This window comes from Castor canadensis, chromosome 2 (assembly GCF_047511655.1).
Source record: "Castor canadensis chromosome 2, mCasCan1.hap1v2, whole genome shotgun sequence".
In the NCBI taxonomy this organism is placed as follows: Eukaryota; Metazoa; Chordata; class Mammalia; order Rodentia; family Castoridae; genus Castor; species Castor canadensis.
In genome coordinates this window covers 187,927,422-188,504,137 of record NC_133387.1, presented here as the reverse complement: position 1 = coordinate 188,504,137, position 576,716 = coordinate 187,927,422, and the positions used below count along the sequence as shown (strand labels likewise).

General features: G+C 42.1%; 2 protein-coding genes across 22 annotated transcripts; both read left to right on the top strand.

Annotated features, from left to right (window-relative positions):
• Positions 1-188,123: 188,123 nt before the first annotated feature.
• On the top strand, positions 188,124-483,911 carry Ncam1 (neural cell adhesion molecule 1). Of its 18 annotated transcripts, none has more exons than XM_074066714.1 (21): positions 188,124-188,449; positions 418,395-418,469; positions 420,256-420,474; positions 421,481-421,624; positions 421,987-422,124; positions 423,289-423,406; positions 423,854-424,023; positions 430,935-431,077; positions 437,057-437,086; positions 441,140-441,290; positions 441,664-441,848; positions 442,154-442,250; positions 442,585-442,755; positions 444,387-444,518; positions 445,622-445,636; positions 462,764-462,888; positions 466,393-466,570; positions 476,218-476,425; positions 477,443-477,559; positions 478,575-479,402; positions 480,773-483,911. In XM_074066714.1, exons 1-21 carry the CDS (start codon positions 188,398-188,400, stop codon positions 480,891-480,893), a joined length of 3,417 nt encoding a protein of 1,138 aa, XP_073922815.1. In that variant the 5' UTR covers positions 188,124-188,397; the 3' UTR covers positions 480,894-483,911. The 18 variants fall into 18 exon arrangements, with proteins under 18 accessions (XP_073922815.1, XP_073922819.1, XP_073922814.1 ...); XM_074066713.1 differs by having other exon boundaries at positions 188,125-188,449; positions 466,390-466,570; XM_074066718.1 differs by lacking the exon at positions 437,057-437,086.
• A 21,466-nt stretch (positions 483,912-505,377) lies between these two features.
• On the top strand, positions 505,378-555,333 carry Ttc12 (tetratricopeptide repeat domain 12). 4 transcript variants are annotated; one of them, XM_020161571.2, is made up of 22 exons: positions 505,378-505,445; positions 507,035-507,107; positions 512,381-512,544; positions 513,109-513,130; positions 513,736-513,813; positions 514,493-514,614; positions 523,147-523,206; positions 529,560-529,631; positions 533,821-533,881; positions 534,667-534,855; positions 536,093-536,162; positions 536,864-536,952; positions 539,720-539,888; positions 545,081-545,173; positions 546,497-546,557; positions 547,257-547,394; positions 547,864-547,956; positions 548,404-548,472; positions 551,170-551,271; positions 552,522-552,621; positions 553,475-553,700; positions 555,158-555,332. In XM_020161571.2, exons 2-22 carry the CDS (start codon positions 507,050-507,052, stop codon positions 555,231-555,233), a joined length of 2,112 nt encoding a protein of 703 aa, XP_020017160.2. In that variant the 5' UTR covers positions 505,378-505,445; positions 507,035-507,049; the 3' UTR covers positions 555,234-555,332. The 4 variants fall into 4 exon arrangements, with proteins under 4 accessions (XP_020017160.2, XP_073922811.1, XP_073922812.1 ...); XM_074066710.1 differs by lacking the exon at positions 505,378-505,445 and having other exon boundaries at positions 512,338-512,544; positions 555,158-555,333; XM_074066711.1 differs by lacking the exons at positions 505,378-505,445; positions 547,864-547,956; positions 548,404-548,472 and having other exon boundaries at positions 512,338-512,544; positions 555,158-555,333.
• The last annotated feature ends 21,383 nt before the right edge of the window (positions 555,334-576,716 follow it).

Here is a 576,716-nt window from a genome sequence, read left to right as displayed (position 1 = left end):
GTGCAGGACCCTATCTGAAAAATAAACTAAAGCACAAAGGACTAGAGACATGGCTCAAGTGGTAAGGCACTTGCCTTGCAAGCACAAGACTGACTTCAGTCCCCAGCACTGCAAAGCAGACCAACACAAGCAAAAGTCCACCATGTACAAATTACAAAGAAATGCCATCCCAGTGCAATAAGCCACGTTCATACTCTACTAGCAAGGTGGAGTCCAAACAGAAGCTTACTCCTGTAATGGTGAGAGCCACCCCTTACAAACGTACTTCACATATTTATGACAAATTTAATCTACCTTTGGCTTTATGTGAAAAGTGCTGATGCTTTTGAAATGACCACCATGAAGTAGGATTAAGTTGAGGGACAACTGGCAGCCGCACAACACCAGCAAGGTCAGGGGTCAGCATGAGCCTATGCCTCTAAGGCCAGGTGCTCCCAGCTGGCAAAGAGACTCACCAGAAACAGGCTGCTGGCCCCTGAGCCAACATCTGTGTCAAACTCTAAGGTCAAACAGGGTGATTGTAGACTGAAATATGAAGGATTTAAATCCATTCATACCATCGTTTCTGGTTTATTATCCAGACTTGTATTTTCCACAGAAGAGTTGGTGGCATTGGTTTATGAGAACTAATTAATGCATGACAGATTCCTGGAATCCTGTTCTTATTTTCATTCTCAGGCCTTCTCTTCCCAACCTCTCTCTCTCTCTCTCTCTCTCTCTCTCTCTCTCTCTCTCTCTCTCACACACACACACACACACACAGCCCACAAATATTCTATCTCTTGTCTTAACAATTTGAACATTATAGAAGAGGAAAAGGGTATGTTTGAAGCAGACATACAGAATAAATGAGAGGTGGGGGTCCACAGGCTCCTTGAGCCATTTTTAACATGTCACAACTGAAAGAAACCTTGGGAACTATCTAGAAGATGGGTAGTCATCTTTTACAGCTGAGGAAACTCAGACCCAAGGATGACAGTAACACAGTCTATGACCTTGTCAAAACCAAAACAAAGTCAATTTCACCTACAGCCCACTGATACCTCTCCAGCTCTAGCCTAAAGCTGCACTCAGTATGACATTCTTTGTACCTGTGCCCTGCACCTACCTGAGGAAGGCCACCATATCTCTCATTCTAAGCTAAGGTTTCCCTCACAGGACACAGATCAGGGGCTTAGTTTTCCAAGGGGCCCCTTTGGGATCATCAGGTCCTTCACATTACTGAAAAGAGCTAAAATCTCCAGTGTTGGATGACCTGAGACTAGCTGGAGAGCCAGGTGAAGGCCGGGTCTCCTTCTCAAGCCCTGCGCTGTTTCAGTCTGGGCTCCCTGCTCTGCAGCCCCCTGGGCGTTTAGCTCCAGCCCAGGCTCTGGCTCAGCCTCATGACAATGGCCCAGAGCCTTACATCCAGGCAATAGAAGTTGTTGAGAGGGAGGAGAGGAGACAAGTACGTGACCAGGCAGTCCCTGAAGGCCCATGCATGGAGCCCCAGGCCCAAATCTCCCTCCCTCTGCTTGACACAAACCCAGGCCAGCAAAGGAAAGCCATAATGAGGTCACTACATTCCTGATAGACACAGAGTGTCTTTGTCCAAGGCTGCCAGGCCTCTGACTCTGGCTGACTCAGACTGGCAGGCTCAAGCTGAACATTCTCTCCTTGCTGAAAAATGAGTATTCTCAGAATCAGGACACAGCCATGGAAGAGTCTTGTGTGCACACCCCCCCCACACATACACACCTGCCCCACAACTAGGAGCAAACACTGAAAAATAAGCATACCTGACGCACAGTCCAACTTGAAACCAAGAGGAAAAGATCGCCAAAGTGCTTAAATCCCCCAGGAGGAGGATCCCGGGGATGGATCGTCTCTAATTTTCTCAGTTTTTCTCTGTGAGAGGAATAACAGTACCTATCTGAAATGATTGTCATGAGACTAGAGTAAAATACAAAACCCTTACCTAGTATCTGTATTAATAAAATACATGCATGCTGTTAGTATTAGTTGGGACACCTTTCCAGTACACAGTCATTTTCTCCTTTCTCTGACATTGCCCTTCCTATCCAGAAAGGTGGGTGCCCCACTCCAGACTCCATTGGACAATTTTATGGGAAAGGGGGTGCCATGGGAGGCATTTGACTAGCAAAGGCTAGTCAGAGTCTCCTTTCCACAAATTTAAAAAAGGGAAGGAGAGAAATTAAGCTTTCCAGGTGGCTGAGACTGTAGCTTAAAAACTCAGAGTTGTACTGGGAACAACAGGACACTTAGGGAACCAAGTAGAGAGACACAGAGAAGGAAGACAGAGCACAGTGCCCTGCCTCTTCCAGGCACCAAACCATATTCTTTTCTTTTGCTATGATAAGACAACTCTTAAGCCTTACAACACATCTCCCCAAGTTTCTTAGCCCAGCTTGAGTTGGTTTTGTTTATTCGTTTGTTTCTTGCAATTAATTTGTCCCCCTGGGAAATGATGATGATGTCATCGCAAAGATGCACATAAAGATATATCATATCTTTGACCTCTGATTCCCCTGAATGTGGGTACTTATGAATGTGGCTTTGTGTCCCTTTTATAAAGATAATAATGTAGATGATCCAAGGCAATTGACAAACCTTTGCCTAAGTCACTGTCATTAAATATGAAGAAGAAGGTAGATCAGGAGCAAGGACAAAAATACCTGTCTGATTTTCCTCCACCTGAAGACTTCTTTGGAATGTCTCTGGCTTACTAAAAACTGCATGATCCTTTGAGCCTTTATAGCTCTGTCATTTACCTTGGGCAAATAGCTTTTCTGAGCTTTAGAAGTGTTTAAATAAAACTACCATTGTGAACAGTTGTATGTAAGGCATCAGACACAAAGTTGAGTGCTCAGTGGGTGGTAGCTATTATTATTAAGTTTTCCTCTTTGTGACTGACATCCATAAAACTTCCCATATACATTGCCGGGGTTCTTCTAACACTTCCATTCCCAAATATGAGAGAAAGGGCCCTGGAGAAACAGAAGGATGAGAGTTTTCCTCCTCCATTGCTGGTATCACACAAGCCTAGGATGAGAGTGCCAGTAAAGACCTTGCAGCCTTCAGAAGCCCCAACGTGGCCTCATCTGAACTCCAATACCCAGTACTTTCCTTCCTCTATCTTTGGACAACCAAGTTACTTAGTCAATACTTTACTATGTACTCTGGAAAGATATAAAAACACCTTAGAATGAATATTTTTATAAAGTAACACAGTCACCAGTTAATGTGGCACAAATGAAGTATTTGTATGCAATGGAGGTATGGAGGAGAGAGCTAAGCAGATTAACTCAAGTCTGAACCATGGTTGGAAGGGATAAAGGATCTCATAATGATAACATTGGGAGGGAAGAAACAAAAGATAGAACGTACAAAGTTCTTCATGTCTCAAGCAGTTATTCATGAGAGACCCACACAAGTAGTGAGAAGCTTGAGTCAAGGGATGGCTATATCGGACTGGTGACACATTTTCTGGAGTTATCTAAGGGTAGTTGGGGTCCCGTGAATGAGTGAATGCCTCAATATGGAAGCTTTCAACTTGGACTGCACATTGGAAACACCCATGGAGCTTTAAAACAACACTGATGGATTCTTGGTTTTGTCCATAGAGACTGTGATCTCATTGGACTGGGATGCCGCCCAGAAATCACAGCTCCCATGATTCTAATGTGCAGCTAAGGCTGAGAACCATTGTTCTACATAAAGAAGACAATGGGATAGGAGCAAGAGCCCTTTTTCTCTGTTGATGTGAGTGAGCTGGGGGTAGGGAGGAGGAAAGTTGGATGTTTGGGCCAAAGAGGAAGGAAATGGCCTCATAGGTGACCCATCCTTATCCTTTCCTGGAATCTGATTTCACCCCTAAGCTCAAGCTTCCTTCCAATGCCTTTTCTGCTTTCCCATTGCTCAGACCCCCCCAAGGCTGACACCCATGCAGTCAGTTCCTGAAGGAAAACTTTCAGTGTCTATGGCCTGATAGACTATTCATTGTGAAGAAGGGGAGGTCAAGCCCTGCTGAATGGGCAGTACTAGCCTCTGCTGGCTATCAGGACAAAGGGGCTATTGGTGACTGCGGATTTCCAGTGTTCTGATTATAATTTGAGTTCACTGATGCCATTCTCACTGACCAACGGCAGGGATGGGGAAAAGTTTGCAGGAAAGCACTTCATCTCATTGCTTCAAACCCAAGGGAGCTCTGGAAACCTCGCCCCCTGACTCTAACTCATTGTAGACTTTAATGACCAGATCCAGTGAGTTGCAATCCTAGTCTCCATCTCAATTTAAGCTCATCTATAATCAGCACCTGGTATAGGGAAGTATAGACAGACCCCTCTGCACTAATAGAAAATACACTTTGAAGTGGCTAATAGGTTTATTCCTCTCAGTGACCACACATATGCAGACACACACAAAACCCTGCAGTCATTTTGTGCAACACCATTCCACCACATCCCCTTGTTCAGAGATGAATGGATGAATGTTGAGTCCCTGACTCAAACTGGGCCAATGAGAGGCATCCCTCAGTAATTAGTAAAGGGAGCTCCACTCTTTCAATGTAGATGGACTCAGAGCTACAGGGGAGTAAGATTTCCACTGGAGGACTAAGAAGCAGAGGAAGTGTGGTGACCCTCTTGGAGTAATCAGGAACAACAGTTCTCTCATCTGGCATCAGCACCCACCTGGGAGCCAGACATATCCTTGCCTGTGGATTCCACAAGACATTTGTGTAACCTTCAGAATAACAATAAATTATCCTTTAAAATGTGAACTATCTTGAGTTTATTTTTGTTATTTGGAACTAGCAATAACAAAAACTTATATTTTATAGTGTTTATTTGTATGCCAGGCACTACAACAATTCTCTCTCTCTCAATCTCTCTGTCTATATCTATCTATCTATCTATCTATCTATCTATCTATCTATCTATCTATCTATATATACATATAAATTCATTTAATTTCCACAGCATCCTGATAAGTTAGGTACTGTTATGATCTTCATCCTATGATCATCCTGTGGATAAGGAAACAGGCACGCAGAGACTTAGTGAGTTGTCTATGATTACATGCATCAAATGATGTAAAATCATATAAACTTTGTCAATCCATATTCAGATTCTCCTTACAACTTTCTTATACAAACTCCATCAATAGATACAACACTCAGACTGAACATGTTGGTACACATGTATAATTCCAGCTACTGGGGAGTCTGAGTCAGGAAAACTGTAAAATTCAAAGCTAGCCTGGGCTACATAGCAAGTTCAAACCAGCTTCAGCAATGTAGTAAGGCTCTGTTTCAAAGAAGAACGTTTTTAAAAGCAGTGGGGACATAATTCAGTAGTAGAGCATTTGTCTAGCAGATATAGGCCCTGGATTCAATTCCCAGTACTGAAAGAGAAAAAGAGAAGAAGAGAGAGGAGGGAGAGAGAGAGAGAGAAAGTCACTCAATTCACAGTTCATAGCAACATGAAACAGGGACAGAGTATGCAAAGAGGCACAGTGGGCGTGGGAGCCATAGTGGGCCAGGAGGGATTGGGGCAGGCAGACCAGGATGGGAACTCCTTCTGCATGGAGAGGACAAATGGATAATGATGTGCCAGTGGAAGTGACCTAGCACTGGACAGAGCAGTGAAGAGCACAGCCTGGTTGGCACAGGGTCTGTGAGGGAGTCCTGAGATCCACAACTAGGTCAGGCATGGCTGGGCCTTGGAGTTTTGAGCTGAAGAAGCCCTAAGCATGGCTTTCAGGAGCATCTTCCCCTGTTGGGAGAGTAGATGAGGCAGGGAGCCCAGTGGCAGGCTGTGGTAGCCTCCTAGGAAAGGGCCCATGAGTAGGACAGCAGGAAATGAAGGTGACTTTGATTCCTGTTTTGGTTCTACTTCCAGGCCTGCTCTGGTTCACTTCAGAGGTTCAAGGACCATATTTTCATTTCTTCTCTCTTTCTACTTACAAGACCTGCAGTTTGAGGTAGAGAAAAATCTAGTCTGTCTGTCAGTGATCAGGTGGTCATACAGCTGGAGCCCAGAGTGAGCACAGGACTGATCTGGGTTCCCTAAAGAGTTACAAAGGCAAAAGAGGAGCAGACCTCTGCCCCAGGCCAGCAAACCTGCCTGCAGATTCTGAAATACAGCCAGGGTTGCATGGCTGCATCCTCAGTCTGGTTTCAGAAAAGTAAATACTCATTGCTGAGAAACACAGACAGGAACAAAAGCCCCGTAATGCTTCAAAACCTTTTCTGTGGTGTTTGCACAATGTGGAACCTTCACATGTTCAGGAGGCACGCGGTGGGGGAAGGGGAAAAGATCCATGACTGAGCTTCAAGCATTAAAGTAAAAAATGGATTTCAATAAAACATGATATAAAAACAAGAAATAACTGTAAATGGAATTGAAAGCAAATGACATAAAACTACAGCACAAGACTACTCATTGCGATTCTGGAAACTTCACTTCTCGCAGCTGCACAGCCATCAGTATTCAGGGCTCTTTTTCTTTTCACTCCTGTGAATGTGTCACTTGCGGTGATGTATGGTAGCTCTCTGGTTTCACATAGCTTTTGCTGTCCCTCTAAACCTTGGGTGACTAAGGCTGGGCAAGTGTCCACCTTTCTCCAGGAAGAGGGGCATGATCTGGTGATGATCAAAGGGGAGGTCAGGGACAGTGTTGGAGGGGACCTTCCTGTTCTCTGGTCCTCAACCTTCTAACCCATCAATAAGGAGCTCAGCCCTCCTGGGTCTTCTCTCCAAGGGGTTTTTGTACCCATCAGCAGCACAGAATCCATGTCCCAGCTCAGAGATGGCTCCTGAGAGAGAGAGAGAGAGAGAGAGAGAGAGAGAGAGCGAGAGCAGGTGAGAAGGCTCCCAGGAGACACTAGATCCATGTCCTCATGTTGTGAGTGAGTCACAGTATGAGGACAGGCAGGGGTATGTCCCTAAGTAGCAGAAAACTCACAGTACAGACCTCTCTGACCAGAATGAGTTTTTCAGTGAGAATATAAAACCTAGAACCCCTGGCAAGTGACCTCCATAAATTTTCCTAATACAAACCTCAAGTCCCAGTTGGACATCTCTATCTTCTGGAACATTCTGTCCTTCCCTGTCTGGGAAATCAGCCAGGCCATACCAGGTCTGCCAGCTGCCTCCTTTCTGACTATCAGAGTTGAAGGAGGTTGGAGTCAATGACCCGTAAATTCTCCTTCCACTCCCAGAGTCTATGACTCTTTTCCTTCCACATTGCTGATATGAAATGCTGCTTCCTGAATTGATTACAGTAAGAAGATTCCTATTTGTTGGAGGTTGGACATGTGTTATATTATTTTTACTTCTCATCTTAAACTTAAGAAGGAGGAATTCTCACCCCATTTTACATCTGGGGAAATTAAGGCTCAGATTGGCTAGGGGAAGCTTTAGGATGAGGAGATGCTATCAGCATGAACTAAGTTCACGATCCTGACTTTAAGACTCATCTCTTCTTCTAGCAGCAAATTCTTGAGCAAGCCACTTACCCCCTGTGAGGAATAATGAGATGTACCACAGGTAGCACCGTACATAATAAGCACTTAATAAATGGTGGCTGCTGCTGGTTGTTATTTTTGTAGTAAGTAACTCACTAAGGATCATACAACTACCAACAGGCTGCAGTGGGACGTAACCTCGATATTTCTATCTCTACAGTCAGTGTGCTTTCCACTAAGTTGTACTCCTCTCACATGAGTGCATCAGGAATGATAAAAATAACCATTGATTGAACATCAACAATATGGTAGGCCATTAGGCTGTGCTCTTTACTCAAATGATTCTATTCCCACCTTTTCAATAAACATGAGGCAGATACTATTATCCTCCCTATTTACAGGTGTGAAGATGAGGTAAAGCCTCTGTTACCCAGCTCCAGCTACTCAACGTGGAGTCAAAATTTTTGGTGTCTCAGTTCTCTAACTCCAAAGTCAAGCTGTGCTGTGAACCCTTGCACATACTGCCCCTCAGTCAGAATACTTTTACCTCTGTATTTAACATGCCCCTAAGTTCTGGATATACTCAGAAGTAAAGTCAACAAGTTCTTCATAAGATATGGGATGCTTCTGAGTGGAGTGGAAGCCAATCTGAGGCTTTGCAGGAATATGGCCCATTGCAGATGCCATCTTGCTCCTCAACCTTTCCCAGCTCATTGAGCCCCTCCAAATGGAGATGATGGCGATGGCTTTATCCTTCGTAGCCTGGGCTCGGGGAGATTTTTTTTTTCTACCCAGATTAGTGGGTGACTAACTGCCAGGTCTCCAACCCTGATTGGTGCCTACCTGTGAAGGATCATGGTCGTGTGCCCAGCCTGGATCACAAAGGCAAGTGCTAGGCAGTACAAGGAGACAAGAGTAACTGGGGACCTGTCCTGTCAGAGTCCTAGTAGTCCCCAAACGAATGGTGTTGGGAGTTGCTGCACACAGTTTAATATTACAACACAAACACAAGTGCTCAGTTACTCTGGATAGGAGACCAGCTTCTCCCTAAGAGGAGGAAGAAAGTCACTGGCTATAAGCAGTGTTTTGCTAAGAACTGAACCTTGCCCTCGTGCCAATTCACTGAAGACAGTGACCACCAGGTGGCCAGCCCCAAGGCAAGTTTGTCCTCAAGGCAAGCTGCATCAGGGAGGTCATGAAGATCCTCTGAGATGTCTGAGGTAAGGCTCCTGCCAGGGCCTCCATGGCGCTGGGTTTAGCATGGCCGTCCAGGCTTGGAAATGAAAAAGTTGGCTCCATGTCAAAAGAAGCACTTTTGAAGTCCCTGCTTTCATCTTCTGATGTTCCCCCAACCAGAAGTGACAGGAAGGGATAAAATGCAATTTATTCACCAGCCCAGGAGGCTTGTTTCCAAACACAATAGCTGTGCCAGGCAGCAGGCCTTCCTCAGGAGGGACGAAAGGGAAAAAAGAAAAAGGAAAAACAAGAAAAAGAGGCCTCCAAGGACATGCAGGCCATTAGAGCAGGGCTTTGTCAGGTGACCTGCTGGGCAGGTCCTGAGAGCCAGACCACAAAGCGTGTCAGTAGTTCTAGTTGGTGTCTGAGACACCTCTGCCCAGGGCCTGTGTGGTAAAGAAAATGGCAGTTTTCTGGGGTTGGCTCTTGTGTGATGTTAGAAATAAGGTGACAGATTACACCTAAGGCCACGGGTGCTGGGGCTCCAAGGATTCAGGCCTCAGCAACTCCTTCAGCCCCAAGGCCTTCCTTGTGCTCCAACCTAGGTAGCAGGAGGGTCTGGCGTACAGGCCCATGGGCATTTTTGGGCAGTTCCCTCAAGGCAAGGGGAATCTTCTGGAGCCATTGTCAGGGAAACAGAGGGCATCCACTTCCCCTCTCTGAACCCCTCTGCTTCTCTGTGAAAAGGAGAAAATACCTACCACTAAGCATGATTTAGGATTAAAGAAATGACGTGTGGACAATACCAGCATGGTGCCCGACATTCCAAAGGCATTCAAGACATTTTCTAATTGTTCCCTCTCCCTAGAATGTACTACCTCAGCTTGTTCTCTGGGCAAATTTTGAATCCATCCAACTGGTCTCCATTATGACATCTAGATGAAGCCTTCCCTGTTCCTCATGCACCCTTAGACATCCTGTCATCCATGTTACCACCACACCTACTGGAGCATCCTTCAGCTGGACAAGAGTACAGCAAGTGAAATCATGTTTGGACCAAACCTCATGTATTAAAATCAGCATTGAACCTGAACCAAACATCAACATCCACCATCTGGAATTCAGGAATAAATCTGAAGTGTTTCCACCAATAATCATTATTAGTATTGCATCACTAACAGGTTTAATTGTTAAGTTTCAGAAGTGTGGCATTGTCACTCAGTAGCAATGAGCTATCTAACTTCTGATGAATACTCATTTTCAAATGGAGTGCATAGGAGAACAGAGTATTTATATTTAGGGGATATCTTGTTTGTTCCCAATATGTTTTCCTTTCATATCATATTTTTATTACATCTGGACAGAAGATGGCTAATCATGAATATTGTTATGAAGTTCTTATTGTTTTCTTCATATGGAAACCTGAAATTGACTTTTTTTTTTGCAGTACTAGAGATTGAACTCAGGGCCTCACGCTTGCTAGGTAAGTGCCCTACCACTGGAGCTACCCCACTCAGTCCTTTTACTTGTAGTTTGTTCTTCAGATAGGGTCTCTTGCTTTTTGCTCTGCCTGTGCATAGCTGGAATTACAGGCATGAACCACCCTGCAAGCTCCGTGAGATTGACATACTTCTTTTAATTTAGACTCCAAAATGTGAAAAATTTGCAAATAGGAGGTCTCATGGTCTAAGTGGAATTTTAAAATGTAACACTAAAAACAAAATTTAAAGATCATTTTGATTAAGGTGATGAGTGATAAACCACAAACAATTCTATAAAAGGTACGAATTATGATATAATCTAATTTCTATATTCAGGTTGTATTGTTATTTAAATTTTTATAAGCAGTTTTTGACTGAAAAAGGATAGAAACTTCTTCCTACAGTTATCTAGCTAACACATTTCCTGTTTTACTGTTCACTTAAATCTTTGAAGTTTCTGAATCATGTTTCTGTACATAACAGCTTTCATGATGGCCATGAACTGCTGCACCATTTAATCTTGCAATAATAAATACATACTTATTCCTCAGTGGATTGATAGAACTTCAACATATAAAGACAACTGGAGTTTTCATTTCAATTTTCCTATATTTAATTGCCTCCATACCCATATTTCAAACAGAATGTTTAAGTGGAAACAAATCTTAAAGGAAAACCTGTTTGCATTACTTATGCTGGTATACTGGCTTTATATGTTAGTAACGTACGTGATCACAATAGCTCTACAAAAGCCTCATAAATGAGGCTGAAGTGGGCCCTGAGTGCTCAGCCTGATGAGGGCCAATGCTTAAATTGAACCTGCAGGACAGATTTGGACCAGAGCTGGAAGTTGGTGTGCAATGCTGCCTGAAGATGTGTGCCAGGTACTCCCAGATCGCCGCGGTGCAGATGACTTCCAGGGACTCAGCACTGACCACTATTTTCTCAGCCCCTGAAGTCATAACCTGGGCTGAAGGCATGGTTCAGGTGGTAGAGCGCTTGCCTAGCACACAGGAGACCCTGGTTCAATCCTCATTACTGCGAATCAGCATACAGTACAGATAACTTGCACGCCAATGTTCATAGCAGCACTATTCATGATAGCCAAACTATAGAATCAGCCCAGGAGCCTATCAACCAATGAATGGATAAGGAAAATGTGGATAAGATATGCAATGGACAATTATTCAGCCACAAAGAAGAATGAAATTATGTCATCTGCAAAAAAATGGATGAAACTGGAGATCATAATGTTAAGAAAAATAAGGTGGACTGAGAAAGACAAATATCACATGTTGTCTCTCATATGTGGAATCTAGAACTAAAAAAATGAGTGACAAGAATGCAAAATGGGGACTGTTTGGGGATTGGAATCAGTAGGAGAGGAAAGGTGAAGGAGGGGTGAATATGATTGGAATACTTTATAAGCATGCATGAAAATAAAATAAGGAAACCATTAAAATTGTTTTCAAAAGGGAGGAGGGGCATAAGAAAGAGCGATAGAAGGACTGAATTTGAGCAAAGTACGTTATAGTCTATGCTTGTATGGAAATATCACAATGAAACCCCTTTGATTAATTTTAAAAACAAAGAAAATAAATAAGCCAATAAATAAACAAAGTATTTATTTATAAATAAATATAAATAATTTTATTTATAAATAAAGCTACCTTGGGCTAGAGTTTCTTCCAGCTTCTTTCATAGAATATTTCATCACATTCCTCCAGGCTGCAGAGACATTTCTGATGCCCTTCCTAGTGTCCAAAGTCTTCATATATTCCCCCATTCCCCCAGCCCCAGCCTGCTTGTCTTTATTTGTTTCCTGGAAGGAACCTTGAGCCAGCAGACTTCCCATTGCCACAGCCCACCATGTGCTCTTATTCTATGCAGCATGAGATACGGATCAGAAGATTCTATGCAGCATGAGAACCATCACCAAATACCTTTGGTCATCCCATGGTGTCATGGCTGTTTTTAGCAACACAAATAAAGGACTAGAAGAATGTCAGAACAGAGGAAGTAGCACACATCATAGATGATTGGCAGAGGCCCTTGCCACCTAATGGCAAAGGCACACAGAAAGGTCTTTTGAGAAGTTTTCCTTGACTGAGGGGTCATAGGAACTTAGAGTTGGTATCAAACAGACGATGCATGTGCAGTAATGATCTTTTTGCTCATGCTTTGCCTCCATCAGACTGGAAACTCCTTAAGATAAAAGGTCAAATCTTTCTGTCTTTCTATGCCCAGTTCTTAAAGTAGAACCTGCTGTATCCCCGGAGCTTCATAAACACAAGATGAATGAAGGAGTGAGAAATTGTCAAAGAGAACTACAGTTCCCCACCTGCAGATCTCTGGGGATGGAAAAGCTGGTCCAGAACTGCTCTGTAGGCACTGGTGACTATTCTGTCCTGGAGCAGCCTACTCAGTGGAGCAACAGTTCTAAAAAACTCAGCCATTTTCTTTCAATGCTGATTCCCCTCTTCTGCTCAGAGAGGAGGAAGGGACTCAGCACCTGTTCCTGGAATGTTCCCAGTTCTATTTGCAATCTCTCAGGCCCAGTCTAGGACTTCACTTGGCACGAGCCACTGCAGTGCCTGCCCTGCGGGAACTCACACTGTGCACTAGGCTGGGTGGAGCTTGAGTCCCTAGTGCGATGCAGGTGTCAGGCACTATGCTAAGTACTGTAGGGTCAGAGAGGCCCCCCTCTCCGTGAGCTCACAATGAGTGGGCACAGATGCTGTGATAAGTCTCTCATTCTCTCTCCTCACTCTCCCACCCCCTGAGCTTGTTCTCCATCTCTCACAGTTGGCCGCTCTCCTGGACTATTCTATATTTAACTCTCCAAGGCTCATTAACTACAAAATCCCTAACTTTACCACCAGACTAATTCAGAGAAGTTATTTTTCAGCTACAGTAATTCTTCTTTTTGAGTATTAATTTCCTTTAACACTTGCCCTATTAATCACTTTAACAATGAAATTGAGACAATTATTTTAATGAGGTAATGGGTGATAAAGAGCATCAATACACATTTATTACACAGTAGGCCAGAACGTCTTGATAAAAGTCAGCCTTGTCAATAATATATGAGGCAGAATGTGCTCCAGAAGGGTCAGGCTGAGGACTGTTCTGTTTCACTGATTTAACTATGCCTGCTCTGTCAGTGCTGCTGCATTTATGCTTCCAGGCTCCATAAAGTGGAGTGCCAGTCACTGCGAGTGACAGATTGCTATTTTCCTCTGGAATCCAGGGGAAGCACTGGCAGCTGTTGCCCAGGGATGCTTGTTTCTCCCTTTCCTTCCTCTTGGAAAGTATACTTCCTTCTTCTCTGTATTCTTTCTCTTCTTTGTTCTCTTTTACTTCCTCAGTTTTCACCTTCTTTACTTGCTTCATCTTCCATCCTTCTCCACTTGTTCTTGTTTATTTTCTTTCCCGCTAACAATAGTGTTCTTGCACTAGTGGCCGCCCATACACTCCAGGCACAGAGAGCACATACTAGGTTACATAGACCAGGAACCCATGAATCCCAGTGTCCACTCAACTCTTGCTTCAGTCTTCAGTCATCAAACCTGGGAGTTTCTCTCACTTCCTTGCCTCATCCAACCTTCCAATATCTACCTCTCCCATCAGCTGGAAATCATGCAGAGATTCCCTTTTGGATCAGGTTAGAGCCAGCACCCATGGAACTCTGATATCACACACTGGCTTGGCTTTTCACCTCCTCTGACTTCTTCCAGAGACTTCTTCAATAAGCCACTTGCAAAACAAGTTTTTTAAAATCTGCTTTTGGGGAACCCAACCAAAGAAAGTGCCCACACCTGTGAAAACCCAAGTGTGGAATCTCAGGCCACAATTTCCCTTCTCTGTGCCTCAGTTTCCTGCACTCTAAAAAGAAAGGAATTGAATTACTGATTCCAGAGATCCAAAATTCCATTGCTGTATGAAACTACAGTGCTATGGGAGCCGCCTCACTCCAGACATGACAAGTGAGAAAGAACAAAGTAAGTCCAGCCAGGATTCCAAATTCTCAAGCCTCCCCATCCCTGAGTATTGATGGAGGGCCTCAGACCAATGTCTGCATGTGTTCAGGGCATGTGGAGGGGTTTTGAGCAAATCAATGTTATAAGAAAAGATGAAAGAGACTCAGGAGAGCTGATGGAAAAAGAATAAGAATTTAATGGGCAGGCACGCATGGGAGATGTGAGCTGGTATACCATGAGGCCAGTCTGCCTTACTGGCACGAGCTGTCGTGAGGAGCACAGGGATGCACCTGCATCCTTCACCATCACCATCACCCAATGCCATTTGCAAAGCAAATGTGTACAGAGCACTACACACAAATCTCTTACCCCCAAAAGATCCCCCAAGGTTCTTCTTTATATTCATGAGAAAACTGAAAGTCAGAAAGGCCAAGAGAATACCCAAGTACACACAGCCAGGAAGTGGATGGGTTAAGCCTGATACCTGAGTCTCATGACTAACGTCACAAAGAAAAAGGGAGGAGACTGAAAACCTAAATACAGTGTCCTCTCCTTGCAGTCATCCAAGGTTTACTTCCCAAGTTTTCAGTTACTCAAGGACAACCACAGTCTGCAAATACTAAATGGAAATTTCCAGAAATACATAATTCATATATCTTAAGTAACTTTTATCACAGCATAGTTACAAGTGTTCTTTTTATTATTAGTTGTTGCTGATCTACTGTTCCTACTTTATAAATTAAACTTTATCATGCATATGTACATGCAGGAAAAAACATGTGTATACAGGGCTCAGGATTATCTAAGTTTTCTAGCATCCATTGCAGATATTAAAACATGCCCCCTCGGATAAAGGGGGATTACTATATAGTGAAATTTAATATTTATTGAGCATCTAGAATATTCAGGACTGTAACCTATGTTACCTCATTTAGGCCCCACGAGACAGGTGCCATTGTTAAACCTACTATACTAGGAAGGAAAGTGGAGGTTAGAAAGGCTAAACTATTTGACTGAAGTCACATGGGTGACCAATGCAGGAGGTACAATTTGAACCCATCTATTGGTTAGCACTTGTGATCTAAACAAGTATAGCTCACTGCTAACCAAGATCAGAGGCTCAGTTCTAAGGAAGTGATGAGAGTGCTTGGGGCCAGCTAGGTCATTTGTCAACTTGTTTTTTTTTTCTTTTTGCTGTCTTTCTGGTGGGCCTTCATGCTATGTGTTCACCCATAGGTACATCAACATATACCCACCCAAGAATTCCTTGATCCCAATATTTCATTTTTTTCTCTGAAACTCTGACCAACTGGCATGAGTTGTCTATATGGTTTATTCAAAAACTCTGGCAGCTTCTCTCTCCATAAAGTGGAAAACCAGCCACACTGCCCATATTTTTCCCTGCCACTGCCCTCATTTTTATTATTGAACTTTTATTTTGAGATGTTTATATGTTTACCTGCAATTTTTCAGAAGTATGGAGAAATCTTGTATCCTCTTTATTGAGTTTTGTCTAATGGCTACATTTCATGAAATTATAGTACAATATCAGAAGTAGGATAATGACATTGACATGGTCAAAATTCAAATCAACTCTATGAACACAAGGATTCTTTACCTTACCTTTTTATTGCCATACCTACTTTCCTTCCCTTCCCTATCTCCCCATCATTCTTAACCCCTTGCAACCATTAATTTATTCTCCATTTCTTTAATTTTGTCATTTTAAGAATATTATATAGATGGGACCATAGAGTATGTAATCTTTTGACATTGGCTTTGATCTTTTTGAGACAGAGTCTTGCTATGTATGTAGCCCAGGCTGGCCTCAAACTTATGATCTTCCTACCTCAGTCTCCCAAGTGCTGGGATTACAGATATACACCATGCTTGGCTTGAGATTGGATTTTTTTCACTCAACATGACTCTCTGGAGAGTGATTCAAGCTGTTGTGTATATCAATATTTTATTCCTTTTTACTGGTGAGTAGTATACCATGGTATAGACAGATGTACTGTAAGTTGTTCATTCATTCACCTTTTGAAGGATGCTGGGGGCTATTACAAAGTAAGCTGCTATGAACGTTTGTGATTCTCCCATGATTTCTCCCAAGAGTACATTGCTGCATCCTATAGCAGTTGTGTGCTTAGATTTTTTTCTTACGAAACCATCAAACAGATTCTCTCAGGACTGTACCCGTTTCCCTTTCCCACAGCAAGGTAGCAGTAGTGCAGGTTCTCTGCATCCTCCTCAGCATTTAGTGTTGTCATTGTTCCTATTGTAGTTATTCTGATTGGGATGCAGTAATATCTCATTGTGGTTTTCATTTGCATTTCCCTAATGGCTAATCATTTTGAACATCTTTTCCTGTGCTTGTTTGCCATCTGTATATCTAAAGTGATATTTTTTTTCACGTCTTTGCCCATTTCACAGTTGGACTGTTCTTTTTTCTCCTGTTGCATTTGAGAGCTCTTTATATAGTCTAACTACTAGTCCTTTGTTCCGTATATGGTTTGAAAATACTTTCTCCCAGACTCTAGCTCATTTTTTCATTTTCTAAAGGCTTTTTACAAAGCAAAAATGTCTAATTTTGCTGAAGTCTACATTTATCAATTTTTAATTTTATGAATTGTGCTTTTGGTGTGAAGTCAGGGACTCTGGGTCCAACTATGAAGATTGGGATTTTTTTGCACAAAAGTTTTATAGATTTACATTTTATGTTGAATCCCATGATCCATTGGCTTATTTTTATATTGATTTTCATAACTTGTAAGGCTTAATTCAAGGGCTTCTTTTTTGGTTGGTTGGTTGGTTGGTTTTTTGTTTAGTTTTGGTTTTTTATCTGTGGGTATTCAATTTCTTCAGCACCGTGTATTGAAAGACTATCCTTCCGTTGAGTTGCTTCTTCTATATGTTGCTTAAAAATCAGTTGAAGATACTAGATATACATCTATTCTGATGGCTGTTCTAATATTATTCTTTTCCATTCTTCTATGTGTCTACCAATAGTAATGGTCTTGTTTACCTTAGCTATATATTAAGTCTTGAAATCAAGCAGACTGATTCCTCCTACTTTATTCTTCTTTTTCAAAATTGTTTTATTTATTCTAGTTCCTAAATTTTAGTATAATCTTATCTATATCTGTGAAAAAGTCTTGCTAGGATTTTGAACAGAATTACAACAAACCTATATAAAAATATCAAAATATATTACATCTGTGTAGGTAGAGGATAAAATGATATGTATTGAAAGCTGTTGAATAATGGGGGGCAGAGGAGGGAAGGGATAAGGGAAAGTAATGGAAGGGATTGAACTGAACAAAATAAAGTACACTCACAGTGGAGATATTTCAAGAATCCTCTTTGAATATTGACTTTGTAATTAATAATGAAAGACAGGACTGTAAAATAGGTACAGTGTGGGGGGTACTTGTGGAAGGGGGATGGTAAATGGAGGAGATGAAGGTGAGAGAATATGGCTGATGTACTTCACATACATACATGAAATAGAAGGATGAAACCTCTTGCAATTGCTTTAAGTGGAGCAAGGAGAGGTTAGGGGGTAGGAAAATGGTGGGGGTCATCTAACCAATGTAATCTGTACAATGTAAGGTTATTCAGAATTCACATAATGAATCCCCACTGCACAATGAATATATCCTAATAAAAATGGGGGGAAAAACCCTGGGTATAAATTTTGACTGAATTGAAATATTTTGTATGGTGAGTCTTCCAATCTCTGCACATGATACAATTCTGCATTTATTTAGAGCTTCTTTTATTTATTTACTTCATCAGTGTTGTGGTTTTCAGCATACAAGTTATGTGCCTCTTCTGTTAAGTGGACAGTTATACATTTCTTTTTTTTTGAGTAATGGTAAAGAGTATTATATTTTAACTTTCAGAGTTCACATGTTCAGCATTAGTATAGGGAAAAGCAATTGATTTAGGTATATTTGTATCCTGTGACCTTGCTGAATTAATTAATTCTAGGAGGATGTTATAGGTTCCCTGAGATTTTCTAGGTAGACAATCATGCTAAGTGATCTAAGACTGATTTCTTCCTTCCTTCCTTCCTCCCTTCCTCCTTTCCTCCTTTCCTCCCTTTCTCCTTTCTTCCCTTCCTCCCTTCCCTCTCATCTGATCTGCATGTCTTGTATTTTTATTACAACCTGGAAAGACTGACTATTATGAGAATTTGGATCTTATTTGGACGTTAAGTGTCAGCTGACCTCTGACATCATTCTGGCAGAAGGTTGGTGCTGCTTCATTACTGCCAGGTGATGGTAGAAATTCAGGTTACCCACTCATGTGTCTTGACACCTAGAGGGTCAGGGGCTCCTCACCACTGCTGGGCAGCAGTGGGAGTTCTGGCTCTGAACCCAGTCTCATTGGTATCATTTTGCCTGACACTGCTGCTGACACCATAGAGGGCAGTAGAATATTCATTCTCCACTTGGCTTCCTATGACACCACCCTCAAGGGAAAGAAGGGGACAGAAGCACGTCTTCTCATTTGATCTCCACTGGCATTGCACAGATGGAATGGAGCAGGGAGAAAGACAGGGTCTGCTTCACCCCGCCATGGCTCAGCAAGTCAGCTGTAGCACCTCATGATGGCCTGGAGAGGGCAGAAGTCCAGGTTCCCTGTTATGCCTTTGCTGCTATAGCTATGGATGAGGCCACAGATTCTCCTGTAGTGTTTGGCTACAGTAGAGTGGTTATTGTCTAAATCTTTTCTGTCTTGCATGGTCTTTTTCCCTGGCCCATTGGCCCATTGAGCAAGCCTTCATAGTGTTTTGTTTTGTTTTCCAGCAATGACTGGGACTTCTTGGGTACCAACTTCTTCAGCCTTAAGCCTGGGATATGTGAGGCAACATTCACTTCCATATTGTTCCTTGGGAGCCTAAATTTTGCGTCTATTGTCATAACAAGAGGTTCAGGATGCAGTAATTGATCTTTTACTTTACAGGAAATATCCCAGCACTGGACCCCAAAAACTGTTGTGGATTTGGCAGCTCCTGGGGTCTTCCTAGGGTTCATCTCTCTTGTCCTGTGCCTGTGTGTTATACCAACGCCTCTAAGGCTTCCTAAGGAAGGCTTAACCTTCAACAGAGCAGCTCTCTGAAACTGAAGCAGATGCTGAAGGAGTTGACAGCTGTAGGCTGGGATATTTTACCCCACAGCTGGGCTGCTGGTTCTTTCTTGAAAGGGGAACTGTGTGACCTAGTGCCCTTTCAGTCACACACATATATCTTCTTTATCCTGAGGACAACAATCCCTCACAACAGGATGGTCTTAGTAACAGGTGAGGAAAAGAAGGTTTTAGAAGTTAAGTACATTTATCTGAGGTTCCACAGCTAGGAAGCAGTAGAGTTAGATCTGAGTACAGAGCAGCATACATAAACAATCTAGGCCATTTTGGCTTCTGTGAGCATTGACTAAGTGGTAGTGCACTTCGTTTGTTAAATAATTAGACCACACAATACTAAAAGGTAACTGGCTATTCAAGCAGGAATAGCTGATTTGTTCTTAGACAAGACATTGCAGAATAAAGTAGCTCTTAGGTAATAGGGGAATAGCTCTATGGGAGGCTTGCTGATATCAGCTGCAGAAAGGACAGTCCATCCCCAAAGCAAAGGCATGGTGCCTCTGAGACCTCAACTCAGGTCTGCATGTTCATCACCCATGAAGGTCTGGCTTCCTCAGTAGAATGAGCTAACAAGCTCCTAGCCTATGCAGATATTGACCCATACCTTCAACCCCAGGACATACAGAGTACTAGGCCTCACATATGACACTGCCAGGACCATTCTGAGAGTGGATCTTCTGTGCATGAGGGAGGTTGCCAGCTGAGCCACATGCATGCTGTATTTAAGAGCAAGCACCGGGCAGAGAGCCAGCACCTAGCAAACCTCCAGACAGGGTGCACTGTCTCCAGCGGTGGGAGCTCTGCCATCTCTCCACTCCTCCCACACAGTCCTTCTTCCTCCTACTTCCCTGGCCCTGTGCCCACTCTTGCCCACTCCTCCTGTGTCTCACACAGCAGGATTCAGAGGCACAGGCATTTTTCTTCCATGAAGAAAACAGCCCCCTCAGTCTGACGCCTCCCTGGGTCGATAAGACAAGGGACGCTCAGCCAGCCCTGGAGTCGGCTTAGTAGATGGGCTGCATCTCTCTGCAAAGCAGTCATGATGTCACCAGGCTCAGCCCTCCTTCCCATTAAGAGAGGCGATAGGCAGGCTGTCTCCCTGCTGGGATCGCCCTGCTGTCTGGACCCTGACCCAGGCATCCATGCTGCTTCCATTGGTGACAGAGCATCAAAAGCTGCTTGGATTTACTGAGGCTCACTGTTCACCAGGTAGTACAAACCCTGTAAGCCACACCTCACTTAATCGTGGTGACAATTCTGTATAGTTGGAGCTACCAAATCTCCATTTTATAGAAACAGCCAAATCAGTAGCACCAGATAGAATTGTATGCCAGGCACTGCTCTGAGGCCTCCATATCCATGGATTCCACATCTGTGGATTTGGTCATCTGGAGAACCAAAATATTAGGGAAAAATTTGCATCTGTTCTGAACATGTACAGACTTTTTCTTGTCCATATTCCCTAAACAATATGGTGTAACGACTGTTTACATGGTGTGTACATTACACTAGGTATTATAAGCAATCTAGAGATGACTTAATGTATACAGGATGAAATATGTGGGTTATTTTCAAAAACAATGCCATTTTATATAAAAAACTTGAGCATCAATGGATTTTGGTATCCATGGGAGTCCTAAACCAATTCCCCTTGAATACCAAGGGACAACAGTATTTAATCCATATGTACATATATACATGTTATTTAATGTATATACATATTATTTAATATAATAATGTGTAACATATTAATATTAATTTACAATTTTATAATGTTAATATCTGCTGATCTATATTAATATTTTAGTACTATTAATTCTCATGACATTCCTGTGCAATAGGTACCATTATGCTTTCCATTTTGTGGATGAGGAAACTGCTACCCAGAGATAAATGATATGCCCAACGTCACATAGCAAGTGCATATCAGCACACTGGGCTCTAGAGTCCACCCTCTTAACCACTGTGCACCACTGCCTCTCACTGCTCTAGCAGCCAAGATTCCCCAAAACTTTCTAACATCCGACCGCTATCTTTTTCTTTTTTTGCCAGTACTGGGGTTTGAACTCAGGGCCTTGTGCTTGTGAGGCAGGTGCTCTGCCCTTGAGCCATAGCCCTAGCCCTTTTTGCTTTAGTTATTTTTCAAATAGGGTCTTGTGTTTATGCCTGGCTGGCCTGGACCAGCCTATTTAAGCTTCCCACATAACTAGGGTGACAGGCACATACCACCACACCCAGCTTTTACTGGTTGAAATGAGGTCTTGTGAACTGTTTTCCCCAGGCTGGCCTTGAACCATGATCCTCCTGATTTCCACCTCCCAGGTAACTAGGATTACTGGTGTGAGGCACTGAGCCTAGTTTGGGTCCTACCTCTTGAAGAATCAGTATTAGAACCCTGGTTAGCCAGTGCTCTTCTAGTGCTCTTCTATTCAGTCTCTCACTTGAATAAGAAATATGATCTCACTGCCAGCAATGGATAGCCAAGCAGACCCTCCTCCCTCAAGCCTTGTGCTGAGAACAGATGCAAGCAACCATGCAAGTCAATCCAAGTTCACAAGCCCAGGGTAGAAAGCGAATCCAGCTATAGGCAGAAAGAATTGGAATTAACATCTGAAACCCCTGCCACAGTCCAGAGACCAACACTCTGGATTACTGAGGGAAATAAGATTTAATTCTCTTCCAAGGCCTGACAGGCTTTGCAAGGGTGCTTCTGCCGTCTTCCTCACCCTCCTCCTCCTATCGACACTGTTATCTGCTCTCCCAGGAGACAGCACGGCTTTGAAGGCATGTCTGGATCCGTTCACGGGCACCAAGATAAAGACAGTCAGTCTCCCTGCCCAGAGAGACTGGATGACACTGTCAGAAACTCTCAAACACAACTCCAATTACCAAAATAAATGATCAGGGATCTTCCTCTCTCCTGCTCTGAGCGCTCCATTAAGCAAATGAAATAGAAGTATCCAAGACACTCCCTTTTCCCTCTCCCTCCAGTGATTAATTGCATAATAAAAATGATAGTAAGTAAGCATAAATTTCAAAGAAGCCTATCTAAGTGACAAACCATCATAAGGACATCAGTAAACAAGAGTGGTATACTTTTAGGTGACCTTAGTGTCCCATCTGACATACCCCCATCTTCCTGTCTCAGCCTTCTGGACCTTCTCAGCCACTTTGTCTCCTTCTTATTCTGAAGTACATCACTGAAAGAACTCCATGACAGAGTTTTTTTTTTTTAGGAGCCATGTCATGGTCCTCCATCCTCCACAGTATGTCACTATATCGATCTCAGGGATAGCTTCCTCTCCACCAAGACGGCTGTCCCCCAGCCTCTCTAGTCACCAAGTGTGAGTCCCTGGAAAGAGAAGGAGCCGCACTGTTTCTCAGCAGCCCTAGCACTTGAACACATGCCTCACCCCCCTCCACATGGTGTCCCCTATGCCTTGGGCTGGGGGCCAACAGTCAATGAACATCTGCCTTGTGGCAGCTTTAGGCATAGTAGCTTTCTATCCAGTCTCTCATTCAACCAATGCAGAAGCCCTCAGTGACACAAATTTCTATCCACATTTTCTAGATGACAAAGCATGGCTTCAGAAGCTTCTTTCCATCTCTGTGTCAACTGCAGCCTCAGTTTCCTCACAACTGAGGCCAGTGACTCCTGTTCTTGACTGAGCTCATGGCTTGCTTTACACAGAGCTGCTGTACTTGGCGTGCAGTTTGCACAAAGGAGCCTAAGTGAACTCCAAGGTGGCCCCAAACTCTGAGTTGGCCCCAAGGGGGGGTGTCTCATTCTTTCTGAAGCACACCACGGCTCAGTATAGACCAGGCAGTCTAGATTTTAAGAAACCAAGAGCATTTACATGCCTTGAAAAGCCTGAAGGCAAACATTTTATTGTAATCAAAGCTGCCAACCAGAGACTAAGCCATTTCGTAGGCCCCTGTTCTCGTCCAGGTACTCCTATCTAAACAGACCTGGCGCAGAAAAAGAAGGAGACATCCAAGGCTGCTTGTTTCTGTGAGTTTTCGCACTGAAGGCAGGTCACAAGAAAGGGATAGCTGGCTAACACATTATTGGGAGGCTCTATTTCAAGAATTTTTTTTTAGAAGAGTGTTAACACTGGGAATTTCCTCTGCCAGGAAGAGGGTGAGAGAACTGTCCAGCTATGTCATCCTTCTAGTCAGCCTCAGGGAGCAGAGCTGAGACCGAGGGCTGGAAGTGACAGGTAGACAGATTTCAGTTCAGCACTGGGGAGCTTTCTGAGATGAGATGGATGTGCTGGGGAGGAAGTGATGTCCCACATCTTTCTCCACTTTCATCTTCATCCCCATCGCCCCTCCCTCTCTGTGGTGCAGCCTCATTGGCCTTTTGAGTTCTCTATCTTTCCTTCCCACCTTCTTCTGGCTAACTTCTTCTGGCTGCTTATCCTTCATCTTCTTTAACCCTTTAAATTAAGGCAGGCATCCCCACCCCATGAAACCTGCACTTTTCCATTGTATGACCAGGGTCAAAAATGTGTTAATTACTGACAGCACTCTGTACTTAGGTGGAAAGTTCTTTGCTTAAGAAAATACCCTGGTAATCAGTTTCACATAGAAGATGAGGTCTTCAGGGGTTAGCAGTAGCCTATGCAATTGACAAATAAATAGCAAAACTCTTCTCATAAAAAATGAGAAAAATTCATATTTCTCTAAAACAAGAAGAGAGTCTTAGGAGGAGTAGGCCAGGTTCTGTGAGGCCGTGACCCATATTAAGTAAGATTTCCAGTAGGGTGAAGGATGTTTTAAGAAAAGGGGTACTTAGCATATAATTTAAGTTGTTTGGATTGCTATGATATGAACCCTTATTGTGATATCTCCTTCTCACAAAAACATCCAGTTAGGTCTAACAAACCTCAAATTGCCTTTCATAAGCAGGGTAGAAATTGAGGATGGGGCCGAATGTCACACCTGGGTGTGACAGTGTGGAACAGCAAGGGTACACACAGAAGAGTTCGGTGCTCCATGAACTGAGGAAACAGGACTCTGTCTCCCAAGACCATGAGAACCTGAAACAACCTGTCGCTCCACTGCCCCCTAGAATCCTGGGGACAGCAGAAAGTGGTTTGAGGATTTAGCTGAATTTGTTTAGATTGTGGGCACTCCCAGCTATTATTTAGTGGTAATTAAATATTCGTGCTATCACACACTTAGTATTTTTCTTTCCCTCATAGACTCACAGGGATGAAACCCATGTAGGTCCTGTTCTCACAGGCATGTCTTTATCACCTGATCATACAGTGAGCAGTTGGTGATCCGTAACTATTCAGTGGATGGAGGAGGGGAGAATGAATTAAAGAACATCATATCATTGAGGGGTTTAAGTATAGTCTAGGTGAGGCATTCAGGACAATGTAGACGTAGTTAAGAACCATTTGGGAGGGAAAGAGAGGTACGATTAAAGATTTCTTCTGCCTCCAAAGCTTCCTGATATATGGGGTAGCATAGGGTTCAAGTACACTTTCAACAATAGAATTCTTGGACGTTTAAAGTGTGCTTCTAAAATTCAGAATCCTTTAAGAACTAGTTGAAACTGGTGATTTTTTTTTAAAGTTCTAATTTTGTGCCAGACATGACAGCCAGCAATTTGCATGGACGACCTCACTTACAGCAAATGTCCCAAGGGTAGATAATATTGCTCTTCCTTAACAAACAAGGAAAGCAGGCTTGGTCCAGTTAAGTAACTCACCCAAAATCGTCAGATGCCAAGACTTGAACACAGATTTGTCTGGCTTTCTATGCTTTTTACCCTTTAAGGACTTCCAGGCCTTTTATCAATATCCTTCTCCCCATCTCATGTTCAACCAGACAGCACATGTCACCCCTTACTGGTGAGCAGGAGGAGGACCAATAGCCCCTGGCTCAGACAGAGTGTGGGCTTCATGCTTTCACAGGTGGACCTGGACCCTTTGGGGATCGTTGGAATTGGGAGAGATGCCCTGGAACAGAGAGCGTCTGCTGAAGTCTTGTGTTCCAGCAGGCAGGCTGCAGCCCCATTCTGCCTAGACTTCCTCAAACTGGCAGAAGGCCAGGAAGTTGGGTCAATTCCCCTAGCTCAGTCATTTCTGGAAACTTTCTAGGTTTTGACAGGTAAACTAACCATGCCTCTCTTCCAATCTTTCTGCACAACTGTGCTTCCATGAAACCCATTCACTTCTCTTCTTGCTTTGATCGGAGCCCTCTGGGATGTAGGAGAGGAAGGGGAGGAGAAGGGCTTGGATTCCAAGACTGAGACTCTTTGGAAGGTGGCCAGCTCTGCCTGCTGAGTGGGGGGAAGGCAACACACACACACTCAACCCTGGAACCCTGGGATCAGGTGGGAGCCAGGCAGCTGGAGCCTAGCACTCCCTGTAGCTCAGGGTCCAAATCTGCCTTGCTCTGGGCTTTCTGCTCATGATGATAGATGTGGATTTTACCTGGCAACTGCAGGGCCAGGTCCATGAGTACCAGACTGGAGTAGTGTATGCAACTGATCTGCTTAGCCTATCAATGCCTCAGGTGGGCTCTTGCTGGAAGCTGGATGACAGGTATCTGGAAGGTTTGCCTAGGACCTGGGCTCACAGGCCTTCTATGGCCCACCAAGGGACAGTAATGATTTAGAGATGGCTCCCTTAGGAGGTGGATAGGCATCTCCAGCTATTAAACTACACAAAGGAGAAGGAGGTTGGAGGGAAAAGAAGGAGAAAAGTTGTCTGTGTCTTGGGTCAGTAAGGAGGAACTTCAGTCTAGAGAGATCAGTCATTTTCCCTCTGTCCCTGTTGGAGTGGAGTGTGGGTTTATACTCCCCCTGAGGCCACAGGGAGGAATCAGGTTACCCTTCTAGCATGGGTGGGGAATGGAGGTTAGTGAAAACAAACTAAGAGGCCATACAACACAGCTTCAGCCTCACAGGCCCTGAGCAGCTATTGGTTTCACACCAGTTATGAGCACTCAGGATAGTGGCAGATGTAGGACATGGTCCACTTGAAGCCAGAGGCAGGCTCCCATTGGGTTGGTTTCATCACTGTCCAAATGTCCTACCACCCTTGACACCGGTTGTCTCTGGCTTGGGCACAAATGTCTGACCTGATGAGCCATGGCTTCCCCTCCACACTTAAGCAGGATCACAATCACTTTCTGGACTCACCACCACCACATGCATGTCCCTAGTGCAGATAGGGGAGCTGTTCCCACTCGCTAACCCTCTAGTGAAAAAGCAAAGGCACCCCCATCCTCAGGACTCCAGGTCACATCTTGGGGTTAATGACCACAGAGCCTAAGCCTTGGTCACATCGGCACAAATTTATTGTAATTTGAAAAAGGTGTTATTTGAAGAAAACCCCTTCCTTATCCAGCAAAAGACATTTAAAAAAACAAACCACATATCCCAGAGAGCTGCTGAGCTATCTCATAATTGCTCCAAAGGAACATATTCAAGCTCGGGGACCATCAACACCTCCCATAATCTTTGCTTTCAGCCCACACTTGTGGATATAACCCTGAAAGTTCTCAGTCCATTCTGGGAGTTCTGCGCCACACTGTACTTGTATTTGTTCATTTCTTGCACCAAATTAATGGCACTTTCCTGAAGCTGAGACATGACTCAACCCCAGGAAGGCAGCCAGAGGTTTTCAGGGCCACAAGCTATTTCACTTGTGTTCTTCTCCAGCTGTGGCCTGGGGTCAGAGACAAAGGCACTAAAACTCTCTGTTTTTGAAAAGAAGGGAGGTTGGGGGAGTACCAAGGTAACTACCATCCCTCCTACATAGCTGGCAGTGGCTAAGAGAGCCAGGGGGAGGGAACACCTAGTAGTGTCCCTAATTCCACCCACACTGCTGCATAACCCCCAAAGGACTGTTTGCTTTGGGCACATAGTTTCTAGGGAGACACAGGCTGGCACAGGGGAGAGAATGCTGGGGATGCTGACTTCAAAGTCAAAGAAACCAGCTCTGTCACAAGCTGGGTAGCCCAGGCAAATGTCCTGCCATCTCTGAGCCTCAGCTCCCTAGCTATCCTGTTGGGGGCATCATCTTCACAATGAAGATTAAATTAGAGCCTTACTGATGGCTCCATGGCATAGCTTTAAAGGGTTTCGGGTAAGTTTAGAGGCAGCTTGGCAGGAGCCCTCACTTCATAGCTATATGTAAGCAACGCCTGGCTAAATTTGTATAAGACAATGTGTCTGTGTTTAAATGAGAAAGAAAGTCTGAGAAGAATGCAGAGAGAGGACCAAGCATGGTGGTTCATGCCTGTAATCTCAGCTACTCAGGAGGTAGAGGGAGGAGAATCATGGTCCAAAGCCAGCCCTGGGCAAAAGCATGAGACCTTATCTGAAAATGAACTAAAAGAAAAAGGACTTGGGGTTATAGATCAAGTGGTAGAGAGTTTGCCTAATAAGACAAGACCCATCCCCAGGACCACCCCCTTGCCCCCTAAAAAAAGGTAGTGGAGAGAGAGGAGGAAGAATTGGGAAGAAAGAGCAGGGTTGGTTAGATGAGGAAGCATTTGTGCTGTTGGACTACTGCAGTTCATCTGTTGGGTACCAGAGTGTTGGAGGTTTTCCTTCTGCTGCCCTTTTGGTGGCAGGTGGAGAAGAAAGAGGGCTAAAAGAGGATGGGGAAAGGTAAAGTCCAAGCAAGGCCTGAGAGAAGGAAAGTCATGTAGATAGTTCTAGAAGATTGGTCTTTTCAACTTGGGCAAGAGTATGTGGTCTCTGACTGAATATAGAATGGAGGGGCAAAAGGGAAGGCTGCCTCTGCTGCCTCAAACACCAATGGAAGCAATGAAAGCCATAATTGCCATTGGGACACATGTGGCTTCCTAGGACTCAGGGCTGAGCTAGGAGGCCATGAACTTAAGGCCTGGTGAGGTCAGAAGAGAGACTGAATTACTCTGAAGTACATGATGTTCTTGGGGATGGTTTACAAAGAGGGCACAAGTGTAGTACATTAGAGCCCACCCCAGCATGCCTCGCTGGACACTGTGCCTCTCGTCTTCTGTATGGCCAATTCATCATGTTCTCTCAAGTGCTCTCGTCCCAGCTCCAGGAAATAAGAACACACTAAGTGAGGAAAGACCTGGGTCCACAAGGATCTGGGCTTTTCCTTGGTCCTCTGAGCCCTACGGTAACCCCCACTGCTCAGGCAGAGTCTTTCCTCCTTGCCTTGGGTTACAGCTACATAAAAAGTGCCAGGTATTTCACGTTGGAAGTTTTGGGGCCATTTATGAGTTCTCCTCTGAAAGCCTGCCCCCTGGCCTGCCAAGTAGATTGAGTTTAAAAATAACTCCTTGCAGCTCTGGTTGACAGTAATTTGTGGAATTAAGATGGTGTCAGAGACAATTTTATGAAAGTGAGTATTGTCCCTGGTGATTGTACTTCCTGAAAGATGAGCAAAGATAACTTACCACAGGGCATTCCATTAGCCTGCATCACCCTCCCCCAATCCAAAGAAAAGAGGTCCCTGTTTTTCTCCACGATGAGCCTCATTTTTAGAACTGACAAAACCATTCTCAGTGGGTCAAAGATCAAAATGTGTGTTCAACTGGGCTGAAGAACAACATAGACACAGACTGCAGCTCTTCTGAAACTAAGCTCCCCTGTTTCTAGGAAGCATAACCTAATCCATTAGCCATGAGGTCTTTCCAAGAGAGCTGCTATCAAGAATTCCCCCTCAGTGGGTCTCTGTATTGTCTGAATCAATGAAACCCTAACTAGCTTAACAAAGAAAAAGGTACCATCCTGCTTAATTAGAAAATCCAAAGTTAGGACTGGCTTCAGGCAGAGTTTGATTCAGGGGCACAAGTGATGTTATAAGTATCCAGTCTTCTCCTCAGCTTGGATTTATGCTCTCAAATGTGATTTCACTCTCAGCAGGTTTTCTCCCCACTACAGTGTGGTTGCCACAATTTCAGACTTTTTTGTACTATCATAACTCCACGTCCACAGGTAAAGAAATTTATTCTGTACATAATACTTGACTTTTTTAGATAATACTGGTTTAAGTTTTGGACCCATCTCTGAACCAGTGTAGACATGTGCTATGATCTGAATACTTGTGATCTACCCATTCAAAAAAATTCACATATTGAAACTGAACTCCCTAGGTGATGGTATTAAGAAGCAGAAAAACCTTTGGTAGATGATTGGGTCATGAGGGCCCCACTGTAATGAGATTAGTTCTCTCTATGAGAGAAGTGGACCCACCCTTTTGCTCCTTCTACCATGTGGGGATTCAGAGTAGGCATCATCTTTTAGAATCAAGCCCTTCTCAGACACCAAATCAGCTGTTACCTTGATCTTGGACATAGCCTCCAGAACTGTTAGGAATAAATTTCTCTTGTTTGTAAATTACCCCAGACTAAGGTATTCTATTATAGCAGTCAGAATGAGCTACGACAACTGGTAAACATAATGTCACCAGAGCAGAGGGGTAGTCCCAAGTGTGGAATCACAAGGGACTGTGTAACTGTTAGGGTTGGAGTCTTGGTGAGGGACTGCATTCAGGGGCATGTGATAAGAGCCTCACCACAGGAATTTATTTTTCTCATACAATTAGATTTCCAGGGGCTGTTTGAAGCAGCCCCTAAATCCTCCAAACACCTGCTCCACCAACCTCTCATCCTTGTAGCTACAATAATAGCTGCTCAACTTTCCAGACATGGCAGCCACTTTCCAAGGAAGAAATGTTGGGGCCAGCTGAGTCTTTATTTTAATTGGGAAAAACAACTTTCCCTGAAATTTCTCTTTAAATCTTTTCCACCAAAACTGGATCATATGAGCATTGCAAGCTTCAGAACACTGACATCTCAATGAAGCTGGAATTCTGATAATGAAGGGGTCTTGGTAGACAGCTAGCAATGTCAGCTGTAATTACCTGACGCATAGGCACAAACAAGAAAACTACATGTGTCATGTGTCATCCCTTGTGGCCACCTCACCTTTCCCAAGCAAGAATATGCTTCTCAGCTCCTGTCTCAACAAGGAGAGTCAGTCCTTAACTGGTGGCTCTGTACTCGTCTCAAGATACGTCCCAAGTCACCTTGCTTAGCATTGACAAAGGTGCCACTGCGTTCTTTTATTTTGCTTTTGGTGGTACTGGGGTTTGAACTTAGGGCTTTACACTTGTCAGGCAGGCACTCTACCACTTGAGTCACTCCACCAGCCCTGTCACTGCCTTCTTGGGAGCTATTTGGTCTTTAATTCAGAGTTGATGACAATTTTTAAATGTTTTTACATTTTTAAAGTTAATAGGACATATTTTTAAATTTTTTCTGGAATTATAATTTTAAAGATTGGAGCTGCAAAAAATCTGTGTGTACATCTTATGTATGTGGAGACACGTTGGATATCTGTGCAAAGCCTTTGCATCTTAACTTGTATGCACACACTCTCAGTCCAGAGGAGCCCTCAGGAAAGTCTGCTAGGTCAGTGTCATGCAGCAGGGATTACCTGAGAGAAGGACCTCGCTGGGTGCCGGACAACAATCTTGGAGCATTTCACCTTGAACTTCCAAAGCAAGTGGAGCCTACCCCAGGGCAGCAGGAAGGAATAGCCAGTTACCTCACTCTGTGTGGTACTAGGGAATAGCAGCAAAGCAGGGCAAGAGGGATGTTTCAAGTTGTTTGAAAGGCCACAGACTATTACAAGATTTTATTTTCTACTTCATAGGATCAGAAGGTCACAGAATGATGGTTTGGAAAGGAGCTTGATGATCATCTGACTAAATCCCTTCATTTTTCACTGGTTCCCTGGGCAAATCTCCCCACATAATCTCATCACGTAAGAAACCTCATCATCTAGAGAAATGCAATGAGGCCCCCAACTCCCTGTGTATTCAGAGGTTTAAATCATAAACCCAGCCACGATGTGGATAGAGAGGCTCATTTGGAAACAGGGGAAGGAAAGGAACCTGAAACATATCGCTCCATTGCTGTAATCGCTTTACTAATTGGATTTTTTTCCAGCTTTTTACTTAGTCATTATTTCAGATTTAGAGAAAGGATGTATAGTACAAAGAATTCCCGTGTGGGCTTCACCCAAATCCCACACTTGGGGTGTTACTGCATTTGCTTTCAACAGATAGATCAATAGATGAGAAAGAGAGAGGTGATAGATGGAAGACAGCAATAGGGAGAGACAGATAGGTAGACAGAGAGAAGTGTAGACAAGAGAGATTTTTTTTCTGAACGATTTGAGTGTAAAAGCATGTGCCACTTTATCTCTCAACACTTCAGTGTGTGTTTCCTAAAAATAAGGAATTCGTTTACATAATCATAGCACAATAATAAAAATTAAGAAATTAACACTGTAATAATACTATTAACTAATTTACAGATTTTATTCAAATTCTGACATTATTCTCACAGTACTGTATATGGGAAGAGAAAACCCTGGATCCCATGAAGTCTCTGTCTCCTTGAATCTGGAACAGTTCCTTTGTCCTCCCTTATGTTTCTTGACCTTGACAGTTTGATAAATACAGGCCAGTTATTTTGGGTCATTTCTGATTGAATTTTAAGATCATCAGTATTCAATTCATAGTCTGAAAAAGATTGCTGTGATTTTCACTTTGTGATAAATGCTAATAACTCCAAGCCCCACAGGATTCCCAACCTAGTGTAAGGAACAGATAGGACAGGTGTTACACCTGGGCTCCAGTTTTGACAAAGTCCCATCTACCAGTGGTCGAGTAGAGTCTTGACCCTTTCCTGAGTACAGCAGCCATAGTGCTCACTTGCAACAACCAACTATGGGCCTTTTAGTCACCATGGTTGGCTGTCACAAATGAAGGATTATTTTGTTTGTTATTCACTAAAGCCTAATTAAAACCAAGGTTAACAGGGCATCTGCCAGCATCCGACATCTCTCCTCTTGCCTTCCCTCATACCACCATCAGTCGACAAGATTCATTGGCTTTTAGTGCATTAGGCACATTTGCTATAATTGCAGAGAGGGGAAGGAGCAAGGGGTCTGTGGCACCACCCGGGTGCTACACTATTCCTTTCCTGTAAGTCACACAGGCTCCAAGAAAAGGGCTTAAATTGTCTTTATTGATTCATCAGCTTCTGATAGTCATTTTTCACTGAGCAAAGGACAGGACCCTCAAAGAGAGTTCTTTTTCCTCCTACAATCCTTGTCCTGGTTCTTGTCTCAGTTGAAAGGGCAACCATGGGGTCAATGATATGTTAAGAGAGAATTAAAATGCAAACATCAATTTTCCCAAAGATGCAGCTGAGAGGGGCCCAGTGGAGCCTGTTTCACCTCTGATTGCTCCAAATTAGACTTCCTGACCCCCAAGTTATGCATAGAGAAGTTACCCTCAGAATTCTAATTTCCGTCTACATGGGATTCCATAAGTGCAGCTTGCTGTGCTTTCAAACACAGTCCTCTGGAATAGCTCCTTTGCCTATGCACCTTGGAAGAAGAACAAAGTATAGCATGGCCATGTGTGGAATCCCACGGGAGAGGGCAACCAGCCAATCACTCCCTAGTACCAGTCCTTAACTGATGTCCTACATTCAATAAACATTGTAAAAATTCCTTTAAAACTGACCTGTGACAAGTACCACACTAGGACGTTTGCAAGGTAGAGACTTCAAGCTTGAAACCCTCATAGATCCAGAAATAAACAACGACCAACCCACAACACAACATGGTAAGTGCTGTGCTAAAACTTGCACAGTGCATACAAAGGACTCTGAGGCACTGGAGGGGAGAAGGAGGAGGTCTTGTCATGGCCGGGGCCTGAAAATCTAAGTTCACACTGAGGGTGGCTCTTGTAGCCACACTGTTTAGTTCTTGGCTACATGAGGACAGGAATCTTATCCTATGTGTGGGGAATTCTTCATCGCACCCCACTAGATGTAATCCCACCGGAAGTTCTCAAGGAATTCTTGGTAGGTGACTAAATCCAACAGGTCCTATAGCTGTGAGGAATATGGGTGGGCACCGACTTCAGGCACTGTAAGGATTTGGGAAGAGTCTGGAGGAGGTAGCAGGTGAATCCTCTGGGCAGAGTCAATGTCATAGTCTGGGATATGCCTTTAATACAATGTTATGTCAAATGCCTTACAATAAAAATACTTTTGTGGCCTTAAAGGTAACGAAGATTCAATCAAGATTCTTGCAATGTTGTCTGCAAAAAACTTCCAACACAATGAAATTGTTTAGATAATTTTTCAGAATTTGTTTATAGGTAAAACTGACACAAACCTCACTGATTAAACTTAAACGGAGTTCAAGGTTCTGTGACTGAGGCCGTCTACTCAGTAAAGAGGGGCGGGTGTTATTATGGGAGAAATAATGAAAGGAGGACAGAGAGGAAGAGGAAGGATGGTTTTCTGCAAGGAGTCTGTGTTCCTTTTCACTTTCTTCAGGAATGGTCTTTCTTCTGTTAGGGCAGCTTGGCTCAGCCTTCTGGGCTTATTTTTCTGTTATTGGTGGGGGATTGTTACTTGTTGTGGGTTTTTTGGTAGACGAGGGTTTGAACTCAGAGCTTTGCATTTGCTAGGAAAGCAATCTACCACCTGACCCCACTTCTAGCCCTTTTTTCTTTGGTTATTTTTGAGAGAGAGTCTTGCTTTTTGTCCAGGCTGACCTGCAACTGTAATCCTCCTGATCTCCAAGTAGCTGAGAGTATAGACATGGGCCACTGGCACCTGGCTCTACTATTGGTTTTATTTTTCACTTCAATGGCTCACGATGGTGGCTACCAGTCAGACAAAAAACTTAGGAAGGTACGAGATTTCTGGCTGTTGTAGTTCACAATGGATCCTATTAGCAACTGCAACTGTGAGGACTGCCTCTGTGTGCATCTGGTTATAGAAGTTGTGTCTGGGTCTCAGGAGACTGGGAAGGCCTGAAGGTATGTGGACTCTGAGCACTGTGACCCTCATTCAGAGCCCATGGCTGAGTCTTCGAAGAGGAAATGAGTTGAACTGGGGCCCGGCAGTGTGGAACAGCCGGCACACTGGTGAGTGCAGACGCGTAGAGACAGCTGGATGCACGTTCACAGCCAGAGAGAATTCTTTGGGATTTCCAACTGCTTCTTCTTCAGCAATGAGTAGGGAGAACCCTATGCGAAGGTGGTAGAAGTAGCTCTCACTCTCCCTCAAACCTCACTGGTTTGCATCTGTGGAGGACTGGGGGGAGAAGAGTCGCATTGGAAAACAAAGCTTATTTTGGTGATAATGACAAGGGCTTCAGCACTGGGGACAGAAGGCAGCCTCCCGGGGGTATAGCTCAGTGGTAGAGCATTTATTTGACTGCAGAAGGCAGCTTTCTAAGATGAAAACTCTTCCTCTAGCTTTTTTCAAGACTGCTCTTTAATATCTTAATTATAATGATGTAATAAAAGTAAACAAGAACTTTTTTTTTTTTTTTTTTAAGGAGAACAAGTCTCCTGAGAAGTTTTCAGGAGGCAAAGGCAGGAGAGGACAGTGGGCCACCTCACTTGGTGGGGTGAGCACTAGTCCCAGTCTCAGCCCTGCCACCTAGTGGCAGTAGGAACTTGGCACAGGGTCAAGCTTGCAGGCAGTTTCCTCATCTCTTAACTTAGGGCTAGTTCTGCCTGTTGTGCCAACTTCAAAAGGTTGTTATGGAGACAAAACCAGAAGATAGCTCTGAAACTGCTTCGTAAACTGTGAAGTGCCATCCACATGTAAGGCAGTGGTATTAAGGGATTGACTAAAACCTCCCATGGCAAAGAAAGCTGTCAGTGGGAACTAGAAATACTCCCTCTCATGGTGACACCACAGGGGTGAGAGGGAAAGAACAGCTGCTTAGCATTCCAAGCTTGTGCCCTGTCATCAGAATAAACCACATAAATAGAACTCTCTTGCAGTCGTGCACCACCTGTTCCCACAGATGCTCTCAGCCAGCCTTCTTCCCACCCACCTGCTCACATAGGGCCGACAGGACAGGAGAAATGACCCTGTTTTACAGAGGGGTAAACTGAGGCCCAAGAGGGAGAAACACTTTCTTATGGTCACATTGTGATCCTGAACTAGAAAAGTCCTGTGCTGGTCTAGACCAGCACCAAACTCTTCCTCCCTCAGGATCCCTTGGACACCAACTGCTCAGATCTGATGACAGTCAGCCCCAGTCCCCAAAGGGATCATTGGACTGAGTCTGAAACAAGGCACTTTCCCAGCTCATGTGCAGCAAGGCACTGCTCTGAAAGGACAGACAGATGTCCATCAGGTCATGGTCTCCTGGCTCCAAGGACCCGGCAGCCTCTTGTCTTATGGAGAAGGACTGGTTGCTAAGAACTGCTTCACCCCTCAGCAGGGCTGAGAGCCCTTTAGTCAGAATAAATTTGGCCCGTCTCTACCCACTGATTGTTTGGAACCAGTGAACATTGAATTTAAAGCAGGGTTCCAAATCTGCTTCACTCTTGAAGGGTCTCAGAAAACCTCACTGCCTGGAGCTGGCATAAATCAGTGTTCTGAGTGGATTAGGTAATCCCATATCCTTCTCTCGTCCCCAGCAAACCTCTTGGAAAAGGGCCTGCCTGGGTTAAGAGTGTTAATAAATCACAGCTGAGCATAGCGGGTCAAGGGGCCCTTTGCACACTTCAGCCTTCCCTTGACGTGTGAATGCGACTGTGCACAGACTGTCAGAGCCAGGACTCTGTGGCCAACCTGAGCCTCTCATCTTGCCCTTGACTGCTGCCCTCTCTGGTACCCATTTTCTATGGCAGCAGATGATATGCATCATTCATTCATTCAGACACAGCTCCTGCCCAGAAAGTGGTCATCCCAGACCACCCAGCAATGACCACCAGAAGTCCGACCAACTAGGAAGAGTTGCTGGAGCTCTGCTACACTCTATAGCTACTATTGGTCATGTCTGCTTTCATGTTCCAAGGACAGAGCTGAGCAGCTAGGACAGAGTCCATATGGCCTGCGGAGCCTAAAATATTCGCTGTCTGGCCCAATAAAGAAAAAGCCTGTCACTCCTGCACTATAGAATTGGCTTACTAAATTCTAACAATTGCACTGTAAACTGAATATTATTACCCTGTTCAGAGAGGTAGAATCTGAAAGTTAGTGTTTCGTTAGTTTATCCCAAAACACACAACTGGTATGTGGCAGGGCTGGTCCTTCGGTCCAGGTTTGTCTACTTCAGAGCCCAGTATACAATGTGCCCATCTGTGGTACATTCCATCAACAGAGAGTTGGCCAGTGGTATAGTGAAAGCTTCATCTTCTTCAAATGGGTGAGCCGGATTGAATAAGGACTAGGTTAGCCCTACATCATCCCGGGCCTAGGAGCTGCTGCAAGACCTACCAGGCAGGAACTCATAAACCCCAAACCCAGAAGAGCCTTGCAGCCCAGAGCAGCCTCAGGCCAGGCCAGCCAGGGTTACCATGGCGATGGAGTCATTTCCATTACAAACCCTGCAACAGGTTTCCAGAAGGTGATTAATGGTTGACCTCTAGGGGCTACGAACTCTGTGGGGGCGGGGAGTGGGGGCATTCTTTATAGACTGGTGCAAAGTTGGGCCCATCTCCTTCTCTAGGGTTTGGGAGGTTGAGGTCTAGTTGGCAAAGCAGAGGTAAATCTCTCCATCTCTTATCCCCCAAAACCGAAAGCACCCACCCACACACACTAGGAAGCACCCACATAGTGGAAAGCACACTCCAGCCTTGAGTAGAGCAGCCAAACTATGGCTCTCAAGGTCAAAGGAAAACAAGAAAAGCCAAGGCAACAAATGCAAGGCTGTAAATTGGTTTATTCTTGGTGGATAAATGGCACCCCCTCACCAAAGGGAAAAGGGACAAGAAAGAGTTCAGCTAGGCAAGAATTATGTAGTAAAAGGTAGGAAATCTTACCTTCCTGGAGTCTAGAGAAAAGCCTTGTGTACAGACTCAAAAAGAGGGGGTGGAGGACTGGCTGCCGGCCAGAGCAGTAACCCATGTTGGGAATTTCAAGAGCGGTGACTTGAGAAGGCTCAGATGTCCCGTATCCCTTTGCCCGCTGCCAACGAGTAGGGGCTGACCGTCTGCCAAGAGGGGCGACTGGAGTGCTGTACCCCATCCTTGGGATGTCTGTTGTAGAACTGTTTTTTAGCTCATTCACTGACAGTTTTTCTCTCTGCTGACATTTGGGTGGTTCTGACTGCCTACTCATTGTTTTTGTTTGGCCATTGTCACTATTGATGAGTCACTCCCCCTGGAGTCCAGCTTGGGGGTGGGGGCGGCCAGGCACTCCCTGTGTTGCTACAAGGATGTAGGGGCTGACTTGGTTCCAGGTCATCCTCTTGGCTGAGATAGTCTAACTTGGGGGTTCAGATGGCAAGGTTGTGTGAGAAAGGAGAGAAGGCAGCTGGCTGCTCTGGACTCAGCACACTGTTTGGAAGCGCAGCCCAGAAAAGGGCTCCTTGTCCTCACTCTGTCCTCTTCCTTTGGAAATTCAGAATCAGGGAATTAGGAGTCCTCTTCTCTATGGAGCCACCAAAACCATCCCTGAGCCTTGCCTGTTGTACTTCATCTGGGCCAAGACCCAAGATACTCTAAGAGAAGGTGCCATGGATAAGATCCTCAGTTCAAAGACTCGTTTATATGAGACTCATAGCAACGCTTTCTGCAACCCAAATGATTTTCACTTTTGAGCTCCCATTCAGTAGCAGGAAATTAATCTCGTTGAAGTCCTGGCCTCTCATTTTTTACTTTATGGGAGTTTGTGTCCAAAGGGAAACAACCTCATGCTGTTGCACTGAGTAGCTGTGGCGATTCCATCCTGGGATTGAGGCAGGCTAAAATCAGGGAAAGTTCTGGACTCTTAGAACATATATGACTTGATATTGTATTTCAGGTTGAACATTCCTCTTTCTCTGAGCCTTGTTTTCAATTGCAAATGTGTGTAGGTTATTTACACCCTGGCTCTGGGACAACTGAAACCACCCTCACCTGGCCCAAGGACCACCCATGCCCCTCCCCATGCATCCATTATTGGTCAGGTATCCTCAGGTTCTTCCCTTCCCATAGGTTAGCATAAGTTTTAAAAGCACCTGGAAAAGAGAAAGATGCTTTCTGCTTCCAGCTTCCACCTGGTCCTACCTTGAAATTCCCTTCCCTAACTTTTAATAAACTCCATTTACACCCATGTGCCCTGCCATGGATTCTTCCACGTGGGATACAAAGAATTTGGAAATCTTCTGATCACAGACTGCACCACTGCCGTTAACAGGGTGATATCTCTAGCCTCACTGACACCCACCTTATATCCTTGTCCTGTCTGGGCTATGGTCCTCAGGCCATTTGGTCACCTCTGTGTCCTTCCCTCCCCAGTCACAGAATCTTTCTGCATTTGTGGGGTTTTTTCTGAGCCACATCCATCTCAGCTACACACCATGCATTCTGTTTCCTGGGACTTTGTGAAGCTGCCTCCTGTAAGCCTGGATATTCCTTTCTTGGGACGCTCACCAGAAACTATCTTTCCAGCTTCCCTGATTTTCCTCCCTTCTTTAGTGCGCTAGGGGCATCTCAGTTCTGTGGGGTGGGGAAAGTACTGGCTCTGATGACTTGCACCCTCTCCTTGCTTTGAAGATTGACTGAAGGAAACAAAATACAAGAATTGGCTTCAGGATTTATCATTACTCCCTTAATTCTGTTCTCCTTTCTCTGACAAGGGGAAACCTGTGACTTCTGCACTCCTTGAAAGTCTAAAGTCATCCCAGGACTTCCAAGTTCTCAGGTGGTTCTGTTCTCTTGGTCACAGCTGGCTCAAAGCATGTTCCTCTGAATTAATTCCATCTGTAACTGTCTTGCTGCCTGCTATAGTCTAGATCCAAATGTCCCCCAAAGGCCCATGTGTTAAAGGCTTTGTCCCCAGCGTGTCACTATTGGAAGGTGGTGGAATCTTTAAAGGGTGGCGCCTAATGGAAAGTCTTAGGCCCACCCTAAGTGAGTAGCTTACTATACCACATGCTCCTACCTGATGTGCTGCCTCACCAAAAGCCCCAAAGCAAACCATGGACTGCCAAAACTGTGAGCCAATATAAACCTTTTCTGTTTTTAAGATTATTTATCTCAGATAGTTGTTACAGTAACAGAAATCTGACTAATATATTGCTCAGACCCACTGTACCTTTCTTGTAACACATAGCATCTACTCCTTCACAGAATCTACAAACAGGCACTCTACTCACACTCTTCTGTATGTGTGTCAGACTTTATTGAAAGTCCAGTAGGGATAGAGAAGAGTGTTACTCAGTAGCAATCCCCTTCCAAAAATATTCAAAATTTGTATTAACTTCCTATTAAAGGTCTCCCCTGGCCTGCTGAACCAGCCTTTGGTCCCTTTTCTATCTCCACATCTTGACACTGTTTGCAGCAGAGCAAGACAGACCTTCAATGCATAGGGTCTAATTTTTTTTTTTAGAAGGAAATTATAGTAGTAGAAAATAATGGCTTCTCTTCTTTGCAAAATAAATAAGCACAAAATTCCAATTTGTATGGCTATTAGGAACAGAAAGAGAGGAAAATGTCTGCTGTAGCTATCATGAGAGATTGATAAAGACAAACTTGCCTAAGGCTTCAATTGCTGTGTTATGTATGTGTGGGTTCCTCTGTTTGAAGTACCCACAGCCTAGTTTTAATCTCAGTCTGACTTTCTCTACTATTTAGTGCACCTGGTCTTCCTCCCTATCAGTCAGTATGTCTTCAGGGAATACAAATTAGTATTAATATTAGCATAAACAGCAAATGGTTAGGAAGGAAACAATGTATGGCAAAACTAAATGGAATGATTTCCAAATAATCCACGGGAAGTCTCTTCTGTCTGTAATAGGGAAGAAACTATCTTTATCCAAGAATGTCCCTCTCTGAAAATAAACATCATTTATACTGGGACTTGGGGAAGCAGCCTTGTACAGGACCCGGATGGCCAAGTTGGGTCTCTGTTCTCATCTCTGTCCCTCTAGTTTTCCTTGTTCCCTGTGTGTTCTCACACATCCCCAGGACACCCTACCTAGTACTGCCTGGGCTCCTCTCCAGCAGCCTTTCCCCTGCCCTGTGTCAGCCCCTACCTGTTCTGAATTCCCCTCTCTCTCCCCAGGGCCCTGTTCTCAGCTGGGAAGCTGATAAACTGCACTCAAGTGATAATGGATGGTAATAAGTTAATGTGTTACCCCTCCTGGTAACATTTGCATTTTGACAGGGTCTTTCTCAAGAAAAATTGTTCTTAACAGAAAAATGACTGGAATTGGGAACATTCCAGCACCTGCGTCTAGCTGGCCTAAGGAAATATATTTGTGACAAGAGGCATTTTGATTCCTCAAATTACACAGCTCTCTCTTCCCACCCAGACACCATTAAGAAGAGGTTTCTTAGAAGCCTGCTGGGCCAAGGCTCCAAGACTCAGGTCTGGGATAGGAAAGTGACCCCCTACCTCAGAAAATAGGAAAATATACCTCTGGAGACACAGTCCCTGCAATAGAAAGGGGGTGGGGCAGAGGAAACCCCAGTAGGAAAGAACTGACATTGTGGACGATGAAGGTGTTAGCAGGCGTTGTGGCAGAGACTGCTTCTGTGGAATGTCACATTAGACAGGCTGTTTCCATGGGGCTGACTGCCAGCCACAGTGAGGGTTGGTGGAGCAGTCGGTGAGGTGCAGAGACGTGCTCCAGTGCAGTCTCGTGACCCCACTGACTGCCAGGCCCTCCTCTGAGCTGCACCAGCCTCCTGGTGGTCACAGGTGTTGTCCTCCAGAGCTGACAGGTGTGCCTAGCCTGCATCACAGGGTCACCAGCACCAGCTGTCCTCAGCCCCCTCAAACAGGCTGTACTACCTTTTGCTTCAGGGCTGAGCTGTCTAGAAACACAGCCCTTCATGCCCTCTAACCTCCTCTTGCTCCTTGCAGGACCAACCACCTTCCTCTCAGCAATATTTCCTGTTTCAGAAGATCTTATCTGTCCTGCTTCTCTTTGGGGCTCTAACTCTCACTCTCAGGAGGAACTCCTGGTCCTGAGGCTCAGATACAGCCCTGCCTAACCCCAGGTCTCCAACCCCCCAGCCCTTTTCTCGGGGATTCCAAGTGAGCAGGCACTCATAGCAGAATGGATCCTACAGCCAATTGCTTGGCTGTTGTGCAGAGAGCAAAGAGCTTGTCATATCTGAAAATAAATAGCACCGCCATAAAATAACTCTGAGAGCTGCCAGCTGGGACTACAGGAAGCTGGCCTATCACAGAAGAGGCAGGACCTGAGAAATGTTGATCAGAACATAACAAAATTTCAGTTAGACAGGAAGAGTGAGTTCATGGGACCTCCTGTACAATGCAGTGACTCTAGATATCAAGGGTATATTGTACACTTGAGCATTGCTAAGAGAGTAGAATATTCCAAGTGTTTTTTACCATACTATGGTTTTGACATTTTGTTTGAGTGTGTCCTTCAAAGATTCTCTCTGTTGGGACCTTAGTCCTCAGGGTGGTGGTGTTGGGAGGTGCTATGGACTTTTAAAAGGTGTGACCTAGTAGAAAATCCTTAGGTAACTGAGAGCACTGCCCTCTGAAGGGATTAAGGTCGCTCATGGGACGCGGGGTTAGTCCTCTCGAAAGTGAGTTGTTTGTAAGAGTGAGATTGACCCTTGATTTGCTCTCTGGCTTCCTTTCTAGTGATAGGAGAGATCTAGATAGAAGAGCTCTAGTGATAGGCTCTCTCCCTCTAGAACACATTCCCTTCAAGATGCCATCTGCCCATTGGGCCTTCACCAGAGGCAGAACGAATTGAATCTCTGATATTGGACCTCCAGCTTCCAGACCTGTGAGCTAAATGAACCTATTTTCTTTATAAATTAGTCTACTTTGAGTCTTTTGTTATAATAATGAAAAATGGTCTAATCCATGCTACAAAAGATGGTAAGTATGAAGTAATGCTTCTGTTAATTGGCACGAGTAGCCATTCTGCAACATAACCATATAGCAGAACATCATATTTTATACCATAAATATAGTTATGCTTTGAATATGAAGGACTCCCCCCTCAAAGACTCATGGGTTGAAGTCTTGGGTCCCAGCTGATGGTGTTACTAAGAAACTGGGACATTGGGAGGTAGGGCCTTGTTGGAGGAGGTGGGTCACAGGGGGTGTGCCTTTAAAGGACGCATCTTACCCTCAGATTCTCTTCTCTCTCTTTTTGTCTCTCTGTCTCTCCTTCATTCCCTCTCCTTCCCTCTCAGCATGAGGTGAGCTGACTCCACCATGTGCTCCCCATCACAGGCCAAGTAAGCATGGACTGAAGCCTCTGAAACCATGAACCAAAACAAATCTTCTCTGCCTTAAATTGTTTATCTCAGGAATTTTGTCACAGTGACAACAACTTAACACAGATAAAATTTGGTCAATTAAAAGATTAAAAAAATACATTTTTAAAAGTTAGTCTTGCAGGTGAAATTGACACAGATGACAGTTATGGGTAAGCGGGTTTCCGTTCAATCAAGGGAACATTCAAACAGGCAGCACTCTCTAAAAATAATGGGCTATCTTGGGAGCTAATGAGGTCACAGTCCCTAGAGGTATTGAAGCAGGGGCTCAAAACCATACTATAAGAAAGAGAGCTGCCAGCAATCAAGCACAAGAAATGGCTGGCTAAGTTGGCTTCTAATGGTTGTTGAAAGACTTTGTGTTTGTAAAAGCCCCCTATTGGATGTGCAAGTATCGATTGAGCCTCGCTACCCCACTTAAAATCACCACATCAGGTGGGGAGGGACGGAAAGGTGAATTAACATTTATTGAAAATCCATTATATACTGGACACATTATCTTTAATCTTCACAAGTGTATAAGGAAGGGTTTGTTTTTCCTGTTTTACAGTGAGAAAAACCAATTTCAGAGATGCTAAGAACCTTGACCAAAGTCACGTTATGTGCAAGTATAGCACAGCTGGCATGGGGGTCCAGGTCTGTTGGGGGTTACACTGCGCTATGTCCCCACACTTCAGAAGAAGCCAATGTAATGCTCTCCCTGCACCATCCTGGAGCCCATCTTCCACTTTGCCTCTGTGGAGAGTGGGCTTGAGCAATGACCTGACTGACCAGCCAGAATTTGCACTCCAGTAGACTCATGGGGCAGAAGGACTCATGTGTGGCTGTGACAGATACTCACCAGCCAAGGTGGCTCCTGGCATGCAATCAAGGGCGTATATTTATCTGGCAAGTGGGATCTGTGATGGGGGATCTGAACTGCAAGAGGTGTGATGTCAGGCGGCAGGGAGAGAAGCAGCCCTACAGGAACGGAGATCCAGCCATATGGCAGCTTCCCTAGCAGAGAATCACCAGGTTGGGCAGCAATATGGGTCTATAGTCAGTTCTGGAATTGTAACCAGCACCGTCATGGCGGAGAATGTGGGGGAACAAGGAGCCAGCAGGTATATATAGTCAAGATTGCTTACTGCCTTAGGTTCCTGATGGACAGGACTTTGTGCAGATGACAGTGCTCCTGCTTAGCAATGCAAACACTGTTTTTAGTGTGACCTTGCCCTCCACCCACTTTAGCTTCATGGGGAAACTGAAGCAAACTAGAACCAACAAAGGCTCAAGAGATAGCTCTGAGATGGAATATTTAGGTACAAATCTGGCAGAAGTTGACACTTAGGGATCTCTTTGGACCTTGTTTCATTGAAAGGAAACTCAAGGTGGCAAAAGGAGAGGCTGACCATTCCCAGAAGGTCCAGAGAAACCAGCAGACTTGGCAAAGGAGGAGCAGGGTGGAGATAAGGGAAGTTTGCAGTCCTCTCCTGTACTTACCCTTACCCAGGGCATGACACTTTCCTTCTCTGGCCCCACCTCCTTTTCTTTCACTTCTGGCCCCCCAAGACCTTGACTTTGACTGGTGAAACTACTCAGAGACTGACAGTCCTCTCCCACTTAGTCCTTTCTCTGTATGGTCATCTCAATAGGCCTGTATGACTTTCCCACAGGTCTACCTGGCCCAGCCTTTCTGGGATCTATCTTTTTGGAAGGTGAGGCAAGCACATATCTCAAAGAAGTGAGCTCTGAGCCTGAACCTTGCATGAAGGGTTCATTTTGGCAGCTGCTCAGAAATCAAATGCCTTTTCAATATGCTGTTTAGGAGATGGTTAAAATTTAGCCACTCTCAAGTCAGTACGATGAAACTTTAAAGAGGCTCAGAGCAATGCCCTGGCATGGAAGGGGTTAGGCAGCAGGGAAAGGTGCTAACAGCAAGTGGCATTTCATCTGCATAACACCTGTTCCTTCTTCTTTCACAGGTCCTGACATGGGCCTGGGACCTGATGCACTGACCGAGGCTAGGGACAATTTCCAAGTGAAATTCTATCCCATGGATAGGAAATGTGTTCACTCATTTGCTCAACTTGTCAGGCTGAGTTTCTATGTGCATTTCTACCCAGCAGGGACAAAGTGGGAGGACTGAGCAGGCAGGTTAGAAGTAGGGGCATGAATTCATAATCAGGATTTACTAGATCCTCTTAGAGGGAGGCAGCATTTGTGGGGCAATGAGATTATTTACAGATCTATGAGCAATTAGCAATAGCTGGTGAAAAACAGAGACTCGAGAAGCCAGAGAAGGAGCAGGGGTGGGAGACGACCCCCCAGAGAACTTGCTATATTCTTAGAGCCTATGGAAAAATGATTACCAGACCTCAGAATATATCCTTCAGGAACTATTAGCATCACTTATTAGTTCTGAATCCTAAATTTTGAACTGGGGAGACAACGGTTTGTAGATCAAAAAGAAAGGACTTATTTTTAGTTGCAGCTAAGGATTTCTCCTTTCTCTGCCCAGGTAAAGATCAGGTGACATTGCAAAAACTTCAAGTCCCTCAAAAGAGGATCAAGAAGCAGGCTTTGCAGTCCTTAACCCTGACAGTGGTCCTAACCTATCAGATTGTGGAAGTAGAAATCAGAGGGTGACTCAGAGAGCCAGTGGGGAGCATTGTCCCAGTCCCAGAGTGGATCCATCAGCCAAGAGAGGGGCCTCAAGGATCTGATCACTTCTCTACCTTTTAACTCCTTGCTTTCCTTGTCCAGACATCTCCTCTAGTCCTTTTCTCACATCTGTTTGCAGGACAGGCCTTCCAAAGACTCCAAATGGGGGAGAGTGAGATGAGGCATGGCAGGGTGGGGTGGGATGGGGAGAGTGCACTTCGCTGTTCATAGCTAGGCGCTGATGTCTGAAAGCCCCAAACCGAAGGCATCATAATTCATGCATTCATATGCTGGAGAGTATTTCCCCTTTTGTCACAGTTCTGGCCAGTTGACTTCCCCTGGCCACACTTGCTGCTTTTACAACATCATTAATAACAAATCAACTCTGGTAAAGTCTGCCTTGGGAGAGGGAGACCTTGGCAGGGAGAGGGTTCTGACCTTGTGTCCCCAGAGAAGAGGAACTCTGAGCAGTCCCAGTTCCAGAATGCATGCATGTGGGCTGGGAACCTCCTCTCCCTGAGCCTTGGGAGAGGTACTGGGGAACTGAGGGATGAGAAGTGACTCTATGCCTCCTCAACCTCTTGCCAGAATTCTCAGACACAGCTACTGGGAAGAGGGTGAGGGAGGTAGGGAAAGAGAGAAAGAGAGAGAGAGAGAGAGAGAGAGAGAGAGAGAGGGAGGGAGAAGTATGAGGGGGTCTCAGAATAAGAACACAGATAGGTAAACCCTTTGTAATGACCTTCACCCACCCCATCCCACTTCTAGCCCCATCCCTCCCTATCTCTGGAGGCTTCTCTCTCTGAGCTGCAAGTCCTCACAGATGAGACCAATCAGGGGTTCTGTAATAAATGGAAGAATTTGGAACTCTCGGTACAACTTGGAGCCTGTACTGAAGATTTCCTGCATCTCATCTGGAAAACTAGGGGTCCACCCATGTCAGGCCCACTCCACAGCCATGAATTGGACCCATTGTATCTTTTGGTGCTGGCTCCCTTCTCTGAGCTCCTTCTGTGGCATCACCTCCTGACCCTGCAGGAACCTGAGGCCTTTGTTGCTTTTCCCAACCTGGGAGCACCTGGCTCACCAGGTATCCCCTTAGTGTGTACTCACCAAAGACTTGTTGAATGAGCAAATGAAAGGCAAAATGGTCTGACAAATAATTCACAGTGTGAAAAGTGTCTCCATTGCTTTGGGATTCTGGATTTGTTAGAGTCCCAAAGGAGTGAGGCTCTAATGGTAGAATTCGAGGCAACTTGGAAGACTGGCTAAGTAAGGTGGGTGGCCCCTGCAATCAGGTGGCTGCAGCCTTCCTCACACTACATAAGGCTGATTTTGATGAAAGCTCCCCTCTCTCATTCTGCTGGAGAGAAGTCCCTGCAGGGTTATTCACAGAGACCAGCAGAAAACCCTGCCCTGAGAAGAGCCCTTACTGGAGGAGAAGAAGTCAGCCTCTTTCCCTGCTCCTGAGTGGGGTTGTGTAGCCCCAAAGGATATGTGCCAGGAAGTTCACACTACTCACTCATTGAGCATCCTCTACCCTACCCTGGCAAATGAGTTGCTCTTATGAGAATCCCTGTTTCTGCAAGGCTGTGATCCAAATGAGTGAACATTCTTGCTTTTATGGTGAGCACTTAACTAACGTTGGCCGGGGTCAAGGCCTCCCAGAGGGCTCTGCTCTACTGACCCCATGGCAAAGGCCTTTCTGTTCCTTCCAAGCCCGGTAGTTTATGTCCCTGGAAATCTACTGGCTGGCTTGATATTGATTTGGCTTTGAAAAAAAAAAAAAAGTCAGTAAGAAGTACACACACCACAGGCCTGAAATAGAATCTGGTCTCTGCAGTTGTAGCAAATGCTCCCCCCAGCCGGATCCATTTTAAACATGTCTCCTCTGGGTGGGGCTCAGAGCCCAGAGCTGCCTGGTGTAGCCAGACTTGGCCTTACAAGACCGCAGCTACAGTGGGCAGCTTGTCACAGCATTTTATGGTCAAGATAAATATTTGTGTTATATTCGCACGCACAGCTTGGAGCCTGAGCCCGTTTTATGTCCAGGCCTGGGGAGATTGGAGGGCTATGCTGTGCCAGCTGTAGGGAAGTGTACTTTCCTGGTGGCATTACAAGGAAACAGTTTGTGCTTGGGAGGAGAGAGAGAGTAGCTGAGCCTGAATGGGGTGTGGGGACTAAAGATATTGATGCGTCCAATTCAGCTTTCCCTCCCATCCAGGTTCTCCCTACATGCCTAAGGAGAGAGCACAGGTGTCCCCGAGCCTTCTCACCCCAAATGGATGCCCGAGCTGCAGAGGGTTTAGAAGGATTTAATCCAGATGAGCTAACTGAGGCTGCAAAACTTGGGCATCATGCCTAACTCCACCCAGCCATTAGTGCCTGCTCCCATGGGTCCCTTTCTATCTTCAATCACCTAAGAGAGTCCTTTGGAATCTCTTCTAAACTTCAGAAGATTTTCTAATTTTATTTTTTTCTGACATCTCTAGAAGGCTTCACACCCCTAGACCTAGAGGGATGTCCAGTTTGGGGCTGAAGAGCAAAGCTGGCTCAACTTTCATTTGCATCCTAATACTCTTTGTTCTACATTTCTCACCTACACTTTCATATTTCCCCCTCATTCTCCTGGAAAGAAAATGACTTTTACTAAACACCTAACATTTACCAAGTTGTTTTCAATTTACAGAAACTCTATGAGGCAAGGATTATTATTCCCATTGCAAGTGTAACCATTGTATTGAGTAAACAGGGCCCATGAGATGGATTCAGAAAGAAAAAGTCAGAAGAAAAATTTGTTTATGTTTGCCACTGTCCCTCAAACATATTCAGGACACATTGCTTCCCTGGACACTGGGTAAAATCTCTAATTTTTCTGTTCGCTGTAGAGAGTATGTCACTTGAAATCACCAATATGGTTTCTCAAGTCAGTAATTATCAGTGCCCAGGTCTATATAATAATCAACACATTGATCTTTACACAAGGGTATATTAATTCGGACATTATGGGCTCATGTTATACAGAGAACCCTAAGAGCACAGTGGTTAATGAGTAACATTTACTTCTCACTCATTCAGGGGCCATGGTAGTTTGGATGACTTTTCCAGATACCTGTGCTCCATGTGGTGACTCAGTGATTCAAGGCCTTTGATCTCATACTTACATTACCAAGGCAGAACTTCATAGCCTGCGGAACTAGGAAAAAGAGCCTAGATGACCTCACAGGGGCCTTCTGTGCCTCCATCTCACATGGCACACAGGACTTCCAATCAGATTTCCTTTTCCAGAACTAGCCACATTGTCTCCCCTAATGTCAGTATGCCTCTGAAGAAAGAGAATCTAGGAGAAATTGGCAAACACATGACATCTTCTCTGCCACCAAGGCAACCCTCTCCCTCTGCCCAGCTACATTTGCTGCAGACAGAGCTACAGGATGCTATAACTTCCTCCTTGTTTCCTCAGTTCAACTATTTCTCATATCTATAGAGTTGGAGCCATAGGAGGGAGGTGAGTCAATAAGAAAAGGAGAATTTTCTCCAGATAGATCCAATAGTAAAATGGTTCTAAGAGTGCTGGACCTGGAGATAGCTGACGTTGTCTGACCTCACATGGGTGATTTCATGGCTTTTCAGAGGACCTTTGGGAAAAACAGACAGCATTTCCCATGATTTGGGCTCTGCATCACATACCTGTTGACCATTCTTTCCTCAAGCCCTGGCTTTCTGATGATCCAATCCTCATAGGTTCTTCTATTAGACTCTTACTGCAAAACCTCTGGGCAAGACTTACAGTGGGCTCAGTCCTGTTCTTCTCACACAGGTGCCTAAATGGTTCACCAAAAACACTCCTGACTCATTCACTCTGACAAGCCCCAGGTGTGTTAGTTAGCTTTCCATTGCTGTCACAAAATACCAGAGATAATCAATATATAAGGGTTTCCTTATAATAATGACTTTAGGTCATTATTTCAGAGGTGTAAGTCCATGCTTGTTTGGCCTTGTTGCTTTGGGAGAGAGAGAGAGAGAAGGAGAAGCTGAGGTACCTTAACACCTTCAAGATCATACCGCTAATGACCTGATATCCTACCAGTAGGCCCTACCTCCTAAAAGTTCCACCATCTCCCAATAGTGAAAATCATTTGAACCTTTAGGGGACATTTAAGATTCAACCCGTAATGCCAGGACCACAGGCAAGTATCAGTGCAGCAATAACCCACCTTAGTTTCACAGCTACAGCATTTGACTTGCCTTTGAGTTCTCATGAGCAGGAGTCAGAGGCCAGTTTCTGGGCTCTCCTTACTGCAGAGGGCAACATCAGACTTTCCAAGAGTCACTCGCTATTGATTTGAGGTGAAGGAAAACTACTGCTGCCCCTCCCTGTTACGGGGAAGGGGAGCTCTGAACATGTTCATTGCAGAGCCTTGGTTTTAAATCCTCTCTTAGTTTGCAACAAACTGATGACCTATGATTCCCTCATTGTGGTTGAGGGATTTTGAGAGCTGTGAGAATGGATTTTCAGATAATATTTTTGTAAATTCTGCATGTGGTTTAGTGTACTTCAATCAGTTTAACACTCTATAAGCACAAGTGACAGCCACCCAAGCCAACTCAGGTTAGTTTCAGCAAAATGGAGGATTATAAGGACATTGGAAGGTCTCATGTAACTCAGGAGCATGAACTCAAATTGAATTTAGGAATTATCGTTATAACAGCGTCCTGTTCCTTCAGGACTCTCCCCACATCTCATATTCTTGCTTTTTCCCCAGCCTCTGCTTTATCCTTTCCTCTGTGCCAGTAAGTTGACTTATTTCCTTCACTTCTCGCATTCAGTCATTGGAAATACAGCAGCTCCCCAAATACACATCTCATAATCCACCTAAAAAAAGAAAGACTTCCCACTTTGTAAGATCCATGACCCAAAATTCCCATGGACTCAGATAGGTCCCAGGGTCCTACCAAGACCAATCAGTGGATGGCAGCTCCTGAATCCTTGGATGGCATGGGAGGAGGGAAATTTCAGAAGACAGCAGGTGCTGCCCTTGGCACTCTCCCAGCTCCTCAGGCATTTGAACGTGTGCTAATATGCCTGGTGGTTCAAACTCTAACTTTAGTATCATTGGAAGGTGGAGATAGAGTCTGGTTTGTGCAAAATACTGTAGAAACCAGAGCAGTTAGAGAAACCCTCTTTTCTTGCTTTTCCTATCCATAAGTCCTTCCTTCCTTCCTTCCTTCCTTCCTTCCTTCCTTCCTTCCTTCCTTTTCTTCCTTCTTTCCTTTATTCCTTGCTGGGGAATGAACCCAGGACTTTGTGCATGCCAGGCAATTATGCCATTTCTGAACTACATGCCAACCCTAAACCCTTCTTTTCTTCCAGTTATAAAGCATTTATCTCAAATTTTCTTGAATTGTGAGATGCTTGTCCAAGAATTTTACCTTTCAAATAAGATTTCAAGTATGTTAAGTGTTGGAACTATGTTGTTGTCACCTTTAAATATATTAAATTATCCAAGCATTGCTATACATATAACATTAATTATTTTTATTGAATATGGAAACAAATGGATTAATTATTCCAGGGGATATTTTTCTTCTTTGTGAACCTATTGAGAACTTATTTGAGAATGACAAGGGAAAAAATACTCATGGATCTTGGGTAGAATTTTTTGCTTCCCTACCAGATAATCTGAGCTTCACTCACAAATAAGACAAAAGTTTAAAATAATAATCAGCATAATATTTTGCACTTGGAAAATATTTGCTCAATAAATGTTTGTTCAGAGACGCTCAGGATTCGGTGCCATATCATTTCAGCTTCACTTCGGTACCCAAGACCATTGGCCTTCCACTAGGTGGAAGCCTTCCACCTGCCCAGCTAACCTCTAACCACCCCCACCCTGACCCCAGTCACTCAGGTTCTGGAATTTTCCTGGACAGAGGCATCACCAGAGCTATTTTCTCTAAGGACTCTACTCCTTTCTTTTGTTTCAAAGAAGTTAGAATACCGAAAGGAATTCTTCAAAGCAAGGGAAGTGCAGTGCTGAAACAAGGGATGGAAAGTAACTCTGGAATCCCTCACCTTGACCTTAGGTTAGCTTGTTTACAGTCTGGAGTTGAGTGCTGATGCTTCCCTAAAAAGATGGAACCAAGAGAAGTCTGAGGAGAAGGTCAGAGGGAAGAGTCTGACAAAGCAGAGCCTTGTTTTGAATCAGGCATTAGAAGGGAGCTGGGAAAGCATATCATTATTTAAAACTTCCATTAAGGCTCTATTGGGGAGAGAAAGGTGGTTCTTGCTAATTTCAGGAAGTGACTGAGTAGTTATAAGCACCCAAAATTAATTGATAGTTTTAAGGAAGAAATAGAGCATAGGTAACACTAAGTCATAAACCCATCGTTGGGGAAGAGGAAGACTATTAATTCTCATGATTCCTCCTACCACAGACAGAAAAGTACTAGTTCAAGCTGTGTATGATGCAATCTAATGCTGTGTCATAATTTTTCCTCATCGATCTGTTCCCAGTCTACCTCCGGTGATTTATAGGAATAACGGGAGGGAGTACCCACAGCAGGATGGCCAGGGCTGGAGAGGTTTATGTGCAATACTGGTTTCCAGAGTTAATAGATTTTCAATTATGGCCTATGGGATAGTATTTTGCTCATGGAGATAGCAAGCCTGAAGCTGAGCCACTACCAGACCCTGCCCACCACCTAAAACTAGGCACATGAGAAGGATGGGAATAATTCTTAGCTGGAGGTGCCCAAGTTCCATCCTCCATGAGTAGAAACCCAATGGCCCAATGTGGGAAATACTCACTCCCACATCCTTGCAGCTGAAAAGCTAGAAGAAGCACGGTTCACTTAGAGCCACATTTATACCTATTCTACCTAGTATGATATGGTAGCTTAGAAAAGATTTGATTGGAAGAGCAGAGTCTAGAAACAGAGGCAGGAGGTCTTTACAGGAGCCAAGAGTCTAACTAGGAAGGAACTAGTCAAAGAAGGCCCATGGTCAGAAAACAGGATTAGAATGAGGTATCAGAGCTTGGCAAAAACTCCCTAGGGGAGGAATCACAATTCCTTTTCATTCATCACCATATCCTAAGTATTTGGCACAGTATTTGATACAAATGGACAGCCAATGTTAATTGACTAGACCAAGTGTGTGGAGTCCCTTCCTGGTATAGCAAGCTATTAACTAATATAGACCAAGGAACTGTGAGTAGAGTGACATAGTGCACTGAAGAATTGGTACACATCTCTCCAGTCAGTTCTTCCTCTGCAATGGTGTCTGTGGAAGTCTCATGTTTCAGATGAAACACTATAAGATATGGGGACTTTTATCTACTTGGATTCTTCAATGACCAAGTGAAGCATCTTCCTTCCTCCTGACTGACTTTGGATAGATAGATAACATGAAGGAAAAATGAACCTATGTTATGTTAAGCCATTGCAATTTCTTCAGCCAATTCTGAATAGATATAATTACCTATATTTACCAATTGTCTCAGTCAGCTCAGACTGCTATAACAAAATACTATACAATGGGTTTCATAAGCAATAACATTCATTCTTATAGAACTGGAGGCTAGAGAGTTAACAGCAGATTTGATGCCTGGTAAGGGTATGCTTGGTGGATGTGGAAGCCTGTCTTTTTGCTGTGTGCTTACATGAACTTTCCTCAGTCTCAGTGGAGGAGAGAAGGAGGAGGAGGAGGAGGAGGAGGAGAAGAAGAAGAAGAAGAAGAAGAAGAAGAAGAAGAAGAAGAAGAAGGAGGAGGAGGAGGAGGAGGAGGAGGAGGAGGAGGAGGAGGAGGGGAGGAGGAGGAGGAGGAGGAGGAGGAGGAGCTGGGGAGGGGGAGAGGGAAGGGGAGGGGGATAAGGAGGAGAGGAAGAGGAAGGAAGGAAGAAAGAGGAGGAAGTGGAAGAGGAGGAAGCAGGAGAGGAGGATAGGCGATATTAAATATTGCTCTGACCTCTCTCCCTCTTTTCAGGTTTCACCTCCTGGGAGTTAGAAGTTAGGGCTTCGTCATATGAATGGTTGGTTCACAGTCATTTCACCAGTCCAGTCCAGTGACTTCCTTCCAACCTTCCTTTTGCACCTTTTTGCACAAATATCTCTTTCTTTGAAAGTTTTGCCAAATGGCAATACCACCCTTGAACTCTTTTTTACTCATCTTTATCACCATTACCTTTCATCTTCCTTTTCATTCCCCTCAGTCATTACAAATTCTATTAGCTGGCTTCCAAATTTCTTTTGCTCTCCAGCTCCTACCATCAAGTTTCACCTGTATGCAAGCTATGCATCCAAACCCTTGAAACCATCAATTCCAACAATATTCAATCTCATTAACATCAACCACCATCCTGTGGGCACACCCTGGACCATATCTTCCCTCCATGCAGTTGTGAGACCTCAGAGCTCCACTACAATACTTCAAGAGCCACCTTTGTATCCACTTCCCCTACTGGACCCTTGTATTGCTCTCTGTATACTCTGTACTTGCCACAGTGCATGACCCAAGGAGTTATGCAGAAAATGTCTGTGAAAAATGAATAACCAAAGTGGTTATCCCTATATACCTGATGGATTCTTTCTCCTTGCCTCCTAAAGTTACTGTTTAGTAAATGAAATTAAGGATCCCTCTCCAAAGGATCTAGACAGCATCCAAAAGGCCAGAATGCTAATGCTGGTTCCATTACCAGTCACTTGTGTGGCCTTGGACGGGTCCCCTGGCTTCTTCCTGAATTTCACCTTTCTTATGTCTTTTTTTTCTAAATTATTAATAAGGATCAAATGCAATCTGATACATAATTTAATCCATACCAATAAAAAGCAAAGAGAAAGTTTTTGCAAAGTACACAATTATAAATATGAAAGTAATTTGAAAATGTAAAGAACTCTATAGAAGCATAGGAGTCATGGATCTGCCATTGTTTGGCGTATACTAACTTGTCAGATTCACAGACTTCTTTACAGAGGAAAAGCTGTGTAAATGTTGGAAGTACCAGATCCTCTCAAAGCCAAAACCAAATCCTTAAATTCCCAGACCAACACAGCACAGCCTGATTCTTTCAGCCTCACTCATTCCTTCATTTACCAAAGAGTCATTGATTTGCTATTGTTTGAAGCTACTCAGGGAGATAACTCACCTTACCCTCTTGGACTTCAGTGTCTCGATCAAAGAGATGAAGAAACAATTAATTACACAACAGAAGTACATGCTAGAGGCTGGACATGGAGGAACCCCATTTCTCTCTGGGGAGAAAGAATCACAGGAAGTTTCACATGGCAGGGGTGGGGGTGCTCTCATCAGATATACAGATCACCTCTCCTAAGGATCCAGCAGTTAGGCTAGGATTAGGAGGAAGTAAAAGCATGGGAAAAGTTTGAGCACAACTAGAAACTGAGCTCCCTTTTGTCATTCCTACTCTAGCTCTGTGCCTTGACAACACCAGGACACAGACCCAAAGGTGCCAGGTATGTGAGTAATTACTCCTGCAACAACCCTGTGAAGTCCAGAGCCACAGCTCACTTATGTGTGAATTACAGTCAGGCCTTCTTAGACAAAATCCCACACTCTTCTCACCATGCCACACTGCCTGCCACCCTGGAAAAGATGTAGTTGAGTATCAGAATCTAAGGATGAGACGTCTCCATGCATCTGTGATTGGCTTCAGAGCTTCAAGGCAGGGCTAGTATCAGGTTCTGCCTCCAATCAGGATCCCTGCCATACTGAGAACTCCCTGCAGCACAGGCCAAAGAGATCTATACCTCATTATGCCAGATTCTCAGACCGATACAATGGAAATTAAATGCTGTCTGTACAGAAGCTGAGCACAGGCACTGCACTCCCAGCCAGCTAGGCAGATCTTAGAATGTCAAGGGGAGCAGAAATTGCTTCTCAGGGATGAGAGTTTCTCAGAGACAAAGCAAGTGCACCCCATGGCTCAGCTGCATGACATACAGACAGGTTGTCTTCCTAATCTCAAGGGGCTGGGATCTTCCTCTCTGGATCTGTGGGGGCCTCAGAGCCATGGGAGCATAGTTCAGGCTGGTATATGTAGAAGGCACATTGACCTCACTTCATCCTGTAAGACAGATTTTTAAGGAGGATGTGAAGCCAGCCATTTTATTGCCCTAGGGTTCCAGAGCAGAATTTGAACAAACAGCTGGGGTATTTTTAAATAATCTCCTATAGACAGAAAAGATCGAGGTCTCAAAGCTAAACTCTCTTTTTCTTCCCCTAGTCTCTTAGGTAAGTTTCTCTCTCTCTCTCTCTCTCTCTCTGTCTCTGTCTCTCTCTCCTTTCCCTCACTTCCATCCCTCCTTAACTGTGTGTGGGAACTGAGGGAATTGTGCAGGAGGGCCACAGAGGAGAGCATATCATGATGTAATTTTTGATAGCAAAGTCAGCATTTTCAATTATTTTTCACTCATTTTCCCCCTACCCTTGTCTGCTCGTAACTATGGAAACCCATAATAAATGTCCATTTAGATATACAAAGGCAACAATTTTATAAATGAAAGATAATATATTTTCATTAGCCCCATGATCTGTTTTATCTTCTACTAGCCCTCAGCCACTGGCTTACTGGTGTACATGGATGACATCTGTGGCTTTGCAGAAAAGAGAACACACCATCAAAATCCATCATGAACCCACCATCTTGAAGCCCTATCAGTGTCTGTGACCCTGTCTACATGGGATGGAAGAGGGATGTTCTTGCCTGGAAGTGGGGCACCAGATACAATGCCTCTGGAACACTCAAGGAGACAATTGTCCAGAAATCAGAGAAGCTCAAGACACATGAGCACACAGATTCTGTTCTCATACCCAGTGAGAGGATTACCCAGTCAAGGAGCAATTGTGCTACAAAAGTGACCTCCAAAGAGCTTAGAATCAGAGGGTCCATGCATCTGAGCATTAAAGGACTGTACTTCCCCAAAAAACATACCCCAATGGTAAGGGGGAGAACCTAGAGTCCCTAAAGCTACAGAATGAACTTGGTGCATTGTCCTCTATCAGCTTTACTGGATGACAACTGTTTCAAAAAGTTATTTTTATATTTAAACAAATACACATTATGGGGAAGAATGCAAAGATATTGAGAGATCTTACACTACTCTATGAGGTCAAAGGAAATTTGTGCTTATAGTTGGCAACTTCCTAATGAACTTCAGGACACTGTAGATAAACTTTTTTATTCACCACTGGGAATATTTCACTAAAAAGTCTGAGAGGTTTTTCCCAGAAGTTCCACTCTTGGGTCTAAGACTGGGAGTAAATAATTCACCTTTTCCAAAGATCCAATGGGATCATTCTTTAGCATCTTGAAACCCAATGTATAGAGGCGGTACTAAGTGACTCAGGTGCAAAGCCTGCCCCTCTAGGATGCAGAAAACTAGTCCAACACCACTGGAAACCTGAAGCGCCTCTTTCCTTACCTGAAATGCTCAACAATACTCTCAGACTCACCTCACTAGGCTTCCAGTCCAAGGACTGAGTTCTGAGACGATGCAATTGGCCCTAAAATGAATGTCACTCGCCAAATAGTGAAAACCCAATCACTTTCATTTGAAGGGGTCCAGCATGCAGCCAAGAACTGAATCAATCAATATTCATTTTCTCTCTACTGAAAAGAGATGACAAAGGACGCTGTCCAACAGGGCAGCTTTTCAACTTGAGAAGCACTAATTGATGGAGTGCTTGGCAGGTAGACTTGAATTCCCATACCTGACTCCCTCCCCCATGTCCTCTCTGTCCTTATTCCCCACACCTTTGACAGGAAACCCTGAGCCCTTACTGTATACTGGGGCCCTACTTGAGGGTGAGTTGAAAGTTCTGACTACTGAGGCAAAAAGGTCTCTTGCCCAGCCAGAAGAACCAAACTACCTTCAATAAAAAAAAGAGAAGGGAAATTGATAGGTCAAAGTCTAACATGGCAGGAGCCATACTTAAGGATGCAAATGCTAGGCTTCAAAGCAAAGTCCCTTACACTTCTTTTGCATGAGGTAGGGAGCTCTCCTTTTTGTCCTTGATGAAGCCTCTAAAGGTGTTCAGAACACACCACATCAAACTATGCCACTTTAGCACCTTGGTTATTTTGAGCTGGAAGCACTTGAGAAATAGCAAGTGCAGGAAGGGCTCTCTGACCTCCCCCTTCCTACTTTGGTCACAAGATGTCCCAGGGGAGAGGTACCAGGCAGAGAACATAGAAGTCTTACCATGAGAGACTGGGAGTTAATACCAAAATGGAATCTATACAAAGAAATCTAATGTAACCTTTCTCTTTCTTCCATAGGTTTTTCTCCCATACACACATATTTCCTAGCAACTGTCCCACAATTTAACACCCTTAGGAGTTTGAACCCCTTTTCTTTTGTGTGTCACTTCTCTACAAATTTATCATTCTTTGTTAAATAAGTTCTCCATCCTAGCCTCTTCATTTCAACTCCATTTTTCCTATGGAGGTTCCATGTCCAGGTAAAAATATTAAGCAAAAGTGTGTTTTCCTCCTATTAATGTGTCTTGTGTCAGCTTAATTTACAGACCTGGGTAGAGCCTATAATGGTAGAGGAAAAGTTTTTCCTCTACACACACATCTATACTTGGCCACCCTGGCTTTCTATAATCTTTTCTGCACCTGGAAGGCTGAAGCAAGTCTACACACACACGGTGGTTGGGGGAGTTTACATGGAAGTGATCCAGTCTCTCTTTCCCTCTCTCGCTGTGATTTGGGTTCCAGAATTCCGTTTCAGGATTTGGCCTGTTACAAAGACCACTGGATTCACAATCGAAGACTCAGGAAGGAGAATTGTCTTGGCAAGGCAAAATGTACTTCTGCAGAAGGGTGCCCAGGCACATGGGCACAGCAAGCACCAGGAGTAGATCATAAGGCTGCATTTTTATTCCTGATGCAGTAGGGCAGGGCCTTTACTTGGATTGGGGGAGTTCAGATACACAATTTGCTCCTGATTGGCTAATGCTACACTTGGAATTTGGGGGTGGGTAGTAGTAATTTCATAAGAAGACGCAGCTCAGTGAACAAGAAGCCGGCACTTCAAATGGCTAAGATGGTGACACACTTTGATAGAAAAGACCGTTTTCCTCACAGGCCTAGGCCACAGTCTCCAGTCTGGCTTTTACAAGAACTTGGCACCACCATGCTGTTTATCAGAGTGGGACTTCTTTTCCTATTTGGGTATTTTTCTTTGTGTACATACCCCATCTGTCAGCTCCCTAAAGGGGAAGCGTGAGAGACACCCTGAACCCTAACAGTGATCTTCCCTAATATGAGAACCTGGACAGAAATGCAAAGATTACACAATGCTTCCTGGTCCACACTCTTAGCATATATGTCACAGCAATTATGGCAAGAAGCATTTGGCCTTTATTCACACTCATCGAAGGTTCAGAGACTCCAAGTCACCTGATGAGAATCAAAACATCTAGTTAGTGGCACACATGGCACGGGATCTAGGTCTTGGAGCAGGATACAGTGGAAAGAATTCAGTTTTGGAATCAAGCTTCCCAGCTGATTGGGTCCCACCTCCCAGCCACTGGTCTTCTGATTCATTTGTGGGTTGTGATGAGGTTTAGGGGTGGGACACCCTGACTTTGCACCTTAGCTTCTGCACAGCTTTTCACCCCTCTCTGCTGCTGTGGCCTATGGTGTCCTGTCCCACGCTCCCTTCCCCAGAATGCTAGTTTCATTTCTGCCCAGGAGCCTTTCTCTCTGGATCAGAGAATGAATTCAGGATCAGCCCAAGGGAGAGGAGCTTTAACAAGAATATCCATCTGGCTCCCACAAAGAGATAAGGGCAGAGTGGGGGAGGGGGTCAAGATCATCCCATCAGCCCTCTGCAGCAGGGACCCCTCCCCATCCCTGGGGTCTCCATTGTTAGGCAAACAAAGTCCTTGGTACAAGGGTGGATTGGATGCAAATTGAATTAAGTCTCCATCTGTTAGTTTATTCATTGCAGCGATGAAGGTTTCTCTTTTTCTTTCCTTTTTTTTTTTTGACTCCCCATGTTTCATACTTGCTAATGAGTGGATCAGATAGCATTAAGACTGTGGGCAGGAGGCAGCTGTACTTAGACAGGAGCCCTACACGCTCTCTGCCACCTCCAAGAGACACAATCCTCCTTCCATCCCCCCTTCAGATTCCTACTGCTTCAGCCCTCCTAGAAAAAGTACCCAAGCTGTTGATTCAAAATAGATACCATTTGCATGAAATTAGCATGTTGCTCATTTAATTTTCGATTCCACCCCCAGTCCCACCATCCTTGGTCCCAGGCCAGGATAAGGACAGGTCTGGCTGGGTGCAGAGCTTGGACACTTCTGCTTTAGGTGCTTCTTAGGAGAATATTTTTAGAGCACAAGTTTTCAGCAGTTGCTTCTGAGCTCCACTCTCTGCTGTGCACAGGTCAGCCCTAGGATAGCAGAAGGAGGCTGGTCCTCTGCCTCCACCCACGTTTGGCACAGAGCCAGAAATGCCTGTCATTAGTCTCTCAGGGCAGCTTGGTTGAGAGGATAAAAGCAGCAGAGGTGGACCCTGCATCATCTGTGAAAATAATCACAATAAGAACAATGAAAATAATAAAGGAAAAGCATTTACCTTTCCCCAGATTCCAGACACTGCTCATATTTATTTGTAACTGTTATCACAACTCTTAAAAATAACTAGTATTGTATCAGTCAGGACTCTTTCAGGGGCATACAGCCAAAAACATAACTCTAACCGGCTAACAAAAGCAGGGACAAGGTGTTGATTTATCAGAGAGGATCAAATCTAGGGATCTTTAGGTGTCAGTTTCTTCAGGATTGAACAGATCAAATGATATCATCAGGACTCTTTTTTCTCTCTCAGTTGTGAGACTCATTTTCAGACATCCTTCCTTAAGGCCTAGAGATAATTTCATAGGCCTAGATTGGGTCACATAATCAACCATGAACCAATCTCTGTGCTTGGAGACACAATGGCCCAATAGGGTAAGCCTGAGTCATGTGTCTGCTTTGGGAGAGGAAGAATATGGCATTAATACCTCTTCCCTTGCAAAGCACCAAGCCTATGTGTCAAAGGAGATTCTTGGGGAAAAACTGGATTCCTGTTACAGAGGAAAGCAGAATAGACTCTGGATAGCAAAATCAAAAAATGTTCACTCTAGATATTTGAGACTGGTGGCACACTGGATCTTAGTCCCTTTGTAGATGAGGAAAAACATACTCAGAAGGGTAAATCACTTGCCTGGGGTCAGATTGCTAGTAATCTGCATATTGGCATTCAAATCCAAGATTTGTCATCTCCAAAGCCACCTGCTGTACCACTTTCTTCCTGATACATTGACTATCAAGAGGGAAGAGAGACAGAAAAGAAAGGAAGGGCCTTAGAAACAGAGAAAATGTGCATAAAAGAAAAGAAGTTTTGCTGGCTTGAAACAGATTGAGCTTCCAGAATGACCTGATGTAGAACCAATAGGTCATCATGAAGAAACTCACTACCTCAGTGGAAATAAATAATTTTATGTTTTATAACATGAAGGGATCCTGGGAGATTTGAGATCATATGAGATGACATAAACCATCTGGCACAGCTCTTTTTTATCCTCTCCCTTACTTGCCTCCTCACCATTCATGTAACCTGGATGGAAGGATCACCCACTTCTGCTTCGAAAAGATGTGTGTGTGTGTGCGTGCGTGCCTTGTAACTCTGTGTGTCAACTGATAGAAAAAAAAAGCAGAGAACTGACTGTTACAATCTCCTGTGCTTCTGTTAGTGAAGCACCCTAAAGTTTTAGTCCATTTTCAGTGGCTAAAACAAAATGCCACAGACTGGGAAGTTTATAAAGAAAAGATATGCTTTTGGCTCACAGTTCCAGGATGGCTAAGCACAGCATTGGCATTATAATATGGTGGAGGCAGTCACCTGGCAAGATGAAAGTCCATCACTGTGCTCTGCCATATTCCCTCCTCATCCCTTAGGGTTCTTCAACAGCATACAACACAATATACACTGAGTAATTTAAGTTAAAGGATGTGGAATGGTAAGAGGATAGAAAGAAAAATCTGAACAACTAGGCTTCAGGAAGAATAGAAAACAGCACTTCAGGGACTAGGGACTTGAAAGTAATTGGGGCACCTGACTGAGCAGGTGAAGCAGGGTGAACTGAACTTGCCCTCTGCAGTCACGCCTTGCCTCTGTGTAGGAATTTTGTCTGCCTGGAGGAAGGATGACCTTTTCTTTGCCTTCAAGATGCTGCAACTGCCTTATCTGTGTTTCTCCTCTAAGTATCACCAAGGGCTAGCAGTGGTCCAGGAAATAATAAATAATCTTCTCAGGTTGCTTCCATCAAAAATATATCAGTTCCAACAACTTTTGATCATTGTCTGTATAGTTCTACTCATAGTTCATATTCTAAGGTGTGACTGGGTAGTTTGAACCCCTGATAGTCCCATGAAGACTTCCTGGAATTGGAGGTCAGATGGATGGAATGGGAAAATCTCCAAAGGAAAATCATTGCTCTATACCAAAAAAATAGGAGATGTTCCTGGGCAGACAAAAATGGCTGGTGTCTGTCACACCTCATAAGCCAGACAAGAAGCAAATGTTGTTGCTGCCATGTTGCCAAACACTAGAAGGAATCATCCACATTGAATTCCAGGTGCATGAGGCCCCCTAGAGTTGTGGAATGAAAGTTGTGTCTTTTCCTTACGTATTTCCTGCCTTGCCAGTCTTTCCAGCTGTAACACTTACTAGGCTATAGCTGATACAGTCTCAGCTTTTTTGTTGAAGAATCAGGTAGATGTAGGACGATCCCAGCTGATAACTCATCCGATTTTGCTTGTTCCTTTTTATCAACCAGAGACAAGAGGTCTAGGTTTCAGAAGTCTGTCCCATTTGGATGATGCTTTGCACTTCCCTCTTTCAACTTCTCCAATGGGTATTGTATCCCATACCTCCTCTGAAAGTTACTCCTGTCCCATTGGTGGATGCTCTCTTCCCTTTTGTGTGTCTTGAAAACTCAGGGCCTTAAGTTTAGTTGGATCCTAATAAAGGTTTTCCCCTAGCTCTAAGAGACATAGAAATGATGGCTGCTCTAATTTCATTCTGCCAGCCTGGACTAGTTTCTTAGAAGCAAAAACACTATCATGAGTTCTATTTTTCTCCCAATCTGACCTTACCTGAGGAGAGCAGAGCCTTCACTTTAATGTGTCTTTGACCTTGCTCCTGGCAGAAAAATTACCCTTGAATTATTGTGCTAAGCAGCTTTTGACCCCATCCTGAGCGTGGCTTACATTTTAAGGGCCATCACATCAGCTGTGAGTGGCTGCCTCTGAGCCATCCAGGCAGGCAAATACGGGCTCCTATTAGATTCTCTCCCCTCCTCAAATCTCTTTCCTGATAGAAGTGGGCAGGAGTTGTTCTCAGTTCATCACCACATATTTTCCACTTAATTCTGCTTCACCCTGCTCTTGGTTCTCCCCTCTTTTAATCTTGCTGTTCATTTTTCCATTTCTGCCCTGAGCCTGGCCTTTAGACTTCATTCTTGGCCATGCTTTTGTACTTGTTATCTCTCAATAACTCTTTCACCGCTCTTCTCTTCCGACCTGGCCTGCTGCTGCTAGACCTAGACATAATTCTGAAGAATTTGTCATATTAGGGCACTGTCTGGAAGGCTGGGAGAAATGACAACAGAAAATGAAACAAAGGACAGGAATGTTTGGATGAAATGTAATTTTATCAAAATGTAAGTGTCTAACTCAGAGATCCATCATGGGGGGTCCTAATCACCCTTGACCAAATTGATGGTATTAGGTAAAATGAAGAGTAAATGGATAGTGCTAGAAGCAGGGAAAAAAATTCACGCTAATTCCCGTGTAGCTGTGCCTAGCTCTCTTCAATTAGCAGGATTTTTTATGCATCATCAAATGACGCAGGACTCAACTTCCACCACATCATCGGCCCAACAAGAAGAGACTGGAGAGAGTGAGAAGGAGCTGCAGTGCTTAGGAAGGGTGTAGATGGAGGTCAGGAATCAGTCCAGCCTGCCAGCCTTACTGCTGGATCCAGCAATTCTTTGCCATTTCCAAGCCTGGCCACATGGAAGGAGCTCTAATGGTATAACAGCTCTTTCTAGTGTAACCCCAAGAATAATTTGGAAAAATTGGCTGCTGTAGTTTTTATTCTCTCTAATAAATAAATAAATAAATAAATAAATAAATATATATATATCTTATAAAAACTTAGTTCCTAATGTAACAGTATTGGGAAGTGGGGGATTTGAAAGGTAACTAAATCAACGGGACTCCACCTTTATCAATGGGATTAGGTTCCTTCATTAAAGGGCTTAACAGAGAGTTCACGCTTCCTTCCTTTTTTTCTCCTTCCATCCCTTTCACCATGTGAAGACACAGCATTCCTCCCCTTTAGGATGCAGCAACAGGATACCATTTTGGAAGTGAATACTGGGACTGCACCTGCCTGTATCTTGATGTTGAACTTCTCAATCTCCTTGACTATGAGAAGGTAAATTTCTCTCCTTTATAAGTTACCTAGTCTCAGGTATTTTGCTATAGCAACACAAGTGAACTAAACACGGGCTCAGGGAGGATCAGTGTGATGAACTCAGGTATAGCACCTATGGACTTGATTGCAAACTGGAGAAAAACTGAACAAGATACGAGAAGATAAAGTGAGAGTGTAACACTGTACACCAGTTCTTCTCCTGCTAACGTCCATCTTGGATGATTCCAAGCACCCTAAGAGGTTCAGTGGTTATCACATTCAGATATCCCAAATGGCTCTCCTAAGCGCTATACCATGTACCAAACTGCCCACTACATATCTCCACTTGGGCATTTCATAGTCATTTCACACTCAGTATTTCCCAAATCAAGATCACCCCAAAACATCTATATTCCAGAGAATAATATGTCATTACCCATACAGAACTCCAAGACAGAAACTTGAGTACTTTCCCTCCTCCTTCCCTCTTCTTCGACTCCCTGGTGTTTAGTCAATCACTTAGGCTTGCCAATTCTACCTCCTAAATATTTATCAGAGGTGTAGCCCACCTCCATCCCTATACCCTAACTCATATTCAGGCTACCCATGTTCTTGACTAAGATACTTACTATACAGCCTTCAGTTATAGTTGACCTAAGAGCTACCACTCTTGTCCTGGTCAGTCTCATCTTCCATGACATTCTTGTGCTTTAAAAATGCTACAGTGGCTCATGCCTATAATACCAGCTATTCCAGAGGGAGGATAGGCGTTTAAGGCCAGCCAAAGCAAAATATTCTCCAGGCCCCACCTCAACCAATAAAAACTGGACATGGTGGCATGAACCTGTCTTCCAAGTTACTTGGGAAGCATAAATAGGAAGATCACAGTACAGGCTGGCCCAGGCAAAAATGCGAGAAAGGGCACCTGCATGACAAGCACAAAGCCTGGGTATAAATCCAAAAGTGCCCCCCCCAAGAAAGATAGAAAAGAGAGAGAGAGAGAAACAAATGCTACAATGGCTCCTGTTTGAGACCAAGCTCAATTTCCTACCATACTGAATTTGACCCTCCTTTGCATACTGCTCCAGTTTTGTACATCAGTATTGCCTGTTCAAATTCCATGCTCTACAAACACTAACATACCTGTCGTTCACCCTTCGCACACCTTGCTGTAGCTCACTTCCATGCCATTAGCTCCAAAGGACCCTCAACCAGCAATGTTCATACCCTGCTCTTTTCAATCTAACACCAGACTCTTAGAAGCTCAGCTCCTGCAGGGCCTCTCCCAGAAAATGTCTATCTACTACAGTTCACTTCTTCACAGTTTTAAAATGTTTTTAAAAGAATTCAAAAAGATTAAGAGATTAAAAGATTATTTCATTTCTTTCCACCACCATATATGCATTCATTTAGGTACATCTAACTCATGCTGTCATAACACACAGTGTCTAGCTCTACAATTGAGTGTACTACCTTTCACTCTAGTCATCTGCTTCTATCATCTTATTATTTAATGGCAGTCTCCACAGAAGCAAAGACAGTATATTCCATCTTCCAAATCCAGCTCAGAGTAGGCATTAAATAAACTGTAAATGAAAACTTATATTAATAAATAATGGCCAAATGCTTTGGTTTATTTTACTGTACTTTACAGGAGGCAACACCATCCATTCTGATCCTTTCCGTGCTACTTTCCAAGATGGCTCAGAATTGTGGTCCACACCATGGGCTCTGGATTTAGGCACAGCTGAGGCATCCTGGCTCTTCCCTTATTGACTGTGGGAACTTGGGCAAGTTACTTAACCACTCTGAGCCTGACTCTTTCCCTCAGCAAAATGAACATAATAGAATCCACCTCAGGGTTACTGTGAGGTGTAGGTACAAGGTCGTGTATGAATCTGTTCTTGGTACATGGTAAGTGTTCAAGATAAATGCAGGTTGTGATTACTTCTCCACTCTACTCCTTTCTTCTCTTCTAGACTTTTAAGTACAAATGGGGAGGGGATCTGATTAAGTTTGGAAATAGGAAACAAGTGAAATATATTTTTAGTATATCTTTAACCTGAAGATTTTGCTTATGTTCCAAGGAAATGTTGAGAGAAGAGGTTTTGTTGCAATTCTAGCTGTCATTTACTTTCTCCTTTTCTTTTTTTTCCCCCAAGACAAAAGTGTCACAAAGACTCACAGCAGCAGCTAGTGCACTGGGCCATTGCCAGTGAGTCTGGACCAGAGAAATGGTGCTGGTGTTCACTGCAGAGGGATGGCACAGAGACAGAGCTCATTAATGCCAATGGCCTTTGTGCAGCTAATTAGCAGCATATCACACTCAATATTTACCCTTGTGTATGTAAAAGTTCTACTTTCTCAAGCAAGCTGTTTCTCTACCTGCCTTGTGGCGAGGAAAAGCTCAAATGTCAGACAACAGCTTCCTGTCTGCCTAGATGGGTTGGCTAGAGAAAAGCTGAGGGGGCTGCCTTGGAGTGGGGGGTAGGAGGGAGCTTGTGGTTCTCATTCCAATCTTGCATGGGGCATTGAGCAGCTGGAGTCCTCATCCAAATAAGATGCCATTTTTATGATTCAACCAAACAGCTGTTAGCCCCAAGTGTCTGCCTCACAATCACCATATGTTCAGCCACCTCTTCTTCCCTTCAGAGGGGGTCAGTCATTCTCTGAGGTCAGTGAAATCTCCCTGCTTACCATAGGGCTAGGGATAGGGACCTTCCTAACCTTTAGGGGATTTGTGTAGGCAGAGAGCCCCTGGGGACCTGCCAACTGTCCATTCAATAATGTGAATCATGCCTTGTACTAAGGGTTGGGGACAAAAGATGAATAAGACAGGGGTCTCTGTTCTTGGGAACTCCCAATCTACAGACAGACAGACAGACCTGCAGCAATCATGATACAATGCGAAAATGAAGACACATAGAGCTGAGTATGAAGGATCAGGGGCATTAAGAAGGGCTTCACAGAGAAGGAATCACTAAACTGTCAAAGTACTGCAAATCCTGAACAGACCCATCTCCATTAGCGAGGTCTGGCACTCTTAGCCCCCATCCTCCTCTTCTTCTGAAACAACAGAGTCCTGAGGAAGTGTCACAGCTCTGGTCCCACATGAAACTAAGCAGGCAGGGATGCTGCCTGTTTTGAAGACCAGCAGGCTAATAATCACTCCATTAGCAATTATTGGTCATGCCACTCTTAGAGGCCTCCTCTAAGCTCTGGCAGCATTCTTCTCACTCTCTGAGGTCCGTTCTAGCTCCAGACCCATCTCCTTGCTCCGCCAGCAAAGGCTGATCACACAGATGAGCACAGGCCACGATTCCCATCATGCCCCAAGAGATGCTGGCTCCAAACCAATCCCTCAGCTTTATGAATGGGTTACTGGCTGACATCCAGCCCTTAAATGCATTGGAGTTCCTGTTCTGCCACCAGCCATGTTCAAGCCCAAACTGTCTTGGGGCCATGTGGAGCACCAGAACAGAACACAGTGGCTACCCCCAGAGAGGTCTGGAGGGCTGGGTGGTCTCTGCTTTAAGTCAGGAGTTGAGACAACATGATGGTCTCTCACTGCAGAGGTGACCACAGAACCAGTTACCTCTCATCCAACCCCAGGAGATGTCCACCGCCCCGCACACGCACACGCACACGTACATGCACACACACACCCCTCCGGGGAGCTACAAAGCATCACTGAAGACTATATGTGTGGAGTTGTCCAACAAGGCTGTGTGGATGGGCTTTCTGTCAGCCATTCTTTTTTGGGCTAACAGATGGCAGAGCAAGCTGTGTTGTTAAAGAAGGACCCAAGGTTAGTTGTCACATGATATGCCACTGTGTTATTGGGTTGATACAACGGTATTGCTGGTTCAATGCTGGGGAGTTCTTAATAGGCCTGAAATGGCCCAAGGACTTGAGTTAGACAACAAAAGAGTGCCAGGCCGGCCTGGCCCAGCCCAGCCTGTATGTGGAGCTGGCTTCCAAGCAGGCAAAGAGACTGAATAGTTAGCCACAGCTGGTGCCTACTTCTAGGTTTGTTTCCCTGGAGCTGTTTCCATATTATCCCTACAGCTTTCCCAATCTCTGTGCCCCTCATTCTCTCCAGAAGTGAGCTCAAGGGCATTGCTTCAGCACAAAACTAGAAAAAGAGCTGAGAAGGAAACAACCCTGCTATCAGCACAAGTATTGCCTTGATAAACCACTCTGGGAATGTACCCAGACTTAAGGCAGTCAACTAAAAACACTGCATCCATTTCCCTTTGTGAAGCTGTCTCCTTCTCTATCCTGTATCGGAAGAATAGCTCTGGTGAATAGACATCATGATGATGCAGAAACAATTCTCACTCAAATAACATTTATCTTCCACTAGTTTCCCTCATTTTGCTGCCCTAGGAGCCCAACCTCCCCCAACTTGTTTTCTTTGTTTAGTCACTCGCCACATTTATTGCTCTTTGTTAAGATGGTATATAAATGCCAAATTCTAAACACTCCTTTGAGTAGTTCACCACTGAGTTCTTCTGTGTGAATGCACATTGTACACATAAATAAACTGGTTTATTCCCTCCCATTAACCTATCTTTTGTAAGTTTACTTTACAGGCCCCAGGGAGTGTACAAAAAAAAGGAGAAGAATGGTCTTTTTCCTCCCCTACATTAAATACCCAACTCTAGCAGCTGCTGACCTAGGTCTGAATCCAAGTTCAGTCACTTAGTTGTGTGACCTTGCCAGGTTATTTTTCCTCTCTGGGCCTCATTTTCATCATGGGTTAAATGGATTAATCTACCTCACGTGCTCTATGAACCTAAGCTATTACTATTGGGGCATTTAATATAAATACACATTCCAGGTCCTTCCCCCCTAGAGAATATGATTGAGTACTTCCGTGTTTGGATCCAATAGTCTGCATTTTGGCAAATGCCTCTAGTGATTTTCAGGGGTGCATGGTGGGGGAGGAGCTCTATGGACTACAGTTGGAGAAGCCTTGCTTTCAAGGTTGGGGAAGTGTGTATTGACCTCATTAGTATGTAAAAGAGTTTCAATGACCTTAACAGCTTTCTTGTCTGAGTCCCTAAATCCATATTTCTCAAAGTCCTCCCCAACTCCCAGGCTGGTTAAAAGACTGGTTTTCAAGTCTTACCCCTAATTTCAACTTCTGAGCAAGAGTTTGGGAAATAGCCTTTTAAACACTGCCCCCCCACAAGGTGATTCAAGGGTGGCTCAAGTTTGAAATTCACTGACAAAGAGCAGGTTTCCCTGCCAAGCCCAGCATGTTGGAATGCTGACCACTGCTGATCCCTGTGGGTGGAGGCTGCTGACCAGGGAGCTTGGGGTCACTCTTTGCTCCCCTACTCCTCACCCACTCAGGGCCACCATCCATAGATCTTGTTCCCAGCCTGGGTGGCATTTCCATGCCGGCCCCTCATTTCCTGCCAAGAACAGAGCTGGGCCTCTCTGACCCTGGCTCTCTGCCTGGCCAGGCTGTAGGTGGATCCTTGAAGACCACTGGGCCACTTCTCCGTCAAGACTGTGAGGCTGTGCTATGGAGGGGGAGGAGGAAACTGAGGGCATCATTTAAGAGGCCACTGGGACCAAATTTGGGGAGCAGCCAGGAAGACAGTCCCCAACCCAGACAGCCCCTCCCACGCTGTGCAGATCTCTGTTACTCATGCAAAGATAATTCAGTTAGGGAGAATGCAGACTGGAGGGATAACCTGATTTAGAAGCTGAAGCCATTTGATCTGGGGAGGGAGGTGGGTGCAAGAAACAGCTCTTATTAACCCAGGAGACTGGAGCAGTAAACAGAGGTGGGGGCTTGGGAAGAGAAGCACTGGATAGCTGCCCAGACAGAATTATTGTTGGGGTTTAGGAATTGGGAGGTAGGACCCCCCGACCCTCAGTTCATCCAAGAGCTCGCTCAACCCTTAAAGCCTCTGTGAATTCACTTTTTTTTTATTGTTTTATTATTCATACAAGGCTTGGGTTATTTCTCCCCCCTGCCCCCACCCCCTCCCTTACCATCCACTCCGCCCTCTCCCTTCCCCCCCATCCCCTCAATACCTTAACTATTTGTTAAAGTAGCCATCATTTGACCTATAAAGCCAGCCAGGGAGGAGATAAGCAGAGAAAGTATAAAGTGTCAGGGAGGAAGAAAGCTTTTCTGAGGTTTAATTTGAGTCATCGATCACCATCTCCCTGAGGAACAAGTTATTTCAGTGTGAGCTGTCGTCTATGAAAGCAGCTGGCTCGGCTGCTGGAATCTTCCTGAGAAAGAGGGCTTCAGGTACTCTCAGAGTCAAGATCTTCAGGCCAGGGGACTCTTTCTCCCCTCCTTTTCCCATACCTGAGAGCAAGCACACCTTGGGCAGAGTCCAGAGGGCTTCCCTCTTCTCCCCATCTAGCAAGAGAGCTGAGTATCTTTGTTATACCCTGTGTAGCCTATAAGTTCCCTCCACAGTCTCATTTCCATCTATCTGCTTCTTTGGAGAAAGATACTCTGGTTTAAGGCACACTGTCTTGCTCTGGAAAGGCAAGGAAGTGACTAGGGAGCTTGGAAAGCACCTCCCTCTATTTATCTCTGTCTATTTTTTCTCCTGGCATAGAGAGAGTTTTTCTCTTAAAACAGTTTATCTTTTATATAACTTGCCTATCTGATGTCAGATGAATGCAAGAGTCAGTGAAGAAGCTGAGACCAGTCCTGGGACAGTTTAGAGAACATTAGTAGACTGGGATGACTGAGCAGTCAGGACACCCCTCTCCCTGACCACATGCACAGGTGCCAGCTTGAAAGCCCAGACACCTGACCCTAAGAGAAACACAGGTTCCCTGATTCCTTGCAAGGTGTGGGCAGTAAGGTGCACCCTGCCCTGGGAAGCAGCTGCCTCTGAGCAGGACTGGAAATTCCTGTATTAAGTAGGCAGAGGAAAGACCAGCAATGAAGGAGTTAATGGCAAGCAGGCATTCCCCAATCCCCTTCCCATCTCCCACTAGCCTCAGATGAATAACCAGTCAGTGAAATGACCCCAGTGGAAGGAGTCCAGCATCATCCACCTGAACCCAGGGAGAACTGGTACTCCTCACAGCACAAATCAGATCTCCCAGAGTTGAGGGCTTGGGGAGCCCAGAGAGAAGACAACCTTCTGGCTTCTTCAGAGGCTGGGCAGGGACCTGAACCAGAGTAGAACCTCAGCCCTCAGGCCTAAATCCAAGGTTTGTGTTGGATCAGAAAGCATTTGCTCCCACCTGACTCCTCTGGAGTGGAATCGCTGCACATTTCCACTGAGACTAGTTAAGTATCAAGAAGCAGCCTTCCCTATTGACTTGGCTTTCCCTAGCATAGGAAGGCAATGAGGCACCCTCCTCCTCACGGTGAACACTCGCCTTGATTTATCTGGGCAAGAGGCTGTGACAATGTGGCGGGTAAGGAAATTGAGTTTGAGGCAGCATTAGAAAAAGCTGAATCTCTGTCTGACAGGCTCAGAGACCCCCTTTTCTCTATTTAGCTGGCTTTGGCCACTTAAGTAGCTCCACCTTCTCTTTGACCCCAGCACTTACTGAGAGAGAGAACTGCCCAGGTCTCCCTCCAGCACTCTGCAGCCAGCCCTGCTGGCGGCTTTGTCCTCTTGAAAGGTCTGCAGATTTATAGTTCTCAGCTGCAGACATTCACCCCTATCATTCCTGCTCTCACTGCCCATGAACACCCTCTCTGAGTCCTGCTCTCTCATCCTTACCCTGGGATGTCTGGTGGAATGGGACAGAAAGGGAAGGGTGTCCTGTGCATCCTGAGAAGGCTGGCCTGCAGGGGTCATTCCTCCCTTAGGCTGGGCATCCTCCTCCAGGAGACTGTATTTCTGTGATCTGCAAGTAGCTCAGAGAGGATCGCCCATGGGAAAAAAAAAATGCAGGAGTATCCATTTCATTGTGAGCTGAAGTTAAGCAGGGGCTCCGTCTTTCTAGAATGTTCTGTTCTGAAATGATCCTCATACTACCATGCAGTGGCAGTACTTAGAAACCCTCAAAGTTAAGGGTTTTCCCTGGGTTTCCAGCTCAGGGAAAATCGTAAGCAAAGGCTGATAAAGTTGTAGAATGTTGAGGAGTTGTTTGTGTGGGGATGGCCAGAGATGGAACTATGGTGTCATGGAGAAAGCTTAGGACTCTTCATGGACCCTGGTCTTATGGACCATTACTGAGACATGGACCCTGGGCCAGAAGTTCACTTCTTCCTGATGGGGAAGGCTGGGTTACATTACTGGCTCCTGAGGTCTTTGAGCTTCCTTGGAAGCTAAAGACATTGTCGAGATAATTATTAAAGAATAAAGAGCTTGGAGAGCAATCTGAGAACAGGCTAAGAAGCGAGGGAGCTAAGATGCAGTGCGGGAGCTGAGAGCTAGCTCCCAAACTCTGGGAAGCAGCAAAGTGTCCACAGGGCTAAGAGGCCAGAAGGCTCAGCCAGCAATACTTGCCCAGAGGCTGGGACCTGGAGAAGAACTCAGTGAGTGATCCATGTGGTTCAGGACAGGGACCATGATCCTGCCTGGCAGGTCCTCAGGCTCCTCCCGGGAAGTCTGAGTCCTGGGATGGCTCAGCGTCAGGTGGAGTCTGACCACCAGATCAGGGAGCTGGTCACAATCTGTATGTAATGTAGTTCTGAGGTCCACTTAGTAGCAGAGCAGTGGGGCATCAGAGAAAGAGCATGTGTGGTCCCTGGGTGCCTGGACAGCTGGGCAGTCCTGAGCAGACAGTTGCCCTCCAAGGGCCCCAGCTGGCCCATCTGTGAAATATGTCTAATAGGACTCCATAGAATTTTTCTAAAGATCAGAAGCAACCAAGGCAGAGACCCTCAAATAATCTTTAATACCAGATGGTGTTAAAGATAAAATAACATCACTAAGATAATGAGAACAATGTCCACTTCTCAGAGAAGCCATTCTTCTTTTTGTTGGCTCCCTGCCCCATCCGGGTCTCCCATCCTATTCACCCCTACCTCTACCAGGCAGGACTCAGGAAACCTGAGCTGCAGGCAAACCTGGCAGTGGATCCAGCTGTGAGAATCTGGGGAAGACAGAGAGAGGCAGAAATGTGGTGTCTTAGAATTGCTCACACAAACATTTGCTTAGACTGTGAGGGCACAAAGATTAATGTGAAATTCCATTCCGAGCAGTTAGTAGCTATACATCAGCAGTGCCTTAAAGACTGGAACTCTTCTAGGTTTGGGGAAAGTAAGTAATGTGCAGATTCAGGAATCACAGTTAGAGAAAGAGAGATGAGACAAAAATCTTTCTCTCCTCATCACACAGCCAAGACCAATTTACAGCTCATCTTTCTGGCTGGAGCATTTGGGAGAAACATAGCTCAGCAGGCATGAAGAAGGGACCTTGCTGAAAGGGGCTTTGCTGGAATGAGAAGGAAAGAAGAAATTGACCTGAGCACCTATGGTTACAATATCCGCTGTGAGAGCAGTCAGTAGACCCTGGCAGAGGGAGGCCTTTGGCTGGGCAGCCAGGAAAGCTAAAAGGACTTCAATTGAAAGAAAAATGTTCCTATCCACCTAACTATTCTTCAGGATCAGGCAGAGAAATTGACAATGTTGATTCATTTAGCTCAGCAGTATTCAGGTCAAAATCAATCTTGTCAAAAATCCATCACCCACACTCAATAAGTAAGAAAAGGGATACAGACTTCAGGGGAATCAATCACATCCAACAGGGAGCAGCTGAAAACAAATCTATCATGGCCTCTGATGGAAGGTTCCATTTTTCAACGTGCTCCTTCCTGAATGTGCTCTGGGGATTCCACCCAAGGTCACAAACATCAGCCCCAAACAGCAGCTAGAACTAAGATGACCTAAGAGCAGGTGGTCGGTCGGTCACTCTATTGTGCGTCTCTAAGGCCAAAGTCTATGAAACCTTTGAGAAAATTTCTATGTGCATACTTTTCATGGTTAGTGCTCAGCTGGCTGGTATGTCCTTACCCAAGTCACTTTATTCATTCCTGGACTTCAAGAATCATCACTGTCATGTAACTCTCCTGCTGTCTTCAAGTTGCTATGGCTGCTTCACATCCATAGGAAAAAGAATAATAACAGTTTAGCAAGGTCAGGCATAGAGACACATCTGTAATTCCAGCTACTTGGAGGGCAGAGATCAGAAGGATAATGGTTTAAGGCCAGCCTAGGCCAAAAAAAAGAAAAGTTAGCAAGACCCCCATCTCAATGTAAAAGCTGGGCATAGTGGCATGCACCTGCCATCCCAGCTACTCAGGAGACTTATGTAGGAGGATTGTGGTCCAGGCCCATCTAAGGAGAAAAAACATGAGACTCTACTTGAAAAATAACTGAAGCAAAAAGGGCTTGGGGGCATGGCTCAAGTGGAAGAGTGTATGCCTAGAAAGCATGAGGCTAAGTTCAAATCTCAGTACTCCCAAAACATATATATAATTAAATAAAAAATAACAGCTTAGCAGTTTCTCTCCACCATACCAAGCCAGGGCTCTTTGACTTTCCTGTGACCTCTTGAGAGCTCCTTAGCCTTGCAACACACAGATGCTGAGGCTACCCATCCTCTTTGTACCCAGGCTAGAAGCTGGAATCCCTCACAGTTGGCATATGGTAAGTCTGACTCCCCTGGACTCATAGGAGGCATGGAATGGGCCAGAAAAAACACTCCACACACCAGATGATGGAGAGGCTTGAGTGGCACCTCCATCATTCGCCCTATATCTGCCTCACTTTCCTCATATGTAAGTGGAAATCATAACAGAGCACACCTCTTAGGATGGTTGAAGATTCACTGAGATTCTGCATGTGAAGGACTGGCATCCAGACCACGCCCAGCAAGTGAAGCTCCCCTTGGACAAAGGTCTCTTCTGGAACTGAGTCTTGGCTTCTATCACCAATAACTTCTAAAAAGTGTTCACATCATTCATGCATTCATTCATTCACTCAGCAAGTATTCATTGGCCAAGGAATGTTCTAGACCTTTTCTAAATGCTGGAAAGAGAATGGAGGTGGCAGGAAGGGAGGTAACCTATAATCAAACAAAATAGCTGCAAATAATAACAATGGCCCCCAAATAACCTTTAACACAGAGGAATGAAGTAGAGAGTGACCTAGATGTCACAGGGGGACTATTTAAATTTGATCCAACAGAGGCTTATCTGAATGGGACTCACTGAAGTTGAATCCCAGATGGTTCAAAGAAGTCAGCCATATAGCAGTCTGGAAGGAAGATATTCCAGGCAGTGGGAATGGGGAAGGCTGAAGGAGAGCTAAAGGTGTTGAAGGGACAGATCTACAGTGAAACAGGTGAAGCCAGGCCACAGTGCTGGGTGTTTATTCAAGATGAGAAGCCATTGGAGACCATGTTTTCTGACAACACACCTTAGAAAGCTCACTGGAGAATGGAATAGAGCCAGGGAGAGTAGAAAGAAGTAAGCAAGTTTGGAGGCTTCTACAGGGTCCCAGGAGGATAGTGGGAGTTTTGTCCAGGGCTGGAGAGTAGATTCCTGGGTCTAGGAAATTTTTTTGGAAGTAGAGACGACAGTTCTTGATGACAATTAGACAATTATCTAGCTCTTCTCTTGAAACAGTGGATGGATTCTATATTTACGGTTGCTTGGAGGAAGGCTGAGAGGAACAGGTTGGGGTAAGGAAATACAGTTACGTGCTTTGCTAAGTTAAAATACGTATTAGACCTCCAAACAGAGAGGCCAAGTCTAAGTGGTTAAACTTGGAGTATCGGCTAAGGAATGTTTATTTAGAGTCATGGACCTGGATGCGATCAGCTAGAGACAGGGGAAAAGGAGGGACCAAGCCCCAGCAACTCATCCTCAGGAATCCAGATGCAAAGCCCTCAGCCGTGGGGAATAGCTGTCAGGATAGTCTCAGGCGCCTTCTGGACACACGTGGGGGTGCAAGGTAAACTGTACTGGTCCTTAAGGAAGGCAGGATTCTGTTGTCTGTAAACTGCTGCCTGCTTGGTATCTCTGGGAGGCAGGTGGCATCAAATCTCTAATGTCACTAATTTTGAATACTGTGGAATGAGGGATAGGGGGAATACGGAAGCAGTGTGCATCTGCAATCCCTGCTCTGAACACCGCATGAATATAACCCAGATTTTCCCAGGCTTCCGTGGCCTCCATTGCAAAGGACGAGGAATCAACATGGATGCCCCAAGGTTGTTGAACTGCAAGGTCTCAGCCTTCTCACCTCTGGCAACATCTTCCCTGGTTATTTTGGGAAGTTCCCAGAGGCTTGAACTGCGCTCAGTGTCTCTTCACATTCTGCCTGACACAGTCCCCAGAGCTGCACAAAGAGGCAACTCCTCCCCTCCCAGTACCTTCCATGCCTCAGACACCATGCTCCCAAAGCTACCACACTAAAAAGAGCCACCTCATACCCCCACCCCATGCGGGGGTCCACCAGAAATCAAAGGGTCCTCTATTTTCTTTTCTCCATGTGCAGCTGTCACCAGGGGAGGGGCAGCAGCTCCTAATACCCGGCTGTACCCTGAGTCCCTTCCAGCGTCTGTCAGACCACCAAATAGTTGGAGAAGCCACATCTTATTTACTGTCATGTCCCTAGCACCTGGAACAGAGCTGGCCCGTGCTGAGCATACAATTAATTAATAGTTGACAGTGAATGGTTGGAAGAACAGCTAGCGGTGTACACAAGGGGAGGGGACTGCTAGAGGAGGGTTACACAGGGTGCGGAAGTTCTTGCTTTTAAAAAAAGAGCACCATAGGGAACAGAGAGGCGCTGCAGCAGACAACTCACTGCAGGGAAGAGAGGGTCCCAGGCTGTGCCCTGCCTCTTGCCCCCTGCATACACCTGTCTCAAGAACAATGAGGTCACCAGGCGAGGGAGCTGGAGGAAGTAGGCAATGATCTTAATTTCACAGCTGGATGGGTTGGGGCCATGCCAAGGGAATTGGTTTCTGGGATAGCAAGGCGGCTTTCACTTCTCTCTCTCCCTATCTGGTTCCTCCAGTCAGGTCAAGATGTGTCCAGTCTGGGAATCCAAGCTCCAACATACTCATTGCACCACAGCCTCTACCTCCTCAGGGACACTCTGGGGCCAGGCCCACACCTGCGCTCCAGAGCACACAACTCACCAATATGGTGACTTTTAAAGACACATGTAATATCAATAATTACAGCTACTGTTTGGTGCTTCCTGAGTGTAAACATAGGCTTTATTTTTTTTTGAGACAGGGTATCACTATGAAGGCTAGGCTGGTCTCGAACTAGAGATCCTCCTGAGCCATGCTCCAGAGTGCTGGGATTCTAGGCGTGTACCACCACACCCAGCCACAGACTTTTTGTTTTAGTCTTAATACCAACCTTACAAGTACCTACAAGGTAGGTACTATTATTCCCACTCTACAGATGAGGAGCCCAGGGTTCTGGAAGGTTAATTTGCTCATAGTTTTAAACTAGTAAGCTATAGAGCCAGGAACTCAACAACTATGTCTGACTCCAAGTTTCACACTTCAAATTACTTTGTTATATTGATTTCCAGGATAAACAAGTCTTCATGTGTAGCATGAAGTATCTGGGGAGGGAAGGGAGATCTGACCCACAATCCACTAGGCAGAGGACAAATAGATAGTATGATCTGCAGGAATTAATGTGCCCCAGGTCCTCCACTGAGACACCCAGTCTCCAAAGCAGGATCAGATCGTGCCTTCATGCCTTTAGGAGTGAGGCTAATTCTTTTTTTCCAAGGCAAAAGTTCCTATCTAGCTTGGCATAAGAAAATAAATGGAGTGTTTTCTCCCAGAGCTGAACTGATATCAAGTAGAGTCTCTCTTACCTTCCTCCAAAGATAGGCAAAACTATTACGATGCAGAAAAGAATGGAAAATTCAAATGCATCTCAAGGCAGCTTATCATGTTCTCCTGGATCTGCCAACACCTTCAAAGGAGCCAAGCCGTCTTTATGGGACCAAGCTAGCTCACCTTATCCAGGGAAGCAATGGACCCCAGGACCCTCCTCTCAACCCTGCTTCCTCCTTCAATCCCTTGATCAGGTTTCATCTGGACCCCCTGGACTGATTCCCACTGACCTCCATGCAGCCCACTCTGTTCATAAAACGGCAGCCATGGTGCCCACCTGTGATTCTGTCTAGAATTCTCCCTAAAGTCCCAGGGTTGACTCTTGACGATAGCCACTCTCTTTTCTCTGGGGGCACCCCTTCCTTATCTCCAGGATATCTCCAAAGTTATAATGGTCTCTCTAATTTAAACTCTGTGTATTCAATCTCCATCTCCCCACACAAGTAGGATGGGCACCTGCCTTCTAGAATCTGGAATCTAGAACCCTAAGAACACATGAGCCTTGGGTACACTACCAGCCAACATGCTCTGGCCTACAAGTTTCAGAAAAAGTGTGACTAACTGTGGTTTAAACTGGAGCTTTTGAAGCTTCAATATGCATAGGAATCACATGGAATGGAGTTTCCAATTCAATAGATTGGGAGTGAGACCTGAGAATGCATTTTAGCAAGCTCTCAGGCCCACACTTTGAGGAACAAGGATTTAAATCAAGGGTATATATTGCTTATTTATAAGAAGCTCAGAGCCAGCTAGGTGGCTCCAGATTGGTTCAGTACTCACTGATGTCTTCACCAATTTTTGTCTATTCTTTCCTCTGCTACACTCGTCATTACAACACAGCCACCAGAGCTCCAGGCATCGTATCTCACAATTCACTGTCCAACCAAGAAAGAAGAGCACAAGGGGAAGAAAGAGAGTTTTTGCCCTTGATTTTCCTATTTTTAGGCAATAAAATTATCTCAGAAATCCTGAGACTTTGGCTTACATCTATCTCATTGGCCAGAACTGTGTCTCATTGTCCATCTCTGGGCCAATCACAACCAACAGGGATCACATTACCCATGACTGGATTTAACCAATTATTTTTTATTATAGCTGGAGCCATTTCCATCTGAATAAAAAAAAATCAGAACTCTATTAGCAAGAATGAGGGAATGGCTAAAAGGTAGGGAGCCAAGAGCAGCTGCTCTGAGGTGTACAAACCACCCTGTAGCCCATTACCAGGCTTGTAGTGTACTGCACTTGGCCCTTCTTCATGGAAAAGCCTTCAAGGGAAGAGGAGAGAACTGAGAGAGGCTAACAGAAAGCAGAGAAGTGAAAACAAAAGGTCTTGGGGGGCAGAGAGGATCTTGGAAGAAGCCAGTGCCAAGAATCCTGGATATGTTCCTCAGAAAATGGAGATACTCATACATTTGATGTCCTCAATGCAAAGGAACTAATGCAGAAACTTTAAAGCAACAGAGGCCAATAGGAGAAGAGGACCAGGAACTAGAGAAAAGGTTAGTTCAGGAAGAATTAATTTAGAAGGTAACACACATGCACAGGAAAGCAATGCAAGTCAACTCCCTGTATAGCTATCCTTATCTCAACCAGCAAAAACCTTGGTCCTTCCTATTATTGCTTATACTCTCTTTTCAACAAAATTAGAGGTAAGGGCAAAATAGTTTCTGTCTGGTAGTGAGGGGGTAAGGGCGGGGAGAGAGGGGGTCGGGGGAAGTGGGGAGAAATGATCCAAACATTGTATGCACATATGAATAAAAGAAATAAATAAAAAAAGAAAATGGAGATACTCATGCCTGGGGGTCTTATTCAGAGGAGTCAGCTTATCCAGAGGGCCAGCTGGGACAAGGCACAGAGAAGCAATTGATAAATAGCAAAGCATCTCAGGGTTGCATGCAGTCATGGTGGCAGCCGTTAGTTTCACTCCAAGACCTGCAGTAAGCAGAAGTAGAGAGAATGTCCTCCCTGGCCTGTCCCCCCAACCAGATGACCTCTGTGACTCTGGTGAGAATTGTCGCTGCTCCCCAGTCTCTTGACTTTGTTAATTGTGTCTGCCTGGGAATCAGCTGATGCTGCTGGCAGGGCTCAGTGGGCTGGCATGAGGCTTCTGCCCGAGGAGAAAGAGGCGTTTGTGTTCAGGAAGGCCTCCCACTCTCCAGTGGTGAGAAGTCAGAGAGCCAGAGGCCAGAGGGCACACGGGGGACACTGTGTCCTCTGCTGAAAGCCCAATGCTACTATAACCCAATGTTTTCACACATGCTGCTCCTTTTCTCAGAGACTCTCTTCTCTCCATGCTGTTCATATCTGGTGTTTGACTCCTCAGTTTAAGTATCACCTCTGCAGGGAAGTAAGTCCTCCTTGGTCCCCAAATCGAACGTCTCCCCACCACCACACACACACATGCACCTGTTATTCTCTCTGACAACCACTAATCTTTCTGCTTGGCTCATTCACTACAATTTGCAATTACTTGCAGGTTTATTGTCAATTAATCTGAACTTCCGTGAGGGCAGGGGTCATTTCCATCATGGTACCATCTGCCCAGCCCAGGCAGTGGCACATACTGTTCACCTAATACACAGTTTTGAATGCAGGAACACATGAATGAATGGATGTGAGTGAAGTTCTTTCCAGAATGGAAGAGGCAGTAAACATTTAAATGAAGCAAAAGGAATTTAGTGTAACATTGAGGGGTGAACTTTCCAACTGTGGAGCAGACAGAACCTCTAAAAGGGGTCAGCAGAATGGTCTCACCAACACCTGTCATACTGGATGAGGCAAGGAGGAGGCTTGGCTGGATGGAGGGAATCCTGGATAAAGCATTTTTTTTGGGTGAGTCTGCAAGAGCATTTCTAGAAGAGATTGGCACTTGAATGATGAAGAGGACCCACCCTCAACTAACCCACTGAGGCCCAAATATAGGAAAAATGCAAGGAAAGGAACTGTCTAGCTGCCTTCTGGAGCTGGGACACCCATCTTCTGCTTTTGGATAGCAAAACTCTAGGTTTTCTGGCCTTTGCACTCTGGACTGGAACCAGCAGCATTCTGGCTTCTCAGACTTAGGCCTCAAACTGAGAGTCACATCACTCACTCCCTTGGTTCTAGGGCCTTCAGTGTGGACTGAGCCTTTTGCTACCAGTTTCCTTCTCATCCAACTTGCAGAAAACCTGTAGTGGGACTTCTCAGCCACCATAATCATGTGAGCCAATCCCTTATAGCTTCTTTCCTCTCCTCTCCTCTGTTCATCTATCTACCCATCCATCCATCTAGCCTTCCAACCACCTACCCACACATCCATCCATCTTATTGGTTCTGGCTCCATGGAGAAGACTGACCAATACAGACCAATGCCCCTGATGCTTAGAGAGCTTCTGGAAGATGCCATTTGCCTCAGGAAGACGCATGACTGCACTGTCCTCTAACTAGCACTCACATCTTGCACATCAGTAATAAATTGCCTCTTGGTTGGCTCCTCTGATCTCTGCTGTTCCAGCTTCTGATTTCTGAAGCTCCATCAGTTTTGGAGATTTGGGGGTGGAGTTGGGAGACGGGGCTGGGATCCTGGGCTCTGGGTTCCAGTCCAATGGGCCATGTGATGAGTGGGAAATTGACTGGAATGCTGAAATCATGACCCAGAACAGCAAACTCAGTCCCTGGAAAGACCCAAACTTGATGGTGGGGAGGGGCTGAGAGAAACACAATCACTCACACCTGGCTGGAAGCTCACTTAAGCTGTCTTTGAGGCAGCTTGAAAAGATTTCTGGTGCATCCTGGTGGTCCAGAGTGACAGAGATAACCACCCATGCCAAGCGAGTGCACTGGAGATTAATCAGTGAAACACAGATGGCTGGCTTCAGTCAGGCCCCTCCTGACCAGTGTGCAGGGAAATTCAGTAAGTGATTTCCCATGATGCCACCATAGCACTGTGATATGGGCCCACACAACAAATACTGCTATGGTTTAGATCTTAAATGTTCCCAAAGTTCTGTGTTAAGGGCTTGGTTCCCAGGTTGGTGTTACTGGGAAGTGGAAACTTGAAGAGATAGGGGCTAGTGGGAAGACTTGGGGCTATTGACAATGAACCCTTGAGGGACTTGTGGGACCTCGGCTCCCTCCTGACCTACTTCTTTGCTTTCTGGCCTCGAGATGGATGGTTTTGTTCTACTCACATGCTCTCTGCCATTGCTATGTGGCCTTAGAAGTCTAAAAGCAATGGGTCTATGTGATCATGGACCTGAAACTCTAAACCTGTAAGTCAAAGTAAAGCTTTTCTCTTTATAAGCTAATTGTCTTAGGCATTTTATTATAGTGACCAAGACAGCATGGAAAAATACAAATGCTGAAGGAAGCTGAGAGAAAGCACACAGAGTGTGTGTGTGCATGTGTGTGTGTGTGTGTGTGTATGTGTGTGTGTGTGTGTGTGTGTGTGTATGTGTTGGGGTACAGGTGTGCAGCCCACACAGAGTCAAGTTATAGGAGTAAACAGGAATGAAGTCTGTGTCAGGCAGATATGTGACTGTAGGCTGCTTTTGGAGAGCCTCATATTCACTCTCCCACCCACTCATTCATCCATTCCATCAATATATGTGAGTACCCACTTTTCTCCATGCACTGTGCTAGCCACTGAATTTGAAGAATAAACAAAACAATTAGAGTACTTACTGCAATAGAGCTTGTAGTCAACAAGAAGACTTAAAAATTAACCCAATATTCAGTAACTCAATCTGTGGTGAGTGCAATGATGAGATGATAGGGTTTAACAGATGTCAGGCTTTCTTGAAGGCAAGAAAATTGATCTGATATGGGAAGGAAGAGGAATATTCTTGCAGAAGGAACAGTATGTGCCAAGATCCTGAGGTGGGAAGGGACAAGAAGGATGTAAAGAATGGAATGAAGGCCAGTGTGTCTAAGCAGAGAAGAGTTTGAGGCTCTGGGTCTGTCTGTGACCTGCGAGCGTCAGTGCCCTTCCATCTACTCCACCCCAGATAAGGGCCACGGGAGCCTAGACAAAGACAGATTGGGGACCTAGATCCCCCTGGGTCCACTGGTGCACTGAGGGTCTTAGACAGATATCCTCAGGGAGCTGTAGAGGATCTCCCAGAAAGAGGCAGTGGTGGTCTTGTTTCACCCATGCTTTGCTGGGGATCACAGAAAGACGGAGAGAGCCACACCACTGGTTGGGGCAAATGGAGAGTATCAAGGTAGCCTGTTAGTTTCTGCCTCCACTCTTCCTTGCTCTGGAGCTGCCCAAGGAAGTTACTAGATATCTTCTCTAAGATGTCTTGGGGACCTGTTGAGCCAGTATTCCAAGTGTTTGTTCAAGACCAGACTTTACAGGGCTTTATACACCATTCTATGGGTTTTCTTATTCTCTTTTCTTTTCATCTCTTCTTCTATATTCACTTTTTTTTATGGAACTGTGGTTTGAACTCAGGGCTTTGCATTTGTAAAGCAGGTGCTCTCTCATTTGAGCCACAACTCCAGTTCATTTTGCTCTAGCTATTTTTGGAGATGGGGGTTTGCTGAACTATTTTCTTAGGCTGGCCTTGAACTGAGGTCCTCCCAATCTCTCCTTCTTAAGTAGCTAGGACTGCAGGTATATACTCACTATTTTTAATACATCTTTTTAACTGAAGTATAGCTTAGAAGAAAGGACATAAATCCTAAGTGTTTATCTTTAATGTTAGTATACCTTAACATATAAACGCCAAGAGTCTCCCAAGTGCTCCTACAGACATTATTTGTAAGAGCCTTCAAACTGAAAAAAAAAATCCATCAACAATAGAATTGATAAATAAAAAGTTGTATAGTCACAGAATAGAATACTACATAGCAAGGAAAAGTTGATGAATCACAGTTCCATGCAACAGAATGCAAAAACTTTGAAAACATTGTGCTAAGTCAAATAAACCAGACACAGAGGATTCCACATAAATGAAATATATAGAATACACGAATTCATAGAGACAGAAAGTAGTTCCCATTATTTTATTTTGTGATTATACATCTTCTTCCTTCCTTCTCATTCTTCTTTCTTTTTTTCTTCACTGTTCTTCCCTTTTCTTCCCTCCTTCCCTCTCACTGTTTGCCTCCCTTCTTTCTCTTTTTCTTCCTTTTTTTCCTTTCTTCTACTCATTCTTTCACCCTTTCTTTTTGTTAACATTCTTTATAGTCACAAAAGTTTTTTTCTTATATGAATGTATGTATCTAAAGAAGTACTTGATATCACTAATATGCTATTATTAATCTTTTCCCTATGGTTACCATCTTTTGTGTGTCTCAAGAAATCCTTTCTTGTGTCAAAGGTCATGAAGATGGCCTTCTCTGTCATCCTCTACAAGATTTGTTGTTTTACATTTCATATGAGGTCTATTATTCCTCTTGGATTTGTTTTGCATTCAGACAAGATGGAAGCCAAGCTTAGCTTTTTTCAGATACCTATCCAACTGACCCAACACTTTTCATTGAAAGAGCATCTTCTACCCTCTGAACAACAGTGTGCCAGGGGACAATACATGTGACAGTCTATTCCTGGATTCTATATTCGATTCCACTGATTTATTTGGTTTTCTTGGCACCAATAATATATTCCCTTATGTTACTTTTACAACAGGTCACTATATGTAACCTTTTTCTTCTTCTTCAATTGTGATCTTTAAGATGGTACTAGCTATTCATGAATCTTTGCCTTTCCACATAAATTTAAGAATCAACCTATCCATTTTTGCACGCAAAATTTTACTGCCATTCCAATTAAAATCCTGCTAAGCAAATAGGGCAATTTAGGAAAAACTGACAAATTTATAATATTAAATCTTCCCACATGAAAGCATGATACATTCTTCCATTTGCTTAGTTTTCTTTTTTCTTTCAGTATATTTTATAATTTTCTTTAGATTTATTTCATTCAACCTATTTCTAGTTATTTGGTAGTTTTAATGTTATTGTAACGGCCTCTTTCTTAAATTTCATTTTCCAGTTGTTTTCTTCCAGTTTAAAGAAAATGCTAAGATCTTGCTGAAATTATTTATCATATTGTCTCATTAGAGCCATCTCTATTTTCATGAGCAATATTAGCATGTGATTTTCCTTTTTTGTAATATCCTCATCAGGTTTAGTGTCAAAAATATGCTGGCCTCATAAAATGAGTGGGAAAATATCTACTTTCCATTTTATGGACATTTATTTAATATTGCATTTCTAAGATGCCCCACTACTGATGAACGGATCAAGAAAATGTGGTATCTATACACAACGGAATTTTATGCAGCCATGAAGAAGAACAAAATGTTATCATTCGCTGGTAAATGGATGGAATTGGAGAACATCATTCTGAGTGAGGTTAGCCTGGCCCAAAAGACCAAAAATCGTATGTTTTCCCTCATATACGGACATTAGATCAAGGGCAAACACAACAAGGGGATTGAACTTTGATCACAAGGTAAAAGCAAGTGCACACAAGGGAGAGGTGAGGATAGGTAAGACACCTAAAAAATTAGCTAGCATTTGTTGCCCACAATGCAGAGAAACTAAAGCAGATTCCTTAAAAGCAACTGAGGCCAATAGGAGAAGGGGACCAGGAACTAGAGAAAAGGTGAGATCAAAAAGAATTAACCTAGAAGGTAACACACACGCACAGGAAATCAATGTGAGTCAACTCCCTGTATAGCTATCCTTATCTCAACCAGGAACACTTGCTCCTTCCTATTATTGCTTATACTCTCTCTTTGACAAAATTAGAGATAAGGGCAAAATAGTTTCTGTTGGGTATCGAGGGGGTGGGGGGGAAATGGAGGGGGCGGAGTGGGTGGTAAGGGAGGGGGGGGGCAGGAGGGAGAAATGACCCAAGCCTTGTATGCACATACGAATAATAAAAAAATAAAACTTAAAAAAATAATATTGGCATTTCTTTCCTAAAATTTTGTGAGAATTTACTAGTGAAGCATTTGGACCCAGATATGTCTTTGCATATTTAAAATAAAGATTAGTTTCTTTAATGGTATGGTACTGTTTTCAGAAATGTTTCCTATTTCTTGCTATGTCATTTTTGGTGAAATATGTTTTTCCCCCTAGGAATTTAGCCATTTCACTAAAATTTTCAAATTTATTTACTTAAAGTCAGGTTATTCATATCATTGTGTTATTTTTGTAGTATCTATAGGATTTGTGGTAATGACTCATTTTTTATTCCTGATACAGGTTATTTGTTTTCTCTCCTACTTTTTTGATAAGTCTAGCTATATAAAATTTACTAGACTTTGCAAAGAACCAAAGTTTGGCCTTGTTCATTTTCTTTTTGCACATTTTTTCTAGTTATTGATTTCTGCTTTTCGTTATTTTCTTCCTTTAACTTTCTTTGGGATTAATTATTTCTCCTTTTTGAGATTTTTGAGAGTTATTCATTGATAATTGACTTTCATCCTTTCTTTTCTAATACATGCATTACATGCTTATTTCTTCAGAATTTTAAGCCTTCATGTACTATCTGCCATTGGATGCTCTCATAACTTCCAAGCAGTCATTCTGTAAATTTATCCAACTTTTGTACTCTTACTGAAAGTGTGATAATCTGTTAAAATCAAAAGCATCAGTATGGATTTTTAAAAATCACAATCATAAAGGGAAAGAGCTAAAATGTTTTACACAGTTGATGCCACAATGCAAATTTTAATTTAGTGGGATTTATTATGCAAAGTCTAACTACTGAAGACTTTTTAATGGTAGGATCAAATCTATATATTTAGGATGTTATTAATATATTGAACATTTATTGAGTAACTACTCTGTTAGGACTCAGGGTAGCAGAGGGGTTGGGCACAGATTGTAAAATCAAACTGCCTAGGTTTGAATAGCAGCTCTGATACTTACCAGCTATGCAGCCTTGGGGAATTAGTGTTTCTAGCCTTCATCATTTGTAAACTAAGCATAGTAATAATGGCTAACTTATAAGTCTCTTGGGTGAGAGTCAATGAGATCATGTCTACCACATCTGAGACATGACTAGAACACAGTAATAATAGCTAACACTTACTGATTTCTGAATTATTGTTAATTCCATTTTAGATAAATAAAATGGGATTCAGAGAGGTAAAATACCTTGCCCAGGGCCACCTGACTTATAAATGACAGTGCTAGGATTTGAATTTAGATCTGGGCGCCTGCAAACCCAATGGCCTAAAGTGAATGAATGTAAAACAAGTTGGTAGAAGGAGAAGCAAAGCAAGGGAGCTCATGTAATACTCCAGGAATAAAGCCACTGGGCCTCAAATTTGAGGGGTGACAGCACAAAAGGAAAGGAAGGAAGAAATCTGAGAGGCATGACAAAAGGATGCACAGGACTTAATGACTAATTGGATATGGGATGGGAGTGGGGGCAGGAAAGTAAGGAGCCAGAGCTGAGTCATCCTGCTAAGGCTGAGTGACTGGAGCTTCTTCGATGAGACAATAGACAGAAATAGGAGAACCAAGAGGAGGAGTGAGTGTTCAGGGGATAGGTCACACTCAGTTTCACAACTATAGGGAGGGAACCATTAGTTACAAATGGAGACCTGGAGCTTGGAAAGAGGACAGGGCTATAGAGATCATCACTGGAGAAGAGGCAGTTAAAGCTTTAACAGTATATGTGATCCCTAAGTGAGAGAATAAAGAGACAGGAACAAAGCCCCAAGGATTGAACCTTGGGACAGAGCCAATGTTTATTTATGGATGTTCTAGAAAGGAATAAATAGACATGTAGATAAGGGAACTGGTGGATATAATCTACTCAGACTTTCAATAAGCCTTTGGCAAGATTCCATTTCAAAGACTGTAAGAAATCAGGACATGATGGGTACGTGAGGAAAGTGGTTTTGTTTGGAGCAAGCAATGGGTTCAGAAGCAGAGAATAAAGGATAATACTAAGTGGATGGATGGTCACTTTTCCAGGGACATAAGCATAAAAGATTAGTGCTAGGTTCTTACCTTGTTAAGAGCATTTCCAATAAAATCTCCATGTTTGCAGTTGACATTGAGTTATTTCCAGAAGTAAAGTTCCAAGTTTAAGAGATTGGAGTCTGTGTAGATGGGCAAAGCCCAACCACCCTGCTGGACATTCAGTCCCTTCTGTTCCTTTCCTCCATAACTGAGGCCTGAGCTGCAAGTTCAGTCCTATTTCTAGGGCCAAATCCATTTGTAATCTGAGGGGTTCTAAGGACCTCTAGCTTAGCCTCCAGCCTCAGCATCAAGTAGGCCCTCTTTCTGGGAGCCAGTGGATATCCCAGGCCCCAGCTCCCGTATCTGGATCACCACAATCAAGCAATTGCTTATTAACCATTTGCTGCTGGGAGTTGGGTGCCTTAGCACAGTTTCCATCCCCAAGGAGTTCAGGTCAAGAGTTCTTGCCTTTATTAGATTTCACAACACCATTACTCACAGGGCTGGGTACCTGCCTTGGTCTTTTCAGTTTCTATAGAGATAATCAGTGCTAACCAAATATGCATCTGATCCCTAACCTCTCTTGATGAGGAGTTGGAACTGTGTGTTAGCATTAACCATAAGCAGAAGGAAAGGTTTTCACTTCTGAGTCTAAATGGTTAGCAGTGTATTCCATCTCTCTACTCCTTTGCAACCTTCAAAAAGAGTCATCCAACCCTCACTGGGCTTTGTGGTACAGAAATAAGGCATTGTTGTGTTTAAGCTACTGATGGTGGCAGGAGTGAGATAGGGTTTGTCTGTCTCACAACTAAGCCCAGTTTGTCTCTACCAACTGATACACCATTCCTCCCCAGCAGCTGGAGTCCTGTTCCTAAAGTCCAGCTGGTAGATTGGACCGCTCACTGCTACCTGCAGTTGCCTTCAATATCATCTGCTCCCAGGGCCCTTTCCTTGCTCTCTTCTACTCAGGAGCCACTCTGTAAGTCCTCTGGATTTTTGGTTAATGCTGTCTTCCCAGGACTGGGTACTAGGACTATGCAGCATTTTCCAATAGAGCTTTCTACAATGATGGAAATAACTATGTAATCGTCTAACCACTAGCCACATGTGGTTATCAAAGACTTGAAAAGTGACGAATAAAAATGGGAAAATAAGTGTTTAATTTAAATTAATTTAACTTTGAGTAGTCACACGTGGTTGCCACATACCCACATGTGAATCGTACAGTGAAAGCATCCTCAGAGCACTGCCCACCCCAGGCTGTGCTGTGCTTTCTCTTTATGTGTTCTGACACCCTGTCGTTAATGCTCCCAAGACTTATCAACTTGTGATAGAATGTTTAAAAAAAAAAAAAAACAGTGGCGGATCTGTTTTAAGATAAGCAATGCTTAGGAATAAAATTCTGAACATTAAAATAAACTGAAGGAATCCACTTGGATTTGTCAGATTGTTCTGAACTTAGCATCTGCTTGTTACAGCCCAAAAGATCAGCAAAATATAGGGCCAAGTTTCCTCAGGCTGGAGGAAATGAAGAAGATATGACCACAATCCATAGAATCAAAAAAAAAAAAAACAAACAAATGAGGTTTCTACAATGTTCCTTTACCAAATCCTGAGAAAGAAGACAGGAGAACATAAAACCAGACTGTGTGGTTTTCAAGGTGGAAAGCCACCTTAAAGATAAGAAATCACTTAATTGTTGGGAACAGAGACCCATTCTAGGTAGTTTAAGGAATGGGACTTAATATGAGGCCTAAACAATCCATTTCATTCATTTACAAAGATAGGAAACAAAGCTTTGTAGGACTCAAGGCCCCAAACTGAAGTCTTGGGTGCTGAAATTTCCTCATCCATTCCTCAAGGCAGAGTGATGTCTCCCTGGTCTTTGTTCTTCTTTGTTCTGCTTTCTTCTTTCAGACCTACTCTGTACATATGTTCTGTGGCCTCCCATAACCTAGACTTTGGCTTCCTGGCTTTGGCTTTCAGCATAATCACATACTCTTTTCTTGATGCTTCCCTAATCATCTGCATCGGTGTCTTAGTATTCAAATACCAAATTCCTGGAAGACAGTCTAACCACCTCTGTTCCCATCAGCTATGGTCAGGGTGAGGAGAGTCATATGGCACAGAGGGCCATGGAGCTGTGGCTGGGTTGGTTCTTCAAGAAGGATGATGGGTGAGGAGGAAGTGATAATTACATCCACCACCCACTTACTTTACATAGGAAGAAACAACAGTCAAGACAGTATTGGTGGTTTGCCTAAGGTCTTAATTCCTTTGATGTTTTCTATATCATGGTTTTTTTTTGACATTTGAGTAATAACAACAAAAACTTTCACCTATTGAATATTGACCATGTGCCAGCACTGTGTTGAGTAGTGTTTACAATTATCACATATAATAATCATGTATTTTAGGAATTTGATATTCTTATTCCCTCCCATCTAATTATAAAAAAAACTGAGGTTCAGTGAAGTAACTAAACCAGAGTCAAATACCTAGTGTGTGGAAGAGCCAAGTTTGAACTACACCATTTCCAAATTGAATTTTTTGTTTTGTTTTGCTACTAATGGAGACTCAACTCAGGGCCTCACACTTGCCAGGCAGGTACTCTGCTACTTGAGCCATGCCCCCAGACCTTTCTGCTTCATTTATGTTTCAGAGAGATTCTCCTGTTTTTTTGCCTGGGACTGTCCTGGACTGCAGTCCTCCTACCTGTGCCTTCCCCATTGCTGGGATCATAGACACGCACCACCACACCCAGCTTGTTTGTTGAAATGGGATCTTGCTTAATCTTTTTCCTGGATTGGTCTCAACTGCTATCTTCCCAAATCTGCCTTTGGAGTAATTGGGATTATAAATCTACACCACCACACCTGACCAAATTAAACATTTTTAATCTCCATGCTCAGTTCTTCCTTATTTCACATAGTAGATGATAATCCATGAAGCTGTCATAGTAAAGGATGGTAGAGGGTAGAGACAAAAATGAAAATGCATCAGGATAGCTTTTGAGTTACAGAATTGCTAATTGACTAGGATTACCAAGAGGATGCACACATCTGTAAACACATGAGATAAAAGACCCTGTCCATCAATTTCATCATTGACATTTCCAATGTCCAGCAAAGCACATAACAAATTTTTATTGAGGGAGTGAAAAAAAAAAAAAGAGAAAGTTACCAGTGAGGACAGCTATACCTTCTCACAATCCGTCTCTTGGATGTTCTCAGTAGATAGATCTCTCAATTAGGAAAACCAACGTGGGAAAACCATTTGGAAGACACTCCAGGAATAGTGTAAAGAAAAATAAGTGACAACCATCAAAGCCCCACGGACATGCAGTAATGGAGATGCATGCCAGGTATTAAGGAAACTCTGAGGACATTCAGTACAGTCGTGCTCATCCCCCAGTGGCCTTCTAGGCAGGAGGGACAGTGTGAGTCGAGGCACACAAGGGAAGGCAGAGGGCATGTGAGGTGCAAAGTGGAAGAGGTCACTGTGTGGCCCCACTCAGTGCAATGTCACCGAGAAGGAAATAGCCAGGAGACCAGGGTAGAAGGTGAGTGTCACGGAGTGGGAAAGGAAGGATCACGAAGGGCCTTTTTTATGCCATGTTAAGCAGCTTGGACTCTAGCCAAGTGATTAAAGCAGGAGAATAACAGGGTCAGATTCGTGTTTTAAAAATAGATTTTCCTGCTCTAAGGAGGATTGATTTAAGGAGGAAAGGCCTAGGGGCAGGGAGACCTATTGGGAATCCAAGCAAGAAATTATGAGGGTCTGAACTGGGACAGAAGATCTGGGAGGAATGAGGAAAATTTTGATAGAATATTTAGTAAGTTAAATTAGCAAGACTAGCAGTTGATAGTGAATAGAGACAAAGGAAAGTAGGTGACAAGTAGAATTCCTCCGTGAGGGAGCCAGTCAGTAGGAGAAGGAATGAGGAGTGGCATGTTTTGGGGGGGAAATGCAAAGTGCTTACTTGATGTGTCAAGTTGCCTATAGGACTGGCAAGAGAAGACATCCTGAAGGAAGTTCAGGAGAGAGGCTCAGCTTGAGGATGGATTTGAGAATTTGGGAATTACCTGCCAGAACCTGAACAGGTAAGTTTACCACTGGCAAACACATAAAGAGAGGGTAAAGGACTGGACTTCAAAGGACCACCAGCCTTTGAAGGAGGTTGAGAGAAAGACACATAAAAGACAAACACAGAGCAACCAGAAAATCAGAGGCTCACAAGCCAAGAGGCATGAAGAGAGGTTTGCAAAAGCAGATGAGAGCAACTGGTCAAGTGCAATAGGACTATCCAGTGAGGCTAAAGTCTATTTGACAATTCACAAATCACTGTGACTCTAGAGACTGGTATCCATGAATTAGTGAAGCAAGGACAGATTTCAGTGGATTAAGTAGATGATGGAGGTCTTTAGAGTCCAAAGAAGAGAGGACCAGGATCAACCATATTGACATTAATGGCTGTGATGTCTAACAGCAAGCCAAGTGGAAAAAGGTGCATTAGAAGTGGTAAGTATAGAGCACTGCTGGCTTTGCAAAGAGAACATTTTCAAGAGTATTAGAAACAGAAGTCAGGTCATAAGGCAAAATGTGCTGCTGGTAAGAATGAAGATGCTCATGAGCTGACTGGATATTTAAGAAAGAAAAGCATGAGTCAAATAGAAGGAAAGCCAAAAAAGGGAGTAGGGCCAGGCAAAGGTTTTTTGTTTTATTTTTTGAGATTCTATTTTGCTTTGCTTTTCAGAAGGCATAACTTGAACATCTTGGAAGACATATAGAAATCAAAAAGCAAGAGAGGAAATATTGTAGGAAGGATGACAAATGATGGAGTAAAAGCCCAGAGAAGACAGGAGAAGGGATCATGTGCCCAGCTAAGGAGGCTGAGTCTGACAAATTGGAAGAGGAGCTCTACTTAGACGAGGTGAGAGCATGAAACTAGAGATAGACAAGTACAGAAGTGGAGGACTAGAGTCTAGATAGGTTGGCCTTTAGCTTCCTTGCTAAAGGAATTGGGTCCCCTCTACTCCAAGGCAGGCTTGGAGAGGTCAGACTGGCTGTAATGCCATGCAAGAGTCATTGAAAGATGAGTGAAACATATGCCAAGACAGATGAAATCAGACTGATGTTAGTAACAGCATTAAAAGCTGTAGAAAAGTCAACTGAAATATGGAAATAAGACTTAATGATTAAAAGAGATAGATCAAAGTCCCTACACAAGATTGGTGCTACACAGAAGAGAGAGTACAAAAGGCCCACTTACAAATAACATGAAGAATTTCACACTTTCTACAGATATCTGACCCTATGTCCCCTAAATAAAGTTCTACTGACTATAGTGACTTTAATCCATTTTTGGGGAAGGATTGTGGGGATAAAAGGAGTCAAGTCTTTTGCCCATCAAACATAGGTCCTACTCTTTCTGCCTTAATTCTAGCCCAAAACCTGAAAAGGGCTAGTCAGCAACCTCACTGTCTCAAACCCTCCCATTCAATTCATTAAAACATTTGGAGTCATCTTGGAGGTACAAGCACTGGGCTTATGGCACTTAGGGGTGCTGGAAAGAAGAAAATAAATGAATTTCCCTCCTTAGCTTTATGGTCTGGCACAAAGACTTTTAATCTAATGCTCAACCTATAGCACAGCCAGCCTGCAAACACCAAACCTCCTCAGAACAGAACTGGGAATCTAGGAGGGGATTTTCTTCCTCATTGGACCAGCCCATATAATAATGACCCTTCATTTTACTGACTGCTTAAAATATCAGAAGACATATTCTTTGAAGTGGATGAATCAGCTAATAATAAGGAAATACCCATGGCAGGCACAAAGGCTGCTAGAAATAAATCAATGAGTACAACCCACAGGCTGGTTATGCTGAACACTCAGCCTCACTGCCAGCCCTTTCTGGAAGCTTCTATGTGCCTCATATACAGGCAGAGGCTTCCAAATGTTCTTACCACACAAACCATCTATGTCATTGGTTTTTCTTGTTGCCCCAAAGTTTCCACAATTATCTCACACAAGAATGAATCAGATATAAAAGCAAATGCAAAAATATATGCAGATTTGTCAAGACTGATATTTAATAACCACATCAGCTTATATCCAAAATGCTTACTGAGCAGTGAGTCTTTCCATGCTAATTCTGGAGGGTTGACTACATCTCAGCCCCAGCTCTGTCTTCTTTGCCATCTTTGCATAATAGTTACAGTTTATTCATTCTTCCCTTTCTGTCTAGATCCTGCCCTTCTTTCAGGGCCCACCTTCTCCATGAAGACAAAAGTATACAAGTTTCTCTCACTTCAACTCTATGTACTGACTTGCTATAACATGCCCACAATATCTAGTTAATATCTAATTTGTTTGAAGATTTCTTGATTTCATTTAGGTGAATTTTCAATTTTTAAGCCAATTCAGCTTCTGAAAGATAAAACTGATTTTTCCTTCTCACCCCCCACTAAGGATTATGAGTTAATGCTTCCTTGTGTCACTCATTCATTCAGTGATTTCTGAGCACTGACTATTCTGGATACTGTGACTGTCTCCCCCTCCTCCTCCTCTTCTCCTCCTCCTCCTGCTCCTCCTCCATCTTCTGCAGCAGGGATTGAACCCATGACTTTGTGAGGTCAAGTGAGCTACATCCCCAATCCCTCATATATATCTTTTAAAAAAATTATTGACATAGCCCAAGGGAAAATTTGCATTAGTCAGCTTTGTATCACTGTAATGAAATGCCTGAGATGACTGACTTATAAAGAGAAAAGGTTTATTTTGGCTCATAGTTTTGGGAGTTCTAGTCCATGTGAAACATCTCATCATGGCAGAGCAAAACTGCTTACTTCACAGTCAGGGAACAAAAGAGGAAGAAGAGAAAGCCAAGGTCCCACAATCTCCTTCAAGGACACACTGCCCAGTGACCTAAGGACCCTGAAGTAGGTCCTACTCCTAATAGTGCACCCTAGGGACAAAGCCTTTAGCAGATCTTTGGGAATCTTCAGGACCCAAACTGTAGCATAATTCTATAACATTTTAGCATACCGTCATTTTGATGATATCACTGAGGATATGTAGGTAATTTTTCATTTGTGTCATTACAGTAGCACTCAATGACTTTCAAAGTTCAGAATTTTGGATTTTAGATGTTCAGATGAGAGATGACCAACCTGGATATGGCCTGCAAAGTGTGACATATTTGCTGCCTAGCATTTTACAGAAGAAGGTTACAGAACTCTAATCTAGAGGTTTCACTTTCCCCTTTTCCAACACAAACCAGGGTGTTGTTTTAAAACAGTTAATAACTACTTACATTTATTGCTATATTTATTTCTGTGATTTCCATTATTTCTACTATTCCAGATCTTCTCTCTGGATTTTCATTTTTTTTCTTTAATAATTTCTGAATATAGTTGATACATTCTCTTAGCTTTTGCTTAAAGAATGATAGTTTAGCTGGATATAACATTTTAAAGTCAATGGTTCATTTTCCTTAGCAATTTGAAGATATCATTGCATTGTTTGCCTTCCTCTCTTATTGCTTATGGGATCACCACTGTCAGTTTAATTGCTCTTCCAGGTACAACAGGAACTTGTTTGCTGGTAGCTTTAATATTTCTCTTAATTTTTCATATAGTAGTTTAACCACAAGTCCAACTATGTACTACTTATCTTCATTCTGTTCAGCACCAAGATGCATTTGAATTGGAAGATTCATGTTTTTTTCAACTATGGAGAAAAATATCTCAGCCATTTTGCTATCAAATATTGCTTCTTAGCCATTACCCCCATTCTTCATTTTTTTAAGATTCTTAACAATTTTTTTTTCATGGCCTTCTGCTCCTTTTTAACTTCTCCCCTTTATGTCATGAGTCTTGCTCATTTTTTATTGGTGTTACTTTGCTGATCTCTGTGAGGATTCTAAACATGCTTCTTTTTAAAATTTGCAGGGATCCATGTAATTAGTTTCATTTAGAGATTAATGCTCTTGTTGCTTATTTTCTTGACTATTTTTTAATTATTATATTTCTTGACATGTTTTAAAATTTTTATTTACAGGGATCATTTTTAGTGGGGGATTTCTGTTTGTTTTGTATTTTTCCATCTCCTTTCCTACCTAGAAATCTAGTGTTTGCCTCCACTTGATCTCCAGTGACCTAAGTACAGAACCACAGCCAAATAGTAGTATTTCAGGGTCTGTGGTGATACCAAGGATATTGCATATCCGGATATGAAGTCAGGGTGTGGCTTGATAAAATACCTGCCTACAAGGCTATGTCCATTGACTTCCAGCCCTTGAGTCCACAGCTTCCTATTAAATGGTATTTTTCTTTTCCTCAGGACTTGGGGTTGAACTCAGGGTCTGACACTTGTTAGGCAGGTACTCTACACCTGCACCATACTCTGAGACCTTTTATGTTTGCCATTTTTGAGACAGGGTCTTGCTTTATGCCCAGGCAGATCTAGATAACAATTTTTCTATTTAGGCTTCCCAACATAACTGTGGATGATAGGACAGCCATTGGTTGAGATGGGGTCTTGTGAGCTCTTTGAGCTGGCTTTGAACCATGATCTTCCCAATCTCTGCTTCTCAAGTAGCTAGGATTACAGGATAGGGTCGCTGTACTCCACTGAACAACTAGCCATTGACTGTGTGTTCACCCTCCTTGGACAAAGATGGACATTCATGCAACTTGACTCCACACTTCAACTAGTGTGTCTGGTCTGGGGTCCCATCTTATCAATGTCTTTCCAGGAACCAGCATCATCCTTGTGTTTTCTTGTAGTTCGGGCCCACAGAACTAGAGACAGCTGACTTCTTGTTTATTTCTTGTTTTCATATTTTATTTGTAATTGTTGTGTTTGAGGCAAAAGAAATGTATAGAAACTTGAATTAATAAAGACAATCCACAGTCACCTCTTTGTTCTGTATCCACAGCATTACCATACTCATTATATATTCTCTGATTGGATAAAAAAATTAACCATGTTCAAGTATCGTGCATGCTTCACTGTGGTCTGTGACCTAGGCCGAGTAGCTTGACCCTTCTGAACCTCAGCTAATTCATTTATTAAAGGGGAACCATGATAACTAGCTGAAAGTTTTAATGTGAGCATTGAATCCAATAATACATGTGAAATAACACAGCATCATACCTGGCTCATAATTGGTCCTTAAGAGTTATTAATCTCCTTTTTAAAATCTAGAATGTGTGTTAAGTTTAATGTTAACATTGCCAAGATTTAGACAACCAGGTTTCTGGTTCACTTATCAATTTGTTGCTTATCCAAACTCTTTTCCCAATTCACTGGAACATAATGATATTCTAAAATAAAAATATTAAGAGACTTCTCTCCAGCTGTAAAAAATCAGGACCCATTCTCTTTACTCCAGTGGCTGGAAGATTGGGGGTCTATATTAGTTACTTTTCTTATTGCTGTGACAAAATACCTGACAGAAACAATCTAAGGGTGGAAGGATTTATTTTAACTCATAGTTTCCAAGGTGTTGGTCCATGGCTGCTTGGCCCCATGCACTTGGGAAGAACATCATGGTAACTGGAGCATGATGGTGAAAAGAGGATTTTCATCTTGTTGTGGGCAAGAAGTAGAGTGTGAAGAGGGAATCAGGGGCTGTGTATAGTCTTCAAAGTCATGCTCCCAGTGACCTACTTCCTCCAGCAAGGCCCAGCCTCCTAAAGTCTCCAGCACCTCCCAAAATAGCACCACCAGCTGGAGACCAAACATTTAACACATGAGCCCATGGGGGGGTGTTTCCCACTTCAATCATAATAGGGTTGTTGGTGATGCTACAATATACAGCCTCACAAGTGACAAATCAAATCATGCTCTGCATAAATCCCTCAGGATAGGCAAGAGATAGCAATTACAATAATAATAATAAAACTAATATTTGCCAAGACGGTTCTGAATACTTGCCATGTATTTTTTCATTTACTTTTCACAATGGCCTGAAGGTCATTATGAAATTATTGTTATTCACATTTTACAGATGAGAAAATTAGTTCAATGAAAGTTAAGTCACTGGTCCAAAGTTACCCAGCTAAGGAGTTGCAGAGCCAAGATTTGAACCAGGCAATTTACCTACAAAACTGAGGTCTGGCATGCCCTTGGTCAGTCATCTGGGTCTAAGCCTCTTCATTTGGCAACTCTGCATATTCATGATATCAGACCCCATTTTCATTCAGCTTCAGCAATTAGATTCTACCCAGGCTCTGTTCCCATCGAAAAATCACAGCACTTCTCTAGGACACAGGGAAGAGCGATCCCCTCAGGCACAATCAGTGCATCCTCAGGACATTCCCGGTGGAAATGTGTGGCTGTCTTGATGAATATCTCTCAAAGGCACTGGCTGCCTGTCCATGAGTATTTTAGGTCCCTTTGTTCCTTTCTCTCTGTTGTGGATCTGTCTCTACCTAGCCTTCTTTTTGACCGATTCTGTCTCTTTCTGTCACTCTCCTTTTTACCCTTTAGCAAAATTGCTTTCACAATATAGTGACAACTTCCCACCTGCATTGGAACCACCTATTTTGAAAGTGATGTGCATTTACAGATAAAGAATCCTTTACCTTCACCAATTCTTGATTTCCTCCCCTTCAGGCAGTTTTGTTCCCCAGGAATATTTTTGGTCCACATCGCTGACAAGAGTGGTCTGGTTATTCCCACCCCTCAGGCAGCTCTCTGACTTACTGGGGTGGCAGAACAGACAGAACTCTACCAGGAAGAGGGTCACTAGCACGACTGGGTCCACACCAGACTTTCAGATCTCCAGCTGGGACGATTCCATTGATTCAAAAATTGCTGTGATTTTTGGATTATAAACAGCTTGAAGAATAGGTTCAGGAAGAAACAGCAAAAGCCTTTGTTTCCAATGTTTAAAGAAGTTTCAGGCTTCCATACTCGGGAAAAGACAGAAAAATGAAGGAAGAAGATCACTCCACCTGGGCACAAATGAAGGCAGCTGATACCCACTACTAGCTGTAACATCATCCTCTCCTTTTCCAAGGTCTAATTCATTAAAACTAATGAGGCCCCCATGCTGCCTAAGCTGAATGTTGATCACATTCCCAGCATGCACCACACCAGGTCTGGATCTCTACATGCCTGAGAGTGGTGAGTGGAAGAGGCTAGGGAGCCTAACCTAATCATGGACTTGATGTGAGCTGCCCCTTGGTTTGCATACAATTACATGCCGTCCAGTTCACATTGAAGTGCACAGATGGACTTCCCTGGTTTTATCCTGCAATGGATCTTCTTGCCAGGCTCTGTTGTCATGTCACCTGTAAACATCTCCGCAAGTCACCTGCACTTCCTGTGTGATCATTAAATACAAGGGAAGAACATTGATAGGGAGGAATGGAGTAGGGAGGTGGTAATTCCTATTTTTTCATCCTTAGAAGAGTGTACATTCTAATTGTGGCTTTGTTTGGAAAGAAGGAAGAGGACAGGTGCAAGGTAAGGAACAGGTAGGAAGGGAGAAATCAGTCCATAATTATTTATTGAGTATGTACAATGGACCAGGAATCATTGTGGCACTCAGAAACGTTGCCAACATGACAACACTGTGCCCATTCTCTTATATGGATTCTCTTGGCCAAGACAGGCAACTAAGAAGCAAATTACTATTAGATGAAGTGAATTAGAGAAACATATTCAGGATGGTTTTGGGTGGGCAATGCAGAGAGTAACATCAGTTTGTGTGTCAGGAGAGGCTTCTGGGAGATGTATTAGAGCCAGGACCTGCCCAATAAGAAGGATGGGTTTGGAAGAAGAGAATACACAGAGAAGAGGATGCTCCCCTCTGTTTCAGACTGAGAACAGAAGGGAGGCCACCATGACTGGATATAAGGAGCAAGGCTCCTTAGAACCTCTCAGAACTGGTAGGTTCAATGGCCCATGGTAAGGAATTATTTTATTTTCCATGTGTTATGCCTGCAAGGATAAAATTTTATAGGGTTTCTGGGATATACATTGCAACCTTTTAGGTTATTCCTCCAGGTCTAATCTAACACATCCTATTATGGTATCCAGCACAGCTTCAGTCCAGACACAGACCCTAAACACTCCAGGAGAGTAAATCCCCTTGAGTCCTGGAGTGTCTAATGGCAACATCCACTCCCACTGGCTTCTAGTATGGAGAGAGGCAGCTCAGCCACCACTCCCCAGAAGAATTGCTCTATTCTCAGCCCAGCATCTCCAGCTCATCTGCCCAGAATTTTGATACAGATCTTGCAGACAGAGGACCAGGACATTGTCAATCCAAGATCAAAAGAAGATCTAAGATTCTCTTAAGTGACGTCTCCACAAACTTATCTCCTGTTGGTCCAGCAGACATCAAACAAAAAAAAGCATGGGGTCACATCTCTTTACTTTGGCCATAGCCTTCCACCCTTTCTAATAATCTTGTTTCATCCATGTCCATTCCATCTCCTTCAATAATCCCAGAGGGGTATTTTTCATCTTTTAAATTAATGTGTTATTAAATGTACCAGTTATGAGTTTTACTGTGACATCTCCATACACGTCTACCATCTCTTATCTTCCTATCTCTCTCTCTTTCCCAGCCTCCATTCTAATGGTCCCCCTTTCTACTTTCAGGTCATCTTTGCTTTGGTTTCTGTATATGAGAAAACACATGTGATACTTATCTTTCTGTCTCTGGTTTATGTAGTTTAGCATGATGCTTTCCAGTTCCACCATTTTCCTGCAAATGACAGAATCATTCAAGCTGAATAATACCCATTGTGTATATATGCCATATTTTCTTTGTTCATTCATCTGTTGACAGGCCACCTAAGCTGATTTCATATCTGGTCTATTGTGGATAGTGCATAGCATAGTAATAAACGTGGTTGTATGGGTACCTGCATTGCATGCTAACTTCATTTCCTTTGGATATATACTCAAGAGTGGTATACTTGGATCTTTTGGTAGTTCTGTTTTTAGTTTTTATTTATTTATTTGAGGAAACTCCTTACTTTTTTCTATAATGGCTGTACTAATTTATATTCTCACCACAGTGTATCCCAGAGGGGTCTCCATCCTCTTTTTTCCATTCTAGTTATAACTACCCAGGTTCAGGTTCTAATTGACTTTATCCTGACTATCTTTATACATGTATAATTGTCTCCCTACATCAAGCCATAAGCCTCTCACCTGCTTCTGCTCCTTAATGCTGCCTCAGTGGTTTTTAAACAGGGTTGCCCATCAACTTAGAAAACTCTGGAAGATTCCACAATGCCTGTGCTAAAGGATAAATTGAGATTCCTTGGTTTGTTTTTCAAATTCATCCACCTCTCACTTCTAGTTTCACCTATCCCCATCCTCTTGCTAGAACCACCTGTCAAATTCTCACTCACTCTTGGAGGTCTAGCACCATGCTTTGTCCTCTGCCTTCTAAGGGTTCTGGGAGTAGAATGGGGCTCTGATACACACTTCCCTGGCACATAGTGTGGAGACTGGGAGCCTGGCTGTGTTGTTAGATTCAGCTTACCCAGGTACTTTCTGTGTGACCTTAGCCTTCATGACTCAGTGTTTCCTTTTTTTTTTTTTTTTTTTACTGGGGTTTGAATTCAGGGCCTCACTCTCACTCTACACTTCCAGCCCTAGTAGTGTTTCCTTCTCTGTAAAATGGCACAGATGACAATATTCTTCTCATAGGATGATAGTAAGGACTGAATAAAATAACTCATGTAAAAAAAAAAAACACCTCGCACATAGCAGGTGTTTAATAAAAAATTGTTCAACAAATATTTTCCCAGTATGTTATCACATAGAGATAAATAAGATAGGTTGCACACCTGAAGGAATTTAGGTAAACATATGCAAAAATAAATCAACCGGCAAGTATAAATACTGATAAGAAAGGCTAGAGTCAGGACATATGCTAGATAGTGCCTTTAGATTATGGTGTTTGGGAGAGGAATACTTTCTACTCTGGAATTACACTGTAGGTACTTTTTGTTGCTTCTATCATTATTATTTTAGTTGTAAAAATTTGTGGAGTACAGTGTGATGATTTGATACATGTACAGATGTGTAATGATCAAATCTGAGTAATATTCCATCTTTTTTAAAGTTTAAAAAATTTTAGCAGGTAATAAGTGTATGCATTTATTTGGCACAGTATAACATTTTTCTAATGTCTACTACACATATACAGATCAAGTCAGGCTAATTAATTTTTCCATCTCCTTGTCATTACTTTGGGTTGGCAGCCTTTAAATTCTTTTCTTTTAGTTATTCATAACATGTGTGATAGCTTGTTGTGGACTATTGTCCCTTCATTCTGTTATAGAATACTAGCATTATTATTTTCAACTAACTGTGTTTTCTAGTCTTTATCTAACCTCCACTATCCCTCACCCTCTCACTGACACACTAGCAATCACTACCATACATTCCGATTGACTTTTTGTTAAACATCCACGTGTGAGAGAGAACACACAGAATTTGTCTTTCTGTGTCTGGCTTACTTCACTTAATGTTCCATTTATTTTGTTACAAATGATAAGATATCACTAGTTTTTATGACTGGGTCTCTGAAAACATCCTGGAGCCATCATATCAGCCCTGGGCTCAGTCCTTATTTCAGGAAAAATAAAACCCCCAAATTGCAAGCAATTCTGAATACCAAACTTTCCCGATTCACTACGATCTCCCCTCTAGAGTGGGTCATATTACGATTTAATTAGAAACAAATGATTTGTAGATTTCCCTTACCTAACATAATGTTTTTCCCATAGTAAGTTTAAGAAATGCTTATTGAATTATGCTCAATTTTATAAATAAAAGTTTCTAAAAGTCTAGAATTTTCTCTTCCAATATCTTGTCCTCACAGAATTATTTGCATGATGTCCTAACACCAAGTCTTTAGGAATTACCATGTGCTTTCAGTTACCTGTAGTTACTCTTCCTTCCATGAACATCTGAAGCCCAAGTCTATTGTTTGCTCTCCTGTAACATGACCAGAATGTTCTGACCTTTGTATTCCATGCAAACCCCCTACCAGCTTCTCTCCTCCATCTGTAGTGTCCTCATCACCTCCATTCCATGCCTTGCTCCATGTTAATGTTTTGAGCTCCCTACCTACCGAACTCATACAGAGGGTCACCTGGAGACCTCGGTTCTACCTTTTGCTTATTGTGTGACTTTGAGAAATTTGACTTTGTCTCTCCGTGTCCCTGTGTTCCCATCTCTTAGCAATTCATCCCTACCCACACCATGATAGTTTGATATGTGCTTAAATAAACTCATCTCATTGTTGAAAGCTCCGGATACAAAATAAATACTCAATAGTAGTTTTTAAAAATATCTTCAATAGCAATGCTAAACAGAATCAATTCTGTTGTTTAGTTCTAAACCTTGATTTTTGTCTCCCCAGCAGCCTCTGCATCTGGCTTACCATGTTGTATTTGCCTCCTCTTGCCTCCATTCTCATCTTATCCATCTAAGAGTTCTTATACTAGAAATACTACATTTGACCGGAAGTAACAAAAATCCCAACTACTGAAGCACTGAAAAATAATTCACTTAATCAGAAGCCTAGTAATGGGCAGTCTGGGGCTACGCAGCCATTCAGCAGTGCCGCCGGAGACTCAAGGTGTCTCCATCTCTGTGCTCTCTTAATGTGTACGTGGCCACTGATGGCTGCTGTACGTCTGGGCCACGTGTCCAGACTACAGGCAGGAAGAAGGGGGAGGGACACCTGGGCAAAGGACTTTCTGCTAATGGTGACTTTCCTTTTTATTCCAGAAGCTGAGCTCTTATTAGTCTCATTAGTCAGACTCTCCTTGACCAACATGTGCTGTAAGACAATGAGAGCAGACAAACATTCTCAGTCAGACACATTGTCTCCCTGAATAAAAAAAATGGTGTTATGTCTATTGCAAGGAGGTAAAATTTAGGGAGGCAATTAGTGGAGTCTACTACAGTCCTTTACTCAAACACAAGTTACTCTTCTCCTTTGTCGTTTTCTCTTTTCTTCCCTTTCTCCTCTCCCTTCCTTCCTTCCTCCCTCCCTCTCTCCCTCTCTCCCTCTCTCCCTCCCTTCCTTCCTTCCCCTTTCTTTTTTGTGGTATTGGGAGTTGAGCTCAGGCTTCTTGTTTGCTAGGCAGGTGCTCTACCACTTGGGCCATGCCCCAGTCTTTTAACTTTTAGTTTGTTTTTCAGATAGAGTCTCGAGTTAACTTTGCCAGGGACCACCTTACTCATGATCCTCCCATTGCAATTTACAACACAACTCTACTGAGACTGAACCAGTCACCTGATTATATAGAAGCAAATGAGTTGGGCAGTTTTAAATATATAGATGTATATTAAATACATAAACATACATATAAAGATATAAATGAAACATACATAAAGATATATAAAGTATAAACATTATATATGCATATATATATATATACACTTAATTTTTAGAACAGTTTGAGATTCACAGAAAAAAACGCGTGAAGAGTTTCCTCTAACTCACCCTCAGTTTCCCCTGTTATTAGCATTTTACTTGCTAATGGTATGGTACCTTTGTTATAAAGAATGAGCCAACAGTGACACGCTGCTATTAAGTCTCTAGTGAGATTTCTTTGCTTTTGGCCTAATTGCCCTTTCTGTCTGGAGATCAATCCCATCTAAGTCTCTACCTTGCATTTACCTGCCTCATCTCTCTTGGCTGTGAGTTACTCAGACCTCCCTTGTCCCAGTACTGTGACCGTTTTGAGGAGTACTGGGTAGACAGTTTGTAGGATGCCCCTCACTGGGGTTTGGCTAATGTCGTCCTCATGATTACACTGGGGTCAAGTATCTGTGGGAAGAAGACAACAAAGGTACAACACAGCAAGAGCACATAGCATGACTTACACTGCTGTTGTTGACCTTGGTCACCTGTCACTGTTGATCAGATTCTCCTCTCTACAGTTATTCTTTCTTTTCTTTTTATTTAGTTTTTTCCTTTTTTGGTGGTTTTGGGGATTGAATTTAAGGCCTCACATTTGCTAGGCAGGTGCTCTACCACTTGAGCCAGGCTCCCAGCACTTTGGCTTTTAGTTTGGTTTTCAGATAAGATCTAGCTTTGTCTTCACCTGTTCTTGGACCCATGTTCTTCCTACCGCTGCCTCCCAAGTAGCTGACAACCACTGGCAGACATCACCATGACTGGCTTATTTTTTGTTGTTGTTGTTGTTTTTGAGAATTTTGCCCAGGCTAGCCTCAAACCTCAACCCTTCAGATCTCTGCCTCCAGCATGGCTGGGACCACAGATATATACCACCATAAATGGCTTGTTTGTTCAGATGGGATCTCAGTATTTTTCACCCACTCTGGTCTCCAACTACAATCCTCTGGGATTTCTGACTCCTGAGCCACTGGAATTACAGGCATGTGCTCAAAGTTATTCTTTCTCCGCTCTTTCTATCTTGTTCTCTTTGGAAGGAAGTCACCGTGTGAAGCCCACAGTTAAGGAGAGGGGATATAGGTTCCAACTTCTTGAAGGTGGAGTATTCACATAAGTGATTTGTGGGCTGGGGGCATATCTCAAACTGTAGAGTGCTTGTTAAGCAAGCATGAGGTCCTGAGTTCAATCCCTAGTGCCTCTCAAAAAATAAATAGAACAAAGTAAAATAAATTATTTGAAATTCTTGTGTACAGAGACTTGCCACTTCTCCATCATTTATGTGCTTATGTACTTATTTATATAATCATTTATTTATACCTTTGGTATTGATCCAATATTCCTTTATCTTCTTACTCAAATTCTTTCAGTGTTGGCTGTGAGAAGCTCTTTCAGTAGGTTTTTATGTCCTTTTGACATATGCCCATCACTTTGTGTGTGTGTGTGTTTGTGTGTGTGAAAGACAGAGAGAGAGACAGAGAGAGAGAGAGAGGGAGGGAGGGAGGGAGGGAGAGAATCTTTTACTTTCCAACACCATAGGATGCTTTCAGCTCTCATTTTTTTGAATAATCATCTTATTTTCTTATTAGGATATATTTGTTACCCAGGGGATTTATTGTGACAATTCCAAATAGGCTTATATTGTACCTTGGTTAGATCACCAATCACCATCAACTCTCCTTCTATTCCTTCCCTGCTCCTCAGCACTCCTTGCATACTCCCTACCTCAGTCCTAGAATCAGCCATTTCTTAAGGAACCCTGGTTCCTTTTATTAGAGAACAACGTCGAAAGCCAAGATCTGGGCACTGGATGTGTTCATTGTGGGAAGTCATCTTTAATTACAGAAGTAAGACATCCTTCCCCATCTCTCAATGAATAATTACTTTGCTCCTCTTCCCGACTCCCATTTCGTTCTCACTGCCTCTGCCTACACAGAACTGAGATCAATGGGAATGCTAGACTCAGATGTTAGGCTGGAGTGCATGTGAGAAGATAAAAGATGTGTCTCCATATAGATCCAGAAATAATTTGGTTAGAAGAATGCTTGATTCATAGATCTCTGGATGTCAGAGTAGAAGGCAGCCCAAACTTCCATGTTTCTGAGTTCCTAAGGAGTAAAGTGACTGACCCAGCTGGGGTCATGGAGACAGATAGTGGGACAATGATTAGACTACAAGCTCTCTGGAATTCTTATTGTTCTCCTTCCTAAAATGCTGTCCTGTGAATTTCAGTGCTTTCTTCACCCTTACTCCCTACTCCTCCAGGTCATTGTAGGACTGGTTGCTGTGTCAGTGTGATTCTTACTGGGCAAAAACATCAGTTTGCTGAGGACAGAGCTGGATACTGACATACTGTAATAAATTTTCAGGGCTGTGTGATAGAAAACAGCAGAGATATTAAACACCAAATCATGTAGAGAACACCACCATCCTCACAGGAGCAAAGAGACGGCATCCGTCATGCTGGTAATGAGTTGCTGACACAGGTGCCTTACCCCAGGGGTCTCCATGGTGGCAGCTACCTCTGCCACTGTACTGGAGGATGAACACCACCCATTGGGATGTGAGGCTGTTTGGGTGGTGCTGTTTTTCTGATGTAACCCCTGTTGGTTTCCATACCTCCCTTTTCTCTGCCTCCTTCCCTCCCTCTTGGGAGCAATTTTTATGTCTCTGGCTCCTTTTAGATGGGGATAGAGTGTTAATTAGCTGTCTGATTCATCCCAGGCCACCTGTCCCAAGGCATTTGGGAGCAAGACCAGACTGGGTATGTCCCCAGCTCTCTAAGGCAGGGGAGTCTCCCAGGGGTCTGGACAGTCCCTGGCTGACGTGGGCCTCAGATCACACAGCAGGATGAGTGGGATGGAAGGGTTTGTCCCTCATGCACCATTTCCTTGACACCAGCCACATGGGCAATTGCAGGAAAGCCACTCCTGCAGCCTTTGGGGGCTTTCAATTCATTTCTCCCCCCAAGTGAATTCTGCTACTAGAGTTCCCCCTTACCAGCAGGTGTGTGTCCCGAGGGACAACTTGCTTCCTTTTGCCACTGCATCTATAGACAGATCTCCCACACCTTCCAGTCCCATGGAAGAAGTCTCAGGAAAACATCTTGAAAGTTTTGTGTGATGATGGAGACTCCCTCCTCTCCCTTCTCTCAGCAGCTTCTCAGTCAGGCTCCAATGCCTGCCTCCTGCATACACCTGGTCCCACTGAGGCCTCAACAATCTCCCAGTGCCAGATGCTGTGTCTCCTTCTAGCCTTCCCTTCCCTCGCTCTGCAGCATTCAACATCACTGGGTTCTCCTTTCTTGAATCGTTCTCTCCCCACTGGCCTTCAGGACAGCTTGCTTCCCTTCTACCTTGCTTGTTATTACTTCTCAGCCTCTTTTACTGATGCTCACTGCAGGACCTCTTCTTCAATTCCAATCTCTCATAAAATGAGATTTACCCAGTCTCAGGCTCAGTACTGTCTACTCCTTAACCTTCTCCCTGTGTCCAAATTCAAATGCCCAGCCACTTAGTATTCCTGCTCAGAGAGCAAGTCACAGGCTTGGCATCCCCTAATACTAGTACTAATCATTGTTAAACAAATTTAAACATTATATCTAGGCCCTATATAGCATTCTGCTTTTTTTGTGGCGGTATAGGGGTTTGAACTCAGGGTCTCACACTTGCTAGGCAGGTGTTCTACCACTTGAGCCACACTCCCAGCTCACCTTCTGCTCTTTACAGTGTTTGCTTACTTCTTGACTGATAATATAGTGATGGTGGTAATAATAACAACCACAGGGGCCAGGTAGTGGTGGTGCAGATCTGCAATCCCAGCCACTGGAAGACATAGGTAGGAGGTTCCTGGTCTGAGGCTTTTTGGGCAAATGCATGAGATCCTATCTGAAAGATAACTAAAGTAACCGGGCATTGATGGTTTCTGTCTGTAATCCTAGCTACTTGGGGGACTGCGATCAGGAGGACTGCCTTTCCCGGACAGCCAGAGGCCAAAAAGTTTGTGAGACCCCATGTTAACAGAAAAATGCTGGGCATGGTGGCACATGCCTGTCATTTCAGAGATGGTAGTAAACGTAAAATAGGAAGATGGTGGCTCAGGCTGGCCTAGGCAAAAAGCAAGACCATATCTCAAAAATAACCAGAGCAAAAAGGGCTGGAGGCATAGCTCAAGTGGTAGAGTTCCTGCCTAGAAAGAGTGAAGTCCTGAGTTCAAACCTCAGTACTGCCTCCCTCCAAAAACAACTCCCTAAAATTTAAAGAAAAAAGGCTGGGGACATGGCTCAAACAGTAGAGTACTTGCCTAGAAAAATGTGAGGGAAAATGTGAGGTACGTTCAAACTCCAGTACCGCTAAAATATTAATAATAACAGCAGCAGTAACAACCAACCATAATTAACATCTTACTATTTCCCAGGCACCCTGCCCCACACCTTCCAGGCATGGCTGCACTCATGCAGCTCCATGAGGAAGATACTTCTATTACCTGAGTTTTAGAACTCAGAACTTGCAGGCTGAGAGAGATGGAAGCACTTGTTTAGCTCCCACCACTGGAAGTAGCAGAGGCAGAATTAGAACCCCGTTTTGTTTGACTTCAGAGCCCAAACTCTCAAACACTCCCCTTATTGACCAGAGTCACAACTAGTTATGTGCCAGCACCTGCTATAGGGGTCACTGGTGCTGCCTCCCCCAAGGTTTGCCATGAACTCTGGCCTCTGGGTCTTCGTGCGGGAGTCCTGTCCACACTGTGTGAAATTACCAATGCTGGAAATTCCAATAATGTTTGCTCCCTGGAGGAACCAAGTGCAAATTCGTGCCTAGGAGAAGGAGTAGAGGCAAATAGGAGAAGCCTAGGTCCCCGGCTTTGAACCTTGTCCACCAATGGATCGCAGTGGAAAAGATGTCAAAACTCTTTTCAGTTAAATGAAATGCCCACCAAGGGCAGAGAGCAGAGGGCTTGTCTGAAATGAAAGTCCCATTACAGAACTCTCTGGAGAAAGCCCATCTATCCCGTCCCTTTCTTGGACATGATTAAATTTTATGTTTAGGCCAAATCTGAGGGCTCCCAATCCCTCGGTATTATCTTGGAGCATCCCTGAGGAAATGGAAGGGCCTGGTTGTCATGGTTTTCAATATAGGTTCCATGGGGCCATGGGATTCAATTCTAATAGGTTCTTGAGACCTGGAAAAGCCTAGGCCTTTGACAAGGACATACTTGTGAAGCTCCGTATACCTGGTATCACACGTATGTGGAGCTTTACAGAAATTCCTCAAATTAAAAGGAAAGATTCTGGATAATGAGTATAAAAGACAATCGGTTTTTATACCAGACAGGGCTGACTTGGCCCCTTGATTCCAAAACTAGCTAATTAACATCTCTGATCCTTCCTTTTCTCCTCAGTTAAAAAGGGACGACTGTCTCTACTTTCTCGGTCATAGTGAGAAGTAAACGAACAGTGTGTGAACAGGCCCAGCGAGCGCTTGTCATAGAACAATTGCTCAGTAAAGTCTACTTTTCTTCCTTGTTTTTTCCCCCATGTCATCCTGCCACTCAGGCCCAGCAAAAATAACTGAGGGTTCTTAACATATGGTGAGTGACCATGGTGTCTGTATCAGTCAAGTATCATAGGACATTCAATCTAGTAAGTCAAAAAACCTGTGGTCACCTAAAACAGCCATCTATTCAGTCCAGCACCTGACCCTTCATGGTGCTATGGAGGGCCTCCATGATGCATCTTGAACATACCAGCTCAGAAAGTGGGTATCCGAGCTCCCCAACACCCACAGCAACACATATGTAAACATGCCAGCATAAGAAAGGCAGCACAGCTATTAGAGACAAGACACTCATCAGCTGGAGAAGTGGAGCTGTTCTTACCTGGAGAAGGAATCAGAGCTACCCAAGGCAGGTGGAGAATAGATTGCAGGCCTGTGAAACAATGATCAGTCATCTCTGCTTATGAACGAAGGAGAGTGTGTAATGTGTTTTTGAACAATGTCTCCTAAAAATGATTAATTTTTCTAACAAATGATTTTTGGCTCCTGAAAGGATAAGCTTCAGTTATCCAGCTAGCTTTTGTAAATTTTAACAATGCATAAATTAATGAGGTGTTACTGAACTTAACTCAGTTCCTAGATGTGTGGGGTCTGCTTTTGGCAGCAGAGTGAATTAAGATAAGATTTCTATTGATAATTCTCAGCCAAGAAGAAGATGCTGGGTTCCTTGGAGAAAGCTCCCCAAACAAAGTACAGGAGTAGAGACCACCCTCTGGAACCTAGTAAAGAGAGGGAAGGGAGCCATCCAAGCAAGAATGGCAGATGGCTTGGTCCAAAGAATAATGCAATTCATTGGATTTTATGTGTCTTCAGTGAACAGAGATGGGAAGAAAGGATCAAGTGTCAAATTACTCATTTAATTGTTTTTTAAAACTCTCTTCATAGGTCCTGCATGGTTGCAACATAAACTCATTTGTCCACAGGTGTGATACAAAATTTCCTTTGGGATTACAGGATAACGGTTAGCTCATAAACCTGCTGAGAGTATTAGGGTCAAGTGTGTAACTGAATTCCCATGGAGCTGGAGGCTGGAGGAGAGGAGCCTGCACACATCAACACTGTATGCAGAAGAGCCTCATGGTGGGGAAACCTCAGGGTTTTCTCCTGGTCTTGGAAAGAGATGACTTCCAGGGCTCCATACAAACTGCCACCCCACATTAGTCAAGCATTTGTTCCTTGCTTGGGATAGTTTAGGACAGTGGTTCCTCTTTCTTTAGGGTCCCAGCACAGTGAGAATTTAATCAGGGTAGGGGAAGAGGAGGCTGGGACCAGGAACCAAAATGTGTAAATGTACAAACTTTGCATTCAATTTCAACAGAGTCTCAATCTTGTTGAGACTCTTGTCAAAAACCCCTGTGCCCAGACTGTTCCAAGTCCCCCTGGCTCCCACTCTTACCAGGTTTCTTATTCCCTTCCTTGTCCTTGTTAAAAGACAGAGGTCTGCCCCTGCCTCTGATCTGGGGTCATTAGTACCCATGCTCTTTTGGGAATTCTTTTCTTTTTTCTTTTTCTTTTTTTTGTGGTACTGAGGCTTCACCTTGAGCCACTCACCATCCCTTTTTTGTAATGAGTTTTTTCAAGATAGGATCTCACAAACTATTTGCTTGGGCTAGCTTTGAACTGTGATCCTTCTGATCTCTGCCTCCTGATTACAGACGTGAGACATCGGCACCCAGCTACATATTTTGGGACTCTTAATTGCTCACTAAGGAACTCCCACAGTTACTCTCCAGGGTATACCAATCTGCTCCCCTGCCCTTCTTGACTGGGCATCTGCAGATACTTGGTTCCCTTCTGACAAGGGACAAGTCATGCCAGAACACTGACCTAAGCCCTACATTCAGCCTCCCTAGATGACCTTAGCTCACAGAGCAGCTCTCCCATTTCCTCCTACACAAGCCAGATGCTCTTCTTTGCAGTCTCAGTTCTCCTTGGCACCTGAAGCCATGTCCAACTACAAGGGGCCCTGGAGAGTGACCTGGCTATAGCCACGAATGACTTACCAAGCTCTATAAAACGTAGTAAGGCTGGTCTTCTGGTCTTCAACTGCCTTCTTTTCCCCATACCAGCAATTCTTAGGCTCATTTGCACAGAATGTCTTAAGTAATTTGTTAACCAAAGTTAAGTACCAACATTTGCAAATTGCTTGCTTTATCATAAATTTACTCTGGAATTAGGATAGCAAAAGTGTTTCAAGCAGGCCCTTTGTTGTCCAATAGTCAGGAAGCTGTTTCTACTGCTTGTTGGTTTTGTGACTTTGGACAAGTTACTTCACCTCTTTAAAAAGCTGATTTAAAGGCTAGTTGTACATTGATCTGTCTATGTGTTAGAGGTATCTTACTTGGTGGAGTAAGTTCTACTACCCTTGCTACCACGAACCTGAAGTTTTCTTTCAGACTTGTGAGAGCTCAGACTTCTGGGATCTATCAGCCATCTGCCATCTTGGTCCTATTTCTTTTTGGATTCTATTTTGATGGGTTGGGGTTTGAACTCAGGGCTTCGTACTTGCAAAGCACGTGTTCTACCACTTGAACCGCACCTCTAATCCACTTCACATCTTTAAGACTCAGTCTAAGCAGATGCTGTAGCTCATACCTATAATCCTAGCTAGTAGGGGGGTGCAGGCAGGAGGATTGTGATCTGGGGCTGGCCCTGGGCAAAAACATGAAACTAGCTGAAAAACAAAATAAAAACAAAAGGACTGGGAACGTGGCTCAAGTGGCGGAGCACTTTTTTTCAACTCCCAGTATTACAAAATAGCACCACCAACAACAATAAAAAACAACTCAATCTACCTGTTTATAAGATGGGATAGTTATAGCATCTACCTCCGAGGGGATGTTGTAAGGATTAAGTAGCTAAGATGCCGAGTGCTCAGCACATCTGGCATAGAAGCTAACAAAAAATGTTGGCTAGAATTAGTGCTTGTACTCAGATTTGTATTTGTATACAGAGACAAATTCAAGAATCAGCTTATAATAACTACACCTTTCTCCCTGTTACTCTGACAAGCTTTCCTGGAGCAAGGAGAGAAAAAGGTGCAATTGCAGCTGCATAAGGAATTATATGTAATTAACAGCTCATCTTGTATTTTTTTTGTCATATCTCCAAGAAGTGAGTTATCATCACTGATACACCAATAATACCTGTGGTGGTTACAACTTAGTGCAGTCCCTTATTTTCTCACAAAATAAATATAACTCGTGTGTGTGTGTGTTCACCCCCTCATTTGGGTACACTCCGAGAGCTGTCTTGGGAGTGAATCTCATCTCTTGAGGATGTCTGGGCAGACAGAAGCTGACAACAGCAACATCCGTGTGGTCCCTGGGGGTCCTGATGTAAGATGAGCCATGAAGACCTAAAGACATGGGGCTGGAGACAATGGATGTGAAACAAGCATCCCTAGGCCCTGCTGGTCCTGGACTGCAGCAGGGGACTGCTCAGCTGTCGCCTCCTCCCTGATGAATATGGAGGAGCCTGTGCTCGGCTCTGACTGCAGTCAGGCTTTGTTTCTCTCCACCGCTCCCCTGTTCCTGATCAGATGTCACTCTTTTTATTATTATTATTCTCTCTGTGTTGACAAGTGATTTAAACACTTCATGGAGGAAAGAAAAAAGGATGGGGGTTGGTGGGCAATCTTTTCTTTGAATCCAGGGTTACATGTTTCAGATTAGCAAATAAATGACTATGGGCATATAATTAAAACTAATAGGTTAATTAGAGAACATTTAGATCTTTCTGGAAAAAAATAATGAAAGCCATTGACTTTCTTCTTTTGAGGCAAACCGGGAGTATAATAAATAACCCTGCATAAAGAAACAGCACACTTATAGTTTACCCTGTCCTTTCCTCCAGAATTACTGTGAGTGGCTGGGTAACAGGGCCAGATGTTCCCCCACAGACCAGCAGAGGAGGAGTCTGTAAGTGGAGCCAGGTCTCTCCCCAGGGAGGCTGAACCACTGCTGCTCAGGGAGTCAGGGCTGTTCCCATCCCTCCCTGCATCCCTGTGCTCAGGCTCTCCCCTCCCCTCTCCTCCCCTTCCCTTCCTTCCTCTCCTTTGCCCTCCCTTCCGTTCCCCTCCTTTAATCTGATATTTGTATGGTACCCTGGGAAACTAAAATAAGTAGTTACTAGTAAAATCTTAGGTCCTGTCTGGGAGTGAAATCTCAAATCAAATACTTGGAAGAAAACAAGCAGGTCTCAGGGTGACCACTCAAAGCTATTATACCATGAAAGGTACAAGAAACATATCCCTAGCCAGTCCCACCCGGGACGTAGCTCACTGTCCATTTTGATAGTCAGTAGAGACTCCTTTTCTTCTGTGACAGACAAATCTAATTCTGAATGAGAGAGACTATCTCAAGTGGTTGGAGGATTATTACTAACAGTTGTGATAGCCACCATCTTTGAAGTGCTTACCATGTGGCTTGAGTCAAACACTTCATAAAAATTTTTTCTCATGTGTGGCTGCCCTTAGCTAAGGTCTGAGGTTCCTAGTGACTCACAAAAGAAGATGGTTTCACAGGAACTGCACCAACCCAGCATGTCCAGATTGGGGGCAGTAAGTGAGGGGTGACAAATTTTCAAAGTCTTATGGAGGGCCCTGAAATTCAAACTCAAGCTGTCACTATTTCCCATCATATATATGCATGTACTCATCCTAGTTCTTATTTTCTTCACAGTAGTTTCTTGTTTATATATATGCATATATATATATGCATATATATATATATATGCATATATATATTATCATTTTTATTACTGGCAAGAGTTTATAGTATGCAGCTATCAGTTTATTCATTTGATGGGCATTTGAGTTGTTTTCAGCTTGGATTATTATGAATAATAATGAAGGGGATTTCTAGGTCATAGGGACTTCTAATATACTTTTAACTTTATAAAAAACACCCAAACTTTTCCAAAGTGACTACACCATTTTATGTTTCCACTGGCAGTACAGCTCTGCATTCTCACCAAGACCTGGCATGTTCAATCCCTTTAATTTTGCCATTTCCAGATGGGAATTTAATGGTATCTCATTATAGCTTTAATTTGCCTTTCCTTAAGGGTTAAGGATAGTGAGTGTCTTTTCACTTCTTATCTGTCATCTGGACATCCTCTAAGGTGAAATTTGCATTCAGATCTTCTGAGTATATTTTAATCAAGTCACTTATCTTCTTATGTTTTATATATCTAAGTACAAGTCCTATATGTGATATGTGTTTTTTTTATTTTGTTTATATGTGCTTGTTTATATATTTTTTTAAGTTGGTATTATTTTCACAAGATTGAAATGAACACGGAGATCCAGAAAGGACTGAAGAAGTAGCAGGAATCCAAGGCACAGTCACACTAGCTCAGTTATTAAAGTCTTATTTAAGATAAATGATCTAAGGACCATTCCCCAGGGACCCCTACTCAGCCAGAGGGGGGAAAAGGAGAAGAGAACCCAGGACTCCCTGTGAATAGATGACAGACAAGTGGCCTCAACTTCCCAGGTTTCAACAAGAAAGAGTGAGGAACAGCAGAAACAGAAGGTTTGTAGACAAAAATCACATCGTGGCTGGACATCACCCTCTCCTAGTCCAACTGAGGTTGTCACCCCACCAGGGCCTATCCAGTGCAAGAGTGAGTCACGGGACAGACATGCCTGCTCAGTGAGTAGAACTAATACTTCTGAGTCAGAGAAGGCAGACTGGGTGATGATTTTTCCAGCCTGCAGAGTTCAGCTTTGTGGAATGGCCTCTCTCCTACAAACATACTCCCCAGATTCACAGTTGGTAAAGCCTCTTCCTCACTCAGTGGGGCTACAAGCCCCCAGTTAGGTTGGCATCCCGTGATTATCCAAGTCACTGAACTTAGCCAAGTCATTTTGAAGACAAATGAGCAATGCTTATTAGTGTAAGGTTAAAACTGCATCCAGAATTATTATAATATGCAAACCATTAGCAGCTTCAATATGCAAATAACAATAATAATAATTATTATTATCTCCATAGACTCAAAAGCATTATTACAGCTGCTAGAATAGTAGGAAACATTTCTAGGCTGCTAAGGGTAGGAGACCCAATCATTCTAACCGCTAATCCTTCCTGACTTGACAACCCAGCCTGTAACCTACATTTTTAACTTGCAGAAAAAGGAAAATACAGGTCTAACCCCAGGAGACAGAGAGAAAGAGAGAGAGAGAGAGTGGGAGAGAGAGAGAGAGAGAGAGAGAGAGAGAGAGAGAGAGAGAGAAGCAAAGATAGAGCCTTAGAGCCTAGAATTTCGGTGGTTTGATTTCTTGTCTCCAGTTAAAGGTGTTAAGCCCAGAGAGCAGGAATATCAATAGTTGTTTTGTTTGCCCAACAGAGAAAGATTGTGTTAGACCCCTAACCCCTGCTGACCCTAAGCTAATCCCCTTCCTGCAGGTCTGAAGAAGGCCATTTGCTCTGGGCTGTGAGCGGTATCAGCACCTTCAGGCTGCAGCAAACAGACTAGCCCTTGCAAGCTTAGCCACAGCCTGCCCAGCTCATCCAGCCAGAAAGCTACCGGGAAACGCCTAAAGAGAAGGGATTCATTAGCCTCCCTTACTGTCTGGTGAGCCAATCACAGCGCATCATTCAGAGAGACAGCCAATGACGTCGCTTGACAGGACAAGGGCCAATCATCTCACTTGCCCATCTAGGCCATTGCATCTCAAACCTCCTCCTCTCTCGGAGTGCTGTTTACCAGCCCTGCCAGTCTCCAGGGAAAGCACCAGAGGAGGGGAGCTGAGAGCCCCAAGCCAGATCAGACTACCAAGCCGGCTCTAGCAGTTAGGCTGGGGCAGAGACACTGATGGACAACAACCAGAGGAACGCTCCCTCTAGTTCATCAACTCCATAAATATTTGCTTACTGGGCACGACCTCTGTGCCAGGCACTGGGAATAAGGACACAATCCTTACTCCCCAAAGAGCTCAGAACTCAGTGGGGGAGACGGGACTAAAAACACAGTACTTCCCCAGGGTGTGACGGAGGCTATGTGAGAACAAGACACACTGTGAACAGGTAACACAGGTGCTACCTGTGGGGACAGGGTATCAGCAAACTCTCCAAGAGGAGGCACAGTAGTGCCGAGGGGTGTATCATAGCCCAAAAGGACCTGCATGGTAGCTTGAGACTGTCCTCCTTTGCTAGGACTGCCATAACAAAAAGCTACAGACTGAGAGTTCTAAACTACAGAAATGTGTTGCTTCAAACTTCTGGAGGCCAAAAGTCTGAGATCAAGATGTAAGCAGGGTTGCTTTCTTCAGTGGTCACTCCCTTGGCTTGTAGATAGCCTCCTCTCAAATGTGTTCTCACACTGTCTTTCCTTTGTAAACATACCTTTATCCAAATTTCCTTTTCTTAAAAGGATACCAGCCCCACTGGATTAGGGCCCACTCTAATGACCTCATTTTACCTCTTTAAAGACCCTAACTTCAAATACTGTCACATGCTGAAGACTAGGAATAAAACCTTCAGCCCATAAATTTTAGGAGACACAATTCAGCCAATAATACCATTATTTTCCACAACTACTGTAAAACTCCTATTCAACCACTTTATTCCCCCAAGAACACAGTGACCAAAGTTTGTCTTCTAAATCTTCTGTATTTAATGCCTGTTGACTTGGACTTGGACTGGCTCCTGTTAGAGCAGAGGGACAATGAAACCCTGCTTTTGAAACAAGAACCTCATCACTCATCTTTTCCTCAAAGAGCTGCCTGTCAGTTAGTCTCGGAACAACCTCTTTCCACTGCTCAACAGCCCTGCTCACTGGCCCTATGCTCAAGGTATTTGATAAGTCATCTTATCTGTGATAAAGGCTGGTGTTTCCTTTAAACCTGGCAGGAAGAGAGCAAGTGAAGCAGCCATCCATCAACCATGGCCCACACTTGCCAGCCTGAATCCCCTGGGGAGGGGGCCAGGTGTCCTGAGTCTGCTCCCACGTGCTGTCAAGGAGTGTTCTGTGATCTTTGTGATCATAAGGGAACATAAAAATACTCTGGGCAGCCTTCTTGAAGGTGGGGGAGGCACCTGTTCTGGTCCTCAAGGAACTCACAAATTTGTGGGGAAGACCACACATAATCCAACATGGGGCTGTGAGTAAGTTAAAGCCATGAGGCCCAGGGAGCAGAGAAGCAAGACAGCTGACCCTGAGTGGGGGGTTCAGAGAGGCCTCTGGTAGGAAGTGGATGTCTGGATAGAGCCTGCAGGAACTGATGAGGTCAGGCAGCTAGCAGAACAAGTGGGAAGAGAAGGTTGGTCCCACAAGGGAGTTGTATGGGTGAGAGGATGGAGGTGTGATGCATCTGATGTGTGGGCAGGACTGCAAGCAAGTCAGTGCTACTGAGGCAGGAGAATAAGGAAGTACAGGTTGGTCAGGAAGGAGTGGACACTAACCTGATAAAATGTCATAAAAATCCTGCCTGGGACATGCCCCAAGTTCTGCCTAGGGTATGCCTCCTTCAGGAGGCATTTGGTTGGGAACATCCTTGGGACTCCCTTTTTGTGGTCAGCTCAGAGACCACTGCATCATGATAAGGAACGATATTTGCACAGATGGCAAAGTCCTGGAACTAACACATGGGCTGAGGACTGGGGAACCTGTGTTCAGATGACCTTTTTAGACACTCCCCTACTCAAAGCTTCATACATATGGACTGTATCTCATGCATATAGTTATAACAAAATGCATCATGGGTAGGGCCATGTACAGTCAAAAATAAGTTACCTAATATCATCCTGTCAATCGAAGTTGTCAATCATAAGAGCAAAGCCTCTCAACTCCTCTCAGGCTCCTTTCAGTTAGACCTTAATTACAACACAAATAGGAGGCAGGGGCCTTGAGCTCCTTCACTCGGGTCCACCCCTGTTTTGTGGACGTGTATTCCACTTTCAGTAAATCTATTCCTTGTTTGCTCTTTCTAATTCTTTGTTCAATTCACCAAGAAGCTGGAACACTCACATCTAGGAGGTGCCCAGGCCATCTGAATGGTATCAGTACTGAAGCCTAAAATGTGAGAGAGGGGGTGGCAGAATTTGGGACAGGAGAGAAGGCCCAGGGCCAGCTCATGGACAACTCTAAGTGGCTTAGACACTCTCTATGAGTTTTCAGACTGTTTTTAGGACACTGGGCTCTTCAGTGATGCTTGGGATGCTTGGGATAGGAGCAAGAATGATTAGACAGGATACTCATCGGAGCTCTTCTAAGGCTTGAAAAATCAGCAGTTAGCCTAATGACGGGTCTTTGGGAAGTCTGAAGTAAGATGAACTTGAGAGGTGCAGGACTGGAGATAGTGACTCTAGTTAGGACATTATTATGGCAACACTCCAAGAAGAAAAACAGAAAGGAGTTGAGAGATGAGAGGATTGAAAAGTGAAACTGATGGGACTTGCTGATTGACTATCCAGTGAGGGAGGTACCTCGAATGAATGCTGGATTGATGGCTTAGATGACTGAGTGCATGCTAATGCCTTCAAATGGGAACTGGGATAGAGGGAAGAAGCCTGTCGGGGCAGTCAGATGGGGACTAGAATGTTAGCCATGCAGAGTCTAACGTGCTAGTGGAAGAGCCAGGTGAAGGTGTCCAGAGACCATTTGACAGAGTTTGACGGAGTCTGATAGAGCCCAATTCCTCAATACAGTGCCTTGCATATAGTACATAGATGCCAGTAAGTGTGATGTTTTATTTTTAAATGTACAGATAAAGCCTTCAAGGTTCTCTACACTGTCTTCTGGAGCATTTTTTTTCAATCTGATATCCTTGTACTTCTCAAAAGGTGTGAAATCAAAGTGTGCACTATCCACAAATACTCTGCTCACAGGATCCATCACATTGCTATCGCTAACCATACATCTCTTCGATGCTTCTGGAATAGATAGGTGATGGAGAGACATAATTGATACCTCCCTCATAGGATGCACATAAAATGTAATGACAGTACTGACAACATGACAAACGGATCTTCCATTTATGCTAATGCCCTTCCCCCATTCTTCCCGTCTGATACGACTCACTCTTCCAGATTCAGCACCGGTGCCACTTCCTCCATGAATCCTCCTTCTCTGCCCTGCTCCCACAGGGGAGGCAAAACACAGGTTAGTTTTTGGAGAACCTTTCTGTGAGTTCCGTAGGGGAAAATTCAGTCCTGTCACACTGGGCATGGTGGCCCTGGTCCCTTGATAAGGGGAATGCTGAGCCCCATCACTATGCTAAATATCTCAGAGGACCAGACTCCCCAGTTCAGGGTCAAAGGCATCTTGTTCACTGAGAAGCCCTGGATCCAAACAGACTGTGTGTTTCTAACCTGTCTGATATTCCTTTGCCACATCTCCATATTACTGGAGATGCCTTATTTTTAGTTCACCCCTTCTCCCAAATGGATTCCAATTCTCCAGCCTTGAGCAAATGCTTAGCAACAAAGCCAAGAGCCCAAGGCCACTTTCCAGTTCTCCAAGCAGCACTGCTTTCTACAGAGTGCTGCCTCTTCGTGAGTAGCAGTATCTCCTATTCATAGAACTAATGAGGAACATTTCCCTTAGTTCTACAATAAGAGCAGGTGGTTCTTCCCCACTCCCACTCTCCCTTCTTAATTCCTTCTTTTTCAGGGTGCCCAGAAGCCCCAGATAATTCCAGTGTGGATATCTGCCTTCTCCAGGGCCATCAGGTTGTTCAGCTCATTTTTTTCCCCAAGTACTGTTTTGCATCAAATCAATAGAGATTCTTTTCACCACCTCCCCAATGTAGAAAGATTTATATAGTCCACATGGTATACTTGCAAAATACGCATGAGGCCTGATAAATTATACACTATTTATTACATACTAAAATGATACCCTTTGCTTAATTAAAGTAGCCATATGCTGCAATGCAACTCATTCTCATTCATTAAAATCCCAAAATATATTAAAAACAAAAAGAAAGGACAGTCAGCAGCAGTTAGGAAGAATACAAACAGATCACAGTTTTGAGGACATAACTACCATAGAAATAGGTTTGATGTATCACCCTGGGGCACACCAAATAAATCCATCCATCCATCCATTCAACAAATGACTGTTGAACATCTAAGATGTTTCAGATGACTTACAGGTGGTGCCAGACACAATACCTAGTTTCTGTCCTCAGTGAACACACAGGTTAGGTAAGTAAACAAACAAGAGTGTAATCTATGTTATGGGTTGAACATGAAATGTTCCCCACAGGTTATGTGTTGAATGCTTGGACCACAGCTGGTGGCATTATTTTGGGAGGTATTGGAAACTTTAGGAGGTCAGGCCTAGCTGGAGGAATTAGGTCACTGGGGTCATGCCTATGAAGGTTATACCTGGTCCCAGGTCTATTCCTCTTTCTGTGCTTCCTGTCCACCACAATGGAAACAACCTTCTCCTCCATACACTCCCGCCGCCATGATGGTCTGGCTCACCACAGGCCCAGAAACAGCACAACAGGCCGTGATAGACTAAAACCTCTGTAACCATTAGCTGAAATAAGTTCTTTCTCCCTTAAGTTGTGTCTCTCAGGTGTTCTTCACAGAAACAAAAATACTAGCAAATGCTTGTGGTAACAGTGGTGAGCATGTTAGGGACTCATGTACCCTGGACTTGTTGGGTCAGGAGGACTTCTCAGAAGAGGTACTATCTGGGTTGCAGATTATTATTTTTTCATTATCTGGTTTATTTTCTTCTTAGTGATTAGTAGACCATAAATCTTGTATGATCTTTTTTACTCATTGGTATACATGAATATTTTCTGCTTTCCCATTACCCCTCCAACTTGATGGTAGGCACCTGACCATCTTGTTCAATGGTCTTACTTCAGTGTATATAATAGTAATTAGCACAAAAGAGGGGCTCAAAAATCTTTATTGAATGAATAAATGAATACTGACAAAAGAATATTATGTGCAAAGGTCCAGAACTGATCGAGAACATGGCATGTTCTAGGAAGATTAAAGGTCACCATGCCACATCCCAACACCTCATCATGTCCCCACTTCCCCTCCCTCTCTTCACCTCTCTACACTTTGTCTACTCCCTCCTCCCACATGTTCATCCTCCCACCCTTTCCCACGGTAATGGCTGTTTTCCCACCAGCTCAAGTAAATTAGCACATTTTCTTCCTGGAAGGACAGCAGCTGTGTTTCTCCACGACCTCAGGGTTAATGGCCAGTGACTCCTGGGCCATCTGAAGGGAACTGTGAGAAAACACACTCAGCCAGAACCACCTGACAGCCTCCCTTTCACCTAGAGCCATCACAGAGTCCAATAGCCACACTTACTCTTGGGAAGCCCTGTTAAAGGTGGGAACTTCCCTGAGGCTATAGAATGAAAAACCTGGATTCAAATCCAACATACTGCTGGCAGCTCACGCCCATGATCTTAGCAACTTAGGAGGCTGAGACCCAGGCAAATAGTTCAGGAGACCCCCCCCCCCCCGCCACACACACCAATCTCCAAAATAACCAGAGCAAAATGGACTGGAGGTGTGGTTTAAGTGGTAGAGCACCTGCTTTGTAAGCACAAAGCCCTGAATTCAAACCTCAGTCCTACCCTCCCCACCAAAAGTCCAACCTACCTTGCCCTAGAAAATGTACTTAAACTCTGTAAGCCCTTTCTACATCTTTAAAATAGAGATAAAAATACCCACTTTATAAAACTTTCAGGAATTAAATTAGTTAAAATATATGCAAACTTCCCATATACAGCAAACACTCCAACAGAAATGTTATTGGACAATACCAAAGAATCCTCTAGTTCTAAGTCTCTGCCCCTTGCCACAAATGCTCACACATAAGCAGTTTCATCTCCTTTACTTTGTTGAGCTCTCATAGCTATTCTGTGAGATACATACTCTTATCATTATCTGCACAGAACTGGTGAGGTGCCTGAGTCTTAGCTGAAAAATTCTTCCAGAGCCATTGTTGGCCAAGCTGGAATAAAAACCAAGTTCATCTGAGTTGAGAATGCTTGCTATCACTCACTGCATTGTATTAATTAACCTAAAACTTCCTCTCTCAGCTTCTGCAAGCTCCCCTTGGAGACATGGGGCAAAGTGCCTGGTCGGGGGAGCTTGCTCCAGGAGATGAAGCGTATTGCCAAGGAGAAGAGGATTGGCACATACGACCATGCAGCCAGGCCCACTGTGTGCTCCAGTGCCCCCTCCTGCTCCGGCCATGTGGATCTCTAACACTTTCCACAGGTGGAAGGGAGATGTTGAAGCTTTGACTACCTTGGACTGGATGGCCAGCTGAATCAAGGTCTTTCTGTCAAGTTGAATTATTTCCATTTCCTCATCATGACAGAGTGGAGAAGGAGGAGAGCATGTCTTGTCTGATTATCCTAAATGTAACTTGTGTGGGTACATGAAAGCCATGAGATGGACTGTGGCTGCTGTATTTCTCAATAATGGCTATGAAAACATTATTCATCCTTCATGTTCTTCTAGAACCTTGCCACCCCATCCACCAAAAAGTGGCATTTTCCTCTCCAGCCCTTGATCCTACATGATCTATTGATTTCAACTAGGAAGAATAGTTCCAGAGCCTATGTCTTTAACCACCATTTATAAGCCTCTTTGACAAAGCAGAGAGCCCTCCTATTGGAGGTGTAGGATGAAGCTAGTTTCAGGAGGTTTTGATGTTATCCTTTTAGTCATTCACTTACCAATTAGTGATTTTTTTTTAGAAAGTCTGTCTCAAACTCACAGTCCTCCTGCCTCAGCCTCTCCAGTGCTTGGATTATAAGTGTACACCACCATGCCTGACTTATTTTTTGATTTTTGCCAGATCCAAGTACTCCTGTAAAAATAACAGTTGGGTCTCCACATCCATGAGTTCCATGTCTGTGGATTTAGCAAACCACAGATCAAGAGTATTCTTTTCTTAAAATTGTGTGTATACTCAGCACATATAGACTTTTTGTCATGTCATTATTTCCTATTTACATGTCATTTATATTGTATTAAGTATTATAAGTAATCCAGAGATGATTTAAGTATAAGGCAGGATATACACAAGTTATCTGCAAATACCGTCAAGTATAAGGAAATTGAGCACCCTTGGATTTTGGTATCCACTGGGCCATCCTGGAACCTAATTCCCATGCACACTGAGGGATGACTAGATTCACATTGTGGTTTTCTTTAAGTCAGATTTAAAGGTACCCACTTTAAAAAACTTAGATGAATTCTAAGCAATAATAATAAAACCCACAAGTTTTATTTCTTATTTGCATTTATCTAGTGACACAATTTTAAAAAAATTTTGCTTATGAGACCCCTAATATAATCTTCTGTATTTCCCTGTTTCAAATCAGTGTACCAGGCCATGGAAATCCACTTTACATTGCAAACAAAGACAAGATTTGAGGGAGCTATAAGGAAAAATGACCTGTTCTGCTAGCAAATATCAGCAAACACATCCCAAACACCTGCAAGTGAAGGGCATCATAGGAGGTACAAGTAAACTAGCCACAGTTCACATATCTAGGGTATACCTGTGTGCAGGCACATGATAGCTTGATAACATGGGAGGCATGAGGAAATAGGGTACCCCTTCTTGGAGTAGAAATTTAACTCATTGATAAGTAATTTAAAATATTAGTTATGTTATGGGCATTTTAGTTAGCAAAAAATCATAGGAGTGCTTAATTAAAAATGGACATAGCCTAGGAAAACTCCATCCTGGGTGTGGGCAGTTTGGGCTCATGCCCAGAGCACAGGCACTCATGGTCCTCTTCCTTTATTCCATGACTGTCAATTCTGGCTTCACTCAGGGATCATTCGAAGAACTTTAAATATCACCTTGAGTCTTCATTCACTTTCTGTTGCTATATGAAATACCTAAGATAGGAAAATTTTAAAAGGGAAGAAGTTTATTTTGACTCATAGTTCTGGAGGTGGGTAAGTCCAAAAGCATGGAACTGGCATTTGCTCAGCTTTGGAGAGGGCTTCATGCTACTCAGACTCACAGCAGAAAGCAGAGGCAAGTGGGCACATGGGAAGAGACAAAAACATGAAGGGCTGCCTTCCTTTATAACAACCCACTCTTGCAAGAATGAATTTACTCTCTTCAAGGAAGACATAAATCCCTCTTAACAACCTAACCACCTTTTAATTGTTCTACCAACCCAATACACTGGGAATCAAATTTCATGGGTTTTAGTGGGGACAAACCACAGTACCAGGACAATCTCTACCCTAGACCATTCACCTGTCTCTATCCTCAGAGGATGGAGTCTAGGAGTCAACAGTTTTGAAGGCTCTCAGGTGACTGTAGTAAGAACTATACCTTTAAAGGTACATTGGCAGGAAAGTACAAGAAACCCAGAGAAAGGGAACCCAGATGGAAATGGGAAGCCCAGTGAAGAGGCTGTTCCATGCTTTGAGACTGAGTCCACATATTTTCATTACTATATGTTAGAATCTCTGCAAATGCATGCCTAGCACACATGCAGCAGACACACACAAATGCTGGCAAGGGCATATTTACTGGTAAGTTCATACATGCAAGTCACAGCTTCATTTGTTAAGCAAACAGCTTGCTTACAAAATCAACTCATGTAACAGATCTATAGGGCAAAGACATTGAGATCAAGAATTGGGAATCCAATTAGATTTAGGCTTGTATGAAGTTCTGTCAACTCCAACTCAGCAAATCTGGGGTTCTTATTCTATTCATCCATAATCAGGAAATCACAGAGAGTGGACTATATACATTTAATGGGTGTGCACGCACAAACACACATATATTAGTCAAGTTAGCCTGAACAGTTCTCCAACTCAGGTACCTCAACTGACCTGTGAGATCTGTGAGCTTTGTTATCACTTCCTAGAGTCCTACTTCCCCCGATCCTGAAGGCCAGGGCCTCTTTTTCCTCCCCACTGGGAACAGGCCCTCTGTCCTAGTTTGGAGGGGCACTTGGCAGGAGACAAAAGGAAATTGCAACCCCACTCCCAGTACAGCACTTTCCTTGCATCACAGTTAGTTCTTGCTCCCTGAGCCCCCAAACAAGAGGCCACTCAGAAATCAGAGTCATGAAACAAGGCAGCATTATCTACTGGGCCTGGACTTCCTGAGAATTGGGTGAGAGAAGGAGAGATGAGAAGGTTCCCTGGGCAGCAGAGGTCTGGAGAAAAGCTGGCACCTGGGGAAGAAAAATTTCCCAAACAGCTGGCCAAGCTGGAGTCTTCCACATTGACACAGAAATTTGCCTTCCTGCCTTCTGCTTTCTGTGAGAGCTCCTCCACGGAGTCCGTGCTTTAAGGAGCCTTTTACTTCCAAATGGCACTCATTCTAGCTGGCCCTCTGCTTCATAGCACCTTGAGCAGATTAGAAGATAATCCTGAAAAGACAGAGAAGGGACATTGGGGTAGAGCCATGTGGCCCACCTCAAAGAGCCACTGTCCAGAAGGGAAGATCCAGCTCCAAGGACAAAGAGTTGACATATAATACAGCCAAGTTCTTTGTACACTGTGATGAAGGCCCCTCACTCTTAGATCCAACCTCTTAATCTCAGAATTGGTGGCATTAGTTATTGAGGGGTTTTTGAGATGATCAATAATCATGAGAAGGCCTTGCTCTGTCCCCTGCCCACATTTTCTAATGAACATCAACCAAGGTCACTGGCTCTGCTCTATAGCTTGAGGCTAGGTTGAATGGCCCTATTGGCCCACAGATGTCCTCCATGCAACACACTCACTGTTCTCATGGTAGTGGGCAGTTTCTTGAGGGCTCAATACCCCTTCTTTTTTTTTCCAAAATGGTGCCCCGCTGATCCCTAAACATCATCTTGTACCTGTTGTGGTGTTTCTAAATCCAAATTACAAAACAACCAATTGGAACTGGCTTCAAAAAAATAAAACCTACTGACCTGAAGGCCAGGGGAAGGGCGATCTCCAGGGTAGTATCTGCCCAGAGGCTCCAGCTCTGTTTTTCTGCCATATCTTTAGATGTGGTGGCTGGCTGCAGAATGACTTCAGCAGATTTGTACCTCACAAATATACACTTGATACCCAGAAAATAGAGCGTGTCTTCAGGTGGCAATTCAGTAACAGTAATCTCCAGCAAACCTCTTTTGGGAACTGTGTGGCTAGTGACAGATTAAAGAGCTGACATCTGACCTAAAAGAGCTAATCAGAGAAACTCATCCCACTGGCAACAATGATTGGTCTCTGCATGAGCATATAACCCAAGCCAGGTAGATGATAATTCTTTCTTAGGAATTTCCTAACTGAAGCTGGATTAATGTGAATCTTAAACTGGGCCAGGGAGCCACCATCACCTCCTCATGGAGAAGTCATTTGAGAGAAAGACTGTAGTAAGCAGAGAAACTGAGTCAAGAGATGGAGAGACAGCATTCTGATGGGATGTGAGTTCTGTGTTCCAGTGCTGTTGAAAGTCAGTTTCATGTCCACTCTTGCAGTATTTCCTTTCAGACAATAGTTCTCTGATGAAGAGGTCCCCTACTTCTTGCTTGCCCATTGCTAAGTTCATCAACAGCAAAGGGAAGAGAAGGTGAGGACTGACATAGGCTAGCAGATCTGCCCCTTGACCAGGAAAGGAAATCACTTTAAGTCAGGTAGAGGAGGAATAAGTTTCAGAACAAATTTGCAATTCTATTAACAAAGGAAGAATCAGTAAGTGATTGGATGTTGGGTGAGCAAGACATCATCCATTCTAGCACCCAGATAACCCTTGGGATCAGTACATTATCTGAAAGCAGAAATCTCTCTCTGAGAAATGGAAGACTTGAGCCAACTCATTTTGTGTGTCATTTGGGCATATCATCCACTAATTTCCAAAGACAGACAAGTTGGTGGTGTCTTTGCAAAGTACAAGGTCAGAGGGGAGGTCATTTGCTACATAGAAGCCCTTTAGGGTTCAATGTTGACATTCAGGCAAATAAGAAAAGAACAGCACAGCCCTGCATCACAGGACGCTCAGGTGGCAGCCACACTGCCTGGATGACCTCATCTCACCTGTTAGAATGAGGCAGAATTTACCCTACAACTTGAGGCCTCCTATCATACAAAAAGGAGATGGATGTATTTATGGCATCTCTTATTTTCTCTTGTTTTTTTATTTATTTACCCAACATTTTTAGAAGCATTTACTATGTACCCCTAAGAATATTTTACCTTCACTTTTGCACCTCTTGGCACCATCCTTTTTCCCTTGTTTATTTTCTCCTTTCTCCCTACCTCACTGGTTAGTCTGCAGTTCTTTTCTGCACTATCTTTTCTTTTCTCAGTTCCTTTTTCTCCCTTTGATAAATTTCCTCATGTCCTCAATGTTGTGACTTCCTGATTTACTTTACAATACCTCTTACCCAAGAGCCCCAGAATTCACTCTTGGGCATAGAAGGAAACAAACACAATAGAAAAGAGAAAGAAACAGGGTATTATTCTTAGAAGCAAGATTGCTGTAAGATGGGAAATTCTGTAATCAGGACCCTGGACAGAAGGCTGTCTCTAAAGTGACAAGATGAGCTGTTGAAGCCTCAAACTCACCAGCTGGGAAAGGGTCTTCCAGAGAAGGTCTATTCTGAGAATTAGCCATTGCCATGTGAGGATGCAAAGTGTGGGGACAGATCTTATCTGCACTGAACTGTGAACCAAAACAGCAGATTGAACCACACTCACTTGATAAAGCTTGAACCAAGCTGGACCTATGTCAGCGTGCCTTGTTTTATTTCTTTTAAAGGACTAAAATAATGACATTGTTTGTTCTTTGCAAGAAAAATCTTTGGGTACCAGTTTAAACTAGGAAGGACTCAATATGTCTTATACAACTCTAGCAAACTTCTCTTTCAATTTCAATGGTCATTTCCTAATTGCCAGATCCAAGGGCTTTTTTTGAGTCCTCATCCTGCTTGCCTCTTTGAAGCATCTTTCTTTCCTTCTTTGCTTTGCCTCTCCTTCCTCCCCCCCTCCCTCCTTCCTTCCTTCTCTTTTGTCTTTCTCTTTTTCTTTCTTCCTTTCTTTTATTCATTTCTTTCTTTCTCTTTCTTTCCCTTCCTCCTTTCTTTTCCCTTCCCTTCCTCCCTCCCTTTCTCTTTTCCTTTCTTTCTTTTTCTTTTTGAGAAGTATTTCTTTCTGCATTCTCCACTCCTTGAAATTTCCTCTACCACTGCATTCATCAGAAATGGTAATCTTTCTGGCTCTCCTGTCTCTTTTTTTTTTCTTGGTCTCCTTGTTGGCTTCTCTTTAACAATCTTGGTATCTGAAATACAGCTGTCTTTATGCCTTATCTTTTATTTATTTTTTCATGCATGTGTTCTCAGGTGCTCTCAACAACATAATTGGGTTTTATTACCACCTATGGGGAAGATTCCCCAAATTATACCACTAAATCCAGCCACTTCTACTAATTCAAGACCCATATTTTTGGCTGCCTATAAAAAACATCTTCACTGGTATTTCAAACCCAAGTTATTCAAAACATAACTCTTTGCCTTCCTTCTCTACACTGTCTCCTGCTTCAACTTTCTGTAATCCAGTGCAAGGTTTCTTTTCCAGCTGCCATTTGAAATCTTAAAACTTGGAATCTTTCCATTCAACTCCGCCTTCATCCGGTATACATGATCAGGCACTGAACCCTAGCATCTCTAAACACTAAACATGTATCGTATTTATGCCGTGTTCTCCAACTCTGTATCTCTTCTTTTATCCAATCTAAGGCATCTTTCTCCTCCATTAGTTACAGCAATAGCCTTCTAACTGATTTTCCTTCTTCAAGTCTTATCTCTTCCCAGACCATCCTTAAACAGGGCAGGATTATCTTTCCAAAACACAGATCTGATTGTGTCAGTATTAAGAGCTGCCAATGGCTTTCCTCCTACTCAGAATAAAGTTCAACCCTCTTATGTCCTATTTCCTGCCTTATTGCACTCTACATATTTATGTTTCAGCAGTTTCTTGGAGCAGTACCTTCTACTGCCTATCTGTTCCTCTACCCATGCTCTTCTCTCTTCCTGGCATTTCTCTACCCATCAAACATCATACTCATGAACTATCTATATGAAAAATGCAATATTATTGAATAAATGCACAAATGCTTTAAAAATTCATATTCCTCTTTTAAGATTTGGCTCTATCATCATTATCCCTGGAAAGATCTCCTGTCTTAACTTGGCAGGATCAGTGTGTCTCTTTTTCTTTGCTTCCATAGTAACGTCTATATTCCTTCTTTGTAGATTCCTATACTCATACACATTTTAATTTATTTAATATCTTTTCTCACTATATACTGTGAACTCCTTGAGGACAGGGAAAGTGACTTTGTTTCTGTGCAATTCCAAAGGCAAACAAAGAAAAGATCCTAAATAAATGAGATGAACCAGTGCATCAATATATTCTACACATGGAACCTTCCCCAAACTATTTTGTTCAACCCAAGTGCATGGTTTTAGAGTCAAAATACAGGTGAGCTGGCAGGAGGGCAGGATCTGAATCGGTGGTGAGGGCTGCTGAGACAGCAAGGAACAAAAGGGCTTCTACTTTCTTGTTCTTAATAAATGTGTGGGCAGCAATCAGGGCTTAACAGCAGTAGTTACAACAAGTATGGCACTTACAAATTCTTATTTAACTCACATGAAAGGGATTTGAATTCCTACAGGGCAATCTGGTGATGGGAAATCCAACTTTTACTCAGAAAGGTTTGAAGAAGAAGAAAGAGGGAGAAGAGATAGAAGATAAGGAGGAGGATAAGAAAGAAGAGGACTGGCTTTCCTGTTTGCTTGTTAACCTCACTTGGTTGATGTTACCAAGAAGATACACACCAATCCATCACTCAACAATGCCAAATAGATATGTGGGTCCTGGAACCAGTGACATCCAGAGAGTCAGAGGCAGGGTGAGGGATGGGAGGAGATTTGTACTGAGATACCTTGGGAAGTCTAATGGTTTCACTCAAGAAAATGGCAGCCACAAAAACGTCAAAGTCTGAAGGTGGCAAATGGGATATTCTTTTGTGATTTCTAGAATTATCTTGGAGTCATGCTGTGGAGATATTTTCATCTAGCACTGAGAGTCCTTTGAAGTGATCATTTAAAGCCCTATGCAGCAGTTCTTTGCTTCCTCTCATTTATTACATATGCTTCCCTTGGACCACTGTCGGTGGAATGAGTAAGACAGTAGTTTCCATTGGGACAATTATTAGCTCGCTTTCCTCCATAAAGCTTGGCCATAATGTTCTTCCTCTTTCCTTCGAGTGTACCCATACAAAGAACAGATGGACCATATGAGGACAGGGAGCTCATGAGATTGCTTGGAGCTGAAAAACTGGGGCTTTGAGGAGGGAAGGCCAGGGGAGAGTTAACCAACAACATGGCAGAAGCCACTGCTTCAATGTGGTGTCGAGGCTCCTACCCACTGGCCAGTTTTGTTAACACAAGACCTCCTGTCAATTCAGATCCCTACAAAGTAGAAAACTCAAATAACCATGTTAACAAAGTTTGTTACAAAAACATAAACCCAGAAGATAGAAAGCTAATATTAAGGAACATTCAGAAAAGCTCATTTCAGAATACAGACAGGAATAATCTGTACCTCCTTGTAGAATCTAAGAACACCTAAATATTGAAAATTGAAGATAGAATAAGCACTATGTAGAGCTTTTCTTTTCATATTGTGTTGTATTTTATTTGTTTGGAAACTTGTTTATGTAGCTAAATGGTACCTGTAAGCTAGTTAGAATAATTAGAATATCTCAGAGAGAGAAAACTGCTTTATCCATTGTGCTCCCTGCCCTACAGCTATGGCTCCATCCCCTTCCACTCCCAGACCTCCTTTGCATCTTTCTGAGAACTGGTCTTTCCATGCACAGAGTTACAGAAACTATCCCTTTCAGGGCAATAGTATGCCCCTAACCCCTGCCCCTAGGCCAGTTGATTGGATGGTGTCAGACACCTAGGCCCAAAGTGTTCCTGTTCACCTTTTCTGGGATTTCTTTATTTTCTCCATTATCTGGATGGAATGGCTCATGCCTGCAATCTTAGCTACTTGGGTGGTGGAGATTGGAAGGATTTCAGTTCCAGACTAGACTGAGCAAAGAGTTCATGAGACTCCATCACAACCAATGGCTGGGCTGTGTGGAAAACACAAATAGGATTATGATCCAGGCCAGCCCAGGCAAAAAGTGAGACCCTATCTCACAAATAACCAAAGTAGAAAGGGCTGGTGGAGTGACTCAAGTGGTCCAGAATCCGCCTAACAAGCATCAGACCCTGAGTTCAACTCCTACTACCACCAAATCAAACCCAACAACCCTCCCCCATCTATTATTGAAGTATAATTGATGTACAAAAAAGCAGCTCATATTTAATGTATACAGTTTGGTGAGTTTGAACATATACTTACACTCATGATATTATTACCACAACTGTGATAATAAACATATCTGTGACCTCCAGAAGCTTCTTTGCACCCCTTTGCTGTATTTATTTTGGTTTGGCTTTAAGGTGTGTGCGTGTGTGTGCGCACGTGCGTTGTGATAACACAATAACATGAGATCTACCCTCTTAAAAATTAATTTAATTGAACAAATGCAACATTGTTAACTATTGGCAGTTTCTGTATGGCAGATCTCTAGCTCTTACTCATCTTACATAGTATACATCAAATAGCAACCCCCCTTTTCCTCTCCTCCCATTCCTTGAAAACCACCATTCTACTCTTTGTGTGTGTGTGGTGCTGGAAATCAAACCCAGAGCCTTGCATATGCTAAGCAAGCACTCTACCACTGAGCTAAATCCACAGCCCACTCTTTCTTGAGTTTGAAAGTTTCAGATACTTTATATAAATGGAATCATGCAGAATTTGTCTTTCTGTGTCTGTCTGACTTCACCAAGTCCAATGTCTTCCAGGTTCATCCATGTAATGCAAGGAACTCCTATAACTTGATAGCAAGAAATAAATAATTCAATTTTGAAAATGGTCAAAGGATTTGAATAGACAGTTCTCCAAAGGAAGCATACAAATGGCCAATGGGTATATGACGAGTTGGTCAACAGCACTAATCATCATGGAAATGCAAATTAAAACCACAGTGAGATATCATCTCACACCTGTTAGGATGACCTTTAAAATGCCCACACTCCCCCCTCACCAAGATAACAAGTGTTTGTGAGATGTGGGAAAAATTGTAACCCTTATACACTGGTAGTGGGAATGTAAAATGTTGCAGCCACACCATGAAAAACTGTATAGAAGATTCTCAGAAAATTAAAAATAGGACCATCATATGACCCAGCAATCCTACTTATACGTATTTATCCAAAAGATTTGAAATCAGTATCTCAAAGAGCTATCTGCACTCCCATGTTCTTTTGCAGCATTATTCACAATAGCTTTCTTTGGGTTTCTACAACTGGAGCTGAGAAAGAGAAAGTAGTCTTTCTTTCAGTGTAAAGTCAAGAAAACGTGAGCCCCCAACACCACTCCCAGGGGACTGGAGTTTGAAAAGATGGAAGAGTCTATTGCAAGATACTGAAAGCTTAATCTTTTTCTAAAAAAAAAAAAAAAAAAAAAAAAAACTGGCCTTATCTCTTAAGAGGAAAAAGAGACTCATGAAACACTCCAATGAGTTGTGATCCCAAGGGCATCCCAGCACCCAGCACTGTATTAAATGTTTATTAAAGGGACATCAGTGCATATGGCACTCCCCTGGATGTGGCAGCTTACCAATCCCTCTGTTCCCATGAATCTCTCTGTTGACAGGGCAGATCTGTCAATATCAGTGATCAATATGATAATTATGGTCAGTAAAGCTAGCCAGGATTGTTTAACAGGCAGTCGCCCTTGTAACCCTCAGTTTGGATGACTTCTTCCCCAGGCAAATGGGAACAGAACCACCTACAAAGGAGACCAAGGAAACTCTTAGGTGTTTGACATCTGTGTCCCTTTTACAAGAGCAGGTCTGCACATCCATAATGAAGTCCAGGGGACACCAAAGACACGAACTGTGACAAAGTATTCTAAGGAAACACTGGATTTTTCAGCACATTGAAAGTTGGATTTTGTGGTGGATTAATTGCAAAATGGTTCCAATTTTTCCTTCCTGAGTTTATGCTCTTGGCAATGTGACTTTGTAGATCTTCCCATGAAGAAGTGGACTCAATCTCCCCACCCTTAAACCTGGGATGGATGACTTGCTTTGGTCCAGAGATTATGATGTGGAAATGAGACATCAATTCTGAACCTTGGCCTCAGGAGGCCTTTTATGTTTCTGCTTTCACTCTTGGAACATTGATACTGTGTGATAACAAAGTCAGACTACTCTGCTGGAAGATAAGAGACTATTCAGAGGAAAGCTTCTTGTCTGAGACACAGATTCCAGATCAACCAAGAGTCAACCATCCTCCTAAAATGTGACACAGACTAGCTAAGAGCTTCAGAGCTAAGGTCCTCAGAGCTGCTTACCTGACCAATAGATCACTCCTAGCTCATAAGTTAGCCCAGTTGAGAACAAAAGATTCACACAGCTCATGTGTACATTCAGGAACTCTAATACTTACTGGTTTATGCAACTGAGTTTTGAGGTGCTTTGTTATCTAGCAGTAGCTAACTGAGACATTGTTTTTTAAATGTCAAGGATCTAGATAAGGAGCTCTATGAAGGGAATTGGTGAGCCTTTCTTAAGTGACAATCTAACACACCATAGAGGGGAAGCAGTGTCAGCTTCTTCACTGCATTGATCCAGGTAGATGCCACAACTGTCCTTATGGAAAAGAAGTAAGGCCATGTCTGCTAGGTAGGCCACTTCCTATTTTGCCTCCATTGTGCCCCCTATCATGTCCTTCCCTTTCATAAGTCTTCTGTCACCTCCTACCTTCAGTCTGGCTTTCCATCAAGACCCTTAGGCATAGGACTTAATTCATACTGTCTTCTCTTTGCATTTTCTGTAATGTGATTCCTTTTGAAATTAACTAACATAAAATAATAAAAGATTTGATACAAGAGTAAACTCCAGTCATTGGACAAATATGGTGGCCATGAACATCTCTACATAGGACTAACACAGGCATTCTGTCAATTCACACTGGGTGATTGTGATCTAGAACCTAGCAACTGAGCAGGACTACTGACCTATCCATTATAAGCTCAGTGCTATGCTGGGTACTGTGCAGTGAAAACAAGAAGTAATGCACACAGGTAATGTCAGTGTGAAAACAAGAACCAGGAGGAGATCTCTCTCATATTCACTATTAGTTGGGATCAAGCTATTGTGTGAACCAATTTCTAACCACCAAATAGTCTACTGACTTCCAAATCCTTCTCTATCACATTATGGGGCGTTTAGATACCTTCTTACAACATTTTCTGATTTTATAAGCCCACATATCCATGAAATAGAGACAATGTTTCTAGTTCCCTTGAGTATATGAGAAGGCAAAATTAAAATTCACTGATTAAGAGGTGGATTTTGTGTTATGGAAAAAACACAAGGTCTGTCCTTGCATAGTCATGGTGCAGTGTCCCCAAAGGGGTTTTCTGTGTGTGTTTATTCACTTTTATTTTCTTATCTGTAGTTCAGTTTCATGAGTTTTATTTACTTTTTAGCATGGTCCAAAATCTCTCAGAGATATACCTTAATGAAAAGTAGCGAACCATTTAGAAGGTTTATAAGATGCTCAGTTCATGAGAATTGGAAGTCATTATCTTTTGTGAAGGCAGCAGCAAATGGTTGTCTGAATGGAGTTAAGTTTGGTGATACATGTTATAATGGAACAAATTACTAATGAAGTGCTAAATTACTGGAAACATCCTTGTTATTTATTAAACACTTTAGTTAATTAGGATGGGAAAAAGAAAGAGTTAAAGCACATTGTAATACCTCCTTTGAGGCCAGGTCAGAAATGAACAGATGTGAAAACCTGCAGCCCAGCCCAGCCCAAGGTCACCCTCTTAGACATGGTCTTCCAACTACTCAGGAGAGACGTTCCAGGGAGAAGCTTTGGACATTCCATGTTCTAAAGAGACCTTGAGTGCGTGAACAGATGTCTGTATGTGTCTAAAATGGGTGGCATTAGCCAGTCATCCAGTTGGTACCAGTTTGTTTTTAATAAGCATAGGAAAAATACAGCTGGAAATAAAGGAAAATGGAGCTGGAGGGAGAATACAATATGATGATACAGAATATAGGAAGATGTTTCATATCATCTGTTTTTGAAAATACCCTCTCCTATTTTCTCCACTTTGCAACCTTGTTCTGGCAACTGCCTTCCAGTCTTGTTAGCTGAGACTAGATGCTTTCCTAACTGGTTTTACTTCTATTTTATGAGTTCACGAACACATCTCATGCTTCCCCCCTTGGAGGGAAGGGTTAAACTTCAGGCCCCAGCCTTCCTGTGGTATATGGGACTCAAGTCCAGAGATAGATCCATCATCTAGCCCAGAAATTGGCTTGCTGTGTGTTTGGAGAAACCCCGCCATTTCGCCTCTCAGAACCTCACTTTTCTCATTCATTTTCTAGTTGTATGTATAGAGAGGCTGAAATGCAAAAGGTAAAAGGCAAGCTCCTTGTCCTTAAAGCACTTCTAGCTGGGGGGAAAAATCTTGTGAGTACATAATTATAAAATGGCAAAAAATTGTTTTAAAAAAGCATAGTCAAAATGTAAAAATACTGAGAACAGAGCAGTCACTGGACCTGACAGGGAGGGGGTGAGGGAAGGGGAGGCACAGGGTAAGTATACAGAGGAGGAGATGTCTGAGCAAGCAGGATGCATTGGTGCCCAATAGGAAGTCAAGATACAGGAAAGAGTATAGGCAAAGGTGAGGGGGTGAAGACTGCATGAAAGACACCAGAACTCAGCATTATTTGGAACGACTGTAAAGTGTCCAAGTGGCCAGCAGTGAGGTGAAGAAGTAGACAGGAACTAAGTAATGATGGGCCTTATCTGTTGGGGTAAGGAGGTTACATTTATCCCATAAACAATAAAGAACCATTTGTGGCTCTTCGACAGGAGAGTTGTCAGACCCAACCAGTGCATACAGGATAACTGTGACCTGAGAATGGAGCATGGGGTGGAAGCCAGAGGTCAATGAAAAGGATTGTAATAGGGCAGGAAAGAGACAGAAGGGAGAAGGAGGTAGTAGTGCGGGAGAGCAAATCCCAGGATTCAAAGAATGAAGAATTGGAAGAACTTGACTAATTTGATGTGGCTTATATGGTAGAAGCAGATGTCTAGATAAATTGAGAGAGACACAAGGACTCTTTGGGGAAGACTGAACAGGGGAAAGATGACAATAGATTTCTGTTTTGGACCAGTTATATGCAAAGTGCCAAAGTGAAGATGTCCACTGGCAATAAGACACCACACTGGGAAGCTGTTAGAAGTATTCCCATGAGGCCATATGAAGAGTTAGTGGTTGAGAGTGTAGGAACTAATGAGATTGGCCTTAGTATGCGCAGGTGAAAAGAGAACAAGGTAAAGGATAGTACCATGTGGAAGAAGCCATATTTGAAGACCTAGTGAAAGAAGAACCAGGAAGAGACTGAGTGGGCTTACGTAGGAAGTGGGAGAACCAGAAAAAAGAGGGTCACAAAAGCCTGGAGGGGATTTCCCCAAGGGAGCAGTGAGCAGCATGCAATGGAAAAAAAATTCACGTACTAATTGGAAAAACTTTCATTGATTTTGGCAACTGGAGGGTTATTGATGACTTCACAATGAGTAGTTTCTAGAAATGATACATAAAAAATAGATTCCAAAAAGACAAGGTGGGATTAGAGTCAGCAGTTATAGTCTACTTTTCAGTGCATTTGTGATGGAAGGAATGGGAAGGCCCAACACAAAGTAATGGGGGGTTTTATTCTTTTTTTTTTAATTTAAAGAAGAAAAGAATTTAAGCATAAACACCGAGGATATTAGACAAGGATATCACCAAGATTCCTTCCAATTCTCTTGTCCCTTGATTCTAGACTACATTTAAGAACAGAGGAAAACAGTCTTCTGGTACTGGACTATTTCCAGTACAATAAGAAATAGAAACTGAAAAATTACAAGTTAAGAGACACGGTGACTGGCCTTTTTGCCCACCTGTCTGACTCTTCATCCCACACCAGGACATCACAATGAGCTCTGAGCACACTGAGCACTTGAGAGACCTTGGTAGGGGCCAAAGGCACTGAGGCTGCCTCAAATTGACACTGTAGATTTCCCTCCCATCAGCCTCTGTTTCCAGCATTTCCAGACTCAAGCTTCTCCAACCTCAGAATCAGCCAGGGTCTTGCCTGTGGGCATTCCAAGGTCCTGAAAGCAACCAGAGCCAAAGGAAAAAGCAAGAATGAGAAAAGTATGGGTGCAAGAAGGAAAAAGAGAAGGCTCCTTTCTCTCTGTGGAGTTCGCAGCAGATCTTACATTAGTTTGCTCTGTAGCTTTTTCCCTCCTGTTTGGTTTAATATTCTCAAGGGAATACCAAGTTGAACATGACAACAGAAGACTTAAGCACTCAATCTATTTTAATCCTTTAGCAACATGTTTCTGAAATAATTTTTAGAAGGCGTTTAGATTTTCAGGAGGAAGAACCTTATCTGCAGTGAATTACTATTTATTGAGGCTTTAATACATGTTTGTTTTTTGCTTTTCATTTTTGCTGGCAGGCTGCTTTTTTGTAGCTCATTAAAGTGAAGATTATCTTTGGGGAAAGAAAAGCATAAAGTCTGGTTTTCAGCTTGGGTAAAAGAAGTGTTAGGAACGCAAGTAAAAACTTCCACATGATCAGTTTTAATCTCACCTGCTGAGGTGGTTTTTGCTAGTTAATGGCATATTTGGGAAATGGATATGACAACAAAGGTCATCCATAAATACAGCTCAGAGTGAAGGAAATGAAAATCACAAATTAGATTCACTTGCTGGGCTAGAGGGGACGTTTCCAATCTTCATCTGATTGGTGACATACAGAATCAAGCAATGGTTTTGAAATCTGCCTTCTGGGGAGGAGAGGTGGGGGAGGCTCAGTCCCTTTTGTGTTTGCTTGTTTTCTCTGTCCAGTCATGTGAGGAAAGTTGGCTGGGATGGTTTCTTCTTTATTATTGTTGTCTATGACACAATCGCTACATTATACTGGAGTCTTTTGAAAAGCTGGTGTACAGCTCAATTGCCTATTTCCATTGTGCCAGGAATGGAATACCGGGTAGCCTTAGGGAAGCTGAGGATTCTCTCCAGCAATACCAGAGAGGGATTGCAATCTTCAGAATTTTCAGGGAATATGCCAAAACCTGCCCAGGCAACATAGAATTCCCAAGGGCTTTGGAGCTGTTTTTATGAAAAGAATTAACCTCGGCTCTTGAAAAATCAGCTTTTGAAATCACATAAATGGTGATTCTAGCCTGGGAAACAGTGCCTGGCAAGTTTGTCTTCCTACATGTAGTCTTTGGCCCTGTAATGAAGAGGAAGGTAAAGATGCAAAGATGAAAATGGAGATCCTATCAATCCAAATCTTGACATCATGGACAGAACACAAGCATCCAAGCCAAAAAAATCCCTAGATTTACATCTTGCCCATGATAGTGGCTGGGACCTTCCAGCCTGGATTACTTATCTGTAAGATGGCAGATAGTCAGGCACAGCCCTGAGGGCAGTGACAAGGGTAATATAAGACAAATCAAATTTTCATGAACAAATATTTGTCAAGTGTCTGCCATGGGTCAGGCACTGTCCTAGTCACATAGGACACTGCAGTGAGCTATACTGACGTAGACAGCTGATGCATGCAAAGTGACTCAGTGCCTGCTCACTGGCATGGCCAACTGGCAGGTCTCCACGAGAGATTAATTCTTTGTTTCCAAGCAGTCATATCTAAACCCATTATCTATCTTTGGAACCATTAGTCAGTCATCAATCCTTAGCAAAAGCAGCACAACTTCAGAGTAAGCCAAGATGCAGTGCCTTGTAGGAGTCTCCAACTTTTCTCCTCCCCTGGAACTGGTGGTAGCTGGAAGCTACAGCTAGCAGCTGTATCAAGTATTGCATTGTTAGAGGACACAGTTGTACTGCATCAATGTTACCCCTAAGCACGATGAATGAAGATGTTTGGGACTCCACCATTAAAGGGAAATAAGGGCTGTTGGGTTATAAGGGAGGCCATCACTCAAGAGGGAAAATGGTGGCCTCAATCTTTGTTCATAGGCCTAAGAAAATCAGACTACAGGTCATCCTCCTCATTACTGAGTCAGTCACACATGTGGATTGTCCCCTCACACAACACACACAACACACATTGTTTTTATGCCTCAAGCATACTTGACCCAGGGCTACACTGGCCAATTAAGCACAGTTCCCACCTTTGACCAGCTTATGGTCTAGAACAGGGGTCAGCACACCTTTTCTGTACAGGGCTAGGTAGCAATTCTTTTGGCTGTATGAGCCACAGTGTCTGCAGCTACTCAGCTCTGGTCTTGCAGTGGTGGTGGTGGGCAGGGAACAGCCATAGGTAATATGTAAATGATTGCTCATAGCTATCTTCTAGTCAAAGTTTCTTCACTGAAACACGTGGCAGACCAGATTTGGTCTATGGGCCATAGTTTGCCTCCCCTTGACCTAGAGAGAAAGACAGCTATATCACTAGATAGTGCTGAGAAAATGTTTAAAATACTATGATAGGGCTGGCAATGTAGTGCTATCATTTGAATGTTTGTGTTTCTCCAAAATTCATACGTTGGGAGATGATTAGGTCAAGAGTGCAGAGCTCTCGTGAGTGTAATTACTGCCCCTATAAGAGAGGCTTGAGGTAGCCTGTCTCTCTCTTATCTGTCTTCTGCCATGCAAGGCAAAAGGACCCAGCAAGAAGATGCCATCTAGGAAGTATAGCATGTACTTTCTCCAAACACTAAATCTTCTGGTAACTTGATCTTGTGCTTCCCAGCCTCCAGGACTGTGAGCAATAAATTTCTGTTGTTTATAAAATGCCCAGTCTAAGATACTTTGTTATTGCAGCTCAAATGGACTAAGACAGGTATGTAGCATAGCCTGGGGATTTTAGGTATGGCTTGCTACTCAAGATCTTGTACCAGCAACTGATGGTGAGCATTTCTAATTTCTTTGTCCTTTGTCCTTTTTGAAAGAGCAGACCACTACTTTCCAGTTTGGAAAGCTATTGCAAAAGTCCAGGGAAAGAAGATGGAGATACAAACTAGAGTAATAATTTTAGGAAGGAAGTGAATAAGAAAATAGTAGAACCATTTAGCAAATAAAGTGCATGGTTGTAGCATTAGAGGACAGAGAAGGAAGGAAATGGAGAAGGTCACAGACAACCCTAGTGTTTCTGACTAGGGTGGGTGGACATTATTCACCAAGATATGGACTTCAGGAGGAGCATAATTCTGAGATAAAATATGGTTTCATTTCCTTGCAAGAAACTGAAGTGGAAGAATCCAACAGGCCCGTAAGACAAATCTGAGCCCTGGAGATCTGTCTGCTCTGAACTATTGATAGAGGTTCCTAACTGGTTTCCTTGTCTGCCCTCTTGCTCCTGCTTCCCCACCCTTATTCACCCTCACTCACCTGCCACACCTTCCATCTAAAACACCAATCTGACTATGTCCTTCCCTAGCTAAATAATCTTCAATGGCTCTTATCCTCAATAGAATAAAGTTTGATTCCTTAGCTTGGCAGAGGAGGTTCTCTCTGCCAGCCTCTCCAGTCCCATTCATCACCACCACCTGCCTCCCATGAGTTCTCCTCCAGGAGAGGTCAGGACCCAGCCCACTTGAAGATCCAATGCAAATAAGGACTGCTAAGTCAGAGATTGGACCTTTCCACCATGGGCAGAAGAATTACAGATTAGGAAGGAGTGGAGGAGATGGATAAATGGAGGTTGGACTTGGTGAGTGTATGCATGTATGGAACTATCACACTGAGTCCCATTAAAATGTACAATTAATACAAGTTAGGAAAAAAAATTAAATGGGTCAGATACGGTGGCTGAGGCCTATAATACCAGCTATTCAGGAAGCAGAGATCAAGAGATTCACAGTTCTAGACCATCCCAAGCAAAAAAGTTATTGAGATCCCATCTCAACAAATAAGCTGAGTTTGTGCCTGTCATCTCAGCTACATGGGAGTTATAAACAGAAGGGTTTCAGTCCAGGTCTGGGTGGGCAAAAATATGAGACACTTTGGAAAGACATCTAAAGCAAATAGGGCTGCCAGCATGGCTCAAATGGTAAAGAGTCTGTCTAGCAAGTGCAAGGCCTTGAGTTCAAATCCCAATACCACATGGAAGGGAGAAAGGAAGGAAGAAAAGAGGAAGGAGGAAGAAGAAGATTGATTTTTATCCTTAGGGGAAGGAGTGGGATCTTCATTTCAGTCCAGCTTGACAGGTCTCCAAACTGGTTATCAAAGTCAGGCACCCTCCCCACATGCCCTGAGTCTTCTACTTTTCCAGAATTTTGGGGGGAAAGGAGAGCAGCTTCTGGAGGGAGGCCTCCTCTCACAGCCGTCTCCCATTAGCCATGCCTGGTGAACTCCAAGCACAGGGGAAATAAAAGTTAGCTCCTCCTCCCACAAACTCTAGGGACCCCATTAAACACAAACGGCCTGGCTCCTATAAAAGGAAGGGGATCGATTTTCCTCAGCTGGGGGAGGGCAGGGAAGGGGGCAGGGGCTGGCGGCTGGGCTGAAGTTTAGAACCATCAGACATCTCTTCACAGGAGGATTTGCTCTCTGGGAGGCTCCTGGCCTTCATAGGCAGCGTCTAAACTGTCAGATCAGTGGAGAGGGGAAGAGTATCCTCCTCCAACATCACAGGTCAAGAAACAGAAAGAAAAGATTGTGGAGAAGCACTTTCAGAAAGGGTGATCGCTGACAGGAGGCTCCTTGTACTTGTGCAGACACAAAGTTGAAGCAAATAAAACCTCCCAGCTGCCTGGGGAACGTCTCAGCCTTTATTCTGCTCATGGGAAGCTCTCCCTGCTCACCTGGTGGACTGAGCTACCAGGGTGATTTCAGACCCTCTTTCATGGTTGGTATACAGCATATCTTTCTCTTGTGGAGTAATGATTCCAAGCAACCTCTGTCTTCCCATTTGTTCAGCACTAAGTGACTTCTAGTAATGAGAGCAGGGCCCTCTGTTGAAAGCTGCCAACTCTGCTAGCCCTGCTTCCTCAAGGAGTTCCTGCCCAGAGTGTCTTTGAACCAGCCCTGCAAGGCAACGCATGCACTCAAGTCCAGCCCAAAGAGAAACCGACTGAAATAAAAACATCTCTTTCAGAAACTAAAGCAGATACCTTAAAAGCAACTGAGGCCAATAGGAAAAGGGGACCAGAACTAGAGAAAAGGTTAGATCAAAAAGAATTAACCTAGAAGGTAACACCCACGCACAGGAAATCAATGTGAGTCAATGCCCTGTATAGCTATCCTTATCTCAACCAGCAAAAACCCTTGTTCCTTCCTATTATTGCTTATACTCTCTCTTCAACAAAATTAGAAATAAGGGCAAAATAGTTTCTGCTGGGTATTGAGGGGGTGGGAGGGAGAGGGAGGGGGCGGAGTGGGTGGTAAGGGAGGGGGTGGGGGCAGGGGGGAGAAATGACCCAAGCTTTGTATGCACATACGAATAATAAAATAATAAAAAAAGAAAAAAAAATCTCTTTCACTGCATGTTGTTTTGTCCCTTTTGGGACAGCTATGACTTGCTGCACTCCTAAACCCTGTTTTTTTAAGCAGTGTGGGACATTTGGTGAGGGCTTGGGTCTTTGCAGAAGTAAAGATTTCAAAATTCACATAGTCATTTTTTTCTTCTTTTATTTATTGTTTTGCTGGGTGGGGGTACATTGTGGCATTTACAAAAGTTCTTACAATATATCAAATATAAAATATTGGATTCACCCCTTCACTCTTCTTTATCCCCCCTCCCCCCATTCCTGGAATAGTTTCAAAAGGTATTATTTTTACATTTGCATACATGTGTACACAGTATTTGCACCATATTCACCCTCCCACACCCTTTCCTGCTACCCCCGCCCCGCTGGTTCCCCGCCCCCACCCTTGCAGGGCCTGATCTGCCCTCCTATTCTCTGATTTTGTAAAGGAAAAAAGAAAAAAAAATAACATTTTTTGCTTGATTGAGATAAAGGTAGCTATACAGGGAGTTTCCTTGTGATATTTCCATTTTGCAAAGCAGGCCACACTCCAGCCCATTTTTCTCTGGTTATTTTGGAGATGTGGGGTCTCACAAACTTTCCCAGGCAGGCCCTGAACCTCGATCCTTCCGATCTCAGCCTCCCAAGTAGCTAGGGTTACAGCTGTGAGCCACTAGTACCAGCTCATTTTTTTTCTTCTTAAGGGAGCTAATAAACATTGTTATATGTCTATAAATTGCCAGAACAAATAAGAAGTTTGATTATAGCCTCTGATGCTCTGGGAGTGCCTAACAACTTCAAGGCTAGTGAGAGGAAGCTGAAGTTGGACACACGGGCATCTGCCTTCGCGATGTTCTGCTCCACGATGATACCACTTCTCTGTCATTTCCTCAGCTGGCTTTCCTTGCACTCTTGGGTGGAGAAAATTCCAGGCAGTAAGTAAAGAGCTTCACTGTGGTGCACTGCTAGCGCCATTGCCTGGATCATTAATTATCGCTGATAGAGAAAACATGGGCTTGGACAATTGGTAAAAAGAAATTATTTACCAGCTGTTGTGGGCACTCACGTGTAATTACTTAACAATGGAAGTAATCATAAAGGGAAGATAATGATACCAGACAAGCATGGTGGACCCTAACAGAAAGGAGACTTCATTCCTAATAACAACTAACACTCCCTCCTTCCCTTCATTTCCCTTCCTTTTTCTTCCTTCCCTCCCTCCCTCCCTCCCTCCCTTCCTTCCTTCCTTCCTCCCTCCCTCCCTCCCTGTCTCCCTTCCTCCTTTTTTCCTCCTTCTTCTTTCTTAAAAACATAGCCAAAGTGCATTAATCATCCATTTGTTTCCCCAATCCCCCACTGAGTAAGCCTTTCTATAATTCCGCACACTTCTTTTAGGCTGCCTGGACCATGTGTCATGTTCTGCTCTAGTTGGGCCTGTGTCATGTTATTTCATAATGATTTGTTGCTACATCTCCTCTGCATCCCATGTACACATCTGCTTACTGCTTGGGGACTTGGTCTTTCCAGGGCCCACTGCCCAACATGTAATAGACACTCAATAGTTTTTTTTTTTTTTTTAATGAATGCAGGCATGGATTTCACTCTCCAAGTCAAACTGTTTAAAACCCAAATAATGCACCAGCATGAAATTTTTGAGATTGTCATCAGTGTGGTGGATGGAAAGTTTCATAAATATTTCCAGAGGGAATGTTCCTTGAGGCTCATGAACCACAGTCCCTGGGTGCTCTGATGGGCATTTAGAGCCCTTCCCTTAAAGCAAAGTTCGAGATTTAAGATCCCAGGAACCAGACTAGTTCTGAGGCTAATGTAAGAGAGGAGCCATACAATCTCATGTTTTATGTATGTATGGAAAAGAGCCCATTCCCAAAACATAACCACTAATTAATCCATTCATTTAGTGCTGATTTCTTAGGTGCCTGTTCTATGCCAGTTTCCATGAAAGGTGCTAAATGAAGAACACATACTTTGGAAGCCTGTTTTCAACCACCCAGACTACTAAGGGAAACATTTTAAAAAACATATGCAAATGATGAAAGAGTAGCCTAACTTCAACACCTAATATATGCACGGGTGCTAGGAGAGCACAGAGCATAAGAGCAATCCTTGGTACACTTGCTTAGCAGTATACTAAGTAAGGACAGCCGCCAAATGGATTGAGGGGTGGTCACATTGGACCACTAGAGGCTGAGGCTGTCATCTGTGAGTTATGATTATGTAGATATCTGTCAAAGTTGTTAGGAATCACCATGCCTGAGACCAGACCGTGGAGAGACACAATTTCAGGGCAAGTCCCCTGGAACCCAAGGAAAAGACAGCATAGCTAAGTTTGGTATAGTGCCTGGGAAATACCCTGTTCACTCAGAAAGTACAATAACGCCTGGCATGGCCACTAAGGATACCTTAGGAAGGCTTCCAGAAAGTTATGGTTTGCAGAACATCTTGAGATTCCTGAGCCATTTTGGCCTTCTTTCCCGCCTCTCCTGTACCTTCCCCTCCTTAGAAAGGAGCTGGTAATGAGTATCAGAGTCCAAGAACATAACTTCACCTGAGCACTTGATCTCTCCAGGTTTCCTAACCTCCAAGTCAAGAAAAGCATCACAAGTTACAACTCCTGCCTTGTGGCACTGCCAAGCCTTTCTCTAAAAGGTTGTTTTATAGTCCCTCTTGAGTTTAGCGTGCCATGTTTTCCTTTGCATATTAAAGAATGAAAATCGAGGTGATGGACACAATTCCCTTAGTACCAGAGTCAGCTGCCAAGTTTCTCTGGCTGACTTTATCTTCTCCTACAGACACTTCGTTGCCAGTATGGTCTCCATGGGGAGACTATAAGAGCATGTGCTTCTCTCATTCTCTCTTCTTTGAGTGAATTACCTGGGAAGTGACCAGAAAGAAAGAAAGAAAGTGAAATTCACACACAAGTGGGTCCAAAGTACTGTTGATTTGATAAGATTTTAATGCTGTGCTAAACTGAGAGAACAAATTGTGTTTTATATTTAACTGCCGCAGGAGACTTTATGCTTAATGGGTTTTTTAATATACTTTGACCTAGTACTGTCAAGAGAAAAACTACATTTTGCTCCTGCCTTACGTACAGGACATGATTTCTGTAGATAAATAATTTGCCGTGCAGTCTCTATTACAAAGACAGTGTTTCATACATCTGTTTTATGTTTCATTAATGGTACAACAAATGAAACCATCAACCATTCTGTTTCTCCATATTAATTCAATGTATAAGAAAAATGTATGATGACTCTAGACAGTAAGCCGATTACTGTGTCAGGGCAATCTACTAGTTTACTTATAGATCCGAGAAGGCTGCCAAAGCACAAATCACCGCACTGGCAAATGGAGATCCAATTTACTGTTTAAATCAAGACTGAGCACCATGGTCCAATCCACAGTGGAGCAGTTTAGAACCCATTAAATACTAATTTAACTTCATCTCCAGCACCAAACTGATGGTGAAGAAGTCAGTTGGAATGAGAGGGACCAGTGGGAGAAAGGTGCTATAAAGAAGCCTCTGATGGGGACTTCCCAACCTTCTTGAGTTGGGTCAAAAAAACCATGTTGTTGTCTGTAGTGATAAATATGAGATAAGTGTTTTATTACCATTTCCTGTATTATACCAGTATCATGAAAGTCTTAGATGGATGGGGAGTTCAGTAAAGGAAGACGAGGGCTGGATTAAGCAGTTGTGAATTTAGTATGCATTTGACCCAGTATCCTTTGTAGGCTACAGTGATGACTCTGAAGTGTTCGATAGCTCATTTTCTTTGAAACCAGCTTCAGAGAAGAAAAAGAAGAAGGAGGAGGAGGAGGAGAATAAAGATAATGATGCGTATATTAGAAAGGTCACATCCCTTCATGTGACTTTCCTTGTAAGCAAAGTGGCCATTTGTGGAAGAGTTAGTTTAAACTATGGAATGGAAGTGATTTGGCTTATATATAAGGAGAAGCTGTGCAGAGAACATCTCAAGCCTACCCACTACACTGGTCCTTCTTTCTCCAGTCCCTTGGATAAAGTCTTTCAGGATGTCTGTGCTGATCTCTAACATCCTGAATGTCTTTATCTATGATATTTGCCTCCCACTGTCATCCTGCATGCTCTTTTATCTTAGAATATTTTATACACTCCTTTTGTGATTGGGCATAGAAAAAACACAGAGTTGGAGTTTTTATCTTCTTTCCATTTGCAATGTGTGAACTATATGGTCATGATTATAACATGATAGTGAGGGACGTTGAGGGAAATGTTTATGAGTTTGAATGCTAATACGGAGGACAAAATTTCAGAAGAACCTAATCTAGATGGGGTTTTAAGAGTTAGCCTACCAGAGCTACGTATCATAATACAGAGCACATACCTGTGTATTCTAATTAATCTAACCTGTGTATTCTGTAGTCTAGGTAGGGGATAATGAGGGCCCAAACAAGGGCTGTAGGGTTGAGATTGAGAACAGAGAATCATGAATCACTTAGGGGGGCTGGGGTTTCCAATAGGCTTGGGGCAGAGAAAGTACTTGAAGCAGGTGGAGAACATAGGCTCAAGACTCTCCCTTTATTAACAGATCACTGAGAGAACAGAGTTGAGATTCTAGAGACAACATTAGCCAAAGCCTAGGCTAGACCAGCAGCAAAGAGGAGCCAGAACCCAGACAGGAGGCCCCTCCTCAGGCAGTGCTGTCTTTTACCACTGCTGCCATGAGTTGGTCTGAACCCAAAGGAGCTGATAGCCTGGGAGGAGAGGAAATCAACAGGTCTGGCTGTGAATCCTTAAGGAAGGGAGGCCAGAGGCCAGAGATACAGAGTAGAGTTGCAAAGCCAGGACTATGGCTGTGGATTATCTGTTGCTTCTACCCATCTCTCTAGGACAGAACCCTATGAAATAGACCCAGTATACTGCCCAGCTTGATGCCCCCTTTCCCTGCAGCACACAAGTTAGGGCTCACACACTATAACCTCCTACCAAGTATGTCCTAGGCAAAGAGGATCACATGTGGTACCAACAAGAAGCCCAGACCTGATCTTTCCAGAGACTAAAGGGATTGGATCACTGCTACCCCCCAGGTCTTCAGGAGCATTCTGATTTTTCATTCAATAAACATTCATTGTAGTCTGTGATGTGCTAGCACTGCCTTCAGGCATTATGGGTTGGAGAGGGGTGCCAAAGAGAAGACTTGGGTGAGGGTCCTATGCTTAAGGATATTATAGTGCATTGGGGGAGACAAGGTGGCACAGAAATAACCACAGAACATGGTTCAGGTCCACTGGAGAAATTGAGAGACATACTACAGATGTTTCTAGGAGGGCAGTGGGTTCCTGCTGTGGACATCCAAGGCCCAGTAAAAAAGCATGGTCATTGATGAAGAACAGAAACTGCCCATCATGATGGAAGAAACGTGTAGAAATGTCTCAGGAACAAGAAGGCTTAGGGAACACTGATCAGATTGGCTTATTTACTATGAAGGGCATAAAAAGGAGATGAAGGAAGCAAGGCCCAAAGGACTTGAAATATCAGACTGCGGGTTTGAACTTGATTCTGTCAGTGGCAGCAAGCCAGTGGGTCATTTTGAGCTAGGACAGATATTTTCTGGAGGAATCCCAAGGAAGCTGATTTTTTTTTGCTCATGACCAGTCCTAAACCATGAGAAATGACCTGCCCCTTAATTTTCTCCCACTGCTGTAAATGCCAATACTCCTTTAAAGCTTGCAAAAACCTAATTCTGCTCTGCATGTACTGGGTTATTGACCGATTTAAGTTTCTCCTTTTTTATTTTCTTTCACAGAAATGCCTTTTGTGCCTAGCTGAGAAGTCTGAAAGGATACAAGTCTCTGCCGGTGCCAGGGCTACGCCATATTTGGGGATGCAGACCATGTGAGAAAATTACAGCTTGATAATGTAGATGAAGGACTGTTGTGTAACAAGCACAATGAAATATTCATTCCATTTGTAAGGTTCATAGAAATACAGTAAAAGTCCCCCAGGGACAACCTGCAAGGTTGGAGAAATGTTAATGGTGTCTTCTGATCTCAGGATGCACTCATACGTCATAAAATAGAACACCCTGAAGGTGGCAGTGATCCTTTGAGAAGGGGCAAAGGGAAAGGGACATGAGACAGGGATTGCTGATATCTGACAAGAAAGCTCCAGCTGTCACAGGGAGGAGAGACCAGGCCATGGATCTCAAAACAGACACGAGGAGGATGACAGTGATTCTTGAGATCAGGTAAGAAAAAAAAGTTTATTTTTTTCCTTAGGTTTTTTCTTAGATTTTTCTTTCCTTTTTTTGGATGAGAATTACCTTTGTCTAGCATTGAGACTCCCTTATCTCTGTTGAGGTTATCTAAGTCTCCATTTTTCTTTCAAAATTCCTCCTACTTATGCTATCTTCCTCTTTAGTTATTCTCCATGCTTATAAACTGGGTTACCAGGCCTTACTTGTCTATAGGTACAAAAGATATCCTATTAGTCTTAATAGTATAAGATCCCTGTTCACATGGGGCCTTAAATCCTTCTGAGAGGTCCTCCAAACATGTCCAAGAATCGCCAGAGTCACATGCTCACCAGGCTCTCTGTCAGCCTCCTACCACTTGATGCTCAGTCCAGTGGTCGCTGCTTAGGAAGTAGCTTGAGAAAGTCATGAACTTGTGAGGGCTGATTAGACTTCTGAAAAAATGAAGATATTTAGACCAAGCATGCTGCTTTAAAATGATCTTCAAGTCTCCAGGCCTCAAGGCATCTCACAGGTGCTGGCAGCATGTCAAAGTGGCAAATGTGGCCTCCTGTGGCTCCATGCCTCCCCTCTCTCACTGGGTCTGAAGCAGTAATCACGCTAAAATCACATGATTTTCCTTTGGCCTCTTTCTTATCTTTTGCTGTTAAGGAATAGGGTGGGACAAAGAGGTCATTCTATTCCCAACCTCTGCATCATCTGCATGTCTACCTCTTCCTGTTTTGTACCCTAGCTTTGAAAACATTAAACACCAAACACATGAAAAGTCAAAAAACTTACACATACATTCATGCCAACCTCCTCCATGTCTTAGTCCATTTTTATGTTGCTCTAGCAAAATACCTGATACTGTATAATTTATAATGAGCAGAAATTTATTAGCTCATAGTTTTAGAGGCTGGGAAGTTCAGCCAGCATCTGATGAGGGCCTTCTTGATGAATCATTCCATAGCAGAAAGCAAAAGAGAGAGAAAGAGAAAGAGAGAAAAGAAGAAGAAAAAGGAGGAGGAGAAAGGGGAGGAGAGGAGAATAGAGAAGAGGAGAGGAAGAGATTGAGTGGGGGAGAGGGACAAGAGAGAAACCATAACTTCCCATTAGGCCCCACCACCCAAGACAATGAAGCTCAAGTTTCCAGCACATGAACTTTGGGGACACTTTTAACCCACAGCACTCTGTCTTCTATCAAAATACAAATGTCCTTGTTCATATCAGCTCATGAAATAATTGGGAATAAGACTGCCAACTCTAAACTCCACGAAGGGCTCATCCAGGCCCCCCTACTTCACACTAAACAGATCCTCTCCCCCACCTTGCCATCATGAGGGTTTTATGTGGTCATTCATAGCCTAAAATCAGTTTTTACAATTGGCACTCCTTTGGTGTCAACTGTTGAAATCTGTTTGCCAAAACACTGTCTCACATGAGGCTCCAATTTGTTGCTGAATTGCTGCTCTTTGTCGTGAAAGGACAGTTTACCATTTTGGGCCAAGAACTGAGTTTATAAGTGTTTTTATAGCAATTTGTAGAATAGCATTTTAAGATGACTTCAGCAGATAGCTGTCAGGACAATATTTGCCTCATATAGAAGGATGAATTGGAACAAGGATGAGCTTTGGTGTCAGACAGACATGGGTTTGAATTCTAGTTTTGTCATTTATTATCTGTGAGAATTTAACTCCTCTGTGTCTCAGTTGTATAAAGCAACCAATAAAATACGGTTATGAAGATTAAATTCGACAACATGTGTAAGTCTCAGAGTTAAAGGGAGTCAATAAATGGAGAGTACCATTATTTGCATTATTATTCAAATTGCATTGCCTAAGGCTACAGAAGAAAAAACATTTCTGAGCACTCATGATGAACCAGGAATGGTTTATGCGTGGGATCCACATTACCTTGTTCTGTTTCCACACTCACCGCAGACATGATTAATCAATACACGTACTCTCTGTCTGAGGATAACTTGACCTCAGAGTCCTCCACACAGTATTACAGGCATCCACGGGGGCTACCTATCTTATAATCAAAAAAGTGCTGGAGGCCTAATTACATTTAAATGTCAGGCAAACGATGAATAATTTTTAGTGTAAGTGTGTTCCATGTAATGGTTGAGATATATCTACCCTAAAATATGGTACTAAAAAGTATTATACTAAAAGTTATTCATTGTTCATCTGAAATTGAACTAGGAATTCTGTATTCTGTGTGGCAACCCTTGTGGTCTGGCTAGCCATTCCTACCTCTATATAAATTATCATATTGGTCTAGTTATTGAAACTCAGTTCTAACCAATATGAGAGATAAAGATAGTCTGTTTAGTGTCTATACCCAGGAATTGCCTCAGGCACCAAGGGATTCAAGCGTTCACACAAGTCTTTATCCCTCTTCCCAGTCCTTGGGACTGGTTCCTTGTCTGCTGAGTTCTACACCCCAGTTCTTCCCATGAGACAGAAAGGAAGGCTTCTCCAATGGCAGAATTTCTTTTTCCCAACTGCTATACATCAATCCATGGCCATTCTGTTTGGCCTAGCTTAAGTCTTGTGCCTGCATCTAACTCTATAACTGTTGCCATTGGGATGGGCCTAGACCGATCCATCTGCAGGGGCTTATGCCTATGGATGATGCTGAATCACAATGCCTTGATAAGTAGTTTTACCAAGATCATTCAGCCCTGGAGAGGTACCATGCCTCAGGAAAGCAGGCTACTATAGAGGAAGGAAAAAAAAAGGGGTGGGGGGGTATTTCCATTTTCTACTGCCTAATTCATACAATTAGAGGAAGAATTCAACATACAGAACGCCAAAATCTGCTTCTAAAAGGCAAATATGTAATGTACTATGGTAAACTCATGGTACTAGAGCCCTTGTGAAATCAAAAAAACCAGTGACTTGTCACAACCAAATATCTTCTTGCAAGAAAGATGTAGGGAGAGAGAGAGAGCTCTGTGAATGATTGACAGAAATGGTAAGAATTGCGAGTAAATGCTCCTTGGGGACACATTTTTGACAGTATTGGTTTTCAAACAATTTTGAAGCAGGAAAAATTCCATGTTTTCTTCATGCTTTTGAAGTAGCTGTCTGTCAGAACCCAAAGGGATGACTGCAAAAGGTCCTAAAAGAGTCCCTCACCAACATTTATAGCTGGGGAATGCAGAGAATAGAAGCAAGGACCGTAGTGTTAGGGTTCGGATCCCAGTTCCACCACTCGCTTAATCATGAACTTGCATACATTACCTCATAAAATATGCCTGGCACCAGGTATACTGATATGTGTTGCCTTTAGGACAAGGATCCATCCTGAGGATAGATAGGGGTGTCTGGAGAGACCAGGTCTCCATAGATGGGGATTATGTGCAGGGCAGGAAATAAAACCAGAACAGTCCACCCATTTCAGAAAGTAAGCTCACTCCTGTCCCCATTCTCATTGCTGTGTGGAATCCCAGAATCCTGAGGAACACTTTCTATGCCCAACATCTGTGACAAAAGATAAGTGGTCTAAGAGGAGCACATCCAGAATGCTATGGGAGAAGAGATGGGGTGTGTGCGTGTGTGCGTGTGTGTGTGTGTGTGTGTGTGTGTGTGTGTGTGCGCGAGTGGATGTGTATTGGGGCATAAAGATGTGCTCACCTAAAACAGCATGATCCAAGTGTGGCTTTGCAGGATGAGGACGAGTGAACTAAAAAGAGAGGAAACACAGAAACACAGAAACACAGATACGCCAACATATCCTGGCCTTCATTTATTTCTCACAGGTTCAAAGGCTACATACTTAAATGTTCTCTTGTTCAGTTTTGAAAGGGAAAATATGCAATTAATTTGTGTTTTGAGGTTCTAAAAATTAGGAATGAAACAGGCACCATCACTTCTTCTAATGACATAAATCTCCTGTAATGTCATTGTGAATCCCAGAGGAACTACTCAGGAGCTCTTAAAAGTGAATGTGTTTGGGCAATGTGGAAAGTGTGGGTGGAGGAGATTAAAGGTATCAGTGGAGAGTAGCAGGGAAAAAAAAAAAACCTAAAAAATAAAAGGGACCTGGGCTATAAATCTCATATGCTATGTAAGGAATGTGAACTTCATATGGTGAATCAAAAGGTACAAAGATTTCCAGAAGAGGCTGGATAAGAAGTGATACTGTGTCAAGTTACCTTTGTACTATTAATAACTATAGTTGTGGGAGGAAGCTTCTAAAATGGTCCCCGATGAACACCACTTCCTGGTGTTTGCACCTTTGTATGACCCTTTTCCCCTTAAATATAATTTACTCTAAGGAACAGATTACAGAAAAGTGATGGAATGTCTCATCTCCCCTGAGATTAGTTACAAGAAGACCTTGTCCTCTATCTTGCTGTCTGTCTCTTGCCTGCTTGCTTTCTCATTCTAATGGAGGCCAGCTGCCATGTTGGAACTTCACCACAGAGAGACCCCATGTCCAGAAACTTGGAAAGACCTCCAACCAACAGCCAGGAAGAAAAGACGCCCATAGGCCAGCAGCTGGCATGGAACTGAGTCTTACCAACAGTCACACAAATGAGCTTCAAAGCAGACCCATCCTCAGTGAAACCTTCAAGTGAGTCCATAGCCCAGTCAACACCTTGACTATAATCTCATCAAAGACTTTGAGGCACAGACATAAAATTAACTGTACCCAGATTCCTAACCCACAGACACCATGAGATAATAAATGTTTGTTGTTTTAAGCCACTAAGATATGAGATAATTTGTCTCACAATATAGCTAATATTTATTTGGCTTGTATTCCCTGCAAATTACTTTGGCTTTTAAATCTTTTTTTATTATCATATTGTTGTTGTACTGGGTGTACATTGTGACATTTTCAAAAGTTCTTACAATACATCATGGTTGAATTTACACACTCCATCATTCTTCATCTCCCATTCCCTCATTCCTGGAATAGTTTCAACAGGTCTCATTTTTCCATTTTCATACATGATTACAGAATATTTCTACTACATTCACCCTCCTACACCTTTCCTTATAGCCTCCTTTTTCTTACTGGTACCAACCCCCAGACAGGACCTGTTTTACCTTCCTGTTCTCTGTTTTGTAAAGAGGCATTTTTGTTTAAGATAGCTCTATAGGGAGTTTCATTGTGACATTTCCATATATATGTATTATAATCTGAATTGGTTCATTCCCTTTGTTTTTCACCTTTCTCCCTTTGTCCCCTTCTTGTGGTAATTTCCAACAGATTTAAAAATTCTATATTCATTCTTGTATAGAAAGTACCTCAACCACATTCACCTTCTTAATTTCCTTCTTTTACCCTACCTCTCCCGTTAGTGACCTCCCTTTATCATGACTTGTTTTTCAGAATATTGCTTGTATTTGTATGGTGTCTATCTCCCACATATTAGAGAAAACATGTGGCTTTTGTCTTTCTAAGCCCGCCAGTCACTTTTTAAAGCACTATACATGCATTAATTATCTTTCTGAGGAGAAAGAGCCGTATGAGATAGAATTGTGGTCTCATTCAGAAATGAGCATGGCCAGATTAAGGAACTCTTCCAAGCTTCTTAGGTGGTTAAGACAAGATTCTAAATTTAATCTTTCCTACCCCATATCACTAGCTCTAAAATACTGAAGTGTGTGTTGTTTCGAAAGTAGCAGAAACCAGGGACAGGGAGTCACAAAGGAGGTGGAGTGGTGAGGGAGGCATCAGCTTCTCGAAAACCCCTTCTTAAGTCTTGCAGAAAATTGGAAGGAGAGTAACTAAGAGCTGATAATTTTATTTCACCTTTAAAGGCTATTAAACACAATATACTGTAAAGGAATTACTGACCTTATTAAAACATTTACTCACATATTACTACTTGATAAAAGTATGAGTTAATAAATCCTTGTACACCTACAAAGGATACAACAAACCATTTATCCGAAGGAAAATCATCTGTTCATGTTGATTCTCTGGTTCATTTCACTGGAGTCTTTAAAAGCCAATCAGAGACTTTAGACAGGAAGAGTGCTCCATGAAGCTCAAAGTTCCCTGGAATCCAGAAGAACACTACCAGATGCCACTCAGGCCAACCCCAAGTACCTAACCATTTTTCTGGCACACCCTTTATCTATTCATCTGGCAGGGTGCTGGGAATGCCCTCCCAGCCAAAAATATCTTTATAATTGTCTGGGAAAAGTAGTAAGCTTGATGGAAGTACAGAAATAGGAGAGGCCAAAAGCAAAGGAAAATTGTTTGCCTTCCAGTCTTGCTGTTGAAATGCAAAGCCTTCTTTCAGAGATGACCTACAGGCTCAGCATGGAAGGGAGAAGTTCAAGTACCTGGTGACAGGTGCAGGTGTACAGGACTGCAGAAGGAAGGCTGGGCATGTCAAAGATGGCTTCTCTGCTCTTTCTTCTCAATGAGAAGTTGTGTTATCCACTATCAGCTCTACCACTTGAATCCACTCATAATCTCTCTTCCATTACCCGTCCATATTTCTTCATCCTTCAACTTAGAAGCCCCCTCCTTTCTCGTTAACTATTGTTAGCAAAATGGCTATAAGATAATTTACCAGAGACATCCTAGAATCAGACACACATTTTAAATGGAAGATATAAGGAAATTTTGACAGACTAAGATAATGAGAGAGAAGGAGGCGTTGATTAAAACAAAACTAGTTAGTATGGTACAAAATGTATGGAAATGTCAATTTTTTTAGTTAAAATTATATCCAACACTTAAGAACACATTTGTCATCCCACAGAATTCATCTAAATGTGTAAACATAATGTAATACTTTAGGAACACAGAATATAACATAAATTGTTTGAATAAGAAAATGGCCAGAAATTTAACAATTGTTCAAATAATTAGTTATGGTTATCTTTTTTCTTAGTTGAATTCTTTATTCTGTGTTCCTAATATTAAAACTAGACCCAGATTGGGCAGAGGTATAGCACCCCTTCATGCTCCTTCCTTTCCATCTCCCCTCATTTAAAGCCAACACCTTCATAGCACTAAAACGTCATGCAGAAATCACCTTACTGCAGAGCTAGAAGAGGCTGCACATCTGCTACATGTCTGGTGACATAATAAGACCATTAAATACATCTTTCCATTTAGCCCTCACAATAACTCTAAGAAGGTTTTTGTATTTCACAAAGAAAACTGAGTCTCAATGAAATAAAATAATTTACCCAGCTAGGAAGTAATGGAGCAGAACATGAATTCAGGCAGCCTGCCTCAAGCATCTACTCTCTTAACCCTGCAATCTACTTTCATTTCATTTCCAGGGTGGACCCCTGTATTCTCTTACAGGGTAGAGTCACACGCATCAGACTACAGTCTCAGGGAGAGATCATTCACCATTATTTCCCCAAAGCCTAGCTATTCACCTGGCACTAGATAAACTACAATAAATTTTAGTTGTATTAAATATCAAACAATCAAATTTATCTTAATTGTTCACAAATTCTCTGTCAGATTTCTGTTTTATAAATCATAATCTATAATGTGTTGATCTTCCCATGAACAGAACAAAACTAAATGGCTACGTAAAGGCATATTACTGATTGTTGTAGCCTGAGTTCTACTTCCCTCCCCCAGAAAGCACGTAGTGTATTTTGATAAGTGCCCCCATGGAACTAGGGAGAGATAAACACATAAGCTGATGCATGGTGAATTCTGTAGTTGGTCACTTTGTGGGCAATGAAGTCTTGATCCCAACAGGACTCTGGGACACTGGGTGCCATGTGCCTCAGAATCACCCATGGGAAAGACAGAAGAATAGAACCTTTACCCGTGGGTGGTTTCAGTCCCCCTGTGTATTACTGCACCTCCACATCGGGTCTACACAGTGTGAGAGTTAGGTGGGTTCTGAAAAAGAGAAGGCCTGGGTAGAAAGTGAGAGGAATGGATGTAACTAAGGTGAGATGCTAACAGGTCGTACCTGTAGTAATTAGGTTGCTACAGCATTGGCTAGAGAAGGAGGTGGATGAGAGAATATAAGGAAGTGAGCAGAACCACAATGACACCATGCAGGCTGGGTGTGCAGACACCAGGAGAGAGACACTGGCTGAAATGGACAAGGGCACTTAAAGTCTTTAGTCTAGTTCTAGTCCACAGACCATTTGACAAAAATACATTTTCGCACTCCCAAATCAACAAACGATAATTCCATTCAGATTAAAGCTCTTCTTTTAAAATGCAAATAACAGAGAGGCCCAAGGTCAATTCCACTGGTCTTTCAAACCTGCTGTGAAAGCATTAATGTGATTTCCTTTTTAAAAACCAGGGAGTCATGCTAGGAAGCAGGAGTTTGGAAGGAAGATGGGAGAAGGATAAAGAAAGGCAATGAGGACTGTCCTATCCAGGAACCAGAAGCAGGGTCCTTTGTCACACCATGTTAAGCATGTGTAACCAGAAGCCACATCACTGAACCAATAGCTCTATATTAGTATCAAGCCTGCTCTTCTTGACCCTTTATAAGAAGTATAAAAATATACTCATAAAAGAAGTAGCAGATGACACATTCCTTATAACACTGGAAACGTCTGAGAATTCTCAACCGTGTTTATAATGAGGACTTTTTGTTTCCTTGGAAAGCACTGGACGATGCAGGTAATTTAGAGTTTATGAAAAACATTACCTCATGTTCTAGCCACTTCGTTGTTCAAAGAGAGCATGCAGTGCAGGGTGGGGGTTGGGGATGCAACAGGATCCTTGGATGATGCTTATCAGAAAGGCTTCTGCTGGAAGAGAATCCAGCACTGGATTTCGCTGAACGAACTAGTGAGGGAAGTAAGGGGCTTCCCCTGTGAATAGTAATAATGAGAGCAAACACTAATAGAACATGTACTGGTGCCAGGAGCTATTCTAAGTACTTTATGTGTAAGGAATTTTGAACTAGGTATTATCATTATGCATATTCTACAGATAAGGAAACTTGACACGCAGAGATATCAAGGAGCTTGCCCAAACTCACACAATGAGTAAATGGCAGATCTGTGATTAAAAGTCAGTCCATGAGCTCCAGAGTCCAGCTCTTAAGCACTGTGAGCATGGACAGAATTAAGGAGGACTGTGTGAATTGTCCATGGCTGAGAAAAATCAGACTAGAAGGCAAACACTTGGGAGCACATAAGCTGCAGAGCCCTTAGGAGAAGGGCTGGGGGGAAGTCCACAGCATGCTGGGCTTTTGTGTTTTTCCAACAGAAGCTAGACAGAGAAAACTGCAGGATTGAATTCATTACAGAAAAGTCACTACTGTGGGATTATAAAAGGTGCCATCTTTTATCTGCCTAGTGCAAAAGTGTGGGTGTGTCTGTGGGAGGGTATGTTCGTAGGTGACTGTGTTTGTCAGTGTGTGTTTGTGCATGGGTATATTTTGTGTGGATGTGTTTGTGTGTGAGTATGTTCAGACACTTCACTCCAAGTGTGCAGCCCCAGCTGCAGGCTACCAACATTGTCACATGGGCTTCTGCAAGTACCTTCTCAATGACATCTCTAGTTTTACTGTGCTCCCTCCAGCCCTCCTGCCACCCTTTGCTAAAAACATGTTAGTGGCTTCCCATTGCACTTTGAATATGTCTAAACTCCTACTCAGGCATTGCGTCGGCAAGCTCCTACCTGTGTCTCTACTTTCATCCTGTGTCCCTTTACACTGTTGCTGCTGAAGGGACAATCACACTGGCCATCGTTCACTCTTAGCCTACCGTGAGGACTTTCCCAGTTTGTATCCTTCCTGTCGTTCTTAATGTGCCTAGTTCCATCTCATCCTTAGCTCCATTTTGTTTTCATCTCAGATGCAGAGCTAAGGCATTTGTCCCATTGAGTTTATAGCATGTTGTCATGACTGGACTCCTCAAGACTCGGTTCATCCCATTAAACACTATTTCTCCTTCTTTCCCCACTCCTCTCCTCTCCTTATAGAGCATACATTAGTTACTTTTCTCATCCCTGTGACAAAACACCTGATATCAACAACTTCGGGGAGGAAAGATTCATTTTAGCTCATGGTTTTAGGGGGTTCAATCCACTGATTAAGACAGAGCCCTCAGGATCCAATCACTTCCCAAAAGCCTATCAGTTGCCAACCACCCCAGCACATGAGGCAATGGAGGACATTTCCTGGCTCTCGTTTATGTTTGTTGAGGATGTCATGATGTGTGTATGAAAAGAGTTGTTCACTGAGTCTAAACATAACAATTTTACTCAGCATAACAATTTTCAGAGTTATCCACATTCCTGGGCATCCTACCCATTGCTTATTCATGTTCCACAGTAATCCACAGCAATCATTCAGCCTAGTGATGTCCTCTCTAACTCCTTCCTATCACAAATATTGACATTAGGAACATTCTAGAATGCATTTCCTTGCCTAAGCAAGAATATCACTGGCAAAAATGCCTAGGATTGAGACTCTGCATTTCAGACATTTACATATTCATTTTGGGTAAATATTACTGGCTTGCTTTCCAGAATGCAGAACTATCTCACGCTATTTCATAGGCTTTAAGGACCTCTCTCTAGAGTCTCCAGACTCAGACATTCTACCTCCCCTTAATCTGTATTTCAGCTTCTTGTTTCCTTCATAAAATTCTGTTTTATACGTCTGCTTCCTTATATTTTGATGTTCTCTCTCTCTAAAATGTCAGCTCCTGAAGTCAAGGGCACTCTTATTCTCCACCACATCTCAGAATCTAGAACAGCACCTGCACCTAACATGTGCCCAGAACCACTTTTGGAATGAATGAAGAAATGAAAATGTACAGTTTGGTGGATAAATAGTGGATAAAATGTACTTTAAGAGTCATATTATCACCAGCAGTGATGGTGCATGCCAGTAATCCCAGCTACTCGGGAGGCACAGATAAGAGGATCACGGTTTGAGGTCAGCCCAGGCAAAGCCAGTACGACTCTATCTCAAAAAACAATGCAGGTGGCATACACCTGTAGTCCCAGTTACTTGGTAGGAGGATTGCAGCTGGAGGTGAGCCCTGGAAAAATTGTGAGACCCAATTTCAGAAACAAACTAAAACACAAAAACACCATGAGGGGTTGGCTCAAGTGGAAGAGTGCTTAATAGAAGGCCTTGAGTTCAATCCCCAGTACCACAAAAAAAAAAAAAAAAAAACAAAGACAAAAACAAACAAACAAACCAAAAAACCCGGAGAGGAAAAAAGAATCCTCTTGTCATGAGTGTCACCCCAGATTGTGCTAAGAGCTGCTTAAACACATGAAATATTTCTCAAGTCAAGTGGAATAACATCTGAAAAAGACAGAACCTCCAACAAAATCTATATAGCAGATTTGAGGGTAAAGGTAAAAATAATGGGGGGAGGCATATTCCAGGGGTGTCTGTAGGACTGAGAAAGCTCTCTTTGGCCAGGTTATTGCTCACGCTTTTTTCCATGAAGCTGTCCTTTCCTGTTTCCAGTAACAACCATAATACCCTTTGCTAGGTAATAACGCCATTTCCCTTTCCTGTTTCTTAGCTTCTGACATTTTCCCGATCACTTTCAATCTTCCAGCTCACCTAAGGGTGCACACTCCTCCCTTAAACCACCGCCTACCTGCTGTAGGACCAGTTTCTCTTAAGCGGGTAACTTGGATCTGCTAGGCATTTAGCAGCAGTAATTGTGCAGAAGAAGGGAATCTAATTGGTATATTCATGTCATTATTTTTAAAGGTCACCTTCCTTGTCCAAATCATTGGAGCTTCCAGGGCTATTTCAGAAGCACCATTTTAATGGCATGCCACAACCTGGGACCTGGGTCACATCTCTGGAAAGAAGTCAGCACTGCCCCCTCCCTGGATTCCAATCCTTTGTTTTATTAGTGAGTTCAAAGCCTTCCCTCTCTGCAACAAAGTGCCATCTGGGAACCACTGCTACAGCTGCCCTGCGTAAAGTCCCCACGTGGGCCCAGAGCACTATGTCCTTACCCTCCAGTTGATTTCTTTAACAGAAGAGCAACTAAGCTGACAAGAAACAAGTAGGCTTTTTCTGATTTCTGGGACAGCTGCTTCACTTTGGCTGAATTATATTTAAATAACTTCGGTTTAAGGAGGATCAAATAAGGAATGTTTTCTGAATAGGTTCAAACTCAACTTTCTTGAATTAATGTCCTCAAATTGTTTGTCTGAAGAGTCCCTGGGTAACTTTCATCCTCTAAGATCTGGCCTAGATTTGGGTGTACTTTCAAAATAATTTTGCAAGTCCACAGACTGTCACTAGATCTGGGAGGAAAGTCAGCACCCACTGTTTTTCGACTCTCTCTGTTACCCCCATATATCATGTCATTAATGAATTTCAAACAGCAGTTGCAAAAGGAAAAGTAAGTGTAGCCCGACCCAAGGTTTTCAGTTTCTGCGCATTTTGGGTTTCATTCCTCAGGGGTAAGCTAAACTTCTTTTCCAAACCCTAAGGTCTGTTTAAGTTGCTATCCATGAAATAGCGCTCCCTGACTATTGTCTCCTTTCTGATATTTTCATAAGTGTTTAAAGAGGTGCCTGCATCAGGGACTTTGATTCCTAAAAAACCTAACACTTGGCACAAGTAAATACTTAATAAACTCCCCCTGACCATAGTCAGATATCACTCTCTTCAAGACTATGTCCCTGTTTGTCCCAGTTTTGGAATGTCAGTGAATAAAATAAAGATAAAGGTACAGATAAAAGAGCTCAAGTGACTTATGGGCTTAATATGTGCTGGGTTCTGTACTAGGCTCATATCTCATTTAATGAACGGTCATTGTAGGGTGATTCACCAGAAGCTTGGAGACCTTACACAACAAGCCAAGTTCCCATAGCTGGAAAGTTGTGGAGTCTGGATATTAAATGAAGTCTGATTCCAAAGCCAGTCTCCTGATTCCAAACACAGCTCTCTTCCCTAAAGTACCTCAGCATCCTTTAAGTGGAGATGGGTTTTTTTCCCTGTCTGCCATTGTCCTTAAACTTTTAAGAGAGCCATCTTTTTGTTGCTCTTGTTGAAATGGAGACATGGGAATGCTATGTACAGCATATGAAAAAGCAAAAATAAGCCAAATGAATATTGTTCTTTGCTTTAAGTGTATTTTTAAAACATCTTTAAGGCTCTAGAGAACACAGCAGTGGCTGTAATAAAATGTGCAAAGAGCCAAGAATATTGAATCATGCAGAAGTAATAATTTTTATAAGATATGGCATCCAGAGATAAATTTAGTAAATACAATAAGCTCTCATTTATAAAAGCAGATTTAAGGAAATGATTGCTTACCAATTGGTAAACAAAGGGAAAATTAAAAATGTCTATTTCCATTGCTGCTATGTTCTAAATATATGTCCATTTTGTCTTTAAGTTTACTGTACAACAAAGGAAGAACCAGAGCCAGAAAACTGGGGAATTTAAGGTCACACAAACCTCACTCCTCGTAGTTGGGTCCTTTTATTTTATTCACTCAAAATATTTCTTGGCTCTCTACTATGTGCCTGACACCATACCCTGAATATAAGTTAGGGAACCAGATAGAAGTGATCCCTACTTTAATGAGCCTAATTAGAACTTGGTCATTTCATTGCCATAAAAATCAGGGATACAGATAGGACACTTTACTTCTCTATTATTTAATTTATTTCTCAGTCTCTTGTGTCCTTTTGGTGGCAGCAAACAATCTTTCCAATTTCAGATAAAACTGATCCTTCTGGATTAGCAGTCTCTTTGGGGTGAGAACCAGTTTAGGTTTTTTCCCCTCTTTTTTCATCTTTCTGTGGGGGTCATTTAAGTTCTAGGGGGCTCTGGAGAAAAGGAGAACTCGTTCATGGTTGTCTGTTCTCCACTCTGGCCTTCACTGCTTGAACCTCACTGCATTTTGACCTCATCCTCAGGTTCTAGGCCTCACTGTACAGGTCCCTGCTTTCACAAAGGCCTAGAGGCCTTTGGACTCTAGGCACGACCACTGTAAGTCATCTTTGTCCCAAATCCAGACTTCTGTGAGTCAGCCCACATTTTCTGGGCATTTCTTTCCCCAAGGTGCATCTGAGAACTCTCGTCTGCTTTCTCCATCCATCCTGAGAGCATCAGTTCTTCCCGAGGACTTCCCCAAGCCTCACCACCTGTGTCCCTGACCCTGTTCCCTATCCTCTGTGGGCCTTTTCTACAAGGTTTTCTGCTTCACTGAGCTTTTTCTGAGAAACCGGGTCTCTTCCTCAGTGCTCTGGATTTCCCAAACACTGACCAAGGTGTTCATCACACACCTTAGATCGAGGACAGGGCTCCCTTTTCCTTCCTAGATTTTTTACTCCCAAGTCCCAAATGTCTTCTCTTAAACCCAGAAAAGACTTTTAATGTCCTCTTGAGTAGTAAGAAAAATCAGCTCTTGCATCATTATAAATTCTTTGAAAAACTATTGTTTGTGGAATACAGTATAACTTCCAGTTTTCTTTGGGGTTTAACCTTTTGATTCCCCAAAACCTTTTTGTAAATTGAAAAACTGAGTTTTATTGATACTAAGTAACACTTTTCAAAAGACACTGCTGAGCTGGGCATGGTGGTACACACCTATAATCCCAGTTCTTGGGAGGCTGAGGCAGGAGGATCTCAAGTTGGAGGCCAGCATATGCAAAAGATACTGTTGAGAAAACGAAGACACAAACCACAAAACTGAGGGAAGATATCGACAATACACATATCTGTCTGAGGACTTGTTCCAGAATATCTTAAAAACTCCTATAGCTCAGTATCTATCAGCAGAAGATGAACAAAGTGAGGAATATCCATCAGCAACTTAAAAAAAATCATGCATGGAACAAAATTGTCCAAGTTCAAAGACATTATGTTTAATGTAGTTAGCCAGACCCAAAAGTATAATTGCAGGATATAAAGACCTAGAACAGAAAAGCCAAACTATTGCGACAGAGGTTACACAAATGTATACATTTTCAAAGCTTGAAATTTGTGTATCTTATCATGTTTAAATCCTGTGTCCACTAACGAGGAAAAAATACTTTCATTTTCTCCCTCAAAATCTCAACTCTTGCAAACCTAAGCTTAGGCTTTCTAAGCTATGAATCCTTAGTCTGACTTTTTTTAATTCCAGAAGCTCAGTTGCTGTTTGTGTTCCTAGAAGTGATTGGTATGAAGAGCTATTGCTAGACAGAGAGCAGGCTGTGGTCTGTGCAAGCATGGAGGTAGTGGGACAAGAATGTGTCATTGACATGACAATGCAACAGGATAGGATCTGCCCACAGCCAGCAGGAGAGACAGATGGTACACAAGCAAACCATGAAGTAATGTGTAATTGTAACTTATGCTGCATGCTATGACTAAAATGAAATAATTAAGAATTTTGGAGAGAAGACTACTTAAACACTATAGTCATAGGAGGCTTCTCTGATTGTATCAAATTTGAAGCTGAAAAATGAAAAAGGAGAAGAAACAGAACACAAATCACCCCTAAGTGGATGGCAAGTTAGTGTGTTCAAAGAACCTAGAGGAGAGCAGGGCACGGTGACATATGTCTGTAATCCCTGCTATGCAGGAAGTGGAGATGGGAGGACTGTGGCTTGAGACCAGTCCCAGTGAAAATTTAGAGAGATCCCATCTTAAAAAATAAGACAGGGTATGGTGGCACACACTACCTATGGGAGGCATAGATCACAGTCTAAGGCCCGCACTTGCAAAAAGTGTGAGTCCCTAACTGAAAAATTAAGTACAAAAGGTCTGGGAGTGTGGCCTGCCTAGAAAACGTGAGGCCCTGAGTTCAAACCCCAGTACAACCAGAAGATAAAAAAGAACGGAGACGAATGGGCATGACCAGCATATGTAGACCAAGAGGTGAAGAACCAGATCCATTAGGAAACAAATGCCACCCAGAGCAGCATTTACTGTGGTCATGGCATGTAATGTAACTTAGTAAAATTTGAAGCAGGGGAGTAACATGTTCCAACTTATTTTAAAAACAGCTTTACTAAATTATGACAACTGTATTTTAAATTACACATATTTAAACTATAAAACTTGATATGTTTTAACATATTGAGACTAATGCTATGAAACCATCAACAGTATCAAGATAGTGAATATATCCAACATTTCCCAAATTCTCTTCTTTCTCCTTTGTAATTCTTTCTCTTAAACCCCCCATCCCTACCCACATCCCACACAACCACTGATCTATTTCTGTCCCTATGGATCAATTGCATTTATTTTCTGGAATTTGATATAAATGTAATCATATATAATGTTCTCATTTCATATGGCTTCTTTTATCTTGCCTAGTTATTTTGACATTAATTAATGTGGCTGAATGTTTCTATGTTATTCCTCTGCATTTCTGCAGAGTATTCCATTGTATGAATATGCTATAATTTCTTTATCCATTCACCTATGGGTGGACATTGGAATTTTCTCTACCTTCTTGGTGCAATAATAGCGATTGTTTCCAGCATTTGGGGTGGTTACAAACAAAACTAAAATATGAAAATTTGATACTTGGTATAGACATAAACTTTCACTTTTCTTAGGTAAATAGGAGTGGAGTGGTTAGATCAAATGGCAAATGTGTTCTTAGCATTTTAAAAATTGGGAAAACTTCTTCCCCAAATGGTTATTTCACTTTATGTCTCCTTCACCAATGGATAATACCAACTGCTCCACATCCTCACCAAAAACTTGATTGGTTCATTGTTGGTAATTTTATATATTTTAGTAGGTATGCAGAGGCATCTTATGGTGTTTTAATTTGCACTTTTCCAATGAAGATCAATCCTAATGAGGTCTGTCATCACATATGCTTGTCATCTGTATTATCTTCTTTGCCAAAGTATCTGTTCAAATCTTTCTTACTGAGTTTTTGTTTTGCTTTGTGCAGTTCTGAGGTTTGAACTCAGGGTCTTGACCTTGTAGTCAGGTGCTCTACCCTTTGAGCCATCTCCCCAGCCCTCTTTTGCTTTAGTCATGTTTTGGATAGGGTCCCATGTTTTTTTGTCCAGGACCAGCCTTGGATCCTCTTACCTATGCCTCCAAGTAGCTGGAATTACAAGAGTGTATTAGTCTTGAGTTAGAGTTGTCTTTTTATCATTGAATTTTGAGAGTTCTTTATATATTATGGATGAAAGTTTATCAGATATGTGAAACTGTCTTCATTTTTTTTTTCATTCACTTAACACTATTTTGGAAGAACAAATGTTTCTAATTTGAAGTCCAACTTACCAATTTGTTCTTTTGCAACTCTTGCTTTTGGTATCCAAGAGTTCTTTGCCCATCACTAGGTCAGACTGATTTTATCTTCTGTTTTCTTCTAGAAATCTTATAGCTTTAGTTTTTACCTTTAGACATATGATCTATTTTGAATCAATTTTAATAAAGCATCAGACAGATATAAGATGTATGTTAGCCAGCTTTCTGTTGCTGTGACAGAATCCCTAAGATAATCAACTTCAAAGGAAGAAAGATTTACTTTGACTAATGGTTGCAGAGGTTTCAGCTCATGGTCAGAAGCGTGTGGGAGAAAAGCTGCTCACCTTATGATGACTGGGAAGCAAGGGAAGAGAGAAAGTTGCTTGGAGACCCTTCAAGAACAATGACCTAACTTACTCTAAAAGGTCCATCTCCTAAAAGTTCCACCACCTCACAGGAGTACCAAAGGCTGGTGACCAAGCTTCCATGGCCTTTGGAGGTCATTTAAGATCCAAATCATAACAAGATGTGATTTTTCTTTGACGGGGGGCTTATGAGTATTCCATTTTTTCCAGCATCATTTTAAGAAAGATTTCCCTTTCTTTACAGAATTGCTTTTACTTTTTGTCATAAATCAGTAGCTCACATAAATGTAGGTCTATTTCTCATCTCTCTGTTCTGTTCCTTTGATCTACTTGTCTAACTTTATATCAATGCTACATTGTCTTAGTTACTATGGGTTTAAAATAAGATTTGAAAATTTATTATAGTATGGCAGTATAATTCTTCCATTCTTTTACTTTTAACCTATTTGTATTTTTATATTTTGAGTGTGTTTCTTACAGGCAGGTTATAGTTCCTGATTTCGTTATGCAATCGGATAGGTAATTTTTTTCTTTCAATACTTTAAAGAGTTGCTTCACTATATTTTGACTTGCCTTGCTCTGACTCAAAGTCTTCTCTCATTCTTATCTTGACCACCTCTATATAATGTGTATATTAATATACTATTTTTTATCTCTAATATAAACCCATTTGATTATTCTATGCTTTGTTGATGGTGTCATCACAGTTTTGTTCCTGGAACTTATTGTATCTTTTTTTTTTTTTGGTGGGACTGGAGTTTGAACTCAGGACTTCCTGCTTGTAAAGCAGATGCTCAATGTGGGTTTATACTTTTCATTAAATTTGAAAAAATATTTGACCATTATTTTTTCAAATATTTTTCTGCCCCTCATACTGTGGTGACTTCTATTAGGTGCATATTAGCCTTTAAAAATTTTTTTTTGTAGTACTGGGGCTTGAACTCAGGACCTCAGTCTTGCTAAGCAGGTGCTCTACCACTTGAGCCACTCCATCAGCCCTATATTAGGTCTTTTGAAGTTGTCCCACTGATTACTATTATTAATTATCTTTAGACTTTCTTCTTTCTTTGTTGACTTTTGGGTACTTTTATTGCTTCTATTGCTGTGTTTTTGAGTCTCCCAATCTTCTGTTATATTTCATCTTCTGGAAACCCAACTCACATCTATGTATTTTTTCATCTCAGACATTTTCATTTTCACCTCAGAAAATTAAATGTGAAACTTTTTATAGTCCCCATATCCTTATTTAAGTCTTTGATCTTTCCTGTAACTTCTTAAATATACAGAATAAAATCTAATAACTTTTTAATGTTCTTGTCTATGATTCTATTATTTGTGTTATTTCTGGGTCAACTTAATTAATTGACTTTTCTGCTTGTTATAAGTTTTTATTGTTCTGCTCTTCTTTCCTTACTGATTATTAACTTTTGGCTGGACAATGGATGTTGTGACTTTGTTGAGTGCTGCATATTTTCATATTTCCACATTCTTAAGCTTTGTTCTGAGACATAGTAAAATTACTTAGAAATAGCATAATCTTTTTGTCTTTTGCTCAGAAGTTTTGTTAGGTGAAGCCAAGTAGTATTTTGTTGAAGACTAATTTTAATTCACTTCTGAGGCAAAATGCTACTAAACATTTTGTATTATAATTAAGTATACTCAACTTAATTATGAAGTTTTCCAGTCTATCTAATATGAAAGGATCTATCCCTGGCCCTATGTGATCTCCAGTGATTATTCTCTAATAATTCATCTATGATGCTTTCCCCAGCTTTGTGCAATTTCTTCACAGGCATGGGTTGATCAGTACTTGTTTGATGACTTTCTGGGACCCTCTGCCAATCATCAGAGTTCTCTCTGGTAGACTATAAAAATTTTTTCTTCTCTCATAATTTGTCCTAAGGATTGCAGTTACCTTGGCCTCCCTGGACTCCCAGTTTTGTCTCCTCAACTCAGGACCCTTGTACCACGATGGAAAAGGTAGCAAGGTGATAACTGGAACATTGTAGAACTCTGCTGTTTCCTATTCTTAGGGGATCACTGTCCTTATTATCTCTTCATGAATGTCTTATAAACTGTTATTTCACGTATTTTGTTCAGTTTTTAATCATTTCAGATAGGACAGTAAATCCAGTCACTGTTACATCTCCACCGAAACCATTCAAATTTATGTTTTAAAGGATTTCTTTGTTCTGTGGAGAATAAAGTGGAAAGCAAGAGAATTTCTTTGAATTAAAAAAAATCAGTAAAATATGGCCAGGGTAGTTAAAGTGCACTTCATATTGCTATTATAAAAATTAAATTAGATAACGTATGTGATGTATAAAGAAGATGCATTCCACTCTTTCCCCCATGGGATGAAAAATAATATAAAGAATATGAATTTTATATCTTTTATATCTCCAGGTACACTTACTAGATGTCTGTTGTTGAAAATTCAATCCTTTTATAAGATGGCAAACTAAACTAGCCAATAATGACATCAAGAAGTCAAGTTAAATAGAGCTTTTCAAAAATTATTAGATATAATAATAGCAGTAGATATACATCCACTGTCATGCTAAATTCTTACAGGAGGGTCCTACAATTCTTACAGGATGGGAGTCCATAGAGAGGGGACTTTAGGGACAAAATTGAGAGGGGTGTTTTGCAAACAGTTCGTTTTTACCTTTGAAAGATATCTGTAGGACAGTAAGGCTACCTTAAACCACCTATGATAAAAATGTGCACAGAAATAATGCACACAGAAGTCTCTAGAACAAAACTTCCCTAAGAGGAACAATTTCATAGACACAGTGGTTAATTGTCCAAACAGAGGAAAAAAGATAGAAATTGCCTGAATTTTAAGATCAGAGACTTCAATTTTACAGTTCTTGAGTACATAAGCATACAGGAACACCCCTCCTTTCTATATATGAAAATTGACTTTCATTCCCCTATTCTTCCTAAGTAAACTCCCAGAACATGTCCACTTTCATGTCCAACGGCACTGAAGGAAATTCTTGTCTGAGCTAAGGAGCTTTGTTTCCAACACTAGCAGCCTTAAGCCAACTCTAAGATAAGCAGTTATTATTTTAATTTTATCAACTAATTTCCCTTTGCTGCGTATGTTGGAAAGTTGTTTCTGCCTCAGATTCTATTTACTGGAAGCAGTGTATGTGATGAGAGTCCATGCTGAGCCCATGTAAGTTACTGAGGGCTTTCACGCACATGACAGTTCATTTTGGGTACATTTTCATTTTTTAAACAAAGATGGCTGATTAGCAAATCCCACAATGAGGTAAGTCTTCAGCTCAGCCCTCCAAATGTTTACTCACTACTTTTTGGCTGTTGGAATATTTGCCAGAATAAGCAAAACCTTAATCAAATCAACAGAGGTTTTCAATGGCAGTGGTCAGCTTCCCTAACTCCTAAATTCACGCTGAAAAACTCCATCAGCTCTGCTGCCTGGATGCAAGGAACAAGGAAAGGGAATAAAACCCTCTTTTCAGTGAAAGAGGAAGTTACAAATAATAGGCAGGTCTCCCAGATTTTGCATTCCATAGCTAAGCTAACAAAAATGAGCATATTGTTGTCTCTCTAACCAAAGAAATTAAAAAATTCTCTGAAAATAGTCAATCATATCTGCTGAACAGGTCCCATTCCCCGCATATTTTCTATTTCGATCCTTACTTTGTTCATGAAGCAGCAGTGATGATTTAGAGTGACGTGTTGTTGCTATGGAATCTTATTTCTCTCTGCTTTTGGTCTATGGAGGACGTGTGAGCTCTTCGATGCCTTTGCATGAATTATTGCTCAAATGTTCAGAGGCACTGATGGGCTGGGCAGCTGTTCAAACACAAACTCAAACCAGGGATGGTTACAGAGTCAAAGGTTGGGGTTAGAGCTGTGCAGCACATAAAATAAAAAGCAGAAAATGTTTAAGTCATGGCCTGTAACTTTATCTGGAAGGATTTTGATGATTCGAGCATTACCACTGTGGTTTGGGATAGTCTCAGCCCTAGCATTCACAGTTCTTATATATTCCATATATGTGTGGCATTCTGAGATGCTTCTCTTGAAAGATTTTCACAAGAAGGAGGGGTTGGCATTGATGCGGTTTTATCCTCTACTGGCCTGGCAGCCTGCATCCCTACTCCAAAGGGAAAGACTCAGTTCAGATACCCAGATATTAAACATTGCCTTCCCGTTGCCTCATGGGGGATGGTATAGATATTTTACTAGAAATAAATCTTCACTAGGAAAGGGACTCTGTTGGCTTTATTAACCACCGTCCAGCCAGCATTTCGACCTGGGACTTAACGCACAATAATGATCAATAATATGTGTTTAAATGGCTGAATAGAATCATAACAGCTTATTATTGGAAGAGAGCTGGCCCCTGAGGACTCTACTTCCCAGTCATGTCAAGTGTCTCTTTTCCAGAATGAGGAGGGCTGGTCTTACCTCTTCTGCAACCCCTGCCTCCCTACAATCTCCTGCTACCTAGAAAGCAGTCCATTCTATCTGTGGAGGCCTTCCTTTGTTCAAAATCTTTATCCTAGTTACCTGGGAGGCAAAGATCAAGAGGATCATAGTTTGAAACCAGCCCGGGCAAAAGTTCATAAGATCCCATCTCAAGAAATAAAATCTGGGTGTGGTGGCATGCACCTGCCATCCCAGCTATGCAGGAGGCTTAAATAGGATGATGAAGTTCCAGGCCAGCCTGGACAAAAATGTGACACCCTATTTCAAATATATTCAAAGCAAAAAGGGCTGGGAGTGTTGCTCAATTGATAGAGCACCTACATAGCAAGTGCAAGGCCGTGAGTTCAAAACCCCAGCACTCCCCCCGTCAAAAGTTTCATCTTACATAGAATCACAGTATGCCCTGTATCTTCTTTTCTTAATTCTTGCTCATCGTTCTAGAATGAGATTTTTTTTTTCCTGACAATGCTTTAGATAGCAAGAGGTGGTTCTCACAGCTCCCTGTGGAGCCCGAACAGCATGAACCAGGTTGTGGATGGCTAAATAGTGTAACCCATAAAGCCAGGAAGGGGATCTCTTCCTTTCTAGAACAGCTGATTATTAGAATACTGTTCAGACTACCAGTTTTAAAGATTGCATGATACTAATAGAGTAATTAGGCTTCATTACAGCATAGGAGGTTACTGGACCTTAGGGGGGAAAAAAATCTCCATTTCAATTTGGCCTGAGACAGGCTTCGAAGAACTGAGATTCTCAAGGAATTATGTGTTAATTTCTGAACAGGTAAAGGCCTTGGAATTGAAGTGTTAATTAATTAGTCATAGACTCTATTTTTTAATTGAGTCCTTACTCTGTGCCATCACTTAATTTTCCTATAATGTATTAAGACTTTATTGTTAAGCCCTAAGCTTTATAATATTATTTATTTATTATTACCTGCAAATGTTACCACACTGAATCCTCATAGCAAGCCTGTGGGGCTGGGCACAGTGGCTCAGACTTGTAGTTCTATCTCCTTGGAAGGCAGAGATCAGGAGGATCAAGGCCTGAGGTCAGTCAGGGCAAAAACACAAGACCCTATCTGAAAAACAGCTAAAGCAGAAAGGGCTGGAGGCATGGCTCAAGTGGTAGGATGCTTTTCTAGCAAGTGCAAGGCCCAGAGTTCAAACCCCAGTACTGCCAAATAAGAACAGCAAACAAAAAGCTGGGAAGGAAGTTTGATTATTATAACTCATATAAGAGGAAACTCAGGTTCAGGGAGGATGAATAACCAAATCCAAGGTCACCAGCAGAAATGTTACAGGGTCAGGTTTCCAACTCAGATCTGTCTGGCATCAAAGTGCCCTTAATCTCTAAGCCTTATATTTCCAACGAGAAATAAAATCCTACAGGGGGAAAACATGACAATTTTTCAATTCAATTCATTTTTGCATACCTCACCGTGCCTTCCTAATTGTCAGTACTCAATAAATATTCATTAAATAAATGAGCACTTTGTGGGTGTTGGCTGTGGATCTATGCAAGATAGGACTTTCTGTCTCAAGTTTCATGCCTGGGAAGTGAGGGAATTGGGCCCAAATTTCTAGGTTTCCTCGCACACTTTGGAAGCTATACTGTTAGTCCAGAATGAGGATGAATTAGAGTTTAATGGGAACAGACAGCAGGGAAGAGGTTTCATGAGCAGCAATCTGAATGAATACAACATTCCTTTGAACAGAATGTTCCCTCTGCCCAAAATACCCTTTCCCCACTTGCTTACTTGGCAAATGTCCAATGAGTAGCTCAGCTGGCCTCCCCTCTGGGAAGCTGTCCTTGACCTCTTCCTCAATACACCCCTGACACACAATTATTTCCTCCTTGGGCTCCAGAGTACATTGTGCGCCATTGTGATTATTTGGTTATGGGCCTCTCTGTCCTCACACCCAAGACTGTAAGCTCCATTAGGACAAAAACTGCATGGTGTTCCTCTCCAGCCCCCGTCTCAGAGCCTGGCCTGAAAGCAAATCTTTAATAAATGTTTTTTCAGTGGTTGGATGAATGAGCAGGGCGTGTATAGAGGAGCAGGAGTGGAATGGTTGGACCTTAAAAGAGAATCTATGCCAGAAAACCGTGAGAAATAAGAGTTAGCAAGATAGGATGAGCCTTGAAGTCCAGAGAGAGATTTAGGCTTGGAGCCCCAGACCATGCTGAGTCCCTAGACAATTGTGAGGTGTGGAAATGACAACAGGAAGGCAATCCCATTGCAAAGATAAAAATGAATAAAGGTAATGGACTTGCTGTCTTCCTTTACATGTTGTTAATCAATCTAGTCACATTCAAACACACACACACACACACCTTTCTACTCTTCTTTATGTTAGGAAGAAAATTCCACATTTTGAAACTGCTTATGAGTTTAAATCCCCAAGATTTAAACAAAACACTTTAGAAACACGGAATGGTCTGACTTCATTTTCCTTGTTTTAAGTAAATAACTTTTTAATAAACTACTAAAGAGCAAACAGGCATCTTAACAGAGATAAAGCAAATTTGAAAAAGTCTAGGAAGCTGTCCCTGGCATGTGTGGGAACTAGCACAGTGCCCGCACAAATCAAGTACTTGTTAGATGGCCGTTGACATTGCACCCCCTTGCTTCACTCTGGTTATCCACATGAACGAGGGCAGCCATTCCCATACCTAAAAAAAGGGATTATTTTAGAAGATTAACAAATCAATTAAAGATTGAAAGATTTTAGTATTTGTGTTTGAAATATAGAACATGCATGCTTACTTATGTCAATATGTGTTCCACTTTAATTATCTGAAATGTAAAATAATATTAAAATATGTGCATTGTAAGGGCCCATGTTAAATGGTTATAGGAATTGGAAGTTCAGAAGTGAATTTTAAAGCCAGGCGTGGTGCATGCTTAGAACCCTAGCTACTCAGGAGATAAAGGTAAGAGGATCACGGTATGAGGCTGGTCCCAGCAAAGCTTGAAACCTTATCTAAAATAAAAGATTAACAGCACAAGAACTGGGGGAGGGGGCATGGCTCAAGTGGTAGAGCACTCGCCTATCAAGTACAAGGCCCTGATTTCAATTCCCAGTACTGCAAAAAAAAAAAAAAAAAAACTCTATTACCAGCCAGAGACACCCCCACACCCAGGGATACAATTCAATAGTGACATTCCTTTAAAAACCAAACAGGCCTCTTCACCTGATGTCTCGTGAAGAAGCTGCCACTGGAACACAGTCCGAGCTATTCAAGTTCATTGACAGAGGTGTTGGAGCCAAGTTTACACAGGTGGTAGGCCCTATTACCACGTGGTTGCATTGCTTTGAAATGTTGAGATTTAAACTCATAAGCAATTTCAGAATACACAACTTTTTTCGTAATGTGAACAAGGGTAGAAAGGTGTGCATTTGTGTGTGCATGTGTGTACATGTGTGTGTACATCTGTGTGTGTGTGTGTGTGTATGCGTGAAGTGATGTTTGGTATTTGATTTTGAGTCATTAAGCTCTTCCATGACTAAGAACGATGCTATTAGACAAACAATATGTGACTCCATAGTGCATAATAATCTCATCTGGACCACCTGCGACTCAACGTTTATGCCTGGGAAAGGGTGTGGCTTTATCAGGAATCCCAGATTCTTATGAAGATTTCCATAATTCTGCAATGCCAAAGAGTGTGTGGGGTTATGTAGTTCTCCCAAACGTTGCTTTCTTCTGCATATTTATCACTTCTTAATTTATAGCTAATTGCTAGGTATGGAAAGCTACCTCAGTCTCTAGTGTTATCATCTTTACTAAAAGTTTATGGGGAAGAGTGGAGGAAAGGTGGGAAGCTCTTTCCTTATGCTCAGAAACCTTGTCATAATACAAATTTTTGCCAGAAATTGGCAATTTTATAATAGGTCTTTGAGCCAAGTCATAGTTATTAAAATTTTAAAAGAACTCATGATAGTAAGGTCTTCCTCCCTATGTATATTCTTGTAGGTGCTTATAAATTTGTTGGGTAAGTCTGAGTTGTGTCAAAAGTATCTCATTCATCGCTGATGTTTCTGTATATTTCAGACAACTTATCTCCATTCCTGATCTTGCTCTTCTATTGGTAATGGCAACTAACACTCTGGATTTATATTTCTCTGCCCTCACCCCTTTAAAAGTAGTTCATCTCCCTCCTAGTGGTGAGTATCAAGTAGTGGGAAAGAATGCAGACTTTGGGGCTTATGGTGGTTATTAGGCTGTTCATGAAATATTTCTGGTTCCCTTTCTGGCACAATCTTTTTTCACCTCTCTACTCCTTTGAAGGTAGGATGCCTATATGGCTTGTTTTGGTCAAGGAAATGAAAGTGTAAGCGGTGAGTGGAAACTTGAAGGGCCTCAGGTGACTCACTCCTCACTGTGTCCTGTTCATTTTCAGGAGGCATGGAGTTGTTAGGACAACTTAGGATAAAGCCTTCGACTCACATAAAATAATGTATTTGTAAGTCACTAAGACTTGGGAGTTAGCCGTTATTCCCGCAGAAGCCTAGCTGATGCAGGGCTAGACAGTATTGGGCTCAGTTCCTTGAAAAATTATGGCATTTCTTTGAATCAGGTGAGGATTAAATAAAAGTATAAGAGTAAAATATTTTGCTAAGAAAATGTGTATATAAATATTTATTTCCTCTGTTCTTCTTCCAAACTTTCCATCATAAGGAGAAAGAAGGTATCTTATGTATCACTTCATTGATCTTTGAGTAAGTCCTGGCATATGGAAGGTGTTTGAATATAAAACTACAGAGAAATGTTTAGATGATGGATGTCCTTAGGGATCCTTTCACGATTATTTTTAATATGAATATTCTTTTTTTGACAAATTTTCTTTAATCAGATTTTCCAAGGCACAGGTAGAAGAAAAGATAGGTTGGATAAGAGAAAGATAACACAATCTGTATTGGGGTTTTAACTCCTGCTTAGCCAGTGGGCCTGAGTGACCCCAGACCAGACGGGCAATTGGTAGAACCCAAGATGAGGTGGTGTGACCTCACTGACCTCCTCTTCAGCCAGACCACTCTTAAAATATTAAATTCTTCTCTGTGTATCATACTTGATAAAGATGTTAGCCAACTGGAGTACACACATGGTGGCTGAGGGCCAGGACCAGTATGGAAGGTTGAGAGGTCGGAACACTATTATTTGTTGCTCCAAAGTTCCTACGCGGAAGATTTATTAAAATATAAATTGTTTGCCTTCTCAGCACTTTAGTATACTAAGTAAGTGAAAATGCTGTCATTGGATAAGACAGAATATATGCTGTGACCTTTTAACCAGAGAAATAACTTCCCCATTCACTTGTTTAGAAATCTCAGGGAGGAAAGCAATCTGAAATTATCCAGCAAAAAAAGAGATGGAGTGGCATTAAAATGGGGTTTTGTCACTCCATCAGCAGCTGTGTAAGGAAAGGTGGTAAAGTACCATGCATTAGATAGGAGGAAAAGTGCACAAGAGAAAAAGAGAGGAGGGAGTGATAGGCAAGGGGGCACGGGCCCGGACAGACCTCTTTCGTGGAGATCTTGGGGCTGCTATTCCAGAAGTTGGAGGAGGAACCTAATACCAGAGAAGGCTACTGTAAAGGAGGCCATAGTGCTGGGGTACCTGAGGTTCACAGATAATAAATAGGATGGAATCAATGAGAAAACAGAAGTTCTTAATGATGCAAAACCAAAAAAGATTGAATTGACACTGGCCTGAGATATTGAGACCAGAGAGTAAAACATTTTTGATGAAATTTCACCTTACTTGCTAGACCTATCATTGTCATTACTCTATACTTTGTTCCCTGAGCAACATGGTACAAAGGTGATTTTTACCACATCCAAGGCAAGTGATCGGGAAGAAGTTGTTGATGACATTTTTTCATTCATTCCACAATAAGGCCCCTTTCATGTGCCAAGCAACATGCTAGGTGGTGGTGACACAGAAATTAAAGTGAAAGTCTTTGTCCTAAAGAATGTCACTGACTAGTGTAGGAGATAAAGTCAGAAACAGACAATTAGACTACAGTGTGTGATGCAAGTAAAATGATGGAAGTGAAATTTTAGAAGCTTTTGGGAAAAGCAACCAACTCAGAGCAAGGAGGTGAGAAGCAAGAGATGGGAAAGGTCAAAAAAGACATGATCTAGTTTATAATCAAATTTTAGAGGATGAATGGGCATCAGCCAGGCCACCAGAAAGAATCTTCCCATACTGGTGCCATGTGCAGTTATTCAGGTCCACAATGGGGCACGGAGAGAGGCCAGAGGGGCAACTGGAGAAGAGCAGAGACCCAATCATGGTGGACTTCCATGAGCTTGGATTTCATGGAGGAAATAGGGAACCATTAAAGAATTTTGTGTAGGTAAGTGACAGTTTCAGCTTTTCATGACTCTTCTCATTAGGAAGATGGCTCTGGGGGAGGGGAAGGTGGGTTTGAAAGAGAGTAGAGGTGGGAGGATGAGTCAGGAGCTCATGGGAGATGATGAGGGCCTGAACAGCTCTCACGGAGCTGGGAAGAAATCCTGGGCTCAAGTCCCAGAACAAAGTAACCTCAAGCCCTTTGTTGGTTTGTTTACAGATCCCATGTTTCCAACTAACATTTAGAGTGACATTTATGGTAGGGCATTGTGGGCAGTGAGGGGCAGCAGGGGCCAGTGGTCTGGTGTCTGTCACATCCCCTCTGAGACTCATTGAGTGGAATCTATTTTCTTGATTTCTCCTTTGCTGATGCAAGGATAGGTGATGGTTGGGCTAAGTGACTCCATGCTGGAGTACTCCTGGCTCGCTCCACAGCTCCTGCTGATGAAACAGGGAATTTCTCTTTTGGAGTATGGCTGGAATGAGCACCATGTCTCTTGGGAGCTCCCGGGAGCTCTCAAGCTCTGTGGAAAGGTAAAGGAGCAAGGATAAAAATGGCTGCCTGTATTCAGAAGGTATAGACGGGGTTCTTTTAGATTCTTACTGATTTTAAATTCAGAGCTCTTTGGGATCTATAATAATGCACAGCAAGCAACACCATCCTCATGGGCACTGTGCTTCTTTCATATGGTGCTTGAATATTCTTTTGATTCTTGCTTAAGTTAATCAATTGATTGTATTATTATTTGTTTTTGTAGAGCTGGGGCTTGAACTCAGGTTCTTGTGCTTTCTAGGCAGGCACTCTACCACTTAAGCCACAACTCCAGCCCTGGAATATCTTTAAAAGAGACATAGAACAATGTCTGTGTCAGATGGTGTAGTTCTTTTTGCAAAGAAATGGTGGCTTTGATGTTGATGGGTGAGTGGAATTCATGACTTTGTTGTCCATAATGAATGTCTGCCATCTTGCTTCCTCCTTATCTCTTATCTCACTTTCTAAGGTGTAGGTGCTTAGGAAATAGGGTGGCACAGGCCCCCGGATGGGTCTTTGGCCTCAAAGATTTAGATGAGCCCTTTACAGAGACCTATAAGGTACTAATCAACCAATTCTAGAACATTAGCTGCCTATGACTACTGTACATTGCTATTCAGAAATAGCGATGGAATATTAGAATAACACCAACACCAGCCAGCTGTGATGGTGCAAGCCTGTAATTACAGCACTTAGGAGGAGGCGGATAGATTATGAGGGCAGTGGGCTGCAAAGTGAGACCCTATCTCAAACAAATAAACAAACAAACAAGACCAACTTCTCCTTGTGATCATCCAGTAATGACCTCCTGTCACCTGATCTCCTCCCAAATGTCTTTCTAACATCACAGAAGATCAAAGAAGAAATAAATAGAGAGCCTAGTATCATTGTTACAGCTAACATCTATCAGACACCCACTTTGAGCCCAGACAGTGTTTGCTCTTGTCAAGTTTCCTAATGACCCTCGTGGACCCAAATCTGGTGGCCAGTCTCCTCTGGCTTCCTTTTACATGGCTTCTGAAGAGCATTCATCAGTGACAAGCTTCCTTCGAAAACTCTCCTGTCTTGGTTCTGAGACACTGCTCTCTCCTGGTTGGTTTCCTGCCTCTCTGGCACCTCAGCTCAGTCTTTTTGCTTGTTCTCTTTCTCTATCTGAACACACAATGTTGGTTGGTGTTTCTCAGGGCATGTGGGGGGGCGGGAGGCAGACCCCCTTCTCTTTCTCTCCACATTTCTGGTCAGGTGACTTCATCTTTTCTCCAGGTTTAGATTCCATTTATGCCAATGACTGAAATGTCTATCTCATGCCAAGACCTCTCCTTTGAATTCCAGGCTCTCTTATCTGACCACCAACCTGATATCTCCCCTGGGATGTCTCCCAGGAAGACCTCACTCATTCAACACTGAACTCTGGCTTGATCCCCCTTCAACAAATACTCCCGGTGTCTTCTGCATCTTTCCCTTTTCTTTTCTTTCTTCCTCCCTCACATCCATAAACAAGTTAAGTCGACTCTTTCTCTGTTTCTATCCCCCTGCCACCACTTCTTTATTGTCCATCATCTCTTCCCTAGATTTCTGCAGTGGCTTCTGACTGGCATCCCCACACCCTCTCCTGCCTCCCGACAAGCTGTTCTTCACTGAGCAGCTGGAGTGGATATTAAACCCCCAAGACAACTCATATCCTATTGCTACTAAAAATACTCCAGAGGCTTTCCTTGAACTTTGAACAAAATACAAACTCTTTACTTTAGCCTTCGAGGTGGCTCTTGGGTACTGCTCCAGCCTTTCCCACTCTTTCTTTCCATTCTGGACACTGTGGTATTCTTGTAGTTTCTGGACCCACCCAGGATTTTCTGAGGGCAGGATTTTCACACACTCCCTGAATGTACCTTCACTTGCTCTTTTCAGGGCTGGGTACTTCACACTCTCTAGTTTCTAATTTATATGTCACCTCCTCCAGGAAGTCTCTTATGACCTAAAGTAGCCTTCTACTGTCACTCCTTAATAGGAATCTTGTCTACTTCTTGCATGGCTATAATTATAATTTATAACTTTTTTGTGTATCTGTTTAGCTAACTATCTTCTTAATAATCCTGTAAACATGTGTTTTGTGTTCTCTTTTTTTTAATTCCCAACTACTAATGCAGTGCCTTGCATGTGATAGGTGTTTAATACACAACTGTTGAATGAAAGAAAAGAATGGCAGCTTGTGCTAAGCCCTCTATGTATATTATTTTAGTCAATGTTCACAAGGAATCTGAGAGATAGATGTTGCCCCAATCCCACCTTATGGGCAAGAAAAATAGGTATAGAGCTGTGAGTTTATTTACTGAAATGCACAGAGCCTACAGGTGGAGAAGCTGCAATTTGACCTTGAGTTGTCAAACTCCAGGAGCTGAGAGCTCACCCACTTCACTCCACTGTTGCAGTGTGTGGGGGAGGCTGTGAGAGAGGGAGAGGAAGTTATCTTGTCTTTAGGAACTTGAGTTCAACCATACTTCGTATTTATAAGACCTTCACATGTCTTGTATCCAGGCTCCTTTTTCCAGCCTTTTAATTCACCTGTTCTAGAACTGTGTTTTGTTTGTTTGAAGGACAAAACAGGAAGTTAGGCAGCAGGGGTTTGAATTCAGCTCAAAATCAAGGAACCATTGTAACTTCTCAAAGCTGAGCAAACATTTCTTGGTCAAATTCTTATTATTTAACCCTATTTAATTCCTCCATACTTATATTAAAAAGAACAGAACGCCTAAATTGGCAGCTTGCCATAATCCCTGTGACTCAGTGTCCCATACCTTTGGAGTAAGATATTTTAAACAGCATACTCATCTTTAAGATGCCAGCCTAGGGACTGGGAACGTGGCTTAAGTGGTAGAAAGGCTGCCTAGCAAGCACAAGGCCCTAAATTCAATCCCTAAAAAAAAAATCTCCCCCGCAAAAGATACCAGTCAGGCTCCCATATAAGTCCAAATAACAACTATGGACAGTCACAAAACAGTACCCTAAACACTTACTAAAGTCCTAACAATATTTCTCACAAAAATAGAAAAATCCATCCTAACATTCATATGGAATCTCAAGCAAAAACAATCTTGAAAAAGAAAAATGAAGTTGGGAATCTCACATGCGATAATTTTAAAACTTACAGCAAAACATAATAATCAAAATGGTATGGTACTAGCATAAAGACAGACATACAGATCAATGCCATAGCACAGGGAGCCCAGTAAAAACCCATATTTTATGTAGTCAAACTAACTTTGACAAGGGTGCCAAGACTATTCAATGGGAAACAATCTTTTTAACAAATGGTCTTATGAAAACTGGATGCACACAGACAAAAGAGAGAGAGAGAGGAGAGAGAGAGAGAGAGAGAGAGAGAGATGGATTCTTAGTCTCCACTAGCTTTAGGATATGTATTTGGCAATAATTTCGATGATATGGTCCTGAAAGAAAAATAAATACATTTTTTAGGTATGGTGCCCAAAGCACAGAAACAAAAGAAAAATCAGAAAAGTTGAATTTCATAAAAATTAAAAACTTTTTTTGTCCAAGAGAACATTGCCAACAGAATGAAGAGGCAACTCATGGAATGAGAAAAAATATTTCTAAATCATATGTCTGATAAGATTTGATATCTAGCTAGACAAAGAATGCTTTCAACTTAACAACAGAGAAAGAACCTAAGTGAAAAAATAGGCAAAAGATTTGAACAGACATTTCTGCAAAGATATAAAATTAATGACTGGCAGAGTGGCTCAAGGGGCAGAGCATGAGGCCCTGAGTTCAAAACCTTGCATATTTCACACACACACACACACACACACACACACACACACACACACACATATCCAATAAGCACCTGAAAAGACACTCAGTTTCACTAGGCATTAGGGAAATGCAAGTGAACACCAAAATGAAAAACCACTTCATATTTATAAAGATGATTAAAGGAGAAGGAGTGGGAGGGAGAAGAAGAAGAAGAACAAGAGAAAAAGTAACTAGTGTTGGTGAGAATGTAGGGAAGTTGGAACTCTGGTGGAGATATAATAACAAAGCCTATAGTCTATATGGAAAATGGTATAGAAATTCCTCAAAAATTAAATGTAGAATCACCATATGATCCAATTCCACTTACCAAAAGAACCAAAGACAGAATGTGTTAATTAGCTTTTCATCACTATGATAAACACCTGAGGAAACAATGTAAGAGAGGAGGTTTATACTGACTCATGGTTTCAGAGATTTCTGTCCATGATCACTTGGTTCCATTGCTCCTGTGCCCATGGTGGTGAGGCACGGTGTCATTGCAGTGAACGTGTGGAGGACAAAAGTGACTCAACTCACGGCAGACAGGAAGCAGAGAAAGCAAGGGAGGGAGTAGGAACAAGGCATCTCTTGCAAGGCATGCCCCCAGGGACCTACTTCCTCCACCCAGACTCCTCTTCCTAGCTTCCATCACCTCCCAACAATGCCATTAAATCATGAATCCATCAACAGATTAATCCACTGATGAAGTTGCAGCCCTTAGGATCTGGTCAATTCTCAAAAGGCCCATCATCTAGTAAACAAACCTTTAAGCCTTTGGAGGACATTTCAGATTCAAAGTGGTCAGATATTTATATACTTGTATTCATTTCAGTACTATTCACAATAGCCAAAAAGTTGAAACACCCCAAGTCTCTAATCACAAATGAATGGATAAAGAAAACATGGTTTATACAGACAATGGAATATTATTCAGCCTTAGAAAAACAAGAAATTCTGACACATTCTACAACATGGATGAACCCTGAAAACATTATGCTAAGTGAAATAAGCTAGTCACAAAAGTACAAAAACTTAACGATTCTTCTTTTATCAGGTACCTAAAGAGTCACGTTCACAGGAACAAGAAGTGGGCTTAGGGGTCGGGGAATTGAGAGTTACTGTTTCATTTGCACAGTTTCTTACAGGGAAAATGAAAAAAGTTCTGAATATGGTAGTGATAGTTGTACAATGATGTAAATCGCTTAGTGACAAGAACTGTATGTTTTAAGATGTAAAATTTATGTTATATATATTTCATATTTTACCACAATAAAAAGAAAGGAAAAGAAAACATTAACTTTCTCAAATATGATATTTTGATTTACAGCTGAACTCTTGTAGTAGGTGTTGTGCTGAGCTCCCAGACTCTCCCTGAGGCCTGGGGTCTTTCTCCTACAGAAGATGGGATGCCCTCAGCTGTCAGCTCTGCCTGGGAAATTGCCCTCAACTGAAGATCACAGATGGGGTGGCCTCAGTTGGTGGTGGTCAATGGAGGATATGTGACTAGCTCCAGAGGTCTGGTTGTGCCTTGCTGTGGTCCTCCTTGTCTCTTTCCAACTTGCTTTCTTCCCTTTCCGCACAGATGTTGGTCTTGAAAGAGCTCCCCAGTAAACCTCTTGAACAATAAGGAAAAAAGTAAAAGGATACACCACTTCTTCCTCTATGCTTTACTTCCATCCTTGCCAGAAAAATTGTCATAACAACTGTATTAATATGCCATGAGTGGGATTTGAAAGGCAAGCTTTGAAGTTGTGCAGAATACAACCTACATAGAGAAGCAGTGGTTCTGGGAAGACTGCTGCCATGTTCCCTGCTTTAGAGTCCCCGGTATCCATTCAGCTGGACTGACTGATGATTGTCCAAGAGTCCTTAACTAGGGCCTAAATCAGCCTTGAACAGGGAGGGAAGCAAGTTGCCTCAGCCCTACCACGCAGCAGAGTTTAGAAGTAATTTCTGGTGTGAACCAGACCTGGATTATGAGAAACTAGGAGTGAGCTCTGCGGGCTTTCACTTTTTAGGTTTGTGGCCTCCATTTTATTCCTGGTCCTGATACCTATCTGGACCACACAGTTTTTGTCTCTTGTAGCCCAAGGTCACAGTCTGTTGTGTTGGTCTTAAGTTGCTGTGCTTCTCAGAATGCCTTTCACCCATGTCAATAGAAAATAGAAATCCTAGGGTAGTCATGGGTCCTGGGACCAGGCCTGGGGCTTGATCCTTTGTCAACAGTAATAGGAGAGAAGCCTTAAACACAGACACTTTCCTCTAAAGTACATTCAGTTTTCAAATAGTCTTGAGTAAAAGAAAAAAAAAATAGTCTTGAGTTAGTGCATCAGGTCATGGTGGTGGTGTACAGGAGTTGATAACTGATTTAATTTACTTTATGACCTGATAACAAAGTCCTTATATCAAAAGAGAAGCAAAGAGGTCTGGGGATGTAGTTCAGTGGAAGAGCACTTAGCTAGCATCCACAAGGTTCTGGGTTCCATTCCCAGCACTGCAAAGTAAGTAAATAAATAAATGACAAAAAGCAAAGAAAACTTATTTCAAGCCTCCTTCTCCCTCAAGCATACCTTCCCTTCTTTTCCTTATCACATTTTCCTCCATCATCTACTACTGGAAAGAATCGATGGCTTCTCCTTCCTCCCACCTTTTTATTCTGGGGACAGTGACCTTTCCCACCATTCCAAGAAGGCTACTCTCTTAGAGACCACCAAGGAAGCTCTGTTAATCTTTTTTGACAGCTTCCAAATGTTCTTCTCTTTTAGGTTTTGTGACATTGTCGTGTTTCAGTTGCCTTTCTCTCTGAATGTTTCTTTGGCAATTCCTTCTGCCAGACCTTAAACACTGATGTTCTCTCTCTCTCTCTCTCTCTCTCTCTCTCTCTCTCTCTCCTGCACATCTCCAATTGGAAGTCCCTCAAACCACTTCAGACTTCGTATTTTCAGAGCTGATATCATTGCTCCTCTGCTCATCACCTGGTCTGAACCTGCCCCTCTTCTTCTACTCCTTGCCTGTGTCACCAGCAGTTGTTCAGTTGCTCACATTGGAAGCTTTGGAGCTGTCACTTTCTGTAGATCTTTGTCAAATGTCCCCATATTGCTCCCCTATACAAAACTATTACCTCTCTACATCCCAGAACTCCTTACTCCCTTACCACTCTTTTGTATTCTCTTTGGCATTTATATGCTCTGTATACTAGATGCTTAATGATTTACCGTCTGTCTTCCCCATAAGAGTGCAGTGTCTAGAACAGCACTAAACATTTAGTCGGTACTCAACAAATAATTGTGGAATGGATTAAAAGAACTTGGGTTTCTTCCTCTGCCTCAGACTCCAATCTTTGGAAAGTTCCAAAGTTCTGCTGTCTTTTTTTTTTTTTTATCTTGGAAGTGTTTCTCAAATATGTGCTTCTCCTTATTTGTTTTCCCACCATACTACCTTAGAGTAGGACTTGCCACAAAACCCTGAGCAGTGTCTTGACCTCCTCACTGTGGCTGTCTTCTTAGACCTCTGTCTCTTTTGTTAACAAAGCTCCCTCTCTAACACACAATCTGGGTGTCTCTTTCCTCTGCCTTGACCCCATGGACATTTGCATGTTAGATGTTCACTGATGTGTGCCTGACAGCTTGGGACTCTCTCTGTGGAAAGAGGTCCAGGAAGGGCCAGTTTCATCCCATTATAAAGTGAGGTTCAGGAAGGGATAGAAGCACAATGCAGAGCAGAGTGAGGAACTCGAGTTAGCCATGCATTCTATTCAAAGAACATGAGAGAGATCCTTAGAGTCAGGACTAGAGTAACTGGGGCAGAATTCTAGAATGAGTCATTACAATAGAAATGAACAGCTAGCTATACAGGGCAGGGAGGGGTTGGAGAGAGAGAGGGAGAGGAAAAAAAAAGAAATTCAGTCATGCTGATGTGAGATAGGATTTCCACACTTGTCTACATTGAAAGGCTAAAAATAGGGACATTTGAGGAGAAAAATAGTGAGGAATCTTTTTCTACTGACACAGGCTATAAGGAGGGAAGTTTGTAGGGAAGGGTGTGTCTCTTGCTTTTGGTAGTAAAATTGGAGAAATTTTATTTTGGGTGCTCCAACCTTCACTCCCCTCCCACCTGTGATCTAGTCATGTCATCTTTCTCCACTATTAAAACCTCTTCATTAGCAAAGAGTCTGACACATTCATCCACATAAATTTATAAGGTTTAATGAGATAATTTTACATGTTAGCAGAAGCTCATGTCAAGCCAATGGCACTAAAATTCAGCAACCATTAACATATATAAGTATGTATTACTTATAGTGTTAGATTTCTGTCACTCTGAAAAATACCTGAGATAAAGAACTTATAAGAGGGAGACATTTATTTTGGCTCATGGCTGCAGTCCATGGTTGCTTGGCCCTGTAGCTTTGGCTCTGTGACACACAGTATATCATGGTTGGAAGAAGGAGAAAGGCAACTGCTCATCTCAAGGCCATTAGCAAATCAAAAGAGAGAGGAGGGGAGGGGCAGGGCCCTAACATCCCCTTCAAGGGTACATCCTAAATGAGCTGACTTACTTCTACTAGGTACCACTTCTGACTGGTTCCACCTCCTCCAATAGTGTCACCCCTGGGGACAATGCCTATGGCATTTGGGCCTTTAAGGTACATTCCAGATTCAAACTATAGCAGAATATGTAGTTCACTACACCAAGCACACGGTTAAGCACAGCGATTGTTCAATAAATATTTGCAGAAAGATGTTCAAAAAAAGCATTATTTATTTTATCAAATTCCAGAAAAAATCTAAATATCCAATGTCAGGGGAACCACTGATGAATCAGCCATAAGAGGAAGTACATAGCTATAAAATATTTAGAAACTATTTTAATGGCTCCAGGGAAATTCATATATGAAACCAGGGAAAACCAGCAGGCTCCAAATTACTGCTATGCCATATCAGTTTTATACAGAAAACTTAGAAGATCTCTGGGTATCTGGAATCTATGGGGATTAGGGTTATTTTAGTGCCTTCTTTCTACTTTTCTGTATTTTTGAGTTGTTTATAATTGGTATAAGATAAATATTACAAAAGTAAATATGAAGTATTGGTTTGGGGGAGAAAGTACTTTTCAGGGGTCTCTGGAAATCACTGGATGTTGGTGCTGTGGCCTGCTTGGTAGAATAAACAGGAGCCTGGGGAGGAGATAGAGCCTCTCCAGAGATGAGTGTGGATAGACAGCTAGCAGAGGATGGGTTTTTAAAATGTGTTCCATCAATAAGAAGCCTGCTCTTTTAACAAAATGGCAGTTCTTGGTAATGGTGGAGTACTGGTGCCTTCCACTGTTAGACAGTTTCACTGTGCTAGGCTAACAGGGTAATGATACATACTTAAACCTTGTTCAGGTGGCAAGACATATTCATCTTCACCCTGCTCCCCTACTCCCTTCTTTTTTAAAAACACAGCTGTAGGATTAATTGAAGTCGTTTGTGTTGCTCTCTCAGTAATACTCTACTTTCATACCCTTTAGAATCAAGGTTGTGTCCTATTGTAGGAAAATATTATTTAATATATTGTACCTATATCATAATTCCTACATAAAAGGTTTGGGCATTTTACAAAAGGGACCATAGATTCCAGCATTTTGAAACAAGAACACATTTTGTTTCTGTTATTCCTGGAAATGACTCCTAAACATCTGTATTTTCTTCCAACTTAAGTTACTTTCCTGGGAAGACTCCAGGGATCTGCTGCCTTGTGTTAGGTGTTGACTCTGTGAGAGACCAAACTTCATAGCCAGGATAAAATAAACAAACAAACAATAGCAAAACAAATCTCAGTGACAGCATCTATCTCCAAATTTCTAATTTATTGCACTTAAAAAAAAAAACTAGGCTATCTCTGTGTTGCAAGGATTATAGGATCTAAATGAAATGTTGGCACAACTTTGAAAACCTAATCAAATCTAAATATTTGTTTTTATTTTTATTAGTTATCAAAATATCCAAACTCCTAATTATGGAACGCCGGATGGCAGGAAGGACAGAGAAGGCAAGAGGGAGAAGAGTGAAAAGAAATCCCAGCACTGCCTGGGAGATTGCATGTGAAAGAGCCCAGCTCCCTCGTCGGTTCCAGGCCGCGTTTTGTAGGCGGCCGCATCTGCCTCCCCTGTCTCTTACCTCCTTGATGTTCGGCACTATTTGTGGCCGGCGTGGTGGAAGGACACAGTGAGGTTCTCACCCCCGCCCCCCGCCCCCCGCTCGCATCCCCAGTTCCATCAAAGCGAACCCAGGCCAGCGCAAGGATCTCAGAGTTGCGAGTGTGCTGAGGCTGGGACTGTCACTCATTCTCCGCTCAGCGCGTGAACGCAGCTCGGCAGCGGCTGGCAGGAAACAATTCTGCAAAAATAATCATACTCAGCCTGGCAATTGTCTGCCCCTAGGTCTGTGGCTCTGCCGCCGTCCACACTCGCTGCAAGGGGGGGCACAGAATTTACCACGGCAAGAACATCCCTTCCAGCCAGCAGATCACAATGCTGCAAACTAAGGATCTCATCTGGACTTTGTTTTTCCTGGGAACTGCAGGTACATTTTTATTAATTCTCAATTTGATTTGTTAATTTCTCCCTTTCCTCTTATTCCTCCCCCCCTCCCGGGGACACTGATATTTTGGGGTGGTTTTATGTGGAATGCTAAGACTGATCCTTTTCGCTGAGCTGAGAAGGGAGCGCGTCGTCCTTGCTGCCCAGCCGAACCCCGTTGCCCTCCCGGGCTGCGCTGGACCGGGGCTGGCTCCCCGCGCCGCGAGCGCCCCGAGCCCCTCCGGCGCGCCCGCCCTTCCCACTTTGTGTGCCCAAGGCGGTGGGAGTGGGGCCGGCCGGGGACGGGGACGCTACGGCCGCGCCACGATGGGCAGCGCTCCTTCCCCGAAGGCGGGTGGCGGGGCGGGGATGCCGCGGCTCGGGTGGTGCCACCGCACAAGCTTGCATTCTGCGGGGAAGGGGCTTGTCAGCCCCGGCTCGGGGGAGGGTGAACAATAAGGACGGGGCAGCCGCCCCCAATCGTTATTTCCCCGGTTGTAATAATGTGGGGGCTCGCTGCCTTTGCGCGATCCCTCCCTCCGCCCGAGCCGAATAACGGTTTGCAAAATGGGGCGAAATGGGCAGAATCGCAGTGCTGTGTGGCGGTTGTTGCACCCCCGTCCAAATGACGTTAGTTTTTCATTTGCCAAATTGCTGGTTAGTTGCAAAGCCTGCTCTCGGCCGGGAGCTTGGAGGGATGGGAGGGTCGAGCGCCGCGTTTTGACAGGAGGAAGTGCGGAGGGGAGGAGGGCGAGGAGGGCGTGATCGGGACTGCTTGGTGTGTGTGCGCGCGTGTGTGCGCGCGTGTGCCGTTACACGCACCGCGAGCCCCGTGTTGCACGATGCCAGAGAAGAATGGCAGGTAGCCGCCAGAAACACCTCGCCCCGTTCTCCTTTCTTGGGCGAGGTTTCTGATCCTGGCAAAGTGCGAACAATAGGGAGCTGAGAGGAAGACAGTAGAGATGCTGCCGCGGGTGGCGGGGGCTGCGCCGCCGCCCCGAGCCTCAGCAGCCAGGAGGGAGGCACATTGCAATTTTTTGCCTATTTCCATCTCGGCCTCCCTGGAATAATCTGTGCGTGTCCACCCTCCCCTCCAGCTTCTCCCTTCACCCCACCTAAGGGTTTTTGGGATTGGTGCTGATGGACCGGCGGGGAGGAAGGAAAAGCAGGGGCTGCAGAGAGCTGGGTGGGTCGGGCGGACCGTCTGGGCCGGGGGCGTGTGCTGCGAAGCACCAGCTGAAAGCGAGCGTCGTGGTCGCCACTACCAGGTGCCGCTGTTACCTGTCCTGGACAACCGAGCCAGGGTGGAGCGCTCGCGGGGCGGGCCGGGGAGCACCCAGCGCTCCCTCTCCACGGGCGGCACGAGAGCAGCGCTCCGCCGCCACCTCCAGCCAACTCGGTCCCTCCCATGGCGACCAATCAGAGCGAGGCTGGCTGGGCGGGAAGCCGCGAGAGGCTTTTATTGCGGCGCGGGTGGCGACCAGAGCTGCCAGGACCGTCCCCCCGGTGTTCCAGTCTAACGGTCTCGCCTCACCCCCCGCCAAGAGACTCCGCCCTTAGGCCGTCCCCCCGCTGCCAGGCAGTTTAAGGGAATAAAATGGAGATGAGGTGGCCCCGAGAGGTCTCTTGGTCCGGTCCGCCCGTGCTCGCCCACTCGCGACTGTTTCACGCCTACTTGGACTATCTGCGCTCCCTCTCCACCACGCACGCTCGCTTAGTTGCGTCCGGGCCAGAGGGCTCGGCAGGGAGCGGCCCCCGGAGCGCTGGCCAGGGGCACGGACGCGCGTGCGCTGACCCGCGTGCCGGGGACTAGGCGCGGGACAGGAGGGGTGGGGCTGGGCGGGGCTAGGCGGATCACCGTAAGGCTCAGGGGCTGGGTCTGCTGCCACCTGGCCAGGGACCAAAGGGGCATGCCCTTGTCCGTGGTGCCCATGGGTCTCCACAGCGTGCGACCTCTCTGCATGGGGTGTGTTTTTGCGACCTCCTCCCCTCCGGTGGGAGAGTGACAATGGAGACCTGATCTTCCCTGCGTCTTTTGGGGCAGCGCCTGGCTGTCTTCTCTATCGATTTAATGGGTGTAGCCCTAGTGTTTGGATCCCTTGGGAGTTGCAGGCAGATGCACGCCCAGGGAATCCCGCATTGGGAGTCCTTTGATGCTCAAGCAAGGGTGTCTTCTGATTTGTGTTCCCTGGAATGAAAGTGCCCTCATTCCTGGACCGGACCTTGCAAATGGAAAGAAGGGAGAATGTGAAACACATAGCAGACTGCTTAACAAAAGAAAGTTGGATGATTTTACAAAGGGAAATAATTTCCCATACTTAAAAAAAAAAAAAGCCCAGGGAATTTGACTTAAATAATCGGGACGAAAACAAAGCAAATATAACCCACACGACATGTATGTGCTTCTTTTTCCTTTTGGCTCCTCCCCGCCCCCCTTTTCATCTTGGTCAGAGACATTGGGGTAATGCAGGCTCTGTGCTCCATTTGGTGCCTATGAAAATTTAGATGTAAAGTGTGCTGACCTTATGTATTAAATGATCAGGTGAGCTGCCCCTGCCTCGTGGATGTCTTCTGCTCGGCAATAAAATGAAAGGTTGTGGAATTACGTAGTAAATTTGAGTCTGTTCTAGGAGCACCTTGGATGTTGTGCGGAAGAATCATTTGCTTGACTGGTCTGGAATGGCTGGGTCACGTGTTTAGTTGATAGTTTTACAGTCCTCTGCCAGTTTAACCTGCCAGAGTCAAAGAAGGATAGGACTGCTTTTCTAACAAGATAGTATGAGATTAAGAACAAAGAACACCTTTACTCCCTTAAGAAAGGGAGTAACATGCACATAAAGTGTATCTAATATCCCTTGCTAAATGATTTTAAGATGCATTTCAGTAAAGTTTGCTGTGAGCACAATTACGGTGAGCTGTATTTTTCGTTGATTTTCATTTAAGATGGGAAATGTGTCTTTCTGAACAAAAAAATTAAATGACTGAAATAAATCCATATTTAAGAATGCAAAAAACTTTCACAATTCTATCCAAAATCTAAAAGTAATTTTTCTTTCAACAAATATTAGTCTATTTTAAAATGTTCAAATTAGCATGGAATTCACTTAAAACACTATATAGTTGAAAACAAATGGAGAATATGTTCCAGACATTGTGGAGGTGTGGTCTGTCATGTACTTAAATTTTAGAGTTTCTGTGCCCACTACAAAAATCCTAAAGATACATTAGCCTAGCTAAGTTTTTATTCATCCAAAACTTACCATGTACCCCACCACCTATGATGGACATGATGAAACTTGATGACTTCTTTCCAGATAACTTTATCCAGGGTCCTTTTCTTTTTAAAGATAACACTGGAATAGCAGAAAATAGCTGGACATATCCTTGTTCAGTAGAGACGTCCAAGTCTTCCTTTGACAATTGGTTAAACTAAATGTTTCTTGATTTAATTGGTGAGTAGTTCCTCGAGCTTGATAGTTCAAGAATTAACATAATGATGGTTTTAAAAAAAAAGAACAGAAAAAATTGTGGTGTGGGTGTGTTATTTGCAAGGGATAATAATAAGCAATCAGAGGGAGAAATTAGTTACGTGAGTCCCAAATTCAAAGAGTTTGCATAGTTCTCTTTGGAATACACTTAGCATTAGTTAAATTCCTCAGATAGGTAATGTATAAGTTAATGTAAATAATCTCTATGTTTTTCTGTCACAGGGAACAATACCTCAATTACCTTTCAAAATAAATAGCACTGTTTTGTTCCTCAAAAACAAATCTTTAGCATGACATATGTTTTTGTTCACCCCAGACTCAATTTCTTAAATTACAGACAGCATTTGGTAAATTTCACATTACTTGAAATATGGACTTTGGGATTTCTGGTGCCACCACTTAATTTTTTAAGATGATGAAGCTTCTATTTAGTATTAGTTTGATGAATTTCCCCTATTTACGTTGTCAGTGTTAAAGAGCTATGGCTGTTCTCCAGACTGAAAGTGGCCTCAATGCTACTGGCAGACCTCCAAAGATATTTTACAGTCCTTCCTGACTTCGTGTAAAATGAGTGATTGACTACCTGTTGCTAAAGAATGGTTTGCACCTTCCCTGCCGATCTTGGGTTTGTGGTGCTGGAGACCAGAACCAATTGGCAGGGAGGGGAGGGCAGGGGCCGCACCTGTCCCCATCTGTCTGTTGGGAACAGTCGTGGCCTGGGAGGCGACAATGACATTTTTAAAAGGCTGTCCTGTACTATTGAAGTATGGAATTTTTGAGCATGCAAATGTCTTATGGTGTCAAGGTAAACATTTTGAGGTAAATCCCATAGTCGATAATTCATCAGTTTGGCAATCTACAAATATATAATCTAAGGAATGTCTGGAACTTAAAAAAGAAATGGCAATAAGTTGCAAGCTCATGTTAAAACTGGGTTACAAATTAAACAAGATTGGAAAACATTAATCATTTGGTTGTATAAACTAATAGTTATTTGAACTTTGAATAAAAAAAGACTAAGGCTAGAGTACCTCTGATTAAAAAGGAAGAACAGTGGATAAAATTTCAAGGAGAATTGTTGTCTGTTTCTTAATGTACTCAAGAAGTCTTAGCAATATTTTAAGAGGTAGCTTCTTAGGAAGGGTAAACTGTCCAAGGACCTCTCTGAATCCTAATGATGAGGTTTCTATGCAGTCCAGAGTTTTTAGTATCAGAAAATGTTTTAGTGAGACTATTTTCAATCATAACAGATAGAGATGCTTTCAGCTGTAAGGCAGTAGAATATAGAAGTCAATCTGAAGGTCATAGTCATGTCACCTCAAGCTCTTTTTGTTATTAACTCCTGGTGCCAAACCTTAAAACCATTTGCTGATGTAAAGGGATGTAAATTATTTGGCGTTGGCAGTGGTGCCATTGTGCCCTTTCATTTCATGTTGTTGAAATACCGTCTCTCAGCTGCAGATGCTCATTAGGAACACTGCCTTTTGATGTTGGTCTGGGTGCCACATGGCAGCCTTTCAGGCAGTTTCAATACATTACACTTAACACTCTTAGGCCTTGTCTACACGCAGCCACTCAGTTAACTGATTTTCAGTTAGGTTGACACACTTTTCCCTTCCTGCAGTATTAATTCAGCTTCCAAGCAATCAGAAACTTAAAGAGGACTGCACTTACAGGATCTATCTTGTGTATGGTGGAAAAAAGATTTTTAATGCACGTGTCATGCATTCTTTCTCTCTCCCAAATATATGTAACACTTTCTTGATTTCAAGATTGTGTGGCTGATGTGAGTTCCAAACCTTCTGGTAATCTGCATTTTACTGGCTTCCCTCTCTGCGTACTTGTTGATTTGTAGCTGCATTCATTGGTAATGTTTGGGCTCCCCATTTCGTGTCATTCTTGAGATAATGTGTGAAAATCCTCTTGCATACCCGCACTTTCTTCTTTTGGTTTTGATTACCTCATCATCAAGCAATAGTCATAGCAATGTACACTGTTTGGGGTCATGTTACACTAGGCATTCTCTTAAGTAGTTGGTCTCACTGAGTGCCAGGTTCTAATCATCAGCTGTGTGGGGAATTTCAGAGGAGTGCAATGACATAATTTCCATTGTCAAGGAAATCTTTGTGTACTGGAGCATGGAGATTAAGAGAGGCACACAATCGTTGGTCAAAGCCCCAACCTTACTACCTATCTGACCTTGGTCAAATGGTGTCCAAGTTTCAGTTTCCTGTTCTGTGGAATGGGGAAATGGTAATGTCTACTTGTTAGAGTTGTGACCATTTTGGAGACTAGTGCATGTAAGTTGTGTTTATTAAATGGGGAAGAGGGATGTTTCTGGATCTAGAAAAATATAATTGTTTTTACACAATGCTCTCTTTATATAAGAAATGAGAAAAATTAAGGGAAAATGACTTCTTCAATGATTTGGACTATTTCACAAATTGGTCGCAAAACATGTGTGCGTTGTCACATTGGTTGTGCATACTTTAGAGGGAAGAGTGGTTTGATTGTAAGGTTGAAAGCCATTAGTATAAGGATGGGTAAGTTGCCCTGGGGCTAGAGAATGTATAATGTTGAAGATCCTCTTTAAGGAAAAATACCAAAGTCTCCTTGCTTTGGCAAAAATTTAGAGAACACATGACCATGAAAACACACTGCCAGGTCTCCAGCCCCCAGGTCTTGGAAAGAGCCCATGAAATTTCAGAGCCCTGGAAATGCATGGCTCTGCTGTAGCAAGTGCGGGTCTGCTTGGATGTACTTGCTTGAGAATATAGGCTAATTGTTCCAGTTCGTTAAACATGGACCTTGTAACTGTTGTTTGTGTAGCACTTTGATTATTAGAATCATGTATCAAAATCAAAGTTATTTTTTAAAAAAAGAAGCTCCTTGACCTTTATTTTCCAGAAAATCTTAAGTGAGCTCTGAGGTGTTTTACTATTCTCACTACTGATATTTTTGTAAATTATTAACTAGAATAAAATAAAGTAATTGCTATTCTTATTCAAATGAGTCAGACATAAGTGTCCTACTGGTGGGGCAGGAAGTAGCTTTGCCAACTAAAGGCAGTATGGAGAAGAGACTGGAGATTTTGTTTTATGTAGCTAAGAACAGATAAACATGACATATAATACTAATAATTGTATCTTAGTCATCACTATATGGTGTACAGAACCATTCTGTCACTTTATCTACACATCATTTCTTCAGTAAATATTTCTGAGCACTTGCTGTGTGCTGGGTACTGGAAATGACATGGTCCACTAGCAATACAGTCCCTGTTTTCCTGGGGCTCCCAGTTTAATAGTGCAGAAGAATACAGACATTCAACAAGTGAAACACACACAGAGACATTTATTATTACATATTTAATTAAACACCAAAGAAGGGAACATTACATTGAGAGAGTTTGTCCACTTTTTATTGGGTGGTTGTGGTGGGGAGGAGGTAGCATTTAAATAATTCTGTCAAATAGGAAGGAGAGATGGTATTTTCGTTTTAAGGCATGATTGACTACTTAACAGATATTAAATTACAGCAAGTATTCCTGAATTCCTTAATTCATTAAATGTTCCTGAAATCTTGAGAAGGTCCAATAACTTCAGGAATTCTGCAGTGTTTCAAGTTATAAAGTCCAGGAAGTTATGCGTTTGTCTCCAGAACTTTCCATCTAGTGGGGGGAGAAACCAACCACACTTAGAAATGCAGGATTAACTTAAGTGTTCTTGGATCACAAGGATGGAAACAATTAATCTGATTGGGACTCTCTTGAGTTGGGTTTGGGAGATGAGTTTGCCTTCACTAGGTGGAGCAGGAAGAAGTGGTGATTCAGGAGCAGCAATCCTCCTCCTCAAGAGGAGTCCCTCCTGAGGAGGAACAGAGGGTGCTTGGGGAGGAATGGCCAGAGATTAGGAGATCTATAAGGTGCAGCTCTGTTAGGTTTTAAAGTGGAAACTGAGGCTGAGACAGACAGAGTGACTTATACAGGTCGCGATGGATCTATAATTTGCTTTAGTTGGCTGTTTTACACTTTTCTAAAGTAAGGATAATTTGAATATATAGTGCTTTGGAAAAGATGCCAACAAATTCGAGTTTCTGTGGCCTCTGCATTGACTTGAGTGTGATCAAAGTGAGGAGGTAGTGATGTGGTAAAGGAGTGAGTTCAAGACGTTTGGAGTCTGACAGGCCTGGAGTAACCATACTGATATTCTGCAAGTAAATGCCCCTCTGAGCCTACTTTTCCATCTGTAAAATGGGATTCATGATGCTGCTTATGGGTTTTGGTGAACTTCAAATAAAATCACCTATAAACAGATAAAATCACTGCAGATAAACAGTGGGTCTTCAATAGGTACTTTAAAAAAAAGTTCATTTTGATTGGAGAGTTTACTTAAAATGTTTATTGAAAGGAGTGAGAAAATAATGTGTAAAGTTCTAAGCCAGAGACTAAGGGGAAAACAAAATAAATTTAAGAATACTATAATAACCTGAAGAACTTTTCAGGAGGTTGGGAGAGAAAAACACTTATTGATTTATTTATTTGTTTTGGCAGTACTAGAGTTTGAACTCAGTGTTCCACATTTGCTAAGCAGGTTCCCTTCTGCTTGAGTCATGCTCCCAGCCCTTTTTGCTATGGCTGTTTTGGAGACATGGTCTTGCTTTTTTGCTCTGACCAGCCTGGACCATGATCTTTCTGTTTTACACATCCCACTGTCATGAGACGACAGACACATGCCACCATCCCAACTTTTTTCCATTGAGATGGGGGTCTCATAAAATTTTTTGCCCAGGCTGGCCTGGAACGGCAATCTTCCTGATCTCAGCTTTGGGATGGGATGCACATAACATTCTGCCTAGCTATTGAGATGGGGTCTTGTGAACTTTTTGCCTGAGTTCCAACCACAATCCTCCCAAAATCAGCCTCCTAAGTTGCTAGGATTACAGGCATGAGCCACTGGCACCTGGCTAGATATATTCTATAAAGCAGATAATTTTGGAAAGAGACACTTGAAATGACTTTTGAATAAGGATGGTTGACACAGTTGAGATGATGGGTCAACCAGCAAGGATAGATGATAGATCTAAAATGGAAGATGGCTGAGAAAGATTTTGAAGTTGCAAACTCAAGGGAATGAAATAATATTAATAATAATACTATCAATATGATGGAGGAAATTAGATATGTTAGGTTTTAGAAAAAGTTCAGGCAGCCTAATTCTTAACTTATAGGTCAGTATTTTCCAAACTGGTTGGTGAAATCTATTTAGTTGGCCTTGGTATACATAAAACAAAGAAGAAAGGGAGAAAGGGAAGGAGGGAGGAATGGAATGGGTTAGAAGACAGTGTTTTATAGTAACTTTAAGTATGCTTTGAGAAACTGTTGTTTCAGGCTATGTGTTTGCTTGTGTTTGTGGTTGTGTGTATAAAATATTTGACCTAGTGGTGAAGAAAAGCATATTGTGAATCAAGCTAAGATAGTTTGACAACTAGTGTCATAGAAGGAAGAATATAGGACAGGAGAGAAGATGAAGCAGTCTGACATAGAGTACATTGGAACATACACGATCAAGACTTCATGGATTTTGAGGGAGGGAAGAAGAAATGCTAGCAAGATAACTTATTAAGCACTAAGTAGTCAGATAAGTTCAGGGTATAAAACAAAATAAAAAAGTGAAACAAAACTCTGTGATACCTTGACCTCAGAGAGCTTCCTGTCTATTTGGAAACAGAGATATAGCTGGAAATACCAGGTAACATCTACAGCAAACATGTGACACCTAAGACACCATTGGCAGTCTGAAGATTGCCTGGGAAACAGGGGAGGTTGGAGAACTTCCCAGTGCAGGAAAGCTGGAGGAGAGAGGAAAGTGGATGAAGTAGACATGGGTGTTGCATGTTTGGGAGGAGGCTGGAGGGAGCTGAGCTAAGCAGACCAAGAAGATTCAGAGGTGGTCATGGTCTATATTTGTATATTCTTTCAGTAGAGAAAAATCATCATAGATTACAATTAGTGCTTGTGGAACCTTTATCATTCCCAGAATTAGTTATGTTGTACTATTTAGGTAGCATATAGAATGTTATTTAGTCTATAATCTAGAAAGTACTCCTTAATACAAATGGAGGGAACCGGAATTTAGTGGTGTGAATGCGAGGTTAGAAAACTATAATAATGTCAACTGAAAAAACCCTGGAAACAAATACTATATGTAGGTATAATCTTAATATATTATTTATAGGTATAATCTCAATTTTGTTCAAGAAAAACAGCTCTTTCACTTACTCCATCATCGACTGGAAGAAGATAGATTACATTTTATAGTGCCTGAGTTTCCTATAATGAAAATATATTGCTTTACAATCAATTGGAAAAAAAATAGTGCAATAAAAAGAAGGCAACAGTACTTCTGTGTTTAAGAGTGTAAGGAAGGTGAGAATCAAGTGGAAATTTAGGATTTGTTTCAGAAGAGCACAGTGACTATAAGATCACTTAAATAGTGAAATTCAAGTTCCTTGGAGTCAACGACTAAAGAAGAACTGATATCCAAGATAGTTAACAGAAAAGGACAGAAGGGATGCTGTACAGGGTCAGTGGTTCATACTGACACATTTAACTGCACATCAAGAGCAAAGGGCCAGAGGCAGGATAGATGATGTACAACCTGTGCAAAAGAGGAAGGGATGAATTCATGTGTTAGGAATTTTTATGGTACTGGGGTTTGAACTCAGGGCCTACACCTTGAGCTACTCTACCAGTCCTTTGTTGTGGTGGGTTTTAGTTGAGATAGGGTCTCCAGAACTATTTGCCTGGGTTGGCTTTGGTGAGCCACTGGTGCCTGGACTACCCACTTCTTTTTATACTCCTCAAAAGTCTTTCTGATAGTGTATAGCAAAACCTTTTGATGCTTGGACTTGTCACAGATTGGCTATATTATTTTTAGCAGATCAACAAAGGAGTATGGCAAAGGGTGTGCTTGACTCCTTTTCTCATGTTCCTTTTTACATATTCATTTAAGATTGTCCACTCTGTTTTTAGGAGATGCTGTCAATCAAGAGTTAGGCTGAAGTTGCTCTATGGAAGTAAGGTTAGGTACAACCTGATCTGTTGTTACAGGCATGAGGAGATGTAAATCCAGTGCAGGCTCTTCATTTTGAGTTGATAATTAGAATTTCTCTCCCTTTCTTAATTTAATTTAATTGCTGTTAAAGAGGCAGTATATACTGTAGGGGGTACATCATGGGCCTTTGGTATCAAACCTGCATTTTGGACCGTGTCTCCTCTGCTTTCCATGACCTTGAGCCAATTATTTAATCTCTCCAACACTGGGTTTATTTATCTGTGAAACACAGATAATAATGCTTACCTAATAGAGTTAGTGTGAGGACAAAATGAGGTAATTCATACAACTGTCTGGCATATAGTGAGATCAGTAATTTTTTCCTTTTTCTTTTCTTTTAGCTAAAGTTCACGCTGAAGGGCTATACAATTAGTGTTGGATTTAAGTATTGATTATAATTAGAATCTCATTTTTCCCACTTATTTTTCTTTTCTGAGAGCCCAGGATCACCATGAGTTGCAATGAGTTAGAAATGCCACAGCTGATTGCTTAGCTATTTTACTTCCTGAAAAAGTGAAGTCTGGTGGATCTTGATTTTGAGAAATGCAGAATTTGAAAACAAATAAAATTGGTTTATATAGATTCTACCTTGTGTTTGCACAGGGTTAATATCAAACCTGACCATTTACCACAATGGTGGAACCTTAAAATTTAGGATATTTAAATAATGTTGTCTGTTAAAGTTCATATTGGTGATGCTTCATTAATCTGGAAGTCATTTTGTCTGGCAAACTTAATTCTCTTGAACATGAGGAATGAAGAAGTAAGGGAAAAAAGCCTCTGAAAGCCAAAATAGATATCCTAAGTCCTTGCATTGAATTTTATCCACTTGAACATTGGAGAAGTCTTTAAACCTGTATTCAGAAAGAGTTCATCTATTTTTAACTAATTTCCTAGCTTCTACCACCTTTATAAGGGCTCTTAGATTTGGATTTGAATCAAGGAAACTTTACTGTTAGGTACAGGTATACTCTGATAAGAAGGTGCAGTAAACTTGAATAAAGAGAAGATGGAAAAAGATAACAGGCAGACTCGAGAATGCAAACAGCATTTTAGTCATTAGCCATTTAGTATTTGAATAAAAAAGAAAAACCCAGATATTACCCAATGCCAGGGAATGCTTACAACAAGTGCAGTATAAATAATAGGTGCTTACAATTAAGTCTCATTTGGAAGAACCAATTATGGTGTATTTCAAAGAGCAGTCAACACTTACATGGATTCGGTCATTGAGCATGCGTCTTTGGTGTTTGGCTTAGTGTTAGATGCTAAAGGAGGTACGATGTCCAGGAGTTTCCCTGTAGCAGGAAAAGAAAACAGAGCCAGGTACTGCTGTCTTCCACAGCTGCAAGTTGGAGAGGAAAAGGAGTGCACTTAGTGCTACCGTATAAGATTTCACATTTCATTCTACTAGAGTGGCTTTTTTATATGGACTTTCTCAGCTTGTTTTGAAATTCATAACTGTTTGTTTACCATATAAATGAGCCCTGAGCATCTCTATGATTTTGGTCACTTTTACATAACTTTCTGTCTTTCCTGGAGTTTGTAACGGCCTCAGCTTTATCTGCTTATTTTTCTATATACCTGTCAGTAATTATCTTCAAGTTCTCACATGAAGTTCTCCTCTTAATATATTCAAATGTGGTGTGTCCTTTTCACTCCTGGGGCCATATATCCTTGACCTTACCTTCCTTCTTCAATCTGTTAGCTTTCTAGGCTTGCTATAGTTAATTTATATTTGCCCAGTATACAGCATATAGTTTTCTAGATTGGAAATTATTTACCTTAAGATTTTGAAAGGTGTTGCTCTGTGTTGTCTAGCTTTTAGTGTTATGGTTACAAAGTCCAGTGCTATCCTGATTCCTTATATTTTGTACGGCATTTATTTCTCTTCTGGGAAATTTTAAGATACTCACTTTGTCAACAGTGATCTGAAATTTCTCAATGATGTGCTTTCCATATAGGTCTGTTTTCATTTATTGGGTAGGTTCTCTGTGGGCCATTTTATTCTGGAAATTTATGTCTTTCAGTCCTGAGAATGGTTTCTATATTGTCTATTTGACATTTCTTAGTTTTTTTTTTCTTTTGTTCTTTCTGGAATTCTTTTTCAGAAGGTGAATTGATTATTTATTTTTTCTTGTCTCTTCTATCCTGTTCATTTCTTTATCCTTTCCCCCTTGCTTTCTGAGAAGCTTTCTTAGTTTTTTCTCCAATTTTTCTGCTGAATTTTCTACTTAGCTAATAATTTTAATTCCTAAGAGTTCTTTTTTTTTGTCTGAATGTCTCCTTTGCAGTATCCTCTTTTTTCTCTTGATGTCTTATCTTTTATATTACTGAGGATGTTAGAAACTTTCCCTTGCTTCTTAGATTGTCTGTTTTTTTCCTCTGCGTTCCTCTTTATTATGGTTTAGTATCTCAGTTCATGTTTCGTATTCTTTCATTTCATTCTTCAAATTTTATATAGAGAGAAACTGAAAAGCTGTGGGAAGCTCTGTGTGGGTGAGCTCCAGCCTGTAGGATGGTTTTGCAGAGACCAAGGATGTCAGGTGGGGAATGTCCACGTTTAGTCATTAGTACCTATGTTTTCTCTGGAGCTGGTTGGTTTAAAAGAATCCAACATTTTGAAGTAGCAGGGAATAACTCTAATGCTTGTTTTTCTCCAAGTGGGACAAATGGATTGGGGATATTATTTTCATTAGTCAGGATTTCATTTATTCCTCCTATTTTCCATAGGGCACATCTGCCTTCAACAATCCCTGTTAGTCCTGTTTTTTAACTTTTCCAGTTAATAAAAACCCAGTCTTCTGTTGGAGTGAAGGGGCATGGAAGATGATACACCTGGATGCTATCTGCTTGTAGCTTTCAGTGTGTGTGTGTGTGTGTGTGTCTGTGTGCTTGTGTACTTGTGTACTTGTGAAGTTGAAGTTAATAAGTAAGAGAAGGTGTGTGAACTTTAATTTTGGAGCAAACTGAGAACCTGCTGAATGACCTGTGTCTTTCCGGGTTCATAAATGCCATAAGCCAAAGCAAACCTTTGAAATCTTTTATCTCATGTACACAACTTAACATAGAAATGTTAAGGATTGAAAGGGTTTGCAGAGTTCTTCAAGGACAAGGTAAATGTTCTAGGGGTGCATCAAAGGCAAAGACCTACAAAGAAGAATGTCAAGGCAGCTTCAAGGGATTGGCAGTTCAAAGAGTTAAAGCCAGTCACAGAATTTTGAGGGAAATTTTCCAAACTTAAAAGTTCTCAAAAGATTTCAGGGTGGCACAGATATAAAGACATGGGCTTGTCAGTGATGCTGTGAACCAGGAGAGCAAGTTCATGGATGTGTTTACAAATGGCCATGTTCCAAGTTTTTGGGCAGTAGAATGTTTGCTAGAAACGTTCCATTAAATCCAGTATTTAAGGAATAACTTCAGTGTTTATAGAATAACTCCTGTATTCCATGTAGTTGGTCTAGAAGTTGAAAGTAAAAGGTGAACATATCCAGTAGCTTTTTGAACAATTCTAGACTACATTCTAAACAGTTTTGGTTACATTACTATTTATCCCTGTGGAATGATACCCAAGACAACCTTAAAATGTCATAAAAAGATAACTAAGAGTCATTTATTCCTTTCTTAGTTTTTTCCCCTTTTGTGTATATAGCTTAAAGCTACTCATGAAGTTTAAATTTTTAAATTTACATCAATGAAAAACATCTGTGATAAATGACATGAAAAAGGGACATTATGTGTTACTCTTTGAAGCAAAGAGATTGAAAAAAAAGTCGGTTAGCTGCCCTGGCTTACAATTGGAGGTCATTTAGAGCTAAATTGGTTTGGGAATCAGAATTTAAATTGCCAGTCAGACTTAATTAGGATAACTGGACATGAAGGCAGCTCATTCTCCTTCCTTACATCTCATAAAAAGAATATTTTTATTGTTTGTACTTCTTCATAATGGAGTTAGATTCTAAGTAATATTTTTAAAGAGATCAATATTTCAAATAGTAATGGACTTAGGTAGTTAAGAGTATTTTTGTATCTAAACAAGAAACCTGCATAACCACTTATTATTTGGTTTTCCAGGGATATTTAGAGTCGTTCTTTTTGAAATCACTTGGAGGTAAATCAATACATTACTTTGAGTTACATTTTTGTTGCAATAGTAAGAGAGTAGCTGCCACAAATATCAGACAGTTAAATTATTATTTAACCATAGTAATATGTACATACTGTAGATATTCTGAGAAAACATAAATCATAAATACATGTAATTAATTTAACAATTCATGCATATTTTTCTAAATACTGAACTTTGTTTGTGATAAATGGGTTTAAAATTATATACTCCTTTACCCAATCCAGCATGAGAGATTTGAGATGATGAATTCACTATTAGTCTTCACTTTTACCTTTTAATTTTTCATACAATAAAATGAATTAGTACTTTTTCAATAAGTTTCTTAATTTAGAATTTGAAATTGCAATGGAAGAAAAGAATGTAAACCTGTAAATGAATTTAGTGACTATGTGTCTGATGGCACTGGAGACTGGTGCTTAAGTGATTAGTACTAGTTGGGAAAAACGTCCCAAGGAAACAAGAATGTCTTGAATGATTTCATGATGCCTTTGAAATGATTCGAATGTCTGTCCTACCAAACAGTTTATATATACAGATATCTTTAGTTGATAGAATTCCATGTGCTGGGATTTGGGACCATTGGCAAGAAGATGGGTTTTATATGAGCCAAGATAGATAGTGATCTACATATATTTTTGAATTATTTTTACTGAAATTCAGTTTGAAGTGGTACGTCTCATTCATATCTCCTGTTTTTAAACTGTATCCATAGAGGTTTTTTTTTTTTTTAAAAAGAACTTGAAATCAAATTTACATTTTTATATTTAATACATTGATTAAAAATCCACACCCTTGAATGATAGTGAAAAATACTGAAGTACATTGCATATGTGTAGGAAGAAGTCATCAGAAAACTCACTGAAAGCTGTTGAATAATAGGAGAGTGAGGGAAAGGGTAAGAAAGTATAATAGAGGGGGTTATAGAGTACTGGATATTCACAGGTAAAATACTGTGGTGAAACCCCTTTGAATAATGAATAAAGGATGGTAATGTAAAAACAGGCCCTGTTAGGGGGTGGATACTAGTGAGAGGGGGAGAGTGAATGAAGAACTTAAAGGGTGGTGAATACAGCTGATATACTTTATATACTTGTCTGAAAACAGGAATTCATACCTGTTGAAGTCATTTTAACTAGGTGGGAGGGGAATGAGGGAGAATGATGGCGGGGATGAACCTAACTGAGATTCATTGTAAGCAATGACGCTCCCTGTACCTCCAATATATGCTAATAAAGATTTTTTAAAAATTCATATCCAGTGCAAAATATTTGAGTTGTTGATGATTTGGGGCCTAAAACATTAGGTAGAAATGTCAAGTAACTATATGACTAGAATATCTTCATGAGACTTAGTAGGTAGATAACCAAACACTACATTGATAAGACAAGTGAAATTTTTGTAAAGGAAAGTCTAAGAATCATATCTGATAGATTTGATTTATTTCAAAACTTTGGTAGAAATGATCAAGGAAATATGTGATTAGAAATGGTCTATAAATATGCATATGTGTATAATTTATTGTTTAAAGATTCCATTTTCTTTGTGGCATTCTTTTATTGAACAAATTCATTTAATTTTCTATCAAAACAACTTTATATTGAATTTAACAATAATTTGGAACAGTTACACTTTCTATAAAGGTGCATAAGTGTTAGGTGGATTACCGTTAAATACTGATGTATTTTCTTAGTCTTAATTTGGAATTAATAGTAAATCATAAAAATCACAAATTTCCCAAAAGTTTATGCCAGACAGATCAAACTGAAGTGCAATTTCTTAAAAACGAAGTATAGCAGAATCTTGTTCCATACAATTGAGTTTCTTAGATTTGGAAGGAAAAAAATTCAATACATTGGAATGGGTAGTTGACCACAGATTTAAATATGATACAAAAGGTTTAAAAATCTAAATTGTCATTGTTTACAAAATATTGGCAAATTAGAGCTAAAGTGCTTGGTGTTATTGTATAATCTTCTGTTTAAAAATAAACAGTGGAAATAATTGTAGAAACCTCTGGGTGTAGAAAAGCTTGTTGGTGGTTCTTCACATCCTACAAAAAGCAGGCTGTCTTTGCATGTTAATCACTCTGTGAAAGGAAGGTTGCCTTATTTGCATTGTGCATGCTACTAAGTCCAATAGTACGCCCAAGGAAAAAAAATGGGGGGTTTGTAATTATTGTTCTCAAAAGGGTTTTTATTCCATTCAAGTGGAAAAGCGGAATACTGGAGAATTAGCACAGTGTTTTGTGGAAGAAGAGTCCCTTTTGGTCACTGCATTTTATGTGGTTGGAGTCCTAGTGTGTGAGGATCCTGAATGTTGGGGTGAAGAGGAAAGTGACTCATCTTTCTATGATGCAATTTGTGTTTTTGTAGAGCTCTATAATTTTGTGAGCATTTTCTCCTTGCTATGTATCCAAGAAGAGTTAGAATGAAATTCTGGTAATGTATGAAATATTGGCAATTTCAGGAGAAGAACCAAACATGAACCAAAAATATCTGACTCTTAGTATCTTGCATTTGGGGGTGGTGATACAAGGGTGGGAACACACTGTATAAAATTAAGTAAATTATGCTCAAGCATATTTTTTAGAAAATATGTGATTTAGTTAATGCCTTGAAGATATAATTTGTCCTTGAAATCGATTTTAAATGGTGTATTTGAAATTATCTTAATGGCATCATTTCACTTCATTGTGCTTTAAGACTCATTGGTTGGATGTAAACATTGAGAATAAACAACAGAAATGTTAATGTTATTGAAGCTTTCTTTTAATAAGATCTCCTAAAATGAGTTATTTTTAACACATTTTTCTCCCATGGTAAAACACACCTTCAGGAAACTTTCTCTTGGTAGTTCTAGCTTGTTCTTGCTTGTTCTAGCTGGCAGCAGCCATAGCAGCCAGTCCAGTTTCCAGAAGGTCAACACATGCATTAGTTATTTTGGAGAGGTCTGTTACTTGGAACTGGCTTAATACATGTTACATGTCTTAATATCTTTGGGTACATTTTGCACAAAATACAGCATTTCCAATTACATTAGAATTTATCATTATCTACGCACACGTATTTTGACACAATAATTGTGTGTAACCACAGAAACAAAGCCCATTGTTTCAAGTGATTTTTGTTAAACACTAGAAGGTAGTGTTTCACAGAGTTAAAAGGTTGCACACCAGCTGTCCTAAAAACTACTTGGCTTAGGTATATTTAACTATCAGTGAAACTACTTGTTAGTGCTTTCTTTAATATTGTGCGGCTTTGGTTGTTTGACAGTTGAGCACAGATCCTTTGATGATACCATTTTTATTTGAATTGCTTTCTGTGATGTTCATCTCTATGGAAATTATGTTTAATTTGAGCTTATATAGAATGTTCCAGAGACCTTTAGTGTGTGTTCTGAAGAATAGATCTTGCCAAGAAGTAGTTTGAGAATGTAGGACCAGAAAAAATTAGACCGGTAGAAAACAGCAACAACAACAAGAACCACACAATTTCTTCTATTCAAAAAAGATTATGATAGGTTTCATAAGAAATTGTCTTTTAAAAATAAATATATAACTAGTATGCTTCCCCACAATTTTTATTATAGACACAGCAAGCGACAAATTTACAACAAATTTAGTTATAGAGCTAACTTTTAGTTAGTGATTCATGAATTGGAACAGCATCTATTCTACAAAATAAAACTGGCTCCCACTAGTAACAGCAGAACAATGGGTTTTGTAAGGCAGCAACAAGGAGTCAAGACTTTAGGGCCAAAGTTGATTGGTTGACATCAAGTTTCTTCAGTTTTTGAATTTCTTGTTACCTTGAATCAGGTTGACTGGCATCTTCCATTTTGAAGAAAAATTATCTTATTTTGGGGATCTGGCTGCCTCCTTAAAGTTTCAGTTTGATTAGGTGACATGTAGGATGCGTGAGTCCATTTTTGTTTGGTTTGGTCTGTTAGTGCCTAGTGCAGAAGGTCAGTCCAAAACAATGTCCTCAAGTCCAGTGTTATCGCAAGAGGCTGATGCAGGAAGATTGCAAGTTCTTGGCCAGCCTGAACTACATAGTGAGACACTGTATCAAAAAGAAAATAAAACCTAAAACATAACAAAACAATAACCTCTCATCATTTAAGAGTTTATGATTAATATAATAAAAAATAATCATATGATTAATGAGACATAATTTTTAGAGTTTATGATTAATAATTTAAATTTGAACCTTTTTATGAAAATGTGGAATTGGGCTGAGTGTGTAGCTCAGAGGAAGGGTACACAGACAGTTGTACACTATATTGATATATGTGTATGTATGTGTGTGCTTTACACATTTTTAGGATGGCATAGATTTCATAAATATGAAAAGTTATGTGCCAACAAATCAGATGGTATCAAAAATCATGTGCTCAATTCCACACTCAAAAAAAAAATTGACAAAATGCAGTACCTGACTTCTTCATGATTAAAACAATTCACGAAACCAAGAGTAGAAAGCACTTCCTTGACATGATAAAGGGCATGCATGAAAAATCCACAGCTAATAAATTTATAGCCTCTCAGCACAGAAGTCCCAAAGATACCCAGTATCATTTGCCATCAGGGAAATGTAAACTCAAAGCATCAGAGCTACCAGTTCAAATTTGCTAGGATGGGAATACTAAAGGGGACAGGTGTTAACAAGTATCAGCACTGATGTGAAAAACTGAATCTGTTCTATATAATCTAAAAGTTCTTTTCTTTTCTTTTTTTTTTTTGGGTGGTACTAGGGTTTGAACTCAAGGCCTCACACTTGCTAGGCAGGTGTTCTACCACCTGAGCCACTCTACCAGCCTTCAGTCCTTAAACAGCCTATGAATCAGCAATTCTACTCTTCCAAGAGAAATAAAAACATATTTCTGCACAAAGACTTTCACATTACTATTCATGCAATATTATTAACAATAGTCAAAAAAATAGGAGCAATCCTAATGTTCACCAAGTGAAGAGTGAACCAAAAATATTATGTAGTCAAAAAGTGGGATATTATTTAGAAAATAAAAAGAAGTTAGGTGACGATATATCCCAAAAGATGAATGAGCCTTGATTCTGCTTTTTAGTCATGTAGGATCCTTAATTACATTAGCATTTGTTTGCTTATAACCATGAACATTGTTTTAATCCCAGAATCCAGCATTCTTTATTAACTTTTAGGGTGTGTGCATTACATCTTTATGAGAATAGTTAAAATATTTTTTCTTGGATATCTTTGAAAATGCTATTGAATACACACATGATAAGATTATTCCTGATATAAAGAAAGACACCTAACATTTGAAAACATCTGGGGCTGTTTTTAAGAGGAGGAAAACATTCATGTCTTCTCTCTATGTATTCTGACTGGGAGGCATTTCTCTTTTCATCTTGTGGAGTTGTTACTGGGAATAGACCTTAGAGAAAAATCACCTCTAACATAGTTTGGATGCCCCCAAAGGTCCATGTGGTGAAGGCTTAGCCTCCAGCTTGGGACTATGAGGAGTGGTGGAACTTTAGGAGGTGGGGTCTAGTGGGAGGTCTTTAAGCCATTGGTGCTTGCACTTGAAGGGGATTGTGGTGCACTGGTCCCTTCCTTTTTGTCTTTCACTTTGTGGCCACGAGGTGATTGGTTTTGTGAGTATATCAGGCTTCTCCCATGATATACTGCCTCTGCCCCCTCCCTAACCGGAGGCCTCAAAGTCATGGATCTGCCCATTATGGACTGGAGCCTCCAAAACTGTGTGCCAAGATGGACATTTTCTCCAAGTTTGTTATTTCAGGTATTTGTTATAGTGAGAGAAAGCTTACTAACATACCACTCTCACCTCATAGCTTCCTGATGGAACTATGGTACTATTTTATGTTATCTGCTTTGATTGTTAATATCGTCCCCTCATTTCTGCCATTTTGGTAGTTTAAAATTTATCATCCATTCTTAGTGTATAAAGAAAGGTGGAATGATAGGATGATAGGTTTCCAGGATTTTACAATCTTTTTTGAATTGCAGAAGAAAATATTTGATTGTTTTTAGTTCCATTCATCATACATCAGTACCCAATACATATGGTTGCATTTTATTACCAGGCTAGGATGGATTCAATATGTGTTTTTTGGATGAAACAAATTCAGTTACCTTAAATAAAATATTAATTAGGTAATTCTGTGGTGATTAATATGAAAATGGTTAAATAATTTTTAGGTGGCATGTATTGTATTTGGAAGACACTGTGTTGCTTTTCTAGAACACTACTATGGATTCTGGATTGGGGCTGCTCTTTCACTAAGAGGAGGAGAGCTTCCCTTGGTGGTCTTGAGCTAACTGGAAGTGCTGTTGATCTCTTGTGAATTTTCCACTAGAATGCACTGAAAAGGATGCATTTTGCTGCTACCATTTTCAGAATTATAGGAGGAGCCAGGCAGAGGTAGTTAACTCCTAGGGAATTAAGGAATTTGAAGAATCTTTGCAAGTTCCTTTTATTTAACTCTGTTAAAGGAAAATTTACACATATTTCAGTGAAGAATCTGCTTTAAAAAAAAAAGACAGCTTAGGCTTAGAGATGGAGATTAAAGATGAAAGATTATTTATGCTGTAATGAAATCAGTTGACTCTCATTAGGGGATTCTCATTTTTTACAATGAGTTTGATATTCATGGAAGAAAACAAGTTTATGTGTCTTTTTGAAAAAGACTTATTGATTTTATGACACAGGGTGCTCCAAACCTGTAATATGGTGCCCCACCCCCAAGAGTTTTGTAACTTGTTTTGATTGGAAATGTGGGTTGCATTTTTCTATTAGATGCTATAATGGTGGTCCTCTAGAGATTGACCACAGTACAAATCTTCATCTTTTCTACAGTGCCCAACAAAATGTCTTGCAAATAGGTTCCTCGCAAGTTCCCAGGGGACTCAGGTTCATTCTAAGCTCTTTCATTCATTCCTGCATCTGTGTGTTTTTATGCCTTTGACTGAGAGTAAGATTTAAAGGAGATAATAGAGGGGGGTGAATTTGATCAAATTACATTATAGAAATATCATAGTGAAACCCCTTTGTATAATTAACATATGCAAATAAAGGAGATTAAAAAAGATTGAAAGGAGGCTAGATGTTATTTGAATTGTTGCTTAGAGGATTCTAGCTGGGAATTGTGTGCACAGGCTTAGAAGCAATGAGTAAACCAGGACTTAGGGTCTTGAAAGGTAAGTTGCCAATGGCCTTGCTCATCAGGTGGGGGACTGGGAGGTCACTGGGAGCTCTGCAGCCTGGGAATGCATGCTCCATGAGAGCGGACTTTGGAAAGTTGGATTTGCTGCTTTGGCATGGAAGTTGGAAGAGATTACAGCCTGCCAGTAGCAGGGGATAGGGTAGGCTGCTGCACAGGCTGTGTGAGTGATGAGGGTGAATTTTGCCTTCTGATGGTGAGAAGTAAAGGAAGGCATTATGCAGGAGGTAGTAAAAGGGAAGGTTGGTGAACTTGGTGACTGATTGCTTTGGATGGCAGAGAATATGGTCACAGGAAGAATGAATTTAACCAGCAACAGAAATGGGGGAGGAAAAGAGGGGGAATTTTTAATTTTTTTCAGAAGATCATAGTGAGAGTTAAGGAAGGTGACCTTGAAGTTACAGTGAACTGTCTAGGAAGAAAAGCTAAGTAGGCAGCTGGAAATAGTTATTAAGAGAGATCTGGTGAGACACAGACCTGCAGTCATTAAATGGTATGTGTGTCTTAGAGGATAAGTCTATTTGGAGAGAGGAGCAGACAGGATGGTGGACAGAACCTAGTCTAACACATTTTGGAGGTATGCGTATTTCATGGTTAATAATTCTTAAAAATGGCTTCTAAGTTGTTCAAGCAAATTGTTTTGTGCATTTCCAAAGAATCACAACCACAAAGCTGCCAATTTCATATACTCCTTCCTTAATTCTTAGTCTCTTTTTTATTCATTCATCTCTGTTTTAATGAAGAAGCTTATTTACAGTCCAACCAATTTCTTGTTGGGAGTTTTTCCCTTTTAATTCTGGTAGTTAATAACATAGCAAAAAGATGAAAGATTATATAGTACTAATTGATTTCAAATTCAATACCCTAGAGAAATTGTGTTCTAGGATATTGGGAGAATTTGCAAGTAAGGTTTTTGGAGAGTTTAGAAAATGACCTTGAGAAATCACAAAATGAACAAGAATTCTTTTTTTTTTTTTTTGCCAAATGGAAAAAGAGAATGAATTCTTCCTTGGGAAAGATTGGGAATTTAGTGAACCTCCTAGATATGTTTTAAAAATGGAATATTAAGGTGATATTGGAAACCCAAAAGAGAGATCCAAGAGGTAAAGTGAGTTCATTAAGGATCGGTTTTTATCAGACTGCAGTTCACCCTCTGCCATGATTTCTAGTCTGAAAATGGGGTTTATAATGACAGTTGAATGGAAAAATATAAGCTTAATGCAAGTAATTAATCAAATGAGCATACCCATCATTAACTTGGAGAATCTTGACTTTTTTTAATTTTTAAGACTTGTATGTAGGTATTTTTATTGTCTGTATTTAAGGCACACAATATGGTGTTTGAATAGATGTACACATTGATTACAATAGTCCAGAAAACTAACATCTCATAGTTCCCTTTCTTTCTTTTTGTTTTTGCGGTAAGCATATCAAAAGTCTACTTTTTTAGCAAACTTCCAGTATATAATGCAGTATTATTAATTGTAGTCACCTTGTCACGTTTAGATATCTAGACTTAGTTATTCTATCCAACTACAACTTTGCATGCTTTGACCTCCATTTCCCATTCTCTCCCTACCCTACCTTGCCACAATAACTACCATTCTACTCTCTGGTTCCACATATTCATTTTTTCTTTTTTAGATTCCACATATAAGTGAGATCATGCAAGATTTTTCTTTCTGTGTCTGACCTATTTCATTTAGCACAGTGCCCTTCAGGTTCATCTGTGTTGTCACAAATGGCAGGATCATATTCCATTTTGAACAGTGTGTATATCACAATTTCTTTATCTGTTGATGAACACTTTGGCTATTTCCATGTTTTGGCCACTGTGAAAGATGCTTTAAGGAGCATGGGAGGTGCAATTACATTACTTGTTTTGGGAATGAACCCAGAGGAGGGATTATTGGGTTGGTCATATGGCAGTACAGATTAATTTCTTTGGGATCATACTGTGTTTTTCACAGTGGATGCACTATTCAACTTTCTCATGAACAGTGTACAGGGTTCTCTTGCTTTCACACACCCAACGTGTTACCTAGTCATTCTGACAAAAGCCATCCTAAAAGGTGTGACATGCTAGCTCACTGTGGTTTTGGTTTGCAACTCCCCAAGGATTAGGGATGTTAAGTGCCTTTGCCTATAATTCTTGGTCATTTTTATATCTTCTTTGAAGAAACGTTTTGTTTGATCAGACTTATTTCTGTGACAAATACCTGGGAAAAACAACTTAAAAGAAAGAAAAGATTTTGGCTCATGGTTTCAGAGGAGGAGGTCATGGAAGAGCAGAAAAGCTCACATCATGTGGCCAGGAGAGGGAGGGAGGGAGGGGAAGACAGACAGAGAGAGAGAGAGAAAGAGAGAGAGAGAGAGAGAGAGAGAGAGAGAGAGAGAATGCCTATACTAATGGTTTTTCTCCTTTCCCTCCACTTTGTTCCATCCAGACTGCAGCATATGGATGGTGCGACCCACATTCAGGACCGGTCTTTCCCCTTAGCTAATCTCTGGAAACACCCTCACACACACACCCAGAGGTGTGCTGAACTAATCTCCTTAGTGCCTCTCCACCCAGTCCAGTTGACAGGATTAACCTTCACATGTTTACTTAGGTCCTTTGCTCATTTTTTATCAGGCTATTTTTGCTATTGTGTTTGCTAAGTTCCTTTTATATTTTTAATATTAACCTCTTGTCAGATACATGGTACAAATATAGTCCATAGTCTTTCTTTTTCATTTTGCTGATTGTTTTCTGTGTTTTGCAGAAGTTTTCTAGTTTGATGTAGTCCCATTTCTTTATTTTTGCTTTTGTTACCTGTGTTTTTGGTGACCTACCTAAGAAATCAACACCAAGACCAATATAAAAAAGCTTTTCCTCTAGGAGTTCTAGAATTTCAGGTCTTATAATTAAGCTATTAATCCATTTGGAGTTGATGTTTGTACAGGGTATAAAATTAAGGGTCCAGTTCATTCTTTTGCATGTAGATATCTTGTTTTCCAACACCATTTATTGAATAAGCTATTCTTTTCCCCATTGTGTCTTATTGGTGATCTGTTGAAAATCAGTTGATTATATATCTTCAGGTTTATTTCTGGGCCCTCTATTCTGTTCTATTTGTTGATGTACTTTCATAGTTCAATATGAATTTTAGATTCTTATTTTGTTTCTGTGGAAAGATCATTGTAATTTCAATAAGGATTGCATTGAATCTGTGGATCACTTTGGGTGGCTGGATATTTTAACAATACCAAGCCTTCCAATCTATGAATATAGAGTATCTTTTCATTTATTTGTGTCTTCTTTAATTTCTTTCATCTGTGGTTTATAGTTTTCAGTGTACGGATCTTTTATTTCTTTGGTTAAAATTTTCCTAAGAAAGCTTTTTTGTATCCTGCCTCTAACAATTTTTTGGTGTAGTCTTTAAGGTTTTCTATATATAAGAACATGTCATCTGCAAACAGCAAGCTAACATTTTCCTTCACAGTTCGAATGTTTTTTATTTCTAAGTCTTATCTAATTGCTCTGGTTAGGACATCCTGTACTATGTTGAACAGACGTGGCGAGAGTGGACATCCTTTTCTTATTCTTGATTTTGAAGGAAAAGCTTTCAGATTTTCATTGTTTAGTGTGACATTAGCTGTGGACTAACAAATATTTTGTTGTGTTAGATTTCTGCTGTTCTTAATTTCTTGAGAATTTTTTTTATTATGAAAGGATGTTGAGTTTCATGAAATGATTTTTCTGCATTTAAATAGGTGATCATGTGTTTTTTGTCTTTCCCTCTGTTAACACAGTGTATCGTGTTCGCTGATTTGCATATGTTGAATCATCCTTGCATCCCAGGAATAAATCCTAAGCATTGATAGTGATAAAAGATCTCTTCAGTGGGCTGATGAATTAGGTTTGCTAGCATTTTATTGAAGATACTTGCATCTGTGTTCATCAGGGATATTGGCCTGTAATCTTCTTTTCTTTCAGTGTCCTTGACTGGCTTCATATTCAGGTTAACCTCTTAAAGACAGGCAGTGTTCTCTACTCTTAGTTTTTAAGAAGAGTTTAAGAAGCACTGATATTAGTTCTTTAAATATTTGGTAGAATTCATCTACAAAGCCATCAGGTCCTGGGGTTTTCTTTGATGGGAGTTCTTTGATTACTCATTCAATACCCTCACTTTTTATTGGTCTGTCTAGCTTTTCCATTTCTTCATAATTTAGTTTTAGTATATTATATCTTTCTAGGAATCTTTATTCACTTTTTTTAGATTATCTATTTTTTTGGCACATAATTGTTAATAGTTTTTTATTATTTTTTGTTTCCATGGTTTCTGTTGTAATATCTCCTACTCATTTCTGATTTTTTTGAGTCTCTTTTTGCTTAGTTAGCTGACATATAGGTTTATAATTTTTATCTTTAGAAAAACCCAAATTCTTAGTTTTGTTGCTCATTTCTGTTGTTTTTCTGGTCTCTTTTATTTTTTTTTTCTGCTCTGTTCTTTGTTATTTCCTTCCGTCTACTAACTTTGAGCTTAGTACTTTCTCTTCTTTTTCAGGTTCCTTGAGGTGTAACATTAATTTGTTTGCTTCACGTTTATCCTCTTTTTAATGTAGGGCATTTACTTGTACATGCTTCCCTTTTAGAACTGATATTGTTGCAGCCTATATGTCATGTTTTCATTTTTATTTGTTTCAATTGCTTTTTAATTTCCCTTTTAAATTCTTTTTTGATATCAGGCTGAGTGGTCAGAATGATAATTTATATGATTTTAATCATCTTAAATTTATTAAGACTTGTTTTGTGGTCTCATGTGATCAGTCCTAGAGAATGTCCTGTAGAAGAACATATATTCTGCTGCTGTGTGATGGAGTATTTTGTATATGCTTTTGAGGTTCATTTGAGTTCAAGTCCAATGTTTCCTTACTCATTTTCTGTCTGTATGATCCAGGCAGTATTGAAAGTGGCGTATTGAAGTTCCTTATATTATTATTATTATGCAGCTGTCTATCTCTCCCTTCAGATCTATATTTTTAGATGCTCTGATGTTGGGTGCATAGATATTTTCAATTGTTACATCTTCCTTTCTGGTGGTGGGACTGGGTTTTGAACTCAGGGGTTCATCCTTACAGAGCAGGGGCTCTACTGCTTAAGCCATACCTCCAGTCCATTTTTCTCTCTTTTTTTCTTTTTTTTGAGATGGGAGTCTCATGAGCTATTTTCCCAGGCTGGATCATGATCAAGTCATGATCCTCCTGATCTCAATCTCTCAAGTAGTTTGGATTACAGGTGTGAGCCACTGGCACCTGGCTGTTAATCCTCTTGATGAACTGACCTCTTTATTAATATATAATGGCTTTCTTTGTCTCTCTTCACAGTTTTTGACTTAAAGTATGTTTTGTCTGATATCAGTATAGCTACCTTTATTCTCTTTTGAGTTCTGTTTGCATAGAACATCTTTCCTTCTTCCTCTTTCAGGGTATGTGTGTCTACAGCTTGTAGGTAGCATATAGTTGGGTCCTTTTTTTTTTTTAATCCATTCAGCCATCCTATGCCTTTTACTTGAGAATTTAATCCATTAATAGTCAAGATAATCATTTATAGACAAAGACATCTTGCTACCATTTTATTAATTGCCTTAGAGTTGTTTTGTGTATTCTTTGTTCCTTTCTTTCTTGATTTGATGATTTTCCCTAGTGGTATGATTGGGTTCATTTATGTTTTGTGTATCTATGGTAGATTTTTGCTTTGAGGTTACCATAAAGATCACACAGGACATCTTAAAACAAGTTATTTCAAGTTGATGAAAACAACTGGGTGGTTTTTTTTTTTTTTTTTGGCAGTTCTGGGGTTTGTATTGAGGGCTTTGCACTTGATAGGCAAAAGCTATAGTGCTTGAGCCATGCTAGCCTGTTTTGCAAGCCATTGGCACCAGGCTAACAACTAACAACTGAAATTTGTTGAAATTCATGTACAAACTTCTGCACTCGTACTCCCCTTACCTCAGATTTTAAGGTTTTGATGTCACATTTTGCACTGTTTAATATTGAGTATCCTTTAACAATTTATTGTGGCCATAACCATTTTAATACTTTTTCTTTTAACCTTTATGTGACACATAAAAGTGATTTACACTTCACTGTGACAGTATTAGAGTATTCTGAGTTTGACTATATATTTACTGTTACCATTGAGTTTTAACTTTCATTTGTTTCTGTGTTGCTGTCAAAACCCCATCCTTTCATTTCAACTCACAGAACTCCCATTACCATTTTTAAGGTAGGTCTAGTGATGATAAACTCCCTCATCTTTTTTGCCTGGGAATGTCTTTATGTCTCTTTCATTTCTCGAGGACAGCTATATGGGGATCTCATGTTTGGGACTGGATTTGTTTTCTTTCAGCCCCTTTTGTTCTGCATGTTTTGGAGATAGTGTCTTGCTTTTTGACCAGGCTGACCTGGACCATAGTCCTCCTGTTTTATGCTTTCTGCTGTTGTTAGGATGATAGGCATGCACCACCATATCCAGCTTTTCTTAATTGAGGTGAGCTCCCAGGCTAGTCTGGAACTGTATCTTCCCAATCTGAGCCTCCCAAGTACCTTGCCTAGAGTATTCTTTGGGTTGACTTTGCTTGGGATATTTTGAGCTTTTTCTATCCTAATGTCCATATCCTTCCAAGATTTGAGAAGTCCTTCCTTTCTTCCCTCCCTCCCTCCTTCCCTCCCTTCCTTCCATCCTTCCTTCCCTCTTTCCTCCCTTCCTCCCTTTCTCTTCCTTTCTCCCTTTCTTTCTCTTTCTTTCACTCATTGGCAGTACTGGAGTTTGAAGTCAGAGCTGTATACTGCTAGACAGGTGCTCTGTCATTTGAGCCACATCTCCAACCTTTTTTTGCTTTGGTTATTTTTTGAGATAAGGTCTCATGTTTATGCCCGAGCTAGCCTGGACTGAAATCTTCCTATTTCTGCTTCCTGCGTAGTTGTGATAATAAGCATGTAACACCCCGCTTTTATTGATTGAAGTGGGTTTTTTTAACTTTTTGCCCAGGCTGGCTTCAAACTGCAATCCTCTTGATCTTTGTTTCCTGAGTAGCTAGGATTGCAGGTGGCTTATTTCTTTAAATAAACTTCTTGCCCCTCTCTTATCTTCTTCTGGAACTCCCATAATTTGCATATTCATATTCTTGATGGTGTCACATAGGACCTTTGTGCTTTCTTCAGTTTTTTGCTGTTTTTCTTTTTGTTCATCTAATTGGCTAATTTCAAATGACTTGTCTTTGAGTTTGCAATTTCTCTTTTCTGCATCATCAAGTCTATTGTCGAAGCTTTTTATTGATTTTTTCCAGATCCACTGGGAATTTTTTTTAACTTCAGATTACTATTTGGTTCTTTTTCATAGTTCTTATTTTTTTTTAAATTAAATGTCTTCTTTTGTTCATGCATTGTTTTGTGAAGTTACAATTATCTGTATCATCTCACATTTCATTGGGCTTCTTTAAGATGATTATTTTGAATTCTCTTTCAGGCAATTTATACATCTCTTTCTTTGGAGCTGGTTGTGTGATATTTGCCTACTTCCGTGTTGTCTATGGAGGCTTGTGTTGGTGTCTGTGCATCTTCTCATCTTTACAGACTGTTTTCTGCCTTTTCCTGTTAGTTCTCAGGCTGATGGGATCACAGTTGAGTGGATTGAGGTGGATGATGTGGTTGCTTTTGTGTTCTCAGTGTCTGCAGCTTGTGGGTCTCTTTCCAGGGGGCTCTGGCAAGCATGGACTCTGTCTGGTCTCTGGGTGGAATAGATCATCGCCAGGACTTAGTCCATAGGGCTGGTATGGATGAGAGCCTGCTTCAGGGTCTACCAACCACAGGCTTGTTACTAGGTTTGCAGACGGGTGTGGCTTTCCTTGTGACTATGGGAAGGCCCTTGGTGAGTTACTGGGTGTGTCTCTGGAAGGTATAGCTGTTTGATGAATGACCGAGGGGCTGGGGCAGAGTCACAATGATGCTTCAGGGTCCACACCTGGAACAGAGGTGGGTAAGCCTGTCCAGATGACTTAGCAGAGGTGTGTCTCCCTGTAGGTTTTGTGCCACTGGAAGGACAAATCTCTGATTGCTGGAAGGGACTGGAGCCAAATCTCAGAGACATTTCTGGTCTATAGCAAGAGTTCAGCAGGTTTGCCACCCAAGACATGAGTGGGCCAGCTCACAGGGTGGATGGTCCTGAATTATCAGGACCCCAAACAGAGTTGTAACTAAGTACACAGGACAATGTGAGCCATTTCTGGATCTGGAGCCAGGGTACTGGTCCATGAGTCTGTCATCTGGGCACAGTTATTTCCTCTCAAAGGGCCCTTCTAAGTCTCAGGCTCTAGTGGGATTTATGCAGCCTCTTCCTGGGATTCCCCCAGTTCCCACAAAGGCACCTTTGTCCGTGGATGGCTGTGAAATAATTTGGCTGTGGTGGATACTAACAGGAACATCCTATTTGCCCATCGTGCTGATGCCCTCCTGCTTTACTCTTCAACTTTTAAATCAGTATTTTAGTCAGAAATGTCATATAGGTGGTGCGCATTGGGATGGGGAGCTCGTATGATAGTGATAAGATTAGGATGTAATAGCTCAGTGAGGTGGATTAATGAGCTAAATTTAACATAATGAAATTTCATAGGAATAAGAGAAATTCACACTTAGACTTTTACAGGTGTTTCATAATTCTCTTCTCTCCTTCCTACCCTCTTTTCACAACTTTAGCAGAACTAGTTACTTCTTCCTCTGTGACCCATTAGCACCACAGACTTCACAGTACACAGCACTCTTCACATTGCACTTTTCTTGTTTCACTTTGCACTCTACTTTGTTAACTGTTTTGGGGGGAGGGAACTGTCTTTTGATAGTTCCTCAATCTACTTCCTCCAAGACACACCAAATGACCCATTGAGTTAACAAATTGCAGCACAGTGGAAAGACTTTTAAAAAGCCTTACTACGGTTACTTGGGTCCAAACAAGAATGATTCGAGTGGGCAAGTAGCTAAGAGATTACTGAATTTATCCAAAGCATGTTATAGATAAAGAACTGAGGTGAGGAAGAAGGAGAGGCAACCTGGCCGGGGTCACACAGCTGCCTACTCTTCCTGTGGAGATAGTTGCTGCTACTCTTAATTTTACCCTCCGACTGAGTGGTTTTGTATTTTTTATTTATATGAAAACATACTTTGGTGATAATCTTAGACATATTTTCTGCCGTCATCAATTAGTAATTGTGTGTGATAAAAGATTTTATGTTTGGCAATATAGTCTGTAAAAGTTGATACAGTAATTTAAGTCTCCATTTCTTTTGATGATGAGTAACGTAGCCATTACATCTGTTTGTTGTCTCATTTAAAAGTTTTAAAGGAGAAATATTCATTTTAGTTAACTTTTATTGAATCTTTAAGGCATTAAGTATACTTCTGTATTATTTTTAATGCCAAAGCATCTTTTATTGGAATTTGTATTGTTATGAATGACTCTTGGGAGGAGTAGAGAGTAGGAAACCATAGAGAAAAGAGGAAGAGGGGACTGTAGGGGACGATTCATTGTTTGTATTCTTATATTACAACTGCTTCTTCAAAAAGACATCTTTCTTTTTTTAGTCTCACTTTTTTATTTATGTATACTAATTGAGCAAAATAATAGGTTTCATTGTGACATTTTAAAAAGGCATTTATTCTTAAAGAAGTCTTTTTGCTCCATCCGAGTTTTTAACATTCATTTTTCTATCTAAAATTGATATAAACTCTTAACAATTATTGTGCAAGTGAGTTTATAGTTATAAGCACTAGCTCCTGTTTACTACCCCCTACCTGTAGACAACACCAGTTTTATATCTTTTAATTGTTTGGGAGGATATTCATCTCCATATTGCTAAACAATATATTTTTATGTTTTAAATTTTAATATATTTAATTCTTTGAAAAGGTAACTCATTTACATAGTTCTAAAATGAAAAGTATAAAAATATATATTGAAAATCATCCTCAGAATATGCAGTTTTTGCTCATATCTTCTAGGAAATTCTTCATATTGACATAAGCAAATATGAAGTATTATGTTCACTTCTTTCAGTGCAAATTTATACTTTTGTTAATTGATTTACCAATAATCATTATTTATTGACCTCCTATTGTCTATCCCTATATCATCCTACTTCACTAAACTCCTGTCTCTCAAGCCAGGCATGTCGCTCTTCAGAATTCTTTGGGTTAAATTCTTAAGTTTAAACAGCCAACTAATGGTTGGCTTTTTGTTTTGTCAACTACAGATGACATCTTTTGATTCCTCATTTTGTCAAAAGGGTTATTAGCATCCCTAAATTTCTTTAAGCTCTCCCCTTTATCTTCTTCTAATTCATAACATCTGTCTCTTTATTTTCCTATTCCCATTGTTGATAACATCTGTATTCTGTTCTTTACCCATAATTAAGTTTCCAGTGATTTCTTGAGAGCTTAAGTTTTTAAGAGTTGATAAAGAATAATTTTTACAGTACAATGACCAAGTAAATATTGTTCACTGAAAATCCAAGGGGTTTATTATTTTATGGTTAATTTGCTTTTTTATAGTGATTTCATAAAGATTCTTGTGGCCTTTTTTCTTGCATTGTCTTCCTTTATCACCTTCTTGAGTTCATCCAGTGTCTCTAGGTCTTCAGGATAGTATGGAATCTGTGGAACCCTTTTTGTGAAGGGGAGTCAACAGTTCCTCTGTCTACCTGCTGCTTTCTGCTGGGTTGATGGAGCCCGAATCAGCTGCACAGCTGTCACCTCAAGATGACTCTTCATCGCTTTTCTTGGCTAAATCAGTTTTTAGAATTTAATGTCTTTCTCTTCCTGGTTTGCCATGTGACTTTTTACAGCAAATATTCAAGTAATTTCCTAAGAAGGGAGAGTGAAAGGTAAACTTCGTGTATTATTAGCCCATGCATTTCTAATAACGTCTTTATTCTCCTTACGCATACCTGATAATGTCTTTAATCTCTCCTGTGAGTTGTGAGGTTGACTCGTGTGACTTCTAGTCTGCAAATAATTTCCCCCACCATAACCAGAAGGCATTTCTCATTATCTTTTATCCTCCATGATTCTGATTCAAAGTATGATATCAGTCTGACTTTTCATTTTCTCCAGATGACTTCATTCTTCACTCTGCAAGCTTATGGGGTCTTCATCCTTGGTGTTTTGAACGTGTCAACACAATTTGTCTTTTAAAATTCACTTTCCTGATTACCTGGTGGCTCCTTCAATGAGGAGACTTGTAGCCTTCATTTTGGTAAATATTCTTCTATTAGCCCAAGGCTGAGATACCTGATAACCCAGCCTTCTAGCTATGGGGAAGAGGGGGACAAGGGAGAGAGGAGGTGTGTAACTTATATTTACTTTTCATTAATTAGCACCCATTGCTATCAATCCTGCATCACACTCAGAGTAGCTGGCATTTCTGCACCTTGAGTCTGCCTGCCTGGGTTGCTGCAGGCCAGTTCAGCTCCTTCCTGGGCTGTAGGTTCCCTAAAAGTGTATTTTCTGTTGGCCTTCCTTTACCTTGCTTTTTCAGGCACTGTTTTCTAAAAATGTGTTTTAACCCTTTCATATTTCCTTCTGATCCTCTGCTCTTGTGCTTTTATGCTATCTTTATCCCTTTATTATAACTATAATGGGGACTTGGGTAGGAAAAGAAGCGAGCCTATGTTTTCTGTCATCCCAGACTCTGAAGGGTCCAGATGGATCTCAAGCTTAATAAGGTGGCCTCAGTGATGGGAGTAGGTACCTTGTCTCTCACTAATCTTTTTATATAGCCTGGAGCTGGACATATTCAGTCTACACTGAGGAAACCTCTGCTGAATTACAATAGGTGAGAAAACTGATTTGTTGTGTTTAGGAATAATAAAGTAATCTCTATTAGTAGAATGAATACTAAATTTTTGCCTCTACCTCTACCCCTGGACTACATCAACATTCAAAGGACATATGAACAATAATTAAGTTCCGTGGTAGATTTGATACCCATCCGTCTCACTTTGGATTAACAGAAGTCCCAGTTTCAGTGGTTCCATTTTCCATACTGTAACTGTCGGAGAAGTAGTTCCTCTATATCAATCAGAAAGTGCTAAAACTTGACACTATTTTAATATAAGCTAAGCTAAATTTTAACTACTGTAAGGATCTCCTGATAGCATAAACTGATGTTTACAACAACATTTTATATACTGTAAAGTGCCAGACAAGATTGAGTTTTTGTTGACATTACAATGTGGGAATTGTCAGAATTGTTTTTTAAGCTTTGCTATTTTGAGCTGGGATTAAGACACTAATTAGCATGCTACTGTTACCTGTTTTTGCACTATAAATGAAGAAGGAATGATTTTGTAATAATGGAGTAGTAAGCCTTAGGTAGCAATGGTGTGATGAAGGAGCTCTCTATAGTCCATGATTATTTTCAGAATTATTTGTCTAGTGTAGACTTAGCTTTAGGGAAATACAGACTGAAGCTTGCTGGCCATATCTCAAATATAAATGTAAGATGGCCCCACAGGTAAGAATCTACTGACCCATGTCTGGTTCTGTTTGGCTAGTTCTGTGGAAGCAATCCATCAACACTGCCTGCCTGGGTAGGAGAGTGGCAGAACCTGACCACGGAAGGGCTGAGACAATGAATTATCATTTAATGTTAAGAAACATGCTCTTTATACTGGTCAAAACCTGTCTCCTGCCCCTTTGTCTGCTGTTTTGAGTTTTTATAAAAGTGACACTTTACGCTGAATCAATTTGGTAGAAAAATATGGAATATAATTCATTGAAATCCTTGTTTACAGGTTAAAATTTGCTCCCAATTTTTATGTGTATTTGTGCACTTGGCATAGGTGTAAGGATGGGAGGATATATAATGTTCTACTGTTCCTACTAACATTGTTGGACTTGTAATTCGTTAAACTGTGCACTTACCTACGTACCATCTTCTTGGCTTGAGATCTATCTATCCTCTTAACATTTTTTTTCAGCAAAGTAGTACTATTAAGTATAAGCACATTGTTGTGCAGCAGTTCTCTATAATGTGACCACCTTGGGTAACTGAAATGTCATATGTACTGTTTTTGGCAAGGACAAAGTATTCATAGTGTGATATGCCACAATATGCCAAACCTTCCTCTCACTGCTATGAGTTGGCTTGCTGCTATTTTATATTATTATAAACATCATTGACACAGACATCTTTATATTAATGATTTGCTTTTGGATTGCTTTCTAAAATATATCCTCAGAGTGGAATGATCAGGTCTAGTGTTCTACACCTTTTGTTCATGTCATCATTTTGGTCTTCTCAACATAGGCCTGTGCTGTTAGTTCTTCCCCATGTCTTTTCTTCAGAGACTGGTGATTTCTCCTACAATGCTGAACCATTTGTGTTTATGTATGGAATGGAGAGCCCATAATGTGATTGTTTTATCTGAATCTATTGATAATATGGGAAGAGTTTGAATGTGGGGAACAATGTTTTAATGTTGGAAGATCCTATCCTTCTTCTAGCCTAATCTCCATGCAGAGCTTTTCCAGGGAGGAGATTCTTCCAACCAAAGTAAACCCTGGGACAAGGATTACTTGCTCAGCTTAACTTCCAATCCTAACAGCTACCTGACAGTAGCGGCTCCCAAGACCAGGATCCAGGACAGGTGCCTGCTCCGGGGCTGGGTAGGAGGTCAGAGTGCGAGGTGGGTGGGGCATCAGGTAAGAGCTGGGCATGGTTCACTGGCTTTCCTAAGTCTCCTCCTGTTTATGGAAAAGTTAACCTGACTGAATGGATAATTACCCTATTCGGGAGTGGGCGTAGAGCTAACTGGGCCACAGAAATGATTATTTTGAGAAAATAACTGCTCAGAAATTAAAGGCTGCTCTTCCTACCAAAGTCAAATGTAAAAACTAATGGTAATTGAATGAAGGAACATTAATTACACAGTGTATTAATTTACCATGAGGAAGATTTATATGTGTTGTCATGTCTCTTGTTTTTAGAGGGTGAATTTTCAAAGGAAAGGTTAATGAGACCATGTAAAATGTCATATAAAGAACATTTCTGCCTTCTTTGATAAAACTGCTGTTGAAACATTGCTTGTTATTTTCAATTTTCTTCTTCTAAAGATGCAAAGGATAGTTATTGGAATTCAGAGCTGTGAAAAGTAGATTCTTTTCCCCTAAAATTGATTTTTTTTGTCATATAGTAAGATATATCTAACCATATATAAGCCTTTCTCTCCTTATACAATACATGGCAAGTAAATGAATGATTCAACAGGGAGTTAAGATATAAAGGAATTATTTAGGTCTACTCGTTCCTGGAATGTCTCTCCTAAGAACTATAATTAAAGTAAGTAATAAAGAAGTTATCCCCATCAAAGATGATTTTCAAGTCTAAGGCAGTATATTTTGATTTTGGTAGTAGCTAATTGATGATTCTGTTGGAAGCTGTATAGCTTTGTGAATATCTGGATCTGGGTCTCTTCTTACGAAGATCTAAAACTGATTTTTTTTTTCCTATAAATACTTTTTTCTGGATCCTTCCAGACTTTTGCTAAGGGACTGGACCTGCCTAACCTTAGCTTGCCTGTCACAGGGAAGAAGGTGAGCTCAGCACAGAGCAGAGCTGGGGTTAGACTTCGGTATAAAGTTCTAGAGTCATAAAGGGTAGAGTTGAAAAGAGAAGAGTGCACAGCTGGGCTTTGGCTCCTTGATTGTGCCTCCATGCTCCTTTCCTGTAGCAAGTAATGTTTCTTCATGAAGACATTGATTTTGTGGGTGGTGGCAATATCAATTGCTGTTGATAGTACAGGAGTGGTGGCTTTGTGTCTGTAATCCTAGCTACCTGGGAGGTGGAGGTAGGAGGATTATGATTTGAAGCTAGCCTAGGCAAAAAGTTAACAAGACGCTGCTAACTATATTTGCTCTGTGCCCTCCTCCAGCCCCAAATCTGGCCCCATCTGTCCTTCTTGTAGTCCCTGCCATTTAAAATTCAGGTGCCTTCTACTTTCTAAACTCTGTTCCACACTAAGGCTTTTATTTTCTCCCTGGTTATGTTACCACTTCTTAGCCAAAAGCTCAAGACGGGTATCTCTTGGATTCTTGGAGGTGACTCTGATTGCCTTTCACTCACACAGAATTAAACTGTGTGCACCCCAACCTCGGCTTTTCTCTCTTATCCAATACGTCACTTTCCAGGAAATGATCCCTTTGTTACTTCAGTGTCTTTTGAACATTTGAATTCTGCCAAGTAAATAAAATAGCATGGTTTAAAAACTAAGCAAAGCAGGCTTCTCTCTATGTCAATGGCATAGAAACACCATACTTTTGTTCATGGTAGACATAACCAAAGGTAAAAACAAAAATAAATCTTATTTCATATCGGACTTGACCTACTCACGAGGGTCTGCATACTTACCTCTTTACATCCCATAGGGTTGGTATGAAACAGATACTCAGAATGGGAGAGGGGATTAAAACATAGTGTAACTAATTTTATAGATATTTTATAGAATATTAATTATGCTGCAGTAGTAGTTATATCAATAAGGACAACTTCTCTAACTGGAAAATATATTGCTACAAGTAAAACTGTTTATCTCTTTATTTTGTAGCTATGCCAGTACCTTGCACTGGTAATATTTATTCTATTGCTCTATTGTCCAAAAGGAAAAAGCTGTCACAAGCAAATATCTGTAAAGTTAAAAAATGGATCACGTTTTGAGGAATATTTACAATGTCTGTACATTATGCATTTCTCGAGAACCTGGAAAAGCTGCTTAAGACATTATCTTATTTTTTTAAACTCCCTGGCTATTTGTTTTCAGATTATGGAGTCTCTGAGTCTATCTGCAATTCATAGTTTTTAGACAGTTTATTTAAAACAAAAAAATTAGAAGACAGTGGATAAGGCAGATAGCCCCAATTAAGAGGAAACCAGGTCCCACGTGGATATTGTCTGATTCATTATAAATTGCAGCTTTAGAATTCAGAAAATTGTGTTATAAATCATGATGTCATTTTCAGGTAATCACATTCGGGCAATGTGTCCCCTGAGAGAGTGTGCTTGTCACAACAGCTGTGTCATCCATAGGGCTGTGGCAGAGGTTGGGAAGATCAGAATTGTAGTGTGATATGTATTTTGATCATGCAATTTGTCATTATTCCTCACTGGAAGATGTAAAGAAAGTTCACTTAAACCAAAACACCAGTTTATGCATGAAGTGAGCTCATTAAGTTAAAACACCTTTAGTCACTGTGGTGATTGCTTGATACACTTTCATTTACTTATGTTTTTTTGGCAGTGCTGGGTTTTCACCTTAGGGTCTCCCACTTGCTAGGTAAATGCTCTACCCCTGGAGCTATGGCCACAACCCTCTTGATATACTTGCTGTCACAAAATAGAGTCAAATAAGAGTCATTATTATACAGAGGAAAGAGTTTGGACATTGAAGGTAGTAGACCTGCCCTGACATTCTGCCATTAATTATTTAGTTGTGACCTACCATATTTTAATTTATTTTTTAAACTTAGTATCATACTCTCTGTGCAGTGATTTATTTATTCATTTAGCAAATAGTCTTTGAGTGTCTGTTATAGGCCATGCAGTGGGCTAGGTGCTGGGGAGACCCACATGAGGTGGTAAGTAATTAGACTTTGAGGAAGGATGACAGAGGAATGGGTGCTTCTACTAAATTCATCTGAACTTTAAGTTCTTTCACTATTGATTTAACAGCAGAAATACTGAACCTTTACATTCTACTAATAAATTGTGGTGTATCTTAGCTAGGAAAAAAGGTTAAGACTGTACATACAAATGTAGTACTAAAATGCTAATTCTACAAGTATATTTGCTCTGTGTCCTCCCCCAGTCCCAAATCTGGCCCATCTGTCCTTGTAGTCCCTGCCATTTAAAATTCAGGTGTCTTCTACTTTCCAAACTCTGTTCCACACTGAGAGGCTTTTATTTCCTTTTGTCATCAGTAAAAGAGGAATAGTACTCGATCTTATGGAGCTACTGGTTTATGGAAGACAAAGCATTAAAGAGCTAATCACACAATTGATTCAACCTCACTTTTGATAAGTGCTGTGAACAGAAGGAACACAGGCTGAGTAGTAAAATTGGAGCAATATTTCCTTCTTTTCAAGAATTTGACACACTAAAAAGCACAGTGAGGGGGGTAGTGACCATTGAAAGTATTATTTTAGTACTATTATAATGTCATCCCAGACAAAAACATAATAGGGTGAGGACAAACAGAGCAGATAAGAAGGTGCAGGCTGTAGGATGAGATAATGAAATAGGGTGAGTCCAAGTTTAGGAGATACAGGCATGACTGCATGGATGAACTATAGCCTTCCCACAATGCAGATGGCACCTTCTAGTGCTACCCCAATAGATCTTTGAGTGTTCTGTGGTTAAAGGTCTGTTTCTAGATGGTGGAAAGTCAAGGTTGCTGTAGGAAGGTGGTGTTCCAGAACTAACCTTCTGAAAACTGATATTATGCTAAGGTCTTCAGTGTTTGGGGGCAACCCTACAGATTTCCATACACACACACACACACACACACACACGTATGCATTTATGTGTATGTGTATACAGTTGTGCCATCCTCTATAGGAGTTAGTCACATAGCTTGTAATTACAGGAAAGAGGAGGCTTTCCAGGTCTTCACCCTCAACTTAGAAACCAGTCTGCCTTAATCCCCAAATAGAAATTCTCTGAAGAGTTCACTTGGAGGTGAGAGACTATGAGCCCTCTGGTTAGTTTCTAGAACAACTGATCTGAATGTGCACCTGTACTTTCTTGGTGCAGCAGGGGGAGGAGAGGAAATGGCCCCTCAGATGTTCTCCTAGGTCTGGAAGGTTAAGCTCATTATGATAAACACTGATGACTTGGTTGATGAATGGCAGGGTGGACACATTTCTGGGAATGTTTGCACAAGTTCAAGGAAGAACTGGGTGTAAGAGAACTGAATTCTCTGCTCAAATGACATGGGATAGTGGGTGTAGAATTCAGTTTTGTTTTCCTCACTGATAATAGTCATGGTTTATTGGCAATTCTGCTATTTGATCTTCATCTAGAATTTCATGTAATTCTTAAGATAAGGCTGTGAAGTACGTTCAGTTATGCCCATTTCATAGATGGGGACAATTGAAGGTAACACATATAGTAAATAGCCTAGCATGGTCTTGAACTTGAGTTCTGATTTTGAAGCTGGCTCTCCTAACTGGACACTGTTATCCATATTTGTTCTTTTCTTATGGGAGCCACACAGATAACCACTCACCTGTCTCATTTTCCATTGTACTTCTGCAGGCTTGTATGGTGCCTAGCTCTGGTTTAAGTGGGTTCATACCTGTCGGTGGCAAGTGACAGGCATCAAAGTAACCAAAAAGCAGACTCTCTTGGCTCATGTAGGCATAACCCAGTGTTGAGAGACAGTTCCTCAGACATGGCGCGCACAGTGGACAGATGAGTCATTGAAAGTGCCTTTCTTTCCATCTTTCCACCGTTTCCATGTGTTGGCTTCTTTCCCAGGAAGACTCTCTCCATGGGGAGGCAATTAGAGCAACCAGCAATCCCAGACTGTGAGCCCAGAAATAAGAGGTTGTCTCCTTCAAGCTGTTGTAACCAAAGCCCTAGAGATGACTCTAATTAGCTCAGTTTGGGTCAAATGCCCGTCTGTGAAGTAATTATGAGGCTAAAGTGATGATGTCCTTAACCCTGGAGTTGGAGGGTGGAGGATTCAGCCTCACCTGGACCCCATGGATTAATAAAGGGGGACCACTAGTTCCTCGAGAGATACTGAGAGAAAGAAACCAATGTCCATTGCAAAAGCCATCCCTTAAATATTTGTCAAGTAATGGAGTGAAGGAAGGAATGAATACCTGCTCTGTGTTAGAGAACCTTCAGAGAGTACAACAAATATAAAAGCAAGATGTCACAAATTAGGGCCTAGAGTAAGCCTGGGGTGCGTTTTTGTTGAATGACTATAGGAACAAATGAGTAACTGTGTGGGTGAAGATGGAAACTGTTGTACATAGGAAGACAGTTAAATAGGTGTTCCCTTTTCGAGTCTTGAGGCTTTGAAGGCATGTTCATCATGTCACCCCATTTTATGTTCCTCTGCACCCCTCAGATATAGGTCTAATGGAAAAAGGACAGTGTGTAATGAGGGAATCATATTTTCCATGCAGGCTTCCAGCTGAGTCCCTTGTGGCAGACAGGATCAAGTGTTGACACAGGGGGCTTCTGCGAGGGGAGAGTTAAGTGGAATTTCTTGGAAGCTTTGTGTTTTATCTTCAAGGTTTATGCAAATTTTGGATTCTGCTTCATGGTAGTTGTGTGTCTTTTAATAATGAATTAATATTTAAAGTTAATTACCATTGAGAAAAAAAGCAAAACAAAACTGGAAATACTTCCTGCTGGTCTTAGTGAAACAGGAAAATGCTGTTTAATTGAATCAAATTTGCAAAATCGGGTTGAGCCAATACCACAAATCAGTTTCTTGAACCAAGCATTTCCCTTGGTTTTGGTTTCTCAGTATTTCAGACACACATATAGAAACTTCATAGTTACTTAGATGCGAAGTTTAAAATACTGCTTCAGGGTGGAGAGATGAAGTGTTGTTCGGCTCCTGTTGAGGAAATCCCTCAGTCAATAATGACTGAATCATTATTCAGAGAGTTTCTGGTCTACTGACCTCTGTCTCTTTCTTGTCTCACTTTTTTTTTTGTTTTTTGCTTTAGTTATTTTTCGGATATGCCTCTCAAGTAGTTGGGATGTCAGACATGTGACACGGAGCCCAGGTTATTGATCAAGATAGGATCTTGTTAACCTTTTGCCTGGGCTAGCCTCAAACCAATATCCTCCCAATTTCTGCCTCCCAAGTAGGTGGGATTAGGCATGTGTCATTACACCTGGCCTTCTGTCCCTCTGTCTTAAGGAAACATGTTCAAAGGACTCTTGATGTGGGAAAAGCTCTGATGACCAGATTTTTAATTTTGACATTTATACTTTAATTTTGATCCTGTAAATGAAATAAAAGCCCCAGATAATTCCTCAATAGTGCTTGATTTTCATTCAACTCTCAAACTTTTTCTTTTGTTTTTCAGTGACTCATCTTGTATGTGGCAAAAACACTTAGCTTTGTTCTTCCTTTTTTTAAAATTTTACCTTTTAGTTGTTGTTTGAGTGAAAGTCTATTAAAGTAGCCAGCTCTGTGAACCATAGTATCATTAAAATTAAAACTGAGTTCATTCAGCTTATCTAGAGTTTTTTTTATCGAGAATAGAGTTGTTCTCCCCACTCCTACCCCCCCGCACATACATGAGGCTAAACAAGAATCAAACCCTGTATTCAAAATTCTGACTGGTGCCTCTGTGGCCAGCATAGAATCACCTGAGCATTACAGGTCTGCTGTGGGAGAGAGACACCCATATACTAAAATGGACCTGGTGTTTCCTGTCCACTTGGGGACAGGTGGGGACAACTGCCTACCTGCTATGTTGGGCTGGGGACGTGGTGCTCTGTCTGCTCCCATAGTAGGTTCTCAGACAGGGTGTCTATTTTCAGCATTTCCCTCCAGCCTCAGCTTCTGGGTTTGGGGGTGGGCGGCGGGGGAGGGTTTAGTGTATTTACTGTGCCATCACGAACATGGACATTGAATATGTCTTTCCAACAGAAGAATGCACGCCCTTTCCCAGTGTCACTCAACAAGGGTGCCTTTCAACTTTGTTGCTCTATTTTCTCCCTCAGGCTGTTTGGACCACCCCTCCAGCTTAGGATTCAACAAATGTTCTGTCAGTCTGAGTGTCCCTTCTAAAGTATTCTACAATCAGTCCTGGAGTCAGCTTTGAGCAGTCTTTTTATTTGTTTTTGTAGCTTTGCTTCATGTTGTTCATAGACAGTGTGTCCCTTTTTGGGTCACATCAAAAGATCATGGTAATGTTCCTTCCGACTTTGCATGATTGGTTTTATAAAACATCACTCCAGAATAGCAGCATAATGAACCTGAAATGCTGAGATACAAAGCGGGGAATCTGATATTAGTTTTGTATAAAAACCGAAGTTGTCTTTACTAAAAGAGAAACTGCAGTCACTACGAGAGATATGTTCTGTAAGAATAAATATGTGAACCCCTCTCAAATGTCTTTTGAGAGGAATAGCACTGTGCCACTCTTGCACGTGTTTTCACATAGGAGTCATCCATGGGAGCCTCATTTGCACCTATACGTAACAGAACTCATGCTTTAAAGAAACAGCCTCTGCATTTGGGGTTGGCTATTGACATTCATTATGAATTTATATTCGTGGTGAAGGGAATCCTGCCACTGTCAGCTCATTGTGAGGATTCTAAGGGACAATGAATGTGTGTCTGTCGTAATCTTTAATACTGTCAAGTCGTAATTAATTTTAATCATTCTTTTGCACAAGTATATGGTTTTAAAACCTCTCTTCCTCGTTTCCTGTTTCAAATGGTTTTCCCAACTATAAATATAACTCTAAATCCTTACACTTTATTATAAATGTCTATGCATTCATAATGGTTACTTTGGTGCTATGGTAAATTGGAGTTGAGAGTAGTTTTATGTTGGTAAATAGAACTTTGGGTTAATAGCAGTTATACAGAAAGTTGAGCCAGTGGGTTTTAATGTGATCAGACGTGAAACAAACAAAACTATAAAAATGTTTTGTAAGGTGATAAGACAAATGTAATTAAAAACAATACTGTCTCTAGGGGCTCCAGAGAGTTCTAAGCTGTCACAGATCTGGCTGTGGGACAGGTGAGGGAACACTGCTGACTTTTGTAATTTCTTGCATAATATAATCTTACCAAAGTTGTGCACCATTCTCACTAAACTGGCTATAGCTGTGGTCTGCAGAAGGTACCCCATTTCCAAGTCTCTTGGCTTTCAGGAAAAAACAAAAACACCCTCAAAATTAGCTGCTCTCAAAGCAGAATGTTCTGCTAATCTTGATGAGCCTAACAACTAGTCTTCAGAGCACAGAACTCCTCTCCTCAGTCATTGACTGGGAGCATTGCACTGAACAAGGCAACTTTCCAAATAATTGTACTTCAGGGTAGGGTCTGACTGGCTGTGCAAAGAAGGGGAGCAAGGACTATAAGCCTTGTTTGTATTCTCAGATCATTATCAAATAGCCAAAAAGGATCATGCCAACACTAGAAGAGACCTGCTTACAACACACAATGCAGATAAAGTCACTGAGTCTTAAAGCCTAGGACTCCTTCCTGTTTATCAGCTAGCAGATGAAATTCAGACTAGAGGCCTTATACAAGGTCACAAAGCTGCCATAGCTTATGGGTTCCTGGGTGGACATGTTTCCATGTGAACAACTCTGAACAGGATGGCTTCTTATAGTTGAAGGTGTCTTACAGTTTTTCCCCTCTTCCCCCAACACAGGTTGTGGTTGTGACCTAGTTGTGACTGCCTGAGCATGGGTGAATATCCAAAGTACCAGAGGTACCATGTGCAGGCAGGCATTGGCAGCCTGCAAGGAGAGCCAGAGACCCCACGGAGAACTTTTTCAGAAGCCTGCTTTGCCAGAGCTTCATGGCATTATGTGAAAAAATGCAAGCCTGAGTTGTTGGGACTCAAAACGTAATTCAAAGTTGAATTCCAAATGTGAAGAAGGGCTAGGAATTATTAGCTAATTTCTTGTCCTGCTATTTTCTTTCATAGTTTTGGCAGTACTGGGGATTAAAGCCAGGGCTTACATTTGCTAGACAAGCCCTCCACCACTTGAGCTATGCCCAGCCCTTTCTTTCATACTTAAGCCCAAAGGTGATATATGACCTGTGTATCAAAGAACTCCCTTAACAGGTGTAAAAATAAAAATTGGAAGTGATAAGTAAGACATTGTGTCAGTATCCATGACAGCTTATATTTCTTTCTTAGTATGTAAACTAATGACATCTCTTACAATACCCGGAGTTTTAGAGTTCATGAATTCTGGTGATGGAGATCTGACTAAAGTCTCTCTTCTTCATATTCTTGTTTCCACATGCTTTCATCACCTTGGATTCTGAATGTGAACAGTGCTGCTTTTCCAATGGAAAATTAGTAAATTTACCCTACAAGTGAGGCTGCTTTCATGGTAATACTTGGATACCATCTTCACAGTCATCACAGGTGTGGAGTCAGTTTTACATGACATTCCTGTGGCCTGCCTCCTTATAGGCTGAGGGGGTTTCTGTAGAGCACATCTTATAAAAGCAAACATCACAATAAACCTTATTGTACAATTTTTTAAAAAAATTAAAAAAGCAATTTGGGAGACCCGGGTATCCTGGCTACGATAAATTTAGCTAAGGGAGTTTCAGAGTAGGATTAACAATGACTCACTTCAACCATTGAAAAATTGTATCCATTCACACATCTAATTTTATTTCCTAAAGAAAAGCCCTCCTGTAAATGAGTTGTAAAAAAAGCCCCTTCATGAGCTGTTTGTTTCTAAGTAAGTTAATATTGGAAGACTATTTCCAAAAATTATGATTTTGATTTTAAAGTATTCAAAGGAAAGCCATTCTTCCCAGTAATAGTTCTATTGAAATACCAATTGTCTGTTGAAGGCATGGAACGTGAGGTACACTGTGTGGTGGTTACTTATGTCTCCATTCTGTATCATGACCTTGAATCAGTAAGTGAAAAGTCAAAACAGAATGGCAACTAGTACAGCCCTGTTTTCTATAAGGAAATGTTTTTGCGGTCTACTGGAAGAGCATCCTATTAAAGTCCTCCTGACATTCTGGTATTAGAAGCTGTTCCAGGCCAGGTACTGGTGGCTCATATTTATAATCCTAGCTATTTGGGAGGCTGAGATCAGGAGGATTGCTGGTCCTCGCTGGCCCGGGGGCAAACAGCTCGTGAGACCGCCATCTTGACAGAAAAAAGCTGGGTGTGGTGGTGAGTGGGAAGCCTAAAAAGAACTGTGGTCCAGGCCAGCCTGGGCATAAAGCAAGATCCTATCTTCAAAGTAACCAAGCAAACAGGGCTGGAGGTATAGTTCAAGTGGTAGAACAGCTGCCTAGCAAGTGCAAGGTCCTGAGTTCAAACCCCAGCACCCCCCCACACACTCTCCCACACCCACACAAATCTGTTCTGACAGCATTAGGGCTTAGAATGGACCCACTGAGCCAAATCACAGCTGAGTCTTATGCACAGGACCAGAGATCAAGGAAAGGCCAACACAGGTTGCAAACTACCCTGTGCATTCTGACATCACTAGGGTTATTTGGAGGTGTCACGTGGAAGAATACAAAAACCTGCTTGTGGCGGTTAACCTGAGAAATAACCTTCAACTTTGTGAAGGAGTGAATTGCGGGACATTATACTTGCCATGTGGTCATCTCATTTTGCATTTTCTTTTTAAAATAGTTTAGAGACATACAAGCTCAAATCCATCAAATTATTAAAAATTGTATCTTCTCAGTCACACTGTAACTTGATATTGTGATGGCCAGAAGGCTTTATTGGCCTATTTAATCAGGTTTTAATGGTTACTGTGTGTGAGAGAGTAATCATAACTAGACATCAGAAGAGAATAGGAGTGTCAGTAAATGTGCAACTGAGTGTGATATAATGTTTATTTTTCTCTCAAGTCCATTAACAGCAGAGAAAGAACTTTTTCAAAAGCTAGATATCCCAAGTTTCGAGTTTGAAAATGAGATAAGGGTCCAAGAGATGCTTTGAGATTGAAGAAGATGAAAGGATTACCACCAACTTGGAAGATCTCATTATTTGTGATAACTCAGAGGGGACTGGAGCAATGCTTGCGTTCCTTGGTACATCTGTGAAAAGTGGGACAGGAATAAAATCAACAAATGCAGAAGGGAACAAGATGACTTATTATAGTGAAGCCCTTATTTGCGAACAGAATCTGCAATTTCCAGTGCAAGCACAGGCCAGTGAACACACTAAGAAAATGGGAATATTTTCTTTGACCTAAGAAATTGAACTGCATTTTCAACCCAAATCAAACTATTTATTCAGTTTAAAAGGGAAAGCAAAATCACCTGATGAACCAATATTGTATTTTCTGAGAGTGTGAAACCGGGATGAGACCAAGATGTCAGAGTGTTCTCAGAGTCAATCTTGAACTAAATTAGTTTTCTATTTAGTTCATGTCTCTGGTTGTGATCTGCTAATTACAGATCCTTGGTATATATCTATTAAAGGAAGAGCTCAACTGAGCAATTCATTATGATTTGGTTTTAAAAAAATTTTTATACTTGAGAAAATTAAAATACATTTCATCAGAAATATTCTGTAAGCCTTTCTTCTCTTTTTTTTAGGCAGAGGGACTTTTCAATAATGTACATATGAATTAGTGAGGCATGCTTATAATAACTTCCCTTTCCTTATTCTGATGAATAACAAGATCATATAGCTTTCAACCCAATATCTGATAATAAAACCACCCTACCTATTATTTATGTTCTAGTCTCTTGAGTGCCTTTGCCTAATGAGCAAGCATCAGGTGTATACCTGAAAAATAATTGTTCTTATGGAAATAATTGCTGTTTTATAACTACTGGCTCTTCTGAGATGGGAAGATCTGTCCTTTCTTTTACTCAAGTCAAGCTGGAAAATTCAGTCGCTGAGAGAATCAAGAGTTAAATTGTATAATACATTGCTCGAAATAGTAAGTTAGTTAAATTCTAGTAAGTGGATGTGGGGAGTACACAGCAGTAGCAGGAAGAAGTATTGTAGTAAGCTATGGCACATAAGATTACAATAAAGTCAGGTTATCATTTGATGTCAAATGAACACTTGAAGTAGTAATTATATGATGCTGGAAGAGAGTCAATAAAGGATTCATGATGAGTGTCGGCCTTAATTGGAAACTTTCATTGGGGTAGTATGTTTTGTTTGTTTGTTTTGGTGGTACTGGAGCTTGAGCTCAGGCCTTCCACCTTGTTAGGCAGCCACTCTACTACCTGAGTTATACCTCCAGCCCTTTTTACTCTGGTTATTTTGGAGTTAGGGTCTCGCTTTCTGCCCAGGCTGTCTTGAATAGAGATATCCTCCTATTTTACACTTCCTACCATTGCTGGAATGACACACATGTGCCACAATGCCCAGCTTTTTTCTATTGAGATGGAGTCTTGCAAACTTTTTTGGCCTGGCTAACCTGGAACCACAATTCTAGCAATTGCTAGGATTATAGGCTTGCATCACTTGTGCTGGCTAGGGATAGTATTTTTAAGGGGTTTCGAGGAAAGGTGGAAAAAATCAGGAGGTTGGTAGTAGTGGTACCATGCATAGCTGTGGTGATGGTAGAGGGATAGACTACTTGTTGAGGGTCTTCAGGAATTTACTGGGTCAACCAAACAAGTGACCTGAACTCATCAAAACTCTCAGTGTCTTGAAGGAAAAGGAGAGACTGAAGAATGGACTCAGGTGAAAGGAGACTGAGGAAACATGACAACAAAATGCAGTGCATGATCCTGCTTGGTATTTGGCTTGGAAAAAAAGAATTCTATGAAGGACTTTGTTGGGAAAATGTATGAAATTTGAATATAGGTTATACTTGAGATACTGTTATTGTGCTGGTGTTAAATTTCCTGAACTTCACAATTCATTGTGATTTTGCATTTGTTCCCTAAAGCATCTATGACAAAATATCACACACTGGGGTCTTTAAGACAACAGAAATGCATTGTCTCATATCCTGAGGACTGAGCATCTGAAACCAAGGTGTTGGTGGGGCCCTGTAAGGAAGTCTTTCCTGCTCACCTCTTTCAGCTTCTAGTTGGTTGCTGGCAATCTTTTGCAACTGCATCACTCCAGTCTCTGCCTCTTTGGTCACATGGCCTTCTCCCTGTGAATCTGTGTCACCACATGACCTTATAGACATGTGTTGTTGTGTTTACCACTGCTCCTCATCCATTATCATAATACGTTAACTGACTATATCTGCAGAGACTCTATGTCTTAAAAAAAAGGAACATTCTGAGGTTCTAGGTGAATATGATTTATTTAACCTGGACTGTTTGAGCCAGTCTAGGTTAAATATGAAAACATACCAGATTTTAGGAGATAGATCTGAAGTATGTAGGGATAAAGAATCATGATGTCTGCAAAATACTCTCAATGGTACTGAAATGATGATAAAATAATGTATAGATTTGTGGAGAGGGAGACCAAAACACAACGTCAATGATATTCACGATGAATGTGTTTCAGTGAAGAGATATGGATTGTAATCTTTGGGAAATTTTTGTAGCTTTCAAGTTTTTTGGAAGAAAAGTATTTTTAAAAAATGAAAGAAAAATCTACACCAAAATATAAAGAACATTTTTTTTCTGGACATTGTCATATTTGATGAGGACCTAAAACTGCTAAATAAAACTCCTGCTGCAAGCGTACTGACGAGGCTGGCACTGAGAAGAGCAGAGCCAAAGGCTGGATTCTTGACCTGTGCAACCCACCTGGTCCTGAAATCCACACCATCTCTATCTCTTTCTCTCTTTTGGCTATACTGAGGTTTGAACTCAGGGTCTCACACTTGCTAGGCAGGCGCTCTACCACTTGAGCCACTCCACCAACCCCCACACATCTCTGTTCTTCCCATTATGGGAATTCTACATACTTTTAAATGCATACTAAACACTGTTTTAAGCAGGTTTAAGTCAGGATTGCAGCTGAAAGCAATCCTACCTCATTTAATACACTTTTGCACAGCAATGTGTTACATTAGCCAGGTTCAAGTCACTAATAAGCTGAGCGATGTCAGTATATTTCACTTCTTTGAAACAAACAAAACATCCATTTTGATATTTCCATATTTTATCTATATTTATGGAAAGTAGATTAAAATTTTTTTCTATTTAAATTCCAAGGTGGTTTGCAAGTTTGGCATTTCACCCAAGATTTCAATACATAATTATATCTTTGAATTATACCTTTGAATGTCCTGGATTAAACTACATTTCTTAAAGACTGGTTAAAATCTGAGATTTCCCTCCTGACTGTTTTATTCCTGAAAGAAGTAGCTCTCAGTGAGAATATGACTTTTTCTTGCCTAGTTCTAATTTTTGTAACTTTATGTGTTCACACTATTGCATGTAAGTGATATATTCTCAGGCCTGGGGAACAATACAAAGCATGCTTTTGTTTTATTAGCTGCTAGTACTTTTAGGCTGTGGGGTGCAATGCATTTTGTATTGCATAAGGTAAATAAAACAAAGCTGTGCAGAATGTGATATGACGAGGGCGGGCGTTATCCTAGCTCAGAGCAGGCTGGAGGTGGAAATGGTGTTTTCTCCAAGCCTATGGCCTGGCTCCACCGAGCCCTACAGCCCTACAGCGGGCCACAGGGACTTGTTTGCACACAGTTTGGGTGTCATGGCAGGAGACCCAGCTTGTAAAGTTATTCCCAGGGAGCTCACTCTCCTCTGCCCAGCATCGTCCCCAACACCAACAAAACAGCCACCTGACTCCTTCACTTCTTTAAGATGGATGAGTGCTTCCTTAAAGAAGAACTGCTGTTGAACGGCATGAGGTCATGCAGAAGGAATTTGCAATGGAATGCCAAACTGTACTCCCAAAAGTAGGTCATAGAAGTGGTCTCCCTTACTGTAAGACATCTTCAGGAATCAGTTATTGCAGTAAAAGCCTGGGTCTCCATATCAGTGACAATCCATGCTGGGTTTCCTCTGTCCTTACACCCCTTGGTTGTAAGAACAGAGCACACAGGTAAGCACATACTGGAGGATTAAGGAAAACCAGCTTGTGGAAGTCTGAGAGCAGGAAGCAGAGGACTGGGCTAGTAGATTGGGGAGTGGGGAGTGGGGAGTGGGGAGTGGGAGGGCGTGCTCTAGGAGCTGCTCATGTGGGGCCTGAGCAGCAGGTGCCTCCAGCACTGCATTCAGAGGCCTCACATGACAGTGGCTCAGCAACTGTCTGCCTGCCTGTGCCACTGCCAGCTGGCACCTTGCCTTCTGCTAAGCTGCCTCACCTTACACGTCCCATCCCCCACTGTTTCTCATTTCTCTTAATGTTCACCAAGTACCTCTGGCTCATCATCCACCTCACCACCCTCTTTCATCCTTCAGCCTTTCTTCTGTGCCTTGTCCTCTTGTTTTTACAGTATTTTCTCAATGTACATTCCTAAAGGGACAAGCTTATGGCTCAGTTTGTCATTGTGTCCTAGGCCAGGGTCATTGCAGCTGCCCATTCTGGCTCCAGGTAGCAGCAAGTGACAAGAAGGAGGAGTTAGGTAGGACAGAGTATAGTCACCTAAGGAAGCTATCTATCTTAAGCCAAGGCTGAAGACTAATTGACAAGGGTGGTGCAAAATATTGCAAAAATACTGATTGTGTCTTTTTAATGTCATGGGTGCTTTAAGATAGATGGCATACCAGTGACCTTCCTAGGATTTCTCTACCCACCTTCTATATCTAACCCCAGTCTATAAGCAGCTGAGGTCTCCTGCTCTCTTGCTGGGGACCTCCTCCACAGGACTACTTCTCCCCAGTAAACCCTGTGCTGGCCTTGAGCTGCCAAAAAAAAAAAAAAAAGAAAGAAAGAAAAAGAAAAAGGTGGCATATGTGACTTCTAATTTAGGTGACCAAGTACAAACACTACACTTACACTCTTAACGTTGGAGTCACTCTGTCTGTCTTAGGGCATTTGTCATAAAAGGAGCATATAGAAAGGAAGATTTTCCTTTGAGACAGAGGAAGTAGGGTGAGAGAGCTTTGACTCAGCAGCCTGAATGCTTCAGTCATTGATGGGCTTCCCACGAGAAGACCAGACCAGGGGAACGGTATTGTGCCAAGTTTTAAATATTTGATTTAAATGGACTGGAAACCAATAACAGCTTTAACTGGAAGAACTGAAAGAAATGACCATAAATGGTTCACTTTAGTAAGCCCACTCACTGGATCTGTTCAGAAGGCTAAGTTCATGCAAACAGTAACAGTGATTCTTAGGCCTTTACTGTGATAAGTCAGGCACTAAACCAAGAACTTGCAGAGGCCATCCCATTCAGTCCCCCTGAAAACCTTTTCAGGACAGCTATGCACATTTTCTCTATTTTACAGCAGAAAACATTAGACTTTGGAGAGGCTTGGTGACTTTCTGGGACCCACAGAGGTTGTGACCCAGCTGTGAATTTGAATGTGGGTCTTTGCCTGTAGACACTGGGTCCTTCTCTGTCACTTTCTTCCACTCAAGCAGCTGTTACTTACTAATGACAATGTACTGTGCAGCCTTGGGTCTACTCCAGTGGTTTAAGACTGGAATAAAGGTCTGGGCATGGTGGTACATGTCTATAATCCCAGCTACTAGACCAAGGATTGTGGTCTGAGACCAGCCATGGCAAAAGCATGAGACCCAATGTGAAAAATAACTAAAGCAAAAAGAGCTGGGGCATGGCTTAAGTGATATAGTATCTATCTAGCCTATCAAGTGTGAGGTCCTGAGTACAATCCCCAGTACCACTAGAGAGAGAGAGAGGAGAGACAGAGAGGGACAGGGAGAGTAGAGGTGTTGCATTTGGGAAGAGTATCCAAAACAGGGGTGAAAGAGATACTTGAGTACAAAGACACTGGAGCCTTTTAGAGTATGCACACTGACTTTAGATCTAGGGCAAATACAGCAATGTTGTTGGACTTGGGTCACATGACAAGGGGAGAACACATTGGTATGGGATAGGTAAGAAACCCAAAACATGAAAGTGTTTGATGTCCCTTCTGCAGAGGAGCTAATACAGTAACCTTAAAGCGACAGAGGTCAATATGGAAAGGGAATCAGGAACTAGAGAAAAGGTCAGGTAAAGATGAATCAACTTGGGTTGTAACACATTTGTATAAGGATGCAAAGCTAAGAATCGCTCTGTATAGCTATCCTTATCTCAACTAGCAAAAACACTTTGTCTTTCTTATTATTGTGTATGTATTCTCTTCAACAAAATTAGTGATAAGGGCAGAACAGGTTCTGCCTGGAGTGGGGAGGAAGGGAAAGGGGTGGGTGCGGGGAGCAGGGGGGAGAAATGGCCCAAACAATGTATGCATATGTGAATAAATGAATAAAAAATTAAAAAAAGTAGAGTATGCACACTGCTTGTTGACTAACTGTCTCCTAAGAACTTTAGTTAGTGCTTGCTAGTGGTCTCAAAAGCTACCCTGTAGCAAACAGCACTCAGCCAGAGGAAGAAAGGATCAACAGGTCCAGAATGTTCCCTTTAGGGTTTCGTAGGGTGTGAGATGGTGTCACCTGATCAGATCAGCCATCCAACTTCATGAGCACCTTAGGGAAAGACAGGGGACATGTGTGAAATAGACTTTCTAAATTACATTTGCAGGTACCAGGCAAACCCTTGGGTCCCAGGGGGTCGCTGCTCTTGGTTGCTTATTTTTCACTGATGAGTGTTTGGAGGGGATGCATCATTGTGTTAGAGGAGTCTGTTAGGTAAACCTAATGCTAGTTCCTCGAGGTGTGCAAAGCATTAAGCCTGTCTTAATTTAAAGCTTCATCAGTCTGTTTCAGTGATCCGTGAATTGGAAGGTGTCCACTTGTCATCCTGCTTATAACTCCATCAGTTTGCATGGAAGTGGAACATGTTACACCACCTCCATCTCAGAGGACCTGAGCGCTTCTTTTCTTCCTATAGCTCAGAGGGCTTGCCGTCAGATTCTTTGGAACTGGGAAGGGCATGAGGCAGACTGGAGACGGAGCAATTAAAACAACCTGCAATACACGTGAATAGGAATTTGATTGTGTATAAATAGTCCAGAGTTTTTCTTTCAAGCAGTCATAAAGTCATTATACTTTTCAAATCTTTAGAATTCATATTTGAAGATTCCTTTTCTCTTCAACCTTTATATAAGAGCAAATAGAAATAGCGTCTCTCACCATGACTCTTGGAGAAAACAATTGTTGGTATTCCCTTGCTGCCACAGACAGCTTATTTAGCTCGTAAGTAATTCCCAGGGCTGGGTGACTTCATCAATGAATGTGATGCACAAACAAAAACATCTTTCACTTGTATCTAAAAAATAGAGTAGTTAATATGCCTTTATATAAGTTGATAGTAAAACCAGCAGTCAGATGTGTGTGTGTGTGTGTGTGTATTGCTGTTTGTATCCTCAGACCTTCAAGATACTTTGATAAATTAATGAATCCTAACCAAAAGCTTCAGATCTGAAGTGAGGAAGGAATATACACAAAATAAATATGGGGCCTTTCCTTTTGATTTGTGGCTGTGTTGTTCTATATCTATATCCATTTCAGATATTTTTATCTTTCATGTTGTACCAGCAGTAATTCGCCTTGGAAATCTTCCCATAGCACAAAATTCAAATGGACAGTGATCTTCCAGATCTAATGCAAAGCACAGTCTGTCATTTAGATTTGACCAGATTCAACAGGGTTGAGTCCTTCCAACAAACAGCTGTAAAGTATTAAGAAAAAAAAGAAATCAAATCAAACAACTCTTCCCATGTGCTTCTATGTGTAGCAATTATATCTGGAGTAAATTTCCATTGGACAAAGAATGTAAATTGTGCGTAATCCTGAGATTTAAATTATTTCTCTTCCTTGCAATAGTCAGGCTTATGGAGTGCTATGGCATATTCTGTCTCTTAATTTTTTTTAAATTTTAGTGTTAAAAAATACCCATAACATAGAATTTACTATGTTAATCATTTTTAGATATATGATTTAGTGTGCATATGAGAGTTCACATTATTGTGCAATAGACATGCTATTCTCTTACGTTTACAGTAAAAAAAAGTAATGTGTGCTTTTGGGTTTTTTTTGCCAGAAAGAAGTAGGGAGTGAAAAGGGAGCTGGAAGGCACCTACATGTCTAAGGTCATCTACTTCTCTCTAGTGTGGCCTGCTGAGCCATGTAGATGAATCTATTTTAGAAACTCTTCCTTTGGGTTAGTGTTACTCATGTGTGCTGGGCTCACAGAGGACAACCTCAATTCTGCTCCTGGTGATTTCCAAGCCGTGGGTCTTGGATGAGGCTACATCCTTATAATCACCAAGTAGTTCACCCAGTTTTAGCTGTGAAGGCCTAGACCCTGTCTAGTCAACATTCCTAAGTCAGCCACTGCGAAATCAACTTGAAATATTTGGCTCTATTAGTATGAGATCATATAGACAATGGTCCCAGATGCAGTCAACCATCCAAAATACTATTCTGGTTGTGCTTAGATTGTATATGTATATATTAACTTAAGTCAACATCTTAAGTGGTTTATCTTGAAAAATATTATAATAGAGTCATTATAAAAGTGCTAAAAATGAAATTGCTAAGTAGTCTAGTTTCATTGGACTATTATTTTTGGTAGAGCATTTTCACTACTTGAACATGGTTGATGTGCTCACTGTAGAGGAACAAATATAGTAATCTTAAACTGGCAGAGGCCACTATGGGAAGGTGACCGGGAAGTAGTGAAGAGGTCTGGTAGAAATGAACCAATGTGGGTTGTAATACACAAGTGCATGGAAAGAACACTACGAATCTCCCTGTATAGCTATCTTCATCTCAGACTAGCAAAAATGCCATGTTTCTTTTTTTATTTTATATGTCTTTTCTTCAACAAAATCAGAGAACAGGAGGGTGAAGCAGGTTCTGCCCGGAGGTGGGCGTTGGGGGGACGTGGCTCAAATAATATATATACATGTAAGTAAATGTAAAAACAATAAAATAAAATTTTAAAAGATTGCTTCATTTGCCCTGATGTTGAACTCTTTAAAATGAAAAACGTTTCCAGAGATTTATATAATGAACAAGATCAAGAGAACAAGTTTCTAATTTTTGTGTGTGGCATTGGAGATGGAACCCAGGGCCTCACGCACACTAGGCATACATTCTATCCCTGAGCTACACTCCCTTACCACATCCGTTTCTAATTTTCAGGAACTGAGGTGTTTTCATTTTTTCTCTGATCTGGCTAGAGATAAGAGGAACCCTTCTGTGTGGAAAACTCCTGTACGAAATATGACACTTGGTCATGGTTAAGAAGGGTAACACCTTGTGGGTCTCTATACTGACAACTGTCTGTCAGCACTCCAGACCCTGTTTGGTAAGCTGTGTGATATTTAGAGATTCCACTCCACCTTCCCCAGACTTCCCAGGATTTCTTAGTTCTAACAGTTGCCGGATTTCAACAGCTGGTGATAAAGTCTGTGCTGACAATCTCCATTGTGAAGACTACTCATTTACACTTTTATCTGTGTTTACTGGAGACACTGTCTCCGGGTAATTTCTTGATTTTCTCCCCAACTTCTTTTCTCTGAACAGAGAAATGATGGTGTATCTTGGCCATTGTCTTTTTTCACACTCTCCTTGGGCTATCTTTGCCACTCCCATGGTGTTAAATTCAACTGATTGTGTGTGTGGATGTGTGTGTGTGTGTGTGTGTGCATGTGTGTATGTGTGTGAGTGTGTGTGGATATGTGTGTGTGTGTGTGTGTGTACCTGAACAGATAACATCACTTGAGTTCTAGGCCCCCTGTAGGCCACTTCCTTTTAGATATAACAATTTGCAGTCCCACAGACTTAAAATTTCATATATCCACACTGTTGGTGGGAATGTAAATTAAGCAATTGTTATGGAAAACAGCATGGAAGCTTCTCAGAAACATGAAAATGAGTAGATGGATGGAATTGCCATATGACCCGGCAAATGAAATCATTGCATCTAAGAGATATTTTCATGGCTATGTTTATTGTGACACCATTCACAATGGCCAAGAAAGGAAATCAAGCAAGATGTCCACTGGAAGAATAATGGGTTAAAGAGTGGTATATAATACATGATATTTATCAGCCACATAAAGGATGAAATCCTGTCATCTGCAGCAGTGTGGATGGAATGGGAGGACATTAGGTTAAGTGAAATGTCACACAGAAAGACAAATACCACATGTTCTCACTCACTGTGGAAATTTGAAAAGTTGATTTTATGGAAGTAGAGAACAGAATAGAGGTTACTAGAGGTGGACAGTGAAAGGGAAGATAATGGACACCAAAATATAGCTAGAGAGAGGGAAACAGGTGCAGTGTTCTATGATACTGCACCACAATTGCTTACCCATTTCAAAATAAGCAGAGGAGAGTTTGAAGGTTCCCAACACATAAAAATGCTAATATTTGAGGAGATGGAAATGCTAATTAGACTTGACTTGATCATTCACATTGTACCCCATACATGCAAGTACTATATGTCAAAAAAGAATATATGTATATGTATATATGTGTGTGTGTGTGTGTGTGTGTGTGTGTGTGAAAAAGCAAACAAAAATTGTTGCAACTCATCACATCAAGCACATAAAAACATTTCTATGTAATACAGGAGTAAATCATGATATATATGAGTATGTGTATGTAATTTGATGAATTGAAAGCTGTAACATATTTCCTTGATATTGATAAAACAATAAATCATTAAGAAATTTCAGTATTGAAATTGTATAGGGTATTCAAATGAAATATTTTTATGTTTAATAAAAAGTTAACTTTGTGAAGAAGTTTTGTATACTCAACTTCCCTTCCTTTTCCCTCCCCTGAACAAGAGTTGAGAACATGAGCTCTTGCCTGCATTCCTGATCTCTGTGAAGTCTAGAAGACACCCTGACTTTACTGTCTCTGTTATCCATTATCTATTTGGCTATCATTGATAATATTCCTCCTAATATTTCTGGAACTTGTACAATAACACAATGTGGTATTCTTTGCTTTATGTTTTGCTGCCCATTCCTTGATTCTGAAAAGGGTCAATTTTGCAGCAACAATCAAGAGTACCAACTTCCCAAGGACCTCCAAGTTCTTAAGAACCAGATTGCTCCTTTTGGAGGCAGACCCTGTCATCATACTGGTCAACTTCAACCCCTCCAGTTTAATCTCAACCTTGTCACCACCTTTGCTTTGATGTCAGTAGGATTTTTAGCACTACTTACACTGACTTTATGAAATAGTGTACCTCTGTAAGACCTGTGAATATTTTCGTTGCGTTTTCATTCTGTCAATGGATACTTTACTTCATCTAGCAACCAGGAAGGGACTGATGACGGATGCTGGGCTGATGGGTAGAAGCAGCCCTAGTGTTGGTAAGGGCTATTTCCTGTGGTCATAATGCCAGTAACTTAGTAAAGGCACTGTGGACTTCTCCATCCACTCACTTAGCTGTAAGTTCTTGGATACGCACATACCAAGTGTCCCTCACACCTTACATTTGGACCATCCCTTGGATTTCAATAAATTGTATTTTAGTGACTATAAAGATTCTTGAAAGCAGAGAACAATGAAAAACCTAGGGAGATGATGATGCTACTTAATTTGCTAACCTAGAGCCCACCTTTGCTCTCACATGGAGTATTCCAGGTATTCTACCACTTGAGCCATCATTCACATAGTTTTTGATGTAGTGTGCTGTTTACTATTTTCTTAATTTGTAGCTGCTATGGTCAGCTACTGCTAGCTTGAGTAAGAAACTGACTGTAATAATAGCAGTCATACTAGTGTGATTGAGTGCTCACCATGCACCAGCCCACTTCATGCTGCATGCATGTGTGAATGTCTGGATTGAATGAATGAAGCAGACAGCATCACTATGAAGAATCATGAGTTAGGATGCTGTGGTCCATTCACTGTTCATCCCAGTACACAGAGCATCTGACATGGTAGGTAGTGAGTAGCACCAGGTGTTAGGATGGCCTTATGGAAATGTCTAGTTAGGAGTCCAGGAAGTTAACATGAATAGAGAAGACAGTGTATAATTGTGTCTAGGGAGATGTTTGGAAGCCTTACTCTAACAGGAAGCAGAATTATTCTTTAATATCATTTGGGTTTAAGTCATATAGTAATTGGTAGAGAAAGTGACCTTAAGACAAAATGGATGTTTACATCCTTCCTAAGCTCAGAGATAGTCAGCTGCAGGAATTCCTGTGAGTTTTTTTCATGCTTAAAAATTCAAGGAAAATATTTCCTCTCTATAAAAATAGCAATGAAGGCCTTGAACATATTTCTTTTGTACAAAAATGAGACTAATAACACGACAGTGATTTTTCTACTTGACATGACACTGAGTTAGTTGGCTTATGCAGGCTTACACAAATTGTCATTTGCATGGTTATAGTATTATAAGAAATCTTTGCAGGTTTGAAAAAACCTGCTGGAGAAGGCTTGACTTTGCTTGGCCAGCCATCAGGATAATAAGGACTTTTACTAGACTGTAATAAACCCTAACATAGCGAAAGTAGAGAATTAAAGCAAGCCCCATCTTGGCAAGGGGTGTTTCTGTGCAAGACGGGGAGCCTGTTATCGGGGTGAGTAGGCTCAGTTCATCATTCAAGTGCTCACAGTGAGCTGCAAAAGTATTATGTAATAGGTATTACATGACCAATCTAATGAAATGACCAGAAACTCATAACAGTAGGTCTGCTGTTTGCCCACCAAGTCCAGACTTGAGTTTAATAGATGTGTTGGGACTAAAATTGGCTAATCTGAGTCACTTCACTTAAGATGATGCTCTCCACACAAGCACACTGGCCTAGGGCAGTCAGTCTAATTCTTGTGCTAGTGTCATACAGTTCTCAGGGGTAGCTAGATTGCTTGTTTAGGAGGTTAGTGAAGAGGAGGGAACATTTCTGACATCATCAGAGCTGATGAGTTCTTTGTACTGTTTTTTCCATTCTGGATGGGTTAAATTCTTCTGAGACTACATTGGGGTCTCTAATACCTTGGGATTGTGGAAAGAAGGATCGTACCCAATGGCTTCGTGTAACCCTGCGTGATGGGATTGAAGGATCTGGTTTTCAGAAGTGAGCATCAGTGGGCTTGAGAACAGGATTTGGTAGAGAGATTGCCAAGGAAGCATAAGTAGGATACTGTTTTGGTTAGGACTAGGTTTGCTTATGTGTGATGAAAAAAGCCTTAAAATGATGGCTTCAATAAGACAGTTTATTTCTTTTTTAGATAAAATAAATGCAAAGTAGGTAAGTATTCCAGGGTTGCTATGGAATTTTCACCATGCTATCAGGGATCCAGGATCCTATTTTTCTACTCTTAGTCCTTAATGCTGGGCCCAGCCCAGCATGAGCACTGGAGCTTCACTCATCGCATCCCATCTGCCTTCTAGTCAGCTGAAAAGAAGAAGTGACTAAAAGGATAACCTTTCCTTTCTCGTGAGGAAGCTTCTTAGATGTTACATATCTCTGTGTCAGAAACTTGGCCACCTGACCACACCCAAAGAAGAAAGACCAGAGAATGCAGGCTTTATTTATTTTTTTTCTTTTTCTTTTATTATTCATATGTGCATACAAGGCTTGGTTCATTTCTCCCCCCTGCCTCCACCCCCTCCCTTACCACCCACTACGGGGCAGTGAGAGTCACCAAAAGTCCAGTTCTTGTTTTCATGGAAGAAGAGACAGGCAATATTGAGAAAAAGAGTAGCTGATTCTGATAAAACTGCCAGATACTCCACTATTCATACAAAACTCAGATCTGGAGAACTCTTAATGGAAGGTGGTACCATAGTTGTGGGTTATCTTTTCACCATGGAGAAAATCAGAACCTAGTTGAAGAAATTCTTATTAGGACAGAACTGCTCAGTCGTTGATTGAAATTAGATATTAAATTGATTCCCTCTTAGCAGCCTGATGATTCTTATGCAAGCAAACAGGAATGATGTGACCCAGGCCCAGAGGAAAGGATGTGATTAAATGGCAGTGCCATGAGTTTAACAGCATCTCATTCAGCTGCCTACCCACAAAGCACTTCCCCAGGAAGCTGCAGCCAAGAATTCACTTGGCTGGGCTGGTCCATTTCTCATTCATTTCAATGGCCATCTCCAGGAAAAACACTCTGAAAGAAGCAAGCTCACTGAAGGACTTGGGGAGTATGAACAGTTTTCCTTTAAAAGAAAAAAAAAATTTCAAAGTAGCTTAAAACCACCTATGTGTGACTGGGACTCATAGAGCTTTGCTTTGTGTGTGGGGGGGTATGTGTTTGTGTATGTCTATGAGTGTGTGTCTCTGTGTGTCCTTGTGTCTGTGTGTGAGTGTGTGTATGTGTCTTGTGTGTGCATGTGTGTGTATCTAGATGTGTGTGTATGCATCTAAGCCAATACAAACATATACATATGTATTTGAGGTCAAGTTGATAATTTTACAGAATTAGAGATTCTATTTCCCTTGTTTTTTGTGTCCTTGAATGAAAACAGAAAACAGGAGCCAAGTCTTTTAAGACAGCCTTCCTGGAAACATGAAAAGGCTTTTAGCATTCAGTCAACTCTACATTCCCTTCACTGGAGCCCACACATATTTAAGTCGTGGAACAAGATTTTGCCAATCACTGGTTACCTTTCAAATGCAAGTTTGCGCCAACTTCTTGAGGAATGCCTTAGTCCTCCAGTGACTTTCAGGCATTTGAAAGGTCTGATCCAGTTTTCCTCACATGGGTGTCCTTGCTCACTTCATCTAATTCCTAGAGCATCCAGTACTCAGGCTGAGGAAGAGGGAGAAAGGCCAGAACCATTCTGTGTGGCTGGACTGTCCCAGCACCAGACTGTCCTAAACAGCGTCTTCTCAACATCTTCTAGTCTCTTAGAGGGATGGCTGGTGCAGCCTAGGGGATGTTGCTTTTAAGTAAGGGTGCTTGTCATCTGCTGTCTTCAGATGAAATTTAGGGACAAGAGGCAAATTCCCATTCTATAGTCAATCTTGTATGCAATCAGTTTCATGGCTTAGATATTTTTGGACACTATAGTTTTCTGTTTTTATCTCTTTCTTATAGTCTCTTCTTAATTCATTGTTTGCTTCACTTTGTGATTGTTGGAGCAGTTTATTTACTTACCTGTACTACCTTAAGAGTCTAGTTAATGCAGACGACATGATCCTATACCTTAAAGACCCAAAAAACTCTACGCAGAAGCTTCTAGACATCATCAATAGCTATAGCAAGGTAGCAGGATATAAAATCAACATAGAAAAATCATTAGCATTTCTATACACTAACAATGAACAAACTGAAAAAGAATGTATGAAAACAATTCCATTTACAATAGCCTCAAACAAAATCAAATACCTAGGTGTAAACCTAATAAAAGATATGAAAGACCTCTACAAGGAAAACTATACACTTCTGAAGAAAGAGATTGAGGAAGACTATAGAAAGTGGAGAGATCTCCCATGCTCATGGATTGGTAGAATCAACATAGTAAAAATGTCGATACTCCCAAAAGTAATCTACATGTTTAATGCAATTCCCATCAAAATTCCAATGACATTCATTAAAGAGATTGAAAAATCTACTGTTAAATTTATATGGAAACACAAGAGACCACGAATAGCCAAGGCAATACTCAGTCAAAAGAACAATGCAGGAGGTATCACAATACCTGACTTCAAACTATATTACAAAGCAATAACAATAAAAACAGCATGGTACTGGCACAAAAACAGACATGAAGACCAGTGGAACAGAATAGAGGATCCAGATATGAAGCCACAAAACTATAAGCAACTTATCTTTGACAAAGGAGCTGAAAATATACGATGGAGAAATAGCAGCCTCTTCAACAAAAACTGCTGGGAAAACTGGTTAGCAGTCTGCAAAAAACTGAAACTAGATCCATGTATATCACCCTATACCAGGATTAACTCAAAATGGATCAAGGATCTTAATATCAGACCCCAAACTCTTAAGTTGATACAAGAAAGAGTAGGAAATACTCTGGAGTTAGTAGGTATAGGTAAGAACCTTCTCAACGAAACCCCAGCAGCACAGCAACTAAGAGATAGCATAGATAAATGGGACCTCATAAAGCTAAAAAGCTTCTGCTCATCAAAAGAAATGGTCTCTAAACTGAAGAGAACACCCACAGAGTGGGAGAAAATATTTGCCAACTATACATCAGACAAAGGACTGATAACCAGAATATACAGGGAACTTAAAAAACTAAATTCTCCCAAAACTAATGAACCAATAAAGAAATGGGCAAGTGAACTAAACAGAACTTTCTCAAAAGAAGAAATTCAAATGGCCAGAAAACACATGAAAAAATGCTCACCATCTCTAGCAATAAAGGAAATGCAAATTAAAACCACGCCAAGATTCCACCTCACCCCTGTTAGAATAGCCATCATCAGCAATACCACCAACAACAGGTGTTGGTGAGGATGTGGGGAAAAAGGAACCCTCTTACACTGTTGGTGGGAATGTAGACTAGTACAAGCACTCTGGAAAAAAATTTGGAGGCTACTTAAAAAGCTGGACATCGATCTACCATTTGATTCAGCAATACCACTCTTGGAGATATACCCAAAAGACTGTTACTCCAGAGGCACCTGCACATCCATGTTTATTGCGGCACGATTCACAATAGCCAAGTTATGGAAACAGCCAAGATGCCCCAGCACTGACGAATGGATTAAGAAAATGTGGTATATATACACAATGGAATTTTATGCAGCCATGAAGAAGAACGAAATGTTATCATTCACTGGTAAATGGATGGAATTGGAGAACATCATTCTGAGTGAGGTTAGCCTGGCCCAAAAGACCAAAAATCGTATGTTCTCCCTCATATGTGGACATTAGATCAAGGGCAAACACAACAAGGGGATTGGACTTTGATCACAAGATAAAAGCGAGAGCACACAAGGGAGGGGTGAGGATAGGTAAGACACCTAAAAAACTAGCTAGCATTTGTTGCCCTTAACGCAGAGAAACTAAAGCAGATACCTTAAAAGCAACTGAGGCCAATAGGAAAAGGGGAACAGGAACTAGAGAAAAGGTTAGATCAAAAAGAATTAACCTAGAAGGTAACACCCATGCACAGGAAATCAATGTGAGTCAATGCCCTGTATAGCTATCCTTATCTCAACCAGAAAAACCCCTTGTTCCTTCCTATTATTGCTTATACTCTCTCTACAACAAAATTAGAGATAAGGGCAAAATAGTTTCTGCTGGGTATTGAGGGGGGGGAGAGGGAGGGGGTGGAGTGGGTGGTAAGGGAGGGGGTGGGGGCAGGGGGGAGAAATGAACCAAGCCTTGTATGCACATATGAATAATAAAAGAAACATGAAAAAAAAAAGAATTCTTAACAGGAAAAAAAAAACCAGAATCTATCTACTGGGATGTACATATTCCATTTTGGAAAAGGCTCTCAAGAAACTATTAACAATGGCTACTTTTCGAAGGAAGAATTGAGAACTGAGGGTGAAAACTTTTAATTTTGTGAGTGTACTGTATGTATGGCTTGCCTGTATGCATGAAGATTTTCCCATGCATGATTCATTTAACTTAAAATTTTTAATTAAAAAAGAGTCCTATTTTGTTGTCAGATGCTATTCTTTCTCTTGGTATTATCTCCTACTAAATTAGTCAAATATGTAAGGCCTCTCATTAAAATTCTTAAAGACAAAAAAAAAAAAAGAGTCTAGTTAAGGTAAAAGTTGTCTAGGGAAAAAAGTTGTCTAGGACCAGGCATGGTGGTATATACTTATCACCTCCAGCTAAGCAAGAAACGGAGGTGGGAAGTTCATGTGTGGTCAGAGGCTGGCCCCAAGCCCAAAGCTGAGACCCTGTCTGAAAAACAGACTAAAGTTAAAAGGGCTGGGGACATGGCTCAAGAGATAGAGTGCTTGCCTAGCACGTGCAAGGCTCTGAATTCAAATCCCAGTACCACCAGAAAAAAGTCTACAAAAGTTTAGTATCAGCCAATGTGTTATACACTTTTATGTCTTATAGGTCTAGTTTGGTAGAAAGTTTTCTAATTCTCAACATATCTTGAAAAGTTGTTTGCAAAAATAATGCAATAATCAATATAGTTCTTACCCTTATTATAATTTATATTTTCAGCAGTAAAATGAGGACTGTGAAACTGTTGACTTACAATGTGAACAAACCCCCAAAATTATGGTTAGGAGTCATTTGCCACTTGTGTTTTGCTGAATGCCTACTAGAAAGAATCTGAGGTGACCTGCCTCCATTTTCTAGCCTAAAAATATACTGCATAGTGAAGGTAGTCTTGACTCTCTCCACTGTCAGCTTAAAAAAAAAAGTAAGTGAAAAACAAGGTAATAGGTGCTTTCAAAGACCTTACGCAATTTCTTCAAATACTTCTGGAACTGCTGTCCCTTTTTCAGGTATGGACAATTAGGAAAAGCTGTTTGGACCAGTGTTGAAATAATTTAGAATCTCTCTGGAAATAAAACGGCTAACATCTTCCAAATTGTCACCACTGATTTCAGGAAATGCTGTCATCAGTGGACAGTGGCTTTGTCATGAAAATGTTGACCATTTAATATGCAAATTATGGGAAGTAAGTGATTTGCTCAACTAACAGAATAATCTAGATATTTCTTCCATCAGTTTACATCAGGCTTTGTAAAGTACAGAGTACTATACTAGACATTTTAAGAGATACTGAATAAAAATAAAAAAGCTCTTGCCCTGTGTTGGGTTACAGTTTGTTAGTTATAAGATGTAACTGGACTTGGGTGTGGTACATGCCTGTAATCCCAGCATGTAGGAGGCCGAGACAGGAGGAACATGAGTTACTACGGCCAACCTGGACTACAGGTGAATTTGAGATCCTGTCTCAAAAATCAAATAAACAAAGAACCAAAATAAAACAACAACAACAAAAAAAACCAGATATAATTGGAGAACAGCTATAAAAGTAGCTGCATGTGTTCGCCCTTCCTTCATTCATGGTTTATTTGTTAAGCACCCACTTACACGCCATGAATCCCTAAATGTTCCAGAAGACAGTGGGGACCTGAAGGTTAGCGCCATGTTCTCTTACAGCTGTTCTAATTGGAGAAGAATGAGGGTAAAAAAGGCAAATCAGTGAATAAATGAGGAAGTATGAGATAGAAATGTTCCAAAGCAGAGGGGAGAGAGAGAGAGACAGACAGAGAGAAAGAGAGAGAGAGAGAGAGAGAGAGAGAGAGGAGGCTGTGATGAGCATGGTTGCATGGTTGGCTGCTTCTTTAGGGGAAATTTCTTGAACTGTTTCACAGTGGTGCCCACACCGCATCTCTCCACAGAGTTTGCATCCATTTTTAAGTGGGTTACCTTCATCAGCTAATGCATACTGAATTGTCAGCAAATATTTATGGAGAACCTGCTGGGCTCAAGAACTCTTATTAAGTGCAGAGCTCTGAATTATGAGTTATAAGAATTTTCAAAAGATAGGATTCAATGGTTTAAGGGAAATATTTCAAAGGAATTATAAATTAATTTGAAAATCTCCAGGGCCTTCTTGGGGAAGTACTGTACATTCCAGATATAGCATGGAAAGCCAAAAGGTTAAACCAGGTGAGCAACTTCTCATTTCTCACTGGTAAGAAATGTGAAAATGGGCAGTGACTCATACTACTTGAAACCATGGTGGAACTACAAAGAAGACAACTTCGTAGTTTATGGCATTGGTTATTTGGCTCCCCTCGGATTTTGGGTTTTGTCATTGTTGGTTTTGTGGTACTGGGGCTTAAATTCAAGCTTGCTAGACAAGAGCTCCACCACTTGAGCCATGACCCCAGTCCTTTTTCTTTAGTGGTTTTCAGACAGGGTCTTGAGCTTTTGCCCAGGCTGGCCTTAGACAATGATCTCCTGTCTTTATCTCTTGAGGACCTGGGGTTATAGACCTGAGACACGACTCCTGGCTTTGGATTTTGTATTTAAGTTGAATGTCTCTACAGCATGTCAAGAACTGGCTACTCTCTTGAGTGCTTTGCGGAAACAAGGCACAGTAATCATAGAAGGGGTAAGTGGCAACAGATCTCTTGTGTTAGTGACACCCTAGAGGATGCAGGCAAGGAATAATCAACATATTCTTTTGAAAATATTAGAAGCAAGAAAATTTTGTGTGATGTTTCAACAGTGACCATAAAGGATGCTAGACCCTTTCAAATGTCCTTACGTGGATGGATTCTTTGTATGGGAGCCCTAGCTGCAGCTGGACAAGTGGTTACATGAGTGACTTACCATCTTGTACACACATTCCTTCATTTTTAAAATAATAAGGATACTTTGATTTATTAAGTACCTGCTGGGCTCTTAAAATGCATTATAGTCATACTGAGTTGGAGGGTTATAATCTCTCATTTATTGTTGGAAATACAGGCTCAGAGTGAGTGGTCAACTTACCTCCATCACATATTCAGTAGGGACAGAGCTGGACTCACACCTGATGCTTACAGTGTTCTTAGGAACACTAATAGCAGTGAGTGCCAAACGCTGCTAAGCAGCCTGACAGAAGCCCAAGGTAGGCCATGATTCCTGTCTTATTTTTTTTCTTCTCCATCCAAGGACCTAGGATTACATTCAGAACCTGTATGAACAAAGGAGCAATTCAATATGATGAAATTTAATTTTCTGCAATTAAGTTTGAAGACTAACAACGTCTACCACTCTTATGACATACACAGGCACACAGATAGAAGTGTGTATTTGCTTCCTGAATGAAGAAACAAATTTGGTATCTTTAAGAGTACAAAAAACATATTGATGCAAAATGGAGTTGGAATGACTAAAAGATAACTGAGTAGAACCAGTGGTGTAGGAATTTCACATATCAATGTCTGTCTAATAGACATAAATAACAACAAGGATGCCTTGCAAGTGAAATTCCATTCTGGTAGGATGAATTCCATTACAGGAGTAGAAGCCCTGCTCAAAATTAGGTTAATTTTGGTATGAATCAAGGCCTTCAAATATGGTATTTTGGATTTTAATTCAAATTAAAAATTGTCTTCATTAAGGACCTACTGAATGATAAACCAGTGGTGTAGATAGGTCATTGCCATGAAAGGAGGTCTCAAACAATTTCTTTTAGCATTTAATTATTACTGTGGTGAATTTTCACCTGAATGTGTAAGAATTGTCTCACCCTGTACTTCAGATATAGAGTAGACACTGCCAGGTATTCAAACCAAGTGACTAAATCGTGTCTCTTCAGCGAATTAACTTTCCTAAGAACATCTTGAGTTTCTTGCATACACTATTACGTCAATTTAAAATAATTTAAATCATACTTTTGACATCTCCACTTTTGATGCTAATGTAACTTACCAGAAACTTACCACCTGTCTGGGTCGAGATTTATATAGAACAGAATGGGAAACCCCTTTCACTGGTATCAGAGGATGTGAATCACAGCAGTGTATGTAAAAGGCATTCTCACATGGTGGAGAGGTGGCTGGTTTGTTCTTAAAACTTTTTCTATTGAGATGTAGTCTCCTGAACTTTTTTTACCCACGTTGGCCTGGAACTGTGAATCTCCTGATCTGATCTCACCCTCCCAAGTAGCTAGGACTATAGGTGTGAGTCACTGGCACCCAGCTGTATATATACATCTTAAGCAATTCAGAGTCAATATTTTTGTGTAATATGGAGGTGATTTTTTTTCTTCCTGATGTTATTTGGGCAATTACTTCATCTGGGCATTTTGTTTTTTCCATATATATATATATGTATATATATATATATATATATATATATGTATTATGGATAAAATAGCATAACAATTGCTCAAATTATTTATTTTACATCCATTTTTATTTTTCCTTTCATTCTCAGCAATATGCAATGCAGTCTGTTTAGCTAAAATCTAAAAATATTGCTATAGTTCAGAAAATGACACATTCTAAATATAACTTGCAAACATAGTTCCTTGGTATTATGAGGTGATCTCTGAATCTTAGCGAGCTCCAACATGAGCAGAGCTAAAAATGAACTCAGCTGACATTGCTCCTTTAGCAGGGAATTGTGAGACTGTTTTTCTCCATGACTAAGTCAATGTACGTAGAATAAACCTTGTGCAGCAATGACCGGGCTGATGAAATTGTCAGGTGGTATGGCAGCATTCTACGTGACCGAAAGCACAGTATTGGTTGAGAGCTAATAACTCTAGATGGATACTTTTTGGAAGTTATATTGGGGATGTGCTTTAGCAAAACAAGGGAGAAAAATCAAGAAAGAAGGTGTGGTATTCAGGGAAGTGTATCCATTTCCAGAGGGTGGTAAAGGGAAGTCCCAGAAAAACAGCAGGGTAACGAGAAACAAATTCAGATCAGAACACAAGGAACTGAGGCCTCTGGAAAGTGGGCTCTGGGAAGAAGTGTTTAGCTCTACTTTTTAGAATATCATGTGTGATTTAAGAGTTTGAAAAGCATTGAACTTTTGACAGGTGAATAAAGGAAGGGGAAAAAGTAGACTTTAGGAAGGTAAGTAGAAAACTGTATACATAAATGAAGTGAACTTTAATAGTTAATTTACTAATTTCATTTTCAACAAGCTTGTGATATTAATAACAATTTAATAATTTAGTTTTAGTAATTTATTTTTAATGATTTTGATGCTTTGAGATGGGGTCTCCCTAGGTAGCCAGGTTGGTCTGAACTCTATATGTAGCCCACCTATCTTCAAATTAATGATCCTCTGCCTTCACCTTCCAAATGCTCGGATTATAGGCATATGCAACCATGTATGACTTAGTATTTAATTTAATAATGGTTTTCTTTACTTCCAACAGGACAACTCCCATAAACTCTTAATACTGTAAACTTTATTATTTGAACAAAGAAAACATACAAATATATTGAGGGGGTTAGATGGTGTAAAAAATGAATCTTCATCTACTGTGGAGGTTGAAACACAATATCTGAAATTGGTAAATCAAGAAAGTTCCATTTAAATGGAGTATTTAAAGATTTGGAGATAGTCCCAGAAGAAAGTTTTTTAAAGACTTAGTATTTAATGACAGGTGGGAACAAGGCCAGTGAGGGGCCAGAAAGGGCACTGTTGCTTTTTAACACAGGGGTTTCTGCTGACCTATTTGATTTTTTAAGTACAGTGTATATATTAACTTAGTGAAATGCTGTGATTTTAAAAATGTCAGATAAACTGAGCTGGTAAGGCTGATGGGGGAAATACTTTGCCAGCCTTAGTAAGGATACTTGAGGAGCCAGGTATGTTGATGCAAGTTTGTAATTCCAACTACTTGGAAGGCAGAGATTGGGAGTGTTTCAATTCCAGCTTGGGAAAAAAGTTAGCAAGATACCCATCTTAACCAACAGGTTCGGTGTGGGGGACCATGACTGTAATTGAAGCTATGGGAAGCATAGGTAGAAGGATTGCAGCCCCAGGTAAAAACATGAGACCTTATCTACAAAAAAATAACTAAAGCCAAAAAGAGCTAGGGGTGTGGAACAAGTGGTGGAGCACCTGCCCAGCAAGTGTGCAGTCCTGAGTTCAAACCCCAGTACTGCCAAAAAACAAGAACAAAAGATGTTTGGCTTTGGCTTTGGCTTTGGCCTCCACCCAGTGTTTTCATGGGCGGACTCAGGTGTGGTAGAAAAAGTGTAGGCTGGGGACCCAAAGAGACTGATTTCCAGTCCTCTCTCACCCATTACTAGCTATGTGGTTGTGCACCATGGCAACACACCTACTGTGTGCTCAAGAGGTTGCTGTCACCATCTTTATCTGACACTTGGCTCAGGAGTTCTGCGACCTCAGACAAGTTGCACCTCAGTTTCTTACATTGTAAGATGTTATGATGATGACAGACACACTCTAGAGGCAGCTGGCAGCTCTATAAACTCTAAACCCAATGTTAGTTATATTTATTAACGCTGACTTTATTAAAGTTAGTTATCTTTATTAAACTCTGTGGTTTCAGCCAGACCACTGACCAGGGATCCAACTTAGTTCTTCTCTTCTCCAAAGGATCAAATTTTAATTCCAGACTTCCCAAGCGTTGGGGTGTACTTTACAAGTAGACATGGGAATTCCCTTATCTCTGTTACAAAAGAATTCAACATTGTAAGAGAAAGCGTGGGAGAATGTCATCTGAAGACACTACCTCACAGCCCTTCCAGAATTAAGATGATGAGTATTGAATGATTGATAAGTAAATAAAATGCATTTTATTCTTTATTTTTTCATAATATTTTCAACCTCATTGAAAGCAAAAAGGATCTGCACATATTTGGTTAGTATTAAAATCTGTTCATATTTGATCCTTTTTGAAAGCAAAAAGGATCTGCACATATTTGGTTAGTATTAAAATCTGTTCTACATTGGGTGTATCACTTGATTTCCAGACCTTGTTAAAGGTATGAAGAAATCTCTTTATCCTTTGTTATACAAAGGAGTGCTTGAATTCTTGCAACGTATTTTCCACTTGACATTGCAAAAGAGCAAGTTTAGCCAATCCTTGTTCCACTAGGGATTTGAGGTAGAACACAAGAACAAATAAAGCAATTTCACTGACCCAACTGTACAGTTGAAATTTGTGATCTAAAGAAAGTTGTGGCTACTATTTTTATACACCCTTTGTTTTTGAGACACACTAGCATACAGTTTATAATTCTCAACAACTCTGACGAATACTCTCCCAGTCAGTTCTTGTGTTTTTCTGTAAGTTACGTTCTTCACAGTGGCTATAAACTGAATGAACAAGTATTGAATCCCTTCCCCTAGGGAAATTCAGTGTTAGGTTCCTTAGTCTTTGATCACAACAGTTTTGCCAGTGGATTAATACACACCTTATTTTATGTGTGTTTCTGTGTAAAGACACCATATTTAATATATTTGTTGACTTGTTGACATTGAACTCATGGGCAATAGCATGACTAATTTGTGACTAAATGACACTTACCTAACGTATGCATTTTCTTGGTAAAGCACATCATGGGTTTCTTGCATTTAGGAACACTAGACACCACTTAGGACTACCTTGGGGGCCATTTGAAACAGCAGAATCACTAACAAAAAGCACATAAATGCAAAAATTGTAGCACTAAATAGTCTGTGAAAGGGATGCTTGTTTACCGTTGAAGGCAGAAGGAGGGATTTGCCTTGTTTGACCTCAGCTGGGAACCAGGGCGTTGAGCAATGCTTTGCACTTGCCCAAGAAAGGGTTGCAAGTATTGATTTGGTGGCTACAAATACATTTTAGTGAGTAGGATAATTTGCAGATACAGAATGTACAAACTATAAGGATGGCCGTATTTTATAAGTTGAAAATTGAATCATAAGCTGAGTGATTTGAGTGACTCCCATGAAAGTAATACAGGTGATTTCTAGACTTTCTGCATTCGTTCAGTCAGAGTATGTTAGCTACCAAAACAAAAGCCTCATCTACTTCTCAGGGACTTGACTCAGTCAGCAGGGATGTGGACAGTAGCAGGCTCTACTCCTTGAGTCATTCAGGGATTCTAGTACCTCTAATCCCTCCCTCGGCCTTTCCCAGAATCCCCTGCATCCTGTCAGGTGATCTACAGGAGAAAGGGAGAGCCTAAAGGACCACATGGGAGGTGGGAGATGTAGAGACAAGGCCCGGATGTGGTTTACCTCACTTCCATCTACATTTCCTTTGACTCCATCCACTAAGCTGCAAGGAAAGCTTGGTAATATTCCTTTCTTACTTCACAAGGCAGGAAAGAGAGCTGAGTTTGGTGAGTATAATAGCATTTTCTTTCCTTCAGAAGGACATAGTCATATTTTATGCCATTTTTATGTACTGTATGCCATTTTCTATATTCTTTTAAGAGGTGTTAGAGTCATATGCTTGTTGGGATGCCATGGAAGAAAATAGTGGAGTTGAGGTTTGTTTTCAGGGCAGTTAAAATTTGCTTGTATGCCAGGGGAAATGAGCTGATTATTTTCTTCTACTTAGTTGGGCATTTCAATAGTCTTTTCTAAAATTCAAAGAGTTTACCAAATGAAATGCCTTGATTTAAAATTAAAATAGATACAGAGGTTCATTTCTTCCCCCTTCAGTAAATTTTCTACAGGCAGGTTCTTGCCTCCCATAATTGAAGTCAACCATAATAACAAATTTGATTGCCTGGTTTTTACTATTACTTTTGCAGTAATTGCCAGATTGGTACACACAGTAATTTGTATGTGAGAGGTGATCAGATGTGAACATTTCCATTCAATCATCTCCCTGGAATTCAGACACATCACTGCTTCTGGCTTCAGAATTAGGACCAGTAATTGCAGCTCTGGGATGAGCTGTGCATCTGAAATAGGCTGTGTTCCTGTGTGACCTGTAATGTCATTGGACTTGCTTTGGGAGGCAGAGCTGAGCAGATTACTGTCCTACTCTGTACCCTAAACTAGTAGCAATGGTAGTAGTAGCAGTAATGGCAGCAGTAGTCATTGTCATTGTCACTGTTAGCAGCAGCAGGGAGGTGCAGGTGCTGGTAGAGCTGGGAGGGCCCTGACTTTAAGATGTGCAAATATGGAATGGATGAAAGATTAGGATGATAATTTAGGAGTTTCTCACTTTCAGTTCTAAATTTGATACTGGGTTAGCTTACTCTTCCCTTTAGAAAAAGGGGACACATGTTTCCTCTGCAAAGAGAACAGTGGTTATTCTATGGAGAATTAGAATGCTCACATCAGGTGAGATAAACAAGCCATATGGCTGTGGATGCAGTCTCCCTTCAGGAGCTGTCTTCATAAAAGATACATTTTCCCAGCTTCCTTATGCAGTTTGATAGAGTGTGTGCTCTGAGAGGCACGGCTTTTGTATCTTAGCCCTTTAATTGTTTTTAATTCATAAAGTGTTCACTACTGAAGATGCCGTACACACCCAGGCACGAATGGTCACAATGGTAAAGAGTGTTACACATTCGACAGATATAATTTCTCATTTTCCATTATGAACACGTAAGTGCTTTAACCTCTCCTTGTCTCACCACATAGTCCTCCTCCAGTCTGTAATCCATGAAGATGGAGAAATGGACTTTCATTCAGTCTGTCCCTAAAATATAATTAGGAACCATGTCTTGAGTTCTTTTTGGATTTTACCATAATAAAAAGCACTTCATTCCCTTGCCTGTCCTTAATTAGTTAATGTGCATTTATTGAACATTCACTGTGTTAACAGTATTGTAACAAGCACTCCTGGTGGATACCCAAGAAATGGCTCTGTGAAATCAATCCAACATCCATTGTAGGAATAGCTACAGAGTCTGCTGGCCAGCAACCTCTTCATACTGTGGTCCTGATGCTGACTATTGATTTAGATGTATTATGTTTGATATCACTGGACATCCACAAGACAGGAAAAACCACTGAGAGTTATAATTTGCTTTTGTTCAAGTTCTGACTTGCAGTATATTTTCCTTTCCTCCAAATTTGGCCTAGTTTCTTTGAAGCTTGGACCTGGGGGCTATGCTAATTTATATGATTGATGAGCTGTCTTTTGTTGTGTGCTATTGACAGAAAAGGAAAATGAACTTCAAATCCAGTGGTGGTAATTAGGCTCCAGTTTAACTCACCCGTATGTCCTAGGGGACTGTGTCTTTTGCTGTCTGCCTGCCCAGTTGTATACAGGTGGCAGCACAAGGGAATCTGGACAAAGAAACTCTTCCCTTGAGGATTTGACCTTGAGACATACTAGACTCCCCCCTCAACACCCCTCCACTTTTATTACCCTTAAGGGACTGTGAATTTGATACCCAGATTGAAAAGAAAATGATAGAGAATAGGTATATAGCTCAATGGTACAGCTATTAGCATGAGTGAGGCCCTGGGGCTCAATCCCTTGCACCAAAAACCCCACAGATTAACAAAGTGACTAACTAAAAGCCCCAAACCCTAAAGGCCTCCTTGTAGTCTATGGTGCTCAAGATGTGAAACACACTAATGGATGAGTTTAGAGGAGTCCTGGGACTTAGTTCACCATGATACTTTTACTTTATTAAGAAAGGAAGCCACTTAAAAATTGTATTGTAAAAGCTTAGTATCCAGCCACTTTCCAAAAGTGAGATAATTTATAGGTGCATGTGAATTGCTTATGAGGTTTTGTGGTTATTTCTTTTCTTCTTCTTGCTCATCTTCTTTTTAATGGCCCTGGTTTCTGTAGACCTGGGAGGTGTGATTGGGTCACATTTCCAATCTGTTAACATCTCATGGTGTAGGATGGGACAGAAGATGAAGATAAAATATTGTTTGAATATTCCCTTTCCTTAGTTGTCAGCAGCTTTAGGGATTCACAAATAGCTTGTGGTTTATAAATATTAAATAAGGTATTCATTATTGGAAAGCGTCAACAGGACTAGCCAAACCCAGAACCCAAGTGATTTTGGCCATCATGGTGCCAGTTGTGATAGAGAAATTCAGGGCTGAAAAATAATTTCTATTCTCTTTAAACATTTAAGAATGCATGGGCAATATGCTTTTATTATAAGAAAACAGTATAGAGTCTATGTTAATAAACACCCCATTAGTAACCTCGAATCAGGTCCTCCAGTATTTTTATAACAGAAAAGGCAATATATTAATATTACATTTATCTAGGGGGTAGGGCTCAGACTTTTAAGACCTCAAAATAGTTTGAGTTTATAGAGACAAGAAAATGAAACACAATAATTAATACACAATGAAGATATCTAAGCACAGAGTAAAATAGTTGTCACAAAACCTGTGTACTTTACTTGGAGAGATGTATGTAAACACCCTTAGCCCTTTCAATGAGGGTCCCCTTTCTTATATTTCTATGTAGACAGTGAGTTCTAGCTGGATCACTTTGGTTCGATAGTTTTCCTCTGTAAGCCTTAGTTCTTTCAAGTTCAAATGGACAACATATGAGACACATCTTATCCTGAATGAGACACCTGGGAGCTCCAGTGGCACACTTGGTTAGCGCACGGTACTTACATAAATGAGACACCTGATGGGGAAGAAGGAGAACCCACACTCACTACTACAGTGCCGTCAAGTTCTAAGATCTCTTGCTGCATAGGCAAGACACTCTGCACCCCTTGGCACCCACCCTAAGGCATCATCCTATTATATTTTGATGCAGAAAGATGGGTTTTGTAATGCCAAGACAACAGGAAGACACTAAACTATGCTCAGTCTGCAAGAGGGACATATTGTTCTTTTTAAAGAACATGCCATTAGCGTTCTTTTTTAAAAGGCTTTGATATTTGGGGAAGAAAGCTTCCTTACTGGGCAAATTCACATATGGTAACCCTAAAGGGATGAGAGGAGCCTTGGGTGTAATTTTTAGGTGAATCTTAACACTGCCTCTAATCCCCGTATTTGCATTTATACAGTGGATTTGTTCTTTTATGAGTATTGTGATCTCCTCTATAAGGTTACTTCTTTTCTTTCTGGTTTATTTATTTATTTGGCTGTACTGGGGTTTGAATTCAAGTACCCTACCACTCAAGCCACACCCACAGCTCTTTTTACTTTAATTTGTTTTTCAGATAGGGTCTCATGCTTTTGCCCAGGATGACTTGGGACTTGGACCATGATCCTCCTACCTTGGCTTCCTGAGTAGCTGGGATTACAGGCCTGGACCTCCACACCTAGCCCTATATTCCGTTTTAACATCAATCTTCCAAGACAGGAATATCAGGAAGGAAGGCATCCTTCCCCTGGAATAAGCTCTTACCTGGGAGAGCCTGAATACCACATTCCACACCTACCAGTCAGTCTAAAGTACATGACCCAACATCTGGAAAGCCCAGGTCTCTTTCAAAGCCTGTCTATCAGCCCCGTGTCAGGTGGCCCAGGCACTTCTGCTCCTGTACCTAGTGCTATCTCACTCAAAGTCCTTGGAGTTCTATCTGCTTGGCTGCCTGTCTTGGCTCTCCCAAATCACTTGGCTCTTCCAAATCACTTCCACGTTCTCCAAGTTCCCAGCCCCCATGCTGCTTTGATCTGAGAATTCTTATTGGCTTTGCATTCTCCTGCAGGTTCTCTTCTCTCAGCCCAAAAGACCAGTCAATCCTTTTCCTTTCCGTGTCCAACTTTGCTTGCCTCGCTCCCTTTTCAAGGCTCAGACCCTCTGTCCTCTCCTCAGTCAGCTTTCCCTCCTCTCTTTTCTGTCTGGATCTACCTTCTGCATCCTCTGCCACCCCAGCCCAAACCATAGCCTTCCACTTCCTCTCTGCCTTCCCTCCACATCATCTCCATTCTCCCCTTTATGTTTTGCCATCCATCTCTGTCCCCTCTTGCTTTATAAGTGACCTCCATCCAGGGTTACAAATGACCTCTGAGTCTCCCAGTCTTCCTGCTGTTTCAGGGTTTATCCTTCTTGGCTGCTTACATTATTTGTATTATAACCACTTTTTCTTTCTGGAACCCTCTTTTCTGTTATTATTACAGCCCTCTCTGTTATCATTCTACTTTGCTAAATAACACCCTACCCCAGCCCTCTCAAATCTTTGCAGGGAATTTTCACTATACAGATAGGCTAAGATTTCAGGACCTTTTTGCAATGCCTCTGTATGCCCCTGGGGAACTTAGGTTGACAATTATAGGTTTAAATAACTTACCCAGCAGAGCTAGAACCTCAGCTTGCTGTCTCCCGGCCAAGAATTTCCTCCAGATGCCATGTTACGCTGCCAGGAGCCTGTTTTTGTTTTCCCTGACTTCTTTCTCCCATCTGCAAATGTGAGCATTCCCTTTGGTTCAGGTTCATTTCTCAGCTTTTCTCTGTGCTTTTTTTCCCTTCGCCCTTTCATGTTCTCATGACTCCACTTTCCTAATTAATACGACTTCCAGACGTATCTTTACTTGGATCTCTCTTCTGTTTTGTACATCTCAGTTTTTATCTGGTACCCAGGACCAGACCAATGCCTTAGCATTTACAACCACATCCAACAACGTTCATAAAGCATCCTGAGATACACAAAAGGGATTCCACAAACATTAGCTTATTTAATCCTTACCTTAATTTGGGTAGGTAGTATTAGCAGCCCCTGGTTTTTAAGATGAGACAATGGATAGAACAGTTACATGAACTGTTCAGAATGACACATGGAGAAAAATGAGACTGCTGGGTTTGTGGATTCTCACTCCTTTGTTCTTTTCTTACACTAAGATGTGAGGGTATTAGTTACCCTAGTCACAGGTTAAAATTACCATTGCCTTTCTCTGCTGTCCCCCAAACAGTAACAAAATAACAAAATCATCCCAGAATCTGTTACTAGGAGTTTACTTAATATGAGTGTGTACATTTGAGTTAAATTGCTAATGGTTCAGTTCTCTCTTGCACTCAGACTCAAATCCTTGCAATCATCTTTGATTTCCTCTCTGTTCTACCAACACATTAGGTAAGTCCTGTGTATTTCTTCCTTTTCCGGGGCTCCAGGTGTTTCTCTACTGCTCTCTCTTTCTGTTACAAACACAGACGTCAGAAGTGTTTGACATGACCCTATCGTTCCTCTGTTAGTTCTTTCCTTACCTCCACCCTTCAGGCTCTGTTCCAATACCAGACTAATCTCTTAAAACACAGCTCTCCACCTGGACTCAGACTTTTCCTTATAGTATGTGGGAGTTTTAGAGATTGTCTGGCCTGCTCTTTCTCCAAGAAAAGAAATAGTAAAGACACAGTGCCAGAGGACAGGCTCCCTTGTGGGTGTGGGCACCACCCACAACTTGGAGCTTCCTGATACCCAGTCTGGGGCTCTTGGCTTCCTGTCATTCTAAATCTTGTCATTCTTTCTATCTGAAGTCTCCTCCAATTCTCCTCAGCCTGCTTATTGAAGTCCAGTTCTCCCTGTCCAACACTGAGACACTTGCAGTGACCCTGTTCCAATATGCTATTCAAATTATCCCCCGAATCCCCAAATGAATGTTCTAGCCAAATGCACTGCCTACCATTCTTTCAACATGCTCACTGCTCTCTTACCTCCCTGTCTTTCTAAGGTAATTCTCTCTGCACAGACTCCCTTCATTGCCCCTCGTCTCCTGCCATCCTTCCTATGAAAAGCTCCCAGGTTCTTCTCTGGTTGAAATGCAGGGCTTTCCCATCCATGAGCACTTACAGTGCTTTGCTCTCTGCTCTAGATTTACCTTGGTCTGCCTTCATCATATTTATTTTATGCCTTCTAATTGTAAGCATCTTTAGAGCAAGGAAGAGTTGCATTACTTACCCGTGTAAGTAATCCTACAGAGAGGACTGGCCTGGCTTGGGGTGGGTATTAGTTTGGTAACTGAATAGTTGAAAACAAGACAGAGACAATGTTACCAGCAAATGGGGAGCACTGGACTTTGGCCCATTCTCAAAAGACCTCTGGGGTTTGGCTTTGTTGAGTTGAAATTAGCTTAAATTTTTTTTAATGGGTGTGCGGGGAGAATTGTTTTAAGTCCCATGGCTTCTTACCATCCCTGCTCCATGGTAGTGGCTGTGTGGTGGAGTGGCATCAATCACTCTCCCATCACAGTCACCCTTTCTTTATGGGCTGACTCTATGCATCCTTGGGAGACGCGGGTGTTTACGTTCCAGGACATTTTGTTTTGTTTCTCAAACACTTTGGACCCGATGAGGTGCACATTCATCTCTAGAGCTTCAGTCTTCTCATAACTTATGCAAATGCTTGTCAGTTTGGCTAATTATACTACATAAATTTACATGGAAATAATGTGCACAACAAAGGGAAAACTCACTGATTAAAACAATGTGCATTCCGTATCTGTTGACCTTTGAGTGTGAAGTGAAGCAAATGTTGACCAGAATACATGTGAGGTTGTAATACTAAGAAATTATGCATACTAGTTATATCATTCAGATTTGCTTTTGCACTTGGCAAATATGGCCTAACATGAACTTGCTTTTTCCTGAAAAAGCTGTTTTGTTTTTTTTTTTTTTTTTTTTGGCAGTACTGGGGCTTGAACTCAGGGCTTCATGCTTGCTAGGCTGATGTTCTACCACTTGAACCATGTCCCCAGCCTTTTTAACTTTGATTATTTTTAAGATAGGGTCTTGCATTTATGCCCTGGTTGGAATCCTCCTATTTGGACTTCCCCTGTAGCTGAGATGAATGGTATGCAGCACTACACTCAGGTCCTGGTTGAGATGCGGGTCTCATGAATTTTTTGCCTGGGCTGGCCTTTATCCTTCTGAGTAGCTTGGGATTGTAGGCATGAGCCCCCTTGCCCAGCCTGGCAGAGATTTTTTTTATGCTCTTCCTTTCCACTCTCTTACTCTATATGCTGCAGTGAACTTGCTGGAAATGAGAGTTTGCTTTGCTATTATCTGTGTTATGAGGGACAATGAAAGGGTGAATTGGCCCTCATCAAAAGTTATTGCTCCTTAACAGTTTGATCCCAGCAACTTACACTGTGTCCATATGAAGCCAATAACTGAACATTTTTGCTTATTTTTTCAGCTGAGGACTAAATTAATCAGAAAAGTGGTACAAGCAAACTGAAAGGCAGACCAATTACTTATCACTTCCTGACTAAATGTTATGATTATGGCCTAGACGCAGGATGTAAGTTGAACTGTGTTATTTTAGGACAGATCTTAGAAAGACCTAGTTTTATAGCATCATTTGTTTAAGGTCTAAATTTTGGATCAGTGCTTTGCAACAGAAACAAAATGTGAGCTTTATGTACATTTAAATTATTCTGGTAACCATGTTACAAAAATTAAAAATATAAGTGAAGCTAATTTAATAGTATATTTTACTTTATCCAGTATATCAAAAGTATTATCTTTTCTACATATAATTGGCATTTAAAAATTATTGGCAAGATATTTTACATTGCCTTTATTGTTACTTAGTTTTAGAAATTCTATGTGTATTTTTACATCCTTCGGTTCAGACTGGCTACGTTCCAAGTCACACATGACTGGTGGCCACCATGGTGGACAGCTAAGGTCTGGGCTGGATGTAATTTGAAATCGAAAAAGGTAAAGGGACAATTGAGTCACTACTCCCAAAAAGGGACCCCAGAACTTTTTCAATAATGAGTCAGATAGGAAATATTCAGATTTTGTGGGTCACGTGGTCTGTGTTGCTCTGCCAGTATAACACAAAAGTAGCTAACCCAACACATAAACAAATGGATAGGAGATTGTAATAAAACTTTATTTATAAAAACAGGTGGTTAGTGAATTTGGCTTGTGAGTTACTTTGCCTACCTCTATTCTTAACTTTCAAACACATGGCCCTACCATATAAATAAAAATGATTTCTATTTGGAATGATTGTTTTCATGTTGGATAACTCTGTATTTAGAAGCCATGAATGCAACAAATTATGGGCTCTTGATTGATTTCTTCTTTTCTAAAACAATTGGCACTTCTCACTTTGTCATAAGTGCTGTTTGTTGGTTCATTTAGAAAATGACAAGGTTTTTATATCACTATTGATTACAGTTTTTCTCTCTGTTTTCTCCTTCCCACTCTCCAATCCTTCTGGCTGGAATCATATTTCTGGATGGTTTCGTTACTGTATTCCTACTCATATTACCCTGTTAAAACAGGTAAGACCCTTCTCTTTTTGAATTATGATTCTGCTCAATGTTAAAAGGATTAATATGTAAGGTTTAGATTTTAATTTAAATATTCAAAGAACTAGCAAGACATAGTCCATGTAAATTTGTTTTAAATTACATTATTTCCAGCCACAAAAAAATAATCATTGGTGACATGCATTTCCATCAACTATGGAATATCCTCTTAAAATATTTTATAAGTTGGGCTCATACTTCATCTGCCACCAAAAATAGTTGGATGCAGGATTTATACTGTCTTAATTTTTCATTCTTAAATTGGGTATAAGACTATCATAAACCTTTACCTGCCGTTATGTGTGTTAATGATTATGCTAAACAAATTTTGTTAAAAGACAACTTTAACTCAGAGTACTGGAAGGGGATGTTTGTTGGTGTCGTGCGCTGGGGAGTGTGCTGCTAGCATATTCTAAGAAGCAGGGAGGGTGACTGTGCAATGAGTTGATCATTTGGTTAGATACAAAGGGAAGCTGCCTTCAAATTTGACTTGACTCCTTGATACGAACCAGTTGTAAACTGCTCCTGCGTGTCATAGAAACATTTAAAGGAAGATGTAAGCATCTTTAAGTCTCTTGGTAAGGCATTTACCATGTTTTTGGAAAATACAACTTTTTTCTGTTTTTGCCACTACTGGGGTTTCATCTCAGGATCTCATGAACTTGCTAGGCAAGCATTCTCCCATTGGAGCCCCACCCCCAGTCCTCTTTTGCTTTTGTTAGTGTTTGGATAGGGTCTTGCACTTTTTCCCTAGGCTGGCCTTGGACTGTGAGTCTCCTACCTTCACATCTTGAGAATCTGGGATTATAGGCATGGAACCACCACACCTGGCTTGTTTTTGACATAAAGTCTTGCCAACTTTTTTGCACTGGCTGTCTCAAACAATGATTCTCCCATCTCTGCCTCTTGCATAGCTGGTACTATAGTCATGTACCACATGAAAAGCCCATATGCTTATTTTAAGATCTCTTCTCTCCCATCTAAACAACATCCTCCACAGTGTCACTCCAAACAACGCTGGTGTCAGTTCTGACTGGTTCTTCTGCTCCTCTCAGGAATGGGTGATGTGGTGGCTTATCCAGTGGGTGATGTACACCCTCTCCAGGAAGCACTCCCCTCCCTCCATCATTTATGCAGGAAGAAAGCACCCTCTGAGCAAAACTTCTTTCCTCTCCAATCCCCAATGACCCCTTTTCCTCAGTCCTCTTCTTTCTAACTTGGGGGTGTGGTAGGATGGTGAAATAGCTTCTCCAGCTGCTGAACTTACTTTTTTCACCAGTGTCTGCCTCATCTACCCTCCTCTGGACTCTGAGTCATAGGCCAGGCCTCCATGCTCACTGGCAGTCTTTGCTTCACCAGCCAGTTTGACATCAGCCTGCAGACATGGTAAGACTTCTTCAGGCCTAAGAGACACAGAGAAGGCTTCCTCCATTTCATTCCACTTTCCCTCCTTCCTAACTACTCGCCTCTGTAGAGACATCACCCTCTCCTTTTTCTACTCTCCTGACTCCCTGCTAGTGATGCCCTCTAGCCACTGGGCCCTTCTGCAGTATTTTATTCTCTTCTGCCTATTCCTCTTCCCTCACTGTTTGCTGCCCCTTTTTTTTTGGTCTTTTCAGGAGTAGGTATTCTTGGAGGCTCTGTTTTTGATTCTCCTGCTGTCCCTTGGAAGGCATCCATTTTCATGGATCCAAGGCCCATTCCTAGCTCTCCTCTCTCTTGAGTGACATCCACGTTGTCCTGCCTGCCCAGTAGCCCTTCAGGTCCATTGTGCCACAGATGGCCTCATCATCTTCCTTCCTCCTTTTTGGGTCATTGTCATTGTGTCTTCCTCTCTTGTCACGTCTGTCAAGATCTTCCCTTAATGAAGATTTCAGGCCCACCTCTGGTCTCTTCTGACTTTTCCACCTCCTCAATCATCCTGTGTGCTCCCTATGGGTCACTGTCCCCCTACACTTGTTCTTTGACTTGTTGCTGTCAGATAGATCTTCATAAAGTATAACTTTAACCCTGCTCTAAAAATCACTCTTGACTCTTCATTGTTTATCAGTAACTGTGAGCAGCACCTGATTTATAGTGAGTGCTCAATAAATATTAGGCATTTTCCTTATCTGCTTCTTCTCCTCCTCCTCCTTCTCTTCCTCCTTTTCCTCCTTCTCCTTCCCTATTTCCATCTGTATTCTCAAACTGTTATTCTGTCATTTAAAACCTTTTGTGATCTGGGCCAACCTTCTTTTCTATTTTAATATAAAATGGTGGAAATTAACAGGAGCTCAGGAGACTGCATGTGGCTCCTCCCCAGGTTAGGAAACAGGAACCAGTAGGAGATGAAGCTAGCCAAGGGGGTACAGGGAATGGGCCAAGGAACAGAATTTTCTCTGGCTTTTGAGCTTCATCTGTGGGTATTGGGAAGGATTTTAGATGGCTGGCCAATAAATAAAGACTATCTATTCTTCTAGCTCATACTGTCCCTTCCCTGTCTGTTTAAAGTTGGGGGTTGGAATGCCATCTCTTCTAAGAAGCTTTTTGTGATGTTCCCATTTCTTCTGCTGAGTCTGTACATTCTTGAGTACCTCCAGATTCCTGTCCCGTGCATGTCTCCTGTGTCCACAGAACAGGTCCCTTGCCAGCCTCCACTTCCAGACTTGGCACGGCCCAATATGGTGCCATACACTCTGCAAGAGGTCTCAGGGGTTTCATGTGACCAAGGTGTTTCTATTTGTCATGTTGTAAGACTTCACAGCAGGTTCATTCAGGATCACTATTGTTTAGTGATATTTTCATTATAATATTTAACCTCAGTGATATTCAGCCATAGTAATAAAATCTGTTCAACTAAAGGAAACAAGGCATTACCGGGTCAATTAGAGAGCTACCAAGTCTGAATAGTTTTCTCACCAGGCAAGGAGAAAATTGGTTTCTTTCTTTCTACCTGCTCGGAACAATTTTGGACCCATAACTTCTTGAAAACATGGTCACACACTAGGAGAGACATACTAACCTTCACTTGACTTTTCAGAGAGAATAAGAAAGCAGTTTCCTTTTAGTTATTTGTTTTAGTGTCATACTTTAGTGTAGCCAATTCTTGCTACACACACACACACACACACACACACACACACACACACACACACAGAGGCTGTAAAACATTTGTAGAACCTAGCAACAAAATGTCATTTGTGAGCTTTTATTTCTAAAGCACAGAACAAAATGGCCAAGTTTTGGGCTAAAACATCATTGGTTTAATGTATTCATTAAATGTGTATGAAATAAAGACAAAAATTTTGTATGAGAGGAAGAGCATAGTGTGTTTTGCTGTAAGTATTATTCCAGGAAAAAGTTGCTGGGAAGAAAGCATGCTTCCCTTGGTCAGGAAGAACCTCAGCTTAGGGTGGACTCCTTCTGCCTTCTGGCAGAGGGAGAAGATGGCTGCTTCCAGGGAATGGGCACTATGTGGCTGGGCAGAGAGAAGCTCTCATTAGACGTTGTTGTGGGTCCCACAGCAGGCCTTAGCAGCTGGGCAGGTGAGATGGCACCTGCTGAGACACTAGTAGTGGGAAGGAAGGCAGCACTCAGACACACAGAGCTCTGCAGAGGCAGCTCCCTCCCACCTTCCTTCTTAACAGCCCCTGCTCAGGAGCCATCTTTGCTGAGCTCGCTGTGGGCCCACCCGCACAGTGACTGCAAGACATAAGGCAGCAGAACACACTGGAGCAGGAATCCAGGCTCGGAAATGCCATCATGCATTATTTATACCCCTGATACAAAAATATATCGCAAACAAATTTAAATGAGAGAGATAATATTTCTTTCCCCGATAATAGATTCAGACTGGATAAATCCTTTTATTTTATTTCAACCTGTCTGCTAAAATAGGCCAGCATGCTATAGAAATACACTCTTCTCTTTGAGGTGAGTGAAGTGGCTCAATTCAAGGAAATTTTTCTTTGAATAAAAGATTTAAAAAAAAAAACCTCACTTTTAAATTGTGTCACATTCTCTGCTGATCAACTCTGAGAGTGTTAGAAGTTCTGTCATTTAAAGCTGTGAGTAAGATGAATAGAGCCACAAAGCTACAGGGGACTTATGAAAAAAAGATGAATTGTGGAATGTTTCTGACAACGTCTGCATCCCTATGAATACATGTGGGGACCGTGGTGTGGAAGAGCATGGTTTGGTATTGTTTATCAGGTGAGTGGTTGTTACTCTGTACTAATTTGATTGCTATTGGAGAACCATATGTGAAATGATTGTAGGAGGGAGAGCAGTAACATACCGAGTGCTCAGTAGGTGCCAGGGCTGTTAAAAACCTTACTTGTTTGACTCACTCAATCCAGTGCCAGGGGGTTGGTATGAATACCACCTCCTGTCACAGCAGAAGAAATGGAAGAGCAGAGAGGTTAGGGAACCTGTTTACTAGCGCAAAGCTAGTAACCAAGGGGGCCAGCTTTGAACACAGGCAATCAAAAGCAGGAGCCTGAACTCTTAGTTGTTAATCTGTCCTGTCTCCTGTCCTGTACTGGCAAGATCAAAACATCATTGGCTTAAGGCACACGGAATCATCACTTCTGCTTAGTGTTTACATGCAACTCTCAGTTCTGTTCTATTCTATTATTAACAATGGAGTAATAGGAGTTGACTTTTCAACAGGAGGACCAAAGATACTCGGCTGTGAAGATGCCTAGTCATAGTCTTAAATGTTTTATTGGTAGCAACATATCATGTGATAAATGATAGATAGATAGATAGATAGATAGATAGATAGATAGATAGACAGACATAGATAGATAGATAACAGAATGATAGCTAGATGGTAGAAATATGGAAGGACAGAAAAATAGACAATAGAAGATGGAAAGGAAGGAAGGAAGGAAGAATGGAAAAGAGAAGTGAAGGAAGGAATAAAGAAAGAAGGAAAGACAATAGAGAGACAGAAAGAAAGAAAAGATAGGTAGATAGAACAAGAGGAGGGACGAAAAAGAAAGATGTGAAGGAAGAAAGAAAGAAGGAAAGAAAGATGGAGAGAATGGTAAGAAAGGTAGATAGAAAAACAAGAGGAAAGAAGGAAAGAGGGAAAGAAGAAAGGAGGGAAAGAAGGAAGGAAAATTAATTGATGAATGGATAGACAGACAGATAGATAGAATAGATGAATAGCTAAAGGATGGTTCACAGGTGTGCAAAGATTCTGGCTGCTGAGTTCCTCTTTTAAGCCTCGCATCTGTTAGGCTTTCATGGGTTGATGTAGACAGCTCCTAGACACTGGGGGATATGTGACATCATACTGCTGTACCTTGCTAAACCACACAAGTTCCTGTAAGGCTGGAAATATAGGCGCTAACTCTTTTCTATTTTTTCCCTGTGCTACATTTTCTCTGAATAATAACAGACAAGCAAGTTTAATCTTATTTTTTTCCATTAGATTCCAGTATTTAGTTAATTACATATTTATTTACTAGAGGAAATTCTTAGTCTTCAAGTAATAAATTCACTATGAAGGACAAAACCACACTGAAAACTAAAAGAAAATTACATTGAAAATATTTCAAAATAATTTCAGATTATAGCCTTCATATAAAACAATGAAAATTTGTTTTTCCAACTATTAACAATGTCTTTGGCTGGGCCCACAAGCCACAGAGTAATACAACCTCTAGTTCCCAGGGCACAGCAGTTTGGAGGCAAAAATTAAGTTGTAAGTACAGTCTCAGAACTGTTTCATTACCCCTCCTGGTCTGTGGCAATGAAAATCCTTCTGCATCAGTCCTGGTGTTCCTGGAGGTCAAGTTCATGTCCTCTTTCTCTTAATCCTCTTCTGTACTGGTCCTGGTGACCCCTGTCCTTGAGCTTCTAGCTCTCTGCAGCATCACCACTGACTACAGTTAATCTCTTTGGGATTCCAAGCCCCTTATCTGAAAATGGCAGGGTTAGCTCTGTCTGCTTCAGCAGGTGGTTGCTGAGACTAAGCAGACACTCTGACATTCCTGTCCTCTGCTTTTCCTGAGAAAAACGGACAAAATATAAAAAGCTCTAAAATACTGAGTTGGAGGGAAAAAGATCATTGTTTGGATTGGCACTGCCATCTGATCCAAAAATATTTTTGACAGAAACATAAACATTTTTATAAACACTAGGTACTCAGGTGACTTGAAAGTCTTTAAGTTTTTCCTTTGCAACATTACCTAAAATGGATTTTATGCATACTTTATAGGTTAGGTTTACATTTTAGTAATACCTTTAGTCTATCATACAATCCATACAAACTTGCAGAAATCCACAGAAAGCAGAATCTTGCCTGTGAAGTACTGAACATCAAGCAGTGTCCCTTTAGGACTCAGATATAAACTCACCCATCAGGTGGCAGCTATACCACCCATCCCAACACTGAAGTGCTGTGAGCCCTGTGATTCTTCTGATTCCCTGAGTTCGCCCTGCTTCCGTGAAGTTAGTGAAAAACCATGCTCTGACTAACGTCATCTGTCAGACGGCCATGGAATGGTGGTCAAAAGCATGGGCCCAGCCCTGGCTCTGACACTTGTGAGTTCAGTGACCTTAGACCGTTCACTTCTGTAAGCTTGAGGTGTTCTCATGTGGAGTCGGATGGGAGTCTTGTGCTTGGAAAAGCTCATCCTGTGAGCTGGGTGTTGTTCTGGGGGAAAGGGGACAGTGATGAACCACACAGGTACAGTTCCTGCTCTGATGTTAGACTCAGCTAGGACCCTTGGTGAACAGACCACACTGTCTACTTGCTTTTAAGTGCACGATCCTGTGATCCCGGAGTGGTTGCTCAGGGTAGTGGGGTTCCCTTTGGGGTTGATACAAAGCTTTGGACCTTGAGGTAGGTGGTGGTAGCTCAGCCTTGGAATGCATCAAATGCCATCATTGTACACTTAAAAATGGTTACTTTTATTTTATATGAATTTCACCCTAATTTAAAAAAATGATCCTATGTTCAGCTCCCTGGCTCTCACCCCAAGTTGTGATTCATCCTGGGCCTGATTCTTAACTGAACTTCAGATAATTTTTTTCCTGAAAATTCTTTTCCTTTATTTGGAAATGCCTTTGGAGCTCATGGTCAGGGCCAGCGGGTAGCCTATGAATGTGAGTTCAGATGTCTCCAGCTGCTTTTCACATGCTGCAAGGTAATGGCCTGTACTGTGCTTCCTGGTAATGCCTTCCACTCGTCCCTGCAGGGTGATGGTTCTTTTTCCAGACACTTTTGGAGGGCTGTCAGGAAAGAAGGGCTTCAGGTGAACTTTGCCTTGGCCACCTTCCCACAGAGAGAGTAAACCTGGGCTAACACTCTGTAGGATGGAATGGAGGGACCTGGCCTGGTGCCAGACTTCTCTTCTTCCCCTGAACTACAACTCCAATAGTTACAATTACTTCCCATAAAATTAAATAGCTCTGTGTCTGCACTATTGACAAGCAGTATCCGAGGGCCTGTCAGTGCCTGTCTGAAGCAGGGGTGAGAGGAAACTGGATTGAGTTAGTTGTCTTAATGGGACACAAATCAACCATTCTGCAGGGAAGTGTATTTGATTGGGGCATGTGGCCTGAGGTGGAGAGCCCATACGGACATTTGTTTCCTCATGGTTGGTGTGGATGCCTCAGATTCGATCAGTTCTGTGTAATTTTCCCACTGTTACCCTTTGTTCTGTTGAGACAAGGGGCTGGAGGAGTGGGGAGAGAGGCAGGTAGACAGACAGACAGACAGACAGACACACACACACACACACACACACACACAGAGGCAGAAAAAATGAATGAATCAGAGATTTACTAGAGAGAGAAAATTATTTTATATCTTGCTGTTTTACTTTCATAGAGTCCAAGAAGTAAATAGGTGTCATTTATACTTGATGATAGTAAATAAGTCATTGTTAAAAATTTGAGCTTTTAATTTTTTTGGTGGGACTGGGGTTTAAACTCCGGGCTTCATGCTTGCAAAACAGGCACTCTACCACTTGAGCTATACCTCCAGTCCATTTTTCTCTGATTATTTTGGAGATGGAGGTGTCAGGAACTATTTACCTAGGGCTGGTTTCAAATCAAGATCCTCCTGATCTCAGCCTCCCAAGTAGCTTGAATTACAGACGTGAGCCACTGGTGCCTGGCTAAATTTGAGCATTTGAGTGGTCATGGAATATAGACCCAAAAGAGTCTAAAACTACTTCTTCAGATTCTGGCCCCCAATTTTAACTCCTTTTAGCCTTTATGGGAGGCATGAGAAATTCTATTCTTTCTCATTATCACCTCAAAAAATACAGTTAGGTGTTTTGTGAAACTACCTGAAAATATTTTCCTTTCTAGTGTAGGATTTTTAGAACTGATGTAGTGGGTCTTCTAGAGTAGTTGTTTTTGTAGCGTTCAACTCTAATCCACAGTGATAAATATGGTTTATATCATAATATAGAATCTACAGGCACATATACGGATATTTATACAATTAAAAATTTCTTAGAGGGCATCGGTTGCTTATGCCTGTAATCCTAGCTACTCAGGAGGCTGAGATCTGGAGGGTCACAGTTCAGGCAGGGAGTTGCAAGACCCCCTGTTAACCAATAGCTGGGTGAGGTGGCACACGCCTGTCATCCCAAGCTATACAGGAGGTTGAGATTAGGAAGATAGTCGTTCCAGGCCAGCCCAGCCAAAAAACTTTGTGAGAACCCCATCTCAATGAACAAGAGCTGGGAGTAGTAGCATATGCCTGTCATCCTAGAAACTGACAGAAAGCTTAACCTGGGAGAATTGCAGTCCAGGTTGATCTGGGGAAAAAGTGAGACCCTATCTCCAAAATAACCAGAACCAAAAAGGGCTGGAGGTGTGAGTCAAATGGTAGAGCACCTGTGTAGCAAGCACTAAGTCCTGAGTTCAAACCCCAGTACTGGCAAAAATAGAATTCCATAAGTAGATCCAGATATTAAAAATAATTTTTGAGACAAAAATTTCACAAAATCCTGCTAACCCATCACTTATGCCTGCTACATTTTATGTTACTTATTTTATTCTTTTAGTTCCATCATTTCTATTCTGTGCCATATGAGTTCTTGTAACTGTGTGGCAGCACAAAACACTAGTGCTGTAGGGAGTCCATGGACCAGCTCCTGGATCTCTGTGAAACCCTGAAACAGCATGCTGAATTTCTGTTTGAGGTCATGTGCGCTTTCTGGGAAAAGCACCCAGGGCGTTCATATAGTATTTCAAAGGAATTTCAATGGCCCAGAGAAACTGAAGAATTACTGCTCTAGAGGGTCCTATTTTGATAAGTTTATAATTCATTTAATTTCAATATAATCTTAATGTGCATTCATTCTTTTTCCCTTCTTGGTGCCAAAGGCCCTTTTTCCCTAATACAAAGTATTAAGCTACAGAATCACTATATAAAATGAGGGGTCAGGTTAGATTATTTTCAGGTGTTTTCTAACTGTAACCAAGACTTTGTTTTTTATTATTAAAAAAGCACCAGGAACTAGAGAAAAGGTTAGATAAAAAAGAATTAACCTAGAAGGTGACACACACACACACACACACAGGAAATTAATGTGAGTCAACTCCCTGTATAGCTATCCTTATCTCAACCAGCAAAAACCCTTGTTCCTTCCTATTGTTGCTTATACTCTCTCTTCAACAAAATTAGAGATAAGGGCAAAATAGTTTCTGCCGGGTATTGAGCGGGTGGGGGGGAGAGGGAGGGGTGGAGTGGGTGGTAAGGGAGGGGGTAGGGGCAGGGGGGAGAAATGACCAAGCCTTGTATGCACATATGAATAATAAAACAATAAAAAAAAGAAGGAAAAAAAAGCAATATGTGTTTATTGTAGAAAATTTGCAAATGTAAAGAAACAAAAGAGGAAAATAAAAATTACATATTAAATTATACCTTACAATAAATAGCATTAACACTTCAGTGTATTTCAGGTATTTTTACTAACTACACATGCATATGCTTTATAAATTATATTTTGAGTCTTATAGTACAAACTTTAAAAAATTGCTTTGTTCACTATATTTCTGTTACTTGTATTTTTATGGCATTTACCTTTATTTTTGAAGATACTGTAGAATATTTACTGGCATAATGTATTTAACCACTTCTTATTATTGAACATCAGTTTGGTTACATTTTTTTTCATCCTGTAAACAGCATTGCAATGAACAACCTTATAGCTTTCTGCAATAATTTTCTTAGTACAAATTAAGTTTTTGAGATGGAAAAGTTGAGTCTAAAGGTATAAATATTTTTGAGACTTCTGGTACTTATTATAGATTGTTTTCCTAAAAGACAATACCAACATGGACTCCAGGACTGAGTTTTACTATAGCCTTATACCTAACTGGTCTTCCTTTGGCCTCAAGAACCCTTAGCACTATAAAGCATCAAATATGCCTTTTGATGAGAGGGTCTTTTAAGTTTTCTTTCTTGGAGAGGTAGGTGTTCAATCCAATAATATGGGGATTTCATTTGGGAATGACTCTGTGTAGGTAGTAAGTTGTTTACCTGACAGTAATCGAATCCAATCCTTACCTGAATTGAATGTGCTGGTGGTACCTACCTAAGGGAATTGCTGCAAGTCGAGTCAATAAAGCAATTTCAAATGGAGGAAAACCTGAATTTCCTTTTTTAAAGAATAAATAGACAAAAGACTTTCCCCTTGAAACACTGTTAATTAAAATGGAGTTTGAAGTACCCTTGAGCTGTTCGAAGCAGATTTGGTATTTCTCAGAAGCTGTCTTTAATGAAATGTGACTTGAATTTCCATCTTGTGCTTAATCTGAGCAGAGCCTTGCAGGGGTATGCCCTCTCCTCTCCCATTTCTTCCCCAGAGAACTGGGTTTGCATGGACTTCTGGGAGAACTGGGAAATCATGAGTAGATAAGATGGGAAGTACCACAGTATATCACTAAAAGGAAATTCAGTTACATGATTTAGTGTGGTGATGATGGAAACAGTTTCTTCTCTCACAGTAACCAAAGGAATATTTTACTTTTCTCCTGATTTAAAGAAAATTTTATATCTGGGCTTATAATAACAGTTTTTTTTCCAAAATGAATAATAATGTGAGTTATATGGATCTCCCCAGCCTGTCCCACTGTTACTGGACCAGGTCCACACGCTGTTCCCCAGAAAGACCAATGTCCTAGAGACACAAATTGGAGATGAAGAAAGGCTTTATTCAGTGGCCAAAGAATGGAGAAGAGGGAACTTTGCTCACAAATTAGCTTCTCCACTGCAGGGGGTTTTCCAGGCAGGATAGGAATAATAGGGCCAGACACTAGCTAATAAAGAAGAGGAATATTCATGTCTTTTGTGGGAATAGATGGAGATCTTCCAGGAACTCAGGGGCCACCTCTTTTTACTCCTTTCATGGTCTGGTGTTTCTGGTCATGGTAGCTGGTGGGTGTCCTTAGCCTTGAAGGAGGAGAGATGATGAATGTCTAGATCAGGTTCAGCCTGCATCACAGTTTTGTACAAAACATTTCTCAATTGTTCAACATGTCTACATGCAGAACTGAGTACGATCTGATCCAAAGGTTAAGGCAGCAAAGGAGACAGACCAAAAATTAAGACAGAGATACCAAGTGTTTCCATCTTGTTCTAGACCCCCACCACACATCTATAGGCACAAGTGAAGAGTCGGTGTTTTCAGCAGAAGTGTGCCCTAGGCAACTGTTATCATAACCATTTGGCAGAGGTGATAGCAACAACAAAGCTAATAGGAAACAAATACTGTGTGACTTATAAAACAAAAGACTTTTAAGACAAATTAGACTAGTTTATTTAGATTTTCCCTTGGTAACACTGCCTGACAATGAGGGTCACAATGACAGCAATGATAGTACTGGCTCTGCCACCCCCCCCCACTATGTGATCTTCCACAGCAAAATTCCCATGGGGGCTTTCATATGCCCTGCCTTGGTCTGTTGTCTGTTGCTATAATTGAATGTCACAATCTGGGTAATTTACAAAGCAAACAAATGACTTCTCAGACTTCTAGAGACTAGGAGGTCCAAGAGCATGGCATCAGCATCTAGCAAGAGCCTCGTTACTGGAAGATAATATGGTGCAAGGGCAAGTGAGCGTGTGTGACAGAAAAAAAGAAATTGCGCTGAACTCATCTTTTTTATCAGGAACTTACTTTCTTTAAGATAACCTGTTAAAGACCTCATCTTTTAATACTGTTACAATGGCAATTAAATTTCAACCTGAATTTTGGGGAAAACCAAACCACAGCATTCCCCCTGTTACCCAGTGTCCCTCAGCACAAAAGGCTCCTTTGGTTTTCATGCTGGCTTTCTCTTCTCTGGGTCCAAGCCCACACTGATAGGTCTAGGCTGAGCATGGATCTGTGCAGCCTTTCCCAGGCTCTGTTCAGAAATCCCTGTTTGCTTCCAACCCTGAGTCAAGTTGGGGAGCCTGGCTGTCTGCCACCTTAGAATACGAGCAGTTGTTGTAAGCACCCTAGTTTCTCAAGTGCAGAGATATCTGACAGATCTCTGCACCCCAAAGTCAACCAGATGTGTGTGTGAATCAGATTCAGGCTACAGTCTGGTGAATTAAACAGGCAATGTGCACATGAGAAACTGAAGCTCAGAGAAGTGAAAGGACGCACTGCTATTAAGTGAAGATTGTTCTGATCCTAAAACCCTCATCATATCCCCTTTTTAAACTTCCTGGTACTTAATTGGAGCCCAGTGTCAACTAGATTAGTGCCAGGGTTGGTGTGTTTGCAGGCTTAATTTAAATGTCTTATCCAAAGCACTTAAGCCCTTATCTGCCCCCTACCAATCCCCTTTACCACCTGGTCCTGACCTTCAGGAAGGATACATTTCTGCTTGAATCCTCAGTGTGTTAGGGAATTGCATGGGGCAAACCCTGAAAATTAAATTGTAGATAATGACTGCACCTCAGAAATAGCTTGGAGGGTTGAAAGTTTGCTGGGGAATTCTTTCCTAATTCTCTGAACTAAAGAGAAGCCTGGTCGGCTGTTTTCACTGTGGATCTCCACTTTGACCATAACTGCCTTTCTTTTTTGGGGGGAAGGTGGTCGTAGGCAGGTTGGCCCATCCTCTAAGGCCTTTGTAGACGATTGCTAATGGCTTCATGTTTTGTTGGTGCTGGTTCATGTTCTTTCTTTCCCCTCCTGTCTTCTAGTCCTTTATAGCATTTGGGGCCTTCTTTATAACTCAAGCTGTGAGTCAAAGGGAACAAGGCAAGTCATTCTAAAGAGAAACTTAGTATTTCTGTGAAGGATAAAGGCAAGTCGTACCTTGAAGTGCAAACCGTCTCACTGGTCATATTCAAGGGGGTATGTGCTGATTTGTGGGAAGAATGACAGATCCCATCAAAACTTAAATCCTAGGCTGCCATGTTTATCAGCGTCACTGCGTAGCCCCCAGGAACACATCCAAAGATCACTGATACATTAAGCACATTCTTTATGTTTTGAAATGCTTTAATATACTTTCTTGCCTTATTTTCATAAAATTTTCTTTCTCTGAGGAAAATTGAAACATCTCTCACTTTTCTAAATTTCAGTTGCTATGAGGTTAACATTTTCCTTAGTGTATTGCTGGCTATAAATTATTGAGATGTATCAAATAAATCTCTGCCTCCTAGGCCCCAAACACCCTGTAAAACGGATAAAAAATAAATGATTGAAGAAAATTCTAGCAATCTATAGAGCCAGTTACAAAAATGATGACACTGAGAAGAATGTGGAAGTAGAAAATGTTCAATGTTTTAAATTTAGTATTTGCCCCCAAACCCTGAGTTATGCATTGTAGACATTTTTATTAATTGTAGGATTCTGTAGTAACATAAAGTCATTTCTATGAAGAAAACTGTAGTGACTGCACGCAGGCGCTCACATCTATATTCCTAACCACTCAGGAGGTGGAGATTGGGAGGATTGAGGCTTGAGGCCAGCCTCGCAAACAGGGAGATCCCTTCTCAACTAGTAAAAAGCTGGGCACGGTGACACATGCCTGTCATCCCAGCTATGAGGGAAGTGTGAAGAGAGGATCATGGACCAGGGTGTCTTGGGCATGAATGTGAGATCCTATTCCAAAAAATAACCAAAGCAAAAAGGCCTGGGGGTGTAGCTTCAGCGGTAGAGTAGTAAGTGCGTGCAAGACCCTGAGTTCAAACCCCAGTACCCCCACCAAAATATAAACAAACAAAAAATCATTGAAGATTGTAAATCTGCTTTCGTACATAAACATTCATTTTTAGTTAACACACTCTTGCTGTCCTCAATCCAGTCCTTGCTGTGTTAGCTACACAGACTTTCTGGTGAGGACTCTCAAAAAGCGCTCTCACGTGGTGGACATGCTCTAGGATGGTCCCCGGGATCCCCATCTCCTGGTGTTCGTGCTCCTATATAATCCCCTCCTCTTGACTGTAGGTAGGACCTGCAGCCTGTTTCTGCACAATATCTTACGGCAAAGGGTAGGTATCAGTTCTGTGAGTGCATGACGTAAGTTTGTCTTGCTGAGAGACTCAGTCCCTTTCTAGCCATGTTGGAAGTGCCCATGTGACCAGGATATTTGTATAGATGCAGCCTTCAGCCCTTCAATTAATTAACAAATTATTTAGCCAATTAATTAATTTTGGACAGTAATGGGTTTGAACTCAGGGCCCTGCTCTTGCCTAGCAGGTGCTCTACCACTTGAGTCATAACTACAGCCCTTTTTGTTTGAGTTATTCTTCAGATAGGGTCTTATATTTCTGTCAGCCTTGGACTGTGATCGTCCTACCTCTCCCACCCATACAACTATGATTACAGGCACACACCATCATGCCTGGTTCGTGTTTTGAGATGGAGTCTTGCTAGCTTTTTTCTAGGCTGGTCTTGAATGGCAATTCTCCTTTCTCTGCCTTCTACATAGCTGGGGTTATAGGCAGGAGCCACCATGCATTTCTTTTCTAAGGCAAAATACATTCCATTGTATTAAAAAAAGAAAAATAACCAACTTTCCTAGAGGAATGTTATATACTTGAAAGGAGGGCCTCCCATAAATTTAGAGTCTAAGTAATATTTTACTTGCACAATTCCTTTCAATATCACCTCACCCCTCTGACCTGTGCTTTACCAGTAATCTCAAAAGTGGGTGAATTATAGAATTAATACCACAAATTCAAGAAAAATCTTTTAGACAGTCAAGACAAGCTTCTTTGCAGTTCGTTGCCATGGATGATAGGATTGACAGTCACAGTAGAGAGAAAAGAATACTGGAGCAGAAGAGATTTCCTTTGCTTTGAATTTCCCATTTCCCTTTGGGGTCAGCTTGGTCAGTTAACATGGAACAAATACACATCCTGTCCCCCATATGTGAAAAAGAATGGAAATGCAGCAAGGTAATTTCTTCATTCTCTGCAGCTTGTACTGACCTAATATGTCTATTGATCATGACAGTAATGGAAAAGAAATGATTGGTGTGCTGTAGTCTGATTTGATTACTGACATTAGGAGACTTGAACCTGGAGTCCCACGTTTGAGTTGAATTAACTTGATTAACTTGAATTAACTTGATAAGAAGTAGATGGTCCATTGTGATGGTTCAGCGTTTGAGGATGGCTTGAGTCTGAGGAGACTCAAGCTACTTCATCGCTGCCATCTGTCAAGAAAGTGACTGGGTCAGCTTTCCATCCCTGTGACAAAATACCTGAGACAATCAACTAAAAGGAGGACATGTTTATTTTGGCTCATTGCTTCAGAAGTTTTTGCCGATGGTCATTTGGCACTACTGTTTTGGGCCTGCAGAAACACAGTACGTCATGGTAGGGGCATGTGACAGAGGAGGCTTGCTCATTTCAGGATGCAAAGAGAGAGACAGGAAAGGCCTGGGATCCCAATGTCCCCTTCAAGGGCTCACTCCTAATGAACTAACCTCCTTCTGTACCACCTTAAAGGTTCTACCACAGACTGGGACCAACTCCACACATAGGCCTCTGGAGGACACTCCAGGTCTACACTACAGCTATGGGGGACAGTGCAAGAAGCATAGTGCATGGGTTTGTTCACATGACTAATTTTTCTTCTACTGTGGTCAAATACAAATAAGTGAAACTTACAGCAGTGGCACTTAGTACGTTGACAGTGCTGTGCACTGTCAGGTGACAGTGACCACTACCTTGTTCCAGGACATTTCATCACTACAAGAAGTCCTGCCTCATTGAGTAGTCACTCCTCAATCTCTCCTTTCCCACATATCTGGCAACCACTTGCCTGTGGATTTGCCTATTCTGGACATTTCATATAAATGCAATCTTGCAGTCTATGATTTCTGTGTCTGGCTTCTTTCACTGAGCATAATGTTTTCAACACAATTAATTTTTACCGATTGCCTGTGATGGAGTAGGTACTGGATATACAGTGACAAACAAAACCAACATGTTCCCTGCCTTCGTGAATCTCATGTGATAATGGTACAATTAGAACAGAAAGTAAACAAATAAACAAAATACAAGATGACTTTAAATCATGGTAAGGGTAAAATAAGCAACAAAATGGGTGCTAAGCTAGAGAATAATGAGGGAGGGTAGGAGGAGGTTCCCACTAAAAAGAGAGGTCAGGGAAGACCTCTTTAAGGAGATAAATCTAAATTAAAGATTGAAAGCTTAGGGAAAAGCATATCTATAAAAATTTGGAGGAAGGAAATTTCAGAGAGAAGGAACAGCATGTGCAAAGGCTCTGTGATCAGAAGCTTGATCTGAAAGAAGGCCAGAGTGGCTGAAGCAGCTGGCAAGGCTAGAGAGGCAAGAAGGATTCTTTCTTTTTTTTTTTTTTTTCATTTTTATTCATATGTGCATACAAGGCTTGGTTCATTTCTCCCCCCTGCCCCCACCCCCTCCCTTACCACCCACTCCACCCCCTCCCGCTCCCCCCCTCAATACCCAGCAGAAACTATTTTGCCCTTATCTCTAATTTTGTTGTAGAGAGAGTATAAGCAATAATAGGAAGGAACAAGGGGTTTTGCTGGTTGAGATAAGGATAGCTATACAGGGCATTGACTCACATTGATTTCCTGTGCATGGGTGTTACCTTCTAGGTTAATTCTTTTTAATCTAACCTTTTCTCTAGTTCCTGGTCCCCTTTTCCTATTGGCCTCAGTTGCTTTAAGGTATCTGCTTTAGTTTCTCTGCATTAAGGGCAACAAATGCTAGCTAGTTTTTTAGGTGTCTTACCTATCCTCACCCCTCCCTTGTGTGCTCTCGCTTTTATCATGTGCTCATAGTCCAATCCCCTTGTTGTGTTTGCCCTTGATCTAATGTCCACATATGAGGGAGAACATACGATTTTTGGTCTTTTGAGCCAGGCTAACCTCACTCAGAATGATGTTCTCCAATTCCATCCATTTACCAGCGAATGATAACATTTCGTTCTTCTTCATGGCTGCATAAAATTCCATTGTGTATAGATACCACATTTTCTTAATCCATTCGTCAGTGCTGGGGCATCTTGGCTGTTTCCATAACTTGGCTATTGTGAATAGTGCCGCAATAAACATGGATGTTCTGAGTGCAAACAGGCTGCAATGAAGCATTTTAAGCAGTGAGGAAATGTGAGAAAACTTACGTTGTGCTATGCCAAAGTGAGGGCAGAACCAGTCAAGAATAACCCTTGAGTAAGATTCATGGCTGCTTCCTAGGACACAACAGCACACTGCTGGTTGTTAATGATGAGATCTGGTAGGTGAAAGCCTTGTACAAAACAACAACAACAAAAAAACCCACAATCATATTTAGTTTAAGTGAATGTTTAAGTGATCTTTGAGGGAAACAGGTATGCGTGAAAGATTCATTAGCACTGATTTGAAATCAGTTCACAGAATACATAATCTATACCGTGTGACAAGTCTCTCATTTGGCCTTCACGAAGCAAAAAGGCACTTTCTTTGCCAAAGGAAGTCATAGTTCTTCTGATAAAAAATGGGAGACATCTCTGATCTCGTGTTATTCCAGATTTGTATGGGCAGATTTTACAAGTATTGAGACAGTGCTAATCAGCTGTACAAACAGGAATTATTTACTGTGGGAACCCTGAGAACCTGCCACTAAAAAGTGGCAGGCCTGGCATGGATTGATTGACATTCTGATGGAGTGTGGAGACAGGGAAATTGCAGCCCGTGTGTCATTGTTCTCTCCTCGCCATCACTGTGACAACTGGTTTTAACCCATTAACAGCCTTGACATGGGTTGTGACAGTGTGTGGTAGGAAACCAATTTCCTAGTACTTTAGGCAGGAGTAATATGACTGGTAAAATTATGGATCCTTAATCTTTTAAGACAGCATGTTTAGAGTGAAATAATACACCTAAACTCATGCCTAGTTTTAAGTTAAATGGTAGAAAAATGAGTGACACAATCAAACACAAAGTCTAAATGAAAAGTTACATTATTTTAACTTTTTTATGAAACTGTTTCCCGTAAGTTATATATATATGTGTATATTTATCTAATATAACATATTGTTTATTGTGTTTTAAATTCTGTTCTAAACATTGAAATACATCATGTTATTCAAGTCTCCAGTAATCCTTTGCAGGTTGTCCCATCACTGTCCCCACTTTTCAGGTGAGACCAAAGCTTGCCTACTTCTGCCAGATACAGCTGAACCCATTCTTGAACTCTGAGTTCCAAATCAGCAGGCTCACTGATCTCCAGGGCTAGATGGAGAAATGTAAATGACATAGGTTTTGTTTCCTGAGGCACTTGAAATAGGAAATTGAAAATGTTAAATTTCTTCTGGAGAATAAAATAAATGTGATGTTTAATATTAATAAACATGGTTGCATACAGAAATATTCATAAATATGTGTATTGTATCCACGTCAGTATATGTATATGTAGATATATGTATATATTTCTTTGTCCTCTGAGAGGGCTTAAGATAAATGATACCGCAATAGCTGTGAGCACACTCGGCACCCAAATCTTGGTTTCTAATATCTAGTAAAAGGATCCAAGACTCCCTGAAGCAAGGCAGGAAATGCAGATGAGTCTGGAGCATCTTATAGTGGCAGAAGTAAGGGAGTCCCAAGAAAGAAAAAAAAGTACCTCAAATCTCACAATGGTTGGGGTGTGTCAAAGAAGCAAAGAGCCAGTTAAAAATCTCCCAGTGCCTAAAACTGAAAAAACTTGAGCACCAGAAAAAAAATAGTATTGGGTTATAGCCCAATGCACTACAAGAGAAAAAGGATGCTAGGTTATATATAAAAAAATGAAACTCAAATAAGTGATGGGCTTTAGTCAATGATGACATGTCAATATTGGTTCATTACTTATAATAAATGTATCATGTTAATATAGGATGTTAATATTAGGAAAACTTTTCAAGTTGATGGCTGACATGGGAATGCCATACTACTTTCTCAATCTAAAACAGTTTTTTAAAATAAAGCTTTTTAATTAAAAAAAGGATATGTGAGCATATTAGTGTTATTCACAAGAGAAGGTAGCTTTCTTGGTCTGTGTTCTTTCATTTCTATAATGCATCTGTCTCGTTTATCCTGTGAGGATAGGATGTAGGTGTGAATTTATTTAATTGAGGACTATCAGATAAGTAATTTTCATAAAAGGAATTCATACAAAGATCTCTTTGAATCCATTCAACTTAGAAGATTAATAGTTCAGTGGAAAAAAATCTGTAGGCAAGAAGTAATTCTGTAATTTAATTTTAATCTTGTAAAAGTCCTCATAAAGGTATTAAGATTATTTATGTAGAACAATATATTTATTTTTAGTAATTGTTGTTTTAATGGATCTTAAATTAGCTTTTTGTCTTTTCTATGTTGCTTCACTAATTACATAGAGCGTTGCTATTGTGTTATATTAATTTACCTCCATTGCATCTATGTGGAGCAGAGGGAAAAGAGGCAAAGGGGACAAGTTAGTTGCTCAGGTCACTCAGGATCAACACCAGGCTGCAAACATCTCAGGGCCTGGTCTGTGTGCTTTGCCCACCATGTACATATTAACTGACTTTCAAGTTACACATCCTTTAATCAGCTTTTCCTTTATAGCTCTAACCTTCACTTTCTTTTGAGATTTTGGAGGGCAGATTTTACTATAAATGTACTTTGAGGCTGAGAAATGTGAAGCCCCTTTTCATTCTCTTTTCTCTAGAAAGAATTAGACTGCAAGCACCCAAGTCCCATCTGTGAAAGTCCTTAATGAAGCCTGTCATTATGTCTCTGAACACTGCCTTTTTTCCTCCAGACTGAGAGATACTGAAGGGAAGAGGCTGTCTTTCTCTCTTAGTGTGGAGTTTGACTCATAGTAGGTGGTCAATAAATGGAATTTCAATAAATGACAAAGATCAATGTGTGGAATTGCCAAGTAAGTTTTGATAACAAAGATACCTTTTCTCCAGACTTCCTACTATTTAGTCTCCCAGACTCATCAGTTTTATTGGAAGCCCAGGGTTTTATTTTAGTCATGTGAGGATCCTAGAGAGGAAGAAGATGTGGCAAGACTGGAAAACAGCACGCACTGAAAACCGTGGCAACCACTTAGCATCCTTTACTGACTGGGCCCTTTGACACAGTACCCTTTCGAATCAGCAGTCTCTATTCATGGTCTTAAGTCAAGGGCATTGGTGTCAATGTCATGAATGGAAAACACTTTTCATTTGGCACACAAATACTGTCCCATCATTGAGTTACCTGGCATTCCAGATTACGACACAAATGCCTCACTAGCCCCATCACCTGTGACAAATACCGCAATTAGCTACTCTTTTATGGTCTTGGTGGGGCCATCATCCATTTCATTATCATCAAAAACCAAATTGTGTTCTGCAAAACACATCCCCCATGATATGTTACAAATGGTGGCACTAGAAAAGGCTTTGGTAGTCATATAAGTCTGAAAAATGCTGTGTTAAACAAATGTTTTCTTTCGGGGAGACTTTGAGTCCTTACAATGTTGATGAACCCTGTGGCCTCCAAGGAGGCCAGGAGTCTAGAACATACTTCATCATAGGCTATTCCTGGGTATAACAACTCTTCTAGAGTCACCTCCACCTGGATGACCGAACCTCAGTAGAGCTCTGTAATTGTCAATTTCCGTATCTTTCAGGTGGATGTACTTATGTTCATAGGCTTATTATGAAAATTAAATGAAATAACTGCATATCAAATAACTTGGCCCATATCAAATAACTTGCACCCGAGTGTCCTTAGCTGATGGCAATATTTTGGAGAACCTTAGTGTTCTCCAAAACAGAGATTGGTAACGCTGAGCTATAATCATAGTACTCATTTGTTTCATCCAGTTTTACAGATGAGGTCAAGGATAAATTCCTGATTTTTGTTTTTTGAGACAGGAGGTTTTACTACTATGTAGCCTAAGCTGGCCTCAAACTCTCCATCCTCCTGCCTCAGCCTCTGGAGTGTGGGGATTAAAGGTGTGAACCACCACTCCCATCTAATTCCTGAGATTAGTTTCTTGGTCTATGGAACGCTAGCTAGTTCTACAGTCTCACAAAACATGTTGTGATGGAAACAGTCTATCAAGAGGGTCTCATTTCAGTGTCTGGTCCTTGTGATTGTCTTAGAAGCCCACCACTGGAAATGTGGGGTTTTGACTATTAGGACTTAGAGACAGTAGTTAGTCTAGTTGGTTTTATTGTTGTACTACAAAAGTGTTATTGAGTATATTTTAAATGGCATACTACTCTGGCTGGAGGTGTGGTTCGAGTGGTAGAGGGTTTGCTTTGTAAGCTCAAAGTTCTGAGTTCAAACCCCAGTCCATCACAAAAAAAAAAATGGGAGAAAGCAAAATATGTAGCTCACCAATGGAGAGGATAGCTATCTGGCTTAATTAATATGTGATTGGTATTTATTAGCTCTATGTTATATCTATATTAACAGATGTTCTGACACATTTGCATTCATTAATTAGTTCACTTATTGACTCACAGATATTTAGTTATTGCCTTCCATGGATTGGGTACTGGGAAGGCAAAATGAACAAGAAGTGGTCCTCGTCCCCAAGGTTATAGAGTTGTCTGCAAAGGTGGTTCTGAGTGAAAATACTCAGATAAGCAGAAATAAGTGTCCTAGGAAGGACAGAGAGGTCTTCAGGGAGAAGGTGGCATTCAGATCTAAGCGAGTCATTTTTACTCAAGGAAGAGTGAAAATTTGCCATGGAGCAAAGACAGAAAAGAGCTTTGGACTGCAAGTAGTTTGGTATAACCGCAGTGGGCAGTTGGAGTGGCAGGATGTGATGTGGGAATATAGGCAGAGGCACACTACGCCATGAATAAGTCTTAGACACACTAGAGATCTGTGTGTCTCTAGTTAAACTACTAGATTAAACTACTCTTAAGAGAGATAACTGGAAGCAGCATGGAGAAGGACCCAGAAGGAACCAAGGTGGAGGACAGAAGAGCAGTCAGAGGAAGCAGGCTATTTAGGATGGAATACATATCTCAAAAGAAGAGAACATGAAGAACTTAAAAAACTCAGGCGATGTTGTTCGAGGCAGATGAAGAGGGTCTTACAAGACATTGGCCCGGGAGCTGGAGAGGTGAGGAGAAGAAATCAGTAAGATTCAGAGCTGTTGATGTTTTGCTGAAAAGGTGGGAGAAAGGCCATCCAGGACAACTCTTAGGGTTCTGGCTTTCATAATTGGGGGATCAGTGGGACCATGGATTGAGACAGAGGCTGTAGTGACCAGAATGGAAAAACCCTAGCTCTAAGACAATAGGGTCTATGAAGTGTGAAGTCTGTGCAGTAGTCGGGAGGATATGTCCAGCAAAAAACATAAAAAATGCATCTGTGACTCCAGCATGCCACAGGCTCTGGGTTGGAGATGGGGACACAAGATTCATCAGCCTGTTTGGGGAGAGTAGAAGTCATGGGGACAGGGAGGTGGATCTGAGCGAGCTACTGGGGAGGCTGAAGCCAGGATGAGCCCAGCGCCATCACACGTGGACTCACACTGTTAAGAGTGAGCTGACTTGGGTGCTAGCTGATATGATCATTGCTTCAAGAGACCTTATAAACATCATTTATAGGACACTTATAAGAGACTGAGGATAACCAGAAAGAAAGCGCAAGGGAATAGAAAGAAGAGCTAGTGGGGAGATGAAAGTGAGCTTGCAGAACAGTTGGGATTAAATGAAAATGCAGAAACATCATTCCTTCCAAGAAGTGCACTAGAAGGGAAAAAAATGCCCAGGCAGCTGGAAGAGCATGCCGCTGAAGGAGAGCTATGAGTTCTTTTGCAGAAGACTTGAACATTTTAGTGGACTGGGGGAAATTGGGCAGTAGACAGGAAAAGGTGAGTAGACAGTGGATGGTTCAGGACCTCCAGGAAAACAGGAGATGAGGGATAGAAACAGAAGTAAGCCTGTCATAGAGGGCATTGATTTTTCTTTGTAATTGGAGAAGCTAACCATAAGATGAATTGATAGGAATACAAATAAATTTGGTGCTCGTGGGGAGGGGAATCTGAAAGTTGACAAAACCTATGCTTTGGGGGCCTCTATTTTAACTCCAAAGGAAGAGATGAGGTCATTTGCTAGAAGAAGGGGAGAAAAGGAAGGAACTGGGTGATTAAAAAGGTGGTAAAAATTTGGATAAAGGGGAAAAGAGCTGACTAGATGCGTCCTTCACAAATATGCTTTTGGGGCGTGTAGAAACTAAACCACAGATGCATCACTGGTCCAGCCTCATTGTGTATTATTCCCCATAGCCATTGGTAGGCCCCATGGTGGAGAGGCGGCTGTGGGTAGTTGAGTTGAACTCTTCTGAGAATAGGCTACATGTGGCAAAAGGATGGGGTTGGAGAATTAGGATCGAAAGTAAGTGAGCCTGAAGGTGAAATCCAAGAGATTGTTTAGAAGAAAAGGGACAGAAAGAGGGATGCAGTCCCACCAGATGGCCAGAGTTGATGTGGCTAGAGCAGGCCACACCCACTGAATAAGAGTGGGAATGATAATGGGGTGTGGTTGGATATAGGACCATTGGAATTTAAGAGTGCAGATGTGGAACAATTCCCAGTAGTAACAAAGCCCAGGAGGTAGCCATCACATTTGTTGCTTCGGTAAAATAAATGAGTGTTTGTTGAATGAATAACATGATGTTCCTTGGGGCTTTTTTTGCAGCAACCTTTCCGAATATTACTTTGGGATTTGATATTGCTGGTAGGAATTGTACTGAGAGCCTGGATCTTTTTTCATGACTGGTCTAGAAATAATGATTTTGCTGGCAGAAGGCAAGCTGCAGGCTTTAGCTTTCATTTGTAATTCTCATTACGTTAAAAAAAATCGGAAGGTTTCCAGTTTTTCTGCAAAGTTTCATTGATAAGTGGTAATTATCGTTGAAAATGATCATTAGCCATTAATAACTTCCAGAAGTTGTCATTAGCTTTGTTGGATTAATAGTTGCATTAATTTTAATGAAGCTTATTAATAAAGGTTACAACTGAAGAATGAATTGAAAACAATCATTTCGGGGAAAGCAGAGGACAATGTTATATTTAAAATAATATAATTGATGAAATATTTGTCTCAGATAAGTTTATTTTAATGAATTCAACAAATATTTATTTTAAATTATTTAATGGTTTATGTCAACATCCCAGACAGTAACGATACAGCATCCTACACAAAAGCAAAATCTGGACCTGTTTATTGAGTTTTGGTGCTTGGGTAACCATGTAGAGTCCTCATGGATGACCTAACGGGGTGGTCGACAGTTTGGAATGGGCCTCGTTTGGTGCACATTGACTGCACTGCTTTAAATGTACTGGGTCTTGGTCTGTGTTTTGCCGACTCTGAGTACTTGCGACACTTCCCTCTTTTATGCTATGTCGTGAGAGTCATCGTTCTTTTTTGTCTTGCTAAAGTGAGGGTTCTTCCATGGGTTTAAACCTGTCCTCATTTCTCAGTGTTTCACATTGCCTCTCTGCCTTTTCTTCGAATTTGTTCTTTGATCATAGCTCACATCAAATTTCACCATCTTCACCATTTCTGTGCAATCATCACCACCATCCATCTCCACAACTCTTCATCTTATAGAACTGAAACTCTGTCCCCCAAAACAGTTTCCCCCCTTCTCTCAGTCCCTGGCAGTCACCATTCTGCTTTCTGGCCCTATGAAGTTGACCACTCCGGGAACCTCACTGTAAGTGGACTCAAAATATTTGTCCTCTTGTGACTGCCTTATTTCCACTTAGCATGGTGTTTTAAAAATTCATCTGTGTTGTAGCATGTGTCAGAATTCCCTTCTTTTTTTTTTTGCAATACTGGGGCTTGAACTCAGGGCCTTCACCTTGAGCTACTCTACCAGCCCTATTTTTGTGAAGGGTTTTTCGAGATAGGGTCCTGCAGAACTATTTGCCTGGGCTGGCTTCAAATTGCGATCCTCCTGATCTCTGCCTCCTGAGTAGCTAGGAGTACAGGCATGAGTCACCAACACCTGGCCTTCCCTTCCTTTTTAAGGCAGAATAATATTCCATTCTTACATGTTTATCACATTGTTTTCTTGCTTTGGTTTTATACTATTATTTTTTTCTCCATCTGAGTAGAGCTGCATCGTATAGGTAGAAGTAAAGGGAGCCTCTTTCAAACACACAGCTCACTTATTATGAGTCCAACATATTAACCAAACTAAAGGGGGTAAGAATGAGAGAGTTGGTGTAGAAAAGTTATTTTTAAAACTTTAGCTTGGAAAACATTTTCACTTCTCCCAAATCACAGGAGTGCCTCTGTTGAGATATGTCTGTCTTTACACCTCTCAGCAGTCACTCCACCTTCTGGCTCTCCAGGAATACTTTTAGCATGGCATTCAGTTCTTTGGATGATGTCTCTCAATTTTTTAATGATAAGGTTATTTTATGTTAATTTTGTTATTTTAAAAAGTTTTGCTGACTTTTTTTTATGTCCTGGGGCCATATGGAAGCATCTTATTCCAATTTAAGCTAATGAGAAGAGAACCTTTTACAAAACATTTAAATTAAGCATTGCACATTTTAAAACACATGAGCTGGATGGTGGCGGTCCAATATGCATGTGTCAGAAGTGAGGAACACACCTGGCTTTCTTCTCACTCCTGCTCAACTAACGTGCAACCCTATACAAAGAAAGGTGCAGAAGGAAACAGGAAGCATTCACCTGTAATTTGAATCTTGAAAGTGTTCCTGTAAAGTGTCCATTTGTGATGTTAATGCATTGGAAGCGGCAGTGCCTGGCTGTTTCCTGAGTGGGAGTTGACTTCCACTGTTGAGTAAATACAAGGTGTCAGAGAAGGATTGGTAATGAGATTTGGAAGGACAGCCTCGCCAGTGAGAAAGTAATAATAGCACACATAGGGGATTCCTTGACTCAGGTGAAATGTTGGAAAACTAGACTTTAAAGCTGCTACCTTCAGTTGTCTCCAGGTGCTTGGCAGCATAAGGTCCTTATTGCTCCTGACACCTGAGAGCACAACATGAAACCCTGGAACAGAGCAGCATATACTTGGGTGAACAGGGTTGCCTCAGGCAGCCATGACACAAGGCAGGCACCAATGGAGGGGCTGTAGGGGACAGTACTCACTCCCATGGTGATATAAGTGATACCCTGCATTTTTATGACCTGGTGGCCCAACTTGTGGGGTATTGGTGCATCTGGGGAGATAATCATTTCTTCAGTTTTTCTTCTGTAATGGTACAGTTTGGACCTACTTAAAGTGACTTGAGTTCTCTCTGAATTATGCTGAAAGTGAAAATCTTGAGTACCTTTGTGAAAAAAGAAAAATTCAAGATGGTGCTGCTCAATGGGAGATGTTCTGTATTTGGGTATCCAATACAGCAACATAGGACCATGTGACATAGTTGTCACATAGGACTTCTGAGCACTCGAAATGTAGCTACAGTGACTGAAGAACTGAATTTTTATTCAATTGAAATTGAAATGACCACATGTGGCTAACGGCTACTGTGCTGGACAGCACATGGCTAAAAGATAGCCCTTGCTGAATTCCTGCAATCCTTCTCAGCTCAGATCCCACTCTGTCTGTGATTATAAGCTCTTCTTGCTCGACCTGTCCCCTCACACCTTTCTAGAGGTGATACCACTGGTGTGATGAAACAACAAACACTCCATGTTTGCCTGCTGGAGTTTGGAGTCTATGTGATGGCTGGATTTCTGGCCACTCACCTATTCAGTCACCTTCCTTGGGGATCTTTGGAGCTCATCCTTTGAATTTCTTGGTTGAAATGCATAGTTCTATTAGGAGTCTTTAGAGAAAGGCTCTGCTTTTCTTGGCTACCTCTAAAATAAGATCAAACAGGTCTAAACTGGGAAAACTTTTTAAGGTACTGGGTTGGTCAAGCCAACTATAGCTGAAGGAAATATGATAGAATACTAGTAAGAAAAGCTTTATCTGCATCAAATACCCTCACGAGTCAGATGATCTAGAGTAAATCACTTATCCTCTCAAAAACTTAGTTTCTCCTACATAAAAGGGAAGGAATAATAACTTCCCACTTACTTGTGTGGTTGTTGAGAATAAAGAGTGAAAGTATTTCAACTTATCACCATCATTGGCCAATGGTCTACACTGCCAACTGCATGCATCTTCTATGACTTCTCATTGAATAGAATGGAAGCTAAAATGAAAACAAACAAAAGGATTTCAGATACTAAAGAAATGCCTGAAACAACCAAATTTTACTATTGGCTCAAAGAAAAAGACCAGATGTCTGTTGTACAAAGGTTCCTAGTCCTCTTTTGAACAGATTTGTGTCTAGCAAGGCTGGAATTTGGCATAGCCAGGGAAAGTGTCACCAAGCTCGGTGCCCCTGGTCAGAAGCTCACATTCAGAATGACTCGCAACCTTTTGGGAAAAGGTCTTGTTTCAGGAGACTGGGGCCAGTTTCTCCAGTGACCCAGGGAGTGGCACTAGCACTCTGCAGGTTAGCTCTCCTTACCCCACTGCAAGTCATAAAAGAAACATTCACATTTGCCTGCCCCTCTCTGGGGCAGGCAAAGTTGTGAAAATTGCCTGTTCCTTCTTCCACCCTAGTTCAAAGCTTTGGCTTCAGTAGGTCCACAGCAACACATCATTAGTTGCCTTCAGAGTATAAAATAATACAGGAATAACTGAAGGAAATGGTTTCCCCATTTCTGTCCAGATAATGAGTGTTTCCTAGACCTAGACACTACAAACATGGGTAGAGTCTGCCTCAACTAAATAATTGAGTGATTTTTTTCTTTTACTTGAGTCATCAGCATCAAACCAGCTCCCCTAAGACTAGCCTGCTTAAACAGCTGTTCAGTCCCGAACATGCCTTCCATCTAAATGCAAAATGAAGTGAGAGAGTGGCATGTACATTTCCCTTCTGGAGAAAAGCATACCAGATTTGTCTCTAGCATCTGAAATAATTCTGTTCAGCTGAAGTCGAATTGAAAATTTGTTTCATTACCTTTGGCTGCATCATGTTTGGGCCGCTTGCTTCTGTATTTGCATAAAATACTCTTGATTTTGTACAGAAGAAGGCTGTAACACTGGCAATGAGTTACAATTAAGTAGAAGTGATAGCTTCTATTTTGATTTGATAATATGATTCAGCCTGACTGTGAGGATGACTACTCATATGTATCTGACCTCAAAATATTTTAACATTAATTATTGTGCATGTGTCAACACAGGAACCTGAATCATGAATAAATAACCTGACTCATTGATTCCAGAAGTACACTGAGCATCTTTCATGCCAGGTATGAGGGTTGCTGAGATGTATCACACACAGTCCCTTCTTTCTAGGGCCTGTAATTTGGTGGAAGAAGCAGAATTGTCAGCAAACAAAGACAAAAGGGCATGACTTGTGCTGTTACAAAGTCATGAGGGACTGACATGGATGTGCAGAGGAAGAAATAACTAATAGCTGTAGTTTATCAGCAGAGGTTTCATTGAGAATGTGTTATTTGATATGATATGATGGCATTTGCTGGCTAAAAAAATTATGAAGAACAATCTAAGAAGTTCTCTGTGTAGGACTTTGGTAAGCACCTTGCTTATTATGGACACACTATAAATGTCTGTTTGATTTAATTATACCCACTTGTTCCCTGAATGGGATGTGACTATTCCCATGGATTTGGCCACAGACTACAGCCTTCTTTCTTTCTTTATTTATTCTTCTCTGTTATTTGACCTTGTTTTTTCTTGCATTCTGACCATACTCTGTCATGAAGTTGGATGCCAGGCCAGCCCAGCCCAATGAACAAAATTGGTTTGCTGTATCCACCCTTACTTCATCTTCCCCATTGTGGACCTAGAGCCTTGCCTAGCTCAGTGCTTGGCAGAGCGTACATATTCAGGAAGTTCTTGAAATGCTAAACACAGATGCTTATTTCAGACTCTGTATTACTTGTCTAGGTCTGTCATAATAATTACTACCAACATGGTGGCTTAACAATAGAAATTTATTCTTTCCCAGTTCTGGAACTCAGAAGTTTGAAAAAAAAACAAGGGACAGTGTGAGTCTAAGGAAAGAGACTTTAAAGAATAGAAAAGAAGACTTTAGAAGCAAGGTTTTAAAGAATTGTAAAGGAGTAAGGCCTTAAGAACTAGAGAAGAAAAGAAGCAAAGTAAATGAAGAGAATAGTAGAGAAGAGAAGAAATGAAGCTGTTGTGTGTCTCCATCCAAGCACCCAGCACATCTGGCCCCAACTTTATGCATGTTTGTCTGTTGTTTGTCCTTTCTGCATCTCCCGTCACCCCCAGTTAGGCCAGTTAGGTTCAGTAGTAACAGGAGCGAGAGAAAGCTTGTCCAGGGGGTACTTGTGAGAGATGCCTCATTATGTTTGCTCTTTCTTTTTTTTAATCCATTACAATTTGAGGAAGGGACTTCCAGGAGAGCATTTCACTGAGTCCTGTAGACTATCCAGTGTGGGAGGTGTTCATCTCCCTTGACCTATACAGCCTTGCTTTAGGCCACAACAGCTCACTCCTGATCAAAGCTGACATGAGCTAGATGGACTTCTATCCCAGGGATACCTATCTTATAGGCTGTCCAGTTGAGGTGACCCACTTTCATTTTTCTCACAGCTATTTGAGTTTTGACACTCAAGAGACTGAGTTAGCCATTATCTTACTCTTCAACTGAAAGGTCTTTGGCAGTGCCACTGCCTTGGCTGGCTACTGATCCTGGGTTTGTGAAGAAGCCAGCAGTAGGGAGCACTGACACAACAATATGGAGAGAGAGCTGGAGACACCATGATGGCAGTGATGGGTGGCTTTGAAGAAAACCAGTCTTTGATCCCAGACTCCCTCCATTTTGCATGAGGCAGTGATTTTATGTTTCTTATTCTTGACCTTTTATGGAAATGTGTGTGGTAAGCAAGCACTATGTATTAAGCATTGTACATGTATTACCTAATTTGTTCCTAATTTAATAAATGGGAGACGGAAGCAAGAGAGGTTCAAACAGTTGGAAATGGGAGAGCAGTCCTCAAACCCAGGAGATCCAACTCCACAGCCAGGCCGTTAATCACTTTACCACTGACTTTGGTACACAGGTTTCAGTCACAGCTCTCCTAACCTGTCTATTCCTCCTAACAGAGTTAGATTTGTCTGGTTCTTGTGTCCCAGGGACAGATGCTGAATTGATTGGACAAATAAATAGCAAACTTTAAGAACTTTGGCTGGCCAGATGGCTCAATTGGTATAGCATCTGCCTAACAAGAACAAGGCCATGAGTTCAAATCCCAGTACTGCCAAAAAAAAAAATCAAAAACTACAAAGCAAGGATGTGGAGAAAAAGGAACCCTCTTACACTGTTGGTGGGAATGTAAACTAGTACAACCACTCTGGAAAAAAATTTGGAGGCTACTTAAAAAGCTAAACATTGATCTACCATTTGATCCAGCAATACCACTCTTGGGGATATACCCAAAAGACTGTGACACAGATTACTCCAGAGGCACCTGCACACCCATGTTTATTGTGGCACTATTCACAATAGCCAAGTTATGGAAACAGCCAAGATGTCCCACCACTGATGAATGGATCAAGAAAATGTGGTATCTATACACAATGGAATTTTATGCAGCCATGAAGAACGAAATGTTATCATTCGCTGGTAAATGGATGGAATTGGAGACATCATTTTGGCCCAAAAGACCAAAAATCGTATGTTCTCCCTCATATGTGGATATTAGATCAAGGGCAAACACAACAAGGGGATTGGACTTTGAGCACATGATAAAAGCGAGTGCACACAAGGGAGGGGTGAGGATAGGTAAGACACCTAAAAAACTAGCTAGCATTTGTTACCCTTAACACAGAGAAACTAAAGCAGATACCTTAAAAGCAACTGAGGCCAATAGGAAAAGGGGACCAGGAACTAGAGAAAAGGTGAGATCAAAAAGAATTAACCTAGAAGGTAACACACACGCACAGGAAATCAATGTGAGTCAATGCCCTGTATAGCTATCCTTATCTCAACCAGCAAAACCCCTTGTTCCTTCCTATTATTGCTTATACTCTCTCTACAACAAAATTAGAAATAAGGGCAAAATAGTTTCTGCTGGGTATTGAGGGGGTGGGGGGGAGAGAGAGGGAGCAGAGTGGGTGGTAAGGGAGGGGGTGGGGGCAGGGGGGAGAAATGACCCAAGCCTTGTATGCACATATGAATAAAAAAAACTACAAAGCTTTAAGAACCTGACCAAAACTGTGCACCCATACCTGAGAAAGGAAAGTTGTGAGACCCCATCTCAGTGGGAAAAAAATGGACTTGGTGGTGCACACATGCCATTTTAGCTACAACAGGAAGTATGAACAGGAGAATCACAGGGCAAAAAGCGAGACCCTATTTCCTAAATAACCAGAGCAAAATGAGCCAGATGTGGACTGGAGGCATAGCTTAAGTGATGTGCTATAGCTCCTACCCTTCCAAGCATGAAGCCTTGAGATTGGGGAAAAAAAATGGCTAAGTTTTGTTTTTTTAAAACTTACTCTTCATTGATTCATGTGAAAGACAATCCATTATAAACCATGGACTTGTAGAGTATTTTAAAAGAATGTATTTACATGCTTCAAAATAAAATAAATTGAAAAACTTTTGAGACTCTATCAAACTTGTATTTGGTGAATTTTATGCCTTGATATCCTGGAACCTTCCACTAAATTGGCTAGTCCATTCTGTCTGTTTCACAGTGGCTGAGAACCATTTCTCCTCCTTGGACAGACAGGCTGCTGTATGATGGCAAAACTATTTCCAGATTGACACATCCAAAAAAGAGCTCTTGCTTCTGCTACTTTTTTTTTTCGCTAAGAATGATTTTTATTCTTCTGAATATATTGTGCACAAAGGTATCTTTACAGGTTTATTAATTCCTAATAGTATTGCAATATATTACAATTTAAGTACAAAGTCTTCAAGCATAATACCAGAGATTTAGATTCTGAAATTCTACACAGAACAGTACCAGATATCTGATTGTGTTTCTGAAAAAGAGAATATATTTGAGGTTGAATAAGGAATATACAATTACAGGTTATCATTTTTTCTATCATCCATTTATGTAATAATGAAAAGAGAGACTGGCAGAAGATAATCCATCCTATCGAGCCCATAATAGAGGGCGTGATTTTCAAGTGCCCACTATAGAAATGTGCTTTACCTGATAATTTGAAGCAGGACTCTCAGGTAACCACACGTCTTTCCCCAGTCCCTAAAGAAACACCATTTCCTGATGAAAATTAAGGTTTGCAAAGTAAAAATACAAAAATATTCCGTCAAATCGCATACAGGCTGTCAAATCAGACACATAAAAATCTGAAAATTAAATGCTCTGAAGAGTTTTGTTTTTTTTTTTTAACTTCAAAAAAAAGACCTGTCAGTCAAGTTCAATGTGGGTGGTGTTCACAGGCAGCATTGCTTTTGTGTATAAGAGCCAGCATCTGTCCAATTGAGCATCTAATTGGTAATCATGGAGTATTAAGTTAATTATTTGAATGGAGACTATACCCGATATAATTTCTAAAGCTGTAGATCACATAACAGTATTTTTATAGTGACAAGAGGGAAAGAGACATGGCTGTGACTTAAATTGCCAAAATATTGGATCTATAGACAGAATCACCCGTAGAGTCAGGTTGTGCTGGCTTTGTTTTCATAGGTCCTCGAAGGGCTGCTAAGCGCCAAGTCATTGTGTATTTAGTTGCCAAGGTAAACGGAAGTCATTAAGGGTTCAGAGTGGAATGGCTTCCGCTGTGCTGTTTTGCACTTTGCTTTGCACATTGCTTGGATCTAGAACAAGTTGATTGGCATTTAAGTGAAGGTAAACAGTATACCCACATATAAAAAAGGAAAAGGCTAGTTTACTGTGTTGCAGTAGTAATTTCTTACACTAATTTAGCATTTACATTTTATAAATCACTTTCACATATGCTACTGCGTTTAGTTCTCCTAACAGCAGAAGGTACTGCAATTTCTATTCTAGAAGCCAGTGGGGGAGAAAACCCTGGTAAAGACTGGGAGTGCCCATAGGAGGGGAGACTGGTTCTTTGTTCCCTAGTTGGATAACTGCCAAGTCAGAGTGCCTACCACCCTGGCCCTTGTGCTCCCAGAGCCAGGGGAAAGATATGGAAGGTCTACAGGGAAAGGGGTCTACAACAGCCTCCCATCTTCTCTTCAGCCAACTCCCACTTTGCAGAATACCAAAAATGGCTGCCATGTGTGCCTGCAGGTCTCAGAGTTGAGCATGAATGACACATGTGGCTGGGTGCTACAGTTTTGCTGGGACCTCTGCCACCTGGAGAGCAAAGAGGCATTCACCAAAGAGCACTATGTGATGCTACTCACTCAGGGTCTACCTGTGAATCTGCTGCATCTTCAAGAGACCAGATTTTTCAAAAAAACCCCAAAGAATAGATTCTTTTGTTTTTAATGTGTCAAGCCCAATCCAGTTGTGCCTTTACCCTCAGCCTACACGGGCCTAGACTCAATCTGAACATAAGCTTCTGTTATATATGCATATCCACATTCTCTTCACAATATACACTTGAATTGTGTTTTACTGTGCATGCTTAATATTCTATTTGGCCTATAAACACACCAAAAACTGCCATTGCCTTTTTTCCCCCTCCATTATCCCACTTGGTCCAGGCTTGATGATAAGCTTGGTAAATTTAATTGAAATACCAGTTGACACTTCAGTTTAATAATATCCAGTCATAATTGATAACAGAGTTGTTGGAGGAAAAGGAAGACCAGGAAGCATATAAATTGTTCCCATATGCTCTTAGGGCTACTTAATATTTAAATTGGAAAATCTGTGGTTATAAATTTTTCGATATGCCCATAGACTTGTGTATGCATCTCTTGAGGTGCAGATTAAATTTTGAGAGAAATTTTTGAACAATAATTTAACATAAGGCAGTGGTAGCCTCATTGTTAAGCCACAGGGCTTAGTGGAAATTTCTGCTGTATCACCATAGATACTAAAATCTAATTTGATTACTCTTGTGAATAGTTGCTAACTATAATCTGATATTGACTGTTACTTTTCATCAGCTGGAAGTAGTCTGCTAATTGAGCTGGAGGCGAGCCAGAGAAATCTTTCACAGGAGTAGTTTTATATACAGCAGTTTTAATAAGCAATTCAATGAAACCTTTTAGAAAAGCAACAAAGGCAGGAAGGCTCTGGACAAAGTGAGCATGTTTTATACATCTACGGATGAACGCCAGACAATGCTGGATCATGTCGGTCACTCAAACCCAGTTTGGCAAGGTCAAATAAGAATAGCTTAATTTATTCAGCAACCCTGAGTATCCTTATTTACTTAACAACTCTGTCAAAAGAAATGCTCTTCATCCAGGGAGTTCAATAAATGAGCAAGGTGCCTCTTGTGTCATCAAATCATGCTTATCTGTCATCCTGTGAGGAAGGCTTTGTTTACTGCTTGATTTTTTTTCAACCACAATTAAGGTTATATCAGGTACCTTCACTAGCAAGAGACTTTTCTCGGAGATAATGATATCTTTGCCTGTAATCACCTAGGAGGGCAGATGAATGAATAATTTCCAATATAAGATTTTGAAGTTTTTTTTCCTTGAGAAAATTGAAGCACAGGGTAAGTGGTTAGGCCAGTGATTTATGTGTGTCTCTGCTACTGGCCAGCCATATTTGCTGACTTTTTCTTACATGTCATATGCTAGTGAACTCTACAATCATCATATAATTTTACCCTTATAACATGCTCTGTTATTTCCTATTGTATTGATGAAGAGACTCATTTTCAGTGGACTTAATCCAAGTGCACACAGTTAATATCAGGCAATATGCAAGTCTGGTCTTTCATCCTTTTTTTTTTTTTTTGGCAGTACTGGGGTTTGAACTCAGGGTCTTGCACTTGGTAGGAAGGTACCGTACCAGTTGAACTGTGCCTCCATCCTTTTTTTTGCTTTAGTTATTTTTCACATAGGATCTTGCATTTTTGCCAAGGGCTGATATTGGACCTTGATCCTTCTACCTCTTCCTCATGTATAGGTGTGCATCACCACACCAAGCTCATTGTTTGACACAGGGTTTTGCTAACTTTATTTTTGGCTCAGGCTAGCCTCCAAAGGTCACTCTCTCATCTGTGCCCCCTGCATGGCTGGGATCACAGGCATGAACCACCATGCCTGGCTGATTATCAGTCTTTATAACTATACTGAGTCCCACCAAAGCCTAAGCATTAGACAGAAAAACCATGGGAGGTGAGTATGATATTATTGTAGGAAAAAGGTTCACACGGTGTTGCCTCACTGGCCTGAAGTGAGTGGTGTATCATTATTTACTTCTCTGTCTTATTATAATGGAGATGCCACATGGAAAGTACTTGATGTGTTAGGTGCTTAATAAGTAGTCCAGACCTATGCTTCTCAAATTTCTGGATCCCCAAGGAATCCTATTAAAATTCAGATTCTGCAAGTCCAGAGTAGGGGTAAGATTCCACATTTCTACACTGCTCCCAGGCAAGGAGGGGTTGGTGGCCCAAGGACCTTTCTTTAAGTAGCAAGAGCCTTGTCCTTCTGATCAGTGGTGGGTTTTCTATGGGATGGAGTGTGATTTCTAACTGAGACAGAGTGGAGTCACCAGCCCAGTGGACCCGCACAAGTGTTATTGGTCTCAGGAAAACATTAGACAAGGAAGACATCTTCCTAGGAAGCAGGAAAGTAATTGGGGAACGTTACTCTTAAGTGTGAACAGGTCATCATAATTTTGACTGGAAAATCCAAAAAACAAAATGTCACACTCCCCCTTTTCTCTCTTCATCGGAGCCCCTAAATAATTCTGCAGGTATGTAGGGTTGAAGGAGGTGCTCATCTTCAGTGCCCCTCCCATACATGCACCACCCTGAGCGTGAGCACCTCCTTCAAATTTGTGCCCTACACGTCTCACCGTTCTCGCCCTAGTGCTAGACCAACTGTGCTCCTCCTACAGGTGCTACCTCGGGTCATAGGCTGGATGAGACCTTAGGAATCACCAAGTCCAGCTCACTAATTTATACATGTAAAAATTGAATCCCAGTTCAAAGGACTTGCTCAATGTAATTAATAGTGAAATAGTGTTTAATTAATTCTAAGATGCATACCTTCCCCCACATTGTAATGTTTCTGAAAACAGGATTGTCTTATCACTGATGGCTTTTGACTGCTATATCACAGTTTGACAGTGTTTTGTCTTTCTTAGTGGTATTAAAGATAATAATGGTGCATCTTAAAATTGGCAGGTTCTTCTAGGCCATGAAATAAGACAGCCAAGTCTTCTGTGTCCTTATTCAGTGCTCCTCTGCTGCATACCCAGTTATGGTGAAATGGCTATGCTGTCATCTGTGGGGTTGTCATGATGTACTTAAAGACAGCTTAGCATTGGGGTTAAGAGCATGGGCTCTAGAGCCAAGCTGCTCACACACCCCAGCTGTATAACTTCTGTCCTTTCAGTTTTCTCATCTGTAACTTGAAGATAATTCACATGTCAGCCACCTAAAGATTGTGTGAGAGTGAAATGGATCAGTCCATACAAATTGGTTGGAATGGTTGCTGGGTACATAGTAAATACTTAATAAACTCACTGTTGTTACTGACTGCAACCTCACTGCCTGACTCATCCCAAACCCTGTGTCCTCACAGTAACTTCAGTGGGACAGGTGCTCCTCTGTGCCTGCTTTAACACTACAGCTGTACTGAGATTCTCCTCAAACCCTGAATAGGATTCTGTGGGGGTCAGTGTGGTTTAATACTTACTCTGCCTATGAGGGAATCTGTAGCATTTCCACTCATAAAGGATGATTAAATGTAAATGACAAAGGTTTGTCTTGATTGATACCTGATGTTGGCCTAAATGCAGAAAGAGCTTTCCAGGCGAAATACACAACAGTTCTGGGATTGTTTGTTCAGTGAGAGCAACTAACTCTGTTAGTGCTAATCCCACACTGCCAGGGAATTCTGGCTAGATTGCATTGGGTCTGAAACTTGATCAATGAGACATAGTTTCCATGCTGCCTGCCTTTACTCCAACTCCACTGGCCCTGCAGTTATCACTCATACTCGTTCCATTGTGTGATTTGCCTCGTACGGTCATCTTCAATGTAATGGATATGGACATTTTCCTTCTTGATTCTTAGTCTTCAATTTCCCCCCTTTTCCTTTCTCCTTTTAGGATTATTGTGTTTGACTAAACGATTTGGGAATCTGGGTTAAGCCTTTGCTAAACTTCTGCCCTTTCCTGGGCAAGGAACATTTTCTCCTCCTGCTCTCCCAGAGCTCTGTGGCTGTCTTATACCATGCATCACATCTACTTGCTGTGTTAATTTTCTTTGTCTGATTTTGGTTATGAAGTGCCTTAGGGAAGGGATGTTGGCTTACTCCTTTTTTTTTTTTTTTTAATCATCCTGAAGCCACCAGCAGAGTACCTCATGGTTCTTAGTTGAAATTCACTGAATGGATACCTTTTGGGTCTCTGAGTAGATCTGGGATAGAGTTTCTTCATTGACTTCATGTGCTATATAGATAAATAATCACTCATCTGAGTTTATGCCATTTTCCCTAGCTGGATGTGCTAGACAAGTTAGTCTCTCATAATGTAGCAAGGAACATCTGACTTCTGTAAGTTGCATTACATCTCAGTAATAGCACTAATGGTATACTTTGATAAGTGGTAATAGATGACTTTTTTGTTTCCAAGCCCAGATTCCATATAACAGATGCCACATTCACTGACACTCACGGCAGTGAGATGATCTTCTCTGTTGATAGTGGGGGTTATAAGGCTGTTTAGGGGTAAGATTTCTGGAGAAGACTGCTTGCCATGACTGGCTGTGAACTAGAAGGACCAAGCTCTGCAAAGTCCTTAGCCCAGACAGTCTATCTAACAAATCCCATAAGTAGAGTTTTGGTCTCTGGGAATTGACAAAGTAAGGAACACTTCAAAAGGTACCTCAGACTTCCTGCCGATCTTTAAGTAACCTTTATTCAGTTTACAACTGATCAATCTTCTTAAATACACATTTCATTGATCCATTGACATATGTTAGAAAGGGTAGAGCAATCTGACATTGAAGTTTGAACAGCTACTTCTTCTGGAAGTGAACTCACAGTTCAGCAGCTCAGGGATGTGTCTCGCTCTTGTGCTCCTTATTAAAATCCTCCAGAAAATGGGTGTGAAAAGTTCATTCATTACTGAAACACTTCATTGTCTCTTATTTATCTTTTTCACATCAGAAAGTGTGAGGCACACATTTTTGATTCAGGCTGATAGTTTGCATCCATTTAAGGTGAAAGGGACTATTTCTAATTTGGAAAGTTGAGAAGAGGTGTGAACAGAGTAGATTAGGAAAAGCTAGACAGATTTCCAAACAGAGTATTCATTAGGTAACCTAAATAAAGTAACACTTGAAGTATTAACAATTCTCAGAATAGAAATCCAAATCTCAATACAAATTAAGAGAAAAATAGTAAGGTTTTATCTTAGATCATCTGAATAACTTCCCTCAAATTTTCATGGGAATTGACAAATTGACTATACTTAAGTCCCTTTGTAACAGTGCAGGGTGAGTGAGGAATGAAGACATGGCAACCTTGCAGATTAGGCTAGGACTCCAGGGCTGTATTTTTCACAGAGATAGAAATCTTTTTTTCCCTAAGATTTAGACAGACATGAATTTCAACCATTGAAAAAGCACATTGCTGGGTCCATAATTCTTTGTTTAGGTAATTTTTGTTTGCAAATAGAACAACTAAGTGTATTGCAGGTGGTAATGCAGGAAACAGAGAGAATCATTTTTAAGAGGCAAGGAGACTTTTTTGCCCCTTGCATTGAGAGGTAGGGCTGGACCATGAGAGTATCCCCTGTTTTTCCACCTTTCATCTCTCAGTGTTCGCGGCATTCATTTTATGGGTTAACAACAGAAGGATTAAAAGGTAGAAAAGCTTCAAGTGCAATCCATTCATGACCTGAGATGACTTTATCCAAAGGGAGCTTTTACACCCATAATCCTCTACCTCCTGTAATTCATAGTTGCTGTAGACCACTCAGAGTGTGTTGTTCAGTCCTGTTTTGTCTGTCCCTTTTTGAAGTTATCTACAGATTAGTGACCCAGGAATTCTCTACCTGATGGGATGCAGCTAACCAGAAGGTATCAATCTCCTTATGATAGGAGCTGTTGAACTTGACAATCTGAATAGATGATGAGTATGAAACATAGATAACTCTTAATTTGTTCTTCTTGATCAATTAGGGGGTGTCATGGCATAGTTCTCTTTATTGACATGATAAAATAGGTTTCCATTAAAATATCTGTGCATTGCTCTTTTGACCTTTTAACAGAAAGCACATTTACTCCTCCTCCAAGGAGCTTGTTCTTCACATCTTCTTTACTTCCAGTATCATGGAAGTCAGAGGTCATGGCCTATCATAAGCTGCTAAGATCAAGGGCATCCTCTGAATAATTGTAGCACCCTATGTAGTACATTTCGCTTTTCAGGTGTCATAAGAATGTCTTTCTAAAACATTTGAAAAGAAAACAACTTTAACCACCTTAACAAGTGGTGAGTGCCTTCCCTTGTTGCTACCCATTATTTCAACAAAATGAGTGGTTCTGGAGGGGTGCTGATGCATGCAGGAATCATAGGTGTCTATGCTCGGCTGCTTTTTCAATTGCTCCCTCAGAAGTCGACAAATAAGCTGAAGGAGGGGAGCTCCACAGGTTTAAACATGAACACTAAGTAGACTGGAATCCATCTTCTTCTTAGAAGAATCAAGAACTCTCAAGGCAAAGACGTTTATTTCTCAGTCATTGACAGAAATTGGGGAAAGTGAGAGCTTAATCAATTAATTTTTATTGTCTTTGAAAGAAACTCCAGAGGAGTTGTAGTCCTTATGGGAAACCTTCATTCACCCAGTAGGCTTGCTTCTGAGTGGAGAATGAAACCAAATGTTGGGATTAGTTTGATGAGTCCAAACTTATCCACCATGTTGTTCTCTCTCAGCCATTTGGTATGGGACAGAGATGACCCCAGGGATTGGTTACAAGACTAGTCCCAAACTATAAAATCGATGTGCAGTTTGAAAAGTTACACATCGTGGGCCATCTTCTGACAGCCATATTTGGGCAGTGCTGAAATATGAGTGACAAAAATAGGCTTTTGTAAGATATATGGAGGAAAATTTTAGTATAATATCCCTTTCACTCTTCTTTTTCTACATTCCTTTTAAATGTATCATTAGCATCCATATATACAAATGGATTGCTTTTCAAAAACCCAGCTATTAACAATACCATTTTTCATAAGTCTGTTACACTTTATTGACTTGTTTTGCTGAAGTTTAATGGAGGTATTGGGAAATACTATGTATTTCTTGATTTGTGTTAACACAGCTATAATTGGGACCAGTGTGTTTTGAAAATGTGAAATTAGCAAAGCAGTTAAGAAATAAGAAAGTGTTTGATGTATTCACTTCCTTAAACCCTACATCTGACTTTAAGATTCAGAAGGCTTTGGGTTCATTCCTTGAAAGTTAAATCAGAGCATAAGAGCCAGGTGACAGTGACTCACACCTGTAATCCTAGCTACTTGGGAGGGTGAAATCAAAAGGATCATGGTTCTAGGCCAGCCCAGGCAACAAAGTTTGCTAGACCCCATTTCAATGAAAAAAAGCTGGGTGAGGTGATGTGTGGCTGTGATTCCAGCTATAGTGGGAAGCATAAAATAGGAGGGCCACAGATCAGGCTGGCCTGGGCAAAAGCAGGACTATCTCCACAATAACCAGAGTATAGCTCAAGTGGTAGAGTGCCTGCCTACCAAGTACGAACCCCAAAGTTCAAACTCTAGTACTGCCACACAAAAAAAGAGCATGAGGGGGGAGTGGCGGTACACATCTATAATCCCAGCTATGTAGGAGGCAGAGAGCGGAGGATATTGGCTCCAGGCTAGCCTGAGCAAAAAAAGTTAGCAAGATCCATTCTCAAAAAACACCAAGCTGGGTATGGTGATACATTCTGTAATCCCAGCTTAAAAAAAAAAAACAAAACCAAAAAACTAAAGTGGAAAGGGCTGGGGGCATGGCTCAAGTGGTAGAATGCTTGTCTAACAAGCACAGTGTCCTCAGTTCAAATGTGAACTCAGCATATAGAAGCTATTAGTTAGGTTTCAATTTAGTAAATTGAGTTCCCATGGCCCCAGACCGTGACGAGCTAGTATTTCTTCTTCCTGGCTTTCGGGTGGGATAAATGCATCAGTGTGTAGAATAAATTTGTTGGAAGAAAATAGATGAGTGAAGATAGTTTTGTGTTAGATGAAAAAACAGAATGCTTCACAAGGAAGCAACTGGGGAGGCATTCCAAAAGGAAGGAAGACCATGAGGCACATGAATGGTAATCACAACATTAAGAAAGGATGTTTTCCTGAGGGAAGATGGCAATGCTTGTTGTCTACATTAACCAAACCCAGGAAGCACAATGAGAAAGTCCTATTTATTTTTCTTCCCTAAAGTAAATTGAAGTGTTCTTCTCAGTAAGTTTTCATCATATTATAGGAGCAAGAAATTTGTGTTTCCAGGCATTTTAATTCAATATTTTGTGCAGAGTAAAATGTATGCATCGGATTGATGAAAAGAACATGTTCAAAATTGGTGGAATAATTGGGGTTTTTCTTGCTGTCTCAAGCTTTTTGATATTTCTAGTTGTTTTTGTTTTATATTCTAAAGTAAGTAGTTATGAGAAAATAATTTAACTGTCCTCTCTGACCTAATATTACATTATATTATGGTCAAATCATTGATAAAGCCAAAGGCTCTGACAGGAAAACTGTTGTTGGCTGTATGTTTTAGTTAAGATTCCTGATGACTTTGTCTTGTATTAGTTAGAGTATTACTGACCCATGTTAATGGGATCAAGACCAATACATCTTCTGTAAGGAGAAGCTTTGCATCACTGAACAATGAAGCAAGAAGGCATGGTTTGTGGAAAAGAGTATTTAGAACTACATGGCACATTATTTCACTTTCTGCACCATAATTTGCAGTGAAATGCAATGAATGAACTCTTGAACTTGTAGGGAACGTGTGAAATATGAAGGCCAAGGAAATAATGACGAGGGATGATTGTTGAGTTATTTTCCTTCCCTTCCTCGTAACACAGAACTAGTAAAAGGTACCACAATGCTGTCAGTCACATGCTGCATCTCTTGGGAAAATATTTGAGAAAAGTCAAGTTTGCAAGACTCACAGTTCACTAAGCCTAAACTCTGTAAGCCCTAGCACTCTGGAGGAAGAGCAAGAAGAAAGCAATTAAAATTTGACTTGTAAAATTGGGAAAAAATTGAGAACCTTTAAATTATGCCCTAGATATGATTACCAAAATGTAGTACTGTAACACTTCTATTCGGAACTGTCATTCATTCATTCATTCAATGATCACGAGCACCTACTGTGAACCATGTGTAGTTCCAGACACTTGGGGTACAACAGCAAAAGGAATGTCAACGGTTCCTATGTTTTAGCTCACATAGTAGTAGAGGGGACAGAAAATAGACAAGAAACACAGGTGTAGTACACTCAAAAGTGATAATAGCCAAGGAAAAAGGAATCAAAGAATGAGGTGAGAGTAACTTGGACTATGTATGGGGCAGACGGTATGTGGGCAGCTGGCCCAAGTTTATATCCTAAATCACCCCCTCCACACAAGTCTATTTTAAGTTATAAGCTAAATGCTTCCCAAAGAGGTTAACTGACTTGCCCCATATCAAACAGCTGGAAAGAGAAATCTGCTTACCCTAACATATTTTTGTCTTACCCCACTGCCTCTCCACTGAGTGGGTGCGCTGCTCCCTTGTTCTGTCGCTTTCTGCCAGGGGTATCTTTGGCCCAAATGGTTGATTTCAGGACGGTGTGCTGCAGATGTTTTATTGGACCCTGGCTTTTTCTAGGCCACTCAAGGTTCCGGTGCCAGACATAGTTCATTGCTGTAGTTATATCCTTGGGAATAGCAGCTTATAATAACGGGAAATTAGGCATGCATGAGAGGGCAAGAAGACTGAGATGGAAATGCTAAGGTGAGGAAAGTAGGTTAGAGGGCAGAGCTGCAACAGAGGTGAATGGAGATAATTACTTAACAAGGAAATTGTGTCCAGGGCTGGTGCTAAGGACAGTAAGTAACACATGAACCATAAAGGAAGAAAAGCAGCATGAAGAGTTAGCACTGTGGTTCTCGCGTGCAGAATCTTGCTCAGTCCTTGAATTCAAGGAAGTAGGTTTCCAGCTGTGTTTCATGGATAACTAAACTAAGACTTTAAAGAGTTGTGGCTTGCTAAGCAGCCACAAAGGTGGGATGAGAATTCAGATCTCAGTCCTCTGATTGTACATCCTCCTTCTTTCCACTATGCCAGAAACTGAGGAGACTAAAAGGAATAGAAACGAAAAAGAAGCACGAGGAAGAAACACGGAGCTCTGTATTCTAGTATCCTCTGATTCTTTTTGAATACAACCTGAGCGCTAATTGATTTCTGATTTAAGAAGTATTGATAGGGAAGTAGCAAGATTTATGGCACCTGTCTACTAACTATCTAGACCAGCTTTCCTTTCACTGGAAACTTCCACCATTCTCATGTTGTCTTTGACAGAATCTTTTAGTCACAGCTTTGAGTTTGTGAACAATAATAACTGCTGTTTATTAGGCACTTACTCTCTGCCAGACCATGTTCTAAATTTAATTCACTTAAGCTTTGTAGCGTCTTTGTGATTTGTGGTGTATCATTTCCTACATTTTACAGATGAGCAAACTGAGGACTAGACAAATGACCTTTCCCCTATGTCATGGGAAGTGGAGGGTGTGTGCTTTAAATCCACATAGTCTTTGGTCATGACGCTGTGCTGCCTCTAAAAGGAAATAGGAGCAGCTCTCATCAGCTAGTGGTTTCCAGTGCCTTGCCAATGATCAAAGCATCATGACAAGCCTGAGAAGCTGGTACTTGTATTAGGATGATTTTATTTATAGGTGGGGAAACTGAGGCATGCAGCAGCTAGTTAAATTTGCAGATGAGCACAGAGCTACCAGGTGGAATCAGCATTCAAACCCAGGAAGAATTCAGTGGTTTTCAATAAAATTACAATGATATCCGTAATTTGAAAATCTGAAGTACTCAGTTTCAGAACTTTCACTCAAAGAATTCTAGATTTGTAAACATTGTAGATTTTCAGTTAAGGATGCTCATTTGGTAAAGCCTGAGGCCTAAGTCTGTTTATGGTCTCCAGATTCTAAAAGGTAGGCTGGTACTGTGGCTCAAGTGGTAGAGGCCTGCCTAGCAAGCACAAGGTCCTGAGTTCAAGCCCCAGTACTACCAACTAAGCAACCAAACAAACAAAACCAAACTCTGAAAGATGATTATGTGTTGGAGAACTTGGGCAGGGTCAGAAGAGTTTGAGCAGCTCTCTTCTGTTCTGCTCATCTATTAGAAACTGCCAGCTCTTCCCTGGTATGTTTGGGGGCATCTGGGACTTCCAATTGCATCACAACATAGATCACCACTTATCAGCTTTCCTCCAGAGCACTCTGATTCATAGATAGAGGCCATGAGGTCAAGTGGCCAGCACCAAACAAAGCATTTGATGGAAAATGGGTCTCATACTGCCTACATGTTTTTCCTTTCTGGCATCTAGTTTAGCACAGAGATGGCCCCCTTATTCTAGAGAAAATTGCTGAATCAGGTTTTCAGGAAATCTTTGCTGCTCATTCCACTAGCTGGAATGAGAGAACATTCTTTCTCCTTTTATTCTCAAACTGGGCTTACATCCTGATCTTCCTCTCTCCCCTCCCCCTGTGATTGTAAGGCAACTCAGTACTGAAGGTTCTACAACCCCTGTAAGATTTATGGTCTTATGAAGCACAGCTGGATAGAGAGTCTTTGTTCTTAAGCCTTCTCTTTGAAAGTTCACAAACGCCCAATCTCTTTCCTCTAGGTAGGAGCTGACTTCAGAGCAAGGGGGTCCCACTCAGTGTCCAGCAACACAATTGAGTACACGGAAGTCATCCCATTTCTGACTGGAGGAATTGTTTTCCATGCTTTTACTTAAAGGCAAATAATCAGGGTGGATTGGAGCACATGAATAATAGCAAAGGGCCTTAGCTGGCAGGAATGCCTCTCACCTCTGTGGGCTGTGAAGGCCATGAAGCCATTACACTCAGTTTGATGGCCTGCCTTCCCTCCACAGTCTTCCAGACCAATTGGAAACTTCAATGTCCTATGCTTCTCTGTTGGAGACCCTCTGCTTCCCCCACCCCTTTGCAAGCACACCTGCAAACTACTTTAGTTGCTGCCACATCTGGGCTTTAGGAATAGATAAAAAACTATCAATAGCAGATAAGTGCTGTCATGCTGCTTCAAACACAGAAGGGAAAAAAGAGAGTCCCCTTCAGGCAGTTAAAACAACTACAAAAATCTGAGAAGGGGTGACTTGAGAGGGCCCAACCCTTCAGCTGTTGACCATTTGGCCAAACACTGGTGAGAGCCAAAAGGGTAATTTAAGCAAAGACAGCATCAAGGGAAAAAGGGTGAAATGGTTGGGATATCTAGGTGGAGAATCAAGTTCTGTCATTTGATGCCATTTTGATCAGAAGAAAAAGTCAAGCAGAGATCTTTGTTAAAATCATGGGGTGCTGGCTTTCACACATCCAGCCATTTAATCTTTAGAGCTGGATGAAATGGCTCTCTCCGTCTTCCTGTTGTCATAGCATGGGGAGGTTTATCACTTACTGGACTAATAGAACATGTGTGAGAGATCAGGGCTTGCACACTGTTCTGCACTTCTGTTTGTGCACTACTTGTTCCTCCTCTGGCCAGGGGACCTTTGAGACCCACACTTGGGTGACATTCCATGTTGCACAAGCAATTAGGGCTCATGATTCCTCAATAGACCAGGACCTCTTGCTCACTGCCTTGTGTCTGGGCTTTGTTTTTCTCAGGCCCCTCTTATACCAACAATTTCTCCCACCAATGACTGACTAGCTGGTGGCAGGTGGCTCAGTGAGTGGCTTTGGGTCATTCAAACTGGAATTTGGGGAAAAGAGATATGTTTTTTGTTGTTGACTCTCAGACAACTGTGGGCTGTGGCTTCTTTTCTAAATCTCGTCGATGAGAACTTTTCTGGGAACTTTTCTAATTAAAGAGGAAAGGGGTAGATGGACAGCTTTAATATTAAATTATATTTTCTTCAAATGCAGACATCCATTGGTGTATTTTTTGAGTGCTTTTATAAATAAGGAAGATAGTGTCTGGTTGTGAATTATTTGTTTCATCTTTCTCTTCGTCAACCTTCTACATGGCTTTCAGAAAATGGGACCATGGAGGTCTTCAATTAAGAGTTTCTGATAACCTTGAGCACAGAAAGGATCTGAACTTTGATATTTCACCCAGCTCTTATCAAAGCCCAATAATATTGTAAACAGAATATGATTGAATATTGTAAAGAAAATGTGATTGAAGACAACTGGTATAGCCAACACATCATAAATTAATGTTTGTTAAGTATTCCTGAGGGATTTATGTCATGGATTTTCCCTAAGGTAAAACAAGCCACTACACCCTAAGCTTTGTACCATCCCCTGGTGCAGCACTGACCCCACTAAAATGGGATCTGTCTATGTGTGTGTTGTCTTACACTCACACTGAGCCTCTATGGCCAGTTTCCCCAACTCTCAGCACAGGGGAGGACGCCTCTTCAGTGCTAAGCAGATGAATGGCTGCCCAGCCCAAAGACTGGCTGTAATTTCATGAACCTGGGAGCTTGTATTTATGCAACTCAGTGGAACCCTCTCCTTCCAGGAATCTTGAAACATGGGGAAACCCAGGGAACCACACTGAACTAAGAATGTCTAAATCCCTGCTCAAGAACCTGGAATCAATCCAATTGGTAGTAATAACCAACATTTTTGAGTTATTATTCCATTTCATCTTTCAACAATATTACAAGGCCTGTCTTATTACCTAATTCCACTTCACTGATGAAGATACTCAGTCTCAGGGAGGCCAAATGTAAGATGGGAATCTCTTAGCATAGACCCTCCATGTTCACAGACCCTGCCTTGCCACCTACTGACTGTGATCTTGAGTAAATTACTATCATCAATGTGCACCTCCACTTCTTCATCTGTGTTATAATACCTATTTTAAGAATCTGTCATGGGGCCAAAGTAAAATAATGTAATTGGAGTATCTAATATAATGTTTGGCAAAGGGTAAGCATTCAATAGTTTTATTATACTTCATGCTTGCTCTTAGATCCACAGAAATTCAGATATAGTCCTGTGAGGGCTCTGAAGGAATTCTGGCAAGGCCAGTTCTGACTTCAAAATGTGTACTGGGGCTGAGGATGACCTGGCAGGGGAGTTGCTGTTGGCTAGGAGAGAGGTGGGTGCTGACCACAGGCTGCCAGGCCTGAGGGCATGGGGGAATGAGATAGGGATACCTTTGTGAAACAGAATTGACAAAATATGTTATCAGTTGAAGAGGGGGAGCAGGGGAGCTGGGGAATGAGGGCCAGTAGCCTTACCTGAGGTACAGAACAACAGAGGAGGAACAGAGAGTGGTGGGCATGAGAGCCACAGGGTGTGCTCCATCTGTGAGTATGTACACAGGAACACAGAGCATCCAGGAGGATGTGCACAGCAAGTAACCAGGAATGCCACTGAAGCTTGGCAAGGAGGTCAGGGCTGGCACTCAGGGTATATGTATCTAGGGAGTAACAGGTGCAGCTGAGCAAACCCAGAAGACCAAAGGAAGGCAAGAAGGGCCAAGAGCCTAGGAGGGACCCTAATAGTTAGCAAAGCCAGATGAATGAGAATGTCTGTGACTAAAATAACAGAGAAGGGCGGCTTTTGAGAGTATGACTAAAGACTTTTTATTTGATTTGTTTCAAGAGAATAAAATTCCACTCTAAATTTTTTTCTATGTAAGTTTTTTCCTCTTTTTTATTAGCATATATTAATTGTACAAAGGGGTTTCACTGTGATATTTACACATGTGAGTATAATGTTCTTTGATCAAATTCACCCTCTCTATTACTCTTTCTTATCCTCAGCACACCCCCTGGCTTTTAATGGGTTTCATTATCTATCTTCATGCATGTGTAGGAGCTACTTGGATCGTGTTTACCCCTTGTTCACTTTCTCCCCCTCCCCCTCCCATGATAAAACCTTGCTTTTAATCAAAGAGAAGTTCAAACACACTCAAAAGTAGAGTAACACATGGGGCCTATATCCATCACTGAGATACAACACTTACCAAGATTTTTGCCTCATTTATTTCATCTGCCCCTCCTCATTTGTCTGAAGTATTTCAAAGCAAATTCCAGATATGTAATTTTGAACCTACCTACTTTATTCAGTCTCTCTAAAAATACTGACATCTGTCTGTGCTGCCATTATTACTTCAAACATTAACAGCATCCTTTGGTCTCACCTGTTTATCCAGCCAAATGCACATTTCTTTGTCTCAGAACTTTTGATAGCTACTTAAAAAAAATTAACAGAAACATGGCTCCCATGTTGCCTGGGATCTCATGTGATCCAGAGCATCCATCTTCTTTTTATCTTTTATGACATTGATTTGTTGAATTTTTAACAATTATCTTATAGAAAGCTCCATTTTTCCAGGTTGGTCTTTTCTCCCTTATGCTATTATTTAACTTTAAAGGATGTTCCTAAAACATGAGATTAGTTGGATAATGGGGAAGAGGCTGGGATTCAGGAAGTCTGAAAGTTGAGTGAGGAACCAGGAGAGATGAGTTTTACACATGGTCCAATAGATTTTGGTAGCACTGGGGAAAAAGTGCTAGGCTAAGTCAGGAGTGTGGTCTGGACACCGGTGTTAACGTGCCCTGGGATTCTGAGTTCATGTCCCATGCATTCTGATTATCAGTTTTCTAATCTGAACAACGTGGCTATTAGACTATATCATAGCTCTGGTTCCTTCCAATTTTATGCTTTTTCTGAATTTTTTGGACATTTTGTTTGATTGATTGATTTGTTGTGCTGGGGATCAATTCCAGAGTCTTGCTTATGCCAGGCAAGTACTTCCAATGAGCTACACCTCAGCCCTTGGCACATTTTCCCCCTGCTCTGTCGCTTCCTTTTCAGGACTCTCAATGGATCCGTTTTTAACTGACCTCACAGACTGTAAACTCAGAGCCGTCATCCCACCCCTGTCTCTTGCCCCCATTCTCCTGTCTTCTTCCTCCAGCAGTCCACAATTGCCCAACAGAGTGATTCACTATCTTGCAAGAGCCCTCACGTTTCTTCCTTAGCTGTGCTCAGGGTATACCCTCCTCCTGGCATGTCTTCCATCAGTCTCTCCTGTCACAAGTTCTTTCACAGCATGCCCTGCTCTTTGCAACCTCCTTTCCATGCTGGGCCCTGGTGACCATTTGTTAAACTGCTGCCCTGTGCCAAACCCAGAGCTTTACATGTGTCACGTCCGATGCTCCAGTGGTAAGATCTGGAAGGCATAGGATTCTTATCTCCTTTTTTTAATGGGATCAACTGAGTCTGAAGAGCTAAGAAGCTCACTGAAGATCCCTGGAAAGCCTCAGACTTGAGATTTCAGCTACCTGTGGTCCCAAATCCCAGGTTCTTTCTGCTCCTCCAAGCTGCCAGCCTCAGAACACTTGGTGAACCATTCTGTGACTGTTAACTAGCATTGTTTCCACGTTAGTGGATTCAACATACTTTTATCGAGCACCAACTATATGCCAGGAGCCTGCACAAATGCTAACTCATCTGAGGGAATAGTCTATGACTTATTTAATATATTCTTTCCAGGACTTAACAGAGAGATTGTACAAAAAGTAGAAATTCCACAAATGTTGTTGAAATGAACAGTCACTAGATAAAAATACAAATAGAAATCAGTAAGTATGTTCTCCTGTTAGCTGAATGTCATGGTTACCTGTTAGATGGCTGCCCGTTTCACTGGGAACTTTTTAGAATATCAACTTGTTATTTGTTGAAAGTGGCAAGGGATGAATTAAACTTATTTTTGTTTGTTGTCCTTATAGCAAGTAGTTGTTTTTGTTTAGAACACACCTTAGATAATTATTAGCAAAAACAGTTAGACAGTTCAAAAAAGACAAGAGGTATTTATGTCAAAATAATTTAGTTTGTCATTTATGGACATTTATTTTAACAAATACCTCAAATTTCCCTGAGAGCACCACCATCATCTTAATTAAGATGTAGTAGGATTGTAATTTGTGCAGAGTACAAGAAAGAGCACCACAGAAAGACTTCATTTATCTCCTCTGTGGGGCAGTGGAGCTTTCCACAGATGTAAATATTTCAGTTAGGCGAAGCTTATTGTAACAAGTGCCAAGGCCTTCTACTTTCAATGATGAGAACATTTCTTAAGCAAAACACATGGGGGAAAATTTTTCTAAAATTCATGCAATGTCATGAAAGGACATAAATTCACTGAACAAATTTAATCTGTGCTAGGGATGTGCTAAGAGCCCAGGAGTGGTTGAGGTTCCAAAGATAAGGCAGTGAATGAGATAAGATGCCTACTTTCATGGAGCTCCATTCTAGTAGGGAGACCATGTAATCAGCAAGTAAACAAACAAATGAGAAAGATAAGCTGTAGTGCTCATTACTATGGAGAAACTATAACAGGACACTAAGATAAGGAATTATTTGCTCTGTGGGGGGCAGAAGGAGACAGGCTCCTTTAATTAGGGTGGTGAAATAAAACCTTGTTGGAGTGGGACATTAGATCTGAAGCCAGACTAGTGACAGTCATTTATAGCACTGGAACAGAGCGGAGGCCCTAAGATCGGGGTAACGTAACGTGTTCTGATTTGAGGATATTGAGTTCAGAGTGCTTATAGAATTTTTAGGACTGTACACCAGGCAGGCGGGTGGGTGTGGGAAGCAGGAACATGACAGAATGATGATGTGGGAGATAAAGGCAGGAAAGTGGTCAAGTGTCTGGAGATGATGAAAACCATTGGACAGGACCATTGTTTAGAGGAGCCATTGCAAAAGTTGTTTACCTTCCCCAATACATCTTTTGAAAATGACAGTAAGTCCTATGGGGTATTAATCTATGCATGTTATAAATATTGCCTCAAAACAACCTGGAGATCCTCAAAGGTAGGCATTGTTGTTTTCCTTTTATTTTCAGAACAGGAAACTGAGGCATGTAGATGTTAATTTTCCCAAGCTCACACTTGCTTAGCAAGTCATTACAGACAGTATGACCTTACCTACTAGGTTACACAGCACCCATCGTTATGGACGATCCATCAAGATAGAACAAATAAGAGCTTGGAGAAAGCTGAGAGAGAGAATACAGAAAGCATAATGAAAAGGCATGAGGATATTGAGGAATATAATAAATTCATTGTCTGCTTGGAAGTGGAGAGGGGTACCCAAATTTCACTCGTTTCTCTAGAATTTATCACCATGTGGTTGCAGATTACAACTCTTCTGTCACGTGTACCATGTGCTTTGGTAATCCATAGCTAGACTGAATAAATTCTGTTTATGGTATCTTCAGTTGGCTAACAGAGGAATGTGTGTGAACAAACAATAAACAAATCAGAAGAAGGAAAGAAGCAAAAAGGAAGAAGAGCCAAAAGCAAGTGATTATCCAAACTCAAGTCTTTAACCAAGAGCACTGGTTCCCCAGGCTTGCTGGAACTGGGTTTTATTTTGAGAAGACATAGTATTTGAAGTCCTGTCCATTGAAAAATTCCTGTTTTCTCCTCAACTCTAGACAACTACCCCAAATTTTGCCTGTTGTTCCTGGTAGAAGCCACCCCACACCGCTCTAACCTGCCATTTCAGTCTCTAAAATTGTCATGGGGCTGCTGTGGCAAGTCCACACAGTTTCCTTAGAACCTCCCTGAACCTGCCTGCACTGCTTTGAGGTTGTAAAAGGCAACATATCCAGAGTTCACTTTCTCCCTGCCTGTCTTATTCTCCTGGTCTCAAGAAGGACCTGACTCTGTTGAAGGTAGTGGAATCCAGCTTAGTGCATACCTGAAGGAGCAGTTTTCTTGGGGGATCTACGGAAAAATTCAGGTGATTTCCCTGTGGCCTAGAAATACCTCATTGTAATGACTATCTTTCCACTTTGGTGACTTACCCGCTTCTAGAATATTCTTTGGTGACCATTTCACAGTTCCTGAGGCCTCCACTCTTGTGGCAGTGCCAGGAAATTTGAATATGTATAAGAACCTTTAAAATGAAATGTGAAAGAGACAGCAAATTCTTCTGTAATGGCCTCAATTCCCACGTGAGTTGTTAGCACCACTGAATGTGTGACCTTGTTTTTAATGACATCGTTACTTTCTTTCGGTTATGTTCGTACTCTACTTCTTTCCATATTTAACTTTGCTCCTCTATGATCTGTTTTAAATTATGGTTGCATTGTGTATTGCTCCTTAATTTTAAGTCTCACAGTCACACTTCCACTTGGTTTTCTTCCCTTTTCTTTCTGATTATTCAATTTCTCCACTTTGTTTGACTGGATTTATGCTCATTGGACAAACATTGATTCTCATCTTATGTGTCAAAAAAGTAGGATCTTTTTTTGAAGAAAATGGAAATTTTAGGAATTAAAACTTTAGGAATAAATTTAACTATAGTTAATAATAGCACCTTGTAGTACTTTTACAACGTGCCAGACAGGGGGATGAAGAAGTTCATTGAGTCCCATAGTTGTTCTTGAGATAATTTTCCATATTGGAAAATTTAACTGTGCTATTTCCTAGGACATGCTTCTCAAGTGATATGTATTTTTTAAACCACACAAGTAAGTTGATTGGGTTATTTCTCCTTTGTTTGCACACATTGGCCTATTTACCTGGTATTCTGTTTGTCTTTTCTACAATTTGATTAAGAACATTGGTGTATTTATTTTATTTTCCCCCAAGTATAAATTAGTACCTGATAAAAACAAGGGGAAATGTGGTTATTTTCTAGTTCTGCAAGCTTATTATTTGTTCAGAAGACTGTAATAAACTCTACCCTGAAATAATGTCAAGAATAATAATTACATTTTTAGTAGTGTGAAAAAGTTCCTTAGGAGTATTATTTCACCTATATTTAATTTTCCAGGAGAATTTTTTCCAGGAAGTATAAACTTTAAATGTGATACAGCTTGTCATTGTTCTACCATTACACTAAAAGCAATCATTAAAACACACCACAGATTGTGAGTAGTTTCATGGGGAAAAGTTAGGATTTTTCAAGCGTCTTTTAATTTTAAGTGGTTGTGGAGGTAAACACCTATAATCCCAGCAACTTGGTAAGCTGAGACAGGAAGATCATGAGTTCAAGGACAGCTTGGGGTATGTAGTGAGACTGTCTCAAAAAATTTTTTAAAGAATTAAATAAATTGAAAGTCTTTCAATTCTTACTCTAGAATTTGAAAACATTTAGAATACTGTAAACATTTCCTTTATTCCTTCATAAGGACATATCTGCTTGACTATAAGAAGCAAAATAAACTGGGCAATATTTAGGTTGTGAAAATTGATTATAGATATTTTTGTGCACAGCATTTTTGAATTAGGCAAAAGACACAGTGCATGGCATCCTGTGATAAGCACAGGATAGGGTCAGGGAAACATGAATGCATTGAGGCCAGTTGGTTAACACATCCAGTTACTGAAGCCTGACATCGCAGCACGTCGGCTTGCTAAGGCTTCAAGTTTCTAATCATCAGATATTCTGCTTCCTTGGTTGCTGCAGTCCTCTGCCCTCACCCAACAACAGCATTATTACAGGCTGGATTAAAATGGCATCCAAGTTGATAAGAAGTAGTTATCTAGTGTTCCTGGGTGCATTTGTCCCTTGAAAAAAGTTTCAAGCCAAATGGAGTGAAGAAGATTTGAATTGTTAATGGATTCCTTGTCCCTTTTGTAGATAATTGTACTAAATGCTAATTTGTAGGCAACTAATGTGTTCTTGTGTTCACTGATAAGCTGTGTTGCTTGAAACAGATGTATAAAGAGACAAACCATTTGCTGGCAGAAACTCTCAGCCCATAGTAAACTTGGTTGGTATGTCTGATTTTTTTTTTATTTTTTGTCCTTTGGTGGTAGGAATCGCACCTTCCTTACCTCACAAATGTAATGCCACCCCTACCCCCAGGGACAATAGATGGTTAATAAGCTGCCATCTTCCTTGAGATCCATTCTAGACATTTGGGATGAAAACATGCTCTGGCTGGCTTAGGTAAGAGGTCCCCCAAGTTTCTCTGTAAAGGGCTTGATTACAATGTGTTTGGGCTTTGCAGTCTATGTAGTCTTTGCCAGATTAACTATGCTTTTGGAATTGGAAAATAATACGGAAGTGAACGAGCATGGATGTGTTCCAAAAAAACTTTATTTGTAGGCATTAAAGTTAGATTTTTATATAGTTTTCACATATTCTAAAATACTATTGTTTTGGCTTTTTCTAACAATTTAATTAATTTTTCCAATAATTTAGCTTTTTTTGTAAGAGAAGGGCCTTCTCTGAGGACCCACTGTTTGCAGAACCCTGGGTTAAGTTTTGCCTGTGTCTGTCCATTTCTCCTTCTGTTTAGGTTCTCTAAACTCAAACCCAGTACTGCCTCCAATATCTCTTGGTGGACCCTGTGTGGAGTCCCAGACTAGGTCTGGTTTGTTCTTCTTGTGGGGGATGGCGGGGGACTGTCAAAGGTTTTATTCTCTATAGAGCACTAAATAGTGATTTATACTGCCCTAGTTTAAAAGGGTTAAGAGTTTAGACATATAAAATTTGATATTGCTTCTGTGATTTTTAAGATTTCCCTATTAGAAGAAATCCAGCTACTATAACTTTGCTTATGGAAAAGAATCGTGATGATATGTGTATGAACGAATATATCGTATTTGTGATTTTTTTTTAAATTCCTTTAAAAAACTCATATCCAACTGTACAAAGACAACAAGGGCTGACTGCAGTGGTATTGGGCCCTGGCTGCCTTTCAGCTAGGTTGAAGTCTTTTCTGAGAACAAAGCTGAATTGGGGGTCATCCCTCATTGTTCTCAGGCACTAGTTAGCAAACCACCTCTGGTAATTTGGAGGGCGCGAAAGGTTCCTTTGTCCTACATAGCCTCGTAATTACTGATCTTTTGAACTTCTCCTTTTGGAATAAATTGAGTCTCCTGCACTCAAGTTCTGTAATATTATTTTACTTGAGGGTGAAGAAGTTAATGTATAACCTTTTTGGCTACTACTTCAGACACTTGGAAAATGCCTTTGATATTTAATCAACATGGAGACTAAGTCAATTTTAACTGTGTATGTCCTTCTCGAAGAATGTTTTAAGAAACTACATTGAGTTTCTCTTTTATTAACCTATCTAGTTTTTGAACCCACTCATTTAGAGGAGGTGGTGTCACAACGGAAGGGAACGTTAAAAAATCAGACTTGCCCTTTGACCTGCTTAGGGCTTTAGGAAGAATACATTTTGAGGTTATTTAGGAAGAATGTCAGGGTTGGCTCAAAATCCCTTTGATTTTTGAGGTTGGAGGGGTCATGATATGAAAGCTTTACTCGCCCTGGATATGTGCAATTGGGTTCAGGGCCTGTGAGATCTCATAGCAGATGGAGGAAGCCAAGAGGAACTCTGTGCCACTCTGGCCACAGGACTCAAGCTGCATTCCCATGTGTGGCTTATTCACATTGTGCCATGGTGCCTTTCTGTCACAGTTTTACTATTAAGACCTTTCCTTTCATTAGCATAAATACTTGACATGCTTTTCTTTGCTGAGACTGCAGTTTTTATAAAAAATGACAGATATTCATGCAAAAATTTATACACAGGTTCATAGCAATATTACCCACAATGGCCAAAAAAGTAGAAATGGGCTGGGCGTGGTGGCACATATCTACTTGGGAGGCCAAAGTAGGAGAAGCATAGTATGAGGCCACCAGGACAAAAGCACAACACCCTGTCTGAAAAATAACTAAAGCAAAAAGACTGGAGGACGTCAAGTGGTAGATCGTCAGCCTAACAATTGTGAGGCCCTGAGTTCAAATCACAGTATTACCAAAAATTAACGAAAAAGAAGCAAAGAAAAGGTCCATGGAGCACTGAATGAGTGAGTGAAAGGTTTATATTTGTGCAGTGAGATATCATTTGGCCATAAAAGTGAATGAAATACAGATATTCTGTCTCAATGTGGATACATCTTGAAAAAAGGCTGCTTTCTTTTTTTGGGATGTTCAGTAAAGTATAGCTCAATAAAGCTATCATGGAAAAATAGAAAAAGTGCACGGTAAGGTCACTTTGTAATCACTGAAATCTAGTTTGGGTATAAACAAAGTTATAGTTTATAGTATATGTTTTAAAGTATTTCATTTATTTCTTTGGCAAATTGGCTCTTCTTTGCCACTGGGGGCAATGATTATCTGATTAAAAAAAACCTTATAATTCTTATCCTACAGATAACAAAAGATACTTATTATTCTGGTAATGTGATTTCAGTTATTTTTAAATATTATCAGTTTGTATGTAACAAATGAGAACTTTGTGGTTACAAAATACTTAAATGAAAAAGAAAATATTTACTCAGAGATCTGGATTGATTTTTTTTTTCCTGTAACAACAAACATCTCAGCTCTGTACACTTCTGAATGTATGACATTATGGTCAAAATACAGACAGCAAAGTTTGTGGTTTGTACAAATTTGGCATAACACGGGCAGTCACTGTGACATCTGCCCATGAGGGCAGTCATGCTTGAGGAAGAAGATGAGAAAGAAGTTGAGTTGCCTAGTGTCTTGGTTTCATTTATGTGAAAGCTGAACACAATAAGTCCTTTAACGTAAATATTATCATCTAGCTTATCTGCCTTAGGAAAGACAAAACAAAGATCAGGTGGTCCACAAGTTTGAATCATTTCTTTAGCAGACATACAAAAGGACATTGTGGTTTAAAATAAACTGCACCATGGCTCTTGGAATGGGAAGAATTCTCTCCAGGCCCACGAAGGGATTATTATAGGAGAAGCAGCAGTTGTTTGTGGTAGGAGAAATTATTCAGAAGATTGCTATTTCTGCAATTCTGGGGTGCTCCAGCTGCATAGATGGAACTGATAATACTTCATCAGTGGCCCATCTGTTTCTAAAAAAGCCCAAAGAGCAGTGGAAAGGCGGCTGTCAGAACAGGGCAGCGATGTGGCGGACTGGGATACACAGAGAACAGTTGCCTGTGGCTTCTCCCCACTGATTTTCCAAGGAATGGAAATAGAAGCAGAATTCCATTGGTGCATTTTACATGGTGACTTCTTACTTACAATATTCTCAGCTTACAATTTAGTTTGGTGAATATTTAATTATGGGGATTAGGGAAAATGGTTGTATTTTGCAAAGAGGCTTGGGAGAATGCAACGACTGCAGCTCAGGCAAAGAGAAGGCAGAAATACAGGGAGGATTGTGGGTATATGGTGTTGAGAAAGCTTGGGTTGGGAAGTTGGAAATAGTTGAGTTGTTGTTCCAGCTTCACCGTTTACTAGTTGTGTGCTTGTAGGTAAGAAATGCACCATCTCTGTGTGACCTCTGAACATCTTCAAGGTTAAAATATTAATTGCATTAGGTGGTGAGAATTAAATAAAACAACAAAGACAAGGCTTCAGGTTTTCTGAGTAAGTATTCCAGAAATGCTTTTGAGGTTTAATTTTAAAAAGAAAAGACCACTGCTGGAAACATCCACAAATGTTGGCCAAATGACATAAATGAAGAAAGTAGAGTCCTCAGATGTCATTTGAGGGGCATAACTCAGTAGAAATCCACAAGTGAACAGCAACTTTTTTTTTCTGGAGATATTTGGATTTGAACTCAGGGTCGCACACTTGCTAGGCAGTAGCTCTACCACTTGTGCCATGTTTCCAGCCCTTTTTGCATTTTAGCTTATTTTTCAGATAGGGTCTCACCTTTTTGCCTCAGCTGGCTTGGGACCGTGATCCTCCTACCTATTCTTCTTCCTGTATAGCTGGGGATTTCAGACATGTACCATAGTCTCTGACTGGACTGCAACTCTTGTATTAAACCTCTGTTATCCTTTCCTCAGAGATGATTACTGTTAACTTGTAGGTCAAGTTTGAATTTTCTGGAAATTCTACAGTCACTTGGTGATAAGTTTCCCCAGAGCTCTTTAGGTGTTGGAAAACAGATTATGTTCATGTGAGTCCATTAAAAATGAATCAACCAAGTCCCTAAATTTTAATATTGGGCCTTAATGAGCAGTTTATAGAAATTCAGCTCTTACATGAAGAGTATATTTCTATGGACCCTAAGGTATATATGATCTTTGATAATATAAGCCTCAACATTTTCATCTGAAAAATGGGATAAATGTAATTTACCTTATATGAGGACAAGGTGAGCTATGAGGTGGGCATCAGAGTGTCAGGGAATGTCAGCTGTCTCTGGCCAGAATGCTGAAGGATGCCACAAGTTTCTTCTCCTGCTTTTAAAAGTTTTGATATTCTGCAAAATAAGAGAGATGCCTCATGGAATGAACTCTGTTCACAACTCTCTGTCAGGGTAATTGCTTTCTAACATGTGGGGATGTTTTCCCTCCACTATGGTAGTTGATTTACATTCTCCCTCTCTCTCTTTCCCTTCCATCCTCTCTTTCTCATCCTTCCATCCTCCCTCCTGCTCCCTTCTCTCTCCTCTCTCCCTCCCTTCAATCCTCCTTCGCCCCCTCCTTCCCCCTTCTCTCTCTTAGTCTCTCTCTCCCTCTCCCTTCCTCTCCTCTCTTTCCCTCCCTTCCATCCTCCCTCTTCTCTCTCTCTCTCTCTCTCTCTCTCTCTCTGTCTCTCTCTCTGCTTCATCTTCCCTGCAGTTCACTTAATTGATTAAAACTCATAAGCTAGCTGTGGTCCCTGGGAAGATTAGTGCATTACTATCTGGACAGAAAGCTCTTTATTAACAGAAAACATATGGAAAATGCATCATTTCTTCATGAGTTCATAAATTCCTATACTGTCCAAAATAAGTTTCTGCTAAACCTTCAACACTCAATTTCTTTTTGTGTCACTGGAGTTGGGGCCACTGATCCAATGGATCCCCTGTGTCCACTGAAGTGTTTTATCAAGGTTTTAAGAGAAGTCAAGAATTGTCAGGAGTTGTAAATTAGAATGTTGCTGGACCCATGTTCCTGAGTCGTGTCTTCCAGCCCGTGCAGTTATTGTTATCTTATGAGAGCAAAGCATTGATGGTTACATGAATGTGGAATAAAACAGTTATCTCTCTCATTCTAAAGTTTTATATTGATCCTCAATTTTGGACAAAGTGCTAATGCCAGGCATTAGGGACAGAGGGAATGCAAACAACTCTTCTCAGTCATCCTATTCTCAAAGATCCTTTGTCTTGTAGAGAGAAGAGCAGGCATAAATAGTGAATCCCAGGTAGAGAGGCTGAAGTTATTGTTCCTAGTGTAGGGAACACGGGGAAAGCCTGATGGAGAAGTGAATTCTGAGCTGTATCTTGAGTGGTAGGTAGGATGTGGAAATGATGAGATTTCTCTCTCAGAGGGACCTTCTCACTTTGTTCTGTGGGCATCGGGCAGGGTGGGCTCGATGTTCAGGAGATCATTCCTTGGTCCATGAGATTTCTCAAAAATAATCTTTTTTTTATAAGACTGGGGTTCGAACTCAGGACTTCGTGCTTGCAAAGCGGGCACTCTATTGCTTGAGCCACACCTCCAGTCCTCTCAGTCATCTTTTCTGAGCTTTTTACATGCACTTTTCATATACACACATCATTCATAGACAAATCCATGTTGATGCTTCACACGCATCTCGTGTACACATCGTACACACACACGTGCGTACACGCACGCACATGGATGCACACATGTCCACATACACATATGTGAATGTAGCTGTAATGGGCTTGTAATTCTTTTTTGGCCACACTGCATGAAGCCAATAGTTCTGCTTTTGGTATACGTCTATATTTGACCAAAGGCAGCAGACATGTTTTTAATTCAGTCGCCATTTATTTTAAAAAGCCTGCACCAGTTCAGTGAGTTATGAATTCATCCTGAGGATGAGATGAAATGAGATGTTCTATTTCAATCAAAACATTTGGGAACTCCCCAACAGGGACAGCTTTACTCACTTCCTGGCATGTATTGTAGACTTGGGACAATAAAGGTGGGTCATATTTGTTTTCTGATGAACTCATTCTCACCCCAGGGTCTCCTGACAACCACAGAGCGTGCAGACAAAAACATCCACGCTCGCTTGTTCCCTTTGTGCATTGATCTTACACGTTATGTTCTTGTTCAGACTTCTAGCTTTATAACCGGCTACCGTCCTTTTCCCCAAATCCATACCATATAGCGGGATGCAGAAAGGTTGGGAGACTGGGGCCATTCCTCAGGGGGCTGGGAGAGGAGAGTTAAATAAAAACAAATGTGCATTTTCACTAAAGGATCGCTGAATTCTAGTGAGAAAACACAGATTAAACTTGTAAGGGTGGCTGGTCTTTGCTATTACACTTTCGAAGATCCCTTGAATAATGGGTCATACTTTTGAAAATTCCAGTAATAGAAGCCCCAGGTGTTTAAATTCATTCAGAAATCACAAAATATTGAGCACCTTGAAGAACAAGAATTTTTAGGTTTTGTAAAGTGAAACATTTAGAGCTTAGTTTTGAGATTCAAAACGTGGTGCGGCTCTGTGACACCGACCTCTCTTCCCTCTGCCCTTATTTGTCCTTCCATCCCCGTGACACTTTGAGGCACGGCCCATGTCTGGGCCTAGAATATCTTTTTATACCAGGACACCTCCCAAGGCCTTGGTAATGATGATACTGATAGTAATAGAAATAGCTAAATAAAAATAAACATAACTACAGTACCAAATTTTATGAAGTGACCATGACCCCCATACCTGTAAAATCTCATCAAAACTTTGTAACAACTTTGTGAGATGGGCACTATTTTAAATCCCCATTTTTAAAACAAGAGCATCAAAGCTAGAAGATATAAGTTACCTGCCCAACAGATGCCAACCAGTTGGCAGCAGAGCTGGGATTTTTCCTGCCTCTTGCCAATTCCCTGTTGCCCATCAAAGAGATCTGAAGTCATTCTAATTCACATATCTGATGTGCTTTTTTCATGTGTGTTCATGTGGCTTTAGCTACTTGCCACGATGGGCTATATAAATTGAAAAGGTCATGCTTTTTCCTTGTGGTTTATTTGGTTTTTGGCAGTATTTGGGTTTGAACCTCTTATTGCCAGGCAGGCACTTTACCACTTGAACTACACCCCCAGTACTTTTTGTTTGTAGATAGGGTCTCATACTTTTGCCCTGGCTAGCCTTGAATTACAATCTTCCTACCTCAGCCTCCCTAGTAGCTAGGATTACAGTGTGTGCCACTATGCCTGGCCCCAAAGTAATGATGTTTATAATGAAAAATTAGAAAATATAGTTAAAAATAATGAGTAAAGAAATTATCAAGATTTACAATCTCATATTCTAGATGAGAAAAACCACTGCTAATCAATAGGCTACTTGTTGTCTGAAGCCATTTGAGTGACACTAAGAAAGACACCAGATCAGCAGTGGCCAGGGCTGGGGTAGGAGAGGACTGGACTATAGAGGGACACAAAAGAACATGTTGGAGTGCTGGAAATGTTCTGTCTTGACTGTTATGGTGCTTATGTGACTGTATGTATTTGTCAAAACTCAGGACTGGAAATAGAGGCATGGCTCAAGTGGTAAAGTGCCTAGCAAGTGTGAAGCCGTGAGTTCAAATTCCAGTACTGTCAAAAAACTCCTTCAGGACTGTAAGCAAAAATAGTGCATTTTACTGTACATCAATTATTCCTCAATAAATGTGGCTGAAAAGCTAGCTGATAGTAACACCTTGCTGTATGTCCTTCCACACACATTCTTATACATATCCACTAGAAATGTACTTCTTTTACAATAGATTATACTCCACTTTGTCTTGTAAACTGTTTTTCACTCAAAATTGTGTCAAAAGCATCTTTCTAATCAGTAGTCATTCGTCTCTGTCATTAAAATGAGCATGATGATTTGAATAAACATTCATTTTTTAAAGTAGTTTTAGCTAACTTAAATTTTCTTATAGCAGATCTTGCTTTTAGGCTGTACTAGTGTATGGTCAGTAGGCAAAAAAAGAAAATATTTCTCCCAGAATGCAGTCGCTTTGGTAGAAAAGTCGTGAAACTGTTAAATTGTCTGGATAACCACTGTGGGGACCATTTATTGTTAGATGGCTAGTTACTAAGTTGCTGAAGGCTTTTCGGTACATTTTCCTTGACCTTGAACTGGATGTATGGCTAACGCAGGTCCAACCTATGCGATTGAGCAGAAGTGGGAAGCTGTTTCTCTCTTGATGTTCTGTTTGGGCTGATGATAACTCGATGTTTAAGGAGAAACTCTGTTTTTCATGTGTTGCCAGTGGAAATATTTACTCTATTTGAAATTCACTTTCCTTTTCAGAGTGTAATGAGTGCTATTTCTTTTAAAAGGTGCAATAAATATTTTCCTTTTGACCTTGAAAAGTTGATGGCAGAAAATAAAATCAATTGTTTCCCTCATAAATTTAAATAGACATATACCTGTTTCAAAAATGACATTGGCTAGATCACTTCACAGGCTAATGACATTTTTCCTGCCAGACAGAGCACTTGATTTACCCTCATCGGGAAGTCACTGTGCCATCCCAGTTTCCATTCACGTGCACACTTGACGTATTGTGATACTTAATGTTCCTATAATGAAAAATAAGAAAAATTTGACAAGGCTCATTGTTTAACCATGATGTAGCGAAGATTTCCCCACAAACATTGTGATCGCTTCTGCAGGCATCTCGCTGTGTGGCCAGCCTTCTCTGTTCCCCCAAAAGTAAACACATTTTCTGCCTCTGCCTTTTGGGTTTTTGTTTGTTTGTTTAAGTACATGTTGGCTTCATGAAAACCTTTCTGCCTAAAAGAGTGGGATTAGAAAAGCCTCCTCCTTCATATGTAGGGTTCCTCAACTTTTGGAAGTTCTTCTGGAGTCTGTCACTACTGTGTTTTCTATGACTATCCTATGGGCAAGTAGCAGCTTTGTAGAAAGGGTCTGAGGCTTTCGTTTCTTTTCTAAATAGGTGGGTGTATTATTGCTGTTTTAGTAAATTAAGTAATCAGTTAAAGCTGGCACATGCTTTAGATCAGACAGGATGCACTTGGGCAACAAAAGGAAATACAGCCATTATCTTCTCTTATAGGAACTCATCATTGTTCACTTGAATTTGTTGACTTGGTTTCTGTCTGGAATTATATGTAACTTTCTGGTGGCTCTGGTCATTACCTTAAAATAAACCTGAAAGATCACCCTGTTGCCCTCTGGGGTGCTCTGATTGACAGCAGCTCAGCAGCTACGGTCCATGAGTGAGTTCCCAGGAATGTCTGAAGTCGGGTCTCCCCGGACTGGTGGGTTCCATGTGGCACTTGATAGGGTGGAACCGCTAGGGAAATGGCGAGTCTGTTGTTGCCCATGCTTGTTTCAGCAGCTTTGGAAGGCTAATTTACTCTCCAAAGCTTCATTAGCTAAATGAAACTTAAGTCTTGCTCCTTTAGTTTGAGAGGTGTCTGTGTTTTTAAATCACGATGCATCTAAGGTCTTCTCTTGGATTATCTTTCCTTTGAGGTGACGTGGGGCTTTGAAATTAACCTGGTGCTGGACGTGACCTAGGAATGGTCATCCATGAGGAACATGACTCCTTGCATCTGTCCTGTGGCGTCACCCTGCACATTGCTACCCAGTGCAAAGCCTTTTCTTCCTGTTGATGTGCTGGGAGACTCAGAAAGATCTGTCTGTTTTCAAATCGGCCACTGACTTCGGTGCTGAGTACTTAGAGTTCTGCCCTTTTTAGGTTTAAGTTTGCCTGGAGAGGAAAGTTGAGACTTTGACCGTTAAACTTCTCTTGCCTTGTATGAGTTGATGGTGGTTTTGTGGAGAATTATTTGTCCTTAGGTAGAATCACAGCTCAAAGTTTGAAATGAAGTCATCATAGCCACTCCTGCCAGGCCAAAACTACCCGGATAACTAACTGATCTTTTTCCCTGTGGTAAGAGACACAAATAGAATTCTGTCAGGGAACAGCAGCAGGGAATTTCAGAGCGGTTTGGCAGTGGTCATTGCCGTTTTTTTTTTTTTTTCCCTCCTTTTAACATGAGCAGCATTGTGCCAAGGCTAACTCATATTGGTAAGCAGCAGGTCTATTTGTGTTTTCTCTAGTCATTACATTGATTATAGCGACTCTACCACTTCATCACTTTTGATTTCAGTTCTCTTTTTCCTTCCCTGGGAGATGGGGGGGGGGGTCTGTTCTTCCTTTTCAGGCACCTCCCATGGTTTTACATTGTCCTCTGTGCTGGGGTGGTGTCCCTGCTCCCCCTGGTGGAAGGCTTGAGACACAAGGCTCAGTGCACTCCATGCACTACAGGGAAGCCGCTGATCCTTGCTGGGAAGTACAGACAGGTTTCTTAGCTTTCTACTTTGAAGGTCACCATTCATTCATCAGTCAGCCAGCAGCAAGTAATTGCTCAGGACTGGAGAATCACAGGGAACTAAATAAAGTTCTTGCTTCATGGACCCTGTATTTTACTGTTGTGTTAAAATGTTGTATCTGTAGTGCAAATATCCCTGCCCCCTCCCAAAAAGAAAATTAAGATGAGCTCTCTTTTCCCTATTTAAAAAAAGTCTTACTGGGTGTAGTTGCATACACCTATAATCCCAGCTACCTGAGAAGCTGAGAAGGAAGGATTGCAGTTCAAGGTCAGCCCAAGCAAAACAAAAGTTAGTTCCTAACTCAAAAACAAGCCAGATGTGGTGGTTCACATCTGTAATCCCAGCTATGAGGGAGTCAGAAGTATTAGGATCACTCTGAAGCTGACCAGGGCATAAGCCCTCATCCTATTCTGAAAAACAAGAAAGGTCTGGGGGCATGGCTCAAGTGGTAGATAATCTGCCTAGCAAGCTTGAGGTTCTGAGTTCAAACTTCAGTACTGCCACCCCCCCAAAAAAAAAAAAACCCTCTCACTCAATTCTTAGAGAATTGCACACAGTTCACTAATGTCTCCCTATTCTAGTAGGGAATTCAGAAATTCAGAAAAGATACTTATAAATGGTAGATGATTTTCCAAGAGACATAAATTATAAGCTGATACCTTCAAGGACAGCCCCTGTTAGTCTGTGCTGTCCTGGAAGGAAGACAGAAGGGAAGGAGTTGCAGAGATTTTGAGTTGCTGTCTTCCCAGCGTTTTGCTCCTTGGTTTCACACCTAACTGAAGGGCAGAAGAGGAGTAAACGAGTCCCTGTGGTCCACGCCCATCATAATGCAGGCAGTACTGTGACGATAACATTACTGATAAAAATCCAAAGGTTGGTCCAACATATTTTGCCTCCATTTTCCTGACAAAGGTTCAAAGTATGCAAGCAAAGAGTTAACAATGGGTGAAAGGTCTCTTTCCCCACTTAATGTTCATGGAAAGCTACCATTAGTTTTAGTTTTGATCATTTTTTGAGTATCCTCATGGAATATCAAGAAGGAAAATACTTTCCATCAGCCCACTTGCCAAGAACACCAGCAATGTCAGATTGTTATAAGAGACACAGTGACCAGAAAGTCAGGGCTAATGGATTGTACATTAGCCACTAATAAAATGAATTTCCAATTGTTCTGAAAATGAAAGCAGAACAATAGAGAAACCACAACAATGGGATCCCTGTGACTCACAGATTCTTGGGTCTTCTTCCATTCTGTGACTGATCTGAAGAAAGCTTTATTCATGTGTACTTGTTAAGAACCAGTTTTTGTTTAAAACAAACAACAGTACCAAAAATCTGGCCAATCTTCAACTCAGATTCTGCCCAGCTAAATGGTCAGATCTTTCTCCCCTCTCTGCTTCTCTTCCATCCTCTCTCTCCGTTTAGTTGGGATAAAAGCCACATAACATAAATTTTACCATCTTGACCATTTTTATGTGTAGAGTTAAGTGTATGGACCTCATTAAAACAAGAAGTATTCTTCTAAGAGGGAAAAAGTTTTCTTCTTTTCATCTCTAACTTTAAACTAACTGCTTTAATTCCAGTTAGGCATGACTCTGTAGCAAATACAAAAAATGTGACAAATTTGAAGTAGACTATGTAGAAATTTACAGCACTAATAAGTGCGTTCTTGTATGCAATTGCTATTTGATTATGTCTTTTGCCTTTGGTTTTTGGACACAAGTCTATCTCAGACTAACTTTCAGTGTCTTACTCTAAGATGCTTAAAGCAATTTGTCATTTGAGTGTTACATATTTTGGTAAAAAATCTTTTGTCCATTCCGTGCTTTGTGACCTATTACAAATCGGGAAAGAAAAGGTAGATAGGGCTGAGGCTACACTCTTCCTCCAAAAGACAATCCCAGCCCTGCAAAGTCACTAGCAGAAAGGGCAGGGAGCAGACAGGAGGACTTGACTTCAGAGCCAGACCAAAGCCATGTCCATCTATTTTCAAGTGACCTCAATGCCAGCTTCCATCTGTGTCAAAGGATGGCAATCATTTTAGGCCTAGAGTTATTTAAACTTATTGACTGAGGGAACAAGCAGCTTCTGCCTTTCCCCATGGACTCCACCTGTCAAGCATTAGTCTGCTCATTTCAAAGAGGAAAAGCGATCGATAAAGGTATTATTCAAGAAGGAAGTGGGAAGATGACCCCAGTCAAGGCTGGCGAGGAGCTGGCTCTTGTCGCTGTGCTCGCCGTCCACTGGCACTGCCTGGTGAAATTCTTCCTTAGTCTCTTGCTATGCACTTCCTGGCCTTTTTGAAAAGGTTCCACTGGGTTTGGGAAAGGGGCCAAAGAAGCAGATTAAAATCTAGCAGTATGATTGGAACCTTTTTAACAATATGTGATTTCATATGAAAATGTTTATAAAATGTGCCTCTTTAGGAATATTAAAGATTGAATTTCCCGTATTTGGTGAATTCAAGTGGGTATGGACTGTAAAATAGATTCCATCCCTTCTCCTTCAACTCTCTTCAAGTGTGAGTGGAGTGTACATAAATTACACATTTCTCTTTGCAAATCGGCCCTCAGTAGGTCGTCTGCCAAGCACGTATCACAGAACTGGAGCAACGTTAGTGTCTTTCCTGATGCTCTGAACACAGTTTTTTTTTTTTTTAAAGTTTTCATCTCATCAGTATAAGCGATTTGGTAGCTAGCAATACTCTTAGGAGGAAGAAAATCAATATGTTAGCGGTAAGACCCAAGATGTATTCAGTGCCCAGTCTAAATTACTTCCACTTTAGTGTCCTTTCCACTACAAGTGGTCTTCAGACGGTGTTCTGGAAAGCATGATTTACAAAGGTCATGTCCTGGCTTTGGAGAAGTTACACTGCTATTAATGAAGAACTCCCCTTTCCCACACTATACACTTGGGGGCCACCTAGGACCCCCTCAACTTCCTAAGCCCCCAGCACCAGTCATCCTCCCAACCCAGGATATCCACTTGTCATGTAAAAGATCTTATTGACATTTTATTGCTTTGGATCCAACCAAAATGGCTGCAAAAATTTTGGTGACCATCCAGAAATTTCTGTGGATGGATTGTTAACTTCAAGGGTAATGAAAATTATTGATTTACTCAGAAACTTTGCTCAACTGTATTGAGGGAAAACCAGATTGTGCATAGAATAAAAATTTAAACTGGCAGAACAACCTAAGTCCTGGAAAATTTCATACCAGTTGTAACTGGTATGAAAGAGACTTCTTAGCTTTTAGTTTGTAGCTGGAACAGAATATGAAAACACTGACCTATGAAAGTCAAACAATTATGCATCTTTTATCATCATAGCAAACTACTTAACATTGTCTCAGACTTGGGGGAGGGGGGCAGAAAGGCAGATTTTTTAAATACACAGCTATTATAAATAGATGTCTCATAACCCACTGTAAAGAAGAATCATATTTTTCCACTTGAATCTTGGCTCCTGTGAGGTTTCTTTGTGTCATGCTATCTAGGTACTTAGAATCTAAAAATAAGATGTTGAATCTTTTTGCTCTTTTGGTATTCTCAGAGGACATTAATCTTGTTTCTTAAGTACTGAGTCCTCAGCAGAATCTGAGTTAGAGAGGAGTTTTACTTTTGTTTGGCTGTTATTTTAGCCCCAATGAGTGGATGAAAACCCTGAAAGAGCCCACATGATCATCAGGTAATTAACAATTAAACCAGTTAAGTGTCTCAGAAAAGGCTTCTGGGAAAGATTGCCCTGGAGTTAGGGAGAAGTTCTAGCTGGGCTCGCTCTGCTTTGGAGGCTGACAGCATCTCATTTGCAGCCCTTGGTGCTTTTAAGAGTGAGGAGGTGGACTTGGGCCAATCCAGGGCCTTTCTGAGGGAAACTGTGCTCTGTGTGCAGCCTGTGGTTAGGGCTGAACTTGTGGAGGAAAAAGACAAATGGGCAGAGGCAGAGCCCCAGGTGTATCAAGAAACAGGGGGAGGAGTTGGGGTCGTAGCTCAGTGGTAGAACACTTACCTAGCATGTGCATGGCCCTGGGTTCCACGCCTGGCACAGTGACAAATAAGAAACAGTCCCAGAAAAAACATAAACAGCAGAGTACGGGGACGTGACTTTCTGCTCAGAATCATGTGGGATGAGTGATAACCTGGATGAATAATACATTCTCCACAAATTTGTGGTTGATCTGATCAGATTAAAGGCCAGGAATGAGGAAGGGGCTGCATTATTATTTCCTGAAGTACATTAACTTTCATTTGCTCCCTTCTTAATACTTAAAATTCAAAAGACACACTGATGGAAGAGGCACAGCTATTAGCTACTATTTACATCTGTGTTCTTCTCACTCTTCTTAAAATGTGTTCCCTGACTATTTTCAAAAATAACTGCTTCATTATTCTAGGAAAATAGTTCAGGAAAAATGTGTACACAATTAATTATTGTAAATTCTTATTAGTGATTTCTAAGGACACCATGTGGTGGTGGAGGGAAGCCAAACAAATGTACTGGTAGAAAACTGTTTTCGAAGTTTGAGAAACTAGGTAGATATGTCCTCTCAAACTCATGTTCATTGTATGACTTCAAAACTGTTGGAGTTAACGAAGGATCATGCTTTCCTGAGAGGTTTTATTTGTTTGTTTCTTTCTTTTGGATTGGCGATCATTTTGCAGGTAGATGCTAGGCTGCATGTTGGTATGTTTTGAAGATGTCACTAGTGATTTGGGCTTGGAATCCTAAGAAAAAGTGCTTTGGAATCTGAAGTCTCAGGTTCAGGTTCACATTCTCTCACAGTGATGCATCTTAAAAAAAATCAGCTCCTGCTGAGCTGATGATGTGGTGCACACTTGTAATCTCAGCTATTCTGGAGGTGTAGGTAGGAGGATCACAGTCCAGGCTGGCTCTGGGCAAAAAGCATGAGACTTTATCTGAAAAATAACTGAAACACAAAAGGGCTGTGGGTATGGCTCAAGTGGTAGAGCACCTACCTAGCAAATGTGAGGACCTGAGTTCAAACCCCAGTACTGCCACAGAGGGAGAGAGAGAGAGAGAGAGAGAAAGGGAGGGAGGGAGAGAGAGAGAGAGAGATAAATCAGGTCATGCCATTTCCCTCATTGGCACTTTTCCTGACTTCCTATTAAAAACAAAATTTTGCCAGCTCTGGTCCCTGCTCTCTCAGCAGTCCTCCAGTACATATGCATTTTTTCCAAGTTCCTAGAAAACCCAAGATACTTCCTGCCTGGGGGCTTTTGTGTTTGCTGATCCCTGCCCTGAAATTCTCTTTCCCAGCCCTCTTGCTTGGCGAGGGGCTCTGCTCAGATGCCTCTCCCTGAAGGAGCATTCTCTGACTCTGACTGCCCACCCCAATCAGGCCTCTTGCCCACTCTCTCCTAGCATGCTAGTCATTTTCCCTGTAGCACATATCATCTCTGATTAGTTTGTGTATTTATTATTTAGCTATTTATTCTCCCCTTCTAAAATGAGTGTCTCATTAAACAATGAGTCTCCTGTGCTCGGTTGGATTCCTGGCCTCTGTGGGTGTTCAATAAAAATGTGTTGGTGAATGGAACTTAAGAACAGGTTCAGAACTGAAGGGCTCAATGTGTGAATCCATGGAAGTGAAAGAAATCTGAATAGAAAAGAATCCAGAGAGGACTGGCAAAGTAGCTCAAGTGGCAGAGCGCCTTCCTAGCAAGTACAAGGTCCTGAGTTCAAATCCCAGTACCACCAAAAAAAAAAAAAGAATCCAGAGGCTTGATTCCTGAATTTAATTGTTCATTTGAGGCATAGAGAATGAAAACGAGTTATTAAAATACAGAAAACGAAGAAAGAAGAAGAAGTAAGTGGGAAGAAAGGGGGATGGGAGGGAGAGAAAACGCTTTACATTTAAAGCCAGTCAAGGAGAGAGAGTATTTAAAATACCAAATCCAGTGATTACAGATCACAGACAAACAAAAATCAATTTAGCTTAGTTCCTTTAAAATATTTTTGGACAGAAATCTAAAATGTTCAAACCACCATAAACTTCAGAGAAGAAGATTAAAACGTTGGACAGGATTAAGACATTGCTTTACGATCACTTTTAGGAGAATGAAATTGGGAAGAGGAGGAAGACTTGGAAGTAAATGGGAAAAGGGGAATCGGAAGAAGGATGAGAAAGAAAGTAAAGGCGCCATCCAGACAGAGAGGAAAGAAGAGAGATACCCTGAAAAGTCTGGCCACAGTGGGGTTGGAAAGTTCCCCCTGTGCAGTGAGATCTAATTAGTAGAGTAACCACAGTTCATGGCTTTGAACTTGTCCTATGACAGGGAAAACTGCTTTCAGAGCTGCTGAGCTCTGTCCTCAACAAGAGCCAATGATAGTAGCCATGGATCAGGTGAAATCAAGCCAGACATCTTCTAGAAACATAAACTCTGTTTTATGAGCCACTGGTCTTTGTGATCTGGATGCCACCTGGCATCTGCACACTGGGTGGAAATTGGCACCATTCCTGGGAAATTGTCTTGTTTTCATTAGAATGGTTGGTAGCAGTGCCCCAGCCCCTGGCATTGACCTAGAGGCAATTGTGATAGAGTTTTTGAATGGGCAAGATTTCCTTTGTTGAGACTAATACAGGTCCCAACCTTGGTGGAGGAAGTGATATCTAATATCACGTAAAACTGAAATGAATTATTCTCTGTGGAGTCAGCTGGTTGGCATTTTTTTCCTGTTTTTCTTCCTTCCTAGGCCAGCTCAATTCTATTAAAAATTCTGTTAGCTAAATGTCAATGGGTTCAGCATGTCTCCTCTCTATGCCACACGTTGGAATTTTCCTATAAAATACTATTTTACTGTATTAGAGATAAACAGAATTTTATTAATGCCAGCCTCATAGATCTGCACATAAACCAGGGGTTATGTGTCTGGGGTTATATTTGAAGGGTTGGTTTATTCTTCTTCTTCTCAATTCGTGGTGACAAAATGGTTGGAAGACAGAAAAATGAAGGTGGCTTCGTTACTTAGACTAAATTTGCATTTAGTACTCTGGCTGTAGGGCTGAATTGGACCCTATAGTTTTCTAAAAGAATTGAATATAGAGTATTCGCTCAGACGTCTAAAAGAATTAGCCAGCTTTGACGGTGCCAAGTTGGAAATTTTACTGGTTTATGAGGGAAAGGCATTTTACAGAAACAACACTAAAGGGTTTTGAAGTGTGAAGTCCTTTTGTTTCCACAAGGAAGAATTAACTGGTGTTGTTGATCCTGGGTTTGTTCTGAAGAACTCTGGCCATTAGCACCCCGTAGACTGGCATTATCCTCCGACAGCATGAATGGGGAACTCATTTGGGAAAGCTGGAAGAGCTCAGGATAGAAGTGTCCTTATCTTTTTTAGTTCTCAGCCTCTTGTATACCACTCTGACTTATAAACAGCCAAGAACAAAGGCCTTAGTGGAGACCATGTCTAGATATCATATCTGCCATTAAGTAATCCTGTAGCCCAGGCTTCTTAGGAGGAACACAGGCCTCCTCAGCACTGCTGTAGTCATGCTTGGTTCTGACTCATGTAGGCTGGTGTTGGTATCCTGAAGAGAAAAAAAGCTGAGCCCAGACACAGCTGTGCCTCGGATGGAATCAGTAAAGGAAGTGACACCAACCTTATAAGAAAAACAGACACTCCACTCCAGGAAGAGGCTTTTCAGAAGAATGGAAATGATTCTTTTCAGAAAGGAAAATGGGGAACAGGATTTTCTGTAGAATTCAGAATCATTATCCCTTGGGCCCCAGATGTGCCTTATTGTCTTGGTTGGGCTTCTTGAGTTTCGTGATTCTCATGCCCTTCTGACTCGATAGAAAAGTAGGAAGTGAGAACAAAGAAAGGAAAGGAAAGGAAAGAGGAAGTGGCTTTCCAAAAATTTTTGAATTGTCTATAAGTGAGGATCTGTTAATTGTATAAATAATGTCATTCTTTCTAAGAAGACCATTTAGAAAACACAACAGTGCTTGCCTGGGTATAATTTACAGCACACCTTCAATCCTTTTGGGGCCCTGCTGGTTTATTTTGAGTGCCCTTAGAATTTAAGTTCATAGATACATGGGTGCCACCAGCTGGCCTTCAGATTTGATCCTCCCTCTTCAATATCTGGGCCCTTCTACAGAAGGCAGTGTTTTACATGAAAGTAGATTTTCAGAAACAAATCTGTTAGTCTTTGAAAGGTGCTGAAAGGTGCTGAAACTGGTGTAATGACAAGCCTGAACCTGGTAGAGGTTCAGTGGTTTTATTTTTCTTTGCTTACTGTATTAATTGTGCTCTGTTAAACCATCCTTCCTCACTAGTAGCAGGAGAGCTGGGATCTTTGTTTCTTTCATTGGCATCGTTGTCATCCTAGAGCCTAAAATAATGCCTGGCACATAATAGATCCTCAGGAAATGTTGTTAAATGGAACATCTTTGGTGCAATCCTGATTAGTTTCATAAATTTAAAACAAACCCAGGATTATCCAGTGTAAACCAGCAGTCCCATATGCTTTTGTAAATCTCATCTTCTCTGCTTCCCTCTGCACTTGCCTGCTTTAGGTGGAAAAGGCTTTGCAGTGGGAGAGGCAGAGTGAATGTACTCTAGCTCTAGGGCTCTCCAGTCCTTTCCTTTGTCTCATTCTCCAGCTCTTCTTGTATTTCAGGGTGGGGAGGAAGAGACAGTTGTTCCTCGTATCACCAGCAATGGCTGCAGTCTTCTCTCTGTAGGTGTGGGCTGCTTCTCTGGTTTCCCTGATGGGTGATGGGTGCCTACCAGGTGAGAGACATCCAAATATTGACCTTCTTGTGGTACCTAAGGGAGAGTTCTTCAGAACCCTTTCAGGGACTCCTGTTCCATAGATTTGGATGGTCAAGTGTCAGCTCTCCTTCATCCATTTGCCACCTGACTCTGCTTTGGTTGTACAGCCCACAACTTTTCTTCCTGAGTGCCTCCTCATGGAGGCTGCCCTCTTAGATAGGATCCCAACAAGGAGACATAGGCCAAAGGAAGCTTGCTTATCGTCATCTCCACTATATAGCCACTGCTTATCTCTGCCCGGCCACTTCTCTGCACATCACTTTCCACCTGCTCTGGTAGGCTCAGGGCCAGTCTACAGTGGGCTCACCTAGCAGTCATCCAGCTGGGAAACAGGATACCAGGTTCCTTTTCAGGTAGCTTAGTCCAAATGCTCTTGGATAGTCACCTCATCCTTGTCTTGGGAGAGTCAAAGGCTATTGGCTCCAGGATCAGGGAGAATAAAAGCCACAGCTCCTCTCATGGAAAACCCAGAACAAAGAATGCCACCTGTTCTCGTCTCTGTTATTTCTGGGGAGAAGGAAGAAAGGTGCAAGTGGGGAGTGAAGTGCAGCCTGGATGTCCTGCCTGCTCCTTAAGCCTTGCTGGGAGGTGTCACTTCCCAGACATTTGGACTCTTTAGAAAGCAAGCACTTGACTTTATCTTTGACCCTAGCATTACTCCCTTGGTTGTGTCCTGCTTCACAGAACAGATTTCTACCTCTCAGTTTGGAATCCTCTCAATCCAGCCAAGCAGGGACTGAAGTCACCATTGCTAAGTCCCCGTCTGTGTAGTAATGCAGCTGTTGTGTGTTCTTCAGATTGTTAAAGGGAGAGTCAGGAGATATGTGAAAAATCCCTATTTGCTTTTAGTCTTGCAGTACTCTTAATGCTCGTTACATATGAGGAACTGCAGTGTATTCATTCTTCCGTATCACTCCTGATGATAAGAATTTATTTTTGAAGACCTTGCTTTGGATGGAAACTTACCTAAAGATCACAGAGTGATGACATATAATATTTTGAAACTAAAAAAGAAAGAAAAGAAATCCTCATTGTTTCTGCATGTTCATCTGGCTTTCACTACAGCATTAAAGTCAGTTTAAGGCACATTTACTGACAGCTGGATCACTCCAGGTCTGGCAAAAGAACAGGAATCAACACTTCTGTTAAATTCCTAGCAGTACTTTGAATGTATATTAAATGTGTGTCATAAAAGTGTGCACAGATTGCTTGAAGACTTCTGTCATTAAGGGCCCAAATGCTTACCATTAGCCATCACACTTGTGATACCTCATATAATTGAAAAAGGTTTTGGCAATACACGAGCATATGTAAAGCTTGTCATTCCTATTAGTGCTCTAATTAAATCAGCCTTCTAATCAGACAGCTTTAAAAATCTTAAGTAATATGATTACAGCAAAATAGAGTAGAACCCTCAGAAGTGGGAAACAGAGTCACGTAGTAAGTTTCCCATAATGTTTGATGAATAGGTAGGTCTGCATTTGAATATGAAGTCTAACGTAAAGCTATTTTTCTCTAAGTCCTCCCTCGAAAGACTGCAGGCAAGGCTAGTTTTTCATGAGTCTACTTCTTAATCAATGGACCACTTTTCTTAAGTGATGATTGCAGAAATATTTTAGAAACTTTTTGTAGAGAAATAACGGTATATTCCATTTCTAGAAATGTAGGAAAATGATTGTAAACAAATCAAGAGAAATCTTGATGATCTTTATTAATGGGAGGAATTAAATCAGATACTACTTTATTTTCCTTACTTCTTGGTTAGATTAAAATTTCAACAGAGACTGCAGCTTGGGGTGATGAGAGTGGCCCTTTATACACTACTGGATTTGAGGAGAAAAGACAGTTTGTGCACCTCCCTTGCAGTGCCAGCTTACTGCACTCCAGTCCAGAAAGGGCTGTTGTGGGTAGGCAGAGGATGTGATCTGCAGAGCCTGCTGGGCAGAGTGTAGGACCACAGTTCACCAGGCTGGATGTTGGTGGGGAACGTCAAATGGCCCCATCATGCCTGAAAATCAGACAATGATATCACCTTCTATGAAATCTGTGATGCTGGTTTTTGTCCTTTGCTGCCAAGTTGAATCTTAGGTCTTTCTGAGCCTCTCTTCCGTAAACAACCCTAACAACAACAACAAATAACAATAACCATAGTAAAGCAGCTGCCCGCTACGTGCTGTGCTGTGTGCTTTGCAATCTTAACTCTAATCTTTAGTTAGGGCATCTAACCTTATGTGGCCCCCTCAAGATCAGACATCTCATCAAAGTGCTGAAGGTAAGATTTGAACCCAAGTCACAGGCATTTCTGTGCTGCCTCCATGCCTGGGTAGAGCTGAAGATGAGGTGAACATCATCTCACATGCTCATGAAACTAATTCAGGTGTGTTTATAGCCATATTTTCCTTATGCTTACCACCCTTCTCTTTTATTGCTTGGTCTTTAAGTAACACAAAAGATCTATTATATCATTACAGTTCATTTTTCACATAATTGCATTCTCCACAGATGCAATTGACAAATTATCCAGCTTCTCTTGTCTCCTTGACATTCTTATGTAGTTTTGAAATGCATTTTAGATTAAAATTTCTCTCATAAAAAGCAATATTGTTACTTTTCAATAAGAATCTGCTCAATTCCCTGGCCCCCACTGCAAACACAAGAAAAATTCACCCACAACGCACAATAAGCAAGTTTGCAGTAGAAAAACTCACCCACCCTCTAGGTCAGACTTAGGCAAAACTGCCATAGTTGACATTTATTTGAGATCATCCACCACATGTCCTGATGTAATTAAGCATAATGGGCACTTCTCTTGGTAAATGCAAAACAGGAAGCACAACTAGAAAATAAAAGAATGGAGTGAGATTTATTACACACAGCAAGTAAGGAGAGCTCTAGAGTTATTCACAGTGGAGCATACTCCACAAACAAAGAAAACAAGGGGATTATTATTGGGAACCTCCACCTGTTCATATAGGAAAGCACATGTAATGCCAGGCACAGATCTGAGCATGCTCAGTTGAGGGTCATAAGTCACATGTTCAAAAAAGAAAAATGGCAGACACCAATGCTCTGGACAGAGAATTTAGTATTCCAATGATCAAAGGTTACTCTAGGTCACCTAAAATAATGAGTCAGAGTGACATGGTGACCTTGACTCTTTCCTTGTAAGTTTTTCCAAAAAGACTTGGCTAAAACAAAAAAGAAAAAAAACACATTTGAAGACACTTTAATAGTCTTTTAAAGAGTGGCAGCTTTCTCCCCTGTAAATAAAGGAGTTTTCCCCTAGAAGTGACTGCCTCACTTACTGGCTAACACTTAAGAGTGTGTGATTTTTCTTCAGATCAGCCAGACAGATCTTGGTGCACGGGACAGGGATGAGGCCAGGTTTAGGTATCTAGAGAAGGATCTTCGCTCCTGCCTTTTGCTGTCCCAACACAGTGACAGCACTTATCAAGCCTCCTAAATGTCTTTCTCCCATGATTAAACTCACACAAGGTTTGGCTTTTCACTGGTTGTGGGTACTTCTTGGGTAATAGATCTGTGAGTCTCAAGCCTGATTCTATAACACAGGCATCCAGGTGCTTGTCAAATACACTTTCCAGAAAGGCTCCACTGCAGAATCTCCAGAGTTGGGGCTTATGCATCAGTTTTAAAAAAACTTTCCAGGCAATTCTATTGTATAGACCCTACCTTAGAATAACAAATGGAATTTGTTATAAACAGATTGCAACAAACAAGGGCTTCTCAGAGAGTTTCCAGGCTTCACCAAACTTCTCCTCTGTCTTCCTCCAGGAGACATTTAAAATGAAGTTGTATCCTAGCACTACTGGCTTAACTGCTTCTGTAAAAGGGGAGTGGAGATTGTAATAAAAGTATCATCAATGAGGCATCTTTTTAGCCAGTGACTGTTAGGACAGTGTTTTGAAACCCCCATGACTTCTAGTGTCATTGGTGGTGTAGATTAAGTAATGATTACAGGATAGAGACTTTTAAAGTACCAATATGAAGGGTTGCAAGGCATTAGAACTTTGTAATTCAATTTCAACCCCAAAAAAAGTGAATTATAGCAATAAAAAGGTAAGTGGTTAGTACCTGTAACAAAACCCACACAGCTTTAAGCAGTGTCCCTTTATAAGAAAAAGATTCAGGAGGTTGTCACTTTACACCAACGTTGCATTTTGGCTGCTCAGTTGTGAGCTGATTGTTCGAACTTAGAGCACACTTGCCCACAGACACAAAGGAACTCCGCCCTTGTGATGGGTGCTTGTGGAGGGCCAGGCAGAGGGGAGTTGGTGTGTTGGGGCTGCTCAGCCATCATGTTGGGGGTGGCTGAGCCCTTGTTTCTTCCTGGGGCATGTCCATCTGGATGACTGACACCAAGGTATAGCCACTGTGTTGTTGGGCCCGTCTTGTGTTCTTCCTTGTCTGGCATCTGCCCTGCAACTTAATTCTGCTCCATTACCTAAAAGACAGCACCATTCACTCTGGACACATTCCTTCCAAGGTCATTGAGTGCTCAGAGGATTTATTCAGTAACTCTTCATTGCTCAGCACCTGCTTGTGGGGCCCAGGAGTACAACAGCAGGGTTTGACAGAAAGCAGAGCTAGCTTTGCCTCTCCCGTTTGTTTGTCACACATTAGCTCTGTGAGTTCCACACTTCAGTCTGTTCTTCTGTGAATGGGAATAAAGGAATCTTGTAAGTTACCATCCAGTGCATTCTGGGATAGCAAAGCACTTTGCCAGGAGCTTTGATCCAAGAGTCAGTAATAAATGGTTTCTCTCCAGGGTCACGGTGACCCTAGAGAGAGAGGCAGCTTGTGTCACACAAAGTTGCTATGCCTTATGAAGGCAATGGTGACAGAGCTCTATTTGGCTTACTTCCTACAGCAATGCCCTGTTCCTCTGCTGCTTCACGAGGATGCCTCTTTCCTTTACATCTCTGTGTTCTTAGGGATCACACACTCACTTTTCTGGGCCTGGGCTTATCAATTGATCAACAAGACTCACATTTAATTGGAGATTCCCTTTAGGAGGGTCAGCCTAGATTCCAATGAGGAAGGGAAGAGTGAAAAGACAACAAGGAGAAACTGCCAGGCTCGTGTAGGTGTGCTTCTAAATGGAGTGTTTGTCGTGCAGGTGGCTTGGAATTGACACTGCATGACCAGCAACTAAAGAGTTACTAAAGTCTCACTTTCCCTAAGAGGGTGTGCGTGTACGTGTGTGTGTGTGTGTGTGTGTGTACCACGCACATGCACACATGGAGTTTGTATTAAAAATTAACCCTGGAGGAGAGTATGGAAAGCAAAAAAGAGCAGAACATTAAAGCGATGTCTGTCTGGGAGCCATCATCTTGGGGAAGGCTTTGTCTGCTCATTAGACTTGGTCTCAAGGGGGCTCTGGGAGGGGCCGCCATGGACTGGCAACTTTCTCCCATCGATTGTGCTGGATAGCAGGCCTCTCATTTCCCGAAGAGGAGCCTTTTTGTCTGACAAATGAAGATACATCCAATAAAAATCTATTACTAGCTCAGTATCTCAGGGCCAAGTTTTGCTTTTGAAAATTAAACTGTTGTCCCGGCAGACTGGTTTTTGCATAATTTTCTGTGCGTGTGGCACTGGCTCCATGCACATCCGTTGGCTCCGAATTCACTATAATGAAATTCTTTTCTGTTGTTTCCTGGGCTGCTCTATAGACAAAGATCTGTATTTTTTTTTTTTGATGCCAGTGACATTGACCAAAACGTATGAGCATTCATCATCTACTCTCTGAAACGTCCGGCTCTGTCAGAGCTGCGAGGTAACAACGGGCCATCAAGGCCAAGTCCTGTTCATTCCACCCGTGATTAAATACAGCGTTATTCTGAGGAACTCCTTAGAACCCATCTTTCTTCATGTGTGCCATAGGAGCACAGAATGTAAAACAAATACCCTGGCACCAAGATTGCTGGGAGAGAGGCAGGGCAGCCTGGATTCACTCTGTCCTGGAGGTCCTTCTCAGCCCTTGCTAGTTCATTGGTTCAGTAACTAGGCCGGTGACTTAGCACAAATCTCTTGTAGTTCCAGCATTTGTCCTATTAGTAAATATATTTTAGGCAGGGCACACATTCTTGCCTTTTCTATATTATGGCTATCTTTTCATAGCACTGATCTCTCTAATGTCCCTCTGGTCATGTGGGTGTCAAAGGGCCACCTTTTTAGTGTGCCAGTATTAATTCAAATAATAAGACAGTCATATGGAACATGCATCAGGCCCAGTGTATCTTCTAGATATCAGTATGGTGTGTTTGACACTTGAGATCCTTATGAAGTCATGCTCAGTACTCCTTAGTGAGCAGGTTCAGGGGACTCCAGCTATAGTTGGCAGAGTGTCTGAAGAAACTGGTATGTTTCTTGATGGGGTTAAGGAATATTTTTAAGAGCATGGTGACTCACATCTATAATCCCAGCTACTCAGAAGGCAGAGATCAGGGGGTTCAGGGTTCAAGGACAGCTCAAGCAAAAAGTTAGGGAGAACCCATCTCAACAAATAAGCCACACATGGTAGTGAATTACATTAATCCAAGCTATGCAGGAGACATAGGTAGAAGGATTGTGATCCAGAGCTGGTCCCAAGCAAAAATAAGAGACCCCATCTGAAAAATAACGAAAGCAAAAAGAACTGGGGATGTGGTTCAAGTGGTAGAGCACCTGCCTAGCAAGTGCAAGGCCCTGAGTTCAAACCCCAGTACTTCCTTCCCCTCAAAAAAAAAGAGCATGGCGATCATTTATTTTTAATTTCTGTATTGGAAAACTTGATGTGGTTGGTTTCATTCGCTTGACAAATATTTACCATGCATCTTTGTGTGCACTGAGCGAGGCAGTGAGGAACAACAATGGAGAAAACAGAAAATTTCCCCTGCTTTCATAAAGCTTAGCAGATCCAATGAACATGTCAATTAAATCGGACAGCACAGAATGGTGTCTGTTCGTGGGGCAGTCAATCAAAGAGGGAAACTAAGATTGGGAGTGCCAGGGAAAAGCAGTGTTGGTGAATTAAACAGATTGAAAGTCAATTTGGATAGGAATGACAGACTGCATTCCGCGTGAGGATTGAGCTACGGACTTCTTTGTGACATCATTTGTACTACTGCCTTGTTATTTTATTTAAGCTTTCATGGTTTGTCCTGTTTCTCTTAGTTTGTAAGCAATTTGAAGACAGGAACTAGAAGTCATCAGTCCTGGCTTCCCGTTCTGCATGGACTCTGGTGCAATGTAAGGTGCAGGGCATCTCCAGCAGTAAGAGACAGGCGTGACCTTGGCTATTGATCTTTCATACATCTGAATTGATTGGATGGAGGTGTCTGCGGCCTGGATATTTTCTTCAAGGCAGAATGGTGCTACTGCAACACCCTTTGCTGAACAACTCATAGTACCTGCCACCTTGCAGTAGAGGGTAGACCATGAGGAAAAATACTGGGGAGTTTTTTTTCTTCCCCCCCTTTTTTTTTAACTTCTCTGGAAAAGTTTGCTTCCTTGGTATAAAAATTCGAGGAGGCATGGTCAATAAGGGTTTGACCTTAACCAACTGGCAACACTTCATATTTATCTCTGTAGATCTCCAGACCTTGTGCTCTGATCCAAGATATTCTGGTAGCTGTCAGGAAATTGTTTTTCATGTTCTTTCTAAATTTAATTTAAGCCTGTTTATCTTTTGTGAGGTAGGCTGTGGTAGAGGAAAAAAACCTGGTTGTTGTGCCTAAGCATGAGCCCTTTCAGTCGCCCTTCTGTGGGTGCTATCAGCCCTCAGGGTACACAGGAGAGACACAAAGTCAGAGGACAGTGGACCCTGGGCTTCTAGGGCATTTCCTTCAAGCCCATTTGACTCAGATTCACTGGTTGTGAGGAGTAATCCATGTTCAGAGGAGCTTTTATTGAAAGCACATGGAGGCATCCCACAAGTCAGGATTGGAAGTGCGCCCTCCTGTGAGGGGTGCATACGGGGGTAATGCGGAGGGCTAGATCAGGTGAGCCCCCAGATCTCAGGGCTCAGTGCAGTGGGCATTGATTTCTCACCATTGTAAACTGAAGTATGGGGGCTGGGAGGAGGTGACAAACAGTCATCCATGGGCCCAGATGACAGGCCTCTGCCATCCTCATCCTGGACATCATCAGCCAGGCAACCAATGGGACTAGACAGTAGAAGACACAGCAGGCAGTTTTATGGACCACGTTGGAGGTGGCATACATCACTTCTACCTGCAGTGCACTGGCTGGATCCCAGCCATATGGCCATGGCCTACTTCTAGGGACAGTGGGACAGGCAGACTACCCATCATCTCAGAAGGAAAGAAAAGTAGGCATGGAGAGCAATTCATAGTCTCCCCCACAATCAGGAACTCAATATCCTTCTGCGTAAGTCAGCTACTTTCTGTGTCCTGACAGAGTTGTGTGCCCTCCTGCTCAGGTGAGAAGGAAGTCACAGGAGGCTTTAAGTGTGAAAAGGGAAGGTACATCCTCTTCTTCCTCAAAACCTTCTGCTCTCTGGACACCTGCTCAGCTTGCTGGGACAATAGACTGGTATTAGTGAGCCTTTCCAAAGGTCAAAGGTCAGCCACATTCCTAAGGTATTTGTACAGGGCTCACCTCAGACAACTAACAACAGACATTAAAATAATGTCCATAGAATATGTGAGGAAAGACAGTTTTCCCAGAGACTGTGACCTAAATTTTAAACCAGTCTGTAACAATTTGCTTTTTTTTTTTTTTAACCAAGAAAAAGTCTTTTAAAAAGATAGTTTCCCTCAAATCACCTCTGCTTAGTTCTATCTCAGCACACAGGTAATGTGTGAGAAGGGAGCCTCACCTCACCTCCTTTCATGGTTTCTGTACTTTCTTCCCAATATAGCAGTTGACACAACTCCTTGTTGCTAAGCTTAGCCACCTAACTATGAGGAGTGTGCAGATGAGGTTGTGACCAACATTGTGTGTGAGAGGGAGTGTGTGTGTGTGTGTGTGTGTGTGTGTGTGTGTGTGTGTGTGTGTGGAGAGAGGGAGACAGAGACAGAGAGAACAGTAGCATAGAAGGATCTGTGTCTTTAGAACTGCTGGGGAGCAAATGCTGTCATGGATTTCAGAGCCATGAATTGGTAAAAAAAAAAAAAAAAAAATTACCAAAACTGGAGAGTAGAAAAAAGCAAAAATTTATTAGGATGCCATTAAAAAGGAAGAAAATGGCAGACATCTAGGCAAAGGGGCATAGCACCACTACTGCTGCTGCTGCTGCATACATGTAGGGTTGAGACAGGCTTTTATAGAGTTTACTTGGGATTTTGCTGATTGGATTTTGCTGCTGCTCTCTCATGGGCCTTGTTGATTGGTTGTTTCTTCCTTGAATCATGGTTTGAATTTCACGCTGCAGGAACATCTCAGGAGTTCGGCCCCCATTTCTTCATCCCACTTGACTCTTTGTATTTTTCCCCACCAGGCCTCCATAAGTGATGGGCTTTCCTCCACAAATACTATTGTTCACCTTCCCTACTTAGGGTTTGAGACAGTAAAGCTAAGACAGGGTTGAGAGGATGATCTATTTGGCTCACCCCATGGAGGGCTGTCCTACCCCTATTGAGACAGGAAACAGTGGCTGCTTCCCATGCCTCTTCTACAGGGAGCATGAGTGCTAGTGACTATTTCACATCTCAAACATTGGGGAACATAGGGTGGCAAGGCAACTTCATGGTAGAGCACATGCTTAGCACATGCAAGGCCCTGGATTCCATTCCCAGGGCTCAATGAGTAAAAAACATGTTGGGGACTTTAGAACTGTTGGTACCAGTGCACTGGATGCAGGTTCAGAGAGTGGGATCCCGTTCTTGGGTTTAGGAAAAGATATTTCAAGGACATACATCAGTGCTCAGGCAGCCCATTGTCCTGCATTGTTAAGGGAGGAACTGAGTCTCCTAGGTGTTTTTAGCAATGGAATCAACAACTGAGAAAAGCCAGGCTGCGGAGGAAGTCCTTGGGTAGACGCTGAAGAGTCTTCGCTTTGTTCTCTGTGCCAGAAGCAATAGGTTCCTAATTAGGGTGGAAGGAGAGGTGGCTCTTACAAAGTGAGCTGTGCATCAAACTCTCTGTGTTGTGTCATTGCTGTGTTCTTCCCCTGATAGATGTTATGTAGGCACTCGCTCTGCCCTTCTTTTCAAGGTCGTAATCTAACACTTTTTGTTTTAATCCTTTCCTTTTCTTTTTTATCTCAGTTGCTCTGTCTCATGTCAATGAAATTCCTATTTATTTCTGATCACAACAAAAAGGTAAGGGACTACAGATTATGCTAGCATGCCCAAGCAACATAACTTCTCTCACATGGGAAAGTAGGCACATTTTGGTCACTGGGAGCTCTTTTTGTATTTTAGAAGGCAAAGTGATTGATTGGGAGGTCCTCATTTCTGATATGGATGTTTGGCAGATTGATTTCACAGCTCCTGAGGCCTGGTGTTGAGTGAGGTTTAGGGGTGTGTGTGTGTGTGTGTGTGTGTGTGTGTGTGTGCGCGCGCGCGTGAGCGCGGGAGGCAGTCTTTGTATTTATGAGTTTTTTTTATTGTCAGCAGCTCACAAACCTAGAAAGCAATTCACAGACACTTCACACTTATGCTTTATAAAGATCAAAATATTAAATGAAAAGGCGATGAGAGGAGTGCTAATATTGCCTGTCTGTTTACTTTGGAACAAGAGTAATCCAAGCCATAGTGAGTCCAATTTGAGTTTGCACTAAATATGTGTCATGATGGGGTAGAGACCTTTTAGGGGGGGCTGCCAAGTGGGAAGGTACAGTTCAGTACCTGCTAGTCACACCCATCCACTGTGTATCCTTCTTTCTTGGCCTTTTTTTCTTATGATAGAAAACCCCTAACACGGCACTGACCACGTTAATCATTTTAAGGGTAGAGTGTGGTAGTGTTAAGTATATCCACAGTGTTGTCAAGCAGATTTCCAGAACTTGTTCATCTTGCAAAACAAAAACTCTGTACAAATTAAACAACTCCCCTTTCCTCCTTCCTCCCAGTCCCTGATAATTGCTATTCTACTTTTATGAATTTCGACTACTTTGATACTTCATATGAGTTAAGTTACATAGTAATGTGTTTTTTGACTTACTTTACTTAGCATAATATCCTAAAAGTTGATCCATGTATCAGCTTGTAACAGTTACTTCCCTTTTTAAGACTGAGTAATATTCCATTGTATGGACATACCACATTTATTTAACCATTCATCAATTGACGGACACTTTGTCTGTGTCCACCCTTTGGCTACTGTGCCTAATACTTCAGTAAGCATGGGTGTGCAAATATCCCACCATATCTTTTGACTGAATTAATTGTGCTAGTTTGTATATCCATTCAAAAACTGAATTTTCACTGTCTTTTCTATGATTAAATTTTCATAATAGCCAAGTCCACCAGCATTACTGACTCTGTAGGACTGAGCATTGAACTGGAGGAGTAGTGGTCTACTCTCCAGTAGACCGGCATCTCTTGTCTCTTCTGCTTCCCCTGGAGGTTGGGTGAAGGCTGTAGAAGCACTTGCTTCCTTCACTCCCCATCACCCTCACATTGGAGTGGCTGTCCTTTTAAAGATTCAGTTCAAGCATTTTTGCAATACATTTTATCTCATGCAAAAGATGTGATTTTAGGATTCGCTGTTTATATCTTATTGCTTTGTGCTTTGGATGAAGCTTGCTTTATCGCAGTAATCCATACCAAGAAGAGGAAAGCACCAGGCAAATCAGGTTGGAACTGATTCCAACCAGTTCCTTTCTGGTAGGATGGCAGTAAGGACCATGACCTGGGTCTCCATGGGGCTTGGACAGAAACCTTGCCCATCATGAACCTGAAGTTCTGATGGTGAGAAGGGGCAGTTTTACCAGAATTGTCTTGGCATCTTCTAAGTGTGTGAAAGCAGTAGGATGGGTGGGAGTTAGGGAGGTGAGTAGGTAGGGAGATTTTGGTGATGCTGGTGTTGTCTGTGTCAATCAACACGGCCCAACTCCAGCCCTACGTATTCTGCAGGACGCCCTCCATAAGTAGAGGTGAGATTCACCTTTGCATGGGCAAGTGGAGACAAACAATAACTATTTTCTGACTTTTTACAAACCACGTCTAGAAAAAAGCATTAAGGCATCCAGAATTGACTCAGGTACAGCATGTGCTTAGCACGCGTGAAGTCCTGGGTTCAATCCCCAGAGCCAAAAATGAGAATTTGATTCTTAGACAGCAATGTTCGTGGTTTTAAGAGTGCATCCTAGGCTGGGTGCTTGAGACAGGTGACAGACGTGGGCCACAGGGACCACAGGGAGTAGGGTGTGGGAAATGTAGCATGTTGATCCCTGTGATCTCCAGGGCAAGATGAAGCTTGGGCTTCATGAAATGTACCAGCTGAGGGGCGTGTCCCCAGACAGCGCGAGCCTGCCTGTAAGCCTCCTGGCCTCCTCATCCAGGGTGACTAGTGTCAGTTGGCACCTTGAGCCTTTGAGAGCTGTTTGGGACAGACTTTTCTTACCTGTGTTTTGCATACATTCCTCTGGGCTCTGTGTGGGAAATCAGGCTTGTGTTGCACCCTGCAATCTGCGAGGTCCACCTGCTCTGTCAGCGAGACAAGGTGGTTCAATACTCCCCAGCTGATTTTAATGATCAGAATGCTTGCTGGGAAACCTGGGGCCAACTACTTCTTGAAGATCAGAAATTAGATTGAAAAGCAGGTCTTCTTGCACATTGTATGGGTCTGGGGAGTGTATGAGTGTGTGTGTGTGTGTGTGTGTCCAAAAAATCAATGTAATTGATAGGGTACTGTGAGTGGATCTCCCGTATGGTTTCATTTGTTTTCTTGTTAACTTAGAGAGACAAATGTGTTTGGACAGCAGATATTTAACTTGCTTGGCAGTTTTATTGTCGTGTGCATTATTTTTAAATTTTTTGATGACTTATTTTTAAACCATTTTTGGTTTATTTCTTTTGTTTTGACTGGTTTGGTTTTTTGTTTGTTTTTCCTTTTCTTGTTTTTTTTTTTTTTTTTAGACTCGGTCTTGCTGTGGAGCCCAGGCTGGCCTCAAACTCTTGATCCTCCTGCCTCAGCCTCTCTAATGCTGGGATTATAGCTGTGTACCACCATGCCTGGTTTGTTTTTTTAATTTAATTTTTAAATTATAAATCAGCAAATTATTGTTGTATCTATTTATAGGGTACAAAGTGATGTTATGATTTATACATACAATGTGGAAAAAAATAAATCAACCTAACGTAGCTATTGCCTCAGGTACTTATTTAGTGAGAACATTTGAAATGTGTTCTATTAGATGGTGAATACTCAATTCATTATTATCTACTCCATTTCATCATGTTCTGCAATATATCTTAAAGAAAAAAACTTCCTCCTGTCTAAGACTTTGTACCCTGAGACAATCATTTTCCTGTTTCCCCTACCTGAAGCCTCTGTAACCACCTTTCTATCTTCTGCTTCTGTTAGTTCGATTGTTTTGGGTTCCATGCATACGTAAGAAAATGTGATCCTTCTGTGCCTGGTCTATTTCACCTAGTGTAATGTTCTTCACTTCTCTTCCCCTTGCAGCCAGTGGCAGAATTCCTTTCTAATTTAAGGCTGAATAGAATTCCATTGTGTGTCTATACTATATTTTTATCATCCATCCTTCCATTGATGGACACTAGCCTGTTTGGATACCTTGGCCTTGTGAACAGTGCGGCCTGGACTTGGGAGTGCAGACATCTCTTTGGCATACCAATTTCAAATCCTTTAGGTACCCAGTAGTGGGAATGCTGGGTCACCTGGTGGTTCTAGCAATGGTTTTTGAGGAACTTTCATACAATTTTCCATAATCTTTGTAGTAATTTACCTTCCCACCATGACTGCACAAGAGTTCTCTTTTCTCTATATATGTTTAGTGCACTTTACATTGAACTTGAAAAAGTAGTATGTAGCAGTGCCAGTGGTAGGAATGAGACTGATGAGAAAAGATATGGTTTGAGACACGGTATCATTTTAGTTAGTCATCAGATTACTGCAAAACGTGAAGGAAATCACAGCGGCAGTGCAAGGGAGCTGAGCTTCAGGTTTTAGCTAGAGATGAGATCTGGGCATGATTCATACTGGAATCACAAATAGGCTAAAGAAGGGGGAGAGACCTGAACCCGTGGCGTGGGGATGATACCTGTTGGAGAAAACACACAGCAGAAGCAAAAGAACAAAAATCCAAAGAGATGACCAGAAGGAGCCACCAGGAAGGTGAGGAGTGGACAGAGTGCGCACACCTGAGCCCAGGCTGAGGACCTTTGCAGTGATGGGCTCCAGAACTGGCTCAAGCTTGACCCATGGTGCAGCTACCTCAGGAACTTCCAAGACCATATCCACGCCTGAGAGTCACCCAAAGCAGGTAAACCCAGCGTCTGCAGGGGCAGCTTGTTCAGGCATTGGATTTCATTTAAAATAACAACATGAATGACTTGTATCCATGCAGTATTCAAACTCCTGGTCAAGAAGGAAACAAAGAGGAAATCTAGTGAAAGCCAAGAAGCAGGTGCCTGGTAACCCTGGAGTGCTGTTTTCAATAGAATTGTGAAGCTATAAAGGAGACAGTCTATGGAAGGTGACAAAAGGAATGAATGAAAACTGTGGAGCCTACAAGTGAGAGGCACACGGTCCAGGAATTTGGCAGTAAAGGGAGAGTGAGGTAGAAGAGTGACAGGAAACATTGCAGAGACAGACAAAGGTTTGCGTTTGTATTAGGAGCTAATGTGCCAGAGAAGAGGCTCAGCAAGGAGGGTGGATAACTATAGAAAGAGGCAACATAAAAAGTGGGCTGGCGTGGTGGCTCACGCCTGTAATCCTAGCTACTCAGGAGGATCACAGTTCGAGGCCAGTTCAGGCAAAAATGTTGGCATGACCCCTTTTTTCTTTTGGTTTTTTGTTTCTATGTATTTTTTGTTGTTGTTTTTGAGCGGTACTGGGGCTTGAACTCAGGGCCTCACGCTTGCTAGGCAGGTGCTCTCTCTACCACTTGAGCCACTCTGCCAGCCCTCATGACCCCTTTTTGACCAATAAAGGCTGGATGTGGTGATGTCCACCTGTCATCCCAGCTACGTGGAGGCCTAAATGGCAGTCCAGGCTGGCCCAACCATAAATGTGAGACCATATTCAAAAAATACCTAAAGCAAAAAAAAGTTGAAGGTGTGGCTTAGGTAGTACAGTACCTGTCTAGCAAGCACAAAGTCTTGAGTTCAAATCCAAGTGCCACCAAAAATCCAAAATAATGACAACAAAAAGTGGGTTGGAACATGAATTAGAAATCAAAGGGAAGAGAAGAGAATTGGGACCTTCTTTTGGGAGTGCAAGATGAGGAGGGGCTCCAGAATGGGAAAAATAGTAGGGCCCCTGACTAAGCCCCACACACCAGAGGGGAATCCTGCTCTGGGATGCAGGAGACTGGCTGTCCTCTGAGATGCAGCTGGTGATGGAGGGGAAGCTGGGAGTTCAAATAGGCAGGGACACAGGCTGGACTAGTCCTATGGGTCCGGATTAAGAAGGTGAGCAGATATTTGTGGGTGATGGCTGAGCATCATGGAAATGAGCAATTTTTGAATCTGGAACAATCCAGCTATGCAAAGGTTTGTCTTTTCTCTGTCTCAAAGGTCTGCCACCAAGCTCGTGAATGGGCAGCATGGGTGAGCTAGAGACAGGGTGGCTTCGCTATCATCAATCCCACAACCTACGTGGAAAGGGACAACCAGTGTGGATAAAAGACTGTAACCTATATAAGAAGAAATCCCGGGGCAGAGGAGGTACTGAGTGTTGTTGAAAGCTGTATGAAAGTGGAAAGATGGGGCATGGACCTCAGCTAGGGGACATGGAGAGACAGGGGATATTTGGGGGATAGTCAAGGCTGACACAAGCAAGGCAGAATATAGCTCCTGGCCTTCCCATGGGAGAGGGAGGAGGTGGACAGGGTGCTTGCTTCAACTAAGTCCAAGAGGAGAAGGAAAGATTAAAAAATAAGTGCAGGATAGAAAGTAGCTTAGCCCAAAACAGCATCACAGACAAAGGTTGTAGGTGGGACTAAACCTTCTTTTAAAGAAGATAGGGGTTAAGCAGTGGTAATGGTTTCTTTCCCCTTCAAAACAAGCAAATCAAAGAATATGAGTAAAATCGAGAAATAGCTTAAATAACATGAATATTTTATGTTCCCTGTGTTATCTGGAAACCCAGCTGTTTGCTGACCATTAAAAGAAGACAGTTATAGACCCAGTAGTGTGTTATTTTAAAATGGAAAACTGAAATATATTTGTTTAAAGATGCTTCTTGGCTGGAATTCTCCATTATGCTTTTGGCCTTTGTACGAAGAAGGAAAAAACATTATGTTCAATTGTGGTAATTACTCATTAATCTGACATTTCGGTGGCATTAAGAAACAAATATTAATTTGAGACTCAACATTGTGATTGTTTTAAGATGTATGACATCTCCAAAAATATGAAGCCTATATATCAAAATTACTTTCTTCAAAGACCGATTGTGGCAAAATGCATTATTAGAGCCTTGTGTACCTTAAAAGCTTTAAATGAAACATTGCAATTTACAGAATTCATTACTGTGCACAACTTATTAAAACTTTAAAGGAAATAACAGTAGGGAATTAGACATTTTTCGAGAGCATTTCCTTAAGCTGCAATGTTCTTCAGGATAAAGTTTGTTTTGTAGCGAAGAAGGCATTTGGATTGTACATACGTGTATCCACGCACACTCTGAAATCAGCATGTCTGACCATGAGTTCGAAAACCCTTCTTGTTCTCTGTTCAGACAAAAAGAAAAGCAACAAAGGCAACAAGGGAGGGACAAGACAGAAATGCAAATTAGATGTCCACAGCATACTCGGGAAGCCAAACAAAAAACTCAGACATATCTAATTAGTTTCCAAAGCCATGGAAAAAAATATCCTCATCTAAGAAAACAGCAGTGGGAGCTGCATGAGTCCCAGGTGTATGGGTGATTACAGCACAGAGAAGGGAAAGCCACTGTTGTTCGGCTCAGCTGCCTCTGTGCTACGCAAATGTGTTTGCAGAAAGAGTATAAAATCGAGCATGGATAGCTCCTTCCCTGTCCCCAAATTGATTAATTTCTCCACATGCTGGCAGATTTCTTTTCACATGGACTGGGATCCAGTTGGAGAGATGAATGTGTAAATCCACAGCAGGTGGGAAGCTGAATTTGTCTGGCCCAGCTGCTGTTCCCTGCATTTCCTATTCTTTTGGGTTATATCTTAGTCCAGCATCTGTCATGGAGCAGGACTCATGGGCCTCTGCCCTCGCAGGCCTGGGAGGTACAGGGTTGCCTGTGTCTCCAGACAGTTCAAGGCCCTGGAACAGTAAATTGCAAGAATGAAGACCCCTTTGCTATTAGCAGGGATTGACAGAGTTCAGCTGGGTATTTTTGGTATTATGCTCTGAGCCTTCTCTCTGGATAGACACACACCTTCCCCTCCACCTTAAATTTGGGTACTGCATTAGCTGGGCTCTTCTACAATATCTCCTTCCTTGGTTTTATTGCATAAATAACACTTTTATATCTGCATGTGATTTTCTCTGGGTGTTAATCTTGGGAATGGGACACAGATAAAAAAATGACCTACTTTTTTACCCCTTAAATTAAGTCTTGAAGGAGTAATGTATTTTCCACATACTCCAGAAGTCTCTGTGGCATTTACTCATCCAGCCGACCCACATTTTTGGCACTTCTTGACATCATACAATTCTAGTGTCACCTGCGTGTTCCTTACTCTTCCTTCACTGCTGATTACAGTTGACCACCCGGCCTTGTCTGGGCTGATAAGGTTTATCATGATAACCAGGTAAACAACAGACATCAATCTGATAGCATGTCATTATTTGGGGTATTGTGCCAATAAGGCTTAGCCTGCCTTTCTTCAACATGAATGAGGGTTGCTGTTTCTCTTAGTCTTTCTTTGCAAGAGCAACTGAACTGTCATCCTAACAGCTTGCTTGGACAGGTCTTACCTTCTCAATAAAATCCCAGTTACCAGTATCACTTATAAGTGTTCTACAGGAATATTGGCTGATTATTCCTGGCATAAAGAAAATCAGATCTTTGTTTGATATTTATTATAAAAGAGATGAGTGAAGTTGTTTGGGGGCCAGTTACTGAAGAGGTGGAGATAAGATTGTGGTTTGAGGCAAGCTGTGGCAAAAGAAAGAAGAAAGAAAGAGAGAGAGAAAGAAAAGAAAGAAAGAAAGAAGAAAGAAAAGAAAAGCTACTGAGACCTATCTAGAAAAAGCAAGCTGTGTGTGGTATACATGCCTGTAATCCTAGCTGCTCAGGAGGTAGAGGTAGGAGGATTGCCATCTAAGGTGGGCTTGGGCAAAAGCACAGACCCTATCTGAAAAATTAAAGTAAAAAGAGATGGAGAAGTGATTGAAGTGATGGAGTGCTGGCATAGCAAGCACAACATTCTGAATTCAAACCCATTACTGCCCCCAAAATCCATTTTTTTAGCTATAGCACAGATATTATGTTCCATGCTTCCTCAGGCTATAATCATTGGCCTATTTAGCTCATGTATACTTTCTTATATTCTTCATTCAGTGGTTTTCTTCCACGTGTTTCCACTGGAAGCACTTAAAATTTTTCTAGTAGCAAGTTGAAATGGTTTAAGAATTTTTTTAACCTATCAAGTTGCAGGAAACATCAAACATTGACCCTATGTTGCTATCAATTTGATATGTGTCAAAGTCTAGCATTATTTCATGCACACGTATATTCACAGCCCATAATTACTTTTTCTTCCTCAAACCTTCACATACTCCATTTGTTTTTATATTTATGTTAATCTTTCGGGTAGACAGAAGGTAAGAAGCACTATTATTTGCACATTCTTGGCAGAATTGACCTTAAAAATCTCCCTGTACAATTGTAATAAAACACAAGTTGTCAGAAAGGGGAGGGAGGAAGATTAAAAAGAAAATCCTTAATTATTTGGGGAAAAAAATCAAATGAATATGAATAGAAAATCACTAATAGAAATATGGAATGCTTGTTAAAAATGTGTAAAGAGGCTCAGAGATCTTTGTTAGTGGTGTCTTAATTTGTAGAGGAAATGATTATATGCAGATATAAAATTGAAAAGTATTATAGTTGGAAATTCCTTGGGGATACAAACCATTCTGCTGCCTCCTGAATTCCTCAGGTGGTAAGAAATTCATCACCATGCTCAGTTAGAGCACAGATTAGATGCCAGGTGCTGTCCCAGGAGCTGAGTTGCAATATTGACCAAGGCAAACAAAGATGTCATTTGAGTGGAGCACCTGCCATATATAAGAAGCTAAATTGTTTAAATTCTAGCCTCATGTTCTCTAGTCCCTACTCCTGAGTCTTCATGGATTCCTGGAGCTTAGAGTCAGCATGGCCTTAGAGGTTTTCTAGTCCAGCCTCCTGCAAGGCGGGAAGTGTCTCTGTGGAAACCTATATTGGAACACCCTGCTCTGGGTGGGCTCCAGCAGGACTATGTTTCTGGAGAGCTGCACAGTCCTTCACCTGTGACCCTGCAGAATGTAGTAAAGCCCTGAGTTTAGACAGTAGGGGCTCCTGGGATGCAGTTTGGTCTTTTGTTGGCCACGGCATGCTGTCACCTGGCATACAGCTGTGTCAGCTGCACACCCTCAGCTTCTAAAACATGAGCTGTTTGGGAGCCAAGACTCTTACATTCTGTATGTGTATTGGAGTTTTTGACCCTGAATGTAGGACTTTTTAATTTTAATTTTCTTTATGTTTCATTATGTCTAAAATAGGCCCAATGTCCCAGCTCATTTTGAACTTTACAAGTCTTAATTATTTTCTCTAAATATTTTGATTGATTAGTTAATCTGTAAACAACTTTTGAGTATTGTTTTATGTGTTTATTGTTTTATAAATTGCATACTGTATTGTTAGCTAGTATCTCAAGTCCTTTTATGCCAAGGCTCAAATAGTGAAGTAAGCCCATATTCCAAGTCTTCCTTATGATTGCAATTTTCAGTGATTTATAATCAGATCCCATTGAATCATTACTGTTTCTATCTCATTGGACTAGTATAATGCTCATAGTAGGAGTAGTAGAACTTTCTGTTTGTGCTCTGCCATTTCCTTTTTTGTGTGTTGAGGTACTAGGGTTTGAACTTAGGGCCTTAAGCTTGCTAGGCAGGTGCTCTACCACTTGAGCCATGCCCCCAGCCCACTCTCCATCTTTTGTTGCTTGCTTGAGCTTTCATTATTAGTATCATCTTGAATCCACTATTTCTTTGGGGGAGTCATTTTTTTTTAAGCCAGCTCTTCATTTTGGAAAGATTGGTTTAGTTAAAACTAGATAATGTAATCCAGAAATCCCTTCACAGAGCTCAACTGAGCAGCTGTGCAGAGTAATGAGTGGGAGAGAACAAATAGATGAGAAGTGACTGAGTCCTCCATTGTCTGGAAACTTTGGGTGCCTCATGTCACTCGCATGCATACCATTCTCTCCATTGTACACTAGGTGACAATACCACTGTCAGTCACTGCCTTTAAAATATCTGTAAAGCTCAACTTTTTTTTTTAAAGTTTGAAAACCAACAGATATGGGTCTGATAATGTCTTTGCACATTCTAAGGAAACACCTCAACGACCTTTTGGGGTGTGCTCATCGTAGTCTAGCAATCTCTTCTCTAGTGTAAGATTTTTCTGTAATGTTTTTGTCACCCTTGTTTTGGTAGCTCACCCCTAGTTGGTCACCCCATTTATACAGTAGATAAGTAGGAGTTGAAAAAAGGATTAAGATGGATTCTTGGAACATTAGAGACGTCTCTCTAGGTTGATATTAACCTATTCATTAATGTTCTTTCTAGTTTTTTAACTAGATGTGAATAAGCTTGACTGGGTTGACAACCTGCCCCCATTTTTTTTTCATCTTGGCTAGAAAATTATCATAGGACATGTAATCGAGTACTTTGATTCTAGATACCCACATGGTGATAACTACTGCCACTTGTTGGGTCCCTACTCAATGACAGGCTTAGTACTGGACTCCTTACAAATTTTATTTCATTTGATTCTCATGGAAAACTTAAGAGGTGGGCATTTTATGCCTATGTTACCAATTTGGAAACTGAGACACAGAAGGGTAATGTTGGTGGTGATACTAAGCAGGCTCTGTCATTAGGAGAACATGTCTATCTCACATAGCTCCATAGAGCTAACATGGTGGCCTCAGAGGATGTTAAAAGATAGGGCTTGAACCACTGTGTTCTCTGAGTATGCAACACTTTACCCCATTTAGAAAGTTGGACATTTGTACATTGGCACATGGTGCCTTCTCTTCTTACCATACTGCCTAAGAGACAGACTCTAGTGTGTCCGCCGTTGCAGAAGAGTGTGTGATATAGCTGGGTGCCCTCTTCCTGTGTTCTCACCACCTTTGACTTCAATCCCTTTGTCACCAAGAATCACTCCAAGTATCAGCTGTTTTCTCTGTTGTCCATTCCTGTCTCACTCCCTGCCCCCAAACAGTCCTTCTCTCTTCTTGGGGAGGAGGGTGAACTAAGCAATTTTGAGTTATTTTTCTGAAGTGATATTTTATTAATTTCTAGTTTTTGCTGTAAGTTTTCCAACAAATCAAAAAACTGAAAAAAAAGTACAGTGGTTATCTATTTACCAAGCACTTATATTCAATTTACTATTTTTTCTGTATTTGCTTCCTCTGTGTATTTTTTTCTGAATTATTTAAAGAACTGCAGACATTATGACATTGAACTGCCAAATAGTTCCTTTCTATGTTTTAGTCTTAATAGAAACTGTATTAAACAAGAGAGAAATCAGAAACTGTTCAGAGAAAAGGCCTGTCCCTTGCTTGTTAGTTGTGCTATAGAAGTAGTGGTAAAAAGCAAAGACTGAAGACAAAGCTGCCACAGAAGACATCAACAAGTGGAGCTCCATGGTTGCTTAGAAGTCAACGAATTTAGAAGGCCAGCGATATCACATCTTTTCTGTTTTGTTTTGTTGTGAGTATGATAAGTGGGGCCAAAATGACTTTGATGAGTCAGCTTCACATAGCAGAAACTAGTAACATGTGTGCTGGTCACTATGTGGCTGCCACTGGACCCCTGAGTGACTTTGGATCTGTCACTTAGCCTGCCCATTATCTGAATCTCCCAGTTCCCCATCTGTGAATAGAAGATGTGGACCAAGAATCTCTTAAATGCCTTCTATCTCTTCAAATCTAAGATTGGAAGAGCTAATAATCTTTTAAGTAGTGCTGACCTTTCCCCTTGTGTCATGACACCTGGTCTTTGTCACAGTGACCCCCTGCCTGGTTCCTGACTCACCAAAAAAATAAAAATAGTGTGCACTTAGTTTACACAAAGCACATCTGATCTTGTTCCATTTCTTAAAGATGAGTAGTCTTCCCCAAATGTTTCATTAATGTTTTATTAATCAGAATAGCCCATTCTGTGACCATGTAGAATGAGAAATTTTATTATAATTAGAAAAAGATTTACATCTTTTAAAAAATGGAATAAGCATTCACACATTATAGTTCTGCTTTAAAGAAATTAATTCACAGTAATTCAGCAACCTAAAAGAAAAGGCGCTGATCCCTCTCATTACACAAAGCAGTGTTTGAATTTTAATGATAAAGATCACTTCAGCATTTGTATGTTCCAGATCAGCAGAATGTGTCAGAATAGGCTTTGACAAACTTCTCAGACGTTTAAAGCTATGTTTCTCCTTCATGAAATACCTGTATCAAAGTGTAACGAGGATGAAAATAACTCCCAAATCTCACATGTGCAGTGCCTAGTGCATACGAGGTGTGGACAGATGTGACGATCATAGACATTGTAGGAATCACTAAGTCCTCAGCAATTTCTCTCAGAGCAGAGGGTCCTGCAGCCGACCTAAGTGATCAAGAGCTTATTATATTGTGTCAGTCATCTTAATTGGTTCCTAACATTGAATCGACCTTGCCGTGACTTACTTTCTACCTCATAACATAAGAAAGATGGATACCTCCTCTTAGTTTAATTTCAAAATTATGAACACTCTAATTCAAATGACATGACTATTCTGTGTAGAAAAGATTGACACCCATTCATTAACTCTTTCAATTTTACTGGCCCCAGCAGTACCAAATAACAGCTGTCTTATCTTCAAATGTAAACATGTAATACTAGGATCAGAGAATCCTCAAAACAGATCTTTGTTATAAAATGTTTTGATTATTCCTTATATTTGAACCTGATTCAATCTTACTTCCCTGACTATAAAAACTGCAAAAGGCAAAAATGTGATAAAATTCAGGAATTGTGCCTCATGCTACCATGATATCCAAACAGTAGATTTTATTTCTGTAACAATTGCAGAACAAAACAATCAGAATCTTCAACTCAATTTTTCTGTCTTAGAAACTTGAAAAGATCTTTAGCTGTATTAATGAAGGCAACTCCAACATTGCTAATAGGAAGAAATGTGAACATTAATGCTATAGCCTAGGACCACATACGAGGTGTGGACAGATGTGACGATCATAGACACTGTAGGAATCACTAAGTCCTCAGCAGTTTCTCTGAGCAGAGGGTCCTGCAGCCCTCTCTTTTTCATGATGTGTCTAGCCATTGTCTTCGTCACTGCTATACGAGAAAGCATTTCTATTTCTGTCTTCTTTGTGTGTAGCTGAGATGGAAGGGCACCGTGCTAGTGTTCTGGGAAGCATAGAGTGCCCCCAACACCCTACATGCCCCCCTGAGAAACAAGGCTTGAAGTGCAAGAGTTTGTGAGGATTTAGGAACACCTGAATGCAAGCACAGAGGCCTGCAGCCCTCTGGAGGCAGCTTCTCTTGGCACCAGCATCTAGATTCACCTGGACACAAGCATCAGCATATATGCTGACTCTGGTGACCTCCGTTTTTGGGTTGGGAAATGTCAGTGTCTTTGGTTTTAATCAAAATTCCTCATAACAGTGCCATAAAGGCCTTGGCTTACCGTGCCCCAGGTGAGAGAAAATATTTGCCGTGAAAAAAAAATGGGTTATTAGTTTTATAGCCCTGACTACTTGCATACCTCTATCAAGAATATGAGACGAGATATTAAATCTCAATTTTTAATAAAATTATTGGCATCACTGGGGAGCTTTATAACTCTTGACATTTGCTTTCAGTATGGGGGGAAGAGGGAGAAAGTAAATTGATTTGGTATTTATTTCTGAGGTTTGGAGTATGACAAGTTACTTTAAACATAAAATATGTACATTGCTTCTGAACATAGTGAACAGAATGCATTGTTGGTTCTGAAAATGGACATAAATTTTAGAGTAAAATGGGTAATGTGATGATGATAATAATGTAATTTGATTGCTAAATGAACCTCCTTTATTATATTCATCATCAGATTCCTATTGCACGTAGACAGCCTTCAAAATTGATATAAAGTGGTGTTTGGACCTGGAAAACAACTCATGAGTGAACATACAGATCACCTAATGCAAGCTGACTTCTCAAGCATTATGCTTTTCTTGCCATAGTTTTAAAATATCATTTTCTCTCTCTCTCTCTCTCTCTCTCTCTCTCTCTCTCTCCAGTTGAACCACATTCCCAGTCCTTTTTGCAATAGGTGTGTTTTTCAAGTAAGGTCTCATATTTATGCATGGGCTGGCATAGACCCTGGTCTTCCTATTTACACTTGTGGTGTAGCTGAAATAACAGGTGTGTACCACCACACCCAGCTTTTTATTGGTTGAGATGGGGTCTCTATTTGCTGGGCACAGGCAAGTCTGGGACTGAAGAGCCAGTGAGAGCTTGGTGGGAGAAAATGAAAGCCAAGGAATTCTCTTCTACTAGTTTGGCAAGTCACTTGCATCTCATAGGCTGGTTTATAAACTCTAAATAATCAATTGAGAAAGTTCCTTAATAGTGTGTGATAAATGATAGAGAAAAATGCTTATAAACTGTCAACTCTTAAGCTGGACATGTTAGCACACAGCTGCCATCCCCAGCACTGAGGATCCTGAGGCAGAAGGATCACACATTCAAGGCTAGCCTGGGAACCATAGGTAGACCCTGTCTCAAAAGAAGAAAAAAAAAGGAAAGGAAAAAGTAAGTATAAAATAAAATGACAAGTCCTCATCACTATCACAGAACTCTAAAGAGAACTGCTCAGGAATGGGTGTAGATTTGAATTCATGAGATCCCTTTCCCTAAAGACCTACCTCAATCAACAAGTTCCCTAGTGGGGCCATCAGGTTGCACCAGGTTCTCTGAGAAAAAATGCTGGTTTCTATAATGACCACTTGCATTTCAGGAAAAGGCCTATAAAACTTGGTGCCAAAGCCAGCTGCAATCCAGTTTATTTTATCTACTGAACACCAGACTGCCTGAGTTCTTTTTTCTTGCCTTACTAAAAATGATGCCAGCTTATTTACCCCAACAGTGTTCTTCATGTAGATAGATGTTAAACTGTGCAATAGATTTTAAAATGAATTTTTAATTACTTTCTGCTATTCTGAGCTCACTGCAATCAGCAGCCATCTTGCTTGAGGATAAAACAAAACAAAACTCAGAGCTCATAGGCAGAGCAAAGGCCTTGCAGAGTGGGGGACAGAAGCCCATTGTCGCAGCAGCTGCTGGATGCCTTCCCCATGCTCAGGCTCAACTGCCAGAGGGTTTGGAGGCTTTGCGTTTTCCACTCATGATTCCTCTTCTACAATGAGGTCACCTCTCGGCATAGTAGGTGGGACGACTCGGCTAATGGAAGACTCAGAAATACAGGCTGCAATTACAGTCTTTGTTTCCAGATATAATCCATAGTTTCCAAATAGCCCGGGCGCTGGAAACCTGGACAGCTCCTCTACAAACACGTAACAGAGCTCCATAGTACACAACCCTTATCAAGCACTGCCTGAGTGCCAGGCACCGTATGCTGGCATCTTTTACACAGTGCAGTCACAGAACAGCTCCAGTCCCGTAGGAATGACTCTTGCTGGCAGTTCACACAGTGACAGCTCTCTGACAGTCAAAGCTTTGTCACTGACAATTTCATGTAGTCAGAGTAAGTCCCATTATCCATATTATGTCCCACAAAAACATCCCTCCATTTCAGATGACTTAAATAACCTGTCTGTGCCCTCCACTCTAGATACCGTGTTCTGCAAAATGGGACTATCATTATACTTGTGCCTGCTACCAGAAATTTACAAAGTAATGCATATGAAAATGCATGCATCCTCTACTAATATATCTCATAATGACTAGTCCTAAAAGATATATTTCTGTAGGCACCTCACAGAGAATGGAAGCAAATAAACATCTTCCCACCCCTCCTGTCACTTTTCCTGGAATCTGGAAAGAGAAGCCTGAGTTAGGGACCGCGGAGCCCTCAGGGCTGGGGCGGTTCAGGATACATAGGTGTGGCTCTTCTCAACCATTGTAATCTCTGCTCTCTCAGAGGACTGGATTAGGATGCTCTCGTTGCCATGACAACAGGCTGCTGCTCAGCTCCCAGCTTCCCACATCAGTTGCCTGGGCCAGCACTAGCCTGGTTGTTTTTTGTTTGTTGGGGTTTTCTTTCTTTCTTTCTTTTTTAAATTTTACTAGAGCAGACTCTGTGTCTTATTTGGATTTTTCCGTTGTCTTCATTCCCAAATATTTCTTGGATCTGATTATAAATCAGTAATTCTCTTCCCCTGGATATTTCCTCTTAGTGAGACAAGATGAAGGTAGAAGGCAGAATAAGATTCTTCTCAAATTCCAGCCCAAAGCTGAGGAAGTAGGCATTCATCCAAGAGAAAACATTTGCTGGAGTTTGATCGGGATGCAGCAGCTCTGATTAGAATCTTTGGTACATTTTCCTATCTTAAATTTATGGATGCACAGCCACCTTTATGGATGTATTTATCCATGGGGCCACCATAGGTACTTTCAGACACACTCAGACAGCTCAGTCTTCACAGCAGTGGTGAGCAGAGGGTATTACTGCTCCCTTTGTTCAAGGGGAAAGGACTCGTTAGCATCTCAGAAAAGCTGCTTTGCCTGAAGGCAATGACTCATCTACTCTATGGTGCTGCCTCTCTGCATGTTCATATTAATGGGACTCCTCATTCTTCTCAGAGGGGTCAGTGGCAGCCAAGATAAATCAGAAGCCAGTGGGTGATCATCTTCCTTCCCAACCTCCTACAGTTAGCTGAGAACTTCAGTAGCCCAGCTCCTCTGTAACAGAATCATACAATGACCAAATTGGGACATTGCTTCTGGCTTCAAGACAGACCAACTAGTCAAAGGACTTACAAAGGGAAAGAATGCTCATGTTATCTTCTAACAAGAATCCTAAATTTGGGGTCTCAGACTACTCTGCATGGAAGCAATGTCTCCACTGACCCTGGCTGGGCCCTGCCAGACTTAGGGTAACCTTTAAGACAAGAGTCCATACCCCCACAGCAATTCGGCTAGGAATATGCCATTCTGACTTTTTCTTTTCTTTCTTCTCCTTTTTTTTTTTTTTTTGTTTTTTTGTGGTACTGGGGCTCAAACCCAGGGCCTCACCCATGCTAGGCGAGCACTGTACCCCTGAGCTACACTCCAGCCCTGCCTTTATGTCTTGATGGGGCAAGTGACATGCCATTGTGCAAAGCAGTGAAGGAAGGATTAATCTGAAGGCTACATGCAAATTGGATATTGAGGAGATGGGACTCAGAGAAACTATCTGGGAGACTATCGTAATCTGGGTAAGGAAGGATAATGTCTAGCTGAAGATAAGACCAGAGGGAACAGAAGAAAATGGATAAAATGGAAGAGAAAAGATGAAGGAAGAGCTAGAAGGACTGCTGATGTAGTAGGTAGAGCTTAAAAACTTCAGGGTTTTTGAACTAGGCAGCAGTAACTAAGAGTCCTCAGAACCCCACAATGTCTACTTCCCTGTCCTTTTCTAAACAAAAGTGCTTTCCTCCGAATACTAAAAACCAGGATATACTTATTTTTGCCTTTAGTTTTAGTGCTTCTTTAATGAGTTACATTGTTACCATCTTGCTTTCTGCTACTTTTCATTGCAGATGGATTAGCTAAACTTTGTTTCTCAGCCAGAGAACAAACTGAATTACTATTTATAATGCAGTTTCTACGGAAAATGAATTACAAATTTTAAGCAGCTTTGCAAATCGAATTTTGCAGTACAAAGTTGTGGACCTCTTTTCTTGCATTTTATTTGACAAAGAGATCATCTCATAGCAGATGTGGAATTGATTCTCAGAAGAAAGGTGAAGGAGAGCATGTTTGGGTGTCATTTGCATAAAGTTAGTTTTTAAATGGATAGGAAAGAGTGACGAGTTGGTGGTGGGAAGAATTGAGGCAGCAGTGTGTGCTACTTGTTTATCTACTTTAGAACTGAAAGACAGGGACTGGCAGAGTGAATCAAGTGGTAGAGTGCCTGCTTAGCAAGCATGAGGCCCTGAGTTCAAGCCCCATTACCATCCCCTTAAAAGAAAAGTACTGCATAACAGGACAAAGTCTGCTTCATTTAAAATAAAAAATAAATCAACTTCGCTATGAGGAAAATGAATTAAAAACATATGAAGAAAAATCACTATTTTAGAATGGCCATTTTCAATGACTCTATCTCTGAGTTTTGAAGAATATGAATTAATATATCAAGCAATGTGAATAAACTTTTTTGGGGGAAATTTATCAAATTGCTCCAGTTGAAATTGCTTTAAAATCAATGCACTTGACTGTGGCCTTGTCTATATGGAAACTGAGTGAGTCACTAGGGAGCTGGTGTGCATGCCTCTGAGGGGATCCCTATGGAGAGCATCATTTATGATCCAAGTTGGTGTATTTGATTCAACTCAACAAGTCTTTATTAAGCATCTTTTGTATGCCAGCACCTATCTAGGCACACAAGGAGTAAGAAGCATATGACCTTTGCCATCATGTTAAGAAACTTGAAGTTCAGTTGGGGAGGAAAGACAGACATGTAAAGTCAGCTACAGTACATAAAAGACAGAGTTGGTTCTGTTCCCTAAGCGTTGGGCACTTTTTACTGAAGGGACGCTCGAGGAATAGGGGAGAGACCTCTGTGAAGTGAAGTAAAGCTGAGGAGACTCTGTGATGGGAAAAAGATTTGGGAAAAGTTTGAATGGATTCAGAATAGGCTGTCATCACACTAGGACAGGGAGAGATGCTGGATGAGAGGAAGGGAGGATCAAACCTCATCCTGAGTGTCTGCATCAGGCATTGGAGAAGAGGAAGCCTAGGTAGTTGTGAGGTAAGAAGGTTTGAAGACCTTGCATGCCTGGCTAATGTCTGCACTTGAATCTACTACTCAGTGGGAGCAGGATATGACCAAGGACAGCCTCTGGTATTGAGCAGGGAACTGGAGAAGTAGGAGCAAAGCCAGGTAATGGTTCTGCTGTTCCTTGCTGGGACATCATTGGCCATGCTGATGTTCTGACATGATGAACTTTGCCTCTGGCTCTTAAATCAAAAGCTCAAATCCTAACTGGACCAGGGAAATGGGCTTACCCTGAAAATGTTGGCTGCAACTTAATTGCTAGAAATAAGAGAGAAGATAGGAAAACTCTTGCAAAGCAGAGACTGAAACTAAGGGGCCCTTGTCTCTTCAGGCAGTGCACATGAGGGCTCCAGAGAGAGAAAATACAGCTGAATCAAATTGACCATCTTTTATGATCCTGGAAGTGAATGTGTTCACTGCTGGGGATACTGGAAGTGTCTAGTCAATTGGACATGGTCAGGAGATATTCCCCTGCTTGAGAAAGTCAATGAATTTTTCACTTTTAAGACAGCCTGGCATTATGTCAAAAAAGCAGTAGAATTACCTGATTGGTGCGGGTTTTCTGGGAACCCACACTCTGCACATTATTGAAGAAAGCTGAATGATAGGAAAAATGGACCCTTGTCTTCTTTTTCATCGCAGTCTTCCACCTCTGACATTAATGTTTTGGAAAGTTCTTTATACAGGGGCAGAGTTCCTGGATGACCTGGGCTCTCACCAGCCACCCTAACTTTCTCGCTGTCATCAGTTAGTAGTCAGTTCTTCTGTCTGAGTGCAAAGAATGCACGGTGAGGCCCCATCAGCCTACTGGTCCTCAGTCTTGCTAGGCTCAGCTGATGACTTGGGAAGGATGGAAAGTGGATGTTGGAGTAAACCATGGGCCAGAATGTTCCTCAGCAGGAGTAGAGACTTGGGGTAGGAGGTCCAGATGACAGAGGAAATGCAGTGAGCAGTTGACTGCCTCTAATTACATAAAACACTCTGACCATACACTGTCTTCCAGTAATGGATGCACCCTAGAACTATCTCCTTGAACTGTAGATTTGGAGTGGGTTCCAGAGAAAACTAAAGATGGTTGAAAGCAACTAAAAACTTAAGAACTTTTAAAAATGACCTGAAGACAGCATCTCTTGTGTGAGTCTGGGTGCAGCAAAGTTGCTATCTGAACTTTGGGTACCTAGCTGAATTCTTACTTCTTTGTCATACCCTTCATGTGGGGGTCTGAGCCAGATCCTGCCTTTGCAAACAAAATCCAAGTGGAAAGGCCACAGAAGCCCTTCTGGGGATGGGCTGTTCCCATTGTACTACATTTTTGCTTCTCTGCTTTGAGCAGTACGGGTTCTGTTTCTTTTTATAGAAAATGGGAACTGCAACTGCCACACGTTCCCTGGCATCTTCTCATCTCCAAATCAACATATGAAACAAGTCAGTGTAATATGTTCTAAAAATACTGGTGTGGTGCTGAAAAATGCATATTTCCAGCATGTTCTCCTTCAGAGTGCTTTGCCCTGGCAGGCGAGCCTTGCTTTCACATTTGTTCTATGCTCCAGGCCGTCCTTAGCCAGGTTGACTTTGTTCATGTTCTTTATGAAACTGGCTCATATATAAGAACATTTTAAATAATAACAATTAGCAATTCAATCTACAAAATTATGTCGAACACCCATTGCTATCCATTGTCATGGGTGCTGAACATAAGAGGATTTTTAAAAGTCTCTGGTTCCTCCTTAAAGGAACTTGTAATATGGTTGATAAACAGGCAAGAAATTAATACAGGAGGAAAACAAGTAAGTAAGCAAATATGGGCACATACTGTGGCTTATCCTATATGAGGACCATCGTGTGCAGTAGGAACAATTTTAGAATGTGAACTAGATAAAGGGGTCTGTGTGTGTGTGTGTTGCTAGAGATTGAACCCATGGCCTGGCAAATGCTCTGCCACTGAGCTACATCCCCACCATCCCCAATTCTTTTTATTTTTTAAGATAGGGTATCACTATGTAGCACAGACTGGTCTCAAACTCATGATCCTCCTGTCTCTGCCTCACAAGTGCTGGGATTACAGAGTGCACCACCATGCCCAGCAAAGTAAAAGGTTCTTGAAGAGGAAAGAAGGTGATGGGACCAAAGAACTTTTAGAGGATGGTCCTCCACCCACACTAATGAGCTGAAACCTCTTTGTCCAAGGGTACTGAAGTCTCTAAGTGCCCAATTAAATGTCCTTTTCTCCATCCTCAAAATCCTTGACTTCTATTAGCAACCTTCCCTGTTGACCACCTCCTTCCTCACACATGCTCCTCTGGGTGTCTGGCACATGAAGTCTTGGTTCTCTTTCTCCCCTTCCTATCTCTGCCCTTTTTCCTCCTCTTGTTCCTCAACTTTCTGAGGAAGATTGTTCTCATAGGATTTCTCTGAGCTGTCTTCACATTACCTGAGAGGTGTACATGAAAGATTGGTGAAAGGAAAGAGGAGGCAAGATCAGGAAAAAAACTGGTTCTCGGGGTAGAGCAAGTGATCTGTGGGCCCCAAAGAGGGAAATGGCACTGGGGAAAGGCAGAAGAAGTGGATTTGGAGGGCATTTCAGTTATGATGAAAGCCATTAGGTCTTGACCACTGGAAGATGCATGTTTGAGGGGAGATAGAAACAGAAGGACCAAAAGTGATTGAAATGCTGAAGCTTGCAGAGAAGAAGACATTAGAAGAAGAGAAGACAAGAAGATAGAAGCTTGGGAGGGAGGAGATGGAGGCGCTGGGTTCTGTGTGACACAAAGTGCACTTACAGAGTTCCACTGCAGATGGTCACTGGAGGTGGCACTCTGAAGGCAGAAATGAGTATCAGACATGAATAATGGAGAGCTAACCACACTAAGCCCTGTGTGAATGACAGATACACCTTGGAAGATTATACTAAGGAAGTACAAGTGGAAAGAGAAGAGAATCTGGCCAGGAGAGAACCTCAAGACACCTGTGATGATGGGGTGGGAAAAGAAAGGTTCTCAGAAAAAGAGGCTCACCATGAAGTGGGAAAAGAGAACCAATATCTTGAGATTGGAGGAAAAGTTTGTTAGAAGGGGAAGACTAGAATGACTTGGTGGAAGGAGAAAATAGGGAAGAAAGAGTAGTGTTAGCAAAGAGATGCTTGTTGGATGAAGTTGGAGTAAGAGGAGCAGAGCCTTGCATGGCATTGATCTGAGATGTAGAGGAGGACTATATGGTCAGAAGGGGAGTGTCAAGTTGGAGAAACATGGCAGACTGGTTTAAAGAAGAATGCAGTCATCTCCAGGTAGAAGGCTTGTAAGTGCTACCAGGAATGGGAAGGGCCACCAGGTAGACCTGGGAAGAGGTGAGGCGATCATATGGCCTAGTTTGCTGAGTAGAGTCATGATCAATGCCTGTTATTCTGCAATTATCATCTTATTTGGACCCCTTGCCATTCTTAATAGATTCAATTTCAAATGTATATTGCAAGGTCACCCTAGAAAGAAGCCATAAAGACTTAAAGACTAAAGATGATTGCCTAATCTGGAAAATACACAAAATGAGACTCACTTGCATATTCTGCTTACAAACTTGAGACACAACTGGGTCCTATAGAGAAATATTTGGCTTGAAAGGTTCCAACACCTAAATTTCAAATTTGTTAATTAAACTTGATTGCTGAGCAGATGTCTGCACCCAAACTGAAAATGTTCCAAGATTATTTTCACATCAAACCAAATCAATGCCAGGTTTTTTTTTTTTATTTTTGTTCATATTGGTTCTGTTTGGAGCAGTTGTCAATGCATGCTTCTGTCTACTTCTTTCGTGCTCTCTTGGTACATAATAATCTTACTTGCTAGATGCTGCCATTTTGTTGTTTGCAAGGCTAATTGTTTAAATCATTGTCTAGGTCATTGGCTCCTAATATTTTTGATATCAGGCTCCTCTATACTCTTAAAAGTTACTGAGGACTCCAAAAATCTTTTATTTGTGTTGACTAGCTGAATATATACTTGTGGAAAATAAAATTGAGAAAATTAAATATTAGCAACTCACTTTAAAATAGAAATGATGTCAGTAAATGTTAGAAATAACATTTTTAAATAACCACAATTTTTCCAAAACAAAAGATCAAGAACTTTTTTACATAAAAAAAAATTTCTTCAGTATTTACCTTCGTAAATGACGACTGGATTCTTATATCTGCTTCTGCATTTAATCTGTTGTGCTAAACTATTCTCATAGAAATATATGAAGAAAATCCAGCCATGTATAAATATGTATTGTGTCCATCTGTTTGGGGTTGCCAGTAACAACATCACAGACTGGTAAGTTATAAAAAAAGAAAGTTCAGTTGACTTCATGGTTCTTGAGGTATAAGGCAGCATTTGGTGATGACTTCTTGCTGACAGAATCCCAGAGTGGTACAGGACATCACCTGGCAGGAGACAGGGTGTGTGTGTGTGTGTGTGTATTCAGGTCTTTCTACCTTTTCTTAGAAAACCACCACTATTCAATCATGGGGCTTCCACTTTGACAGCCTTATCTAATCCTGATCACTTCCTTCAAGCCCTACCTCTAAATGGTCAGATTAAGTTCCTACCCTCTTTACATCTCACAATAGGTATTAAATGTCAACACATGAGTCCTCGGGGGACACACTCAAATCATATCCAGACTTTAGTATGTGGGGAGTCGTATTTCAGTAGACTGTAAAGACAATTGTGGGAGTTTTTTAAAAGTTACTTGTGATATGGAATCTTATCGGTCAGTTTTTTGTACTCTATTAAAATAAAATCCATTGGTTTTTCTTGCACTTTGAACATATCATTAACTTGTGTATGACTTTTTAACATTATCTGTTGATCTTTTTTTCATCTGTTGATCTTCAGCAAATATTGATTCACTGAATTATGCAAAAGTGTTGACAACAATAATATGAAATATTCAAAAAATTGTCTATACTATTATTACAATTTCATCAGAAAATTCTTTAAGTATTGAAAGGCTAGTAAGTTCACACTGGTGGGTACAGGTTTTCCAATATGCTGATTTTTGCTTCAAAACTTGAATTGTATCATTATCCACAAATATCTCCAAGTTCTTTCCTTAAAATGACAAGCTCATTTGACTCAATTTTGAGAAATGTCTTCTAAATACCTGTCTGAAAATGAAAATCCTTGAAAGATGTGACCAGTTGAGCTGACAACTCAGTTGTTCCCAGGGACCCTCGCATTTCAGCCCACAGAAGAGCTTTGTCACGCTGTCTTGAGAAGACTTTCCTCTCATGATGTGCTCCCATCTTTCCACTCTTCTCTCCCTTGTGCCTATCTTAGTCCCCACTATAATAAAGCGATCCACAAACATGTTACATTATCTTGGTGGTTTTTTAAAACCATATTTAAGTTGTAGCTTCCCTAACCAAATTGTGGACTCCTCAGAGGACCAACACCACACACTTATTCCTTCCCAATTCTTAATACATTTTGCATAGATATACGGTGGAAACACAGTACATGGTTGTCAGGTGAACATTAGACACATGAAATTAATGAGAGCCTCTCCTACTTACTGTGTTAAGTATGATTACTTAAGGTATATTTTTACTACATTGAATTATTAAGACATCACCCAAAATAGTAACATCCTAATGGCTTATGTTTATCTAAAACATTAAGATTATATTTGTGTATATTTCTTTAATAATAAATTATAATTCATTATTCTTAGTAATAGTTATCTCTAGAGACCAACACTAACAACTGGAAATTAAAATTCAGCATCTCCTTTGGTGCGAGATGGGATTTTCTAGCTATACCAGGTACCAGTGAGTTAACTTATTTAATCTCTCTGAATTATATATTGGTGCTAGTGGGAGTGCCACAAGATTAAGGCTTTGATATGATCAATGGCCTACTATGGTTTATTTGTAAAATATAATAAGATCATTTTTTAAAACTTAGTATAGTCTCTCAAATTTGACACTCTGGAATATTGTAGCTTATAATTAGAAGTTATGGTCTGTGTTTCATGTTAAATTTGGTATATTTCTTAAATGTTTATATGTTTTCATAGTACAGTGCTTTCATATGTAGCCATTTATTAGAAATAAAAATAATACTTGGCTGTTGGGAAATTTGCAATTATAACAATATGTTCAGCAAGTAAGTCTCCATTTTTAATTCATCCATCTTCCTCACTACCATTCCCCTGAGAAGCTACTACACATCTGACTGAAATTCATGGGATGCTATGAAGGTAAAAGAAGTCTGTGGTGAGGCCTTTATACCTAAGAATTTAACTTATCTTTTTAGACTTTTTCTGTATATGTAAACATGCCTATTCTACAGAGAGTTATTTCTATTAAATCACTTGAAGCCCTTAGTAATCTTATTTTTCAGGTATTGCTTAAATGCCAGCTAGCACTAATCAGTTCTGTTATTCATTACTGTATGTAGCTGGCCCCTTCCCACTCACTTGAAACTTATGTTTTCACGTGTGCCTGCCAATACCACAAGCCATGAGTGCCCCAGGCCTGGAGAGGCTGTGGCCAGCAAGAAGGCTCTGTTTGTCATCTGATGTTATTTCTATTAGCCCCTAGGTCACACATGGGGGCAGGCCCTGCTGAGTTTCCTCAGGCAGCCTTTGAACACCAAGCTGAGGAACGCAGGCTTGGACAATCTCTCACCACATTGGAGTTGACAGTATGAATGTGGTCATGGAGCTAAATGATGTCTCAGAGAATGAGTTTGTACCTCCTCTTTAGTTCAGCTTCAGTCCAGGTTACCAACTGCCCCAGTTTCCATGGAACTGTTCCAACTGCAAAACATTAGAACAAGACATTGGGGTTCTTTTATATTGCCCAATTTCTTGGCACTTGTACAAAATCCCAAATCTCGCACAGTGGGAGTGAACTTGCAACTGCAGAGTTTTGCAGGAATTATGAAAGAATCAGACACAACCAGTGTGTATTAATCTTCAAAGAAGAGAAACTCCAGAGCATTTCTTTCTCTGAACTGGTTTTACTTTCTACCAACAGCAGCCAATGCAAAGCCTCAAACCCACTTGGCACTTAGCACTGTTTTGTTGGAAACTGCTCGTGTCATTGTGCCAGTGGTTGCCCTAGGTGTTCATCATGAGCTCTTAAAATGATTGCTTTTGCAGTTGCAGATGGCTGTACCAGCTCCAAACAAAGAGGGTCACTGAGGGTTCTGCTTATATAGCGTGGTTTCTGGAAGGAATTTGCTACAGATTGTACAATGAAGCATAGCACACTGGACTGTGCTGACCCAGGGAATTTTTACAAGGTTAAATCAACCATAAATTCTGCCTGGTCCTTGTCTGTTCCCTGACAGTTCCTCTCAGGTTTTTGGTTGGTTTTTTTTTTTTTTGAGAGTTTAGATTAAACTATATCTTCTTATACATTAAGATACAAAACTTCCACTTCTCAGGGATGTAATTGTTTGAGCATCAACACTAGAAAACACAGGAAATTAAGCAGCCATGCTATACCTTGTTGCCATCTCACAGGGAAAAGAGTTGAGAGATGAGCATGCTTAATTACACTTGATTTGGTCTACGTGGACTATCTGCTTTAGGATTTATACTACCAATGAGAAAAGAAGACAAGGAATCCAATAGCCTCCCGAAAAGACAATTATTTTCCTTTGAAAAATTAAAACTGATATACTATAGTTTCTTTGTTGATTTAAAACATTTTTATTTCAAAATTTTTATTTCTTCAGAACATTTTATTCCTGCCCCTTTTATGTAGACGGCATTTTAAGGTCAGTGGATATCATACATCGGAGTCTGAATCCTTATTTTTTTCCCTTGTTACTGCTAAACCCTATGTCACAGGAAGAGGCCCAGGTGTTTATAAGAGGCTGCTCAAGTATGGTCTTCCTGCCAAATGTGTTTGCTGAGTTATCAAAAATGTTTGGGCTCCCTTATCTTGATTGTGTTATCATCTTTAGACAGCTTATTCTTGAGACTGGCTGAGCTTGTAGTTAAGTTAAAGCTCTTTTTCAAAAAGAAGACTGAATACATTTGTCATTGATAAGCATACATAAAATCCCTTTGCCTGTTGAGTGTGGTCAGTTCAAATGCTAGCAAAGATCACCATGTTAGCAGAGAATGCAGTAAAAGAAATTCTTATTTGTTTGGCTTGGTTACCCTCCTCCCTTGCCCACCACTCAGCAGAATTTGGAGGTTTTAGATTGTTGGTGGGTTGTAGCAGAACTGAGGGAGAAGAGAGAGAAGAGAAACAGGCCTGTGTGGTTGGGCTCCGTACAGTTCAGCAGTCTCTTCCATGCCAGGGAGCAGCTGGCCACCTTTGTTTTTCCCTTGCCCTGATTTTTCCCTAAAACCTTGGCTTGGATAGCTTCCTGCAATCAACATGAAATCTTGCATGTATGCCAGGAGAAATGCTATTGGAGATATTTTCAGAATTCAAGGGTGTTATGCTTAGTAGTCAGGACCATTTAAGTAAAACAAACAAACAAGCAGTTACAGGGTTTTATTTCTGTATAATCTGTAATTTTGAGCTGCAGTTCCTCAGGGGGGAGGAGCAGACTGAAATGGTTATGGTGTGTTATAAGGCAATTGCTATAGGAACGAGTCCAGGGTCCTACTGTAATTCAGCCTTTGCAAACAGAGCTAAAAAATACCAAAACGTGGTATTATAGCAACCCCTTTGTCTACTTGGTTTCTAGTCACTTGGAGCATAACCCTTGTCTTGTCACTTACTTGTCAAAAAAAAAAAAAACACAAAAAACTGCTAGCTCAGGCTTGAGCTGCATGCTGCAGCCCTCGTTGGCTGCTCACGTAAGAAGGCAGAGACCACAGCACCTGCTGTTTTCTTGCAGATTGTTTTCCCAGTGCCTGCGCCTGGCCTAATAACTACCACTGGTGAGAAAAATCGAAGAGCCCATTTCTTTTTTCCAAATTGCATGAAAAGAGAGCCCATGATGTCATTCTCCTTGAACAAATGTCAGTTAAAAAATATTGTGTTAATGGCTTTTTGAGATAAACATAAAGGGTTGTGTTAGGGAGAGTCTTGATATGATGGGGAAAGAAACAATTGAATTTGGGACCATCCAAATGTTTGTCTCCACCAGAAATGTTACTGGGTCTGCCCTGGTGTTCGTCTTTGTTGTTGCAGTCACGGGGTATATTCTCAGTGGGCAGCACATGAGGCAGAGGCAAGGGAGCCACAATCTCATTAATGATTCAACACACCACCCTAGTGGCCACTCAAGCACACAGTTCTCATGCAGATTCGAAATGGACGTTCAGTTCATTTGCCTTGGTTCTCAGAGAAAAAGGAGCTCAGCTTGGGCTACAAATGAAAGTCACCTGGGAACCTTAACCATTACTGGTGCCCTCCCATCTTTGCACACTTGCATCCCCCTGGTCCCCGGGAGGGCCCAGGCATCAGTGTTCCAGCTTCTTGTGTGGTCTGGGATACACAACCAGGGTGGAGAAGTATTGCCTTAGAAGAAATCCCTACCCACCTTCTCCTACTCAAGGAAAATGTCTTCTTGTCTTCCAGAAGAAAGGCAGAAAAGACCCCTGGGGATTGAAGTCAAGGATCTAATTTTCTTAGTCTGTGACATATCATTTTCAGTCTGAATAATAAATACCACAAAAGCGATGAAAAGTCTGATGAAAAACCACTCATGCTGCTGCTTCATATCAGTATTGGCTCTGCAGCCTGGCCAGCCAGCCAGCCAGACTTAATGCTTTTGTTATGATTAGAACCTTTTTTCTTCCCTCATGAGAATAGGATGTCACAGTTTTGACCTCTACGGGTTTCACTGTTGAACTTATCCTCAGCCAGAAAGTTCAGAGCTGGGTCTGAGGTTCTTTTGGAAACTTGTCAAGGGCGTTAAGGAAAGTAACTTGTCAGAAATGAGGCAACACGAATGTGAGCAGTGATATTCTGAAAGGTTCAGTCTCCCTATTTTCATATATCCCATTCGTATGCCAGGTACAGTGCCAAGTGGTGGGAGTGCAAGGACATGTGAAAGAGATCTGGCCTTAATGTCCTAGAGTGTACCGTCAAGTACAGAAGACAGGTAGGAATTTAAAGAAAAAAAAAGACTTTGAGAGGAACCACAGATGGGAAGTGAAGAACATAATGGGAAGAGGTCACTATGGTAGCCTTCTCACTGATACGTTCACATTGTCACTTGGCCACTCACTGCCTGCTAGCGATATCATGAACCTGATATGGGATGCCGAGACCTCTCGGTGTGGAAGTAGGTAAGTAGTGTGGGTGTGATTATTTCACAATGTGAATGAAGCACTCCCCATTTGGAGCTATCATTGCAGGTAGACCAGATGCTTCTGCTAAGTCTACTTTACATTTTGTACTTAGTATTATGCTATGAGCTAGTGTGCAGTCCCCTATAAAACAGGACAATCTGGTAAGAAAAGCAAACTAACTTTAGCTTAGTTTTCTCCTGAGATCCTCACCCTCACCCTCAAGAACACTTCAATGTGACACCACTTGACAAAACAATTCTCCAGCAGACACCAATAAGATGACCTATAATTGAACTTGATTCTGATATTGTCTTATTGGAACTAAGGTTCAGATCCCACGAGTTCAGGGCTCAGTTCCATAAAACAGCCCTTGCTGTTGTTGAGATGCCAATCTCAAGTCCCAGGTTTTAACCCTTGCTTCTGCCCCCACCACCTCAAATTGAAGTTCTCATAACACCTCCCTCTCAGGTGCCTTGCTAGAATGACTCACAGAACTCAGAGAAACACGTCATTTACATTTATCAATTTATTACAAAGGATATCACAAAGGATACAGATTAACGGCCAGATGGTGCTATACATAGGAAGGGGCACACAGTTTCCATGCCACCCTCCAAGGACCCCCATGTACTAAGTAACCCAGAAGCTCTGTCAACCTTATAGTTTCACAGAGACTTCATCATGTAAACATCCAATTCTTAATTCAATCTCCATCTCCTCCCCCTTCCCTCAGGATGGAAGGTGGGGCTAAAAGTTCCAAGCTTCTAATCAGGACTTGGTCCTTCTGATGACCAGCCCCCATCTAAGAACCCAGGAGTTGCCTCAATATAACACAAGACACTCCTCAAACCTAGGAAATTCCAAGGGACCCAGATCTCTGTATCAGGAACTAGAGTCAAAAACCAAATATAAATTCCTTATTATATCACAATATCGCAGAGACCCATTGCTTTCTTATTGTCAACAAGGTCCAGGCACAACAGTAGACAACCAGCTGTCAAATAACTCATATGACAATTGCCTCCACCTTTCTTTCACTAGGGACCTTTCACCAGGTAGTGACTTAGAAATGAAAGGAAATTTAAGCAAAACCATCCCTGCCCACTTAGATGGAGTTGGATAAGGCCAATAGCTTTCAGCAGGATCATGTGTAAAGTCCCTTTTCTGGCAGAATCACAGACATTTGTCTCTGGGATCCTTGCAGGCTCATTTGCTTCATTTTGACTCAGCCACAGGCTCCACCTGATTCACAAGCAGTGGCGACTGGGAAGTATTGAAAAGCACAGCTCCTCAGACTGAGTAATGACATATAGTTAATTAGACAACACAGGAAGCTGAACCCATTGAGACATCTGGTCAGAGCTGGGGTCCGTGTAGCCTGCCCCAACCAGACCATTATGGTTGTATCATGTTTTCTGTCATCGTTAAGAGTCTGTCACTCACCACCGAGTGAAGAGAAGCAGCCCCTGGTTACTCCTAGTTGTGGGTGCTCCAGCTGTCTGGTTTTGAAGACCACCACCAGCAATCCTGGCTTCTTACATGCTCCCTGCTTCCATTGCTCCTAAGCAGTAAGATTGATTGATTCCAGTTCCAGGTCTCTTTCTATCCCTCCTACCACTTCTTGGGAGAGGTGATACTGATTTTAAAAAATAGCAAAAACCTAGCAGCAGGAAGGATGGGTGCCTAGGGCCAGGATAACAACCATGGTCCAGGACTGCTGAGGCCTTTAGCACGGTTGCTATGTGAAGGGAATTTTCAGAAGGGTCCTGAACAGAGTCCTAGTACTGCACATCTTCGTAGTGATGACCAGTGAAGGGTACTGCTGTACAGCTGCAGAGCCATTGGGATAGCTGGATGACCTTAGGTGGGTCACTTTAACCTTTCTGATCTTCAATTTCCTCCCTGCAATGTAGGTGCATTTTGCATAAAGCAAAGATTATAAGATGGCAATAATATGTATAAGATACAGCATGGCCAAATATAAGGAATGATGCAAATATTGGTAGAGGTTGTTATTGCATTTATCCCTTGTTAAATGATGGTAACATATGGTTTTCAGATCCTCAGATTCACGGCAGATTACTTGTTCTAGAAGGAAATCTGAGGTTCCATCTCAGGCAAATACAGTCATCCTTGGGACAAAACTTTGGCTCCACTTTACTTACTATGTACCAACCTCACAGAACAGGATCTCCAAATACCCCCACAATGAGATACAAATACAACAATTTTAAGTTCTTTTAGTAAGACTTAAATTCAGCTGAGTTATATCAGATTTTAAAATGGCTTCTTAGAGAATTCACTCACTCATTTACCCTTTTATTCCATCAACAAAAAATTGATTTCTGGCTCTTTGGAATTTAATGGAATGGATTTATTTTGACTTTCATTTAAAGGGAGCTACATACAACATAATAAGGAACACATAGACAAATCACCCTCGTTACACTGACTGCTGAGTGTGAAACCCTGATCCCTCTGTCAAAGCCATCCTGTCTCATTCAATGAGTAAAGCTCATTCCCTCTTCCAAAATCCAAGGAGCTGCTAATCACTGACCTCAGATTTGCTGTGCTTCTAGAAAAGGCTGAAAGGCGCTTTGTATGCATCTGTATCTTTCAAAACTTTATCACTTCCATTCTTGAGGACAATGCCATGTATCTAAGTAGTTTATGAGCAGCATTATAGAGCCCCCCGGAATGGGACATCACAAGAGAACACACCTTCCAGGGTCTGGTCTCCTGGAATGTCCCTTGCAGTGCTGGTACAGCTGCACTCTGCCCACTACTTGAGAGGCTGGGTGCTACTTTACCGTGAAAGCAGTGGCCCACTCTTTTAGAGTAACAGAATACTTTTTTTTTGGCTGTCTTAGGGTTTGAACTCAGGACTTCACACTTGATAGGAAGGTGTTCTACCACTTCAGCCATGACCCCAACCTTTTTTCGCTTTATTTTTTAGTTAGGGACTTGAATTTTTGCCCAATTCTGACCTTTGGCTGAGATCCACCTACGTATGCTTCCCATATAGCTGGGATTACAGGCATGAACCAATGCACCCTACCTTCAAACCTTTTTTTTTCTTTTCTTTTCTTCTTCTTGTCTCTCTCTCTCTCTCTCTCTTTTTTTTTTTTTTGGTGTCAACTCAGGACTTCAAATTAGCTAGGCAAGCACTCTATCACTTGAGCCACTCCACCAGCCCTTTTTGCATTAGTTGTTTTTGAGAATCCAGGCTGACCTGGACTACAGTCTTCCTATCAGCGCTTCCCACATAGCTGAGATGACCTGGCACATGTCACAGGCCCAGCCATTGGTTGAGATGGGATCTTGTGAACTTTTTGTCCAGGCTGACCTCAAACAGCATTCCTCCTAATATCTGCCTCCTAAGTAACTAGGATTATAGACTTGAGCCATTGCACTCAGCCTAACATTTTAAAATTAAAGAACAAAATCACCAAACCCTTGCTCAGTATTCAGCAGTTATTCCAAAGCTTCAGTGCCAAACTTTGCCATAGGAACCAGAACCACTGGGCATGGGGAAGGTTCAACTAGTGGTACACAGAAGTCTGCAGGTAGCTTACAATGGGGAGAAGTGAGATCCACATTTCATATAACTCATGTGAGCGGTATGTACTTCTGCCAGGTGTACAGCAGACTTTTCTAGATCAGGTTCAGTGTGACCAGTTTGTTACAGCTTTATAATGTAGTCTGATAGGTACATGTGTGTGTTGTTGTTGTTGTTTTTATCTAACAGCTTGGTTAATTCTTCTCTCTTTAAAAAGTTAAACCAGGTTTTTCAGCACCTGTTTACATAACTCCTTTGAAAACTGGAGAAATTAAGTTAGGCAGTACCCTGGCTCTGAAGCCCGAATTTCAAGTACACATTTTCCATATCTAAAAGGAAATGGAATTGAATTCCAAACTGTATTTAGAATTGAATTGGACAAGCAAGGCAGCCTCCAGGTTAGGTTAGATAATCAAGCTAATTCAAATGTATTTCAAGGACTTTCTTTGGAAATTTCTGCCTTGTACGAAAGGTGCTATATAGACAATGTACAGTCTGCATTCTGAAAAATCAGACTCTTGCAGTCTGGGTCCTATTTGTTCTGCATCTCTTTTTGCTCAGTTCACTTTCATTGCTTTTGTAAACAGGGATTTAGAATTCAACTCACAACTGTTTTTGGGGGGGCCAATGCTGGGTGTTTGCTGCCTGGTTGCAGCAGCTTCCTTGCTAGCTGGCAGCCATCATGACTTGCTCTGTTCTTAGATTCAAGGCAGTCAGTCCCTTGTAACATGCTTTATGAAAAGAGAACGGACTGTGTGCATCCTCTATGATCGACTTACACCCTGCATCACTTAAGCATGTGTAATTGTAGTTAGTTGCAGTGTTGACATCCATTGCTTAGTAATTAATGCACTTTCTTCCACTTCTCTTTGAGATGTGTTATTAACATCTCAGATCTGTCTTGCTGCTCCTGGTTTAGTCTACACGCAGTGGGAAGAAATCCTGTTTCTTACCAAAAATTGCAGAGCAATTTGATCTAGTTTCTTTTGTTGAAAGCCTGAGTAAATTATATTTAACCACAGATGATGGTAAAGTTGCACTTACAGCATTTTTTAATCAATGGGAAATATTTAGCTTGTGTGAGGTGGGGGAGGTGGAAATCCAGATTGGTGGGAGAGGGCAGGGAACCAGTTCCACACAAAAACATTAACTGTGTGATTAAGCATAAGCTTCCTAATGGAGTTATTATGGGATACTAAACAGGCCTTTATTGCCTGAACTTGGAGGCAGAATGTAAATGTGCTTGTATGCCTATTAAGGAGGAGAGAAAGATTCTCTCTCTCTTTCTCTCTCGCTCTCTCTCTGCTTCTCTCTCTCTCCCCCTTTTGCCCATATCCAGATTGCTCTGTGGAAATAAAAACAAGCTTGGGAAACCCAGGATAAGATTGACCTACTTGGTACCAACCATATACCAAGAACAGAACCTGGGGACAGTTGTTTTTGTGGGTTAATAGGCTGTCAGACAGACCTGTTTACCCACGTTACGATGCTTGCAGATCATTTCAACTTGCCTTTATTGGTAGAACAATTAGGATTGAACTCTCCCCAGTGTGAAATCAGAAGTGCAGACTAGCTCCATGCTAATAATGCAGAGAGGAAAGCTGTTTGTGTGGGGAAAGATGGAGCATGCATTGTGTGTCACCTGCCCCTGTGCCCATAGTAGCTCTCCAAAATGCATTATTTGAGTTTGACCTCGCCCAGGGAAACAGACATGTTCTCACTAGTCACAATTTCCCTGATTTCTTGTGGGCTCTGGCATTTGAGATGATGGCAGGTTTTGTGAAGATGTCGGATCTGGTCATTATATGTTCCTATTTCAGAGTCAGATGGAAGAGATTTTCCCCAACCTTGATTTATTAGTTGGTTCATTTGATTGATTATTTTTTCCAGGTGGCATGAAATAACACATCTAGAACCTTTTTCTGATTTCCACATGTCTTCATTTTAATGTGTCTCGATTCCTTCACCTCTTGTAGATCAAAAGCTATCTAGCAAATATATTTATATTTCTATGGTACTTTACAGAGAATTTGAGCAGGGCTAACTTATTGGGAATGTATAACAGCCTAAACTAGGGAGAGCAGATGGTAGCATTTTGATTTCATGGAAGATGAAGCTGAGATCAGAAAGCCTTGGTGCCCAAGCATGGGTAGTGGCTAAGGGATAAAGGATGGCAGACACCACACCAGGCTCATAGGCCCCAAACCACAACCTCTACCCAACAAGGCTTATAGCAATTTGCTCCCGGTTTCATTTTTGTCAGTTTCTCCCCACTATTCAAATTCTGTCCACAATTAAATCAGAATTAACACTCAATGGATTTATCCATTGATGAGTTCATAGCTGAATGGGCCTGGTTGGAGGAAGAAAGTAACTGGAGATGTGCCTTGAGGGTTTTGTCCCTAGACCTTCTCTCTTTTGTGTCTGCGTCCTGGCTACCATGAGTTGAACTGCTTTGTGGTGCTATGTTCTCTCCACTATGGTGTTCTGCATCAACACTAGCCCTTAGGACGGGGTCAAGCAACCATGGACTAAAACCATGAGCCAAAATAATGCCCTTCCTCTTTAAGCTGGTACGTCAGGCATTTTGTCAGAGCAACAAAAAGTCCACTAACATATTGTCCTTTTTTCATACCCATCCTCTGGTTTTTGTAATGGAAGTAGGCAAGTGGCTGGCCACAGAGCAAGGGAAAGTGGGAAATGCATTGCCCAGCTTTTAAGAAGATAGGAAAATACTGCCCTGTGTTCTCACCACACATAAGAAGACTCATTTTAAGGAATTAATCCCAGGAAGGAAAAGGAGGACAGTGAGGAAAGAAGAGGGTAGGTTTTATTGTTTGTGTTGCTTTGTTTAACCTATTCATCCTTGCACTGTTTCTCTGAGTTTTATTTTTATGTCTTCCTGACCTATTATAAAACAGAAGGACCGAGGAAACATAATACAAAAAGAAGACATTTTTCTTTTTGCTACATGTAATAGATGTTGAGAGTCATGAATCAGATCCCTCTGGGGTGAGAAAAAAATCTAAGCTTGTCTTCCAGCACTGTGAAGAGCTAATTGCATTAAAATAATTATTAATGCTGTAAATAAGTACCAGGTAATCTGAGCTGACTCTGGTGGTGTGTGGTGTTTGTGTTCAGAAAACCTGCTAAAGTATAATTAAAAGTACAACACAGTGACTTGATTTTCAGATTCCTTACTTTCTATAGGAAATACAGGTTCAAGAGGGAGCCAACAAGAGACAGAAGGGATGAATTAGAGTGCTGGTTACCTCTGTGTGCCATAGGCTATGACAGGTGCTTTATTCATGTTGTCTTGTGCAGTACCCACTAAAAACCTGTCAGATAACTGCTATCTCCATTTTACAGAGGAGGAAATATGTCCAGAAAGGATAAACAGTTTGTCCCAAAGCACACAGCAATTACATAGCAGAGCCCAAGTTTGATCCCAAGTGTCTCCGCCTTCCTGCCTCCATCATTCCCAAAGGTGAATTTGGGGAAGTATGTGACTTGAAATCCGTCATGAAAAGGCATAACTTATTCTCCCAGATATTCCTCTCCCAAAGCAAGCAGTGAGTTGGATTTACTGATTCCCTCATTGTCTAACTAGGTCTTATATCATTTTCATGAATGTTATGGGTTGAAAAGTATTCTCCCAAAATTCCTATGTTGAACTTCTAACCCACAGTTCTTCCAAGTGTGACTTCACTTTACTAATAGGTCCTTGCAGATACAATTAGTTAAGATGAGGTTATAGGGAATAGGGTGGTGTCTAATCCAGCATGACTGGTGTCTTTAAAAATAGTGGAAATTTGGAGACAGACAGACACACACACACACACAGAACATCTTATGTAGACTAGAATAATACTACCTGAGGCTAAGAACCTATCAACAATTAAGAAAGAGCTCCGGAATAGATCTTTCTAAAGGTGATAACCTTTAGAAGGAGAATGGTCCTGCCGACATTGTGATCTTGGACTTTTCACACCCAGAACTGTAAGACAATGAATTCTCCTAGTCGAAGCACTCAGTTTATGGCACTTTGGGAAGCCTTCTCAAATTAATACAGTGTACCACATCTCTTATTTCCTTTAAGCCTCATCTTTATCGACCCAAGCTCTGCCTTTGGTACTTCTTCCAGGCTGTCTTCACGGTCTCATGGTAGTCTAAGAGCTGTAATACATAAAGCACATCCCTACATATTCCCAATAACTGTCCTCACCTGTATTCTCAGCAAGCTCCCTGCTCCCCTCCCTCAGCAACCTCATCCTCACTGTGTTCTGGAATTATTATTTTCTCTGCCACAATAGATTTTGTAAGCATTCCTTGGCTGAATGACAGGATATTATAACTTGAGGATTGATCTCAGTATGTGCTTTTTGTCTGGGTCTTTTATTTTGCCTTATATTGTTTATTCACAGATTTTAGAAGATTGCACATTTTGTTTAATTATGTTGGAGACAGACTGGCATTTTAGCTGTTACAGTTTGTGAGAGAGGAGTTGATAGCAAAAATTATGTAGAGTTTAAATTGTGTTCTGTGAAGGAAGTGGAAATGAATAAAGCTGTTTTGCCATGAAAAGTAGGTATTTTGCCTTGGATGTTGGAATGATTTTTTTTCTTTTTTTTTCCTTTTTAGCTGGAAATGTTCTAAGTACTGCATTGTCTATTTTGTTTGCCTTTTACAAGTCTATAAAAGGAAATTTGTATCTGTATTTGCAAATTTGAGCCTGGCAGCTGTGTTTTGAAGGCTTTTAATCTGGGATCGAACTGAGATGCAAATGATGTGGGATCATTTTCCCATGGTGTTGTCAAGTTTTACTTTTCAAAAATACTGCACGTGGCACCTCTAGCCTCCATCTAGGGTCTGTTGAGTTGTAGAGTTTTCAGGAATAACATCCTCAAGTGAAGTTAGCTTGGGCAAACCATGACTTCTGATGGGAACCTCCTTTCCTTGGTCACACGTGACTATGGTGGTGGTTGGGAGGGGTGTGGACACAGTCCCTTCTCTGCTCTTAATACATTAGCCATGTTTTTGACTAGCTGGGGAAAAAAATCCCTCACAAACCCACAAAGCTTTTTGTCACCCATGTCTGTGAAAATGTGGCTGATTTAATTTGAGTGAAATTTTAATTAGAAAAATTCTACCAAGATCCAGCCCTGATTTGAATATTTATAGATATGTTAAGAATCGCTGTGTACCTGGGGTCAAATTGAAATTGCTTCACTGGACCTCAGTCCTGATAATACAATAAGAAGGGGACTGTGAGAGTGCAAATTGCCTTGCACGGTGGGCTGGAATGAGAAGCCAGTCAGGGAAGCAGCTACAAGCATGGCCTCCCCTGTTTTAACAGCTGCAGTTTGACCAGCTATATTTTTCAGGCGTGTGAGCACTTAGCTTTGGGGGTGGAAAATGTATGGCTGCTACACTTGGAAGAGAAAGATTTTAGAGACAGCGGGATATATTGGAAAAACTGTAGGAGTGGAAGGAGACAATCTCCAGCCAGGTTCATTCTTACCTAGCTGGAGGCTTCTGTCCTTGCATTTAACCTTCAGCACCTAGGCTCTTTTATCTCTAGACTAGAGGGAAGCAGGATGCAGTGGGTCCACCAGCACTGGGTGAGCAGTACACCAGCACCTGCCCAAGGCAGTGGGTTTCTGCCGTTCAGAGATAGTATAGCGAGTGAGGACAAAAAGGTCAGTCTTTGAATTCAATTTGTGTTGCTTCTGGCTAGTTCAGTGCCAGAGCCTGCTTTCTGAAACCATTCCTTAACCCCAAAGAATTTACTTGAGGTTTTAAAAAAATCTCTGTGGCATGTACCTTTGTCATTGTGTATTTAGTGTAAGTGTATATATCCTGTGCAGCAAAATAATGTTTTTAACTAGGTAATAGGGCTGTTATTATCGTGAGCTTTCATCTACATTAGAAACGGAAAGCCTTAAATGTATAGTAATGTAAATATATATGCCCTTCTGACAATCAGGAGCCAAGGAGGAGACTCTAGCAGGGGACTTAGTTTCTCCACTCTGACCCTGCAGACTTGTAGCTCCCTGACTCCCCTAGTGGCCGACTGAGAAGACTCCACTTCCCCATCAAACACCAGGTATTTTAAGCAACCTCAGTTTCCTTCAGTACTTTGAGTACAAAGGAACATGGGCTGTGTAGAGAAGTTCTTTGCACGTGGCAAAATAAATCTGTGAGACTATAGTGAAAAAAGAAAAAAAACTACAACACTGATTTGCATAGTAAAAGTTGTCCGTCATAAGCCCTTGTGTGTCCCGGATGGAGGTCTCATACGCATGCAAGCCAGCCAGGCTGTGCTGCGGTCCCCAGGTCCTCCTGAGCCCAAGGCGTGGAATGGTCCCTAACTGGCTCACCAACCACCTTTGGATGGCACAAAAGTTAACCCTATTGCAAATTTGAAATGTGAAAAAATTCATATAGAGTGTACTTAGTATTTTTTCCACTTGCATGTGGCATAAAGAAACAAGGCCTTATGAAGGTCATGAAGAGAAGGAAGCACCAAGGAAGGTGCATTAAGGCAGGGAGTTCCTAGCCAGAAGCCACCTCCTGTGGACCTCACTAATGCTGGGAATACATCAAATATTATGCTCATTTTTCCCTTCCTCTAGGCCTCAGGGAATAGAGCCTTTGCTCTGATGGAAGATGTGTGTGTGAGGGCCAAAAGATTTCCTTTTTTCAGCCCCACAAAATAAAAGTCTCTAGAGGTACTTTGGCAACTGAGGTTGCTGGGTGATGTCATGCCTTTGTAGGAAATCTGTATTTCTTAAATTGACTGAAGCCTTTGAATACTAACTTTGATGTGCTATATTAACCATCTGGAGACATTTTACAGTTGTTGTCAAAAGGTTGACTGAGGTTTCTAATGTAACATGAGGAATTGACGGAAGCTTAATAGAGTTTACCAGTTGTGCTGATTTCTGAATGACAGCCTCACAATAACCCTCAGCCCAAGAGATGGCAGCTGTGTGTAGTGTTTGAATGAAGGTACCAAGGAGTAGAATAGGAGTTGTGCATTTTGTAACAATTTGGAAAGCACTTGAATTATGTACATCAACCCCAGTAGGGAAACTTTGCCCTATTGGTAACATGTATGTCATTGATTTATTCACCTTGTAGAAAACTCTTGGAGTTAGGAGTATTGTATATCAGTCCTTATTTCTCAATAAAGAGGTGTGGGACATTTCAATATGCCACATGTATGTATTGGGTTCTAGATCTAGGCCAACCCTATGCTTCTAGAGAATTCACCTATATGCCCCCAGGTATTGTTACGGAGGCTGTTATAACTCTGAAAAGGATGAATCTTTGAGCTCTGCACTTTATCATCATATGGAGAAATACTAAGACATCTTTGTTTTCATGTTTTCCATACGATTCACTATTATGTAAAAACATCAGTCATTTTTCCCACAGATCTGCATGCATACTTATGTCCTTATATTTATAAACCCAACACATTTATGTGTGTATTTAAATATGCCCACATAAAAGTAAAGGAGAGAAGGAAAAAAGAAAAAGGCAAGAATAGGAAAATGGAAATGCTATTTAAGTCAATTGGAGGCAATGCAGAAGTTGATGAGTGGGTAGAAGAGGAAATTATGAGTTAGTAAAGAAGATGGTAAGAATGTGGGTGGTTGGTCAAACAACCATCAAATGTGAGTGCTTTTCATAAAATACAATATTTCTCCAGAGAGCAAGGTCTGCTCTTCAGACACTCTAATGGCAAGAAAACAGAGCTGGAAATCCAGACATCAAGTGGGTTCATTCAGCCTCCTCCACCAACTCTGTCAAGTCACAGGTAAAGACCAAGAAAGGCAATGATCTGGGCATGGATCAGAAGCAAGTGTGGCCCTTGGAAGGATAATGGCCTTAGGAATAGTGCTTTCTAGCCTTTTAAAAACAAAGATGTACAGTGACTATTCCTATGTTATTCTACATTAGATTCAGTTAGATTGTGGTACAGTTAGGACAAGAAAATGGCTCCAAAGTCAGAAAGGAGGTTAGGTGTTCTATGACCCATCACAGTTGCCTTCTCTACAACTGCTTGAATCATTGTATTTTACAAGAAATTAGGTGAAGAAGAAACCCTATTTGACCACTGTCCAATTCTCAGACATTTTAAAAGACCATCTGGTCTATTCTGAGGTCATTTCCCATCCCACCTCTGAGAACACCCACTAGCCTAGGAAGGATAAACACAGAAGGCTATGGTTTTTAAGGGAGGTGTTATAGGATTTTGCAAAGATTAATTTTCTTTCTTAGTTACATCTTAAGATATGAGGCATCTGCAAATCCCCTGTTGTTTGTTTTTTGTATGTTTAATTTATGTGGTTTTTCTTTGTGGTCATTGGGATGAAGCCAAATTTAGTTTAACAAATTCCTAAAGGCAGATACAACAAATTCTTTCCACATGTTTCCACTGTACCATTAAAAATACACCACGCATCTCCCAACCTGATGAGAAGAACCATTCCGTAAACCACATATGAGGGTTGGGTCCTTGATGAACAATTTACATGCAGAAGGGCATGAAAGTGAGATGCTGCATTGGGTTTACCAGAAATGATAAACTTGGCTTTGAAAAGCAGGAGTGTATACGCCTGCTTCATTTTCTCCAAACTTCTCAATAGATTTTCTTGTCGGACAATGTGGTAGGAGCCCATTGGCAAGATCACAAAATGTTATCTCGAGCATATCGTAGGATATATTTTTCTGGTGGCCTGCAATTCACAGGCTGCATATTTAAACACAACTCCAGCTGGAATTGTGCAGTGCTGCTGTTGATCGCAGAGAAGATGCCCTGGTGTAAGTCGTTCCACATGCGGTGGCCTAAAGGACAACTCTTCAAGCCTGTCTTCCTTCACCATGCTAACCGCTGTTGCCTTCCTATCATTATGTGGCCTGACATTCCACCAAGAAGTAAGACTGGATCCATGGTCCTCAAAAGGCCACTACCTAAAGTTACCTAGGAGAGGGAGCATCTTTGAGTTTGTATCTTAACACCCCTGAGGAAAGCAGACATGTGCATATCAGAGCCTGCACTGAGGGATGAAGGCAGCCATTCATAGTGAATAGATTTGGCTGAGCTGGGGAAATGCAGACCTATGTGGGCAGGCTTGTATTTGAAAGGAGCCCTGGCCATTGCATTCTCTGTTTCTGCTTTTGCTCTTTTATCTCTATCTCTCTTGCTTGTTACCTTCCTTTTCTTCAGTAGACTCGCCCTTCACTCCCTCACAAAGCATGCCTATAGCAGCAGTGAAAGGAATTCACTAGAGGGGAGTGGGTGGGAGAATGCTATTTTAGAAAAGTAACTGTATAAATGAGTAGTTGAGCTCTAAAAAGAAGTTCCTTGGAGACTGTGTGGGCTTTAAAATTCAAGAAATGAGCGTGAGATAGACTATACAGATGAAATAAATGCAAATACAGCCATACATTACAAATGTCCTTCTTTCTTCTTCACCCATTATCTGTATACATCCACCTTAAAAGAGAAAGAAAATGGAGGAGGAGAAACAAAAGGTGAACCTGAGAGTGGAGTAGAGATAGGGAGAGAAAAAAAGCAGCCGAGTGAGAGAGAAAGACACAGACAAGAAGTTAAATAACTCGGGACAGGGACATTGCTATGTTGTAGCAATCCTTGGTGAATCTGTATGTTGACTTAGATAAGACACCCGGATTCCTCTCTAGTAGAAGTCCTCAGAAAAGACTGGAGTTCCAATGTGTACGTAGTTAGCGGGATGATGAAACTTGGGGACACGCACAACTATCTGGGACTGTATTGTGCATCCAGACTGGCCCTGCCTCTTATGCATGGGACTCTGCTGCAGATTCTTAATGTGGAGAGAGGCAACTAGCAAAAGTCTTAATCCTGTGCTATTTTGCATGTTTCTGGCAAATGCAGGACAACCCAACTGCCTATTGGGGTCAGGAGGAACAGTTCAGTGAGAAAGAGAGAGAGAGAGAGAGCAAGACAGCAAGTCAGTTCTTCCTGAGTAAATCATATGTGACTCCCCAACTGAACTCAGGACAGAAAATGTTTGCTGCATTTCTGAAAAGTGAAAAATCAGGAGGTAGAGTCCAGGGAGGGATAACTACATGGAAGATTACAGTGAGATCTCAATGTTGACCTTCAGTTGGAGTACTTCAGACTAATTTTTGCCATCTCACAAACCTGCTGTGAATGCCTGACTGGAAGAAGCAGATTCTTGTGCAGCCCCCTCCCCTGTTTCTGCAGTCCAGGATCAGGGTTTGAAGGTCAGGCAGGATAATAGTAAGCTGGAGCTGATCAACTGACTTTGTAAGAGCCAGTCATATGCACCACTTCCCAACCCCACATTTAGTACCATCATGTTGGTAGCTGGAAATCTCATGGTGGGAGTATTTACACTACAGAAATCAGTGAGCACTACAAATCAAGTCTCCTCCACCACCAAGAGCTGTTTGATAAGTATTTACCAGCATGGCACTGGGCAGGAGAATCATAAAGAAACCATATCCTGTATTTCTAAATTATAGCAATTCCTCCATATCCACAGGGGGTTGCTTCCAGGACCCCCACAGATACCAAAATCTCAGGATGTTCAAATCACTTCTAGAAAATGGCTTGTGGTATTTGCATATAACTTACACACATTCTCTTGTATACTTTAAGTCATTATGTTATACTGTGTTGTTTAGGAAATGACGACAACAAAACAGGCTACACACGTTTGGCACAGATGCAATTTTTTCCCAAATATTTTTGATTCACAGTTGCTTGAATCTGTGAATTCAGAAACACGTGAATATGGAGATGGAGGACTGACCATCTATATTTTCAACTGTTTTACAACCTAGTCTTGTTTTCAGTGCAAGTATCTATGTTTATACATGTACCCCACAAGTTGTCGAATGCTAAGTAAAGAATAAGTAAAGAAGTAAAATGAGAACCCATTTCCATTTTCAGTGTTTGTTTAAGAAGTTTGCAACAAGTTGAAGGAAATCATGTCTGCTCAGCTAAGCAATTTGGAGTCTGTTGATAGCCAAACAGCCTGGAAAATTATCTTTGCCTCAGCTCACCCACTGTGCGAAGGGATGCTGCTGACAAGCAGGTTGCTTCCAAAGCCCCATTGTGTGGGATTCACAGCACAGTGCTGAAGGAGAGGCAGGTATATGATTTAGCCATCTCTGCTCTGCCTGCTTTGTGTAATAAGTGAACATTATCAGTCTTTGTGTGGCTTTTCTATCAACACTTGGGTCATTTCTTCTCTCCTATCCCTCGGGGGCTATGACAAAGCATAGACAATCACCAAAAGGTTTTTGAAAGAGCTTCTGGCAAACCCCATAGAAATTGCTAGAGATATGAAGATGTCTCAGATGCCTTAGCATGAAATGCTGAGGTTTTTGTTTGCTGTTAAATTGTGTCTGTTAAACTGTGGAGGCACATGGCTTTTGTGACAGTGTGGCTTTAGAAGGCATCCTGGACAATAGGGGAAAGTAGATAGGGAATTCTTCAACTCATTAATATTCTAGAGTCATATGAAAGAAGAGACTGGGGAGCGAAGGGCTTTTGTGACTTATCCAAGGCGAACATACAAAAGAGGACCCGAAATTCTCAGGCAACATGGACAGTGGTAACATCTGACACCGTCAGTACTGTTCTTTCCCCAATCTCGCTCTCGCTCCCATGTTTTGTGGACCTTTGACAGTTGGCAAGGGCCATGCTGAGCATTCTGCATGCTTCTCACTTCATTTGATGGGCGTCGAACATCTGCTGGGCGCAGGCCGAGCTGGGCACTTGGAGGTTGCAGAATAAGACACAACCCTTGTCCTGAAGAGGCATGTGGTCTCATCCTGCTTAACAGATAAGGAACACCCCATAAAGAATAATTGAGTGCTGCTCAGCATTAAAAAGAAGAGAGTCTGTTCCTATCTCCAGGATTCCTTCTGGGGAAGCACTGGCTAAAGGATGACAATAAGCTTCTAGAGATAAAGGTATGAGGTGGATTTGAACTCCCGGCCCTAGGCTCAGCACACATGAGGGAAACACCGTGTCTCTTGGAAGGGGATGTGACTTGCAAATTAAAAACATATTGCAGGGGACGACGTCCTATAACATGAAGTTTGCTTTCTTCCACTAGCGCTATAAGCAGAAACAGTTAGGACTCATACTTAGAATAGAAAAAAGTAGAAATCGCTCTCCCTTTTGAAGCCCCACATCATTACTGGAGGCAGCATGAAAGAAGAAAGGAAATAGACTTTGGAGCAGAACAAAGCTGAGTTCTCAAATCCAGCTCCCCATCTAGTAACTCTGTAAGATTGGGCAAGTCATTCAACCTCTCTAAGCCTCGGTCTCCTCATCTGTAGAGTGGGTGGGATAGATGTAAGCGTCAAGCACTTAATGAGTGAGTGTGCAGGGACCGTGCTGGCTCCCAGAGATGGTGTTTATAATGCATGTGAGGCAGAGCTAAACACTGGCTTCTTCATATGAGTCTTATGGATAGGACGGGGCCTCATTCGTATTTGCTGGTTCTTTTTACTTCTCAGTACAGTGGCACACAAGAATGAAAATATCCCTGATCTAGGATAACAATACTGATTCTCTATATGAGGCTTCCTTGTCTTTTTCTCAGTTTTGTGAATGCCATAAAGATGAGTACCTACAAAGGAGGCTAGAAAAGTCCTCTTAGAGGAATTTGCTACTGATTAAAAAGGGGATCCCATCTTTGAGATGGGCTCTTAGCATTTGTGATAGGAAGAGTCCTAAAGCTTCCTGGGGCGCATCAGCTTCCTGGTTCTGAGTTGTGCATTTGCCTGCTGCTCAGCTCAGCTCAGCATCAGAGCTTCCTTTGGTGTGGTCAGTTTTCCTTAGGAAAAGGGTTTACCATGTAGCATTAACCAGATGGCATTTCCCCTTTCCCAGAAGTGGAAAAGTATATTAAATGGCTTAGAGGTTTGCTGTGTTTGCATCTGGACCTCAGAAGCACCCAGGGATCCTGGTGGTACCTAGTTGGTCCAACTTCTTTGATTTGACATTGACAGTTTAATCACATTGACAGATAACCATCCAGAATTAGACCAATGGACTATGCTGATTTTTTGAATAGCCTCTAGAGTTTAACAATTCTTTGGATGAGACTACATAGCCACTTTAGCTTCAAAAAGTATTCCTTGAAATAGGCCCTGGGGGTACATCCAGAATACACATCTAAGTCGCTTACTACTGCATAAACCCAAAGGGGAAAAAAGACAAATGGAGGGAGAAATTTCTTTCTAGCTCTATGGTTTTTTATAGCCCTTGTTGTAATGATGCTATTTGGTAAAACACAGCTTACTGTCCTTAGAGTTATTCATATTTCTTCCCTTAAATCCATAGGGACTGCTTAACACTTGGAAAAACATCAAGGTTTTTGGCTGTACCCCAAGGGGAGGAAGATCCTTGATAGAAAAAATAGTCTTTTTCCCTATTTCTCCACACTTACTCTCTTTCCACGTGGCAAAATGTCCAGGGAAGATGGGGTACTCAGGACAGAAACGAGCCAGCTCTGCTTGCAGAGTCTTGGTGTCAGCCAAGCAGGGGGTATGGAAAGTAGATCTACTAACTCCCTTCATTCCATCAGCCTTGTCCTTGGGTTGCTTTGTTGGACCCTCTTGAGGCCATTATCAGATGCCTGACACTTGCCTTTTCTGCCTTGTTTTATGGTTATCAGAAGTAATGATGATACATTGTAGAAAGCCTACATACAAGGCTCTTCACGTTGTCATTCCACTCACTCATCACCAACTCCAGGATCAAATGGTGTTGTCATTTCTGCTCCACCAAAGAAGAGAAACTGGGAGTCCCTGTGGCCAAAGTGACAGCAGCAGGGGCTCAATAAGAGCAGGATTCCTGGCTGAGTGGGTGTGTGGTAACACTGGGTTCTGAGTGGTCTGTTCATTTTGGATCAGAACTTTAACCAGTAGCAGTGAGTCCAGGAAGAGAGACCCACCTTGGGAGAGGCTTGGCAAGAAATATACTTCCTAGGTGCTCCAGGATTCCTGGCTTAAGGTGTCAACCCTGGCTTTTCCCAGGTGGAATGGGGCCTCTTCTGTGCTAGCATCAGCAAAGAGTGGCTTTGGAACTAGGTGATTTGGAAAGCATGTGGGAGTCCCACCTGCAGGACTGGGACAAGTCAGCCCCAAAACAAAGATAAGGACACTCCTAGATAAATTGCCAGTTTGTCCCCAGTCATGTGACTATAGAAGTGGAACAGACTTTAATAATCAATTAAGCCATTCCCTTCCTTCTTCTAAGTAATTAAATGAGATTTGGCAAGATAAAATAACTTGCCCTAAATGCTATGGGCATTTTAGAGACAGGGCTAGAACAAAAATGCTAGTTCTCTAGTTTTCCTTTTCAATATGTTTTCCCACTTTGCCACTCTTTGCCTCTGCTTTTATCCTCATTTTGCAGATACTAGAAACCAGGATCCAGGTCTCTAGGTGCAATGGTTCTCTTTCCATGGGACCTCACTGTCTCACTCTTTAGGATAGTAACAGGCATTTCCACTGAATACATTCTTTTTCCAGGTGATTTAAGAAATAATACTTACCTCCAGAGATGAGATATAAATAAAAGAAGGGCTGCTGCTAGGCAGTGGAGAGCATTTATTGGAAACTGGTGGGTTACAGAACCAAGTATGAGACACTTGGAGATTATAGAAAAGACTTGACCTTGCTCTAGGTAGCTTATTATTTGGCTTCTTGGTGTGATTCTCTTACTCCCTCTTTTCCTCCAATTTACTACTTGAGTCATATCTTAAGTATGCTATTCCCAACTTTATAATGAAGAAATTTCAGCTACAAATTACTTTACCAGCCAGAACTCCTCGTGTGTTGGGAGCTATATTAGTCAGCTTTTTATCACTGTAATGTAATACCTGACATAGGGTACTTAGAAAGTAAAGAGAGGTTTATTTTGGCTCATGGTTCTGGAGGTTCAAGATTGGGTGGCCCCATGGGTTTGGGCATCTGCTAAGGGCAGCACATCATGGCAGAAGTGCCTATTGGAGCAAGTGCTCATATGTTAAGCCAGGAAGCTGAGGAAGAAAGAAAAAGAGACTGCACACACCCCCCAAGTGACCTAAAGACCTCCCTCTAGGCTTCACCTCCTAAAGGCCCACAGCATCTGTAACAGGGCCCCAAGGATCAAGCTTTTAACACAGGAACCTTAGGGAGACACCACTCACATTTAAACTCAGCAAAGGCTTCCCTGAGTTCATGTGCATCTGCCACTTGGAAAGCAAGTGAAATCCCCACTTAGTGTACATGGTGTTAGATTGGATCCTATGGATCAGTGTCCTGAGTATGCTGCAGTTTAAAATAGAGAAAACAAAAATAATTTATAGGAAAACATGTTTATACACTTTCTTCTATATTTTTTATACTCAGGCAATGTGTAGTGGGCATAATAAGCCACAGAGTAGCTGGCACTGATTGTCAAAAAGATCTATAATTCTGGTGGAAAAAATGTCTGACTTGTGCAGTTGTTACAAATTCGTACATTCAAGAAGGAGCTAATGAATCACCAACTGGCTTTTTCTTTTTAAATGAGACATGTGTTATAGGGAGGAGGAAAAAGATATCAATGAACAAATACAGAGATATTAAGCATAAATAACAATCTTTTACATAGAAGAAGATTATTTGTCCTTGGGATTTTGCAGCTTTGAAGGCAAGATGAATTCAGCTAGACATTGTTTAAAACAATTGAAAGTTTTCTTTTATCTGGTTCAGCAGGGAATTGAGAATCCTGCTAATGTTCCTGTCTGTGTGAAATTCATCAGTATAATAGAATAAAGGTACCAGGCAGGTAGTTCCTTATGCCATAGAACACAAAACCTCCTAGACTGAAAAGTCTGCCATTTAGTGCTGGGTATCTTTTTTAAAATAAATTTTTATTAAGATATAGTCATTATATAGGGGGGCATTCATAGTGACAATTCCGATTAGACTTATATTGAACATTATTTACATTGCACCCCCTCAACCCCCTCCCCACCCCACTTAATTTTTTACCTCCATTTTGAAGATACTATGCTAGTCATTCATCTCATTTTATGATTGGTAACTAATTCAGAATTGCCAAAGATTTTTAAATCTTAGAACCCTGAGTCTCATTTTAGGAAGAGAGGGTCCGATGCCTTGTCATCTCCTGGGCTTTCTTTTTTCTTATGATTAGCAAGGATCTCCACAGAGCTTACAGAACACATTCTTCACACCACATCTATTTAGTGACCAGCAGATTCATCTGTAGGAGCTTTGGATACAGCTCATAACAGGAAATGTGTCAGGTTCACCTGCTAAACAAAGCATCAGCTGACACTTATTGAAACCTTTCATTTGTAGAATAAAGCTGTCATCCTGGGCTAAGGGGACCGAAGATGTCAAATTCAGTGTTAAGGTCACTAGTACTCAGTTGTAACTTCCTGTCTTTTATCATTACATCCAGTTCGACTGCAAAGTATGTCTACTTTTAGAAAAGCATACAGTGTTCATTATACTGGTCTTGGTTCTCCAGAGAAACAGAACCAATAGCTGATACACATACATACGCATTCATATATATGTACACATATAGTTGTGTGTGTATCTATATATAATTATACATACGTGTATATATACATTCATTCATTTATATGTATGCATGTCTGTATGTGTGTATATTATATAAATATGCATATTTATAAATAAAGAGATTTATTATAAGAAATTGCCTACATGGTTACGTGGGCTGGGAATTCCAAGATCTGAAGTCAGCAAGCTGGAAACCCAAGAGAACTGATGATGTAGCTCCAATCTGAGTCACAGTCCAAGAACACAATCTATTGTGGAAGTTCCAGTTCAAGTCCAAGTCTAAAAGCAGGAAAAAACTTGATGTCCCAGTCCAAAAGCAGAGAGAGAGAGAGAGAGAGAGAGAGAGAGAGAGAGAGAGGGAGAGAGGCCTCTCACTTAGCCTTTCTTTCTCTTCAGGTCTTCAACCAATTAGATGAAGACTACCATATTACACAATATCAGGAAGGGCAATCTGCTTTATACAGTCTCATCTTTCCCAGAAACACCCATGCAAACACACTCAGAATAATGTTTGAGCAAACATCTGGATACTCCCTGGCCCAGGCAAGCTGATATAAGATTAACCATCACAATTGGCCTTGAGTGGTGGTTTATACTTCCTAAAACGCTGCTGTGACAATCTTGAAAACAAATGCATGAAGTTGGAGTTCCTGCAAAGCTACATCACATTGCTTAATATGATAAATGGCAAAGGAAGCAGGGCAACATAAGAATAATTGTGCAAATAATCTCAGGTAGGGACTTGAAGAGTTTAACTTGGTTTGATGTTTGCAATTTATCAGTTTCCCAAGCAAGTCATTGACTAAACCAATGATCCCTAACCTGGCTGCATATCAAAATCACCAGCATTTTAAAACCAGAATCAAGAGGCTCCAAATGCAGAGGTACTGCATTGGAATCTTCAGGGGTATGGAAAGGAAATCTACTTTTAACAAAGTCTCCAAGTCATTCCTGAACAGATAATGTGATATTGGTCTAAGGTTTTCACTCCTGCATCTGGAAACCATCAGTCTGGTGTGATTCTCTAAACAGTTTTCACAAAATGAACAAAATTAATTCAGCAGCTATCTTTTAAGGCATCTACATGCCCAGACATTATGCTGGGCCTTGGAGAAGCAAAGACTCGGTCCTTGAGTTCTGTCATTTAAACAGATGTGAATACACCAGATTAGGACAAAGTAAAGGCAGAGATAGAGGCACAAGGTAACTCGATCGAGGCACAAAGGAAGACTTGCCCTTCTTCAAATCCCTACCTGCTATAGGTTTATGGTCTTAGAGAATCCTTGGCCAGATTTTGATTGGTTAGAATAACAGATAGCTTCTGGTAGTCTAGCAATGCTGCCTTTTGAGTTCCTTATGGGAACACCAGTTTCTGTTCAGTCTGTGTGCCAGCATGCTGGGTCAATGGAGTTGAGGTGTCGCTGTGGGACTGATGTCAAACTCAAGAGTCCAGAGCCTACTACAGGAGGGAGGAGTAAGGAGAATTCATAGCACAGGGTGGAGCTGATATCTCAGTTGGTGGTTTCTGGAAAGCTAGGAGAAGCAGCACAATAAAGGATGGCTTCTAACTAAGGGTCCTTAGTGGCCACCAGTCACATTACACTAACATATATATTAGCAGTAAGTTTCATCTCTTTTCTTCACACTAATGATATTTTCCTTCTCAATTACAGGACTTAGCTCTCTCTCTCTCTCTCTCTCTCTCTCTCTCTCTCTCTCTCTCTCTCTCTCTCTCACACCTGTCCCAACTTGGTAAGTTCATCTCTGGCAGCCGGTATCTAGGGAGTTCCCTGATGTGAGAGGAAGCTTGTCTCTGAGGCCTTTTACTAAGAAGCAAAAATAGGTTAAACTATAGCACATTTTGCTGTAGACTTGGACTCTTGACTTCATTCTCTGATCTCTGGGCCATTCTCCCTTTTGATACCATTCTCTCTTGTGACCCATATCTTTTTGGTCCAAGACATGGGCCAACTCTAGACGTCAACCCATTTTGGACATTCAATAGCCTTGCTCCCAAGGGTTCAGGGGGAAAGTACAGGACACAGAGGGTAAGAAGCCATGAATGGTGGTTGTTTGGATTTCTTTGGGGAGTTTTGGTTTGGTTGGGTAATTTGTTTTTTGGCAGTACTGGGTATGAATTTAGGGCATCACACTTGCTAGGTTGGAGCTCTACCACTTTGAGCCACACCTCCAGCTCTTTTTACATTAGTTACTTTTCAAATAGGGTCTCACCTTTTTGGCCAAGCCAGCCTAGACTGTGATTCTCCCATTTATGCCTCTTACATAGAGAGAGTGACAGATGTACACCACCACACTCAGCTTTTTATTGGTTGAAATGGGAGACTTGCTTTCTTTTGCATAGGCTGACCTTGAACTGGGATCCTCCCAATCCCTGCCTCCAAGTAGCTGGGATTACAGCCCAGAGCCACACTGTTCCTGGACCTTGTTTTTGGTTTTTTGTTTGTTTTATTTTTCAACTTTCAGATTTACCTGGCAGTTTTTGGAGGAAACTTGCTTGGGCTTTCTCCTCCCCTCTTCTCACTTAGGAATCAGACACATAACTCAAAGTGCAGTGACTTTGGAAACTGACATGGTGCAGACTGGGGGTCTTAGTGTGTGTGTTGGCAGTATCTATGTAGGCTATTTGACATGCATCAACTTGCCTGAATGAATGGATTCAGTGAGAAATGCTGCACGAAATGTAAAGTTATGTGTACACCTCATGCTGAAAAGAAGGAGTAGGATGTTGTATCTAGCTTGCTGGAGAGCAGGCTGAGATTCCAAGGCAGATTCATGGTCCCAGAGAGGATTTAAGGACTGCATCTGGGATTGTCCACTCTTTTTTCTCTAGCTATTTATTCCAGCAATTCTGGTTCTTTAGTAGACCAGGTTGTCAGGTTGTTACTGTTTAATAGCTTTCTGTAAGATACTGACATCGTTAAAGGCCAAATAGTGATGCTGGCAACTATGACTTGTTTATAGAAATAAAGGCAGCTTGCCTTGTTATAAAATCAGGGATACTGTATGAATAGGGCTAGATATTCTTATGTGCTTTTTCTTTTTGTCCAAAGTGGGTTGCTGTTGCTGCTTTTTTGTGTGAAGAGCTCTGTTTGTCTCCTTCTTTCTTTCTTTCTTTCTTGTACTTTTTCTTTTTTCTTTCTTTCTTTTGGCAGTACTGGGGTTTGAACTCAGGGTCTCACATTTGCTAGGCAGGGACTCTCCCACTTGAGTCAAGCCTCCTGCCCAACTAGCTCTAAAAGAGATAGAGTCTTGCTTTTTGCCCAGGATAGTCTGGACCATGATCTTTCTATTTTATACTTCTTGCTATAGCTGGGGTGACAGGTAAGCACGACTGCACTGGTTGAGATGGAGTCTTGTGAACTTTTTGTCCACACTGGCCTCAAACTGTGATCCTCCCGATCTCAGCCTCTTGCATAGCTAAGATTATAGGCATGAACCACAGCCCAGCTATCTGTCAGTCTTATAGAAGTACAGTTATGTATCACTTAAAGAAGGAGGCACATTTTGAGAAATGTATTGTTAGCAGATTTGATTGTTGGGGAGGAATCAAAGAGTACACTAATGCAAATTTAAATGGCATAGGTCAGTCTCTCGGTTGCTTCCAGCAAGCATGAGAAATTTGCAGCTGTTGCCATCGTAACATGACACATTGCTTTACAGTCGCCTTTCTTTTTCATAGGTAGAAGTACATTGTAAAATAATGGAAAAAGTATAGTATACTACATACAAAAACCAGTAGCATAGTCATTTATCATCAAGTACTATGTTCTGTACATAATGGTATCTGCTAGACTTTTTGGAGCTGGCAGTGTGGTAAGTGTCTTGACACAAGGCAGCACCACAAACATGCAATGAATTGGGTTACCATGTCACCAGACAATAGAAATAATTCCCAGCTCCATTGCTACCTTAGGGGACCACCGTCATAAGTGTGGGTCCCCATTAGCCAAAACATTGGTATGTGGCATGTGATCAGAGGCTGATCCTGGGAACTGTGGAGTTTGGGGACAGGTGGTTGTAGGGAGCAAAGGTAGGGATGTCATTACACAAAAGACAGGCAGAGACCCCAGTCCACACAAAATCTGTGACCCATTTTGTCCCCATCAATTATTATCACAGACTAGAAACCACACTTCAAAGGGAGCTGTCTAGTCACCCCAGGAAGACAGTGTAGCCATCCTGAGAAGAGACAGGTGTACGGCTGCTTCCAAGGCAGCAAGGTGACAGTAGGGGCTGTCTGAGTTCCTAGGGATGTCCAGCATGGAGTTTGGTTGGAAGTTTCTCATGGTGATATATGAAAATGAAACTTCTCAACACAAAACATTATCCTGTATGAGCTTCACCTACTTAACTTGTGATCCCCTCAGATTTCAGATCTTGAACATCAAAGCACGTGACGCCATGGTACATGAGGGCCTGTCTTTAATGTTCCTGCCTTTGATTCCACACACTGGGGTTTAAAAGCTCTCCTTCATGTTCCATCAGCACAGTGAGTGGGTCAAGGACAGTTTGCTGTGGACTGGAGGAGGGAGGAGCTAAGTAAATAGTGACAAACTTAATCATGGTTGCTTACATTAAAAAAAATAAGAAAAAACTATAATGGATATAAAGATCACATTCCATGCTCAATTTTTAAGACTTTTAGCAGTTCTAAGGTAGAAATAAAACATAATTAGCACAAGGGGAGGTCCCAGCTATTAGGTCAGTGTATTTGTTTGTGTTTTTCAGCCTCTTCTTTCCTACCCAATGGACATTTCCGTAACCCTCCCAACATACCCTGCCCAAACCTTGGATTCATTAAAGATTGCTAGCAACCTTGAGAGCAGCCAGAGGCCCTTGCTCTTATTAAGCATATAAATCATGAGGTAAAAGTGTCAAGGATGAAGATGGAGTGTCAGGAACCAGCCTAGTGTGGGGAGGGCTGTGGAGCTCTTCGGGGTCTCTGAAATCACACTGTGGACACAGAAGGAGACTGTAAGTGCAGCCAGAGGACTTTTAATTGAGAATCAGAAAGTATTGTTATGGGTAATTCTGAAGATGGATGGATCCTAGTGTTGGCAGATGAAATACCACAGACCCACTGAATGGAGACACACTTCAGATGTGCTGTACCATCTCACGTCCTCCGTCTGCTGCAGCCCCTTCTCCTCTACCTTCTCCCTTCCCATCTTGGGTTGTGGCCACCTTGGTTTACAAGTTCCCAAGAAGCCATGATGATAAGGATGTGGCAATGTCACCTCTTACTCTGATTGCTGATGGACAGCCGTGAGTCCCAGGTACCAAGTTCTTACTGGTTCCCTAACTCTAGAAAGCAGCATTTCCCAGAATAGCCTGTCCCAGAGTAGCAGGTATGCTATTTGGAAAACTAATTATTTAAATGGTTGGGTTTTCTTCTGTTCTATCCCCTTCAAAAAATGTTAGACCTTAGCTCTAGATATGATGTCACAGGTCAAGCACTGTCTCATTGAGGGTGACAGTGACTGTGGGAGTTGGGAGTGGGGTCTTCACCCAGTAGAAAAGACTGTGATTTCAGACGAGTCCTTGTAGCACTGGCACTCCACAGATGGCCTCTTCAGGAGGATGCTGTTTGGAGATGCACAAGTGAAGTGGCATGTCTAATCCCTTTCAAATGCATGCCCTGCAGTGGTGGTCACAATTTACTTATCATCACAGAATAATTTCGATATCAACATCCTAATAGGGAAGGTATGGCTTATCCAGAACCCTAACTGGGGGATCGGGGTAACCATAAAGGGGAAAATCCAACTCCTCTGATCCTGTGCCTGTCAGTGGCTGCCACTGGTGTTGAGTATGGAGCCGTAGCAGCAGGGCAGACAGGCATCACTGGAGATGGTAAGTGATGAGGAGAGAGGGAGGGATGGGAAGATCTGCAGGGTGAAGAGAGGGGCCTGCTGAGTTCAGAATCCCAACAACTTATTTCCAGCTCCTGTTCAGTATATCCCAGGGCTCAGCCAGTGTAGGTCGCTGCTTGCCAGTTCACCCAGCAGAAAAGAGACTGACTCTATATAAATATATCCTTAAGAGCAAGGACCGGAGAGCTGGATCTTCCTGGATTCAAACTTGGCTCTACCATGTACAACTTTGTGCTCATACTTAATCTTTTGATTCCTCAGTTGCTTCATTTGTCAAATTGGATAATAATGATACCAATCTTAGGAGATTTTTATGGGAATTAATTGCTAAATACAGTACCTGACACATAGTAATCTCATATGTATCTTTGAGAGTGTGGAGTTTTTCACTTGACGAAAACCAAATTTAGCAATTCTCTGCACTGGTTGTTGGAGAAATTGTAAGCTTTGTATCTTCAATAGCCCAGATGTGCTTAAAGCTATCAACACATAAGGACATTTGTGAAAGACATGAGTAGTATCTAAAATTCTCAGGCTGAACTTGCATGCTAGCATTCTCTGAATTTCTATTTTCTGAGTGTAAAGCATCCAACATCTGCAAATAACAGCTGGACAAATACTGAAAGATATAATTCCAGCTTCTTGCTACGTTAGCAGAGGCTTTGGGGAGAAAAGGAGACGATTCACTTTGTATCGGTACCTTTTTATAGCTGGAAGAAAAGAACTCCGATGAGTCATTTTATCAAGGCAAGGCTTGGGGAGAGCTACCTAAGACTGTATTGTCAGAGTCATCCTGGATGCCATCAGGTAGCATCCAGCAATTTACCAAGAAACCCTACCTTATCAAGGCAGATTGATGGATTGTACTTTGTTTATCTGGAGAACCTTAGCTGAGGTCCAAACACCTATTTTTGTCCTTACAGTACATTTCAGTAATTCAGCTTCATGCAAAGTCCTGGGATACTGTCAGGGTCTGCCTAGAAAAGGAAAGAACAGGAAAGGTGGTCTGAAAAGGGAACAAAGAGCCAGAGAGCTTCAGTTAACAAGTACCCCTGGTGTCGGACACATTGGACAGCTTAATCAGCTCGCCACAGGACTCGAACACACGCCATTTGTCCAGCCTATTTAGCTGAGCTTAGGCAGTGATTGTCCCCACCTGATGACTGCTCTCTTTTGGAGATTGAGACTAGGACAAACCAAGCAAAGGAAAAACAGAAATAGCTACTGAAGATACATCCAAAAAACAACTCATAGAAACAAGAAGCAGCCCTAGGTCAGGAGTCAACATGTGAGGCCAACCCCAGGGCTTCTGTCCTTTGCTGCAGGGATCCCTAGGTCTCTGCTCCTCGTGTTCCCATGGGTAAAATGAAGAAGCCGGAGATGATACATCACGTTCTTTCCAGCTCAGCATTCTTTGGTATTAAATGGCTGTCCAATCCTGGCCTGAACTAATGTAGCAGAAACTGAGAAACCATGTTATAAATAGGGACACCAGAACATTCCTGCTTTCACCTGTTGATCACTAAAGCAGACCGGACTAACGCCAGTCTGGAAGCTGGCCCTTTAGAGGTTTTACAGAGATACTTCTGACTTTGTGCTGCTTTGGCAAAAACAAAACCAGCAAAACCTTGAATGCGTCTTCTTTTGTAAGGGTCTTTTCAAAAGAGCTAACACACTCCTTTTCATCGGGCAGGCTGGGTTCTTCCCTGGCGGTGTGCTGGCTTTGGGGCGGTGGTCTAGAACTCATCTTGTATGCTCATGTCCCTGCCCATCAAAGACTCAAAGGTGCTCCAAAGATGCTCCAAAGATGCTCTAGCAAGGACCTGCACCTTCTTGGAGATGGGGATTGCACAGGGAGTGAGGGCCTGGAAACAGCATATTTCTGCTACTTCTGAGCAGATTGACCTATGTGTAGATTTTCTTGCTCTATACCCAGAAGTACAAGATAGTACGGGATATGAATTGGTCATGTTTTCTAGCTGCCAGGTGGTTTGGAGAGCAACAACCATGATTTCCAGCTCTTGACTTTTTTCAATAAAATGAAACCATTGATTTTTAGAATTATACTTAATAAAATGGTAATTTGACCCAACAAACTCAGGAGGCCAAGAGGGCTAAGGCTGTTATCTGGCTTGGCTTTGTGTTCTGATTTGAAGTCGGACCCATGGAACAGAGCCAATGGCCAATTGTGGCTGATTTGCCGCAGCTCATATAATTTCTTACACTAAGAAACAGAAACCCTTGCCTCCAGAAGGTTTACTTCTGCTGTTCGGCTATCTATTTGAATATTTACAGAATATTCTATCCTGTTAGCATTTTTATTATGTCATTTCTGACTAATCATCTAGGTCTCAGTTGTGCAGTGATACTCTATATTTTTCTTCCTCATTACAATGCAATAATAACACATTGCACAGGATGCTGAAAAACTCTGAAGCCACGGTCACTTTCCTGATATTGCCTCCATCCCTCAGTTTGGAGAGTCATGGAATTAGTGAGGTGAGAGGGAATTTTCACCAGGACCACTAGTCGAATTTGTTTGTGTATGCAACATTGCCCAGTTTGGGTAAATTCATTTAAATGGTAGATTTGGGGAAGTTTGCTTAGTATATGAGTGCAAAGAACTAAGTGTCTCGTCCAAGTGAATTTGGTTTACCACCTGAAATTTGTCTGGACGGCTTGTCTTTATCCTCGGAAACCCTGGTTTTTCCATTTTAATGACTTAAAAATGAACCCACCACTACCATCAAGAGTCATCCATCCCTTCTCTGATTTCACATCTTGCTTTCACACATCAGCTATGTGCGCATGTGCAAAGCCAGAGGGGACCTCGGCCTCCATGAAGTTCTCCTCACTCTCCAGCTTGTCTTATGTCTTGGGGAAGCCATGATGCTCTTTGGACTTCACCCAGAGACCCTCCTGTTGGTTAGGTTATCAACTTATTTCTGTTGACTTGGAAACCTAATGATATTATGTCTGGGAATTCAGTTTTAAATGGAATTAGATAGAATCCTTGGAATTTTTATAGATGGGACCCCAGCTGGCTAAAGTGTAACAGCCCCCATGTGACTTCTAAATGATGTCAGTTCTGCTGTGAGCCAGCTCCAAGCCATGAGGGAGCTTCAGTGGCGATGAGAATGTGGTCTTCCGTGCTTATGTCATTATATACAGAACTGGAAGCCAAAATTTGTATGAACATCCATTTTACTTTTATTTATTTATTAGAAGTATTGGGGTTTGAACTCAGGGCCTAGCACTTGCTAGGCAAGCACTCTACCACTTGAGCCACTCTTTCAGCCCTTTATACTTTAGTTATTTTTCAGCTAGGGTCTCACATTTTTGTCCAGGACTGACCTCTAACAGAGCTTCTCTTACCTATGACTGTCACATGGTTGGGATTAAAGGTGGGTACCAACATGCCCAGTTTATTTGTTGGAATGCATTTCTTTAACCTTTTTTTGACCCAGACTGGCCTTGAACCACAATCTTCCCCATCTCTGCTTCCTGAGTAACTGGGATTATAGCTTTGAGCCACTGTACCAAACTAAAAACACTTTTGTAGTCTCTTTAAAATGGTATCTAACTTTTGGGTTTACTTCATTTTCTCCTATGCAGCTGCAATTAACAGTAGCTCAAAGCTACAGTTGTAGGACTCACAAGGCAAGTGTGGGTGAGACCCCTCTGACATCACTAACAATTTATTCATCTTTCTTCCACCAAATGAGATAAGTTTACTTATGTCTAGCTACTTCTTGCAGCAATATCAATCTAATATGTTGCATTATTCTAATTAATGCACACACATTGTATAAGCTTTCAGTGGATGTATCTGTACATACACACAAACACACACACATCCCTTTAACAGATTTTGGAAAAGTTGAGCCTCGTAGTATACAAGAAGTTGCTACTATCTCATTCCTGCTGTTACAAGCATTAATGGGAATTTTATTTGTTTGAGATTGTGTGTGTGTGTGTGTAAATTCAGCATTATATATATTACCTTTCTAAATCATTTCAGAATCCCTTTGTGATCTATAGAGTCATGATGTTCACGTACCGATGAGCAGCACAGGCTCTAAGTTTCCCTAGACAACTGTTATTATGTGTCAGAATTTGGATCCAGGTCTCTCTGATTCCAGGTCCTGAGTTCTTAACCACAACCCTCTTCTGACTGTTTGACTCTTGTGACAGTCCAGCCACATGGCTTCAATTTTATTATCATCCCCATTTTACAGATGAGAATAGTGGAGTTGAGATGAAGTGACTTATCTAGAGCACTGCTGTTTAATTCTCCCAAAAAACAATAATGGAAGCACAAAATAGCAGAGGAGGCACTGGGAAGTTAAGTAAATTGACCAACATCACAGCTAATATGTGGTAAAGCTAAGCTTCAAATTCAAGCAGTCAGGTTTAGTCCCAGGCCTTAACTGCTCCTCAGTACTGACAGTCACATTAGATTCTGTTTTCCTTTTGTTGAGTTTGGCAGTTTAGCAGCCAAAGGGCCATTTATTTTCCCCAAATACTTTGTTAATTGTAACAGCAAAATGTCGCAAGAAAGTGAGGGTGCCTGGGTTCTTATGCCCATCTAGATGTCCCACAGGTATGGCCACCCCAAAGAGACTTTAGCACTCGGTAATATTTTGACCACAACTCTCCATTTAAGCTGCTGTGTATATTGAAGTCTCACGTCTAAAACAATAGCCAACAAAATAAACAGAGAGATACAATTTGATGTCTTTCCCAAAAGTCTCAGCCATTAGTTAGTAGGTCCTAGAAAATTCTCTTATCTCATGCATACTCACTGAGCAGAGTAAGCCTTTGTTGTTTGCCCATTTAAGTTAGTGGCCAGGGCACCTTCCCCAGGTGTGCATTTGACAGTGAATGTCTTCATAACTTTTGAACATGAAAGTATTCCCAATTAGCCACAGGAGAGACCTCAGTTCACTTTGACTCTGAGCTCTATCCCCTCAAGCACATTAGAATCTGAAAAGAAAACCAGTAAAATTAGACACTCAAGAAGTTGCTGATTTAAGTGAAATCTATGAACAACTCCCTTTTGAAATCAGAATAATTCTTCTCTGTTGCTTTGCCTTAACAAGATTCCCACCTCTTCTGATAAGTACCTTGGCATCCACTATGAACTAAAATTTTAACTCACATTTCTTTAGCAACTAAGACTGTATAGCCTACTTCTGCCAGGGAGTTAGGAGTTATAAAACTTATGTCTACACCTGAAGCTATTTGCTGAAAGAGTTGGCGTTTCTTTCAGAACATTCATCAATTAAAAAAAAAAAAAAGACTTTTAACTGAAGACATTTTCCTTCCATGGGGCTATTTTTTTTTTTAACTGAGACATGAGAGAGAGATCATTCAGTTCTCAAAAAACAGAAGCTTTTTTCTGTAAAGGTAAGAATGGTGTGAGAGAAATGGCTTGGGCTTTGGACTCCATTCAACCTGGGTTTGAATTTTGACCTGGAGGCCTTGAGCCTTCACTTCTCCATCTGTAAAATGGGAGTTATAATGTTATCACCAATTGTGCGCAAAGAGGCCAATTACAATTTTTTTCTTTTATTATTCATATGTGCATACAAGGCTTGGGTCATTTCTCCCCCCTGCCCCCACCCCCTCCCTTACCACCCACTCCGCCCCCTCCCTCTCCTCCCCACCCCCTCAATACCCAGCAGAAACTATTTTGCCCTTATTTCTAATTTTGTTGTAGAGAGAGCATAAGCAATAATAGGAAGGAACAAGGGTTTTTGCTAGGTGAGATAAGGATAGCTATACAGGGCATTGACTCACATTGATTTCCTGTGCGTGGGTGTTACCTTGAGGCCAATTACAATTAACCAGGAGAGAAATGATGTCAGAAACTTGATTGTAAGATTTTTGTACAAAGGCTCAGTGATTTCTAGCGCACAATTTGGAAAGACAGCAAATGACAGCTCATAGGTTATAATAAACCCATTGAGAGCCTACAGAAGGGTTGGTAGAAGATGGAGCATGGAGGGGGAGGAGCTGGAGCCTTAGCATCAGATGACTTTCCTTCTTGGTTTGGTTACACATTAGCTGAGTAACCCTCAATGAGTTGTTTCATTTTTCTGTGCCTTGGTTTCTTCTTCTGTAAAATGAAGACAGTATACCCAGCCTTTTTCTCTCTCAGAAACTATTGTGAGGTGAAATGCAATGATGAAGCATGTTTTGTAAATGGATAGTGTGAACTGGCTGTAGAGGTGGGGAGGGGATTGGGGGCAGTGAGTCCTGAGAAGGGGCCAGGGAAATTGCTGGATGATGTTAGTCTTGCCCCAGGGGCTTACCCAGGTCCAAATATCCAAGTCTAAGCATGGATCTTTGGATGCAGCTGAGATGAGTGTTTATGCAGAGAAAGTTGATGGAAAGCAGAAGATGAAATACTTTATTTGGGAGAAATATTTTCATAAGTTTCTTCAAAGGTATGCATTATGCATAGAAAATTTCACACACACATATAACTAAAGGAAGGTGAAACCTGACGCAGGCATTTTTATTGGGAACCATGAAAGCGATCAGAGGGAAGTGAAGGGGAAAAGTAAGCAGTGAAGGGAAGGAGTTTAGTTTTGGAGCAAAGTTTAACTTCCTAACCTAATAATATTTCAAGATTTTGCATTTGCAAAAGAATAATCAACCCTTGTGCTGCAGTTGAAAACATCTCAGCATTATTTGCAAAGCCTCTAACCCAGCCTTGTCTGGTTTTTGAGGGAGGAATCGCTCTTTTCCATGTGTGCAAAAGGTAGGAGTCTCAGTGGAAGACCTCTTTTTTTTTAAACTTCTGTGGTGATAAATGTGTGCGTGGGATCCCGCTAAGCTGGGAATTCCTTTGAAATTTTCCTTTCTCATTTCTCTCCACGGCCCATAGATAGATCCTGGACACATTTGGGGATGAACAGTCTTCAGCCTGGCGGCCCCTGGAGAGTCATGTTCTTTTTGAAAAGAGCTTTAAAAAAAAAATCAAGGCTGTTTTTTCACTTAGGATAAGAATATCCTTCTCAAAGCAGTGAAGTCTCTACCAGAATAACAGGATCCATATGTTGAAGCTGGCAGTTAATGCTGAACATATGGGCCAGTGAACTTTCCAGGCAGAAATACGCCTCTAATTCTCTAAAGAATGCCCTGTAAACTCCAGAAAGGATCATTACTCAGGTGAGGGATGGCACAGACACAGCTTCTAGGCTTCCTAGGCCCTTCCTTCCCGTAGACTGTGAGCCATGGACAGCAGTACAAGAGGCCCTGGTTGGCCTTAAGATGGACAGTGCTGGCCTGTAGCCCTCTCTGTAAGGCTCCAGGTTCCCGAGGGTATCATGAGACCTTGTCAGTGCTGGCTTGCTTTGCTCATTAAGGAATGGGTTGTTCCTTACACTGAATGGAAACAGCTTACCCTCTACAAAGAGGCCCTTTGATCCCTGTATTCAACTGAGCACAACTGCGATATCTTCAGCACATGCGTAGCTCAAAGAGCTCTTGCCTGAAGGGAAAGTCACGTCACCATTCTTCCTCATCTGGAAAGTGAGGAGGCAGGCCAGGGTGATGTCTGAAACCCCTTAGCTCACAGTGTGGAGCTAAGAAGCACCTAACTCCACCTGGGAAGGAATGATGGGATGCAGCCATGGCCAGTGTCATTTGAACCAAGTTCTCAGTAGCTCTGGCAGCATCGTGTCCCAGCTCAGCCTTGGGTACCATGGGCTACTGTCAGGAAAGGTGAGGGAAGACCTGTTACTGTTCTCGGGGAAGAACTCAGTCCTGAACACCAAATGGCTAATCAAGAACAAATGGGGTGAAGTTACAAGCCTGCCCTAGATTACTGTGATATTTCTTGCAGTTCAGCTTTTGGAAGTGGCTGAGCTCTCTTTTATCCACAGAAGAGAGCTCAATCTTGTCCCCTGCTCTAACCTCTGCCCCACTCCTTCCCCTTTCCCTGGTTCTTTCCTTTTCCATCCCTGACTCCACCCCATCATCTCTCTACAGCCTCTGCTGGATTTCTCTGTGACCTGTTTTGTCTTTTAGGGGGGGCGGTTAGAACGATTGCACCTCCAATGATCTGATGCCCGCATGCACTCCTTTCCCAGCCCCAGGCAGGCCCTTTGATCCCTGTATTCTGCTGAGAACAACTGTGGTCTCTTCATCACATGAGCGCAGACCCAAAGCTGCAGCTGCGCAGTGCTGCCTGCAAGCCGGTCGCCATGGCAACGAGCTTTCCCTCATCCTACTGTGAACAGAAAATGGTTGTTGGAAGGAAGAGCTCAGTGAGTCTCTCTGACCCAGCCTATTTTTTGTTCAGGCCCTTCCTTCATATTGGCTTTAAGTTGCTCCATGCATTGAACCAAATGTTCAGCTTTCAGATTTACTTAAGAAGAGGTGAGGCAAGAGGAAGTTAAATTTAAAGGAATAAAACATTTTTTTCTATCTTAAAACTATTTTTTATGAGGAATGGTTATCTGCTCTGAGCAGATAAATGAGGAGCAGACAGAATACAGAAATTGATGAGATCTGTACCATGTATTTTCTTATCAGTGCAGTGGAGCTACAGACCATATGGACAATGAAATAAAAATTCAGGGAAAGTAGCCAAGGGATACAGGGAATTCTGCAGGGCACAGACTACAGGATTTCAGAAGAGTGTCTGACAAATTGGGGTGATGATGTTTGATTCTATTTCCTGTCACAGAGACAGGCGTGTTGTAAGGTGGGTATTTGTTTGTGTCCGCTGCTTCAGGATCACTTTGAATCTTTACAGCAGTGATTAAGCGTGTGGCATGGGGAATTGACATGAAACCCTGGGCTTAGCTCTGGAGTGACAGGCTTTCTGTTCTTGACACAGTCCTGGAGACACTTCAGGCTGACATCCAAAAGGGTCTTATTTGGCTGCGTTTTCTGTGAATCCAGACATTGCAGTTTGGAACAAAAAATCATAAGTCTTCTCAAGGGTCAGAAACATTTAAGGAAGAGGTCACCCAGATCTTCCAGGGGACCCTGTACTTACTGATAGGAAGTAGCCATTCCATATGGGAGTAGTCTGGGCTGCATCATGGTGTGGTGACAAGTTCTTAAACCCCAAACAACCTCCACCTTTCACTTTTTCTTGTGTTAGCTGAAGAACTCTGTTTAGAATGAAAGCTCTGGATTCCGTTCTCAAAATTTCCACTGTGTTTGAACTGGAATTTTGTCTTTTTCAGTTTCTCTGCAAGTGGATATTGTTCCTAGCCAAGGGGAAATCAGCGTTGGAGAGTCCAAATTCTTCTTGTGCCAAGGCAAGTGCCCTGTGTCCCACTGCACTTCAGAGCTCACCTAAAAACCCACGGGGCAGAGCAGAAGCCCCCTAAGTGACAGGTTGACAGAACCACCTAGAATTCTGTGGTCTAAGGATAGTAGTGTAACTATTCAAGAGCCAGGGGAGCCTTTAGGCTCTCTTTCTTCCTGTCACAGAATGCCCCATTGGGGTGAAATGTGTCATTTTGACAGTGGAGGAGGCCCAAAGGTTTTTGTAGAAAACTCAAACAGAGCTCCCAGACAATGAAATATCTCAGGTCTGCCGAGCCATCTTTACTCACACCTCTACAAATGAAAACAGTGCTGGCTTGCAAACAATGCTCCAATGAGTCAGTGTAAGGCTCATTTCTTAGAATCACCCAGACCTGAAAAATTCAAGAAGATCTAATACTTGCCTGAAAGCAAATTGAATGCTGCTATTTCTCTGCTTGGAAGGACAACTCTCCAGGGTTTTCCAGGTCTGTTGTGAATACAATTCTGTGTCCCATTCCACAACCACAGCTCTGGGATATATCAGGAATATCCTGTTTAAGTTAAGAAATACACCCAGTTTCCACAGCTCCTATTAATATCAGGAATTGTCCTGCAGAGAAAAAGACATGGAATTAGACCTCGGGTTCTCTGTATATAACATGCCTGCGATTCAGAACATGGAAGAACCAGGAAAGAGCTGAGCTGGGTATAAACTATGACATTTAGCAAGCAGCTCTTGGCGGGGAAGGGCCGTTAAGTGCCATCAAGAATTGCATTGAGTGAGGTGGCTGTGGTCACTGGATGCGCTCGCACGAGCTCTGCTTTCATTACAGCAATTTCACTGATCTGGAGGTGCAGCCGTGAAGCCCACAGCACATCTTGCAAATAGTGATATTTATTGAAAACACGATGGGTTCTGAAAGGAAGACTGCCTCATTTCCATACTAAGTGACTGTGCAGGGCTGGGTGGTGTGAGCTGGGCAGGGTGCTGTGTACAGAAGCAGAGCAATCTCACCTGCTGGATCCCAGGCCTTCACCCTGCTCATGTCCAGGCATCTCAGCGGCAGCAGTGTGCCCAAAGGGAGGAGGTCTGGGTGGTCTGCTCCCTTCTTGCAGCATGTAGGGGGGGTGAGTTTGTTTGTCTGAAGCAGCAGGTGCCGGAATGGTACTCATGCCACTTTGCACAGTCTGATGCTAGAATGGAAGTGGTCCAAATCTGCACTCCTTGTCTAGTCAGCATCTCTCATCTTCATCTCAGAGGACCCTAACTTATTGCTCAAAAATAAGCTGGTCAGTTGGCTCTGACCATGTAGGCTCTTGAGCTCAGGTCCTAGATATACTAATTCCTTTTAGTTTCCATTCTGTGAAGCATGTCAATTCCAAGCTCAGTGCCCAGCACATAGTGGGTCCTCATTAAACATCTTTTATCTCCCCTCACTAAGGACAGGACCACTATGAAGCAATATGGATACAAGTGACTGTGGCATTATTTCCAAATATTCTAAGAGGTATTAGGCACACTATAAGGAAACAGACATGGAACTTGGCTCTATACTGTTCTGACACCGTTGGTTATCCCTGCCTAGACATCCAGCCTTGACTGATTTGCCCTTCCATAGCTCTTACTAAGTAGCGACTATCACTCTGGCAATACTGGGATTTGGACTCAGGGTCTTGTTCTTGCTAGGCAAGTGCTCTACCACTTGAGCTAGCCCCTCAGCCCAGCCACTATCACTCTGGAGGGACTTGATCTTCTTGATTTCAGTGGTTTGAAAATAATCTCTTCCTTCGTAGTGGCAGGAGATGCCAAAGACAAGGACATCTCCTGGTTCTCTCCCAACGGAGAAAAGCTCAGCCCAAACCAGCAGCGGATCTCAGTGGTGTGGAATGACGACTCTTCTTCCACCCTCACCATCTACAATGCCAACATCGATGATGCAGGGATCTACAAGTGTGTGGTCACTGGAGAAGATGGCAGCGAGTCTGAGGCTACTGTCAACGTGAAGATCTTCCGTAAGAGCCTCCCTGTTTCATATTCTCTGTCCTCTCCTTTGTCAGCAAGATCTGTGGGGGGGTTGTAAGAAGAATGAGATAGTAACAGAGGGACCAAAAAGTGCCTAGAAGATTCTTTTTTTCTTCCTAAGAGTCTTTTCCGACATTGCTCAGAGTCCTTGTATGTTCTCCATTGGTCCTTGGCCAACCCAAAACTCAAAAACCTGGCTCCCACTGGTCTCATTACATAATCCTTAGAAGGCTGTTGTGGGTGCCTCTGTGCCTTCCCTAAGTGTTGACTGATGGGTATACAATTCAAGCTTTCCCTTATTACTCCACTACCCCTGCTGGCATGGAGCCCAAAGGCCAAGTGGGATGAGACATTATTTAAACACTCAGTGCCACTGAAAGCAGGTGATTCTATTGCCACTGAAACCCCATCTGGAGGTGGCATCTCATTACCTTGTTATTGTGCATCTTTTCTGTTGGATGGAGTCACTGTGGGTGACAGCTAATGTGACCATCCCTATTTCCACAGTATTTATCACCACTAAATGGGTCTCCTTTTCTTCAGAATTCTTTCTGGGAAAGTTGAAATAGGGTCAGGGGTGGAAGTCAGAGTGGGAGACAAAGAAAGAACTGATGACCCCTACTACCACTGACCAAATGTGATACTCATTCATTGCATCAGTGCATTGATCTTCACTGGCATCATCTTGCATACCAAGGTATCCTTGATGAAGACACTTCTTTTCCCTCCGTAGACTCTTTTATGTGCAAAATATAATAAATTCAGCCCTCAGTGAAGACCTATTAGTAGCTAAACATTGGCAATCTACTTCCCTACTTGTGCCAGATGCCCCGCCTCCTATCGGTGACCAAGTGCTGAGTGGGAGCCCCTCTTGAACAACCATATGTATGGATTGAGGCTTGCCTGGAATGCAAGTCCAGGCAGTATGCTCTAGTGAGAAGGGATCTTGTGAGGGAGGCCACCATCTTCCTCACTCTGCCCTTGCTCATTTTCCAGAGAAGCTCATGTTCAAGAATGCACCAACCCCACAGGAGTTCAGGGAGGGAGAAGACGCCGTGATTGTGTGTGATGTGGTCAGCTCTCTCCCCCCAACTATCATCTGGAAACACAAAGGCCGAGATGTCATCCTGAAAAAAGATGGTGAGACCTGAATTTCCTGGCACCTGCCTTTCCCCTAGGACCACTAGATCACTAGATTCCCTGGCTTCCACCTGAACTCACCCCTGAGGCATTCTAAGGTAAAGTCCAAACCCTCATGCAGTTTCCAGGTCCTCAGTGGACATATGTCCATAGCTGGTGTATTCCACCTCCTGATTTTCTCTATAAAGCAAAAACAAATTCCCAGTAGACTATTGATCTCAGCTCTATTTCAGAGCCAGGGACATATTTTCTTATTTCAGCAAGAATCCCTACCCACAAAACTGAAGTTAAGAAAAAGCTCAGCTACTTGCCTGCAGATTCCAGAGTTTTCTGACTGAGAACCTGCCTCTTGTCTCTTCTAGTCCGGTTCATAGTCCTGTCCAACAACTACCTGCAGATCCAGGGCATCAAGAAAACAGATGAGGGCACTTATCGCTGTGAGGGCAGAATCCTGGCAAGGGGGGAGATCAACTTCAAGGACATTCAGGTCATTGTGAATGGTGAGATCTGTTCTTCCTGCTCTCTCCATTGGTTTTCCCAAATTATTTCCCTTAACTTTTTCTTTAGTCTATAAAATAAATCTGATTCTGACTCATTCACCCATCTCAATTGCATCCCTTCCCCACAATAGCCTCTCAGTGGTTGTTTTATCATTTTTAATACCCAAGCCTTTTGAGTTTTCCCAACTATGGGAGGTTTGAGTGCCGTTCATTGTTTGTAGCACTAGAAAATTTCTGCATCTTGCTAGTAAGTTCTTATTCATACTCATTGTCCTTGATGATACCACAATTGGGAAGTTAGTCCCCTTGGTTCAATGTGCAGATAAAATATTACAATCAATTCAGGTCTCAGAGTAGTTGGCATTATGGTCCATGGGTTGATTTATCTTAATTTTCAGTGTCAAATAAACACACCCACAGAATCGATCTGACATTCACAAGATGTTTATAGGAAATTATAATGTCAGAACTAAGAAAAAAATAAGTAACATTTGAATTGTTTTGACTATTGAAATATATATATGGCCAAACTTTTCCCCTCTTATTCCTTTAGTTAAAAAAAAAAATCAGTTGGTAAACAGGTCGTTTATGACCGTTTCAAAGAAATGTCAGTTTTGGTAAGCTGGTGGATTTTAAAATGGTGATAACCTTGCAGCCACCATGAACAGTAGTTCACCAACAACTAATTCCCTTCTGGGAACTGAGTCTTCATTTCCTAAGATTGCTTCCTATCTATCACTGTTTTCAGTTGGGAGAAACATAAATTTGGGTTCATAATGCTTTATAATTCTGTTCTTCAGAGAATCATGCAACTCCCATTCTAAAATCAACTTAGTTAGAAGATTTAATGTACCACCCAGTGTTCCCCTCTGGTAGTTATATAGTGTCCATTGATTGAGAAAATACATAATGGCAAATAGCAACTATAAACATGAGCAAAATGTGATATTAATCTTTCTAAACTCTTAAAAAACAATAATGTTTGTAGGGAACTCATTTATTCAATTTACATTGATTAGGTAATTTACACTAATGCTGTAGCTGCTGGGGACTCTTGACTCCCAGGTGGAGATGCCCCGAACTGTGGGTCCCTGAAGTGTCTCCTTCAGGCCATTGGGTTCTTCCAAGTTTTCACAACCACCCTGACACCATTCTTTTCTTCAGTGCCACCCACTGTCCAGGCCAGGCAGAGCATTGTGAATGCCACCGCCAACCTGGGCCAGTCAGTCACCCTGGTGTGTGATGCTGAAGGCTTCCCAGAGCCCACCATGAGCTGGACAAAGTAAGAAACTGGCTTGTGCCTTGTGTCATGGGCAAGAGCAGAAGGGGCCCCTAGGGACTGCTGTGCATTGGCATTTCAGTGATATGGGTATAGACTTCTTGGAAATCTCAACTCTAGTTGAAGAATGGATTCTTTTCTGTAAGATTCCCTTGCCTTACAGAGAAGGTGCAAGACCTTCATTTTCAATCTTGTCAGGGCAAGTCCTGAAGGTGCAGGTGGGTGGGGGATTCTCTGAAACCTTTGTGAATGCAGTTTATAGCCTTTGGACAGATTCAAAGAAGTGGATAAAAGAATGAAAGGGATATGTGGAGGTATGACTTAGTGTTTACCCTTTTTGTGAAATCTGAGTCTCTCCTTTGGCTCAGTCTGTATTTTGCAGAAACTAAAAAATAGACATCTTATGCCTGTGATCAAAATCATCAGCCTTTGCATTTCTGCACCCTGTAGAGACGGGGAGCCAATAGGAAATGAGGAAGGTGATGAGAAGTACATCTTCAGTGACGACAGCTCTGAGCTGATTATCAGGAAAGTGGATAAAAATGACGAGGCTGAGTACGTCTGCATTGCTGAGAACAAGGCTGGCGAACAGGATGCATCCATCCACCTCAAAGTCTTTGGTAAGGACTGGCGGTTAGTGTCACTGCTCTGCCACAGCTTCTCTTACCTTGCATCCTCAATCCATCAGAAAAGGTGTGTCCACTCTACCTTGGAAGGTATTCAAGGATCAGCAATTTCTTGTAAGCTCTAACACCTGAGCCCTAATCCAAGCCACCATCCAGCCCGCCTCAGCAATGCAATGCATCCTGGTTGGTCTCCCTGCCTCACCTGTAGTCCCTTTCAGTCCCTCTAATCACAGAAGCCAGAATGGCCCAAGTGCCTCCTCTATTTTCCAAATCCTTCAGTGTCTTCCTATAGCAAGCAAAGTAAAATCTAGACTCCCCGCCATGATCAAATGGACTCTAGCTCCTGTCTTCCTCTCCATCCTCACCCTTCCTGCCCTTTGCTCCACAATGAAACCTTTCCAATCACACTGGCTTTCTTTCCATCCCTCAAACACACCAACCCTGTTCCCTATCTCAGTGTTTGCACTTGATGTTCTTCTGCCTGGAGTCTCTACTCTGAGTGTCTTCTTAGCATGATTCAGAGCACAACTCAAGCTCTTCTTCTCCATGTATTCTTTCCTAACTGCCCTGGATAAGACAGTCCCCTATCACCACTTCCACCCAACTTTCCACCATGAATATCTTTCACGATTCTTAATGTGCCTTTTCTATGCCCTTAGAAGTACCTGAACTAATCTCATTGACATGTTTTTTTGGGAATTGTTGATCTCCCATCTCCACTAGCATGTAAACTCTAAGATGGCAGAATGCTGGCTGTCTTACATGCTGCTTTATCCATGGCACTATAAGTAGCACCAGATTCATAATAGGCTCTTGGTAAATGTCAGTGACCAACAGACTGGCTACCTCTTTTTGTTGTTTTTTTATTTTTCCTTCCTTTACTGGCCTGTATGCTATTGTCATAGTTATGAAAAGAACCCCTACATCTCTACTCACTTTGTCTTTTCTAGCTCAGCAAACTTCCATTAATTTCAGAACTGAAATGCTTTTTGACCTGACCTTGATAAAAGAATGTGTTGCAAGGAATTTTGTACCTTAGGGACTCTCAACTCTCTCTTCTTATCTATTTAAAAAGCACAGATAAGCTGTTCCACTCTTCACTGAACTGCTACAGTACAGGTACCCAAGGGGCATCTCTCATGTATGTCCCTCTTAGGTAGTTAAAATGTGTATCTGGAAACCAACTTTGGGATCAGCTTGTTTAGCCTAATCAGGAAAACTATGTGTAAACACGCAGTCAAAATCAAATGTTTATATATAAATGGCCCTGCTAATCACAGATGAATCTTATTTATTTATTGGTGACAAGTGGGTTTAGAAATAAGTTATCTGTTTACTCAAAGTAACTATATGTACTTCAGAGTGAATGTTAAATTTCATGAAAAACAGGAAACATGACAGTCTTTTCTTTCTTATTCAGACGAATCTTTCCCCATCACTCCAACTTTATTTTTTCCATGTTGTAGAACAGATGCATTTGATATTTTACTCATTCATTTAACCAATATTTATTGAGCACCAAGGCTGCTGAACAGGGGCTACCAAGATAAGTAGCATTTAAGAAGCACAAAGAAGTAAACGAACATATAAATTATAAATGATAGCCAGGCACAGTGATTCTCACTCTATTCCTAGGTACTCAGGAGGTAGAAAGCAACAGGACTGTCATTTGAGGCCAGCCCTGGAAAAAAGTTTGTAAGACCCCCATCACTACCAAAAAAAAAAAAATGCTTGATTTGGTAGTGCACACCTGTCATTCCAACTACACAGGAAGTATAACCAGGAGGATCACAGTCCAGGCTGGCTAGGCATAAATTTGAGACCCTATTAAAAATAACTGAAATAAAAAAAGGGCTGGGGGATGTGGCTGAAGTGGGAAAGCACCTGCCTAGCAAGTGCTAGACCCTGAGTTCAGGCCCCAGTACTGCCAAAAAATAGGAAGAAATAAATGAAAGGAAGGAAGGAAGGAAGATAGGCAGTATCAGTCAGCGACATTTGAGTGACTGCTGAGGACCCAGTCATTGCCAAGTTTGCAAAGATGAGCAACATACATTCCATTCTCATCAGCAGGGTTCACTGACTAGTAATGTAGATAGCCAATACTGATTGTTTTTGGTGGCACTGGGGTTTGAACTCAGGGCGTCATGTTTACTAGACAGAAATGCTGAAATTTTTAATGACAACCCCTTATTGACTTCATAGCAGCAGTATGCCCAGTGTTTTATAGATAATCTCTGGTCCTGGGAACTGCAAAGGAAGGACTGAATGAGCATTTCAGGCAGCAGGTACATCAGCAGAGGCAGGAAAAGCATGTGCTGTGCCACCCGTGAGCTGCTTGTGGACAGGACCTGTGTCTGTTTTACTCAGGCATATCCCCAGCACTGAGGACAGTGCCTGGCATGCAATATGGATGTCATTTGAATAAAGGCAGGAACAGCTTTAGTTCTGTGTGAATGAAGCATAATCTATGTGCCAGGAAGGTGAGCCTGGAATCCAGTTACCATCACTCATCTTTAACCTCATAGAGTAATACTAATACTCAGTACGAATAAGCTCTTACCCTGTGCTAAGCACTGGGAAGTGTTATCTGTAAATTAGCTGTTTTAATCCTCATCACAGCCCTCTGAGGTAGACTTCATTATCACCCCCATTTTATAAATGAGCACAAAAAGACTAGGTGCCCCCCGCAAAGAGTCAGGATTCAAACAGAGGCAGCTGGTTTCTAAGTCTGTTCCCTGAGCTGACAATGGTGAATGCTATCCCAGAAACCCAACAGCAGAGGCACTGTATCTGAAATGCCTAGGGAATGGCTAGTGATATGGAAACTAATGTTCTGTCCGTTGACCACCATGTTGCTCTTGGAGTCTCTGTAGAGCACACTCAACTCTAAAATGGCTGCTCAAGAACAGATCTGGGGTCCTCTTCCAGGCCCCTGGGAGGAGAGAGGGTGACGGCTGCTGCAAGAAGGAAGGGTGGGTGGTGAGGAGCCATGTGGGGCCATGGTTGAAAGAAGAAAGTGAGTAAGGTCCAGGGGAGGGAGAGATAAAACAAGGAAAATAGGATGTGGAAGCAGGAAAGACAGTTATGTCTTCCCAGCCTTCATCCTTGACACATACGCCCCTTCTGCTCCATACAGCACACACACACACACACACACACGTATCTTTCCCAAGGCTATAGCTGGGAGGATGTACACTAAGCAGCACAGTGGAACAACTAGAGGAGAAGTGACTGGGCTCCTGGAGAGGCTTGTAGGAACTTGTCAAATCCAGAGTGAGAATCCTCTGTGATATCCCAAGGAGAATTTATACAACTTCCCAGAAGTAACTGGTGCCTCATGTTCACACCCTTTCCCCTCTCCTTTTTACTTCAGAACCTCCTTCTCCCTCTCCTGGCCTCCCCCATTGGTCTGGTAGACTGGTATAGGGCTGGGAACCTGATGAGAAGTGGCCAGCTGGTTAGGGCTCCAGTTTTTCTCAGTCTTTCCTTCTCCTTCCTTCTTCTTCTGGCTTGCCATCATGGACCATCACTGGGGAGAAGGGATGCAGGCTTCCCAGCAGTAGCAGAGCCTAGTGAGTTGAAAGAGGAAAGAAACCTGTAGCTCAAAGAATAAGAAAAAGCTCAGAATGTTGTGATTTCAGAAAGGGAAGGCAATCAGTATGTAAGGAGCATAACTAAATTAGAGACTATTGCACTTAAGTGACATCATTTTTTCCTAAGAAAAAAGGACTGGTTCTAGCATGCACTGCCCTAGTTATCAGCTAGAAGCTCCTTTTGCTAAGTAATTGTGTTCTACTGTCCTTTAAAGTTGGCACTGAATTGCCTCTGCTCCTCTCCCTATGGGCCCTTCTGCATAGGTATTTTTGTCTCCGCAGATTATTACATTTGTGCTGATGCCCTTGAGTCTCATGGGTTGAGGCAAGTTTGCCAATGGGCAGCAGAAGCCTTGCTTAGCTGGCCTCATGTGACTAAAGGAGCCCTGTGGGTAACAGCAGAGGACCAGCAGAGCTCTAAAAGAAAATGTACCTGGTCATGCCTTCCAGGAGTCCATCCAACCTCCCTTCTGAGAAGCAAGGTCCCCAGGGGTATTTGTTGCACTAGGGTTGCCTGAGCCTGGAATGTGCTGGAAGTAGACAAGTCTGGCTCTTAGGGCCACAAACACACTAGTGGGTTTACTAACCCACAACATGGCAGTTCTCACAGGAGAGTCCATGAGGAGATGGACCCATGAGGATGCAGTGGAATGGTCTGAGGCACTAGCCCAGCGAGGCAGGTGGACAGTAGAAGAGGAATCAAACACCAAGGGCTCACACAGAAATTAAGATGGAGCAAGGACCATTGGAAGATGAAACCTAGGGAAGATTCCTCTTGGTTCTGGAATTCAGAGGGAGGGAATCTTCTATAAGTAGGGTGACCCTGCATCAGTCCTTATTTGTCCAAAAAAGACAATAGTCCCCATGTAATTATTTTACTCTTACTCTGAACCTTCCGCCTGTGTTGACAACACTGCTGGAGTGAGGATTACGTCATCAGTGAGATTGCCTTCCTTCCATAGCCTTCCGGAAACTGTACAAAATTAGCCTTTGTTAATAAGGCTTTTAATAAGAATATAGTCTGCCTTTTTCAAGAGACTTTTATAATGCACCTTTTAAAGCCATCTGGGATGTGGACCCACTGAAGCCAAATATTAATAGATTTCCTCTGACCCTTTTTGGTCTTCTGTTGACCTTTTGCTGCCAGGACAAGTTGTTCTGAGTCAGGAGAAGGTCACAGACACTGTCTAGATCTTAGCATCTGAGTTTCAAGGGCCAGAAATCCAGCCACTTTAGGACTGTCTTCAGACCCATACATGATTATTCCGTTTAAGGAATCAGTTGTTTGTCTGCATTTTGCTTTGTTTTGTTTTTCTTTGACTTTTCACTCTGTGATTTTTGATGGTATTCAACTTTTATTTTACCTTATTTTGTTCTACCCTCTAAACCTCCTATTCACAGCATTTAACACTCCCTCCATCCAATACAAGTTGTGACCTCTTGGCAGGCATACTTAGCAAGATAGACACAAAGACTTCCTATAAGAAAACTTTAGTCACATGGACTACATCAACTCAAACTTGAGATAATTTAGTCACTTTGGATTAGGACGTGCCTATGTGCCAGCCATCAAAAAAGGATTTGCTTAGTGGACCATTTGTACAGAATCACTTTAAGAGGATATTTGAACTATATATGTAATTTTATATGCCAGCAGACATTTGCTACAAAATATAGCTCTGTCATTGTTTTTCAATTATTGAAGAAGCCTCAAGGGCTGGGCACAGTGGCTTACATCTATAATCCCAGATATTCAGGGGACAAAGATCCAAAAGATTGCAGTTCAGGGCTAAACCTGGCAACAGTTAATCACCAACAAGCTGCATGTAGTGATGCACTCCTGTGATTCCAGATACATGGGACACATAGATAGAAGGATCATCATCTGAAGCTGACCCAGGCAGAAAACCTGCTAGGCACTACCTGAAAAATAACTACAGCAAAAAGGGTAGAGGGCCTGTCTAGCAAGCATGGGGCCCTAAGTTCAAATTCAAGTACTGCCAAAAAAGAGAAAGAAAAAGAAAAAAAGCAGCAGCAAGCAACCTCAACTTGGGAGAGGTGATGGATAGATAGATCAATAGATAGATAGATAAACAGACAGACAGATAGATGATAGATGGATAGATAGATAGAGCCATAAGTTTCTTACCTTACTTTGGTTACTATATGAATTTGAATATATAGAAAACATACTTATTTCAAAAATTATTGATAATTCTGATTTTGTTGTTATTATTTGTCTCTCTAGCCTGGCCTTTTCCTCTCTTAGTGAAATAAGTTACATTTGTTCAGCATTCTGGTTTCTCTTCTATGGGAAGTTTAGCAATTTTAGAGTATAATTGTTTTAAATTGTGAAAATTCAATTTTCTCTAATGTTTTAACATTTAACAAAGCTTTGGAATGCTTGTGTTTCTTACATTACCCAAAACATTTGGAAAAAAAACTCATCTCAACTGCTCTCCTTCCAATCCTCAGCCCACCCCAAAGCCCCCAGCCAGTTACTTGCTTGGTTTCTTCCCTCAGGGTAATCCTAGTCATTAAGAATCTCAGCCATTTGTGCTCCTCTCATTCCTTCTTTCTATTACTCCCACCCCCACCTGCCCTCTGTTCATTTCCACTTCTAAACCTTCCTTCCTTTGCTCTCTATTCCCCCTGAAATGACCTCATTCAGGACTTGATCTTACCTCACATCTGGGTCATTGCCCAAACTTCCAAATTGGCTTCCCTACCTCAAAGTTTTCTGCATCCTAAATCATCTTGAATTTTTCCTAAATTAACCTTCTTGAAATACAAATAATCAAACACTGTCTGTAGACCTCCACCAGTCCGTGGATAAAATTCCAGTCATCCAGCCTTGTCTCCCTCTTCCTCATGCTTCCCTACTCCTCCCAATCCTTTCTTCACATGTTCTCACTTCTTTGCTTTTATTCAAGTGGTTTTCTACTCTTGAAATGACTCCATCTCCAGACCAAAGTTACACCTACTGAAAATCTCATGGCATAGTCCTAAAGCCGCCTCCTCATGAAGGTTCAGAATAGGAAAGTGTCTTTTCCACATCGTTGCTCCTATGTACGTTGGCCATACACTCTTACTCTATAGGATATGTTTTAATTACTATGATTTCTGAGTTGTCATAGACCTACTTCATTGAACCCCTTGGGGATTCAATTCTGTATCTCCTACCACACCTAGAATGGACTTTGAACTTAGGAAATAGATAAACTTTTTTGAATGGGTATATGTCATCCTTTAAACTCAGAAACGTACATAATCAGATAAACTCAGAAACAAAGAAATGTTTTGTCTTTTCAGCAAAACCCAAAATCACCTATGTAGAGAATCAGACCGCCATGGAACTGGAAGAACAAGTCACTCTCACCTGTGAAGCCTCAGGAGACCCCATTCCCTCCATTACCTGGAGAACTTCCACCCGAAACATCAGCAGTGAAGAAAAGGTATAATGTCACATAAGAGTTTCAGGGCCATGGAACAGACTCAAAGCAGATTGAGTTTGCCCCACGCCCAGTTCTCTTTGGTGAGCTAGAAGGTGGGATGTGGTCACCAGAGGCTGCAGGCAGGACCTGCAGTCGGCCCCTACCCCACCCAGCCTGCCTGGACTTGGCCTGCTGAGCATCACCTTACAGTGGAACAGGCACAGTTCCTTGCACGGATTGGCAGGGGTGTGATGGTAGTGAGTATGGTTAAGTAGATGATCTGGAGAGGAGGCAGTAGTGATTTTCAAACCCAGGGTTGTGGAGCTGTAAGGAACAGGACACGCAAGATCCCAGGGCACCAGGTGATATTTTCATTATCTCAGGCGCACCCAAGGAAATGTCTCCCAGAAATGACAGGGATCAGATGAGCTTATTAATTTTCTTCCTCGCGTTTTGTGTACTCATGCTATATATGCACTATATGCACAAAAGCTTGGTTGCCTCTGCATCTGCCTGTATTCTTGGTCACATTTGGAGTTCATTTTGTTCTAAAGGCAAAAATAATTAGCAGTTTCTAGAGGATGATGTTTACACCTGGGCTCTGCCATGTATTCACTGAGGCAATGTATTCATTCGTAGGCAAATTAAAATGATCAGGAATATTTAGGTTTAAAGCATGTGGGTTTATATACCACTGGAAAGCTGTCTTTATCACTGACAATTTTTAAAAATGGAGTTGACCTCCCCTTTGGCCACTGAGTGGGCCAAAAGCAGAAGGAAGAAAACACTTGGTTTTAAAGGAACTTAAACCCTCTTAGGGTCCTTTTCCAGTATCATCATGCATGTCGTATAGCAATGGCTAGGTTTTTATTGGCCCAATTTTTATTACCTACTTAGGAATAATAGCTTTATCCTTAAAGAACATTTATAGTGGTTTGCTTATTGACCAAAATGTAAAAATGATAGAACCTCTCCCTTCTGCCTGCCTGATGAAAATTCCTAGAAACAACAATAAACTCAAATAAGGCCAGGAAAGATAGTGTGAAATATCAGAGCTAAATTTGGAATTTGCATTTTAGGAACTGATTTCTGTCCCACTAATAGAAAACAAAGCTAAATCCAAAGGAACAGAAATTGCTGATCCAAGCAACCTATTAATTTTTGCACGTTTTACATCCAGAGTTGAATTCTGCTTAACAAAACAACTAAGGAACTGCTAAATATTTTTGAAACTCACATATGCTGTTTGAAAAGCCAAAACCAGCTAGATTAGGACATGTGATGTTTACTTGGATACTTTCTTTATCAACCTTGGAATTAAACCCTCAGCTAAGATTTCGGCTCCCATTGTGTGTTACATGGATTGAATGTACATTTCAGGGCTTAATCCACAGGCTCACTGCTTGGCAGGTTGTTTTTATATCAGACTTAAAAGTGGATTTGTCCGGAGTGACCCAATGTGTATTTTTGACCTACAGTGAGGGGCAGAAACTTCTACTCAGATGAATGACGCTTTTAAATTCTATATCTTTGCTAGGAAGAACTCAATAGACCGGAAGGATTATTAAGATTTGTGCCTACTTTCGGTTCTTCAGTAGGTTATCACTTCTTGCTTATACCTATGACTTCGTTTTTACAGAATGAGAATAAATAGCCAGGAACTAATACTCTCATACTTACTAAATATTGATACTGAAGGTGTCCAGCAAAGACCATCTCAAACATAATAAAGACTGATTTTTTGTACAGTTCAGTTTTCAGTGTAGATCATGTCTTAATCTGAGATATGTCTGTGTAAGCCCATTCACACAGGTTGTCTTATGGTTTCTTTTGCTATGGACTGCCTTCAAGTTTAGTTGAAGTGACATTACTGGAGCATAATCAGTCAATGTTACAAGTCTTCCAGATCAGTCTGTACTATAACACCAGAATAATGTATTTACCTAAATGAAATTCTACACAACAAAATTTGCCATTTCTGATAATTATATTGACATCAAAGAGGCATGATATCCATCTTGTAGTGCAGATAGCTGCTAATAATTAAGAAAACAAACATGGACTATCCATGAACGTATTGGATCCCAGCCCAAGTCACTTTTACTTTGGCAACCTCCCTCATGTTCTCCTCCAACCACAGTTGCATTATATATAATTAGACATTGAGATTATTAGCATCATTGAATTGCAGGAGTGGAAAAAAGAAAATAATTTTCTTTTTAAAAGCAGGATGATAATCTAGGCAGGTCAGAGTAGAAATTGTATGTAATGGAGGAGGTAAAGACACCTCCTGAGACTTAAGTCACATAAAACATCAGCTTCATAGATGGTCAAAAGGCACCTTTTGAGGTTATCTAGTCTCATCTTTCTAGCATCCGTGCCAGAAAGTCACTCAGCCCCTGTCTAATAGATGATGGCATCGGTCCCCGTGGGACAGTTTGCCAACACTGATGATCAGGAAGGAGTGCTTCCTGTGTTTTGTACTATGAGTGCTCCCCATCTCTGCCACACAATCTTTTGTCTGAGAGTCATTGAAGTAGCTCTTCTGTCTCCCTCTAGCCAGTCTCCCCTTCTTAACACAAACAGCCATTTTCACTGTTTCTCATATGTCATGGTTTCCACCTCCTTTCCCCTACCAGATGTTCTGCTCTAGACTCTAGTGCTTCCCTAAAACCTTGCCATGCCTAGTGTCACTTATGCAGACCTCAATAGGGTCATCACCTGGATCTGGATATCCTCATGCAATTAAATTAGCCCTTGAGTGGTGACCTCATTCTGTTGCCTCAGACTGAGCTTGTAGTGAAATAAAATGTACAGGTCTTTTTCACATGTATTCAGTGTATTAAAGCTACCTATCTGCCATCCTGTTCTCATGCAATTGATTGCTTAACCAAAAAATGAGGGATTTTATATTTATTTCTGTTAAAAATTGTATTTTTTGTTGTTGTTGCAGCCCTGTTCCTCAGCAGGGTTATTATGGCAATTTGTGAAGAATATTCCTTCACTGGGACTGTCCTGTGCATCACAAGTTATTTAGATTCACTGGCCTCTTTCCCCATAAATGCCAGTGGCCACCTTTTATCATTACTAAAAGTGCCACATGTACAACCAGTCTAAATGACTATTTCAGATCATCTTTCGAATCAATCAAGACTCACTTTTTTGAAAACTCAAAAGTCTTTGAGTCAGAACATCTCAGCCCACATGGGCCTACCCCTATTTTACATACGTATTTTAAACATAATGAAGTAGAACAACCAATGGTGTTCCCAACCCTAACTGTAAAGTCCAAGGACAGGTAGCCTTCCCAATGCAACTGTCAACTAACATTTATATTAGGTAATATTTCCAACTTTGTGTGAACACTTACATGAAATATCTTTGTCTAAGTCACTGACGAAAATCTTGACTGGATCAAAGACAACTGCAGAGCTTCTTAAGATGCCTCAATGGCGTCACTCTGTGTTTATGGCTCTGAAGGTGATTCCACAGCACCACAATTCTCTTATGATTCTGATGACATTTGTGGAAGGTTCGGATTCCTTTAGTAAAGTTAATTACAATATAAGTGAATTTAAGCAGCTTTGTCTTTTGCATCACTACTTGTGTCTGATATTATCCTTCTTATAGGAAGGGGAGAAAAGGCTTTCACCCAAAGACACATAGTGACTTTCTAATGGAGTATCACTCTTCTTTATTACAAAAGGAAGGAAGAGAATAAGCCAAAATAAGTACAGTCAGTCTAAATGTCATACCTTATCCTTGATCTATTCACCAAACTCAAACTCAAACCAGTCTATTCACTGGTTTGAGAATGATTGTTGGTTTAGTTCAGCACTGGCAATAGCTAGGCTAAGTCTAATTGTTTGGATCATTGAGATAATCAAGGTAGACCAGTTGTCTAAAAATTGATCCATTTCTTAGAGGTCACTATGGTCTTGACAAAAAAAGAACATCAAAATGGGTTGATTTGATGGCATGCATGAAGGTCTTTGTGACACTTCGGAAAGTTTGTGCATCTGTGTCATTTCATTCTTGGTCCTACACAGATTCATTGTAAATCTTGCCAGGTGTTTGAGTGAGTGTTGTTAAATTCCAGGCCCCATTTACATTTTAGTGAAACCTAAGGATGATGACTTGCATACTTGATCCCTGGCAGAAAAGAAAAACATCATTTGCTTATTTGAACCTCTCTGGGCCTTTGAAATGACTAATGATTAAGGAAAAGGAGAGTGGGGAAGAGCTGTGATCAGAAGAGAACAAAAAAAAGGCATTTTGTGAACCTGGAATCTTGAGCTAACAGGAAATCCACAAACAGACCTTTAGAAATTCTAGATTCTTTGGAAGCTGGAACTTTCTTTTTACTAGGAAAAAAATTCCTCATTCAGTACAAACCCAGTGCCCATTTTTAAACACTGGTGACTACATCAAGCAATTAAAGCCTGGTTTCTCATGGCGTGCACAAATGTAAAACGGGGAATGTTTGGGATAATTATAGGGGTGCTTTGCTTTAGTTTATATACATACTCTTTCAGATTTCTATGTAAGACAATAAAATATGAATACCAAAACAACCTAGAACTAACATTTTTTGGAGCATTACTAATCATATCCTAATTTATTTCCTAAGTGTATATATTTGCATATCAGATTGACTGAAAGTGGGCCACACTTTCACATAATTATTAGGTCTAAGACGTTTGCTATCATTTCAACAGGAAAACAGGTAGGAGTCAGGCTACTAGAACCATTGTGAAATTAGCAGGTAGTTATTCCAAAAGCCACAGAACCATAGTGATTGGGAGAGACACAGATGAAGAAGATTTGAAAAACAACTCCAAATGATACAGCTCCTTTAACAAAGATCTTGATTCATGCAGCCCTGGCATGTAACAAACAAGCTTTTTAGTGGAGTGGAGTTGGCAGTGACATCTGACATGTTGGCCCCCTGTTACTTCGTCTATGCATGTTCCTCTCTTCTCATTTTCTCCTCCATCCCATCACCATAGAACAAAACCTGGTGTCTCCATTCTCGTTTCTCACCAAAGCTCCTTGCATTTAGTGGACTCACTGCTAAGTCATTTGCACTCCATGGATTGCATTGCTATGTCTCTAGCATCTTTCTGTCTTTTTTCTATCTGAACATCTGGGACAACCAAGCATCCACGCAACCTAACAAAAAGAGCAATGCAGCTATGATGTCTTTGACTCCCATTACGAAAACAGAAAAATTGTCAGAATAGATACCCAAGTGCTGGATATATTTTAAAAAATTAGATGTGGGTGGAAAATTCCCTGAACCTCAATGTCCATGAGTTATCTCACTTCCTTGTGAATGTTGGAGGAAGCTGGTTACGGCTGAGCCTCCAAACCTTCTGTCTTTAAGGAGTGGATCCCTACCATAAGCACTCGACATTTGATGTCCTCAAAGTTTTCTGATCCATAGTCTCAAAGACTTCATACTCCTCATTCGTAATGTACCTTTCTGCTCCTTGCTTTGTTCCTTTTTTTAAATAAAAATTTTACTTTAATAGGATGCATGCAGAGTTATAAAATGCATGAGCATAACATGGCATTAGTATATCTGTGGTAAACTATCTAAAAATATTCAGAGGAGGAAACCTAGACTCTGAGTATCTCTAGAGTATGTGATTAAAATTAGTAGTGCCACCAAATATTAGGAAGAATATTTAAGATGTTTTATAATAGAAGCAGTCTAAAATATCTGCTTATATCTGTGTATGTGTCTATAAACATTAGGAATCTCTTTATCTTTGAATTATATAATTTAATGTGCATAAGTGGGGAAAACTAAACATAAGGTAAATCCTAAATTAAATTGGGAAATAAACACACCATTGAAAGTGGGCTTTGGAAAAAGTTCAAATTAAAAAGAAGCTGCATGTGCACGAAATGCAGTATGATACATCCGTTCTCTAAAGCAACATGTTGTAAAATTTTACTGCTTTCTTGTTGTGTTTTATATCTTGTTCTCTCCAGGCTTCGTGGACTCGACCAGAGAAGCAAGAGGTATAGCTTACCTGACCACTAGCCAGTCATTAGTTTTTAAAGCATTACAGTTTAACTCGCTATGCAGTTAATAACCAGACATGCTAAACTAATTAGCACTTTGGTTAGATTAAAGATAGGTCAATAGAGTTAGACATTACTTAGCAATAGCATTGTTTTGGTATGAGCAAGCAAGCTGTGTTGGGAGTGGATGAATAAATCCTTATTCTTTCCTAAAACTGGATCTTATTCTTTTGCTGGTGTTGATAAAATCACCAGGTAATTATTTTGATGGATACAAATTGCCCCAATTCCCAAGCCAGGCATTTTGAAATGATGAAATATTTTTTTAAGTCACACGTGGTGGATGTGGCTTTGGACCATAAAGTCACAGAGTGAGTGAGGGATCTAAAAGCACTCACTCAGCCCTTTCCTTTCCAGCTCAACTCATCTTGTTGCTTACTTGTTTTATAATGAGTGGTCTTGGTAAATTATCACATCACATTCATCTCAAAAGCAACACAAATGACATCTCTCACTGACTTTCCCAAATTGTTAGATGTATCTGTTATTTTTACAGAGCACTGAATTTATGAGAGTAGAATGATTTGGCACAAATGGGCTAACATTTTGTAAAGTCAGTAGCATTTAGCCTTTGAGATTTCTCTGCCTGCTTGGTTCCATTTTAGGTAACAGAGGACTCAGTTTGACATCCAGAGTTAAATAGTAGCCTTTGATTTTTTATCACTACACTCCAAGACGCTGCATATGACCACGCCCATCATATTTTATCTGACTTGTGTGGCTAAGCGACCTAGAGTAAAATAAAATCCAGCCTACTTTAGAAGAAGTACAAGGTTGTAGTCTACAAACACTTTTGATTAAAGGTAACCTTGTGTCTTTCTCCAAATGGAGCTTTCATACTGCAAAGCTATAAGCACAGAGGTCTTACGGACTACGTATTCTAATTCAGTAAATCTCTCCTCTTAGTCTTTGAGGAATGATAATTATTCAGAACACGTAATTCATGTGTTCAGGTCATGGTTATAAATATTTAATGCTGCTTAATATTTAAAAGTTGACTGCCTGTCCCCAGGCATGGATATTACTTTCTGCATATGAACATGCCACTCTCATCAGATCTACTGCATCATAAGTCCTCTTTGTATTGCACCTTCTTCCACATCATAGGGACTGTGGTTAATGCATGTCCTCAGTGAAATGCTTCTCTCCTGTGACACGGGAATCACTTAGTGCCGTCACAGGCTGGGTGTTTTATTGCCCAAAAGTCATGGCCCCATAGGTTGGGGAAGAGAGAGAAGAAGGGTTAATTTTTGATAAGCCAGCCTTATGCAGCTACCAATCTCATTCTGCTTTGCCTGTACATCTTTCCCTGTCATTCTGATCAAGAACTAGTTACAGGAGGAACTGAGATTTATCAGAGAGCATGAAGGAGGTGTTAAGAGAATTATTATTATAAGTGGAAATAATGGATTTACTCCCAGGAAAGCAGACACCTCACTCCATTTTCCAGAAGTGTTTTTGTCTTGGATATCTCACTTTAGACATAATTGACTTTCCACTGAATGCTGCCCGTGAGGCTCAGAAGTTCTGTTTTCTTCTATTTGTCTCATTCATATTTGAAGATCATAGGCCAGATGAGTATAAAAGAAGCTTGGGTTATAGCCCGTTCTGTTCTGTCAGCCCTGAAAAGCTTTAGCACTTTTGCCTAGAAGAAGGGAGACAAAAATGGTTTGATGAGAACTATTATAACCACTCTTCATGCTTTTGAAACAGAAAAAAAGAAAAGGATCTTTTTGCTGTAATGATCCTTTCACTGTTGCCATGAGCTCATCTGCTCCCTCTAAGGAAGCCAGGGTGGTCAGCATGACATTTGGTTGGGATGGCTTGTGGTTGGCACTCCCTGACTTCATCCCTGTGCAAGAGTAAACCACATCAGGGGAAGACAGTCCACATGCACTGGAGTCTGTCTGTGTATCCTCAGAGGCAGAACTGGCCGTCTGGCAAGTCCTCTCCCATCAACAAACCTGCAACAAGCCACTGAAAAATAAGAAATCTTTATTGGGGACTGCTTATTGATCTGTCAACATCATTAAATGAGAGAAATCTGCACACAGGGAAACTTAAGAAAAGAGACCAGTCAGGAAAAAGAAAAACAAAACAAAACAAACAAACAAACAAAAAAAAAACAAGTATGGCTGTCCCTAAAACCATTTCCTCAGCCTCTCTTCAACAATCTTCTAGTTTATTTTGAGTGAAGACTGCTCATCCTTCTCTTTGTTATTGTTAATGTCCTACTCTGACTTGAATGACTTCCTCTGCCTCTCTTCCATGTAGAAATGTTCTCTTGGCTTCTTGAGGATTGTGTGTGGCAGCCCAAGGACAAGTGCAGCCTATGTCACAAAGAATCATAGTTCATCTCATTGTTGCCAAGGCCAGGAGACTTTGAATCTACTCTGTTTTCAGTTCTGCTGTGCTTTGGGAAAATAGGAGTGACAAGTAGATCAGTCCAGCCCTTTAGAGATACCTGCAGGAATGGCTTCATGTTCTTCCTGGCCCTAATCTTTACTGACAAGCAAAGATTTTTGTTTGGCATACAAAAATAGCCACTGGGATGGAACTGCACAGCACTGTCCATACACAAGAAAGAGTTCCCAGATCCAGTGTCTCCAACAAACTGAATGCTGCAAGGCTGTCTAGGAAGTGCCCCCACCTGTCTGCTAGTGTCTATTATTAATGGGTGCCTTATCCTGGGATGCACACCAGCAAGCCTCCCAGATTTACATGTCAAATGGGAGCACCTGGGCATTGATCTCAGAGAGAAGAGTTGCTTAAGACAATAGGTAGTAATGGTTTTGCTTGGTCCTTACTGACAGCATGCCCTGCCTCCCAGATAGGACACGTGACAGGGCGTATATGACTGTTAATAATGGCAAAAGAGGCATCTCATGATGCCTATTGAGAATGCTGCACAGGCTAAAGCTGCTTTACTTCTGAGCTGTATGACATTACAGTTGGGGCCTCCGGCTTCCAAAACAACCTATCAAAAGAGCCTAAAGCCAAGTGTTCTTTCATTCTCTAAGGACCAAACCCATGAGATGGTAGGTGCCAGATGCAGAGTACCTTTCACCCATCTCTACCCAACATCATATGCTGAAGAGAAGAGGGTTGCCCACCCAACAAGGAGTAGGGCCTTTTCTTCAGATTGCTGACTTTCTGGAGGGTCTGGATTTAAGCCATATGCCTAGACCCCACCAGGGCCAACCATTTTACTTAGAATACTAAGAAGGGAGACCCCTTGGAAATAGTCCAGTACCTACTGCCTAAGGATCATGGGCTAATTCTCTTCTTGACCAATTACTGTAATTCCATAGACTCAAGAAGCCACTAGGAGTATAAAGAACTAGGAAATGGTGTTGACTGTGGTGTCAGGGATCTCTCTGTACCATTGACACTGGAGAGGGAACCCTGTCACCCTCACTTCCAGCTCAATAGCTCCTGGCCTGTGAGTTGTTTTGTAAATGGAATTGTTTCACTTAATCCAAGAAAAAGAGATATCTGTAGAAAAGGGATGTCTTGCATAATTTCCTACACATTAGAAATTCTCGTGACATGTGCACACCATGGAACTGGAGGTGGGAAGACAGGAAGGAAAGGATGGGAGTGCAGGTTTCCCAGATATCATGAGCAAGGCTGTTGGTGCTAGAACTTCTTCTGGTCAGGACTTTTCCTTCCACTGTACACATCCCAAACAAACTAGTCTTGGGGGACCCAGCTTTCCTCACCCCAAACCAATTTGGGCATATAATTCAGAACATTTGACACAATTGAGTCCCATTTTCTGTTATGGATTCACCCAAATTCCCACATGCTCCCAAAGCTGTTCTCCCTTCCCACCTTAGGAGACACCTAAAGTTAGATCAGATGTTGGCACAGAGGAGAGAGTGTATGAGACTGGTCACAGAAAAGCGATGGCCTAGCCACCCAGCCCCGACACTGCTGTGGCCCTCTACCTCCCTCAGGCTCTGATGCTATCACTTTCCCTCCTGGCAGACGCTGGATGGGCACATGGTAGTGCGCAGCCATGCCCGGGTGTCTTCCCTGACTCTGAAGAGCATTCAGTACACAGACGCCGGCGAGTACATCTGCACTGCCAGAAACACCATTGGCCAGGATTCCCAGTCCATGTACCTTGAAGTGCAATGTGAGGAATGACTGGGGAAAGACTGGGGAGAGGGAGGAACTGGGCAGGGATGCGAGGGACTAACAGCAGCCAAGACCTATGCTGCCACCATGAGCTCTGCCATATTCCCTATGGCAGATGGCCATAGGCTGTGTCAGAGCTGTGTCCCCAAGCCACCCCCCACAGACTCCATCTCCAGGCTTCTTACAAGTCTCTCACGGTCTGAGCTGCCCCACAGCACATGTGAACAGGAATGCTGAAATGACCCTGACCTCTACTATACCAGGGTCTAGCTCTGCTTTGGGACACACCTGCCTTCCCAGTGTCAGTAGACAGGATGTGGGGGCTCCAAGATAATAGCGATTATATTGATAGTCAGTGTCATTCACTGCAGATGCCCCCAAGCTACAGGGCCCTGTGGCTGTGTACACGTGGGAGGGGAACCAAGTGAACATCACCTGCGAGGTATTTGCCTACCCCAGTGCTACAATCTCCTGGTTTCGAGACGGTCAGTTGCTGCCGAGCTCCAACTACAGCAATATCAAGATCTACAACACCCCCTCTGCCAGCTACCTGGAGGTGAGTCAGGGTGGGGTGGAGGGGGCAGGGTAGACCAGGCCATGTGACAATGGGTAGGCTTCTTGAATGCAGCTCACATCTCTCTTGCTTCCCTGACACATCCTGAACTAGAGAGCTCTTGGCTGGAGAGCAAGCTGAGTGTCATGTCACCCCAGGTCTCCTTTCTCAGTCATATTGGTCCAGTCCATTAGGCTAGACTGGGACTATGAAGTGGAATGTGCTTTACTAGTTCTATTCTTTACTGATTTAATCTTGCAACTAAAGATCTGGGATGCTTGTAACCCAGAGACTCCTTCCTTCTAAAGGTGACCCCAGACTCTGAAAATGACTTTGGAAACTACAACTGTACTGCAGTCAACCGCATTGGACAGGAGTCCTTGGAATTCATCCTTGTTCAAGCAGGTGAGTTCCCCTCAAGGTGGTTTCCAAACCACCTTAAGGTGACTTCCCTGCCTGGCTAGCCTATCTTGTATACTTCAGGAATTGTGAGAAGAAGAGAGGGCCAAGATCAACAAAGCCAGATGGTCAGGAAGCAGGGAGCCATTAGAGATGTGAGAATCTAAACACAGGATGTGTTGGTGGGGAAATCATAAGGAGAAATGGGCCAAGAGGACGGAATTCAGGTGATAGGATCCCCAGGAATGGGCAAAAATGAGAGAAGCATGTTTTAAGATTGGGAGATGTGGTCCTAGGCCAGAGGGGGCTCATCTGAGTCTCCATATGTATCTCCCCACAGACACCCCATCTTCACCATCCATTGACGGAGTGGAACCATACTCCAGCACAGCACAGGTGCAGTTTAATGAGCCAGAGGCCACAGGTGGAGTGCCTGTCCTTAAATACAAGGCTGAGTGGAGAGCACTGGGTGAAGAAGTGTGGCATTTCAAGTGGTATGATGCCAAAGAAGGTGAGTTGGGAAGAGTGGGCATCTCCTATAGGATTGAGTGGCTTGGTACTTGGTGCTGGAGTGCACACTCCCATCTGGCATTCATCAGATCCTGGCTTTGCATTTGAGTAAAGTGGCACACCCCTCTTAGCTACTGGAGTTTGCCTGATAGCACCACCTGCTGACCTGCCTGGGTTCCTATAGACATTAGGATCTGTCCCTTCTAGAATGAGCTCATGGTCACGTCTGCGTGGAGGATTATTGGCTTTCTGGTGCTTAGAACCTATTCTCATGACCCTGCCAGGATAGATGTTTCAGGCAGAAGCCCCACTCAGATGCTGAGCACAACCAGATGAATATAGGACACTTCTGCAGTGCACCTGTGGGTTTCCTGTGCTTGCAGGTCTCTGCTGACACCTGCTCAGTCCTGCCTGCCAGGTAATTATGATAATATCCAAACAAGGAAAGATGGCAAGATAAGTCTGCTTTGAAGTCAAGTCTATGAGATCAGTCAAGCTAAAGATTAGGCAAATGACCTTCCCACACACAAGTCTCCTTTCTCTGTCAAAAAATGACGCCTGGATTGCTGCAATTTGAATACCCTGAGCCCAGACCACCTGAAAACAGATATATTTATGTCTAAGTCCCCTGCTGGAGTTTAACTGGAATAACTCAGTGAAGTATGTTGTGTGTCTATGGAAACGTTGATCCTATTCTAGTGTGTGGGATCTGGGTTGGGGTGGTGCTGGAATAGGGGCGATCACAGCATTCAGAGACAGGGCCGATGTAGTTTTACCTCTGCCATGAAGCTTCTGGGTGGTGGGGAGAGAGGGTTGAAGGGGAACCACTGTATAATTAGGATTGTAGTGAGAAGAAAACAATCCTTTCCCCTTCCTACCTTCCCTCTGAAATCTCATACTGACTTTGTGGCAGGTTAGCCCCATGCTATGATCTATGCCAGGCATCTTTGTTTAAAGGGCACTCCTAGGTTTTTCCATGGGAAAATATACATGACACAGATTTTACATTTAACCATTTTTAAGTGTACAGTTCGGTAGCATTAAGTCACAACCACCACCACTACCATCCAGAACTTTTCTGACATCCCCAATTGAAACTCTACACATTAAACACTGTCTTCCCATTACCTCACCTCTCTTCAGAAAACAATGATGATAAACACCATCTACTTTTTGTCTTTCTTAATTGATAATTTTAGTTATCCTATATAAGTTGAATCATGTAATATTTGTCATTTTGTGTCTGGCTTATTTCATTTAACATAATGTATTCAAGGTTAATTCCTGTTTTAGTGTGTGTGTCAAATTTTCATCCCTTTTAAAGACTGAATAATAAATATTCTGTTGTTTGTCTTTGCCATGTTCCCTTGATCCATTCATCCATCAATGAGGGGACATTTGGGTTGTTTCCACCTTTTAGTTATTGTGGACTCTGCTACTGTGAATGTGGGTGTGCAGGTATCTGCTTGAGTCCTTGCTTTCAGTTTACCTGTGTATTTTCCCAGAAGTGGAATTGTTGGATCAGATGGAGGTACTATTTAATTTGAGAGGACCTGCCATACTGTTATCCATAGCACCATTTCGCCAGTATGCTCCTACTTTTTTGTGATCCATCCCATATTCTCACAACAGCCAACATGGAGGGTGTCGTCACCATCATGGGCCTGAAGCCTGAGACATCATACGCTGTACGACTGGCAGCCCTCAACGGCAAGGGGCTGGGCGAGATCAGCGCAGCCTCCGAGTTCAAGACACAGCCAGTCCGTAAGTCAAGTCAGCTATTCTTCCTCTTTCTCATGCCTACTCTTTCCTTGTGGACAGCTGGGGGCTCTGAGCTGACCCCATCATGGTTCAAAAGACAGCTTTTGTCTTTCAGATCCCTGTACTCATTGTGGCCCACCTAGCTCTCTGGCTCTCAGGGATGGCTGACATATGCTCCTTTCATCTTCTCTTTCTCAAAGGGGTTTGGGACACTGTCCTGGTGTCTGGTCCAGCTTGTTAAAATAACAGCCAGGGGTAGCCCCCAATGTGGCGTTGCAGCAATGGGAGAAAAATAGCAGTGCAAATGGAAAGATTGAGGAGATTACTTTTTGAAACAGGCCACAGAGGCCCTAAGCACTCTGTGACTTGAAGAAGCTATTAGATACAAAACAGTTCACATAATTCCTGGTGGGGTTTTTGATGCAATAGATATATTATATCATAGAAAAACAGAGACTGATGTAGGATATGTGAGCAGGTGCAAAACCCTCACAGTTCAAAAGAGAAAAGGATGGCCTGGCCTTGAACTTTCTGTTCTTCCCTCATTCCCCACAGCCTACCTGCCTCACAGGCTCTTTCAGGAGAGCAGCTTCTCCCTGATGCTGTTCATGGCTGCATCTCTGTTTCCTCCATCACTCTCTCTTTCCTTAAACCATCCCTGCCCAGCTTTTCCCTCACTTCTCACAGCAGCCAGGCTCTGAGCAAGCTGTGCCCTATCCGTGGCCCCTCTACATACCAGAGTTACAGCCTCAAGAGGTTTGAGACCCTCTAGCTGAAGAAAAGGGTATAGAATCAGAGCTCTTGAGCAGTCCATGGCTCCTGGATTTAATGCTCATGGGAGAATCCTTTACTTCCTGGTCTTGGGAGCCAGGTCCCTGCAAAGGGACACCCCCCACACTTACCTTTTCCCAGAAATAGAAAAGCCCATCTCATCTTCCTTCGCAGGGCTTGCTTCTTTCTGGATTTGAAGTAATTTGATAATTTGAGTTTCCAGCTCCATATACTTTGTGGATTCTGTTCATTTCTTTTACATCTTATTTTTTTTTTCCCTTGGGTCTGTCTCTTGGCTTTTCTTTTCGTCTGTGTTCCATCCATGGGAAATGCAGATAGCCCTCCTCCACGTAAGTGCCTCTTCATACCTCATTACCTGTTTCCATAGCGTTAACATCTGCTAGTTCTAGCTCTTAATTTAGTTCTGGTCCCTTTTTTTGTCCCCTAGAGGATGAAGTAGATGATGCTGTCTGGGCCCTAACCACACTGACCTTAGTCTAGTTGTGCCCTTGTTAACGTCTGTAGGTTACTCCAAGAGGCTAACACTGTTCCTATTTTAGAGCATGCAACTTCTGTGTCTTTTGAAATTGTGTTTATTGATTAATTTTTGCGTGTGTTGATAATGTTTGCTGAACCAAGCATAGTGGAGTCTGCGGATGTTCCCTGAGAAACACACTATAACACCACCCCATCTTTAGCCAGGAATCCAGAAAAGTGACCCCTTATGAACCCACTATTTAAAATGCCTTCAAGGAGAAAAGAACCTGAAAGAATTTTCACATTTGCTTTTAGGAAATAAAAGAAGGGAGCTCAATTGCTTCCTTGCTTTTCTGTCTATCACTTGGTAGCTGGAGGGGAGCAGGAAGATGGGGGAGACCCTTGCAGCAGCTGCAATTATAAGGGTACAATTATAAGCTGTGTGAACTTTGTCTGGCAGGCAACTGCTGGGAGGTTAAACCCCCAGTTCTGGTCAGTTGTGTTCATTGCACCAGGCTACTTGAAATGGAAAAGACTTAGAAGCTAATTTTGCAAATCTCCAGTCTAGCACGGAAAGAAGGGGAGACTTCCCACAAGAAGAACACCTTAATTGTGTAAACTGTAAATACAGGACACAGAACAAGGATGGACAGAGAACTGACCAGCTGCTTCAGGGTTGAAACTGTGGTCCTACCCTCAGACTGTATAGACACTCCAAGCTTCACTTACCTAAGGCTCCACTTTCTTCCTAGGCAGAGCACAGAGAAGAGTGAAAGGAGATGTCACAGACCCAAAAGGAAAGGTATTCAGGAAGCTGTACATTCTTTGCATAAAAAGCTGCTTGCTAGCTCCCAAAAGATGCTCAGAAAAACTTATCTCCTTACAATTTATTCAGAAATATTGCTGCAACAGCAAAAACCTAAGTAGCTAAGCGTGGGTGTTAGGAGATTTGGAGCAAGTGGTAAATCTACTCCTTCAGCCGAGTTGGTGTCTGAAGACGTCAGAGTGGGGGCTGGAGTTGTAGGACTGCAGCTGCCTGTTCTGGGCTGACAGCTGTGCCCCACAGGAACCAGGAGGAGCAGCTCTGGGCAGAAGTGCTCCTTCCTTCTGGATCCTTCCCAAAATCCTTAAATGAGTCTTCAAGCTCCTTCTTTTTGGGGCATGTAAATGGAACGCTAGTTCTGCTGCATTAAAGAGAGGAAGGATAGGGTGAGGCCTGCTACTGATATCTGACCAGTGATAGGAGCTTGAGTACTAGATCTTGGGTTACTGACTCAGAGTAACTGGGTCTTGGGCTTCAAAGGCCTCAGTGGTTTCCATTCACTGCTAGCAGGCCTTATAAAGATGAGATTTTTTTTTTTAATATAGCAAGGGTTGTTCTCAAAATTATTGTTAAAAATTAATGCTCACTTAAAATTTTTACTTTTAATTTTTTTTTATAAAAGGAAACCTCTCTACCTTGTCATTTGTTGCCTGATAGTATGAAAATGGATAGTTAACTGAGACTCAAGAAGCCCTTTGGAGGATAGTGGCGTCATCTCTCCATTCCAAGTAGATTATGAATGGTAAAGAAACAGTGACACTAAAGTCCATTTTTCTCAGCCATATATATAAAGTCACATTTAAAGACTCAAAATGCAAAGTTCTTTTAGATAAGTTAGAAACAAGGCATAGTCTTAGAGATGAGTGTGCCTTTCTCCAGAAAGTTGGCAGGATGAAATGGTGAATACGTGGGAACATCACACTGTCATGAAGAAACCTTACTATGGCTTTACCTTGCAACCCCCTAAGCTTACTGAGTTGCTGATGTGAGGTCCTAGCCCAGGGGCTACCTGGTCCCCAGACCCATCCTGAGAAAGGACACCCTTGGGAGGATGATGCCAATGTTTACAACAACTGGGACAAAACCCACTTTTTGGTGCTAGGAAGTGAGAGCAAGTCCTAGAAAGAACCTTTTCTGAGTTCTCACTTCCACTCCTTAGAAGGCACAAAGGTCACCTGATCTCAGGTGAACAGGATCTTCTATCCATTTAACTGTGTGCTTGCACCAAGACTGAGAACCTATAGTGTTGGTTCCTGACACTGGTTCATCCCATTCTATCCTATAGGACAGTGGGGTGCACATGAGCAGTTTGATCCTGTGACATTGTAGTTGGACCCTGAGAGCCCCCCTCAGCCACAAGGGAGAGAAATCACAGGGACATCAGAGTTGTATGCTAGGCAGAGGTTCTGGCTGTGAGATCCCTGGTTTCAGAGGTGTTAGTTGAGGCCAGTGTTTGGCATGGATTCATCCCTTTTGAAGTTTGTTGAGATGCCTCAATAGTGGGATTGCTTTCCTGGTGCCTTATAGACTTCCCCACATGCAGAATCATAGGTACATGGAAGCCAGGGATGAGCAGGTGAAATTAGTGGAAGACACAAATAACTAAAGGACCCGTGCTTCCGAGCTGTCAGACAGAAAGCATGGCTTCTCTGTTCAGAAGTTTCTTTGTGTGCACTTCATGAGTGTGCATGAAGATAAAGAGGAAGCTGTGAATCTAAACAAATAAAACCTTAGCATGGGGAAATGTTCCTGTTTTATATGTTTTTAAGCCTCATACCTGCATGATGTCATGCCCCTCTGCTTACCTAGGGAGGGGACTTTTCCTGGTCAGAACTACATACAACTTACTAGGAATTTATTTTTCCCCATAATTAAACTATATACCTGAAGAATTTTATGTCCTGAATGTTACATCTTAATTTGCATCTGTACCATGAAGCAAAACAAACCATTTGTTTCAGTGTGAAGGGATTACTTTAGAGTATCTACTTTTTAAAAGAGATTTTTGTTTTCATATGTTGTCCCCAGGGTGACAAGGATATGTTAAATGCACTGTAATACATGGGATTAAAGCACATAAAATTCCATCCTTTTGCCAGAAAAATATGAATGATTATGCAAACAATTCTCGCCAAAAAAGTAAAAGAGAGAGAGAGACTCAGAGGAAGGCAGGTTTTTTTGCTTTGTTTTATCTGAATTACAGACCATCCAATCACGACAGTTTAGTAGCCTAACTTGCTCTGATTCCAGTGATATTGTATGCTGACAGTTTAAGCAGACACCCTTTTCTGGAAGGCAAAGGGACACTAAACCATAAGCATTAAGGCGATGTTGGCAGCATATTAATGCTTTCCCAAATTTTCATCTAGCTCTCAAAGGGAACTTTGTGATGTGATTATTGAAGGGACAATTCCTGAATGTTTGCCAATGAAAAACTAAAGATCCATTCAGTGTCTGTGCCCCCAATGCCCAATTTCTAAATGCCCTCCAAGCAGAGAGTTGCTTAGCATTACTTGTTTAGCCCCTGTCTCTCCCACACCCCCTTTCTCTAGGGGAGCAAGAATGACACTGAATATTATTTGCTCCACTGCCCCATGGCACCATCCAAATGGTCACATTCTGTGTGTTCTGGAGGGCACCAGTGTTCTAGTATCTTCTCTATCTCAGATGGTCATGAACCCTACCCAGTCATTCAAGCCATTTATTTCTATTCCATTCAGTTATTAAAATTAAAGTTAAGCATGTAGACTTTGCTATCAATATGTGCCATGTTTATCAACATGTGCATAAAGAAACACATATGTAGAATGCGACTTGAAAGCCAGTCTTTTTCTCCTCTAAAGGCACACCTTAAGCTGAGATCTAGGTTCCCTTTCCTGCTGTCCCTGTTCCTGTGGACACAGCTGGTCCTGCTGAATTGGCTGTTTGTTTTCAGCCAGGGTTTCAGGCTGCTGCAGCTGTTCCTGGCTGATCCTTTACCTGAGCAGCAGGCTTGGCGGGCACTCAGGCTCATGGTTTGAGGTTAAGAGAGAGCTGTCCTCTCCACTGGCCACCTGTTCCGTGCATGGCGTTTCTCTTCCCAACATTAACTTGCTTCACCAACTCACACTGACACCCCAGTTTGCTGCATCCACTTTTTCACTCAGTATCTGCGTGCTTCCACGATCTGTTTCCCCACCTGTTTTTCACCTTCATTTTTCTTTCTTCAGTGGCTCCTGCTAGCTCTTCCACCTTTGTTCCGTTGTCTTCACCAGCTAGTGAGTATCATTGTCTTCATCCATCCCTCTGCAGGTTGTCTTCCACCAGCCACAGTTTGCCTGCCTAATGTTATCTCCTTCACTGGGTGACAATTCAACTCTTTTGGTGGAAAGCCATATCAGGTTTTAGAGAAGCAAATGGAAAGAAATAGGCCCAGGACTCTCAGATTCAGGGGAGGCAAGAGAGGAGCATGGCTCTGGACAGAAGACTCTGCAGACAGACCCCCTGGGGTTACCACAGCCAACTCTAGCCTCAGGATTCCCAGTGGGAATGGACCAAAACTGATTTTTGGAGAAGCCAAAAGAATTTACCCAGAAAAATAGCTGCTCTGCAGGGTCACACAAAATGTGTTGAGGTGTTGGGTTTTTTTACCCTTTATTTTAATTGGCACAGTAGGACACAGGCATTGAAATGAGGCCCGTAGTTTTCACTTTATCCATATATAAATATTTGTGGGAAAATAAACAGTATCTGCTTGCAGATGTTCCAGGCAGTTGGAGTCTCTGCAAATTATTTAACCTTTTGCAAGCAAGGCTGGCTTTTCTCTTCTCTAAAATACAATGAGTCACCCTCCACCCACCAACCCACCCCCGGTAAAGGAAGCATTTATCAATCTGGGTGTTGCTCACCCTGGATCAGTACCACTGACCAAGCGGGAATGTCGATGGGTCTGTCTCAGGCTTTATTGTCATGGCTGAGCCTGGCTCATTTCCAGTCATTTCATTTGCTGCTTTTTCTTTTTTGTTCCCTTGAATTGTCAGGAGTAGAGAGAGCTCCAAATCACACCACCTCAGAGTTTGGAAACTAGCTTTCTAGGGAGAAAGAGTAAAGTGAGAGCACAGCTGAGCAAGCACATGTGTAAAGCGCTCAGCAGTGGATCAGAGTGGCACACAGCAGCAAGTGTGCAGGCACAGTGGCCCTGCCTGGCTGGCTTTATTCTCCCTCATACAGCAGAAACTCCTGTCTCCTCCTCAGCCTCAGGACACTGAAGCCCCAGGCCCCAAAGCCATTTTTGTTTTACTTAGAAACAGTCCTACCCCCCCACTCCTTCCAGTGTGTTGTAGCAAAAGGTGCTCAGACTTACCTGGGTTCAAACCCCGGGTCTGCTACTCTGCCTATAGTTCATGACCTCAGGTGAATTCAGCCTCCCTGAATCTCAGATTTCCCATCTTTAACATGATTCTGCTTACCTTGTGTGTATCTTTGAAAATTAAAAATTAAATGTAAAAAATACAAAACACAGTGTCCAGCATGTAGCAGTGAGAATTAATAGAAAGAATAATTGAGGGATGTTATCTCTTGCTGCATGATAATCTGCATAATCTGATAATCTCTTTAAAATATTTATAATCATATTGATAAATCAGGGAAGAGGGAATGGGAGAATACCTTCTTCACCATCTCTGTCTTTTCTTTATATTGTTGCCTATATAATATATATACATACACACATATATTATATAGATATATATGTATATTTCAGAGCTTATCTCCCTTCTCTCCTTCACCTCTCTGTGCCCTTTCTGTCCTTCATGTTTCCATAGCAACCTGGCCTCTTCCTGCCCTTCCAACCACAGAGCTGTCTAGTGAGTACAGAGCTGAGTTGCTCTCAGCTGCAACCTCTGATTGCTGCTTGTTGTAGAGCTGACTTCTGGGTTATAGCACTGCCTCTTGTTTTCCCTTTAATGAAAAGCAACAGTTGTGAACGCATGGAACCTCCAAGCCTAGAATGTTTCCTAAGCATGCTGACTGTTGGGCCAAAAGAGCAAACCAACTATTCCCAAGAGAACCAGGGGATATTTGTAGAATACTCAGTGCATAAGGAGGCCTTCCCAAATTAATGTTCACATTTAAAATAACAAAAAATGAGGGACTGCTGAACAAACAAAAGACAGCAACTCCTTCCTAGGTTTTGCTATCCCTCCCTCTGAAACATGCACACACACACACACACATGCAGACATTAACACAGAAGTTGCAAAATGACTGAGTGCAAGAGAAGAGATAGGAAGAAATGGCGACTTGGCATAAGGTAGGGGTGATGCAGGGAGAAGGAGGGAGTCTCTGCCTTCTCATTGCACACCTGCCTTTGTCTTATGTGCACAGTGCACACGTAGGAAAAAGCCAGAGTCCCTTCTTCCTGTCTCTTTCAAGCATTCTTAGTGCTAGAAAAATGACAGAACAGAGAAACCTGGCCCAGGCTCTCTCTGGGCTGAAAGGCCAGATGAAAATGCTGGAATTCTGCTCTTGACAAAAAATTCAGTGGCCAGACCATATAGACTTCTTCCTTCATGTACACCTGACATAGTCATGTCACCCATTCCCAGTTGGTCTTTAATGAAGTCAGACGTATACTGGGGGTTTAAGTTCCCTGGCTTAGCGACAGGAGCATGTGTCCATAGTAGTGTTCAAGTGCTGAAGCTGGGTACTGCTCCCAGATTTTATACTATTTCTGGCTGATAAGCAAAAATGACATGCATCCCATGAAGTAGCAGTCAGAGTGAGAAGGCAAAAAGCAGGAGTGCAAAGTACAGCTCCTGCTCCCTGGACCAAGGCTTCTGATACATAATTGAACAGAGAAGAAAAGAGTTTCCTGATTCTGCGTGTCAGATGAAATGCTTCTTTCTTTTCCTCCTGCAGAACATGGCTAAGGGTCTGCTTTCTTGGTGTTCCTCAGTGTGTGTGCTGCAATGAATTTTAATTTCTGATGCTTTTGAGGTTTCATTTTGTCACCAGAGCAGAGCAGGTGACAGTGTGCTCACGTGGGTTTAATTCAGGTGATTTTTTAAATATATTTGAAAAAGGAATTCATCTAACAGCACTCTCTTCTACAGTGTCCTTCCTGTCCTTTTTCAACCTGGCACAGTGTGTATCTCATACAGTAGGAGGAAGCTACATGATATGTTTGCACAACTGTGTCATATTTAAGGTGTCTCTTATCTGTCAGTGAGACACAGTCTTGGTTCCAGACTTTCCTGAAGGAGGAATGAAGTGTTTTTCACCTGAAAGCTGTTTTAATTTTTAAGCATCCAACATTTCTGCCCACAGATAAAATGCTTAGTTGTGATAGCCAAAACAAGGAAGTTTGACTCTGTTTTATTTTGAACCACTTGACTATTGACCCAAATCGTATGTCCCAGTGGATTCTGAGATAAAGGAGAGGTGGTCACAATTGAGCCGCAGCCTGTTTTTAGCATCTTGGTATTCTTCATTGGTAAGACAAAATGTAGCACATGGGAATTGCAGTGGAACCAATCACCAAGTAGCTATGAGCGTGCAGAAATCAATCCACAGATCATCAGTCATTGGAGTTGAAAATAAATATCTCCTACTTTTGCATGAATGTGTTGATCTATTTGTAATTGTGAGTGAATAAAGGTATCCTAAATAAAACCAAAAGAGAAACTGCTCAGTCATATATAATTCCTGAAAGGGCAGACTTGGCAGGAACCTGTGTTGTGTCAGATAATAAGAAGCATACATTCTCTTAGCTCACAATGACAAGGGAATATGTCACTTGCTTCAAACATTTCTCCCTATTTTTAATCAACCGTGTTTTTGGGGCAGAAAGACTTCTTTACCTCCCTTCTTTGCCTTTCTCTCTTACCCTAAACTGGCAATGGCTAAAACTTCCCCAGGCCTGTGAGAGTTAGTGTGGAAAACCTAAAATGCTTTTTAAGAAGTCAGAGTCATTTAGTTCCAATTTGGAGGGTCAAAAGGAATGTAGATGAGTCCAAACAAACTATTTTTCACACTGTAAATCTCAAATTCAGCCACACCTCTGAAGATGCAAGTTCATGCACAAACAGTCAAGCATTTGTTTGATGTCAAACTCTCAGTTTATCGGGTGAGGGTCTCAGTTTATGCCTTTTAGTGTCAACAGAGGCATTGTCTCAGCCATCAGAGGGAACATATCCTCTGATCTGCACTGGCCTTTTCCCTTCTGTGTGTCTTGACTTTGGGGAGTCTCACTAGGCTGCCAGGAGTATTATGGGTTATGCAGATAGGGAAGCAAGCTAAGACCCTCACAGCCACCCTCTTTGGCCTGCATCACACAGACTCACTCAGCTCATGTTCCCTGGCCTTGCTTTGCCAGTGGAAACCTGAAATGACTTTCCTCAATTTAATGCAGTCTTTTGTTCTTCCAGGGCTCAAAGTGTCAGGACTTTCCTTTGATGACCCCGGCCTGTTTCACTGCCCTTGCTTCTGACGAATGCTGGATGCTGAGACATTTCTGGAATCTGTGAATAATAATTTGTATTATTTTTTCCTTTGACAGTCTCCAGGATTGACTTTGACATCTGAGTCCTGACAGAAACATCTCCCCATTTCAAAACAAATGTTCATGCTCCTTGATGTGGTATTAATATGCAGTGCTGCAATGTACCTAATGCTTATTGGTGTTGTTAACCAAATGCTCTTTATTATTCCTCTACTTCTGGACAGTTTTACTGTCTTCCCGATGATTCCTATATATGCTGCTAATTTAATTTGATTTCTCCTTTTATTTAGTCTGTGATTTTGTTGTTGATTTTTCTCCCTGCCCATTGTTTACATCAGTTTTTAATTTTTTTGTATCTTCCATGTGACCTCCTCCACTTTCCTTTCAACCAATCATGTGCATATCATGTGACTTTGTCATGTGGCTTGCATGGTGCTGATGATGTCGTCCACGCTGGTGAACAGAAGGTAAAACTCTTTGTTCTGATTAGTGAAATAAACCTGGGACTGCAGACTGGCACCCAAGGCTCACTCATTTCTCTGTCTCAGATTTCCTAAGTGAAGCCATTTGAGAGATTTCCTCTTATTCTCAGTTCACATTCCTTGCAATTTTGACAATTTGGTGACATGATAGCCTTTGGTTTAACATTTTGCATCAAGAAATTTGGTCACGCTAATTGCTCTCTGCAATAAAGCCACACTGGCCACTATACAGTTTGCAAACTTGAATTTTTACCAGAGAGTTCATAAAAATTATTTCCCAGAAATATGTTTTATAAATTAGCCTTCTAGCATTATTGTTTAACTTTATATTCAGTAGCTCTATAAACCACAGTTGTTCTAAAATGAGTCACAACCCTACGAATATGTTTGCAACCTTGAAATGCTGCAGAGAGAAATAGATCCTTTGCAAAGGTTGTATTTGTTACAGAATCAATGAAAGCACTTCAGAAAATTCATGCAAATTGAGGACTTTCTGAAATAAGAATTCGGACTGGAGCAGTTTGGCTGTGATTATTGAGGTGTCACTTTTCACGAGTGGCCCTCTCCCAGGCAGGGGGAACAAATCAAGCAAAAGTCACTTGGCAATTACCATGACTGGTGATCTCCATGTAATCAAGAGGCCCATGATTGACCCTTGCAGCAAAGGAAATAAAATTATAGCCTAATTAAGCCCATCGTGGTGACAAAATAATTAGATAATACCACGCCTGTCACAACCTTGTTAAAACATTTCTCACTTACCATAAAAAGAGAAGGAGGCCTCTCTCTGCTCATGACTCACCCACAAAAATCAAACACCTATTGAAAACCTGCCCTGGGAGTCATACGCATTCTGTTCTCTCCTAACTGTAAAGGTGCACTGCTCATCACACCCTGAGACACAGACAGGCTGCACTGATCACAGAAGTAAAACTAACACCAGTAACTGCCCGGTGTGCCCGTGCATGCAGGGGTTCTCCATTTGACCTCACTTCTCTGAAAACTGATTGGGCAATATCCACACGGACAAAACTGTCAACAGCTTGTCTAGCATGTTCTTTGTTCCCAGTCCATTCTGCGTGTCGCATTGCCCATGTGTGTGTTAGCCCTGTGTACGTTCCCTCTTTCACAACTCCATTTACCATCGCTGAGGACTTCCACTTTTTAGGTATGGCAGCTGTGCCATAATGTAGTCCCACTTACAACCAGACTCTGGATTTTCTTGGAAGCTACCTTCATTTATAAAAGAGAGCCGCCTGATCTTTACATTATATGAAATAAGTTGGGAATGTCTGCAAATAAAGTAGTGCAATCCACAATAATAAAATTGACCCACCTTAAAAAAATTATCTTGATTTTTTTAGTCGTTGGGCAGAGAATATTGGGGGTTTAAGATTTGCTAAACTCAAATTCTATCCAAAAAATTTCGTAGCTTAGAATGTCCTTAAGTTGGTCACCAGCAAGAGCAGACTTCTGTCAGACTCCTGGTGACTGTTTATTGACTGATATTCTAGAAAAAGTTCTGGACCCTCCCCATGAACTTCTAAGTGTGAGCAAATACTGGATGTTGGATTTGAAATTCACTTGTTTATTTTTAAAAACAAGCTTGGCCATTTCTGTGCAATGCTATAATTCAGAATGAAGCAAAGCACAATATTATCAAGGTAGAAACACATTCACTCTGGAATAGAGACCTTTCCTAGACATGCATCAAAAGATGCTGGAAGGTGTTTCCTGCAGTTGCCCTAGAAATGCCTCAGTGCTGATCTTGGCTGTCAGTAAAAGACAAGGCCAGTACTAAAACAAACAACAACAAAAAATCACTGAGAACCTCGGGGAATTTCAGATTATCCTTGTAACTCCATATTCCCATCCGTGGAAGATCTGCTTCTGCTATCTGTGAGGGGCAGGCAGAGGAACGGCTATTCAGGTGAGCTTCCAGCAGTAGGAAAGGGCCTTTAACAATAAACTTTAAGAGAATAAAGAGGTCAGAACAAATAAGATTTACAGAAAAGAGAAATAGAACTTGGTTATCACCTCCTTTCCTTTCCCTAGTAAGGTCTCTGTATGAATTGGGCCTGAAGTTGAAAGGTTAAAATGAGCTAAGACTCTCTTGTCAGTGCTCTTGCATTCAACAGTTGATGAAATCCAACAATTGTTTGTCCATCCTCTGCCCATCTTCCCCACAAAAAAAAATTTTGCCTGGGTTTCACTAAACATGTGCCAGGTATTCTTTCTGCCTTAATTCAGCTGGAAAGTGTTTGTTAAACACAGCAACACCGAAGAAGGAAAAGGGAAGGTAAGACAGGGACAGCCCTGTCCTCCATGGTCACTTGACCTCTGGGCCTATAGAGCTTTGCGTGTAAAAGTTCATGACATAAGCTTAGACACCTGCCCTAGGATGGCGGGAGCAAGTTTGCTGTGGTGAACTCAAGTACCTCTCTATGCAAAAATTTATTTCTATTGCCTTGACCTTGTGGACCTGCAGGGCTTCCAGTGACTCCACAGAGTCACTGGTTTTGTGTGTCAGCTGCCAAGGAGTCTGTGTAAATGGAACCCCCACCTCTCCCATCGGCATGTGTGATATGTGTGATGAGAAGCCCCCTGCACCTCTTGTGTCATGGTACTGCATGTTTGAGCATGGTTTCCTCCTCACCCACACCCATTCATAATGATCTTTTATTTCTTTAGATACTGACACTGACTTGTACTAGGAAATGTTGATTCTGATGAACTAAATTCTAACACCACTCTTTCTTCTTAGATTGAAAACATCACTAACCACCCCTTCCACACCCTCCTTTATTTTTTACAGCTGTGTGTCTGGATGGCCACGGTCTCTGGCAGGTCGGCACAGACTTTTCAGCAGGGTTTCTGCTCTAATTACCTTTATTTCTAAGGACTTCCTGCACTGGCGGCTCCCAGGGTAGGGAGTTAGCTGGAAGGGTCTGCAGTGGGAGACAGTGATGTGTATCAGCCCTAATCCTGTGGACAGGGTCTGAGGGCCACTGCTGGCTTTGGAAGCTGCCAGTTCCCCTGGGGTTATCAGTATGAGGGTGAAAACATTCCAGGAGCTTCGTTCTTCTTAATAACCAGTCAAATGTCCATGAAATAGTGTTGAAGATGTTTACCAGCCTGCCTTGTGGCCGTGGAGGCAGGAGCCAAGTTAATTGATGGGGATAGCTATTTTTGTCATAACATCCTCTGCCTGGATCAGCCCCATACCCACAGGCCAAACCTTCATGGTCATATTTTCCTTTTAGGATAATGAAACAAAGATAATTGATCAGTTAATCTGTTGGTATTTTCATGACACCCACGAGAAAGGAATTGGTGTTTTTGTGGTTCAGTCTGTCAGAGTTCATTCCTTACTATTGAATTCATTCTTTGTGCAGCCGTAGCTCACCCCATCTTCAACACACATTCCAAAAAAAATAGAACTGAAAAGGATTGATGGACCAGATGCCTTAGTGAGTTGGACCCCAGAAAGCTAAGCCTCTGTTCTCTGTAAAACCTGAGGGGGTACCTACTTCCCTACTCACTTATTCCATATCCCAACATTTCTTGGAGCCAGGGACTAGGATGGCAAAGAATCAGGTCACTTTAGCACAAGCACATCCTTAACCCTAAAGAGAACAAAGAACACTTGACTCCAGAGGTCTGATTTGGATGGGACAATGCTGTAGGCAAATTGATACCCATCCTTAATAATGTCAAGCTGTTCTTTGGAAGTGTGGGAAAGCCCAGGAAGTTACCAAAAGAGGTGTCAGGGAGTTAAGAGACTCCAAGAATGTGTACATCGTATTGTCACATTAGAGTCATTTGTTTGACATCTAGACCTAAGAACTCCATTTTAGGAAGGAAAATCAGTAGTCTAATAATTCTAAATCCTGATTCCCTGAGGCTCTTTGCTGATCCCCTAAGGACCCATCAATAACCTCTTGATCGAATCACAATCTTTCTGTGTTGGAAGAACGGAATAGACTTCATATATGAATAGCTACATCATACATTTTGGACTTTTTTAAAGCAAATAATAAAAAGGTATACATAAGATTCCAATTCCTTGTAAGAAATAACCAACCTGAGGAGACAGGAGTTAGGATAAACAAAAGTAACAGTATTCACAATGATTGTCAATGCTGTTTGGTGGTGAAAAGAAGAGTTTTTAATGCAAGCCCTACAACCATCACTAGTTTATACTCAGACCCCAGAACTTTGTACCTATTCCTACATGAGAGAAGACAAAGTAAATGAACAGAGATTAAGCCTTCTTCAGGGGTGGCTGCTCAGCACCTCAGTAGTTGATGAAAATTAAATGGCTTTTGGTGCTGGAGATTCTTGGAGTGAGGTATAGGATATTGTTCTCCTTCTAAAGTTCACAAATGCTTTCCATGGCCCTGGACAGGCTATCATTTTTATTGTGGGACTCATTGATCCTGTGGTGGTTTTCCAGCCCCAGGTCTCCAGCTGAAGCAGACTCAGATTTAAGAGCACAGAACCCCAGTAATTACAAAGGAAGAACCTACAATCAGCATGGCCTGAAATACACGTTTCAATCATGGTTTCTAAGAAGGAATTCCTGAGACTCACCTATGATATATCTGACAGCATAGATTCTTTTTTTTCTTGCATTCATGATTTACATTCTACTAGAAAATATCACAACTGCCCAGTATTTCATATTTGTTATTGGCAAGGTTTACTTTAAGGTATTGTTGCTTTCATATTCACGTACAATATTTTGGGAGAAAATTTTGAGTCATAGCTGAAGCTAAACTCAAAGGGTATAATTAACCCCCAGGGGTCTTCTTGGAGCAACCTGCCTATTGCTGCTGAATTGCAAACCAACATTTACAAATAATTACAATATTGGTTTTGCTGAAATTGCCCATAATTATTTCAATCACAGCAACCACCCCAGAACCTTGGGACCCTCTAAATCATTTCCTCTGCTAATGTGTTCAATTAAGCCACGAGCCTTCTGAATACCAAGGCGCCATTGCTTCTGCAGTAGCCCCACTGCCTGCCAGGCACAGCTTTGTGAGGGGAGTTTAGGAAAATTTCTTAACCCCATTTATGATCCTTCAGAAAATGGCAAGCAGCAAACAGTTAAAGGAAGAGTCAGGCACTGACTGAACAATTGCTCTTTTCAAATCTTAATATATTTATAGCAAATTACAAAGCCACAAAGCTGATCAAAATCTCGATGATGTTATTTGAAAATGGCCTTTCTGTAGAGTACTGTCACAGGAAAGGTTATTTTTCTGTCTAAGAGCCCCACTTTTTTAAAAAAAATGATAACTTTTTTCAATTGTCTAGCAAAAGCATGTTTTATACACCTTTGAGACTGCAATAGACTACCTGCTATCTAATAAACACACATTTGTTAACTAAATCACAGCAAATGCACTCTAAATGATACACCTGAATATTGCATGTGATATAAAATCCTCTAAATTCTATGAGGAAATAATATATATCAGAGTAATATGGTAGTCACACAGATAAAATGCTAACAAATTATAGTGATCGAAAGGATGGGGAATGTTAGGTACAGATTTTAGGGTGTATTTTGTGTGATTCCAATTACACTTTTTCTGAAACAAATCCAAAGATAAGAGGATTCCTTCCTCAGGCTGTTGCATCTGCAAGGATTCCTCAGAGAGATTTTTGTTCATGTCTTTAAAGAGACTTGGAATCTTTCTTCAAATATAGGATTTTCTGAGAAGACTTTTCCAAATTGTAAAGCAAAAAAGTTGGCAACTTTGTGCCTTAGAGATATGGAAGTATTGATCATAGGGTGCATGTTTCTAAAATTTGATGAAGATCATGTATTATTGTATGTTCTGCCTCCCATGGTGCCTCGGGAGTGCACTGTAGTGCAGTGATGTCACTGTGTCTCAATAACAGAGCTGGAAGGGTCCTGTAGAGCATTTGACCCAGTGCTCATATTTTGCAAAGGTGAAGACTGACACAGTGCAATGGCTGAGGCATTAGTCCTCCCATGAAGCAAAGTTCAGAGGAAGTGTTTTATGGTATTGATTCAGCCTTGGAAATCCATGCTGCTCCCATCCAAGAGGAAACTGTAAGGAGGATGTGGCAAATTAGGTCCTGCCGATTTACCTGTGTTCTCCCAAGGGGACCTCGGGCAAGGATATTGCCTGGTGGGGTTGTTGGAAGGGCCGCGGGCACTGCCTGATGAATCTCCCTACTTCCTAAGGCAAATAGACCATCCAACACACAGTTTGTGCCATCATTCTCAGGGCAGAAAGTTATAATGACTAACTAATATCCATCTCCATCCATTCTAGAGCCACCAACCATCCAAGTTTGCCTGGGACTGTGGGGTTTCCCTGGGTATCGAACTTACAGTGTTATAAAACCTGGAATGCTTTAGGTTCACTGGATGAGTTGGTGGCCCTAATTCCATCTGAAAATAAACTTTAACCAGTTCTACTGTGACTTCTTCTTCCATTTGTTCAGCATTGCTGAATCTACACAGAGCTCCTGTCCTTGGAAACAGACTCCACTTTGAGTTGCTTTTTAGCACTGGACATTTATAATGATGTAGACATAACTGAATTATAGTCTAAGACTTAGAAGAGCCCAAAGGAATTTGAAAAGTCCACATACCCTAACATACCTAAACCAAGTTCAATATTTTTCATTGAATAGTTGGGGTAGGTGGCTAGATAGTGGTTTCAAAACAAGACAGGTCTTTACCTGAGGTCATTTATCTTGGTATTCCTGTTTTTATTTTTCTTTAATGACAGGTTGGAGGAAACAGATAATAAACATGACTTTTCCTAAATATCTCTCAACCATCAAGATCATGTGTTCTCCCTGTTGCAGCTTTTCTGTGTCCCTGTTACCATCTTTCTCAAACTAAACATGAACACAGGTCACCAAGAGATCTTGTTACCTGTGCTTGTAACCAGCTCCAGGTGACACCGACATGCATGCTGCTGGCCCTAGGAGCAAATAGTAGGGTGCTGATTATGGGAGGCCAGGCTAGACAACAGGTTTGCCCGAACCTTTCTCATACATGGCCAGGGTGCAGAAGGAGGTGATAGGTCCACAGCCTAGTGACAAATCTCTTCTTGGCTCTTTTGTCACATGTCTGCAGTTCTGTTTTCCAGAGAGCAAGCCAGGGTGATCCACCAAAAAAGAAAATGTCTTATACCCTCCCTGAGTAGTTTTCTCTCTGAGGTCAGGATATAGATGACAGCGGGAGCTCCTCCTAAGAAGTGGAGTCCCATGTGTGCTGAATCTGAATTTTAACTCTTTATATCAAATATCCTCTCACCTGTTGCTTTCGGTTTATAATGACATAGTTTCTCTTAGTAAGTCAGCATCTGACTGAGGAGCCATTCCATCTCTGGTAGATAGCTTGATACAAGTTCTTCTTCCTTCTCCAACCTGGATTTACACTGCTACAATCAGAGCAAGCGTATACAGCAAATAAAGAGAAACTTCACTTTTTTCTGTTGAGAAATACTAAAGCCTGTTTTCCTCTCCTCTCACAAAGAAACAGACTCTGATAATTGTTGTGTTAATACATCAAAATGCCATGGATTAGGGCTCACTTAGTTGAGTATAAATGTGGTATACTCACAGGAAACTTGCCCATGGCAGTTTGTGTTTTATTTAGCCACAACTGGAAACTTATCTTTTAAGTGATTCTAAGCAATAAAATCTAATTCATGAAAAGCTAGTTGGAAGAATGCAGCGCCATCCACCCCCATCAGAAATTGGGTCCTCAGGCCTCAGGAGCAAGTGATGTACCCAGGGGAAAAATTGAGCTGTTCTGAAAAATCATTTATGGATGTAAGTTTTCTACTCAAACATTGAAATTTTCTTATAGTTCAGGCTGCCCATCAAGATATGTCAGGTTTACAAAAACCAACACTGCAGTTATGAGAGCAGCTGAAAGCAAACACAAGTACCAGTAAAGGAGTTAGACGAGCATTTTCTAAAACAGATAAAGGGCTTTGCCAACAGGAAAAGTAGGTCCCAGAACTTTTCCAAAAGGCTAAGATGGAGTAAGGCAGCTAGGTGGAGTTGGAAGTCTTGTATTTATTGCTTCTTAACCTTTTGAATTCCTGAGAACGCAAGAGAAGCACCCAGCCCCACCCCACTCCTGCATCCCGTTCTGATGGATCAGATTGCCGTTCTGTTCCCGCATGTCATGTGAGTCCGCTGGCTGTTGCAGGGGAACCCAGTGCACCAAAGCTGGAAGGGCAGATGGGAGAGGATGGGAACTCCATTAAGGTGAACCTGATCAAGCAAGATGACGGCGGCTCCCCCATCAGACACTACCTGGTCAAGTACCGAGCGGTGAGTGGCCTCCTTCCCCAGACCCTCCGTGACCCTGCCTCCCTGACTCCTCCCTTGTAAGAACATACGATGTCAGGTGGGTAAATGTGGGTACCACATCACCCTGAGTCTTGTTGGCAACTCATGGGCCTTCATCAGGGTTTTGAATCCCAAGATGAACCTACAGCTGTTAAACTATGTTCACACTGGTACCATCTGAAAACTTCCAAAATGCTTGGAGTGGTCACAAACTCATATCATGATTGACTTGTCTGATACTTGAACTAGTCATTTTGCTATTACCTAGTAATGATGACATTACCTCAATATCACTCAGCCATCAAGATGATCTGTCCTTGTTGCAGCTTTTCTGTGTCCCTGTTACCATCTTTCTCAAACTAAACATGCACACAGGTCACCAAGAGATCTTGTTACCTGTGTTTCTAACCAGCTCCAGGTGACAGTCACATGCATGTGGCTGGCCCTGAGAGCTAATAGCAGGGTGCTGGTTATGGGAGGCCAGGCTAGAAACCAAGTTTACCCAAACCTTTCTCATACATGGCCAGGATGCAAAAGGAGGTGATTAGGTCATAGCATGACCTAACAATTATACTTTTGGTGAAGTGTGTATCATGGGGCAGGTTCTGACTAAAGGCATATTCTCTGTACAGAACCCCTGTGAGGTGGGCCTTACAGATAGCCCTACTTTACAGATAAAGTAACTGGAGCTCAGTTACTGGTGGTCTCACACAACTGGGTGAATCCGGGTTCGAATCCTGACCTGTCTGAGAGCCTGGGTTCTTACTCTGCCTGGGCTACCTTATAATCCCAACAAGTTGCCAGTCCCTTCACCTGCCCTTCACCACTCCACATGAGCTGGTCTAACTTTGCTAACAATGAGCTTGGCACTAATCCTCAGCTTACTCACCACCCATCTAAATTTCCTTCATTCCAGCTCTCAGCCCACTCTCTTTTTTTGGTGTTAGGATGACACTTGACCATCGCCAACTACCGGCAGTTACTAAGAGGTCTAGAGACAGTGTCTGGGCCTTGGGGGTCGCCTGTTGCTAGGGTTTCTTAGTGCTAAGAAATGATGAAGCAGTGTGCAGTTTGCTTTCTTCCTGAAGCCCCCAGTATGGCTTTTTCCGGGAAGTTGGCGTACTCCCTGTCTGTCTCGTGATCAGCCATGGGAGTGACATGGAGGTCTTTAACTGGTGGGGCTTCTGAAGAGGTGGTCCAGTGTGGAGTCCTACAGGCATACTTTGCAGTCAGTGGATAGGCTTTCAGTCCTCTTAATTTCTAAGTCAGCTGGCATAGTAAGAAATGTCTCACATGGCTTCTCGGAGGACTAGCCCAGAGGTCCCACTGAATAAGAGGTGGCTTCCTCACCTCAGAAGAGGATATCAGGACTGGAAACAGATGGTGTAGCAGGGTGGAATGCCTCTGGCCATTATTACACTAACATAACCTGGTAGGAAGAGAGTGGGCCTTATAGCCAGCCAGGCATAACATCTGACTTTACTATTTACCAGTGTGTGACCTGAATTGGTCACCCCTTCTCTCCAAACCTCCATTTCTCCATTTGTAAAATTGGGATAAAATAAATTACCAAGTTCTTGTAAAGATGAGTTATAATATCTGCAAAGAACCTGAACTTTGCATGACTCTCGAAAGCCTCTATAAATGGTACCTGTAATTACTGCTAAAATGCAGTCTTCAGCCGGAAATATCTCTCCTATGTCAGTTTGTCTGCGTTAATAAAACAATAGAGAAAAATGCTGAGATATTTTAAATCTCAGAAACCTTGACCATCCTCTCTTTCAAAACTTAAGGTTTGCTAAACATCAACATATATTATTAATGTGTATTATGTGACAGAATGCTTGCTTTCTGCGGTGTCTGCTTTGTAGACCAGTTGTCTCTTTTGTAATGATGTTTGCCAAGGAAGACAGAGAAAGAAGAGCAAAGGGAGGCAGCTCGGTTTCTTCATTTTAAATTAAAGCAAGACCCCATAGTGATATGTTCAAGGCTAATCTGCAGCCCAGTCCAGCCTTTGTGGTTAGACTCTAGGAAACTAGAACTCCTTCTAGCATTTTCCCGTGGTAATCAGAGACATTGGCATGAGCACTCTCACATTCTAAAGGCATTGTTTTGGCTGATGTAAACCATTTTATTTGGTCAAACCCCTTTGTTATAAGATAGCCCCTCATCCAACATCGGCCTAGGGCCTATGGTGGTTGCTGGATAACATTCCAGGTGACATTGCTCCTATGTTCTGCCCTTCCAGGGAACAGCCTGCTGGTCAGTGAATGTTTGTTGAACTTTCTTTCCTGCCCAGAATGTACTTCAGGCATATGCACTACAAAAGCAGTAAAGATTGCAAAGCTGTGAGCTGTGCAGGTGCAAAACCATCTGAAGAACCCTCTGGAAGTCTTTGAGTCTTCTCCCACTTCTTTATTAACATAGCCTAGCAATGGCTATTTAAACTCCTGTCCAGTACAGACTTACTAGCAAATGTGCAGGCTAAAACCAGAGTATAGGATGAGAAAAAGGAGGATCCCAGAACTCTAGCTTCCTGCCTGGCATCATGCCCTGGCAGTGCTTGCTCCTTGTGGGCCCTCTGAGCCTCCCAGAGTTGGGCCTGACCGCAGAACCTCACTGTTCAGCTTCAGTGTTAGGGACGGGTGACAGTTCAACCAACGTGTTTGTTGAGTTCCCTATTAAGAAAGCAAACAACACAGCTTTGACCTTGAACTCCAACCTTGACTGTGAGATGACTTTGGAAAGTCACCTAACTGCTCAGTTACATCCCCATCATCAGTTTTAGTTAAAAAGTCTGACAACTCCCTGCAGGCTTCTTGTAGGGATACAAATAGAAAATGTAGTATAGTGCCTGGCACACGGTAGGTACCCAGTAAGTGACTACTTTTACTAAAACTGGAATCCATGCAATGTTCACCTGTCAGAAAGGTGAGTTCCACACCTTAATAGGGGCAGCATTCTCATAAAGAATGAAGACCCTGTGCTTCCATTGCTTCCTATTTTCATGATTTTACATGAATGGTTTTTTGGGGGGTTTATTTTTAGTGGGGTTTTTTTTTTTTTATATTAGGCTTTAACTCAGGGCCTGGTGCTTGCGAGGCAGGTGCTCTACCACTTGAACCATGTCTTCAAGCCTTTTTATTGTAGGTTATTTTTAGATAGGGTCTCATATTTTCTCCCTGGCTAGCCTGGGCCAGGATCTCTTAGCCAAGATCTTATACCTCTAATAGCTGAGATGAGAGGCACACGCCACAACACCCAGCTTGTTGGTTGAGATGGAATCTCACTAATGATTTTTGTACAAGCTGGCCTCAAACAACAATCTCCCGAACAGCTGGGATTCTGTAATGATGAGACATCACACCTGATCCTTACATCAGTAGTTTTTGACTCCCCTGAGTTGTGCCTATTAGCCAGTCTCATCAGAATTTTTATTAAAGCCCTCTGGTATCTTGTTTCCTTCCTGCTGATTTCTCCCAGAAGCTGTCCTCTGAGTGGAAACCAGAGATCAGACTCCCATCTAGCAGTGACCACGTCATGCTCAAGTCCTTGGACTGGAATGCCGAGTATGAGGTCTATGTGGTGGCTGAGAACCAGCAAGGAAAATCCAAGGCAGCTCGTTTTGTGTTCAGGACCTCGGCCCAGCCCACGGCGATTCCAGGTATGGCCACTTTTGCTTTCTGTGAATTTCTCGCTTTGAATTAATGCACACGTGCTGCACCTCCTAATGCGCCCAAACAACCCTGACAGCTCGCTTGCTTACAGCCATCCTCATGACTGGTTGCCCATGCAAAGCTTAATTTTGCCTTGTACCTATCTGTGCAGTCGGTTGAAATGGACTGGACCCCCAGGAGGACATAGCCAAGCATCCTGGGGAAAGGGTCTTGTCTCATTCAGCCTTGAAGGACCAATGCTAACCAGTTCATGGGATTCCTCAGATGGGAAATGCCCCAGCTCCTGCCTTGCCTTGGACGCAGATTGACTAAGGATCCTTCATGAGATCTTATCTGCCATCTGCATTCCATACCAGGACCACATCACTTTTTATGTGCTTTCTATCTGATGCTTGCGTTATCTGCACAACCATGGTCCAAATCTCTTCTCTGTGGTGACCCCAAAAGAAAGAAGAGATGGTACCCAGTTAGTGACAGACCCTATCTGCCAAGGACCTCTCCACTGAAACAGAGAACAAATTGAACCTCTTGAAATGAAACAAGTGGGGAGAGAAGTTCACTGCTGACAAGTACCGTCAATGAAAGTCTGCTAGTCTATGGTGGCAGCAGTGCTCCTAGGAGATGCAGATCTGTCTCTAGGGATCCAGGTCCTGCTCAAATGTGGGAATAAAGTGAGAGTTCTGCTTTCCGGCCCAACTACCATGCACCTGTTGGCCTGTCTCCTCATTGGCCAAATCCCTCAGAAAAGACAGAGCTCTTAGCCATCACTTTGCTTTTCCAATCATAGGCAGGAGAGGTGGGCATAGGTCCATACAGCTGCAGCCTGTTGAATGGGGCACATACACTCTGTCATGTTCACATGTGGTAGGAAGACAGCCTTGGGCAGTCCCCGTCATGCCTAAGCTGTCTATAGAGCTTGCCTGGCTCTTGACTCAGTTACCTTGATTGCTCCTCCCAGGGGAGACAGGCCAGAAATGGTGTGGGCTGTCTGCAAAGCAGGGCTGTGTGTGCAAAAGTGATAAAGGCAGCAACAAAACAAGAGATGAGTGTGTAGTTCTTCATGACTGTGTGTGAATGGGTATGACTTGGGGAGACGTGTGGTCCCACCAGCACCATAGAGTTGGCAGGTGAGTTTGAAGCTGTAGATCAGAAGCATCAACTGCATCGTGGCTAAGACTCCCTAGTGCATGGGCGTGTCTCTGCAGGTGCTGGAGGCAAGGTACATTGTGGATTAATAGGATGTCTGAATGGAGGTGGCCCTGATTTCCCTCTACCCCTTCTTTCCTTGTGATCTTTGGTCAGTTTTTTCTTAAAATTGACAGGACCAGGTGAGTGTCCAGATAGACCCAGCTTTTTTTAGGACACTTAGGAGGTGGGCGGATGTGTGGCTATAGTAGACCCTTGCAACAAGACAAATGTCTGTGTTAGTTGTTCCCTGGGGTGAGACTTGATAAGCAGGTCACTTGGCCATGCTGTGTTTCCACGCTGGGTACTTCCAGCAACATCACCTTCTGAGGTTTAGTGTCAGATAAAAATATGAGGGGAGACTTTGTCCTTCAGCCTTTCTTGTGAATCGTCCAGGCCCCTACTTAAGCCAAAGAGGGTTTGAGAATGCTCACGTTGTCCATAGATCCATGAGTCTACCATATAGGCGTTAGAAGGAAGTGGTTCTGTGCTTGGATGGCCTTTCTGATCATTTTATTGGGATCTCAGAATGAAACCTCTTTGCATTACAAAACATACTTTTGTGGCTAGAGTCTGTAGTCAGCAGGATGTAGAAGGCAAGGTGCACAGGACACTTACAGCATAATGGTGGAACCTTGGGCAGTAGGGCAGCTCACCAAAGGCAGCCCGCCCCATGCACAGTGTCCTGATCATAGTTCAGCCACCCCTGCATCTCTGTGCTTCTACCAACAAGAACCCTTGCCGCCACAAGACCACTCTTGTTGGCTACACCTGTGAGTTCTCACCTTGGTGAAAGGTAACACTCTCCTAATCGATCCCTGGTGTTCTATTGCCAGGGGTCCTATCCTCTCACTTTAATTTCATTTGCTCGCTGGCCCCTAACCCCAGAACTAACCCTGCTGTGCTGCTTCTAGCATTGCTGAGCTTCTGACCAGGCCTGTGGTATTGATACAGCAATGAACTCCCCTCTAACCATTATCAGTTTAATTTACTAAGTTGAATTAACCTTGGATTCTTGTGTTTTCTATATTTGACCTATTTTTTTCTTTTTATCTATTTTTTCTCTGTTTCTGTCTCTACCTTCCCTTTCCTCTTTCCCCCCTCCCCTTCCTGTGTCTGTCGTCACACCTGTCATCTTGGACTTCACTGGGACACCCCCCTGCCACGTCTATTTTTCAACAACCACATTCTCTGTGGGGACCCACTGCTTGATACCTGCAGCCACTTTGGGAGGCAGTTCTGCATCCTACACTTTTGTCTCCTTGCTTTTCTCTGCAATGATTCTTCTTCTGCTCTGTTAGGAACTTGAATACAAAAAATTTAATTTGCTTAAAAGCCCAATTCCTGTGAAAATGATCAGTGACCCCCCCCCACTTTGGAAGAATCTGTCAGGACCACCACGGCCGGGCCTCAGCCACTGAGCAAGCATTCTGTGTAAAAAGAGGAAGGTTTTGCAATTGGGAAAAAAAAAAAGCTTTACCTCCTGACATTTTGCCATTCACAGATCCTTTTGTGCCACTTCATAAGGAGTTAGTCCCCTTTTTAATAGCAGTAAGAAGAATTTGAGCGCTCTTTCTTTAAATACAGTTTTTTACAAAAAAGCATTGTGCTAGGTTTACAGAGAAGTTTCTATATATCTGCTACTTGTTGCATTTTTTGCTCATACTTAAAATATGACAGAGGAAGAATTCTAAGTACCTTTGAAAGCCTGCCTCAGATTGTTGAGGTCACCACACGGCCCCCTCATTCTAACCCGGTGCCCTCCTCTGTCCTTCAGTAAGTAGCTGGCTTTGCTTGCACTGAAGTATTTTAGTGCCCTTGTTGAGCACTCTGCTCATATGAAGGGCAAATTAAGCCCCCTTATTGACCATGCAGCGGGAAAAGTTGACTTGTTGAATTTTTTCTGGGTTGATAAATGACCTGGGATGCTGGAACTAGCACCAGCACCGTCCACTGTCTCTGTGAACAGGGCCAAGCTATCATGTGCTCAACATGTATCCGCTCTGAAAAGTGCTTGTCTCCCACTGGAGGTGACTCCACAGCTGCACAGCAGCCTGTCACAGCCAGATCTCAGAGGTCCAGCCGTGACCTGAATTGTCGCCATAAGCACAGTACACCAGGCAGGTTAAAAGGATCCACTGTGAACTCGGCCTGAGTCCCCCATCCTCCCTGCATCTGCTCAGAAGTGCACAGGGAGGAGGAACAGGCCCTTTCTAAACCTTCCAGCCCCAGAGTATCAATAAATCAGGATGGAGTCAGCCTGACAGCACTTCCAGAATGTACCAGCTTCCCTATTGGTTTCTTGGCTCACTGATGGCTTTAAAACTCTTGTGGAAAGCCAGGTGTTCCTCTCTGCTGTTGTGGGGTTCACCTAGGAAAGGAGGTGTGTGGGTTTGTCAAGCAGATGCACAGAGATTCAGCGCTGTATCCTGTCCAATAGTGTCAGCCTATGAGCCTGGGGATGGACTTTCTACTGAATAAAAGTTCCTTCCCCCATTGTGGTTACCTGTCATTCTACTATCTCATCTCTGAACATCTCCACAGAAGTTTGATTTATATTCTTTTTGGTTCTTTACTTATTTTTTCTGTTGTTATTTTTTTGTTTAATGTTCAAAGACTAGCTTTTCTCCTCCGGAATCAAAATAGCCCCAAGCTGTGGTCTGCAGGCAAAGCCACCTATGTTGACACTTGTTGGTTTCCCCAACATTCAGAGGCTCTACACCGCTCAGCAGCTCAGGCAGGCAGTGCCTCTTGCCCAGCCAGGAACCTCTCCCCTGGAGCTTTGGCCTCTTCCCACCAGCACAGTGAAAGAGGATGATTCTTACAGGCAACCAGAGCAGAGCAACAGAAAGGAGCACAGCACCTCCAGGGCCTGCAGTGAGAATCACAGGTCAATTAAGAAGAGCTGTAGGGAGGGCCAAAAACATACCCTCCATGGTCCTCCTGGATCTTCCCATATTGCTGGATAGAAGTCACTTGCATTCACCCTAGGGGTCTGCCTCAGCCTGGTCCCAAACCCACCCACATGAGGGGAACAATGGCACTATTTCTGAAAGGACCTTTAGAGATATAGCCCTGCATGTGGAAAGGCCTAACTCAGCCCTGTGCCCTCAGCACCTTCTAGGGCCATGCAACTCTCAGATGGAAAAAAACTTTGGGGCCATTGCAACAGACCCATGCAGATAGGACTGTGGCTTACAATAGTCTACTCTTTGGTAAACAGCATTCGTGTCCACACCCCCTGCAGACACTGAGTTCCTGTCAGGGGTCCTTTAGAGAGAAAGCCTCAGACAGCCCTGCAGGAGTGAGCCTTCCCCACCTTGCTCAGCCACCCCTGCTTCTGTGCCCTGTGTTAGTGCTGCCCACATGCCATACATCATGGGGGTTTTCTGCTCACTTTTGAAATATTTATACAGCAGGTTTGGATCTTGTTTTTCTACTAATAAGAACGCTAACATTGTTGTGTAGATAATCAGCAAGGCCTTTATGAAGTTTACACCTTTGCATTATTAAAGGATATAACAGTTCATGTGAACTCACTGGAGTGTTTTGATTTTATTTGCTAGTTGTGTGTCCAACGCAGTGTCAAAAGCCCTTTCCCTCCACCTCACATGTTTACCTAGAAAAATATTTAAATTGGACCTCACATTTGTTGTCTGGGGAAAGGAGTTCTGGACAAAGGAAATCCTTTCCCTTCAGTTCTCCTAAGAGGTGGTGTAGGTCACTGCTGCCTTGGAGTCCTCAGCACCCAGTGGGAAGGTAAAGTGGCTTTGCAGAACTGGTGAGATAGTCACTCTGGGACCAGACACTCATTCAGCTGCCAGATGCATAACTCTGTAGCAAGATCTTCCAGTTACCCTTAAGAGAGGCTGCACTGGGATCTTGTGATAGAAACTGAGAGAAGGTTCTATTGGGGAAGCTGCACTCTGATTATAATCACTTAGACACCTCTTGTTGGCTCCTGAGACCAACATTCTGTATAGCCATTTCTGCCAAGGCAAAATAGATAAGTAAGGGGTTTATAAGCAAACCAAACCCCCAGCTCAACCATTCTGCGAGTCCAGAAGTTGGATGAGGGTTAGGAGACAGGGAGAGAGGAAACTTCTTCACCCTGACCCATGACACAATGAATCAGGTCCATCTGGGCATCCATGAAGTGTGAGACCCATTTTCCCACTCGCAGGAGTAAGAAACTAGGTCTCAGTCTTGGAGCAAGCCATTTCCCACTTGAATGCGAACCTTTCCCAAGCCAGGAACCACAGAAGACAGACATCCCTAGCTTTGTACTCCCCCTGCTCCAGGCACCTCTGACCTCAGAGGCTATGGAGGATTTGCTCCCAAGAAGTCTTCTTGGCACGTGAGGCATGTGGGTGTGTTAGGGAGGTCAAAGGGAAGGTCATGACAAAGATAGATGCCCCGAAGGCTTTTTTATTTATTTTTCCTTTTTAACGTGTAACATAAGATGCAGGAGATAACCTTCTGTCCCTCTGACTTTCTGGACTAAAAAAATCTGTAACATCATCCTCCAAGAGGGAATGCATGTTGGTTTACTTCGGCTACCCTTTCATCTGTGCAGTGGTCTATCCCTTGTTTACAGCTTCTTTCTGTCAATGTAGCCAGCATTTTTCCCCCAACTTGAGGAGCACCTCACTTGTTCTAGATGTCTCCATGCTTAGCAGTGGTGGGCTGAGTGGCTCTTTTCTTTTAGGAAATAGTCTTTGCTTCTTTCAATCTGTCCAGCACTTCAGGCCAAGTCCATTGTATCAGTGGAGGGGCAGGAGGCACAGCTCTTCCTCCATGATGGATCATGGGATCAGCTGTGATTCATTGTGATGCAGGGGAGGAAAGACCTAGGTGTTCTTCCTATGAATCATCTGGGGTACTTGTTCAAATATTGACTCCTGAGCCTCACCCCCCAGCAATTCTGATTCCAGAGAATTGGGGAACCCCGGGTTTTGAATTTTTAACAAACTACCCCCAGGAATTCTACCACTTTGAGTTAAAAGGCATTTGGTTTTCATACAAAAATAAAACCACAAGATTAAAGGCTGAATCTACCAAGTGTTTTTGATCTTCCAGGAACTAGTCCTCTGCACATATTATGAAGACTGGCTTAGGGAGTTTGTACAGTGCCTGGGGACTGTAGAGCCTTTACTTGAAATGACAGGCTCTTGTGGTTGAAGAAGACTTGCAGACATCCTTTACTAATGTCCCTGTGGATACAGGACCTTATCCAGAGCATTGCAACATCACTGCCAAGCAGATGTACCATCTTTGTTTGAATGCCTCCAGCACCAGCGAGCTCACCTATCAAGGCAGCTCATACTGTTTGACTAATAACCGTTGATTAGTCCTTCTCATGCAGAGCTGAAATCTTCCCCCAACTCCCATACATCCACTGGTACAGAATAAGGCTGATTGGAACACCTTCAATACTTGGAAGCACGCTAAACACTCATTTTAATCATGCAACAAATATTCTGTGAACATTTTCTATGAGTCAAGGTCACTGCAGGTGCTGAGGAGACAGAAGAGAGACTAGGCACCTGCTAGAGTATCCTAGAGGGAAGGACCAGAGATAGTAAGCATGTAAATGAACAGAACATGGCAGATAGTGGTAAGAAGAAAATAAAACATGGTAGCATGGTAGATATTGAGTGGAAGTGCCTCACTAGGTAACAAATCAACAGGGGAGGCTTTTCCAAGGCAACATGTAGCCTGATGCCAGCAGGAAGGCAAAGACCCATCCATAATGTACTCAACAGGGAGGGAGCCAGTGCTCCATCGCCACGCCCTGGAGCAGAGTAGGCATGTTCAAAAGGTCATGCGGGGTGACCAGGCTGGAGCTCATAACAAGAGTCATGCCCTGAGTTACAAGGGTGAGAGGGATAGACAGAGGCCTGTTAGGCCTGGAAAGGCTTTGCATCCAATATATGCAATGTAAGGGGAGAGAACTGCCCTACTGTTTGTTGATGGTACCATTCAATCTTTTCACCTTCATTCCCCTCTCCTCAAATTGCCCAAAGCCAATGAGGCCTCTAGCTGAGCCTGCTGAGCCCAGAGCAGAAGCTAGCCCAGCTGCTGTTTGTTCACACAGAGAGAAGCTATTCATTCATCTTTGCTCTTAAAAGATATGAACAGTCACATAAGACTATATTTATGTATATGACTCAGAATGTAAAATTAGTGCCCTTGAGGGCAAAAATATAGATATACCCGTTACACACAAAATTACCTTCAGCTCCTTCTTCAAAAAGTAGGCAACTCACACCTGACTCCTGATATAGGAGTTTGCAGGGCCTTAAGCCAAAGTCCTGGAATGGCTAAAATGCCTTCCCTAATGAGGGAAATTGCTTGAGATCCATCTAAAGACCAGATCTCCTTCTTTGCTTTTGCAAGTGTGAGGCCCACAGAGAAGCAGACGGGTGGCTTTGTTCTCAAGCAACCAACCAGAAGCTCTCTGCATTAGCAGGCAGTGGAGAAAATGACCCACTCTAGCTTATGGCTAAAGCCAACAGCTGCTTTCCTGATTCTAAAGCCCAGGGTCCTTTGCCTCAGTGCAGGGTTGGAAGGGACCAGCCAGAGAGCCTGAAGAGAAAAGACTGGGAAGCAAGCCAAGGTCCCAAAGGGACCAAAATATTTGCAAGCCAGGGAGTCTCAGTCTGTGAGGACTGAGTAGGAAGAGACTCCCAGAGGAGTTCCCAGAGGAACAGGTTGTGAGTGGTCCTCTCTGGCAGGCTGGGCTCGTGGCTCTTAACCAGAACTGGAGTTTGAAATGGTCCAACTCCATAGTGCCTAAGCAAGGACTCCTGGGACAAACAGAAAAGCACCCCTCCCCAGGAGCACAGGAAGCATGGGAAAAGAATGATGGCAGGGTGTGGTGAAACACAACTGTAACCCTGGTGCTAGGGAGGCTGAGGTAGGATGATGGTGAGTTCAAGGCTAGTCTGGGCTACATAGAAAGATCTCAAAGAAAAAGAATGGTGGCCCATCTCTAGTGTCAGTCACCATAGGTTACACATTCCTCTGATTATCTGGCATGATGTGTGATTGCAGACTGCTGAGTTGGCAAAGCATTTTGAACTGGGTGTGGAGTCAGGTGGGGCCAAGCCCCAGGTAGCGTTAGCCACAGTTCTTGCCTCCAGTTCCCAGATGCTGGGTGATCTCAGTGGTCCATGAGAACTCAGGAAACTTCAGAAAGGATCTGGTGGTAGAATGGAACTGCAATTCTAGACCCATGACCTTCCAGAAGAAAAATAAAATGGAAGTACCTGTATTTCAGTCAGGGGTCATTGTTTCCACATTGACTTACAGATGGACCTCTGGGTGGTTTCTTGATTATCACACCGCTGCCACTTGTCTCCCGGACACTGGTGGGAACTGCTAGGGATTGGTGGGTCCAACCTAGGCAAATAATGTCAATCATGGCCAGGTAGGAAGCTGAGCCTGGGTCCTTCAATGTCAGCATCCATAGCCCAGGGCCCTGGACCAGAGAGCTAGACATAGAAGCTGAGTCTTTCAGAGTGAGCTCAGCCAGAACTGGGGAGCTGGATACTGCTGGGATGTGAGAATATGTGTGTATGTGTGGGCATTTGTCCTTTGTGTGAGCTTGCCTGACTGTACGAGTGTGCAGCGCTAAGGTGAGTCTCAGGCTTTCCTGAAGTCTGATCTGAGCACGTGTGGCTCCCAAACGGTGAGTATTCCTAGAACCTTCACCTATTCACAAGGCCTGGGGATACCTGCATGTCTCCAGAGTCACGCGGGCTTCATTTGGCCTTCTGAGGTTGTAGCAGAGATGGGTGGAGTAAACTGTGAGCCCAATGTGTTCCAATGTTGAACATCTTTCGAGTTATTCCCAGAGAGGGAAGAGGAAGTAGAACAGTGTGTTGGATATCTCCTTGGGCCTGACATCCCTACAAGGCCTAAGGAAGCCCTGGAAACCCCATTTGGGACTCTCTCTCAGTGCTCCCAGAGTCCCAGCACAGCTGGAACCCAGTAACACTGCCTGCCTACCCTGCAAGGCAAAGGCCTAAGTTCAAAGGGATACACAGCAGTGCCCTCCAACTTTGTCTTTATCCAGTGTCCTCAGACAATCTGGGCTCAGTCTGCTCGCAGAACTCAGGAAGGCCAGCGGAGTATGGGTTCAGAAGATGAAGGGAGGGATGGAGACCCAGCTCCCAGTCCCCACTCTCATTTTGACTTGTGGGAGCCCAACACTCCTATTCCCTGAGTGAGATGAGTCAGTCATCTCTCCCTCTGGAAGATGTAAAGATCCTGTTGTCTCCACACCGGGCATAGGAAGGACCCAGGGAAGGTGTCACTGGGCATAAATGCCATGCCATGCTTTGTGCTATGGGCCCTACCCCACCCCCAGGGGTGGTTGCTCACAGGGTCAGAGGATTCAAATCTCAAGTCTGTTAACCACCAGCCATCTCTTTCCCCCCTTAAGCCAATGGCAGCCCCACTTCAGGCCTAAGCACTGGGGCCATCGTAGGCATCCTCATTGTCATCTTTGTCCTGCTCCTCGTGGTTGTGGACATTACCTGCTACTTCCTGAACAAGTGTGGCCTGCTGATGTGCATCGCCGTCAACCTGTGTGGAAAAGCTGGGCCTGGAGCTAAGGGCAAGGATATGGAGGAGGGCAAGGCTGCTTTCTCGTGAGTACAGACCCACCCACCCATGGAGGTCTGGACTTGCCCCAACCCAGGGCCCAGCAACCCTTTCACCTCAGAGTCATCTGCTGGTGCTGTCATGACCATTAACTCAGCTCCTGTTGCCCCTGTGGAAACCCTGAGGGGCAGAAACACTGCAGAAAGTCTTCCCATGCATAGCTGTGGGGTGAGGTAGAGTGGGGGTTACTTGTTGATAAGTGATCTCTTTGACTTACCTGCATCCAGTGTTCCGGAATCTCACCAAAGCCCGGAAAATCCCTATGAAGGTCAAAATAGGGGACTTGGGAGAGCTGAGTCCAGAGAGGAGCTATGACAGAGGAGGCCAGCATTTGAGAGACAGACTAACCTCACTTTCATTCATTCATTCATCACTGATCAAACATTTACTCTGCAACTACTGAGTGCAAAGCACTGCTGCTGTGCTTTAGGGTACAACAGGGAACAAAACAGATAAAACTTCTTGTCCTGGAGGAGCCAATGGTCTTTCCAATAGCGTCTATGAAGAAACAGACCCTGAACCAATTAGCGGGAACCTTTGAAGACTGTGACTCAGTCCCAATGAGCGGGAGCTAACTGAAAAGGGATGGAGTGAGAAAATGGCATGCCAGGGCCTGTATACTCATGTACATATATGCACACAGACCTCCATATACATGCTTACAGACACATGCGTATATGTGTTTAGGAAAATGTATACCAAGCCCTGTGCTAAGCACTTAATGTGCACTAGCTCATTTAATTCTCAGAGTAACTGCATGAGGTGCATACTCTTATTTGCCACATCTTCCAGATGTGGACACTGAGGCAGGGGTGATTAAATCTGACACTCAAATTCACACAGCTAGGATGGGTCTGGCTGAGGCCCAAACACTCATCTCTGGTTCTAAATGCCCACCCCTGTTAGCCTCAGGCCAGATCTACTTACCCTAAGCGTAGCTACTTTCCCTGGGGTCCCCTCTCTCCCAAACTTCCCCAGGATCTAACCAGCAGAACTCTCCACAGGAAAGACGAGTCCAAGGAACCCATCGTGGAAGTTCGAACTGAAGAGGAGCGAACCCCAAACCATGACGGAGGAAAACACACAGAGCCCAATGAGACCACGCCACTGACAGAGCCCGAGTACGTGGGCTGGGAGGGGCTGGTGCCTCCTCAATAGAGCCCCACACCCATCTCTTTACCCTACCCCCACCTTTCCTGCTTCCCACCCTAGTGGCTAGCCAAACATGGTAGGCCAGGATTCTGGAATCCTGGGCCAGAAGACCCACTTGGTTAGCCAATGCCTGATCCCACCCTCCTTAGAGAGAAAGCACACTATTCAGGTGGCCATGTGTACCTTTACAGAAGTGGGAATTCCTAAACCCTGACCCGAATTTACACATGTATTCTGGAAATGGCTTAAAGAGGCAAAACCTCATTAAGGGAGGCTTAGCATGTTCTGTTTAGGGTTTCTTACAAGTGTGGTGTTTTCTATATTCTTCCTAAAAGAGCCAGAGAAGTTAGGGACCTGGTAAAGGTTCTCTGGCCCTCTCTGCTCAGAAGTCTCAGGGGTCCTCAGAGACCCTGATCAGCTGTGTTTATAATGCCTACCTCACTATCAAGGATCCTGGAGGTTTGAAGGGATTGGAGTTTCACAGGACCACAAAATCTGTCTGGAAGAATCCATGGCTTTAGGAGCACTCATCACTGCCTTGTTCCTCACTGTCTCATCCCTACTCTGGGGCTCTGCAGGGGAGCTGGGCCCAATTCTTCTGGGGTCCAGGAAGCCTAGAGCAGGTGGACGTTGAACTGCAGCTTTCTTTCCTGGAGTAGAGATCGGGGTGGGCATCAGAAAGCCCCAAACAGGTCTATAGGGAACAGGAGCCCATGGAGAGAGCTGGAGGGATGTCAGCAGGGAGGAACACTAGCTGGTCCCTTTGAGACTGCCATGTTCTTTGTTGTCTCCTGTGTCCTCTTCTGCCCACTTGGGCATGTACTTCCTCTCTGCGTGCTTGTTTCTTTGTGGGCCTGTGTTCCTGCCTGTGTGTGACTGCATGCCCACCTACATCCCCTGTCCTTGTCTTCAGTCCTCCTGCAGGCTTCTCTGTCATGTCTTAGCTTCATCGTCTATTCTCTCTACTTCCTGTCCTCCCCACAGGCTGCCTGCTGACACCACAGCCACTGTTGAGGACATGCTGCCTTCTGTCACCACCGTCACCACTAACTCTGACACTATCACCGAAACCTTTGCCACTGCTCAGAACAGCCCCACCAGTGAGACCACCACCCTGACCTCCAGTATTGCCCAGCCGGCCACAGCCGCACTGGACTCAAATTCTGTGCCCACTGGCCAGATCACCCCTTCCAAGGGGCCCGGCATTGCTGCCTCCTCCCCGTCCCCAGCCTCAGCCCCCAAGGTCGCCCCTCTTGTTGACCTGAGTGACACCCCAACCTCAGCCCCTGCCGCTAGCAATTTGTCCTCTAGTGTCCTGGCCAATCAAGGAGCTGTCCTTAGCCCAAGCACCCCTGGCAGTGTCGGGGAGGTCTCCAAGGCCCCTCCAACCAGCAAGCCAGCCCCTGCTCCGGCCCCTGCGCCAGCCCCTGCCCCAGCGGGGGCAGCCAGTCCCCTAGCAGCAGTGGCTGCCCCTGCCACAGAAGCCCCTCAGGCCATGCAGGAGACCCCCAGCACCAAAGGTCCGGACCCGGAGCCTACCCAGCCCGGCGCTGCGAAGAACCCACCCGAGGCAGCCACAGCCTCTACTAGCCCGAAGAGCGAGGCTGCCTCCGTCAGCGCCACAAACCCTTCCCAGGGCGAGGACTTTAAAATGGACGAAGGGAACTTCAAGACCCCAGATATTGACCTTGCAAAGGATGTTTTTGCAGCCCTGGGCTCTCCTGCTCCCGCCGCTGGGGCCAGTGGACAAGCCCCTGAGCTTGAACCTTCCACTGCAGACACCTCTGTGCCACCAGCACCAGCAAAGACCGAGTACGGCCTCTCTTTGTCTGCTGTCGTCGGGTTGTGTCCTGTGGTGGTGTGCGTTTGTGCTGTGCTGTGTCCTCCTTGTTAGATGTGTCCTAGCTTCACCCAGGGCTTCTCTGAGGCAACTGTCAAACAGGGGGCTGGGAAAAGGCAGAGGCAGGGGCAGGCAGCAGGGCCCCAGTGAGCAGAACAGCCACCGGCTTGCTAATTAGGCCATGTTAATTATGTTTTATCCTTATCATCCTAGCGATGCTTCTGTTTTCCCTAGGGGAGACTTGCAGTCAGGCCACTGATGAACACAGCTTAGGAAGGCACTAAGGAGGCCAAGGTGCCCTTATCTGCCACTCTGGGCCCATATTGGTGTGTTATCCGGGGCCGGTCTGAGTCCCTACTTCCACCCCCAACCCGAGAGGCACCAGTGTGCAGGAAGAAAAGAGGCAGACCCCAAGATGCAGAGAGGATGTGGTCCACAGGCTCTGTCACACCCTCGCTGAGATGCCCACTCTTCTCCCACCTGCTCTTGCTTCTGTTGTGTTTAGCACCTGCGAAGACTAGACCAAATGCCTGTTGGTTTTCTAAGTTCAAGTCCTCAACCTGTCAGATTTCTTAAGCGTGCTGCCAAAATGCAGTGGCATTTTGATCTGCACCTGCTCCAGGGCGTCCTTCAGCCTGACTCACTCTTGGGACCCTTGGAGGCAGAGGCAGATGTGGATTTTTATGGAAGTTTCTGTGACTGCCCCCAGATAAACTGTCATGCCGTCACCAAGCACTGCCAGCACTCTACATGAGCTTGAATTTCAGTGTCAGAAAGTGAGAGTATTTTTGATAGCCTTGCTTGCTCCAGTCCCCAGTAACAAGCAGGCCCACTGTAGCATCCCACCACTGTGGTGACAGTATTGTCTTACCCTCTGCAGGCCACATAGAGGCACCCTCCTGAGACACAGCATGGGGTGCACAGGGGATGGACAAACAAACACACTCTCCGTACAGCAAGCTGAGTTGCTGTGCTGCTATGCTGCATGTCAAGGGGAGGAAGCAGCTGCCCCTACAACCCCCTTTCCCTTCCCCAGGTTAAAACAGAGCTCCTGGCATCACAGGAGGCTGGAGCTGGAAAGACTCATTCTTCTGACTCAGTGCTTTTCAACTTAGCCTGCATGTTAGAATTACCTTGGTGCTTTGAAAGGTCACCGTGTCCAGGATTTCTGGGAACACGGCTCAGGAGTCTGGTTTGCAGTGCTTCCAGGTGATGCCAGTGTGCATCCAAGGCTGGAGATGAGAGCTGTGACTGGAGCCCCTGAGGGCCTGGCAGAAGGGGGGAGATGTCTACAGATCTGCAACTGTCTCAGCGGGGCTGTTTTCTTGATTCTTCCTTGCAGGAAAGGCCCTGTAGAAGCAAAGTCGGAGTGCCAGGAGTCAGAAGCAAAGCCAGCGCCAGCTGAAGTCAAGACGGTCCCCAATGATGCCACACAAACAAAGGAGAATGACAGCAAAGCCTGATGAGAGCCAAGCAAAGATGAAAATAGTGACACAGCAGCTTCACCAGACCATCTCCAATACACACACACACACACACACACACACACACACACACACACACACACGATCTCATTCCTCTAGTGTCTTTTGCCTTTAAAAAAAACTAAACAGATAAACATAGGACCTCCTTTTTGTAGGTTTATAGAAAGGGCTCCTTTGTTGCGCATTCACTTGTAAGAAAATGAGACAAAAAGGTTAAATCCACAGCCAAACTAGGACACTCCGTTCCCTGAAACCATTTAAAAGTCAAACAAAAGGACCCCAAATTAAAAATCTAGGAAGCTCAGAAAAAGAATTTAAAAAAAGATCTAGGTTCAGGAAAACCACACTTGGTGTTACCCAATTGGCACAGACCAGTTTCAGAGAAATACTTCCAGGCACTAAGACTAACCGAATGAACAAAGTCCACACTTTATTTTTATACTTTCAGTCAAGTTGGAACTCTGTAAAACCTCATAAATAAGTTATAATTTCTGTTCACTTTGTATTTGTTCAGTACGCAAAGTGTGTCACCCTTTCTAGCTGAATTCAGTTCCCACGTAGACTCTTGTTTTGTAGGAAGAATGCAAAATTGCAGCTTCTGGGGGTAGATGTCAATTTGCAGTATTCAGATTTCTTTTGCTTCCTTTTTCTTTCCTTGCTTTTTTCCTTTTTCTTATTCTTCTTTTCTGCCAACTTTGTTTTCCAGTGTTTACAAGTTGACAAATGTTTGACTTCAGTTGTGTTTAAATGTCCATGTAAAATACTGCCTTTTTTTTTTTTTTCTAAGCAACAAATACCGCCTAGAGGCAGGTAGGAACATCACAGGCTTGCTTTAGCTTGGGGCACTGTTACAAAAGGTGATTATTTCTGATGGCTCTTTCCCCTGCTCTGATTTGAAGTTTTTGCCTGTGTCTAATTCAGGTGAAAAATCTGTCTCATTATAGAATAGTTTTGCCTTTTGGTTTTCAGTTCCTTTGGTGTTTCTTTGGGGGTTAGACCACTTTTTGATAAGCTGCCACCTGCCTGTGTCTGTGACAAAGGAACTGCCTCCCAGGTGTCCAATGCCCTTCCTTCTGAAGGACTCCTTAGGCTTTGTTGAATGAAGCAGAGAAGATTGTATAGTTGGGGCTGGTCTTGGTGAACACACATTTTTACCCCAAACATCCCCTTTTTGTAGAAAGCCAAATAATATATATACAGACCATTTCCTTTTGAGCCCAGAATCTAGATTTGAGTGGAAGAGCATGTGTGCTTCAGGGAATTAGTGTCTTTTTTTGGAAATCTATTGAAGTAAAGTAACACCAGTCTTCTGTTCACTTAGGCAGCATTTGTAAAAAACAAAGAAAAACAAATTTACTGTCTGGAGTCATAACACAACTTTCCTGGATTTGAAACCAAGTGGGGGGAGAAAATACAGAAACTTTAAGGGGGATGGGAGGGGGGAGAAGGGAAAAGCCAGCCCTTTGTATAGAAATTTTGCTTTTGTTTCTCATTCTACTTTAGAACTGCAAGCTTGTGCACTGTGGATGCGTGAATATTTTAGTGTGAAACGTGTTTTTGTCATAGTATTGAAATAAAGCTTCAACATAGTTTGGTTGTGGAAGGTATAGCAGATAGTTCAGAAAAATATTCAGGAAGCAAAAATAAATCTTAAAAGGAATCGAAGCCTTTAAACAAAGAAAATGAAAAACAGATGATGAAGAGGACAGTTAGGTCAATAGCAATTCTGTCCTCTGGCGCGTGTTCCTTTCCTAAGGTGCAAAGCAGCAAGAGGTTAGGGTGGCAAGACGGCCTCTGTATCCACTCCGTGGGCCGCACTCCTCAATGTTCTGACACGTCTGCAGTCTGGTCAATGGCAATGCTAGATTATAATTTCAAACTGTGAAAAATAATGGTCTTGTCATTTGCTAAATGTGGGGTTATTTTGCATTTTATCAGCTCCTGGGGATGGAAATGGAGGATTCCAGAATACACAGCCCTGGCCCCTGTGACTCTAGGGCCTGCACAGATCTATAGTTCAAATGCACAGGCCCTCAGGAAGGAAGGTGAAGACAGCTCCTAGAGCACCCAGCAGAATGGAAGAGTTGGGCACCTGAGGTAGGGAAGGCCCGGTGGTGAGGGACAGACCAATAGGATCAGGTCCTCATATTGTGATGTCAGTGGCTTGACCTGCCAGGCCAAGGCCAGGCTGTGGCTCCTGGAAACTGCGTTTCACTCTACTGGTTGTGCTTAGGCAAAGTGATTTTGGTTCCGATGATTAGGAAGAAACGGACGTATTGCCAGCCCTCAGATAACCTGGCCCAGGGCAGCTGACCCCTTAGAACCCTGGTCCCACCATTAGCTGCAACCCAAGTCTGCCCACACTTAGGTCTGCCTTTTCATGTTACACATATGTTCGTCTCAGCATGCATGAGCTTTCTTTTTTTCTTCTTTTAAAAGCAAAACTTTCTCTAAAATCAAAGAGGGAGTCGCATTATTTTCAAGATGTTCTATCTTTTATGTTAAGAGATAAAGGCTTATAATTTTTCTTTTTTTGAAGGAGGAACCAACTCCATTAGTTTCATTGTTGGTGTGTTTATATGTGTATGTGCCATACATATGTATTCACATAAAGAAAGGCAAGGCCAAGTTCTGCGGGAGGACCACTCAGGTGCCATGAGCAGAGTCTCCCAGTCCTGATGGGCCACTGTGTATATAGTGCAGCTTTGAAGTGGAACCCTATTTTCACACTTTTCTATGGAACCTCTCATGTCCCAGGGTTTCACCCTAGGCTGTCTGTCTGGACGGTGGTTTTCACACCTCCATTAACATCCCTACCCAGCATTCTGTACTTCGGGGGCCTTCTCTCTTGTTATAAAACTTTTTACCAAGTGAAACATCGACACCACCTTTGTTTGCATTCTCACTGGTGTAAATACTGAGTACTAACTGAGAATTTTGACTTTGCATTCTGTCAGAATACTTGTGTTCAATAAAAATTGAAAGAAAAAAAAAGCAGATATGGTCAAACTGGGATTTCTTTCCATTCAGTGAGAAAATGTTATATGAATCAAATGTGTTTTGGGCTTTTGGTTTTGATCTTGACCTTGTGAGCAAGGTCAGTTAAACTCCAGTGTCTTCAGTTCATGTGGCCTGAATAGGAGTTTCTATTTTGTTTTCCTCACAGGTTGCTAAAGGAGCCCTGGTTTAGAGGGACTAGACATCAGATTCAGAATTATTTCATTCAAATTATGTTTCTACCACTTCCTGATTGACCTTGGAAAAGTTTTTTAATCTTCCTCAAGAGTCAGTTTCCTTTTTTTTTTTTTTTTTCAGTTTCCTCTTTAAACAGATAGTACCTAGCAGAGTTAGGTACTGGATAAGCAAGACAATATACATGAAACCCTAGAGTAGTACTTTCTTGGTTCATAGTAGGGACCCACTAAATGGGAGTTAATGCTATTGGCATCCCTGGCACCTGATGCCACCAAGCCCAGTGCTCATAATCAACACCTGAGCTTCAAATTCACAACAGTGAGACAGATGCAAGAGGCTGCTCTAGAGTAAGTAGTGTCTCTCCTATTGCTTTGCTCTGCCTATCAGAATGTAGAGCCATAATTCAGCCCCCAGAGTTTGTTAAAGTCTCTGTGCTATACAGAGTGAGAACTTTGCCCCTGCTTAGAATTCTCTTGCATTTACCGCTGTCTGACCATGTCTGGAAGAAGCAACTATCCATTAAGCTATGGAATCGCAGAGTCCAGAAGAGACCTGGCTGTAGAGCCAGGATTAGGGTGGGCCAAGTGAAGGTCCTAAGGCACAAATATAAGCCAGTGCCCAGTCTCAGGGATGACTTTGCACTTGCAGGATCCTGAGGGTGATGCCCACATTTTATGTCCTAGATGCCTGCCTCACTTACCTGTTCTAATGACACAGGGCCACGTGTATCCATGAGATTTCCTTTGTCACAGACTTCCAGCTACATATGATTGGCAGAGGTGGATGTACAAAACTACGCTGCTTATCAAGAATTGGACAAAACATGAGAAGATGACCCCCTCCATTGACCCATGAGGGCTTGCTTGCAGAGCTTCCCCCTACCATGTTAGTTTCCTCTCAGATCTACACAGTAAGAATTGAGCATCTATAAAGTATGACCATGTAACTTACTTTGGTCAATGAAATATGAGCAGTAGTGTGTGTCACTTCAAGTTAGAGCCTATTATGGCTCTCCCCCACCAATGCAGCAATCAACAGTGTTTCAGGTGGTGCCATTGCCTGGACCCAGAGTGAGAGATGTGAACAGAAGACCCCTGCTGACAGGAGTGTATGTGAAGAAACCCAGGGATGGGCTGATAAATGTTTAACAAGACTCTCCAAGGGAGGAGAAGCGATGCATGTGTGTTTGTGTTTAACATAAAATTTGCAATTTACAAATAAAATACACAATACTCTGTTGAAATTGCACATACTCTATTGATACAGAGTTCATTTGCTCATTTTTGCAGAAGTCAATTATCCATAATCAGCCTGTGGTTCCAATTCACAAATGAGTACAGCTTCAACCTGAATTAGTTGATACATTCATTATGTAAACAAATAAGATAAAGTGAAATAATGAAGAGCTACATCATAACTTCACTCACTTATCAATGACTTAAGTGACCTTGTTGAATCCAGTTTAAGTTTTAAACCTAAGTGTTTGAATATTAGAACACCGTCTCAATTTCTTGTGCTACTCACATTGTATTGGATTCAGACATGACACACTTTTTAAAAAATTTGATCTTCATCATAAATATTTACCCCCTCGCTTTAAGTATAGACAAGCACTAAAATAAATCCCTAATTTGTAGCTCTTACTAATTTCAGCAGTGTGCAAATACTCTTGAAATGGCCAACTTCAATATGGCATCACCACATGAGGAGTTAGGTAGAGACGCACAGTAACATTTCATAGAGTATTTCCACCAGGCAAGCACGATAAACATACCTTCAAGGGCTTAGGTCATAGTGATATATAATAAAATACTTATATTAATAGCAAAATAATTTATTCATAGCTAATTATAAGCTTATATAATTAAACTTTTTAAAAATAGCTGTGTATAACAACTGGCTCACAAATTTCCTAAAAATTTACCCAGTTCCTACTGGCTAGCCCTTACATTATAAGTCACTTGATTTGGGGATTTGTTACCAAGGCTTTATTTAACCTATCATGGCTATATCAGGGAATACTAAGTGCTATTGATAACAACAAATCCAGATATTAAGGGAAATATGGCACAGTAGTCATCTCTGAAAAGATGACATTCCAGCACTGACCTAAAAGAATGGTGAAATTTAACCATACAAATATCTGTAGGAAGGTATCCAACCAGGCAAAGGAAACAGCAAATGCAAAGGTCCTGAAGTGACCTTTGGCATCTAGTTAACTTTGGACTTATATGATACTTCGAGGGACAACAAGAAGACCTGTGTGAGCAGAGAGCAACTGATGGAGTGGGGCTGAGGGAAAAGAGGAAAGAGGTGAACCAAAGGTATCCATGAGCTAGATAGATCACATAGAGTCTCAGACTATTGTTATAATTTTTCCTTTTTCTTCAAGTGAGATGGAAAGCAAAGGGAAATTTTTGAGCATAAATCTGACATGACTCGAGTTTTAAAATGATCACTCTGGCTGCTGGGTAGATAACAGACCACAGGAGGTCAAGAGGGAAAGGAAGGTAAGAATTAGGTTGCAGTAATGCAGAAGAGACAAAATGGTGTGCTTGGAGCAAGCTGGTTCTAGTGAGAGGGTATCCATTAACCAGTTTTGGATATACCCAGAAGGCAAAGCCAGGCAGACTTGATAATGAATTGGATGTGGGGTTTGAGTAAGGCATCAGGGATGACTTCTACATTTGAGGTCTAAATAATTGAAAGAACAGAATTGCCACTTCCATTCTTAAAAAGAGTGAAGGAATAGCAGATTTGGAGGGTACAAGGCTTGGGCATTCTAAGTCTAAGATACCCCTGAACACCCTCGAGATTTTGAGGTCCAGACTAGAGAGACATATGGGAGCTATGTTTGTTTTCAAGACCTTGGGACTTGCAGAGATCACCAAGGGAATGAATATAAATTAAGAAGAGAACTGAGCACTGAGCCCAGAAAGAAAATTCATAGGCAGCTGTGTATCAAGGAGAATTGTCAGAAATTCCTGCTACACCATTTTCAGTCCCATCTTGGGGGACAAAAGGTGAAAATGTGGTGACTTGACGCTGTGTCTCCTCTCCACTGTGGCCTCCTCTTTTGATTCCCTTATCAGAACTTGCATGCACCTGCCCTGCTGGCTGGCAAACATGAAGGATAGATTCTTGACTTGTAGCTAGAAAAGATTTCAGGGGATCATTGTGACTCTGGGTATTTTTTGTGCTCTACCTCTACCATAGTAACTGCCCTCCCTCACTATCCAGGTCCTCTTGCCCCCTTTCTCCAGGTGGCATTTGGAAATACTCCAAGGTTTCCTTTGAGGACCGTCCTTGTAGGAGGAGCCCCAGATTTACCCCTGATGCTATGTGGCAAGCCGAGTAGGGTGCCTGTGAATGGTGAGAGTCACTCCAACCAGCCAGTGAAAGCAAGGTTCCTACACATCCCTTCAGGATAAGGTCTCAGGTAAGCTATCTTGGATGGCAGAAGCTAGATAATGAAGAAGGCCTCACTGGATTTTTGCCTGCTGGCCTCCACTGGGTTCATTCAAAACAATGACCTGTGCAGAATGGGAATCCCATCCTGCTACTCCCTCTCTGTCCAACAAGAACTTCAATGGCTGCCAGGTTCCCTCAGTAGAAATGCAAACTCCTTAATAAGTTTACCTCAACCCAGCTTGGTCATGCCTTGCTTATTGCTTTCTTATCACTCACCCACCCAGCTGTACCCATGATCCAGCCCTGTTGAACTCCTTGTGAGTCCTAAATGATCCACGTTCTCTCACACCTCCCAGAATGTACACAAATCATGTTTCATTTTCCATCAATGTGTATGGTGGATTAATAGAGTGTAGCTTAGTTGCCTGTGCCCAGACTAGGTTTGGGTACAGAAAGCTCAAGCATTCTGTCTCACCACAGAGACCAGGAGGACATGGGAATTCACTTGTGTACCCTTGTACATTATCATGGGAGCTTGTACCTGCTCTCAGCTCAGGGGACAAGGCCAGAAGAGCACTGAGACTCTGGCAAAAGGGCATGATGGTGATGGTGGGGCCAGTAATAACAATAACAGAGGCTAGCAGGATAAAACAAGCATTGAACACCTCTCAGGAAAGTACTTCTTGAAGCAGGGCAGTGTGGTCAACAAACATTCCAGAAAGCTTGCTTGTAGAAGTTCTGTGACATGGCAGAGTCACCTATGTGCTAGGGCAATCTTCATGGGGTAGGTCATATGCAGAGCATCTCCCTATAAGTCTGAGTTGTTCTCATATAACACAAAAGAACAAATGGAAGAGCCTGGTGCTGGTGGCTCACACCTGTAATCCTAGCTACTCAAGAGGCAGAGATCAGGAGGATCATGGTTCAAAGCCAGCCCAGGCAAATAGTTTGAGAGACCCTATCTCGAAAAAAACCCATCACAAAAAAAGAGCTGAGGAAGTGGCTCAAGGTGTAGGTCCTGAGTTCAAGCCCCAGTACCACACACACACACACACACACACACACAAAACAACCAAGAAAAGGAAGAGTGAAGACATGGGCACTTTTCCCATTAGACCTAGTCGTGGAATAATCCAGCCTGATTTTAAAGATGGGAGGCTGATAGAGACAGAGTCACCTGGACAGAGAAGTCACTCAGATTACAGTTCTCTCGTCTATCCTAACTTCTCAACAAAGCCAAGGGATTCGGCAAACTGCCTCTTCACTTTCACCTTTTCCATTAATGATGTCTGTCACCCATCCTTACCTGGCCCTCCCCTGGAGACACCAGCTCTTAGGAACAACTACTTATTCTGTATATTGAGTGCCCTAGCATCTGGGGACAGGAGCCTTGTCTTTCTTGCTCCCTATTGTCACTTCTAGATTATCATTCCTTCACTCCCTACTACAGCTGATGGTCCTCTGAGGCTCATACCATCAGGTGCCCCAGGCTGTCTCTGACATGTGCAGACTCCTGATTGACTATGACCCTTCTTGGTGAAGACCTTGTCTCTCAGCAACTGGCCCTCCTCTCACCTTCAGTGCTTTGTGTGGACAACCCTTCCAACAAACAAGGCTTTCAGTTTGGCCTCTTGGTCTCTAGTGCCCCACTCCTTCACTCCACTTAAACCATCCCGTCTTTAGGCCAAACCCTAGACATGACCTTCAACCCAGCCATCCACCTGAATCATAAATTCAGATTCTCTCATGTCTCCAAAACTCCCTTTGATCCAACCAGCTCACTCACTCGGCCACTACAATCCATCAGTTCTTTGTCCTTGCTCAGGCCCTACTGATCCACTGACTTCCAGGTTTCCCCTGTTTGTACATCCTTCCTGCACCTCCCTGGGGATCCAGCCCCCAGGCCCTGGTACAGCCCATCAATAGTTCACTCCCTGGTAGTAGAAACTCTCTTGCCTCTGAGTTCTCGTGCTGCTTCTGTCTTGTCAAACTCTTCCCCAGAAAATCACCTGGCTGCCACCTCTTTACTTACCTGGGCCAGCTAGGTACTGTTTGACAAAAAGCCACATAACTAGGAACATTTGTAACAACAGATAACTGATATCACTTTTAGGCTGGGGATGTAACTCAGTGGTAGAGGCTAGCAAGCCCAAGGCCATGGATTTGATCCCCATCACCTCAAGAAAAACAAATAAACAAAAAACTTCTCACTGGAGAATTAAGGTCACTCTCAGCAAGGCTGTCAACACTGCCTGACAATCCTACTGATACTTCTCAACAACTCATTCATGTTCTCCTCGACAGAAAAGTCTTCTCTTTCCCCAAACCAATCACTCCCTCAATATCCCCCACCATCTCAGCTGCGGTCTTCTTCCCTGGGAACAGAGAGGAGCCCCTCCATGACCCACCCACACCTACACCTACCTTCTGCATCCACGCCCTCACCAGCCTCTCATGCAGCAGTTGAATCTCCCCTCTCTAAAGCCAGTCCTGGTCCCAGCCCCAGCATTTTTCTTCTGCTTTCCAAAGTATTTTTCCTCACCCAACAAATGCTTACTGAGCACCTGTTAAGGCCATGGGATATTCTAGGTACTAGGGAAACAAAATGCCACCCCACACAGCTCATGTTCTAAACAAATAAACACACAGTCAGGGATGCTAGGCCCTGTGAAGAAACGAGCACGTTTCATGACATGGGGACTTCTATTTACATAGGACCATCAGAGCCGACCTCTCTGGGAGGTGACATTTAAGCAGAAACTCAGAAACATGAAGGAGTTGGCACCCCAAGTACAGTAGCTCCCCCTTCTCCATGGTTTCACTTTCTAGGGTTTCTTTCACCTGTAGTCAAATTTTAAAAAATAGTAAATGAGCCAGGAATGATGGCTCACATAAGTAATCCCAGCTACTCAGGAGGTGTAGATCGGGACAGCAGTTCAAAGCCAGCCCAGGCAAAAAGTTAGCAAGACCCCCCCATCTCAGCAAATAAGCCGGGAGTGGTGGCATGCACCTGTGGACCAATCTATGGGGAGGCATAGGTAAGAGGATGGTGGCCCAAGCCAGCCCTGGGCAAAAACACAAGACCCTATGTAAAAAATACATTAGAACAAAAAAGGGTGGAGATGTTGCTCCAGTGGTAGAATACGTTCCTAGCACATGCAAGGCTCTGAGTTTAAATCCCAGTACGACAAAAGTAATAACAATCATAGATGGGGCATTCCAGAAATAAATTCCCAGGTTTTAAACTGTAAGCCATTCTGAGTAGCGTGATGAAATGTCCCATTATGCATTGTTATAACTATTGTATTTTATTATAGCCATTGTTAATTTCTTACTATGTTAATTCATAAAGTAAACTTTATCCTAGGAATGTTACATAGAGAGAAAACATAACATATATAGAATATACTTAAGCTACACATAGTACCTTACACATAGAATTTGGGGCTGTCTGAGCTGTCAGCCATCCACTGTGGGTTTGGAACCATCCCCTGCAGATAAGAAACTTTACTGTACTGGGAGCCCTTCTGTCAATCTGGTTCCGTGGGTAAGACTTAAGTGAATATGAATGAAATAAGTCTTTTTTAAAATATTTAACTTAATTTCTTCTTCAACCTGCTATTCCATATGGTGGTAAAAATTTAATCTCCATCAAATTAAGAACCTATGCCTCAACCCTCTTTTTTTGTTTGTTTTTGTTTTGTGACAAGATCAGTACATAGGCCAGGCTGGCTTTGAATTTGCAATCCTCCTGCTTCAGCCTCCCAAGTGCTTGATCACACCTGGCATTAGCCATCTTAATGTCACTTATGAGCTCTTAATTACCTCTCCAAGCCCACCCCACACTACTCTCCCTTCACGCTCCATGTGCTAGTGATGAGAGTGCTCTGCTCCTTCTCCTCTCTGGGGGTCACACATGCCCTAGTGCTTCTTTCTTCTTGGGAGACATTCTCTAGCACCCTAATTCACACCCAAGCCCTGGACTCTTACTCCATCCTCAGGAGTCTGCTGAGTATCTTTTGATCAGGGAAACCCTCCTGTCACCTGATCCAGGTTGCATTCCACTGTTTTATATTCTGTCCGGGACAAGTACATAGGTGACACCAGCTTGTTAAAATGTTGAAATGAAATCAATCTTTGCTGTTTTAAGTAGTGTCTGTCTCCTTGGCCTCCCACCCACAAGAATCTTCAGGTGGCTCCAAAACCCCACAAGGCCAGCATACAGAAGCCAGCCAAGAAAGGGCATCCAAGGTTCTGTTCCAGTCCTGTAGCTAGTGTCCACAGACTAGTCTGTAAAAGACTAGAGCTCTGCCACTTGAGCCACACCCCCAACCTTTAAAAAATAGTTTTATCTTTTGAATTAGCACACATTAATAATATTAGGGGGTTTAATTGTGCTATTTCCATACATGTGTATAGTGTACTTTGAACAAGTTCACCCCCTCCATTATATGCCCATTCCTCCTTCCTCCCCCCACCACTTTTATAGTTTTTGGTGGATTTCATTATACTGTCTTTCAACATGTACATGTAGCTTATTCTGATCTTCTCCCCCCTCAGAATTCTTTCCTTTTCCCCCTCCACCAAGACCAGCCCCCTTTCACCTTCATCTCATCCTTCTTATTTTCATCATCATCATTTTAGACTGAGACATGTGATATGTGGTTTTTTGAGCTTGGCTTACTTCCATCCATTTTCCTGCATATGACATATTTCACTTTTCCCCTTTTTGCTTTAGGTTATTTCTCAGACAGTTTCTCATGTTTTTTTCCCAGGCCAACCTCCAACCTCTGTCCTACAACTCCCACAAAGGTAGAATTACAGGCATGCATCACCATATCCAGCCCTGTAAACACACTTTAACACACTGTTTGGCTATATCCTAAAACCTCATGCTTTGTTTAATCTTTCAATGTTTCTCTTTCCCACTGAACTCTGAACTATCCCAGGGCACATCTGCATCTGTCTTATTCCTTGCTTCGTCCTAGCAACTTACACAGCACCTGCCCCAAAAAGAGAGTTGATACTGTGAGCCTCATGAACGACTGGGACTGAGTGCATGCATGAGGTGAGAATACATCGCACCCCAGAATGGCTGCCTTCCCAAGTTCATGTGTGTATGTGTTGCATGGACATGCAAGGTGAGCACATATGCACACAGGGTCTACACCAGGCCAGGGAAGATGCCTTTGAAGTAGAACCACACAACAGCACTTCTGTCCAGCACCCTGGAGAAGTCCAAACCCCGGGCAGGAGTGGGGTCCAGTCACAGGGCTCACATGTGGCTAAAGAGGGACTCTGCCCTGCTTGCCACACCCCCTGGTCAGAGGTCACTACCCACCTCCTTTCCAAGCTGGTAACAATGTCCAGCCAGTGAGCAGCTCCTCTGTGATGGGGCAGAGCTAGGAAGGATTGGTGAGGGGAACCTGCAAGGCAGGAGCAAGGCTCCTGGTATGTCTCAAATCCATGGTTGTTAGAAGGATAAGGTTGACCAAACAGAGCCAGGACCACTTTCCTTGGGTCTTGTCTCTAAGGGAGAACCTCTGGGTTGGAAAGCAGGATGTGCTTGGAAAGGGTCTGCCAGTCCCTAGATCTGTTTCTTCTTCCTGAGCAGGTGAGGCCCAGGCAAGATTGTCAGACCCAGTAGAGAACAAGGTCACATACAGGGGTCTAGACTGCTTTCCCATGGTGATGATGATCTAGAGCCTCTTGGAGGGGCAGCAGTATGCATGCAGGAGGAGGCAGTGAAGATCTCTCAGGCTGGTGGCAGATGCATCTTTCTGGGGAAACCATGGTGTGAAGCCAAGGACCTTGGCCACAGGTCCTTTGTGTCCTTAGACTGAAAGAGGACAGGTGGCAGGTCCTATGAGATGAGGACAAGCCTCTCATGGGCAGCCATGCCTGCACCATATTGGCCAGGCTGGGAGACAGCAGCAGCCCTCCTCCCAGGCCACACCTGGCCGAGCTCCAACATCATCCCCGGCACTCAGGGTAAACTGTGCACCCCTGGACCTAGCCCAGAGACCCTAATGCTGTGGGTCTTGGGCAGCGAGACCCAGGTGGTCTTTGGATCCCATGTGGAGAAACCTGGCAGACAGGTGGCTGCAGAACATCTTAGTCTTGGGACACCTGGCCTGAGGTCCCAGCTGTCCAACCAGCAGCTGGGGAAATGTTCTCTCCCAGGCTCCACACAGTCAGGCATGGAGTGCTGCAGATGCAGCCTTGAATCGGGATGGCAACAACACACCAAAGGAGCCCACGAGGCTGCTTGAGGAAGAGAGCAGCCAAAATGACATCTTGTCCTAGGGACAGATGTAACCTCCTGAAAATCTAACCACCAAAGCCCACGCTGACAGGGACAGGGGCTCAGCAGCAGAGTGTATTTTAAATAGAGAAAAGAAAAAGGCTATGGGATTTAAATTGGATCTGAGTGTAATATGAGAGGCAATGTGGTGTAGACATTCAAAAATACTTGTGACATTGACATTGACAGTTTGATTTTCATGTAACACTTCTATTACCACTACCGCTGGGGGCGTTCTAAGCACTTTACAAACATTTACTCATTTAGTCCTTACAGCAATTCTTTGTGTTCATATCCCATTTTATGGATAGGAAACTGTGGCACAAAGATGTCTGGTAACTTTCCCAAGATTGCACAGCTAGTAAGAAGTAGAGCCAGGATTTGAACCCCAATCATCAGGTATTCAAGACAAGCCACCTCTCTGCCTTGTCTTAGTCAGACCACACTTGTGAGTATGGCTTTTAGATTCCAAGTCATATTCCAGGAGAAGAACTGGCTAGTGGGTCCTGTCCAGGGCAGAGCTTCTGGAGGTGACTGAGCAGTTGGTGTGTTCAGCTGGGAGTCCAATGAGAGGATTCAGGGCAGAGTGCACCCTTCAGATGGTTGCCTTCACATCAGAAGAGCTGTCACTGGGGAAAGGAGGTGGGTGCAGTTAACTACTATGCAGTTCTCCCAGACGCCAATACTCTGGGGAAACTGTTTCACACACGCGGAAGCAAGACCACTCTATCACTTAGCATGGTCCTAAAAGTAGACAGTTGGTGTCTCTATGCAAAGGCCAGGTGGTCACTTTTCAGGAGTGGGCAGAGGAGACTGAACCATCACATGGACAGAGGACTTTGTCCAGATTCTAGACCCCTCTGATGGCAGCAGCCACGACTTCCCACTGCAGCCCAGTGTACTGAGTCTAGGAGAAGCAAATCGCCAACCTGATCAGAGACATTGTTCAAGCTCACCATCCAAAGACAGGGAGTAAATTAAGTTCCAGATGGTGGTTAGCAAAGGTCAGAATGACAGAGAGGCCAGAGCAAGCAGGACATGGGATGCTGGGAAGGAGGAGGGGCTTTAAAGAGAGAAGTGAGACTTTCCTAAGAAAAGCCTCACCTGCCATTGTACCCAGAGCTTGCTGCAAGAACACAGAAGTGGTTTTTCCCCCTACCCATAATTCATCTAAGGCTAACTATTTCTCAAGCACCTGCTATGTGTTGGGGAAGGGACATATAGTGACAAATATGAAGGGAAACGCCCTTGTCCTGATGGTGCTCAGAAGCCAGCATGTCAGAATGCTCGTGGGCTCCAGCGAGCAGCGCACCTTGCATTGCATCTTAGCTCTGGTCCTTCAGAGCTGTGTGACCACAGACAAAGTGCTTTCCCTCACTGATTATGTTTGTTTCATCTGTACAATGGGGATTCCTACCTCATAGAGTTGTTTAAGGCTTAAGAGGTTCTAGTACTTGGCATGGCACACTGCACCATTTTTTTGGCAGCACTAGGGATTGAACTCAGAGCCTGGTGCTTGCTTGGCAGATGCTCTACCACTTAAACCATGCCCTCAGCTCTTTTTTCTTTAGTTATTTTTCATATGGGATATGAGCTTTTGGCTGAGCCAACTTGGACCTCGAGCCTCCTATTTACAGATCCTGCATAGCTGGCACACACCACCACATCCAGTTTTATTGGTTGAGCTGGGTCTTGCTAACTTTTTGACTAGGCTGGCCTCAATCCAAGATCCTCCCAATCTCTGTCTCCCGATTAGTTGGAATTACAGCCATGAGCCACTGTGCCTGGCTTTTTCTCGTGATTAAGAGCTGCAAACCACGGAAGAGAATTCTGGCTAAGTTTATTGATGGAATATTAGTGGCTCACACAACTGTGGGATGCCCAGAGAACAAGATTTTAAGGCTATGCTTCCAAAAACAACACACATAACAGTAATGCTATTTCACTGCTCTCTGTCCCCTAGCAAGGCCACCTCTGGGTCAGGAACTTGATCCTCCAGCTTCAACCAACCGTGAGATAGAGCATGGGTGCTTAGCAAGTGCTAAGCAGCCAGGACATGACCAATGTCCACTGGAGTCTCTTGCCTAGTCTTGTCACCTCTTGCCAGGCCTGCAGACTCCTAGTGGTGACGCCCCAGACTTGCTATAATTTCCCTGAACCCTGACACACCTCTCTAGTCCTCTATATGCATCTATCCCAGAATACTGCTGAGTCTGGGGCAGGCAGGAGGTGTGAGAAGGAAGGGACACCTGAAACCCTTGGGAAACCCAGAGATGTCTGCTCCAGGACTGGGGCCTGGCTGGGAAGGGCACATAGTGAGCTAAGGTTGCCGCCAAGTGGCCGTCTTGAGAATCACAGGAAGACCAGACCCTTTGCTCCAAAAAGCCACTACCTCCCTGGGGGCCAGAGACAAATGTTCTGCCTTTTCTCTTCCTGAATTGCTCCTGGCATGAGCGTCTACATCTGCTGAGTCCCAAAGGAGGTAATGATGCCCAGTACTGATTCAGGACACTGCAGTGTATAGCTCGATTTCATGAAGTAAGGACAATTACAAGACCGTATTATTGTTACAGTAATTCATCGAGGGCTTAATATGTGACAGAAACTTTAAAAGTACCATATTTTAATCCTCACAACAAATCTATAGTGGACAAATGTATTTGCCCACTGGTACCCATTTTCTTTTGTTCTCTTAATGGCATTTCAATTTTTCTTTGGGAATGTTCCGTCCATTCCTAGGGATTTTATGGAAACTCCTAACATAAAAGGAGTTGTATTTGGGCAAGGTACAGTAGTTCATGCCTATACTCCCAGCTACTCAGCATACAGAGATCAGGAGGATCATGGTTCAAGACTAGCCCAGGCAAAGACTTGGCAAGACCCCATCTCAACCAATACCTGGGCATATTGGCATATGCCTATCATCTCAGCTATGTGGAGTGTGGTATGGTCACACGTGATTGTTTATTAGCAATCTAGAAACAAGTTCTAGCAGTGTTGCTGTGTTTAAGTGACATCATAGCTGTTCACGTCAGAGCAAATTGTTGCCTACATTAACAATGAAATGAATGCTAAATTTCAGTAATATGTTTGTAAAATTAAATTATATTTTTTCCCAATGAAGTCCACAGACCCTGTGAATTCTATCTTCTTGATCTTTGGGAGTATCCCTGGACTCTAAATGAAGAACTTCTGCTTTTAAGGGATACCAGATGGCAGAGATGTGCTAGGAATGCACAAAAGAAGGCACAATTTGAGGAAGGAAAGGCTACATGAGATACAGGGTATCCCCAGCTTGGTTCTAGAAGGAGCTGGCAAGCACCAGTGTGGGAGATAAGGACTAAAATGGGCTTCAGCCTCTCTTCTAGTGAAACTCATGTAAAGTGGTCCATGCATCACAGGTGGATTTACCAGACCATTTGTCATCTTTTAGATTTTAAAATAAAACATCAATACTCAGTGCTGTGAGGATACAGAATAATGCCATGTCCACTCCCTGTTTGCCATAGACTGAGTGTTTTGCCCTCCTAAAATTTGTATGTTGGACTCCTAACCCACAATGCATTTGGAATGATGTATTTGGAGGTGGGCCTTTGGGAGGTGATTTGGTCATGAGGATGGAGACTTTTAGTGCTATTATAAAAGAAACCCTGAGAGCCTTTCTGCCATGTAATAATGCAACACGAAGACAGCTGTCTATGAACCAGGACGTGAGTCCTAACTAGACACCATCTGCCGTAGCACTGTCATATATTATGGGTTATATTCAAATTTACATAAAATTTTACATACCATTGAGAGGCAATTTGAAATATTAATATTCATAGAAGTTGAAAATCTGAATTAAGAAGTACATTTCTAAGAAGCTACCTCAGTAATCCTAGATACAGAAAAGGTTGTACTTAGAGCAAAATTTACATGAACAAAACATATAAAAAGCAACCAAAGATCTTTGTGGTTTGAGGCCAGTCCATGCAAAAAGTTAGTGAGACCCTCTCTCAAAAATAAAAAGCCAGTGTTGTGGTCACACCTGTAATCCCATATACTCAAGAGGCTGTAGTAGGAGAATCACAATCCATGACTGTCTTGGCAAAAAGCATGAGACCCTATCTAAAAGCAAATTAAAAATAGTAAAGAGGACTGAGGGTGTAGCTCAAGTGGTAGAGCACTCACCTAGTAAGTGTGCGGTCCTGAGTTCAATCCCTAGTACTACCAAAAAGAAAAAGAAAATGAAAATTTAAAATGACAATAAGTTGTAAGGGACACAATGCACAAATAAGTGGAAAGCCATGCAGATATTAAATAATAGTAATGAAAACAATGTAATCGTGTTGTACAGTCTTATGAAAAGTGAGATACACAGACATCCCTTCTGAGCCTCAGCTGTCTGTTAGGATAACAATATCATCTCCTGAGACTGTCATGTGGCATTGTGAGATGCATTTAAAATCCCTATAAAAGGGCCAGAGACATCGTGAGTGACCAGAATGTGTCATACCATTATATCATTGGTGTACCAAAAGTAAAACCCCAAGCCATACATAAGCATGATTCAGCATTACAAAAATATACATAAAATGACTGAAAGAAACTTCAGTGAAATATTAATAGTGATGACATGGCTGTTTTTCTCTACTTTCTAAATTTCTTTGATATGCTTTTAGTATGGTATTAAACTGCTGATACAAAAACAAGCAAGGGTGTTAGCCAGCAATACATATCAGCAACCTTTCACAGCAAATGAAATGGGACCTGTATCAGGGCAGTCTGTAACTCTAAAGTCATGATTCTGTGTGCCTTTTGGACCCCAAACCTTGGTGACAAAGAAAATCGCACTGCACAAAGCTCACGTAGCATTATAATATTTGCATAGTATGAATTTATGAGCAAGAATCCCAAATACATCATGAATCAATGCTAAGCTTCTCTAGAGCCTACACTGTTGGTGTTATTGGACTTGCTCTCCTGAAATGCATCCACAGGAGGCTTGCTGAGTACATTGCCCAGAGTGGGTGCTGCTCAGTTAAATAACTGCAGGAAAAATGCAAGACAGCACTTACAGCGCCCCAGAGTCCCTGCACCTTGTGGTCTAGGCGAGACTATGCAGTCCACACGGTGGCGGTGCTGCTCCACACAAGGCAGAGTGAGGTGGCACTGGTCCCTTCTGGCACTGAAAACCCAACGCAGAGAAGTCCCATGACCCAAAGAAACTTTGGAGTTACTCTGCTTTCTTAATGGAGGGTTGAGCCAGCCTGTGAAGTACCTGAAGCAGCTTATAGCTTATACATCCACAGAGCCAAGCTGGGGAAGAGGCTCCCAGGATGGCCACTGACCTCAGGGTGTACATGGAAGGCAGGGCATTGAGGTGGGTCTTAGTCTCTGGCTGCACATTCTTTTTTGTGAAGTGGGAGAAAGACCTTGTGGACTAAGAGATTTAAATTAAATAATGCATGTACAGGATTGGGCATGACACCCGGCACATAGCAGCTCAGTGAACACCTCTTAATATCATCAATGCTATTGTGTGTGTTGCCAATTGTGGTGGTGTTAGGTATAGAAAATCTAAGGAAACCAGGCTCTGTGGTGCACACCTGTGATCCCAGCTATCCAGGATGTATAGGTAGGAGGACCTAGGTCCAAGGCTAGTCTGGGTAAAAACTGACCCTGTGAAAAACAACTAAAGCTAAAAAAGGCTGTGGAGTGGCTCAAGTGGCAGAGCAGCTGCCTAACAAGCATAAGGCCTTGAGTTCAAACCCCAGTACTGCCAATAAAGAAAAGAAATTCCAAGAAAAACTTGTCCCCAATGGACACACAAACTAAGTCTGTCCTGAAATTACTCCTTTATCTATAGCAAGAGGGGACCTGAAAGAGCAAGGTGAGAGTCTAAGAGGCAAGAATTTTAGCTGCCTTTTTTTTAAAAAATGAAAGGTCATATGTTCAGGAGAAAGAAATCAATTTTGATTCTGAATTCTCTTTGGGGAGAGAAGAGGCAGGGCTAAACTCCTTCAGTTTCCCCCTCTCTAAATTGTGAAGCCAGTGTTAAATGAATTGTAGCCCCAACCCATCTTGTCTACTGGATATCTTGGTAATTTGAGTCCTGGATTCGGGAGGATCTTATCTTCATCATTTCCTCTCAGAAGAGTTCCTTATGCAGTTGTACTTGGGGAGAAATTTTAATTTCTTCTAAGATTGTAAGATATAATTGATGAGAAAAAGCAAAGAGCAAGAATCGTTTACACAAGAGAGAGTGGAGTTGGCATATAATAATCTCTGAATCTCAGATTTACTACACAGTGGAAGGTGACCAAATGTTCTCCAATCTTTATTGAGGATACAAAGAAAAAATAAAACTCAAGTACCACACAAGGGATTTAAGTTCAGTGGAAAGAGAAGTTGTGAAGGTGTGATTCATAAAACTTCCCTGGGAGAAATACATTTGAAATATAAGTCACTGATGCTTTAAAAGTCTGTTTCCCTCTCCACATTTGAATATAGATGAAAACACACAGACATTGACACTTAAAATGTAAATCACAAGAATCATAATCTATACTGACTCATGTACAAGTTCCCTGGGTTTTTGTCATTATAGCAAGTGAAGAACAGGTTAGACATGATGAGTTATTTTATGCTGCTGTAACAAACAAGTCCAAAATGTTCACAGGCTATAACAAGAAGGGGTCGCTCACCAGAGGTAGAAGGTATCTATGCTCTGTATATCCTCACCCAGGAGCTCAGCTCTCTACCATCTGTTTGCTGGGTCCAGAGGGAAGGAACACATATGGAGTGTTTTTAAAGACTTCTGCCCACTTCACTTCTTTGGACACCATATTGGCCCAAGCAAGCCACAGGGACACAGAAATGAGGTGCTGGGGAGAAGGAAAATTAGACTCTGCAGCCCAGTGACTGTTCAAGATTTACTAAGACTTCCAACATTTCAAAGTCATCAATCTGACAAGAGATTTATCTGCAAAAGTATTTTGTGACTGAAATAGTGTTTATCCTCCATGATGGACCACCCTGGGAAGTTTGAAGCACAAAAACTGTGAATGCTCTTCTTGCTTTTCCTTCTAGAATAACTTATATTTGAGCCTTTCTCTAAGCACAACAAGAGATTAACTCGCTTATTCAACATATCTGTACTTAGCTCTAACTAAGCTCCAGGTGCCAGAAATACAAAGACAAAATGAAGCAAAATCCCTATTTCCAAGAAACTCTAGTCTGGTTATCTGTTGGGTTTATAGGGCGGGGGCTTGCAGGGAGGTCTGGGCTCCATAGAGATCCACATGGCAGTCAGTCAGAAGGGCCTCCTGAAGAAGCAACAGGCAAGCTGTCCGTGGCTGCTCAGTGCTGTTACTCCAGCCTGACCTAGGAGCACATGTACTTCTCCTTCTGTAGGCCTCCTGTCTAGGCAACTAGCATCTCTTACCTGAGCCCTCACCTTGTCACTTCCTTGCTTCCCTCTCTTCCTATGGCTTCCTGCCTTTATACATCTGCCTAGTGCTGGACTCATCTCTTACCACTCTTGCCTGGAGCCCTCCACAAACTCCATAATAACTGCAAAAGCTCCTATTCCTATTCCTGCCTATTTCTGTGGTGCCTTCCCTGACTCCTCCTCCTTCCTCCTTCGTTAGATACCAGGCCATCTCTGCCCTCACCATGCCATTCTATAATAACTTGTTGTACATCTGCCTTCTTCACCGAACCATGGTATCCAGTCAAAACAAACCCTTAAACAATGTCTATTGACATTTCTGTGGCAAAGAAGTATGATGACATGATTAGTGAACGGCACTTGAGCAAAGAATATCCTCTATTAGGACAGTGTTCTGGGTGTGTGGTAGAGGGAGATGTGAAATGGAAAAAGAAGAAAAATAACAATATGACTTCTAACTCTAGAGAAAAGATTATAATTCACTTCTAAACTTCACGATCTCAGTGTCAATTTACTGTTGTTTAGGGTCCATTGAACAAGAAGCATTGGAAAACACATTTTTAAATATTGGTATTCCTATTAGGTAAGTAGAACGTTTAGAGAATTTGGACTCATGGTAAAAAAGATACACACATCAAGAAAACATTAGTTGAATGAGTGAATAGAGCCTTCCCTATCAGTTAACACTAAGTTTTGGATTGTAGTGACAGAAAAAAAACAATATAGTAGTGACTTAAACAAGATAAAAGCCTTTATATTTCCAGCTACTAAGGTATCGTTGAGGTCAAATGTCTCTCAGATGCAGAAATACAGGGTTGAGCGTCCAAAACCAAGAAGACAACCCCATATCTTCAGAATGCTCATCACAGCGTGTGGCTTTCCATTCTCAACTCAATGCTTCTACTTCATGCACCAAAATGGCGGGTCTAGCTCTTGCCATTGTGTTCGCATCCTAACCAGCAAGCAAAGAGGAAACACAAGAAAAAGAATCTTCTTCAAGGAACGTCCCAGAAGCAGCACCAACACTTGTCCTTGTATCCAGGCAGGTGCTCTACCACTTGTGCCACGTCCCAGCCCTTGTCCTTGCATCTAATCAGCCATAATTTAGTCACGTATAAGTAAAGCTAGGAAGTAGTCTATTCTATCTGTCTCGAGCATTGCTAAAAATTGGAGGAATTGAAGAAGAGAATAAGTATTAAGGAACAATTGACAACTTACTCAACATCTATACTTGGATACCACACAGGCATTTTGATCTGAGTATGACAAATTGGAACTCATCTTTTCTCCAAACCTGGTTATCCTACAGTGTTCTCTATCTCAGCCAATGGAAAACCAAAATCTGGCTCAAGCCAAAATCCACTGACATTGTTGATACTTCTCTGGTGTGAATTCTCCCTCCAAAATGCATCTGGAGTTCATCTCTATTCCTATTGCCAGCATCCTCCAACTTGTCCCCCAGTGTCCTTCTTGCCTTCTTTCATATTGGTCTCCATCTTGCGGCCAAATGATTTTCTAAGAATAAACAACCTGAGCTTGTCACTCTTCTGCTAAAACCACAAAGGCTATGTCTGGGACTCAGGATGAAGATCCCAAACTTTCACGTGTCTTTCAAAAGCACTTATGTGATGAGGCCCCTGTTTCATCTTGCATCACCTGCCTCTTGCTCTCTGTGCCACAGCCAAGCTTGGCCTCTGTGGGTTCCTTGTCCATACCAGGCTCCCTCTGACTGCCCATACTGTTCTCTCTGCTTCTACCTCCCTCTTTGACTGGCCAATGGCCATTCACACTTCAGGTCATCAGGAAAGACTCCCAAGGTCTAGACTTTCCCAGCATCCTTTGCTACTTTCGCTTTACTTCTTACAACACTTTGTCACGATGAGAGTTTAAAAGTATGTTTGTTGACCTTTATCCCCTTGGATAATAAATTCCTTGAGTCTGGTGACTCCGTACCTCACTACATTCCCAGCACTGAATAAAGTGTCTGCACTCTGCTACTCAGTGCGGCCCACAGTCCAGAGAGGGGTATCTCTGTGGAGCCCTATCCCCATGCCTGTTGACCAAGACTGCATTTTAACAAGATTCTCAGGCAATTCCTATGTAAAATCAAGACTCAGAGGCACTGCTCCAATGCGTACTACTCAGATTAGTGATAATAATAGTTTTGTACACTTACTGAGTAGTGCTAATGATCCAGGTATTATTCTAAAAGTACATTATCTGCATTAACTCCCGTACCGCTCAGAAATCCTATGGAGTATATATCATTTAACGACGCTATTTTACAGATGAGGAAAGCAAGGCACAAAGAGATTAAGTAACTGGCTCGAGATCACACACCTAGTAGTACCAGAACTAGTGTTAGTAGTAAGAGACATGCAAAAAGGATCTCCAGTACCTGGCACAGTAAAAGGGACACGGCAGGTACTTGGTGACCTTTTAATAAATGCTAATAAGTAGAAGGCTGAGATTTGAACCCAGGAAGACTGATTCCAGAGACCCTGCTCTTAACCACTCCATGTGTAATAAATATTTGTCAAGTGCACCCTACAGGTCCTCCACTGCATCTGGCAATCCTGTAAACATCCACATTTGATGACTGATTGCATGAATGTATGGTTGTGTGGTATAGTCAGTTGTGGGCAAGTTCCTCTAGAATCCAGGTAAAGGAGTTTGATAAAAAGAGTAGAGGACAAAACTGATTTGAAGCTATCAGTCCCCAAGTGGCGAGAAGCACTAAAGCTGGGGAGTATACCTTTGCGTATTCTATACCTCACAAGCCTGAGAGGAAATGCAACGATACTAATAACCAAAATGTCACCGGCTCTTTTCTCCATCAATTCTTATGGGCTCTAAAATCAATGTTCAGTGCTCTGTGCCTTTCTGGGACTTCCAGTTTCTCTGACCCGTGTGCACCAGTACTCTTGCTCCTGCCAGGTTCTGCCACTCTCTGCTACTTGTCATGAGGCACCTCAGTCCCCTTGGACAGCGGTTGTGACTGTGTACTACTGCCACCCCAGGTCCCAGCAGTAGGCCTTGCTCTACTGCAGGTGTGCCTATTGTGTGTAAAGAGAAGGAAAACATCCCTGGCTCCTCTGTACTGGACTCCACTGGGAGTCACACAGGCTGGGCTGCATGTGTACCATGCCTGTGGAGACTTCAAATAGCTCTTCTGCTGCTGGAGCTCAGCTGAGCAGCCTATGGGAGGAATCCAGGCCACAAATCAGAGTCTTAGACTCAATGTTGAAACTAGCTGGGCATGCCTGGGGACTCCTCTGTCCTCTTGGTAAATTCCACCTTGAGGACTCCTCAGTCCCTATCAAAAAGTTTCCATAAAGTACCCATGAATTTGCCAGAAGTTCCAGATAATTCTAAGGATCAGTTTAATTTAAATTTCCCCCAAGCCTGCTTTTTTCCTGTACTAACCTAGCACATCATAGGCTGAACTTTTGTTTATAAAATAAGACTGGAAGGCTGGTGTGGTAGCTCATGCCTGCAATCCCAGCACTCGGGAGGTTGAGGCAGGAGGATGACAAGTTTGAGGACAGCCTGGACTACATAGTGAGAATCTGTCTAAAAATGGAAGGCAGGGAGGAGACGGAGGGAGGGAGGGAGGGAGACAAGGAGGGAAGGTAATCTCTTTTAGGGCGTGTGCATGTATTCACAGTGTGAATGCACGAATGTGTCCTTTATTTCATGCTGCCCTAAATCCTACTGTGGATATTCACTGTCACTTATTCCTACAGACTAGGCTCCAGGCACTTTAGCCATAAACCTTATGAGAAAGTGCTATTTCTCCTTTTTACAAATGAGAGGACGGGAACAAAGAAGTTATACATCTGAAACAAAACAGTTTCACACCAAGAATGTCTCTTGCAAGTACACCGGCAACTCTGATATAATGGGTCGACGATAATAAACCAATGGGAGTCAGAAACCCTCTCCTTAAAAGAAAAACAGGGGAGAACTTGGTGCTGATTTAAAGATAGGCGCTTTTCTTCTCCCACCTTCTCGCTCTCCCCTTGGACTTCCTAGACCCCAACTTGGCCTTGAACTTCGCGGTGCGCTCGCGAACTAGAGCGCAGGTCCACGCCCCGCCCCTGTCCCCTGTCCCCGCCTCTCCCCAGCCAAGGCCAGTCACAGTCAGCCCGCATCCGTCATTTCCTGTCCAGCCGGGTCGCGCCAGGTCAGTGCAGCGGGGTGGCTCTAAATTCTCTCCTGGGACCTCTCCTGGACTGGTCCCCAAAGCCCAGCAGAGACTCCTGGCTTAGTCCCCCGCGGATGGGACGGCATCGGTTGCCGGCTGGGTTCTCAGTGTGGGGCACAGGGCCGGTGGACGCTGGAGAGCCGTTGCCGAGCAACCGTGCGGCAGGCCCCGCCCCTCTCAGGCCGGCGGGAGGTCGGGGCGGGGGGCGGGGCGCGCTGTGGGGCGGGGCGGAGCGCGGGGGCGGGGCGCGCCGTGGGGCGCGCCGTGGGGCGCGGGGCGGGGCGCGGGGCGGGGCGCGGGGCGGGGCCCGCGCTGGGAGAAGCCTGAGCGCGCAGCACATGTGCGCTCCTCCTGCGCTGCGCCCCCGCGGCCTCCGCTGGGTGGCACTGGCCAGACTGTGCTCCCTACAAACCATGAGCTGGGAGCAGAGTGGCCGGCCCTGTCCGTGAACTACCCAGCCATCTTTCTGACCCTTGTGGACGTGGACAATTTAATTCATCACGCGGCCTCGGTCCCTAGGGATTACGTGTTTGAGCCGAAAGAACCCTAGCCTAGCGGTCATTCAGCCAAGCCACACACACTAACCGCGTTTCACACATTAGGGCGCTTCACGCTTACCACCCATAGCGAGTCTGGAGCTACAGTAATCCCAAGACGTCCTCTAGGTTTATATTACCGTTTCCATAACACGGATGAGAGGACTCAGGCTCAAAAGAGTGGCGACTTCAGCCAAGGTCATACAGCTTGTAATAATGGGTGGGGACCAGGACACTAGGAGTGTTACTACACTACTAAGCCTGCCTGTGAATCAGAACCGCCAGCAGAATGTTTAAAATGTGCATTCCTGGGTCCTCTCCCAAATTTAAGGACTGAGAATCTCTGGGGCCCAGGTCCAGGACTCTGTTTGACAAGCTTCTGAGTGATCTTTATGGTGTGTGGATGAAATTTTGATACTGCTGACTACTCTGTAGCAGTCTCACTCAAAAACGACTGTGAGCTATTTAATCCCAAATGCCTTGGTGAGGATTTGTAAAACACCTTGGCCTCACGTTCTAATCTCTTCAGCCAATTTGTACCTTCTCTTCACTCCTCAGAAGCAAGCCAGATATTTTAAACATATATGGACATTTAGATGACCATTGTCCTATCTGTGGTTACCGGATACACTGCCAGGTCCAAGTTTCTGACTAGGCCGGCTTGTCATGATCCAAGTCAGGCATTAATGTCTTTCTCTTTCTCTGGTGACCTGTCAGCTGCTCACCTTCTGATTTCCTTAAGGCCAGGTCCCTGAATCACAGTGGTTGATGATGGCTTTGGAGGAATTATTTGCAGAACAGTTTCCCCAGTGGAGGGAGGGCTGGCAGCTTTCTGGAAGTACTGCCACAAATAATGAATGTCCCTTGGCCTTAAACAGCAGTTGGAGTGAAATGCCGCTGTTTTTCATAACATTTAAACACAAATCTGTCTTTAAAATAATCATTTGGCTCTTTGTCTTAAAAGGCTAATAAACCTGACAGTTCTGTTTAGTAATGTATTATTAATTTAATAATTTATGCTGCTTCCTTTAGGGATCCTGGTCCACAATGTCTAATGATCAAGAGAAAGATTTGGAGAAATTTCTTAAAAATGTGGATGAAATCAGTAAGTACCAGTAAATAATAAACAAATTAAACTCTGCTTTGAAGAAGTGGAGTGGCTAAAGAGATATGATTACTCTTAAGTTAGTTCCTGGGTTGCCTGACAGGTTTATGATTTTTAAGGGAAAAAAATATAATTGAAATGAAACAGAAGGCATTTGGAGAAATAAGTTATAGCCTTGGGGAAGTATTTTCTGGCTGTTAATTGGTATCATAGAAGCTGTTAACATTCTGATTAGAATTCAGGCTGACAGCTCTCCTCCATATTTTGTTCCCTTTCCAGTCAACAGGAGCTGCTGTTTCCCCATTGCCAATGAGCCTCACTGTTCCCCTTCACGCTGATCACCCAAGAACCCACTTGATCACTCTGGGATCCCTCTGGGGAGGGAAGAATCATTTTCTGTTTTTGAGCTGCAAAGGCAAAATCAAATGATTTTCCCTCAGGATCCATCAAATTATGTGGTTGGTTTATGACCAGCATCCTCTGTCCCCCTCGGTAGGAAGACAAGAAGACCCTGCCCCAGCTCAACAGACAGGCCCTCAGACAATGTAGACTCCACTCACACATCATGTTCAAGAGATTCCAAACCAGTCTGTCCCTGTTCAGACATTAGGGAGCTTGTTTGAGCCTAGAAACAGACAAATAAGCAAACAAACCTTACCCAGCAAGTAGAAATATACTTAAAATGCTGCTTCTTCCAGCAGATGGTATGGATTTAAAAATAGTTTGGCTAACTTCATATGGAACCTACTTGTGTGTTCTTTGTGTTCTTCACTGGCCTTTCTGCTCATCCTTGAATGCTGTTGTGTGAGTTCTGGCTTTGGCCCACTGCTCCCCTGTATGTTCACTTGCTTTTAATGACTACCTTTACTGGTGACTCCCCCATCTAAATAGCACCCAGCCTTTTTTTTTTTTCCTGAGGCTCGGTCTCTATGGCCACCTGCCATATCCATTTTGTATTCAACGCATACTTCAAACTTCATGTGACCAGAATTGAGTCATCATGTCTTTCCCCTGCTCTGCTTCTCCTCCTGAAATGAAACCTGCCTGTCCTACCATCCCCTTCTGGTCTTAGTTGGTGGCATCACCCTCTGGAAATCTGCAACTCAGCTGGATTCCTCCCATGTCTCCAGCCTGCATCCAATCAACTTTCAAGTTTGGTTTCTTTCCCCAGCTCCATCCTTTCTTACCCTCCTATTGTTCTGGTTCCTCTCAACAGACTTTCAACAACCTCTAATTGTTGTTCCTGCTACCGGGCTTGTACTTCCCACAGAGTAATGTATCTAAAATGCAAATCTGGCCAGACACTTCTCGGCTTGGATTCCTTCGTAGTCACAATAAATTCCAAGCTGTCATCAGAATCCAAGTCCTCACATAACCTTCTCTTTACCTCTCTCAACTCTCTACCTCACACTCAAGCGGCAACAAACTGCTTAGAGATTTCTACACAGACTCTAGTGTTACATACTTCATACTTGGTTTTCATCATTCCCTCTGCCTCTCCATTTTTCTTTACCTGTCTAGGTATCATTACCAGGTATCATTTATACCAGCATTGTCCAATAGAGTTTTCTGCAATATTAGGAGTGCTGTATAATCTGCCCCACTGTGGTAACTACTAACCACATGTGGATAGTGAGCATTTGAAATGTAACTTGATGACTGAGGAACTGAATTTCTAATTTATGTCATTCTTAACTAATTTCAATTTATATGACCACATGTATATAGATTCTGTACATTTATTTCTTGGACTCTTGCTATGTGTTTGAGTATTGCTAGACATGGTAGAATACAATAAAAGGATTACTTTCCTTCATGATCTCTGTGGTTCAATGGGGGCAGCAGATGCCAAACAAATAACTTCAAAGTGATACATAACAAATGAGAAACTTGCAAAGTGCAAGAGACTCTAAGCCAATTTAGGCAGTTCTATTAGTCTATTAGGGTTGATGTAACAAAGTACCACAAACTGGGTGTGTTTGCGTGCTCATTTCTCTGTACATGTTCTTTTAAGAACATTAGTCATATTGGATCAGGGCCCCACCCTTGTCACCTCATTTAATATCCTCTCAAAAGCACAAATACAGTCACATTGGGATTTAAGCTTCAACATAGAGTTTTAGGAGAATGAGATGGGAACACAGTTTAGTCTATAACAGAAGTCAAATAAAAGTTTCCCTGAAGAAATGAAATTTAAGCAAAATATGAAGAGTGAGTAGGAGTTGGCCATTGGGGAGAGGCAGGAAAGCTGGGAGCTAAAGGAGTGTGGTGGTTTTTAAAAACAGATGGCATAAAAAGCCCTATCTGAGTGGAGAGAAGAGAGCAAGGAGAGAAGGTCCCATAGGAGTGAGGAGGGGCCAGGTCTGGGGAGACAGTAGAAGCCATGAAAAAGAATCTGTGTTTACTGAGAGTAATGGGAGTCCTTTGAAGGGAATCCTTACAGCAGGAACATTTGTGCCTTAGAAAATTCCCCTCACCTGTGGTGTGGAATGTGGACTAGAGGGGGAAGAAGGTGGGTGCTGTGAAACCAGGCTGTTCTGAACTTCAGGGAGAAGAGGAGGGGGCTTGGCTCAGTCAGGGCTGTGGGGATGGAGACAGTACACAGGTCTGAGGCCTATTTAGAAGTTAAACTCAACCAGCTTTAGTGTTCATGACTGTGAGAGCTATGAGAAAACAAAGACTCAAGGATGAGTCCTGAGATGAACAACAGGTGGGAGGCTGGACACTTGAAGCAGGAGTAGACTTAAAAGGAGTGAAGATGGACACGTTAAAAAATGCGGGGAGGTTAGGTGTTGCAAAGACAAGCAATCCAGGGGAAAGGAATGAAGAGCCCTCAGTGAACTCACACATGTAACAGGGATGACAAGACCCACTAGTGGGAGGCAGTGACTCATGAACCAGCAATAATCCTGCCCTACCAGAAATCAACAGGTAGATCATTAAAGAGAAGAAAACCTTTAAAACTTTTAGAAGACACCATTAAGAAAGTGTATTTATAACCTTAATGGCACAAAAGGCATAAATCATAAAAGAAAACATTGTTACATTTAACATATTAAATTTAAAAGGCAATCTTTTCAATAAAAGATTTCACAAAAACAAATAAAAAGACAGACCATACCCAAGGAGATGTTTACAAATACAATAGCCAGTAGAGACATATGTAGAAATCATATAAATTAATACAAAAGGGACAAATGACCCAGTAGAAAATTGACTGAGGATAGGAACAAGAGGAAATCCACATGGCCTGCAAACCAATGAGAAGTTTCTCAACCTCTGCCATATTCGGCAAAATGCAAACTAACTTTAATGAAATACTAGTTCCATCCCTTATGGTGGCAGCCATTTAAAAGTTTGACAATAACAAGTGTTGACAAGAATGTGGAGGAATGGGAACTCTTTCTTATACACTACTTGTAGGAGTAAAAATTAGTATAGCTGTCCTAGTTAGAGAAAAAAAAATTGGTTACCAAAGAATGTACATTTTATAAACCATTTATTGAAAATGTTTAATTACATATAACAAATATTCTAGTAGATGGCAAATGATCGTAAATTCCTTGCTTCCCATCAAGAGTGGAGCCCGTTTCTCCTCCCCTTCAATTTGGATTGGACACACGACTTGCTCTAGTCAAGTGGATGTTAGCAAACATGGCATAGCAGAAGCTCAAAAAGTGTGAGTGCATGGGAGCCTGCTTTCATGCCACTCTGGGGAATCCCTGCCAGGAGGTGAGACACTCTGTGTAACTGCTCCCATTGCTCCAGCCAACAGCCAGCCAACCTTCCAAAGCACTTAGATGACTGATAGTTGACCATAGATAAACATTAAAGATCAGCAGAAACCAGAAGGTAAAATAGCCAGCTATATCCAGTTCAATTGCTGACCCAGAGGTTTGGGAGTTGAATAAGACTGAATAAATGGTAGTGGTTTTAAACCACTAAAGGTTGGAGATGTGTTACACAGGCAAAGCTGGATGATGCAAATATGAAACACTAAAGCAGGCTGGAGAAAGGATACATATTAACTTATAGATGGTGTGGGAACAAAAAAAATCTGATATATTACGTGCACTATGTTTGAACTATTTTATAACTAAAGTTTTTGAAAACAGGTCATTGGGAGGGTCAATGGGGAATGAAAAAATGAGAACAGGAAAATGGCTTTAAGAAGTCTAGTTGTGAAGGGGAGGAGACAGGGTGTTGGGAGAGATTTAAAGTCTATGAACGCCATTAGGAAGAAGCTGTTCAGTGGGAGAGGTTGAAAATATTGCCCAAATGGGATAAATAATGGGTGATACAGGGTTCCTGACTATGCAAAGCAGGATGACGGGATTCTGAGCATAGGATGGATGATTGATCTCATTCAAGAAGAGAGATGCATTTTCCTTATGGTGGAAAGGAAGGATAGATGGTTGATGTAGGCAGATTTGTGGTTTTGATGGCAGGAAACTGAAAGAGCTCCTTTCTCATGCCATCCCTTTCCTCTCCAAGTGAATAAGTGAGGTCATCTATTTGAAACGATTAGGTTAAGATTGCCAAAAACTCAAGTCTTTGGAAGAATAATAGGATGCCTTACTCAGGGTAATACAGATTTTGCTTGGCATCACTGAGGATACTGATGAGTTGGTACCAATTTCCTCAGGCATCTATCTGTCTTTCTTGGTGAGTATTCAACATCCCTAGTAAAGGCTGAGAGGAATGGATTGTGGAACTGGAGTGAGGTGAACAGATTCATCTGTTAGGTGGGGTGGGAAAGCAAAAGAGTTCAGTACTGGACAGGATGTCCACCAAGTGAAGGCCCATGAGTGCTAATCAGGGTAGGCAGTACATTGAAGAGAGGAAAGGAGTGAGTTAAGGGCTGTTCTTTTGTGAATCTTAGAGTTGCCTGTTCTTTAATTTGTCCTGACACAAGATCTTAAGCTTTTCAAAAAACAACAAAATAATTGTTTTTCTTCATCATTTGTTATGCTGACTGCGGCAGTCAGCATAATATCTAACTCCTAATAAGCTGTCCATAAATTACTTTTCAACTGAAAAATGGCTTAAAACTAGTCCTTGAAGCCCAGAGTTAAATTCTTTTGCAGCTTTTTATCCCCAGGCAAAACAAATCCTGTTTTTAATTATTTTGCATTGGTTCTAATTACTCTGTTTGCTTTCTATTGCCTTATTTTCCTTCCTTAAGATCTTCTCCATTAATTTTCTGTACCTTCCTTTCCAATGAATGGAGCCTTTCTCATTGAAGATGGATTCACGTCTAATTCCTTCTCTAGCCAATTTAATTCAAGAAATGAATTCTGATGACCCAGTGGTACAACAGAAAGCTGTCCTCGAGACAGAAAGGAGACTGCTGCTGATGGAGGAAGAACAAGAGGAAGACGAATGCAGGACCACTCTGAACAAGACCGTGATAAGTCCTCCACAAGCTCCTAAAAAGGTTTCTTTCTCTGCTTTCGAGTTATACAAGTAGACTCAACAGAAAGATTCACATTAGGCAGTAGTTTAGTATCAAACTATCTGGTGAAGCTGAAATGGTCTTCTGTTTTTTAGATTCACTAATTTTATTTTCCACAAGGAAGTATAAACTCTGGGTTTCCCCCACCTTTGTCTTTCTGGGACATCTTTAAATAGCCTTTTGGGTTTGTTTTAATGAAAACTTGATCTTTCTACCCACCGAGCCTGTGTGCCATATTTAAGCTGTACTGTTAAGGTAATGCAGTCTACTAATTGGTAATCCCAACTCATACAGTCACAGCTGGGGACCTTTGACCTGGGCAACTGTGGTTTTGCACACTCAGCCCCATAACAGTTGTGCCCACAATCAGATCCTCTGCTTTAAAGCAAGCCCCCAAATTTTCGACCTTTCAGTACTGGTGGTTAAAGGAAATGACCTGACTCTTCATTTGTAATTGATTTACTTTCTTGGTTCATATACATACTAATCAGTGAGTGGTTTTTTGAAATTTGTTTCTTTGTTTTTATGATAACCTGTGCCTTGCAGAATGAAGATGAAACAAACCCAGGTACGGACAGCATCTTTCTTTCAAATGTGTTTTATGCATTCAGGATCAGTTTTTATTGACTGTAACTTCCACACCCTTAAATTATAACCTCAGGGCTTACAAACACTCATGGAAAAAAACCTGCTAATCACTTGATTCCAGAAGCATTGCTCAGAGAGGACAGTACTCGGGGGCTTTTCTGTATTTTCTCCTGGACAATCTTTGTAAACTGAATTTACTTATTCTGTGTCATCTAATTTACTCTTAGCTGCTCAAGGGATCCAGATATTTTCTTTGTTGCTCATCTTCAAAGCTCATTATGCTAAAAGGAGCACAAAAAAAGTCTCTCCAAAGAAAAACTCTTTTAAAAGACATAATTCAAATTTGGAGCATAGTCATAGCCATCATGTATAATAATACATCACACATTTAATGTCAAATTAAGAAAATGTCATTTTGGTTGCCTCAGAATTTGTGTGTGTGTGAGCACGTGTGCATGTCTGTGCCTCCATGTGTATGCATGAGAAGTGTAGCTCCAAAGTTTGAAAGTAGCTTTGGAATTTGAATGAAAGAACTGTTTATAGTATTTGGGTTTTCTTTTTAATGTTTGAAATCACTGCTGTCAGAGGCCTTCTTGGCATCTGTGGAGAAGGATGCAAAGGAACGAGCCAAGAGAAGAAGGGAAAACAAAGCCCTAGCAGATGGTAATTATCACTTTTAATAACTAAAACGGATCATGCTAGAAGGAGTACACAGGAGCCTATTTAAGGTCATCAAGATTCCCAGGTGGTAGGTTTGTAAAGAAGCTGCATCAGTGGGATCTGGCCAGAGGGAAGTCAGCAGAGGCCTGTCCTCTGCTTGCTGCAACCAGCTGCCTCGGTTGGCCTCAGCCCTCCTTCTAAAACATGTGGATGGGCTTAGTGGGTCCAATTCTAGACCAGTGCTTAGAAATTAGGGAGGGAGGGAAGTGAGGCTCCACTGGCTAGCCTGAACCCTAGATAAAGAAGTCAGAAAGGAAAATGAAACAAGAAAGCAAAATGTGAGAGGGGAGAGGAGAAATAATAAAAAGAAAGACAAATGTTGTGTGTTGGGGTAAGATACAAATGACAAGAATCACATGAATGATTTCAGTGTTATTTTATACTACCCAGTGGTACAGGTGCCACAGATCTGGATGATTCCATATTTACTAAAGATTAACTGTGAGATCCTTTTGTGGGACACTGGATGCGTCTCCTTAGTCTCTGGCAAGCTTGACATGGTCCTGAGTCTTGGTGCAGAAACAGGCACTTTCTTGTAGAACTGGAAAATCGGGGAACTGCAGTTGGATAGAATCTTCTGACATCTAGTGAGAGTTCACTTGTGTGACTTTTATTCTCATAGCCCTGAAAGAACAAGGGAATGAAGCCTTTGTCAAGGGTGACTATGAAACAGCCATACTGTGCTACAGCAAAGGTTTGGAGAAGATGAAGGATATGAAAGTGCTGTACACCAACCGGGCCCAGGTCAGTGAGCCACAGATGTGTCCGTGGGGTTGTCTCAGGGAACAGCTGCTGCTAAACTTGAGAAAACAAGACAAAGACAAGAGTAGATGGAATCACAGGTGGGCTGGCTCTTGTTTGGGGTGTGGGGAGAACTGATTTGTGAATAGTGTGTACCAATTTCCATGGTATAAACACTTTCACTAGAATCTGCTTTCAAGCTACCAATGTGAAATCACTGAAGGAAGGTTTGTGGAGAGCTGCATATACCTCTCTCTCTCCCATCTGGATAAAAGAGAAGACTAATGGAATGCAATGACCTAGGAGACCTGGGATTTCTGCCACCATTCAGTGTGTTCCACATCCTGTTTTTGGTGGTGTCTCAACTGCCAACTCCTATTTATTACTTGTTGCATCAGTCCCTTTAAGCATCTGTGACTGGAGTGAAACTGGGAAGCTGATGGACTTATAGCTAATTTCTCAGAAAATTTGAGTTTCTGAAGCCCTTTCAGCTTTTTTGCATCACAGGGCATCTCAGTTCCCAGGATGCCAGGCAGAACTACAACCCAGATGTTTATACCTGCTTGCTACTTAGTGAAGGGACAAGGCTAACAGCTCTCTGTTGAAACAAGAATGTCACCTGTGACCTTATCTTTGAGAAGTAGTTGGGGTTTTGTGTGGTAGAGGTCTCTGTTGCTCAGGCCTGAAAAGCTGACAGGTTGATGGACATGATTACCCAACAGTCAGGACCTGTCAGCAGGACCTGTGTGGGATGACCTTGATGCCGTGTCATTTACTGAAAGGAGAGTCTGTAGCAGAGTACTCAGCAGCAGCAATCTCTGTAACTCAGGAATGTCTGGCTGGGCTTTGTTGAGGAGGAGCATCAAAATCAAGAAGGAGGACGGTTAGAGGCCAGAGAATCTGGTGATTGACAGTGATTAAATGGTGACTAAATCTAAGTGCAGTATAATCTCATTACTTTAGCACTTTGCATACATCCAGCTAGAGTTGAGGTGTCATTTAACTCCTCTCATTTGTGAAGAAACCTTCTTATAGGGAAATGAATTGACAAATGAGATCACTAGAGGTGGACTTGGGAAGGCACGTCTTATCACCTTAACAACCTCAAAGATAGAAAGTTATTGAGGGCAAAAGCTGCCATAAACTTTTTCCTCTAATGCTCTGTTTGTAGCAGATGTTCAGTAAATCCTTGTTAAGTTACATAACATTGGAAGTGTAATAAGTCCATTTAAGGAATTAAGTTTCTGTTGACAATTCAGAGGAATCATTTCAATGTAAGCAATTAATGCAATAATTACATTTCCTTCTTATTTATCACCAAATCTAGTCTTTAAAAACATCTATCTACTGATGCTTGTTCTCTGCAGTGATTCAAAGCAATAAAATTGAATTGCTTTTAAAATGTTATGTAATTCAGACTTATATCTAAGTCAGACTTCCCATGCCCTGATACATCTAAATTAGTTACATTTTTACTGTACTCAATTTAAAGCAACTTTTTGATTAGTTCTGAAGAGTCGTGTTAACAATGACTGTGGAAATAAGTAAATGCAATGAAAAGCTTTGGGGAACCGATTTCTCTCAGGCTTCCCAAAGAGAAAGCTTGTATTCAGAGACAAATGAATGCAAAATCTGCTGCCTGGTGTTACAAATCATTGGAACGACTATTTTTTAAATGCCTCCCTTGTTTGCATGCAGTGCCAGAAAACACGTAATAAGGACCCTGTAAATTGAGTGTTACTTGCTAAAGAAAAAAAAAATCTTACCCTTTCTTTGCTTTATTTTTCTCTTGGAGCTAATGTTACAATCAATAGATTGCTGGCATAATTTAGATAAGTCTAAAATTTAATTGCCATTTTGGAAAAAATAGTTCTCCTTAAAATGTGGAAAAGCAAAAGAGAGTGGATAAGTTACAGGGTGTTAAAAAAAAAAAAAAAGGAGAAAAGAGAAAGTTAAAGCCATGTAGAGAAATTTTTGAAGCCCATGTAGACTTTTTTGGGGTCTTTGTCATAAAACCATGGCTATAGTTGTCCAGAAGGATGCTAACTTCTTCTTTATATCTAACTTTCAAATGCAACCTAGTATCCCAGAGGAAAAGTTGGTGCTTTGTAGAACAGAGCACTCAAAGAGTTTTCTTCTTCAATTAGTGCAGAGCTCAAGTTAATGAAAGCATCACATAACAGCTTCCTTTTCATGGCCATGAAGAGCCGAAGTGCAGAAGTTCATTACCCGGAGATGGCTTGCCCCGACCTCACTTTGGTTGAAGGCTTAGATTCCCTATGAGTTATAACACTGACCCCATAACTGTCTTGTCCATGTAAATATTTCATATTTTTGATAAGAATGTCACAATGCCTTGGTACAGTTCTGATCATGGGAAAACCTACATTTGTCATTGCCTCTATTATTCGTGACTGACGGGACCCTGAAAAGGCTCCTTGTCCTCCTGGTGCTTGGTTTTCCTTCCTTACATGGGGTGATCATTGCTGCTTTGTAGGGAACTTTCCTAAAGAAGAATGCTTAAAATCTATGTAGTGCATCTTGGTAAGAATTTATTGGTGACTTATTTTATCCAGTTATTAATAGGGAGATTATAGTAACCATCGTACATATCGTAAATAGTCATTCAGTTTTTAGTGGACTTTAGTTCTTAGAAACTTTAAGTGAACTAAATCCTCAAGTCAGTTTAGGTTAAGTTGATAAGTTAATTCCAAGACAGTTCTTATAATAAATATATGTATATGTGTATATATACTTTTATTTCTTTCTCTTTTTATTTTGTATGCATTAATTGCACATATAATGGAATTTGTTGGGACATTTTCATACATGCATGTAACTCACTTTGATCTTATTCACCCGCTATTCCCTTCTCTTATCTTCTTAGCCCCCCCTTCCCTAATAGCCCCCCTTCTACTAAGTTATTTTTGATTTTTCAAGATTTTTCCCTGGCTCTAGAGGATTCCAAAAGAGTGCCCAGGTACTAAGAGTTCATGGTGCTGGACTCTTGCATGTCAGCCCATTTCCTGCATTTCTTCCTTTCTGTTTGGCTCATGAAGACAAAACAGACTTGTTTTTATCAATTTTGGTTAACAACACTACCGAGCTATAGTTCACCCATTTCAAGTGTACAGTTGTTGGTTTTTAGTCTAATTACAGAGTTGCACAGCCATCATGGTTAGTGTTTGAACATTTCATCATCCCCAGAAGAAACCTTCTACCCTCTAGCTATCACCTTCCAATATTCCCATCCCTCAACCCCAGCCCTAGGCAACCTCTAATCTACTTTACATCTGCATACCTTTGCCTATTTTAGACATTCCATAAATGGAATCATGTAATATTTATCCTTTTATGACTAACTTCCTTCATTTATTAACATAATAAATATATGTATATGTGTATATATTTTTTTATTTTCTTTCTCTTTTTATTTTGTATGCATTAACTGCACATATAATGGGCATTTTTTTTAATTATTCATATGTGCATACAAGGCTTGGGTCATTTCTCCCCCCTGCCCCCACCCCCTCCCTTACCACCCACTCCGCCCCCTCCCTCTCCCCCCCACCCCCTCAATACCCAGCAGAAACTATTTTGCCCTTATTTCTAATTTTGTTGTAGAGAGAGTATAAGCCATAATAGGAAGGAACAAGGGTTTTTGCTGGTTGAGATAAGGATAGCTATACAGGGCATTGACTCACATTGATTTCCTGTGCGTGGGTATTACCTTCTAGGTTAATTCTTTTTGATCTAACCTTTTCTCTAGCTCCTGGTCCCCTTCTTCTATTGGCCTCAGTTGCTTTTAAGGTACCTGCTTTAGTTTCTCTGCGTTAAGGGCAACAAATGCTAGCTAATTTTTTAGGTGTCTTACCTATCCTCACCCCTCCCTTGTGTGCTCTCGCTTTTATCATGTGATCAAAGTCCAATCCCCTTGTTGTGTTTGCCCTTGATCTAATGTCCACATATGAGAGAGAACATACGATTTTTGGTCCTTTGGGCCAGGCTAACCTCACTCAGAATGATGTTCTCCAATTCCATCCATTTACCAGCGAATGATAACATTTCGTTCTTCTTCATGGCTGCATAAAATTCCATTGTGTATAGATACCACATTTTCTTAATCCATTCGTCAGTAGTGGGGCATCTTGGCTGTTTCCATAACTTGGCTATTGTGAATAGTGCCGCAATAAACATGGGTGTGCAGGTGCCTCTGGAGTAACCTGTGTCACAGTCTTTTGGGTATATCCCCAAGAGTGGTATTGCTGGATCAAATGGTAGATCAATGTCTAGCTTTTTAAGTAGCCTCCAAATTTTTTTCCAGAATGGTTGTACTAGTTTACATTCCCACCAACAGTGTAAGAGGGTTCCTTTTTCCCCACATCCTCGCCAACACCTGTTGTTGGTGGTGTTTCTGATGATGGCTATTCTAACAGGGGTGAGGTGGAATCTTAGCGTGCTTTTAATTTGCATTTCCTTTATTGCTAGATAGGGTAAACATTTTTTCATGTGTTTTTTGGCCATTTGAATTTCTTCTTTTGAGAAAGTTCTGTTTAGTTCACTTGCCCATTTCTTTATTGGCTCATTAGTTTTGGGAGAATTTAGTTTTTTAAGTTCCCTATATATTCTGGTTATCAGTCCTTTGTCTGATGTATAGTTGGCAAATATTTTCTCCCACTCTGTGGGTGTTCTCTTCAGTTTAGAGACCATTTGTTTTGATGAGCAGAAGCTTTTTAGCTTTATGAGGTCCCATTTATCTATGCTATCTCTTAGTTGCTGTGCTGCTGGGGTTTCGTTGAGAAAGTTCTTACCTATACCTACTAACTCCAGAGTATTTCCTACTCTTTCCTGTATCAACTTTAGAGTTTGGGGTCTGATATTAAGATCCTTGATCCATTTTGAGTTAATCTTGGTATAGGGTGATATACATGGATCTAGTTTCAGTTTTTTGCAGACTGCTAACCAGTTTTCCCAGCAGTTTTTGTTGAAGAGGCTGCTATTTCTCCATTGTGTATTTTTAGCTCCTTTGTCAAAGACAAGTTGGTTATAGTTGTGTGGCTTCATATCTGGGTCCTCTATTCTGTTCCACTGGTCTTCATGTCTTTTTGTGCCAGTACCATGCAGTTTTTATTGTTATTGCTTTGTAATATAGTTTGAAGTCAGGTTTCGTGATACCTCCAGCATTGTTCTTTTGACTGAGTATTGCCTTGGCTATTCGTGGCTTCCTGTGTTTCCATGTAAATTTAACAGTAGATTTTTCAATCTCTTTAATGAATGTCATTGGAATTTTGATGGGAATTGCATTAAACATGTAGATTACTTTTGGGAGTATAGACATTTTTACTATGTTGATTCTACCAATCCATGAGCATGGGAGATCTCTCCACTTTCTATAGTCTTCCTCAATCTCTTTCTTCAGAAGTGTATGGTTTTCCTTGTAGAGGTCTTTCACATCTTTTGTTAGGTTTACACCTAGGTATTTGATTTTGTTTGAGGCTATTGTAAATGGAATTGTTTTCATACATTCTTTTTCAGTTTGCTCATTGTTAGTGTATAGAAATGCTAATGATTTTTCTATGTTGATTTTATATCCTGCTACCTTGCTATAGCTATTGATGATGTCTAGAAGCTTCTGCGTAGAGTTTTTTGGGTCTTTAAGGTATAGGATCATGTCGTCTGCAAATAGGGATATTTTGACAGTTTCTTTACCTATTTGTATTCCTTTTATTCCTTCTTCTTGCCTAATTGCTCTGGCTAGGAATTCCAGTACTATGTTGAATAGGAGTGGAGATAGTGGGCATCCTTGTCTGGTTCCTGATTTTAGAGGGAATGGTTTCAGTTTTTCTCCGTTAAGTATAATGCTGGCTGTAGGTTTGTCATATATAGCTTTTATAATGTTGAGGTACTTTCCTTCTATTCCTAGTTTTCTTAGAGCTTTTATCATGAAATGGTGTTGGATCTTATCAAAGGCTTTTTCTGCATCTATTGAGATGATCAAGTGGTTTTTGTCTTTGCTTCTGTTAATGCGGTTTATTACGTTTATTGATTTTCTTATGTTGAACCACCCCTGTATCCCTGGATGAAGCCTACTTGGTCATGGTGAATAATCTTTTTGATGTGTTGTTGAATTCGGTTTGCCATTATTTTGTTGAGGATTTTTGCATCAATGATCATTAAGGAGATTGGCCTATAGTTCTCCTTTTTGGAGGTGTCTTTGCCTAGTTTTGGGATAAGTGTAATACTGGCTTCATAAAATGTGTTAGGCAGTTTTCCTTCCCTTTCTATTTTGTGGAACAGTTTAAGGAGGGTTGGTATCAGTTCTTCTTTAAAGGTCTGATAGAATTCAGCAGAGAATCCATCAGGTCCTGGACTTTTCTGTTTGGGGAGACTCTTGATTGCTGCTTCAATTTCATTTTGTGTTATAGATCTATTCAGGTGATTAATTTCCTCTTGGTTCAGTTTTGGATGATCATATGTATATAGAAATCTGTCCGTTTCTTTAAGATTTTCAAATTTATTTGAATATAGGTTCTCAAAGTAGTCTCTGATGATTTCCTGGACTTCCATGGTGTTTGTTGTTATCTCCCCTTTTGCATTCCTGATTCTACTAATTTGGGTTTTTTCTCTCCTCATTTTAGTCAGGTTTACCAGGGGTCTATCGATCTTGTTTATTTTTTTCAAAGAACCAACTTTTTGTTTCATTAATTCTTTGTATGGTTTTTTTGGTTTCTATTTTGTTGACTTCAGCTCTTATTTTTATTATTTCTCTTCTTCTATTTGTTTTGGGATTTGCTTATTCTTGTTTTTCTAGGAGTTTGAGATGTATCATTAGGTCATTAATTTGGGATCTTTCAGTCTTTTTAATATATGCACTCATGGCTATAAACTTTCCTCTCAGGACTGCCTTAGCTGTGTCCCATAGGTTCCGGTAGGTTGTGTTTTCATTTTCATTGACTTCCAGGAACTTTTTAATTTCCTCTTTTATTTCATCGATGATCCATTCTTCATTAAGTATTGAGTTATTTAGTTTCCAGCTGTTTGCATGTTTTTTGTCTTTAGTTTTGTTGTTGAGTTCTACTTTTACTGCATTGTGATCAGATAGTATGCACGGTATAATTTCTATTTTCTTATATTTGCTGAGACTTGCTTTGTGCCCTAGGATATGGTCTATTTGGAGAAGGTTTCATGGGCTGCTGAGAAGAATGTATATTGTGTAGAGGTTGGATGAAATGTTCTGTAGACACCTACTAGGTCCATTTGATCTATTGCATATTTTAGATCTTGGATTTCTTTATTGATTTTTTTGTTTGGATGACCTATCTATTGATGATAATGGGGTGTTAAAGTCTCCCACAACCACTGTGTTGGTGTTAATATATGCTTTTAGGTCCTTCAGGGTATGTTTGATGAAATTGGGTGTGTTGACATTGGGTGCATACAGGTTGATAATTATTATTTCCTTTTGGTCTATTTCCCCTTCTATTAGTATGGAATGTCCTTCTTTATCTTGCTTGATCAATGTAGGTTTGAAGTCTACTTTGTCAGAGATAAGTATTGCTACTCCTGGTGGGCATGTTTTTAAGGTTCATCCATGTCACACTGTGTATCCGTTCTTTATTCCTTTTGTTGCTGAATAACTTTCCATCATATGGGTATGCTGTATTTTATTTATCCATCAGCTGATGAACATGTCTATTCTTTTTGACTGTTCGGAATAATTCTGCCACGAGCAACATGCACAATTTTTGAGCAGATGCATGTTTGCAGCACCTAGGAGTGGAATTGCTAGGCTGGATGGTAACTCTACATTTAACCTTTTGAGTTACTGCCAGATGGTCTTTGACAGTGGCTGTATCAACTCACTCCCAGTACTTCCAGTTTCCCCACATCCTTCCAACAGTTGTCTGTCTTTTTGCTTCACTTTGTGATTTGGTGTCTTTCTGGAACATTCACAGTAAGGTAGACCCCAGAGGCTTTGTAGATGTGGTTAGTGTGCTGGACATTTTCTCTTTGCCCTTCCTGATCCTTCTCTGCTCTGCTCTCTCTCATACCTGAGGGTCTGGCCTGTGTGCACTGATGCCCTGTATGCTTCCCAGCATTCTAGTTTCCATTGGGTTCAGCCAATGAAATCAGAAGGAAGGAGGACTGTGAGATGAGGGACTTATTTTCCTGGCTGAAGTCTCTGGTAAAGGCCTCAGCTCATGTCAGGCAGTCCCCATGGCTGTCCTCTCCTCTTTCCACCCTTTTAGTTCTAGCTGTGGTAATGACTGCCCACTGTTGCTAGCCCTGGCATTCTGTAACATCCCTTGTCAGTCCCTAAACTCTGTTCTCACCTTAAGTAGTCCCTTTGTCAAACTCTCCTCAGTTTTCCAGGGTGTGTATGCTGCCAGCTTCCTGGTGGGATCCTGCCTGATTCAGGTGGCAACTAGTTACTCCTCCTTGTCACCATTCCACTGTTCCCTGCTCTTTGTGTATTGACCAAAGATTGCTTGATGCAGAGTTGTGTTTGAGTGTCAGCTCTTTGTGTCATTGCAGGCTTACATCAAACTTGGCGACTACCAGAAGGCGCTGGTGGATTGTGACTGGGCTCTGAAGGTAAGAGAATATTTCCTTTCCCACAAGATGGCACTGGGTTTGCTCAAGCTAAGCGTCCTACCCTAAGGTGAATAAAAGGGAGCGGCCAGTACACTGTGGTAGGAAAGGGTATAATCTGCACATCGAGCCTCAGTTTCCTGATCTATAAAATGAGATAGAATAGAATTATGAAGGACATGATAACATACATAAAGAGCCTAGCTCATAATAGGCACTCCTGTTATCGACTTTCCAAGGTTTTATATCACAACAGCTCATTCTTTGTGATTGTTTTATTAGATGCTTTGTTCCATGTCCTAGTGGAAATGCTTCTTCTGTCTTCTCGAATCAGGCATGGGAGCTTGTTTCTACAATACTGTCATTCTTCCTCATCAATTTCAGCTTTTTCCTTCCAGCTCTAATAATTTGAAATATGTCATATGGTCCTGTGTTTGTAAAGTGGTAATCAGAAGAAAGAATTCCTGTGGTTCCACCTCAGCCAGGCCTCAGGCACTTAACACAAAACCATACAGGCACTTAATACCGTACAATGCTTTGTATAGTATTCCTTCCGAAATCTGCCAAAGGAGACAGTCAAAGATGCATAGAAGTACAGGCTGCTCATTTTTAAAATGGTGTGATTACTTCTTTGGGACATTATTTCAGATGACTAGATGCTTAAATAACTCTTGGTTCACGTTCCCCTGTATCACATTGTCACAAGGGCCTTTAATGAAATAACCAGAGCTAGCCCTTTTCAGACTTCTGCATCCAAGTGCTGCTAACAGCAGAGGAGAATAGATATGATCCCCCCACCCAAGGGTCTAGAAACAAGAAGCATGAAATTTTTTTTAAGACATGTGCTTTTAATCTTAAACATCCTTGGGAATTTGTGTGGCACACCATAAAATGTATCTCTTTGTTTTAATGTAACAATATTATTTTAAGTGGCTTACAATCAAGTAAAATTGAGGTGCCAGAAGACTGTGCCAGGCATGTCATGTGGCTTCGATTCCCCGGAATAGTACATGTACCCTAGCTGTTGACCAAAGCCTAACCCAAGAGCACACATGCGCAGCAGTGCATGGGCTACATCCCCCTGCTTGGGTTTTCTGTGGGGAGGGTAAGCAAGGGAAATGGGGATGAATTAGAAATTTACCTTATGATGATCTTTGCTTATGATGGCTCATAAAACATGAGGGCTCTTCCAAAATTGACATTTGGAGCATCCGATTCCCTTCTTTTGTGCTTGCTATGCAGTATTCTACCACCTGAGCCCCCACAACCCCTTATGCTCCAGTTATTTTTTTTAATAAGGTTTTGCATTTATGCCCAGGCTGACCTGGACTGTGATTCTCCTATTTACACTTCCCCTGTAGGTGAGATGACAGGTGTATACCACCATGCCCAGTTTTTATTGGTCAAGATGGGGGTCTGGCTAGCTTTTTGCCAGGGCTGGATTCAAACTGCAGTCCTCCAGATCTCCACCTCCCAAGAATCTAAGGTTACAGGTGTGAGCCACCACACCTAGGAGAGCATCAGATTTCATTATCCCTTACAAGAAACAGAATTTGGTAAAAATTGTCCCAGTGCACCCAGGAGACTTTTATAAGAGTTGCCCAAAGCTGACAACAGCATCAAGTTTTCACACCAGTTTATCACCTTGTCTGATGATGAATTTTTTCTGCCATCATTCTGTAAGAGAAAAGAGAAGCAAGGATTGTTTATTTGAACAATGATAGCAAACCTCATCATTTGCTGTATGCTTACAACATCCTATTCTGTTTGGCCCAATACCACTATTTCTCCAATTTTTCTGACCAAGAAGCTAAGCCTCAGAAATGAATTAAAGTCACTTACACAGGACCATGAAGCTAGTGTCAGTCTAACTGTAAGCCTGTGCTCATAGCCATCTACTGTAAATGGCCTCTCCTCTGAAACCATAAACCCTAGAATCTCCAGGTGTGCTTCTCATTCCCTTCTAGGGAAGAAACAAAATCTACTCACAGGGCCTCCAAGGTGTCTTTTATGATCTGGAAAAAAAAAAAAAAAAGAGGTAGACACACCTGTGTGCTAACTCAGGATACACCTGGGCCCCTTCCCAAATGTTAATTGTAGCACAATGTAATTAACAGTGAAAGCCAGACAAAGCAGGCCCAATGGGGCAGACACTGAAAAAACACTGGTGCTCAGCAGCCAATCTCATTAAAGGCCCAGCTAGGTTCCCAGTTGAAGAGGTTTTGCATAAACACTTGAAGGGATGGAGAAAAAATGCACAAGGAATTCTAAAACTGGTGACGCTGGTCTCTTCTGTGTGGAAGCTGTGAATGCAAAGAAAAAGTTTCACCCTCTTTAAAAGTCTTTAATATCAGTAGTGAATGTCACTGGCACTCCATTATTAAGAGCATCAGTACTTTCACTCCAATTTAACATTTTTGACACTTGTGAATTCATAGAGACAAGCCCAGGTGATGATATTTTTGGACTGATGTTCCCTGTCAAGGAAGCTAAGGCAGCCGAACTGTTTTCAATTAGGATTGGAATCATTTCTTTCCTGACAGAACACTACCTGCACAATGAAATACATCCTCCTCTGAACACAGGATTCCTATCAAGGGAAACTGGCTTCACCTGAGAAAGTCCTACTGCGTGCAAATACATAGCTAAGGGAGAACAGGCCCTCATACCGAGAAAATCCACCAGTGGCCCCCTTGAGTCAGAGAGGGAGGAAAGCAAAGTCACAGCTATACCCACTTCTCCACGACACACCCACACAGGCTGTGGCCAGTGCCTCAAGCTTGGGGCTTGGGTGCTCTCGCTGTGTAACCCTAGTGCTCTGCTGGTGACTGACATGAACATGTGCTCTTAGGAGCTGAAGTGCTGGAGTTTCTCCCTTTCCCCTTATCTTTTGTGAATTTGGCAAATTCACAACTCTGCTCCCTGCCTTTCTTCACTCTACAGCTGCTTCCTCAAAGCTATCATCTCCTCTCGTGGGTACAACTGTCTGCAAATGACTCCCAGAAATACTTAGCCAGTCTCCCCCTTCCTCCAATGCCAAAGCTGAATGTCTGTCACCTCCTACAGGTTTTCATTCAGTTGTCTTTACATCACCTGGAACTCAGGATGTCTAGAAATCAGCTTCCCCACTGACCACCCTCACTATCCTCTTTTTTTTTTAATTTTTATTGTTTTATTATTCATATGTGCATACAATGCTTGGGTCATTTCTCCCTCCTGCCAACACCCCCACCCTTACCACCCACCCCGCCCCCTCTCTCTCCCCCCTCACCCCCTCAATACCCGGGAGAAACTATTTTGCCCTTATTTCTAATTTTGTTGTAGAGAGAGTATAAGCAATAATAGGAAGGAACAAGGGTTTTTGCTGGTTGAGATAAGGATAGCTATACAGGGCATTGACTCACATTGATTTCCTGTGCGTGGGTGTTACCTTCTAGGTTAATTCTTCTTGAACTAACCTTTTCTCTAGTTCCTGGTCCCCTTCTCCTATTGACCTCAGTTGCTTTTAAGGTATCTGCTTTAGTTTCTCTGCATTGAGGGCAACAAATGCTAGCTAATTTTTTAGGTGTCTTACCTATCCTCACCCCTCCCTTGTGTGCTCTCGCTTTTATCATGTGCTCATAGTCCAATCCCCTTGTTGTGTTTGCCCTTGATCTAATGTCCACATATGAGGGAGAACATACGATTTTTGGTCTTTTGGGCCAGGCTAACCTCACTCAGAATGATGTTCTCCAATTCCATCCATTTACCAGCGAATGATAACATTTCGTTCTTCTTCATGGCTGCATAAAATTCCATTGCCTCACTATCCTCTTTTTGCTAATTGCACACTGTGGTTTCCAGATACAGACGCTGAGCTTCGACTTCACACCTTCCTTCACCCTTATTTTGCATGGTTTGTTGGCATTGGTGCTGGTCTTTCCTTGACATAGCTCTGATGTCTGTACTTCCTTCCACTCCCACTGTCACCAGGATTTCAGACATCAGCCCTCATTCCAAGTGACTGTCTGGTCTCCTCACTCATCTCCCTGCTTTTCTGTCCTCTGCTCAGTTCTACATGGTGCCTCCAGACCAACTTGTCTTCACACCACCATCAAATCAATGACTCTCACCTGGCGTTCACAGCCTCCATGTGGAGTTGTGTCTAGCTTGCCCCTTCCAGTCCTGTCTGCCCTCTACCCAATTTCTCAATCCCAACTGCCCTGTCCATAAAGGCCTTCTGGACTTTTCCATCTCGGGATGCTGCCCATCCCCTTCCCTCTCCATCCTCCTGTCTTCATTTCTCCCCATTACTCAAGATCCAGTTTAAATCCCTGCTCTGTTGCATGTCCTCTTTTAGACTTCGTCTTTTTGGAGCAGATGTCCTTGTACTGAACTTTTGTGGTAACATTTCCTATAATGTCTATATACTTTTTTTCTGAAACAGATTTGATATATAAATATTTTTTGCAGTGCTGGGGATTAGACCCAGGGCCTTTTGGCATGCTAAGCAAGTGCTCTACCACTGAGCTACATCCTGACCCCTGATATCATTTTTAAGCCCTTCTTGGGCTTCACCTTTTCAGCAAAATCTAATGTTTGTTGTTCAATCTCTAGAAAACCTCTAGAGAGAAAGCAAAAAATTCTCTTGTAATCTCATCACCCCAAGTTACTATGCAAAGATTTATATACTACACTAAAATATAATATATTGTTAATAACAGCTTTAAGATATAACCCACATACCATTCAGTTTACCTACAGAAAATATTCAACTGATGGTTTTTAGTATATTCACAGAATTGGGCAACCATTACCCCAATCAATTTTAGGGCATTTTTGTTACTTCCTATGAAAAGCCCCATAGCCCTTTGCATTTACTCCTCTTCCCTTCATCTCTACCTCAACCTTAGGCAACTGGAGTTAAGGGGCCAGATTTCACATTCTAGCTCTTCCACTTCCTGTCCATGTGATCTTGAACCTTTCTGTCTACAAAATGGAGGTGACTTATTGTACCCGCTTCACTGAGTTGTTGAAAGGCTCCCATGAGATCGTTCACATGAACCATCAAGTTCAGCACCTGGTGCGTGGGGGGGCTGAATAATCATAGTCATAGCTCTCTTTATCATCATTTATTACTCCCATTCACTTAGCAGCGAATCGGGACACGAAAAGAGACCTGCAACAACAATTATGGTTGTTTCCTCCCCTACTATTTCTCAGCTTTTTTCTAGATCGATTTTGCTGTGAAATGGACTGCTGCTCACATAATCACAGCAACAGCAGCTGACGATGTATTACCCAGCACTGCGCCAAGCATTGTAATGATTCTTCATCACAACAGCCTGCCCAAGAGACAGAGCTTCTACTATTATCTTCACTTTCCAGATAAGGAAAGTGAGAATCCAAAAAGTTAGAGGGGCTAGGTAGCATCACACTTCTGGTGAGTGGGATTCACCCGGACACATCAGACTCCTGATTTTTTAACCTTGTTACGTTTAAGCCTTAAAGGGCATCTCACCTGGCACAAACAATGCCTTGCATCTCCAAGGAGTTTAGCGAAGGTTAAGTAACTGAATATTTTCAACTTGAGTTCATATCTCTGTGCTTAAGTCATGCCCTGTAGATTTATACTATGTAGGGGAAGGAAGTTGTAGAGCTCTCTCTGTGAATAAGTTTTAATACTGTCTTTTGAACGGGGTATCCCTCCAGATCTTTTCTTGTTTGTTTGTTTTGGAACTGGGTGGGGTTGAACTCAGGGCCTCACACTTGCTAGGCAGGTGCTCTACCACTCGAACCACTGCACCAGCCCCCTCCAGATCTTAAACAACTTAAATGTGAGTTCCCAGTGAACTTGTAGTTTACTCGGGAGGAGGAACTTCCCCATCCCACTAAGCTATACTGGTAACCTCGGCTGTTTTTCCGGAGCCAGATCTCTCTCTTTTAGTATCAGTAGTCCTCAAATTGGACTACACGGTTACCTCACCCAGACAGCTGAAAAATTGTTTTGAGCCAGGGCCCCACCCTAGACTGTTATTTAATTGGTGCAGCAAGCAGCCTGGTCAGGATTTTTAAGTGCATCCCAGGTGATTCTAACATTCAGCCAGTGTTAAGAGCTCTTCTGAACTAAGGGCTCTGGTTTGCTTCCTGAGTGAGTCTTATTAAATGGAAATGAAAAGTGGTGGGTACCATTAATTTGCATCCAGGCCCCTCACAGGCATCCATTAGTTTGGTCACAGATGCACAGAAAAGTTTTCATTGTCAGCTCTGATAGCTGTCCAAAGCTCTGCCTTCACTCTGTTAGTGAGGCAGGTAGGGAAGTAGCTAATGACTTCAAATCTTCTGAAACCTCTCATCAGACATTCTTTTTTATGCAGTGTGATGAAAGATGCACAAAAGCCTATTTCCACATGGGAAAAGCCCACCTGGCCCTGAAGAATTACAGTGTGGTAAGTTCTTGGAGAATGCAAGTGGCGTGATAGGTCACAGAGGGTTGTTTCCATTGTCCCGGAGGAAAACCATGGTCCTCCCAATTGGTTAGATATTATTCCATCCTTTAGTATTTTTCAAAGTAAATCTCAGAATCCTGGACTTGGGAAGGGTGTTGGAAATCATCTAGTACAACCCCACCAGCTATAGTAATCTCTCCAGCAACATCCTCGACCAGAGTGTTTGTTCAACTTCCGCAGAGAAAACACATAGCAAAAAAAGAACAGGAGCTGGGGGTGTGGCTCAAGTGGTAGAGCACCTACCTAGCAAGTGTAAGGTCCTAAGTTCAAATCCTAATACCACCAAAGAGAGAGAGAGAGAGAGAGAATGAGAAGAGAGGTAGGGAAGGAGTCTGGGAAGGAGGGAGGGGGAGAGAGAAAGACAGAAATTCACTTATAATCTTATCCTCCCAAATTACTATGCAAATATTTATATACACACTAAAATATTTATTAATTGTTAATAACAACTTCAAGATATAATTCACATACCATACAATTTACCTATAGAAAGTATACAATTGATAGTTTTTAATATATTCACAGAGTTGGGCAACGATTACCACAATCAAGTTTAGGACATTTTTGTCACTTTCTGTAAAGAAATCCTGTAACCACTAGTATTCACGCTTCCTGCCCTCAGATCCACCTCAACCTTAGGCAATTGCTAATCTTTCATCTGTATACATTTAGCTGTTCCAGACATTTCATATAAACAGAAACATACATTATGTGGTCTTTTGTGACACTGTCTCTCACTTAGTATAATGTTTGCATGCTTCATTCATGTCATAGTGAATTCATTCCTTTTTATTGCTGAGTAACATTGTATGATGCAGCATGTTTTATTTATCCATTCATCCATTGGTGAACACTTGGGTTGTTTCTACTTTTTGACTACTATAGATATTGATACTATGAACACATATGTACAGGATTTTATGCTTATTACCACCATCTTGGGTAGATATTAGGAGTGGAATTGCTGGGCCATATGGTAACTCTATGTTTAGCATTTTGAGGAAATTGCCAAAGTGTTTTCCAGAATGGCTAGAGCATTTTGCATTTCTACCAGTGGTGTCCTCTGTGGTACTTGTTATTATCTGTCTTTTGTATGATATTCTAGTAGGTTTGAATTGATAGCTCCTTGAGCTGTTGATTTGCATTTCCCAAATGGCTAAGGATGCCGAGGGTCTCTTCATGTGCTTATGAAGGCCTTTTGTATGTCTTCTTTGGTGAAAATATCTTCGCAGATCCTTTGCCCACTTTTAAGTTAATTATCTATCTCTTTATAATTAATTGTAGGAGTTCTTTATCTATTCCAAATACAAGTTTCTCATCAGATATATGGTCTGCAAACACTTTCTCCACTTTATATGTTGCCTTTTCTCTTTCTTAGTCGTGTCCTTATAGCACCAAATAATTCATTTTTGATGAAGTCTCAGTTGCCTATGGTTTTATTTGGTTGTTTGTGTTTTGGGTGTCATATCTAAGAAGTAGATGCCTAATATAACCTCATGAAGATTTGCACGTATGTTTTTTCTAAGAGTTTCATGGCTTTAGTTGTCACATTTAGGTCTCTGATCCATTTCGAGTTAGTTTTACTTATGGTATAAGGTTGGGGTTCAACTTCATTCTTGCATGATCATATCCATTTGTCCCATCCCCATTTATAGACTCTTCTTTCCCCTTTGCAATGATCTTGACAACCTTGTCAAAAATCAGCTAATCATAAATAAATGGGCTGCTTTCTGGACTTTTGACTTTATCCCACATATCTGCATATGTATCCTTGTGGAAGCATCACTGTCTTGATTTTTGTAGCTTTGAAATAAGTTTCCAAATTGAGCCCTGTGTATCTTCCCACTGTGTTCCTCTTCTTTTTCAAGATTGTTTTAGTTATTTTAGTTCTCTTGAATTTTTATATGAATTTCAAGATCATCTTGCCAATTTCTTCAAAGAAGCCAGATGGAATTTTGATGGTATTACATGAGTTTCTCCATCAGTTTGAAGAATATTACCAACTGAATAATATTAAGTCTTCCAGTTCATGAACATGGGGTGTTTTTCTCTTTATAAGATACATTTTTATTTTTGAAATTTTTTTGTTCTTTTAATAAGATTTTTTTTTAAAAAGCTTCCTCACACATTTTTAAGTTATTAAGTTATTGTTGGGTTTGAATTGTAAAAAAAAAAAATAAAAACAATTCAGGCTTATTTCAATAAAGTTAAAAGAAATGTGAATTTAAAAGCATTAATTTTCCCTTTCCACCAGATTTTATTCAGTTGTTCATTTAATTTCTTAATTCAGCAGACATTTATTGTGTCTTTTCTATGTGTCAGGCAGTGACAAGCAGACGGTAAGAATGCAGCAGTGAACAAGACAAGTCCTTAATGTCATGGAAAGTGTATTTTGGAGTGGGGACAGCTGGGAGGCAGAAACCAAATAAGTAGATGTTCAGTATGTTAGATGGTGACGAGTGTTATTGAGAAAAATAAATCAAGAAGTGGTGGAAGTGAGACTGGAAGTGAGTAGACCTTATGGGTATATAAAAGAGTAGCCTGCCATGGAGAGCGATAGTTAAAATGAAGACACGAGGCTGATCCCACAGGGCCGTCCAGGCTTTTCAGCAGACCTTGGCTTTTACTTTGATCTGTGAGCCTTTGGAGGGTTTTTCAATAAACCCTTCAGTGAGTAATGTGATCTGATTTATATTTTAAAGGATTACTCTGGCTTCTGTATGACAATATGTTTTGGCACGGGGAGCTAGGAACAGAGAATCAATTAGAGGGCTACTGCAGAAAGTCATCCAAACAAGAGGTGATGTTGGCTTGAACCAGATTGGGGATGGAGGTGTAAGAAGTAGTGGATTTTGGCTGTATACTTACAGGAGAACCTGCTGGTAGATTGGATCTGGTGTTGAAGAGGAATTGGGTTTAATATACATACGTCTCCCCTGTGGCACTGCTTTTTTTTTTTTAATTCATTTTTTCTTCAGTTCATTTCTTAATCAGTCTTAGTCTTCTAGACAAGCCTTGAACCTTCAAGATCTCTCAGAACTGTTTGATTTTTTTCCCTTGGTGTTTTCTCTTGGTGACTCGTTGGAGTACACTGGGAGTTTCTTATATCCCTAAGGGCAGTACTGCCTTAGCTCCAAAGCCCCCTCCAACTAGAATCTTTCTTTTTCCAGAAACTTCTTATCTAACAGCTTCCTCAAGGAGAGTTCCTACACTGTTGAGTTCTCTAGCTGAGTCAGATGGTACCAGTGAATGGACCCCCTCACCACCTCTCTTTTCATCCTGGACTTCTGTTGGTGGTGGTAGTGGTGGTACTGGGGTTTGAACTCAGAGCCTTGTGCTTACTAGGCAGGCATTCTACCAATTGAGCCATGACCCAGCCCTTTTTTGCTCTAGTTATTTTTCAGATAGGGTCTTGCACTTTTGCCCCAGGTTGACCTTGGACCAGGATCACCTTATCTCTGCCTCTCGAGTAGCTGGGATTATGAACATGTGCCACCATATCCAGCTATTTTTGAAATAAGGTCTCACTAACATTTTATCCTAGGCTGGCCTCAAGCAGTGATCTTCCCAATCTTTGCCTCCTGACTGACCGGGATTACAGGCATGAACCATCACACCTGGCCCTCAGCCTATACATTTAGCTAGGCAATTCTGTTTTCCTATTCCTGACTCTCTGTCAACACTGTTTCCAGCTTCATTTATTTCTTAACTTCCCATGAGCATATCTAGACGGGTAGCCTCCTGTTTGTTCTTTCTTAGTGAAATTATCATATCTAAGTACTCCATTTATATTATGATCATTCCTATTCCAGGAAGACATGAACAACAAAATTTTAGAACTGGGTATTTCTCATGACAGTCTATACAATTTTTACATTACAGACTACACAATTTTTTAAAGGAATTTTGAAATAATACCTGTTGCCCTTGAGAATACCTGTTGTAGACCTTGAGAAGTATAAACAAAATGTCAAATGAACACAGTGCTTTCCACACCTACCTCCTGTGCTGGGAACCGGGGAAGGCTAGGAGGAGATAATGAAGGAACCAAGCCCCATGATGTCCAGTGTCTGTCTTGTAATCACTGTTACCCCCTCCCACTCTTCAAGGTCTTGTTTCTGTTTTCTAGTCTAGAGAGTGTTATCAGAAGATCTTAGAAATAAACCCCAAGCTGCAGACACAGGTGAAAGGTGAGAAGGTTCCTGCTGTTAACCTCCATTTGAATCTCACTTTCTGTTGTGTCCCTCCTGTAGGGTGCCTCCCTACCTCCCTGCCTCCCTACCTCCCTACCTCCCTACCTCCCTACCTCTGCCCTTGCACTGGGCAACAGCCTTACCTTTTCTGCACAGTCTGACCACCTGCATTAACAGGCCTGCTCTGCTCCTCTTCCCTCTCCTTCCACTCAACTTTGTACTTTTCTTTTCTTCTGTGCCATCCTCCTGTGGGCCTCTGGACTGCTCTAAATTCCCAAATAGAGTTAAGAGTCTGGATATAGATTTTACTTTGTTTCTATATTTGCCTTGCTGAAGAAGAGTTTAAATTTTTAAAAAATTATTAGAATATATTTGTTGTACAAGAGGGATTCATTGTGACCATTCCAAATAGGCCTATATTGTGCCTTGGTTAGATTGTGCTCACCATTTTTCCCCTTCAACTCCCTCCCCCCCCACTTCAAGCAATTGCAAGAGGTTTCACTGTGCTAATTCATATGGGTATATGAAGTCCATCAACCATATTCCCTTACCTTAATCTCCTTCATTCACCCTCCCCCTTTCCTAAGGCACCCCCTTCCCCCCACCACTGTACCTATTTTAGAGTTTGAATTTTTTAATACTTTAGGCATCTCAACTTCCCATCCTTAAGAGAAGGGAGGGAGTGAGGAGGGAGGGATAGAGGGAAGGAAGGTGGTGTCTGTGTGGTATTGTTGGTTGTTGAGCATTGCTTCCTTTTGTTTTTTTCCTGCTTGTTTTGCTAGAATATCTAAACCAAGTAGATCTTCGGGAAAAGGCAGATCTTCAAGAGAAGGAAGCCCATGAATTGCTGAATTCAGGAAAGAACACAGCCATGACAACAAAAAATCTCCTGAAAACCCTTTCCAAGCCTGACCAGACACCTCTGTTCTATGCAGGGGGAATCGAAATCCTGACTGAAATGATGAAGGATTGTAAGCCAGAGATGTGTGTGGTCTCCTGAGCATGCTCACTGTGAAGGGACAGGGACTGGAGGTGTGGCTTTATAAGTCAAAGAATCCCTCCCCTCTGCAAATATTGACTGAAGATCTAATATAGGTGCTCAGGGGGTACACAAGGCATACACTCCCACCTCTGCTCCATCCTCTCTTCAGAGCACACATATGCTCAGCACACATACAGTAAACAACACACATACAACACAGCACAAAACGTGGCATGTGCTTACTCCATATGTATTTATTTTAGTACACCACACAAGCACATATTTACACAGTACTCACTCACCTGGTATATATATATTTGTAAACACGTCATGACACGCAGAATGAATTCTTATGTCCATGTATGTTTTCTACACACTCCATCCACACACATACCCCACACATATCTTGCATATACCTTACACCCCCACATCCACTCCAAATATCCTACATTGCAAATCCCACCTCCCTATGGAGCAATGGAGGCAGAATAAACTGTAAGGTTCAACTTACAGTTCAACTTAATGGCCGCTTAGAACATGAAAATAGTTTCAGAGGAAACTTCTTCTCCTAATGAGAGCCATACCATTTTCTATTACCAGTTCTTATAAACACTGCTAGCACAGGTTAAACGAGTCTTGTTGCTCCATAACAGGAAATTGTTTGTGTAAATGGATGGAGTCTCTGACTTCCCTTTAATATACAACAGAGGCTGTTAATGTATCCCCTTGAGCATTTCTTAGAGATTGTAGTTTTCCCTCTAGAACCTGGAAATAGCTTTGAAATAAATATTTAAGAACAGGTGTGTCAGTCCTTTCCAGAGGTGAAGCAGCTCCTGGAGGCTCTCTAAAGATTGCAAAGTGATGGATTGTGCTGCAGAGCCATCCAGCTCTCTGCCCTCCTTCTCTGAGTAGTCCCTCTAACTGTGGCATTAAATGACTGATGGCAATTGCATTTTTCAGAATGTAAAGGTGTTTAGTTCTCACTAGGCCTGGTGGCACATACTTGTAATCCCAGCATTCACAGTTGGATTTCAGGTTCAAGGCCAGCCTGGGTTACATACCAAGACCCTGTCCTTACCCCTAAAACAGAGATTTGTTTCTGCCAAACTATAAATTTGGTGACTTTGGCCTTTCGTAGTGGGTTCCCATGATCAGCTGGATGCTGTAGGTAGGCACCAGTGAGGCAGGACAGGAACTTGACATGGTTTCCCTTGGATTTGTTTCAGGCACAGAACGAACTTTATTCAGAACACACAATGGATTCAGCATCATCAGTGACAATGAGGTCATAAGAAGGTAGGGATGTTTGGAAAGACAGCCTGGTTATCCAGGCAAGGGAAGAAAACCATTCTTGTGAAAACAGATACTGAGTGCACAGGGAGTAGAGTCACTCTGTGTCCCCACCCCACAATCAGCAGGGTGGCCCTTCTAGGAAAACAAAACTACCCCAAGAGCAACCTTGAACTTGGAGCCTCAAGCCATTTCAGTCACACTGCAGGTAACCTTTGGAGAGAGAGAGAACAGCTGTCACAGGCTTCTGGGAACTTCAGAGTCAGAGAAATGACCCTTCTTGCTGGTTTCCACCAGTTTCTCAAGATTGTTGGTCGTTCTTTTCCTCTTTGGAATTCATTGATTGTATCAGAAAGTAGAATCAGCTGACACCATTTAGAATTTCATCAAAAGAAAGATGTGTGTGGTAGGAAGTGGTTTATGAAATGTATTTTATATTTCCCTTGTGCTGGGATGATTCCTAAGACTCAGGCTCATATGTTTGTATGTCCAGTCTCACCCTTGGATGCTGGTTCAATGCCACCCTCTGTGCACCTGACCTCCTCATCCTGGAACTCTGGGCTCAATGACTAAACAGTCCCTTGGTCCTAGTGACCTGTGGTTCTGCATTTTAAAAAGTTACTCATTGGTGAGTCGGGGATGGAACCAAGTGAAAAGAAAATCAAGACTGATTTCCAGGTTTGGTGTGCTCTTCCTGCCCACTCTAGGTGCTTCTCAACAGCAGAGAAAGATGCAGTTGCAGAGACTGTCTGTGTGTCTGTTCTGAAGCTCTGGCAAGCAGTGTGCACTGAGAATGGTAAGCCTGGGTCATCCCTGTTAATCACTGATGGTATGCTATAGATTCGGAAGCTGCATGGTCAGGCATGATGGTTGTCTCTGAAGGCCAGGTCCTGGAGAGTTAGTGACTATAGGTCACCACAGCCTGCTCCCTCTAAAAACGTGTGTGGATCAAAGTCTTCATTGCAGTTAGGTCTCCAGCATCCTTCTCTTTGGCCTTGGGATGATGGAGAACTGTCCAGCAGATGGTGGGCAAGTTCATTGTCCCTTAATAAGTGATCTCTTCACCTCTCTCTGCTCTGCAGACTATGACTTCTGCTCATGGCTGGCAATAGGGATAAATATTTCCTTTCTTGACTGCCTAAAAATGCAGTTTCTTTTTGCTCATGGCAGCACCACTTTCAGCATCTTCAGGTGAAGGCCAGCATCTTCGACACTGATTAGTGTGCAGTACTGGGACGGTAAAATGCTGAAGGGTTTCCATTTTCCATGCCAACTCTCCCCTTTCTTTACATTACTTCTTCTGGGGTTCATTAACTTGTACCATCTTTCTTAGTCACCTTTGTGGCTTCGATGTAAATAAAGATTTTTAAGTATTTCCCTCATTTTTAAGAAGTGTTTCACAGGACAGAGTTTGACCTTGGACATGAAACACTGAAAGTGGGAATAATGGTCACAGTGCCTCCTTTCCAAACAGGCTGCCTGGGAAGCCAGTAGCAGAGCTTTCAAGTGCAAGGAGGCTGAGTATGAGATAACAAAATCTTGCTTTGTTTAGTACAGTAGAAGAATCAAGAATTCAAGAAAGGGCCCTATTTGCTGAAAGGCATTCTGCCCAGAAAAATTATCAAGGTGCCTTGGTCTTCTGAACAGGATGCCATGCTGCTCAGGCCTGGTGTTTGCAAAGCTCCCTGCAGGAGGGTGAAGAAGGCAGGACCTGGTGATGGTGTGTTTACTCTGTGAATCTGACATAGGAACCCATTTACTTCGGTTTTAACATCTGAAAAATATTGTCGGACATGGCCTGGAATGTACATACTGTATTGCAGGCCCATGAAATTATAATAATATATCTAATTCAATAAATAGAAGGCACTTTTTACAAAGGACAAGGGACTACTTAAAAGTAAGAACGTGATTATATGCCAGTGATGTGTAGTTGAGTGGGGGAGAGAAGCCAGTTACTGGGTAGGATGTATAATATTTTTAACATTATTTTTGTCAGGGGTGAATAACACCTCCTTAGGGAATGGGCTTACCTGCAGGAGGACCCCAGAGAAGAGGACTTTCAATTGCAGCATTAGACTACTTGTGTGTGGTTTCAATTATTTGCAGGAAGTTACTTTTTCAGTGTAAGAAAAAATATGTAAGCTAAACAATCCAACAAAATCCTTTCAGCTTGAGAGTCAATAGATCCTATTTTATATGGATAAGAGTAATTGTAGGTGAATTGTATGGGGGATTGAGCTATGTCTGAATGAAAATGTGGTTTGGTGTGTGGGCTACAAGCCAGATCCTGCAATCCCATGGTCTGGCTCTTTTGGAACTGGAAGAGCCCTGGTGTGTTTCCTGTACTTGACCTCCATATGCAGCCTGTAAGCCGGCAGTTAGCACAGCAGAGGAGAGAGCCCAGAGGAATGAGGCCCAAGTGATATGGCCCATCTGTGTTTGGTAGACTTTCCATCTCTGGGACAAATACTTGAGAAAAACACAAGGAGGAAATACTTATTTTGACTTATGGCTTCAGAGGTTTCAGTCCTTTATCATTTGATACTATGATTTGGGGCCTAAGATAAGGCTGAACATTATGGCAGAGAGCTTGTGGTAGAGCAAAGCTGCTCACCTCATAGCAGATGGGAAGGAGAGCAAGAGGTACAAGAAGGGGCTGGGGACAAGGCATCTTTCCAGGCCACAGTCCCTATGGCCTACTTCCTCCAATTAGGCCCTATCTCCTAGTTTCCACTACCTCCCAATAATGCCATCAAATTATAAATCCATCGAAGGTTTAATCCATCGATAGGTTAGAGCCCTCAGGGTCCAGCACTTCCCAAAAGCCCATCAGCTGGTAACTAAACCTTAAAGCCATGAGCCTTCAGGGGACATTTTAGATTTAACCCATAATGCCATTCCTCCAAGATGCAGTTTTCTCTGCTCTATTTTATCATGTAGTCTCTTACCCATGCCTGTGTCCTACCTGCTCGCAAAAGAATTCAGGTATCTTGTCAGAACAAGAAGCAGGTGAAAGTGAATAAATTCAGTGCTTCCACCCTGGAAAGAGCTCATAGTCTTAGAAAAAGGTCATGCTTCATTAGATAATGTTCTCGTGTGATGTTCTGATTTTCTAGAAACAACACAAATTATTATTCTGACCATTATATGAAGATTGATGGTCTAGATATTCCACAATTAAGCTGGTTTCTTTCCCTTTTGCTCCCATTTCTGGATACCACACACAGGGCCTTTTGACAATAATATTGAAATAGTCAATTAGTGTGTGTCAGTTCCTATCTGGCACAATCATGTACTGACTCCCTGAATTCTCCTAACAACTCTAGTAGGAGATCATCACCCTACTTTTACTGGTGAGGAAACTAAGGGGCACAGGAGTTCATTGGCTAAGGTTGTTCCTGCTCATTCCAACCCAGCACCCTTGCTCTGGGGTCGTGCTCTCACATGTCATCATCCTACCTCTCAAATGGATGGATAGTTGGTTTCCCATAAGGGTCATGAATGGCAGAACTGGTTTAAATGCTATCATGGCACAGGCACACAACCCCTGTATTTTGCAGAGGAAAACCAATGTCTGCTTATAATGCATCCAGACAGAGCCAGGCTGCTGCCCACCCTCTTGGCCTCCAAAGTTTTGATTGTCCAGCAACAGAGCCTGGCCCTGCTGCTTCAGCTCACCCAGTCAGAACATGGACGGAAGATGGTCATCAGCCACCTTGATCTGACCCGGTAAGACTTTCCAGTGGCTTCCTTGGTGGCACCTCAGGTCATCATTCATAGACAAATTGAGATTGGCCTGTCTCCTCCTGTGTGTCTGCCATCAGTCTTTATAAAGAATCAGCAGCAGACAGAACTTAAGGAAACACTGTCATGAGGACCAGCATAAACTCTGGTCTGAACTCAGCACTGTGGTTAGTTTCACTTTTGTATTACTGGCAAGTGTCCTCCTCACTTTCACTATAAAGGGTGGCAGGGCACCCTTCCACAGCCAGATTCGGAACCCAGCCTGGAAATGGGTCACTTGCTTCTGCTCTGTTAGCCTTAGGCCTGGCTCCACCCAGTCATTCCTATTTGAAGTAATACTATTTTTGAATAGCCATAAACCTTTTCTGAAACAAGGTAGAGTATAACTTAATACAGCAATTGCTATTGAGGGAGATCTTTCCAGTACAGAAGCACATAGACCTAGAATGTACCTCTCTCCTAAGGAGAGTTTCTTAAAAAAATACCCAAACCACAGCCCAGTCCTTTTCAGTTTATTCTTTTCATTGTTTTACTTGTTTTATTTATTCATTTTTTATTTTTAATCTATATATTTTCAGTTTATCTTCAGATTGTTAATTTGAACATATCAAACTGCCATTTTTTTAGATCAGAAAGTTTGATCTCAGCCACTTCCTGTGGTTCAACCTAACAGAAATAGTAGCAGTGCATTCTTTAAAAATGTTACAGACATAACCTAAACACAGAAATTAACCTTCTGAGTTTTTTCACTGTCTTCTCTATTTATCCCCCACCTTGTTCCATGAGGGAGGCAAGGTAAGTGTTATTCCCCCATTTCACAGATGAAGCAGGAGAAGCTGGAGGAAGTAGCAAGAGAACTTCACCTACCTGTTCCCCAGGCACCCATTCCTTAGAGCCCAGCTCCTACTCTCTGTTCCCAGTAAGAAAATGATCCACAGTCCCACCAGACCTTTCTGGACCAGGCTGAGCTCTCCCACATCTGTCCCAGCTGGAGAGGAGGTCCACTGTGTGCTGAGGATAGAATGGTCACTAAGCCCAGCTATGGCCTTCCAGTCTCCCTGTCTCTGCCAGCTGCAGTGCCAGTGGCTCCACGAAAGGCCTCAGCACCCAACCAAAGCTAAGCCCAGGAGGCAGATGCATTGCTAGTGGGGTGAACGTCTCCAAAAACATATTTCATTTCTCAAATGACTGTAGTCATTTCCTCAATACCTTCTTCATGTGCCTTTTTTTTATAAAGCTTGTTTTTTTTTTGTCTCTGAGTAAGTGTAGCTGTAGTTAACATAAGAATTTTCCCCCAAGCTATCTTGAATTGCTTGAGTTTTGCTTTGAATGTTTGCAGTGTTTTGGAGAGTGATATTTATGATCACCTCCTGCAGTCCTGTGTCCTCTCTTTAGACAGCCAGAGAAACCTCAGCTTATTAATTTTATGCCCATTAATATTGCTGATGTCCACCTTCAATTAAATGGGAAGAAGACATAATGAATTCTCTAAAATGAAGTGATTTGAAGCAGGGCGGGGCGGCACACAGTCTCCTGACCCTCACAGAGCATATATATCACACTGCTACCCCAGTGCTTCCCCACATGTGAGAGGCTGGGGATGCATACGTGCTGTCAGGAACCAGCCAAGGGCCAGTGTCGCTTTATAGAAAGCACAAGGTTTTAGATTCACATGATCCTAAGGCTAAATCCTCTGCATGTCTCTTTCTGCTTATGCAACCCAGGAAAATTACATAGCCTCAATGGGCCCCAATGTCTTATTTTCATTAAAGGTGCTTAAAAGGGATGGTGTATCTGTCAGTAAAAAAATTTTTCTACCGTGTCATTCAGAATACTTGACCAAAAAGAACTTAAGCAAAAGAAAGCCTGGCTGTTTTTCTCACATGACAAGAAAAGACTAAACATAGCAACTGTGGCTTAACGTAGTCAAGGTCAAGGTCTCTGTCCTCTTCTTAACCTTTCCCTCATAGTCACACCTTCCTCTTACTGCAACTCCAAGACTCACGTCTCTCTTTAAGGCAGGTCTGTTCCAACTGCATCCATCCTTTATATTAAGGAGAGGAAATGTTTACATTTGCATGGAATTGTGTCACATGCCACCCCTGGTGGGGAAGATGATCCCAGCTTTTGTAGTAGTCAGGTAAAGTGGAAGGCAGAGGAAATACAATATTTTTGCAGTCATTTTCTCTCTTCAGGGTATATTGTTCAGGGTCCTAAACCATGGTGACAGTGCCTTCAGTGTTTACATGAGATTATTTTCTGATCTGTAGTCTATCCACAAGGGACAGCTGCTTGTCAACAATGCAGAAAATCTGCCTCTGAGCAAGAGGAGATGAGAGGAGGTGGAAGAGGATAACTGTCCTCTCTAGGTAATGAATGCAGTTAGGGTGAGGGTTTTGTCATGTGATGTAGCCTACTTGTCTATGTCTCCCAGGACTAAACAACTATGATCTTAAAATTGTTGTCTTATCCTCTGTGTTATTCAGATTTATTAGCATTCATCTTCAAGACCAAGAAAACAGATTTAAGTTGGTGGAGGAGGAATCCAAACTAACTCTAAAACAAATTGTTTGACAGCAGGAGGCACTGGAGTATGCTCCCAAGGAAGTCAGATTTTCAGAGACCGTCCAGCTCAGCCTCACCCAGCATTGATTCCCCTCTGTGCTATCCCAGCCCAGCCCATGCATGATCCCTTCTGGGGAGATCCAGTGTTCTTGCTGTATTTGCCTCCATTTGATGTGGGAAGGCACTAAGCGGTTAACAGACTGGAGGTGGGGGTCTTCCCAGCTAGTGAGCATGCTGAGTTTCCCTCTCTGGGTAGCCCATCCACTTCTGAAGCAGTTCCAACTGATAGATGCTGTCCTTGTGCACTGACCACAAACCACCAGCCCCCTAGAGTTCCACACTGAGGCCAGGTCCAGACTATCAAAGACCTACAGAGTGCCTCCAGTCCTCTCACTTCCCAATGCTGTAGATACCAGAAGACACCAGGATTTCCCAGGTCAAGCATCCCAATTCCTTTGACCATTCCTCAGGTGAATTGTGCCTAAGCTTCCCCTCAAACAAGCTGAGGTACACTCCCAAAGGTCAAATTCGATGGGCTTTTTTTTATCTTTCTTTCACCTGACTGCCCTGTGGCTTTGGGTCATCTGTACCATTTGAAACTCCACAGCTTGCTGTCAGGACATCATCCTTCCTGGCTTCTGGAATTTCCTTCTTGGAATCCTTTGCCAGCTCCCTTCTGCTGTTACCCTTCCAAGTCAGGGACTCCAGGATCTACCCTTCACCCTCTTTTTGTCTGTGACTTTAATTAATAGGCAGAGAATCTAAGTCTTTCTCTCAAGGGCAACTGGTCATCTCTGTTCAACATCTATGAATATCATAAACTTAATAAATCAAATGTGGTTCTTCAGACCAGACCTCTGCCTGCATTTCCCATCTTCACAGAGGGCATTCATCCACCCAGTTACCTAAGCCAGATTTCCTGTAGGTGACCTGGACCTCCCATGATCCCCGCCATAGCATCTCCAGGACCATTTCTTTCCAGTTCTCCTCCATCACTCATCATTCCTTCTTATTTTTTTAAGTGCCTTCTTTTTGACAATACCTCTTATTCTGACACTGCCACAGTTCAGTCCCTTCACCTTTATTGTCTGGACAACCACAATTTTCCCCTGGTGGGATTCCCTGGCTCCCTTTCTAACTGCTGCAATCTGGCATTGACCCTAGCAGAAAAAGGGTTTTTCTAAAACGCGCATCTGTTGTTTCACTAGTTAAAATGCAGAAACAACTCTATTACCTGTAAGACAATTTCTCCAACTTCTGAGATATAGTGTCAAGGAGTCACCTGGGGATTGGTTAAAGTGCAGCCTCCTGGAGCCATTTTCCCCTCAGAGGCTGAGAGCAGCCCAGGACCTGTGTCTCATGCCACCATCACCACCTCCAAGCAGGTAATTTCCTACTTTGGAGAACACAAACCTTCCAACAGGCCATAGATGGCCCACCACATCTGGGCTCTGTCTGGCTCTCTTGCTCTCTGCTCCCTGTACTTCTGTCCCTCACACCCTAAGCACTAACTGTAAGGAGCTGCTAACAGTCCTTAAAGACACCTCACAGTCTAAGAGCACCTCAGGGTACTCTGCCCATGTTCTTCTGCTCTTGACCCCCGTGTGCCTGGCATTATCCCACAGGCTCTGTAGAGCCAATACATTGTCTCTAGACAATTTCCTGGACATCAGCCAGTGCTTGTTTAGTGTTACTGACTGAATGAATACATGAAATAATACCTAACACTGTTCTCACGATACATGTGAAATGTCATTTGCTATTGAAGCCTTCGTCGCCATCTGACCATACCCTCCCAGATAGATTCAGAGGCCCACTTAGCATGGATCTGTTTCTAGCACACCACCTAAGGTAGCATATCTCCCTTATTCACACACATGTCACTGTAGACCGGGAACTCAGTATTGAGCCCAGTACTCAGTGCACAGTAGATGCTTAGCGCAGGTTTGTCACATGGACACATCCCTCTTAATTGTATTGCTACCATTAAGTCCATCTGGGCAGCTCAAAATTGAATTAGCCTCTTCTTTTGGCAATTGCACTGAATTTTTGCCCAGACTGCGTTTGCAATAAGCAAAACCTCCTTAAATCTTACCAGTTATACAACAGGTCTCACCATTCTGTTACTTACACAGAATCTCCAGCTCTTAGTGGAAGGCTATGAGTTTAACCCTATTAAATTTCATCTGATATGTTCAGCAGCCTGTCAAGATCTTGTTAAACCTTCATGCCATCACCCACCTCATTAGGGGGCCTCCCACTTTAGTTATCAGCAGATTAGTAAGCAAGTCACTTAAATGTCATCTAGCTTAATAAATTTGACCAAGCCAGAGTCACATAGCAGACACAGAAACTCCTTCTGAGCTGGTGTCTGAGAATCACTGAACTTTGGTTAACATTTGGCCCCCTGGAAATTCATCTCCAGGGAAGATAGTAAAGGTCTGTCTGGTGTGGGCAAGGAACAGGGAGGGCTTCCTGAGGACATGACTCAGTCATCCTTCCAGCTTTTCTCCCATGGATGCTGCTTCTTCCTGGACAACTTATAAAGTCACCCTGTTAGGGATGTCAGGGTTTGGAAGACAGCCCACTCAGGCTTTTATGGGTTTTTGCAGATTGTTGGAAGCCCTGCTGTCATTTCTTGATTTCTCAGATAAGAAGGCCAGCACTGCTGTGGGTCTGCTCACAGACTTGGCTCTGGAAGAAAGGTAATTTTTTTTTATTTCCAGAAATTGATGGTTCTTCAACCTGTGTTGAACTGTGTGATCTTTTTTAAATTGGCAGTATATAAAGAGGCTAAGCCAATCTCCACCTGTGATGTACAGGACTCACTGATTAGAAGGGGTGATGCCTTCCAGAGGGCTCTGCTTGTCCACTCCCATCCTAGTCCCTCTGGGCAGAGGGTGACCAGACCTCAATGAGTATAGAAGCAGAAACATGAAGTCAGCCCTTTGTATGTGTGGCTACTGCAATTGTGTATTTAATCAAAAACAAATAAAAAATATTGCTAAGAATCATCTGTACTAAACATATACAGACTATTTTTCTTGTCATCCCCTAAACAATACAGTATGATAGCAATATGTATAGAACTTACATTGTATTACATACTTACACAAGTTAAAGATTAGACATGATTTAAAGTGCATAAGCTATATGCAAATATTATTCCATTTTATACAAGTCCCTTAGGACTTGAGCATCTGTAGATTTGGGTATCTTCAGTGGTCCTGGACCAATCCTTTGCAGACACTGAGGATGACTACTTAAAACAGTGCCTCTTACAGTAAACATGCCAACTTTGTGTCAGGAAGCTTTCTCTCCTCTTGATCAATGCCTACTGCATAGTAACTACTTGGCAAGTTTGAGTTGAATGAATATGAATGAACAAACAAGAGAATGAACAAGAAAATGTAACTCCCTTGAGTTGCTAGTGGGATAGTGAGTAACCATCTCCTCTTGCTCTGTTTTGGCGCTTTTGTTTTGTTTAGCTGCTAGGGAAGATAGTAAAGGTCTTCGTTTTTATAATTCTTGTGATTTTAAAATCACATCTTATTGTTTTTTATTTCCTTACAAACTTACAGGCCAACCAGCTGGCACAGGCTGGAAGTGTGGAATACTGCACTAGCATGTGGAGATGTATATGCATCTGGGCCTTCCCAGTGCCTGTGACAAATAAACATGTTTGCACTGCGTTTCCCACCTGTGCAGTGCACACAACCCACAGCTCAAAGCAAGGGGGTGGAGTGCAAAGTCAGCTTGGCAAAGGCCTGGGAATTCCAGCAACTTCTGCTTAAGAGAGCTGCCATCTGAAATCTTGTTTAACATCAAAGACAACTTTGCAGACTTACAGCCACCTTACATATCCAGTGACCTTTTTTTGGCTTTTTTTGGCTTAGAAGGAATTTTCCACACATGCTCTAGATCTCACAGGCCTGCTTTATAACTGTCTGCTACATTACCCGAGATGCTGTGTGAACGTTATAGTTTGTACCATTTAGAAATGTTCCCAGCTGATGTTTTCTCAACAGATTCCAAGTCTGGTTCAAGGCCAACCTTCCAGATGCTCTCCCTGCACTCACAGGTGTTCTGGTAAGTGAACCCCACTTCCCTCTATGACAGGCACTCAGAAACTTGGGCCGAGCTGTTTAAACACAATTTACACCCCAGAACCCCTGTTGTCTCTCAGGTTGATTAATCATTATTCACAGCTGGAATTGACATAATTCTCAGTTATTAGAACAACTGCAGGCGGGACAGGTGGAGGTGGCATATGGACGGGGCTATTTACCGCTGCACGGTGACTATGTGTTGGTGAAGGCGGGAGAGTGTCAAGTCCATCAGTCCTCTCCTGACATGAATTCTTGTCATCAGGACAGCCTGCAACTCTGTCCCAGAATAGAAGCCATCCCCAGTAGGAGGACAGGTATAGCAATCTGAGCTGATGAGATAGAGGATAGTCAGGGTTCTCCTTGGACAGCATGCTGTGTCTGGTTAGCCACAGAATGCCAGAGCCACAGAAAGCATGCCTGCACACCAGCATCTCACAGCTATGGAAACAAAGGCTCTTGAGAAGGGAAGGGACTTGCCTGGTCCTCCTGGCTGGTTGGTGGAAGAACCCAGGCCCATTTGGGTCTCCCCCTGAGTGCCTCTTCTTCTGTTGCCAGGGGGACCCCGTTGATGTTTCTGGGTGACATTACACTGTCTGGTAAATGAGGGACACTCTTAGAGATTCCTATGGCATCATTCGCCTCCACTCTGAACTTTCACTTTCTCTCAATTCACTTGTAGAAGAGGGAGCCCAAAGTAGTCAACACCTCGGCTCTCTGCCAGTGCATTGCCATAATGGGAAACCTCAGTGCTGAGCCTGCTGCCAGAAGACACATGTGGGCCTGTGAAGAATTTGTAGATGCCTGCTCAGACCTCCTGGTATTTTAGGTTTTCTGTTTAAAGTTGGTCTTTTATCCTCTTTGGGGGCACTGGCTTCTTAATTATCTTAAAATTCTGTTTTTCAGAGGTCTGGAGCCCCAGTCCCTTGTGTAGCCATAGATTTTATGTGTTGCTGAGCATTCCAGATTGAGTCTCCCCATCCCAGAGAGATTCAGAGGATTTTCTGGTGGAACTGGCTTGATTATTCACTTCAACAGACCACTCTTCAGTGTAAACCAGGGGCCAAGCCAAGCCAGAGTGCCATGGTTGAGGCACCTGAGATGCCTTTCATATCTCCTAGACTAACACTAACTCATGGAACTGGTCTCTGAACTCCTACCATCACTTAAGTCCATGACATTGACAATTTAGGCAGTGTGGGTATCTCTGATACCCTTGTCTAAAGGAAGAGATGACCGTGAAAAGCTTCATGGCAGCAAACTCATTGGCCACCTTTTTTTGTTCCAAGGCCAGGTGCGAGGAGGACATGTTCAGAGAGGTCACGTACATACTCCTGGGACTCATCATGAACTTGTGTCTTCAGGTCCCCTTTGTCTCAGAGGTACAGCATTCTTGTCACCCTCCCAGGAGTCCCAGCACAGACTGACCACATGCTATTGTATTGAATTGTGCACTTATTTACAAAGAGAACAGAAGCAGATGGACTCAGACACCAGTGGTGGAAATGGGGAGAGCTGGAAGGACAGTGTCACTTTGCTCTACTGAGGGTCACTCAGTCATGTGTTCATTCAGAAAGCTCTCTGCACATCTAGTACTAGGGGCTACATTTACAAAGTCAAATAACGAATGACCCCTGTTCTTCCTCAGAGTTAGGGGAGGTAGACACGGGAAGGAATAAGAGCAGTATAAGAAGAGAAATCTGGGTAGAGGTGGTGGTAGTGAGCAGGAGGGAGTGGTCAGCTCTGTTTGATTGCTTAGAAAAAGTTCTACAGAGAATTCTGACTATCTGAGCATTCAAATTGCCTGCTCCCTCTCCCCGTGGCTATAGGTGTGGGCTGAGGAGGTGAGCAGAAGGTGCCTGTGTCTACTAAAAAGCCAGGATGGAGGGATCCTGACAGTAAGTTTCTCTGGGACATCCAGAAGCAACTTCCTTGGTCTTGTTTTGTTTTAGTGTCCATGAGTCGTAATCTTTTTGCAGTCATCACCTGTAAGAACCTGCTGACTCTCTGAAGCGTGGTACTCTTCAGAATAATGCTACAAGCACACAAATGCCAAATTTTGCTTACAATTTTGGGGATTTGGTGACTTCCCCACCCCCAGTATCCATCTTTGGACCCCTGAGAATCTAAGAACTCAAGTTCAGAATCCCTTTTCTATATGGTTTGGCTTCTAACCAGATGATACAAAGTAGTCTCCCTGACCTGTTCTGTATTGAAAGATCCTATGCAGCTCAAAGGATTTTATTTAGAATCCTTTTTTTTTTTTTTTTTTATCTTCAGGAAATCCAGGCCCATGTTTTGGAGCCGGTGACCTTAAAAGTTGTTTTTGCATGATAGTTTGGACCCCTTTGGAGAAACACACTAGAATGATTTTCTTAACTGTACTTCTGACATTTGGCTAAGAAAACAGAGCAAGGCCTGTGGTTAGCACATTGCATCAGAAGAATGTCACTAGATTCGAGAGGCTGTTTGCCATCATCCTAGGGTGTGTTCCTCACTCACATTACTAATTTCCCCATTTTTCTACCTATCAAAGCAGCACCTAAAACCTAGAGAGACAATCAGGTTACATCCAGGGCGCGTCTGGGAATCTAGCCCTTCAAGGATCGCAGATGATGACTGGCTGTAGGGTTTTTAAAAAGTTCTCAGTAGATCCAATGTACTTTATTTGGCCTGGCACTTTCCCAACTTCCCTGCAGAGGGTTTAGCCTGAGTTCATGAATATGTAGTAGGTCTTCAGATGCCCCAAAGACCTGTGGTATTCTGTGGATATTCTAAGTGTATGTGTATTTTCATGGGAGGGGCAGGAATGTCATTTTCATCACATCCTCAAAAGAAGTTTGAGCCCCCCAAAGTGGTATCACTGTTCCTGGGACCTGGGCCTTTTTGTATGGTTCAGACCTAGAGCTGGGCCTGCACTCCTTCAGGGAAGTTCTTAAGCTGGATTTTCTTAGGATTCTCTGTGCCCTAACTGGGTGCTTCCCAGTTTGTTCACTACAGGACACTAGCCCTTGGATAGGGCACCCTCTCTACCATCTCAGGCCTCTGTGATGTCAGCTGTAGCAGAGTTCTAGGATCTGTAGGAAGGGAAGGGAAGTAGGTTAGGGAAACAAGATGGATTTGATGATGACACAAGGGTTTATCCACGCTCCCTCTATAAACCTCAATAAAATGCAATTAGAGGCATTGGAGGGGGCCAGGTAGAAACTCACATGACAAAGTGTGTGGGCAAGAGCCTACCCACCGATAAGGAATTTTAACAAATTCCTGGAAGGTGGGGGAACAACTGCAAGAGTGAAAATGAACAGGTTAAAGAAACCCTTCTGTAGAGTGGGGAGGGAGGGGACAAGGCTGGAGGTAGCAGATTTGCCTTCCATTACCCTGGAGAGGATGGAGGTTTCACCACACCTTGGGACAACAGAAGGCCTAAGTACAAGGTGGAAGACTGTATTTGGCAGGCAGGCATCTATCCCCAGGCATAAAATCAGAGCTTTTTGTTTCTGTTTTTGGTGGTATTCAGAATTGAACTCAGGACCTCATGCTTGCTAGACAAATATACTACTTGAGCCACACCCCAGTCCTTTTGCTTCTCAGTCTGTGTTTTAGATAGGGTTGGCACTTTTGTCCAGGCTAGCCTCTGACCACAGTCCTCTTACCATTGCCTCCCAAGTACCTGAGATTACAGGTGTGGACCACAACTCCCAGCATTTTGGGGGAAGCACCATAAAGGCAGACGATATTCAGAACCATAACAAAAAGTATTAGGGTCTTTACAGTGGGCTTAAGTCCTTCATTTTTTTTCTCTTAACAAATTGAAAGATTAGAGAAAAGAACCTTTCTGTCTAATATTTGGGGGTGCCACCTCTCTACCTGGCAGTGAACAAACTTCCTGTAAACACAGCACGCTCAAATGAATCTATTGCTTTTTCCTTAAATGTGATTGGATAACTAAGGGTTACCAGACATTTCAGAAAATTCACATGCATAAACAGAAAAAAAGATACGCAGAAAAGTTGACACCAAAGAAAGAGAGAGGTATATGATATAAAAGAAAAGATAGTAACTGTCATTTATGTCCTGAGAAAGAGTCAAGATAGTAATAACCATAAAACAGAAACTGCTTGTTTATTAAAGAAGAAGGAGGAAGAGAAGGAGAACGAGGAGGAGGAGGAGGAATGAGAGCTAGGAAATAAAGCAAATGAAATCTCCTAGAAAAGAGAACAAAAAGACAAAGATTCAGAAACGTAAGACAAACAAACTAAAAGACACAGAGGATAGATTCAGGAAGCAGACCGTCTCCTAACGAGGGTCCTGCCTAGGCCTTTCTGAGTTGAGTCCCAGCATAAGGTTGCAACAACCTATGCCTCTGTGCACCTGGGGTACTGTTTTCAGTCTTTGAATTGCCCACCTAGCAGCTTTATTAAAAAGAACCATGCATGCTATGTATTGCTTGGCCATTACCTTATTTTAAATTGAAAGTATGAATTTTGCTTCCCAAACTAATGATCACTTTTGCCTCGCCAAACTCCTTGTTAACGTTTAAAGGTCGTATTTCTGAAAAGGACATTTAATCACCCTTTTTCTGCTTCACTCAGAGAGCTGCTGGTGTTCTGAGCCGGACCCTTTCTTCTTCTCTGAAAATCGTGAAAGAGGCCCTGAGAGCAGGAATAGTGAAAAAAATGATTAAATTCCTAAAGGTAAAGTCATTTTACTGGTTACAATCTCTTAAATTTCCAGGACTTTCCTTTTTTATTCAGGGAGCAGAGTGCAGATGAGTTTTGTTCAGGTAATGTGTCATTATGTCATTCATGCCAGATTTTCAATTTCCAAAATAGGGATTCTCTTTTGCCTGTCTACCTGCACAGTGCTCTGAACACCAGCAAAAGATTGTTGAGTAAATAAGTAAATTGCTCTTTAAATAAATCCATAAAAATGGCTTGCCCTAGGCTGGAGATGTAACTCAATATTAAAGCGATTGCCTAGCACTTGCAAGGCCCGAGTTCTATCCCCAGCACTAAAACAAACAAACCAACAAACAAAATATTGCTTTCCCTTCAAGCCCAACTTTTAAACATATATCCTCTGACCTTGAACAAGACAGTTTAAATTGCTTTCTGCAAGGAGTCTCTGGTCATTTATTTTGTTCATGGATTTGTGATGCTTTTATACAGTTATTGGGAATGTGTTAGCTGTAACTCCGTTCATGAGTTACAAGAGGCTACAAAGTTACCATGTGACCAAAGGATTGGAACTTTCCCCATGATATGAGTACAGTGAATCCAATCTGGATTCGCTTGAAAAGGCAAAGTGAATATTAGGCTGCTAACTCTGGATCTCACCTGGGATGTGTGCGAGATCCACTCATCCATATTAGGGCTGGGGCATGGGGAACTTTGAGGGGGCAGAATGGTGGATCTGACTTTAGGCTGCCACTTGGATAATGACCATAAATCTCCTTACACCTTTTGTAACCAGCCAGTGGTTGTCAATTGCTCACCATACACATGGTGCAGGCACATATGCATTTTTAAGGGTTATGTCTCCACAGTTGTCACCTCTTACAATGTCAAGGTTTGTGATGTTATCCATGAGGACAATCAGCCCTCATTCTCCAAAGGTGAAATGACACAGGAGGTCCACTTCCTCCCCTTTTTGGAAGATCTGCTCATCAACAGCATCACTGTTCTCTGAGCAACTCATGTACAAAACCTTCCAGAAGTGTCAGGTGTACAGGATAGGCCTATGGCCCTGTCCCGGGTGTGGGCTGGTTTAGGGGTTGCAAGTGACACTCCAGGGCTGCTCACCAGGAAACGCATGCCATTTTCAGTGGGGTCCTCTTTTAGACGTCCTAGAGGCCACTGGCACTGCAAGGTTCTGCAGGCAGTATGCTGTGGTTTCTGGACAAGAACAAGCATTGATCTCTTTCTGATTTTATTGTGGAATCTAGACAGGAGGCCAGACTGCATCACGTTACGCCATAAAGACACTGGCTGTCTGCACGAATGGTTATCATGAGGCTCGGGAAGAAGTCATGAGACTGGATAAAAGTAAGTGACAGTTTCATTCGGGGACCCCATGTCCCAGAGGTTAATCCATCCTGGAAAGTTTCGAAGAAACTGTGGCTGATGAGAAAGACTTAGCAATGCTATGAAAACTCTCCTTGGACTTCTGTAGTTTATAGAATTTGGTGTCCGCTCACTTCCAGATGGAGAAGGGTTTCTTTAGCCTTCGGCTGCAGGAGGCCCAGCTGACAGACAACTCAATGTGTGGAAGCTGGGAATCTCCCTCCCTTCCCCCAAGTTAAATGAAAATTATTTGTACAGCAATCTGCTTAACTAAGCTAGGATGGCTCTCTTCCTTCTTTCACACAGCCCTCAGTGAACAAGAGGGGCACCAGAGTCTGAGCCTAACTGTAGTCTAGCAACTTCCATCAGCTATAGCTATTCACAGGAGGGCTTCCCACCCAGGCAGCCTGCTAATGTTCTCCTTCACACCTCCTCTGGATACACAGAAGGCTGGGTGGGGCCCAGCATGGGACAGAAAACTTCCTTCTGGAAAGATACAGGTTGCCAGCACATCTCCCTCAACTCAGGCTGCCAGGTGGGGCCTCCTACCATGGCAGGGTCTGGAAGTGCAGCACAGGAGCATTCGAGAAGACAGACCTGTCTGGCATGCACACTCATTCTTACAGCAACTGTGTTGTGCCCGGTGCTGTTCAGGGCACCTGAATGAGATAAATCAGGGACACAGGGAGATGTTGAGGAGGGTCAATGCACTCAGGATATTTGCTGAATGAGTGAGTGAGCACAGTTTCTGGAGAAGGTCGCCCCTCATGTCTATTTCCAGCCTCATGTCAGGGGACCCAGGGGAACCCTCACCTGTGCTCTTCCTTCCCCATAGACTTCAACATTTTGATGAAGCTGCTGAGCTCAGAGGACGAGGTTCTAGTGGGCAATGCTGCCCTGTGCCTTGGCAACTGCATGGAGGTGCCCAGTGCTGCATCTTCCCTGCTGAAGACGGACCTGGTGAAAGTCTTGTTGAAGCTGGCAGGCGGCGACTCGCAGAAGACAACCGTGCAGCTGAATGCAGGCATCGCTCTGGGGAAGTTGTGCACAGCTGAGCCCAGGTATGCTGTAGCTACCACCAAGCCAGGCCACCTGAGTGTAGGTCACATCTGAGAGGGAGTAGGCCAAGGCAAGCTCTGCATTTTGGCAGGGACTCCATGCTACACAGAATTCTATGGAGAACCCTCGTGCCTTCTGTACAGGCCCATATGGGCCCAGGGACTGCTTCTCTGAAACCGAGAAACTTGGGAGTTCTCAGCCTCCAACTGGAGAGGGAGGTGACATTTGATTGGGTTTGGTCCCATGAGTGCTCATTGCCTCTCTCTTCTCCTTCCTTCTTCTCTTCACCTGTTCCTCCTCCCTCCTTTCGCACATCCTCTCCCCCTTTTCTCCCTCTGTGTTAGTAGCTTTCCATCACTGTGACAAAATACCTGAGAAAATCAACTTATTTGGACTCACAGTATCAGAGGTTTCAGTCCATCGGCATGTGGCTGTGTTGGGCCTGTGGCAGTACAATATCTCATGACAGGAGCATGTAACAGAGGAGGACTGTTCAGCTCATGGTGGCCAAGAAGCAAAAAGAGAGACAAAAAGAGCCATGGTTCCCAATATCCCCTTTTAGGGCAAGCCCCCAATGACCCAACTTCCTCTAAGTAGGCCTCATGTCCTAAAGATTTCACCACCTCCTAATAGCACCACAGGCTGGAGCCAAGGTTTTAGCATAAGGAGCTTTGGGGAATCCTTAATATCTAAATTATAGTACACGCCTATGTCTTTCTTTACTTTTCCAGAAATACTCAAACCCACAGTATATTTGTTTGTTTATTTATTTATTTATTGAGGATGTCCAGTAAGGGTATCATTTTCCTGCTGGAGAAGCAGAGATGGAGAACAGCACTTCTGAGGCCACCCAGCAAGCTGGCGCAAGAGACCCTGGCTTTACCTCTGTGCATTGCTTCTCTCTTAGCTCAGACTCCTGACACGCTCCAGTCCTATTATGTGCTTAAACACCCCATTGTGCGTGCTTCTTGAAGGTGTTCCCCTGTGGTTGAGTCATGAATCCTCCTGGGGATAGGACGAGGATGGCTCTTACAGCTATGCACCTCTTAATTCCTCCTGTGTAAAATGAGAACACTGGCCTGGATGACATCAAAGTTCCTTTCAAGTTCTGGCTGATTGATCAAATGGGAGGAATAGAGAAAACCTTTCTTCCAGAGAAAGCGAGGCACATTAATGGGGATGAGCTCACTCAAAGTGGCCACCTGCTGGGGAGTTCCCAAGAGCACAGTGCCATCTGACCAGCTGTCACCCCTGCCACTTAGAGTGAGTGTGTTCCTTGTTTTGTGGACTCCGGAGACTCTTACTTACCCCCTTTGATCTTTAGGGCCCCTGATGACACTGCCACTTGGCTTTTCCACTCTGAGTGATAGGGCTGATGCCCCCAGCTGACTCCTTTCTGCAGGGGATGGTTCTGAAATGTGGCATTTATGACCTGGATTTTGTTTTCTGATTATGACAGGTTTGCAGCTCAGCTGAGAGAGCTTCACGGGATAGAAATTCTCAACTCTATGATGAAATACATCAATGATTCTTGAGAGATGTGGTACCTGTTTGCAGTCTTGCACCTAATATTACCGACTGTTGCTATGCTAATAAAGTCTTTTTTGATATTCACTCCAGAACTGAGTGCATATTTTCAGACCATTCCTCTGTTGGGTTATCATTAGTAGGAGGGAAGTGGGCATCTGGTGGCTACTGTAGTGGAAACTGCTTCAGCTCACTCAGCATCCATCACACCTGTATCTCCATATTCCTTCCTAGTGTGCAGAGGCTGGAAACCGGCCAACCAAAAGCCCTATTTCCCAGATGCCCTTGCAGCAACCACTCTAGATGGAAACTAGATTTGCCAATCTCCTGCCACTTCCTGCTCATTTGCTGTTTTCTGCTGGCAGCATGATAGAAACATTAGGGATTTGGGGCAACGACATTTGCTGAAATGCTATCGAGATCTGAGCACTTTGAGATAGTTGCAGTTGTGCTGGGATGGTGGCAGCTTCCCAAAGCCCAGTCACAGCTGTAGCACTTGCTTTTGAATTCACTGGGTTGAGTGGTAGGGGGTGGCTCCCTGTCATGGAAGCTTTGTGTGTGGTTCTGGGAGTTATTCCTGGCTGTCCTACCTAGCACCTCCTCCAGCCACCTGATGGTGTGGCCCCGTTCCATGTGTTGTATGGTCCTCTGCTTAAAGGGCAGAGAAGAGGCTTCTATTTAGGCACAGAGCCCTGATGGATGTACTTTTTTCCCTTACCTGTCTCGCACTCTTCTCTCATTCCCTTTCCATTGACGTAGGGTCACCTGTGGACCCCAATTCCCTAAGTGAACAAACCAATAAGTGACTACCCTTCAGCTTCTTACTACAAGTACTTGATGACTTTAGGATAGGACACAGGACCTGCCTTGTACAGTGAATGCGGAGAGTCCCAGGCCAAAGTTCCAAAGGATGGCATACTCTGCTACCTGCCAGCTGTGTGACCAGGAAAGTTGCTTGGCTTCTCTAAGTTTGTCTGCTGTATCCAGAAAAACTAGAATAATACATACCAACACACCTTCTAGGCTGTGGGGCATAAATGAGGTTTTGGAGGTGTTACAGTTTGGATCTCGAATGTCCTCCCAAAGGTGCACGTGTCACCAGCTTGGCGATATTGGATGGTGGTGGAAGCTTAAAGAGGTAGAATCTAGTAGAAAGTCTTAGGGCAGTGGTTGCATGTCCTCAAAGGGGACTGAGGGACTTCTGTGGCTTCTTCTTTCTTTTGCTTCCCAGCCATGAGGTGATTTGTTCCACAACCTTCTCCTACCATAATACGCTGCCTCACTGCCAGAGGCCTAAAGCAATATGTCCACCAAGTCATGGACTGGAACCTCAAAACTAGGAATCAAAATAAACCTTTTCACTTTTTAAGTTGATTATCTGGTATTTGTTACAGTAACAGATAGCTGACTGACTCAAGAGGTGAAGGCACTGGAGAATTATAATGCTACACAAATATCACCAGGCTCCATTACCAGGTTGAGGGTGTAAACTATGACATCATTTGGATTAAGTTTGATGCATCAGGGAATAGATAAGGTCATGTCCTTTAAGGAATCAAAGCTGGATATTATCTGAAATAGAAAGGAATACTTCCTTCTCCGGGGAGACCTTATTCAACACACCCAAAAGAGTAATATTCCTGAGTGAAGCAGCTATTGGCTTAAATTAAGAACTTTGTTCCTGATACCAAAATGGATAGTTGGCATTTTGAGGGGATTGGAAGAAAATCTCTAACCCTGAGCCCTCACTCTGTGGTTGCTGCACCATGGGGTGGGCGGGGAGGGGGAGCTGACATGAGCTCACTGGAGTACCATGGTGTCACAACACTGTCCCTGGGTGGCAAGCAGGTGACAGGCCACAGCAGAGAAGCTGGGACCTGCCCACTCAGTCCCTTCATGCAAACAAACCTCCTTCAAGAGGCTACAAATTTCAAATAGGGGATAATGGCTTGATGCTTAAACAGAGCACAGAGAGGAAAATTAGAGGCTGCAGACTGTGCTGTTTTCAGGGGAAATTGGGTGGAGCTTTGGAAATGGAAGCAGCTGCCTGTGCACAGAGCCAGCAGTCTCTGATGTGAATTTCAGGCCCCTCCTTCTCCCATTCTGGCTGCTCTTGGAAATGGCTATTATAGGTGTAATCTCATCCCCAAAGAGTGGGTAATGTCAGTTTTATTATTTGTGCTTCAGAGTGCCTCTTGAGAGCTGCAATCTTCTTCATTCTGGAGGAGGGTCTGCCGCACCTGAGGCATGCCTTCCTCTCACTGGTGGGATGAGATACCTTATGAAGTGATGTTCTGTCAATGCAGTTCACCTCCCTCGCTGCTATGTCATTACCTGTAACATACACTATCACGCAATGATTCCAGGCAGCATCAAAAAACAAATGGCATGTCCTATGTGCCAGGAGCCAGTGATAGCAACCATGCCACCCTCAGGGCACAGCTTATTGTGGGAAGAGTCTGCCTGTGCAGTGGGCACAGATGATGTGACAATGGCAGTTATAGTGGGCACTAAAGTTAACGATGAGATAACAGGAAGGCAGGAGGTGGGGCCGTAGTTGAGGAGCTGCTTTTGGTTCTTTTTTAAAAGGACCAGCTGAAGCAAGAGTGTCTTGGCTTGGAGACTTGAGTGGAGGATAGTACAACATGGAAGTATTCTGAGGCCAAAAGATGACCCTGTATGGCTTGTTTTAACAACAGGTTTGATTTTTCTGATATCTTGAAAATATGGGCTCTCCCCAAAGCCCAGTAGGAAGAGAGAGAAATTGGAGGAAATAAAAGCACATTTGGAATTGATTTCCTTTCCCAATGTGATAGACTTGTACTGAAGACCCATAGGGGAGAGAGAGAGAGAGAGAGAGAGAGAGAGAGAGAGAGAGAGAGAGAGAGGAGAGAGAGAGAGAGAATAGATTCTACCTGTGCACTGTGCATTTGCTCTGCCTGGAGACTGTAATTACATAAAGATCCTTACCTATGTAAGCCTGTGAGGACCATATGAGGCAGGTATTACCTTTATTTTACGAGTAAAGAAACTAAGAGAAAAAGTATTTCTTTACATAGCCTATAAATAGGAGAGTCAGAATTTGTCCCCGAATGGTTTTTAACTTTTGCTGTATGTAAAACATTTCTACACTTAGTAAATATGGCCTGCAGAAAGGCTATCTAATTCTCTGAGACTCAGTTTCCCTCTGAAAATGGAAGAAACAGCCCCTGCCTGACATTCTTTGGTTTGGATATAATATACATGGGTGGCTGGAACAATGAACATTGCTTTTAGATCAGAAATGACCATGAATTCGTCATCTGTCCCTTTTCTACCCTCTCAGATCTGCTCAATCTCCTCATCGCTCCATTTCACTGGAGTCAAGCAAGTATTTGACTCTGTTTGCTTTTCTCCCTGTCCTGTGCCTGGGCAGTCACACATAAGGATCCCCCAAGAGTCAGATGCCAGCCAACAGCCTGTCTTCTTACATTACTTCCATAGCAGCAAGGCATGAGAGCTCCAGTCCTGGTTGGGATGGTGTTCTGAACACATTCAGAGCTCAGGGATGGGGTGACAGTTTCCACTCCAGAAGCCAAATGACTTGGGCTTGCCAGGACCTGGGGCTGGGCTGCACCTACATCAGAAGGACCCTGTGTGCAGTGATAGGTGCTAGAGTCAGTGTCCCAATATCACCTCTCCAAACAGATGCTCCTTTAAAACTTGCTACTTGTCCTCAGATAGAACCAGAAAAACCTCTGGATTCCAATGACTGTCACTCCAATCATACACTCTCAGGTCATCATTAACTCTACTTTCCTCAAGCCCCAGAATGGGCATGTCCCACCCTCCCCAGTGCCCTGGGAAGAGGGGACCTGAGCCCAGCAGGATGGCCAGCCAATCATCACCTTCTCTTCAGCTCCTGGCTCTAAGATCCTGGTGCGTGTGATCAGAAGCTGGCTGGATGACTTATTTCTTTTTGACAAGATCTCTAATTTGATCTCAATTTCAAAAAAGCAAAATGAAGAATGAGTTCTCCCTGGCATTATGCCCCTTGGTCTGATCTACCCTGAGGCAGGATCAGGTATCTCTGGCTGCTCTAGTACTCAGACCTAGCAGGGGTGAGGAGGGAGTTCTTGAGGTGTCAGCAGAGCAGAGCAAGCACTGGGCTGCCAGCCATCTCTGCCAGCCACCCCCAGCCTCAGGTCTCACTAGTTCTGAACTGGGCTCCTGTCGCCAGCCAACAACAAGGAACTGCTCTGTGTGATAATGGCTGTCTGCCAGATGTGCCTATTCAGCACACCCTGAGCACCTCTCCATTGTTGCGTCCATCTCCAGCCTCATATTTGTGCTTCTAATCTTCAGCAGCTCCATCTGCACGTTTAGATTGCTCGCCTCCCCTCCAGCTGCAGCACACATATACACACATAGCATGCCTACGCAGTTTATCTCTGCAGCCAAGAGATGAATTTTCACATGAAAATGGGTGAGTGAAGGGATAAGTGGGGATTTCACTGGATGAAAGGCATGACAAGATAGTGAGAATTATTGGAGCAAGAAAAAAGGGCTCCTAGAATGCCCAGGTAGAAAATTATTAAAAGATCATCTATCTAACATCTACTCTCTGCTTTATTGGCAACCATCCGACTTCATTTGCTTAATACAATTCACTGACCCCAAATGTCTAACCCATGTTTTCTCATTTTTACAAATAAGGAAGTGGAGACTTGGAAAGGCCAGGGAGCAATCCTCAACATCCTTCCTCTTGTTTGAGAACTGCTGATGTAATGGTTCAGAGAAGAACAGAGACAAAAGACCCAGGGACTCCCGGAGGCAGTACGCCCAGAGGTTGGTGTGCAGACCCAAAGCTCCTCTCCACCCTTACAATTTCACAACCTCAGTGAGTTGCTTTGCCCCTTGAAGCAATTATTTAAGTGAATCGAGATATGGAACCCTTATCTATAAGAAGTAAGACTTGGGAAATATGCCTACTATATGGGTTTTTCTTGAGTATTAAATGAGATGATTTCTATAAAGACCTCAGAACACAGTGAGCCCTGGGGAAGTCATTATATTGGTCTCACTGCTTCCATAAACATCCACGCCAGGCCATCTGTCCCTGTGTGCTATTCTCTGGAGTTCTGAAACACAAGGATTTTTATCAGGGTGAATGGGTTTCTATGTGACCATATCCCAAAGGTGGGGAATAGAGAAGTGGATGTCCAGGCTCACTGGTATTCAAAGTGAATGTCTAGGTTCAATGTTATTCAGAGTGGACTTAAAAGATCAATGTTACCCAGAAGTACACTTCCAGGTCAATGTTATCCAGAGAGTCCTTCCAGGTTCAATGTTAACCAAAGTGTACTTCTAGGTTCAATGTTAACCAAAGTGTACTTCTAGGTTCAGTGTTGCCTAGAAGTATACTTCCAGATGAATGAGCCTGCCTAAGGGGAGAGCTGGACTGGTGAGCAGAGCTGGTGGGAACTCAGGTGAAGAGGGAAGCAGGTGCAGAAAGAATAGGAAAGATTAAAATGGACATTCGGTGGTATTAGACATTGCTGAACTGTGTTCTACATTGTCAACATCAGGGGAAAATAAGAAAAGACAGGCACTAGATTGTCACTTGAATAATTGGAGCAGCCTCCTTGCAATTTCCTGCCTTTCTGCAGATCTAAGCCACCCTGTACGCTGCAGCCAGAGTAATCCTCTTAAACACACCTTTCAGGACATCACACCCCTTCTCAGCCACTTCACACAACTATCGAGGGGACTAAAGGAAAACTCCTCTCAGTGTGTGTGTGCATCCAATGTGTGTGCATACGGGTATGTGAGTAGGGATAATAAAACCATAGCTATTCCCTAATCTGAGTGTTACTGAGAAAGCACTTACATTACTTTATTGAAACTACTGTAAGAAGTATGTGAAGTCTTTACACTGTCTATGAGTAAGAGCTATGATTCAGAAGGTTTAGGTGTAATTTAAACTAAGTATATCTGTTATTACCCCTCAAATTACTTTTCTTTATAAAATTACTGAAAAAATTTTTATATGGCCTTTGCACATAACCCATCCCGTGCAACCTTGCTGAGCCTTAAAAAGGCCTGGTTTTACAGTCGCATTCTGGCTTCTATGTAGACCATCCCATCTTCTATTTCAACCCTGGTTCCATGTTTTTGGGGCTTCACTATTGTGTTCCAGCTCCTCTTGGAAGCCTGGGTAATCTCCCTCCCATGCCCTTTCTTCTCCTCCACCAGTTTCCCAATGTATTTCTGCTTATGTTTCACTCATCCTATGCTCTCTGCACCTGCTACTCCCACACAACACTCTTCATAGGACTTCTTCCTTCTCTAAATCTACACCTCCACAAAGGCCAGGATAACACAAGTGACAGGTACATTTTCTTATTTAGTAGGTTATGGGTTCTGTCTAGTGAGCCAGGTACAAGTATTATTCTCCTTTGCAGATGAGGAAACAGCGATTTAACAATTGATCTGCTCCCAGCCCTCCAGCACTCATCCTTCTGTGCTATCTGCTAGAGCCCACACTATTTGCCCTTTCACTGAATGTTGGTGGTGTGTTCTGAAATTCTTTTCTGTGTTTTCATTTTTTCTCTCCAGCTAGAACTTAAATTCATTAAGAACCTAGAAGATTTCTTCTCCTGTGGAAAGTCTTATGGCTAAGAGAATTAAGCATAGATAAAAGGGATTTGATACCCTTACTCTAAGGACAGGGTATCTGAAGGGTATGACCTTGAGTTTGTACTTAGCTCTGACCTCAAAAGCACATGGATGAATCATAGAAGTGAGAGTGGCTTCTCTCTCCATCCTGGCATCATGTCCTTTGGCTTCCAAAGCCCTGGTTAGACACCACTGTTCCCCACTCCCCAGAAGTGACCACTACCATAGTTTTCCCTCACAAAATCCACAGGACGTGGGAGCAGCTTGGTCCCCTTCATGCTGCTCTGGAAAAATAGAGGCCAAAGACCATCCTTCAAAGGTCCTGGAGAATCAGGAAATATCAAGCCAAGCCTCAGCCCTGCAGTGTGTCTCCCACACAGGGTAATAATAGCCTCCACACATGGATGTCATTTTAAGTTCTTCAAAGGCCTTTTACGTCAGTGGGTTCATTTCATCTGCACAATGTCCCTGTGAGGCAGGCATCATTATTTTCCATTGAAGCTTAGGGAAGAGAGGCCTGAAGAGTCAATGTCTTGTCCAGAATTTCCTGAGGAAATCATGGCTGTACCAGAGCCAATACTCACCCTTTACCTTGATCCTTATTGACCACTGTCTGGTCCTGTCTCTCCTTTCATTGATTTTCCAGTCCAAACTGCAGTGCAGTCAACTAACCCAGTCCTTTCCTTTGCTCCCTGAGCATAAAGGGAAAATAAAACTTTAACTCCTTTAAGGTTTTATCAGAAAGCCTTGCTAATCCATCAGCAGTCTGTTAGATAACAGCTTAAATCTCCCCACTGCAATGGATTACCTTCCCATCTGATTTACCATAATGCATGAGAGGAGCCATGGGGTACAACAAGAGTGCAGAGGCCAGGGTACTCTCTTGGCAAAAATGGAGATCTTCAGATATCCAGACACTGCTGTTCTCCCTCTGATGGGGAGGCCTGTGCATCTGGGTGAACATCCAGCAGCCCCTCAGCCAAGGTTACTTAAATGACAGCATATCCCTGAAAGACTGCTCACTTATTCATTCATTCCACAAATATTTATCCAACACCTACTATGGGCCAAGCACTATGCTTAGATAGTCCAACGTGACTTTGGATAAAATGAATCCCATGTTTTCATCCACTTCTATTCTAATTACAGCAGGGAAGTACAAGGTGAAAACCAACCAGACACAAACAATCAGACACTCCCCTTGATGCTGTTAGCTCCTGGGCTTCTGATCCATGCACCTCATGTCAGGTGTTACAGAAACATCCTATAAGGGGAGAAGGAAGGGGATTGGCTAGCTTGGAAGGTTCTCCAAACCCCAGCCCTTGAGTTACAGGATTATCATTCCAAAGTCCAGGTGGAGAGGATTCTTGGGCCCTTCAAGTAAAGGAAAGCTTGAAGTGTTCAGAATTCTGTCCGTCTGCTGTCAGTTTTATAGCAATGTATATATATATGAAAAGACCTTGCTGAGGAAACGTGGGAGAAGTCCCACGTAAAGTCTTTACTTCTAAGACACTCAGCTGTATCTTTTTGTCCAGTACTATGGTTTGGCTGTGGTTTGTCCTCAAAGGGTTCATGTGTCTGAGACTTGGGCCTAAGTGTGGCAGTGTTGAGGTGATGGAACCTTTAAGTGGGGCCTAGAAGCTATGGAATCAGCCTAGGTGCCCCGTCAGCTGATAAATTCTTAAAGAAAGCGTGGCATATATACACAATGGCTTATTATTCAGCCATAAGAAAGAAATCATGTTGTTTGAAAGAAAATGGATGGAACTGGAGATCATCATTTTAAGTGAAATAAGCCAGACTCAGAAACAGTCTGATGCAGAGTGATGCAGACTGCAGGTCTAGATGCGGAATCTAGACCTAAACACACACACACACACACACACACACACACGCACACACACACACGCACACGCACACACACTGTTCACGGTTTGTGGAGAATCAATGGGATGGGGAGGGAAAAGAGAGGTGATGGTAGGTGAATACTATTGAGGTACATTATATGCATGTATGAAAATAGCATAATGAAATCCATTCTAATTTTTTGTAAAAGGGGAGGCAGAGAGGGCACAAGAAAAAGTAAAAGAGGGGGTAAATGTGATCAAAGTATATTATATGCATATATGGAAAAATCACAATGAAACCCCTTTGCACAAGTAATATACATTAATAAAAATATTCAAAATAATAACAATAATAATTATATTTAATAAGAAAAAAGGTGGGGCCTAGTGAGAGATTATTAGGGTATTGGGAGCATGCCCTCAGATGGGATTACATAGTTCTCACGGGAACCCAGTCTCTCTCTGACTTCCTGCTGTCACATATACTCCTACCACAGTGGTGCCATCCACCATAAGGTCCTCACTGGTCCTGTGATCTACAGGGTCACCACTCCAAAGCTCAGGTATACAGGGTGCCTGGTTCCTTCAAGCAAAAGAAGCTTGAAGTCTTCAGAATTCTGTCACTTGGTTATCGGTGCACACATGTAAGGGTGGACCACAATTCCCCATGCCTTAGAACCTCCAGAACAGTGAGATAAATAATTCTTTTCTACATAAAGTACTTAATTATGAGTATTTTGTCATGCTGATGGGAAACAAATGAATACAAGCAGGTTGGAAGTACATCAGAAGAAATTTAGTCCGCCCTTCTAGCCCATTCAGGAGGAGGGAAGCCTGCTTGAGCACCAGTGAATAATCACTGACAACTAGAGCTATAAAGGCCTGTTTTCCTCCTTTTCTTAGATGTTTATTGGGGCACTGTCCTCCATGAAAATGCTATCATCTTAGGAACTAGTCCTATAGTCCTGGTTAAAATACATGTCTGAGGCTCTAGATCATTAAAGCTAAACAAGAATATGTGCCATTTGTCTTCTTCTCAGAACTAGGAAAATCAAATGAAATATGGTCAGGAATTAAAGTGGGAATGTGGTCTTTAAAATACAGACATTTCAAATAAGTGGACTGTTTGCCGCTATCACCAAAGTCACTGAGAAAAGAAAATCACTCTCTGCAGGGGTGGCAGAAAATGGTTTTGTTGTTGCTGCTGTTATTTTGTTTTGCTTTGCTTTAGTGGCAGGAGATAGAAAAAGTGGTCACGAATGGTTCTTTCTGTAGAAACTCTAGGCCCACTGTGAACCAAGAGTGAGGGTCCACACTTGGATCTAGCCAGGCTAGTGAGCACAATCAGCCCACTGCTTTGAGTCTGGGCCTTTGACTTCCTCTTTCCTTGAAGACTGCACAATGGCTATTTGGTTGACCAGTCTACGAAGGAATTCCTCCTATTCTGGTAATGATGCTGTGATTTTCCTTAGAGAACCATGTCTCCCTCGTGCTCAAATCACATGGTTCAGGTGGAGCTGACTGTCTTAGTTCACTGTGTGTTACTATAATCTAATACCACAGACTGTGGAATTTATAAAGAATAGAGATGCATTTTGGCTCAGGGTTCTGGAGGTTGGAAGTCTAGGATTGGGCAGCTTTGTCTGGTGAGGGCCCCATGCTGCACGGCAGCAAAATGGAAGGGCAAATAGGAACATGCAGAAGAGGCACAATACAAGTGGCAGCCTTGTAACAACTTACTCCCAAGGTAACTAATCCAATCTCTTAAGAGCAATCACTGACTTCCTCCTTTAAGAATTTACCTAGTTTGCTGAGAGTAATATTTGCCTCTTAATAATCTGATCCTCTCTTAAAGGCTGGACTGCCCAATACCACTACAATGGCAGTCAAATCTCAATATGAAGTTCAGAGAGAACAAAGGACTCATGTCCTTTTCATAATGCAAAGTAGGATCTTCTGATCCCAATAATCCTAAGAGTCTAAATTTGCTCCAGCACCAACTTGGAAGTTCAAAGTCCAGCTATGAGACTGTAAAATCAAGACAAGTTGTCTATGTTCAAAGTACTTGGGCAGATCAGGCATAGAGTAGATATTTTTATTGAACAAAGAGGCCAGAAGAAAGGAATAACGGTCCCTCAAGTAAGCATGTTTTAAATCTAAAAGCTGGAGGATAGTCTTCCCCTCCATGTAATGTCTTCTGGACACAGTGAACCAGCTGGGACCACAAATGGCAGGTAGCCCTGCCCCCATGGTTTTGTGGAACTTAGTCCATATTCTTGGGTTGGAGTCTCTCAACTGCAGCTCTCCTAGATTGGTTTTGCATGTTGGTAGTTCTATAGTTCTGGAATCTCAGTGGTAGTCCTGGTCCTGCAGCTCCACTAGGCATTGCCCTGATAGGGACTCTGCAGTAGCTCCAACTCCATATTTCCACTTAGCATTCTCCTTTAGGACAATGTCCATTAGGTCCTTCCTTCCTCCTTTCCTGCCTTTCTCTCCCCCTCCCTTTGTCTCTTCCTCCCTCTCTCCCATCCTTCTTCTTCCCTCTCCCCTTTCTTTCCTTCCTTCCTTCCTTCCTCCCTCTCTTCTGTCCATTCTTTCTGTTTTGGCTCCACCCTTGTGACAATGCATCTTTTGAAATTAAAGTAAATGAAGCCATGCCTCCACAGCTTCTGTACTGTCTGTGTCTGCAGAATTACCAACATAACCATGCCGTCAAGTCTTATGGCTTTCACCCTCTGAAGCTGCAGCATCAGCTGCTCCTGGAGCTGACTGAGCATAGTGAGGGATGCTAGTGAGAAGCTGAGGCTCAAGGTGACCCTTTCTTTCCTGAAGGCCTTAACATCTTGAGACTGTGATGGGATGACAGCATCGGGAGAACTCTGAAATGCCTTCAAGACCTCCCTTTTTGTCCTGATGAACAACACCTGGCTCTCTTCTATCCAGGCTAATTGTTTTAACAAATGGTTTCTTGGCTGCCATCTTGCACACTTTTTCATTCTTAACATTGTCAGGCTTTGAATTTTCCAAATTTTTATGCTGGGCTTCCATGTTAGTTATAAACTCTGCATTTAGGTCGCCCATTTGCTCTCACCAATCATTCTATGTGGCTGTGTGTAGCCAGGAAGCAGCAGGAATGCTTTGCTGCTTAGATTTTTTTTCTGCCAGATGTTCTCTTCATCACTCTTAAGTTTGGCCTTCCATGAAGTCCTAGGACACAGTCAGAATTCAGCCAAATTCTTTGCCAGTTTATAACGAGGATGGTATTTGATTCAGTTCCAGTAAGATATTCCCCATGTTCATCTAAGACCTTATCTGTGTGGCCTTTGCTGTATACATTTCTATCAGCATTCTGGCCACAATTTAAGTAATCTTTAAGAAGATTTAGACTTTCCCTAGTCCTTACCAGAATTGCTCTTAATGATCCATTTAAAGCATTTTAAGATTTTTTTCCAGCATTTGCTTCAAAACTGTTCTAACCTCTACCCATTACTCAGTTCCAAATAGACCTTCACATTTTCAGGTATTGTTATAGCAGCATACCACTTCTCAGTGCTAATTTTCTGTTTTCTGTTGCTATAACAGAATACTATAGACTGGGTAATTTATAAAGAACAGAAGTTTATTTTGGCTTATAGTTCTGAATACTGGCAGATCAAGATTAGGTGGTCACATCTGCTGAGGACCTTACACCATGTGTCATAACATCACGGAAAAGTAGAAAAGCAAGTGGGTGCATGGAAAAGAGACAAAACATCAGAAGCAGCTTTTCTTTATAACAATCTGCTCTCATGGTACCTGATTTAATCCGTTAAGAGCAAGAACTTATTCCAACAAAAATTAACCCAGTCCTGCAAAAGAAGTATTCATAATTCTTAATGATCCAATCACTTCAAAAAGGCTCCACCTCCCAACACCACCACAATGACAATCAAATTTCAACATGAGTTTTGGAGGGGGCAAACCGTGTTCATACCATAGTACTGACTCTACCCTGATTCCTGGAGGTGAGTGTGGAATCCAGGCCTGGCAAACCACAGCACTACACATCTCTTGCATATTGATTTGTTCAGAGATGGTTATATGACATGAAGAAAGCCAATCAGAGTTCTGGTCAAATTGTTACTAGAGCAAAGGAAGTCTTCTTCTTTCTTCCCCTTCTTCTTCCTCCTCTTCTTCTTCCTCCTTCCTCTTCCTCCTCCTCATCCTTCTTTTGCATTGAAGTTATTTCAAGAATAGGAACTAGGTTTGGATTTATGGTGGCAACTTTACCATCCTGGAGGAGGGCTTCACTGAGAGTATGGTCAACAGAAAGGAAAGCAGAACCAAGAGATGGAGTCAAGCAGAGACCTAACACCATTGTTTGAACCCTCAGATCAAGAGAGGTCTGAGATTCTAATTGGGCTTCCCAATTGTATGAGATAATAAGTCCTCTTTTTGCTTAAGCTTGTTTCATTTGTCACTATTACCATAAGAGCCCTATCATTAACCCCCCATCTGATTCCACTTTCCCTTTTATCTTGCCTAAATTCTACTCATCTTATAGTATTAATTTAAACTTAAATGCTCCTGCACTATTTTCCCCCAGTTCCTTTCTTTCCCACAACATAATATCTTAACATCTACAACTGTTCTAAAATACTGATTCCTTCTCATGATGTATTATTTGCTTTTTATATTCTGCACCTTCTTCCTACTAAAATGTGAGCACTATAATTTTTATTGTTTCTGATCACTGATGTGACCAGTACCTAGAAAACTGCTGATACATTATAAGTGATCAATAAATATATGTTTCTTGAGTGCTGGGCAACCCTGGGATGGAGTCTGGTTATTTTCATCTACTTCAAACTTTCCCCACCTCCCAATCCCCTACTGGTAGTAATGCTTTAGACTAAAATGCTACAGTGAATAATGACTTCTGTTTATTAATTTAACTTCCCACTATGCACCAACCGCTGGGATAAGTGCTGATATACACAGATGAGTAAGAGTCTCTTCTATCAAGAATCTCCTCTTCCAGTCAAGAAGGAGGACATTAATGTGCTGGAGAGTCACACAGCATTGGGCTTAGTGCAATGTTTGCAATACAGAAATAGAGTGTCTGGCCCAGCAAGGAATACAGGGGTAGGAGGTTGTGTTTATTAACTTTTCAACACTGTGACAAAACACTTGGGAGAATAATTTAAAGAGGCAAAACTTATTTGGGATCATGTTTTCAGAAATCTCACCCCACAGTACTTGGCTCCACTGATTCTGAGCCCGCAGCAAGACAGAACCCTATGGCAATGGAAACATGTAGAGAGACTGGTTGTCCATCTCATGGCAGACAAGAATCAGAGAATGAGAATAGGACCAGAGAACAGGTATAACCTTCAAAAGTACAGGCTTAGTGACCTACTGCCTACAGCCAGGCTCACCTCCAAAAGTTTCTACCACCTTCCAAAATAGCACCACCAGCTCGAGGCCAAGTCTTCAATACATGAGCCAGAGGAGGACATTTCACATTCAGACCATAACATTATTCCTTGGCCTCCAAAGGCTCATGAACATTTCATAAATAAAATTAATTTAGTCTATCTTTAAAACTCTTCAAAATCTTAACAGTTTCACCATTGTTCAAGAGTCTAAGTCTAGAGCCTCTACTGAGACTCAGAGCAATCTCTTAGCTGTGACCTCTTTCTCTTCAATATAAAATCCAAAATAGTTTACATCCTCCCGAGACACAAAGGCACAGAGTAAACATTCCCATTTCAAAATAGAGGAACAATAGAGTATCAAGGAAGGACTACACCAAAGTAAGACTGAAACTCAGCAGGACAAACACTAAATCCTGTAGTTCCATGTCTAGAATCCAGGACATGTGGTGTCATGATGCCAATAGGCTTGGGCAGCCCAGATCCTATGGCCTTGCCAGTTGCAGCCCACATACTCTCTCTCTCATTCACTCTCTCTCTCTCTCTGGCACTGGTGTTTGAACTAAGGGCCTCATGCTTGCTAGGCAGACACTCTATCACTTAAGCCATTCAGCCAGCCCTCTGTGGCCTCTCTCTTGAGCTGATCCTATTCATTGCCTATGACTTTCCTCAAGAGAGATTCCATGTTCCGGGTATCTCCAACATCCTAGGGTCTACTCTGCATCTTGGCCTTCCCTCTCACAGTCCCATACATCACCCTCTCAAAGAATGACTGCAGGAACTCTGACCTTGACACACATTGCCTGGTTTCCCTGGCCTTCCTTTGAAATCTGGGTGGAAGCCACCATGACTCATGCATTCTTCATGCTTTCCAATAATGTGGACATTGTTAAGGTCTGCTACCAGCTCAAACCCTAGCAGCAGCAGCCTCTGAGTACTGGGGCATCTCAGTCAGAAAAACCACTTCCCTAGGCAACCCTGTGTGTACAGAGCACCTTGGAACGCTCTTCTCGAAGCAAAGTCCTTTAATTGACCCTGCAATGGGTGGGGTCTGGTCAATTCCTGAGATGCCCTCAAGGCATCTTTCCAATGGATCCAGTGCAAAATACTTGATTTATTTTTAATGACAATAATTTCTTTAACAACCACACTCTCCTTGTCCAAAACTTTGAATGTATTCCTTTTTTGGCCAAACTGCACATTTTTCAAATCTTTCTGCTCTTCATTTTGAGGCAGGCTAGTAACAGAAAACAAAAGCAAAGATAACAACAGCAAAAAAAAAAATGCCATGGGAATTGTTTTCCCTCCTCAGAAAACCCTCTTCAACAAAAAAATTCCATGCTAGTCTCCTCTTTGTCCATGCCCAGTACCTTTCTTGGACACCCTCTCTTCTTGCTGTCATTTTATGGTCAGAATTGCAGCTGTAAATTCCTCTGCAGTTGTAAAGCCCCCCAAAAGACAAGAGAGTCTCTTGGCCAGTTCAGACCAGAAAATGACATATGCTTGACAAAGAGAAATCTGTCCTCAATCTGACCTCTCTGGTAAAGCTCTCTACTTAAGACTTCATACCTACTGGTCGCATCTCATACACACAATTAAAAAGCTGGGAACTGGCATAAATACAAGCACAGAATCCCCATGTATTTAATAAAATTGTGTCAATCAAATCTCTCAGTACCCTAGTCCCTCCTGCCTAAATTTTTCCCACTGTTTGCCTTTACAACTTATAAATTGCCCCTTGAACAAAGTTTGGTGCTCTTGAGCCATCTAGCCAGAGTCCACCATACTCTCATGGTCTGTCCTTCTGCCTATCTTTTCTCTTTTAATAAAACTTTGCTCCTACTTTGCAATCTGTGTGTCACCAGCCAGTTCCTTGTTTTGGGCACCAAAGGACCTGAGATCTTTCCCACCACGATCTCCTGAGGCCACCCCCCTGTAACAATTTTGCTCCTGACTCTCACTAAAAACCTGAGTGAAAGCAGCCAGCAGTATCTATACCACAGCCCGAACGCTATGCTGTCGTGACATTTCGGCCATCAAATTAATTAGTTTATTACTTTAAAATTCAGCTTCACTCAAAGACTCAGACAAAATGTAGGTAAATTCTTTTCCAGAATGTAGCATGCGTGATCTAGTCCAACTCCCAACAGAGTCCTTGTTCACATCTGAAACCTCGTGAGCATGGCCTTGCTATCTGCATTTCTGTCAGCACTCTGGTCTCCTGAGCTCTCACCAGAGTGCTGACAGATAGGATCACCCATTAAGCTCTGCTTATAGCACTTTAAGCTTATCTACCTTGCTTCTCCAAACTCTCCACATTCCTTCCACAAACCAGTTCCAACAACTCTGATCCACATGGTCAGATAATCACAGCAACCACCTCCACTTCTCCAGGGCCAATTTTCTGTGCTAGTTACCTTTTTTGTTGCTGAAATCAAAAATATCTAATGTAAACAACTTAAGGGAGAAAGGATTTATTTTGGTTCAGGGTTCAGTCCCCAGTCCGTGGCTCTATTGGTTCTGGGCCTGTGTCAGGCATGACAGTGGGAGTATGTGGAAGGCTGTTCACCTCATGGTAGACAAGAAGAGGGTGAAAATGGGACCAGTGATCAGGTGTAACCTTCAAAGGCATGCATCCTGTGACCTACTTCCTTCAGCTAGGCCCTACCTCCTAAAGTTTCCACCACCTTCCAAAATAGCACCACCAGCTGGAGACCAAGCCTTCAATACATTAGCCTATGGGGACAGTTCATATTCATACCATTAAAGATGACTTCCTGGAAGAGGACGTATCTGAGCTATCCCTTTCCTATGTTGGGAGGATGACATGGCAGAGATGGACATACGTTGTAGATATAGGGGAAAGATGGGGAGAAATGAATGAAATCAAATACAGTAAAAGATGGGGCAGGAAAATCTGCCTTGATTTCCCCCTTCATTTTCCTTGTCTGGGTTGACTGAAAACATCTACATAAATCCCCTTCCCATTCTCTGCTTCCAGAATGCTTCACTCTCCAGGCCATGAAGACTGGCGTTTTTAACTTTTTTGAGTTTCAAGTCGAAATGCCTCAGCCTCATTTGGTTACTTGTTCCTATGTCATTCAATGACATCATCCAGAAATATCTATAGGATCTTGGCTAAACCAGTCTTGGTTTTAATGAAAATCCAACACTTAGTACCTGTGCCTAGCACTAGGTTCCAACCCACCACTATATATCTGGAAAGGGGATCAATGTTTCAGCTCTTGTTACTAATAACTGGCCTTCTCCACTCAAAATTGCTCCTGACTCCCTGCTCCCTGAGCCAACCACTGACTCCTTTCTCTTCTTTCTCCTTTTTCTTCTTAGATCATCCTGAGTAACTCCTCCCAGAGACAAAGCATGGTTCAGAGCTGGAGGAAATCCAAAGGGCACACTTCCTAACCTGAACATCTCAGATACAAATTCGCCATCACTTACTGTATATCATTTCCCTCTTATTGGTGTAAAGGGTTTTTGACAGTTCTAGGGATTAATTCATTTCTTTCTAGCCAAAACAGGAGAAACAGGAGGCATTTCCACTGAAGTTTCTCCAGAAGCCAAATTTGATTATGCTAATACTGACCTTTCCATAACCACAGCTTCCAAAGATACCTTTGGGCAAAGTCCCAGTGAACATAATGTCAGTGAAAGCTCTGCTCCCAGCTTACCCATCCTGTCACCTATCTGGGGGCAAAATTTTTTTTTCCCCAGGTTGAAGGAGAATGGGGAGTGTCACTGATCTCTACTGCTGATGTATGCTCCAGAAGGTCCTGCTTTTCAGGCCTGACCTCTAGGATCATGACCCCCTGTCACACTGAAGAAGCCTCATAGTCTGAGGGCTAATATTTGATTTTATAGGTTATGAATATTTGCCTTGGCACGGGGAAAACCAAGATCAAGTCCTGGGGCATCTAATTGCCAATTGCATGACCTGAGACTCCTCTATACCTGTATAAATAGGAATAATACTAGCCCCTAGCTCTGAGGGCTGTGGAGGATTAAATGATATCATTCAAGCATAGCACTCTATCACAAAATAAAGGTTCACTAAGTGACAGGCCTTATTATTGCTTTGGTCCCTCAAGCCTCTTCATCAGTCTCTTTTTACTCACCAGAAAGTTCTGTTGCTTAGTAAACTATTTACAAGAACATGTGTAAGCACTGTAAGCAGTTATAAGGACTCTGGTTGGAGGAGGGTAGTGATAGAAAATCTCTCCCAGGAGATCCTCCTGAGGGCCTTATCTGGGGTGCAGAAAGGAGAAAACTATGAAAGAAGCCTGCCCAGCTGCAATAGGACTCAGAACCCCCTCTAGAGAACACCTCTGGAGAAGTCACTGACAAAGGGCTATTGCCAGAAAGCCCTCGATGTCTTACATATAACAAGAGCAGGGTTTTAAGGAAAAGGAAATAGGGTTGATTATTCATCAGATGAAGAGGACAGGACAAGGCAACTTCTCAAAGCTCTGTTGGGCCCCTTCTGAGAGAAAATGTCTGCTCTTAAAAGGGTAGTTTGGTGGTTCGCCTTAACTACGTGAAGAAACACACGTCCAAGACTGTTGGCCTTGGTTCTCCAGCACCACATCTCCAAAGTTGTGTGTCTTGGCTGACTAGTTTACTTCTCTGGTGGTCAAAGAGAGATAAGGGGTAGAAAACTACCTGGTTTAATTGAACAGTAAAGGGAATTAACTTTGGACTCTCCAACATGTAGACAAAGAGGGGAAAAATGTCAGGTTAATTAACAAAATGAGTAAACTGGCCAGATGCAAGCTGTCTACACCAAAATTCTTTCACTTTTGTAGTCCCCATTGCATTTTCCCCATTGTCAATTTATTCCTTTATTTCTATGGAAAAGGCATGTTGCAATCATTGAACTGTACTGTCTTTAGTTAATTCATGGGCCCAAGTAAGGTATCAGTGCTTCTCAGCAAACACAGCTTTTAAGTCACTTTTACAGGGCCAGAAATCAACCACTGCCCCTCAAGTCCCACTTTCTCCCTCGGTTCCCTCCTGCCTGCAGAGTACCAAGGATACAGCAGTGAATAAGATTCCTGACCATGAGCTGATATTCTACTTGTCTATTTGAGTTTCTTTGCCTTTTAAGAATTGTATTCTTCACAACCATCTATGCCATATGGTTAGCAAAAAAATGAAATCTGTAATTGTTTTTTTAACATGTGTCAAACTCTCAACCCCTAAGAGAGAGAAAGGAAGAAAGAACTTTACTGAATAGTAAAAAAAGAAAATAGAAAAAAATAAACAAAATGCAAGAAACATGACATCGGTCACATTGAGAAGTCCCTTTCTTATCCTACAGAGCCAGCAAGCTCTCAGAACTTCCTGTCGCACAAGCCATGAAAGCCACCTTATAACACTAAGGTCTGGCCCCAGCTCTTTCTTGCTCTTGTCCTTCTGCCCATCCTGGCAGGCCAAGAGATGGAAGGAGGATGAATTTATCCCCAAATCAACAAGGTTGATTATTATAGAGAGCATTTTCCTACATCATTAGGGTCCCTGCTAATGGGAAGATCAAGGTTATTTCCTCACAGCTCCCTGCCTGATGCTTTGTTAAATTTAAAAGATTTCTAGTAAAATTCAGTCTCTTTGAAACTCTTAAATAGGAATATAGGGAAGGAAATGACCATGACCTCCTTGATGTACTATAACAAGGCCCAGTGTTAGACTGATGCTATTTAAAAACAAGGACATACCCAAGCAATTATTCTAGGCTACTTGAGGTGGTAGGATTCTTGGGACATTTATTTCTTATTTTTACATGGATCCAGTCCAGGGTCACAGCACCCAAAACCTCTAAGAACGGTTGGCTAAAATTTTGATGAGGAGAAAAGTAGTTCTTGTAACTTGGGGCTTCAATATTAGGCTTCTTGACATTCAAGATAATTTTGATCAAAAAGTCTTTCAAAGGGGAAAGGTTTCCATATCAGAAGGGGAAAATTTATATTCTACCCACTGGTTAACTCCATTTTCACTCTTGTTTTGATACCTCACCTTGAAACGGAAATGGACTACCTTTCTGGAGTATTTAGTAACAGTTCCCCTGCTTGGGTAGAAACCATGTCTAGATCTCTTTACTAGAAACCCATCATCCTAGTATGTAGGGTGAGCAGCAGGTTCTATGGGGACATTTGACATCCTATAGCCTCCATGTGACCACAGGCCCTGGAGCACAAAGTCCTGGAATGATTTGGAGAATGGCACACTGGTCTTTTATTTCTGGCTTTCTCATAATGACCAGTCAGCCTTCTGTGGGTTCTACATTTACAGATTCAGCCAACTTTGGATGGAAAATATTTTAAATATTTTGTCTGTACTGAACATGAACAGATTTTTTTTCCTTATCATTATTCCCTAAACAATAGAGTATGCCAACCACTTACATAGCATTTTACATTTAATTAGGTATTACAAGTAATCTAGAGATGATTTAAAGTATATGGCAGGATGTACATAGGTTAAATGAAGACATGCCATTTTACATAAAGAACTTGAGCACTTGCAGAGTTTGGTATCTGTGATGAGTCCTGAAACAAGTCTCTCACAGATAATGAGGAATGGTGCCTAATTCAAATTTGATTAATCAGGTGGATTTCTGGCTATGTTAATATGTTTTAGCTAATCTGTCTGGATGTCCTGGGTGAGTATTGAGTCTTAAAGGGAACTTGCTGGCTTCCTTCTTCCATTCTCCCAGAAATCTCAACATGGTGGCCTTTCTCTCTCCTGAGGGTTTCTATGTGTCCACAGGACCCAAGTGTTCTCCTCAAAGCTTTCTGTGGTCAATGGCACATTAGTCCCTTTCACCTATTAGGAAAGTATAAGAACTAGAAAGCAGAGAAGGAGGAGAGTAACTTTATATGCATTAAAAAACTTTGTATGTTGAGGTGATTATAAACATGCAATTTTAGGAAATAATGCAGAGATTCCCTTATACCCTCACCCAATTTCCTCCAAAGGTGACATGGGATACAGCACAATACCACAACTGGGAAATTGACAATGATAGAATCCATGAACATTACTCAGATTTCATCATTTGTGGGTGTGCATATGTATGTTTGTGTGTATTTAGTTTGCTGCAATTTTACCACGTGTGTAAATTCAAGTGACCACTCCCACAGTCAAGATCTGGAACATTTCCATCTCAAGGATCCTTGGCCCTATCCTTTTTAGCTACATCCATCTTCCTGTCCCCCTGCCTCTGACAACCAGTGATCTGTTCTTCATCTCTACAATTTTGTCATTTCAAGAAAGTATTATTATGAGGGCCATGCGTGGGGTTACATACCAGTAACCCCAGCTACTCAGGAGGTAAAGGTAGGAAGACCTAGGTCTGAGGCTGGCCTGGGCCAAACAAAAGGTTGAGACCTCCATCTGAAAAACTAACTAAAAAGCAAAAGAACTGGGGACATGACTCAAGTGGTAAGGTGTCTGCCTAGCAAGTACAAAGCTCCAGTACCACCACCAAGGAAAAAGAAAAAGAAAGAGGAATCATGCAATATGTAACCTTTAAAAGTGGACTTTGTTTTGTCATAATTCC

Excerpts from the sequence above, each read along its gene's own strand:
- Ncam1 (XM_074066713.1), top strand. The coding sequence starts at position 188,398 with ATGCTGCAAACTAAGGATCTCATCTGGACTTTGTTTTTCCTGGGAACT. Across the intron at positions 437,087-441,139 it reads CTCGACCAGAGAAGCAAGAG|ACGCTGGATGGGCACATGGT; the intron begins GTATAGCTTACC and ends CCCTCCTGGCAG. Across the intron at positions 476,426-477,442 it reads GAGGGCAAGGCTGCTTTCTC|GAAAGACGAGTCCAAGGAAC; the intron begins GTGAGTACAGAC and ends AACTCTCCACAG.
- Ttc12 (XM_074066710.1), top strand. The coding sequence starts at position 507,057 with ATGATCAAGAGAAAGATTTGGAGAAATTTCTTAAAAATGTGGATGAAA. Across the intron at positions 507,108-512,337 it reads TAAAAATGTGGATGAAATCA|CCTTTCTCATTGAAGATGGA; the intron begins GTAAGTACCAGT and ends CAATGAATGGAG. Across the intron at positions 551,272-552,521 it reads AAATGATTAAATTCCTAAAG|ACAGGAGGCCAGACTGCATC; the intron begins GTAAAGTCATTT and ends TGTGGAATCTAG.